This window comes from Bos indicus, chromosome 25 (genome assembly GCF_029378745.1).
Source record: "Bos indicus isolate NIAB-ARS_2022 breed Sahiwal x Tharparkar chromosome 25, NIAB-ARS_B.indTharparkar_mat_pri_1.0, whole genome shotgun sequence".
Classification (NCBI taxonomy): Eukaryota; Metazoa; Chordata; class Mammalia; order Artiodactyla; family Bovidae; genus Bos; species Bos indicus.
Genome location: NC_091784.1, coordinates 19,729,447 through 20,168,590, shown reverse-complemented (window position 1 = coordinate 20,168,590; position 439,144 = coordinate 19,729,447). Strand labels below are relative to the sequence as shown.

Here is a 439,144-nt window from a genome sequence, read left to right as displayed (position 1 = left end):
TCATGTGACATTTAAAATTTTTTTCAAAATAAAAACCTAAAAGTACTGTGAGGTACTATGCTGCTGCTGCTGCTAAGTCGCTTCAGTCGTGTCCGAATCTGTGCGACCCCATAGGCGGCAGCCCACTAGGCTCCTCTGTCCCTGGGATTCTCCAGGCAAGAACACTGGAGTGGGTTGCCGTTTCCTTCTCCAATGCATGAAAGTGAAAAGTGAAAGGGAAGTCACTCAGTCGTGCCCGACTCTTAGCGACCCCATGGACTGCAGCCTACCAGGCTCCTCCATCCATGGGATTTTCCAGGCAAGAGTACTGGAGTGGGGTGCCATTGCCTTCTCCAATGAGGTACTATAGGAGAGATAAAACAAAAGGAAGAGTTAGACTATCTTTATTTTAAAATCTGTTATTTTTATTACGGAATTTTTTGGTTTTTTTTCAATATTGCATTAAATTGTTATTGTTGTTGTTCTTAATCTTCAGTACTGAGTATTTTGAGTTCTGAGTATATCCCTAAATTTTGCACTGGGAAGTGAGTACTTCAGTCACTGTGCATAACTTAGGCTACTGACAGCCCTCCCCTACTGTCAGCTTCAGTGTGGTAGTGGCAGAAAGGCTAGGAAAGCGCAAGTAGCCACCTTCTCCTCAGAGTCTGTCGGAGGCTAGCAAGAAACTTCCAGAACTGCAAACCCTCTAGATGTGTCCCAGCACAAGGTCTCAGTGGAGGGCAGGGACAGGAGAGTTAACCAGCATTCTGGCTACTGGCCACTACCAAACTAATAAGTTTATTAATATTCTTTCTAGTAAGTCATTCCTACTAACAGTGTTTTCATTATTTTAATGATATAAACTAAAAAGCATGAAGAATACTTACATAATAAACACCTGACAGCTAAGTGAAGATGAAAGTCACTCTATCATATCCGACTCTTTGGGACCCCATGGACTGCTTCCCAGGCTTCTCTGTCCATGGAATTCTCCAGGCCAGAATACTGGAGTGGGTAGCCTATCCCCTCTGGAGGGGATCTTCCCGACCCAGGAATTGAACCGGGGTCTCCTGCTGCAGTCCATTGGGTCACTAAGAGTCAGACATGACTGAGCAACTTCACTTTCACTTTTCCTTTCATGCACTGGAGAAGGAAATGGCAACCTACTCCAGTGTTCTGGCCTGGAGAATCCCAGGAACAGGGGAGCCTGGTGGGCTGCCGCCTATGGGGTCGCACAGAGTCGGACACGACTGAAGCGACTTAGCAGCACCAGCAGCTCCTGCATTGCAGGCAGATTCTTTACCAGCTAAGCTGCCAGGGAAGCCTGCCTGCCAGCTAAACGTTTTATAAAATGAGTTCTTTTATGCCTCACCACAACTCTGGGAGATTGGTGCTCATATTACTATCTGATTTTACAGTGCAAGTAACAGGATCAGAGTGATTAAGTCTTGTTTAAGGTTATCCAGCATGTACAGTGGCAGAACTAGAATTCAAATCCAAACTGGCTAACCCCACCCAGAACCCTTACATAGGAATCACAAAATGCATAATCCTTTACCAGCAAGTGATTTGGTTGGGATTTCAGCTAAAAATCCTTAAAACTCCAATTAAAAAACACTTAGAAACAAATTGAGATGTTAGAATATCCATTCATACAATGTATCAGATCTATGAGGAAAGAAACAATATGATTTCCATGGAAACTCCTTGTAAACTAATCCTAGAAACCTATTTTAATATTATACAAAAGTATTGGAGAAGGAAATGGCAACCCACTCCAGTGTTCTTGCCTTGGAGAATCCCAGGGATGGGGGAGCCTGGTAGGCTGCCGTCTATGGGGTTGCACAGAGTCGGACACGACTGAAGCGACTTAGCAGCAGTAGCAGCACCATGCTAACTCCATAGCTCAGCCAAGTGGTGTGACACCAGCAATCCCCTCTCCCTCTGCAGCATTTGGGCCAGTGTTCATTGTGCACTGATTGATCTGCTGCCAGTCCATGCTGCAAAACCAGCATCTAACCTATATTCCAAATCATTGCTCTACAGTTGGCCACCAGACCTGTGCTGGTCCCCTGGAATTCCAATCAGCTTCCTCAGAAACACTGCTGCTACCACCAGGATGGGGAGGAGAAAGAAGGGTGCCCTCCCCTTTTATGATGACTTCTTTCCAGACTCTTGAGTTAAAACCAGACCATAATGTTTGGCAGCTGAAACTAAGACCTGGGTGATATTACCCAAAGCCACATAAGGAAGATGATTTGAGGTAATTCAGAGACCTTTTGAATAATCTTTTGATTATTGTCTCCAATACTTTGGCCATCTCATGCGAAGAGTTGACTCATTGGAAAAGACCCTGATGCTGGGAGGGATTGGGGGCAGGAGGAGAAGGGGACGACAGAGGATGAGATGGCTGGATGGCATCACTGACTCGATGCACATGAGTTTGGGTGAACTCCGGGAGTTGGTGATGGACAGAGAGGCCTGGCGTGCGATTCATGCGGTTGCAAAGAGCTGGATATGACCAAGTGACTGAACTGAACTGAACTGATTGTCTTTTGAATAATCATGCATTTGTGCTTAGTCGCTCAGTCATGTCCAACTCTTTGCCGGGCTCCTCTGTCCTTGGGGATTCTCCAGGCAAGAATGCTCATTGCCATGCCCTCCTCCAGAGGATCTCCCCAACCCAGAAATCAAACCCAGGTCTCCTTCATTACAGGCAGATTCTTTACCAGCTGAGCCACCAGGGAAGCCCAACCATGCTTTTATTTTTAGCATCAGTAGAAACAAAATTAGCCTGCTATTGTAGTTTAATATACTTTTCAATAATTTTGAATTTGCATCAAAAATTTTTTAAATTATGCATTCATTTTGATGCAAATTCAAAATTATTGAAATAGTATATTAAACTACAATAGTAGGCTAATTTTGTTTTTAGTGATGCTAAAAAGAGTAGTAAAAGTCTTAACACAATATATTTAAAGTAAATAATAAAAGAGCTCTCAGAAGCTATTAGAGCATCCACAGAACCTGGCAGTTGGACTCCTAGCATATGTGATCACCTAAGAACTCTATTCTATCTGCCCAGGTTGTACAAACACTGATCCTAACAAGATACTGCATATGGCACCCCACTCCAGCACTCTTGCCTGGAAAATCCCATGGATGGAGGAGCCTGATAGGCTACAGTCCATAGGGCCGCTAAGAGTCGGACATGACTGAGCGACTTCACTTTCACTTTTCACTTTCATGCATTGGAGAAGGAAATGGCAACCTACTCCAGTGTTCTTGCCTGGAGAATCCCAGGGACAGCAGAGCCTGGTGGGCTGCCTGGGGTCGCACAGAGTTGGACACAACTGACTCAACTTAGCAGCAGCAGCAGCAGCAGTTTTGAAAAGGCTCTGGATTCTTGGGACCAGTTAGTTGCCTGAGACTCCAGTCCCAACAGAACTAATTCAGTCACAACCAATTTTCCCAGTGCTACTTTACTGAGGACCTGGGTGATGTTACACAAAGCTGTATAAGGAACATGATTTGAGGTAATTTACAGACTAGTCCCATTCCTACAAGATTTGCTAAGAACAAATACAAAAGCTTTCAACTTGACCAGGGCTCAACTTTTATTCTTTTTTTAAGATTTATTTTTTTAAATGTGGACTGTTTTTAAAGTCTTTATTGAATTTGTTACAATATCGCTCCTGTTTTCTGTTTTGGTTTTTTGGCCATGAGGCATGTGGGATCTTAGTTCCCTGACCAGGGATTGAACTGGCACCCCCTGCATTGAAGGGTGAAGTCTTACCCTTTGAACCACAAGGGAAGTGCCATTGCTCAACTTTAAAATTCACAATGGCGAAGGGAAAAAAAAAAGGCATCTGGCTTTCCTACTTCATTTCTCTTTTAGTTGGTATTCAGTTTTGCTTTTTCTCCCTCAGAATAATGAGCCAAACTGCTGTTTTCTTTATACCTCTGTCGTTTTCTAAAGCCAGTAAATGTTATACCATCATAATTATAACAACACAAATAATGAGTCATAAACACTTCTGTAATCCTAGAAGCCCTGAGCATGCACTTCTAGAGATGGTGAACTGAAGAAACTGAACTGTGTAATTAAAATAAACTTTTCCCGACCACAACCTCATCTTTTTTTTTTTAATGATAATAGAGGTTTTCATGTATTATGTGGCTACTCTGTACCAAGCACTGTGCTAAGTACATTACATGTGTGTGTGCGTGCACTCAGTGGCGCTTGACTCTTTGTGACCCTATGAACTGCAGCCTGCCAGGCTCCTCTGTCCATGGGATTTTCCAGGTGAGACTACTGGAATAGTTTACCATTTCCTTCTCCAAGGGATCTTACCCACTCAGGGATAGAACCCATGTCTCTTGTGTCTCCTGTGTTAGCAGGCAGACTCTTTATCACTGTGCAACCTGAGAAGCCCTAAATATATTACATATGATTTATTATTTCATTGATACAATTTTATGGAATGGGGACTTCTCCAGTGGCTCAGCAGTAAAGAATCTGTCCGCAATGCAGGAGACGAGGGTTCAATCCCTGGGTCGGGAAGATCCCCTGAAGAAGGAAATGACAATTCACTCTTGCCTGGAAAATCTCATGGACAGAGGTCTACAGTCCTTGCTGTTGTGGTTTAGTCATTCAGTCACATCCAGCTCTTTTGCAACCCCATGGACTATGTAACCCACCAGGCTCTTCCATCTATGGGGTTTTTCAGGCAATAATACTGGAGTGGGTCGCCATTTCCTTCTCCAGGGGATCTTCCCAACCAATGGAGTCGCTAAAGAATTGGACATGACTGAGCAACTAAACAATGACAAGTCTGTGCCAAGCATTGTGCCCGGCACATTTTATATGATTTATTACTTCACTGATACATATTTTGACACTTACTACACTGTCTTGCATTATGATGCGGCCATTTCCTAAGAAATGCCCTAGGTAGCTCCCAATGAAAATATCAAGGGAGCACAACTTATGCACTGGAGTCTCCTTACCTGTATCCCAAGCTACACTCCTGCTCATTTGTTTCATCCTCTGTATTGGCATAAGACCCATCTTTCTAAATATTTAATCTCTTTAACCATGTAATTCCCTTCCAAAGAATCACCCTCCTTAGCCTCTTGACTTCAAGAAGCATCCCAGTCTTATGCCTGGTGCTCCTAGATGGAACTAGTTCCTGGTTCCAGTCTTACAAGATACTGTTCTCAAGGAGACAACATTCCTTCCACTCCTGGGTTTCACCTGGCTCCAAATGCCCTCTTCCACCCTCTCTGCCAATGTAGCCTAATGGTTAGGAGTAGAGTTTTGGAGTCTCACTTCAAGGGCAGATCCCAACTCCTCTGCTGATATGACATCTGATGCATTAAGCAATTTGTAAATAAGGTCATTATGTCTTGTCCTGGGAACTTTCCCCTTTTCTAAAGGTGACTTAATTAGTTGAATTAGTTAACCCCAAGAGAAAACTGTGCAACAGGCAGGCAACTGGGGGTGGGAATGGGAATGGGAGTGGGAAGGAATTTGGGATAAGGGACTCCAGATGGAGACAGAATTGAAAGGAAAATGGTTTTTAATAACTTTCTATCGCCTTACATCCAAGACCTCCTAAGATGTAGGCAATAATTTAAGAAATAAGTGGGGAGCCAAACTAACACGTTTTGCAAGGAATGTGACCACAGCTAACTACAGGAATTGAGAAAGTGGACCCAAGGATACCAACTCCCAGCCCGCCCGCTGCCTCAACTCCAACCTAGGGGAAACCGCGACTGGAGCGGACCCAACTCTCGAAATCCTGCAGATGGGGGTGGGAGGAAAACGGCTTTGCTCCGCCCTCCGAGCTGGGCGGTGACCTGTAGGCGGCAGCGCTCCCAGCTTTCCCCGGCTCTCATTTAGAGCACAGCACTAGAAACGCGGATCGCCGTGAGCGCTCTGAGGTTAGAAGTCCGGCGGCGACATGAGCTCGAGGCCGGTGTTCCTGAGTGCGGCTGATGTACAGGACCACCTCCGCAGCTCCAGCCTGCTCATCGCGCCTCTGGAGACCGCTCTGGCCAACTTCTCCAGCGGCCCCGACGGAGGAGTCGTGCAGCCTGTGCGCACCGTGGTGCCAGTCGCCAAGCACAGGGGGTAAGTGAGGAAGGCCGGGTCCGGGGCTGGAGAAACTGGAAAGGAGGAAGGGGAGGGGTGAGAAGGGAAGCAGCAGGAGAAAAGAAAGGAGGGCTTCCCTAATCCCTACTAATAACACCTTTCACCTAATTTGAGCAACCCACTGTGGGCGCTTTAAAGCTGTTATCTGGTTTCATTCAACACACTCCATATGAACGTGGCTATTGATGCAGCTATTTGCTGATGGGAAAACCGAAGACTCAAGAGGTGAAGCGAATGACCCAAGGTTATGGCAGCTAGTAAGTGGCAGAACTGGGGTGGTTTTTCTCATCCAGAGGCAGACTCGAACGTACTCTGCACACTGCTAAAGGCAACGGCAGAGGGATGGGGACAAAGGAGGGAGAAGGCCAGTAGGGCAGTGAGTGGGGAAAGAGAAAGAAAGGGACATAGGGACTTGACAGGATGTCTCAGCATCGACAGGAAGGGGTTGAAGTTGCTCCCTCTCTTCTTCTAGGTTCCTGGGGGTCATGCCTGCCTACAGTGCAGCAGAGGACGCCCTGACCACCAAGCTGGTCACCTTCTACGAGGACCACAGCGCCACCTCCACTGTCCCCTCCCATCAGGCTACCGTGCTACTCTTCCAGCCGAGCAATGGCTCCCTTCTGGCGGTGAGCATGTCCCTGCCCAGGGGTTTAGCGGGGGCCCTTGTGCACAAAGCTAGCTCAGAATTTAGGCAAGGGGGCGTATTGAATGTGACCACATATGCCCCTCTCTGAATGACTGGATGCCAGTGACTGTGCAGGTTACCTGTGACTGTGTATCTGTTTCTAGGACTGCCTGAGGATGTAACCCAGCATCAGAGACCACTGCTGCTTCCAGTGTGTGAACTTGCGGAAGTAATGATCTCGTCATTCTTGCAGTGATCTTGTCCTATTACCAGTTACTACAAATATACAGCTTGCACAAATCCAGTAGCTAAGGAAACTTTTAACAGGAATCTGTAACATGAAGTTACATGAGTTACAGATTAGGGGCGCTCTCTAATACCTGGGAGTTTTTTCTAAGGGGTATACACAGTGACCTGTTTTAACATTTAATGATAATATCAAAAAAATAGTAGTGGTCTGTATTTGTGAATTACTTTGTGTATGTCAGACACTGTTCTAAATACTTCATATGTATTAATGCTTTTAATTCTTAAAACCACTCTGTGAGGTAATTTTATTACCCCATTTTGTAGATGAGAAAATTGAGTCAAAGAGCAACTATGCCAAGCATTGCCAAGTTTACATAGCTAACAGGGACACTGATGGACTTCATACCTACTCTGTGTGAGCCCAGGGCCTATACTGTCTTAGCATAGTAGACTATGCTCCTCTGCCTTTTGAATTGCCACTTACTGGGCACTTATTATGTGCCAGTCAGGAGAAATTGATCTCATTCAATTCTGACAACTTTCCTCTAAATTTTCTCAGAATTTCAGGCTCCCCAAGGAAGCTGGCTATGTATTACTCCTCTGAAAAGAGTATTTAGTTCTTGACAACTTCTGCTCACCCAATGGAAATGACATCCATACTACTTACCAACAGTGCTTACCCAGGAAATTGGTACCACCTCAGGCTTTGGAACTAAATGACAGGGCCTGAAATTCTTCCTGAATCTGACTGATAGCCAAGCAGTTCACTTCCTTGTCCATAAAATGAGAATACTGCTACTACTTGATGAGGATCAATTGAGATGAATAATATAAACAGAGGCCAGCAGAGCAAAGGATGGTGGTTATTACTAGCCAGGTATAATTCAGAACCACCTGGGGAGATTTTAAAAACAATGTCGTCTGGGTCCTCTCCCTAGTGATCCAGATTCAGTTAGCCTAAGGATATATCTGAGCATCAGTATCTTCACAAACCTACCCATGTGTGCAAGAGGAGTTGAGAGCCACTGAGGTAGTTTCAGGGCCCTTGCACAGGTGTCAGGTGACTTACTTTGAGAATCCTGAGGCAAATAAAGCAAAATGGGCATTTCTTGAGGGCTGGCCACATGTTAAATGTTTTCATTTTTGCCAATGCTTTTAAACCTCACAAAAACCCTCTGAATGGTTGCCATTATCTTTGTTTGTACAGGTAGGAAAAACAAAGTGCTTAGAGATTAAGATATTTGTTCAAAGTTACATTTCTTATAAGTGGAGGAATTGGTTCCAGGCAAAACACTCTCCTTGCAGACTATTATGATGCTTTCTGGTGCTTCCCCTGTACTAGTGGTTAAAGATCCACCTGCCAATGCAAGAGACATAGAGATGCAAGAGACACAGGTTTGATCCCTGGATCAGGAAGATTCCCCAGAGTAGGAAATGGCAGCCTACTCCAGCCAATATTCCTGCCTGGAAAATCCCATAGACAGAGGAGTCTAGTGGGCTATAGTCCATGGGGTCGCAAGGAGTCAGACACAACTGAACCCCCCCACACACATACACACACACAATGCTTCTAGGGCCAACTCTTTTAGAGCATCTTCTCTCTGCTTAAGTGGTGAATCCAGGTGCCCCTTGCTCACTGTCTCTCCTTTCCTCCAAGGTCATGGATGGAAATGTCATAACTGCAAAGAGAACAGCTGCAGTGTCTGCCATTGCCACCAAGGTAAGATTAGTGCAAGCTGGTGGGTGGAATTGAGTATCTCAAATTTGAAGGTCTAAGTAGAAGTGAGGAACATTTTTATTTTCTATGGGCATAGATGAAATATCATATGCCAAATGTAGGATATCAGATGAGCACAGTGATTCACTAAATGATTGGCTACCGTAATGAGCCCAAGATTCTGGGTACCTTACATGTGCTCTTTCCGATTATCACACCAGCCTTGATGATTATCTCCTTTTGCCAAGTATAGGAAATATGACTCACAGAGGTTTTGCAAGTTGATCAGGATCACACAGCTAATAAGTGGCAGAGCAGGAATTTAAACCTTAACCTCTTGACTCCCAGACTGCTTTCCTGCCCCTGATCCACACTGTTCCTGGCAAATCAGTGTGGTTGCCCCATAGGCCAGAGTCAGGACTGCACAAAAAGCACAGGGGAAAACATATCCGAGCCAGAAAAATGTATTCGTTCAGATCCTATCATGTGTCAGGCACTGTTCTAAATGTCAGAGATGTGGTAGTGAACAAAACAGAGGGTGACATGCACAGGGCTGGTGAGACAATAAAATAAAAAGTGAAATTCGTAGTATGATTTGCTAAAAAAAAAAAAAAAAAAAGTAACCAACAACAAACCCTTTTTGAGTTTAATAATAGGCTAGGGTTTGCTCCTAAACCACCACCCACACCACCAGTTAGAAGGATGAAAATAAAGCAGAATCGAGGGTATTGGGAAGCAGTGACATTTAAAATTATCAAGGAAAGACCTCACTGAGGTGACATTTGAGTAAAGACTGAAAAAAAAGTGAGTGACTGAAACAGGAGGAGGGTAGGAACAGAAGGAATAGCAAGTGATGCAGGTGATAATGTTTCTAAGCAGTGCAAGGGCATCCTACAAGAAGAACAGTATTTTTAGAGGTTAGGGTGAAAAAGAAGAGGTATGGAATCTTTCACATTAAAGATCTGGGAGTGCTGACTTATGAGGCCTAGGCAGAAAGGAAACGAGGGGCCAGTGGAGGGTTGGAGCACCAAAGACCAGATGTTCAGATTGTGAGTGTTTTAAGGTCTTCTAAACACATGATGATGGAGAAGGCAATAGCACCCCACTCCAGTACTCTTGCCTGGAAAACCCCATGGATGGAGGAGCCTGGAAGGCTGCAGTCCATGGGGTCTCAAAGAGTTGGACACGACTGAGCAACTTCACTTTCACTTTTCACTTTCATGCATTGGAGAAGGAAATGGCAACCCACTCCAGTGTTCTTGCCTGGAGAATCCCAGGGACGGGGGAGCCTGGTGGCTGCCGTCTACGGGGTCACACAGAGTCGGACATGACTGAAATGACTTAGCAGTAGCAGCAGCAAACACATGATGATAAGGGAAGAATGTGGGGCTAAATCTGGTAATTAAGTAGCAAGGGATTAGACTACAGTACGCACCTTGAGGAACTGTTTTTTGTTTGTTTGTTTAATTATATCCAGACCCAACTCAGATTAAAGTAATCAAGGGTCTCTGAGGTATGTTCCCTGGTAACTTAGAGGGACTCTAACAATATTGCCCTATATTTGAAAAGGACTTTGATTTTTTCCAAAATAATTTTCAACCCATTGTCTCAACTTATTTTTGGGTTTGTGTGAGAAAGGCAGAGCAAGAATTACTGGCCTCATTTTGTGCAGAAAGAAATGGAGACTAAGATTTCCTGAAGTCAGACAGCACAGGTAGCTATAGGTCTTCTTGTCCCAGGCAAATAGTTTCCAGCCCAGGCTATGCAGCAGCAGCCTCTGGAAATTTTTTTTTTTTAATTCAAAAAATTGAATTGAAATCTCTGAATGGAAGGCCAAAGTGTTTTCGTTTTTTATGCTTTCTAGTTAATTCTGATGATCAACCAGGTTAATTCTTCTAGACCCAGCTCTCAGTTACACTGTGCTTTTTGAATGGATAAAAATATGCACTCCAAGAAATGTTAAGAATCATTGAGTTGATGCTTCAGAGCTTAGGCTTAAACTACCCCACTTTTTTCCTAGGGACTCGGTTGAGCTATTTCAATAAGGAGCAAGGACTTATTTTACTTTTTGTGCTATAGGAGTAGAATGTTTTCTTTCCCATCACTTCTATTTTATTTAGGGCTTTCGGGAGAAGGACAAGTATTAGGAAGTTCTTGGGTTTGATGGACACTGTAACTTTGTGTCTGGGTTGCACATACCCTGAATTGGGGACTCTGGCATGCTTTCTCAGGGTGACAATGCGTATCAGGGTTTATTCTTGACATGCAATTATTCAGCAAATACTTAAGTGCCCACCAGGCACCAGGTCCTGTGCTCAGCATGGGACATAGAATGGTGACTAAAACCAAATACAGAACCTGCAGTCATGGAGCACAGAGTACATTTGGGGAGATAGATATTAATCTAAAGATTGCACCAGTTAACGTGAAAACTACAGTCCTGACAGATACATTGGATGAAAGGGGAGCAAAACAAAAAGTGGGGTGGGGGGAGTGTCTTGCTCCAGGCTGTGGGATTTGCCAAGGCTTATGGGCTTCCCTTGTGGCTCAGCTGGTGAAGAATCTGCCTGCAATGCGGGAGACTTGGGTTCTATCCCTGGATTGGGAAGATTCCCTCAAGAAAGGGACAGTTACCCACTCCAGTATTCTTGCCTGGAGAATTCCATGGACTGTATGGTCCATGAGGTCACAGAGTCAGACACAACTGAGAGACTTACATTTCTTTTGTGAGGGTTAGCTGAGCTTCACTTCAGTTTAGTTCAGTTGCTCAGTCGTGTCTGACTCTTTGCAACCCCATGGACTGCAGCACACCAGGCTTCCCTGTCCATCACCAACTCCTGGAGCCTACTCAAACTCATGTCCATTGAGTCGGTGAGGCCATCCAACCATCTCATCCTCTGTTGTCCCTTTCTCCTCCTGCCTTAAATCTTTCCCAGCATCAGGGTCTTTTCAAATGAGTCAGTTCTTCACATCAGGTGGCCAAAGTATTGGAGCTTCAGCTTCAACATCAGTCCTTCCAATGAACATTCAGGACCGATTTCCTTTACGATGGACTAGTTGGATCTCCTTGCAGTCCAAGGGACTCTCAAGAGTCTTCTCCAACACCACAGTTCAAAAGCATCAATTCTTCGGCTCTCAGTTTTCTTTATAGTCCAATTCTCACATCCATACATGACCACTGGAAAAACCATAGCCTTGACCAGACGGACCTTTGTTGGCAAGGTAATGTCTCTGCTTTTTAATATACTGTCTAGGTTGGTCATAGCTTTTCTTCCAAAGAGCAAGCGTCATTTTAATTTCATGGCTGCAGTCACCATCTGCAGTGATTTTGGCACCCAAGAAAATAAAGTCTGTCCCTGTTTCCATTGTTTCCCCATCTATTCGCCATCAAGTGATGGGCCCAGATGCCGTGATCTTAGTTTTCTGAATGTTGAGTTTTAAGCCAGCTTTTTCACTCCTTCATCAAGAGGCTTTTTAGTTCTTCTTCACTTTCTGCCATAAGGGTGGGGTCATCTGCATATCTGAGGTTGTTGATATTTCTCCTGGCAATCTTGATTCCAGCTTGTGCTTCATCCAGCCCAGCATTTCACTCTGCATATAAGTTAAATAAGCAGGGTGACAATACACAGCCTTGACGTACTCCTTTTTCGATTTGGAACCGAGATCCAAAATAGCTGAACTTGCATTAGAATAATAATAGGATTTACTTGTGAGGAGCAGAAGGGAAAGTACTCCAGGCAAAGGAAAGAACCTGTGGAGAGCAAAGCCCTGTGGTTGATAAAGGCGTGTGTGCTTGGGGAGCAGCAAGGAGGCTTCTTGCCTGAAAGACCAGAGGTGCAGAGAGTATGTCCAGAGGGGGGAAGCTGGGCTGACCAGAGGGCCAGACCACGCGAGGCCTTAGTGAATGCAAATGAAACATAGTCTTTCACACTCTTTAAGAAATGTAGCAGATTCATATATATGTTTTTAATTATCTGTATGCTCTAGGAAAAGAATGAAGTGGCACCAATCCTATTATGATTTAATAAATATCATAAATGTTATACCATTTAGGAAAAGAGATGTCAGTTATAACATTATTATCAGGGCAGCAATGTGTCAAGCAGGACAAGCAAGCAGAATTACAGATTTACTCTCAGAGGTTAAAGGTTACTTTTACAGGAAACTGCAACAATTTCTGAAGCCCAAATGTACTTCCAAGAATAGATTTATATTAACTGAGAACAGAAAAAAAAATTATTTAGTTAAAGAAAAATTACCTAATTCTCCTTACTGAGTGGGAACATAAGTTATTGTCATTTGGAAACCTTTTCAAATCAAGTTTCTTTGAACTATAGTTGATGGCAGAAAATGGTATCTCTCCTGTGCAGCTACAGGAGAGAGAATCTCTAATCATCTGCTAATATTTGAGACTCCTTTTAGCTAGTGATTAATGATTAAAAACATTTTTGTTTTTAAGGTTGCACTCCAGAATCTCAATAATGGCAATTATTGATACAGAGCAAATCAAGATCAACTTTTATTAAATGAAATAGAGAAAAGACAGAAGATAGTCTTATTTAACACGATGGTTTGAGAGCAAGTGATGTCCTTTCTCAATGCCAGTAGTTCTTAACTGGACACAGTTAAGACCAACTGTTTCCAGAGACCAACTGCCCCAGAGACAGTTAGCAATGTTTGAAGACATTTTTGGTTGTCACAGTTGAGGGCATTCATTTCATTCATTCATTTCAGTTGCTCAGTCGTGTCCCACTCTTTACGACCCCATGAATCGCAGCACGCCTCCCTGTCCATCACCAACTCCTGGAGTTCACTCAGACTCATGTCCATCGAGTCAGTGATGCCATCCAGCCATCTCATCCTCTGTCATCCCCTTCTCCTCCTGCCCCCAATCCCTCCCAGCATCAGAGTCTTTTCCAATGAGTCAACTCTTCGCATGAGGTGGCCAAAGTACTGGAGTTTCAGCTTTAGCATCATTCCTTCCAAAGAAATCCGAGGGCTGGTCTCTTTCAGAATGGACTGGTTGGATCTCCTTGCAGTCCAAGGGACTCTCAAGAGTCTTCTCCAACACCACAGTTCAAAAGCATCAATTCTTCGGCGCTCAGCCTTCTTCACAGTCCAACTCTCACATCCATACATGACCACAGGAAAAACCATAGCCTTGACTAGATGGACCTTTGTTGGCAAAGTAATGTCCCTGCTTTTGAATATGCTATCTAGGTTGGTCATAATTTTCCTTCCAAGGAGTAAGCGTCTTTTAATTTCATGGCTGTAAATCACCATCTGCAGTGATTTTGGAGCCCCCAAAAATAAAGTCTGACACTGTTCCACTGTTTCCCCATCTATTTCCCATGAAGTGATGGGACCAGATGCCATGATCTTTGTTTTCTGAATGTTGAGCTTTAAGCCAACTTTTTCACTCTCCACTGAGGGCATAGGGGGTGCTAATGGACGGAGGCCAGGGATGCTGCCAAGCATCCTTCAGTGCACAGTACGGCCCTCTCACCTGCCAACTACCCAAAGCCTGCCAACAAAGAATTATCCAGCCCAAATATCAGTAGTGCTGAGGTCAAGAAACCCTGCTGTATTTCTCATAGGTAAGAGTAAATACGTGCCAATTCTGTGCAAATAAGACTGTCTCTGTTTTAATGGAACTCACATACAAGTACAGGAAAATAAATTTGTAAACAAACAAGTGCTATGAAGTGGTAAATTCTATCAGAGAGGTCAGAAAGACTTTACTGGAGAGCTGATCATACAACTTCATCCCCAAATAAAGACGCACATATACCCTGAGGAGGTCCCACAAATGCCATCTCTACATTCCTCTTTAAAGGAAGACAGAGGCTGAGACAGGATCAACAGAGAGTAGGCACAGAAAATACAGCTTGAGAACCTAGGTTCACAAGGATTCATGGATTCCAAAAGCAACTCACAGCTCTGAGAAGTAGGTTGGTATATCATGTCCCTGAGATGGGGTAGCACAGGAGAAAGCATGTGGGCATTGGAGAATGAAAGATGAGGTTTTGGAGCCCTATTGTGCCATTTAATAATTACAGGGCTCTAAGCAAGTTACATAACTTCTTTGGACCTCAATTTCTTTATCTGTAAGAAGAGGGTAACTGGGAGCATCTAGCGCATGGGGTCAATTGTTTGGACTAAAAGAGATCGTGAAGGTTAAGCATTGGTATATATTATGTACCCAGTTAAGGCTTTTCTCTCCCTCCCACAACATACAGAGTGGAAATAGAAATACAAAATGACATCTCCTTGATTTCCTGAGAGGTTTTGAATAAAGGTCCCCTGATTCTCAAACTGTACTTGATCCTCTCCTGACTTCAAGAGTCTCTCTTGATCTTTTCTATCTCCTTTCTCTCAAATAGTTTTTGAAACCTCCCAACAGTGAAGTGTTGTGTATCCTTGGAGCTGGGGTCCAGGCTTACAGCCATTATGAGGTCTTCACAGAACAGTTCTTCTTTAAGGAGGTAAGTCCAGGGAGGGAGGTGGGGGATGTGGGGAGGAAGCAGCAGTGACATCTCTCTGTACTCCTTTGTTAAAATGTAAGTTATGCTGAAATTGTCAGGTTGGGAGTACAACCATCTAGACCATTCTTTTAATGACTTGTGTGAAAGTCCCATTGGAGATGAAGAGTTGGGAGGAAGGCCTGAGTCACTTCTTCCAGTTTCTCAGTTTGTGGAGTACACCTAGGCACACAGAGCCTATGCAGTTACTTAAAGGATTGTATTATATCCAGGGCATACATGCAGTTTTCTTTCGGCCCCTTTCTGTTGCTTCTCTTAGCAGAATCTGGGGTCCTAAAGTATTCAAGGGTTAGGAATCCAGGAACTGACAATGAGGTCTGGAGAGCAGGAGGCCACAGCATGCCCCTTCAAAGCCTAGACATCAGTGCACTTTTTCCCATTCTGCCTGGCTCACGCTTCCTGTTATTTTTGATACACTTGATACTGCTTATATTTGATTTTTTTTCTATGTGTGTGAGAGGCGTGGGGCAGATTTAAGGTGTGATTTTTTATGATAGAACCAGTACCTCTGCTTTGAGAAATGAAAATATAAGGAAGAAAAAAAAATAAAAATCCCCTTTTATCTGTTTTCAAAGTCAAGTAGTTAACGTTTCTAGTCTTCTCTCATCTGCTTTTCATAACACAGTTTTATGATTTTTTATGCTTTTCACCAGGGTATAATTGACATACAATATCATATGAGTTTCAGGTGTACATCATGGTGATTGGATATTTATAGGCATTTCAAAATGGTCACCATGATAAATCTGGTTACCCTTTGTCACCATACAAAGTTATTATAGCATTATTGACTGTATTCTCTATGCTGTACATTGTATCCCCATGACTTATTATTTTATAACTAGAAATGTGTACTTCTTAATCCCCTGCATCTATTTCACTCATCCCCAGCTCCTCCCTCACCCTTCCGGCGATCACCATAAGGAGTTTCTTTCATTTGTTCTCTGTGTATATATATCAGTTTCTCAGTTATTTTCTTTGTTCATTCATTTGAGGTTTTTTTGATTACACATGTAAGTGAGATCATATACTATTTGCCTTTCTCTGTCTGACTTATTTTGTGTAGCATAAAAACCCTCAAGATCCACACATTTTTGTCTCAGCTAACAAAATTTCATTATTTTTATGGATGAACAGTATTTCGTGTGTGTGTGTACATGACAGTTGCTTTATCCGTTTATTCACTGATGGACACAGGTTGTTTCCATATCCTGGTTATTGTAAATAATGCTGCAGTGAATATGGGAGTACCTACTGCTTTTTGCCTTACTGTTTTGTTTCCTTCAGAGAAATACCCAGAACTGGAATTACTGGATCATATGGTAGTTTTTTGTTCTCTTTTATTCAAATTAAAAAAAAATGTTTACAATCTCATGTTGGCTTCTGCCATACAACAGTGTAAATTATACATACATCCCCTCTCTCCCTAGCCTCCCTCCCCTGCCCCCATCCCATCCCTCCAGGTCATCACAGAGAGCCAGACTGGGCTCCCTCTGCTACCCAACAACCTCTCACCAGCTACTCTTCTTACACCTGATATTGTATGTATGTTGGTGCTACTTTCTCAACTCATGCCACTCTCTCCCTCCCACACAGTGTCCACAAGTCCATGCTCTATATCTACATCTCTGTTCCTTCCCTGAAAATAGTTTCATTAGCATCATTTTTCTAGATTCCATATATATGTGTTAACATACTATATTTGTTTTTCTCTTTCTGACATGCTTCACTCTTTATAACAGGATTTAGGTTCATCCACCTCACTAGAACTGACCTGATTCAAATTTATTCATTTTTATGGCTGAGTAATATTCCATTGTATATATGTACCACATCTTCTTTATCCATTCATCAATTGATGAACATCTAGGTTGCTTCCAGGTCCTGGGTATTGTAAACAGTGCTGCTATGAACACTGGGCTACAGGTGTCTTTTTGATTATTTTTTTCTCAAGGTGTATGCCCAGTAGTGGGATTGCTGGATCATATGCTAGTTTTTTTCCTAGATTTTAAAGGACTCTCCATAATGGCTGTTTCAGTTTGCATTCCCACCAGCAGTGTAGGAGGGTTCCCTTTCCTGCACATCCTCTCTAGCATTTATTATTTTAGATTTTTTGTTGATGGCCATTTTGACTGGTATGAGGTGATACCTAATTGTAGTTTTGATTTGCATTTCTCTAAAAGTTAGTGATGTTGAGCATCTTTTGTCTTTGCCATCTGTATGTCTTCTTTGGAGAAGTGTCTTTAGGTCTTCTGTCCGTTTTTTGATTGGGCTGTTTGTTTTCCTAATATTGAGCTATATGAGCTGCTTATTGGAGTATAGTTGAGTCACAATGTTGTGTTAGTTTTAAGTATACAGAAACATGATTTTTATTTATATATATATATATATTGTTTTTCAGATTCTTTTCACATACAAATTATTACAGAATATTGAGTAAAGTTTCCCATGTAATATAGTTGGTCATCATTGATTATCTGCTTTATATATAGTAGTGTGTATATGCTAATTCCAACCTCCAAATTTATCCCTCACCCTCAGCCTTTGCCCTATGGTAACTATAAATTTGTTTTTGAAGTCTTTGAGTCTGTTTCTGAAATAAGCTCATTTGTATCATTTTTTTAGATTCCACATATAAGTGGTATCATATGATATTTGTCTTTCTCTGATTTACTTCACTTAGTATGGTAATCTATAGGTCATCCATGTTGCTGCAGATGGCATTATTTCATTCCTTTTATGGCTGAGTAATATTCCATTTTATGTATGTACCACATCTTCTATATTCATTCATCTGTCTATAGACATTTAGGTTGCTTCCATGTCTTGGCTATTATAAATAGTGCTATAGTGAACATTGGGGTGTGTCTATCTTTTCAATTTATGGTGTTCTCTGGATATATGCCCAGGAGTGGGATTCCTGGATCATATGGTAGCTCTATTTTTACTTTTTTAAGGAACTTCCATACTGTTTTCTATAGTGACTTCACCAGTTTACATTCCCACTGTGTGGGAGGGTTCCATTTTCTGCACACACTCCTCCAGCATTTGTTGTTTGTGGACTTTTTGATTATGGCCATTTTGACTAGTGTGAAGTGATACCTTGTTGTAGTTTTGATTTGCATTTCTCTAACAATGAGTGATGTCGAGCATCTTTTCATATGCTTTTTGGCCATTTGTATGTCTTCTTTGAAGAAATGTCTATTTAGACCTTCCACCCATTTTTTAATAGGGTTCTCTTTCAATTGAGCTGCATGAGCTGTTTGAATATTTTGGAGATTAATCCCTTGTTGGTCACTTCATTTGGAAATATTTTCACCCATTCTTTGGGTTATCTTTTCATTTTGTTATGGTTTGTTTTGCCGTACTAAAGCTTTTAAGTTTAATTAGGTCATATTTGTTTATTTTTGTTTTCAATTCCATTACTCTAGGAAGTAGACCCAAAAAGTTATTGTTGTGATTTATGTCAAAGAGTGTCCTGCCAATGTTTTCCTCTAAGAGTTTTATAGTGTCTAAGCTTACATTTAGGTTTTAATTCATTTTTAGTTTATTTTTGTGTGTGATGTTAGAAAGTGTTCTAATTTAATTTTTAAAATGTAGCTGTCCAGTTTTCCCAGCACCACTTATTGAAGACACTGTCTTTTCTCCATTGCATCATCTTACCTCCTGCACTAGAGAGCAATTATAGATGGATGCGTTTATCTCTGGGCTGTCTATCTTGTTCCATTGATCTATATGTCTGTTTTTAAGCCAGTACCATTACTGTTTTGATTACTGTAGTTCTGTAGTATAGTCAAAAGTCAGTGACACTAACTCCTTGAGCACCATTTTTCTTTCTCAAGATTGCTTTGGATATTCAGGGTCTTTGGTGTTTCTATACAAATTTTTAAATTTTTTGTTCTAGTTCTATGAAAAATGCCATGAGTAATTTGTAAATTACCTTGGGTAGTATAGTTATTTTAACAATATTGATTCTTCTAATCCTAGAACATGGTATATCTTTCCATCTCTTTGTGTCATCTTTGATTTATTTCATCAGCACCTTGTAGTTTTTAGAGTACAGGTATTTGCCTCTTATGGTAGGTTTATTCCTACATATTCTATTCCCTTTGATGTGATGGTAAATGGGATTTTTGCCATAATTTCTCTTTCTGATGTTTTGTTGTTAGCCCATAGAAATGCAATAGATTCCTGTGTGTTAATTTTGTATCCTGCAATTTACTGAATTCATTGATGAGCTCTAATAGTTTTCTTGTAGCATCTTTAGGATTTTCTGTATCATCTGCAAACAGTGACAGTTTTATCTCTTCTTTTCCTATTTGGATTCCTTTTACTTCTCTTTCTTCTCTGATTGCCATGGCTAGGACTTCCAAAACTACGTTGAATAAAAGTAGTGAGAGTAAACATCCTTGTCTTCTTGATCTTAGAAGATATTGCTTTCAGCTTTTCAACACTGGGTTATCTGTGGGTTTGTCATATATGTCCTGTATTAGGTTGAGGTATGCTCTCTCTATGCTCACTTTTGGAGAGTTTTTATCATAAATGGGTATTGAATTTTGTTAAAAGCTTTTCCTGCATCTACTAAGATGATCATATGGTTTTCACTCTTCAGTTTGTTAATGTGGTGTATCACACTGACTGATTTGCAAATGTTGAAAACTTCTTGCATCCCAGGGATCAGTCCTGCTCGATCACGGTGTATGATCTTTTAATATATCATTGGGCTCAGTTTGCTAGTAGTTTGTTGAGTACTTTTGCATGTATGGTCATCAGTGATATTGGCCTATAATTTCTTGTTTTGTGGCATCTTTGTCTGGTTTTGGAATTAGGTGATGACAGCCTCATAGAACGAGTTTGGGAGTGTTCTTTCCTCTGCAATTTTTGGAATAGTTTCAGAGGGATCATGTTAGCTTTTCTCTAAATGTTTGATGAAATTCACCCATAAAGTTGTCTGGTTATGGACTTTTGTTTGTTGGGAGTTTTTTACTCATGGTTTCAGTTTCATTGCTTGCGATTGATCTGTTCATATTTTCTACTTCTTTGATTCAGTTTGGGAGATTTGTCCTCTTCTCATAGGTTGTCCATTTTATTAACATATAGTTGCTTGTAGTACTCTCATGATCTTTTGTATTTATGTGGTGTCAGTTGTGACTTCTTTTTCATTTCTAATTTTATTACTTTGAGTCTTCTTTTTCTTAATGAGTCTGGCTAAAGCTTTCTCAATTTTGTTTATCTTTCCAAAAAACCAGCTTTTAGTTTCATTGATATTTCCCATTGTTTTCTTTGTCTCTATTTAAGTTCTGATCTTTGCAACTTATTTCCTTCTACTAACGTTGGGTTTTGTTTGTTCCTCTTTCTCTAGTTGCTTTAGGTATAAGGTTAGGTTATTTATTTGATATTTTTCTTGTTTTCTGAAGTAAACTTGTATTGCTATAAATTTCCCTCTTGGAATTGCCTTTGCTGAATCCCAGAGGGTTTGGATCATCATGTTTTCATTTTTTATTTATCTCTAGGTGCTTTTTTCCTTCCCCTTTGATTTCTTCAGTGATACATTGGTTGTTTAGTAACATATTGTTTAGCTACCACTTGTTTGTGTTTTTTTCAATTTTTTCCTTGTAGTTGATTTCTAATTTAATAGTGATGTGAATGGTGGACTTAATAGTTTCTTTGGAAAAATATTTATTGAGAACCTTTGCCCATTTTTAAATAAGGTTGTTTATTTTTATATTAAGTTTTATAAGTTCTTTGTATTTTTTGAATATTAACTTCTTATAATATAGTTTTAATCATTAATCTTTTAATCATAGTTTTAATAGTTTTCACCAAATGTTGTAACATCAGTTTTCCAGCTTACCTCATATTACTATAGTATTTCATACTTTTCTATCAAGAATGGTAGTGTGGTTAACCATTTTCTTATAACTGGGCTTATTATACTGTTTTCACCTTAATTAATTAACTTATTCACATATAACATTTATTTCTATACTCATTATATTTCCTTATGAGGGCTTCTTTGGGCCTTATTTTCAACTGAAGGCTGACAACTGCCACCACAGACATTAAAATATATTAAACAAGCTAGCAAGTCCCCACTTCCTGGTGATGCCAGTGACCACCCTCTCCCTGCAAGCACTTCCCAGGAATCTAATTGTAGCTACTATTCTTGACTTCTCCTCTGTTGCACCATTTACTCCTGTAAGTAAGTGTTAGTTGCTCAGTCATGCCCAACTCTTTGTAACCCCATGGACTCTAGCCCACAAGGCTCCTCTGTCCATGAATTTCTCCAGACAAGAATACTAGAGAGAGTAGTCATTCCCTTCTCCGGGGGGTCTTCCAAACCCAGGGATCAAACCTGGGTCTCCTGCATTGCAGGCAGATTCTTTACCATTTGAGCCACCAGGTAAGTCCCAATTTTCTCCTGAAATCCTTCCAATTTTTAATTCCTTAAATATCCTTCAGAGATCAAGCTGTCCCATGCACAGCACTGCACATCCTGTTTGTTAATCTCACACCTGTTATGACTCCCTTACAGAGTCCCAAACATGAACTGTGAGTTTGATGCTGACCTTGTCAGTTATGATTTGCATTTACATACATGTAAACTTAGGCTGAATGAGGTTAGATAGCTTCAGAAACAGTAAGTGACAGAGCAAAGTTTGATTCTAAACCTGTCTAGCTCCAGAATTTGCTCTGCTAATCACTAAGCTATATAATAGCTATTACACTACTGAGGCCGCGTGTCTCAAGCTAGAATTGAAAAACCTCCCCACTTCCTGACATGGAAATGGAGTAGAGAAAGGTCATTTTCAAATCTGGCCTAGACAAATGTTCATTCACCGTAAGGAATGATTTAAATAACTGCAGCCTTAACCCTAGAGTAGTTCAACTTTTCTTTGTAACTCCTAGGTTTGATGAAATGTAAACAGCTAAATAATCACAGCACCAATGTCCCTTTTATTCCCCTGAATGAAGGTGAGAATATGGAACCGCACCAAAGAAAATGCAGAGAAGTTTGTGAACACGGTGCCAGGAGAAGTGCGGATCTGTTCATCGGTCCAGGAGGCTGTGACGGGGGCAGATGTGATCATCACAGTCACCATGGCAACAGAGCCCATTTTGTTTGGTGAATGGGTGAAGCCTGGGGCTCACATCAATGGTAAGCAGAGTGGCTCCATGAACACTGGGTGGCCAGACTCTCCCTTGACTGGACCAAGGGGCTGCATCTGCAGAGTTGTTTTACTCATGTAGAATGCCTGAGCTTTTTACTGGCCTCAGAAACATTTGAACCTTAAAGAAACAGTATGCACTCCAAAGTATGAAACAAAAATCACAAACTCAAAACTAATAAATTTAATTAAAATTTTATAAAGTATAATATGGCAAATGATCAATTATAACTCAGTTCTTAAATGTCATGAAATTTAATTACAAAAGCCAAATGACTCACTTGTTCTTACCAACACTTTGGAATTAATTTTTTTTAATTACAGCACAAAATACGTTTTATGTGACTAAATGCATTTATGTGAATGCTTTTTCATATGTGGGGTAGGATAATTGGGACTTTAAACATAAGAGTTCCTTGGGCTCCTGAAGATCCTTAGATGACCCTGGGGGTTATAGCAAGATCTGGTCTATATTAAATACTTTCTCCAGCAGGTGCTGTTCTAAATTCTTTGTTATGTACTATATCACTGAATCTTGAAAACAACCTTATGAAGTAGGAACGATTGTTGTCATGACCCCTGTATAGTAGGTAAACCAAGGCATGGAAAGATTAAGTAACTTGCCCAAAGTCAAAGGTTTTTAGAGGCAAAGCTGGGATTTGAACTGAGGCAATATACCCTCAAAGCCTAATATCTTGAATGATGCTCTATGTTATCTTTTAGTAAGAAAACTGAAGTCTGATTAGCAAGCAATTGAAGGCTAGAGAATTTAAACACGGTGCCAGTACCCCATGTTTTAGTGACAGGCACATAGGGTGAACTCTAAGATCTCTGCACACATGTGCAAGGGCCAAGGATCATGATTATTTGTTCTTTCACAAATGTGTATTGAATCCCTACCATGGTGCAGGCACTGTTTTACATGCTGGGGAAGCCAAAGTAAACCAGCCATCAAGGTCACTGCTTTCCTGCTTTTACATTCTAGAGAAGGGAGGTAGACAATAAACAAATAGATGAGCTAGATAGTTCCAGCTAAAGGTTAAGCTCTATGAAGGAAACAAAACATGTATGATTGAAGAATGGGCCATAGAAAATTGAAGGTTTCAGCTTGTATGGGACCAATATTATGAATGTGAATCCAGGGGAAAGGTCTTATTGTTCATAAAGCCAGACTCGAACAGTAAGAGCATTTCTAGAAGGACTTGGAACTTCAAGAGAAGTCAGTTCTGGGTAAAATGGACAAGAGCTGAATCTTCAATAAGACTGAGTTGATTTTTTTTTTCCAGCTTAAAGTAGAACATATTTGCTATCTTCGTTTCTGTGGTTAGGAGTCTAGACATGGGTTAGCTAAGTCCTCTGCTCATGCAGGATGAAAGCAAGGTGTTTTCCAGGCTGCAATCTCATCTAGAGCTTGGAGTCTTCTTCCCAGCTCACATGGTTGTGGCAGTTCTTTGTGTTGTAGGACAAGGATGCAAGTTTCCTTGGGGCTGCTCTCAGCTCCAGTTGGCTGTCCACATTTCTTTTCATGTGGACACTCTACCTTCAAAGATAGCAACAGAGAATCTCCCTCATGTTGTATACCTCTCACACTTCGAATGTCTCACTAGGAAGAGCTAACTTGATTTTGAGTTGAGGAGTCTGGTATCTTTCCCTGATCTAAAGACAAAATTGGTTTGTGTGTTTAGAGGCAGTAAATATACTTAAGAAAAGTATGTTACAAGTAGAATTGACAGGGAAACACCAACAACAGATTTTACTTACTTTACAACTTGGCTGAGAGTTAGGCCCAATTCCACCCGTCCCTGCATACCCCTCATTCTTTCTCAGCATCCCACCAGCCAGTCTCTGACCCTCACCCAGTGTAACCCCACTGAAGGAAGGCCAAAGCCCAGCCTGAGTCAGGCCCCTCCCTTTGCTTCCTGGACCACCTCCATTGGCTTGAGTGGCCTTATGCAACCCTTTGAGAATTCACCATGCTCCAAATTAGGGGGAACAAGTGCAATCAGAAGAGGTGGCTTGAGAGGCTAGGGTTTTTCCCACCAGCTTATGATTTATTTACAAGCTTCATTAGTTGGTGCTTCTGTTCTATAGAACTCCTCACACAAACAACCTTCAAGATGGACATTTTGCATCACTGTCTTTGACAATTAGAGTGTGGGGGAACAACAGGAGAGGGAACAAGTAGAGAAAACTGGATGGCAGTGAGAGAAGGCTTACAAATGCTGCCTTATATTTGTATAAAGCTTTATAGCCGTTTCCAAAGACTGGCTGCCATGGCTGGATCCAGCCAGCAGATGTGTTTTGTTTAGGCCATAGAGTGTTAAGTGTTCTGAAAACCAAGAAATAACACATGCAAATAGATTTCCTGCTTCTCTTTTTACAAAAGGAGCAGGGGGGCAGGGGAAGGGCTATCTAAGAGTGGCCCTGCGTTCTTACATGGCAATGGTTCTGCTTGAGCAGAATAGTTAGTGCTCCTTTAGAAGGGCCTGCTTTCTTCTCTGTGCTGAGTTCTCCACCATTTCTAATCCAGTTCTTCTAACCAGTGCTGCTCATTTTCATTACCTTCCTGGTCCTGCAAGCATTTGATTCAGTCTCAGCATTATCCTATGTCCCAGTGCCAGGAGGCATGATTCCTTGGATTCATCATTATGGTTCTGGGCTCTGCAGAGGATGTGAAACCTTGGTGCTGGGGTGCAACCAGTTTCCTGTTTACTGGGGCTTCTCTGTGACCCTGACACTGGGCTTTTTTTCTCATGAGGTGATAAAAGTGGTTGGGAACGAGGAATGGGAATGATTGAAGAGCAAGCAGACAGACAGAAGATAGAGGAGTGTGGGGTATTAATAAGCTCCAAGTGATGTCTCTGCTTTAGGGTTTGTGTAAGGAAGTCGCTGCTCCTGATAAGCAGAAGAAGCATGAAAGGCATGTGCTCTTTTAGAGTCATAGATGCACTTATTGTATATATAACCTTGGCACATACCTCTTCTTTGAGCCTCAGTTTGAGTACCTTTTAAATGGGAATCAAAAATGAATGTACTTGTGAGGACTTTAAATAGTATGTGTGAAACATCCCAGCAATAGTAGGCACACAGTACATGAATGCTAAGTTGCCTCAAAATACTTTTTTATTAATGAGAATGGACATGAAATGGAAAGGAGAAAATGCCAAGTGTCATTCTTATTAGTGAACTCAGTCTTGTTGTTTGGGAGGGAGTTGGCCTGGGGAAATGAGGCATTCCACAGTCATTCCCACGTGTCCTCTGTCACTTCCTTTTCCCCTCCCCTTTCATTCTTTGGAGGCTGCAGTATCCCCTGTGACTATTTCAAGGCTCAGGGTCTCTTTTGCTGTCATTTAGCCATCGGCGCCAGCAGACCGGACTGGAGAGAGCTGGATGACGAGCTCATGAAACAGGCTGTGCTGTATGTGGATTCCCAGGAGGCCGCCCTGAAAGAGTCTGGAGATGTCCTCTTGTCAGGGGTGAGCCTCCTTCTGTTGCTTATGTCTGACTGTCCTCACCTGGATCCCGGGGTTTCATTAATACCCCCTTCTCTCTGGCCTGCTCCAGATCTCCGTAACTCCCACCTCTTTGTAGGGTGACAACTCTAAAATATCTTTCCATCCTTTCTAATTCCCTTCTAAAATAACGTGGCAATTATGTGGTGACATGTGTTTTCCTGTTCGCTTTGCCTTAAGAGATCAGCTTGATGGCCTTTTCCATTGGATTGGGCTGTCCTGTAAAGCAGTAGGATTGGAAGATAGGAGCCTCTGAAAACTTTCCCAGTATGGCCAACAAATCAGGACTAGTGTTGACTGCTTTCGGACCTTTTTTTCATAACCAGGGCATAGCAGTAAGAAGGGGGCTGCCAAAATGAGTGTTCAGATAAGAACAGGCCTGTTTCTTCACTGATACAGTGTCCTGGCAGGACATTCCCCTGGCTGCAGATTTGTATTTCTGCAGTCATGGTATCACAAAAGCAGATGAACCCACTTCTCATCCCCAGAAAAGATTTAAGGGAGAGTCTTCCTCCCTGACATCATTAAGTTTATAGAAGGTCATTTTATCAAGTTTTCCCTTATCCAGGTCAGGGACACCCTGTCCTGGCTTCAGAAGCTGGTCCTGAGCCATATTAGCTCCATGACCTGGGTCAACGTGTGTTCATTTGACAGGCCGAGATCTTCGCTGAGCTGGGAGAAGTGGTGAAGGGAGTGAAACCAGCCCACTGTGAGAAAACTACCGTGTTCAAGTCTCTGGGTAAGAGTCATTGCTCCCAGGGCACAAACTTAACCAGAACACAGGTAGGTTTACCCATTGGTGGGAAGAGGAATGAGTCAGCAGGCTCCGTAACTAAATCATTGTGCAGTCTATCACTTAGGTCAATTATTTACGTCTTGGCATAGTGGTGAAGCCCGTGAACTCTGGAACTGGGCAGTCCTGGGTTGGATTCCCCTCTGTGCTATTCCTTAGACATGCATCCTTGGGCAAGTGATCTCACCTCTTTGAGTCAGTTTTCTCACCACCTGTTACCTAGAGTTTTTGTGAGAATTAAGTGGTATGTGTGTATAAAATGATTTGCCCATAACAAGCATCAGCATTAAAACATTTAGACTTTGATAGAAATGAAACTCAGAGGAAGGTGGAGGGGCAGGAGAAAAACTTCAAAGGTGGAGGGGCAGGAGAAAAAGGTGTTTAAAAACAGGGAGCTTAAGATAAATAACAGGGAGACCCATCATGAGGGCAACCCAGACAGGAAGTACAGCCTGACCTTTTTTCCCCCTCCTTGCCTAACTTTCTGCTTGCTGATTTAAGAAGGTCTTCAATGGGGAGCACCATAACCATCTTGAGTTAGCACAGGCAGAAGCCCATCAGAGAAGGGGCTCCCTTCTTCAGCTGGTTTGCCTCTCAGCCCAGCTCTCCCATTTTAAGGAAATGAACACATATGGTAACAGAGCTAATATTCAGCTCCTACATCTAAAATATTGAAGTACTCTCAAAATGGTTGGTAAATAGTTGCTGCCCGAGCCCCTCAACCTTGCCAGACCTTCAGTTCAGTTCAGTTCAATCACTCAGTTGTGTCCGACTCTTTGCGACCCCATGAATCGCAGCATGCCAGGCCTCCCTGTCCATCACCAACTCCCAGAGTTCACCCAGACTCACGTCCATTGAGTCAGTGATGCCATCCAGCCATCTCATCCTCTGTCGTTCCCTTCTCCTCCTGCCCCCAATCCCTCCCAGCATCAGAGTCTCTTCCAATGAGTCAACTCTTTGCATGAAGTAGCCAAAGTACTGGAGTTTCAGCTTTAGCGTCATTCCTTCCAAAGAAATCCCAGGGCTAATCTCCTTCAGAATGGACTGGTTGTATCTCCTTGCAGTCCAAGAGACTCTCAAGAGTCTTCTCTAACACCACAGTTCAAAAGCATCAATTCTTCGGCGCTCAGCCTTCTTCACAGTCCAACTCTCACATCCATACATGACCACAGGAAAAACCACAGCCTTGACTAGATGGACCTTTGTTGGCAAAGTAATGTCTCTGCTTTTGAATATGCTATCTAGGTTGGTCATAACTTTCCTTCCAAGCCAGACGTTACATATATTTTAATGATCAAGCACCCAAAGTGTTAACGCTTGACAGTGTATTAAGAGTACTCTGCCCACCCAGCACCCATGCCAGTCAAAATATATCTATGCCTTACCATCTGTTAAATATATTTTTAATTTTTCATGCATAGAAAGACAGGCAAACACAGTATAAGCTTTATCTAGAGCCTGGTTCAGAGACATCACACTGATCTAGTTGAGTATGAAAGAGTTTCATTGTTCCTTAGCAGATCAGAGGTCAGCTGGCCCCCTTCAGGAGACACAGCACTGGAAACCTGATCTACAGTCCTGAGCAATTTTTACTTTCTCACTTTTGGGGGTTGGTTTACTGGCACATCCCTTCATCTAGCAGATGCGTATTAAATACCTACTATGTATCAAGCTCCATACTGTGTACAGTGGTAGTTACAAAAATAAAAGCCAGCCCCTGCCTTTAAGAACATATTCCCATTCAAGGTTAAGGATATTTGCCCAAAACTCTAAGATAAAGGGGGAATTGCTGAAGGACTTAGGGTTTGGACTGGACCAAAGGTCCAACAAACGACAGAGCATGCGCCAAACCCAACCTACCATCTGTTTTCCTACAGCCCACAATGAAATGGTGTCTACATTTTCAAATGACTGGGGGGGAAAGGAATATTTCATGACACATAAAAATTATAAGAAATTCAAACTAAAGTGTCCATAAAGAAAGTTTTCTTGGAGCACAGTCAGGCTCATCTGTTTACCTGATGTCTAAAGTCACATGTGTACTACAGCCGAGGTGAGTAACTGCAAGTAACGGGCATGCAAAGCCTTACATATTTATTATCTGGCTGTTTACAGAAAGTTTTCTGACCCCCTGAACTTTGGTGAGCATTGCTTGCCTTATTTTACCCTTCACAGACTCTTCAAGCCTGAACTCACCTCTGGGTGCTTAGTCCTTGTTACCCTGATGGGCACTGTATTAGGGAACTGCTGGTTCTGGGACCTGGGCTGTTTGGGGAAAAGTTGTTCTGACAAAAGTTAAACCAAATTTCTGTCCATTCCAGGAATGGCGGTGGAAGACATGGTTGCAGCCAAACTAGTATATGATTCCTGGTCATCTGGTAAATGAAACAGAGGAACTTTGTGTCAAGTGGATGCTACAGCTCAAAGGGTGTTAACACTAGTTGTCTCACAATCGTTTCATAATCTCTAGATTAAAAGAAGGGTTCTAGCCCAGTGATCTGTAGTTTTATGCATACTGTGTCTTACCTTAAATAATGAGATCCTCTTTTGTGTTTGTAGTTAGAAAACAAAACCAAGTGGCCATCCTGTGTCATGCCAGATTATACTAGTGCTCCCTTTGCCCTGTATTTCACTACCTTTTGTAATTCCCTGAAATAAAGCTTTTTCCAATTCTGCAGTTCTTGTTTTGGTAACTTCTATCCTTCACAGCAAGGAAAGTGAGGAGATCAAGTGCTCATGTTCACTCCCCGAAGGCTCTCCAATGGCCGTAGTTAATTTTTTTCTATTTTATTAATTGAGATACAGTTTACATACCATAAGTCTACATTTTGAAGTGGTGGATGTAATTCAGTGTTATTAGTATATTCACAGGGTCATACAACCATCACCACCGTCTAATTTCAGAACATTTTCATCATTCCAAAAAGAAACTCAGTACCCATTAGCAGTCACTTCCCATTCGTCTCAGCTTCTAGCAATCTACTAATCTACTTTCTGTTTCTATGGATTTGCCTTTTCTGAACTTTCGTATACATGGAATCATATATCATGTAGTCTTTTGCTTCTGGCTTCTTATTGAGATTTCAAGCAACACAGAGCTTTCTCTATTGCTCAGAACTCCTTTGGTCACAATCGATAGAGAACACAACTCAAACTACCTTAAATTGAATGAATGAGTGAGGGATAGAATTTATTGGCTCTTGTAATTAAGTATTCAGGTAACTGATTTCAGCTATAGCTGTATCCAGGGGTTCCAGTTGTTATCGGGATCAGGACCCAGTCTTGCTCCTCTGTTCCTTGGCTCTGTTTTCTTCAGTGTTGGCTCCATTATCAAGTAAGCTCTCCCCTGATAGTGGCAGGATAGGTACCAACAGCCTGTCATCTTCAGCAATCCTAGCAAAAATAGACATTCTTTTCCTTACCAGTTGGAAGTCTCAGAATGGAGACACACTGGAGCATCTAGGGCCTATGCCCATATGCATAACACAGTGGCTAAAGGAAATGAAGTGCTCTGGCCAGGTCAGACCCAGGTGACTGTCATCACCTGGGGGATCCGCTTCCCCTATTATCCAGGCCTGGGTCACATGCCCCCACCTTGAATTCAGCAGTACAATCAGCCCATCTGACCACATAAGCTAACAAAAGGAAAGGAGTCTCTTACCAAAAAGAGGGAAGGCTGTATACTGGGGAGGCAAAATTTATAGATATCCACTGCAGTGTCAGTGCCGAGAAGGCTGTTAAGAATCATCAAGTCCAGCCTCTTCAGCTTACAGATGGGGAAGCTGAGGTGCAGGGGTGCTTTTCTCAGGTCCCCTGAAACACTAACAGAGCCTTGTTGTCCATGTCCTGCCAAAGACCCATTCAAATTCTCCCTCTCCAAGGCTTGCCTAGGCTGGTGCTAAGTCAGCAGAAAGAAAAGCATATTATTTTGCTTTGTTTTCTTACCCAAATTCCTCCTGGCAGGTCCTCTTCATGCTCTATGCAACTTAGCCAAAAGTTTGGCGTGTCAGCCAGGTTGTCTAGCCTTTGCAGTAAAACAAAATACCCACATGATCTACTCTGCACACCTCAAGTGACTATGGAATCTTTGGGGGGATCTTAATGGTCACAACTCTAAGGAATATGTAAAGAGGGTGTGTGATAACGAGATTACCAAAAGCACCTTAATTTATTCATAGATTTCTTCTTTCATTTGTAAGAGTCCCTACAATAATTCATGCTAGGCTGCTGACAGAAAAGAAATAGTCCTCACCCCAAAGAGCACAGATAACTCTCTCCAGCTATTTAGAGTTAGGGCAGGAAATGGATCTAGAATAGCTTGTGCAATAAGAAGTTTTTTGCCTTTCAAGGTTATTCTTTTCCATTTCACATTGCCCATCCTCCTCAAATGCTTGCTTTGTGAACCACTGAGGTCGACAAAAATCCTAGGAGTCAACAGACCAGAGTAATCTGCATCCTGCCTCCAGCCTAGGCATCACATCCAGTTGTTTAATGTTTATTGATTATCTGCTGTGTGACGCATTGGCACTTGGTGAATATCAGTGAATATAAGACAGAGAAAATTCCCTGTCCTAAAACACCTTACATTGTGGTAGAGCAGAACCTAGCTTCTCTGCTATGGAAGTGGGCAGAGGAGAATTCCCAGGAGCTAGAACTCTTTAATTTGCCTCCTTTGCACCTTCATATGTTAAGTTGTTGGTTTTGTTTAGTCACTAAGTCATGTCCAACTCTTTGCAACCCCATGGACAGTGGCCCACCAGGCTCCTCTCTCCATGGGGTTTCCTAGGCAAGAATACTGGAGTAGGTTGCCATTCCCTTCTCCAGGGAATCTTCCCAGCCCAGGGATTGAGCTCAGGTCTCCTGCATTGCAGGCAGATTCTTTACTGTCTGAGCCACCAGGGAAGCCCTCATATATAAGAGCCAAAGTTAATTCTGTTTGGTTCATACACTTTAAACCAAATTTGCAATAATCACTGATATAGAATTTACCCTTTAAGTGGAACAGGAATTACTCATAGAAAGGTAGATGAACCTATGGAGTCTATAAGCTGGAATACTTTAATAAAAATATAAGGCAACCATTTGGGGGAAAAATACCTAACAACGCATGCTAGCCTCACTATTTTATGTTATTCACTGTTATTACATAAAAGGATTATGTTTGCACCTTCCTTTTTTTAATTCAGCAATTTGAAGTTTTATGTGAGGTTTTAAAATCTACATGTTCTTCAAATTCACAGAATTCACATAAACTCCAATGGAATTGTCCTGGTGAGAGCTTCCAGTCCTGCTGGGCAAACATCCCCTTCCCATATTTCTGAGCAAATTGTGACCTCTCCAGTAGGGCAACATGGAAAAATTCCAATTAGAAACAATCAAATCCCATGAAGCAAGACTAAATCCTATAATGCTGAATTCCAGTAACATTTTTGCTGGCCTATCTTTTCTCATTTTTCCCCTTTCTATTTCCTATTCTGTCTTCCAAGTACCAAAGCTGGTTTCCAGCTCAAAATTCTTTGTACCACCCCCATGCCACTTCTCATTTGCTATAATACATCATCAAGCTTTCTATATTATTTTTAACCTCTGACAGTGATATACAAAGCTCTGCTGTAAAGCATCCTTTGTGATAACAGTAGAACTCTCCTAGTGGCTTATATTTCTCTTATATCCTAGCAGTGTATCATCAGGTAGATTCTGGCGTCTATTTGGAGAGAGGATCCTGGTCTCTACTTGGAGAGAGGATCCTGGCCTCTACAATAATGAAATACTAATACAGAAGGACTCAGACACTACTACTTTTTTTGAATGCCTTCTAAAATTGCTTTCATGTACATTATTTCATGTACAATTGCAGTTTATTCCAGAACAATGCAATGTGATATTTATAAACATAATCCCATAGTGTAACATATTTATTCAGTGATGGACAACTTTCAGTCCATTGATTGAAGAAGAATGTGCCAATTGTTCATCAGATTCAAGCATTTGTATCCTCCATGGTTCCTCTTGAAGTAACACAAACAGCTGTGAATAAGGAAGCATGCTGAAGCTATTTCTATGTTATACACGTAATCAGTGGTAAATTCCATTTAATGCATGTCTGCCTATAAAAATCCATTGAAGCTTTACTATTCAAGTAGGGTTTCATCTTGAATTTGAGATTACCATTCAAATAGCAGCAGCAGTGTTAGTGTTGACAGTTTATATTGTAGAACCTGCATGTATTCAGATGTGCAGAAATGGTGATAGACAACAGTAAATAAGATATGTATATAATAACCATACAAAAATTCAACTTTTACAATTGAATTTTCTCAACAAAGAACCTAGATTTCTTTTTCCTTTTTTAGGTTTCAGGAGGCACTTACACTTAGGAAAAAAATCATCTGACCACCTAAAAATCATCTAATCTTCTTTTCTGTATTTTTATTTTCTCCTCCCTGTCTCTCTTGTCTTAAGGACAATCTTATTCTGCTAGGACTGCTGTAACAAAATACCACAGACTGGTGGCTTAAACAACAGAACTTTATTTTCTTATAGCTCTGGAGGCTGGAAGTCCAAGATAAAAGCAATAAAAAGTTTGGTTTCTCCCGAGGCTTCCTTTTGTGGCTTTCAGATAGCTGTCTTCTTGCTCTATCTTCACATGGCGATGCAAGCACATCACCAGTGTGTCTACCTCTTCACAGCATGACTGGCGTTAGAATCCCTAGACTCAAGATCAGAAATTAAGCATAGAAATTTTGGAAGGACAAAATTTAGTCCATACAGGTACCGTACATTCTATTTCATCTCTCTCTCTACCTGACATTCTCTGTGTTCCCAAGTAGGAATGTTACAGACCCATTTCTATTACTTGTAAACATGTAAACATCTACTGATTAGGGTTAGACACATTCAAGTTGGGCTCAAGCCACAGGCCAATGGAGGAATCTTAGTTTCCATCAACAGGTAAAGTCATGGAGCTAAGGATCAGAAATTAGGCTAGTGTGATAGGAGACTATAGTTTTAAGTTCAAAGTTAGGAAATAAAGTCTTTTCTATTCTCTGTCATCCATTTAATCCTTTCTATATTCAAAAATATCAGAAAGATAATTGAAGAGAAATGTCATTTCCTTATTCCCATTTCTTACCTCCTTGAGTGGTTTATGTGAATTTAGGTACAGAGCATTTCTCAGAGTAGATTTTGGGCTTCTCTCTTAGGTGGACACCTCCAAAACCCTAGAAATCCAGTAGTCTGGTATTGGGTACAGAGTAGGTATTGCCTGGAATATCTCCAGTGGGCTACAGCATCACCCCCACCTCTATAGACTCACCCCATTGACCCAACACTCCATCAGAGGTTAGTGTCAACCAACTGCCCAGGCTGTTGTAGCACCTGCTTCCTTCTATTTATGGCATTAAGAACTTTCTTCCTGGGACCCAGCTGCATTTGTATGCTCTGAAGGTCCTCATCAGAGCAAAGCAGCAGAGCTTCCAGATCAATCTGCTCTCTCATGAAAATAGGAAGGAATTCTTCCAAGTAGTGGGACTGCAAGAACACTTCCAAGGGAGTAGCATCAACCACATCTTCCTCCCATTCCACTTCATCCTCATCCCAAGGCAGATCATCTTCATGGTGGTTTTCCTCTCCCTCTTCATCAGCCTCAGCTTCTCCTTGTCTCTGAAGCAATTCACTGGGCATTGTAAACCCCAGCTCCCTCCTGCTGTCTGAGATGTCTTCAGGGCTGAATATTCTATTCCTTCCAAAAACAACATTTCCTAGACCTGGACGGTTGAGAATGGATTCGTGTTGCATACAGCTGTCCCCCTTTTCAGAGAACTGGAGCTTCTCTATGAAGTCCCCTGAGAGTTCATCTTCCTCATCCTCTCTGAACACTTCCATCACATTCTTCTGTCCACTTCTGCTCTCATTCCCTAACTGCTCTGCTGTATCTTTGTTCTTCTTGAACTTAAGCTTGAGGGTATCTTTAATACCCTTAGACAGTGACCCAAATGTGTTAGAAGCAGAAGCATTTGAAAGGACTGACCTAGAGAAAGTTCCCTTGGAAGAAGAAAGAGTCCCAGATTCCTCCTTGCTGTATGTGCGGGCCATCTTATTTTGGTGCTTCTCCTGGAGCCTCTCACACTCTTTGATCTGCTTCTTGACATTCTTCTGAGCCTGCTCCTTCTGCCTGGTGACTTTCTTGGGGTTCATGATGTTCTGGGCAGTGGCAGCCTTATCCAGAAGAGCGACACATTCATTCTGCTCTCTGCTGGCAGCAGCATCCAGTGGAGACTGTAAGTCATTGTCCAGAGCAAAGATGTTGGCACCAAAGTTGATCAGGAATGAGACGCAGTGGGCATGACCATTGGAGGCTGCATAATGTAAAGGAGTATTTCCCCAGATGTCACATCTATTAGGATCCCCTCTAGAAAAGAAAATATAAACAACACATACTAATTTTTTCTCTGAAGATGAGGTCTAAGAAATAAAAAAATTAAAGAACAAAATGCAAGTTAATCTTGCCTTGACATTGTTATAAGATAACTTCAAAAGCCCAAATATGTCACATTTAGGCATCACATGGCCAGAAACAATCCATATCTACCTTATATCTCATTTTTAGAAGCAAAAAAGCTTTCTAAGAAATTCCCCAAATGAGTAACTTTCATGTCTCATTGGCCAGAATCAGATCACATACCTAGGAGAAAGGAAACAGAGCTACCTTCTTTATCTAAGATCAATTAGATGTTTCCCCTAGATAGGATTACCCCATGATATGCTGGTAAATGTTAACAACCATCTCATTAAGGGAAAGAATCAAACACTGATTTATATAGCATGTGCCAATTTCTGTGGTGTAAATGCACCACCACAACATATTTTAAGCACTAATATGACATTACTGGACACAGAATTTGGAAGAGAGACATAGTAGCAATTGATTAGAAATTATTCCCACCACATAGATATTCAATAGATGTGCACAATCTTAAGAGCAAAGATAATAGTAAAATGTGGTAAAATAATTAGAAAGCAATAAGTTTTGAGTATTACCTTTTTAATATAATTTATTAAATTTACGTTTATATAATTTTATTTTTAATAATGAATTGTTTATCTGATTCAGACTTCCTAAAACCTTAGCAATCATCTCTCCTGAGCTTGTTACATAGAGCTGGCTCTGAAACCACATCCTGTACCTTAAAGGATCAAGGTTGATAAGGTAGAAACATCAAGAACACCAAACCTCTTTCACAGAGTACCAGGGAAATCACAGATGTGGAAACAACTTGCAGAAAGTCCCTCCAACTGAGCATGAGCATCACACAGATGCCCTGAGGGACTCGAATGACTGATCGTGCACTCTGGATATCACAGGCTTAAAATCCATTACATATTACGGACTGGGCCCTTTCACCTTTAAAACTGCACATGTAACCCATGAGAGGCATGAAGGACTGTCCAGCCTTCACTCCTGAAACTTACATTGAAACTTACACTTACTTTCCATCATTTGTTTCTAAGCAGCCTCCCCCTCTTTTTCCTTATTTCCCATTCAAAAGCCAATCAAGGAGATGAATCTAAAGCAGTGCCTCTTGTCTCCTTGTTTTCCACCCTTCAATAAAGCATTTTCTCTCTGCAAAGACCATTGCCTTGGTCTTTCCATTGCACAGTGGGCAGCAAACCCACTTGCTCAGTTACAGTTCCAGCACATAACTGTTACCTCCTCTGAGTCACAGGTAAGGAAATAAATAACAACAAAACTGGTTTTCCAACAGCAAGAAAGAAAAGACGAATGGATGTTGGGCAGGAAGCAGTGTCTAATACGACTAATATTTGTACAAAGGGTCTATTGATTCCTCACTTTACTTTCACGTAATAACAAATGGTTTGGGCTTCCCTAATGGCTCAGATATAAAAGAATCTGCCTATAATGCAGGAGACCCTGGTTTGATCCTTGGGTTGGGAAGATCCCCTGGAGAAGGGAATGGCTACCCACTCTAGTATTCTTGCCTGGAGAATTCCATGGATAGAGGAGCCTGGTGGGCTATAATCCATGGGGTTGCAGAGTCAGACATGACTGAGCAACTAACACTACAATGGTTTAAGGTAGAATTGGGGGCAATATTAGATAGCATTAAGGGTACATGGTAGGTAAAGAAGATTTGTGGAATGAATGTCTACTAGAATCCTGCCCCAGGCTAAATCACCACCCCTTGCCCTTCTCCTGTGAGGCCTTAAGTTACGAACAAGCATAAATGAAAAGTAATAACTTACTGTTAACTATGGCTCTGACCCCCAAGGCACTGTTGAGAACTCTGATAATACAGGTACAAAAGGGCACCTTCCCTTGCCCTAGTCCAGACTCCAAAATCAGGATCTCTGCAACCTTTGGCCAGGCTAGACCCATGGGATGGCAGGAGAGAGAGTCTAAGAAGGTGTTTTAACATTCCTGGTAAGCAGCAGGTGAAACAGGAGAAAAGGTTCATGCCCTTGCAACTGGCATGTTAATGCACTGTGATCCTTCTGTTTCTTGCTATTTAAAGTTTAGTCCGTAGACCAATAGCAGTAACATCACCTTCAAGTTTGTTGGAAATGAAGAATCTTGGACCTCATCCCAGACTTCCTGAATCAGAATCTGAAGTTTAACAAGATCCCCAGGTTAAGTTCACTGCAGGTTAAGACCTGCGCCAGTTAAGGTGACCCAACCAGTGTCCTGTAATTTAGTGAATCAGATTCGTATTATAATTCCTCCATGGGAAACTTTGGTTTCTTCATGCTTGTTTATTACAAAGCACTTACACATTCACTGCCCCTACCACCACTACCACCAATCACAATCTTTCTCTTAAAAAAGAAAAAGAAGAACAACTCTCAGAGGGGTAAATAAGACCAAGCACTCAGTTGATTTGCCCACCAGTTCACTGCAGTACACTTTGGATCACGCCTGGCTGCATGTCTAATGGTCTCCAACACAATATGGTCTTACATTAACTCACCTCAGCTTTACCTTTTATCTGCAATGAGGTCTCAAGTTCAACTTTTCTAGGACTCATTGTCCTCATCTATAAATTGAGGATAATATTATCTACTCATAGAACTATAATGTGAATAGAGTCAACATACATAAAGCATTACAAAAGTGCTTGGTACATAGTGAATACTCAATAAATTTTACCTGTTATCATTTCTTTTGACTCTTAACTCAAAATACTTAATTTCATATATTTTTTTCTCATACCCATCTGGTAAACTCTTTTTTTTTTTTTTTCCCATGTGGTAAACTCTTGCAACACTACAATAACTCTTCTGGCCTTTCAACACTTATAATCTTAATTTGTCAAATACACCCTGCCCTGTTTAGATAGTATGTCTCAGAGGGCAAAACCTGTGTCTTTTGTCCTTTGTATGGTATCTTCTATATCTCCTAGCAGACGTCTCAAACACAACCTAAAGAAGCCAAGATGTGATGTAAGTAACTTAATGGGGCCACGTGTTTTTTTTTTTTCCAACAAAGGAATAGTTAAGTTCAAGCTCCATCTAAAAGAACAGGCATTGTTCAGCTGTGGCTAATTGCTATCCTGAATAAAAGCAGACACAATATTGCCAGAGCTTCCATTTTCCAAACAAAACCAGAAATCCAGAATTTCAGGTGAAGCTTTTTGATTTTTAAATGTTGGCTTAACTTTAAGAGAAAATTACAGTGAGGTCCAAATTAAACATGCTCGTGGGCTGGATCCACATAAGGTGACAGTTGGCAACGTCCTTCTGAGGAGAGAGAACAGTGAGTGTAAGCAGATGCACATAGAGGTGACATTACATATCTGGGACACCAGAAATATACTCAGTGTGGCCAGAGATAGATGAAGGGAAATAAGTTCAAAGAGGAAGGAGAGAAAATGAAACTGAATCTAAGGAAAGCAAGTATTAAATAACATGGTTCTGTTGCACAACCCTTTTCAAAAGGGGTCTAGTCAGTCTGCCTGATTTAGTTGTCTTGGATCAAAGCAGACCTCTTTCAACCTTAAAAGAGTTGTGTATCTTAGGGAAGCACAGTACCCTCAAAGATGGAATTTCACTTTTCATTCATTTTAACCAAACACCACATTCAAAAGACTTCAAAGAGAGGTTGTAAAACATCTAAGACATTACTGCAAATATAAACATATGGGTTAAATTTGCCTGATATTAGATTGGATAAGTTAAAAAAGAAATTATTGAGAAGAGTGAGTTTGGGTGAGGATGTTACAAGTATTAAGAGGTTGGATTAAATCCACATGCTTCAGGTCATAAAACAGTGGAATTTTCCCCACCCAAGGGAACTTAAATGATCCTTCAAAAATAGGAAGAACATGAAGAAAACCTGAGGTGACCCTTAAAGATTGGTCCTTTCTTAAGAAACACAAAATTCCAAATTTAAAGATGAACCTGTCAGTAAGTTGATTCATGAGTTGCCCTGGAACATTTAACCTATTTCCACTTGCAGAAATTCTATTTACAGACAACTTTCCAAATTGATGTACTACTTAAATTAAAATTTTTTCTATTGACAATTGGGAGTTCTTCTTCACTCTGTCTTTCAATCTCTGGTGTCCTTCACATTTTTTGATAGAACCATTACACACACCTGTCCAGTTATTCAAAAACTCATCCCCCTCATTTGTTGATCTGAATCCAATATTGATGTCATATTGTTTCTGTGGTCTAAATTCATAAAATTTTTATTTGATTTTTTTCTATCCTTTTTTTATTCCCAAAAGAGAAACTCAATGAAAAGACTTTAAGTAATCATATTTTGCCCTTGCTTTTTAGTAGATTAGTACATTTTGGAAATAATTCGTAAACCTGGATTTTTATTATTATTGCAAAATAGGCAATTTTCTTATATTAAATTACTCTGAGCATCTGTTCCATTTCCATTTCTCCTTTTGAAGTTGATTTGATTTTTTCTGGTGTTGTTCTCAGAAAAAAAAAAATCACTTTTTCAAAAAATGTTTTTCTACATAAGAAGGAATATTTAGACTCATTAGTAATCAAATAAATGCAATTGAAAGTAATACACCACCATCTGTTTGCCTATCAGATAGGCAACAAATAAAAAGAATAATAATATTCAGTTTTGGCAGGAGTGTGAGGAAGTGAAGGAGGAAGCATAGTGGTTCAAATTTCCTGGCACAGTATGTGCGAAAGACTGTAAAACATAGTGCTCCTTTGAATCAACAATTCTGCTAAGGAATTTATCCTGAGGAAGTATCAGACACTTGTGCAAAGATGGGTCATCAAGGATGCTCATTCCATCTTATACAAACACTGGGTTCAAATTAAATGTCATGAACAAATAACTGATTAAATAAATTGTAATGAAACTATAAAGCAGGATACCATATAGCCACTGAAAATCATGTCATGGATCTCTCCTTTTAACTGCAGATGGTCAATAATGTATTATTAAATAATTAGAAGAATAATCCAGAAGAGTTTGTATACTGTGATTGCCTTTTTAAAAGGGCTGAACATAGGTACATTTAAGTTTATGTTCTTAAAGGGAAACATCTGAAGGAATATATACCCAAATGTTAATGACTGTGAGAATTCATGTGATTTTTGATTAAGTATATTTTCCAATATGACATGAAATGTTACAAGAATTTTGTATTCCTTTGAGAATCAGAAAGGAAAAAAATTATTTTCATTTTAGAAAATGAAACAAAAATACTTTAAAAAACCTATGCATGTTTTTTTTTTATTAAATTCATTTTTATTTTTCAGAAGAATGTCACACTCTTAAACAATGTTGAATGAATTCTAACATCTTTCCATTAAAATCAGGGGAGCTTACCGCTGAAAAGCTCATGTTTCACTTGTTTACTTTTATTTACTTTTTTAAATTTAAATTTATTTATTTTAATTGGAGGCTAATTACTTTACAATATTGTATTGGTTCTGCCACACATCAACATGAATCTGCCACGGGTGTACACATGTTCCCCATCCTGAACCCCACTCCCACCTCCCTCCCCGTACCATCCCTCCGGGTCAAAGCAAAATTAAATTCTGTATAACTGAGGCCATCTTCCCAATGTAAGACATGTAATTATTGCTTTCCATCTTTAAAAGTAAAAAAGGAAGAAAAACAGTTTTTAACAAAGCAAGAGTTTGGATATTATTGCTTGCCACATGATCCATAGTTCAATCAGGTAGTAACAGAAAGACACTAAAATCATCAGACTGCAGTAGACCTCATTAACAGGTTAACATCTAAATTCAATTTTTGTTTGGTTTTACTTTTTAGCCCCCTTAAATGTAATGGGCATTTTGTTCTCACACAAGTGCTTAAAGATTGGCTATGATCAAAATCTGCGTGCCATGCAGGAGACCCAGTTTTGATCCCTGAGTTGGGAAGATCCCCTGGAGAAGGAAATGGCAACTCACTCCAGTATTCTTGCCTGGAGAATTCTATGGACACAGGAGCCTGGTGGGGTACAGCCTATGGGGTCGCAAGAAGTCAGCCACAACTGAGTGAATAGCACACACATGCAATGATCAAAATGGGTGGTGACCTGTGAAAACCCTTATAAGACATTTTTATAAGTTTATACCAGGCCAACTTAACAGATCTTAAGTGCTTCTGGAGAGAAGGAAAAAAATCTGGGATATATTAGTACTGATCCAGAAGACAAGAGTCGAGAAGGAAGGACTAACCAGGGTTAGAATGTTCATGCTCATAATCAGTTTTTAATAAATACCAAACAATGGACTGGATTTTGACATTATATTGAGAGAAATTACCATGCCAAATAAATACATAAAGAGTGGATTATATAACAAAATGCTTAGGGACAAATGACTAGCCATTTGGAGAAGACATAGTTAGATCACACTCTCAAATCTCAAATCAAAGAAATAAAATATGAGTTATTTAAAATAAAAAAAGAAACTAAAGTACTAAAGAAAATATCTGTCAATATTTAGGCATGACCTCAAAGTTGGAATTACATAGTAAAATTGATAGACTTAAGTACATTAATATATATATTTAAATTTATATTTTCACTGATATTAAATATCTGATGTCAAAAATATGAATTATGATTTGTGAAAATATTTGGAAACACGGTGACAAAAGGCTGATATTCTAACTTTAAAAAAATCAATGAGAAATGTTGAAGACTCCTATATATAAGTAGGGCAAGGTTATAAATACTTAGCTCACAAAAGTGGAAATACAATGACTTTAAAATATAAAAAAATTTTCAATCCTGCCAGTAACCAAAGAACATTAATATATTGTGCATTGATATATCATTTTGAACCTACAATGTTGACAGAAATGGGTGCTCACTTTCTGAAAAGCAATTTGTCAATAGACACCAAAAAAGTCTTTAAATGGTATATGTGCCAACCGATCCAGAAATTTCACTTTGAAGAATTTGTTCTCAAGAAAATATGAGCAAAGATTTATGTACAAGGATAATTATCACAGCACTATTTAAACCATGGGAAACAAGTTAGTTGTCCAAAAGAGAGATTGACTAAGAAATATATTTATATACTATATTCATTAACTAGAATACTAAGAAGTTCCTGAAAGTTAAACTGCATATATGCTGACATGGAAAAAATGTTTATGATATATTGAGTCATAAAAAATAAAACAAAACAAAACTGCATACCACACAAAAAGTGTTTACTTAGTATATTATTTCATGTATATGTACAAATAGGCATGTACAATTATTTATATATAATATGTATATTTTAATATATGTGTGCATATATTTGTGGGTTCTATATATATTTTATACACACTATATATATGACATAACAGGATATTTTATTCTTTATAATCTGTGTGCATATATATAGTTTAATTTGGGGGGCTTAGTTTATGTTAATTTTGTCATAAGTAAAGACCATAGAACAATTTGTATAGGAAAATGTTTCAGGCTTAGAAAGAGAGAGAGAGAGAGCAAGGAGAACATCTAGGCCCTCTCATTTAAATTGGACCTTAAAATGGGAAAGGGTTTTCAGCACTGGTTGTGAAATTGTAACTGACATCTTGTACTTCCTGCAGAGGTGATATAAGAAAGTTTGGGAGAAGAGGAAAGATGATACAGGGTTACAATCTGGAAGAGTTTAGCTGAAAGGGTCGAGGCAGAGGGTGATGTCTGTAAAACGTGGAAAATGGAAGTTAAAAGGAATGAAGTACAGCAACTCCACTCACTTCCTCATTTATAGTCTTCAACTCAGGAACTCTCTCTACCTTCGGTTCTTCTAACTCCTTAAAGTGCCTCTCACTTCAATAAAGGATGCCAACATCCAACATCCTGTCAAAGCTCAAACTTGATTCTCCTCTTCCTTCTGCCCACTCAACGTTCGGTCAATTATAACCAATTCTACATCCAAATTGCCATCTATCCCCATCTCTCTGTTCCCACTGCCACTTTTCTAATCCAGTTCGCCCCTCATCTCAACCATCAAAACAGTCCCTGAACATTTTTTTTAACTGCTATACGACTGCCTGAGGAAAATTTTGTAAACAGAAAGCTACCAGGTGGCTCCCCTGTGCAAACCCACCACAGTGCCTTTCCGTGTCCTTGGGAAAAAATTCAATTCCTTAAGAGAGTCTACAAGACTCTTGTGTCTGGTCTCCTCGCTTACAACTTGGCCTCTCCCCACTCAAGCCATCTCCAGCCATACTTGACCCCTTCAGGGCCTAGAATACAGTGCTCTTCCTCAGGAGAAACACTTTTCCTTCCACCTTCATCTGGCCAACTGCTTATAGTTCAAACTCCAGTTTACATGCTCAAGAAAACCTTCCCTCACTACCTAGATTGGGATACCTGTCTTATTTATTTAGTGTTCTCTCTTTACCCCTTTATAACACATTCATGACATTTCTTCCCTCGGATCTGATCACCATATGAAGATGGGAAGAATCATATTTCTCTTGTTGATCTAGCAAAATGGCTGACACAGAGCAGATATAGGTATTAATAAATACATACGTTATATATTAATATGTATAAATTCACTTGCCTCCTTTACTCACATTGTCTTTTTTTCTTTCTTTAGTCTTCTTGGAGTTATAGTTGTCAATGGTGACTAGCCCCTTCAGCAACAAGTAGAAGACAGGAGCTAGCTAATATCTGCTTTAGAACTTGAAGGGAGAGTATATGTACATGTATGTATTTGACAGCCAGAGTGGTAATTAAGATAGGCTGAAGGTCCCTTTTATAGCTTATAAAGCCAGAAATTTCATCTAAGAACCATTAGCTTGCACTTAGATTGAGTATTTTTTTTTAAGGCTACGAAATTTTAATGGCACAGATGAAAAAAAAAAAACAAAACACATCATTTGTTCCAATTATACTTGACGTCTTAAAACCAGGTAGATCACTGATCTTTTTTAAAGAGTCAAGCATTTACATGTCATGGAAAGGAGTTTTAAAGCCACAGAATTCAAATATCTTACCCTCAAGGGAAATAATAGTGACTTAGAGTTCAGGATTTCTGTGTATGTGGCTCATAAGGGATCAGCCACCCCATGGTGCCAGTTCTCAGTGTAGAAAGAGAATTTATCGCTGGGAAATTTTCTCATTTCCTCTAGAAAGACAATTTTTACACAGACTAGAATGAGAGCAAAGTATTTTCACTAATTCCCTGCCTCTTGCTCCTGTCTACAAAATCCTCCCATAAACAGTTTCCAGTCAAAACCATTGGGTTAAACTTACCCTCTGCTGCAGATTATTTCTAGGGCTTCCAAGTTCCCATGGTAGGCTGCTAGGAGTGTGGGAGTCATGCCATCTTCGTCAGAAAGATTCAGATCTCTCTTGGTAGCCTCCTTCAGAAGTTCCAGGTAGCTATCACTAGCAGCTTGATGATAGCGAGTGGACATTTTTCTGCTCTCCGAAGCTTTGCCAAATCACTCTCCAGGCGGAACAGGATGTCAGTGAAGCAGCCTTCTTATAAAGCTGGTTAATCAGTGACAAGGAACAGTGTCAGCCCAGGGCAAAGCTCACTCCAGCCTCCCTCCGTGGAAAGCAGCCAGAAAGATTCATGGCACTGAACTTAGACCTTCTCTCTCTGGAATGGCCATGACATTGAAAATTGAGGACTGCTGTGTTCATCTTGAATGTCTTAAAAGAGACACATTTTTCTTGTCTCTTAACAAGTGTTGAATATAATATTGGTCATCTAGGCACAGAATGAAGAAAATAATTTCAAAACAACTCAGAACTAGGTTAGCTCATTGGAGCAGTCCATTTTTCTAAAGTGTTGTATTGAGGTATAATTTACACATTATGAAATTCATCCATTTTAAGTGCAAAATTCAATGATTGTTACTAAATTTCGAGTTGTGTAATTGTCACCATGAAACCAAGCAGGCCCCTGTAGGAACTTGCCAGAGACAGACCCTCTCCTTACCAGTCCACTACCTCTTGTTTGTAGAAAAGCTGTAGCCTTTTAGGCCCTTTCCAAGTTCTAAAGAGCAGATTTAATCAGAGAAGTGAGAAAAGGTAGAAACAAAGAAAAAGTCAAGCAAAACAAAATAATAATTGTTTAGCCATAAAACAAAGTCAAGGGCATTAATTCCTCCTTAATGCTGATAGATAATATCCTAAACAACATGCTTGAGCTATTTTGCAGACACTGAACCCCTCACCCGGAGAAGGCAATGGCACCCCACTCCAGTCTCTTGCCTGGAAAATCCCATGGATGGAGGAGCCTGGTGGGCTGCAGTCCATGGGGTCACTAAGGGTCAGACATGACTAAGCGACTTCACTTTCACTTTTCACTTTCATACATTGGAGAAGGAAATGGCAACCCACTCCAGTGTTCTTGCCTGGAGAATCCCAGGGACAGAGGAGCCTGGTGGGCTGCCGTCTATGGGGTCGCACAGAGTCGGACACGACTGAAGTGACTTAGCAGCAGCAGCAGCAGAACCCCTCACCAGGTGGAAAAAGTTAACTGCATGCTGACCATCAACACATAGACTCCAAACCAGTTGGAACCAGAAGGTTGATGACTGAGATTTTCAAAATATCACCCTGTTACTTCACCAATAACCAATCAAGAACTGTGGATGAGCTGGTCACACAGCCTGTGACCCTTTTCCTCACATTGTCCTTAAAAACCCTTCCCTGAAAGCCACTGGTGAGTTTGGGTCTTTCAAGTAAAAGTTTTTGCTTGGCACCCTGCAATAAATGCTGCATTTTCCTTCACCACAGCCTAGTGTCAGTAGATTGGCTTTGCCACACAGACAGTGAGCAGACCCAACTTCTGTTTGGTAACAACCATAATCCAGTTTTATAACAAATCTGTGACCCCTCAAATATCCCTCATGCTAATTTGTAATCACTCCTCTTTCTCATTCCCAGCCTCAGGAAACCACAAATCTGTTTTCTGTCTCTACAGATTTGCTATTTGTAGGTATTTCATGTAAATGGAATCATACAATATATAGCCTTTTGTAGCTTCACATAAATTTTTGAGGTGCATGCATTTTACAGCATGTAACATTATTTCCTTCCCTTTTATTTCTGAATAGCATTCTACTATACTAATACACCAAATTTTCTTTATTCTTTCAACAGTTCATAGACATTTGAATTGTCTCCACATTTTGTTTTTATGAATACTGCTACCATGATTGTACAAGTTTTTGTGTGGACATATACTTTCACATATCTAAGGTATAAATCAACAAATGGAATTTCTCAATTATATGGCAATTTATATTTAACTTTTTAAGAAATTAACAAACTGTTTTCCAAAGTGACTGTATAGATTTTCATTTCCATCAGCAATGTTTGAAACTGTTCAGTTCAGTCACTCAGTCATGTCTGACTCTTTGTGACCCCATGGACTGCAGCACATCAGGCTTCCCTGTCCATCACCAACTCCTGGAGCTTGCGCAAACTCATGTGCATGAAGTCAGTGATGCCATTCAACCATCTCATCCTCCATCGTCCCCTTCTCCTCCTGCCTTAAATCTTTCCCAGCCTCAGGGTCTTTTCAAATGAGTCAGTTCTTTACATCAAGGGGCCAAAGTATTAGAGCTACAGCTTCAGCATCAGTCCTTCCAATGAATAATCAGGATTGATTTCCTTTAGGATTGACTGGTTTGATCACCTTGCAGTCCAAGAGACTCCCAAGAGTCTTCTCCAACACCACAGTTCAAAAGCATCAATTCTTCGGCACTCAGCTTTCTTTATGGTCCAACTCTCACATCTATACATGACTACTGGAAAAACCATAGCTTTGACTATACAGACATTTGTCAGCAAAGTATGTCTGCTTTTTAATATGCTGTTGAGGTTGGTCATAGCTTTTCTTCCAAGGAGCAGGTATCTTTTAATTTCATGGCAGCAGTCACCATCTGCAGTGATTTTGGAGCCCAAGAAAATAAAATGTGTCACTGTTTTCATTGTTTCCCCATCTATTTGCCATGAAGTGATAAAACTGGATGCCATGATCTTCGATTTTTGAATGTTGAGTTTTAAGACAGCTTTTTTGCTCTCCTCTTTCACTTTCATCAGGAGGCTTTTGAGTTCCTCTTCACTTTCTGCCATAAGGGTAGTGTCATCTGCATATCTGAGGTTATTGATATTTCTCCCAGCAATCTTGATCCCAGCTTGTGCTTCATCCAACCTGGCATTTTGCATGATGTACTCTGCATATAAGTTAAGTAAGCAGGGTGACAATATACAGCCTTGACATGCTCCTTTCCCAATTTGAAACCATGTTGTTCCATGTTCGGTTCTAACTATTGCTTCTTGACCTGCATGCAGATTTCTCAGGAGGCAGGTAAGGTGGTCTGGTAATCCCATCTCTTGAAGAATTTCCCACAGTATGTTGTGATCTACGCAGTCAAAGGCTTTGGTGTATGAGACTGTTGCTGCTGCTGCTGCTAAGTCGCTTCAGTCGTGTCCAACCCTGTGCGACCCCATAGACGGCAGCCCAGACTGTTAGGGAAATTGAAATGGAGAAAGTCTTGTTCAGTCTTCAGAAGCAGGAGAGCAGGCTTCTGACCTTGCTGCTGACCTGCCTGTACACTACCCAGACTCCGTGCCTGTCTGCAAGCATAGAAAGCCAGGTAGCCCTTTAGATAAGAAAGTAAGTGGCTCTTGGAATTCTTTTTTTTTTTTTTAATTTTTTTATTTTTAAACTTTACAATATTGTATTAGTTTTGCCAAATATCGAAATGAATCCGCCACAGGTATACCTGTGTTCCCCATCCTGAACCCTCCTCCCTCCTCCCTCCCCATACCCTCTCTCTGGGTCGTCCCAGTGCACCAGCCCCAAGCATCCAGTATCGTGCATCGAACCTGGACTGGCGACTCGTTTCATACATGATATTATACATGTTTCAATGCCATTCTCCCAAATCTCCCCACCCTCTCCCTCTCCCACAGAGTCCATAAGACTGATCTATACATCAGTGTCTCTTTTGCTATCTCGTACACAGGGTTATTGTTACCATCTTTCTAAATTCCATATATATGCGTTAGTATACTGTATTGGTGTTTTTCTTTCTGGCTTACTTCACTCTGTATAATAGGTTCCAGTTTCATCCACCTCATTAGAACTGATTCAAATGTATTTTTTTTAATGGCTGAGTAATACTCCATTGTGTATATGTACCACAGCTTGCTTATCCATTCATCTGCTGATGGGCATCTAGGTTGCTTCCATGTCCTGGCTATTATAAACAGTGCTGCGATGAACATTGGGGTACACGTGTCTCTTTCCCTTCTGGTTTCCTCGGTGTGTATGCCCAGCAGTGGGATTGCTGGATCATAAGGCAGTTCTATTTCCAGTTTTTTAAGGAATCTCCACACTGTTCTCCATAGTGGCTGTACTAGTTTGCATTCCCACCAACAGTGTAAGAGGGTTCCCTTTTCTCCACACCCTCTCAAGCATTTATTGCTTGTAGACTTTTGGATCGCAGCCATTCTGACTGGCGTGAAATGGTACCTCATAGTGGTTTTGATTTGCATTTCTCTGATAATGAGTGATGTTGAGCATCTTTGCATGTGTTTGTTAGCCATCTGAAGACCACAAACTATAAAACTCCTAGAGGAGAACATAGGTAAAACACTCTCCGACATACATCACAGCAGGATCCTCTATGACCCACCTCCCAGAATATTGGAAATAAAAGCAAAAATAAACAAATGGGACCTAATTAAACTTAAAAGCTTCTGCACAACAAAGGAAACTATTAGCAAGGTGAAAAGGCAGCCTTCAGAATGGGAGAAAATAATAGCAAATGAAGCAACTGACAAACAACTAATCTCAAAAATATACAAGCAACTGCTACAGCTCAACTCTAGAAAAATAAATGACCCAATCAAAAAATGGACCAAAGAACTAAATAAACATTTCTCCAAAGAAGACATAACAGATGGCTCTTGGAATTCTTGAGCCCCTGGAGGTCTGGTCAACCACATGGAGTCTAAAGAAACCCTTTGACTCACAAGATAAATAGCACTGTAAAAAGGTTAAAGTAAAACAGGAACTGCATTTTAGTATGCAAACTGATGATGATATCAGTTTGCAACCTGGGATTATAAGCAGGAGCCCCCGAAAATGCAATCTGAAATGTCACCAGTGAGTGGATACACTGCCCAAGGTCATTTCCAAACTGGGACTCCACGTTGCTGTTTACGAGGGACTTCCCAGTGCTGTTTAATTCTGGATGTTGGTCTGTGCGATTTGGTGATGTATGTGCTATTAATTCTCTCTATTGTTTCTATTGCTTTTATTTTAATGACTGTATATTGAAGTTAAGTCAAATAATCTACAAAAATTCAAATTGTTCATTTGTGTGTAATGAATGGTTTCTTTTGTTAACAAATCCTTTGAATCTAAAATGAAAGTAAAACTTTTGGCAAAACAGAGGCTGTAAGCCTTTTCATATCCTTGCAGCCTTTATTATTTGCCTTTTCATTTAAAGTTATCTTAGTGGATGTGAAGTGGTACCACTGTTGTTTAAATTTTTTTTTCCTAATGAGTAACAATGTCGATAATGTTTTAAGTGCTTATTAGCTATTTTACATTAAAAATTTTTTTATTAGGTTGTCTTATTATTATTGAATTATAAGAGTTCTTTATACGTCCTAGATAAAAATCCTTTATCAGATATTTTGAACTTAATGAAAATGAAAACAAACATTTCAACATTTACAGGACACAATTAAAACAGAACTGGGAGAACTTTACAGTTTTTAATGCTTATGTTACTAATAGAAAAGAAGAAAAATCTGAAATCATTAACTTAAACTTTAGCCTTATGGAAAGAAGGAAAAGAACAGAAAAATTAGTGTAAATAAAGAACACAATATAAAATGAAAACATGGTTCAAATTGATCTGTAATCAAAGTAAATGTAAACAGAGCAAATTCACCAGTTAGAAGACTCAGCCATGTCTTATTTGTAATAGACACACTTAAAATATACAATAGCAACAACAACAAAAAGTGAAAGCAAAAAAGGAAAAGCTATATCAAGAAAATACTAACAACAAATTGGTATAGCTATATTTGTATCAGACAAAAATGTAGTTTAAGCCAAACAATTACCAAGGATAAAGAGATAGTGATGAAAAATTTATCAAGAAAATATGATAGTTCTAAACTTGTATGTACCAAGTAATATAGCCTCAAAATAGAAAAAACAAATATTAATAGAATTTAAAGAGAAAGAACAAATCTGCTATCATAGCAAGAGATTTTAACACACTCCCTTAATATTATATATCAATCAGACTTAAGATTAGGAAAGGTATGAAAAATTTGAATACAGTTAAAAAGCTTTATCTAACAAGCCTATATAGAACACTGTATTCAATAGAAAATGCATGTTCTTTAAAAGCACACTGAGAATATTTGTAACATTCTGTTATATAAAATAGAACCTAATAGAACCCATGCAGGCCTCAATAAACATCAAATAGTAGGTTTCATGTAGCTCATATTCTCTGAAGACATTGCAATAAAATTAGAACCCATCATCCTTACACAACTGATTAACTGTTTATATGTTTTTGTGATATAACTTTTGCATCATTGTCATCATCTTGCATTGTGTTTTTTCCTCTCTTTAATGCACTATAAATATTTCCCACATTGTTACAAAATAATATGCTTGGAATAGTTCATGGTATTGATGTGAGGGAGGTATATACTTGAAGTCTGTAGCTGTTTATTCCTCATCTATTTTTGTTTAAGTCTTTATTCTGCTGCTGCTAAATCACTTCAGTCGTGTTTGACTCTGTGCGACCCCAGAGATGGCAGCCCACCAGGCTCCCCTGTCCCTGGGATTCTCCAAGCAAGAACACTGGAGTGGGTTGCCATTTCCTCCTCCAATGCAAGAAAGTGAAAAGTGAAAGTGAAGTCGCTCAGTCGTGTCCGATTCTTAGCGACCCCATGGACTGCAGCCTACCAGGCTCCTCCATCCACAGATTTTCCAGGCAAGAGTACTGGAGTGGGGTCTTTATTCTAAGATAAATTAAAACCCACACTGAAAAAGCAAAAGCTTTCATCTGCAAATCCTTACAATAGTTAGCTTTAAAGGTCAATATTTTTTCTTTTTTTGGTTTCTATGAGAACAGTGGAAGCTGTAGAAGCAAATCCTTATTTATTTGCTTTTTAAAAAAAGGAATCTTTTTTATCCTATAAAAAGTGAAATATCCAAACATGACTGTGGACCCTTTCAGAACAAGGTAACATTGTTTCTCTATCATTTTTGCCTGAGCCACTGAAATTTAGACACAAGTGCATTCATTAATGTACTCTAAAATAGAAAATCATATGTAACCTGAGAAAGGGCTTCTCAAAGATAAACGGATTAATAGAATGCTCTGTTCTACTATACAGTATCGCGTTCTATTCTATTCTACAGTAATAGAATGCTAAGTGCCAATCACAGAAGGAGTCTGCTGACAGATAAAGATCATGATGGTGATAACGATAAGGATGATGAGAAGAGGAGAAGAATAAGAATTAGGGTAGAAGCAAAGGAAAAGGAAGCTGGAGCAATTATAAAGGAGAGGAATAAGGACTGCAAATGGAAGACAAAGAGGAGAAAGAAGAGTTTCTCAACTCCAGTAGTACTTATGACTTGGACTTAAACTCTTCCTGTGAAATGGTAAAAAACTGAGATACACACACACACACACACTCACACACACTCATCTATATATTTGTTGTTGTTGTTTAGTCGCTCAGTCATGTCCAACTCTTTGCAAGTCCATGGATTATAGCCTGCCAGGCCCTTTTTCCGTGGGATTTCTCAGGCAAGAATACTGGTGTGGGTTGCCATTTCCTTCTCCAGGGGATCTTCCTGACCCAGGGATATAACTTGGTTTTCCTGCATTAGCAAGTGTATTCTTTACCACTGAGCCCACCACCTATATATATATAGGCTTCCCTTGGCACCCTTTGGCATTTCCCTAAGAAAACTTCCTAGAGAAAATTGGATGGGGAGGGAGAGGGAAAGCAGAAATAAATCTTTCTGAACTTGAAACTCCTCTTTACCTCATTCCTTAAAGAGGAGGTTGAGAAAGAGAGTTGAACTTGGAGCTAGATAGAGTCCATATGGTCTAATGTAAGTTATTCCATCTATTTGAGTCTCTATTTCTTTGTGGATAAAGTTGGAGGAAATTGTTCATGATCCTATCATCAATTCCTTATGAGGGGTTGGATAATCGTGTGGCAATTGAGACTTTTGACTATATTGTCCTTATGGAAATAAGTGTTTGTGTCTGTTCCAACAGTAGGCTGCTATTCTCTAGGAAGGTCAGAGAAGACCTGCCATACATACAGAGATTTTGAGGATTAGGCTTAAGTGGTGATGACCATTCCTTGTATTGTTCTTCTAACTGGCTAGTTAAGGCTCTCATCAACCTTCCTGTTGCAACAAACCCTGCTACCCACATCTCCCTATACTCCTGCAGTATTAGTATAACTTTAGTGAAACATCCTGCAAGTGACTTCTGTGTCACTGGTTGCTGCTTAGATTCAGAGGCGTAGGCTCTATTTCCTTCTTTGTTTTTCTAAAACTCCAGAAACTCAACCTATTACCAGGATCCCCAAGAATGTAATTCTGAGAGCCCTTCTGCCTAGATACCACTTCTTTTTGCCAAAGACTCATAAGAAAACAGGGTTAACGAGCTTCCAGAGACAGCATTTGCAGAGATTCTCTCACCAATGGGTCTCCTTTTCCCCACAGAGCAATGCCATTTTCAACTCTTCATTGTTGTGTTTATAATTTTGTGACCTCTCTTGTTTAATAGCAGCTACCTGATAGCTGAGTGGTCTGAACAGGAGTCCCATGTACTATGAAAGCAATCCTGGCCAAGTAGCCTTTGGATGGAGGATTTATTCAGGACTCTGATCTATCTATATAAGAGAGTTGTATATGATCCTTTGCTCAGGGAGAGGAAAAGAAGAGATAAAGACTAGTGCTAGATAATACTTCCAGTCCACCCCAAAAAAAACCATGCCAGCAAAGTGGAAAACAATCTTCTCCTTTGTTCTGAAAAACCATTCACTGCTCTTTGGGAAAGAAATTCAACAGCTTGTGCAACCCATGTTTTTATTAATGAGATTGCCCCCTGAACCACAAGGGATCTGGCTTTCAAAAGCACACATTGTTTGCTCTTCAAAGCTATTCACATCTAATTACAGAGGAAATTCCCTTGTCTGGTAGGGAAGCACAATTTTTATGTAGTAAGGAAAATGAAAAGATCCAAGCAGAAAATTTACTTTTAACAAGATTACTTCGTCTAATGAGTATCTGATTATAAATTCTATTGAAAATAAAAGCAATAACAGAAAGTAAATGAAAATAAAGGGGATTACAAAAGCCCTGTTGTTATCCAGAAAGCTTAGATGAATCAGGCCCGGGCAGAACCAGGCATCGTTAACACACAACTATATGTGCTGAATTGGTTTATGATAAATGTATCTGTTGCAGTAGAGACATTTTCATATGGATTATTAAGAAATGTCACTTACATATGTATTTTTTCTCTTCATCACAGTGCTAAAACTGTTCAACCAATTTGATGTGGACTTTTTCTATCAAAGAGATTTCAACAACCCTGCTTTTCATTTAAACTCATAGGTAACTCAAAGTACAGAGCAACTTTCTTTCCCACACTGCAGATCATTGGTGGTGTTTTCCTTTGAAACATTGTTAAACACAAACATGAAGCAATCAAAAGAACCATTGTCTTCCCCTTTGCTTTTTCTTCAAATGAAAGCATTTATGAAAATATTTAGGTGGATAAATGGAGTATTGAAATTATAATGTCCCTGAAGTATTGATGGGGTTTAATTTATTCACATAAGTTTCAAGACATTCAAAGTCCTATGTTGTTTTTTTTTTTTTTGCCAGAAAAACAGACAGAGCTGTTATTGTACCATCTGGTCTGCATGAGGCATATCTTGGCATCCCTTAACTGCACATTTTATAAATGCTGAACTCCAGATGGCAATACATTGTAACAGTGGAGAGCTTTATAAAGGTTTCCAAAAAACAAATTCTTTAAAATGTGAATATTAGATACTCTAAGCAGGGGCTATGAATTTAAATTTCATACTTGGATTAACTGACTGTTAGCTGGACAAATTTCCTTTTATCTTATGCCTTTTCCCTTTCCTAATTAATTGCGGTTTTAAGAATTGAAAAGCTCAATCAACATAAATCATATGGCCTGATTCCTCACCCAAAGTTTAAGTTCTATAAAAACTTCAGAAACAGGGACCATTGGGAAACCTACATTAGCTGCCATTTTGTTTCAAGATAGCAGGATTATGACATAGGGGAGGTGTGTTATAGCACTCTTAAAGCAGATTATCAAATACCATTAAAACCATTTCTCAAAGCTGATATTTGGACTGGGAAGACAGGAAAATGTGAATGTTGAGCATTGTACTGAAATAAAGCCAGAGTACAGTAATGGTTAAGAATGTAGATTCTTAAGTCATAAAGGAAACTCTTCATTTTCTTAAGTTTTTTTCTCTTTCATCTGCATGTTTCTTTTCAAAAATAAGAACAACTGGGATCTGGAGTTTTCATCATCCTGTACCCAAGTGGCTCGGTGATAAAGAACGCCTGCCAAGCAGGAGACACAGGTTTGATCCCTGGGTCGGAAAGATTCCCTGGAGAAGAAAATGGCAACCCACTCCAATATTATTGCCTTGGAAATTTCATGAACAGAGGAGCATTGTGGGCTACAGTCCATGGGATCGCAAAAGAGTCATACACAACTTACCAACTAAATAACAACAACATACCTTACAACACAGTAAAAAGAACATATATCTCATAGTCACACAGAGTTTTATTTCAGTCTGAGAGTTTATAGTGGTTCTCTAAGGCTGTCACCTGATGTGAACAGTCAAGTCATTGGAAAAGACCTGATGCTGGGAAAGATTGAAGGCAAAAGGAGAAGAGGGTGACAGAGGATAAAATGGTTGGTTAGTATCACCAACTCAAAGGACATAAGTTTGAGCAAACTCCAGGAGATAGGGAGGGACAGGGAGGTCTGGCGTGCTGCAGTCCTTGGGGTCACAAAGAGTTGGACACAACTTAGCAACAACAACAACAACAAAGGCTGCTAAAAATAGTATCTCAAACTCGGTGGCTTAAACATCAGAATTTTTTTCTTAGAGTTCTGGAAGATAGAAATCTGAGATCAAAGTGCTGGCAGAACTGGTTTCTTCTGAGGGCAATGAGGGAAAGATTTGTCCCAGGCCTCTGTCCTTGACTTATAAAAGGTCATCTTCCCCATATCTTCACGTTGTCTTCCCTCTGTATATGTCTATGCCCAAATTCCTTCTTCTCATAAGGACACAAATTATATTGTATTAGGGCCTACCCTAAAGACCTCATTTTAACTTAATCATCTCTGTAAAGACCCTAGTTCCAAATATAATCACATTCTGAGGTACCTAGGCTTTTTTGGAGGGGGGCAGGGGAGCTTCAGCTTTAATTCTTGTCATTTTCATTTGTATGAAATATCTTTTTCCATCCCTTACTTTCAATCTATTTGTGTCCTTGGCCTAAAGTGGGTCTCTTATGGGCAGCATATTGGAGCCTTGTTTTTTTAAATCCAATCTGCTACTCTGGGTATTTTTTTTTTAACTTTACAATATTGTATTGGTTTTGCCATATATCAAAATGAATCCACCACAGGTACACATGTGTTCCCCATCCTGAACCCTCCTCCCTCCTCCCTCCCCATACCATCCCTCTGGGTCGTTCCAGTGCACCAGCCCCAAGCATCCAGTATTGTGCATTGAACCTGACCTGGCAACTCATTTCATATATGATATTATACATGTTTCAATGCCATTCTCCCAAATCATCCCACCCTCTCCCTCTCCCACAGAGTCCAAAAGACTGTTCTATACATCAGTGTCTCTTTTGCTGTCTCATATACAGGGTTATTGTTACCATCTTTCTAAATTCCACATATATGCTTTAGTATACTGTATTGGTGTTTTTCTTTCTGGCTTACTTCACTCTGTATAATCGGCTCCAGTTTCATCCACCTCATTAGAACTAATTCAAATGTATTCTTTTTAATGGCTGAGTAATACTCCATTGTGTATATGTACCACAGCTTGCTTATCCATTCATCTGCTGATGGACATCTAGGTTGCTTCCATGTCTTGGCTATTATAAACAGTGCTGCGATGAACACTGGGGTACACGTGTCTCTTTCAATTCTGGTTTCCTCAGTGTGTATGCCCAGCAGTGGGATTGATGGATCATAAGGCAATTCTGTTTCTGCTACTCTGGGTCTTTTGATTGGAGCATTTAGTCCATTGGCTTTTAAGGTATTGACAGATATGTATTAATTTCCATTTTAAATGTTGTTTTCCTGTTGACTTTGTATTTCTTCTTTATCCCTTTGCTTTTCTGTTTTCCCTTTTATGGTTTGATAATTTTCTTTTGTATTATATTATGCTTATGTTCTTTTTCTTTTGGTTTTCATGAATCTATTGTATGTTTTTGATTTCCAATTACCCTGTTATTCAAGTATATTAACCTTCTGTGCTTCCTGTTCCTTGATATCTGTTGAATTTGAGAAGTTATCAGCCATCATTTCTTCAAATACATTTTCAATTTCCTTTTTACTTTCTTTTCCTCCTGGGATCCCTATTGTGTGTAGATTGGCACACTTTATATTCTCCCATAGGTCTCTTATTTTGCTTTCATTTTTTTCATTTGATTTTTTAGTCTGTTGTTCTGATTGGGTGATTTCCATTATTCTATCTTTCATATCATTTATTCATTCTTCTGCATTATTCATTCTGCTATCATTGCTTTAGCTTAGCTTTAACCTTGGTGAATGAGTTCCCTAATTTTTCCTTTTACACTTTCTAGTTTCTTTTATAGCGATCAGCATTTCTAATTCCTTCAGTATTTTCATTATCTCTTATTTTCAACTCATGTCTATTAGACTGAAGAGATCTATTACATCATTTGTTTTTTTAGGAAAATCCTCTTGATCTTTTCATTGAGAGTGGCTCCTCTGCTTCTTTTAGTTATGTCTCTCGTTCCATGAGTTTAGGAGAAACAATTATATACTGTGGTCTTAGAGGGGCTTTTTCTAGGGAGTGTCCCTGTGTCATTTGTATGGATTTATTTTTTGGTGTGAAAGTTATTTTTAGTGTGTCTGCCTCCTGCCTCTTTCCTCAGCATTTGCTGGCCATTACCCCTTGAGAGGAGGTGTAACTGGTGTTTTGGTGACCAGAGCCTGCACTAGACATTGAGCAGGGGCTCCTGTTTGCTATGTGGCTGTCACTACCCTGTCATGGGCCAGGCATGTTCCCCAGCTGTTGGAGTGGAAGTTTGCAGATCCATTTCTGAGCTGCCTTCTGAGCTGCAGTGTGAGGTAGGTGCAATTGCTGTGCTCTCACTGGAAGAGGAGCTGCCGAGTATTCCTCTGCCAGAGCTGTTAACCAGTGACACTGCTCTGTTGTGTTATCTGTCATACATTTTGCAGGCTTACAAAGTGCACCACGGTTGGCACTGCCCTTGACCCCATCTCATCTTTAGAAATTCTGGCAATGAGCCCTGGTATCTATCAGATATTGTTTTTACAAGGCCACCAGCACAGATGCACTGAAGTCAGGTTCAAGAACTGCAGAAGTTGTGCACCTGGATCTGCTAGGAGCACAATGGAGGCAAGCTTAGACCCTGGCCCAGTCCAGCCCCCAGGTGTGTGTGCCCACAAGTCCACAGCTGCTAAGGCCAGAGCTGTCTCAGCCATGTGAGCACTGTTGTCCACTCAGATGTCCTGTAGGGACTGAATTTACAAAGCCAGCAGTGGAGGTGTAAATCTGCAGCTTGTTCAGCCGAGGAGAGAGATTTCAGCCTTGCTTCCTAGGCCATGAAGGCCCTGGGACTCAGCTGAGGTTTTTAGCCCTGACTGGCTGTGGGCAACCCACTGGTGTCTGATCCCAGAGCCTCCTGAGGCAGCTGTGGGCTGTGGGATGCCCTGAGGTGGCAGCTGTGGTACAGAAGCCTGCTGGGATGGTGGCTGGGTTGTGAGAGCCCACCAAGGTGGTGGCTGGGGCGGGCTCTTCCAGAGCCCCTTGAGGCAGGGAGTAGCAAGTGGAGAAAAAGGCTGCCAAGGCAGCCCCACCTCTCCCTTTTTGTGTCACTCAACAATGGCACTTCAATCCTATAGAGGCCTGGGTTTCTTTCTCCACACAATATCAGTTGCAGCCATGGCACACTCCAGTGCCTTCAGGCATCTCCACGCAGCCAGCAGCACTTCTCTCTCCAGGACTGTGCTCTAAACCCCGAGTTATAGCACCCAGCCCTCACGCAGCCCAGCAACATGTGTCTAAGGCTACATGAGCAGGGTGTTAACACAAAGTTTGTGTAGGTCTCTCGCTATTCTGTCTGCCACAAACCAGTTGCCGTGCCCTTCTCTGAGCCTCTAAAGCTCACTTTCTGTACAGATTTCCCTGCAAGTGAGGGGGCTTCCCAGGGTACAGGCACCTTTCCTTTTTTCAGCTCCCTTCTAAGGCCACAGTTCCCATCCCACTTCCTCTTTTTTCCCTTTCAATTCTACCCAGTTACATGGAGATCTTTCTTGTCCTTTTCAGGTATTTGAAGTCTTCAGCCAGTGTTCTAGAGGGGTTCTGTGGGAATTGTTCCATTTGTAGATGTATTTTTGATGTATTTGTGGAGGAGATGAGATCCAAATACTTCTAGTCCACCAACTTGATGTAAATGGATTAAATCCTTCAACTAAGAGATATAAACTGGCTGAGTGGATACCAAAATAAGATCCATATACATACTGTCTGTAGGAGAACTACCTCAGACCTAGGGACACATACAGGCTGAAAGTGAGTATATGGAAAAAGATATTCCATGCAAATGAAAATCAAAAGAAAGCTGGAGTAGCAATACTCTTATCAGGCAAAACAGACTTTAAAATAAAGACTGTTACAAGAGATAAGAGTTTCCCACATAGTGCTAGTGGTAAAGAACCTGCCTGCCAATGCAGGAGACATAAGAGACGCAGATTCAATCCCTGCGTCGGGAAGATTCCTTGGAGGAGAGCATGGCAATCCACTCCAGTGTTCTTGCCTAGAGAATCCCTGGACAGAGGAACAAAGAGTCAGGCACGACTGAAGTGACTCATGCACACACAAGAGATAAGGGACTCTCCATGAAGATCAAGGGATTGATCCAAGAAGAAGATATAACAACTGTAAATGTATGTGCACCCAGCATAGGAGCACCTTGATATATAAGGCAAATGTTAACAGACTCGAAAGGGAAAATTGGCAGTAACACAATAATAGTGAGGAACTTTAGCACCCCTCTGACGTAGGTGGACAGATCATCCAGACAGAAAAGCAATAAGGAAGCACAGGCCTGAAAGGACACATTAAACTAGATGGACGTAATTGCTATTTATAGAACATTTAATCTGAAATCAGCAGATTACGCATTCTTCTCAAGTGTATGGAACACTCTCCAGGATAGATCACAAGCTGGGTCACAAGGCAAACCTTGGTAAATTTATGAAAATTGAAATCACTTCAAGCATCTTTTCCAGCCACAACACTATGAGATTAGAAATTAACTACAAGAAAAAATATAAAAAGCACAAACACATGGAGGCTAAACAATGTGCTACTAAGCAGACAATGGGTCAGTGAAGAAAACAAAATGGAAATCAGAAAGTATCCAGAGGAAAATGAAAACAAAACAAACAAACAAAAAATGGCAAACCAAAAACTATGGGACTGGAAAAGCAGTTATAAGAGGTAAGTTTACAGCACTATAACTATGTTTCAGGAAACAAGAAAAATCTCAAATAAACAACCTAACCCTACCCTAAAGCACCTACAGAAACAAGAACAAACAAAACTCAAAGTTAGCAGAAGGAAAGAAATCATGAAGATCAGAGTGGAAATAAATGAAACAGAGATGAAGAAAATGGTGTAAAAGAATAATGAAACTAAAAGCAGTTCTTTGAAAAGATGAACAAAATTGATATGTGCTTATCCAGATTCATGGGAAAAAAAGGAAGAGGACTCACATTCATAAAAGGAAAAGTAGAAAAGGAGAAGTTACAATGGATACCACAGAAATACAAAGAATCATAAGAGACTAGTACAAGCAACTATATGCCCATATAATGGAGAGTCCAGAAGAAATGGAGAAATTCTTAGAAAGGTACAATCTTCCAAGACTGAACCAGGAAGAAATAGAAAATATGACCAGACTGATAACAAGTACTAAAATTGAAATGGTGATTAAAAACTTCCAACAGGCAAAAGTCTATGACTGGATAGCTTCACATGCAATTTATATCAAACATTAAGAGTTAATACCTATTCTTCTGAAACTCTCAAAAAATTTCAGAGAAAGAAACACTTCCAAACTCATTCTATGAGGCCACTATTACCCTGATGTCAAAACCAGACAAAGATATCACAAAAAAAGAAAGCTACAGGCCAATATCCCTGACGAAAATATGATCCAGCAATAACTCTTGGCATATATCCAGAGAAAACCATAATTCAGTAAGATACATGCACCTCAGTGTTCATTGCAGCACTATTTACAATAGCCAGACATGGAAGCAACCTAAATATCATCAACAGAGGAATAAAGAAGATGTGATACATATATACAATGGAATATTACTCAGCCATTGAAAAGAATGAAATAATGCCACTTGCAGCAACATGGGTGAACCTAGAGATTATTATGCTAAGTAAAAGTAAATCAGAAAAAGACACGGTATCACTTATATGTGGAATCTAAAAAAATGATATTAATGAACTTATTTACAAAAGAGAAATGGACTCACAGACTTTGAAAACAAACTTGTGGTTACAAAAGGGGAAAAGGGCAGGGGAGGGATAAATTAGGAGTTTGGGATTGACATACACATACTACTATATATAAACTAGATAATCAACAAAGACCTACTTATAGCACAGAGAACTCTACTCAGTATTATATAATAACCTATATAGGAAAAGAAACTGAAAAAGAAACAATATATGTATAGGTATAACTGAATCACTTTGCTGTACACCTGAAACTAACACAATAGTACAAATCAACTATATTCCAATATAAAATAAAAATTAAATTATCAATTAAAAATGAAAAGATACATGCATTCTATGCCCGTGAACAGAGGAGCCTGGTGGGCCACAGTCCATGGAGTTGCAAAACAGTCGTACATGATTTAATGACCAAAAACAAAACAACAGCAAAAAAAAAAAAACCCAATACTCGTAGCAGCACTGTTTACAATAGCCAAGACATGAAAACAACCTAAATGTCCAAGGAATGGATAAAGAAGATGTGAGATATACAATACTCAGTCATAAAAAATGAAATAATGTATTTTGCAGGAAGGTGCATGGACCTAGAGATTATCATACTAAGCAAAGTAAGTCAAAAAGCGAAAGACAAATACCATACAATATTACCTATATGTGAAATATAAAATATGATACAAATAAATGTATCTACAAAACAGAAGCAAACTCACATACACAGAGAACAGACTTGTGGTTGTCAAGGGGGAAAGGGGTGGGAAAGGAAGGATTGGGAGTTTGGGATTAGCAGATGCAAACTAGAGTATATAGGATGGATAAACAATAAGATCCTACTGTATAGCACAGGGAACTATACTCAATATCCTGTGATAAATGACAATGGAAAAGAATATGAAAAAAAATATGTGTATGTGTGTATGTGTGTATGTGTGTATAACTGAATCACTTTGCTGTACAGCAGAAATTAACACAACATTGTAAATGAACTATGTTGTTGTTCAGTTACCCAATTGTGTTCGACTCTTTGCAGCCCCATGGACTGCAGCACACCAGACCTCCCTGTCCCTCACCATCTCCCGAAGATTGTCCAAGTTCATGTGCATTGCATTGGTGATGCCATCCAACCATCTCATCCTCTGATGCCTTCTTCTCATTCTGCCCTCAATCTCTCCCAGCACCAGTGACTTTTCCAATGCATTGGCTGTTCACATCAGGTGATCAAAATACTGGAGCTTCAGCTTCAGCATCAGTCCTTCCAATGAGTATTCAGGGTTGGTTTCCCTTAAGATTGACTGGTTTGATCTCCTTGCTGTCCATGGGACTCTCAGGAGTCTTCTCCAGAACCCCAGTCCAAAGGCATCAATTCTTTGGTGCTCTGCCTTCTTCACTGTCCAGCTCTCACAAACATACTAGACCACTGGGAAGACCATAGCCTTGACTACAGGCCTTTGTCAGCAGAGTAATGTCTCTGTTTTTCAAGACCCTGTCTGGGTTTGTCATAGCTTTCCTGCCAAGTAGCAATCATCTTCTGATTTCATGGCTAGAGGCACCATCCACAGTGATTTCAGAGCCCAAAAAGAGGAAATCTGTCACTACTTCCACATTTTCCCCTTCTATTTGTCATAAAGTAATGGGGTCAGATCTTAGTTTTTTAATATTTAGTTTTAAGCTGACTCTTTCACTCTCCCCCTTCACCCTCATCAAGATGCTCTTTAGTCCTTCTTTACTTTCTGCCATTAAAGGAGTATCATCCACATATCTCAGGTTGTTGATATTTCTCCTGCCTATCTTGATTCCAGCTCAGCATTTCTCATTCAGCCTGGCATTTCTCATGACGTGTTCAATATATAGGTTAAATAAGCAGGGTGACAACAGACAGCCCTGTCATATCATACTTCAATAAAATATTAAAAAAATTGTGGGGGACAAATCCATTCCATAACAGCTTTCTACTTAGTAGCTAATCAGCTTGGGGGAAATTCACTTAAGGAGCCTTTATTTCCTTTTCTTATTCCTATCTTGAAGGTTATCCATCAGTGTCCAGCATAGGACCTATACACAGAGGGCAAAAATGCCCTTCCCTCCTTCCTACAGATACTTATGAGGGTTTCTGAGGACCATCTATTCTTTCCCAGTATTCTGTGTGAGATGTGAATGATAAAGGCATGGGTTTATAAAACCCCCCTGAGAACCAAAATAGGAAGGGGTAGATTAGAAATTTAGTGAAAGGAGATTTAACAGAATTAAGGGTTACTTGAATAGACAACCCTTCAGGAAATAGGTGGAGCTTCAACCTGTGTTACCCTAATCAAGACCCAAATTCTATAGAGAGCTTGTTTGATAGCTTCAGTCTTGTGCCTACCCCTTGTCCAAGCAGCTTGGAAGCAGCTTGACTAGAAGTCTCAGTAAGATTGTATCTAATGGGAGAGTTCCCTGAAGCCCATCATGGTATTGCTACCAAAAGAAAAAGATCATTTGTGCTCATGCTTGGTCATGTCCAACTCTTTGCATCCCCATGGACTGTAGCCCACCAGGCTCCTCTGCCCATGGAATTTTTCAGGCAAGAATACTGGAGTGGATTGCCATTTCCTACTCCAGGGGATCTTCCTAACCAAGGAATTGAACCCATGTCTCTTGTGTCTCCTGCACTGGCAGATAGATTCTTTACCACTATGCCACCTGGGAAGTCAGAGAAAAGGATACTGGACAGAAAAGAACAAACGTCTGTGTATTTAAATTTACTTAGTTATGCTTAGGTTTTATTTGTCACATACATAGCCATTTGGTGTCTCCCATCAGAAAGCATAGCCCTTAAAGCGTGTCTTTGTCTGCACTTGTACAAATGTGCAGACAAATCTGTGTGTACAAATGTAAAAATGTGTGTTGCTTCTTTTGAGACTCTACAGTTTTATGGTTGCTCAGCACATGCTCCCCTAGAAAATACATGTACTTCCATAATGTAAAACTGGGCTAATTTTGAAATAGGAATTCTAAATAGTAGTCACATACAACCAGTGCCACAATCATGCTACTTAACAAACCATCCAAAATTGAATGGCTTTAAAGAATAAGCATTGATTTAACTCACAAATCTCCAGTTAACTGGTCAATTCTTCTGTGCTCAGCTGACCTTGGTGTGGCTCACTCATTCATCAGCAGTCAACTGGCAGGTCAGCTGGGAACTGGTTGCTTTAGCATGGCCTCAGCTTAAATGTCAAGGCTATGGTTTTTCCAGTAGTCATATAAGGATATGAGAGTTGGACTATAAAGAAAGCTGAGCAGAGAAGAATTGATGCTTTTGAACTGTGGTGTTGGAGAAGACTCTTGAGAGTCCCTTGGACTGCAAGGAGATCCAACCAGTCCATCCTAAAGGAAATCAGTCCTGAATGTTCATTGGGAGGACTGATGTTGAAGCTGAAGCTCCAATACTTTGGCCACCTGATGCAAAGAGCTGACTCATTTGAAAAGACCTTGATGCTGGGAAAGATTGAAGGCGAGAAGAGAAGGAGATGACAGAGGATGAGATGGTTGGATGGCATCACTGACTCAATGGACAGGAGTTTGAGTAAACTCTGGGAGTTGGTGATGGACAGGGAGTCCTGGTGTGCTGCAGTCCATGGGGTCGCAAAGAATAGGACATGACTGAGCCACTGAACTGAACTGAACAGCTTAGATGACCTGTCTCTGCTCCTTGTGATTCTTTATCATCTGGAGGATACTCTGGGTTTGTTCTCACAGTGAATGAAGAATGCTAAGACAGAGTGCATATGTATATGCGCTTCAAAAGACCTAGCCTCAGAACTGGCGTACCATCATTTCCATCACATTCTATTGGCCAAAACAAGTCACAAAGTCAGTCAGATTCAGGAAGAAGGAGGAGCAAGGAGGACCAGGCTAACTGCAAAGCACACTGCAAAGAGTGGGAGTCCACGGATGGGTGGAAGATTGGGACCTTTACAACTGATCTACCACGTCATCTTAAGAGCTTAAACATTTTATATTCTATCAACTGGAGGGACTACGCGATATTGCCAAGGAAATCTTTCTCTCTGTGGTAACAATTATCCTAGCTACTAGGTATGGAGTAACCTGTAATATTTGTAAGTATACAAGTTTTTATTTAGAACTTCTGAGCCTTCTCTGTCTTTCATTTAAGATGCCCTATCTTTCTATTAACAGATTAATGAAGCCTTTTATATGCCTTTGTCCAATTTCTTTATGAATCCATTTCTGTTACAAACCTCATTCAATTTCAATCTAGCTAAAGATCCAAAGGGTTAAAATGACATTCAGTTCAGTTCAGTCGCTCAGTCGTGTCCGACTCTTTGTGACCCCATGAATTGCAGCACGCCAGGCCTCCCTGTCCATCACCAACTCCCGGAGTTCACTCAGACTCACGTCCTTCGAGTCAGTGATGCCATCCAGCCATCTCATCCTCTGTCGTCCCCTTCTCCTCCTGCCCCCAATCCCTCCCAGCATCAGAGTCTTTTCCAATGAGTCAACTCTTCACATGAGGTGGCCAAAGTACTGGAGTTTCAGCTTCAGTATCATTCCCTCCAAAGGAATCCCAGGGCTGCTCTCCTTCAGAATGGACTGGTTGGATCTCCTTGCAGTCCAAGAGACTCTCAAGAGTCTTCTCCAACACCACAGTTCAAAAGCATCAATTCTTCGGCGCTCAGCCTTCTTCACAGTCCAACTCTCACATCCATACATGACCACAGGAAAAACCGTAGCCTTGACTAGACAGACCTTTGTTGGCAAAGTAATGTCTCTGCTTTTGAATATTCTATCCAGGTTGGTCATAACTTTCTTTCCAAGGAGTAAGCGTCTTTTAATTTCATGGCTGCAGTCACCATCTGCAGTGATTTTGGAGCCCCCCAAAATAAAGTCTGACACTGTTTCCCCATCTATTTCCCATGAAGTGATGGGACCAGATGCCATGATCTTAGTTTTCTGAATGTTGAGCTTTAAGCCAACTTCTTCACTCTCCACTTTCACTTTCATCAAGAGGCTTTTGAGTTCCTCTTCACTTTCTGCCATAAGGGTAGTGTCATCTGAATACCTGAGGTTATTGATATTTTTCCCTGCAATCTTGATTCCAGCTTGTGTTTCTTCAAGTCCAGCGTTTCTCATGATGTACTCTGCATATAAGTTAAATAAGCAGGTGATAATATACAGCCTTGACGTACTCCTTTTCCTATTTGGAACCAGTCTGTTGTTACATGTCCAGTTCTAACTGTTGCTTCTTGACCTGCATACAGATTTCTCAAAAGGCAGGTCAGGTGGTCTCATATTCCCATCTCTTGAAGAATTTTCCACAGTTGATTGTGATCCACACAGTCAAAGGCTTTGGCATAGTCAATAAAGCAGAAATAGATGTTTTTCTGGAACTCTCTTGCTTTTTCCATGATCCAGCGGATATTGGCAATTTGATCTCTGGTTCCTCTGCCTTTTCTAAAACCAGCTTGAACATCAGGAAGTTCATGGCTCACGTGTTGCTGAAGCCTGGCTTGGAGAATTTTGAGCATTACTTTACTAGCCTGTGAGATGAGTGCAATTGTGTGGTAGTTTGAGCATTCTTTGGCATTGCCTTTCTTTGGGATTGGAATGAAAACTGACCTTTTCCAGTCCTGTGGCCACTGCTGAGTTTTCCAAATTTGCTGGCATATTGAGTGCAGCACTTTCACAGCATCATCTTTCAGGATTTGAAATAGCTCAACTGGAATTCCATCACCTCCACTAGCTTTGTTCATAGTGATGCTTTCTAAGGCCCACTTGACTTCACATTCCAGGATGTCTGGCTTTAGGTCAGTGATCACACCATCGTGATTATCTGGGTCGTGAAGATCTTTTTTTGTACAGTTCTTCTGTGTATTCTTGCCACCTCTTCTTAATATCTTCTGCTTCTGTTAGGTCCATACCATTTCTGTCCTTTATCAAGCCCATCTTTGCATGACATGTCCCCTTGGTATCTCTAATTTTCTTGAAGAGATCTCTAGTCTTTCCCATTCTGTTGTTTTCCTCTATCTTTGCATTGAACACTGAGGAAGGCTTTCTTATCTCTTCTTCCTATTCTTTGGAACGCCACATTCAGATGCATATATCTTTCCTTTTCTCCTTTGCTTTTCACTTCTCTTCTTTTCACAGCTATTTGTAAGGCCTCCCCAGACAGCCATTTTGCTTTTTTGCATTTCTTTTCCATGGGGATGATCTTGATCCCTGTCTCCTGTAAAATGTCACGAATCTCATTCCATCGTTCATCAGGCATTCCATCTATCAGATCTAGGCCCTTAAATCTATTTCTCACTTCCACTATATAATCATAAGGGATTTGATTTAGGTCATACCTGAATGGTCTAGTGGTTTTCCCTACTTTCTTCAATTTAAGTCTGAATTTGGCAATAAGGAGTTCATGATCTGAGCCACAGTCAGCTCCTGGTCATGTTTTTGTTGACTGTATAGAGCTTCTCCATCTTTGGCTGCAAAGAATATAAGCAATCTGATTTTGGTGTTGACCATCTGGTGATGTCCATGTATAGAGTCTTCTCTTGTGTTGTTGGAAGAGGGTGTTTATTATGACCAGTGCATTTTCTTGGCAAAACTCTACTAGTCTTTGCCCTGCTTCATTCCGTATTCCAAGGCCAAATTTGCCTGTTACTCCAGGTGTTTCTTGACTTCCTACTTTTGCATTCTAGTTCCCTATAATGAAAAGGACATCTTTTTTGGGTGTTAGTTCTAAAAGGTCTTATAGGTCTTCATAGAATCGTTCAACTTCAGCTTCTTCAGCATTACTGGTTGGGGCATAGACTTGGATTACTGTGATATTGAACGGTTTGCCTTGGAATCGAACAGAGATCATTCTGTCGTTTTTGAGATTGCATCCAAGTACTGCATTTTGGACTCTTTTGTTGACCATGATGGCTACTCCATTTCTTCTGAGGGATTCCTGCCCGCAGTAGTAGATATAATGGTCATCTGAGTTAAATTCCCCCATTCCTGTCCATTTTAGTTCGCTGATTCCTAGAATGTTGACATTCACTCTTGCCATCTCTTGTTTGACCACTTCCAATTTGCCTTGATTACCTGACATTCCAGGTTCCTATGCAATATTGCTCTTTATAGCATCGGACCTTGCTTCTGTCACCAGTCACATCCATAGCCGGGTATTGTTTTTGCTTTGGCTCCATCCCTTCATTCTTTATATAGTTATTTCTCCACTGATCTCCAGTAGCATATTGGGCCCCTACTGACCTGGAGAGTTCCTCTTTCAGTATCCTATCATTTTGCCTTTTCATACTGTTCATGGGGTTCTCAAGGCAAGAATACTGAAGTGGTTTGCCATTCCCTTCTCCAGCGGACCACATTCTGTCAGATCTCAAGTGACATTAACATTGTATAATTAAAGTAGCTACCATATGTTTTTCAAAAGCATTCTTATTAACATAGTCTATCTTACGTTTACAAGTTAAATTCATATTCTATATTTGAAAGTGATGTTAAGCTATGTTAGCCTACCTGATAGAAGATTCTATATTTCTTGTTTATCTAATACCACTAAATTATATGGGGCTTCCCTGGTAGTTCAGTTGGTAAGAATCCACCTGCAATGCAGGTGATCCTGGTTCGATTCCTAGGTTGGGAGGATCCCCTGGAGAAGGGAAAGGCTACCCGCTCCAGTATTTGCTTCCCTTGTGCCTCAGCTGGTAAAGAATCCACCTGCAATGTGGGAGACCTGGGTTCAATCTCTGGGTTGGGAAGATCCCCTGGAGAAGGGAACAGCTACCCACTCCAGTATTCTGGCCTGGAGAATTCCATGGATTGTATAGTCCATGAGGTCACAAAGAGTTGGACACAACTGAGTGACTTTCACAACCTTCTGAAACTAAATTATAATTAGTGCTATCTTGTACTTTTAAAGCTACGTGAACTGCAAGAGAAGCATGGAGTTTTAGAACACTCATACACAGACACAGACACGCACACACACAGAACCATAATGAATTAGAATAAGCCTGGAAGTAGGTATCAGAAGACTTGGTTTCTCCCTGGAGCTCTGCTAACTTTCTATATGACCTTGGGCAAGTCACAAAAACCTCTTAGGCTTATTTTATTCATTTCATATTGAGAAGTTGGATTTTGGAAGTTGTATGAATCAAATCCACTCACTTGGGCAATATATCTATACCATGAAGTTTGAATTCATGGGCTTTTCATTTTATAACATTTACAGATAACATATACAAATCAGATTAACTTTTATCAATTTTAAATTACTTTACCTTGTTATTTATCAGCAAGACAATTCAATCAACTGAATGAAATTTAAGAGAAAGTACCACTCCTATCTCCCTATTCCTGTTACAAGAATGATATATTATGTATATTTATAGCCAGTACAGCAAGAGCTCAAACAAATCAGAACTGATAATGGTTGTGAACATCCAGCATAGCTGGATTGGTGTGGACTGCCTAGATATCTGCACTGACTCCTCCCTCAATTGACTCATTGGCTCTCTGGTAAATAAATGCAGACACACACTTACATACCCACACATAAACAGATAAATGGATAGGAAACACATGTGTTTCTCATTTTTGTTTTTTTAAGTAAAATATGAAAACATACTAATATAGTTCCAATAGTCCAATTTATGGTGGATGTCTTTAGTATCAATAGTCACAGACCCCATTGAATTCATATATTTTAGTATTTTTAGAGCTTTTCAGAGTTTATCTAACCATCTCCTGATGATAACAATTAGGGCATCTTCAATATTTTCACAGTTGTGAAAAGTAAGGCAACAGAATTGGAAATTAAGAATTATAAACTATTGTTTAAAAGAACAGCATTTCAGAAAATAAAGAGAGCACCTGCCCAAAGGAGGCAACAATACTGCATTGTTGTTCTGCATGACAACTTAAAACTCTCCTCAAGAAATGCCTAGTGATTAGCAGGTGAGACGAGGCCTCACGTCACGTAGAGACCATGGCATTCGCAGAAGAGGAGAAGGAACACCTTATAGTTATAAACACACTTAAAACGTCTCATTGAAAAGAATGTGGAAAACATACTTTTGAAAGAGATCCTACTGTTTATTTAGTAAAAGATTAAGTGTCTATCTTTTTTGGAAAGATTTGTTTTCCTAACTAGTAAAATGAGACACTCCTTGATTGCAGAGAGCCATGCCTTCCTCATTCTCAAAGTTAACCGTACCAACACATTCGTATCCTTGTGCACTTCTGCAGAATTGATTCTTAGGGAGTCTGGAGCTAGTTGCTCAGTGACTGTCCCAAGTGCAGCATTGGCTGGGTTGGGCAAGGCAAATGAAATTAATATCTGGCATGCTCACCACCCTCATCACCCTCACCAGTTCTCAGAGTGGTCCTCCTTATCTCCATGCCTCCTGCTCAGGGCTTTTGTGCTGCCCCTTCATCATGCAGAACCCCCAGTTTAGGGATCTGAGCAGAGCTACCCTTTCCAAGGCAACACCTCACACTCTGGAGAAAAAGGTATAACTTTGGGAGAAGCAAGTCTAGGGTGGGGCCTGGGAAGGTGGAACATATTAATCTATTACCTCTCTGACTACCTTAATAGGTCTCTCTGAATCTTGCCCCTACATTCTATCATCTACTGGATGGAATGGTCTTCAAATCTCTCCAATGGTCTTCTTATCATAGTCTTAACCATCGTGGTAACAAATTACCTTCACAGTCATAGAAAAAGTGCTACTTTTGGGAATATATGCTTAGAAGTAATTATTGCTATCATGCTTCTGCTCAGAACCTAAATCCTTTCACCACCTCTATCTTCAAAAGCCTGCTTATCCTGGATTTTGCTCCCTCTCCTCCATTCCACTGGAATATAATCAACTGATTCCCATAAAGAAGTTAATCACTGGCAATCATTCATTTTCTTGTCTACTTCCTTCAGATATTTCCCAAGTTTTCCTGATCATAAGACTCACCTGATTGCTTAAACATACGGTACCCCAGTTTCCTCCCCTGGAGAGTCTGAGTCAGCAGCTTCTGGGTGGGACATAGGAATCTGTGACATTAACAAAGAGCCCCATATGATCATTTTTGAATTTTTAATTGGAGGATGATTACTTTACAATGTTTTGTGGGTTTCTGCCCTACAACAAACCAAATTGGTCATAACTATATATACATATATATATCCTCTCCCCCTTGAATCTCCCTCCTGCTCACCCATCCCATCCCTTTAGGTCATCACAGAGTGCCAGGCTGGGCTCCCTGTGTCATATGGCAGTTCCCCACTAACTATTTTACACATGGTAGGTATATATGTCAATGCTACTTTCACAAATAGTCCTACCCTCTCCTTCCCTTGCTGTGTCTTCAAGTCCATTCTCTACATTTGTGTCTCCATTCCCTCCCTGAAGATAGGTTCTTCAGTACCAGCTGTGAATGTTTCGATCAAGGGAGTTAAGGAAACCACTACTCTGACGAACAATATTTCAGACACCTGTAACAGGGAATGACGATTAGTCCTCAAGAAACATCGTTAACATATAAAGACATAAAGAGCAACACATAAATAAATAATTGTAAGTGCTACCCCACAAACTTGTACAGAATTTGAGCATTATCACCTGTTATGGAATGTGGTCTTCAGACATCAAGGTGTCTCAGTCTGGTCCTGGCTCTGACACCCAGTTGTTAAAGCTTGAGCAAGTTGGTTTCCTCAGATTCCCCACCTATAAACTCCAGTTCCTACACAGTATGACATTCTTATTCAGGTCACTATTCCTTTTGACCCAGAATTTCTACTTCTAGTAATCTATCCTGAGAGTTAACCAGGGAAATGTACAAGTCCAGCAGATTGTTTATAATAATGAAAACATTGGAAGCTGTATTAATGTCCATCATTAGAGAACAGCTAAACACTGATTTATCTAGACATTGAATACTACGCAACATTAAAAATGGTAATGGAGATCTTTATGTTTGATATGGAAAATGTCCATGACATATAAAGTAGTAAAAGCAGGTTACAAACATAACTTATACTTCAATCCCAGGTTGTTATTTTTTTTTTAAGTGTGATGTTTGTAGAGAAAGACCATAGAGTTACACACTTAAGTACTTGCAGTGGATGATTTTTTCCTTTCTCTATATCCTTCTTTAATTGTCTGTATTTTTTGAAGTAAAATTAAAATCTATACTTGGGGGAAAATAATGTTTCATCATTTTTAAAAAGGTACTTCTTCATGCACATTGTCAGGTTGATATCCACAATAGCCAGGAGACCAGGAGTAACTTAAAAGAAAGGTTTATTACTCAAAGACAGTGTAAACAAGAGATGATCTTTCCTCCAAAAAAATCCCACCCCACTCTCTCACTCTACATTTGAGTTGTAAAGAGTTTGTCCAAAAGATTCTATTTTTCCTAGTGTTATGGAAAAATGTACCAATTCATTCACCTGAGCCAATTTCAAGGAACTAAATTGGCTGCAGAGCAGCCGGTGGAAAACCAAGGCAAGTGTCAGGAAGGGGAAAACTCTGCTTGTTTTAGGCCTTCTGGAAAGGCTCTTCCCAAATCCCTTCCTCTCAGCTGGGAGGGCTAGAGAAGATTCAGGTGACTCCAATGGGGAGAGGGCGGGGACCAAGCCCCGTTTCCTGCTATAAAAGCCAGAGCAGCACGCCCCTCTGCCTGGTTGATTTGGTGGTATCTTCGGTCATGGCATGCAGGCAGAGAGGAGACAGCGGGAGACCCTCAAGCTGGTTCCGTGCAGACTGGAGGTATTTCTGGGGGCAGAAAGAAGGGGACAAAATGCCTTGTCTGCTGAAGTTCACTCCTCTTTAACTTTCTCCCCCATGTCCTCCTGCACCTACAGGTCATTTTTTCTATCTTTCACCCTTTTGACTTCGGTGAACTCAATAGATGTTAATCAGTTGGATCCTGCCTTCCCAGGTAGGCCTCTTGGGTGAGGGAAATGTCCTTAAGCATCTGTGAAATGGATTGCAACTAGGGTGCCTAGATGGCCAGAAAACACAAAAGTGAGTTAAACGATCTCCAGTCATTCTTTTGCCTATCTTGATCAAGTCACTTCAGTTTTCCCGTAGCTTACCTATAGCTTGCTCTGCAGCTAAATGCAGGAGCTTGGAAAAACACCCGCACTGCCTTCTATTTCCTCACTGCCTCCAGCTTTACAGCACCCAAAGAACAGCAAACCACCTACCAAGCCCTCATCTTTGGGAGCAGGCATCTTCAAACACATACTCATGCTTGAGGAAAGCATCAATAACAGGCAAAATCACTTGTAATGAGGAGTTTCTTAAGATTTGCACTTGAGCCAAAGGATGCACATTGTCAAGCTATTTGGCAGATTATTCTTCAAAAATGTGTTCTTGGAGTTACCTAGGGAATTTTTTAAACTTCAAATTGAAAGATCTTTAGACAAAACTTTTCCCCAATTCTTCAAAGACCTACCATTTCTATTTCCATCAGGGTTCCAGGCTGGTTCCCACATGCATACTTGTTAACCCGAATCCAGGTTTCTCCTGGATAGAAAGCCCTAGGCATTTAATTGATATCTTCATTACAGTTCTCGGTATCTTACATCATAGTTATGTATTCCCATCAACTTGTAAGCTCCCCAGGATGGGGAATAAGCTTTGCCTCTCCCAACTGGCATCCTTCCTTATGCGTTAAAGAGGAAAGTTTCCTCAATACACTTCTGTAGGAATCATGCCTCCTGTGTTCAAAGATGCCCCACGTGCTTTCTTTGCTCTTCAGGTACTGTCACTTGCTATGAAAATAGAATGGTAGTGGAGTTTAAAAGAACTCTTGGCAACAAGATTCAGCATGCATCTGTGGTGGGTAAGTAATGTGTATTGTCTCATTTAAGTCTTACTTAGTAGGAAGCCCTTGGCTCAAAGTCATCACCATTTTCCAGTGAGCAAAGTACACAAATTCTGGAGCAGTCGTGCTCAAATCCCATGATGTCACAGGGTCCTTGAACTGCATCGTGACTCCTAAGAGTGGAAGACCTTGTCTGTCTTTGGAAATCTGTCTTATCTTAGGATTCACTAAGAAAAGTCTAGCTTCAAATCACAGCATCTCTCAGAGCTTGGGTTATATCCCAGTTGGGAAAATAAAAAGTAAGAAGTGATTGAAGTACCTTAGAAATGGATTTGCAGTCTTGCTTATGTAGCTTTGGTTGACTCTGTCACTGAAATATAAGATATAAATACATCTTGGCCATCTCCTTTCTAAAGCTGCTCTTGTTTCTGCAGATTCCCTTGGTCTTAAAATGCTGAACTGCACTTATGTTCTGGACCCAGAAAAGCTCACACTGAAGGCCCCATATGAAAGCTGTACCAAAAGAGTGGTAAGTAATTGAGGAGTAATTTGGGAAGTAGTAACCTAGGAGTTCGGAGAAGGCGATGGCACCCCACTCCAGTACTCTTGCCTGGAAAATTCCATGGATGGAGGATCCTGGTAGGCTGCAGTCCATGGGATCACTGAGAGTTGGACATGACTGAGTGACTTCACTTTCACTTTTCACTTTAATGCATTGGAGAAGGAAATGACAACCCACTCCAGTGTTCTTGCCTGGAGAATCCTAGGGGCGGCGGAGCCTGGTGGGCTGCCGCCTATGGGGTTGCACAGAGTTGGACACGACTGAAGCGACTTAGCAGCAGCAGCAGCAGCAGCAACCTAGGAGTTAAAGCTTTGGAGTAGAGCAGTGGTTCTCAATCAGGGTGATCTTTCTCTTTGGTCATCCCAGAGAACATCCTGCAACATTTGGAGACACTTACCACAGCTGTTGGGGGAGGAAGGAGAGGGCAGCTACTGGTCATCTGATGGGTACAAGCCAAGAATATTGCCAAATAACCTCCATGGCATACAGGAACTCTCAATAAAGATATATTAGACTCAAAACTCCAATGCTGAGCTTACCCTTGAATTGAGGCTTTGGGCTTTATTTCTGTCTTTGCCACTATCTATCTATGATTTGGAGTAAGTTAGCTAACCTTTCTAAGCCTCTACTTGTCCACTGGAAAATGGATTATGATATCTTTCCATAAGGTATCTAAAGACGAATGACACAGTGAAGGACTAGGCATAGTATGTAGACACAGCAAATGATCAAACGAGCTATTTTGATCTACACCCCTCATGGAAAAGGGGATGCTATTTTGGTGCTGGCAAATGGAGTGCTGGTACCTCTATGCTGGAAGGTGAACAGCAGCTGAAAAATAGGATTTTCTACTGTCAAGCAATAGTGCTACCCAATCAGGGTTATTAGGAGCAGTAAAAGAAGGCTAAGTCCTTTTCAGGCTTTATGTGCAAACAATCACTTAGGGAACTTTGTAAAGTACAGAAGTCACTTAGTTGACTTAATAGGTCTAGGGTACATCCTACAAGTCTTAACAGTCTACTTCATCTGAATCTACTGAAGATCTCCAGTAATTAAGAGAACTTTCCCTTCTAAAATGGACGTTCCCAACTTTAGGGAGCTTAGTGTTGTATTCCTTTAGAACAAAGGTCTGCAGAATGACCCGTGTATGGCCACAGCCAGTCCATGATCTATGTGTGATGGTCATCAAGCTAAGAATGGCTTTAGTTTAAGCATTTTAAAAATGTTAAAAGCATACGTGGCCTAAAAAGTCTAAATATTTACTAACACTTTATAGAAATTTGTTACTTGACCACTGCTTTAGACAGAATTCCCTGAGCCAGGGGAAATGGCAAAGATGGCCCTGTCCAGCACCCAGCACAATGGCTGCTAAAGTAGGTGCTCAGTAAGTATTTCTATCTCTTGATAGAGGCAGCAAGCCCAATAGGACCTTGATACTCAGACATAGGGTGAATGTAAAGGGAAAACAAAAACTGGACTCTGAGCCCTAAAACTCAAGGAGCTGTTCTCTGCCAATGAATGAGTCCTGGGATATCTAAAGAGGCTAAAGAATCTCCTGGTATAGGAATGAGGGACTTTTTAGAACTGTGGTACTGATTGACTTTTAAGGGTTTTGCTAATCAGCTGAGTCAGATGGTATTTTGGAATCCCCTTTCTCATTGAAGTTCTAACACTCTGTCCTTACTATGCCATTTTCATACAGCTTGGCCAGCACCAGATGACCATCACATTCATGAATGACAATACTGCCCATAGACAAAAGACTGTCTTGTATCACGTCAGCTGTCCGGTTATGCAAGCAGGAAGACATGATCAGCATTCGGGATCCACAATCTGCTCGAAGGATTTCATGTCTGTGAGTGAAGCAGCCTGAGTGCTTCTCATCCAGCTACTACAGGGGGAATGTGGTCTAGAGAGAGCTGGACTTCAGAACAAGATCAGGATTGCAATCCTGTATTTCACTACTGACTTGCTATGTGGCTTTGGACTGATTTCTTAACTGCAATGAGACCTTTTTAAAATCTGAAGTGGGGGACGATAACACCACATAGGGTGACTTTAAAAACTAAGAAGATAGATATAAGCACTCAGCACATCATGTTTTAGCAATAAAAAGGATTCAGTTGGTAGCTTGACAAACTGGATATTTATGTACCAGGCCCTATACCAGTTGCTAGGAAATCATAAATGAGAAAAACAGCATGTACTCATGGACTTTTTAGTCTCAAATGGCTAATAGCAACAGTGGGCAAAAATATTCATACTTTATTATAAGTGATGGAACTGCATGGCTTGACAGGACTTAGTGTCTCAACATACAACTGGAAGGGAGCTTTAGATCTTCCAATTACATTGAGGTCTCAAAAGCTCAATAGGGAAATGTCTAAGGGCACTTCTAGGATTCTTGACTGGTCCTGTGTTTCTACCATATCCCACGCCAGCCCTCACACTGTAAGAACCACACAGCAGTTGCTCTGGGTGTTTTCCATGTACCATCAGATAACATGACTTCAGAGATCTTCTCCAAATCAAAGCTTCACATCATCCTTCTTTTTCCTTCCAGTTTACCTTTCACTTTTTTCCTGGCCTGGCTGACGACACTGCGGTATGAAAACTATTTTTTAAATTACAAGCCTAAATAACCTTTAGTTCTGTATTAAAGGTGGAATAACTTCAATCCTGGTTAAAACATTAAATAGTCTTGGAGTTAAGGTGAGCACCAGCCCTCTAAATGAAACTTTTGCCTTTAGGGTCCCAAACCTCAGATGGGATGGACCGTTACAGTTGGTGATGGTGAAAGAGCCCAAAATCTGACCCTTCAAGAGGCTCTGACACAAGGATATAATCTCCTGATTGAGAACCAGAAGATGAGCATCCAAGTGTTATTCCATGCCACTGGAGTGACTCACTACTCGGTAGGTGTGAAATCTGTTTGTACCACCATCCAGGCTCAGACCAGTATTTCTAAATGCAAGCCTAATCTCAATCATTTCCTCACATTGAGGTTATAACTCATTCAACAGCCAAGTCCTATACTAAGTACTAAAGATGGTGAGATACAATGGTGAACAAAATGTTTCTTTCTTCAATCAGTTTTTCTTCTCCATAGATCTACATTCACTAAACAATGTGGAGCTACAGTAGTGCTAAATTAATGAAGGTGTTTTTATCATTGCCACGTTTAGTGTTTACAGTAGGTACTGGCCTTTTGGGGACCAACGATCAAGATACTACATTAAATCAGTTACTGTGCCAAAATACTTAGAACAGGTCTTGGCACCTACATGTTCCAACATTAGCCATCTTAACAGTACTGTTTTACATTGAGTATAAAAAACTGCTGAATCTTAAACATTCTCTCTGAATGCTGATACCATAAAGGAGTCATAAAACAAGAGCTCTTACTGCTTAGTAATGATCAGCTACAGGTCATGAGTAGAAATCACCTTGCCAGATGTTATAAAGTTTAAGATCTTAAGACTAGAATTAGTTGTTCACCTGTAGAACAACTATATGGTGAAATACCTGAACTCTACTTGGGCCAGGATGGTGCCCAATAGTTGAATATGTTTGCCCTGACTGTTTCTAGCATTGGTCAAAAATTCAAGTAACTCAGGTAAACCAATGTCTTTGAAAATGCCTCTCTTCAGCAAGGTAACAGCCATCTCTACATGGTGCCTCTGAAGCTTACGCATGTATCTCCTGGGCAGACGATCATCTTATCATCACGACTCATCTGTGCATCAGGTAAGGCCGAGGAAAGGGCAAGTCCAGTTGTGGAAGACCTTGTTCTAAGGGCTTAATCAAAGCTGACCATTCTGTCATTTCCTTCTAGATCCTGTGACCTGTAATGCCACACACATGACTCTCACCATACCAGAATTTCCTGGGAAGTTAAAATCTGTGAGCTTTGAAAATAAGAATATTGCTGTGAACCAGTTGCACAACAGCGGGATTGTTATGGAAATAGCAAATGGCCTCAGGTTGCATTTCAGCAAAACTCTCCTCAAAACAAAAGTACGTTCCATTGAACCCTAGCTTTTAGGCCATTGTGATTTGGCTGCTGATTTATCCATAAATTCTAATTGCTAGTGTTAAAAAAAATTTTTTTTTTCAAAAGTTTTGGAGTCCTCATTTGAACAGCTTGCATAAGTAATTCTCAAGTAACTGAAATTCACTCTCAAACCCAAGTATTTTTCAACTTCAATGGAAGTTTTCCTTAAGTGTCTTTTTTCACTGAATAGAACAAACTGCTATTAAGCATTTAATGATGAACTTCTCATGGCCTATTAAAACAGGGCAATTTGAGCCAAACTAGTGTCCCCTGCTATCCTCAGTGAAGCCAGTCTTGACTGATGCAATTGCCAGGGACACAGAATGTTATGTTGGTGTATATGTTGCAATAACATTTTATAACTCCTGGATTTGCAAGGTACTCAGCTCTTTGGAGGCTGAATTACAGATCAAATTCCAATGTCTAGTACAAACAGCATGCAGTCCTGGGTACTTGAGGGCATGAACTTAGAGAAATTTCCTGCCTCAGGAAGAATCCGGTCTGGAGAAGTGATGTGATCCCTTGCTCTGGTTTAAAGGAAAACCATATTCAGTCCGGAGTGTGCCTTGCAGATTTCAGCGTACTTCCTATCTGCCTGCTCAACAGGCTATGGCTGCTAACTGACATTCTTCCATTTCAGTTCTCTGAAAAATGCCTACCCTATCAGTTCTACTTATCTTCACTCAAGCTGACGTTTTATACTCAACTGGAGACAGTATCCATGGTGATTTATCCTGAATGTGTCTGCGAGTCAACAGTTTCTATAGGTAAAGATCATTTTTTTGAATAGTTCTACATTCTACATTCTCTCTTAGCTCTTACATGGGGGAAAGTGTACAGAAGTTCAAACTCTGTGCTGCTTATACTTTACGGAAATGGAAGACTGGTTAGACCACAAATAGCAGTCTAAGCTGCTATGATAGAAATCTAAGGAAGACAACACTTCCAAAATACACATACAGGAAGGTTTCACAACTGTTTAATGTTTTTAAGTAACCTGGGTATGCTTCATGTTAGAAGTCTGAGCCCACCATCTAAGTAAGATTGCTTCAAATCTGAAACTAGAGGGACTATGAGTATTTCCCCAAACTCTTAAATTCCTCAAAGAACATGGAAATTGGTATTTGCCCTTGTTTACTATTGCCTCTGTGCTCCTTTTTATTTGTATCAAGTCAAGTCAAATAGAAAATATTAGTTGTTGCTTCAACTTCCCCTCAAACCAAGATCTGTGAGTCTTGAAAGAAGGGACTTTAGGACTCAAGGCACTACACTTTAAGCTACATCAGGGTTTCATCATGGCTTTCTTACTCCACTTGGTGCCTCTTCCCATGTCTCCTGCTCCTCCTTCCTTTGGATGAAAAACCCTTAGACAGAGAAAGCCTCACTGCTCTCTAAGTACCTTGGGGTCTCCCCTTGTAATGCAAGCTGCTTGTCAAATTATTTTCCCAAGCAGACTTAAGACAAATTCTGTTGCCTCCTGATGAAAATCCAAACTTCATTTCATTTCAAACTAGTAATGACAATAGTCACATGGCAGACACTTTTTAAACTCCCTCCACTATAGTTTCAGGGGAGCTATGTACTCAAGATGGGTTTATGGATGTCGAGGTCTACCGCCATCAAACAAAACCAGCTCTCAACTTGGACACTCTTAGGGTGGGAGACTCCTCCTGCCAGCCAACCATTAAAGCTCCATTTCAAGGACTGGTGAAGTTTCACATACCCCTGAATGGATGTGGAACAAGACATAAGGTTAGTATAAGATTAGTATTGGCACATAGCAAGAGATTAAGACTTACCTTTGAGATAACTAACCACTTTCTCTAACCTTTAAGTTTGAGAATGGCAAAGTCATCTATGAAAATGAAATACATGCTCTCTGGGCGGATCTTCCTCCAAGCACAATTTCCAGAGATAGTGAGTTCAGGTGTGACGCAGTTGCTACTTAACTTTTTTGAGTGCCAGAATAAACTCGAGCAGTCTTTTAACCTAAAATTCTCAACACCCCCACCTACCCACTCTTACAGAATGACGGTGAGGTGCTATTATAGCAGCAGTAACATGCTAATAAATACCAATGTCGAAAGCCTTCCTCCTCCAGTAGCCTCAGTGAAGCCAGGTCCACTTGCCTTGACCCTGCAAACCTACCCAGGTGAGACATTATAAACTAAAAAATCTGCTTAAAAACTCAGGGGACTCATTCCTAAAATGAACTTTGCACCAGACTATAGAGTAGTCACAATGCTTAAGCTTCTATTGCAACCATCAACTACTTGAGTACCAGAATGGCTTCTACTCCATTGCAGATAATTCCTACCTGCAACCGTACGGGGACAAGGACTATCCTGTGGTGAGATACCTCCGCCAACCAATTTACTTAGAAGTGAGAGTCCTAAACAGGACTGACCCCAACATCAAGTTGGTCTTAGATGATTGCTGGGCAACATCCACCATGGACCCAGCCTCTCTCCCTCAGTGGAATATTATCGTGGATGGGTATGTATTCTCCACATATGGTAGTCCAGCTAATCAAACTGCCAGTAAAAAAAAAAAAAAAAAAAGTAGTAAAATGCTCTTGGGCTTGAGAGGAGCACTATATCAAAGGCCCTGACTTTTGTTCTTATTTCTTACCAACCAGTCCTCAGTCTAATAAGTTGACTCCTGTCTTTCCTATTACCCTTGAATCTAAAAGGATCCTTCCCAAGGAAATAATGACTTTAATACTCTAACATCTGGAAAGAGAATAGATTTCTAGTTCCTATTTATTGAATAACTTTTTTGCTCATTGATAAGTCGTGTCTAATTCTCTGTGACCCCTTGTGACCTATCGGGCTCTTCTGCCCATGGGATTTTCCAGGCAAGAATACTGGAGTGGGTTGCCATATCTTCCTCCAGGGGATATTCCCAGCTCCATTGCCAGGCAGATTCTTTACCAGTGAACCACCTGGGGAAGGTGCATTGAGTGTGTGTGTGTGTGTGTGTGTGTGTGTCACTTAATCATGTCCAGCTGTTTGTGATCCCATGGGGTATATAGCCCACCAGGTTTCTCTGTCCATGGAGTTCTCCAGGTAAGAATACTGGAGGGGGCTGCCATTCCCTTCTCCAGGGGATCTTCCCGACCCAGGCATCGAACCCAGGTCTCCCTCATTGCAGACAGATTCTTTACCATCTGAGCCACCAGAGAAGCCCACTGAATAACTACCATGTGCCAAAAAACAGTGCTCTGTACTCCAGATGCATTATCTAAACCACAACACTCCATGAGAGATACTAGCCCCCTCACTTTATAAAGAAACCCAAGCTTACTATTTAAATAACTAGCCCAAAGTAATATTTAGTAAGTGATAGGACGTGAATGAACTTCCCCAGTTACTCAGTTGTAAGGAATCCACCTGCAATGTATGATCCGCAGGAGACCTGGGTTGGATCCCTGGGGGAGGGAATGGCAACCCAATCCATTCTCTTGCCTGAAGAATTACATACACAGAGGAGCCTGGCGGGCTACAGTCCTTAGGGTCGCAAAGAGCTGGACACATGAAGCTACAACCCTCTGCTAGCATTTAAAATAAAAAATGGCAGGAGTTCTCTACCCTTTTTTTAATCAGCAACATATACTAACTGCCTGGGACATAATACTCATATTCATAAGAATTAAGCCATTGTCATCTGAAGAGCTACATAATTCTTGATGAGTTTAGCTGGAATACAAATAGGTATTGACACTTAACACAAAGTAGAGAACCTAGCACAAGTAACTTATGACTTCATGGATACTGTTGGATAGTCAAGTCAGAGGTATATAAAATAAACTAAAAGTACAGGCAGAAGGTCTACAGGAGGGCATGGCAACCCAGTTAGTATTTTTGCTTGGAGAATCCCCATGGACAGAGGAGCCTGGTGGGATACAGTCTGACACGACTGAGCGACTAAGCACAGCACAGCACAGGTAGAAGGTATAGCAATAGTCTTGAAGGTGTTACACGTGACTGAATTTGAGCAAACGCTTGAGTCTGAGGTGAATTCAGCTGATGTCCTACCCTGAAATATACCTTCCAGCTGTGAATACAACTTGGACAACCACAGAACCACCTTCCATCCGGTTGGCTCCTCGGTGGCCTATCCTAATCACTACCAGAGGTTTGCTGTGAAGACCTTTGCCTTTGTGTCAGAGGACCCAGCGTTCTCTCACTTGGTAAGTGATTAACTAGTTACCTGGGACAGATTGAATGAGACATCAGTTCCACTCAACTCTTGTCTCCTCTCCAGGTCTACTTCCACTGCAGCGCCTTAATCTGCGATCAACTTTCTTCTAACTTCCCCCTGTGTTCTGCGTCTTGCCTTGTGTCATCCAGAAGCAGGCGAGGTAAAATTTTCAAGTCTTCATTTAATGAGTTTACTTAAAACAAGCCTGATCCTTTCGGAATTTAGGAATGAGGGCTTTGTTTTTCATCTAGTCCAAGAGCCCAAGCAACCTGGGAGTCTGTGACGGACAGGTTCACAATCAGTCCCATGGACAAGTTTGTGTTTGCACATAAACTGTAGCCTGATCTTTTGAGACCCCCCAAAAGTTGTTCTTCCTGAGTCTAGGTAGACTCTGAACTTTGTCTTCTGATATTCTGATAATTCATCCTGCTCTTACAGTAAGGTGTATGTGCTCTCCTGTGAAGGGAGGCAAGATTGCATAGAGCAGGGAGTCCCTACAGAGCAGGTGTACCCTCGAAACCCTTCTCACCACTACTCGTTAACCCAGAGGTCAAACTGTCTGCAGCCACAGGGGCCACTGAGGAAGAGAAGATGATAGTGAGTCTCCCGGGCCCCATCCTCCTGTTGTCAGATGGCTCTTCATTCAGAGGTATGGATTTAAAGCCTTGGGTATTTCTTTAACTGAAGCTCTTGGTTTTATGTTAGACTTAACTGTGCACAGATAACATATGTGTGTGCTGAGTCGTGTTCAACTCTTTGTGGCCACATGGACTGTAGCCCACCAGGCTCCCCTGCCCATGGAATATTTCAGGCAAGAATACTGGAGTGGGGTTCCATTTCCAACTCCAGGGGATCTTCCTGACCTAGGGATCGAACCTGCATCTCTTGTGTCTCCTGCATTGGCAGGTGGATACTTAATGTCACTAGGGGAGCCCACAGATATCAAGTGCTTATGATTAATCAAGAGAATGCATCTCCTCCCAGCAACAGGTTCTGTTAGGTCTGTGTACCCTTCCCAGAATCCCTTTCCCACAAGGATCATTTAGTCTACCTACTGTACAGAGACCTCTCATTGTTAATAACTAAAAAAATTCCAGTTTTGTCACTAATGCCACATTAGAATCCTTAAATCTTAGTGCTCAAATATTGGGCCTACTATAGAAGAATTTCAAGCTCTTTGTTTAAAAAGACTAATAGGTCAGAAGACATGTGCTTGCTATTACAAAACTTTAGTCTTTACAAGATAATGTTAATATATCTTCATCTCAGATAGTCTTAATTTTAGGCCTAGAACTTGAAATTAAACTCACTTAAATCACTAGCTACTAACTGCAAGAAATCATGCACTTGGGACTACTAACCGTATATATCAGTGCCAGAATGTTAAACAAGCTGGGAATGAGATCCTTCCAGGTGTCAGCCCATCTGATCTGCAGTGAAAGCAAGTAGGAAGTGGGAACAACCGTGGGAGTGGAGTACGTCGAGGAGGAGGCTGGCTTGAGGGGAAAGACTACACTCTTTTGCAAGCTCCCAAGTGAGCCCTTTGAAGCTTATTTTCACTTCCTTCTCTGGGTAACTTTAATTGTAAAGCTTCAGCTTCAACCAAGTGTAAGTGATCTTAAGACTTGAATGTCTGTTTCCTTCCCAGATGCTGTGGATTCTAAAGGGCATGGGACTTCTGGATATGCTGCTTTTAAAACTATGGTTGCTGTAGTTGCCTTAGCAGGTGTTGTGGCAACTCTAAGCCTAATCAGCTACCTGCGCAAGAAAAGAATCACAGTGCTAAACCACTAATTGGATTTTCAATAAAATGTGGAAGTAAGCCTCTTGTTTCTTAAATTTAGATGGACTTCAAGGACTCTTTCTTGCAATCATTTTTCTTTAGAGACTATAGTACCTTTCCACAGTCCTCTTGAAAGGCTTTGTTCTGTGTGGATGTGAATAAGGGTATTCCTGACTTAATTGCTTCCTGTCACCAGCTTTTTCTGCCCTCTACCCCCAAAACTGGCAGTGCCAGAGAATTCAATAATGGGACTTAGTGACAGTCCGACTCTAGGGGTACATTTAGGTGACTTGAATGTCTTTTACCTCTCCGTTCATATATACAAGATGAGGGCAAGTCACTCCTAATCGCTGGAATAACTTCCGTTCTCTAAAAAGGAAAGGAAGCTGGGTATTCCCAAGGATGTAATCTAGTATCATACTTAAAGTAGTATTTCCTAACTCAAATTGCTCTTTCCAATGAGTAGACAACTTCCCTGAGAACTTAAGGGATTCAGTTATTTTCCTATGCATTCCCAGTCTAATTAAAGACCTGCACTCTCTTCGGGGGATGGAAAGGAAGATTCTAGCCTCATTAAGAGCAATTATAACATTCCTGGTCTCATTAAAACTACACAGCTGAACATGAGCCTCATAGCTGAGCCTGGAGAGCTGCTTTTTACCCGGTCCTCAATTATTACTTCCTTCTGAGGCTACCCCCTCTTAACTAGGCTGTAATTATGTCAAAATGACTAGTCTGCCTCACACTGTAGCTCTAACAAACCATATTCAAGATATCTAATATAGACATTAACTTGTATCCTTGAACTAGAAAAAAGTCTGGATCTAAGCCAGAATCTGTGCTATGAAAAGTTGTACAGCCTCCGAATCTCTGTACATAGTGGGCATAAATAGAAATATAAACATCTTTAGTGTTTGGACTTTACCCTTCAATTGTGACTTGTCATCCTCCTGTGTTTTTCAAAACCTTGAAAGAATATTATATATACTTGGTCATCTTGTGATACTGTAGGTCTTTAATGATGAATCTTCTGCCTTTTGTACAACAGAGCCTTTGATTCTAACTCCTTTTAAGAGTTAGATGATAAAATTCAACCCTGGTATAGGGAAGGAAACCATTACACTGATATATTGTACAAAAAGTCTTGTCTTCCTAGAGTAATAAGGTCAAAACTCAAGTTCTTATGAAGACTGTTTTTTGGACAGTGCTTTATAAGAGAATAAGGCATTAGTCTGTCACTGATAAAAACAAATGGTCTTGGATTCAAACTTTCCTGTGGCTACATCGTGTTAGTGTTACATATTAGAATCAGAAATGTTGCATGTGCTGCATGAACTTCTTAAAATGGCATTTAAAAACTGCTGGCTACTTAAATGGCTTCCAGATCTCATATGATAGGCTGAATAATGACCACCCCCCGACATGTCCACATCCTAATCACCAGGAACTGAATGTTGTTACCCAGTCATGGTCCCAAAAGGACTTTGCTGGTGTGGTTGAGTCTTGACATAGGAAGGTTATCCAAATGCGCTCAATCACAAGGTTCCCTGTAAAACAGACATTAGAGTCAGAAAAGATGTACCAGGGGAAGCAGAAGTTAGAAGGATATTGTCCACAAACCAAGGAATGTGAGATGCCTAAAATAGCTGGGAATGACAAAGAAATGGATTCTTGCCTAGGATCTCCAGAAGATCACAGTCCTATTGCCCCATTTTGGACTGTGAATCCCAAGGATAAAAAATGACTCATTTCAAACCATTACTTTGTACTAATTTGTTACAGCAACAACAGGAAACAAATGCACTTTCTAAGGAGCTGCTACTCACAACTTGTAAAACACTTTGCTAGAAATGCACATTTTACAGATGAACAACTTGAGCCCTAACAAATCTGTCTAAGATATCAGTATATTCATAATGGAACAGGAGCCTTGCATCCCCAAGATGGTCTATTTGTGTCACAGGCCAGAAAGGCTGCCCCAGGGCAGGTTGGTTCTGATATTTTTGCAAAGTCAGAAATCTGAGAGAAGAAAGCCAAGCACGAATGAACACATGTTGCCATGGTAGCCTGAAACAAGTATAATTAACAGTTGCTTAAAGTCATGTTCTCATTAAAAAAAAAACCAGAGTTAGTAGAAGCAAAGCATAAAGATCAGAGAGAAGCAAATGAAAAAGAGAGGAAGGCGACAATAACAAAGATCAATAAAACCAAAATCTAGTTCTTTGAGAAGTTAAACAAAATGACAAACCATCAGCCAGAGTCATCAAGATAAAAAGAAGACTGAAAACAATAAAATTAGAAATGAAACAACAGAAGTACAAAGGCTCATCAGAGACTACTATGAACAACTATCCACTAAAATGGACAACCTGGAAGGAATGGATAACTTCTTGGATAAGTATAACCTTCCAAATGGAAACAGGAAGAAAGAAAATAAGAACAGACCAATCACAAGCACAGAAATCAAAACTGTAATAAAAACATTTTCCAAACAAAAACCCAGAGTCAGATGGTTTCACAGGCAAATTCTACTAAAAGTTTAGAGAAAAGCTAACACCTAACCTGATCAAACTCTTCCAGAAAGTTGAAGAAGAAGGAAAACTTCCAAACTTATTCTACAAGGCCAACATCACCCTGATATAAAAACCAGAAAAAGATGCCACAGGAAAAGAAAATTATAGGCCAATATCACTGATGAACACAGATGCAAAAATCCTGAACAAAATTCTATCAAATAGAATCCAAGAACAGATTAAAAGGATTGTACATCATGATCAAAAAAGCTAGTTAACATGATGGAACTCCATCTGAGCTAATTCAGATCCTAAAAGATGATGCTGTTAAAGTGCAGCACTCATAAGCCAACAAATTTGGAAAACTTTGCAGTAGTCACAGGACTTGAAAAGATCCGTTTTCATCCCAATCCCAAAGAAAGGCAATGCCAAAGAACGTTTAAACTACTGTACATTGCACTCATTTCACATGTTAGCAAGGAAATGCTCAAAATCCTTCAAGCTAGGCTTCATCAGTATGTGTATACCAAAAACTTCCAGACGTACAAGCTGGATTTAGACAAAGAAGAGGAACCAGAGATCAAATTGCCAAAATGCATTGAATCATAAAAAAAACCAAGGGAACTCTAAAAAAAAATCATCTACTTGGGCTTCATTGACTACGCGAAAGTCTTTGACTGGGTTCAGTTCAGTTCAGTCACTCAGTCGTGTCCAACTCTTTGCACCCTCATAGAACACAGCACGCCAGGCCTCCCTGTCCATCACCAACTCCTGGAGTTTACTCAAACTCATCTCAATTAAGTCAGTGATGCCATCCAACCGTCTCATCATCTATCATCCCCTTCTCCTTCTGCCTTCAATCTTTCCCAGCATCAGTGTCTTTTCTAATGAGTCAGCTCTTCGCATCACGTGGCCAAAGTATTGGAGTTTCAGCTTGAACATCAGTCCTTCCAATGAACATTCAGGACTGATCTCCTTTAGGATGGACTGATTGAATCTCCTTGCAATCCAAGGGACTCTCAAGAGTCTTCTCCAACACCACAATTCAAAAGCATCAGTTCTTCAGCACTCAGCTTTCTTTATAGTCCAACTCTCACATCCATACATGACTACTGGAAAAACCATAGCCTTGACTAGACAGACCTTTGTTGGCAAAGTAATGTCTCTGCTTTTTAATATGCTGTCTAGGTTGGTCATAACTTTCCTTCCAAGGAGTAAGCATCTTTTAATTTCATGGCTGCAATCACCATCTGCAGTGAATTTGGAGCCCCCCAAAATAAAGTCAACCACTGTTTCTACCATTTCCCATCTATTTGCCATGAAGTGATGGGACTGGATGCCATGATCTTAGTTTTCTGAATGTTAAGCTTTAAGCCAAATTTTTCACTCTCCTCTTTCAGTTTCATCAAGAGGCTCTTTAGTTCTTCTTCACTTTCTGCCATAAGGGTGGTGTCATCTGCATATCTGAGGTTATTGATATTTTTCCTGGCAATCTTGATTCCAGCTTGTCCTTCATTCAATCCAGCATTTCTCATGATGTACTCTGCAATATAAGTTAAATAAGCACGGTGACAATATACAGCCTTGATGTATTCCTTTTCCTATTAGAAACCAGTCTGCTGTTCCATGTCCAGTTCTAACTTTTGCTTCCTGACCTGCATACAGATTTCTCAAGAGGCAGGTCAGGTGGTCTGGTAGTTGCATCTTTTTCAGAATTTTCCACAGTTTATTGTGATCCACACAGTCAAATGTTTTGACATAGTCAATTAAAGCAGAAGTAGATGTTTTCCTGGAACTCTCTTGCTTTTTTAATGATTCAGTGGATGTTGGCAATTTGATCTCTTGTTCCTCTGCCTTTTCTAAAACCAGCTTGAACATCTGGAAGTTCACAGTTGTTCACTTATTGCTGAAGCCTGGCTTGGAGAATTTTGAGCATTACTTTACTAGCATGTGCTGCTGCTGCTAAGTCGCTTCAGTCATGTCTGACTCTGTGTGACCCCATAGACGGCAGCCCACCAGGCTCCCCTGTCCCTGGGATTCTCCACGCAAGAACACTGGAGTGGGTTGCCATTTCCTTCTCCAATGCATGAAAGTGAAAAGTGAAAGTGAAGTTGCTCAGTCGTGTCCAACCCTTAACAACCCCATGGTCTGTAGCCTACCAGGCTCCTCCATCCATTGGATTTATCAGGCAAGAGTACTGGAATGGGGTGCCATTGCCTTCTCCTACTAGTATGTGAGATGAGTGCAATTGTGTGGTAGTTTGAGCATTCTTTGGCATTGCCTTTCTTTGGGATTGGAATGAAAACTGACCTTTTCCAGTCCTGTGGCCACTGCTGAGTTTTCCAAATGTGCTGGCATGTTGAGTGCAGCACTTTCACAGCATCATCTTTTAGGATTTGAAATAGCTCAACTGGAATTCCATCACCTCCACTCTGTTCACATAATGCTTCCTAAGGCCCACTAGACTTCATATTCCAGAATGTCTGGCTCTAGGTGACTGTGTCAATCACAACAAACTGTGGAAAATTCTTAAAGAGATGGGAATACCAGACCCCCTGTCCTGTCTCCTGAGAAATCTGTTTGCAGGTCACAAAGCAGGAGTTGGAATCAGACATAGAACAATGGAATGGTTTAAAATTGGGAAAGGAGCACATCAAGATTGTATATTGTCACCCTGCTTATTTAACTTCTATGCAAAGTACATCATGTGAAACACTGGGCTGGATGAATTACAGGCCGGAATCACGATTGCCAGAAGAAATATCAACAACCTCAGATATGCAGATAACACCACACTTAGGGCAGAAAGTGAAGAAGAACTAAAGAGCCTTTTAATTAAGGTGAAAGAGGAGAGTGAAAAAGCTGGCTTAAAACTTAATGCTCAAAAAACTAAGGTCATGGCATCCAGTCCCATCATGTCATGGCAAATAGATGGCGAAAAATTGGAAACAGTAGCAGATTTTATCTTCTTGGGCTCCAAAATCACTGTGGACAGTGACAGCAACCACAAAATTAAAAGAAACTTGCTCCTTGGAAGAAAAGCTATGAAAAACCTAGACAGTGTATTAAAAAGCAGAGACATCATTTTTTCAACACAGATTCATCTAGTCAAAGCTATGGTTTTTCCAGCAATCATGTACAGATGTGACAGTTGGACCATAAATAAGGCTGATTTTTGAAGAACTGATGCTTTCCAATTGTGGTATTCGAGAAGACTCTTGAGAGTCCCTTGGACAGCAAGGAGATAAAACCAGTCAATTCTAAAGGAAAGCTGAATATTCACTGGAAGAACTGATTCTGAAGCTTATGCTTCAGTACTTTGACCAACTGATGTGAAGAACAAACTCATTGGAAAAAGACCCTGATGTTGGGTAAGATTTAGGGCAGGAGGAGAAAGGGGCAGCAGAGGATGAGATGGTTGTATGGCACAACCAACTCAATGGACGTAAGTTTGGGCAAACTTGGAGATATAGAGTACAGGGAAGGGTGGTGTGCTACAAATCATGACATCACAAACAGTCAGACACAACAGTGACTGAACAACAATGACAACATCGTGATCAAGTGGGCTTTATTCCAAGAATGCAAGGATACTTTAATATAATTGAAAGATAACAACCATATGATCATCTCAATAGATGCAGAGAAAGCTTTTGACAAAATTCAACACCCATTTATGATAAAAAATTCTCCAGAAAGTAGGCACAGAAGGAACATACCTCAACATAAAAAAGGCCATATACAACAAACCCACAGCAAACATTATTCTCAATGGGAAAAAACTGAAAGCATTTCCTCTAAGATCAGTAACAAGACAAGGGTCCCCACTCGCCACTATTCTTCAACATAGTTTTGGAAGTACTAGTCACAGCAATCAGAGAAGAAAAAGAAATAAAAGGAATCCATATTGGGAAAGAAGTAAGACTCTTACTGTTTGCAGATGACATGATACTATACATAGAAAACCCTAGAGATGCCACCAGAAAAATTACTAGAGCTCATCAATGAAAATAGCAAAGTCACAGAATGTAAAATTAATACACAGAAATCCTTTGCATTCCTACACATTAACAATAAAAAATCAGAAAGAATAATTAAGAAAATAATGCCCCTCACCATTGTGACCAATAGAATAAAATACCTCGGAATAAACCTACTTTAAGAGACAAAAGACCTGTATGCAGAAAACTAAGACACTGATGAAAGAAAGATGACAAAAACAGATGGAGAGACATACCATGTTTCCTGGATTGGAAGAATCAATATTGTGAAAATGACTTTAGTACCCAAAGAAATCTACAGATTCAATGCAATCTCTACCAAACTATGAATGGTATTGTTCACAGTACTAGAACTAAAAATTTCATAATGTATGGAAACACAAAAGACCCTGAATAACCAAAGCAATCTTGAGAAAGAAGAATTGACCTAAGGGAATCAACCTTCCTGACTTCAGTGTATACTACAAAGCTGCAATCATCAAAACAGTATGGTCCTGGCACAAAAACAGAAATATAAACCAATAGAACAAGATAAAAAAGCCTAGAGATAAACCCACACACCTATGAGCAAAACCTTTGACAAAGGAGGCAACAATATTCAATGGAGAAAATATTGAAGTCTCTTCAATACGTGGTGCTAGGAAAACTGTACAGCTATGTGTAAAAGAATGAAATTAGAACACTTCCTAACACCATACTCAAAGATAAACTCAAAATGGACTAAAGACCTAAATATAAGAAACTATAAAACTCTTAGAGGAAAACATAGGCAGAACATTCTTTGACATAAATAACCACAGGATTCTCTATGACCCACTTCTCAGACTAATTGAAATATAAACAAAAGAAACAAATGGGATCTAACTAAACTCAATAACTTTTCACAGTGAAGGAAACTATAAACACGGTGAAAAGACAGCCCTCCAAATGGAGGAAAATAATAGCAAATTTAACAACTGACAAAGGATTAATGTCCAAAGTATACAAGCAACTCATACAGCTCAATACCAGAAAAACAAACAATCCAATCAAAAAGTGGGCAGAAGACCTAAAGCAGACATTTCTCCAAAGAAGACATGCAGATAGTTAATAAACACATAAAAAGATGCTCAACATCTCCCTTTATTAAAGAAAAGCAAATCAAAACTATAAGGAAGTATAACCTCACACCAGTCAGAATGGCCATCATCCAGAAATCTACAAACAATAAATGTTGGAGAGGATGTGGAGAAAAGGGAACCTTCTTGGACTGTTGGTGGGAACATAAGTTGATACAGCCACTATGGTGAGCAGTGAAGATTCCTTGAAAATCTAGGAATAAATCTATGATATGACCCAGGAATCCCACCAATGGGCCTATACCCAGAAGAAACCATAATTGAAAAAGACACGTGTACCCCAGTGTTCATTGCAGCACTATTTAGAATAGGCAGGACATGGAACCAACCTAGATGCCCATCAACCGAAGAATGGATAAAGAAGTTGTGAAACATATGTACAATGGAATATTACTCAGTCATAGAAAGGAACACATTTAAGCCTATTACACAAAGTGAAGTAAGTCAGGGAAAAACAAATACCGTGCTTGCATATATATCCATATATATGGAATTTTGAAAGATGGTACTGACGAACCTATTTGTAGGGCAGCAATGGAGACACAGACATAAAGAACAGACCTGTGTACACAGTGGTGGAAGGAGAGGGTGGGACGAATGGAGAGAGTAGCATTGAAACATATACATTACCATATGTAGAATATATAGCCAGTGGGAATTTGCTGTATAATGCAGAGAACTCAAATCCAGTGCTCTGTGACAACCAAGAGGGGTGGGATGGGATGGGAGGTGGGAGGGAGGTTCACGAAAGAGGGGCATATGCATACCTATGGCTGATTCGTGCTGATGTACGGCAGAGGCCAACACAATGCTACAAAGCAGTTATAATCCAATTAAAATAAATTAATTTTTAAAAATATCTGATGTGTGGGTCTCTATGGTAACGTTTACTTAAGTTGTATATAAGAAACATGGAGCTACTTCTGCCCAGTTAAAACTGGTTGAGACCACCAACCATTCAGCCAGGCCTGTGCAAGTATCTGATGGATAAACTTCTGATGTCAGAAGGCTAGAAACTCCATTCTCAGATTATGTTAGTGCCACCATTTTCTGAGTATGTGTCCCATGAAGAAGCTTGTGACTCAGACATGCCTGTGCAGAGCATTGATTATCTCACCTTTTTCCTGCCTCCCATCACCTTCTCCTGCACCTTTGACCACCCTATACTCTCCACACAGCAATACCCCAAGCCTCTTGCCTTTGAGGAGACAACACCTGAGACTTGTTCTTCTGTCTCCTTACTTGGTTGCCTTGTGAATAAACCCTTTCTCTGCTGTAAACTTCAGTGTCTCAGCACTTATTGGGCAAACAAAACCAGTTCAGTAACAGCTTTGCCAGAAACTGGTGAGCAACACAGAAATTCAGGTCCTGCTCCGTGCCTACAGACTCAGCGTCTACCTTTTAACCCCTTGAACACATGCACATTAACATTTAAGAAGCACAGTTTAAGGCTGCCCTGGAAATCTCTGCCCTCTTCCTTAAGCCCTCTCCTTCCTTCCGAGAGAAGGTGCCTTTAGAGCTTGAGCTCCCCTTCTCCATTCACTGGCCTATGAATAACAGCCTGTCTTCATTCCCTGATGGCTCAGACAGTAAAGCATCTGCCTGCAATGTAGGAGAGCTGGGTTCGATCCCTGGGTCAGGAAGATCCCCTGGAGAAGGCAGAACTCTTGCCTAGAAAATCCCATGGATGGAGGAGCCTGGCAGGCTACAGTCCATGGGGTTGTAAAGAGTCAGACATGACTGAGCGATTTCACTTTTGCTTGCAAAAAAATGAAAAAACATAAAAACACAGCCTAAACTGCTTCCAATCCTCAAGGTATGGTTGCTTCTCAGTTGAGCCACCTTCAGATCGCCTGATGTGAGTGCCCTCTACTGGCTTAGAAATTAAGCACTTCCTTTAGGTAATACTTCTGTTGCATTTCCCTCTGCTGGTTTTTTAGGGTTTTCAAATGGGGCTTGGAGCTCCTAAACAGGGCCATAAGGACTACTAGAGTATATGTATGAGGCTTGAGTGTTCTCCTGAGTTTTGGAAAGCTGAGCAACGTCTATAGCCACAGCAGTGGAGCCCACACCTTCTCTAGCTCAGACGGCTCTGATTCCCAATTACCGAGTAGTCTGCCTTCCTGATATTTCATCCTTGCCACTTCTGCTTTAACTGAAAGCAGGGAACAAAGGAAGAGTGCCTAAGGGAGCCAGCTGACGGTGGATTCCTGGATTAATCACTAGATATCTCTGAGACCTTCAGAAAATGATTTGCTTGCTCACCCAGTTTCTTCTGCTACCCGTTGACTAGTAAGGCATGGAAATAAGAAGAGAAGGATCTCTCAGAACTCTTATGAAAAATCAGAGATCACAACAGATGTGAAAACTCTTAGAAAACCTGAAATATTTCACAAATGTGAAGGTATATATGTCCCTGAAACTACTACTGTAACCAGCTGCTCTGGTGCAGAACTAGCCAACTCCAGCCCCACCCCAATCCAGAGCTGCTGTTACGTGGCCTAATGCTCTTTATATAATTCTCATTATTTGTCTAGATCAGGGATTCTCAACCTTGGCACTGACATGTGGACCCAATAGTTCTTTGTTGTAAAGGGCTGTTCTGCACATTGTAGAATGTTGAGCAGCATCCTTGGCCCTGACCCACTAGATGCCAGCAGAATTTCTCCCAAATACACACACAGTCATGACAATCAAAAACGTCTCCAGACATTGCCAAATGTCTGGAGTAGGGGTGGGACCAGTCATCCCAAATAAATAACTGCTCCAGATTCAATCTACTCAGTCTTTCTAGTCAATGCAAAATATTGTACAAGAGTTTCTATATAGGTTCTGGGATACCCAAGGGGAAAGATAGATACCGTTTCCATTCCCAAAGCACTAGCAGAAAAGAGGCAGGTTAGGGTCAGGTGTGAGGAAGGAAAAATATAAGGGAATGGCAACAGACAAGAGACAATCTAGTCAAGCAGAGGATTGATTTTTCTAGTGTTTTGTAGCATTTTTATAATTTAGAGATCACTTGCATCAGTTTCCCAATTTAGAGACTCACATTGGGCAGAATTCTTCTTACAGACTGAGAAAATCAATGACCAGAGAAGCTATCATTCGCTTACCATGCCTGGTCCATGAGAGCGGTAAGTGTAGTAACATGTACATAAGTGAGACATGACTTCACTGGGGGATGAGCCTTGAGCTGGATCCTGGAAGGTGGAGATATCTGGAAACAGGAGGTGTGGAGTGGGATACTCCAACATCATTGATCTCCGACTTCTGCCACACACACAATAGATAATAGATAATTCACCATAAAGACATATCCAAGAGGCATGCCAGATTTGGGTGTAATCCTCACCTCCTACCTCTTCCCCAAGAAAATAAAGAAAGGGCTTCAATAATTCATAATTGTCAGAACTCTTACCAGTCATGGTGTGTGTGCATGTGTGCGTTTGCACACATGCTTCAGGTATACATGTGTGTGCGCACACATAATAAATCACTCATGATATGTATGTGCTCACACACACTCATGTGTTTTGAGGGGTGCTGTGGCATAGGTAAGAGAAAGCAAGTTATTCTCAAGTTCCATCCCATTTCTAATGAAGTACCGTTAGTCATCCTCAACTTTGTGAGGATCATACCTGATCATACCTGGCCAGGCATCACAACATCTGGGCTGCATCTCCTGTTCTATCCAGAGCAGATGGTAGAAGCCATACAGAGCTGGTGGTTGAAATAGTACTTCTATGTGCAGAACTCGAGAGGGAACCACTGTTTATATTCCATTTTATGAGAACAGGGATCCCCGAAGTTACTTGACACAGCAGGAAAGGTTATAGGAACTGACAAACAGTGTCTATGACAGCATGGATACAGATCCCAGGACTTAAGGCAGGTGGAGGCCTTAACACCTAACAGCACATTGGTTACAAAGGTGGGCTCTTGAGTCAGGCAAGCTGAGCATGAATCCCATTTCTGCTTCTATGTACCTTAAACAATTTAACAACTCAATTTTTCAGCTTCCTCATTTCTAAAGTTGGCAGTAGGGAGGATTGACTAAAAACATGTTTTGAAGTGTAGAGAGCTGAAGATAGCACTGACATATGGTAAAAGCAAATACCTATAATTATACTGATAAATTAACATTCTGTCTGTATAACATCAGTTTTCACCCTCTGGGGATTAATTACCTTTTTAATTTTAATTGATTTACCTTTCCAAACAAGAACACATTGAACTGCACCTAAAAGGTCAACAGTACCTAAGCATAATTGATACACAATATTATATTAGTTTCAGTAGTAAATCACTAACTAAGTCAATGTCTTTGTGCATTATAAAATGATTACAACCATAAGTCTGGTTACCATCTATAACATATGAAGCTAATTCAGTATTACTGACTATCTTCCCAATGGTTAACCTTATATCTCCATGAATGATACATCTGGAGTAACCAGGGAGTCCTACCATTCTTCCAAGCTTGGCTACCAATAGGGTTTTTAAATTTTCATTTGTTATTAACTAGAGGATAATTGCCCTTCCACTAGAGGATTGGAATAAAAACTGACCTTTTCCAGAACTGTGGTCACTGCTGAGTTTTCCAAATTTGCTGCCATATTGAGTGCAGCACTTTAACAGCATCATCTTTTAGGATTTGAAATAGCTCAGCTGAAATTCCATCACCTCCATTAGTTTTATCAGTAGTAAGGCCTCCTAAGGCCCACCTGACTTCACAACCCAGGATGTCTGGCCTAGATGACTGATCACACCATCGTGGTTATCCAGTTCATTAAGACCTTTTTTGTACAATTCTTCTGTGTATCCTTACCACCTCTTCTTAATCTCTTCTGCGTCTGTTACATCCATACCTAACAGAAGGTTTCTGTCTTTCATTGTACTCATCTTTGCATGAAATATTCCCTTTGTGTCTCTAATTTTCTTAATGAACCAAGAGCTTCCAGATGTACATGGTGGATTTAGAAAAGGCAGAGGAATCAGAGATCAAATTGCCACCATATGTTGGATCATAGAAAAAGCAAGGGGATACCATAAAAATATCTACTTCTGCTTTATTGACTATGCTAAATCCTTTGACTGTGTGGATCACAGGAAAATGTGGAAAATTCTTAAAGAGATGGGAATACCACCCCATGTTACCTGCCTCCTAAGAAACTTGTATGCAGGTCAAGAAGCAAGAGTTAGAACCGGACATGGAACAACAAACTGGTTCCAAATTGGGAAAGGAGTATGTCATGGCTGTATATTATCACCCTGCTTATTTAACTTATATGCAGAGTACCTCATGTGAAATGCCAGGCTGGATGGAACACAAGCTGGAATAAAGATTTCAGGGAGAAATTAAATAACTCCAGATATACAGATGGCACTACTCTAAAGGCAGAAAGCAAAAAGGAACTAAAAGCCTCTTAATTAAGGTGAAAGAGGAGAGTGAAAAAGCTAGCTTCAAACTCAACATTCAAAAAACTAAAATCATAGTATCCAGTCCCCATCACTTCATGACAAATAGATGGGGGAAAATGGAAACACTGACAGACTTTATTTTCATGGGCTCCAAAATCACTGTGGACAGTGACTGCAGCCATGAAATTAAAAGACACTAGCTCCTTGGAGAAAAACTATGACAAACCTAGAGTGTATTAAAAAACAGACATCACTTTGCCAACAAAGATTCATCTAGTTCTTTGGGATTGGAATGAAAAAGTTTCATTGCAATCCCAAAGAACGGCAATGCAAACTACTGCACAATTGCACTCAATTCACATGCTAGCAAAGTAATGCTCAAAATCTTTCAAGCTAGGCTTCAACAGTATGTGAAATGTGAACTTCCAGATGTACAAGCTGGATTAGAAAAGGCAGAGGAATCAGAGATCAAATTGCCAACACCTGTTGGATTTTAGGAAACCCTAGAGAATTCCTGAAAAGCATATACTTCTGCTTCATTGACTACATTAAAGTCTTTGTGCAAATCAAAACAAACTGTAGAAAATTCTTCAAGAGATGGGAATAACTTACCTGCCTTCTGTAAAACCTGTTTTGTGGTCAATTTGCAACAGTTAGAACCAGACATTTTCTTGGTAAAACTCTATTAGTCTTTGCCCTGCTTCATTCCGTATTCCAAGGCCAAATTTGCCTGTTACTCCAGGTGTTTCTTGATTTCCTACTTTTGCATTCCAGTCCCCTATAATGAAAAGGACATCTTTTTTGGGTGTTAGTTCTAAAAGGTCTTGTAGGTCTTCATAGAACCGTTCAACTTCAGCTTCTTCAGCGTTACTGGTTGGGGCATAGACTTGGATTACTGTGATATTGAATGGTTTTCCTTGGAAACGAACAGAGATCATTCTATCGTTTTTGAGATTGCATCCCCAGTACTGCATTTCGGAATCTTTTGTTGACCATGATGGCTACTCCATTTCTTCTGAGGGATTCTTGCCCGCAGTAGTAAATATAATGGTCATCTGAGTTAAATTCACCCATTCCAGACCACTTCAGTTCGCTGATTCCTAGAATGCCTACATTCACTCTTGCCATCTCTTGTTTGACCACTTCCAATTTGCCTTGATTCATGGACCTGACATTCCAGGTTCCTATGCAATATTGCTCTTTACAGCATCGGACCTTGCTTCTATCACTAGTCACATCCACAGCTGGGTATTGTTTTTGCTTTGGCTCCATCCCTTCATTCTTTCTGTAGTTATTTCTCCACTGATCTCCAGTAGCATATTGGGCACCTACTGACCTGGGGAGTTTCTCTTTCAGTATCCTATCATTTTGCCTTTTCATACTGTTCGTGGGGTTCTCAAGGCAAGAATACTGAAGTGGTTTGAAGAAGGCCATTCCCTTCTCCAGTGGACCACATTCTGTCAGATCTCTCCACCACGACCCACCCATCTTGGGTTGCCCCACGGGCATGGCTTAGTTTCATTGAGTTAGACAAGGCTGTGGTCCTAGTGTGATTAGATTGACTAGTTTTCTGTGAGTATGATTTCAGTGTGTTTGCCCTCTGATGCCCTCTTGCAACACCTACCGTCTTACTTGGGTTTCTCTTACCTTGAGTGTGGGGTATCTCTTCACGGCTGCTCCAGCAAAGCCCAGCCATTGCTCCTTACCTTGGACGAGGGGTATCTCCTCACCGCTGCCCTTCCTGACCTTCAACGTGGGATAGCTCCTCTAGGCCCTCCTGCGCCCGTGCAGCCATGGCTCCAATTGAAGAAGTAGGGAAAACCACTAGACCATTCAGGTATGACTTAAATCAAATCCCTTATGATTATACAGTGGAAGTGAGAAATAGATTTAAGGGCCTAGATCTGATAGATAGAGTGCCTGATAAACTATGGAATGAGATTCGTGACATTGTACAGGAGACAGGGATCAAGACCAACCCATGGAAAAGAAATGCAAAAAAGCAAAATGGCTGTCTGGGGAGGCCTTACAAATAGCTGTGAAAAGAAGAAAAGCAAAAAGCAAAGGAGAAAAGGAAAGATACAAACATCTGAATGCAGAGTTCCAAAGAATAGCAAGAAGAGATAAGAAAGGCTTCTTCAGCGATCAATGCAAAGAAATAGAGGGAAACAACAGAATGGGAAAGACTAGGGATCTCTTCAAGAAAATCAGAGATACCAAAGGAACATTTCATGCAAAGATGGGCTCAATAAAGGACAGAAATGGTATGGACCTAACAGAAGCAGAAGATATTAAGAAGAGATGGCAAGAATACACAGAAGAACTGTACAAAAAAGGTCTTCACGACCCAAATAATCACGATGGTGTGATCACTGACCTAGAGCCAGACATCCTGGAATGTGAAGTCAAGTGGGCCTTAGAAAGCATCACTACAAATAAAGCTAGTGGAGGTGATGGAATTCCAGTTGAGCTATTCCAAATCCTGAAAGATGATGCTGTGAAAGTGCTACACTCAATATTCCAGCACATTTGTAAAACTCAGCAGTGGCCACAAGACTGGAAAAGGTCAGTTTTCATTCCAATCCCAAAGAAAGGCAATGCCAAAGAATGCTCAAACTACTGCACAATTGCACTCATCTCACACGCTAGTAAAGTAATGCTCAAAATTCTCCAAGCCAGGCTTCAGCAATATGTGAACCGTGAACTTCCTTATGTTCAAGCTGGTTTTAGAAAAGGCAGAGGAACCAGAGATTAAATTGCCAACATCCGCTGGATCAGGGAAAAAAGCAAGAGTTCCAGAAAAACATCTATTTCTGCATTATTGACTATGCCAAAGCCTTTGACTGTGTGGATCACAATAAACTGGAAAATTCTGAAAGAGATGGGAATACCAGACCACCTGATCTGCCTCTTGAGAAATTTTTATGCAGGTAAGGAAGCAACAGTTAGAACTGGACATGGAACAACAGACTGGTTCCAAATAGGAAAAGGAGTACGTCAAGGCTGTATATTGTCACCCTGCTTATTTAACTTATATGCAGAGTACATCATGAGAAACGCTGGACTGGAAGAAACACAAGCTGGAATCAAGATTGCCGGGAGAAATATCAATAACCTCAGCTATGCAGATGACACCACCCTTATGGCACAAAGTGAAGAGGAACTCAAAAGCCTCTTAATGAAAGTGAAAGTGGAGAGTGAAAAAGTTGGCTGAAAGCTCAACATTCAGAAAACTAAGATCATGGCATCCGGTCCCATCACTTCACGGGAAATACATGGGGAAACAGTAGAAACAGTGTCAGACTTTATTTTTCTGGGCTCCAAAATCACTGCAGATGGTGACTGCAGCCATGAAATTAAAAGACGCTTACTCCTTGGAAGGAAAGTTATGACCAACCTAGATAGCATATTCAAAAGCAGAGACATTACTTTGCCAACAAAGGTTCATCTAGTCAAGGATATGGTTTTTACTGTGGTCATGTATGGATGTGAGAGTTGGACTGTGAAGAAGGCTGAGCGCCGAAGAATTGATGCTTTTGAACTGTGGTGTTGGAGAAGACTCTTGAGAGTCCCTTGGACTGCAAGGAGATCCAACCAGTCCATTCTGAAGGAGATCAGCCCTGGGATTTCTTTGGAAGGAATGATGCTAAAGCTGAAACTCCAGTACTTTGGCCACCTCACGCGAAGAGTTGACTCACTGGAAAAGACTCTGATGCTGGGAGGGATTGGGGGCAGGAGGAGAAGGGGACGACAGAGGATGAGATGGCTGGATGGCATCACTGACTCTATGGACGTGACTCTGAGTAAACTCCGGGAGTTGGTGATGGACAGGGAGGCCTGGCATGCTGCGATTCATGGGGTCACAAAGACTTGGACACGACTGAGCGACTGATCTGATCTGAGAACCAGACATGGAAAATGGACTCGTTCAAAATTGGGAAAGGAGGATGTTAAGGCTGTATATTGTCACCCTGCTTATTTAACTTATATGCAGAGAACATCATGGAAATGCAGGGCCAAATGAAGCACAAATTGGGATCAAGATTGTGGGGAGAAATATAAATAACCTCAGATATGCGGATGACACCACCTTTATGGCAGAAAGTGAAGAGTAACTAAAGAGCCCCTTGATGAAGGTGAAAGAGGAGAGTGAAAAATCTGGCTTAAAACTCAACATTCAAAAAATGAAGATCATGGCATCCAGTCCCAGCCCTTCATGGCAAATAGATGGGAAAACAATGGAAACAGTGACAGACTTTATTGGGCTCCAAAATCACTGCAGATGGTGACTGCAGCCATGAGATTAAAAGGTGTTCGCTTCTTGGAAGAAAAGTAATGACAAATCTAGACGGCATATTAAAAAGTAGTGACATTATTTTGCTGGAAAATGTCCATATAGTCAAAGCTGTGGTTTTTCCAGTAGTCATGTGTCAATGTGAGAGCTGGACAATAAAAAAGGCTGAGTGCTGAAGAACTGATGCCTTCAAACTGTGGTGCTGAGAAGACTCTTGAGAGTCCCTTGGACTGCAAGGGGATCAAACCAGTTGATTCTAAGGGAAATTAACCCTGAGTATTCATTGGAAGGACTGATGCTGAAGCTGAAGTCCAGTACTTTGACCACCTGATGCAAAGGGCTGACTCAATGGATGCTAATTCCCAGACCCTGATGCTGGGAAAGATTGAAGGCAGGAGGAGAAGGGGACAACACAGCATGAGATGGTTGGATAGCATGATTGACTCAATGGACATGTGTTTGAGCAACTCCAGGAGATAGTGAAGGATAGTGAAGTCTGGTGTGCTGCAGTTCATGGGGTCACAAAGAGTTGGTCATGACTGAGCAACTTAACAACCACATGAGGATAATTGCTTTACAATATTGTGTTGGTTTCTTCCATGTAGAAACATGAATCAGCCATAGGTATACCTATGTCTCCTCCGTCTTGAATGTTTCTCCCACCTCCCATCCTGTCACACCCCTCTAGGCTGTCACAGAGCACCAGACTTGAGCTCTCTGCATCACACAGCACATTTCCACTGGCTGTCTAATTTTACATATGGTAATGTATACGTTTAAATGCTACTGTCTCAATTTGTCCCACCCTCTCCTTCCTCTCCATGTCCATAAGTTTGTTCTCTATGTCTGTGTCTCCACTACTGCCCTGCAGATAGGTTCATCGATACCATCTTTCTAAATTCCATATATATGTGTTTATATATGATATTTGTTTTTCTCTTTCTGACTTCCTACACTCTGTATAATAGACTCTAGGTTCATCCACCTCATTAGAACTCACTCAAGTACATTCCTTTTTTATAGCTGAGTAATATTCCATTGTGTATATGTACCATAATTTTTTATCCATCCATTGATGGACATCTAGACTGCTTCCACATCCTAGATATAGTAAACAATGCTGCAGTGAACACTGGGGTACATGTGTCTTTTTCAATTATAGTTTTCTCAGGGTATATGCCCAGGAGAGGGATTGCTGAGTCATACAATAGTTTTCCCCTTCATGAATCACAGCCTTGTTGTAGCAAAGGTGCTTGCATAACTCAATGAAGCTATGAGCCATATTGCGCAGGACCACCCTAGATGGATGGGTCATAGTAAGAGTTATGACGAAACATGGTCCATTGGATGAGAGAATGGCAAACCACTCCAGTATTCTTGCCGTGAGAACCCCATGAACAATTCAAAAAGGCAATATATATATATATAACACCAAAAGATGAGCTCCCCCAGGTCGGAAGGTGTCCAATATGCTACTGGGGAAAAGGGTATGGCAATTACTGATAACTCCAGAAGGAATGAAGCACCTGGGCCAAAGTGGAAGAGATGCTTAGTTGTGGGTATGTCTGATGGTCAAAGTCAAGTCTGATGTTGTAAAGAACAATATTGCATAGGAACCTGGAATGTTAGGTCCATGAATCAAGGTAAATTAGATATGGTCAAGCAGGAGATGCCAAGAGTGAATATTGACATATTAGAAATCAGTAAACTAAAATGGATAGGAATGGGCAAATTTAATTCAGATGACCATTATATCTACTACTGTGGGCAAGAATCCCTTAGAAGAAATGGAGTAGCCCTTATAGTCAATAAAAGAGTCCAAAATGCAGTACTTGGGTGCAATCTCAAAAGCAAAAGAATGATCTTGGTTCATTTTCCAAGGCAAACCACTCAACATCAAAGTAATTCAAGTCTATGCCCCAACCACTAACATTGAAGAAGCTGAAGTTGACCAGTTCTATGAAGACCTATAAGACCTTCTAGATCTAACACCAATAAAATATATCCTTTTCATCATAGGGCATTTGGATGCAAAAGTAGGAAGTCAAGAAATAACTGGAGTAATAGGCAAGTTTGGTCTTGAAGTACAAAATGAAGCAGGGCACAGGCTAACATAGTTTTGTCAAAGGAGCACGCTGGTCATGGCAAACGTCTTTTTCCCACAATACAAGGGAAGACTCTACACATGGACATCACCAGATGGTCAGTACCAAAATCAGATTGATTATATTCTTTGAACCCCAAAATGGAGAGGTTCTATACAGTCAGCAAAAACAAGACCTGGAGCTGACTGTGGCTCAGATCAAGAGCTCCTTTTTGCAAAATTTAGGCTTAAAGAAAGTAGGGAAAACCATCATGGCATTCAGATATGACCTAAATTAAATCCCTTATGATTATACAGTGGAAGTGATGAATAGATTTAAAGGATTAGATCTGGTAGACAGAGTGCCTGAAGAATTATTGACAGAGGTTCATACACTGTACAGGAGACAGTGATCAAAACTATCCCAGATAAAAAGAAAGGCAAGAAGGCAAAGTGATTGTCTGAGGAGGCTTTAAAAATAGCTGAGGAAAGAAGAAAAGTGAACGGCAAGGGAGAAAGGGAAAGATATATGCAACTGAATGCAGAGTTCCAGAGAATAGCAAGGAGAGATAAAAAGGCCTTCTTATATGAAAATGCAAAGAAATAGAGGAAAGCAATAGAATGGTAAATACTAGAGATGTATTCAAGAAAATTAGAGCTCTAAAGGGAATATTTCATGCAAGGATGGGCACAATAAAGGACAGAAACTGTAAGGATCTAACAGAAAGAGAAGAAATTAAGGAGAGGAGGCAAGAATACACAGAGAACTGTACCAAAAAGGTTTCAATGACCCAAATAACCATGATGGTGTGGTGACTCTCCTAGAGCCATATATTCTGGAGTGTGAAGTCAAGTGGGCCTTAGGAAGCATTACTACGAACAAAGCTAGTGGAGGTGATGGCATTTCAGCTGAGCTATTTAAAATCCTGAGGGATGATGCTGTTAAAGTGCTATGTTCAATATGCCAGGAAATTTGCAAAACTCAGCAGTGGCCACAGGACTGGAAAAGGTCAGTTTACACTCCAGTTCCAAAGAAGGGCAGTGCCAAAGACTGTTTGTACTACCACACAATTGCATTCATTTCACAAGCTAGTAAGGTTATGTTCAAAATCCTTTAAGCTAGGTTTCTGAAGTACATGAACCGAAAACTTCCAGATCTACAAGCTGGGTTTCAAAGAGGCAGAGTAACCAGAGATCAAATTGTGAACATTCACTGGACCCTGGAGAAAGCAAGGGAGTTCCAGAAAAACATCTACTTCTGCTTCATTAACTATGCTAAAGCCCTTGGCTCTGTGCTGTGTGGATCACAGAAAACTGGAAAATTCTTAAAGAGAAGGGAATACCAGAACACCTTATCTGCTTTCTGAGAAACTATATGTAGATTAAGAAGAAACAGTTAGAAACAGATTTGGAACAACGGACTGGTTCAAAATTGGGAATGGAGTATGACAGGGGTGTTTATTGTCACTCTGCTTATTAAACCTATATGCAGAGTACATCATCCGAAATGCCAGGCTGGATGAAGCACAAGCTGGACTCAAGATTGCTAGGAGGAATAGCAACAACCTTAGATATGCAGATGATAGCACTCTAATAGTAAAAAGCCTTGATGAGGGTGAAAGAGAAGACTGCAAAAACAGGCTTAAAACTCACCATCATCCATTGGATCATAGAAAAAGCAAGAGAATTCCAGAAAAACATCTATTTCTGCTTCACTGACTACACAAAAGCCTTTGACTGTGTAGAACACAGCAAACTGTGGAAAATTCTTAAAGAGATGGGACTACCAGACCACCTTACTTGCTTCCTGAGATACCTGTATGCAGGTCAAGAAGCAACAATTAAATCAGACATGGAAAATGGACTGGTTACAAAATGGGAAAGGAGTATGTCAAGGCTGTATATCACCCTGCTTATTTAACTTATATGCAGAGTACTTCATGCGAAATGGAGGGCTGGATGAAGCACAAAGATTTTGGGGAGAAGTATCAATAAATTCAGATATGCAGATGATACCACCCTTATGGCAGAAAGCAAAGAGGAATTAAAGAGCCTCTTGCTGAAGGTGAAAGATGAGAATGAAAAAGCTGGCTTAAAATTCAACGTTCAAAAAACAAAGATCATGGCATCCAGTCCCATCACTTCATGGCAAATAGATGGGGAAACAATGGAAACAGTGACAGACTTTATTTTCTTGGTTTATTTTTTATTTTCTTGATTTTGATTTCTTCAAAATCACTGCAGATGGTGACTGCAGCCATGAAATTAAAAGATACTTGCTCTTTGGAAGAAAAGCTATGACCAACCTAGACAGCATATTAAAAAGCAGAGACATTACTTTGCCAACAAAAGTCTGTCTAATCAAAGCTATGGTTTTTCCATTAGTCATTTATGGATGTGAGAGTTGGGCCGTAAAGAATGCTGAGTGCTGAAGAATTGATACTTTTAAACTGTGGTTCTGGAGAAGACTCTTGAGAGTCCCTTAGACTGCAAGGAGATCAAACCAGTCAATCCTAAAGAAAATCAGTCCTGAATATTCATTGGAAGGACTGATACTGAAACTTAAGCTCCAATACTTTGACCACCTAATGAGAAGAGCTGACTCACTAGAAAAGACCCTGATACTGGGAAAGATTGAAGGCAGGACAAGGGGATGACAGAGGATGAGATGGTTAGATGGTATCACTGACTCAGTGGACATGAATTTGAGCAAACTGCAGGAGCTGGTGATTGATAGGGAAGCCTGGCATGCTGCAGTCCATGGGATCACAAAGAGTCAGATACAACTGAGCGACTGAACTGAACTGACTGGAGATCATGACATTTGTCCCATCACTTCATGGCAAATTAGAAGGGGGAAAAGTAGAAACAGTGACAGATTTTATTTTCTTTGGCTCCAAAATCACTGTAGATGGTGACTGAAGACATGAAATTAAAAGACGCTTGCTCCTTGGAAGTAAAGTGATGACAAACCTACATAGCATATTCAAAAGCAGAGATATCACTTTGCCAACAAAGGTCTGTATAGTCAACCTATGGTTTTTCCAGTAGTCATGTTCGGATGTGAGAACTGGATCATAAAGAAGGCTGATGTTGAAGAACTGATGCTTTTGAATAGTGGTGCTGGAGAAGACTTGCAAGTCCTTTGGACTGCATGGAGATCAAACCAGTCAATCCTGAAGGAAATCAACTTTGATGATACCTGAAGGACTGATGCTGAAGCTGAAGCTCCAATACTTTGGCCACCAGATGTGAAGAGCTGACTCACTGGTAAATAACCTTGATGCTGGGAAAGACTGAAGGCGGGAGGAGAAGGGGACGACAGAGGATGAGGTGGTTGGATGGCATCACTGATTCAGTGGACATGATTCTGAGCAAACTCTGGGCAACTGTGGAGGACAGGGAAGCTTGGCATGATGTCACAATCAGATATGACTTAGTGACTGAAAAAAACACGGAAAAAATTTTTAAATGGTAGTTTTATTCTTAGTTTGTTAAGGAATCTCCATACTGTTCTCCATAGTGGCTGTATCAATTTACATTCCCACCAACAGTGCAAAAGGGTTCCCTTTTCTCCACACCCTCTCCAGCACTGTTTGTAGACTTTTTGATGATAGCCATTCTGACTGGTGTGAGGTAATACCTCATTGTAGTTTTGATTTTCTCTAATAATGAGCAATGTTGAGCATCTTTTCATATGTTTATTAGTCATCTGTATGTCTTCTTTGGAGAAATGCCAGTTTAGGCCTCCTGCCCACTTTTTGATTGGGTTGTTTTTCTGGTATTGGGCTGAATGAACTGCTTGTACATTTTGGAGATTAATCCTTTGTCAGTTGTCTTATTTGTTATTATTTTCTCCCATTCCTAGGGTTGCCTGTTCACTTTGCTCATAGTTTCCTTTCCTGTACAAAAAATTTTAAGTTTAATTGGGTCCCATTTATTTTTGCTTTTATTTCATTTCTCTGGGAGGTGGGTCATAGAGGATCTTGCTGTGATTTATGTCAAAGAGTATTCTGCCTATGTTTTCGTCTTAAGAGTTTTACAGGCTTTGCTCTTATATTAGGTCTTTAAATCCATTTATTTTTGTGTAAGGTGTTAGGAAGTATTCTAACTTCATTCTTTTACACATAGCTGTCCAGTTTTCCCAGCACCACTTATTGAAGGGGCTATCTTTTCTCCATGTATATTCTTGCCTTCTTTTGTCAAAGATAAGGTACCCAAAGGTGTGTGGGTATATTCTTGGGCTATTACCTATAGGTTACCTGTGTGTTTCCATTCCACTCAGTTTCAAATAACAGTGCACCATGCACTTTGACAACTATTCTTTATGGGCCTATTCTGTGACAGGCACTCTGCTGGGTTCTGTATATTATTTTACTTCATCTGTTTGCCAAGGCCTCAGGCTCCAGGTAGTGTGACAGCCTGAATTGCAAACCTTGATTTGTATGTCACATCTTAGCAGAATTTGTGAATCATTTCAGCCCTGAACCCTAATTTCATTCACTCTAAAATCCAGAGGCTAAGGAAATATGAAGAATGAGAAGTCAGCAGTTATAGCCTATGATGTAAAGGACTTAGCACTATTAAGTGCAATGGGAAAGCACCTTGTACCTTGCAGAGTTTGAAGCAAGGCTATTTATGTGATCAGAAAAATGTCGTAAAATGATCTCTTGCCTACTCTCCGGATATTCCATAAGAAGGCTGTGTAAAGCTCTCAGCACTGAAAATACTTCCAATTCTTGTATCCCCAGCCCAGATCTACTCTATAAGCCACTGTTCATTTGACATTCTCTTGGTGTCAAAAAGGCGTATTTGACTTAATATGAGAAAAGCTCAGATGCCATCTCAGAAAATAGTGTCACTGACTACCCACTGGCTCAAATTAAAAATTCAGGTGCCATCCTGTGTGCCCCTTTCCTCCACTACCCACACGCAGTCCGTCACCAAATGCTGCTAGCTCTCCACACTAGTGTAAACCATCCTCTGCTGTGGACCTCTGCAGACCTCCTGACTGGCCTTTTGATCCCCAATCCATCGGCCACAAGTGATCTTTAAAAATCTAAGTCTAATCTACGTTTCTGCTAATGCAAAGTGTGAAATTCTTTACCATCTTCCTTTTGCTCTTTGCTGTAAATTTCTTACCCTGTGAAGTCTTGCATGATGGGCTCCTGTCTGTCCTCCATTTACCCTTTGCTCACCAAGTCCAGTCACATTGATATCTTTTCCTTAAGCTCCTTTCAGTCTTGGGGCTTTGTGTTCCTGTGCCCTCTGCTAGGAATACCTGCCCCCCAGCTCTTGGCATGGTGACAAATTCTCTTTCTGTGGTTCAAAGAGAAGATTGCTGTGGCTGACATGGCCTGCCCTTTGACTTTCTTTAATTCACTTATCATAATCTGATATTTTGTTTACTTGTTGTAGCAGGTAGACTATAAGGTGGAGTCCATGATTCTCATCCGTGATATGTGTTCCCTTGCGTGATCTCTCTTCTTAGAGTGAGTGGGACCCGATTGCTTCTAACCCACAGAATGTAATGAAAGTGACAGGCTGTGTGTGATTATGTGTACACGATTGTGTGTTGTAGCATGTAATGTCCATCTTGCTTAGAGACCCTCTTCCTTGGTAGTTTTGAAGAAGCAGGCTGCCAGGTTATGAGCTTCTTTATGACAGGGATTGAGGAACTCAGCCCCAAAGCCTACAAGGAAATGGATGCAGCCAATGACAATGTGAGCTTGGATGTGGATCCTTTCCCTGTTGAGCCTCAAAGGAGAACCCAGCCCTGACATCACTGTTATTGCAGTCGTGCAAAGAACTCAGCTTAGAGAAGGCAATGGCAACCCACTCCAGTATTCTTGTCTGGAAAATTCCATGAACAGAAGAGCCTGGCAGGCTACAGTCCACGGAGTCACAAACAGTCAGACACAACTCACTGACTAAACAACAAAGGACCCAGCTAAGCCAGACCTCTATTTCTAACATACCAAAAATATAGGATAACAAACATGCTTTTTGTAAACCGTTATACAACAAGAGATAACTAATACACTTGTTAAGTGACTCCTACATTAGAAAGTAAACTTCAGGAGGCCAAGGGCCTTTTTGCTCTTCATTTCTGAAGCTCAGAACCCAGCAGGGTATTTAGTTTAGACAGCTAGTAGCGGACAGTTGCATGTAAGTAAGAAACATTCAATAAACGGTAACTGTTAATATCATACTCCCATATATTGGCAGGGATATGCAGTTCTTGTTCTCTAATAGAGTTGAAGTCACCTTTAGGGACAGGTGTGGCTGACTGTCATGGGATACAGAAAAGTACCAAATTAATTAAGGGCTTCATGTTCTCCTGAATCAAATAGCAAGTATTTGCTTCTGTCTGCCCTTTTTCCTTTGGGGTCAGATCGTCTTCCCATCTCTAATACCCTATCACTCCCACCTATGCAGAGTCAGAGGGGGCTTATCCATTCCCTCTCCTAGTTCTTGAATGCACATATGTCCTTGCCCTGATCCATCAGCATATTCCATCCCCTACCTTCCCCCGCACTTGGTTTGGGGTTGCCCACGTGACCCAAGTCTGTCCAATCAGAGCCAAACTCAGAAAATCTGAATGTACTATTGGAAAAGAGCAGCCTCTTTGCCCAATACGGAGTGCTAACTATGAGGCTGATATAAAATTAGAGCTGCCGGGACCTCCACATGGGTACAGACTATGTAAAAGTCATTTAGACTGAGAAAAGTGGTGCTGAGAGATGAAGAGAGATAGATGTTTAATGACATCACTTAAGCCCTGGATCCAGCAGTGTCTAAAGACCCACCTCTTGGCATTTTATTTCAGTGAAATGAATCTCTTCCCCCTCTACTTCCATTTTTTAAAGCCATTTTGAGTTGAGTGTCTACCACTAGCAACTAGAAAAGCCTTATTACCCAGGATCTGCCATTAAATTGACACAGAAGGAATGAATGGGTATGATGTCTAGAGAGAATTCTGAAATAAAGAGTAAAGAAAAAAAGCTCATCTAAATAAATATTTATTTAATAAAGTACCATAGCAAATAAACTACTTAAGTAGAAACCCCAAAGGATTTAAAAAATTTTTGTAGTTGTTTAGCATTTGCATAGGACTTTTTGAAGAAATGGCTTAACAAGACAACTTCCTTAATACAATACAAAAGTGTCAAGTGCAAATATTTTAAAGAGTAACATCACTGAACAGTATTCAATGGTGGAAACGATACCTTTAGCCTTAGAAAAAAAGCTCTTGGCCAAAAGGATAAGATTGGACTCTATTTTCTAACTTTGTCTGAGAGGCCATTATTCCCAAATGCTATTTATATTTCTGATAAGAGGCTCATAAGACAGAAGAGCTCGTTCTGTTTTGGATTCCCCACCCCCCTTCCTTTTTTTTCAAATGGGTGAAGAAATAAGCAGCTCTCATTAAAAAGAAATAAAAAGTAAAAACAATCTATGGTTACCCAAACTGGACTTCAGATACAAGATCTGAGCCTTTGGGAATCAGGTCACTGGCCTGTAGAGGCTCAGAACCTTGCCAAGGTCAGGTCTGCATCTCTGGGGAGGCGATGAGAGGATCGAAGAGCCACCAAGTCAATGGGATTCTTTGCTGATTCTCCTTGTGAAGGTGGGTCAGCTAATGGAACTGACCCAGAGCAGCAAGATCTCCAAAACCGTCTACTGTAGGACCCAACAAATAAGTAAAAAAGCTAAAGGATACCTCCAGGAAGTGTTTAACTACCTAGTCCCTTCTAAGTCATAATCCTAAGGGGCAAAGATCCAACAATATTCCAGAGGTGTTTGAATAAAACCTTTGGTTCCATTCAGCTGGTCATTCCTGGTAGAGCCCCTCTATGTGTGCAGACTTCACGGCCAGCGGACAGTCACCACTGGAGTTGTGTTGCGGCAACAGCCTGTTTGGTAACAAGAGGAAATGATTAGTTCTAAGGCCTCTTTAAAGAGCAATGTTGAGTGTACACGACTGAATAAATGACATTCTTTGTTGGTTTATTTTTGGCCACTTCTTGTAACCACACCAGATTTGGGGCTACACTAACTTTACAGATGAGGAAATTGGGGACACAAGAGGTTAAAATGCCTGAGTTAGGGGTAGAGGTTATGATCCTTTTCCCTGTTCTAGTTTGGATATTACATTTTCTCCAACTACTGTTTGTGTCCTTACAACAATCCAGTGAGAGAGGCAGAGCAAGGAGTAGCCTTGTTTAACCCATGAAAGAAAACTGAGAGCAGAGATGTTGGATAGCTAGTTCAAGACCACACAGCTAAAAAATGGCATAGCTGGGATTCAGACCCCTATCACCAAATCCTAATTAACTATTTCTTTACATTATTAACAGAAGGGAGATGTAGTAGGGGAAGAGAACTAAGTCTGTCTTTTTTCATCCCAGTGATGATAGGTTTCAGAGGAAAGTGAGAGCGGAGGTAACACTATTGATATTGACATAACTGGCAACATGGATTCTCTTTGAATTTCAAGTAGCCTTCCTAACACTGATACCACATGGTGGGGAACTACAGCACACACCAGAGCTTGGCTGACCAACACACATTCTTAAAGCTTTTTTCCTTGTGGGTGTGTACTCCATTTCCCAGCCTCCCTTCCAGTTTAGAATGGCCATCTGCCAAAATTCCAGCCAATGAGGTCATTTGGGGTAAGAAAGGGGGAGGTTCTGGGAAAGATGTCATTTACTTGATAAAAAAGATCATACTCAATTGGTGAGAGAGGACTCATTTATTTCTCCCTTCATCCTGCCTTGAATGTGGTTGGTGGAGCCAGGGCCACAGCAGCTTTCTTGTGGTCATGAGGTGACAGGTCAATGGAGCAACACAGAAAAGCGGAAGGTGCCTGGTACCTTGAGGACACTGGGTTGGCTCTGTGCCAGTACTGAGCTATCGCCAGCTTTTTGCTATGCAATAAAAATAAATTCCTATTTGTTTAAGCTAGTATCTATTTAGGTTTTTCATTATTTGCCACCAAAGCATTACTACCTTACTACCTGATAATTTAAAAAAAAAAAAAATTGAGAAGGAAACCTCACTTCTCCATAAGAAGAGAGGTGAGGATACTAGGCACCTCCTAGCTTTGGAGACTGAGTGTGATGTGACCAGGGTTAGGGTGTTATTTGTGGAAATCTACCCAAATGGTAAAGATTGATTACTGCACTGACATGCACTTACCTGAGAGAAAACCAGTAGTTGATGAGGCTGGAGATTACCATGTAGGACACCATGATTGTCCCTGACATGACGAGTGACACAAAGCCCAAGCCACAGAGGACACAGAGCAGTGCGAGGCCGCCCACAGAGATGACCAGTCCTAGAGGAGGGTGTGTCAAAAGAATCATCCATCTAAAACAGACTGAAGATGCCAAACCCCATACCAATGGGTTTAAAACAAGTTAATCCAGAAAGGTCCATCTAGACAAGGCTATGGTTTTCCCCGTGGTCATGTATGGATGTGAGAGTTGGGCTATAAAGAAAGCTGAGCGCAGAAGAATTGATGCCTTTGGACTGTGGTGTTGGAAAAGACTCTTGAGAGTCCTTTGGACTGCAAGGAGATCCAACCAGTCCATTCTAAAGGAGATCAGTCCTGGGTGTTCATTGGAAGGACTGATGTTGAAGCTGAAACTCCAATACTTTGGCCACCTAATGCAAAGAGCTCACTCATTGGAAAAGACCCTGATGCTGGGAAAGATTGAGGGCAGGAGGAGAAGGGGACAACAGAGGATGAGATGGTTGGATGGCATCACCGACTCAATGGACATGAGTTTGGGTAGACTCCGGGAGTTGGTAATGGACAGGGAGACCTGGCATGCTGCAGTTCATGGGGTCGCAAAGAGCTGGACACAACTGAGTGACTGAACTGAAGTGAGGAGATTTCCCATAAAAATCCAGACTTCTGGCATTGCTTAAAAAAGGAGGCAATCTCAATACCCACATAAGCATTGTTGCATGGCACCAATTGACTGGCCTTCCAGTTTCCTCCAGGCCCCACTGTACCCAACTGTATCATTCTTGGACTGCTTTGCTCACTTCTGCTATCTGCCTTGCCCATGGGTATTTGAATTTGAAACCCCCTCACCCTCAAGTGGCTCAGACAGTAAAGTGTCTGTCTGCAATGCAGGAGACCCGGGTTCAGTCCCTGGGTTGGGAAGATCCCCTGGAGAAGGAAATGGCAGCCCACTCCAGTATTCTTGCCTGGAAAATCCCATGGACCGCACAGCCTGGTAGGTTACCGTCCATGGGGTCACAAAGAGTCGGACATGACTGAGCGACTTCACTTTCACTTCACCCTCAAAGTCAGGGATGGACTCCCAGTAGAATCCTCGAGAAGGAGTTAGCCAAGGCAGTAATAAGGGTGGTAAATTATGTCCAATGTTTCAAAGTGCCTAACAAATACTATAATTCGCACTTACCTGCAACCTATGGAAATAAAGGCTATGCAGGCTAAATAAAGTAAAATCTAAACATAACTTTTGATTACATCTTTTACAACCCCACCTGGCAACCATTATGCAGTAACTGTAAGGTCTGAATGATCATTTTACCTATCATTATTTTAATGGGAATATTAATGAGTTAGCATCTAAGTGCAGAGCAAATACATTTTTATAATACAGGATATATGGGGGAAAATAGTAAAAGGTACTACAGAGAGAGCACGGCTTTTTATAGTTGACATGATTGAGTTTGAGCCTAGTTAAGGATTTATAGTGTGAGTTCCTGGGCTTCCTTAGAGTTCTAGTTTCACTCATCTGTAAAAGGAATATAACAACTTCCTCTAAGTGATGGCATGACAATAACCATCACACACGTGACAGTCTGTGGTATTTTCTGTCTGCTCAGCACACTTCCTCTTGCCTCCCTCATAGCCAAATTTCCCCTTCCAATGTAGAATTAATAACATGGCAAATGCTGCATGGCAGACCTCCTTCCCCTTGCCTCATAAGTGCTCAAATTGCCCACCTGGTACTCCACAGTGACAGTTTCAGGGACGCACCATGGAAAGGAAGGAAAGTAGAGAAAGTAAACAGGTGTGCTGCCTTTTCAATAAAGATTCACAAAATCCTAGATCAGTATTTTTCAAAGGATGGCTAACCACCACAAAGAAATGGCAAACATCTCTTTGTGGATTGTGATCTGGTTTGAAAAGGCAAACTGAGCCAATCAGATTTACTTTCTCAGTAATTTTAACTTAGCAACCCAGGGAGAAGCTGACAACAGGCAGTGGGACTTCGGGAGGAAAGGTGAAGGAGACCCTCAATACACAGCAAGGCACCTGGCATGCAATAGATGCTCAATAACTGTTGAGTGAACGGCTTCTCTGTTTAATGACAACAGTTAGCATTCATGGAGAAGCTACTCTGTGTCAAGGACCGTGCTAAGTACTTTATAGAACTGTAGGTTTCAATCCTCACAATTCTCTGAGACAGTATTATTACATCCCTATCTTGCATATGAGGAATTTGAGGCTCAGAGAGAGTTAACAACATGTCTAAAATCACGCTGGGGGAGGTGGGATTCTAACAGACTCCAGAGTCCATGTTTTAACTACTCTGACAAGCTGCCTTGGTTGATGTGACTTTGACAAGAACAGCAACATTTGACAGCAATGGCAGGTGCCCTGAGTCATTTTCTAAGAGGGTGAGTAACTGAGTAGGATACCTTCCAGTAATATGACTCCCACAAAAGCAGCCAGGGAGGTAAGCACCACGAGGAGCAGGAAGAAACCGACAGGAACGGCTGACAAAGCAACAAATACCAGCAAGGTGAGGGTCAGGAAAGGATGCCGGTCCAGGTACTGACCCACTGGAGACTTCATAAAGGAAACCACCTGTGGACAAAGCAGAAGAGCGGGTGTGAAAGCCATGTCTGACCAGGTTGATGAATTTGCCTGAGCTGCAGGAAGTATAAGCCAAGGTCATAAGGGTGGAAGGCCCGTTGGTAAGAAGTCAACAATAATAATCCTCCCAAGACATGAGTTGCCCCAGCAACAACTTAAGGCAGCTGGGACAGGACAGGACAGGGGTAAGTTTGAGGGCCCACCCAACCTCAAGTCTTGTGAAAGAAGGAAAGACCCAGGCACTACTGCTCTACTGCTTCACACACACCCTCTCGGAAGACATGCTCAGCATATGCTCTGATGTGGTGGCTCAGATGGTAAAGAATCTGCCCATGATGCAGGGAGACGGGGGTTTGATCCCTGGGTTGGGGAGATCCCCTGGAGAAGGGAATGGCAACCCACTCCAGTATTCCTGCCTGGTGAATGCCATGGACAGAGGAACCTGGAGGGCTACAGTCCATGGGGTTGCAAAGAGTCGGACGACTGAGTGACTAACACTTCACTTCAACATATGTACAAATGGCTGCTTACCTCACAGCTGAGGCTACTGAGGGATGTTAAGTCCTGGCTACTTGGCATCACCTGGGAGCTTGTTTCCTGGGTTCTTTTTTTTGGGGGGGGGGGCGGGGGAGGGTCTTTAATGAATTTGTTACAATATCGCTTCTGTTTTATTTATTTAGTTTGGCCAGGAGGCATGTGGGATCTTAGCCCCCCACCCAGGGATCAAACCCACACCTGCATTGGAAGGTGAAGTCTTAACCACTGGACTGACAGGGAAGTTCCTGGAAGCTTGTTAGAAATGCAGCATCTTGGGCCCCGATCCAGATGTGACAAATCAGGTTCTGTTTTTTAACAAGAGCACCAGGTGATCTGTACACACATTAAAGTTTGAGAAACAGTGGGGATGAAATGAATCATGTAGAGTCACATGGCTTCCAAGTGGCAAAATCTAGGCATTCAAAGCTAAATCTTTCATTCTGGATGTCACATTTGCAATGGCTGCCATTTCATTAGGAGAAAATGTTATGTCATCAACTTGATAGCAGTCAGGCCACAGCCTGATGACTGCTGAGAGCTTATGCTGTGTTAATAGGTAGGTTATCTTCCTCCACTAGGCAAAACGGTTTCTGGAGCTGGCTCAGTGCGGGAAGGCTGCTTTAATACAAAGCAGGCCCTCAGTATCTGTCTTACTGTATCTCACTGTTCGCTGAATCCATGGTAGGCAAGGAGACAGCGGGGAAGCTGGGAGAAAACTCGAAGAGCCGTAGGAACTGCAGACACGTTTCTCTCTCCAGGCTGGCACAGGAGCCATTGTAGCAGATATAGCATAACATAACCACAACACATCATAACACACACCCCAATACAACACAACACAGCACAGCCTCAAGGGCTTGCCAGGTGGAGCTTAAATATGATTAGAGAACAAAAGTAGCCCATGGCCAAGCAAGTACCTTGTGAGGCACATGCGCAGTGCTATAAGTGATCTCAGCTGTTAGATAATCATTTACAAAATATGGGGCAAGAGCGAGAGCACACGGGCGAGACAGCCTGACCACGCCATCTCAGCTAATCTGCTCTCTCCTTACAGCACTCGCACAAGGAAAGGCTTCCCTCATCTTCTTAGGCTCCATGCCCTCTCTCTCCTCAGTGCTGGCATGCTAGTTCCCATTCCCTTGAAGCCTCCATCATTCCGGAACTCTTCCCCATCAAACATGGTCCTTCCTTTGGGCCGTGTAGGCCGGCAGGTAAATTGAAGATATAATTTAAGCTACAGTGATCATGGGTGCCACTAATCAAAACACATGCTCCTAAATGACTTGTTCACCCAAGTGATTCAAATGCAGAAGTTGGAGGCAAGCTGGAAGGCATGAGGGTTCTATAGTTCAAGTTGATGACGAAAAAGCACAGGACTCACTCCGTTTAACTAGAAAAGGCTGTTTTAAGAAGCCACAGCTGTCGGTCTTGGGGCTTCAGTATTGACAAACTTTACTTCCTGCCCGGCCACAAAATGGCATAATATACACTGGCTACACCGCCTCCAGCTACTCCTTTCTGACAAAAGCTATCTGAGACTTTGCGATTCAGCTTCTCTTGTCAGAGAATCTGCCTCTGAGCTAGAAATACCCAGTGTGGATACTCCAGCATCAGAACTCAGTGAGATCTTCTGGTTAGGGCTGTTAGAGGTGAGACAGAGGCAGAGGGGTCGTGGGAGTGGGGCTAGTCCTTCGAGCTGCCCCAGATCTTGGTTGCCTTCCAGCTCTAATCCACAGACACCGAGTAAACCCCTAGAAGTCATCTGGCAGAATAAACTGTTCTCTCTGATCCTCATAAACAAAAGACCCAGCAATCACAGTGGGGAGGAGCAGATGAGGCTGGAACACCAGAATTCCAGGCTTAGGACTTCATACCCAGACTTTCCAGTACAGTAGCCACATGTGGCCCTGAGCACCTGATACATGGCTAGTGTGACCAATAAACTAGATTTTGAATCTGAATTTAAAAATTGCTACTTGATTCAGTCATTGAAAAAAGTTAATTATATTTCAAACGAGTTGGGTATGTTTCAAATAGTTTTTCAATTATAAATTTTATGAAATTTGAATAGAGACCAAGTATTTCCAATGGAAAATTAGCATGTGAATTGAGAGGTGCACTGAGTGTATTTAAAAAAGAATGCTTCATGACCTAGAAGGGTGAGATGAGGGGAGGTGAGGGAGGCTCAGGAGGGAAGGCATACACACATATATATATGTGTATATATATATATACATAATTATGACCAATTTGCATTGCTGTATGGCAGAAACACAAACTTGTAAGGCAGTTTTCCACCAATTAAAAAATAAAAATTTTTTTAAAAATAAGATATCTCACCAATGCTTTTTTAATATTGATTATATGTTGAAATTATATTGTTGTGTATATATTGGGTTATATAAAATATATTATTAAAAATTAATTTTACACAGTTCTTTTTATGTTTCTTAATATGACTACTTGAAAATGTTAAACTATATATGTGGCTCACATCCTATTTATATTGGAAAGTGCTCACTCAAACTTTATCTAGAAAAAATAAGAAGCAAACTGCTGGCTTTTGGGCCAGACTGTCATACAACCAAAGGGATAATTTTTTTGACTAATGTAAACATTTTAATATTTTTATTGGCATATAACTGCTTTACAATGTTGTGCTAGTTTCCACTGTACAACATGAATCAGCCATAAGTATACAAATATCCAGTCCCTCTTGAGCCTCCTTCCCACTCTTCCATCCCACTCCTCCAGGTCATCACAGAGCACTGAGCTGAGCTTCCTGTGCTACACAGCAGCTTCCCACTAGCTATTTTACACATGGTAGCATATATATCCAACATGATTTTACACGTCATAGCATATAGATCCAACCAGTCCATCCTAAAGGAAATGAGTCCTGAATATTGATTGGAAGGACTGATGTTGAAGATGAAACTCCAATACTTTGGCCACCTGATGCAAAGAACTGACTCACTGAAAAAGACCCTGATGCTGGGAAAGATTGAGGGCGGGAGGAGAAGGGGACGACAGAGGATGAGATGGTTGGATGGCATCACGGATGCAATGGACGTGAGTTTGAGTAGGCTCCGGGAGTTGGTGATGGACAGGGAAGACTTGCGTGCTGCAGTCCATGGGGTCGCTAAGAGTCGGACACGACTGAGTGACTGAACTGACTGAGCATATACATGTCAATGCTACTCTCTCAGTTTGTCTCTCTCTCCCATTCCCCCATGTCCACGTCCATTCTCTATGTCTGCATCTCTATCCCTGCCCTGCAAACAAGTTCATATGCACCATTTTTTTAGATTCAAAGGAATAATTTTTTAAAAAAGATGAACCTGGCAGTCCTGTGGAAGAGGCAACAAGGAAGATTTGCAGGGAAACTAGCAAGGGATAATGATGGCCAAAACTAGGTTGATGGCAGAGGAGGAGGAGATGCTGTATGAAAGAGGAATGAAGAATGAAAAATCAACAGGACCGTCTGGCATGGGGATCCAAGAGGAGAAATGCAGGAAGGGACTACTTACAGTCCTTAAAGAAATCTAATTTTTTCTTAACCTCTTCTAAATCTGGGGCCTACAACCAAAAAATATAAAGTCATTCAGATATGCAGAGAGACCAATTTGAGATGCACACAATTAAGTCCAGCAATCGTCTTCCCTTAAGGAGGATGGCCCTGCTCTGACAGTCTGTCCCAGAAGGGGAAGATATGATTCAGTTATGCCTAATAATAATAGAGAATATTCATTAAATACTCAAGTGCCAAGTACTATTTTAAGGACTTTCAATAAACTCCCTATTTCTGTCTACAATGCTACGAGATAGGTAACAAGGGAAAATTTAACATTACTTAAATTTGGGAATTAGAATATAGCCATTAACTTTTCATTCTCCCAGGCAACAGAGGGTGATACAATGGAAGGACAGAAAGTAGGAGAGCTTATCACTCAGGAACACTTTCCATCCCTACCCTGAAACAGATCCAGGTATTCTAATCAAGATTTTACAGGCATGGTGCAGTGCTGAATAACCCAGGAATGCAAAGTTGGAACAGACTGGCACCATTAAGTGCCAGACTCTGTGCTAAGGCCTTCTCAAATAGCATCTGAGATCATCCTCACAACAAATCTATGAGCCTGGCATTGCTTATTTTAGAGAAGATGAGATAGAGAGTCAGTGAGTCTGAGCAACTAGCCCAAGGTCGGACAAAGATGACTTATTTTAAAATGCACACATGAGTATGGGAGGTTCCAAAGTAGGGACAACGTGGCCAGTGTTTAAGGACATAAAGCCTCCACCTGGAACTATTTAGAAGACAGGCTAATTCCCTGGTCCGAGAATGAAAAAAATAATCAGTATCCACTGTCCTTTGCTACCAGAAGGGCTCTGGAGGGCAGAGGGATCAGGATCATTTAAAATCACTGGTAATGACAAATCCAAGGTTCTATGTGATAGTTTCTTCTAGATTATGGTCCTATAATTCAGGATTGGGACCCAGATGCAAAGGAGGTCATTCAAAAACATCCTTTGTGGAAGGAAAGGGCCAGCATGAGAGCAAAACTATTTTGTCACAGGTAATCCACATGGAGATATCACTGACAGGGCGGGGTTGGGGAGCAGTATCTGCCCAGCCCATTCTCTCTCTCTCTTCCCTCCTCTCTGGAAATTGCCCCCTCCCACACCAGGGGTATACCCCTGAAGCCATGTTTATACCCATGAAATGAAAAGTCCCAGCCCAGCTGCCATCTCCCTGGTTATAGGTGACTTGGTCAAGCAGATTCTTGCTCCTAGGAATCAAGCACTCTCAAGATGAAGTCCCACAGAGGGCTTCAGCTGGGAACTGGAGGAAACATGGGGAGTTAAAGGTACTGTCTTGGGCAAGTGTGTCTGCCCAAGTGAAGAGAACAGCAAAGGAAGCCAGGCTGCAGAGAGAGAAGAATGAAGCTGATATACAAGGAAAAGTTATAATGAGGTACGGTTCAAGAGAGGGTATTGAGAGTTACCTCTGACCCCAGTGACCTGCCTGACCATTTTAACCCCTCCTGAGGCTCCGCCCTGCTATTTCTTGCCTTTGGCTTCTGCGACAGCCTTACATTTCCCCAAAGTTCTGGCAGGTTCCACTGTTTGTTTGTTTAAGCTATTTTGGGCAGGTTTCTGACTCTGTCAGCCTAAAAGTAAGACATTAAGACTTTATGTTCGAGAGGTTTCCTAAAAGAAATGATGGAGTTGTTTCACAAACACTCAATCTGGAAACCATCTATTCTTATCTGGAACTCAAAGGGCTTATGAACTCTAAGGATATAAATTACTTAGGACAAAGAAATCACCTAAATATCATTGAAGCAAGGGGATGACTATGTAAATTATGGTATATCAATCTGAGGGAAGTTTCTACTACCACAAAAAGCAATTGGTAGGAAGACCTATGCTTCAATCTAGAAAAAACACCAATATACAATATCAAACAAAAATATAGAACTACATCTGCCATAATTAAAAATACTGTATCTAAAAATTACATACTGAAGAGGCCTAATAATAACAAAAACAACAATGATAATACCACGACTGGATTTATCAGTGATGGGTTTACAGGTGATTCCCCTTCCTTCGTCTGCCAATATTACTTTAGTAAACACAATACTAATTAATTCAATTAGTATAATTTAAACATTTAACAGAAAGTACTCTACCTCAGGACTATCTGAAGAACATCAAGGCTGAGCTAACTGATGACCCATCCCTCATCCTGGGAGTCGACTGCCCTGGAAGTTATCTAGTCCAAACCGACTCCACTGACTATGGCTGAGGATCTAATGTGAAAAAACGAAGAAATGTCAAGAAGTCAGAGTTCATATGCTTTGAAATGCCTACCTTAGAAGGTAGATGTGAATATTAAATAAGTTAAGACATGCCAAGTGCCTAGCACAGTGCCTGGCATATAGTAAGTGCTCAACCACGGTTAATTAATGTACAGTCAATTCCTACTGTTTGCAGAATCCTTATCTGTGAACTTGCCTACTCACTAAAATTGATTTGTAACCCCCAAATCAACACTTTAAGGTGCTTTCATGGGCATGCATACAGCAGTGGAAACCATGAACCACCTGAGGCATATGCTCCCATCTGAGGTCAAACTAGGTTAACACTGGCTTCTTGTTTCAGCTCTTTATACAACTGTCCTTTCCATGGTATATTTACTGCCACCTCTTTCTGCATTTTTATGGGTTTCTTTTGTTGGTGGTGGTGATTTTCCCATTTAAAACGTGTAGCAGTACTAGCTTGTATTCCTAGGAATAAGAAGGCTGTGATGTGCCTTATAGAGAAAATGCAAATACCAGACAAACTTCATTCAGGCAAGAGATACAGCTGCCTATATAGTATAGGCTGTTGGCCTGGAGTTCAATCTTAATAAATCAACAGTATGTATAGGATAAAGGTGCCTTTAAACAAAGACACACAAAACAGGCTATGGTTTTATTGGCTGATGAAAATGTTGGCACCAGAAGTTTGCCAGAACCTATTTCCCATTTGAGCAATGGTTCAACCAGTCTGTGAGATGCAACTGGAATGGTGCAATGCCTGAGGTGAGTCAACAAAACCAACACAGATAATGAGAATCAACTGAAAATGTAGATGAATATGAGCACATTTCTCACTAACATTAGTAATAAGAATCTCAGCCTGCTGACTAGAAAGTTACTTGTCTCATCTAAAAATAGCTTGCTAAATGCACAGAGTGCCAGAGGCATTTTGGGATGAGTTCAGAAAAGATCCCTATAGAGTATACTGCTCTAGACTACAAAGGCGTGGGTCCTCAAAGAGATCCTAGTGGAACTGTGGCATCGAATACAAAAATCAGATCATCAACCAGCTCACTTTGTTACATACATATATGTATTTTATGGGTATATTGCATAGAAAAAAGTCTAGAAGGACATTCAACAAAATGTTAATAATATTATCTCTGAGAGCTGTTTTTTTCCCCTGAAAAAATACTGAAAGACATATGGAAGAAAACAATAGATATAAAAGTTCAAGAAACCAAAATATACTGTCTCAAGTCTCACTGCCATTGAATGGCTACTGAGCACTTGTTAAGTAGCTAGTTCAAATGGAACTAGCTACTAGTAAAATACACACTGATTTCAAAGACTTAGTATAAAAAGAATATAAAACATCTCAATAACTTTTACCATTAATATTTTTATAATGATTACATGTTAAAATGATATATTTTAGATGTATCAGGTTTAGTAAAATAACTATTAAGATTAATTTCACCTAATTTTTTTTACTTTTAAAATGTGGCTACTAGATAATTTTAAGTTACATATGTGTTCTATGTCACATTTACATTGGACACTGGGTTTCTAGTGAAACACTGGACTCTAGTAGTCTCTCATTTTTAGGGTAACAGGTCAAAATTATAACAAAACAAAAGGATGGTATCTGTGGCACAGACTGCGAGTTGCCTCTGCTGCTGCTGCTAAGTCGCTTCAGTCATGTCCGACTCTGTGTGACCCCATAGACGCTCTCCAACTAAAGAATCACACTTGCTACAAGGGATGATCAGAAAACTAAATTCTGGTCTGTGAGATGCAACTGGAAGTTTGTGTATGTGTGACTTTTAGGAAGTCTCCTTAAATTGGAGGTGGCTTGCAAGTCTTTTTCTCCCCACAACATCTTACTGCCTCGAATGTGGATTCAATGGCTGATACTCTAGCAGTCATCTTGGTCAGTGAGTTTGAAGGTCACAACTTAAACATGACATGGTGGTGAGTTAGAAAGATTCTGACCTATCTCCAAATTTCTCCTACTTAAGGGAGAAATAATTTTCTATGGTGTTAAGCTAGTGTTATTTTGGAATTTTCCATTATGTGCTCTGATTAGAAACTGACCTTTGAGTTACTCTGGACAGATGCTATCAGCAAAGACAGCTTCCTCTGCAGCTCCTGCAAGTCCTTTGAAGTACTCGGGGGCTCCTCTTTCGCCATCCTGAAACCCACTTCAGTCTCTTTAAGGATTAATTCTACCAGGAAGCTCTTCAATGCAGGGCACAGTCCAATCTCTCATGTCACCTTGTCTCTTGTTGTCACTGGAGGAAATGAAAAGTATCTCAAACCATTAGTGGTCTTCACTCAATTGACCCAACGAGGGCTTCTACTGTCCTCACACACTGATGGGCAAAAAGATGAAGGGTAACTGGGCAATATCCATCAAAATATCAAATTGTACAAACCTTGACCCAAAAATTTATTTTCCAGGAACCTGAAGGAAGCAATCAGTCATATCAAAACATGCCAAAAGGATGTGCGATTTTATCTGTTTACAATACATACTTAATAGTAAAACAACAGGAAGAAGTTGTCTACTGATAGGAACTAGGTTGCTGCTGTTGCTGCTGCTAAGTCGCTTCAGTCGTGTCCGACTCTGTGCAACCCCATACATAGTAGTCCACCAGGCTCCCCCGTCCCTGGGATTCTCCAGGCAAGAACACTGGAGTGGGTTGCCATTTCTTTCTCCAATGCATGAAAGTGAAAAGTGAAAGTGAAGTCGCTCAGTCATGTCCGACCCTTAGCGACCCCATGGACTGCAGCCTACCAGGCTCATCCATCCATGGGAGTTTCCAGGCTAAATAATGATAAATTCATACAATGGAGTACTGTATAGCCATTAAGATGATGTTGATATTTATTTAATGAAAATATATCTATGATGTGAAAAAATTATAAAATACCGATTGTTACATATTTTATGTATATATCCATAATATAAAATACATATATCCACAGTAAAATAAAAGATCTAGATGCACATATAACAAAATGTTAATGGTATTATCTCTGAGAGCTTAGGTTTTTTAGCCTGATAAAATGCTGAAAAGAATACGGAAGAAAGTAAGGCTGAAGACACTATTTCCAGTCCCACTGCCTTTTTTTTTTTTGCCAGAAAGCCTTCTCAAACGTATGACAGTGGCCAATTTCTTTATTTACTACCCACACTAAATAGGTTGGCTCCCAATTACATTGTGCCATAAATTACTCTCTATTTACTTGTAAGTCTCATTTCCATAACAAGAGAGGGACAAACTTTGCCACAATTATACTCTGTGACTCAATGGCCTGGAATTTCCAGGACTGTCCCAATAATAAAAGCTGTTTGTTAAATTATATATCTATCTTTTAAACCCTTTTTAATTTTTATATAAACAAATACATTGTTATTTTATATTTTCCAGAACAACACTGTAAGGCTGGGCTGGACACAGAGATATCTTTTCCATTATTCCTTACAACTTATCTCCTGACCTATAGCACAAATGCTAAAAGATTCTATTACAGTGGACAAAATTAACTGAGAGATGTTCATATTTATTTACCATACTCAACATCCCACGTGGTAATTATGTGAGATGGGAAGTGATGATGGTGGTTTAATCGCTAAGTCATGTGGCATGTGGAATCTTGGGACCCCATGGACTTGGGGTCCCTGCCAGGCTTCTCTGTCCATGGGATTTCCCAGGCAAGAATAGTGGAGTTCTTCTCCAGGGGATCTTCCTAACCTAGGGAGGGAACCCGCATCTCCCACATTGTAGGCAGATTCTTCGCCACTGAGCCACCAGGGATGACGCATCTTCTAATATCTATCGGGTCTATTGTTGTTATTTAGTCGCTAAGTCATGTCCGATTCTTTGCGACCCCATGGACTGCAGCCCACCAGGCTCCTCTGTCCATGGGATTCTCCAGGCAAGAAGACTGGAGTGGGTTGCCATTTCCTTCTCCATTAGGGTCTAGTAGCAAATTAAAGCACATTTTTAATCACCCAGCTAGAGACTGTCTGCTACAATCCCTTTTGTGAAACAGGAATCCTCCGGACTGGACAGGACTAGATCCTTCATCCCTATATTCTGTCTCTGAAGCTGCAGCTGGCACAGATTAGAATTGGCCATATTCCCAGCACTCAACTCCCCTAATCTCAAATCTGCAACGGGCAGGAACAAGCCCAGCTCCCGTCACTGGTTCCCAGGGCCTTGGAAACCCAGGGCCATCCGGACCGGTTTGGGAAGTTCAATGTGGATAGCGTGGGTAGAAAGCCATCGGCCACAGCTGGCCACCAATCCCCAGCCCCCCTAGTCACTCACTCCTCGGAGGGGCCTCCTTAAGCAAAGACAGGTCTCAGGAGGAGGGAAGGGGGCAACCCATTAATCCGACGCAGCGCACAGTTCCCGCCTCTGCCTTCTCCGGGCCTTCCGGGCTGAGCCAGGAAAACACAAGCCAACCCGCCCTTTCCCTTCCACGGCCCACCCGCTAAAAGCCCCCCTCTCTTCCTCGCCCGCCCCTCCCGGGACAAACGGAAACCCTGAACGTTCCAGCCGGTATGGAGAGAAGTGGCACCGAGTACCCCGTCATTAATCAGGGGAGGAAAATCCACCTTTGATACACCCTGCAGTGACGGGGCAGGGGGACCCCGTAGGGATGAGGGCATCCGTTTTGATGATTCCTGAAGAGGAGGTGTGGAGACTTCCCAACCGGGTTTCCCAAGAAAGGGAAGGGCCTTCAGGGTGGGACAGGGGTGGCAATCCTTTACCGAAAGCAGTAGCAGGTGTAGGAGCGTGTGTGTTGTGTGTGTCTTAGGGGCTGGGAGGGATGAGACCTCCCTTAGTAGTAGGGGTGTGTGTGTGTGTCTAGCAGCGGCCGGGAAGGATAGGACTCCGTGTGTGTGTGTATGTCACCGACTCCCCTTTCAACCCACCGCCCCCGCGCTCCTCCATTTGTCCAGCGCGGCCCAGGGGTCTAGCCATCCAGGGCCCTCGGTCCCCCACGCCCAAGTTCTCACCTGGTCCCCGGGGCCGCGGTGCAGGAGGAGCAAAGCAGATCTGACGGAGCCGCGGGGTCGGCGCTTGAGCCTCAGCCCCGGCCTGCGCCCCAGCCAGCCACGCCCCCCCGCCGCGTGGCCCCGCCCCGCTCTTCCCCTTCCTTTCGCCGCCCCTCCCCTTCTCTCGGCTGCAGCTCCCTGCCGCTCTCCCAGGGCTGCCTCCTTCAGTATTTTGGAGCTTCCGGGAGAAACCGGAGCGAGGAGCACGTGAGGAAACTAAGGCTCAGAGAGAGTTGACGTTCCTACACTCTTGGCTTGTAGTGAGGGTCATCTCTGAGACAGGTGAACTGGCAGGTATGAATGGGTTTTCACAGGGTCTTAGGGCTTCTGCCTAAATACCCTGAGCTACCTCTTCTGGAAGCATCTCTGGAGCTCAGGACAGACAAGTGATGAGACGGTTCCTTGACTGGAAGGTTTTCACCATTACTTCTCAAATGCAAACATCATGAGCCAATGAGATCCTTAAAAACTGTTAGATTAGTGTCTCCATTTTATACATGAAAACGTCTAAGCCAGAGCCAGAACGCATGTTCCCTGACCTGAAATCCAGCCCTATAGCAGTGTTTTTCAAGGGACAGCGCTATTGACATTTTGGGCAGAAAAGTTCTGTGTTGAGGGGACCGTCCTATGCATTGTAGGATGTTTAGCAGCATACCTGACTTCCAGCCCCTAGTGCTTTCCTTCCCTGCAAACAACCAAAAATGTCACCAAACATCAGCAAATGTTCCCTGCACGGTTGTCTAGGTTGAGAACTGCCATAGAACATACTGGTGAAGACAGTGAACCGGGGCGCAACAATGGTAGACTCTGGTCCCAAGTCAGACTCTTACTATGTGACCATGGAAGAGTTACCTCTCTGAGACCACTTCATCTATAAAATGGAGAGAAGGATAGACTTGAGAAATTGGTCCGCTACTGCACAGTTCTCGGGTTCCGTCCATCCGGGGACATGTATTGATCTACTTTCATCTGTGACTTGGGTCAATAGCCACCTGGAAAATAGCTCTTTAAGAAAGAGAAAAGCAATCACAGGGTTGTAGTGAGGACTGGTGAAATAATGGCTGTAAAGAACTTAGCACTTATCAGGAACATGGGAGGAGCCCAGAAATATTTAATGTATCGTGCTTTTTTTTTAATCTATATTTTTTCAAGGTTATTTGGTTTCTTTTTTTTTCTTTTTTTTAATTGCAGTATAGTTAGCCTATAACATATGACATATAAGTATTAGTTTCAGGTGTATGACAATGATCTGATATTTGTTTATATTGCAAAATAATCATCACAATAAGCATAGTTAACATCTGTCACCATATACAGTGACAGAATTTTTTTCTTGTGATGAGAACTTTAAAGATTTACTCTATTCGCAACTTCAAATAGGTGATACAGTTTTTACTTCTTTCACTGATTCTGCCCATCCATCAAGGATGTATTGGTTCTACCAACTAATACTTCTAGAAATAATCAGGCTAGTGGATTGAGAAATAAGCTTAGGGTATATAATAATAATAAGCTAAAGGATCCTACTCTAACTCCTAACTCTGCAAGAGCCAAGAAAGGGAGATGCTAATGGTGAAGATAGGAGGACAAACAGATGTGTCCCTAAATTTTTACGTTTCAGGCAGTTCTGTCTGGTTTCATGCCTTTTGTTCAGCTGAGGTGTGATGGTTGTCCCACCCAGGAAAGGGTTGGTTATTTATTTATTATTATCATTTTTTTTTGGAGGGTTTTTTCCTTTAGAACATAACTGAACCCCTCCTTCCCTGGTGGGTGTTGCTTTGGAAAGCTGTCAGGCCTCTGTTGGAAATTTTGTTCAAGGATACCATCTAGGGGTGACTCTGTGAATCTTCTAATTCCTTCCACTCCCATTTTCGCCCAGACAGACAGATTTTGCTCTTCCTTGTGTGTTGGCTGACTCCTGTACAACACTATATATTCCCTGATGGTGGGAATCTTAGCATCTATTTGCAACACAAGGACTTGGCTCTTGCTGTGTTATGGGTCAATAAAATAAAGCCATGTGCAGCTTCTTCTACACCTTTCCACAGTTACTTATCCTGGCTAAGCAACTATTTTCAGCCTCAGTAAAGATCTGCCAGAAGCACTGGACCCTGAATTAGAAATATGTGAAAAATTCCGGCAATAGATTGAGACTCTAAACTGTTAACAAAGATGAAGATAACCTAGAACTGAGCTGACCTCTTCTCCCATATTGCCGATTTAGCGAATAAAAATACAGGACACCCAGTTCAGTTTGAATTTCAAGTGAGCAACAGATAACTTTTTCATATGAGTATGTGTAGGCATCCTGTATTTTATCTGGCAACCCTATATGCTTGAAGTTAAGGGATTTGAGGCCTGCATCCTCACTTGGAAATTACTGAACAGCAGATTAAGTCGGCAAACAATTCTGGTGCTAGTGAGGTGGTCTGGGTTAGAGGAGAGGTGATGGAATTTTCATTGTCTTTGGCAGATATTTTATTTATTTTCTATCTTTCTGAAGACTACATGTAGGCTTTTGGTTAAAACCATGGAGCAGATACCATAATCAAGTTCCAACTTTGCCATTGACCTAGCTGAGTGGCTATGGGCAAATTACTTAACCTCCCTGTTTCTCAGTTTCCTCAGTTATAAAACTTGGGATAATTGTATTTATCTTCTCAAATTGTTGGGGTCTGCCCTGGTGGCTCAGAGGTTAAAGCATCTGCCTGCAATGCGGGAGACCTAGGTTTGATCCCTGGGTATGGAAGATCCCCTGGAGAAGGAAATGGCAAGCCACTCCAGTATTCTTGCCTGGAGAATCCCATGGATGGAGGGGCCTGGAGGGCTATAGTTCATGGGGTCGCAAGGAGTTGGACACGACTGAGCGACTTCACTTCCGCTTTCACTTTTCTCAAATTGTTGAGAAGATTTGGAAACATGATACTCATTAAGTGCTTACCACAGTGCCCCCAGCTGATATATATCAAGAAATGAAAGCTATGATTATTACTTTGATGTTTTTGTATACACATAGACTTAAAGCTTTAAAGCACACAAAATTTCAGAAGGAGGCATGTTCTCTACGCACCCAGAAGGTCATGGGGTTCATGGGTGCCCTACCAGGTCCTTTCTAAAGTACTTTATTTTGTTAGATTACAGCTGCTGGGTTTTTTTTTGTGAGACATGGGGTTTCATATCCTATTATAGGAGACCTAGTAGTAACCCCATTTCTGTCTAAAGTCTCAAACCCTGTCACTGGCTCATTTATTCTAAACACTATTTGAAACTTTTATGTATACTTTATGGTAGAGAACGCAAGTGTAAGGAATAAGGAGCGTAAAGGTTATTTTCTAAGTATGGAAAGCCAAACTTTGAGGAAGAAGTAAGAAGAAGAAGTAGAAGTACTTGGTACTATATAATGCTCATCGTAAGATCCAGAAATGTTTGTGTTCTGGGCAGGCGCTTTCTGGAAAGAACACTGAACTCTGGAGTCATAAGGACAGGGTTCAAATTGTGTCAGCACTACTTGTGAGTCCTGGCAACTTGGATAAGTTATATATCTTTCTCAGTGTTTGTTTCATCAATCATAAAATGGTAACATCATGGAGTTTGGGGGGGAATTGAATGAAAAAACATATATAGAAGCATGTCTCCCAAAAGAGCTCAGTAAATCAAATTTGATTTTAAAAGAATTTTGAAAGTGACCACTTAACGTGGTTTGAATGTCTGTGGGCTGTGCTTAGTTGTTCAGTTGTATCTGACTCTTTTCAACCAGGGACTGTAGCCCACCAGGCTCCTCTGTCCGTGGGGATTCTCCAGGCAAGAATACTGAAGTGGGTTTCCATGCCCTCCTCCAGGGGATCTTCCCAATCCAGGGATTAAATGGCGTAGCAGTTAATCATATCTTTCATGTGTGAGCATATATGTGTTTCTGTGTTTATCATGAGAATGATGTTTAGCCACATTTACAGACTGCCTACTGTGTTGAGTGACCAAACTGTCCCAGTCTTCCCAGGACTAAGGGAGTTCCCAGGAAACTGGGACAAGTTGGCCATCCTTCTACTATGTGCAAATTGCTTTACAGGCTAATGCTAATTAAACTCTCAAACCCACCTATGAGGTAGGTTGTCACATTTTTGGCATTTTACATTATAAAGGACATTTGGAAAATCAAGCAGTTTATTCAAGCCACATAGCTAATTAATGGGAAGGGCAGAATCTGAACCCAGACCTGTATGACTCTAGGACCCAAGAATTTAACCTCCACTCTGTGTGCATTGGGCTTCGCATGTGGCTCAGCTGGTAAAGAATGCCCCTGCAATGTGGGAGACCTGGGTTTGATCCCTGGGTTGGGAAGATCCCCTGGAGAAGGGAACAGCTACCCACTCCAGTATTCTGGCCTGGAGAATTCCAGGGACTGTGTAGTCCGTGGGGTTGCAAAGAGCCAGGCACAACTGAGCAACTTTCAGTTTTCTGTGTGCTTTTAGACTCCTCCAAAGGCACAGCCTCTTAATTGCCTCTCACCACCTGGATCATTGCTTAACACCTCCCATCTTCCTTTCTGTCACCAAAACTTCCTGCTGCCCAGATGGCCTCCAGCAAAGGGAGAGACCTGGACACAGAGCTGAGTCAAGCCCAGTCTTGTAGCTGGGCACAGCAGAGGCCCCTCCTTCCCTAGCAACAGACGCTGAAGCCTTGTGACTGGCTCCAGGACCTGGATACAAGCTCCTCCAGTGTTAAAATAACCTGACAGGAGGAGAAAAGAAGAATTCAGGCCCCAGAGAGATAGTCTGGTGAGTTGCTTCCTCCCTCTTCTCTGTTTAGTGTGTAACTCTGCTTCAGATTTTCCTCTACTGTGAACTCAGTGTGTTCCTGAAAAAGTTCCAAGAGAAGGGCCACTCCGCGGAAGGGAAGTGTGGCCTTTGCAGGAAGCCACAGTACAGAGCCATCAGAAACCCACGGCTGCTGTTTCATTCTCCAGCTTTCCTTTCTCTCCTCTTCTACCAAGAAACTGCTCAGTGGGCTGAAGTCTATGACCTCAGAGAGGCAGCCCTGTGAACAGAGCTTTCAGAACATCTGTAAAGTTCCATCATCTGTGACATCCCCATTATGCTATGAGGAAGTGTGAATCTCAGAGCCACTGATAGAAGAGGAAGAAACTGAGAGAGCTCGTTGTTCCTTTCTTAAATAGGTCCAATTACAATGGACAACATGAATGACACGGATTGCTCATCTCAGAAGGTAGGCGTGAATTTTAAAACGTGTTTCTTTTTTCGTTCAGTTCAGTTCAGTCGCTCAGTTGTATCCGACTCTGCAACTCCATGGACTGCAGCACCGCAGGCTTCCCTGTCCATCACCAACTCCTGGAGCTGACTCATACTCGTGTCTATCACGTCGGTGATGCCATCTAACCACTTCATCCTCTGTTGTCCCCTTCTTCTCCCACCTTCAATCTTTCCTAGCATCAGGGTCTTTTCAAATGAGTCAGTTTTTTGCATCAAGTGGCCAAAGTATTGGAGTTTCAGCCTCAACATCAGTCCTTCCAATGAATATTCAGGACTGATTTCCTTGAGGATGGACTGGTTGGATCTCCTTGCAATCCAGGGGACTCTCAAGAGTCTTCTGCCACACCACAGTTCAAAAGCATCAATTCTTCAGCACTCAGCTTTCTTTATGCCTGTAGTATTTTCAGCACGTAGGGAATTTGAAAGTTGGTAGAAAGGAGGCATTTCAATCACAAACCAATAGCCGTGTTAGATCTCCTTGACCAAGCATGTGCATGCCTGCATGCTCCATCCCTTCAGTCATGTCTGACTCTTTTCAGCCCTATGGACTATCCCCACCAGGCTCCTCTGTCCGTGGGATTCTCTAAGTGAATATACTGGAATGGGTTGCCTTGCCCTCCTCTGGGGATATTCCCAACCCAGGGATGGACTCATGTCTCCTGCATCTCCTGCATTGCAGGCAGATTCTTTACCCACTGAGCTGCCTGGGAAGCCCCTGACCAAGCATGTATTTTAATTTTTTGTTGTTATGTCCTTGAATTATGCTTTGTGATGCATTAGGCTTTTGGACATCTTCAGGTTTTGTTGAGAAAATTTCAGGAAGAGACACCTTTCTTTCCCTTCCTTTCCAAGGCCGTTAGACCATATATTCCATCCAACAGCTCCCAACACTGGATGTACATAAGAATATACTGGGGAGTCTCTTGAAAATATGGAGATTTGCCCTCACTCCCAAAGATTCTGATTCAGAAGGTCCGAAGTAGAGCCCTGCAATCTGTATTTTCAACTAAGATTCTAGTGATTCTGCTGTCCCAGGTCCTCAAGTCAGCATTTGGGAACTGTTTCCATGAAAGACTTGCAAACATCATGTACAGTTAGAAACAAGGCACCTGAAAGGAACAGTTCTACCCAATCTAAGTGCCAGAATCCTGGTGGAAAAGCTAAGCTCCATTAAGTTGCCATATATTGAGGTGTCCAGAGGAGCATTTTAAATCAAAATTTTGTAAAATTAAAGTTGATTTGTTGAGGGGGGAAAAAAGTGAATTTGTTGACAATTACTGAGCCTACCCCTGAAGTGAAAACACTCTGCTATTTACCAGAGAGAACACTTAAGCATTAATATTTTTAACAAACTGTTCTGGGTAGCCAGGTAGGTCTTGCAGATCTCCAGCTCTTCCACCTTGAAGGGGCCACAGAGAGTTCTTAACCAAGTATGTTTAAGAAAATTCTATGAATTGACTTCCAGATCTGCTGATCTTGTGTGTGCCCCATATACATCAGCCTGTTCCATGAACTGAGCTGTTTTCTGCTATCATGGTTTTTACACTTCTATATGTATCAGTCTTAATCTGTGCCTGTGAACCAGCTCAAAGTTTAATTTGTTTTTCAGAGGTTCTGCTTCTCTCCATTATGTTCTGCAAAATGCTCAGTGTTAGTTTGCTTTCTTGCAAAATGCTGTTTTGCTTCTGCTCCAGTATTCTTGTCTGGAGAATCCCATGGACAGTGGAGCCTGGTGGGCTACAGTTCATGGGGTCGAAAAGAGTTGGGCATGACTGAAAGCGACTTGGTACTAGCACTTGCTTTATTATCCCAAGAATGGCTTTTCTCCTTCTATGATGACTCAGCTGCCTCTGTGTGTATCTCTTGGCTGACCAACTCTCAATACAGAGAGACATAAATATGTCTGACTCAAATCCAAAAAGGAATCTATGGGCTTAAGTAACTGAGAAGTCCAAGTTGGTTCCTGGGGTCCAGATGATGTCACTGAGAGTCTTTCTCATTCTGTTGCTCTGCTTTATGATGGTTTTAGCCTAAGGAAGGCTTTTATTTTTTTCACATAAAGCAAAGATGGCTGTTTAGACTACCTCTTTCCCAGTGGCTCTAGCAAAAGTGTCAGGAACAACTATGATCAGCCCACCTTGGGTGACCTGTCTATCCCTGAACCAATCATATGTCTGGAGGAGAGAGTATTCTGATTGGCCAGACCTGTATCACATGCTCTGGCCTGGACACAGGTGCTGGACACTGTACAACATGGACTGAAATTGGAGTAGAGCCAGTTATGTCCACTAGAGCTATATTCTGCCTGCTTTGCTAGTAACTTTCCAAAATGTCTGAGGGCTGAAATCAGGTTTATCCTAACCATAAACAGAAACATAAATGCCAAAACACCTCCTGAATAATGTTAATATTCTCCTCAACTGCAAAAGGTCAGGGTTTTTTGGTTCAACTACTTGTTCCCTCTCTTGTAACTTAAGATGTCCAAAATCTGTTTTTGTTTATTGTTTTTTTTGTGAAGACTTTTATTTGAAACAGATTTAAAAGCTAGGCCAAGGGAAATATTACCACAGACCATAAAATGCAGGCAGCCCTAACTTATCAATCAGTATATGTTGTACATCTGAACTCCTGAAGGAAATCATGAATGATTTCATTTCCCAGAAAACACTATTGCCGAAATCTACCTTGGATGACCAGATTCCTCTCAGGTTGATGCTGAATTTTTTCATTTTGTTCACCTCTTAAGTGCAGATCTTGATACTAACTTCAGTAGTGAAAGAGCAGGCTCTTGGATGTGGTTGGTTGATTCTTATATCCTTGAAACTGAGGTCAAGAGCAGAGAGACAGACACAGTGATTTAAATCAACAAAGCAAGTTCTCTAAGCAGAACAATAAGGTCATCTTGTGAGCCTGAGCGGCCTGATTCTGTTAGTGGGTCTGATGTACCACAATTTTTGAAACCACTGAATTAGGCCATTAGATCAGTGAACCTATTATATTTTCTTAAATTCCCAGGCTCAGTATGCATTTTTTTAAGAGTTTGCAAGTTTTTATTTAATTTTAAAATCAACACATTCTCAAAACAATTGCTATTTCCCATGTGTTGGGATGCAGAATAGTGTGTATTTAAAAGCACCTCTTCATGGCTAGTATGTCTTACCTTACCTTATGGTCCCATCACTCCATGGCAAACAGAAGAGGAAAAAGTGAAAGCGGTGACAGATTTTTTTCCTTCTTGGGCTCCAGAATCACTGTCGATGATCTCTGCAGCCATGAAATTAGAAGATGCTTGCTTCTTGGAAGGAAAGCTTTGACAAACCTAGACAGCATATTAAAAAGCAAAGACATCACTTTGCTGACATAGGTCCATATAGTCAAAGCTCTGGTCTTTCTAGTAGTCACGGACTGATGTGAGAATTGGACCGTAAAGAAGGCTGAGCACAGAAGAATTGATGCTTTCGAATTGTGGTGCTGGAGAAGACTCTTGAGAGTCCCTTGGACAGCAAGGACATCAAGCCAGTCAATCCTAAAGGAAATCAACCCTGAATAGTCATTGGAAGGACTGATGCTGCAGCTGAAGCACCAATACTTTGGCCACCTGATGCGAAGAGCAGACTCACTGGAAAAGTCCTTGATGCTGGGAAAGATTGAGGTAAAAGGAGAAGAGAATGGCAGAGGATGAGATGGTTGGATAACATCACTGATTCACATGAACTTGGGTGAACTCCAGGGGATGTTGAGGGACAGGGAGACTTGGCGTGCTATGGTCCATGGAGTTGCAGAGTCAGATGTGACTTAGTGACTGAACAACAGCAACAATAACAAAATGTCCTACCTATCCCCTATGAACCTTAGAATATTTGGAATAATGGCAGATGTTATTATTGTTAATGTTATTATTTTATGAGGTTGAGTCATCAGTGAGGAATTGGATGGGGCATGGGGATGACTAACATCTGACTCATTTACCCCCTACATGTCTACCTTCTGCCAGTTACCCTGCATGACTTAATTTGCTGACCCAAATAAATCAAATCTATCTAATAATGTCTCATCTTACACAAGAGTTCAGTCCACATTCATTGCCTAAGGTGAAAAACCACAGAGCCAAAATTGCACTGGCAGATCTCTTTTTTTTTGCTACTGCTAAGTCACTTCAGTCATGTCCGACTCTGTGTGACCCCATAGACGGCAGCCCACCAGGCTTCCCCATCCCTGGGATTCTCCAGGCAAGAACACTGGAGTGGGCTGCCATTTCCTTCTCCAGTGCATGAAAGTGAAAAGTGAAAGTGAAGTCACTCAGTCGTGTCTGACCCTCAGCGACCCCATGGACTGCAGCCTTCTAGGCTCCTCCATCCATGGGATTTTCTAGGCAAGAGTACTGGAGTGGGGTGCCATTGCCTTCTCCAGGCAGATCTCTTTAAACTACCTTTAAAGTACTGTATAGCAGCATCTCTCAGTAAATCCAGCCCAGAGGTTTCCCTCCATCACAGCCCCAGATGAAGTTGTTGTCTTACTTCTAGGGCTTGGGTGTAGGAAAGAAACACAGGGCACCTCTCAACCCTGAAATCAGCTCTGAGGTGAAGAAGCACTGATGCCGGGAGCCAGCGTGAGGAACTCCACCCGTGGCACTCGGAACTGCACGTGGCCATGGGAGCCACAGGTTCACCTCTGTCTGAGGCTCACTCCCAAGAACACACTCCCTGAATTGAATGGTGGACTCAATCACCCACACTCTAAATATATTCTTTCTTTTTCACAGGAAGCACAGAGTTATTTATATCACTGCATAAGCAAATTTCTGTTTGGAATTTTACCAATATGAAATGCAAGAGTCAATTTTTTTTTTTTAAGTCAACCCCTTTAATTACAACCCAGGGTAGGGAAGTTGGGATTGCCCTCAGATTTGGGTTCTTCCCAGGGGAAAAATACATTAATTTGCTCATAGAAGGGTAGCCATGAGGAGATGCTAGAGAAGAGACATTAACTCTTAAGAATTGAAACCAATGGATAGTGGTAAGAAGGGTGCTTTATGGGAGAACTTTGTGCCTAAATCCTTTTCTGAGGAACTTTTTACTCATTATGTACCTCAGAGGCTTGGAAATTTTTCCTTATTTCCTGAAGAGTGGCTTTGTATTTGTTTCCCACAGATCCCCAAAAGTGACTCCATATATCACATGAGCCACTCGCAGATGCGGCCAGAGTTGCCCCCTCTGCCTGCTTCTGCTAATGAAGAACCATCTGAACTCTATAAGGTACGTTCACCTGGCTGCTACTCTTCTGCTGGTAACAGTTGGGGGTCAAACAGACTTGACAGGTAGGATTAGAGGCCTCAGTCATTTCTGCCACTGGAAGAGGCTATAGCACAATGGGAAAAAGAGCTATGTAGTGGCACAAATCTGGCCTTCTCAGTTACCTGCGGCATTATTTAAATTCTCTGAACTTCTGCATATTCAACTATAAAATGAGAACAATTATTTCTACCTAATAGCCATGTACATAACAATAAAGACAATAAATGTAAATAACCTGATCACAAATTTACTGCACGTTGAAAATAAGCTGTTATCCTTGCCATCAGAAAGCATGCTCACGGTGGTCAGAGAGGTAAAATTGGTGTCCGTTCGAAAGTATTTGCACTCAGTGTGCAGAATGTTAGGCATGTGGGATGGCATGAGTCTCAATGTGAGTGGAGTCTGGCTTAGAGGAGCCCAGGCTCCCTGCATGATGTCCCTCACATGACTCATTCTGCATTTCTCCCCTTGTAGACAGTCATGTCGCACAGTTTTTATCCCCCCTTGATGCAACGCACATCATGGACCCTGGCTGCACCCTTCAAAGAGCAGCACCACCACAGTGGACCCAGTGATTCCATTGCCAACAACTACTCCTTGACAGCTCGGGACCTGAAGCTGAAGGACCTGATTAAAGTCTACCAGCCCGTCACCATCAGTGTCCCCAGGGAAAAGATCGTTCAGGGGCTGCCATCAGGTATTTCCTGCAGGGTGTCATACCCACTTAGAATGGGGCTTTGGGAGATTTCTAATCCTGGGTTCTAGTCCTGGCTCCACCTTTACTATAGATAACTTTGGGTAACCTCATGACACCTCAGTTTCCTCATCTATGAAATGGGAATGATTGTAAAGGCTAGCATTATGTTTAACATACACCAAGCTGCTTGTTGACTGCTCAGTTCAGTTCAGTTCAGTTGCTCAGTCATGTCTGACTCTTTGCAACCCCATGGACAGCAGAATACCAGGCCTCCCTGTCCATCACCAACTCCTGGAGCTTGCTCAAACTCATGTGCATTGAGTCGATGATGCCATCTAACCTCCAACCGTCTCATCCTCTGTTGTCCCCTTCTTCTCCTGCCTTCAATCTTTCCCAGTATCAGGGGCTTTTCAATTGAGTCAGTTCTTTGCATCAGGTGGCCAAAGTATTGGAGTTTCCTCTTCAGCATCAGTCCTTCCAATGAATATTCAGGACTGATCTCCTTTAGGATTGACTGGTTTGATCTCCTTGCAGTCCAAGGGACTCTCAAGAGTCTTCTCCAGAACCACAGTTCAAAAGCATCAACTCTTCAGCGCTCAGCTTTCTTTATAGTCCAACTCTCACATCCATAAATGACTACTGGGAAAGCCATAGCTTTGACTAGACAGACCTTTGTTGGCAAATTAATGTCTCTGCTTTTTAATAATGCTGTCCAGGTTGCTCATAGCTTTTCTTCCAAGGAGCCAAGTGTCTTTTAATTTCATGGCTGCAGTCACCATCTGCAGTGATTTTGGAGCCCAACAAAATAAAATCTGTCACTGTTTCCATTGTTTCCCCATCTATTTACCATGAAGTGTTGAGACTGGATGCCATGATGTTAGTCTTCTGAATGTTGGGTTTTAAGCCAACTTTTTTATTCTCCTCTTTTACTTTCATCAAGAGGCTCTTTAGTTCTTCTTCACTTTCTGCCATAAGAGTGGTGTCATCTGCATAACTGAGGTTATTGATATCTTTCCTGGCAATCTTGATTCCAGCTTGTGCTTCATCCAGTCCAACATTTTGCATGATGTACTCTGCATATAAGTTAAATAAGCAGGGTGACAATATATAACCTTGATGTACTCCTTTCCCGATTTGGAACCAGTGTGTTTTTCCATGTCCAGTTCTAACTGTTGCTTCTTGACCTACATACAGGTTTCTCAGGAGGCAGGTCAGGTGGTCTGGTATTCCCATCTCTTTAAGAATTTTCCACAGTTTGTTGTGATGCATACAGTCAAAGGCTTTGGCATAGTCAGTAAAGCAGAAGTAGATGTTTTTCTGGAACTCTCTTGCTTTTTCGATGATTAAATGGATGTTGGCAATTTGATCTCTGGTTCCTCTGACTTTTCTAAATCCAGCTTGTTGATTGCTGCCTAACAAATTATTACCAAACTCAATAGTTTAAAATAAGTTCCATTTGTTATCTTACAGTTTCTGTCAAGAATCTGGGCATGGCTTAACTGGCTCAGAGTCTCTCACAAGTGTGCAATCAAGGTATCCAAGGGCACAGTCATCTAAAGGCAACCAAGGAAGGATCCTCTTCCAAGCTTACTCACCTCCCCTACTTCCTGTTGGCCATAGACATCGGTTTCTTAGTGAATGGGCCTATCCACAGGCCCATTCAACTCACAACATGACTCCTAGTTTCCCTTGGAGGAAGTAGATAGAGAACCAGTAAGATAGAAACCACCATCTTTGGGGAGCCTAATTTTGAATGTGACATCCTATGGTTTTTGCCATTTTCTCTGTGTTAGAATCGAGTTGCTAAGTCCTGCCCACACTCAAGAGGACTATACAAGGGCATGATTCCAGAAAGTGGGGATCCTTGGTGGCCATCTTGGTGGCCAAAAGTACCATAGTACTTTTTGTGTATTAATTTGTCTAGTCCCACTGGGTACACATATGTCTGCTTAAGGATATCCATTGGTAGTTTTTGTTAGAGATATGTTGGAGATAATGCAATCTGCCTGCTGTCTCAAACTCATTTTCATGTTTTTCTTTATTCTTTCTGTGCTGTGTCTGGGTGAATTCGTCAACTGTATCTTCCAACTCACTAATTTGCTCTTCAACTCTGTTCAGTCTTGAGTTTATCCAGTATAACAAATGTTTTTTTTATTTTAATAACACTGTCTTTCATTTTCAGATTCCTTAATTGGTTTTACTTATGAGTGCCACCATCCTGACCAGTTTCTTATTCTATTCTCATGGACATAACATTTTCAGTATCACTTGGAGGATCTTAAACATTTTTTTTGGAGGAATATTAGTGTTGCTATATTATTTCCATTTTGTAAATATTTGCCTCAGTTGTTGAGTTTATTTGCTATCTTTCTTAAATTGGTTTTTCTCATGTGTTATGGGATTTTAGTTTGCAGGCTTATGTTGAGAGCTTTTCCCCTTCTTGCTACATGAATTTCCCATTTGTTGTTTAATTCACACACAATAAAATGCACAGATCTTAGTGTTCAGTTCAGTGAGTTTTGTCAATTGTTTATACCATATTTGTATATAGGCACCACCCAAATAAGATGTAGGGCATTTCCATTACTAGAGGAAGTTCTCTTGTGCTCCTTTCCCATCAGTTCCTTCCGTTCGCTAGTACCATCCTGCCCCCTTTCTGATTTCTGTCACCGTAAGTTAGTTTTGGTTGTTCACACATATAAATGTACTCAAACAGTATACCCTTTTGACATACCTTTTAAAATCTTGCCTTTTTTTCTTATGCCTTCATCTGACATCTTAGGACCCCAAATTAGTACCAGATCTTATTACTGATGGCTTAGAACTTCCATCCTAAGGTGCTGTTTTAGGGATGTTGTAGATCTGGTCCGTGAGGTTATGTTAGGCTTGGCCTAGTTTCTACCAGCCTTTCTTTGCTATCTGTGGCCACTGTGTGAACTGAGAATGCAGGTGCTTTATCTGCATCACAGTGTTGCTGGTTTTTCAGCCTGTCATCATGGGTAGGGCAGCCGTGGTTTTATACTGTGAACCTAGCTTCAGTCCCCACAATCATGGTGTGTTTTGGATTTCATTATTCCCCCAGGTATCAATCACCTAATTATTTCTGCCTGCTTTTGGTGCCAGAAGCCAAGTTTAAGATTTTTACTTCACACTGTGTTTAAGTTCACACCAAAGAGCTTCTTTTTGAACAATGCATTGTCTTTTTAATTTTAAAGAATTTTTTCTGTTATTGTTATATTTGCAGTTGTTGCTGTTCAGTTGCTAAGTCATGTTCTTCTCTTTGCGACCCTGAACTGTAGCATACCAGGCTTCCCTTCACTGTCTCCTAGAGTTTACTCAAAATCATGTCTGTCGAGTCAATGATGCCTTTCAACTATTGCATCCTCTGCTGCCCCTTCTCCTTTTGCCTTCAATCTTTCCCAGCATCAGGGTATTTTCCAGTGAGTTCTTCACATCAGGTGGCCAGAGTATTGGAGCTTAGCTTCAGCATCAGTCCTTCCAGTTTATATTCAGGGTTGATTTCCTTTAGGATTGATATTTGGAGTAGATTGAGGAAATCAAAGTATGAACTCAGACTATATCTTGATTAAGAGTCTTCAATCCTCTGATTCTTTCAAAATATCAATTTCTTATTAGTATGTATTCAACATGTCTAAAATGACATGTTAATTTCTTAGACTAGACTCTTAAGCAAGTATCCAGTTAAGGTTTAGTAGTGGAGTGATATATATATATATATATATATATATATATATATATATGTATGCTTTATATATATATATATATATACACATATACATTTTATATGTATATACATTTTATTTTCTAAATATTTATTTATTCATTTTTGGCTGTGTCAGGTCTTAGCTGTGGCATCAGGGATCTTTTATCGTTGTGCACAGGCTCTTTGTTGCTGGGTGTGGGCTTCTCTCTAGTTGTGGCATGTAGGCCCTAGAGTGTGCAGGATCAGTAGTTACAGCACATGGGCTTAGTTGTCCCACAGCATGTGGGATCTTAGTTCCCCAAGCAAGGATCGAACCCGAATTCCTTACATTGGAAGTCAGATTCTCAACCACTAGGCCACCAGGGAAGTCCTGGTAGTAGAGTTTTATATTGTATTTATTAAATTTATTTATCACAAATGACATTTATTGCAATGCCTTTATTTGTTGCAAATTACATCATTTTTTCTTTTTGCAATAAATATATTTATTGAAAATGATACTGGTTTTTCTATTTGTATACTCATATAATATTTCCTTTAAAATAAATAGCTTAAGTTTAAAAGTCTGAATCTATTTAAAGAAAAATATTTAGCAATAATACACCTAATGTTTAGAAAATAGAGCACATAGGATTAGGGGGTGAATTGAGGATTTATTGATATTTGTCCAGTGTATGAGAGAACAGAAGGTATGCTCATGCCCATTTCACAGTTGAGGAAGCTGAGGCTTGGAGTGATGGTCGCTTTTTCAGGGTCACACAGGTAATTAGTGGTCCAAGGTCTGCATCACCTGCTTCATCCCACTACACCAAGTCCACCCCTCTTAGTGTTCTCCTGGACTGCCCTAAGACTTGCATCCCCGTGGGCAGAACGTGGCCCAAGGTCACTGCGCATCACTGATACCTTTCTTCTCCACTGTTCTAGCAAATAAAAGCTCATCAGAGCCTAACAAGAAGAAAATGAAGTCCTCCCCCAAAGACAAAGAGGATCTCACTGGGTAAGGTGTTTCTATGGGCACAAGGGATTGTAGGACACTAGAATGAACTGAAGAAGGTTATGGTCTCATGAAAGCCACACTCTGCTTCTTGACTTTAAAGCATTCCTGTATACCTAGATACTTATGTTTTTTCCCACCAATACTCTTAATCCAATTTATTAAGGCTCTAAATAAAAATAAATTAGCTAACTAAGCAAAACCAGTGCTTACAAACTTATGAAGTATGAAGTGTTCATGGAACCAGGCACTAAGCTGTGTCTACTTTTCAGGATGAAGTCAGCTTCAACCTCCTTACCTATGAAGAAGGAGGTTGTGACATCTTTGACTTTCCCAGGAAGCAGACCAATGAGTCCAGAAGAACAGATTGATGTGATGTTACAGCAGGAGAGGGAAATAGAAAGTAAAGAAACCAAACCATCTGAATCAGACTTGGAGGTACATTCTTATTTCCTCCTTTCTCTCAATTTGCTAGGTATTACTCTTGACATCTCAGTGATTCTAAACTGGAGAAAAGCAGTAGTCACCTGAGGAATGTTTTAAAAATACTGAAGTCCAAAGATAGGCAGGTTGATTTCCCTTCTTCTTTCTCAACATTGCTATGGCTATTCAAGGTGAAGTAAGTTAGAAAGGGAAACACCAATACAGTATATTAACACATATATATGGAATTTAGATAGATGATAATCATGACCCTATAGGCAAAAACAGCAAAAAAAACCCAAACAGATGTATAGAAGAGACTTTTGGACTATGTGGGAGAAGGCAAAGGTGGGACGATATGAGAGAATAGCACTGAAGCATGTATATTACCATATGTAAAATAGATGACCAGTGCAAATTCAATGCATGAAGCAGGGCACTCCTGAAGCTGGTGCTCTAGGACAACCCAGAGGGATGGGGTGAGGAGGGCTTAGGGGAGGGTTTCAGGATGAGGGGACACAGGTATACCTGTGGCTGGTTCATGTCAGTGCATGGCAAAAACCACCACAATATTGGAAAGTAATTAGCCTCCAATTAAATTATTTTTTTAAATAAATAAATAAAGATACTGAAGTCCAGACCCCATGCAGACTACTGAATGAAGGCGTGCATGCGCAAGTCTTCTGCTTTAGTAAGTCTTAGAAACCGATGCCTTCAGGTCCTCTTAGAACATAGGTTGCAAAATGGCTGCATAGAACATAGGCTGGGGTTGCCAGATTTTGAAAAACAAAACAAAAAACATGGCCCCCAGTTTGAATTTCAGATAAACGATGAATAATTTTTAGTATATTCCAGTGCGTCCTGTATTTTATCCAGCAGCCCGACCATAAGTTAAATATGGCCTACAGATGTGTTTGGGAAATGAAAGAAATCTCACATAAGCTTAGATTTCTAACCTCTCTTGAAAAAATTAATATATTTGAAACTGAACAATAGCTACCTCCTTTAGATGAGAAATACCTTCTCTGGTTTGTCAGTCTCCACAATTCCTTATTATTTTATTATGTCCAGCCAACTTTCAGTTATTAACATTACCAGCTTGGTCCCAGTTAGACTTTTGAGCCTCTAACCCCTAACTTGAAAGAACTGCAAAGCTTTAGAGCAAAGAGCTTTTGCATTTATAGTGTAAAATGATTAACAATAAAAACTAATAGAGACTGAGAATGTGCTATTAGCAAAATTCCATACTAAACTCTAGTATGGTAAAAACCATACTCTAGATGCTTGACCCCATTCAGGACCTGGGGACTATGATTATTCCTGTTGTCCAGTTGTAGAAATTGGGGTGGGGACTGTTTAATCAACTTGCTCCAAGTTATACAGTCAGTAAGAGGCAAAACTAGAATTCAGACCAGTCTGGCTGATACTAACATTCTGTGCTCTTAAGAGCACAGAACAACAACAACATTTCTCAAACTTGCCTGAAAATAAGAAATTGCCTGGGGTTCTTGTTAACATATCCTAAATGCCCTAGGAGGGAGGGCCTGTGAATCTGCATTTTAAGAGGAGCCTCTCTCCTCGCCCCAGGCAGTTCTTATAATGAGAGAACTTTGGAAGTTTGTCCTTTATTAAGGTTGGAGAGATGCAAGTTCAGCCTTTTCTGACCACAGACAATTGGCACAAAAGGTCAAAGCCCATTTCAAACCCTTTCCTATACTTTGTGCTTCTCTTTTATCTGAAATTATTCATTTCTAGAGCCATTCAGCCATCTAGCAGCTTAGAGGCAAGCCCTAAATAAACCAAACTTCCTAATGTCACCAGGTCACATTGGGCCTGTTTGTTCAATTCGTGTGTTTGTGTTGCTTTTTTAAACTCAAAAGTCCCATGGTTGAATTAGAATAATTATAAGTCTCACTCAGACTTGGGGGTTTTCCCGAAAGCCATAGGATCAAGTACTTTCTTTGTATAGTGTCATTGTTATGAAGGAGGGTAAATTGAGTCCATTTGAGGAGCTTGTCATTCCTTTTCTTAAAGCTCACCAGATATGTCATCTCCATCCCCGGGGCTTAGTCGTCTTTCCACTGCTCCTGTTTGCATGGCATTTGAGAAATCCTTCCTTATACAGCACTGAGATCTCCCTGGCTTTGGCTGACTCCTCCAGAGCCATGGGGAATACTCACCTAACAGTTTATTACAGTGAGTGTGATGTCATGGACCAAGAAGTGAGTGAAGGATGGAGATCAGTGCTGTGTGAACAGGGTACTTTGGCAGCTGATGGGTGTGGGCAAGTGGGCACAGGTAGCCAATTGATTATGATCATTTTGTTGCTGGTGGTTTGTTTATGGAAGAGATACTACTACTATTTGACCAGTGGAATCCGAAAAGACATGATTGCTCCTGAGGAGGACAAAGTGATGGTTCGGATTTCAAAGCTGATTTCAAACACACTGCTGACAAGTCCCTTCCTGGAACCCCTGATGGCTGCCCTTGTGGAGGAGAAGGAAACTGACTATTACAGCAGCCTCATGAAAAGCATTGGTAAGGCTGTGCATAAATGGGGCAGGGTTCCTATGTGGAGGGCACCTTCTTTCCTTTCACTGTCCGTTCTTCTCCCTGTTTTCTCAGAAAAATGCCAAAAACATTGTGTAACTTTTCATTCAGTTGCTCCCCCACACTGCCACCATCACTCATGTCCATACTAGTACTTATCACACTTCAGTGTGCATCTGTGCAACCTAAGGATCTTATTAAAGTGCAGATTCTGATTCAGTAGAGTTTGGGAGGGGCCCATGATTCTTCACCTCCAACTGACTCCCAGGTGATGTAGGTGCTACTCCCCCTGGGCAAGAGCATAAGTAGCAGGGGCCCATAGACATTTAAAATGTAGCTCAAGACCTCTTCCCTCAAGTATTTTGATCTCTGCAACCCTCAGTGATCACTCCATCTTCTGCATTCATAGCACTTCTCGCTTGTACTTTCAACTCATACCATTTTGGAACTTCTCCTGTGCCAGTGTTTCTCTATGGCCTTTTCACTGGCCTTGTCTTTCTCATGGGTCTCGGCTCCCTTATTAGACATTCACTGATATATCATCAGTCCTCACTCCCTTTCATGTTTAGCTGCATGTCTTGTGCACACAGTGGGTCATTGGGCAATGTTTGATGATGGTGAGTAACGTGAAAAGTGAAAGTGAAAGTCTCTCAGTCACGTCTGACTCCTTGTAAATGAGGGAACATTTCCAGGTGTAAATGGACAGAAGCTTGTTGACCTTCTAAGTGTTAAAACTGAGAGCACAAAGTGCTCAAGGCCCCTGATTAATGACAAGTGTTTGCCCTCTTGGTTATAGTTGATTACATCCTCATGGACCCCATGGAGAGGAAAAGACTCTTCATTCAGAGCACCCCCCGAGCGTTTCCTCAGAGAGTGATCCGGGCCCCTGTGCCCTGGCATAGTGTCTACAGGAATGCCAAGAAGTGGAACGAGGAGCACCTGCACACAGTGAACCCCATGATGCTCAGCCTGAAGCAGCTGTGGTTTTCGGAGTGAGAACTGCCTCCTGTCCCCTTTTTCCCTTTCCTTATTATAAGCTTCCACACGTAAGAGATCATCTTATGTGGGAGTAGCCTTGCCCTTGAAGTAAAATGATGAAAATCCTAGACCCAAGTTGCATATGGTAAGGATAACTGTGCAGAGCTAGGTGGCCCTCCTCTGTGCCTCCACAGTACCCAGTGCCTGTGTGTAGGCCCTGGAACATGCTGGTTAAGAGCACTCACATGGGGCCAGCTTGCTCGGGTCCACCTCTAACTCTGCTGCTTCATAAGTAACATCCTTACCTCGAAATTTGGGATAAGACTTCCTACTTCATAGCACTGTTAGGAGGGATAAATAATTTAGAGTACTTAGAACAATGCCTGATACAAGTATCCAGTAGGTGTTAATTAGACCTCCATTATGAGGTCTATAATACTGAATTATAATTGTATCTTTACTAGTTTGACTCTCTAGCCTATGAAATGTATGGGATGGGGGCTTGAGTTTTCTTGTTTCTTTTCCTTTCCCAATTCTTTTTTTTAAATTTGTTTAGTTGAAGTATAGTTAATTTACAATGTTATGGTAATTTTTGCTATACAGCAAAGTGATTATATACATACATTCTTTTTCATGTTCTTTTCCATTATGGTTTATTACAGGATATTGAATATAGTTCCCTGTGCTATATAGAAGGACCTTGTTGTTTATCTATTCTATATATACTAGTTTGTTGTTTATCTTTTGTATATACTATTCTGTATATACTGGTTAGTTTCCACTAACCCAGACTCCCATTCCGTTCCTCTCCTATGCTCCCTCCGCCTTGGCAATCACAAATCTGTCGTCTAGGTCTGTGAGTCTGTTGCTGTTTTATAGATAAGTTCACTTGTGTCGTATTTTAGAATCCACATACAAGTGGTATTAGGTGGTATTTGTCTTTCTCTTTCTGACTTACATCATTTAGTATGATAATCTCTAGGTCCATCCATGGTGTTAAGGCATTATTTCATTCTTTTTTCTGGCTGAGTTGTATTTCACTGTGTATATGCCTGACATCTTCTTTACCATTTATCTCTCAATGGACATTTAGGTTGTCTCCATGTCTCAGCGGTTGTAAATAGTGCTGCTATGAACAAAGGGGCTCTTGCTGCTGCTTCTTAGTTCTTCAGTCGTGTCCGACTCTGTGTGACCCCATGGACTATAGCCCACTAGATTCCTCTGTCCGTGGGGATTCTCCAGGCAAGAATACTGGAGTGGGCTGCCATGCCCTTCTCCAGGGGATCTTCCAGACCCAGGAATCTAACCCAGGTCTTCCACACTACAGGCAGATTCTTTACTATTTGAGCCACCAGGGAAGACCTGGTGCATATATCTTTTCAAATTATAATTTTTGTATGAATATATGCCCAGGAGTAGGATTGGTGGATCATATAACAATCTATTTTTAGTTTTTTAAGCTACTTCTTTTATTTAACTCAGGGCCAGTGCAGAGTTGGCATACAATAGTCTCACTTATATTTATCAGTGACTAAATTGGCCAGATATTGTAGAAGTTCAGAGGAGGCAGGAGTCACTTTTTCTCTCTCATTTTTCTAAATTAAGATGTTAAAATTAAAATTCACCCTCTTGAAGTGTACAATACAGCAATTTTGAGTATACTCACACATTTGTACAACTTTCCTGAATTTATTGGGAATGTTTTCATTATCCCCTAAAGAAACTCTTGTAGTCATTAGTAGTTACCCCACTTCTCCCTTCCACTCAGCCCCTGGCAGAATATTAATCTGCTTCCTGTCTCCATGGATTTACCTATTCTCAATATTTTACATAAATGGAATCATACAATATGTGGCCTTTCACGTCTGGCTGCATTAAGTTAGAAAGATTCATGTTTTCAAGATTCATCCATATTGAAGCATTGTCAGTACTTCATTTCTTTTTATGGCTGAATAATATTCCATTTTATTGTTATACCACATTTTTTAAATCTATTAATCAATTGCACTGGGATTGATTTTTTTTTATGAGCCCCTCAAGAATGAGTGTGAATCCTGGTGGGAGAATGAGGCCACCAGAGTTCACCAAAAGGTCAGGTTAATGAAATGATGTGCTACTACCATGTGGGTTTTTTATTAGAAAAATTGGAGGCAGACATGTTTGTGTAATTGTGATTGGTTAAACTTAATCAGTAGCTCAAATATTTTGTTTGAGGAGGATCTATAGCTTTGATTGTGTTTCGTCTTTGGGGAGCCTTATTACTTGGATAACTTAATTGTTTTTCACTTTCTTAGTTTTACCTGTATTTTAAAAAGTAATTGTAGGTAGAGTCAACCTCGGATAGAGCCCATCAATCATAAGAAATAAGCACATTCCTTTCTCTGAATTCAGTTTTGTAAGGCATTAAAGGTGCTAGTCAGGACATGAGAAAAAAGTAGTTTTCTAATGAGGCAGAAGTATGTAATAATAATTTATAGAAAAGTAATAATGTATAGATAGAGTAGGCTCTGAAACTAACTAGCCTAGGTTCTCATTCTTTCTCTGTCCCTGATGAACTGTGTGATTTGGGAAGTTAATCTCTCTGGACCCTTATTTCTTCATATGCAAAATGGAATTGTTGGGTGAAGTACTTAGAACAGTGCTTGGCATACAGTAGTTGTTTAATAAGTTCTGCTTTAAGTAGAAGCATGTTTATGGCCTCAAAAAATAAATTAACCTAGAAATTAACACAGAGAAGGCAATGGCACCCCACTCCAGTCCTCTGGCCTGGAAAATCCCATGGATGGAGGAGCCTGGTAGGCTGCAGTCCATGGGGTCGCTAAGAGTCGGACACGACTGAGCGACTTCACTTTCACTTTTCACTTTCATGCATTGGAGAAGGAAATGGCAACCCACTCCAGTGTTCTTGCCTGGAGAATCCCAGGGACAGAGGAGCCTGGTGGGCTGCCATCTCTGGGGTCGCCCAGAGTCGGACACGACTGAAGCGACTTAGCAGCAGCAGCAGCAGCAGCAGAAATTAACAAGAAAGTCAGCCACAAGGCTGATGAAATTGCCAGAGGTTCAGTGCCAAGAGAATGTACCCATGAATTTAATTTGATCACATAAAGAAAATGACAAATTATTATTAGCTTTTACTATAAGAAGAATTCTTATCACTTGCTTTTTCCCTAATCTATTCCTTCTTCTTTATATTTATTTATTTTTAATTGATGGCTTTACAATATTGGTTTGATCTCTGTCATACATCAACATGAATTAACCATAGCTGTACATATGTTCCCTCCCTCTTCAATCTCTCTTCTACCTCTTTCCATTTTCCACCCCTCTAGGTTATTACAGAGCCCTAGTTTGAGTTCCCTGAGTCATACAGCAAATTGCCATTGGCTGTCTATTTACGTATGTTAGCGTATATGTTTGGGCTTCTCTGGTGACTCAGACAGTAAAGAATCCACCTGCAGAGGAGGAAACCTGGATTCAATCCCTGAGTCTGGAAGATCCCCTGGAGGAGGGCTTGGCAACCTGCTCCAATACAACTGCCTGGAGAATCCCCGTGGATGGACAGAGGAACCTGGCAGGCTGCAGTCCATAGGGTCACACAGAGTTGGACATGACTGAAGTGACTCCGCAGCAGCAGCAGCAGTGTATATGCTTCCATGCTACTCTCTCCATTCATCTCACCCTCTCCTTCCTCTTCCCCAACCCTTGTCCATAAGTCTCTTTTCTATGTCTGCACCTCCATTCAGTTCAGTTCAGTTCAGTCTCTCAGTCATGTCCAACTCTTTTTCTGTTCTGCAAATAGGTTCATCAGCACCATCTTTCTAGATTCCATATATATATATATGTTAATAGGCAATATTTGTTTTTCTATTTCTGACTTGCTTCACTCTGTATAATAGGCTCTAGGTTCATCCACCTCATTAGAATGGACTCAAATGCATTCCTTTTTATGGCTGAGTAGTATTCCATTGTATCTATGTACCACAGCTTCTTTATCCATTCGTCTGTCAATGGACATCTAGGTTGCCTCCGTGTCCTAGCTATTGTAAATAGAGCTGCAGTGAATAGAGCTTACAGTGGGCTCTGTAATAACCCATAGGGGTAGGAAAGTACAGGAGGTGGGAGGGAGATTCAAGAGGGAGGGGACATAGGTACACCTATGGTTAATTCATGTTGACATATGACAGAAATCAAACCAATATTGTAAAGCAATCAATTAAAAATAAATAAATATAAAGAAGAAGGACTAGATTAGAAAAAAAGCAAGTCAAATTTCCTTCTTATAGTAAAAGCTATACATTTAATAATTTGTCATTTTCTTTATATGATCAAGTTAAATTCATGTGTACATCCTCTTGGAATACACGATCTTTTTCAGTTTTGGTTTCTTCAGAGTACATATCTAGAAGTGGTATTTCTGGGGTGTATGTTGGTTTTATTCCTTGTTTTTTTAAGGACTCTCCACACTGTCTTCCATTTTGCCTGTATCAATTGACTGTACGAGAGTGAACCAAAATCATTTAGGTTTTTGTCAGCTGAACCAAAAAATTAGCAATGAGAAAGATTTGTTAAGGAAATGCTATGGAGAAATGTTCTTATGTGATCTGTAATATTTAGCTTTAAACATGTTAAGAGGTCACCTAATGATCAGTGAAGGGAAGGGTTTAGGGGCCAGAATGAGGGTCTTTGTCTGAACAAAGAATAGATTTTTCTGGCCAATGTGGGAAGTTTATTACAATCGAACTAAAGATGAGTGACATAATTATCAGATGGTGACCAGGGCCATGCTAAGGTTGTATATCAAATGTATATGGAGAGTGAGGTCCTCGAATTCTGTCCTCCCCAGCAGTGCTTTGTGACTGGCCAGACAAGATGAAGACTAAGTTCATCACCTCCATCAAAAAAGAATAGAAATGTACGCTGTAGGATTTTAGGAGTAGGAGGGAAAGTGCCTAGTGGGTCATTACAGTGGATGATGAAAATGAGAAGTGAGAACTGGAGCAAGCTAAGAAAGTGAGCAGAGATCTGGTTGGGGAAGTTGTAGGCACTGATGGTTTCAAAGAATGATTAATAAATGAATGAATAGGTGTGTCAGGAAGAGAAATGCTGGCCCTGTGAGCTAAAAAAAAAAAAAAAAAAAAAAAGCCTTGGGGAGTGTGGTAAAGGGCAGCACCTCCATTAACCTGAGAGAAATAGGAGAGAAAAGATCATCAGAGAGGACAGGAAGAGATCCAAGTGTTCATTTAACAAATATTTACTGAGTTCCTGCACTGTGTAAGGCAATCTCCCAGGAATGCTGTGGGTATCTTGGTGAGCCTACGAGCTGTCAGAGGCTTGCAGTCTATAGGGTTTTGGGATCCAGATCAAAGTGGTCCTCCAGTTTGTCTTGAGTAGCTCACCAAGGGGCCACATTGAGGACTGCGTAGAACCCACTTGATCATGAAGGTGATGCTTTGCTTGCCTTGTCCTCTTGTGTCTTCACCTGTCTTACCCTGTATTGGAAAGACCTTTGACTTGTCATATCCTAGTTCCCAGTCAGCCAAATGCCAAGTCAGTGTCAAAATCCCACTCCCCACGGGTTACCCAGAGAAGGATACATAGGAAGGCTCAGTAATAGCTCCTGAGTTTCCCCACTCCTGGCAAGAGTTCTTGTGGACTATCTACTCCCTCCTCTGACTCTCAGATTTTTCAGATATAATTAGTTTTAAACTGTTTAAATCTCCTCTCATTGAAAAATGAAAGTATATTTCCTCCGAATCCATCATACAAAGTTTTTTTTTAAGCGTCTTCTTGGCTTAGGATGTTTTTCCCTCTCTTTTGGCAGATTTAGAGACCTCAGGTTTGTTCGAACAGCAGAATTACTGGCGGGAAAATTACCTCTGCAGCCTCATGAATATCAGGATGTCATTCAGAAACACTGCATGGAAGCACGCCAAATTCTTCTCAACAAGTCAGTATCTGGCCTCAGAATGGCGCTGTGTCACAGTGTCATAAAAATCAAAAGTTCTCTGAAGTGAAAGCTGGTCTCCAGCCTGGGGGGTGCACAGATTTTGCTGACTTCTCTCTGACACCGTCCTCTATCCTCATCCTTCCACGTTTCCATCCCGGAGAGCCTCTGTGCCTCCTCACATACACTGCTCTTTGACCCTCACTCCTAGTCTTCCTTTGCCCTTTTGAAGCTTCATCCTTACTATTGCTTGTTGAGCACTTCCATTCCCTCCCTCTGAAATCCTTTAGGCCTTGCTGGGTTACACACAGTGGTAGTCGTTCAGTCGTGTCCAACTTTTTGCGACCCTGTGTACTGTAGCCCGCCAGGCTTCTCTGTCCATGTGATTTTCCAGGCAAGAATACTGGAGTGGGTTGCCATTTCCTTCTCCAGGAGATCTTCCCAATCCAGGGATCGAACCTGGGTCTCCTGCATTGCAGGCAGATTCTTTACCATCTGAGCCACCAGGGAAGGATAATGCATTTGAATGACTTGTATTCAGGTGGCCCAGATAGACACCTGTAAATTTCCAGGGATGGGAGTTTTTAGTCACTTAATTCTTTTTTCCTTTGCAAATGCGTACAGGACTGTGTCCAGAGCTAGAGAAATTCCCTTATGTGAAATGATGGTGATATGTACTAAGCCATTTTTGTTAGCAGAGAAAATATTTATGTAATAGCTGGCATATAGTAGCTCTTAAATGTAATTATGACCTCTGCAACTATGACTATTACCAGTACTTCCCTGATTCTTAGAGAAATACTTTTCTAGCCATCAGAAAAAGGACTTGATAAGATGCAAATGCCAGTAGTTTCTGTTGGGAATTAGAAATTGGGGGAATAGGATGAAAGGAAAAATGAGGCATCCATTTCTTCTTTCGGTTTTCTTATTTCTGCTCTCAGCTTCTGAGCAGCCACCACCACACTGGAGTTTCTCCTCCCAAGTTTTCTTCCTTTTCTCCTCTTTCCTTTCCCCTGTAAAGTTTCAGTCAGAAAACAGACACCTGCCAGGGAGAGAAATTGGACAGAACATTTCAGTTCCTTATGCCCTTTTACCCCAATCTCTGAATATAATAAACTATAGACACCTTCATCTTTCAGCAGGATTGTCCATTTGGGTATTGCTAAATGGGAAAACAGTCTCTCAATCCAAATCTTGTTACTTTCTTCCCCAGAAAGGGGTGATGGCAGGTGAAGTGGCCAGAGATATGAGAGTACCAACTTGCGGAGCTGCTTCGTGGGAAAGGAGCCATCTACCTTGTGGTGGAGAGTTGGGAGTGGCTGAGAGGACATCTTGGAACTTGGGATTCTCAGTCAGATGCCCTGCTTTCTTTACAGATGGATCCCCACCTGTGCCCAGCTATTTGTCTCCCGGAAGGAGCAGTGGATCCATTTTGCTCCCAAGAGTGACTATGACTCCTCTCGTAACATTGAAGAATATTTTGCTTCCGTTGCATCTTTCATGTCCCTCCAGCTCAGGGAGTTGGTCATTAACTCTCTTAAGGACCTCGTTTCCTTCTTCATGATACACAAGGTATGTAGGGGATCAGCAGTAGACTCTTTGGAGTAGAATCAAGACTCAGTATTTAATCATGTAAGGTCCTCAGCTGTAAGCCAGGCCAAAAAGTAAAATTCTTGACTTGAACACATATGTGGTGATTATTAGTTTATAAAAATGATTTATTTAAATACATGGCAAGTTTTCCCAAGATAATTACCTACTTCTGTATAGTAAAAATCTACAGAACTAGAGAAATTACTTTAAAGAAAGAGTGAATAAAATGGAATGTCTACCTCCTACTGTAGAGGAGTGGTCACTTTTTCATCCTCTCTGTTTAAAAAAAAAAAGGGATTAAAAAGGGTTTGTTATCAGTCTTTTGGCTTGCTATTTAGGAAGTGTTGTGCATGTTCATTGCAGATATGGGCTTTTATTCTTTGGTTTTGGAATGGGTGCCTCTAAAAACAAGAGACTTCATTGACCTAATTAATAACTACTTTCATGACACTACTTAAGTGAAGTCTAGATAAAAACTAAAGCACTAAGATAAAAACTAAAACACTGTGATGGTTTTCAAAGCATCATAGACTCCCTTAAATTTAGATAACATGGGAAATCAAGGAAGATTTTTTTTGTATTTTATACTGTGTGCCATTTTAATTTAAAAAGAGTGATAAAATTTAAAATTGTCTGGTTAGAAAAGGTTAAGTTCTAAGGATTTTGCCAAATAAAGTAAAAATGAACAGTTGACCTGTTATTCAAAAAATACAGAACCAGTGCTGTCAAATTTAGACTGCACCGTTAGCATTCTACAGTGGACTAATCTATACATATCATTGTGATCATCTATTTGGCTAAGCAGAAGAGACTCAAACTCAACCAAGTTTCATTCTAAAATTTCAAACAAAGGGAAAATTAAAAATTGAATATATCTTAAAGAAAAAAATGTGTGGGTATTTGATACATAGTAGACATTCACCTAATGCTTATCAATAATCCTTAGACAAATCTAGAATTTCTAGATTCTAAATTGAATCTTTAGAATCAATTATTTGAGCAAATACTTTACAACTGCCTCATGCCAATTTTATTAGGCACTTGCTTCCCTGGTAGCTCAGACAGTAAAGCATCTGCCTGCAATGCAGGAGACCCAGGTTTGATCCCTGGGTTGGGAAGATCCCCTGGAGACGGAAATGGCAACCCACTCCAGTACTCTTGCCTGGAAGATCCCATGGATGGAGGAGCCTGGTGGGCTACAATTCATGGAGTCACAAAGAGTCGGACACGACAGCAACTTCACTTTCACTTTCATGCCTTTTATGAAAGGTATCTTGTGTTACTAGCCAGTGTTAGGAATTAGAAATGTCTCCACATCAGTTCTTTACCAACTGAGCTACAGCTTCCCTGGTAGCTCAGCTGGTAAAGAATCTGCCTACAATGCAGGAGACCCCGGTTCGATTCCTAGGTCAGGAAGATCCCCTGAAGAAAGGATAGACTACCCACTCCAGTATTCTGACCTGGAGAATTCCATGAACTGTATCGTCCATGGAATCACAAAGAGTTGGACACTACTGAGTGACTTTCACTTCACTAAAGTTCCATATCAGTATTTCTACTGCAAAAAGGTTGACATTTTGAATGTCTAAAATATATTATATGCTAAACAGCAACTCCATGTGGGATGTACAGATAAACTCTTATACTTTTGGATTCAGTCAACAAATTTTTATTGAGCCCTTGTACATGTGTGCTAAGTCACTTCAGTTGTGTTCAACTCTTTGTGACCCTGTGGACTGTAGCCTGCCAGGCTCCCCTGTCCATGGGATTCTCCAGGCAAGAATACTGGAATGGGTTGCCATTTCCTCCTCCAGGGGATCTTTCCGACCCAGGGGTCAAACCTGTGTCTGTTATGTCTCCTGCATTGATAGGCGGGTTCTTTACCCCTTGTGCCACCTGCTTTTATGATGTACTAAATGCTACCTTGTATATTTTGGAGGACATAGATGGTTCAGACACAGATCCTGTGCATGTAAATCTCATGAGAGAAAGATAAAATACCACACGCAGTGGAAATAAGGAAGTTCAGAGGTAGAAGATTATTTCTTCATGGGGAACAGGGAGGCTTCCCAAAGGAGGAGATTTTGGTCAGAATTTTAACAGATGGGGAGGATTTGGAAATATTGATAAAATAATTTCCAAGCAATGTAAACATACTTTGAAGAAGGGGGAGAGGGTGAACTCAGGTGGGCTAAGCCAGACTTAACCCTTATTTTAAATAGAAACAGTGCATGGTACCTTACATTTCCTTTTCTGGTACCCATGTAGCACTATGAACAGGTACAAGTCACTCCTTTGATTCTAAAAGGTTCCATTTTGTAATAATCACCATATCTTATGTATCCTGAAGGATGGAAATGATTTTGAGGAGCCCTACCAAGAAATGGAGTTCTTTATACCTCAGCTGATTATGATTAAGCTTGAAGTCAATGAGCCAATTATTGTCTTTAATCCATCTTTTGATGACTGCTGGGAATTAATACGTAACTCTTTCTTGGAAATTATTAAGAACTCTAAAGGGATTCCCAAGGTATAGTACTGAATTATTTGTTTTTATTTGTATTCACATATTGAATAAAAGTTATGTTTAAATGGCTGCTTGTGCAAAGTAGGGCTTTACTATGGGAGATATAGCCTGAGTACACCCTCTTGACTCCCCGAAAGAGAATTGGGGCCTTAAAAAAATTTCCATGCATCCCATTAACAAATACACTGAGATCTACTTTGTGAGCAAGCAGAGTTACGTGCATTATGCCAACCTCAAAAGGGCAGATGTGTCCCAAGCCATATCCATCTTGGATTAATAATTCATGATGGATCAGTTGCTCTGCACTTTGCCAAGAATTTTCATAAGACTATGTATCTCATTTAGTTCTTAAAGCTCCATATGTTTATTTGTTTATTAGTTTGTTTAACTTCTAGGGGAGAGATTAAACCTTCCCTTCCTGGCCTAGGGAACTTAGAAAAGGAAACCTTTTTCCAAGTTTCCTTTCCAGGGTGACTTTATTAATCAGATCTCAGTTATTATCAGACTTTTAGAACTGGGCAGGATCACCCACATGAGTGTGACTCTTTTGCATTCCATCTTATGTCTCCTTCTAGGTGGTTGATGTAGCGAGAGGCCAGTCTCCAGCCCCACGTAGGGAAGGGGCTTGTGAGATGTTTCTACCCACCTCACCTCCGCCTCCCACTCCCCCTCCCTCCCCATGTATGATGCTCAGGTACCCTTAAGCACGCTTCTCTTTGCAGCCCTGTACTTAGAGGGTTCTAAGATCTCATGATTAGAGTTGGAGTTTTTAGGAAAGCATGTGAAGCTGCATGTTCCAGTTGGTTTCACCAGAGAACTCTAAATTGAGGCTTTTAACCCAGCCGAGTCAGACTAACAGGAAAACTGGATGTGCAGAGAGGGAAGAAGCGTGGGCAGCTCTCCTACAATCAATATCCCTAGGAAGGAAATGAAAGAGAAGATCCTGTAATTTGGAAGGATAAGTGTGGGGCTTGGAGACAGATAAAGTACACACCACTCAAGTTCCCCTTCACTGCTGTTGATGAGCAATGTTTACAAGCAGCTGTGTTGGGAGAGCCCAGGGCTTATGTGGCTGCTGCTGCAAGACAGCCCAGCAGGAGCTGGTAGTAGATTTAGTGAATTGTAATGCCAAGAAGACACAGTCATAGGTCACAGTTTGTACCAGGTTTGAAAGCCAGACCCAAGTAAATGCTGATGACTCTTCTAGACTAAGAAAAAGCAGTGCAGGATCTGAGTTCTCTGTCTAAAGATGCCCAGGGCACAGTCTTCCTCCCTGAACCCCTCATACTGTATTGTCTCTGATCTGGCTACTGACATTTTAAAAGAATAACCCTTCAGATTGAATATCTAAGAAGAATACCTGAGAACAGCAACAGGTGGACAGTACCCTATCTCCTCTCAGTCCTGCCTTATATATAAACATGAATTTTAAAAGTTAGAAAAAAGTATCAGCATGAGATGTTTGAAAACTGTACTCAAGGTGCGAAAGAAAAGTGTATTTGTGAGAAAGTTACTAAAGAAACAAAAGTAAATATCAGAAAATATTTGTTGTAGCCAAAAGTTGAGAAAAATATGAATCTGTAACACTGACTGAAATGAAAAGAGATAAATAAAAGGAAGCTGGATGAGATAAAGGGAGGATTTTATAAAATTGCAATAATTAGAATTTAAAACAGCATTAGCAGTTGATGCCTTACTTTCACAATTGTGAAATAAGATTGCTTGGGTCAGTCTCTCCTCATGGAAGAATTTTCTAACTCAAAGTGCCAGAGAAATGCCAAAGTTGGAGAAATATACAAGAGAAAATACTGAAGGTGATGACAAAACCAAGAAGTCTGGGATCAGAGAGCCAGGGATATAAGCAGATAGTAACAATGATTATCTGGAAAGAGTACTGTTGTTCTTGGCTCAGTTTTACAGACTGCTCTGCAGGGTGTAAGAGAGTCAGCCACTTTTTTAAAGGTGTGTTTTTTTAATTAAAGTATAGTTGATTTACAACATTTCACGTTTACAGTAAAATGATTCAGTTATACATATACATATATTATTGTTGTTCAGTTGCTAAGTTGTGTCCAACTTATATGCATATGCTTTTTCAGATTCTTTTTCATTATAAGATATTACAAGATATTGAATATAGTTTCCTGTGCTAAACTGTGGCTCTTTGTTGTTTATCTATTTTATATACAGTAGTGTATATCATTGGAAAAGACCCTGATGCTGGGAGGGATTGGGGGCAGGAGGACAAGGGGATGGCGGAGGATGAGATGGCTGGATCACATCACCAACTCGATGCACATGGGTTTGGGTGAACTCTGGGAGTTGGTGATGGACAGGGTGGCCTGGCGTGCTGCGATTCATGGGGTCGCAAAGAGTTGGACCAACTGAGCTACTGAACTGAACTGAGTGTATATCTGTTAATCCCAAATTTCAAATTTATCCCTCCCTCTCCTTTCCCCTTTGGTAACCATAAATTTATTTTCTATGTCAGTCAGTCTGTTTTGTAAATAAGTTCATTTATGTCATATTTTAGACTCTACACATAAGTGATATTATATGGCATTTGTCTTTCTCTTTCTGACTTATTAATACTTAGTATGATAATGTCTAGATCCATTCATGTTGCTGCAAATGGCATTATTTCCTTCTTTATTGTGACTGAGTGTGTATATATATGTATGTGTGCCATATCTGTCAGTGGACATTTATGTTGCTCCCATATCTTGGCTATTATAAGTAGTGTTGCTGTGGTCATCACGGTGCATGGATCCTTTTGAATTAGACTTTTCCCTGGATATATCTCTTATGAGTAAGATTTCTAGATCATAAGGCAACTCAATTTTTAGTGTTTAAGGAACCTCCATATTGTTCTCCCTAGTGAAAATCAGCCACATTTAAAGTCATTTTTCAATTGAAGACTTCCCCCAAGAGGCAGTCTTTTTATCCTGCTCACCTCTGATCTATTTATTGCGTTGCCTGAATACTCCAGTCATGCTGCCCTAAACCATTTCATTCATATCTTTGCTTTCAAACACTGTCTATAGTATGGCTACAGCAGAGAAGTTGCTCCTTCACTGGTTTTAAAACCTTTGGGTTGTCCAAAGAGGGAAGAGAAAGTTCAGTTGCACTTGCTTTTGCCACTTTCTAAATTGATGCATTCTCATCAACTGCATATACCCCATGTAACTCAGTAAAGCATTCAGAAGAATCTTTTCTGAGACAGATCACTAAAATCCTTCTTAGCAGAGAGGGCAGTGGAAAGCAGTGGACCCCCAACAAGGACTTGTAGCCTACATGAGCCATGCAACTGAGAACATTCTTAGAAGTACACATGTGCCATTAAGAAGTTAGAAAGTTGAATTCTCAGGAAAAATTTATTTTGTGCCTCAGATCATAAAGACATAGCTTTTCCCCCTTAACTGAGAGAAGAATCTAGTATCTTTCTCCCTTTCTTCAGGTGAGAAAATGAAAGTCCACAGAAAGTAGCTTACCTAAGGTCACATAGTCAGCTAGTAGAAGAGTTTGAATTGGAAAGCATGCTTCTAGTAGCTTATCATTAGAGAGGAAAAGTGTTTGGTAGGGGAAGGAGTACCACTGTAATATTTATTTAGTCACACAATGTTTATTGAGCACTTACTATGTGCCATGCTCATTAGGCCTCTCACCATAGTGAAGAAGTCAGATAGGATCCAGGCCTTTATGTCATCAGTATGCCAGAACAAACCTAGAACAGCTCATTACACATTCATCTAATTACAATTATGATGAGTTCAAGAGGGATAAATTTAGAGTGTGAGCTTTAAGCAGGGAAACCTAACATCCACTGGGGGCCCAGGGGGACACTTAAAGGAAATGAAAGTTTAAAGAGTAGGGATTTGAAACATGAGTAATCCAGTAAGAGGAAGAAGAGGGAGAATAAAATTAAAGGGAATAATGGAGTGATTCCAGCATCATCTGAGGGAAAATAGAATTGAAATGCAGCTGATATCCCTGGAAATGAGTACATTGCTAGAGATTTTAGTTTGATGCCATCTTCCTCCTTGTGTCTTGTGGATGTCTTATGACATTTAAAAGTGGTTTCTACTCTTTAGGTGGAATCTATCCTGTTCCCAGAGTTGAAAGGATATAATCTGATACTTGGAACTGTTAATGCTGATGAAAAACTGGTTTCTGACTTTGTGGATCAAACTTTCGAGGTATTTCAGAAAAATCAAGTTGGTCCCTGCAAGTAAGTTGGTTTAGTTGTAACTTAGCCATTTTGGCATTGGTTTAGAGTTCCTACCTATCATCAAATAAATAATCCCTATTCCCACAGACCTGAAACAATACATAATAAGTAGCCAATACTTACTTACATAGGGATTACTATTTATCCCCATTTGCAGATGAAGAAACCATAACTTTCCCAATGTTATACAGCAAATAGATAGGAGAGCCAGAATTCAAATTAGAGGTTTACCCCTATTATCTGAAAGCCTTGGCACCAGATAGATTCTGGAATTTAGAAATTCCTGAATTTTAACCAGTGGTCAGGCACCAGTCCTACCAGGAAGCCTTGAAAAACCCCTGGACCAACCTCATTCACCAGGTGACAGACACCAGAAGCAAGAAGAACTATAGTCCTGCAGCCTCCAGAACAGAGACCACAAACACAGAAAGTCTGACAAAATGAGATGGCATATGTTCTATATGGCGTATGTTCTAGATAAAGAAAGAAGGTAAACCCCAGAAGAACAACTCAGTGAGGTAGAGATAGACAATCTTCCAGAAAAAGAATTCAGAATAATGATAGTGAAGATGATCCAAGATCTCAGAAACAGAATGGATATACAGACTGAGAAGATAAAAGAAATGTTTAGCAAAGAGCTAGAAGATTTAAAGAACAAGTAAACAGAGATGAAAAATACAGTAACTGAAATGAAAAATCCCTAGAAGGAATCAATAGCAGAGTAAATGAGGCAGAAGAATGAGTAAGTGAGCTGGAAAACAGATTGATTGGTGGAAATCACTGCCACAGAACAGAATAAAGGAAAAAGAATGAAAAGAAGTAAGGACTGCCTTAAAGACCTCTGGCATAAAATTAAACACACCAACATTCACATTACAGTGGTCCAGGAAGGAGAAGAGAGAGAAAAATGGACATAGGAAGGTACTTGAAGAGATAATAGCCAATAACTTCCCTAACATGAAAAGGAAACACTCAAGTCCAGGAAGTGCAGAGAGTCCCATACAGGATAAGCCCAAGAAGGAACATGCTGAGACACATATTAATCACACTGACAAAAATTAAGGACATAGAATATATTAAAAGCAGCAAGGGAAAAGCAACAAATAATATACAAGGGAACCCCATATGGTTATCAGTTGATTTTTCAGCAGAAACTCCGCAGACAAGAAAGGAGTGACACAGTATATTTAAAGTGATAAAAAGGAAAAACCTACAACCAAGAATACTCAATGCAGCAAGGCTCTCATTCAAACTTGACAGAGAAATCAAAAGCTTTCAGTTCAGTTCTGTCACTCAGTCGTGTCTAACTCTTTGCAACCCCATGAATCACAGCACACCAGGCCTCCCTGTCCATCACCAACTCCGGGAGTTTACTCAAACTCATGTCCATCGAGTCAGTGATGCCATCCAACCATCTCATCCTCTGTTGTCCCCTTCTCCTCCTGCCCCCAATCCCTCAAAAGCGTTATAGACAATCAAAAGCTAAGAGAATTCAACACTGCCTAATCAGCTTTACAACAAATTCTAAAGGAACTTCTCTAGGCAAAAACAAAAAGCCCACAAATAGAAAAAAGAAAATTACAAAAGGGAAATCTCACCAGTAAAGGCAAACATACAGTAAAGAAAGAAAATCATCCACACACAAATATATCAAAATCAGCAATCATGAAAAGAGGAGAGTTCAACTGCAAGATATTGGAAATGCATTTGAAATTAAGATATCAGCAACTTAAAACAGCCTTGTGTGAGTTTGTGTGTGTGTATATATGTGTTGGCTGCTATGTCAAAACCTCATGGAAACTGTAAATCAAAAATCTACAATAGATAGGCACACAGAAAAGAAAATGCAATCCAAACACAACCCTAAAGATAGTCATCAAATCACAAGAGAAGAGAACAAAAGGAAGGGAAGCAAAAAAGACTAGACCAAAAAATTCTGTATTACGAGAGGCTGTCCTTTATATGATAGGGTGTTTAGCAACATCCCTGGCTTCTTCCTGTTAGTAGGACCCTCCCTACTTTTGACAACCAAAGATGTATTCAGACATGGCCAAATGCCCCCTGGGGACAAAATCACCTCCATTTGAGAACAGCTGCTTGTCTATTCTGAAAATCATGGCCTCAGATTTGGAAGCTCTGCCCTCATGAATTCAACCTAGGATCTTCTATTAGAAACCTCTGTTTACCCTGTTTATTCTTATACATATAGTTTGTTTTTCTGGACTGACAGTTCCAGAAGCTTCTCTGTATCTTAGTTTCAGTCTCTAAAGTGTTGGCCAACTCTTGGAAGTATACCACTGGGCTCTGCAAAGTTAATTCTGCCTACTGCGTGTCACAAAACATCCTCCAATTTCGGGAAAATCTGTCCAGCCATTTTTACATCTGACAACAGACAGAGAGAAACTGAATTCTATTCAATAGACTTCAGGTTCATTAGTTCCCAAATATTCATCTTAAAATATAGACACAGAATTTTAGAACTAGAAGGAGGAATAGGAAGTATTGTTATTGCACATTTACTGTATGTTAGGCATAGCATTAATTGCTTTATATTATAGCTTTACAACAGTCCAATGAGGTGTTGTTTCCACTTAAAATTAAGGACACTGACCTTTGAAAAATAGAAATATTTTGTCTAAGTTCATGTAGCTCAGAAGTGGCAAAATTTGGAATTTGAAGGCAAAGTTCTGAATTCCCAGTTCACTGTGCCTTTTGCCATGTTGTATAGTTTGGACTAGTTTTTATATTATCTCTTTGTTTGCCACTCTGACTAATCTGATTTGGTGACCTGTATTTGTATCTTTGATTTTCTGCTCTTCAATATGGAAGATACTTAAATGTATACAAAAAGTATGATGACTTATTGGATAACACGGCAGAACAAAACATCAGTGAATTCCTGAAAGAAAATCATGAAATCGAGGATTTTGTGATGGTAGGAGATGCCACTTGACATTTTTTTTATATCTTGGTTACATGTTACAGACAGTCCAATAGCACTGTATTGGCTGGGGATGAGGCTAGGGGCAAATGCATAGAGGCTAAGGACAAATTAAACTACTGAATCTGCTCTTTTCTACAGAGGATCAATAGCATTAAAAAGCGGAGAAATGAAATTGCATCCATGCACATAACTGTGCCTTTGGCCATGTTCTGCCTTGACACCATGACCCTAAATTATGATCTCTGTGAACGAGCCCAAAATCTTAAAGACCGTTTGATTCAATTCCAAGTGGATGTAAACCGGGACACCAACACCAGGTATTACTGTTGCATGCAGGGAAATAGCAGTGATAATTGGCACAAACGGGAGAATGAAAAAGGGGATTGCACCTTCCAGCAATGACCAGGCTGAACTTCCAATTCAACTTGTTTCTGCCCCCAAAGTGAGGGTTGCAGGGACTCTAGGTTCAGGCGAGATGATAAACAATAAGGAGAAAACTACTAGAGTATGAAGATGGAAAGAATCCTGAGGCAGTTAATCTCTGATCCTTCAGCCTTTGCTTTCTTGCAGACAACTTCAGAGAGATATCACCTGGCAGTCTGAGCTCACAGGCCCTCTCACTGGCCACCTGTCACACATTCGAAGATACAGCATGCTTACAGTCAGCCCTCAGAATCTCTTCTATGCAGACTTCTACTGTCTGGGTGTGGGGATACTGTTATTCAATCTTAAACTCTATATCATGCCTTAATTTTACTGATGACCATATGTTAGTCAATACATTTTTGGTTGTAAGGGGTAGGAGGTGGGACTGGCTAATGTAAAAAAGAAATTTGGAGTCTGCATGTTGAAAAGTTTAGGAGCTGGCTAGCCTCAGGCCCTCAATACTACAAATTAGAATGTAGTCTCCCTCCCTCTGCTTGCTGTCTGCTGTGTCAGCTTCATTCTCGGACAGGTTCTCTCCAGTTTGTGGGCCCCAGCAGCTCCAGACTTAATCCTCCCAGGTTCTCATTCACAGGGGAAAAAAGATTTCCCTTTTTTTCCAATGCTGTGCCACTGGGCAGGTGTAGCACTGGCCTGACTTGGATTGTTTGGACAACACCAAGGCAAACACCATAGTCAAGAGGATGGTTTAGATCTGGGTACTATTCTCATCTCTGGAGTGAATGTCAGCCTTACCTAAACCATGAGAATCAAGAAAAGGAAAGAGAAGGTACCCCGAAAAGATGTAGGCTGTGGTTACTAGAAAAGGAAATGATGCTAAGATGCTGGGACAGTAAATTTCTGCTACTCTGCTTTCCACTTCAGCACCCTTGCCTGGAAAACCCCATGGACGGAGGAGCCTGGTGGGCTGCAGTCCATGGGGTCGCTAAGAGTCAGACACGACTGAGCGACTTCACTTTCACTTTTCACTTTCCTGCATTGGAGAAGGAAATGGCAGCCCACTCCAGTGTTCTTGCCTGGAGAATCCCAGGGACAGGGGAGCCTGGTGGGCTGCCATCTCTGGGGTCGCACAGAGTCGTACACGACTGAAGTGACTTAGCAGCCGCAGCTTCTATTTGAATGTTACAAAATGTGTCTTATTTTTAGCTCTTTTTCTCAGACAGCTTTAAATGATAGACTAAAATGATTTAACACTAATAATCATTATTAATATTATTTTATATATCATTCATTTGTTTGTAGATAAGTATAAATTTAGCATTTTATGGCACTTTTAAGATTTATAAACTACATATCAGAAACTCATCAGCAAATTAATGATGATAATAGTTACCATTTTTCCAGCACACATTGTAGTCCAGGCACTGTGTAGGTGTTCAGAACATTCAATATCTAATCAGTCTTTACACCAACCCTAAGAAGTTGTTCATTATTCTCTCCTTTATGTTGATAAAGAAACCGAGCCTCCAAGAGATCCTCAAATGGCACATCCAGGGCTTAACCTAGTTCATTTTGACTCCAAATCCACACTCTCCACCACTGCATTCAACTTTCTGACTGAGTAATGAAATGGTAGGATTCCTGTTTGGGGAGCCAGAAGTCTTGACTTTGAATCCAGGGCCTTCCATTTACTTGTTTGTGTTCTCTGGCTTCACCTCTTGGATCTTCAATTCCTTTTCCTATAGAACAAATATTTGGGACTAGGACAGTAAAACGTTTTCAGCCTTCGAACTACTAGGACACTTGCTTTTGGAAAGTTTGAGCATAAGGTAGTTGTTGTTGTGTTTTTTTTTTTTTCCCTTAAGTATTTGTTCCTGTCAAATCAGGGCTTCCCCAGTGGCTCAACTGGTAAAGAATCCTGCCTGCAATGCGGAAGACCTGGGTTTGATCCCTGGGTTGGGAAGATCCCCTGGAGGAGGGAAAGGCTACCCACTCCAGTATTCTGGCCTGGAGAATTCCTTAGACTATATAGTCCATGGAGTTGCAAAGAGTTGGACATGACTGACTGACTTTCACTTTCACTTCCTGTCAAATCAAGCAACATGGTGCCTTGGTTGGTCCATGCTTTCTTCCCCATCAAAATAAATGTATAATTTCCTTTGGTCTTTTTCATATAAATGAAAGTAAAGGTCCCATTACAAACCTGGGGATTTCTAAGAGCCCAGCAACAGAAACTCCTGGTCAGTGATTGAGTTCTGAAGTTTCTTTCTACCTTGAAAATAGTGACTCTGACTCATTTGTTCTTCTCAGCCATCCAATGAGGTAGGTAAAACAGATATAAAACACCCTACTGAATGGAGAAGAGGCCTGGGGGTGGGGAGTCGGGGGGGTGGAACTCACTTGCCCAATTAGGTGAGTTTGAATCTTCTGAACCCACATCCCAGCCTTGCTACTTTTTTGTCCTGTGATTGCTGAGTGAAGTAACTTCCTGTTTCCAGTGATAGGTGTGCCCTGGAAAGGGATGCTCTGGCCATAAAGGCAGGAGGCACCTTGCAGTGCATTGGTAATAAAGTGGGCACGCCATCCATTTCCACTATAGGTGCATTGGTCTAAAGTTGCTAAAACAATGACTTGAAATATTGATCAGAAATTCCATGGCCCTGAGTAGAAGTCTGAATGTATGTTCCCCTCAGGGTGGAAAATCTGTCCAAAAAGTGACAACAAAGTAGAGAGGCCATAGATTGATGCAAAATATATTGGTCTCCCTTATGCCATCACTACACCAGACAGAGAATAGCCCTGTGCTTACAGGACCCCTGGATCTTTATTTTAAATGATATTGTCAGTACATGTAGAAAACAGTGTTTGTTGTGCTTAACTTATCCCTGGATATTGCTAAGGAGTTATTTTGGCCAGATTTATGATATTATCAACCCATATTCAGGACTTTTAGAGGGTCTAGTAGTTAATGGGTATAAACGAAAGACTCAACTCAGTCTAACTCATGAGTAGCAAAAATCCATATCTTCCCTACTGTGTGTTTTCTGTGTGTTTCCTTTACTTTTATATAGAACTCTTCATTCTTGTCACTGCTGGTCACCAAATGTGTAGAGGACTTTCCCCACACAAATCAGTTCAGCTGGGTGCCCTACAATTCAGCTTAATTCCAACACTGTCTTCCCAGAGGTAGCATCAGCTTCCACAGGTTCCGGGCTCAGTCCTATAAGACTGTCTCTCATAATTTCAGACACCAGTCACAAATTCGAGTTGTGCGTCTGTGCTTCTGACCAACCAGGTATAAATTGAAAGTTCTAGTGACCCTTTTCTTGAGTTTAATTAATTTGTTCCAGGCTTCTAATCATGGCTCAGTCTTTCCAGTGACCAGCTCCTCATCCAGGAGTCACCCTGAGTCACCTCACTAAAATAAATGATACTCCTATCACCCATAAAATTACATGGGTTTCATGGGCTTGGTGCTAGGAACTGGGGGCAGAGACCAATATATATTTTTTGAGACAGGAGGGGATAAAAATGAATTTGGAACAGAAAGGGGTAGAGATTCTTTTCCTACTGAATTCTGCTCAAGGTATTCCCCCCCTCCCCCAAATAAGTTGTGAACTATTGTATAAAGGAGAAAAGAGACCTCAAAAACAGGGCGACTGAGCACAAGAGGAGGAAAAATAAAAAGACTGCAAGTTGCTCCCAGGGACTGGAGAAAATTTAAAAAGGTTGGAATCCATCAGTGTTACATTAGTCATCTTTTCCTTCATCTTTCTCTCCTTCCTCCCCCTCATCATCATCTTCATCTTCACCTTCATCCTCATCCCCTTCTTCATCAATATCTTCCAACCCTTCTTCCTCTTCATCATTACTGTCTTCCTCTTCTCCTTTCCCTTCATCATCCATGTCAGGAACCAAGTAGTACTGTAATGGATTTGGCCAAATATCATCTTTGATGACCTCTCCTAACTCATCTGAGTCCCTTGGACTGCAAGGAGATCCAACCAGTCCATCCTAAAGAAAATCAGTCCTGAATGTTCATTGGAAGGACTGATGCTGAAGCTGAAACTCCAATACTTTGGCCACCTGATGTGAAGAGCTAACTCATTTGAAAAGACCCTGATGCAGGGAAAGATTAAAGGCAAGAGGAGAAGGGGACAACAGAGGATGAGATGGCTGGATGGCATCACTGACTCAATGGACATGAGTTTTGACTAAACTCCCGGAGTTGGTGATGGACAGGGAGACCTGGCATGCTGCAGTCCATGGGGTCGCAAAGAATCGGACACGACTGAGCAGCTGAACTGAACTGAACTCATCTGCACCTGCTACAGAATGATCAGTATACCAGGTGAAGAAGCTTTCTGGTTCCTCATGCTGTCTCTTCCTACTGGCTTTATTCCATGTTTGACTTGATCGTTCCGTCAAATCCTTTCCAGATTTCCATTTGATTTCAGTGGACTTTGAAGATGGATCACCACTCTCATTCAGATGAAATTTGGAGAGAATTTTATTCTCGAAGTAAGGGTTTTCATCAAAAATAAAAATCTATTCTGTAACCTGATTTAATGTCTTCAAATTCTGTCACTTCAACTCCTGTCAAATAATGCAGCGCCTCTTCATCCTCCTCCCCAATGTTGTTACCCCCAAATTTGGGATTTTGGCGATCAATTCGGACCTCTTTTGAAAAAATGGTTGGCGAAGTTTGTTATACTTCTGTTCTATTTTCAAAAATTTCCTCACTGACTTGTTCATTAAGTCCCTCTATTTCATTTTGTACTTCATCAACATGTTCAATTGCTTCTTGCTGTTCTTTTTCTGAGGTTTCGTCGGCCCCGTCGAGGTTGGAGTTGAGCTGCTTTTTACTGACATCGGCCGCCGCGCCGAAATGGTGCTGCTTTCAGGGTTGGGCGCGGGGCGGGGAGCGGGTAGGGGAGAGAAGGGAAGGCGAAGGGGCCGAGCAGAGGCTTCCTTTCACGCCACACGCGCGGGCGCTCGCTCCGTCCGGCCGCCCCCTTCCGGAGCACTTTCGCTCAACACTCTGTCCCTCCCCCGGGCTCGCGAGCGCTGCCTTCGCGGCCTGACGACGAGGGAGAGGCTGGGGCGGCGTGCCGGCCTGGCGCGTCGGGCGGGCCGGCGGCTAGGCTCCCTCACTCAGGCTCCGTGCTCCAGCTCGATGCTCCATCTCCCCGAGGCGACTCCTCCTCCACCTCCTCCTCACTGCGAGGGCAAAACTATGATAGCTATTGTTTTTTAAATTTTTATTTATTTTTTAATTGAAGGATAATGCTTTACAGAATTTTGTTTTTTGTCAAACCTCAACATGAATCAGCCATAGGTATACATATGTCCCCTCCCTCCTGTCTCCCTTCCCTTCCCACCCCTCTAGGTTGATAGAGAGCCCCTGTTTGAGTTCCCTGAGGCAAACAGCAAATTCCCATTGTCTATTTTACATACGGTAATTAAGTTTCCATGTTACTCTCTCCATACATTGCACCCTCTCCTCCCTTTTCCCCGTGTCCATAAGTCTGTTCTCTATGTCTGTTTCTCCATTGCTGCCCTGCAAATAAATTCTTCAGTACCATCTTTCTAGATTCTATATATATGCATTGAAAGTGAAAGTTGCTCAGTCGTGTCTGACTCTTTGCGACCCCAAGGACTGTATCAGATCAGATCAGTCGCTCAGTCGTGTCCGACTCTTGGCAACCCCATGAATCGCAGCACGCCAGGCCTCCCTGTCCATCACAAACTCCCGGAGTTCACTCAGACTCACATCCATCGAGTCAGTGATGCCATCCAGCCATCTCATCCTCTGTCCTCCCCTTCTCCTCCTGCCCCCAATCCCTCCCAGCATCAGAGTCTTTTCCAATGAGTCAACTCTTCGCATGAGGTGGCCAAAGTACTGCAGTTTCAGCTCTAGCATCATTCCTTCCAAAGAAATCCCAGGGCTGATCTCCTTCAGAATGGGCTGGTTGGATCTCCTTGCAGTCCAAGGGACTCTCAAGAGTCTTCTCCAACACCACAGTTCAAAAGCATCAATTTTTCAGCACTCAGCCTTCTTCACAGTCCAACTCTCACATCCATACATGACCACAGGAAAAACCATAGCCTTGACTAGACGAACCTTTGTTGGCAAAGTAATGTCTCTGCTTTTGAATATGCTATCTAGGTTGGTCATAAATTTCCTTCCAAGGAGTAAGTGTCTTTTAATTTCATGGCTGCAGTCACCATCTGTAGTGATTTTGGAGCCCAGAAAAATAAAGTCTGACGCTGTTTCCACTGTTTCCCCATCTATTTCCCGTGAAGTGATGGGACCGGATGCCATGATCTTCGTTTTCTGAATGTTGAGCTTTAAGCCAACTTTTTCACTCTCCACTTTCACTTTCACCAAGAGGCTTTTGAGTTCCTCTTCACTTTCTGCCATAAGGGTGGTGTCATCTGCATATCTGAGGTTATTGATATTTCTCCCGGCAGTCTTGATTCCAGCTTGTGTTTCTTCCAGTCCAGCATTTCTCATGATGTACTCTGCATATAAGTTAAATAAACAGGGTGACAATATACAGCCTTGACGTACTCCTTTTCCTATTTGGAACCAGTCTATTGTTCCATGTCCAGTTCTAACTGTTGCTTCCTGACCTGCAATCAAATTTCTCAAGAGGCAGATCAGGTGTCCATGGTATTCTCCAGGCCAGAATACTGGAGTGGGTAGCCTGTCCCTTCTCCAGGGGATCTTCCCAACCCAGGGATCAAACCCAGGTCTCCCGCATTGCGGGCAGATTCTTTACCAGTTGAGCCACCAGGGAAGCCCATATACGATAATTGTTTTTCTCTTTCTGACTTACTTCACTCTGTATAATTGGCTCTAGGTTCATCCACCTCATTAGAACTGACTCAGATGCATTCCTTTTTAGGGCTGTGTGATATTCTATTATATATATGTACCACTGCTTCTTTATCCATTTATCTGTTGATGGATGTCTAGGTTGCTTCCATGTTCTAGCTATTGTAAATAGTGCTGCAATGAACATTGGGGTACATGTGTCTTTTTCAATTTTGCTTTCCTCAGAGTATATGGCTAGGAGTGGGACTGCTGGGTCATACACTGGTTTTGCTCCTAGTTTTTTAAGGAATTTCCATACCATCTTCCATAGTGGCTGCATCGATTTACATTCCCACGAACAGTGCAAGAGCATTCTCTTTTCTCCACACCCTCTTAAGCATTTATTGTTTGTAGACTTTTTGATGATGGCCATTCTGACTGGTGTGAGGTGATATCTCATTGTAGTTTTGATTTGCATTTCTCTGCTAATGAACTATATTGAGCATCTTTTCATGTGTTTGTTAGCCATTTGTATGTCTTCTTTGGAGAAATGTCAGTTTAGGTCTCCTGCCCACTTTTTGATTGGGTTGTTTGTTTTTCTGGTATTGAATTGTATGAGCTGCTTATATATATTTTGGAAATTAGTCCTTGGTCAGTTGTTTCATTTGCTATTATTTTCTCCCATTCTAAGGGTTCTCTTTTTACCTTGCTTATAGTTTCCTTTGCTGTGCAAAAGCTTTTAAATTTAATCAAATCCTACTTGTTTACTTTTGTTTTTATTTCCATTACTCTAGGAGGTGGGTTATTGAGGATCTGGCTTTGATTTATGTCAGAGAGTGTTCTGCCTATGTTTTCCTCTAAGAGTTTTATAGTTTCTGGTCTTACATTTAGGTTTTTCATCCATTTAGGTTTATCTTTGTGTATGGTGTTAGGAAGTGTTGTAATTTCATTCTTTTACAAGTAGCTGTCCAATTTTCCCAGCACCACTTATTGAAGAGGCTGTCTTTGCCCCCATTATATATTCTTGCCTCCTTTGTCAAAAATAAGGTACCCATGAGTGTGTGGGTTTGTTTTTGAGTTTTCTATCTTGTTCCATTGGTCTATATTTCTGTTTTTGTGCCAGTATCATAGGTTTTGATGACTGTAGCTTTGTAGTATAAGCTGAAGTTAAGAAGGTTGATTCCTTCAGCTCCATTTTCCTTTTTCAAGACTGCTTTCATTATTCAAGGTCTTTTGTGTTTCCATATGAATTGTGAAAAATTTTTGTTCTAGTTCCATGAAAAATACCATCAGTAATTTGATAGGGACCACATTGAATCTGTAGATTGCCTTTGGTAGTATAGTCATTTTCACAATACTGATTCTTCTTACCTAGGAACATGGAATATCTCTCCATCTGTTTATGTAATCTTTGATTTCTTTCATCAATGTCTTATAATTTTCTGTATACAGTTATTTTGTCTCCTTAGGTAGTTTTATTCCTAGATATTTTATTCTTTTTGTTGCAAGGGTGAATGGGATTGATTCTTTAATTTCTCTTTCTGATTTTTCATTGTTAGTATATAGGAATGCAAGTGATTTCTGTGTATTGATTTTGTATCTTATGACTTTGCTAAATTCACTGAATAGTAATTTTCTGATAGTATCTTTAGGGTTTTCTATGTATAGTATCATGTCATCTGCACACAGTGAGAGTTTTACTTCTTCTTTTCCAATCTGAATTCCTTTTATTTCTTTTTCTTCTCTGATTGCTGTAACTAGGACTTCTAAAACTATGTTGAATAAAATGGGTAACCTGGAAGAAATGGACAGATTCTTAGAAAAGTTCAGTCTTCCAAGACTGAACCAAGTAAGATTTAACTCTTATTTGTTAAGAGTATAACGTTTGGAATCGGTTAAACCAGGTTCAGATCCTGGCTCTGATACCTAAACATCATGTTGCTTTGGATAAAGTTCAGTTCAGTTCAGTTCAGTCGCTCAGTTGTGTCCGACTCTTTGCGACCCCATGAATCGCAGCACGCCAGGACAGGGAGCTGTCCATCACCAACTCCCAGAGTTCACTGAGACTCACATCCATCGAGCCAGTGATGCCATCCAGCCATCTCATCCTATGTCGTCCCCTTCTCCTCCTGCCCCCAATCCCTCCCAGCATCAGAGTCTTTTCCAATAAGTCAACTCTTTGCACGAGGTGGCCAAAGTACTGGAGCTTCAGCTTTAGCATCATTCCTTCCAAAGAAATCCCAGGGCTGATCTCCTTCAGAATGGACTGGTTGGATCTCCTTGCAGTCCAAGGGACTCTCAAGAGTCTTCTCTAAACACCACAGTTCAAAAGCATCAATTCTTCGGCTCTCAGCCTTCTTCATAGTCCCAACTCTCACATCCATACATGACCACAGGAAAAACCATAGCCTTGACTAGATGGACCTTTGTTGGCAAAGTAATGGATAAAGTTACTCAGCCTCATTTCTTCCATTATAAAATGTTAATAATATTAATAGTTCCTAACTCTTAAAAATTTTGTGAAAATTAAAGGAGTTAATACTCATTCAGTGATTAGAATGGGCATGGTAAAGTGCATAGTACATGTCATATATTATTACCATTTCTACTTTTATTATTTCTAAATATGGTATGCATGTGAATATTATCCATCAAGAATTTACAGGTAGAGAAAATCTGGAAAACCATGTTCTAATCTCCAAATAGTAATCATGTCTGCTTAGTATAGTGGGTTTTATAAGAAAGTTATTTTAGATGTTGATGATGGCTGTTACTTTCCCTGTAGCATCTGTAATCAGTACAGCCTCATTGCCGACAAAGTCAGCGAGATTCCTATCAACACTGGGGAGCTAGTATTCCTCATTGAATTCTTAAAGAAATCCAGCGATGTCACCGTGTTCAAACTCAGGAGGCAACTTAGAGATGCGGTTGAACGGCTGGAGTTCTTGATGGACTATGCAGACTTGCCCCGTAAGTCCAATGTCCTGTGTGTACATGCAAATGTATGTATATATTTATATGTTTAGATATAAGGAGCCGGGAAAGAAGAGTTCACAATCCTCCCACTAAATATCTGTATCAGAAGAGCTGCTTTTTAAGTGTGTCTCTATATTAGAGACACTAATTCCACACTCTTATCCAGAGAAATTTGAATCAAATGAAGAGAATCTTATTGGTAGACAAAAAGAAATATCTAGGGACTTGACTGGTTCTTAGATGCCTTTCTTTGCATCTTATGTGTGGTGTTCCTAAAAAAGTCTCTTTCAAATGCAGAGTCCTTTTATAAATGGGTAGATTTCATTTATCTATAATCTTAATACAATCCTACCTTTGAGGAAGCCAGGGCACTTTCCTTCATGCTCCTGCATATTTTAAGAGGAAAGAAATGGTCGGGGCCCCTTCATGGCTTATTGAGCCAAGTTAGGACTCAATAAGGACCTAACTTTGTAAGGACCAGGTTCTGAAGGAAAAGCTAATATCACCTCTACAAGTCACATTTCAGAAACTTTTTCCATCTGGAAATACCTGTGAATTATGGGAGGGAGAGATAGGGACTGGGAGTGAAAAATTGGTCCCATAACCATCCACCTGCACATTCATGAGCTGTGCTCTTGACCATGTGAACACACACTGGAATCCCTCATTGTGGTCTCTACCCCCTAAATTCCCAAGAGCACATAGGAAACCCAGGGCATTTTAACTGACCAGAGCCATAAAATGGGTAGGGTATCTGGCATTGATATTACCACTGACCTTTAACCCAGACTGAAATTCAGATGAGGGGAAATAGTGTAAAGAATAGTACCAAACTTTAGCTAGGATTCTACTCAGACCTAACCTAGGAAGATAATGAAGTGCATAGTGGTTAGAACATAAGCTTTGGAGTTGGTTAGTCCTGGGTTTGAAATCTGCTCTGCTGTCTCCTAGCGGTGTGACCTTGACCACTTGGCTTAACTTTGTTTCCCATCTATAAAAACAAAGATGATTATACCATCTACCTTCTAGCCTGGCCCTTGGTAAGTGCTCAGGAAATGTTGGGTAACATTCATCAATAAAGGGCCTATTCATTAATTGCCACCCCTATACTCACTGCTGTTGACCTCTTATTCTCCTGAATTAATTCATTGCGAACTGAGCAGTGTCCTAAAGCAGACTGTGTGTGTTTTGCAGAAGAGGATATCAAACTGAACAGCACTCTATTCCTCTGGCCAGACCAGATTGAAGATATCTTTGAAAACAGCCGGAACCTTCTCCTTAGCAAGAGGGATCAGGCAGAGATGGACCTCATTAAAAGGTACAGGAAAAGTCTGATGTTTAAGAAATGATATCCAGCTTTATAAAATGCTATATGTTCCTGGTTCTGTCTAGGGCCACCCCTGATCCCGCAATGAGTGGGTGAAGGCTCATGACAATTGGAGAAGGAATTTCCTTTTGTTTCCCACTAAGGGATATTCTCTGTAAGTCTGCTTCACTGTAGTAACTCCAACCAATGCCTTCCCTCCCTGCCTTGAACAATTGAAATTTAGTGCTGCAGAGAGAAAAAGGCAAAAATAGTAGCATATAAGAGCAGCCTTACAATAATAATAGCAAAATTGTCAGCCTTACATTTAAGACCATGGGTCTGTGAGATATCAAGACAGGAATAATAAAACATGGTTGGTAGCTGAGAAATTGCCTGTTTTGCAGCTGATCTCATTCAGTGCTAATCTGCCTGTAATCATCTTTTCATTGAGTATTATGGCTTTTTACTATGTTTGCTGTGCTCTATTCTAGACACAAAAGTGTGTTTGACTGCTAAATAAAGATTTTAATACAATGACAAAATATCACATACTGAAGAAGTCAGACAATGTCAAGTGAAGTGGGCCAGGTATCATGTATCTGGTAAAGACATGCTTGTGTACATATGCATGTGCACATGCGTGCACACACACTCACACATGCACATACCAACTTATAGCACTTTGTTTAGGGACTGCAAATTCATACCAGTTACCATCCCCATCACACATGAAACCCCTAGTACCCAACTTTAAATTCCGTAATCCTTGCTAATACTCAGGAGAAAGGAAAAGGGCAGATAAAAGCAGGGATGGGAGATTGCACTCAAGGATAATCCCAAGAGAGGAAGTTGCTATCTTCACAACAACCTTTGCCCAGCAAAACAACAAAATAGATGTGTATGTTTGTTTCTATCTACAGCCTTGTTCTCCCTCTACCTAAATGGCTGCTGTCCCCAGAACCCAGAATTTAGCCCAATGAATAGATACTTTTTAGGTAAAGCTTTTTTTGTTGTTCAGTTGCTAAGCTTTGTCTCTTTGCAACCCCGTGGACTGCAGCATGCCAGGCTTCCCTGTCTTTCACTATCTCCCAGAATTTGCTCAAACTCATGTCCACTGAGTCCGTGATGCTATTCAACCATCTCATCCTCTGTCGTCCCCTTCCCTTCCTGCCCTTGATCTTTCTCAACATCATGGTCTTTTCCAATTAGTCGGTTCTTCACAGAAGATGGCAAAAGTATTGGAGCTTCAGCTTCAGCTTCAGCATCAGCATCCTTTAGGACTGACTAAAGGAAATCAGTCCAAGGGACTCTCAAGAGTGTTCTCCGATATCACAATTTGAAAGCATCAGTTCTTCAGTGCTCAGCCTTCTTTATGGTCTAATTCTCACATCTGTACATGGCTACTAGAGAAATCATAGCTTTGATTATACGGACCTGTGTCAGCAAAGTGATGTCTCTGCTTTTTAATATGCTGCCTAGGTTTGTCATAGCTTTCCTTCCAAGGATCAAGCATCTTTTTTCCTTTTTAGAACAGTTTTAGGTTCACAGAAAAATTGAGCAGAAAGTATAGGGTCCTCCTATGCCCTCTCACCCCTTACACATATTCTCCCCCCTCAGTGGAACTGAGTTTTGATGCCTCACCAAGAAGCAGAACCATTTTAAAAGCTAGATGAACAGGAGTAAATTTCTTCATCTTTTTTGAGCCTAAGTGTCCTCATCTGGAAACTGGGGATAGTAGAACCAATCTTAGATCATCTGATTTTGTGAGAGGTGTCATTGTGTTAAGGATGAAATCAGATGGTCTGAGGTGGTGCCTAAGTGATATCCAGCACATGGCAGGCATTCGGGAACAGTCAGCTTCTTTTGCACATTAACAATGACTTCTTTAGGGAGAAAAATGCTTCTTCACTTTCAAAGCACTACCTGTGAGCAGACTTCTAGAACATTAATCTTAGACCATTCATAGTAACTGTTGAACTTAATAGGTACTGAGGGGTGGCTCTGGAAAAAATTGGAACACATGTCATTCATGGTGAGAGGAGAGTGCCAGACTTTTTCTTGGAAGGGAAACTCAAGCTTGACCCATCACTTGGTATCTGAGCTCTCAATCACAGAGCTCAGCAGAGAAGCAGCTCTACGGACACCTGCAACCCTGGGCTCAGCCCTCTCTTTAATGAACTCTTAAACTTCCTGTCCATCATTTTTGCATAAATCCTGAGAAAACCTACAAGGAGGGCTTAGAAATACTCATTTGTTCATTCATCTTCTATGAGAACAATCCCCTTCTCTCTCTAAAAGACATGATCTTATTTTCCCAGGCCACAGTAATTTTTTTTACTTCAATGCCAATTTCCATTTGTTGTCCCCACACCCTCTCCCAATTTCTATCCACCTTCCTCTGTCCACTCCATGCATGGTTGGCTGATTCCTACAGTCTCTAGCCTTCAGCTCCTGTGTCTGTTAGATCCAGACAGGCATGGCCAGTGGAAAGCCCTCTCGAGGTTGGGGAGTGGCTGCTGTGCTGCTTCTCCTCTCCCTCCCTACTTGTTCCTGGGGTTCTGGCCAGTAGCTGCATCCCTCCGGTATAACAATTCTTTCTCCTCCGTGTTTCCAGTTCTCATTGTCCCCTCAGGCCTGGGGATCATAGTGACTTCCCTCTGAGGTTACTAGTCTCTGGATGCTTCATTCTCCTCTCTTTGTTCCTTTAACCCTACCCACATCTCACCTCTGTAAGTAGTCCCTTCATTGAAGTCTCTTTCTTTGAACATCAGAGTAAATTATGTTTCTTCCCAGAATTCTTAACAATATAACAGTTTAAAATTATTGCAATATTCTCCCACAGACTTCAGGTGGTCCTAGGAATAGAACTCAATTTACTTAATCAAATTTCCCGAGTGCCTACTATTTACTAATGACATACTTATATATATGTATATATTATGGATTTGAAAGCACTTTAGAAATTGTAATGGGCTAAATAATTATAAAAAATTTAAAGCAATATAAACTGTTCTAAAAAATATTTTTACAGTGATATAATGCACAGCATAGGGAATATAGTCAATATTTTATAATGACTTTGTCTAATGTGTGATCTATAAAGATAGCAAATCACCGTGTTATACAACTGAGACCAATATAATATTGCAAGTCAACTGTACTTCAATAAATTTGTAAAAGAGAAATTTTAAGCAATAGGTAACAGTAATATTTTCCAATAATCACTGAGTTTGTATACTACTTCCCTCTGGGAAGAATTCAAAAGTGCGTTTATCAGAGATTTATTTTTGTGTGTAAGTCTGTATTTGGCATCTAAAAAGAATCTTAATGATGTGAAAAGGCAGTCAGCAGCACATAATTGTGTGGACAACAGGAGAATCAGCTTTCCTCCCATTTTGTTCCACTCAGTGGTAGGTTCCAAGGGCCTAAAAGTAACCTGGAATATACATGACAAACATCTCAGGACTGTGAGCTGCTCTTTGCCATGAGAGTACATCTTGTAAATAGAAAGAAAGGTATCTTAGGGAGAGTACCCAGATTGTGTTCCGGGGTCCAGAGAGAACATAATGCTTTGCAAATAGCAAGTTCTCACTCTTTTGATGAATGAATGAATGAGTGAGTAAATGAATGAGACTTTCCTAATAAGGACATTCTCTGAAATTAATACCTATCAGAGTATAAAATCACAAAACAAAAGCAAAACCTTAGTGCTATGTGTCTTGTTGCACTTAGTTTTCTATCTCTGAATCCTTAAAACTTTGGTGAAAAACAAGCATGAGAGGCAGTAACCAGCTTGTCTGCTTTCCTCTTGGGCTCCTGTATCCATTTCTCTTCTCTGAGAATACAGAGAAGAAAAGGGACGTGTGGGGTGGAAGATAAAGCTGATAAGACAGAAGCCCTATTAAGAAAAAGAATGGGAAAATGGAGCACAGTGGTTGCATTCAAAGGGCAAATCTGGGAAGGGCTCATGTAAATGAAACTTGAAGGATGAGAAGGAGCCCATAAGGCAAGACTAGGGAGGGAGAGAAAAGGATGTCCTATTCTATTGCAGGTATCAAGCATGACCAGTGGCTCCAACTTAAGACTACCTTTGCATATAAAATGAGGAAGTAACATCCCATCAATTTTGCCATATTCTTTGTTAGAAGTGAGTTACTAGCTCTAGCCCAAACTCAAGAGGACGGTTATACAAGGCTATAAGTACCAGGAGGTGTGTCTCTTTGAGGACCTTACCAGAGGCTACTTACCACACAGTGTAGTTAGAAATAAATTCAAATCAAACCATTGAAAATGAACTCTTTTAAATTGTTTTTAAGAAAAAAAAAAAAAAAAGAACATCAAAACTGCCATAACAAAATTAAGTATTTTTAAGATAATAGCTAAATTTATGTTACTATAATTGTTCTCCATGGCAAATTCCCCTTATTCATTCAATGAATACTGATGGTATTATGCCAGATGCTTCTTCTAAGTGCTGGAGATTCAATAAGGAATTAAAGAGATTAAAACTGCATTGGTAGAGTTTAAATTCTAGGGAATGAGACTGAACACTTTTATAGTGATTATTATGTACCAGGCTCAATTTGGGCATTTTGTGTATGTTAGCTTATTGACTACTAGAGTAGGTACTTTATCCACCCCTGTTTTATCTGAGGCCTAAAGAGTTTAAAGGACTTGAACAAGGTCACATAGCTACTGTGTAGCAATGTAGGGACTTGAACTAGTCAGTCCAGCTCTAGAACCTATCCACTTAACACTGTGCTAATCTACCTCTTAGGAAAAGGGAGAAGTACATTTGTTTGTTGATAATATGAATGAAGTAGATAAATCTCTGGAATAGTCTTCCCTGATCACTCTAACTAAAGTAGCTCCTCACATGTTCTGTTTTCTTCAGAGCATTTATCACTATCAGAAATATCTTATTTCATATTTATCTATGTATGGTTTTATCTATCCATCCATTCATTCATCCATTCATATATGTTTACTGTTTGGGTTTCCCCAAACTGAAATACAAGCTCCATAAGGGTAGGGAGCTTACGGATGTACTTCACAAATATATTCCTGATGCCTAGAGCAGTTCTTGGAATTAGGCATTTAATAATAAATATCTAATAGATAAATAAATAATATGTATATGCATGAATTTTATACATGTATATATTTTATTAGGGCTTCTCTGGTGGCTCAGTGGTAAAGAATCCAGCTGCCAATGCAGGAGACACAGGTTCAATCCCTGGATCAGAATGCTCCACTGGAGTAGGAAATGGCAACCTACACCAGTATTCTTGCCTGGGAAATCCCATGGACAACAGTAGCCTGGCATGCTACAGTGCTTGGGGTGACAAAAGAGTCAGATATGACTTAGCAACTAAACAACAACATATATTACATAGCATATATATTATAATATATATTTTATATACATTTACCTGTATGAGAAACAGCTGGAAATATTTAACCACCAATAGGTTCACAGCAGCTGTCTCTGGGAGGTAGGATTACAAATTATGTATAATAGCATATATTTGTAAGTTTTACATCTATGGTATCAGAAGATCATATTCTCCCCAGGCTTGAATATGGCTGAGCAGTGCTGATAAATGGAAAATCCAAATATGATTGGATTGTCTTTACTTTCAGGTGCTCAGAATTTGAAGTGAAACTTGAGGGCTACAGCAAGGAACTGGAAGGTTTTAGGAAACGTGAAGTAATGACCACAGAAGAAATGAAGAACAATGTTGAAAAGCTTAATGAGCTTTCAAAGAACCTAGATCAAGCACTGGTGGAATTTGAGGTTTGGGGTCTTGGGATGGGCACTTATGACTGTACTGCTCTGTTGGTCTTTGGATATGTGTTTTCCTAACATCACCTGTCAGGTGGATAGTATTTGTTGATTGACCAGTTCTTTCTCTGGTTTCAACTACCTTTTCCCATACCCCTACATTATATCGGCTTTGTTAGTCAGTACATAAAGAAGAGTTATTAGTATAATGGAATAATTGCTGACATGTATCAAGCATGTATTATGTACATAATGTACAAAGGACTTCATATGTGATATATCACTTAATATCCATAATAAATCTTTGGGGTAGGTACTATATATTCATTTATCTCTATTTAAAATGGGAGAACTAAGTCTTGGAGAAGCTAAGTAACTTGCCCTGAAGTTGTCTACAGTAGTAAGTTCTTTAATCATTAAAGTTCTTACCTCTGAGGCAGTTCAGCACAAGAAGGTAACATTGTGTTAACAGTTAAAGTACATATAAAAATTTGTGAAAATGGGAATATGTATGTGTTACGGTGGAAGCAAAGATGATGGAGCAAGTGGCCAATTATTGTAAAGTTTCACTCACTGATCTCAAGTGCCATGACTCTCAGAGGTAACAGAGAGACCTTCTTGCTTAAGTTCATACCTTATTTTCCGGTCTTACTCTCCAGACAAACATGCATCTTCCTCAACTTGGTTTTCAAAGCACTGAGGAATTTGCCATGGTGGCTTCTAGGGTTCAGAAGAACTGCCCACCCAATAAACAGCATCCCCTTTTGCCCTGCAGTTGATCAATAAGGAAGAGGAGCTGTTGGAAAAGGAGAAGAGTACCTTCCCTCTTCTGCAAATTGTGATGACCAACAAAGTGCCTTATGAGCAGCTGTGGGTGACAGCCTACGAATTTAGCACCAAGTCAGAGGAATGGATGAATGGTATGCCACGGTTTCACTCTACTCAGACAGGATGGGAATAGGGTAGCAGAATCAACCCAGCCAGTTCTGAAATAAGACTGGGACTTCAGATTCTGGCTGGACTTTTTATCATATTCTCACACTCTGGATTAAGGCTATGCTATGCTATGCTATGCTATGCTATGCTATGCTAAGTCGCTTCAGTAGTGTCCGACTCTGTGCGACCCCATAGATGGCAGCCCACCAGGCTCCGCCATCCCTGGGATTCTCCAGGCAAGAATACTGGAGTGGGTTGCCTTTCTGGATTAAGGCAACCATAGTTAAATTTTTCTGATGTGATAACGATGGAAGGTAGGGATCAAAAAGCCAGACCTGTAGCTAGGATAAAATAGAATGGGCAACCACTCAAAGCCATGGATTGGGTAGTAACTGGGAGGATAAGATCACAGTTCCCCTATTATGCTAATGCTTTATGCCAGTACTTCAATATAATAAACACAACTATGAAGAACAACTTTGTTGCCAATTTTCTGGATACAATAATGATAATTTTCTTAGGATAAATTACTGGAAGTGAAATGGCTAGATCAAAGAAAGGGTTGTAATAAAAATATAAGGATTTTAGAATTTACTTTTATTATTGGTATTGCTTTCCAGAAAAGTTATGTTTTAATTTAATATTCTTCTAGCAGTATTTGAGTACCCATTCCTCATACCCTCAACAAACATGAGAAGTAAGAGCTTTACTTTTTTGCTCAAAAAAGTGTTTTTTTCCTTTAATAGAAGTTGAATGTTTATTGGTCAATTGAATTCCTTGTTTAATAAGTCTATTTAATGTGCTCTCTCACTTTTTTCTATTAGTAAACCAACTTATTTAAATAGTTTTTAGTTTTGAATAATATTTTTGGATGCATTTAGTTTTTCAAGTACTCAATCATATCTACACATTTAGAATATTTTACCTTATTTATCACTTTCACACCTCTTTTAAAATTCACTTTTCTGTGTTAATTAGCACTTCCAAATTAAACAGTAGTTATAGTGAACACTTTTGTCTTATTCCTGATTCTAATGGAATTCTTCTAGAATGTCACCTTTAAACATGATGCTTTTTGTTGATTTGAGGCACAAAATATTTATGGTGTTAAGGAAGTATTTATAATTTAGCATGTCTTTTTGTTAGAGATAATATATTTAAAATTTTTATATTTTGTTTATCAGTTCCAATGACTTCAATAAACTTCCTTGTACTACTCCTTCATAATCACACTCTCTACAGCCTTAACACCTAGCAACTATTGATCTCTTCATTGTTATTACAGCTTTGTCTTTTTGAGACTGTCATATAAATTCCATTTTCTTTTTTAAATTTTATTACAGCTTTTACAGTACCTTTGTCTTTATATCTTTTGTATAAAATTTGAGAATCAACTTATTCATTTATATATGAAATCTGCTGGAATTTTTTCTCTTTTCTGCTGGAATTTTGATTGGAAATATATTACTTCTAGAGATCAATTTGGAAAAGAATTGATATCTTTACCACAAAATCTTCCAATCCATGGACATTGCATATCTAATTATTTTGATCTTCTTTGACTTCGTTTTGCCAATGTTTTGTAGGTTTCAGCATATAAATTCTATACATGTTTTGTTAAATTTACATGTATTTCTTTTTATTTGTTGTTGTTCAATCGCTAAGTCATGTCTGACTCTTTGTGACCCCTTGAACTGCTCCACACCAGACTTCCTGTTCTTCACTATCTCCCAGAGTTTGTTCAAACTCATGTCCATTGAGTCAGTGATGCCATTCAACCATCTCATCCTCTATCACCTGCTTCTCTTCCTGCCCTCACTCTTTCCCAGCATCAGGGTCTTTTCCAGTGAGTCAGCTCTTCATATTAGGTGACGAAATATTGGAGCTTCAGCTTCAGCATCAGTCCTTCCAGTGAGTATTTAGGATTTATTTCCTTTAGGATTGACTGGTTTGATCTCCTTGTAGTCCAAGGGACTCTCAAGAGTGTTCTCTAGCACCACAATTCAAAGGCATTAATTCTTTAGTGCTCAGCCTTCTTTATGGTCCAACTCTCACATCTGTACATGACTACTGGAAAAACCATAGTTTTGACCATATGGACCTTTGTCAGCAAAATGATGTCTCTGCTTTTTCATGCACTGTCTAGGTTTGTCATAGCTTTTCTTTGAAGGAGCAAGCATTTTTTAAGTTCACAGCTATAGTCACCATCTGCAGTGATTTCTGGAGTCCAAGAAAGTAAAATCTGTCACTATTTCCACTTTTTCCCCATCTATTTGCCATGAAGTGATGAGACTGGATGCCATGATTTTAGGTTTTTGAATGTTGAGTTTTAAGCCACCTTTTTCATGCTCCTCTTTCACTCTCATCATGAAGTTCTTTAGTTCCTCTTCACTTTCTGCTGTTAGAGTGGTATCATCTACATATCTGAGGTTATTGATACTTCTCCTGGCGATCCTGATTCCAGCTTCATCCAGCCTGGGATTTCACATGATGTACTAAACAGGGTGACAATATACAGCCTTGACATACTCCTTCCCTAATTTTGAACCAGTCCATTGTTCCATGTCTGGCTTTAACTGTTGCTTCTTTTCCTGCATACAAGTTTCTCAAGAGACAAGTAAGGTAGTCTGGTATTCCCATTTCTTTAAGAGTTATGATGTATATTTTATATATCTTTATATAAAGCTATGATACATGTTTTTAAATTTTGTTACATATATTAAAACAATTGGGGTTGGGGAGCATTTTTTTTTACTTATTTTTAAATTAATTTTGTTTTCTCACTGTTGAGTTTTAGAGTTCTTTGTATATTTCAGATAGCAATCATTTATCAGATGTATGTTTTGCAGTTTTTTTCTACTAATCTTTGTCTTATCTTTTCAATCTTTTGACAGTGTCTTTCACAAAGCAGAAGATTTTAATAAAGTTTAGTTTGTCATTTCTTTCATAGATCATGCCTTTAGTTTTGTATCTAAGAAGTTAGCACCAAACTGAAGGTCATCTAGATTTTTCTGCTATGTATCTCTGCTGTGTATCTCCTAGAATTTTTATAGTTTTGCATTTTACATTTAAGTCCATGATCCATTTTGATTAATTTGTGTCAAGCCTATACAGTTTGTATCTACATTCATTTGTTTTTGCATATGGATATCTAGCTATTCTAAAACTATTTGCTGAAAAGTTTCATTCTCTTTTTTAATTCCCTTTGCTTCTTTGTGAAAGATCAGTTGACTATGGTGGGTCTTATTTCTGGGCTCTCTATTTTGTTCCACTGACCTGTTTGTCACTTCTTTTACCAAAAATACACTTGATTATCATAGCTGTATGGTAAGTTTTGAAGCTGGATAATGACAGTCCCCCAACTTTACATTTCTCATTTAATATTATATTGGCTATTCTGGGTCTTTGCTGTCTCCACATAAACTTTAGAATCAGTTTTGTCAGTGTCTACAAAAAAAAATTGTTGGGATTTTGATTGGGATTGTGCTGAATCTATAGATCAAGCTGGAAAGAACTGACATCTTAACAACATTGAGTTTTCCTATCCATGAGTATTAATTTTTTCTGCACTTATTTCCTTTTTCTCAATTTCTTTCATTAGAGTTCTGTATTTTTCCTTATATAGACTTTGTACATATTTTGTACAGATTTATGCCTAAGTGTTTAAATTTTGGAGGGTGCTAATGTAAATGGATATGTTTTTAATTTCAAGTCCACACTGTTCATTAATAATATATAGGAAAGCAATTAACTTTTGTGTATTAACCATGTGCCCTGCAACTTTGCTGTAGCTGTGAATTACTTTCAGGAGGTTTCTGTTTGCTATTGGCTCGTTCCTATTTTCTATGTACATGATAGTGTCATATGCAAATAAAGTTTTGTGTCTTCTTTCCCAGTCTATATACTTTTATTTCCTGTCTTGTCTTACTCCATTATCTAGAACTACCACATAATGATGTTCAAAAAGGAGTGGTGAGAGGGGACATTCTTTCTGTGTTAATTGACCATAGGTGTATGGGTTTATTTCTGAGATCTCGGTTATGTTCCATTGATCCATGTCATTTCTGTGGCAATAATCATGCTCTTTTCATTACAGTAACTTTGTAGTATTGTCTGTATCTGGAAGGGTTATGTATCCCACCTTATTCCTTTTCCTCTGGATTCTTTGCCAATTCTGTCTTTTCCTCTGGATTTCTTTGCCAATTCTGAGTCTTTTGCCAATTTCTGAGTCTTTTCTTTGCCAATTCTGAGTCTTTTATCCCCACAGAACTGGGGATAAAAAGTCATGGGTACTTTGATAGAAATCATGTTTAATCTATAGATTGCCTTGGATAGTATGGACATTTTAGCTTCTTTCGGTCCAAGAGCATGGGATAAATTTTCATTTCTTTGAATCATCTTCAGTTTCCTTTATGAATGTTTTGTAGTTCTTAGTCTTTCACCTTCTTGATCCGGTTTATTCCTACATATTTTATTTTTTTTGGATGAGATTTTAAAAGATTTTAATATTCCTTTCCTGATATTTCATTGTTAGTATAAAGAAATGCAACCAATTTCTGTATGTTAATCTTGTATCCTGCTACCTTGCTGAATTCCTTTTTCAGTTCTAGTAGCTTTTGTGTGGAATCTTTAGGCTTTTCTATATAGAGTATCATGTCATCTGTATATAATGGCAGTTTTACTTCTTCCTTTCCAATCTGGATACCTTTTATTTTTAATTTTCTTGTCTGATTGCTATGCCTAGTACTTCTAATATTATGCTGCATAAAAGTGGTAAAAATGGACATATTTGTCTTGCTCCAGATTTTAGTGGGAAGGCTTTTCACTGAATATTATAATGGTTGTGACATCTCACAACTTTTGATGTTAATTTTTATTTTCGTTTACCTCAAAATATTTTAAAACTTCTGTTGATATTTCTTTTATGACCATGTGTTATTTAGAAGTATGTAGTTTAATTTCCCAAGTATTGGGGGATTTTTCCAACTGTCTTTTCTGTTATTAAGTTATGAGAATAAAAATTCTTGCCTCATTTCCAATGGTAGGGAGAAAGTATTCCATCTTTCACCATTAAATGTAATGGGTTTTTTGCTTTTATGTTTTTAAACCACTTTTTTGTAGTAAGAATGACATATAAAAAGCTGTATATACTTAATATGTATAAAAATGTAATGATAGTGTAGGTATTCATAGATGCTCTGTATCAGGCTATGGACATTCTCTTCTATTCCTAGTTTGTTTAGGGATTTTTATCATCAATGAATATTGGACTTTGTCAAATGCTTTTTCTGCTTCAATTTACATTATCGTGTGATTTTTCTTCTTTCAACTGTTAATATCATGTATTACATTGCTTGATTTTCAAATATTAAATCAACCTTGCATTCTGCTGATAAACTTCACTTAAACATGGTATATGATTCTTTTTATATATTGTATCTTTTTATATATATAAAAAGAAATGTGCATATTTTTCCTTCTTTTAAAAAATTATTAATATTCTATTAACAAAGTTGTGTGGGCTGATAAAGTATGTTATTTATTAATGAAGTTATATAAATGAATCTATTTTTAGTCTCAGCAGCCCTGAAAGAAAAGTATTTTTGAGTTAATTAGCAACATGATAATATAAGAGTTAATATTAATTTGAAATATAAAAGAAGAAAGCAGCAACATGGAAAGACTGAATGTGAAACCCAAATGTTAAAAGATACCTGTGAAAGAAAGGGAGAAGAAAATGAATGTTTTGGCAAAGTTTTTTTTAATGAGATGTCATTTTCTGCTTTAAAGAATATCTATTTTTAAATAATTCAGCCTTGCATAAAATCTGTCAGAACCGTACAGTTAACTCCCATGTCCCTATTCACCCACATTCGCCAATTGTTAATATTTCACAGCATTTGTGGAACACTTTTCGATACTTCTGTAATAGGATCTACAACTTCCACTAACAATTGCTTCCATGTACTAACATTCTATGCCAGGCATTATATTAGCCACTTTACTTGTCTCATATAATTTTTACAGCTACCCTCCAAGGTACCCATTACTACTGAGGCTTAGAAAAGTTCAATCAGTATGCCCAAGGCTTCACTGGTTAGGTAGAGCTTTTAGACCAACTCCAAAGCTTGTGCTTGTTAACAGTGTCATACCATAGACATAATTCTAAATTCAGAGAATTAAGGTACATGTGATTAACACTATTTGGTGATCTGACCTTTCTCCCACCCCATCTTTTCTATTTCAGGACCCCTCTTTTTACTGAATGCTGAGGAAATCGCAGAAGAAATAGGGAATATGTGGAGGACAATATACAAATTGACCAAGACCTTAGCGGACATGCCTGCACCTAGGCGCTTAGCAGAGAATGTGAAAATCAAGATTGATAAATTCAAGCAGCACATCCCTATCCTCACCATTTCCTGCAACCCAGGAATGAAAGACCGGCACTGGCAGCAGGTCCTTGTCACTGCCCACCCCACCAGCCCAGCCCGTTTCTGGTCCTGATAGCCCTTTGGAAGGCAGGAACCATTAATGGGCCAAGGTTCTTCTTTCTGAAAGGAGAATCTACTTGAGGCCAAGAGAGTAGTAAAGGCGGTGATACCCTTCCTGCCTCTCCACATGAATAGGCTGATCCTTTTCTTTGGGGACCCCAGTGCTGGTGGTTGAGTATTAGTCCAGCCAGTGGCCACAAAAGCTCTCCTTATCTGCTTTCCTAAGCACGTGGCTGCTCAGGGTCCTAAAGACAATAGTGCTCAGTTGCTCAGTTGTGTCTGACTCTTTGGGGCCCAATGGACTGTAATTCATGAGGCTCCCTTGTCCATGGAATTTTCCACGCAAGAATACTGAAGTGGGTTGCCGTTTTCTGCTCCAGGGGATCTTTCTGACCCAGGAGTCGAACCCATGTCTCTTTTGTCTCCTGCATTGGCAGGCAAATTCTTTACCACTAGCACCACCCGGGAAGCCCCAAAAGATGATAAGGGTCTCGAATTACAAGGAGAGGGGCCTGGATTTGTTCCTTGACCTAGGCTACACAAAAGAGAAAGTCTATTTCTGGGGGCTCCTAATGATGCCAAATGATTCCTACTTCAGCTTCATCGTCCAGCAGGCTATGTTCAGAAATAATTTTGCACTGTTTTCTTCAGCCCTTTTGAGTCCATAAATGAGAATAATAAATATTCTCCCTGAAAACGATGGGATTTTTACAAGCAATCAAGTGTGACAAATGTGGTGTGAATACTAATAAGAAAAAAGGAAACTCTGTGTTTGAAAATAACCATCATATTCAAGAGCTTGCAATGGCCTTGAAACGTCTTCTACCAGGGAGTTGCTCTGTGTGGAGGTGGAGATGAGACTGGCTCTCCATACACAGATCCCTCCCTGACTGGGCCTGAAATTTCCTCTCTGAAAACCATGCACAAGACCAGGGACATTCTCTCTAAGAAGCAGTCTGAGAGCACCCTTATTAGGAGTATTGAAATTCAAAACATAATCATAGGACGTAAAGAACAGAGCGAAGACGTCTAGTAGACTTTGGGTCTTGAACTGCCTCAGCAGACAGATCTGTACAAGGACAGCTGCCTTACTTGGTACTCATGGGGTGCCTCTCCCTGTGGATCTAACCTGACTAGCACTTTGACCCATTTAGAGAGTGAGGTAGCCAGATGCCCTCCAGCAGTGCTAGGTCTCTCCATGAGATGGCATTATAGAAAGTATCCTCATCAGTGGCATTTAAACAGTGTTACAGGGGACCCTCAGAAAGCCTTCCTCTCTCCATCTGCTGCTTCCCCTGTGAAGATAGTATTCTCATAGTTGGGCACTTTAAAAATCCCAACCATTCCTAGACATTAATAATTCTCACTTATAAGCCACTTAGATGGACAGATTGGGGGAGAAATTCCCTGGAATTAAAATAGTAACAATAATAGCTAAAGTGTACTGAGTACCAACTATGTACTGAGTACTGTTATATACTTTACGTGGATTCTCTCATTTCATCTTCCCAGCAATCCTTTGAAGATCAATAAATTGTCTCCATCGTCAGTGGAGGATGCATTCTCAGTTCTAAGTGCCAACTCAGGAGATCCTTGTTCACAGATTTGGCTCTGGCGGGGGTTCTGTAGGCTTAACCATCTGTAGCTCTCAAGGCTACAAAATGGATTTTCTAGGGTTGTGAGGTGGTGGTTTTGAGATTTCTGACCATTTCCCAGAACTTAAGCAAGAAAGGCTAGTCTCCACGTTTGAAACATAGACTTTATTGCTGCTGCAGTTTAAAACAGGATAGAACAGGTAATGCTGCACTGATTATGTACCAAAGCTGACTCTCTAGGATGCTGCTGCCCAATGGAAATAATAAGCAAGTATGTAATTTTAAAGTTTCTAGTAGCCACATTTTTAAAAGTATAAACAGGTGAAATAAATTGTGAATATGTTTAACCAAACATGTCTAAAACATTATCAGTTCAATAGATAATCAATATAAAAACATTAATGTGATCTCTCTTTGAAATATGGCATGCTTTCACAAAACTCCAGCATATTTCAATATGAATTAGTTGCATTTCAAGTTCTCAATAACTACAGGGTGTTGCTGCTGCTGCTGCTAAGTCACTTCAGCTGTGTCCGACCCTGTGCGACCCCATAGACAGCAGCCCACCAGGCTTCCCCGTCCCTGGGATTCTCCAGGCAAGAACACTGGAGTGGGTTGCCATTTCCTTCTCCAATGTGTGAAAGTGAAAAGTGAAAGTGAAGTCGCTCAGTCGTGTCCGACTCTTTGCGACCCCATGGACTGAAGCCTACCAGGCTCCTCCATCCATGGGATTTTCCAGGCAAGAGTACTGAAGTGGCTTGCCATTGCCTTCTCCGACTACAGGGGGTTAGTGACTACATATTGGACAGTATAACTTCAGGCTCTTAGAATTAGAAAACCAGATGCCTTTTTCATCTATATAATTAACAAAAGCAATTTAAAAATAAAACTACAAATCTCTGAGTCTTTCATAGGTCAAGTGCTATGCCAAGTGCTTTAGACAGTTATGTCATTTAACCCTAGAGATAATGTGTTGTTCTAAAGTCATACTTGAAGAATTAGAGAATAAATGAGAGCCCAGAGCCACCAGAAACAATTGTGCCGTTTGTTCTTGAGGAAATGCTATTTTTGTGCCCTACAGTTTGAACTGTACTTTCTAGAGTTATCCAGTATATAATCTGTACAACTATACCTAGAAGACCTATAGGAAACACTAAGGTATGGTGGATGAGAGATCTGGCCTCAGAATTAGATCCAAGTCCCAATTCTGATGGCTATTATGATCTATTAGCTGAATGGTCATAAACAAGATACTTAATTTCTTTATCTCAGTTTCCTTTTATGTAAAATGGGAATAATAATGTATTAGTACCTTCTTCACCTTGTTGGGAGAATGACGGAAGTACGTAAAGCTCTTAAAACAGTGCCTATCACATAGTAAGCCTGCAGTAATATTGTTTTTGTTATTTCATTACCTCAGTGGTCCTCCAGGTGACCTCAGAACCCAGATTGGAAGCTGTTTGAATTGGGTGATTCACTCACGCTTTCACTCCACAAGTGCTTATTGATGTTACATTCCAGGCCCCAGGGACACAGGGCTGAATGAGACAGAACCTGATGCAACTTGCATATCCCTTCCTGCTCTGATATTCTTTAGTCCTACTGGAACTGAGCAGATGCAAAACTGGGCAATAAGGTTTTTTACAGAGCTTCATTCCCCCAACCCACATGCTCTTCTTGAGCACACATAACCGTCATGCTGCCCAGGTCTCTCAATCCCTATAAAAGTGTTCAAAAGCCATCATAGACTTCATCAAAGACTGTTCACAGGGATATTTTCACTTAAAAGATAAAGTGGGGTAATATTTACATGAAAGGAATGGGCATAACAAGTGCTGACATTTCCAACCAGTTAGTACACTGAGTTGGAAGGAAGATTTTTCTCTTTCCCAGCACCCTCAGATCACAGAATTTGGGAATCTGTCTGTCCCATGTTTTATTCAGCACATCCAGCAGCTTCTGAGCATGAACCACATTTTTCCCTGGTTCACTGCCTGGGAGCACAAAACCGGACTTAGATGTGAGGGCTGTTATGTAGTGTGAGACCCATAAGGTACCCACATGTTTGCATTATGCCAAGTTCTGGTGGGAGAACAACCCCCAGTAAACCAGACACAATGCAGTTGGGGCCCTAGGCTGCCTCCAAGATACTAGACCTGCACTGTCCAATTCGATAGCCACTTGCTACACTCAGCTATTTAAACATAAATAAGTAAAATAAAATTTGAAAATCAGTTCCTCGGTCACATTAGCCACCATCTCAGGGCTCACCAGCTGAATGTGACTGGTGGCTCCTGCCCAAGACAGCACAGCTCTAGAACATTTCAGTCATCACAAGAAGTCTACTGAACAACACTAATTTGGACAATACACACTTGTTTTTTTCTCTTCGCAGATCAGTGAGATTGTCGGCTATGAAATAAAGCCCACTGAAACGACTTGTCTCTCAAATATGCTGGAATTTGGATTTGGCAAATTCATTGAAAAGTAAGACGTCTCCTTTCAGAAAGTTTTTTGATCAAGGTATCTGTAATTTCCTATAGTTGTGTGACTGGCTGTATAGCAAGCTACATTTCTCATTCTGGTTTAGGAGAACCTCTATTTCAGCTGACTAGCAGCTGGTGAAGCTTTCATCTCCAGCTGTGGAGTTTCTGTTTTTTGTTTAATATTTATTTATTTGGCTGCATCAGCTCTTAGTTGCAGGATCTTTGATCTTCGTTGTGGCATGTGGGATCTTTAGTTGCAGCATGCACACTCTTAGTTGAAGCGTGTGGGATCTAGTTCCCTGACCAGACATTGAACCCAGCCCCTTGCATTGGGAGTGCAGAGTCTTAGCCACTGGGCCACCTAGGGAAGTCCCTCCAGTTGCAGAGTTGATGTCAGATTACGACTAGAAAATTGAGTTAGAGATTCTATTTCAAAAATAAAATTTTTTAAAGAGTTCTTTGAACCTGAGCTCCAAGTCCAGCTAGACTTTGGGCAAGACCATAGAACTTCTCTGGGCCTCAGTTTCCTCCTTGTTAAACAACAGCAACAAACAGAAGGGGCTCTCTGAGCTAAATAAAATATGGTCAAATGAGAGATCTCTTCACCTGCTTTCTCTCCTTCTCCAAATGCCCCTAGAGTTTGCATGTGAGAATTTGTACTATTGAAACTGCTGTTTTTATGACCAGAGATTCTCAGAACCCTGTTTGTTTTTCCATACTTCCTTCAGGGTGATGGGTGGGGAGATGTGTTCCTGAGACTAAAGATCCCGTTAGGCAACTGGGTTTGGGCTCACTCAACACACATGATTCTCAGATTGTGATCCCAGTCCAGCTACATCAGCATCACCAGCGAACTTGTTAGAAATGCACATTCTCAGGCGCCACCCCAATTTGTTCAATCAGAAATTCAAGGGGTGAGCACTGCAATCTGTGTTTTAACAAATACTCCAGGTCAGTGCTGTGCAGTACAGGAGCAGCTTGCTACATGTGGCCTCTCAGCCTTTGAAATGTAGCTATTCTGAATTCGCTGTGCTGAGTGTGTAAATAAAGGCTGGCCTTCAAAGATTTATTAAGGAAAAAAAAGCAAAATACTTATTTTAAATAGTGATTATGTGTTGAAATTATAATATTTTATTGTTGTTGTTCAGTCGCTCAATCATGTCTGACTCTTTGCGACCCCATGGACTGCAGCATGCCAGGCTTCCCTGTCCTCCACTGTCTCCTAGAGTTTGCTCAAACCCATGTCTATTGAGTCAGTGATGCCATCCAACTATCTCATCCTCTGTCACCTACTTCTTTTCTTGCCTTCAGTCTTTCCCAGCATCAGGGTCTTTTCCAAGGAATCAGCTCTTTGCATCAGGTAGCCAAAGTATTGGAGCTTCAGCTTTAGTATCAATCCTTCTAATGAATCTTCAGGACTGATATCCTTCAGGATTGACTGGTTGGATCTCCTTGCTGTCCAAGGGACTCTCCAGAGTCTTCTCCAGCACCACAACTCAAAAGCATCAATTCTTTAATGCTCAGCCTTTTGTATGGTCCAACTCTCATATCCATACAGGACTACTGGAAAAATCATAGCTTTGACTAGATGGACCTTTGTCAGCAAAGTAATGTCTCTGCTTTTTAAATCGCTGTCTAGGTTCATCATAGCTTTTCTTCCAAGGAGCAAATGTCTCTTAATTTCATGGGTATAGTCACCATCTGCAGTGATTTTGGAGCCCATGAAAATAAAGTTCTGTCACTGTTTCTATTGTTTCCCCATCTATTTGCAATCAAGTGATGGGATCAGATGCCATGATCTTCATTTCCTGAATGTTGAGCTTTAAGGCAACTTTTTCATTCTCCTCTTTCACTTTCATCAAGAGGCTTTTTAGTTCTTCTTCACTTTCTTCCATAAGGGTGGTATCATCTGTGTGTCTGAGGTTATTGATATTTCTCCCGGCAATCTTGATTCCAACTTGTGCTTCTTCCAGTGCAGTGTTTCTCATGATGTACTCTGCATAGAAGTTAAATAAGCAGGGTGACAATATACAGCCTTGACATACTCCTTTTCCTATTTGGAACCAGTCTGTTGTTCATGTCCAGTTCTAACTGTTGCTTCCTGACTTGCATACAGGTTTCTCAAGAGGCGGGTCAGGTGGTCTGATATTCCCATCTCCTTCAGAATTTTCCACAGTATATTGTGATCCACACAGTCAAAGGCTTTGACATAGTCAATAAAGCAGAAATAGATGTTTTTCTGGAACTCTCTTGCTTTTTTGATGATCCAGTGGATGTTGGCAATTTGATCTCTGGTTCCTCTGCCTTTTCTAAAACCAGCTTGAACATCTGGAAGTTCATGGTTCACATATTACTGAAGCCTGGCATGGAGAATTTTGAGCATTACTTTACTAGCGTGTGAGATGAGTGCAATTGCGCAGTAGTTTGAGCATTCTTTGGCATTGCCTTTCTTTGGGATTGGACACATGCATTTTTACCAAGTTTATGTAATTTTATTAAAGGGCCTCATTTTACCCAGTAAGATGTTCCCAAGAAATAGCAGCTCTAGAATAATTATTCTGCACTGAGTATTTTATATGTATTAGCCAACTTATCCATCACAACAACCTAATATTCTAGGTAATTTTAGTCACGTTTTACAGATGAGAAAATAAATTGATTAGAGAAATTAAGTAACTATCCAGAGGTCGCAAGAACCAAGACCTGAGCCCAGGCTAGCTGACTTCAGAGCCTTAATTGTTACTCTTTACTGCCTTGAAAGATAAACCCACCTTTGGAGACAGAGCGTGAGCAAGTACACAGCATCCTGCCACGCTTCTCGCCACCGGGCTCAGTTGTGACAGATCCAGAAGTGGTAATGCCTTGGCCAAGTTGTTAACCTCTGTGTGCCCAGTCTCCTTATCTGTAAAATAGAAATAATAATAGTAACCAGGTGATCAAGAGTTATTGTGAGGATTATGAGATAAGGCATGTAACCTGAACTGACTTAATTTTTAAGTTCTCAGCTACCACCTATTAGTGAGGTATGGTGCCCTCTATAGCTCACTCTCTGCAGTTAAGATAGTTTTATCACAGCCCACAGTTAGTTAGGGGGCTTCCCTGGTGGCTCAGACAGTAAAAGAATCTGCAATGCTGGAGACCCATATTTGATCTCTGAGTCGGGAAGATCTCCTGGAGAAGGGAATGCTACCCACTCGAGTATTCTTACCTGGAGAAATCCATGAACAGAGACACCTGGCAGGCTACAGTCCATGGGGTCACAAAGAGTCAGACATGACTGAGTGACTAACAGTGCATTTCGATAAGGTCAATTTGATATACTTCATGGACTCCCAACCTTAGTAATCCCCTCCTGCAATTATCTGCATAATCATAAGTCATAAGGCACATTTCCAAGCATTTTGTCTTATTTAATTATACCAAAACCTTTGATATGGGCAAATGGGGACTGAAGGCCTGTCAAGTGACTTAGTCACAGCCACACATCCAGCCTATTTGTTTCATACTCATCTGGGTTGACACCTGCTTTTATTATTCTCTTTATGCTCACTCAATTTAGTTGTCTCCTGAGAAGGTCACATTTAGGATGGTGACCATGCTGCTGATGTGTTCATCTGGCATTATCCATGCCTCTTCTACTTCCCTCCGTGAGGCTAAATTTGGGTTTTCAGCTCAACTCAGTTGCCCTGTTTGGCTGACCACATGTGAGTGATTCTATTGCTCCTCTGATAGGGCAGAAAGCACATAGTTGGGGAGAAAGAAACGCTGGATTAGGAGTCAGAGGAACTGGTATCTAGACCTGGTTCTGGCCCTCTGCAGCTGTATATGTGGCTTTGGACATGTCACTTGCTTCCTCTGGGCTTCAGTTTGCTAAAATGTATGTAAAGATCAGATGGATACAATGAAAGAGAGTGCTGAGGCAGACAGAATAATCCTTCCTTTTCCCTCCAAGAACTCTGCTTCCCAGTTCTTCAGCCACACCTGGATTTAGCTCTCCTGCAGAAAGAAGAAGAAAGGAATTTATCTTCTCCTTCTCTCACTATGTCTCTCTTTCTATGGAACCTCTAGAGGGGCTGTTCCATGGATGGGCCAATGCATCAGGAAAATATCAGATATGTTTTTTAAAAGTATGGACAGAAAGTGGAGAAAAAGCCATCATATAAATTAACAGAAGTCCTAAGATCTGAATAAGAAGTCAATAATAAATCAAACCTGCGTCTCTTAAGCCTCCTGCACTGGCAGGCAGGTTCTTTACCACTCATATCACCTGGGAAGCCCACTAATTCTGAAGTAAATAGGAATAAGGAGTAAATGAAAATGGAAAAAAGATCTTGTTTTAATGCTTAAAATAGTGGTTCTCAACTGGGGATGTCCACCCCCAGGGGATACTTTGCAACACCTGGAGACATTTTTGGTTGGTGCAACTGGCAAGGGGTGAGGACTAGGGGAGTCAGCTACTGGCATCTAGTGGGTTGAGGCCAAGGATGCTACTAAACATCCGGCAGTGCACAGGACAGCCACTCGCAACAAAGAATTATCTCCCTGTATTAGTTTTCTAGTGCTGCTGTAACAAATACCATAGTCCGATTGGCTTAAACAACACAAATTTACTTTCTCACAATTGTAGGTTTGAAGTCTAAGGTCAAAGGGGTTTTTCTTGGGGGTGGGGGCAGGGGATAGGGACTGAGGGCTGGGATTTGGTTTCTTCTAAGGCCTCTCTCCTTGACTTGCAAATGACTGCCTGCTCCTGTGTCCTCCTATGGTCTTTTCTCTATGTATGTATCTTAATCTCCTCTTCCAATAAAGATTCCAGTCATTGGTCCAGTGGCTAACACTTCGCACTCCCAATGCAAGAGGCCCAGGTTCAATCCATGGTTGGAGAACTATGATCCCACATGCCACAACTAAAGACCCGGCACAGCTAAATAAATAAATACTTTTTTTTTTTTTTTTTTTAATGATACCAGTCATATGACCTCATTTTAAGTAAAGAACCTACCTGCCAATGCAGGAGACATAAGAGACATGGGTTCAATCCCTGGGTAAGGAAGATTTCCTGGAGGAGGGCATGGCAACCCACTCCAGTATTCTTGCCTGGAGAATCCCATGGACAGAGGAGCCTGGCAGGCTGCAGTCCATAGGGTCACACAGAGTCAGACACAACTGAAGTGACTTAGCACGCAAAGAACTATTCATGTCCAAACAGGATAACTCACATTATGAGGCACTGGAGGTTAAGACTTCAATATGATTTTTGGAGAGATACAATTCAGCCTTTAATATAGCCCTGAAAGTCCATAGTGCCAAGGGTAAAGAAACCCTGCAAAACATTGGAGATACTGGTAAATATTAGAGTAGGATGGTAAACTTTTTGTAAAATTAAAGGCTTTTAAAATTTCTCTAATGGCTGAGCTGAAATTCCTCCTTTGATGTATTTTTGATGCCTCCTCTGTTGATGTTACTATCACTCTGTCTCCTCTTTAGACTGGAGCCCATCGGTGCAGCTGCCAGTAAGGAATACTCTCTGGAGAAAAACTTGGAGAAAATGAAGTTAGACTGGGTTAACATGACGTTCAACTTTGTGAAGTACAGGGACACTGTGAGTCTCAGTCCAACAGTTCAGCCCCCTGAGAGCAGCCCATTTATTATGTAGTAAATTACAGAAGGGATTCAAAATTGCAAGAGAATCAAGGAAGAAGGATCTCTAATCTGTCTTAAAACTTTTTATTGATACATAATTGACATATAACATTTGTAAGTTTAAAGTATACAACATGTTGATTTAATAGTTTTACATATTGCACTATGACTACCATCCAATATGATTACCATTAACACCCCTATCATGTCACATACCTATCCTTTCCTTTCTGTGGTAGGATAATTAAGGTCTAGTCTTAGCAGCTTTCAAGTTTTTAATACAGCATTGTTGTCTATAACCACTATGCTGTTGCATTAGCTTGCTTCCTCCTGTCTGACTTCCTGTGCCAGTCAGCCTTCATTCCACACACCATGGAGGGATGCATTTTCAAATGAGAAAGGCCTTTTAATTCAGAGCAACAAGCTTTCTATTGAAAAGGAGCTGAACAGCCTCCCGAATTAGCACCTCCCAGGGAAGGCACCCCAGGTCCCTCAGAAATATAACTGAGGTGGACAGTACTCAGCACTTCTCAAGTGTTATTAAGTGCAGGAATCACCTGAGAGTCTTTCTAAAGTGGAGGTTCTGATCCAGCAAGCTTAACCTGGGTCCCGAGGTTCTGCAATTCCAGCAAGCTCTCAAGTAATACTGAAGCTGTGGTCTCTGGACCCACATTTTGAAGAGCAAGTCTGTACACTTTCTTTTCACTGGTGCTTCTAGAAAATATATAAGTTCATAGAGTGCATAAACCTGAAAGATTTGCTCAGCCATCTTCAGAGGCTGTCTTGTTCTTGGGGTGGGCCATGAGAAGGAGAGCTTGCTGCTTAGGTGAGGTAACAGGCAGAAACTCATATAATGCAGGGCACTGGCTCTTTAAGCAGTGCATCTCAACCCTGGTACTCTTTCTGGTCACTCAGTTCCAATGTGCCTGTGTTGAGGGTGGCTGGGGAGCACTCCCACACTACCATGCAGTATATGACACCAGCTGGGTGCCTTACGATTCAATTCAATTGTAAGTAGACACTATCTACCCAGAGATTCCATAGGTTAAGACTACAAGACTGCCAATTCCCCTCACCCCCGACTTCAGATGCCAGTCTCAAGCCCAGGTTATCGTGCTTCTGACCACCCAGCTATAGATTGGAGGTCCCTCCTTGGGTTCGTTTAATTTGTTAGAACTCAGAAACAGTTTACTTAATAGATCACTGGATTATTATAAGATATAGGACCCAGGAACATCCAGATGGAATGCCTAGGGCAAGGTATGGGGAAGTGGTGTGGCACTTCCATGCTCTTTCTGAGCATGCCACTCACCCGGATCTCATGTTCACCAACTCAGAAGCTCTCTGACCACTCTCCTTTTGAGTTTTTATAAAGGCTTCATTACTTTGGCATAATTGACTAAATCATTGGCCATTGGTAATTGAATTCAGTCTCCATCCCCATTCCCCTGCCAGGAGACAAGTTGGTGGACTAACAGTTCCAACCCTCTAATCACAGGGTTGACTCTCCTGACAACCAACTCCCCACCTTAGATGTGGTACAAAAGCCACCTCATTAAGAAAACAAAAGCTCTGTCATTCCTTTGGAAATTCCAAGGGTTTTAGGACCTGTGCCAACAACAGGGACAGAGGCCAAATATCTGTCTTACTATAAATCACAACATTACTCTGGCCTGGGATTCTGTATTTCTAAGGCACCCCTGAATTTTTTCTTATGTCTCCTTGCTGTTCTTTGGAACTCTGCATTCAGATGTTTAAATCTTTCCTTTTCTCCTTTGCTTCCACTTCTCTTCTTTTCACAGCTATTTGTAAGGCCTCCTCAGACAGCCATTTTGCTTTTCAGCATTTCTTTTTCCTGGGGATAGTCTTGATCCCTGTCTCCTATACAAGAAAATTATAGATACCAAGGAAACATTTCATGCAAAGATGGGCTCGATAAAGGACAGAAATGGTATGGACCTAACAGAAGCAGAAGAGAGTAAGAAGAGATGGCAAGAATACACAGAAGAACTGTACAAAAAAGATCTTCACAACCCAGATAATCATGATGGTGCGATCACTCACCTAGAGCCAGACATCCTGGAATGTGAAGTCAAGTGGGCCTTAGAAAGCATCACTATGAACAAAGCTAGTGGAGGTGATGGAATTCCAGTTGAGCTATTTCAAATCCTGAAAGATGATGCTGTGAAAGTGCTGCACTCAATATGCCAGCAAATTTGGAAAACTCAGCAGTGGCCACAGGACTGGAAAAGGTCAGTTTTCATTCCAATCCCAAAGAAAGGTAATGCCAAAGAAAGCTCAAACTACGGCACAATTGCACTCATCTCACATACTAGTAAAGTAATGCTCAAAATTCTCCATGCCAGGCTTCAGCAATACATGAACCGTGAACTTGCAGATGTTCAAGCTGGTTTTAGAAAAGGCAGAGGAACCAGAGATCAAATTGCCAACATCCACTGGATCATGGAAAAAGCAAGAGAGTTCCAGAGAAACATCTATTTCTGCTTTATTGACTATGTCAAAGCCTTTGACTGTGTGGATCACAATAAACTGTGGAAAATTCTCAAAGAGATGGGAATACCAGAGCACCTGACCTGCCTCTTGAGAAACCTATATGCAGGTCAGGAAGCAACAGTTAGAACTGGACATGGAACAACAGACTGGTTCCAAATAGGAAAAGGAGTACGTCAAGGCTGTATATTGTCACCCTGCTTATTTAACTTCTATGCAGAGTACATCATGAGAAACACTGGGCTGGAAGAAGCACAAGCCAGAGTCAAGATTGCCGGGAGAAATATCAATAACCTTGCTATGCAGATGACACCACCCTTATGGCAGAAAGTGACGAAGGACTAAAAAGCCTCTTGTTGAAAGTGAAAGAGGAGAGTGAAAAAGTTGGCTTAAAGCTCAACATTCAGAAAATGAAGATCATGGCATCTGGTCCCATCACTTCATGGGAAACAGATGGGGGAACAGTGGAAACAGTGTCAGACTTTATTTATTTGGGCTCCAAAATCACTGCAGATGTTGACTATAGCCATGAAATTAAAAGACGCTTACTCCTTGGAAGGAAAGTTATGACCAACCTAGATAGCATATTCAAAAGCAGAGACATTACTTTGCCAACAAAGGTCCATTTTGCCAACAAAATGGCAAAACAAAAAACAAAGGTTTTTTGCCAACAAAAAACCATCAAGGCTATGGTTTTTCCTGTGGTCGTGTATGGATGTGAGAGTTGGACTGTGAAGAAAGCTGAGCACCAAAGAATTGATGCTTTTGAACTGTGGTGCTGGAGAAGACCCTTGAGAGTCCCTTGGACTGCAAGAAGATCCAACCAGTCCATTCTAAAGGAGATCAGTCCTGGGTGTTCATTGGAAGGACTGATGCTAAAGCTGAAACTCCAGTACTTTGGCCACCTCATGCAAAGAGTTGACTCATTTGAAAAGACCCTGATGCTAGGAGGGATTGGGGGCAGGAGGAGAAGTGGATGACAGCGGATGAGATGGCTGGATGGCATCACCGACTCGATGGACATGAGTTTGAGTGAACTCCGGGAGTTGGTGATGGACAGGGAGGCCTGGCATGCTGCGATTCATGGACACGGACACGACTGAGCAACTGAACTGACTGACTGAACTGACTGACTTTTTTAAAGTGCAGTGTGAATTGAGAACTAAAACCCTAAATGCTCTCATACTTCCCTGTCTCCCAGGCTGCATGTCATCCATTGTGACTTCTTTTCCTCTTTCTCTCAATGCCTTGATTTCATTTGATTAACAACTGTAGACAAGTCAATGGAAGGGAGGAAAACTGGGGCCCCTCCCAGAAAGACCAGGCCAAAAGGTGTTACATGATCTGATTGGATTAGATAGATAGAGGCTTTGGAGCTGAGTTGAGGAGTTAAGTTGAAGAACCTGATAACAGCTCAGTTACTTCTGGCCAGTCTTCAGAGTTTTTGATTGAAGTAGCTATAGGCAATGGTCAACAGCAAAATAAGAATCAAGGTACCACTTTATTAAATAGCTGGACTTATCTCCCACTACAGAGCTACTGGTAAAAGGTGGATGAGAAAATATATTCTAGCTCCAAATTAACCACCCAGATATAAGCCTGAAGGAAGTGAAAACAGAGTAAGAAAGACCAGACCTACCACAGGGGGACAGCCCCTTATCAGCTTGCTTGCCACATGGCCCAAGAAGAGAAGTCCATCTACAAGGACTAACTTTTAAGACATAGTAACCCTAACTACTAGTAAAACATGCCAAAAAAGGTGCTGTTGGTATCTGAGTACTTTTTAAATGGTTCCCTCCCTAGTCCAAAAGAAATACTTAACAGCTTTGCTTATGAAGTAACTGAGTTCAGACAACTTAAATATTTGTGCCCCATCAACTTAATAACTGAAAAAAGTACATATAAATTAGAAAATATTTGTCTTTTATTTTAAAATAACTGAAGTTATTTGCTGTGAGTTTGCTATAGTGCCCTGGGGCACATGGTTTGGGAATGAAACCTAATCTAAGCAGATTAGCAGTTAATTCTACCTGAGGAAGCCAGGAAAGCAAGTGAACAGAAAATCAGAAACACAGAGAAGAGGACAGAACTCTTTCTCCTCCAGACAGCAGATTCTAGTTGCAGATCTAGGTTTGAACCACATTTGTTTTCTGCAAAGGAGGTAGAAAAGTCTTTAAGAATATTTTCAAAGTAGAAAATAGAAAACTCTCTCTGCTATAAGACATAGTGTCCCATAGAGGTGGAGATCTGAGCTGTGAGTCCTTTGGGGATCAGTATGAAAAGTTGTGGGAAAGAGGTCTGATTTTAACAGGGTGGGTCATTTTTATTTGCAGGATACAAGCATCTTGTGTGCAGTTGATGACATTCAACTGTTACTTGATGATCATGTGATAAAAACCCAGACCATGTGTGGCTCTCCATTTGTCAAACCAATAGAAACTGAATGCCGGGTAAGAGGAAATGAGATTAAATGTTTTGTGATGGCCCATTAGGCTCTGGGTTTCTTGGAGGAGCAGAAAGTTTTTGTTTTGTTTTTACTTTTTGACCATACCATGAGGCATGTAGAACCTTAGTTCCCCAACCGCTGTAGTGGAAGCGTGGAGTCTTAACCACTGGACTGCAAGGAAGTCCTAAAAGAAGATTTTTAAGTTCAGTTAAAAAGAAAATCCACTTTCTCTTCATGAAAAGCGGCAACAACAAAAGACTGAGTGTTAGTCATTCAACTGTGTCCAACTTGTGTAATCCCATGGACTGTAGCCCAACCAGGCTTCTCTGTCCATGGAATTCCAGGCAAGAATGCTGGAGTGAGTTGCCATTTCCTTCTCCAGGGGATCTTCCCCACCCAGGGATTGAACCTGGGTCTCCCATGTTGTAGGCAGACTCTTTACCAAGTGAGCCACCAGGGAAACTTATAAAGACTGAAAGCAATAACCAAGTAAGCCTTTTTAACAGTCTGGCAGACTGAGCTTTTGCGACAGTCTGCTAAAAGAGAAGATAAGTGTTTTGAGTACAGCGAACAAAAATACATTTGGAAAGTATCTTATCGGTTTTAGAAATCTAGAATGTAAACTACTGGAGGGTAGCCTCCAGTTGATGTAGTAGAAGTAGAATAGGCTAAGGACATAGACTCGAGTCTGAGTGTGTTCAAATTCTGACTCTGTCCCTTATTGGTTGTGTGACTTTGGACCAGTTACTTGAATATGTCAGTTTCTGCATCTGTAAAGCAAGTTTTATAATAATATCTCCCTTGTGAATCTGTTGGATTAAATTGGTTTTCACATACATAAAGCACTTGGACCATCACTTGGCACAGAGGAAGCCTTAAAACTATTATTGTTATTGTTGTTTTTTAAGATGACCCTGAAAATCAGGATATTTTTAAAATTCCTTTTTAGGCTTGTTTTTTCTTAATTATTATTATTCCTTTTTAGACTTTTTTTTTATTATTCCTGGTTTTTTTTATTATCCCTTAAAAAGTTAAGATGAACCTTAACTTTTTAACTATCTCTTTCAGGATGCTTTCCAGTGTAAATTTTTTAAACAAGCTTGTAGCAGAGCTAACGCTTTCAGTTAATTGGCAGCATTGTTGTTGTTGTGATTATTCCACTAGGAACTCTATAAGGATAAGGAATCTTGTTTTCTCTTTCATTGCTGTATCCACTTTGCCTACAAGAGTGACCAGGACATAGGGGTCACTCAGTAAGTATTTGTGGAACAAGTGAATGACTGAATAAGTTAATGAATGCACCATTTGTTTAGTCAGTGGGTCTGTGATGCATAGTGGCATGTTAATGATTCAGATGTGAAATGCTAAATTTGCAGAAATGGGAAGAAAAGCTAGTTCGTGTGCAGGAAATTTTGGATGCCTGGTTAAAGTGCCAAGCCACTTGGCTGTACCTGGAACCAATCTTCAGTTCAGAGGACATCATAGCCCAGATGCCAGAAGAGGGCAGGAAATTTGCCATCGTTGATAATTACTGGAAATCACTTATGTCCCAAGCTGTGAGTTTTCACTCCCTAGCACATCATACCATCAGGAATGTGTGATGCCATATAGATGTTCCTCATTATGCAATCCTACCATGTCTCTTGAAATCTATAAGTAAACTGGATTTTACCTAAGCTGATTTTTGCAAATTCAATATCTTTATACTTTTTTAAATTTCTGGTTATTTATTATTAAAAATTCAAACATGGGAATAGCAAATATTAAAATTAATGGCCTTTTGAAGTCCCAACTTCATAGAGGTAACTATTTAAATTTAGATAATTTAGCTCCCATTCCTCATGAGATATAAGACTTTATTTGTTACAGGATAATATAATAAAGCTTATAAATCAAGAATAATTTTAGAATTCAAATAATTCACTATATTTAGTTACTCAGTTATTTAACAAATGTTCAAGGGGCCAGAGCAGATTAGTATAGAATATCATGGTCTGATTCCACAATCCCAGTAGTTAAAATATAATTGGCTTTGTTGCTTTTAGGTGCCCAACCCCAGCCCATTCAATCATGGACAGAGCAAAAGGGTATTATTATGAGCAGTCACCCTTGTGGGATTAGGAGGTGATTAGGCTAGGAGGGTCATTAATTGATGCACTAGTCACACACTCATTACAGTAATCAGTCTCAGAATCTGGGAACTCTTGATGATTATCACCTTTTTATGGAACCCAGGTGAAAGATACCAGGGTTTTGATGGCAGCGGACCAGCCACGGATGGCTGAGAGACTTCAAGAAGCCAACCTTCTGTTGGAGGACATCCAGAAAGGGCTGAATGATTACTTGGAGAAGAAGAGACTATTTTTTCCCAGGTATCTAGTATTGTTCTCTTGTTTGAATTTGCCCTCTTGACCCACATATTGGTTGAATTACATTTTTTTTTTTTTATACTGAGAGTTGGCTTCTACTCGTCTATTCCATGAGCTTCTTTGATGGCTCAGTCGGTAAAGAATCCACCTGCAGTGTGGAGACCTGGGTTCAATCTCTGGGTTGGGAAGATCTCCTGGAGGAGGGCATGGCAACTCACTTCAGTATTCTTGCCTGGAGAATCCCCATGGACAGAGGAGCCTGCCAGGCTACCATCCATAGGGTTGCAAAGAATTGGACACAACTGAGCGACTAAGCACACAAGCACACACACACATCTATTCCATATTCTTTAGAGGTTTTCCATTCCCCAAGAGACAGCTCTCAGGGGTAATGCATGTCTTCATAGTCACTATTTAGAGTGAGGTTGAATGGACACCAATGGAGCCAGCATAGTCAGACACCCAGTTAGAGGGGTATAGTACTCAAAAGCCTGGACTTTGGAGTTAAGCAGACCTCATAACCACGTATGGCTATCCAGCACTTGAAATGTGGCTAGTGTAACTTAGTAAAATTTTAATTTATTTAGTATTAATTTTTTAAAGGTAAATAGCCACATTTGGCTAAGGGCTTCAGTGTTGGATAACACAAATACGGCACAGATAGTGAAAAAAACCTTGACTTGGAAGCACAAAACTTTGTTAAGAGGAAACCTCTGAGATATGAGCTTCCAATCATATGCCCACTAATGTTTTTCCTAATAAAAATATGAATAATAGCCAACGTTAATACAGTATTTACCATATGCCAGGTCACCACTTTAAGTGCCTACACATATTATCTGATTTAGCCCTTACAATAATCCTATGAAGTTGCTAACATTGTTTTTACCCCAGTTTTACAAATGAGGAAACAAAACTTGCTGAAAAGCATAAGACTGGTAAATGGACAAATTCAGGTAGTCTGGATAAGACACTCAGTTACTTAAATTTTCTGAGCTTCATCTTCTCCCTAAGTTAATTAACTACATACACAAAGTATCAGTATTTCTTTGTGTATTTTTATGGAATAAAAGTAAGCACTCTCAGAAAAGACTTGGAAAATGTTCTTGATAGTCACATGTTTTAAATGAATTTTATCTTGAAAATACAGAGTGCTAAATAATATTTTTAGTTTTAAATTATACAAAATACTAATTATTACTCTTATGGCCATTGAGCCTTATTCATTGTCACACATGATGAATTCGTAGAGATCACCTATTTGAATTTCACTTGGGAGTGGGAGAAATTGACATCCTAATTAGATAATGGTTAGTCAACCACCCAACAAATAATTATTGAGTTATTCCTATCCATTCAACCCTCAGTTACAGTGTGTTAATTTGCTTTGCTACATAACAAGCCACCTCCAAACTTAGAAGTGTAAAACAGCAACTGTTTACTGAGCCCACAATTCTGTGGGTTGGAAAACTAGGCAGAGCTCAGCTGGGTAGTTCTGGCTTCATCAGGGCTCACTCATGTTGATTGCAGTCAACTGGCAGTCCGTCGCCTCAATCACTTGTCTGGTGGTTAGTTTCCTGTTGGCCAGGGCAGCGAGGATAATTGAGCCAAATGTCTTTCAACCTCCAGAAGGCTAGCCTGGGTTTATTCATATGGTGATGGTTGCAGTGTTCCCAAAAGCAGCAAGAGTTGAAACTTCAAGGCCTCTTGATGTCTAAGCTTGAAACTAGTGCAAATTCATGTCTTCCAAAATCTATTGGCCAAAGCAGGACTCAGAGCCAGCCAAGTTTCAAGAGATGTGAAAACAGACTTCATCTCTTGAACAAAGAAGTTACAAATATCATGGCCTTTTGTAGATAGTGAAGGACAGAGAAGCCTGGTGTGCTGCAGTCCGTGGGGTTACAAAGGGTTGGACATGACACAGCAACTGAACAGCAATACATACAGTGAAAACTGTCATTATATGATCCTTCCATTACTGAATGTAAAACCTAGTGGTTACTGTAGAGATTTATCCCTAGAACATTTTCTGAAAGTTTGCTCTCCCTGCCCTTAAGGTCTAAGTAAGAGAGTGAAGCTATCTTATTATCTCTAATATAAAACATGATAAAGCCCTCTGCACATAAATAGGCTCATTATTAATGTGCACTTATTTCCCACCTGTAACATTTTCTGAGAATAAGGAAAGATAAGGAAGTTTTCTTTCCTCCTGCCCAGTAGTTCTCAACACTGCTTGCACATTAGAATCACAGGGATTTTTAAAAATATAAGATCCCAGATCAGTATTGGAATCTCTGGGCAGTGGAACCTTGGCATTAAAACTTTTTTCCCTAAACTCTGCAGGTGATTCTAAGCTGTAGACAAAGTTAAGAACCACTGCTCTATTTAGATGTCTTTCAACTGATATCAGCTCCTCACACACAGCCATATAAAACCCACATATAGCAGCTTTAATCATTTTTTCTTTTTTTGGCTCTGAGTCAAAACTGTCTCCAGTCTCTATGCCCTAGATGAAAAATGGTGAAGGGGACTTGGGCTTAGATAAGGCCCTAGAAGTAGCTGGTGTTCACTAGACTGTCATCTGCCTGACAGGGAGTATCACTTCTGTTGGGAACAGAAGCTCTTAGAAGAGATTCCAGTAGCCATCTTGCTTTGCTTTGAAATAGGTTCTTCTTCCTATCAAATGATGAGCTGCTGGAGATATTGTCAGAGACAAAGGACCCTCTCCGGGTGCAGCCACACTTGAAGAAGTGCTTTGAAGGAATTGCCAAGCTGGAGTTTACAGACAGTCTGGAGATTGTGGGCATGATCAGCTCAGAAAAAGAAATCGTTCCATTCAAACAGAAAATCTACCCAGCTCAAGCCAAAGTAATTCCATTTACCCATTTTTGAGTTCTTTTCTTTATAACAGCAAAACAGAGAGAAGCAGATTATATGTTGGTTAAGCATTTAGACTCTGGTTTCAGACTGAGTATGGAACATTTAGATTCCATAACTTAATGATGGGATAACTTTGGGGCTTCCCTGATGGTTCAGCAGGTAAAGAATCTGCCAGCAATACAGGAGACACAGGAGATGTGGGTTCGATCCCTGGGTCAGGAAGATACTCTGGAGAAGGAAACGGCAACCAATCCAGTATTCTTGCCTGAAAAATCCCATGGGCAGAGGAGCCTGGCAGGCTACAGGCCAATGGGTCACAGAGTCGGACATGACTGAGAGACTAAGCACACAGCACAGCCGACTTTGGGAACTAATCTTTCTGGGTCTGCTTGTTCATCTCTAAGATGGAGATTATACTGCAATTCACTTGGCACCCTAAATTTGTGGAAAGATTTCAGTAAGATTTGATGTGGAGACAGTAGCAGGAACCAGATCCAAAACAACTAATACTGTTTAAATCCCCATGAGCAGATCTAAATTCAAAGAGATCCAGTCAGATCAATAAACTGTCCAGTAGGGGCAGGTGTTTTTAAAGGTCAATAATATATCATGGATTTAATGCCATTTAGCTCACATTTTTAATACATGTGCCCTTATATAACGAGTAAAATGTGAGTTACTTCCACTCTTGCTGAACATGACAGCACTTCACAGTAGAAGTAGACTAGCATTCTTGGCCTTGCTCGGTAGACCATTTTTGCCACCCACACATTTAAGTTTCAGCAACTAGGAATTACACCTTGGAACCAGACACGAGCTAGCTTACAAGCACTTGAGGTCAGCAGGTACAGTTACCTGAAACTCGAACACTGAATAGTATGCTGCACATTCTAATTACCTGTAGACATTCTAAAAACTCCATTTTCCCTGGTTGCATCCCATACCAATCAAATCAGAATGTCCGGGAGTGGGGTTCAGGAATCCATAACTTTTAAAGAACTCCAGATGATGCCAATGCTCAGCAAAGTTTGAGGACCCCTGGAATAATGCAAGAATTAAAACTGTTCAATTAGAAATGGACAGTTTATTTTATGAACTTGTAGACTAAAAAAATGTACCACCTAAAAGTTGAGTTCTGTTTTATTCAGCATACGTTCTTAGGATGTCAAGTTAGGGAGGCAGCATCTCAAGTAAGCCTGAGAAAACTGCTGGAGGTTGGAGGGGAGCCAGGATATTTAGGAGTTTTGTGACTTCTGAATGTCAAAAGATTACTGTTAATGAAAGAAAACCAGATAGCACAGGTTAAGGAATTTATTGTTTTTCTATGTATGAGAAGATGCAAGAGTCTGGGCTCACTGAAATCAGTCCTTTGATATCCACCTCAGCTATCTGGGGCCAGTATCCTGTGTTTTCACATCCTGAGTTTCCTCAAGCTGCACCTTTGGGGGTAACTGCAGCTTGTAGGCAGGTATTCTTTGTCTCCTTCCTGAGTTCCTTTAGGGTTCACCTTCAGGGGATACAGGGTGGCTGCAATTGCTGGTGGCTGCAACTTCTTTAATTAATGACATGACAGGCAATATCTTATTTCTCAATCTAAAGTATAAATGTGTCAGTTGTCTCCTGTGAAGTTGTCTTTCAGAAAATGTGAAAGAAATGTATGTTAAAAAGTCTCTATTGTCCCTTTTTTGAAACATACACTTCTGAGAATACAGTAAATAAGTTTGACCAATAGTTAAAGAATATTGGCTTGAAGGTGTGCAAACCTTTGGCCTCCCTCCAGCCCTTTGCTGAGAGAAAGCTGGCCTCTGCCCATGGTCCCTCCCTCCAGGCTTGGTTAACTGTCCTCTCTGTCTGTCTCAACCTGCAGGGCATGGTGGAAAAATGGCTCCTGCAGGTGGAACAGATGATGCTTGCCAGTATGCAGGAAGTTATTAAACTTGGGATTGAAGCATATGTCCAGGTAAATGAAAACTGGGGCACACATGCCAGGGTGTTGGCACACCAAGAAAAATGTGGGTGCCAAGGTTAAATGGAAGCCCATCTTCCACTAAAACCCATCCCTCTCCTGATAAATAACACCTGACCCCTCTGTGCCTCTCTTCTTTTTCCATTTAAATCCTGGGGCAGTATATATAGTTCTGAATATGAAAGGTTTACAATTACAAGCAGCCCATACCAGTATATCCTATGAGCCAGAACCCTTTGATTGCTGTGGGCCAGTCCTTTCTGTGAAAATAATTGATGGCAAGAGGTTTATTTAGAGCCTCTTCCTGATTAAGCATCCCCTCCCCTAGGTTTTTCATTTAGCATTGCACATGCCCTGTTTACTTTAAAAAATTGCACAATGTGAAAATTGCAAGGTAAGTTTTATTTGGGGCAACAAGAAGACTGTAGTCTGGGAAATGGCACTTCAGACACCTCTGAGAAATTGCTCCATAGAGGTAGGGGGCAGGTCAGTATACATGTAATTTTGGTGAAAGGGGAATACATGCAATCAAGCACATATTTTTTCAGGTTTCTGCTAGTCACAAGGAGCACTCATCACCATGAAGGGTATTGGTGCTTTTCTAGATGGAAGGATATATAAGAATTGAGCTGATAAAAATGGCTCCTGAAAAATGTCTATCTGAAGACCCGTGCTGCAAGTTTTTCTCAGAGCACAGAGTGCCTCATTTCTGCTCTCCACCCTGAATTCCTTTTAGGGGATGCTGAAAATCAGCAGCTGCAGCAGCACATGATTTAATCCGTATAGAGGTAGATGGCAAGTGGCAATTTGTAGATGACACTCCAAAGGGCACAACTCATTTAGCTCCCAAAGCTTTAGGTGACTTGTATAACAGAAGGCGTAAGGGAAAAGAACCTGTCACAATTACTCTTAAGTTTACTGTTGGCAGACTAGATCTTTCAGTTCAGTTCAGTTGCTCAGTCGTGTCCAACTCTTTACGATCCCATGGACTGCAGCATGCCAGTCATCACCAACTCCTGGAGCTTGCTCAAACTCATGTCTATTGAGTCAGTGATGCCATCCAACCATCTCACCCTCTGTTGTCCCCTTCTCTTCCTTCAATCTTTCCCAGTATCAGGGTCTTTTCCAGTGAGTCAGTTCTTCATGTCAGATGGCCGAAGTGTTGGAGCTTCAGCTTCAGCATCAGTCCTTCCAATGAATATTTAGGAGTGATTTTCTTTAGGATTTAGTGGTTTGATCTCCTTGCAGTCCAAGGGACTCTCAAGAGTCTTCTCTAACAGCACAGTTCAAAAGCATCAGTTCTTCAGCACTCAGCTTTCTTTATGGTTCAACTTTCATATCCATACATGACTACTGGAAAGCCATAGCTTTGACTAGACAGACCTTAGTTGGCAAAGTAATGTCTCTGCTTTTTAAATTGCTGTCTAGGTTGGTCATAACTCTTCTTCCAAGGAGCCTTCCATCAGGAAGCTTCCATAAGCCTCTTATCCTTATCCATCAAAGGGCAGACAGGATGAAAACTACAACCACATAAAACTAATCAAACAAATCACATGGACCACAGCCTTGTCTAACTCAGTGAAACTATGAGCCATGCCATGTAGGGCCACCCAAGATGGATGGGTCACAGTGGAGAGTTCTGACAAAGCATGGTCCACTGGAGAAGGAAATGGTAAACCACTTCAGTATTCTTGCCTTGAGAACCCCGTGAACCCTTATGGCAGAAAGCGAAGAAGAACTAAAAGAGCCTCTTGATGAAAGTGACAGAGGAGAGTGAGAAATTTGACTAGATCTTTAGTCTCCTCTATTTTAAGTGTTTCTAACTTTGAGGCCCCACCCCTACCCCCAGGACTTTTTCCATTAAAGAAGGAATATTCAATTAACACCTTCCCACTGATGTACCCAGGACTGACGCTGTTGCCTCTCTCCGTAGTATTTGTACTGTAAATGAAAAACCAAGTCCTTTGTCCCCCGATACATTATAAATAAAAAGTTAAAGAAAAATGGCTACCTGCATGAAGTTATTTCATGCAGTTGCATCTATAGCCAGACAAGCTTTTTCTGTAAAGGGCCAGATGGCAAATGATTTTCACTCTGCAGGCAATATACACCAATCACAACTATTTATCCTTGCCTTTGTAGTGCAAAAGCATGCTTAGACGATAGGTTCAACAATGGCCTGACTGTGTTACAACCTAACTTCAGACATGGCTCTCAAGCCATAATTTGCCTTCTATGGATAATTTCTATCTATGTACAGAGAAGTTTAAAAAAGTTAGGGGCTGTCATGGCTATGAAAATTGTGGAGCAGTATTGCAATATTATGTAGCTATCAAAAAGAGTAGTTATATAAATACTTTCTGAACAACACCTTGATTATAACTGTGTAAAATCCCTAGATGGGAGCATTAAAAAAAAAAAGTTATTGATTGAAAAAAATGCACAACATTGAAAACAGCTCCATTACCATAGTCCTTTGTGTCTCAGCATAGGAAAAAACTCAGCAAGAAGCAAAATGATAGGTAAAAAGGGATTTATTAGAAGAAGATGCTTGTGAGGCTTACAAGTGGGCAGGCAAGAGGATACCATGCCCCAAGAACCTACAGGGCTACAGTTTCATAATCAAAGAAAAAGTGGGTAAAGGAAGAACTTCTTTGTCTTTCTCAAGTAGACATTGTGCTTCCATCATGAGCTCCTCCTTCAAGTTGGGCAGGGGAGTTTTCTTGTCCCTACATGACCAAGCTAGCTCCACAGATTATTGTTTTTCATGCATGCAGAGAGCGTGTCCTAGGGGTTGTTAACGTACTGAGTTCACTGGGAAAGATGTGGCTTTCATGCCCCCATTGTTTTATTGTTTTGGGGCACGTCTTATGCTTCTGTTGCATGGTTTTGTTGCTAAACAAGCTGCTTGGTCTTATAGTTAAGCAAACCTGCTTTTCTTGCATAGTCATTAACTTACAGGGGTCTCCTATATTTATTCTACTTACACTCCCCTAGTGAGATTAACTATTTAATCACCTACTTTGTCCCTGTACCCTATCCCTGTTACTGTGAAAGTTGTGAGCTGAGTTTTATTTGGGGCAAAATGAAGACTATAGCCAGGAGACAGCATTTCAGATACATCTGAGAAACTGCTCCAAAGAGGTAAAGGAAGGAAGGTCAGTGTATATATGATTTTGGTGAAGGGGGAGTATGCACAATCAAGCACATATTATTTACAGAAGGTTTTTTTCTAGTCTCATGAAGGTTACTGCTAATCACAAGGAGCAGATACCACCATGAAGGATTTTAGTGTTTTTCTAGATAAGAGGATTTTCAAGAATTGGGCTCATAAAATCATCTCCTGAAAATATCTATCTGAAGACCTGTTCTGCAAGTTTTTCCCAGAGCATAGAGTAACTTATTCCTGATCTCCACCCTGAACTCCTTTCAGAGGGGTGTTGAAGGTCAGCAGCTGCCACAGCTCATAATTAATCCTTGTAGATGTAGATGGCAAGTGCCAATTTGTAGGTGATGGAATTAATGAAATTGTTGGTGAGGATCTTTTTCTTTTCTATAAAATTTAGGGAGGAAGACATAAATCAATAATCCCAGAAATGTTAAGACTTGTATGTAACCTTTGAGGCTGGAGATGACTTTTGTTTTTGTTGAGGGGATAAGATTGTGGTGGATATTTTAGGAAGTCAGTTTAAATCACACAAGATGAACTGACCCTGCAAACTGCCCTCCTGCGCTTTCCCAGGTCCCCCGTAATCAGTGGGTCTTGCAATGGCCTGGCCAGGTGGTTATCTGTGTCTCCTCCATCTTTTGGACCCAGGAGGTTTCCCAAGCCCTGATTGAAAAGACCCTACCGGTAAGTGAGCCTGTCATGAAGCTTATAGAGGAGATTTAAGCTAGATTATGATTTGAATGACGTATAATTAGAGTGCCATTTTTCTAAAGGAAACATAAATAGCCCCATGGTGTCACAGAAGTCAGGGTTTGCTTCAGGATGCATGTTTGGAATTAGGACTGTCCTCAAGTTCTGTAGTGCAGGAACTCTCACATTTCTTCCTAGATAGAAATTCTAGGCTAAAGGATCTTAACTTTTATCATCCTTTCCTTCCAAGTGCCAACCTGGCAGAATTTCTACTAACAGAGACCTCTTCATCTTTTTCCTATGCCAAGAAGCCACCTGGTCCTGTTTTCCTCTCTTCTTTCTCCACCATATCCCTTTTCACCACGCCCAGTCCAACACTCACCTACCTCTAGCTTTTTCTTCAGCTTTCTCTTGAAACCATGAATACTCAGGTCCTGCTTATCCTCAGATACAGGCACACATATTTCCCCTTAACTCTGCCACTAATGCCTATACTTGAGAGTTCAGGACCTAGATGGACTTGAGTTCAACCTCTGACACCTTCACCTGTTAGCTATGTGACGATGGGCAAATTACCTAACCTGAGTCTCAGTCTCCTTGTCTATAAAATGAAAGGAATTATACCACCACACCTTACAGGGTTAAATGGGATGCTGATAAGTTATTCAGTATTAAGATCATAGGCTATAAACTCCACAGGGAAAAGGCCATGTCTGGTTTGCTCATTATTATATCTCAGGGGGTTATTGCAGTGCCAAGTAGTTGCTTGATAAATATTTTTTGACTGAGTAAATGGTAACTCCATTCCCAACATTTTTACCATGGTGTAATTTTCTATGATTATCGCATCAGATCTGCTGATGCAATATTCCCCCTATATATGATTATCTGGGAGCCAGAATATATTTTAATGTGCTATTTGCTTTATACATTAAAATTAGAGCATTAGTATTTGATCAAGTTGCAATTTTTGGCAAGGGAAGCAGCTTCACAGAGATCATGGGGAGGTCGAGGCAGGAGCAGGGTAGTAACCAGCACCCCAAGTTCCCAGCAGGATGGGGCAGGAGGCCAAGAAGCACTGCGCACACCCTTCCAGGCAGCCAGGCTTGCCGAGCCTGGATCATAATGCCAAGGAACTGGAGAGGAGGAAAGGAGGGGCCAGAGGTCAGCCAGCAGAGGGCCATGTGGGCAGCAGATTGTCCCCAGGTTGGCCAGCAGCAGAAGCAAGGCCAGGGAGCCCTCCACTCCTGGGCATCCACCAGCCTTGGCTCCAGCCTTCTGTAGACCCCCTTCCTAGCAACTCCAGCAGGGCCTTGGCTCCATCCCGCCGGACAGCACATTGACAGACACCCTGCAGCCTGTGAAGGTCTACACACTGAACATGGACCAGCAATGGGACAGCCAGGGCACCAGGCGTGTCATCCAGCTACAGGGAGTGGCTGAAGGCATGTCCTTGCTAGTCAAGGCCTGATAAAATGTGGTACCTTGCAGAATGGAATGGCAAACCATTTCAGTATTCTTGGCTTGAGAACCCCATGAACAAAATGAGAAAGCAAAAAGATGACACTGGAAGATAAGCACCACCCCCCCAAGTCAGTAGGTGTCCAATATGCTACTAGGGAAGAGTGGAAAAACAACTCCATAAAGAAGGAAGAGGCTAGGCCAAAGTAGAAATTTTATTCAATTGTGGATGTGTCTGGGGATGAAAGTAATGTCCCATGCTATAAAGAAAAATATTGCATAGGAACCTGGAATGTTAGGTCCATGAATCAAGGTAAAGTGGATTTTGTCAAGCGGGAGACGGCAAGAGTGAACATCAACATTTTAGGAATCAGTGAACTAAAATGGATGGGAATGGGTGAATTTAACTCCGATGACCATTATATCTACTACTATGGGAAAGAATTCCTTAGAAGAAATGGAGTACCCCTCATAGTCAACAAAAGAGTCCAAAATGCAGTATTTGGATGCAGTCTCAAAAATGACAGAATGACCTCAGTTCATTTCCAACAAACTATTTAACATTATAGTAATGCAAGTTTATGCACCAACCACTGATGCCAAAGAAGCTAAGTTAAAAAGTTCTATGAAGACCTACAAGACTAACACACACACACACATACACACACACACACATACACACACACACACACACACACACACACACACACAAAAAACAATGTTCTTTCATCATAGGGGCCTGAAATGCAAAAGTAGGAAGTCAAGAGATACCTGGACTAACAGGCAAGTTTGGCCTTTGAGTACAAAATGAAGCAGGGCAAAGCTAGCAGAGTTTTGCCAAGAGAACACACTGGTCATAGCAAACACTCTCTTCCAACAACCCAAGAGATGACTCTACACATGGATATCACCAGATGGTCAATACTGAAATCAGATTGATTATATTCTTTGCAGCTGAAGATGGAGAAGCTCTATATAGTTAGCAAAAACACGACCAGGAGCTAACTGTGGCTTGGATCATGAACTCCTTATTGCCAAATTCAGACTTAAATTGAAGAAAGTAGGGAAAACCACTAGCCATTCAAGTATAACCTAAATCAAATCCCTTACAGTTATACAGTGGAGGTGACAAATAGATCAAGGGATTAGTTCTGGCAGACATAGTGCCTGAAGAACTATGGATGGAGGTTCATAACATTGTATAGGAGGTGGTGACCAAAACCATCCCCAAGAAAAAGAAATGCAAAAAGGCAAAATAGTTGTCTGAGAAGGCCTTACAAATAGCTGAGAAAAGAAGAGAAGTGAAAGGCAAAGGAGAAAAGGAAAGATACAGAGTTCTAGAGAATAGCAAGGAGAGATAAGAAAGCTTTCTTAAGTAAACAATGAAAAGAAATAGAGGAAAGCAATAGAATGGGAAAGACTAAAGATCTCCTTAAGAATATTGGAGATACCAAGGGAAAATTTCATGCAAAGATGGGCACAATAAAGAACAGAAAGAGCAAGGACCTAACAGAAGGAGAAGAGATTAAGAAGAAGTGGCAAGAATACACAGAACTGTACAAAAAAAGATTTTAATGACTCAGATAATCACAGTGGTATGGCCACTCAAGTAGAGCCAGACATTTTGGAGTGTAAATTCAAGTGGGCCTTGGGAAGCATTAGTATGAACAAAGCTAGTGGAGGTGATGGAATTCCAGCTGAGCTATTTCAAATCCTAAAAGATGATGCTATTGAAGTGCTGAACTCAATATGCCAGCAAATTTGGAAAACTCAGCAGTGACCAAAGGACTGAAGAAGGTCAGTTTTTGTTAAAATCCAAAAGAAAGTGATGCCAAAGAATGTTCAAATTACTGTACAGTTGCACTCATTTCACATACTAGTAGGATTATGTGCCAAATCCTTCAAGCTAGACTTCAGCAGTACATGAAGTGAGAACTTCCAGATGTACAAGCAGGGTTTTAAAAAGGCAGAGGAACCAGAGATGAAATTGCCAACATCTGCTGGATCATATAAATAAGCAATGCAATTCCAAAAGCAATATCTACTTCTGCTTCATCAATTATGCTAAAGCTTTTGACTGTGTGGATCACAACAAACTGTGGGAAATTCTTAAAGAGATGGGAATACCAGGCCACTTTACCTATCTCCTGAGAAACCTGTGTGCAGGTCAGGAAGCAACACTTAAAACAGGACATGGGACAATGAACTGGTTCAAAATTGAGAAAGGAGTATGTCAAGGCTGTATATTGTCACCCTGTGTAGTTAACTTATATGCAGAGTACATCATATGAAATCCCTGGCTAGATGACTGGAGTCTAGCTGGAATGAAGATTTCTGGGAGAAATATCATCAGCCCTCAGATATGCAGCTACTACTTTAACAGCGGAAAGTGAATAGGAACTAAAGAGCCTCTTGACGAAGGTGAAAGACTAGAGTGAAAAAGCTGGCTTAAAACGCAACATTCAAAAAACTAAGATCATGACATCTAGCCCTTCTCTTCATGGCAAATAGATGGAGAAAAAATGGAAACAGTGACAAACGTTATTTTGGGGGGCTCCAAAATCACTGCAGACAGTGACTATAGTCATGAAATTAAAAGATGCTTGCTCCTTGGAAGTAAAGCTATGGCAAATTAGACATAGACAGCATATTAAAAAGCAGAGACATCACTTTGCCAGCAAAGGTCTGCATATCAAAGCTATGGTTTTTCCAGTAGTCATGTACGGATGTGAGAGTTGGACCATAAAGAAGACTGAGCACCAAAGAATTGATGCTTTCAAATTGTGGTGTTGGAGAAGACTCTTGAAAGTCTGTTGAACTGCAAGGAGATCAAACCAGTCAACCCTGAAGGAAATTAACCCTGAATATTCATTTGAAGAACTGATGCTGAGGCTGAAACTCCAGTACTTTGGCCACCTAATGCAAAGAGCTAACTCATTGGAAAAGACCCTGATGCTGGGAAAGATTGAGGGCAGGAGGAGAAGGGGGTGACAGAGGATAAGATGGTTGGATGGCATCACTGACTCAATGGACGTGAGTTTGAGCAAACTCTGGGAGATAGTGAAGGACAGGGAAGCCTGCTGTGCTGCAGTCCACAGGGTCGCAAAGAGTTGGACATGACTGAGTGACTGAACAACAAGCAGCTGCACTTTTTACAGATTTATTGTTCATAATTCCTAATAGATGTGTTGTAGTTTACACTTGAAAACTGCTTTCATGTACATTATTTGAAACCTTAGAAACACTAAAAATTCTGACTTTTGCAACTGCGTTTGTGTGCTACAATTTCCTACCTGTAAAGAATAGAATGCTTCGCATCACACATTCAAGCTCTGGAGTACCATGCATGCTGAATGATGTGCCTTGGCATCCTAAAGTTGTTGGTACAGAATTTCTATCCATCCATCTATCACCGACCTATTGTTCATTTAACAAATATTTGTTGGATATCTGCAACTGGAACTTTGCTAGGGAAAGGGAATTAGTAGTGAATCAAACAGTCATTGTCCTTGACATGAATTTACAGTCAAGTGAGAAAGAATTTTTTTAAAGGTTCCTTTATCAAGCTGTGATAAGGAAAGTACAGGGATCCAGAAATCATGGAAAGGAAGGAGAAAACTAAAAGTAAGAGAGGGTAAGATGTCCCAGAAAAAGAGGGTCTAAGAGGAGACATAAAATATAAATAGGGAGTAGTCAAGCACAGATCAGGAGGAAGAGCGTGAGAGAGAGAGAGACCAAAATGTGCAAAAATCAGACAACGAGAAGCACGGTGCATTCCAGCAACTAAAGGCAATCTGACCAGAATTGCTGTGTAATGTGTGTGGTTAAGAGAGATGTGGAGAACAGTTCTGTCCCCAGTGGCTTGCAGACATACCAAGGGCACCAGGGATGCATCAAAAAGCCAATTAGGGGACTTCCCTAGTGGTCCAGTGGCTAAGACTCTATGCCTCCAATGCAGGAGGCCCAGGTTTGAGCCCTAGTTAGGGACCTAGATCTCTCATGCTGCAACTAAAGATCCCACGTACTGCAATTAAAGTACCCACATGCTTCAACTAAGACTTTGTGAAGCCAAACAAATAAATAAATATTTTTTAAAGACTTTTTTTATGCTATGTGTTAAGGATATTCTTGGAGAAGGCGATGGCACCCCACTCCAGTACTCTTGCCTGGAAAATCCCAAGGACGGAGGAGCCTGGTAGGCTGCAGTCCATGGGGCCGCTGAGAGTCGGACACGACTGAGCGACTTCACTTTCACTTTTCACTTTCATGCATTGGAGAAGGAAATGGCAACCCACTCCAGTGTTCTTGCCTGGAGAATCCCAGGGACGGGGGAGCCTGGTGGGCTGCCGTCTGTGGGGTCACACAGAGTCGGACACGACTGAAGTGACTTAGCATAGCATAGCAAGGATATTATAATTAATAATAATAACCACCACTATTTACTGGACACTTTATTCATACCAGACATTGTGCCAAGTTCTTTACATTTGTTGTTGTTCAGTTGCTAAGTCCTGTCCAACTCTTGGTGACCCCATGGAATGCAGCACGCCAGGCTCCCCTGTCCTTCACAATCTTCTGGAGTTTGCTCAAACTCCTGACCATTGAGTCAGTGATGCTATTCAACCATCTCATCATCTGTCACCCTCTTCTCCTTCTGCCTTCAATCCTTCCCAGCGTCAGGGTCTTACTCCTCAAAATCTCTTGAAGAATAGCTTTAATTATCTAGATTTGACAGATGAGGAGACTGAGACACAGAGGGTTAAAATCACTTGCCCAGAAGCACATAACAAAAAAATAAGGAAGGTGAGATGAGCATAGGGTGGTCTCATATGTTCTTCATTCATTTTTTTTTTAGTTAGGCAATCTGTTTTAATTTTTTTTAATTTTATTTTATTTTTAAACTTTACATAATTGTATTAGTTTTGCCAAATATCAGGTATATACAGGAACACAGGTATACATGTGTTCCCCATCCTGAACCCTCCTCCCTCCTCCCTCCCCATACCATCCCTCTGGGTCGTCCCAGTGTTTTTTATTGTTTGACTCATTTTGAAATAATGTCAGACAGGCAAATAATGTTGCAAAAATAATACGAAGAATTCCCATACACCCTTCATCCAGGTATATTAACATATTAACATCTTACATAACCACAGTACAATATCCAACAACATTGATACAATATTATTATTTAACCTTTTAAACTCATCTTTTGTCTGGTTTAGGATCCAATACAGAATTATATTTAGTTTTCATGTTTCCTTGGAGAAGGCAATGGCACCCCACTCTAGTACTCTTGCCTGGAGAATCCCATGGATGGAGGAGCCTGGTGGGCTGCCGTCTATGGGGTCGCACAGAGTCGGACACGACTGACGCGACTTAGCAGCAACAGCAGCTTCATGTTTCCTTTGTCTACTTTAATCTAAAAGAGTTTCAATCATTTTTGTTAATTCTGGCTTAGTGCCTAATTTATATATATTGTAAAATTCATCCTTTTTAGTGTGCATTTCTGAGTTTTGACAAGCATGTACATTTGTGTAACCATCATCACAGCCAAGATACAGAACAGTTCCACACACCCTAACATTTTCCTCATGCCCTTTGTAGTCACTATTCTCAGCCTTTGGCAACTACCATTCTGTTTTATGCCCTTATAATTTTATCTTTTCCACAACATTATAAAAGTAAAATCATACAGTATCTAGACTTTCAAATCTGACTTCTTTCAGTTGGCATTATGCTTTTGAAATCTGTCTCGAGGTTAATGACTGGGCCTGAGGGAAAGGGAGGTTGAGGGATGACATCTAGGAGTCTGGTTTGGACCATGGAGTGTGGATGGTATCATTCCAGAGAAGGAATTACCAGGAGAATACAACTTAACACGTTGTTCCCTCCTATGCCCCTGCCAGGATTTTCTGAAGAAGAGCAATGATCAGATTGCACAGATTGTTCAGCTGGTTCGAGGGAAGCTGAGCAGTGGAGCTCGACTCACCCTCGGGGCCCTCACAGTCATTGATGTCCACGGTAAGCAAGGAGGTTTCCCTAGCATTAGTGACTGATTAGTAATAGCTGCCAAGCTTGCCTCCCTCCCATCTGGATGGAATGATTCAGGTTCCCTTTTTCATTAGGGAGAGGCTTCTCCAACTGAGAATAAATGAGGGGGTAAGGAAAAGAAATCAATGCTTCTGTGTATCTCGTCTTATGTTTTCCCTCCCATCCCCAACCTTATTTCCAAGAACCCCACCACCAGCACCAAGCAGTGCTCTGAGAACGTGATGGCCACAGCCATTTCTGAGATTTACCAACTCGAAGCAATTTCCTTCTACTGATCTTAACTAATAATTTTTTGTCAAGCGTTGTGCTAAGTGCGTGACATACATTGTCTCATTTTTATATACATTTCACAGATTAAGAGCCTGTGGTTTATAGAGGCAAATAACTTGCTGAGAGGCACACAGCTAGTGAGGCTCTTTTGTAATTTGAACCTGTGTCTGATTCCAAACCCCAAAACTGGAAATGGGCAGTGATGCAGGGAGAGAATGGATAAGAGAAGATACATTCCAACTCTTCCTAAGAAAGAGAAAGAGGGAAGGAGGAAAGGAGGAGGAAGAACTGGAGTCTTTATATAAAACAAACCACCCCCACACCCTCACACCATCATCACCAAGGAAACTAGGGCTGAACCAAACTGGTTGCCTGGTAACAGTGTCTCTTTTGCTCACACACCCAGCTTCCTACTGGCATTTCATGCATCTTACTCTCCATAAAGCTGATGCTCATTTCTTTCCTTTTTTTCTTTTCTTTTGGCCACATGGCTTGTGGGATCTCAGTTCCCTGACCAGGGATTGAACCCAGGCCATGGCAGTGAAAGTCTGGAATCTTAACCACTAGGGCACCTGGGAGCTCCTTGATGCTCATTTCATCTGATTTCATTTGGATAGACTAGCATAAAATATGGAGGAGAGAGGGAGAAGGTGCTCTTCCTCTGGCTACGTATTTAACTTGTAGGAGTAATAAGTGAAGGCATGGTTACTGCCCAGGATGCTTCAGAGTGGTCGAGTTTATACACATGCACACACATACACATTCATGCGTGAACACATGAACATATACTGCTTTGGAAAGGCATCCCCAACCCAAAGCCTTGAGATTCAACTTGCTCTTGGATCTGGGTCCTCCCAGGAACCTGGATTGGAATTAAATTCCTCAGGAAGAATGAAAGAGTGTAATTTTGGTGTAATCTTCTGCAGGGACTCTTCAGAATTTTGGATTTTACTGTAATAAAGATTTCTCTCACAGAGAGGGAGGAGACTTACAGAAGTGTCCCTTTGCAAAGTTCTATTTCTGAGATCCTGATTGCAAGCACTATATTAGTTCTGAAGTTGAAATAACAGTTGCCTTGTGAGGTACATAAAAAATGATTCGCATAAACTATGTCCACTCATCAACTTCAGGGCTCCCATCACTGTGAAAATATTAAATTAAGCTCACAATCCTATTACAGAAAGGATAAAACCTAGAAATATATCTCTTACTTAGTTTCTCAACACCTTTCTTCCATGGAAAGACTAAACCTAACATGGGTTCATGAGATCCCTTCCTTTGCTAAGTATATCAGGCCAGGCTAATTGTATTCTCCTAGGATATCCTAGGGAGAAGGCAATGGCACCCCACTCCAGTACTCTTGCCTGGAAAATCCCATGGACGGAGGAGCCTGGTAGGCTGCAGTCCATGGGGTTGCAAAGAGTCAGACACGACTGAGCGACTTCACTTTCACTTTTCACTTTCCTGCATTGGAGAAGGAAATGGCAACCCACTCCAGTGTTCTTGCCTGGAGAATCCCAGGGACAGGGGAGCCTGGTGGGCTGCCGTCTATGGGGTCGCACAGAGTCGGACAAGACTGAAGTGACTTAGCAGCAGCAGCAGGATATTCTAGAGGCCTGGAACAGGGCTAGAAGGATAGCACTGACGATGAGATAGCATTTGTGGTAACTACATACTGAAAAGCACTCTGGGTCACTTTCCCAAGAGTTTAAGGATGATAACAGTAGTTAATATTGGGTTGACCAAAGACTTGTTCATTATTTTCCATAAGATGGCTCTGGTAGCATTTAGTTGTCTTGAACTTCATTTGAAACATTTTTCTTAGATTGTATTGTCACAGCTGTCATATAAGTTCAGTACAGTTCAGTCACTCAGTCGTATCTGACTCTTTGTGACCCCAAGTATTACAGCATGCCAGGCTTCCCTGTCCATCAACTTCAGGAGCTAACTCGAACTCATGTCCATCAAGTCCGTGATGCCATCCAACCATCTCATCCTCTGTTGTCCCCTTCTCCGCCTGCCTTCAATTTTTCCCAGCACCAGGGTCTTTTCAAGTGAGTCAGTTCTTTGCATCAGGTGGCCAAAATATTGTAGTTTCAGCTTCAGCATCAGTCCTTCTGATGAATATTCAGGACTGATTTCCTTTAGGATGGACTGGTTGGATCTCTGTGAAGTCCAAGGGACTCTCATGAGTTTTCTCCAACACTACAGTTCAAAAACATCAATTCTTTGGCACTCAGCTTTCTTTGTAGTCCAACTCTCACATCCATATACAACTACTGGAAAAACCATGGCTTTGACTAGACGAACCTTTGTTGGCAAAGTAATGTCTCTGCTTTTTAATATCCTGTCATATATGTTTGTCATAACTTTTCTTTCAAGAAGCAAGCACCTTTTAATTTTGTGGTCACAGTCACCATTTGCAGTGATTTTGGAGCCCAAGAAAATAAAGTCTCTCACTGTTTCCATTGTTTCTCCATCTCTTTGCCATGAAGTGATGGGACTGGATGCTGTGATCTTAGTTTTCTGAATGCTGAGTTTTAAGTCAACTTTTTCACTCTCCTCTTTCACTTTCATCAAGAGGCTCTTTAGTTTTTCTTCTCTTTCTGCCATAAGGGTGGTGTCATCTGCATATCTGAGGTTATTGATATCTTTCCCAGCAATCTGGATTCCAGCTTATGCTGCATCCAGCCCAGCATGTCACATGATGTACTCTATATATAAGTTAAATAAGCAGGGTAACAATATACAGCCTTGATGTACTCCTTTCCTGATTTGGGAACCAGTCTATTGTTCCATGTCCAGTTCTAACTGTTGCTTCTTGACCTGCATGCAGATTTCTCAGGAGGCAGGTAAGGTGTTCTGGTATTCCTCTTTCAGAATTTTCCACAGTTTATTGTGATCCACAAAGTCAAAAGCTTTGGCATAGTCAATAAAGCAGAAATAGATGTTTTTCTGGAACTCTCTTGCTTTATTGATGATCCAACAGATGTTGGCAATTTGATCTCTGGTTCCTCTTCCTTTTCTAAATCTACCTTGAACATCTGGAAGTCCACAGTTCAGGTACTGTTGAAGCCTGGCTTGGAGAATTTTGAGCATTACTTTGCTACCATGTGAGATGAGTGAAATTGTGTAGTAGTTTGAAAATTCTTTGACATTGCCTTTCTTTGGGATTGGAATGGAAACTGACCTTTTCTAGTCCTGTGGCCACTGCTGAGTTTTCCAAATTGGCTGGCATATTGGGTGCAGCACTTTCACAGCATCATCTTTTAGGATTTGAAATAGCTGAACTGGAATTCCATCAGTTCCCCTAGCTTTGTTCATCATGATGCTTCCTAAGGCTCACTTGACTTTGCATTCCAGGATGTCAGACTCTAGGTGAGTGATCACACCATAGTGGTTATTGGGTCATGAAGATCTTTATTGTATAGTTCTTCTGGGTATTCTTGCCACCTCTTCATATCAGCATGCATTAAAAAAAAAAAAAAACTTACCAATTTGGTGAATGCTGGAGTCCAGCCCCAGCAGGGATTCAAACTGAAGGGATGAGCAGTGTCGGTGAGAAACTGAGGCAGCCTCTCATTTTTCTTGGACTGCCTGTTTATTTCAAGCTTATGATTCTCTTTTATACTTCTACAAAAGCATTAGGTCAGAGGTTTGATATTTTTAGTTCCCATTGACCCAGATTTATTTTTCTCCAGAAATCATTGTTGCCCTTCAAAAGGAGCTCCTTCCTCAGCGATTCTCTTATCTACTTTTTCTCATGTGTCCTTGTGAATACACTGTAACTCATGCTAATGTCTGGGCCACATACCACATTCCTCAGTTTATTTCTTATTTTTCTAAGTCCTGTTTGCCCCTAGTATCCTAAGCTCACTATTTCTTAGAAAGGGCTTCTACCTAATAATATCTCTAAGTCCCTAATTTCTATAAGCTATAGTAGAATATGATAACATTACAGCAATCCTTATATCTTTAGCTTCTAACTATTTTAATTATTCCTAAGCCCTAAATTCAGCAAACTCCTTTGCCATAAACACTTTTCTCACAAATGGGCTTCAGATAGCAATCCCTCCCATGGCCTCAAGCTGCGGCCTGTGTGCTCACCCTGGAACACTTTTTTGTAAAAGTCCTTGAACAAATGTCAGTGATTAACTTTATGAATTACTCTTTGAGCACAGCTGCAGAAGGCTTTATGCCTTCTTATGCTCCTCTCAAAAACAATAAGCACCTTAACATTCTCTTCAGTCAACTCAGCCGAGGAAAGGGAAAAACAAGTCAGAATCACAAAGCCTAACTCCTTCATTCCGGGTCCATGCCTACAGAACAAAGGGAGGGGGTTTAGGGCCATGCCTCCATTTTGTCAGTAATGCCTAATGCGGCTCCTGACAGGTGAATTTCTCTGTTGTTGTTTTTCAGTCACTCAGTTGTGTCTGACTCTTTTTGACTCCATGGATTGCAGCACACCAGATCTCCCTCTCCTTCACCATCTCCTGGAGCTTGCTCAAACTCCTGTGCATCGAGTCAGGGATGCCATCCAACCATCTCATCCTCTGTCATCCCCTTCTCCTCCTGCCTTCAATCTTTCCCAGCATCAGGGTCATTTCTAATGAGTTGGCTCTTCTCATCAGGTGGCCAAAGTATTGGAGCTTTTGCTTCAATACATCAGTCCTTCCAATGAATATTCAGGATTGGTTTCCTTTAGGATTAACAGGTTGGATCTCCTTGCAGTCCAAGGGACTCTCAAGAGTCTTCTCCAGAACCACAGTTCAAAAACATCATTTTTAGGCACTCAGCCTTCTTTATGGTCACACTGTTATCCATACATGATTACTTGGAAAAACCATTGCTTTGACTGTTATAGACCTTTGTCAGCAAAATAATGTTTCTGCTTTTTAATATGCTGTCTAGGTTTGTCATAGCTTTTCTTCCAAGAAGCAAGCATCTTTTAATTTCATGGCTGCAGTCACCATCTGCAGTGATTTTGGAGCCCAAGAAAATAAAGTCTGTCACTGTTTCCATTGTTTCCCCATCTATTTGCCATGAAGTGAAGAAGAATTTCTGTGTAGCCATTTTAATATTGAAGATGGAAGAAAAAGCAACATTTTCAGCATATGCTGCTTTACTAACTCAAGAAAGGTAAAAACACAACTGAAATGCAAAACAAAAAAAGAAAAAAGGTTTGTGCAGTGTATGGAGAAGGTGCTGTGACTGATCGAATGTGTCATAGTCATTTTTGAAATTTAATGTTAGAGATTTCTTGCTTGATGATGCTCCATGGCTGGGTAGACCTGTTGAAGTTGTGAGTGATCAAATCAAGACATTGATTGAGTACAATCAACATTATACCACGCTGGAGATAGCTGACATATGCAAATATCCAAATAAAGCATTGAAAATCATTTGTCCTAGCTTGCTTGTGATAATCACTTTGATATTTGGGTTCCACATAAATTAAGCAAAAAATTGACTTCCTTGACCATATTCCCCAGCAATTCTCTTCAATGTAATGAAAAAATTGTGACAGGCAATGAAAAGTGGTACTGTATAATAATGTGGTATGGAAGAGATCATAGGGCAAGTGAACTATCACCAATCACACCAAAGGCCAGCTTTCATCCAAAGAGTGTGATGTTGTATACATTATGGGATTGGAAGGGAGTCCTCTATTATGAGTTTCTTCCAAAAAACTAAGCAATTTATTCCAACAAATACTCCTCCCTATTAGACCAACTGAAAGCAGCACTTGACAAAGAGCATCCAGAATCAGTCAACAGGAAAAAACACATAACCTTTCATCAGGATAATGCAAGACCACGTGTTTCTTCAATGACCAGGCAAAGGTGGTCAAAAACTGGTCATCAAACTGGAAGATCTGATTTGTCTGCCATATTCACCAGACATTGCACTATCAAATGTCTATTTATTTCAGTCTTTACAAAATTCTCTTAATGGAAAAAATTTCATTTCCCTGGAAGACGTGGGAAAAAGCCACCTGGAACAACTTTTTGCTTAAAAAGATAAAAATTTGAGGGAAGATGGAATTATGAAGTTGCCTGAAGATTTACAGAAGGTAGTGGAACAAAATGATGAATATGTTGTTCAATAAAGTTCTTGGAGAAAATGAAAAAAAAAGTGTCTTTTTTTTTTTTTTTTACTTTAAAACTGAAGGAACTTTTTAGTCAACCCAATACTATAAATTTATATAGTGTATAAATAAAGATGTTGCTTGAAGTTTAGAGATGGGCAGAGAGGATAGTTGAACCTAAAATTGTTGAGATGGAGTGGCCTTGATGACATCCTCAGACCCTTCTGAAGAATCCGTGAAAATGGGAGGATGCCAGTGACTCTGCAACTGTGTTTCCATGTCTGTGTCCCCACAGCTCGTGATGTGGTAGCCAAGTTATCTGAGGACAACGTCTGCGATCTGAACGATTTCCAGTGGATCTCCCAATTGCGCTACTACTGGGATTCCAAGGATGTACAGGTGCAGATGATTACTACAGAGGCCTTATACGGCTATGAGTACCTGGGAAACTCCCCCCGGCTGGTGATTACACCCCTCACTGACCGCTGCTACAGGTAAACTCTGGGCCTCCCCAGACCTGAAGGGTGAATAGAGAATTCCAAAAGGAAAATCTGAGAAAGAAGTTTGGAGCAGCTTGAGTTTGTTGTTACCTTTACCTTCTGTATTCTAGATCCTCAGATTTTAGAATTTTTACCTTAGTCAGTGTGGTCTCACAGATGGGCAATTTAGGCCTTAGAAATAAATGAGAACCCAGTAGAAGTCCTAATGCAAAGTATCGTGTTCAAATCAACAACTAGACTGTTAATGCCTATCCTTGAAAATGGCACAGTGCTTAAGAAAGAAAGCTCTCCAGTGGCAGGAATCAAGAAGGTGCCAGGAGATCCCATGGCCAAGAGATAGAACAGGGGCCAGGTAAAGGACCCAGGCAAGGAGTCTCTGAGCTCTGCCACCCAGTCTGATGAAGAGATTGGGCCATTCTATGCTCAGCAAATTGCTTTGCCACTTTCCTTGGAATTCATAACTTTAGAAACTTGGACTTTGTGAACTTGTCAATTTTGTGATGTTTAGATTTTTCTTTGATTTTATATATTGTTTGAGTGCAACTTTTAAATTATAAAGGTAGTACTTGGGTATTTTTTTTCTTTCAAAGTCCTCAGTCACTTGTTTTCTATGTTCTGTGACTTCTTCAGTCATTTATCTATTCTACTCACTATTCAACAACCATTTCTTGAACTTTACTGTGCATTATGTGTGACCTCCAGGAATCCTCAACCTAATGGGGTAGGGGAGAGAGACACACTCAGGTGATTATAAGAAAGTGTGTTAACTGAAACTATAGAAGCTCATACACGGGGCTGTGGAACCACAGTTGACATATCATTCATTCTAATATTTATCTTATGCCTCCCATATGGAACTGAACAATGGGTTCTGAACTCAAGAGTTCATAATCTAGTGGGAGAAATATATTTATTTTTCATCATTCCATTAGCATTGGTGATCTTTGGAATGCAGAGGGTTTTTCACTTTCATTTGATTCATTTAGTATCAGTTCAGTTCAGTCACTCAATCATGTCCAACTCTCTGCGACCCCATGGACTGCAGCACTCCAGGCTTCCCTGTCCATCACCAACTCCTGGAGCTTACTCAAACTCGAGTCCATCGAGTCGGTGATGCCATCCAACCATGTCATCCTTTGTCGTTCCCTTCTCCTTCTGCCTTCCATCTTTCCCAGCATCAGGGTCTTTTCTAGTGAGTCAGTTCTTCGCATCAGGTGGCCAAAATATTGTAGTTTCAGCTTCAGCATCAGTCCTTCCAATGAATATTCAGAACTGATTTCCTTTAGGATGGTGTGGTTGGATCTCCTTGCTGTTCAAGGGACTCTCAAGAGTCTTCTCCAGAACCACAGTTCAAAATGATCAATTCTTCTGCGCTCAGCTTTCTTTATAGTCCAACTCTTATATCCATACATGACTACTGGAAAAACCATAGCTTTGACTAGATGGACCTTTGTTGACAAAGTAATGTCTCTACTTTTTAATATGCTGTCTAGGTTGTCATTTAATATGTATATATTCATTTATCCATTCAATCATTCATTCAAACAAATGCTTTTAGGTGCCACCCATACATACTCAGTTGTAACACTGAGTAAAATAGAATTTTTTGTGATGATGATGATGTATTGCCCATATAATCAGGGAAAATCATGTTTAATTATTTGAGTCAAAACAAAATAAACCGAAAGCCAGTTTGTTTCTTGTGTCTTAGGACATGGCATTGAATTCTTATTTTCTTCCCCTTAGGACACTGATGGGGGCTTTGAAGCTGAACCTTGGAGGAGCCCCAGAGGGTCCAGCTGGGACAGGCAAGACAGAAACCACCAAAGATCTGGCCAAAGCTTTGGCCAAGCAGGTAGGGAAACGCTGTCCATCCTCACACTCTTTTCCCATCCCTCTCTGGAGCCATATCCAGGGAAGTTGGCATGAAGTTCAAGATGGCTTAGAGTACCAGGCAGAGGGGGGCCCCAGCTCCTCCAGTAGAATGAGAAGAGGGGAGCCCCACCTCTGTTTGAAGGTATAGGGTGATTTAGACGGGAAGAAACCCATCCTAAATGGAGCCCACATCCTCTCTCTCTCTAGTGTGTGGTCTTCAACTGCTCTGATGGTCTGGATTACAAAGCCATGGGGAAGTTCTTCAAAGGACTAGCCCAGGCTGGAGCATGGGCCTGCTTTGATGAGTTCAACAGGATTGAGGTAACCCTGGTACTAGGCTACTGAATAAAGGGTTTGGACACATACAAGGGCTTTTTTTCCTGGGCTCTTAGTTCCTCAGTGACAGGGCTTATGTGTCTTCTATGGCCCCTTGCACAACGTAAGTACTCCATGAACCAAACAAAAACAGCCCCAAGGAGACAAAATACCTAGGGTATACATAAACATTCTCACCAAATTCATTTACTCACTTGCTCATTCAAAAATTTATTGAGCAACTACCTTATGTCAGATACTGTGTGTATGTTCATTATACAGAGATGAGCAAGAAACAATTTTGCCCTCTAGACTGTTATAGTTCATCTAAGGGAGATAAAAATTAAATGATACAAGTAGAATATGAGAGAAGTCTATATCAGTGGCACAAAGGAGTCATCACAAATGAATGAGTGGTTAATTCTATTTGGGTAGGCAGTTGAGATTAGGGAATGTAAGCATGCAGTTTGAACCAATAAACACCATACATGCATACTATGGATGAAGTATTATGCTAGGTACAGGAACAAAGATAAAATACTGTGGAAACTACTTACAGACACACACACACACATGCATGCATGCATATACACACCAGTTTTCTGTTCTTTTCCCAAAACTCTAAATCATGCTCCTAACTTTGAATGTGAAGGTCTTATTCTCAGGTGATGGGGTTCTTTCTTCGCTAGGTGAAGGATACTATGGCAGAGTGGGGTGGGTGGCTGTCAGAAGCAGGAGCTCAAATCAACCAGCCATTCTCACTCCAGGTAGAAGTACTGTCTGTGGTAGCTCAACAGATTCTCAGCATTCAACAAGCCATTATCCGGAAGCTAAAGACATTCATCTTTGAAGGCACCGAGCTCTCTCTAAACCCAACCTGTGCAGTCTTCATCACCATGAACCCTGGGTATGCTGGCAGGGCTGAGCTGCCAGATAATCTCAAGGTAACATCAGAGTGGGAAATACTGGGTGTACTTTATGGTATAGAAACCTTTGGAAGTATCCAGGCATCTCACAGAGAAGCCAAATAATAGACCATGTGACATTTTTCAACTATGAGTGAAGATGTTATTTGGCTTCAGAACTCAATCATCTCCCCAACTCTAGCCTTCATGAGGTGGGAGGAAATATATACCATAATAACCAATGGCAAAGAGGAAACAATGAACACTGGAATAAGTGTCACTATTTCTGATGTCTACAAGGGTCGGACAGTTCATATAAATGAAAAAAGCCACATAGGCCTGATAGGGACTCTGACAGATATCCCACCTAGAGGCAGCAGCCCCTACTTATCCCCAGCCTACTCTGGCCAAGCAGGAATTGTGGGACCTTCTCATTTTTTAGGAAAAACCAGCAATTTTGATTGTTACATAAAATCTTATTTTTAGATCCTGGCTTAATGCAAAAACTAAAATCATTGTAGGCAAAATAAAATCATTGTAGACCAAATAAAACAGATTGGCATATAAGAGAGCATCAAAGTTCAACACAGAGAACGCTGGTAAACCAAGACTGGAGCACACGGAGCTAAGCTAGTTAGGCCCAAGTGGTGTCCACACCAAAGCAGAATGTTCTAACTAGCTAGAGAGATAACAAGAGAGCTAATATATCCTCGAGACCTACTGTTCAACTGGCCCGAGCTACAACCATGGCAATAAGCATTGGTCCTGCTGCTACGGGAAAAGGAAAGTGCCTCTGAAGTAGGGGCGAGAGAATGCCAGCCAGGCCATCTTCAAGGGGACAGGCACTAAATGACCTTAGCATGCTGCTCTCATAGATGAAAAAAACCCAAAGTGCAAAGTGACTGGGTCTCTACCTGTGGAGCATCTAGCCCCCCAACTGCATGAAGAAAGGGAGACTTTTTTATGGGTTTTCTTTCAAATTATTGTTCCATTCCCTCGAGTGAAAGACACAAGTGAGAACTGGACAAAAATGTATATTCACAATGGCATATGATGCTCCATCTGCTAGAAATGCATTCTGATTAGTTCCTGGGATCTAATTCAAATATACCACTCCTCCTCCTCCCTGGGAATAGAAAAGAAGTCAAGGAAATCCCTACGAGTGACCCCTCCTCTCTAGATCAACATAGACCAGTAGACACCAAAGTAGAATTTGAACCCACATTTCTCATTTTATAGTGCACAATTGTTGTTAAGTCCCTCCTGCATCCCTCCCAGCTAACAACCATGCTGCTGTTGCTGCTAAGTTGCTTCAGTCGTGTCCGACTCTGTGCGACCCCATAGATTGCAGCCCACCAGGCTCCCCCATCCCTGGGATTCTCCAGGCAAGAACACTGGAGTGGGTTGCCATTTCCTTCTCCAATGCATGAAAGTGAAAAGTCAAAGGGAAGTTGCTCAGTCGTGTCCAACTCTTCGCGACCCCATGGACTGCAGCCTACCAGGCTCCTCCATCCATGGGATTTTCCAGGCAAGAGTCCTGGAGTGGGGTGCCATTGCCTTCTCCGAACAACCATGCTAGATCTGCAAAACAATGGTCATGAGACAGTGTAGCCCAGTAGAAAACACTCAGGGTTGGTGTCAGGAAGTCTGGATTCTAGTCTTGGCTCTACCTCTAACTGCATGACTTAGGCAAGTCTCTTCTCCTCTAAGATCAAAAATACAAAGTCACTTCAGTCATGTCCAGCTCTTTGCGACTCTATGGGCTGTAGCCCACCAGGCTCCTCTGTCCATAGGATTCTCCAGGCAAGAATACTAGAATGGGTTGCCATGCCCTCCTCCAGGGAATCTTCTCCACCCGGGGATCAAACCCACGTCTCTTATGTCTCCTGCATTGGCAGGCGGGTTCTTTACTGCTAGCATCACCTGGAAAGCCCCAATAATAACAATACCTGATGTTTATTGAGCCCTTACTATGTGCTATACACCTTTTTAATCACTTCACTTATATACTATTATTTGCCCTCATGATAACTATGAAGAGGGCATAGTTGTTAGACCATTTTGAGGTTAAAGACCTGAGGTCTAGAGGGGTTACCTAACTTATTCACAGTTGGTATGTAGCAGAACAAGGACTTGATTTTTTAAATCAAGATCTGTCTAACTTCAGGATTCTTCTGCTATATAATTATCCTGCATCCCTGAATGACTTCTGCTGTCTACATTGAACACCATAAAGATCCAATAGTTGAATAAAGCTATTGAAACTCCATTTGGCATAGGAGGATGAAGTGTTGCTAGGATACTGGCACCTGAGGCCTTTCACACAACCATTGAGGGACCCAATGTATTTGGATAAGGCTAGTGGGGAGGTGCATGGAGCAGTGGATCCATCTGGTAAAGACAGTCTCTGTGCACTGATTTGTCCTCCAGCCCTCCTTTCCTTGACTGTCACTGGGTGGTCTGAATGATCATGTTATTTCTCTTTGCCTCTTTAGATGTGCCTTCCCCAGTTTTCACCTTACACATTTAGGTTCTGAATGGCATTTCTTTTCCAGGCCTTGTTTCGGACAGTGGCCATGATGGTGCCAGATTATGCCCTCATTGGAGAAATCTCCCTCTACTCTATGGGATTTCTAGACTCCAGAAGGTACGTTATATTGGCTTTCCAGCGCGTTTTAAAGAAAGAGTGATTGGAATGACTTTTTGTAGGGTGAATTCAAGGTAAATTGTCCATTGGAAAAAAAAAAAAAGAGAGAAACTTGAGATATATGCTTTTACTCACAAGTTTATCTGAATGTACATAGCCCTGGTCTCTGTCTTGACCCCTTCTCTGACTAGGAAATGGCCAAGATTCCCAAGAAAGAGCCCTCCACTCCCTTTGTATATACCTGGACTACTTCTAAGGAAGACTCACTCATTTCTTCTCTATCCCTCACTGTTAACACACACACACACACATTCCTAAATGACTGAAAGACATGAAATTATTTCAAGACTGAGTTGTTTTTGGCCAAGATTGAAGAAGAAAAATTAATATAATTTAGAATTAACTTTGTTAGCAATAAAATATTTATTTATTCCAATCAACTTGATTATCTCTCACTCAAGTATTATCCAGTTTTCTGAGACACACACACACAAGCACCAGTCTCTTTTACACATATAACCAGAATTGTGAATATTCACTGTAAAATGGCTTTTATTGATCTATTTCAAATTTTACATTTGTCTTTTCACATTGCTTGGCCATAATCAATTGATTTTTTTGTTACCACAGATATCTCCACAAGGCCCAAAGTGTCTTTGTGGTCTGGAGGTCATTGCTCTTAATGCACAGGGCTATAGATATTCTCAACAGAATGTGTCATCCTTCCTAGGCTAAGAGGCTGCCTCAGTCATAAGAGGTTTAATTTATTGTTTTCTATAGGAGACTTAGGAGAAGGCAATGACACCCCACTCCAGTACTCTTGTCTGGAAAATCCCATGGACAGAGGATCCTGGAAGGCTGCAGTCCATGGGATCGCTGAGGGTCGGACACGACTGAGAGACTTCACTTTCACTTTTCACTTTCATGCATTGGAGAAGGCAATGGCAACCCACTCCAGTGTTCTTGCCTGGAGAATCCCAGGGACGGAGGAGCCTGGTGGGCTTCCGTCTATGGGGTCGCACAGAGTCAGACACGACTGAAGTGACTTAGCAGTATAGGAGACTTCGCTTACATTTATTTGCCTGTTCAATTCATTTATTCAATTGGCAAGCCTTCATTGAGTCATCTACCTTATGTCCTGCCCAGTCCTAGGTGCTGGTGAGCAACACAGTCTTTGCTTTTAGTGTAAATCAGTCTTGTTAGACAGGAGTCCTGCAAGGAAAACATGCATCAGCACATTAGTTAGGGTAAATCTGACCTCCAAATTCCAATGGCTTAGCATAGTAAAAGTTTTATTTTTCACTCCCTGGAAATCCAAAATGGGTGTCTGCAATCAGGGGAGTTGTTCCCCAAGGAACCCAGGTAACTTATATCTCACAACTATAACACATGAGCATGGAAGAGCTTATGGAGGAGGTTTTTATGGACCAGCCCTTAAAGTGGCATACTTCCACTTCATTCATATGCCACTGGCTAGGAGTCAGCAATGTGGCCACCCCTGTGGGGAAGGCTGGGAAATGTGGTCCCCTGTGTGCTCAGGAAGAATCAGATATGGTAGTGCACATGAGCATACATGTATTGTGTGCTGAGTATATTAATTTTTGAGTTGGTTTTCTTAAATTAAAAGATGGATATTGAAAAAAATTGTAATGTTACAGAAGTGCAAAATTGAGTGTCCCCTGGTGGCTTAGATGGTAAAGCGTCTGCCTACAGTATGGGAGACCTGGGTTCGATCCCTGGGTCAGGAATATCCTCTGGAAAAGGAAATGTCAACCCACTCCAGTACTCTTGCCTGGAAAATCCCATGGACAGAGGAACGTAGTAGGCTACCATCCATGGGGTCGCAAAGTCAGACATGACTGAGCAACTTCACTTCACTTCACTTCATTGTGTCCCTTAGTAGCCCCACTCTATAGGCATTAACATTGTTAATCATTCGATGTAATCTTCCCAAATGTGTCTATGTGTGGCATACACATACACTCATATATACACATAAAAGTATAAACACGTGCAATTTCTTGTACAGTACATATTACACTTATGTATGTGCTTGCTATTTTTCATCCTACCTTTGAAAGACAGTTATAGTGCTTCCTTAGCTCATTATGGTAACTCTATGAAGAAACCTTCAAATGATAAGATTTTTCCATCACATTCATGGGCAAGCCTGGCTTCTGAAGGGACAGGGCACAACATGTTGGGAATGTCTGCTGAGCAGGACATGGGCCTTACTGGAGGGTCTGCAGACATGTCTTTTCCCTCCCAGTCTTGCTCAGAAGATTGTTGCAACCTACCGCCTGTGTTCAGAGCAACTCTCCTCCCAGCATCACTATGACTATGGCATGCGTGCTGTCAAGTCTGTGCTCACTGCTGCTGGCAACCTGAAACTCAAGTATCCAGAGGAGAATGAGAGTGTCCTGCTGCTCCGGGCCTTGCTTGATGTCAACCTGGCCAAGTTCTTGGCTCAAGATGTCCCTCTGTTTCAGGTAGGCAATGGTTTGGGACCTTGGCCAAACACTGAGATTCTACTTCCCAAGATGAAAAAAAATTTTGGCACCTCTTCCACTCCTTACACCCTTTCCATTCTCTAGCCAGCATCCCTATTGCCAGATACCCTCCCCCAAATATTAAGTAATAATGATAATAGCAATATCCCTAATTCTTGATGTTTAATAAAAATAGTTTCACTAATAGGATAATATTTGCTGTTGAGTGTGAGTAGTTAGTTTTTCATATCAAATATAATTAGTTTTGTAACTATTTTAACATCTGTCTTCCTTACTAAGCTGTAAGCTCTTAGAGACAGAAAGCATGGCCATTTTGTTCATTCCTAGTGTAATGACTGAAATAGCACAGACATTAGCTATTTGCTGACTTTTTAAATTATTGGGAAGAAACATCATGTTTAACAAATATTGTAGGAATTTGTATTTGTGGATAAGGTACATGATTTTGGTATAGGAAAACAGGTTTGGAATTTTCCAAGGATTCCTGCTATTTGTAGATTCCATTAAAAAAAATGTTGAGGTTATATATCTGATAATTTATCCTTTTTACATCTTGAATTTTTGTTAACAGGGAATTATATCAGATTTGTTTCCTGGAGTTATTCTTCCACAGCCAGACTATGTAGTTTTTATGGAAGTACTAAATGCGAACATCAAAAAGATGAAACTTCAGCCAGTACCTTGGTTTATTGGAAAAATTATCCAGGTTGGTTCCATGTACCTATGTGGAAATGTACCTGTTTATTGTTTGCTGAGGTCAGAAATCAGAAAGAACTATGGTAGATTGGAACTGAACTGATGGCAATTGGAAATTAGAGCTGGAGGTAGAGATGAAGACATTTAATAATCCATTGTGCCTTCAATTTTTATTTCTAGGAATTGGCGTTTAAAATCCAATATTTTTCGTATCACCATCTTCCCTGGGGTTTCTTTTTTTATTTTTAATTTAGGGATGAAATAGAACCTTTCGGAGCATTGTGCTTTGAATTAGTCAAGACTTCTTTGGTTCCCAATGATAGAATGTGAATGTGGAAGTCACTCAGTTGTGTCTGACTCTTTGCAACCCTGTGGACTATATAGTCCATGGAATTCTCCATGCCAGATACTGGAGTGGGTAGCCTTTCCTTTCTCCAGGGGATCTTCCAAACCCAGGTATCAAACCCAGGTCTCCCACATTGCAGGCAGATTCTTTACCAGCTGAGCCATAAGGGAAGCCCAAGAATACTGGAGTGGGTAGCCTATCCCTTCTCCAGGGGAGCTTCCTGACCCAGGAATCAAACCAGTGTCTCCTGCATTGCAGGTAGATTCTTTACAAACTGAGCTATGAGGGAAGCACCCTCCCAATAATAGAAATTCAATTCAAACTGTCTTATTCAATAAAAGGGAATTTACTCACCTAACTTGAAAAGTCCAGAGATATGTTGGCCTCAGGGGCATAGTAGGATACAGATTTTATTTAGATAATGAAATCAGGAATCCATCTCTCTTCATTTCTGGATTCTGCTTCTCTCTGCATGAAAAACTCATTCTCAGGTAGGCCCCCAGTAACCTCAGACTTAAATTATCTCATGTTCAAGTCCAGAAGGAAAAAGAACATCACTCTCAGAGTGTCCTCAGCGAAAAGTCTCAGGATTAGCTTTGGATGGTGTTGATAAAGTCACATGACCATCCCTGAAGCAATTACAAAGATAAGAAGGAGACAGTAATAACCCCACCTCTGCCAGAAGTGGAGATGGAGTCAGAGCCACCCAAGTCAAGTCATGTGGACTGAAGCATAAAGTGGTGGTTCCTCAGGGAAAATCAAGGTGCTGTTACCAATACATGAAAGAAGTGTCTCTACAGTCTCAATCTTGGAGAACCTTAGTGAAACTTCACCTAATTTCAGGTTTCCCTCCCTATGATCACTTTCTATGTAAAACTACCTTAAAGACATACACTGAATAATGTAAGTCTCAAATACACTTTTTCTGCAGAATCATGGAACAGAACTACAAGGGACCTTAAGTGCCATCTGGTGTTTGGCCCCATAAGAACACTGGCATCCAGAGAGGGAACAGATTTGGATTCATATAGACCTAGTTTCAAATCTCACCCCCTTCCATTTTTTGCTGTGATTTTAAGCAAGTTAGTTCAACATTCTGAGCCCCAGTTTCCTCATCTATAAAATAAAGACAGTAAAACCTTTCCCATAGAGTAATATTGAGACAAGAAATATGTAAACTGCCAGATATGGTGACTGATTACTGTATCATTGTCAACCCCACCATCTCCACAGACACGCAAAGCATCATCATTTCACAAAATCATATTGTTATTTAGAATCAAAGATCAAGGTTAGGACCCTGGTCTCTAGATTCTGAATCAGAATAAAATTTCTAGGAATAAAAATTTTTCCCAGGGCTTCCTTGGTGGCTCAGTGGTAAGGAATCCACCTGCCAGTGCAGGAGACACAGATTCAATCCTTGATCCAGGAAGATCCTACATGCTGCAGAGCAGTTAAGCCCATGAACAACAACTATTGAGCCTGAGTTCTAGGAGCCAAAACTATTGAGCCCATGTGCCCCAACTACTGAAGCCCACAAGCTCTAGAACCTATGCTTCACAATAGCAAAAGTCATCGCAACGAGCAGCCCACACACCACAGATAGAGAGTAGCCCTTGCTTGCTACAACTAGAGAAAAGCCCATGAAGCAACAAAGACCCAGCACAGCCAAAAACAAATTAATTAATTTTTAAAAATTACTAAAAAAAATTTCCCCTACTCTCTCATTAAGAATAATATTTTTCCCCACTATGTCATCAAGTGTGGTAGTTTTGACACAATTCATTTAACCCAATATTGAATCCCAATTATTCATTGGGATTTTATAGATGCACTATATATTATCAGTTCAGTTCAGTGAGTTGAGTCGCTCAGTTGTGTCTGACTCTTTGCGACCCTATGGACTGCAGCACTCCAGGCTTCCCTGTCCATCACCAACTTCTGGAGCTCACTCAAGCTCATGTCCATCAAGTCAGTAATGCCATCCAACCATCTTATCCCTTGTGGTCCCCTTCTCCTCCTGCCTTCAATTTTCCCCACCATCAGGGTCTTTTCAAATGAGTCAGTTCTTTGCATCAGGTGGCCAAAGTATTGGAGTTTCAGCTTCAGCATCAGTCCTTCCAATGAATATTCAGGACTGATTTCTTTAAGATGGACTGGTTGGATCTCCTTGCAGTCCAAGGGACTCTCAAGAGTCTTCTCCAACACCACAGTTCAAAAGCATCAATTCTTCAGTGCTCAACTTTCTTTATAGTACAACTCTCACATCCATACATGACTACTGGAAAAATCATAGCTTTGACTAGACAGACCTTTGTTGACAGAGTAATATTAAAAACAGCTTTTTAATATGCTGTCTAGGTTGGTCATAACTTTCCTTCCAAGGAGTAAGCATCTTTTAATTTCATGGCTGCAATCACCATCTACAGTGATTTTGGAGCCCAAGATAATAAAGTTTCTCACTGTCTCCATTGTTTCCCCATCTATTTGCCATGAAGTGATGGGACCAGATGTTAGTTTTCTGAATATTGAGTTTTAAGCCAACTTTCTCACTCTCCTCTTTCACTTTCATCAAGAAGCTCTTCAGTTCCTCTTCGATTTCTGCCATAAGGGTGGTGTCATCTGCATATCTGAGATTATTGATATTTCTCCCAGCAAATTGATTCCAACTTGTGCTTCATTGACCCTGGCATTTCCCCTGATATACTCTGCATATAAGTTAAATAAGAAGGTTGACAATATACAGCCTTGATGTACTCCTTTCCCGAGTTGGAACAAGTTTGTTGTTCCATGTCCAGTTCTAACTGTTGCTTCTTGACCTGCATGAAGATTTCTCAGGAGGCAGGTCAGGTGGTCTGGTATTACTATCTCTTTAAGAATTTTCCACAGTTTACTGTGATCCACATAGTCAAAGACTTTGGCGTAGTCAATAAGCAGAAGTAGATGTTTTACTGGAACTCTCTTGCTTTTTCAATGACCCAACAGATCTTGGCAATTTGGTCTCTGGTTCCTCTGCCTTTTCTAAAACCAGCTTGAACATCTGGATGTCATGGTTCACGTACTGTTGAAGCCTGGCTTGGTGAATATTGAGCATTACTTTGCTAGCGTGTGAGATGAGTGCAATTGTGCAGGAGTTTGAGCATTCTTTAGCATTGCCTTTCTTTGGGATTGGAATGAAAACTGACCTTTTCTAGTCCTGTGGCCACTGCTGAGTTTTCCAAATTTGCTGGCATATTGAATGCAGCATTTTCACATCATCTTTTAAGATTTGAAATAGCTCAACTGGAATTCCATCACCTTCACTAGCTTTGTTCCTAGTGATGCTTCCTAAGGCCCACTAGACTTTGCATTCCAGGATGTCTGGCTCTAGTGAGTGATCACACCATCATGGCTATCTAGGTCATGAAGATCTTTTTTGTACAGTTCTTCCATGTATTCTTTCCACTTCTTCTTAATATCTTCTGCTTCTGTTAGGTCCATACCATTTCTGTCCTTTATCGAGCCCATCTTTGCATGAAATGTTCCCTTGGTATCTCTAATTTTCTTGAAGAGATCTCTAGTCTTTTCCATTCTGTTGTTTTCCTCTATTTCTTTGCATTGATCACTGAGGAAGGCTTTGTTATCTCTCCTTGCTATTCTTTGGAACTCTTCATTCAAAGGGGAATATCTTTCCTTTTCTCCTTTGCTTTTCACTTCTCTTCTTTTCACAGCTATTCGTATGACCTCTTCAGACAGCCATTTTGCTTTTTTGCATTTCTTTTCCATGGGGATGGTCTTGATCCCTGTCTCCTGTACAATGTCATGAACCTCTATCCATAGTTTTTCAGCTACTCTGTCTATCAGATCTAGTCCCTTAAATCCATTTCTCACTTCCACTGTATAATCATAAGAGATTTGACTTAGGTCATACCTGAATGGTCTAGTGGTTTTCCCTACTTCCTTAAATTTAAGTCTGAATTTGGCAATAAGGAGTTCATGATCTGAGCCCCAGTCAGCTCCCGGTCTTGTTTTTGCTGACTGTATAGAGCTTCTCCATCTTTGGCTGCAAAGAATATAATCAGTCTGATTTTGGTGTTGACCATCTGGTGATGTCCATGTGTAGAGTCTTCTCTTGTGTTGTTGGAAGAGGGTGTTTGCTATGACCAGTGCATTCTCTTGGCAGAACTCTATTAGCCTTTGCCCTGCTTCATTCTGTACTCCAAAGCCAAATATGTGTGTTACTCCAGGTGTTTATTGACTTCCTACTTTTGCATTCCAGTCCCCTCTAATGAAAAGGACAAATATTTGTTGACTCACTTTTATCAGTTCCTGTACCACCCTTATTGTCTTCATTTAGACCCTCTGTATAACTCACTTTCAAGGTGAAAAATGTGTGTTAGTTGCTCAGTCATATCTGATTCTTTGCAACTCCATGGGTTGTAGCCCTGCAGGCTCCTATGTCCATGGGATTTTCCAGGCAAGAATACTGGAGTGGATTGCCATTTCCTCCTCCAGGGAAGGTGAAAAATAATGAGAACATAATCTTTAAAATAAAAAGCTTCATGTACTCCCTTTTTCTGAGAGATTCACAGTTTAGAAGGGAAGAGAAAACATGTCACATTAATGTAAATGACCAAAGCATTTCCATTTCAGCTATCATAGACTACTCATCACAGACAGACAAAACAATTAGAAAATTCAAAAAATGAGCTTCCACTTCACTATTGATTCTCAAGGGTAAGGGCTAAATTACATGGAAGGTCATTTGCATTTTACAGCATCTCTCCTGTCTCATAAAATACATTTTAATCTATTGAGAATTCAAATTAAGTCAGAGTAGCATTTAGGCCTTGAGAAAGGAAATTTCCAATAGAAATACAATTTGCTAAAATGACCCCTGTTTCCTTTTCTTCTTTAAAAGCAAGTAGAAATGGTGTAATGGAAAGATTGGCAGCATTGAAATCAGAGGCCCTGTGGTCAAATCCTGGTTCCACCACCGATGAGCTTGGGCAAGTCAGTTAACCTCTCTTGGGCTCAGTGTTCCCACCATTTAAAAGTAGTTAATGATGCCTGGTGGCTCAGTTGGTAAAGAATCCGCCTGCAAGGGAGGAGCTAAGGTGGCAGAGGAATAGGATGGGGAGACCACTTTCTCCCCCACAAATTCATCAAAAGAACATTTAAACGCCGAGTAAATTTCACAAAACAACTTCTGAATGCCGGCAGAGGACATCAGGCACCCAGAAAAGCAATCCATTGTCTTCGAAAGGAGGTAGGAAAAAATATAAAAGACAAAAAACAGGCAAAAGAGGGAGGGACGGAGCTCCATCCCGGGAAGGGAGTCTTAAAAACAAAGAAGTTTCCAAACACCAGGAAACACTCTCACTGCCAAGTCTGTGCCAAGCCTTGGAAGCACAGAGGGCAACATAACAGGGAGGAAAAATAAATACACAATTAAAACCCACAGATTACGAGCCCAATGGTAACTCCCCTAGAGGAGAAGCTGCGCAGATGCCTGCACCCGCCACTAGCAAGCGGGGGCTGGGCAGGGAGGCGCGGGCTGCATCGCTTAGAGTAAGGATCTGGCCTGAATGCCCTGAGCGCTATCTGAGCGAAATAATTTGGGCTACCAAACCAGACTGTGGGATAACTACCACGCGAAAAGCCAGCCCTAACCTAGGACACCGCCAGGCCCACGCACGGAACAAAGGACTGAACAGAGATAGCCGGCTGCAGACCATCCCCCTCTGATGACAGGCAGCCAAAGCCGGAAGGAGGCAATCACAGCCCCAGAGAGACATTATCTACAAAACTGTAAGCAGGCTTCTTTGCTAACTAAGACTTCTTGGGGTTCTGGACGGTCAACATCTGCCTGAGAAGGTGCACTGGTTGTACACCCAGAAAACCGAGCGGCAGGGAGGCGATAAGTCGCAGCAACCGCGCTCGCCAAACACCTCATCACCTGAGCTGCTCGGACCTGGGAAGGGCACAAAACGCAGGCCCAACCCAGTCTGCGCCTCTGAGGACTACCCGAGTGCTTGAACCTGAGCGGCTTGGACCTGGGAGGTGCAAGCAGCCCAGGGCCGACCACGGATGGTTCCCAGTGGAGCAACCTAGAGCCTAAGCAGTGTGGGCAGGGAGGTTACACGCGCCGTGAGCGGGGGCAGACCCAGTGTGGCTGAGGCACTGCGAGCGCATACCAGTGTTATTTGTTTGCAGCATCCCTCCCTCCCCACAGCGCAACTGAACAAGTGAGCCTAAAGGGAAAAAAAGTGTCCACCACCGCCCCCTTTGTATCAGGGCGGAAAAAAGACACTGAAGAGACCAGCAAACAGAAGAAGCTATAATAGAGGGAACCGCCTTGGAAGTGACAGGCAATAGATTAAAACCCTGTCGTTAGTACCAACTACATAGGAAGGGACCTAAAAATCTTGAGAAATATAAGCCAGACCAAAGAACTAGCCGAAAATGGACTGACCCCACAATACCCACAACACCAGAGAAAGTCCTAGATATATTTTTACTATTTTTACCATCATTCTTTCTTTCATTTTTTTTTATTTTTTAAAAAATTTTAAGTCTTCTATTACTCCTTTAATTTTCACTTTTATAACCTACTATTATTTTGCAAAAAAAAAAAAAGACCCTATTTTTTTAAAAGCAAACTTCATATATATTTTTTATAATTTTTGTGACCTTGTTTTTTTTTTCTTTTTCTCTTTCTTTTTTATTTTTTTTTCCTTCTTTAACACTGTATTTTTGAAATTCCAAACTCTAATCTAGATTTTTAATTTTAGCTTTTTGGTATTTGTTATCAATTTTGTACCTATATATTTTTTTATAATTTTTGTGACTTTTTTCTCTCTCTCTTCTTCTTTTCTTTAACATTATATTTCTGAAATTCCAAACTCTACTCTAGATTTTTTATTTATGCTTTTTGGTATTTGTTATCAATTTTGTACCTATATTTTCTTTATAATTTTTGTGACTTTGTTTTTGTTCATTTTTTTCCTCTTTCTTTTTCTTCTTCTTTTCTTTAACATTGTATTTTTGAAATTCCAAACTCTACTCTAGATTTTTAACTTTTGCTTTTTGGTATTTGTTATCAATTTTGTACCTATATTTTCTTTATAATTTTTTGACTTTGTTTTTCTTTCCCTCTCTTTCCTTTCCTTCTTCTTTTCTTTAACACTGTATTTTTGAAATTCCAAACTCTACTCTAGATTTTTAATTTTTGATTTTAGGTATTTGTTACCAATTTTGTACTTTAAGAACCCAATCTTCAGTACCCATTTTTTACTTGGGAGCGAGATTACTGGCTTGACTGCTCTCTCCCCCTTTGGGCTCTCCTTTTTCTCCACCAGGTCTCCTGTGTCTCCTCCCTAACCCCTCTCTACCCAACTCTGTGAATTTCTGTGTGTTCCAGATGGTGGAGAACACTTAGGAAATGGATTACTGGCTGGATCTGTCTCTCTCCTTTTCATTCCCCCCTTTTATCCTCCCAGCCACCTCTGTCTCTTTCCTCCCTCTTCTCTTTTCTGTATAACTCCATGAACATCTCTGAACGGTCCAGTTGTGGAGTGCACATAAGGAAGTGATTATTGGCTAGCCCACTCTCTCCTCTATGGATTCCACCTCATCTCATTCAGGTCACCTCTAACTCCCTCCTCCCTCTTCTCTTCTCCATGTAACGCTGTGAACATCTCTGGGTGACCCTCACTGTGGAGAAACTTTTCATCTTTAACCTAGATATTTTATCAATGGTGCTGTATAGAAGGAGAAGTTTTGAGACTACTGTAAAAATAAGATTGATAACTGGAAGCAGGAGGCTTAAGTCCAAACCCTGATTCCAGGGAACTCCTGACTCCAGGGAACATTAATTGACAGGAGATCATCAAACACCTCCATACCTACACTGAAACCAAGCACCACACAAGGGCCAACAAGTTCCAGGGTAAGACATACCAAGCAAATTCTCCAGCAACACAGGAACACAGCCCTGAGCTCCAATATACAGGCTGCCCAAAGTCACCCCAAAACCATAGACATCTCATTACTCATTATTGGACACTTCATTGCACTCCAGAGAGAAGAAATCCAGCTCCACCCACCAGAACACTGACACAAGCTTCCCTAACCAAGAAACCATGACAAGCCACCTGTACAAACCCACACACAGTGAGGAAACTCTACAATAAAGACAACTCCACAAACTGCCAGAATACAGAAAGGACACCCCAAACTCAGCAATATAAACAAGATGAAGAGACAGAGGAATACCCAGCAGGTAAAGGAACAGGATAAATGCCCACCAAACCAAACAAAAGAGAAAGAGATAGGGAATCTACCTGATAAAGAATTCCAAATAATGATAGTGAAAATGATCCAAAATCTTGAAATCAAAATGGAATCACAGATAAATAGCCTGGAGACAAGGATTGAGAAGATGCAAGAAAGGTTTAACAAGGACCTAGAAGAAATAAAAAAGAGTCAATATATTATGAATAATGCAATAAATGAAATTAAAAACACTCTGGAGGCAACAAATAGTAGAATAACAGAGGCAGAAGATAGGATTAGTGAATTAGAAGATAGAATGGTAGAAATAAATGAATCAGAGAGGAAAAAAGAAAAACAAATTAAAAGAAATGAGGACAATCTCAGAGACCTCCAGGACAATATTAAATGCTACAACATTCGAATCGTAGGAGTCCAGAAGAAGAAGACAAAAAGAAAGACCATGAGAAAATACTTGAGGAGATAATAGTTGAAAACTTCCCTAAAATGGGAAAGGAAATAATCACCCAAGTCCAAGAAACACAGAGAGTCCCAAACAGGATAAACCCAAGGCGAAACACCCCAAGACACATATTAATCAAATTCACAAAGATCAAACACAAAGAACAAATATTAAAAGCAGCAAGGGAAAAACAACAAATAACACACAAGGGAATTCCCATAAGGATACCAGCTGATCTTTCAATAGAAACTCTTCAAGCCAGGAGGGAATGGCAAGACATACTTAAAGTGATGAAAGAAAATAACCTACAGCCCAGATTATTGTACCCAGCAAGGATTTTATTCAAATATGAAGGAGAAATCAAAAGCTTTACAGACAAGCAAAAGCTGAGAGAATTCAGCACCACCAAACCAGCTCTCCAACAAATACTAAAGGATATTCTCTAGACAGGAAACACAAAAAGGGTGTATAAATTCGAACCCAAAACAATGAAGTAAATGGCAACAGGATCATACCTATCAATAATTACCTTAAATGTAAATGGGTTGAATGCCCCAACCAAAAGACAAAGATTGGCTGAATGGATACAAAAACAAGACCCCTACATATGTTGTCTACAAGAGACCCACCTCAAAACAGGGGACACATACAGATTGAAAGTGAAGGGCTGGAAAAAGATTTTCCATGCAAGTAGAGACCAAAAGAAAGCAGGAGTAGCAATACTCATATCAGATAAAATAGACTTTAAAACAAAGGCTGTGAAAAGAGACAAAGAAGGTCACTACATAATGATCAAAGGATCAATCCAAGAAGAAGATATAACAATTATAAATATGTATGCACCCAACATAGGAGCACCACAATATGTAAGACAAATGCTAACAAGTATGAAAGGAGAAATTAACAATAACACAATAATAGTGGGCGACTTTAATACCCCACCCACACCTATGGATAGATCAACTAAACAGAAAATTAACAAGGAAACACAAACTTTAAATGATGCAATAGACCAGTTAGACCTAATTGATATCTATAGGACATTTCATCCCAAAACAATGAATTTCACCTTTTTATCAAGCGCACATGGAACCTTCTCCAGGATAGATCACATCCTGGGCCATAAATCTAGCCTTGGTAAATTCAAAAAAATTGAAATCATTCCAAGCATCTTTTCTGACCACAATGTAGTAAGATTAGATCTCAATTACAGGAGAAAAACTATTAAAAATTCCAACATATGGAGGCTGAAAAACACGCTGCTGAATAACCAACAAATCACAGAAGAAATCAAAAAAGAAATCAAAATTTGCATAGAAATGAATGAAAATGAAAACACAACAACCCAAAACCTGTGGGACACTGTAAAAGCAGTCCTAAGGGGAAAGTTCATAGCAATACAGGCATACCTCAAGAAACAAGAAAAAAGTCAAGTAAATAACCTAACTCTACACCTAAAGCAACTAGAAAAGGAAAAAATGAAGAACCCCGGGGTTAGTAGAAGGAAAGAAATCTTAAAAATTAGGGCAGAAATAAATGCAAAAGAAACAAAAGAGACCATAGCAAAAATCAACAAAGCCAAAAGCTGGTTCTTTGAAAGGATAAATAAAATTGACAAACCATTAGCCAGATTCATCAAGAAACAAAGGGAGAAAAATCAAATCAATAAAATTAGAAATGAAAATGGAGAGATCACAACAGACAACACAGAAATACAAGGGATCATAAGAGACTACTATCAGCAATTATATGCCAATAAAATGGACAACATGGAAGAAATGGACAAATTCTTAGAAAAGTACAACTTTCCAAAACTGGACCAGGAAGAAATAGAAAATCTTAACAGACCCATCACAAGCATGGAAATTAAAACTGTAATCAGAAATCTTCCAGCAAACAAAAGCCCAGGTCCAGATGGCTTCACAGCTGAATTCCACCAAAAATTTAGAGAAGAGCTAACACCTATCCTACTCAAACTCTTCCAGGAAATCGCAGAGGAAGGTAAACTTCCAAACTCATTCTATGAGGCCACCATCACCCTAATACCAAAACCTGACAAAGATCCCACAAAAAAAGAAAACTATAGGCCATTATCACTGATGAACATAGATGCAAAAATCCTTAACAAAATTCTAGCAATCAGAATCCAACAACACATTAAAAAGATCATACACCATGACCAAGTGGGCTTTATCCCAGGGATGCAAGGATTCTTCAATATCCACAAATCAATGTAATATACCACATTAACAAATTGAAAAATAAAAACCGTATGATTATCTCAATAGATACAGAGAAAGCCTATGACAAAATCCAACATTCATTTATGATAAAAACTCTCCAGAAAGCAGAAATAGAAGGAACATACCTCAGCATAATAAAGGCTATATATGACAAGCCCACAGCAAACATTATCCTCAATGGTGAAAAATTGAAAGCATTTCCTCTAAAGTCAGGAACAACAAGGGTGCCCACTTTCACCATTACTATTCAACATATTTTTGGAAGTTTTGGCCACAGCAATCAGAGCAGAAAAAGAAATAAAAGGAATCCAAATTGGAAAAGAAGAAGTAAAACTCTCACTGTTTGCAGATGACATGATCCTCTACATAGAAAACCCTAAAGACTCCACCAGAAAATTACTAGAACTAATCAATGAATATGGCAACCCACTCCAGTACTCTTGCCTGTAAAATCCCATGGACGGAGGGGCCTGGTAGGCTGCAGTCCATGGGGTCGCTAGGAGTCGGACATGACTGAGCGACTTCACTTTCACTTTTCACTTTCATGCATTGGAGAAGGAAATGGCAACCCACTCCAGTGTTCTTGCCTGGAGAATCCCAGGGACGGGGAGCCTGGTGGGCTGCCATCTATGGGGTCTCACAGAGTCAGATACGACTGAAGCGACTTAGCAGCAGCAATCAATGAATATAGTAAAGTTGCAGGATATAAAATCAACACACAGAAATCCCTTGCATTCCTTTACACTAATAATGAGAAAATAGAAAGAGAAATTAAGGAAACAATTCCATTCACCATTGCAACGAAAAGAATAAAATACTTAGGAATATATCTACTTAAAGAAACTAAAGACCTATATATAGAAAACTATAAAACACTGGTGAAAGAAATCAAAGAGGACACTAATAGTTGGAGAAATATACCATGTTCATGGATTGGAGGAATCAATATAGTGAAAATGAGTATACTACCCAAAGCAATTTATAGATTCAATGCAATCCCTATCAAGCTACCAACGGTATTCTTCACAGAGCTAGAACAAATAATTTCACAATTTGTATGGAAATACAAAAAACCTCGAATAGCCAAAGCAATCTTGAGAAAGAAGAATGGAACTGGAGGAATCAACCTGCCTGACTTCAGGCTCTACTACAAAGCCACAGTCATCAAAACAGTATGGTACTGGCACAAAGACAGAAATATAGATCAATGGAACAAAATAGAAAGCCCAGAGATAAATCCACGCACATATGGACACCTTATCTTTGACAAAGGAGGCAAGAATATACAATGGATTAAAGACAATCTCTTTAACAAGTGGTGCTGGGAAAACTGGTCAACCACTTGTAAAAGAATGAAACTAGAACACTTTCTAACACCATACACAAAAATAAACTCAAAATGGATTAAAGATCTAAACATAAGACCAGAAACTATAAAACTCTGAGAGGAAACATAGGCAAAACACTCTCTGACATACATCACAGCATGATCCTCTATGACCCACCTCCCAGAATATTGAAAATAAAAGCAAAAATAAACAAATGGGACCTAATTAAACTTAAAAGCTTCTGCACAACAAAGGAAACTATAAGCAAGGTGAAAAGACAGCCTTCAGAATGGGAGAAAATAATAGCAAATGAAGCAACTGACAAACAACTAATCTCAAAAATATACAAGCAACTCCTACAGCTCAACTCCAGAAAAATAAATGACCCAATCAAAAAATGGGCCAAAGAACTAAATAGACATTTCTCCAAAGAAGACATACAGATGGCTAACAAACACATGAAAAGATGCTCAACATCACTTATTATCAGAGAAATGCAAATCAAAACCACTATGAGGTACCATTTCACGCCAGTCAGAATGGCTGCAATCCAAAAGTCTACAAGCAATAAATGCTGGAGAGGGTGTGGAGAAAAGGGAACCCTCTTACACTGTTGGTGGGAATGCAAACTAGTACAGCCACTATGGAGAACAGTGTGGAGATTCCTTAAAAAACTGGAAATAGAACTGCCTTATGATCCAGCAATCCCACTGCTGGGCATACACACTGAGGAAACCAGAATTGAAAGAGACATGTGTACCCCAATGTTCATCGCAGCACTGTTTATAATAGCCAGGACATGGAAGCAACCTAGATGTCCATCAGCAGATGAATGGATAAGCAAGCTGTGGTACATATACACAATGGGGTATTACTCAGCCATTAAAAGGAATACATTTGAATCAGTTCTAATGAGGTGGATGAAACTGGAGCCGATTATACAGAGTGAAGTAAGCCAGAAAGAAAAACACCAATACAGTATACTGATGCATATATATGGAATTTAGAAAGATGGTAACAATAACCCTGTATACGAGACAGCAAAAGAGACACTGATGTATAGAACAGTCTTTTGGACTCTGTGCGAGAGGGAGAGGGTGGGATGATTTGGGAGAATGGCATTAAAACATGTATAATATCATATATGAAACGAGTCGCCAGTCCAGGTTTGATGCACGATACTGGATGCTTGGGGCTGGTGCACTGGGACGACCCAGAGGGATGGTATGGGGAGGGAGGAGGGAGGAGGATTCAGGATGGGGAACACATGTATACCTGTGGCAGATTCATTTTGATATATGGCAAAACCAATACAATATTGTAAAGTGAAAAAATAATTAAAAAAAAAAAAAAAAAGAATCTGCCTGCAATGCAGGAGACCTGGGTTCAATCGCTGGGTTGGAAAGATACCCTGGAGGAGGGCATGGCAACCAATTCCAGTATTCTTGCCTGGAGAACCCTCATGGACAGAGGAGCCTGCTGGGCTGCAGTCCATGGGGTCACAAAGAGTCAGACATGACTGAGCAACTAAGCACAGCACACACAGCACAAGACATGCCTGAATGGATTAAATGAAATGACTTAGGTGAATGACTTCATGTTTACCACATGGAGAGGTACAGAGTAAATAGTATTTCTCATCCCTTAAATAATCAGAAATGCACACATATATTATTATTCATCCAAAAGATATTTAAGCAATAGATGAAAAAAATGACTGTAGCCCTCATTCCTTGTTGACTTCTGACTAATTGAAATTCTGGGAGGTTTGGAATGATTAACTTCTTACATGGTGTTCCCTCCCAGATCTACGAGATGATGCTGGTAAGACATGGCTATATGATTGTTGGAGATCCCATGGGTGGCAAGACCTGTGCTTATAAAGTGTTGGCTGCAGCTCTGGGTGATTTATACGAAGGTAAAACTCACATCCCTGACTTCCAGGAAGAACAGGTGTCCCCACTTAGTTGACTGGTTCCAGAGAGATGATGCTAGGCTGTTAGCTTTGCCATCCCTGGATTGTGACATTAGAGCCAGAAATAGAACATGGCACACAGGGGTCTGCAGGCAGAAAATAGAGGGAGAGCTTCTAACAGGGGGTTTTATGTGCACCATTAGGCTGGAGGAATTTTCTCAAATGCTGAACTGTGATTTCTCCAAAAGCTTCTCCGTGAGAGGGAAACTCCTGCCACTTGCCTGAACAAAATTGTTCTAAAAACAGATCACTGCATGGTTTCTGTTTTCTTTCCATTCCTTCTTTGCCTCTCTTTCTTTGTCTTCCCTCTCCCTTTTTTTCTGCCTCCCATTCTCCCTCCCTCCCCTCCACTCTGCTTCCCTCCCTCCCTCCTCCTTTCCTTCTTTCCTTCCTTTCATTTAATGTAGAAGATAAGGCCTCAGACTTTTGACTCAGACACAGACCTTGGGCAAGTTACTAAATCTATCTTTGCCTCTGTTTTCCCAGAGGCATCATTGTGATAATGGGATCATTGTGATAATTAAATTAGTTCATACAGATAAATAACTTAGCACAGTGTCTACTCAATAAACAAAAGCTATGTCTTTTGCCAGAGAAACAGTTTTGGGGGTTTTCCTTTTATAAAAACACAAAGCTGTGGTTTTGAAAAGCAGTGCCTCGCTCTGCCTGTGTTTACACAATCCCTTCCAGTGTGCTTTGTTTTAATATTTTTTGTAATAACGAGTTACTGTTGGATTTTTGAGATTTTTGTTTTCAGCACTGACTTGACATTAAAAACTAATTTGGGCATTTCCAACTTAAATAGTAATTTAGGTATTGAATATAGTTTAGGAAACTAAATGAAGAGAAAGGAGGCTACCCCGTTGTCTTTGCCTCAGGATTCTGCAGGAACAATTCTTTACTTAGTTCATGGTTCATGCACTCCAGTTTTTCCTTACTTTGAAGGATCATGTAAAAGTGTGGTTACTTTCTGTTATTACATATGATGTACCATCCATTAGCCTGTGTATTCCAGTTCGGTCCTGGTGCTCTATTCTCAGGGAACATTTATTGAGCAATGAAATAAGAGGTTCCAGGGCTTAGCTAGCCCTTCAGATAGAGGAAAAGGAAAGTAACCCTCTTTTACCTGTCAGTTGTTTCCTCATCTCAAGTCAAAACCAAGGTTCTAGGGTAGCCATGAAAGCCAGATACATAAAGAGACCTGATTATATGGCATCTGTCTCCTTTACTGCCCGAGTTATTTTAGGCCCAGACAGACTTTATTTAGATCTGAATGGCTCATTTGACTTGTTTGAAATGAGCATCAGAAGACAATATGGTGAGAAACTAATAGCTGTAATAACCTAACAATTTAAGGCATTGCCTATCCAGTTATTCCAATGTTTACACAGACTGAGTATAAATTTTATAAGGACTGTCCTTGGAAGGCATGCTGATAAATTTGACCTTTTAGATAGCATTGACTCTTATCTAAAGTTTCACCAGAAACTTTGTAACTTGTGTTGCACCTTCTTGTCCAGCCAAACAGATGGAAGAGTTCGCTGTGGAGTATAAGATCATTAATCCCAAGGCTATCACCATGGGGCAGCTGTATGGGTGCTTTGATCAAGTGAGCCACGAATGGACAGATGGTGTCCTTGCCAATGCTTTCCGAGAGCAAGCATCTTCTTTGTCTGATGACCGCAAGTGGATTATATTTGATGGGCCAGTGGATGCTGTTTGGATTGAAAATATGAACACTGTTCTGGATGACAATAAAAAGGTACCTTTCTGATACCACTTTTACATGGATGGGGAATAAACTCTTTTACTGAAGTGAGTGATTGATCAGGATATATAATGTATACACTTATTTACACTGAGAATAAATGCCACATAAGAAAGTAACAGTTATCAATTCATGAATTATACTTTTGTTTTTACCTATAGTGGGTAAGTTGAGTGTGTTTTGAAATACTGTTGTATAATTGTTAAAAGCCTTGGTTCTGGCTTTAAATTGGACTACTAGCTCTACAATTGAGCAAGTTGGGCAAGTCACATAACTTCTCTGAACCAATTTCTTCATTTGTTAAAAAGGTAGTAATAAAATAGGGGTGTTGCTAATTAAGATAGTCCATACAAAGCACCTGATATATGGGATGTATTTTGGTTATCCATTGCTGTATAAATAAAGATGCAAACTATCTTAATACTTAGTGGCTTAACTTTGCTCGTGATACTGTAGATTATAAATTTTGAAAAGGCTCAAAAGGGCTAAGCTAATCCTCATGATGTCATCTGGGGTGGCTAGGGCTAGAGGAGCCACATCCATGGTAGCTTCTTCACTCAGTTTTTGGGGGCTCTTTCCTCCTTGACTTGTCTGTCTCTCTGTAACTCTCTGTCTCTGTCTCTCTTTGTCTCTCTCTCTCTGCCTCTCTTTCTCTCAAATAGCATCTTATCCTCCAGGCCTGTCCATGTGACTTGGGCTTATCATTTGGTGGTCTTGAGTAGTGGCACTCCTTACCTGGTGGTTGATTTGCAAGAGGCAGGAAATTAAAATCTCTACTTGGAACTCAAACAGCATTACTTTCTCTGAATTTTGTTAAGTCAAAGAAGTCACAGAACCTTTCCAGATTCAAGGAAGTAGAGAAATAGATGCCACCTCTTAATGGAGGTGGGTGAGATCACACTGCAAAAGTACACGTGGGTTAGCAGACATTGCAGCAGTCTTTGGAAGATATGTTCTGCCTACTGCAGTAAGCGTAGTGGCAAAGAGCTTAGTCTCTGGAGCTGGACAGCCTGGGTTCAGATCCTATCTTACTACTCAGCAGTCACGTAACCTTAGAAAAGCTATACCTATACCTCAATTGCATCATCTGTAAAATGAGGATAATAGTGTCTGTGTTATAATATTGTTAGTAAGATTAGATAAATTAATATTTACAAACTGCTTATAATAGTGCCTGTCATGTAGCAAGTGCTATATAAGGGTTAAAATAAAATAATATTTATCACCATTTCAAAGGAAGAGGTTTTTTTATTTTATTATATTCATTTTTTTCTTCTGTTTATTTATTTATTTATTTTACTTTACAATATTGTATTGGTTTTGCCATACATTAACTTGAATCAAGGGAGATTTCTTACACTGACTATACTGCCTTATCAAATCCAAATATATTTTCCAACTGCATTTACATTTTGCAAGACTGAGTCATGCTCAACAATGGAAAGCTTAATTATCCAAATTACACACATATACTAGTAATAGCATGTTCATAATTTTGATTATATAACATAAATATAGAAGTGAGTTTTATTCCATGATATGGGCTATGTTATGTAAACTAATTGTATACATGTATTGGTTGATCTTGAGATCAGAAGTATAAAGAGTCAGTGAAATTCCTGATGGCTCTTCTCAGCTCTGAATGAAATCAAACTACTGTCACAGCTATGGGTCTATTTTACTTTTCTCGATATTCAGAGATGACACTGTTAGTGGTGTTAGTCCGTAACAGCTGTGACCTTTCTGGGGTTGCAAGTAATGACCTGATTACAGATATGTTTGATGTGGGTCAGGTAATTTGCAAGAAGCTCTTTAGACAGAAACTTAGGAGGAGAAACATGGAGCAATGGAATTTCTTCTTTTCCCCTGAGAGACCAAGGCCTCAAGCCATCTTAGGACTTAAACATCTCACTTTAACCCATGTTGGGAAATGAGAAGCAGTGCCACAGACTTAGTGTATATACTCAGAGGCTGTCCTGTATATTTGCACTACTTTCTGTAGGGATATACATGCTAAACACTGGGGCTTCTAATGATCTTTCCATTTCAAAAATGATTTGGAGATATTCTTATCACTCTAACCCTAGACCAGTCCCTGAGGCATTCCAGGAGTCTTTGTGGGAAACTTGAGAAAATAAAATAGGATGCCAGTGTGCAATTAAGTTCTGTTTTAAACACTGAGGAAGGAACCATTAAACTAGCTGTAATCTGATAATTTCTAGATTCTTCATCTAAGGCTGCCATTCAGTGGTTCTCTGACTTCCCTATTTAACATTACATCTCACCAGACACAGGATTCTCCAACTCTCCAAAGCATTTTCATCCTTGTATAGCCTATATATTTTGCCTATCATCTGTTCTTCCCAGCAGAATGCAGACCTCAAGAGGACAGGAATTTTTTTGTCTGTTTTATTCTGCACAGCTAGCATCGTGCCTGGCACAGAGTAGGTGCTCAAGAAACATTTGTTGAATGAATTCAAACCATCTCTGTCTCCACTGAGGCCTTTTATTTGCAGATAGATTTCAACACATTTGCTGCCCTCTACCCCTCTGCTTTGTACTTTCAGCTGTGTTTAATGAGTGGAGAGATTATTCAGATGAGCCCTAAGATGAGTCTGATCTTCGAGCCAGCTGACCTGGAACAGGCCTCCCCAGCCACTGTGAGCCGGTGAGTCAGCTTGCATGGGCCCCCTGAGGTAAGGCAAAGCCTCACTAACCTTAAACAGGAGGAAAAGCCACAAATATGATTAAATTCTAGCAGATCACCTATATTACCTTTTGTCAGACTTTGTCATAAAATCAGTCCTCAATACAAAATCAGGCAAACACTTTGGATAAGATGCTTTTGAACTGTGGTATTGGAGAAGACTCTTGAGAGTCCCATGGACTGCAAAGAGATCCAGCCAGTCCATCCTAAAGGAAATCAGACCTGAATATTCATTGGAAGGACTGATGATGAGGCTGAAACTCTAATACTTTGGCCACCTGATGCAAAGAACTGACTCATTTGAAAAGACCCTGATGCTGAGAAAGATTGAAGGTGGGAAAAGAAGGGGATGACAGAAGATGAGATGGTTGGATGGCATCACCAGTGCGATGGACAAGAGTTTGAGTAGGCTTGAGGAGTTGGTGATGGACAGGGAAGCCTGGCGTGCTGCAGTTCATGGGGTCGCAGAGTCAGACATGACTGAGTGACTGAGCTGAACTACCTCCTAAAGTTGAACCTTCATATACCCTATGGCTGAGCAATTCTGCTTGTGAGTATATACTGAAAATAAACTTGTGCCCATGTACAACAGGAGACATGTACCAGAATTTTCAGAGTAGCACGATTCACAATAACACTTAGAAATGACCCAAATGCCTATTAATAGGAGAGAATTAGAAAGTATAATAAAATCACAGAAGGTAGTATTTGTATGTCATTCAAAATAAGTGAACTGTACTGATAAGTGTCTTTATAGATAAGTCTTAATAAAATTAAAGATAAAATCTAAGCAGTATTATATATAAAAGTAAGCCTGTAGGGCTTTTCTGGTGGCTTAGTAGTAAAGAATCCACCTACCAATGCAGGAGACATGGCATTGAACCCTGATCTGGGAAGATCCCACATGCCCCAGGGCAACTAAGCCCTAGTGCCTCAACTACTGAGCCTGTGCTCCAGAGCCCAGGAGCCACAACTACTGAAGCCTGCATGCCTAGAGCCCACGCTGGACAGCAAGAGGGGCCACTGCAATGAGAAGCTTGTGCACCGCAACTAGAGAGTAACCCCTCACTCGCCACAACTAAAGAAAAGCCTTCACAGCAACGAAGACCTAACCCAACCAAAAATAAATAATAAATACTTTTTAAAATGCAAGAAAAGTAAGCCTGTAATATTACATGCAGCATAGTATCCCCTTTTAAATTATTAAAACCAACTAAACAATTAAATATGTGTATGTATATAAAACCATAAGAAAATAAGAAATCAAAGGACCAGTGAATGTGAGATTCAAGATTCTGTGTAATCTAGGTGGGGAAAGCCAGGGGGATAGGATAAGGGAGACTTTATAATTAGATAAAGGTTATTGTCAAAACCGTAGCTTCTGTCTGGGTGTTGGGTTCATGGACACTGATTACATTATTGAAAACAATTAACTAAGAAAGGTCATGCATGGGCTAATGATGAGTGTGCCAAGGATAATAATCCAATCATGTGCCTCCCAGTCCACAACAAATAAAATAATAAAATAAAAATAAGCTCACATTCCCAAAGGCAATGTAAGGGAGTAGAAAGAGCACATGGCAAGTTAGACCAACCTGGGTTCCCACCTTGAACACACCATTTGCTAGCTGTGTGACCTCTTCCAAGTCAATAAGCCTCTCTGATCTAGTGTCTCCTCATGTCTAAAGTGTAAACCATAAAGAGGAATATTTAGAAATGAAGGCCTTAAGACTTGGCATAGTGGCTGACACATAGTAGGTGCTGAATAAATGGTAGCCAGTGTTAGTAACAAAGAGGAGTGTGCCTAGATATAACAGAATGGGGAAAAACTTGCTAAATACAATGTTACATGTCAGTACATGGTAATGTACTAACATTATGAAAATTATAATAGTAGTTTTCATTAAGAGTGTTCCATATGCTAGACATAGTGCCAAATTCTTTACTGGCCTTTCATTTAACCATTATAATAATCTTATAAGCTGCTTATTTTTTATATTCTTCAATTTACAGACAGGGACTCAAATTCAGAGACAGAAAAGAAATTTTTCCGATGTCACTCAATTAGTAGGATCTGGGGCTGAGATTTGAATACAGGTCTCTGATTCTCAAGACCCCACTCTTAGCACTGGTCTCAACACTTTCCTGGCAAAATCTGTGCATCTTTCCTTTGGCTTGGAGCTGGTGAAGGTCTGTGCTCCAGCCCAAGCTCCAGCCTATTTACCTCACCCCTACATGCTTGGGAGCCCAATGTGAACCAGGATGGCCCTCTGTTTGTGCTTGCCAGGTGTGGGATGATCTACATGGAACCCCATCAGCTAGGCTGGAAGCCCCTGAAGGATTCCTACATGGATACCCTGCCTTCCAGTCTCACTGAGGAGCACAAGGAATTGGTGAGACCCTCTGGTCCCTTTCCTTTCTGTCCTTCCCTGTCTCCCGACTCCTCATCTCAAAGGCCTTCTAGGATCGTTTTCACATTCATAATTATGGAAGGCAAGGAGGGGCAGGAAATTCCCTGATTGTCCCCAATTACCTTGCTTTCTGGCTTCTTGCCATTATTATTTTATTTTATTTTGCATGTGGAGCTGGAATTGTGTAGTCAATTTCTGCTTTCTCTTCCATCTTCTCCATTACTTTTTGACTCCTCAGTGGAGAATTCTGGCGCTTGAGAAATGTTCTATATGATTACTGGGATGTCACCCCTTGACCCTTTGCCCACCAGCAGAAATGCCTCTGGAAGTTGCTCTAGAGGTGTACCAGGTTAGGAAGATCTGTGTTCTTCTTTTTCCTGCCACTTCCCATCCCCTGTAACCTAGACTCCATACCTCCTAAATCTAGGGAGCTAAAACCAGTGAGAAATTCTCTTAGTGCAGCTAGCAAGAGTGTCCATTTTCTTCTTCCTTCCCTAAAAGAGGTGTGAATGTTCAGGTTAGATTAGAACACACGCAGATGATGGAAGTAGAAAGGAAAAATGAGTGCTTATGGTACTTTTTGCCTTTTGCTGCATTAACAGGGTTGCCTAGTAAAGTTTCCCATGGAAGAAGCCAAGAAGGATTTGAGTTAGATTCTCTTCTCACTGTAGAAATGCTCTGGGGATCTGCGTAGGGTGGCCCCTTTCCTATCACATTTGTATACATGTACTATGTACATGTCTGTATATACATGTATGTACTGTATACATGTACTATATACATATATATAATATACATATTATATTTATATATAATGTTTATTTACAGACACATGTCCAGATGCATAGTCAGAAGCCAGTCTACACATGCACAGGAAGCCTTCACAGATTTCCCAGTGTCCTCAGTAGTCTAACTTCTTACCAGGACTTCTGAGATTGTGATTCCACCCAGCCTGCCCCTCCAGCCTCATCACCTACACTCCTCTCAGGCTCAGCTTATTACCTTCCAGCCCTGGGGTCTTGTTTCCATTCCTAGAAAACCCCAGATTTTACCTTCTCGAGGTTTTTGCACTTTTTATTCCTCTTTCTGGAAATCTTGCCCCATTTAGTCTCATAAGGGTTGATTCACCTTTGCCACCCAGGTCTTAGCATAAAGCCCCGCTTCTCCAAGAAGTCTTCCCTGACTACCCTATTAAACCCTTCTTGTTTTATCCAATTGTAATACATTTATTTGTTTCCTGCTAGTACATTGCAGGATTTGTAAATACTTAAGTCATTTCCTTGCTTGTTTAATTATTTATTGTCTCCCCTGCCCCTGAGACTGTAAACCATGAGAACAGAGACCTTGTCTCTCTTGTTCATCATTTATCCTTAGTGCCTATCACACTGCGTGTAGTAGATGCACAATAAATACTTGTTGACTGAGTACCACATATCCAAGTACTCATACACAGTCATTGTTGTTGTTTAGTCACTTAATCGTATCCAACTCTTTGCAACCCCATGGACTGTAGCACACCAGGCTTCCCTGTCCTTCACTATATCCCAGAGTTTGCTCAAACTCATGTCCATTAACTTGGTAATGCCATCCAACCATCTGATCCTATGTCACCCCCTTCTCCTCTTGCCCTCAATCCTTCCCAGCATTAGGGTCTTTTCTAATGAGTTGGCTCTTCACATCAGGTGGCCAAAGTATTGCAACCTCAGCTTTAGCATCAGTCCATCCAATGAATATTCAGGGGATTTCCTTTAAGATTAACTGTTTTTATCTCCTTGCTGTCCTAGGGACTCTCAAGAGTCTTCTCCAACACCACAGTTCTAAAGCATCAATTCTTTCGCACTCAGTCTTCTCTACAGTCCAACTCTCATATCTGCACATGACTGCTGGAAAAACCATAGCTTTGACTTTATGGACCTTTGTCAGCAAAGTACTGTTTCTGCTTTTTAATACACTGTCTAGGTTTGTCATAGCTTTTCTCCCAAGGAGCAGGCATCTTTTAATTTCATGGCTGCAGTCACCATCTGCAGTGATTTTGGAGCCCAAGAAAATAAAGTCTGTCATTGTTTCCCCATCTATTTGCCATGAAGTGATGAGACCGGATGCCATGATCTTAGTTTTTTGAATGTTGAGGGTTTTTTAATTTATTTTTTTATTGAAGGATAATTATTTTACAGAATTTTGTTGTTCTCTGTCAAACCTCAACCTGAATCAGCCATAGGTATACATATATCCCCTCCCTTTTAAACTACTCTTCCATCGAATGTTGAGTTTTAAGGCAGCTTTTTCACTCTTATCTTTCACCTTCATCATGAGGCTCTTTAGTTCCTCCTCACTTTCTACCATTAGGATGGTGTCATCTCCATATCTAAGATTGATAATATTTCTCCCGACAATCTTGATTCCAGCTTATGATTCATCTACACCAGCATTTCTCATGATCTACTCTGCAGATGTTAAATAAGCAGAGTGACAGTATACAGCCTTGATGTTCTCCTTTGCCAATTTTAAACCAGTCCATTGTTTCATGTCCGATTCTAACTGTTGTTTCTTGACCTGCACACAGGTTTCTCAGGAGACAGGTAAGGTGGTCTGGTATTCCTATCTGTTTAAGAATTTTCCAGTTTGTTGTGATCCACACAGTCAAAGGCTTTAGCCTAGTCAATGAAGCAGAAGTAGATGTTTATCAGGAATTCTCTTGCTTTTTCTATGATCCAGTGAATACCGGCAATCTGATCTCTGGTTCCTCTGGCTTTTCTAAATCCAGCTTGTATATCTGGAAGTTCTTGGTTCATGTACTGCTGAAGCCTAGCTTGAAGGATTTTGAGCATTACTTCCTAGCCTGTGAGATGAGTGCAACTGTGCCATAGTTTGGACATTTTCTTTAGCATTGCCCTTCTTTGGGAGTATACATAGAAAAGCATCTATACATTTATATATGCACACATATCCACATATAATCACCTATGAGTGTATTTATTTAATGATGACCTGCCTACTTACAAAAAAAAAATAACAAGGTAATTTTCAGTAGGAGTCACAAAGTTTAAGAGAAAACACTAAAGAGGAGAAAATCAAGTAATTTCTTCTGAAGAGTAAGTGGGTAGGGAGCAGAGCCAAGAGATAAGAATCATCATACCCACGAGTAAGTATGTACATACATACATACATGTGGGGAATTACTGAAAATAAGCCCAGACCTCTCAGTGTCCACTTTCTACAGGAGTCCTGCCTTATAAATGCCAGTCAGTCATTTCCAAATCAGTTGTTTAGAATTCCTAACATTTTTATATAGAAAAGTCATATATAGTGGCTCCTGGAACCTAAAACTGTTTCATGCATGCTGTAGCTGACCCATAGTGGCTTCCAAGCTTTTCTTCCATATTCAGCTCAGTAGAACGGGAGGAGTGGGCATAGTCAGTGGACTGCACGTTAAATAGAAACTGGGGGCACAGGTCTTGTTGCCTATGGATTTTCTTCACTATACCTAGACTCAAAAATTATCAGTAGTCTTATCTTCAGCCTCCTTGAGGTGTACCAAGTTCTTAAACACACTTGTTAACGTCAAATTTTACTTGTACTCTTAGGTCAATGACATGTTCATGTGGCTTGTCCAGCCCTGCCTTGAATTTACTCGCCTTCATTGTAAATTTGTGGTCCAAACATCTCCCATCCACCTTGCCTTCTCAATGATGAGACTGTACTCCTCTCTCCTTGGTAAGTACTTCCCTACAATTCTTAAGCCAAACAAGGGTATGCCTTGGCTATTTTTATGCTCCCACCCCTGCTAGTCCCCCTAGAAGTTACAATGAGACCAGCATTTTGGTCAAGAACAAACAAGTCTTTTGAGTGTACGTAGTAGAGTTTGCTGGAAAGAGTCCATATATTTTGGCTTAATCTTTCGTTGACTTCCTGGGTATTCTTGTGCAAATTAGCCCATTTTTCCTCAGGCTTAGATTCTTCCAGACAATGGGAATAATCATTCCTGTTCCTCTTTACCTATCAGGGACAGCCTGGAGGAAAATGAATTTAGATGGCATGTGTAAATGTGTGTCAGAAAAAAGATTCTGAAAAGAGTAAAATAAGAAGTTGTCCCCAAGTTAAAAAATTTACATTACAAAAAATCTGAATTCACAAAACAAATACATACACTATAAGAAAACTGATCATTTTAGTCTCCAAAACTATGGAACTACTCCAGGACATGGAGAACCACTGGTTTAAATGAATCATTGTTTTAAATGTCCTGGAGAAGTTCTCTATAGCTGTCTCACACAAATCATATTTCACAGAATTCTACTGGAAATGACAGAATATATGTTAATTTGGAGAACTTTTCAGTTCAGTTCATGTGTCCGACTCCTTGCGACCCCATGGACTGCAGCACTCCAGGCCTCCCTGTCTATCACCAACTCCTGGAGTTTACTCAAATCATGTCCATTGAGTCGGTGATGCGATCCAACCAACTCAGCCTCTGTCATCCCCTTCTCCTCCCACCTTAGCATCCACATATAAGTGATATCATACAGTATTATCTTTCTCTGTCAACTTATTTCACTTTAGCATAATGCCTTCCCAGTCCATCCATAAAGCTACAAATTGCAGAATTTCATACTTGTGTATGGTTGTATATTATTCCATTATGTATGTATACCACATCTTCATCCATTCATCTTTTGATGAACACTTAGGTTGCTTTTATATCTTGGCTATTATGAATAATGTGGCTATGAATATTGGGTGCATGTATCTTTTTGAATTAGTGTTTTTGTTTTTTTTCAGTATATATCTAGGAGTGGAACTACTGAGTCATCAGACAGTTTAGCTGCTCAGTCGTGTCTGATTCTTTGTGACCACATAGACTGCAGCACGTCAGGCTTCCCTGTCCATCCCCAACTCCCAGCTTGCTCAAACTCATGTCCATCAAGTTAGTGATGCCATCCAACCATCTCATCCTCTGTCATCCCCTTCTCCTCCCACCTTCAATCTTTCCCAGCATCTGGGTCTTTTCAAATGAGTCAGATCTTTGCATCTAGTGGCTGAAGTATTGGAGTTTCAGCTTCAGTATCAGTCCTTCCAATGAACAGTCAGGTCTTATTTTCTTTAGGATGGACTGGTTGGATCTCTTTGCAGTCCAAGGGACTCTCAAGAGTCTTCTCCAACACCACAGTTCAAAAGCATCAATTCTTCAATGCTCAGCTTTCTTTATAGTCCAACTTTCACATCCATACATGACTACTGGAAAAGCATTAGCTTTGACTGGATGGATCTCTGTTGACAAAGTAATATTTCTGCTTTTTAATATGCTGTCTAGCTTGGTCATAACTTATCTTCCAAGGAGTAAGTGTCTTATAATTTTATGGCTGCAGTCACCATCTGCAGTGATTTTGGAGCCCAGAAAAATAAAGCCTGACACTGTTTCCACTGTTTCCCCATCTATTTGCCATGAAGTGATGGTACCAGATGCCATGATGTTAGTTTTCTGAATGTTGAGTTTTAAGCCAACTTTTTCACTCTCCTCTTTCACTTTCAACAAGAGGCTCTTTAGTTCTTCTTCACTTTCTGCCATAAGGGTGATATCATCTGCATATCTGAGGTTATTGATATTTCTCCTGGCAATCTTGATTCCAGCTTGTGCTTCACCCAGCCTAGTGTTTCTCATAATGTACTCTACATACAAGTTAAATAAGCAGGGAGACAATATACAGCCTTGACGTACTCCTTTTCCTATTTTGAAATAGTCTGTTGTTCCATGTCCAGTTCTAACTGTTGCTTCCTGACCTGCATACAGATTTCTCAAGAGGCAGGTCAGGTGGTCTGGTATTCCCATCTCTTTCAGAATTTCCACAAGTAGTTGTGATCCACACAGTCAAAGGCTTTGGCATAGTTAATAAAGCAGAAATAGGTGTTTTTCTGGAACTCTTTTGCTTTTTCAATGATCCAACGGATGTTGGCAATTTGATCTCTGGTTCCTCTGCCTTTTCTAAAACCAGCTTGAGCATCTGGAAGTTCACAGTTCATGTATTGCTGAATCCTGGCTTGGAGAATTTTGAGCATTACTTTACAAAGCGTGTGAGATGAGTGCAATTGTGCAGTAGTTTGAGCATTCTTTGGCATTGCCTTTCTTTGGGATTGAAATGAAAACTGACCTTTTCCAGTCCTGTGGCCACTGCTGAGTTTTCCAAATTTGCTGGCATATTGAGTGCAGCACTTTCACAGCATTATCTTTTAAGATTTGAAATAGCTCAGCTGGAATTCCATCACCTCCACTAGCTTTGTTCGTAGTCATGCTTCCTAAGGCTCACTTGACTTCACATTCCAGGATGTCTGGCTCTAGGTGAGTGATCACACCATTGTGATTATCTTGGTCGTGAAGATCTTTTTTATACAGTTCTTCTGTGAATTCTTGCCATGTCTTCTTAATATCTTCTGTTTCTGTTAGGTCCCTACTGTTTTTGTCCTTTATTTTGCCCATCTTTGCATGAAATGTTCCCTTGGTATCTCTAATTTTCTTGAAGAGATCTCTAGTCTTTCCCATTATATTATTTTCCTCTATTTCTTTGCACTGATCACTGAGGAAGGCTTTCTTATTTGTCCTTGCTATTCTTTGGAACTCTGCATTCAATTGGATGCCATTTCTTTCTCAAGATAACACATAATTCAAAATGATGGTGAATCTTCCTACAGCTTCTACTCCGTGTACATATTTTCTCAGCCCATTTCTTCCAGAGGCATATAGGTGTAGATTTTCTAAAAAGAGTAAATTGGAAATAGTTGAGCCAGAGACTCTCTTTAACCAAATATTAAAATTAAAATTACAGACAGTATTTGTACAAGCACATGAGTTACATACATTATATATTTGTATTTTTATTTGTAAATTTTTCATACTTTGCCAAGCTCCTTTCACTGTCCTTATATAGTATTTCCTCCAGGAAAGAAGGCACCAGCATGAGAAATGGATTTATTGTCTACAGTCCTATGTAGCCTCAACTCTTGTCTTCCTGAATCTATAACTGTGAATCCTCTCAGGAGTGCTGAAATACACACAACTGCTAAAAACTGGGGACTAGGGATTTCCCTGGTGGTCCAGTGGTTAAGAATTCATGCTCCTGGTGCAGAGGGCCCAGATTCCATCCCTGGTCAGAGAACTAGATTCCGAATGCCAAACAAAGTTCTTGATGCTGCCAAAAAAAAAAAAAAAAACAAAACTGGGGCATAGGGTTAAATTTGATTTTGGAACTATAACATTTAACACTGTCAATGTTAAAATGCAAGAACATGGTAGCTATGATTAGCAAAAACTTGAGATAAGGAACACTGAATACAACTTTAGCTTTTATTTTGAAATAATTTTAGATTTAAAGAAAACTTACCAAAAGAATGTAGAATTACATATGCTCTTTACTTAGATTTCTTTAATGTTAACATCTTATATAACCAAGGAACAATTATCATAATAAGGAAATTAACATTGATACTATACTATTTTATGCATTTTATCTGAATTTCACATTTTTCCACAAATTTTTATGTTCCAAGATCCAATTCAAAATGCCACATTGTACTTAAAATTGTTGTATCTTCTTGGTCTCCTACAAGCTATGATAGTTCTTCTGCCTTTCCTGATATTCATAACCTTGTCATTTGGTGAATACTGCCCAGTTATGTTTCTTGCTGCTGCTACTGCTGCTAAGTCGCTTCAGTCGTGTCCGACTCTGTGCGACCCCAGAGACGGCAGCCCACCAGGCTCCGCCATCCCTGGGATTCTCCAGGCAAGAACACTGGAGTGAGTTGCCATTTCCTTCTCCAATGCATGAAAGTGAAAAGTGAAAGTAAAGTCACTAAATGGTGTCCCACTCTTCACGACCCCATGGACTGCAGCCTACCAGCCTCCTCCATCCATGGGATTTTCCAGGCAAGAGTACTGAAGTGGGGTGCCATCGCCTTCTCCATTATGTTTCTTAATATTTCTCAATTTACGTTTGCCTGTTGTTGTTGTTCAGTTGCTCACTCATGTCCAACTCTTTGCAGCCCCACAGACTGCAGCATACCAGGCTTCCCTGTCCTTCACCATCTCCCTGAGCTTGCTCAAACTCATGTCCATTAAGTCAGTGATGCCATCCAACCATCTTGTCCTCTGTCATCCCCTTCTCCTGTCTTCAATCTTTCCCAGCATCAAGGTCTTTTCCTTGATGAGAAGAGTCAGCTCTTCTCATAAGGTGGCCAAAGTTTTGGAGCTTCAGCTTCAGCATCAGTCCTTCCAGTACATATTCAGGGTTGATTTCCTCTAGGATTAACTGGTTGGATCTCCTTGCATTCCAAGGGACTATCAAGAGTCTTATCCAGAACCATAGTTCAAAAACATCATTTCTTCAGTACTCAGCCTTCTTTATGATCCAACTCTCAAATCCATAATGACTACTGCAAAAACCACAGGCTTGACTAGATGGACCTTTGTTGGCAAAGTAATGTCTCTGCTTTTTAATATGCTGTCTAGGTTGGTCATAGCTTTTCTTTCAAGGAGCAAGTGTCTTTTAATTTCATGGCTGCAGTCATCATCTGCAGTGATTTTGGAGCCCAAGAAAATAAAGTCTGTCATTGTTTCCATTGTTTCCCCATCTATTTGCCATGAAATGATGGGACCAGATGCCATGATCTTAGGTTTTTGAATGTTGAGTTTTAAGCCAGCTTTTTCACTCTCCTCTTTCACCTTTATCAAGAGGCTCTTTAGTTCCTCCTCGCTTTCTGCCATAAGGGTGGTGTCATCCGCATATCTGAGGTTATTGATATTTCTTCCAGCAATCTTGCCAGTTTTCCTAATTTTGTCATAATTAGACTAAGATTGTGATTTTTTTTTAAAATTGAAGTATAGTTGATTTGTATTATTATATGTTTCAGGTGTACAGCTTAGTGATTCACAATTTTTAAAGATTATATTTCATTTAATGTTGTTTTAAAACATTGGCTATATTTCCTGTGTTGTACAATATATCATTGTAATTTATCTGTTTTATACATAGCAGTCCAAAGCTCTTAAACACCAGCCACTGTCGTGCTCCTCCCATGTCCCTCTTCCCACTGGCAACCACTAGTTTGTTTTCTGTATCTGTAAGTCCATATCTTTTCACTAGTTTGTTATAGCTTTAGATAAGAAATAACATACAGTATTTGTCTTTTTGTCTGACTTATTCTACTAAAAATAATAACCTCCAAGTCCATCTATGTTGTTGTAAATGGCAAAACTTCACTCATTTTTATGACCAAGTAGTATTCCATTGTGTGTGTGTGTATGTGTATATGCATACATATATGTATATATAGTCTTATTTAGCAATTCATCGGTGGATAAAGACTTAGGTTGCTTCCATATCTTGGCTATTGTAAGTAATGCTGCTATGAACATTGAGAGCATGTATCATTTTGAATTTGTGTTTCATTTTTCTCAGATATATATCCAGGAGTAAACCCTGGATCATATGGTAGTTCTATTTTTAGTTTTTTGAGGAACCTCCATACTATTTCCCACAGTGGCTGCACCAATAAACATACCCACTAACAGTGTACAAAGTTTCCCTTTTCTCCACTAATCCCACTAATCTCCACTACAGGGTTCTACACAGAAATTGCCTCACATTTGTCTTTTAATTTTTATTCCAAATACAGCAACCTATATTGGAAAGTGGTTTTAGTGCATGGTGAGTAAGGCTCACCTGGAGTACCAGTTAGCTGATCACCAGTGAAATTACTCAGTTGTGTCCGACTTTTTGCGACCCCATGGACTGTAGCCTACCAGGCTCCTCCATCCATGGAATTTTCCAGGCAAGAGTGCTGGAATGGATTTCCATTTCCTTCTCCAGGGGATCTTCCCCACCCAGGAATCGAACCCAGGTCTCCCACATTGCAAGCAGACGCTTTAACCTCTGAACCACCAGGGAAGCCTGCTTGAGCTACCACTAAATCCCACTAATCTCCACTAATTCCCACTAATCTCCACTAATCCACTAATCTCCATCTAATCCTTGCCACATTAGATACTTGGTCTTTTTGATGAAAACCATTCTGACAGGTGTGAGGTGTTAACTGATTGTAGTTTTAATTTACATTTCTCTGATGATTAACTATATTGAGCATCTTCTCATGTGCTGATTGGTCATCTGTATGTATTATTTGCAAAAATGTCTATTCAGATCTTCTGCCCGTTTTTAATCAGGTTGTTTATTGATGTTGAGTTGTATGACTTGTTTTTATATATTTTAGATATTAACTCCCTTATTAGTCATATCGTTTGCAAATATTTTCTCCAGTTCAGTAGATTGTCTTATCATTTTCTCCATTGCATCCTTTGATATGGAAAAGATTTTAAGGTTAATTAGGTCCCAACTGTTTAGCCAACTTGTTTCCTTTGCCTTAGGGGAAAAATCAAAATATTGCTATGATTTATGTCAAAGAGTGTTCTGTTGTTTTCTTCTAGGAGTTTTATGGTTTATAGTCTCACATTTAGGTTTTAATTCATTTTGAGTTTATTGTTTATATATAGTGTGAGGAAATGTTCTGATTTTATTCTTTTACATATAGTTGTCCTGTTTTCCCAGGACCACTTACTGAAGAGACTGTGTTTTCTCCACTGTATATTTTTACCTCTTTTGTCATAGATTAATTGACCGTAAGTGCATAGATTACTTCTGGGCTTCCTATCCTGTTCCATTGATCTATGTGTCTGTTTTTGTGTGATATTTTTGTCTGGTTTTGGTATCAGGGTGATGCTGGCCTCATAGAATGAGCTCAAAAGTATTCCTTCCTCTGCAATTGTTTGGAATAATTTGAGAAGGTAGATATTATCTCTTCTGTAAATGTTTGGTAGAACTCACCTGTGAAGCCCTGTGGTCTTGGACTTTTCTTTTCTGAGAGTTTTTAAATTACTGATTTAGTTTCATTATTGGTCTGTTCATATTTTCTATTTACTCAAGGTTCAGTCTTGAGAGATTATACCTCTCTAAGAATTTGTTAATTTCTTCTAGATTGTTCATCTTCTTGTTATATACTTGTCCATAGTAATCTCTGCAATTACTTTGTATTTCATGATGTTGGTTATAATTTCTCCTTTTTTATTTTTGACTTTATTGATTTGAGCTTTCTCTCTTTTTTTATTAATGAGTCTGTCTCAAGATTTAAATGACTGGCTTTAAATGACATTAAGCTAGATGGACCTAATAGATATATATATATATATATATATAACATTCCACCCCAAAGCAGCAGAATACACATTATTTTCAGCTGCACACAAAGCATTCTCTGGGATAGATCACATTCTAGGCCACAAAACAAGCCTTGGTAAATTGAAGAAAATTAAAATCATATCAAATATCTTTTCCAACCACAATGCTATGAGACTAGAAATCAGCTACAAGAAAATAAAAACTGCAAAAAGTACAGAGGCTAAAAAATATGCTATTAAACAACCAATGAATAACTGAATAAACTAAAGAGAAAATCACAAAATACCTGGAAGAAATTTAAAACAAGCACAACAATCCATAATCTGTGGGATGCAGCAGAAGCAGTTCTAAGAGGGAAGTTTACAGTGATACAAACCTCAAGAACAACAGCAAGAAGAATCTCAAACAACTTAACCTTATACCTAAAGGAAACAGGAAAAGAATAACAAAACCCAAAGTTAACAGAAGCAAAGAAATCTTAAAGATCAGAAGAGAAAGAAATGAAATAGAGACTTAAAAAATAGAAAAGATCAATGAAACTTAGAGCTGGTTTTTTGAAAAGATAAGCAAAATCAAGATTTGCATTTTTAGTAATAATATCACAGAAGTGATGGTGTATCCTCAGTAAATCTTCAGCGGGTACATAATGTGAACATATCTTATTCCTGTTGAAGGTTCTGGTCAAAATTATCTTTGTTCATAGTTATATTTCTCCACTGTAATGTTACTGTTTTTTTTTTTTTTTCCCCTTTGGGATTAATAATTACATCATGGGAGATAATTTCAAGCTATGCAAATATCCTATTTCTCCTCAGACTTTCATGTACTGATTTTAACATCCATTGGTAGATTTTATCTACAGCAATTATTAGGGTGGCATTTCCTAATGTAAATTTCCTATTTAAATTTATATTTCTTTTAAAGATTAGAGTTCTTCTGTAAAGAAGAACTATTCTTCCCTACTTATTTATTCAATTATTTAGTGATCAAATATGAATTCATGGATATTCATTTTGTTCTATGAATTATAATCCAACGCTATAATTATTTATTTTATTGTTCAAATGGCTTTGACAATTGGGGACACCTTCAAGTTGGTTCCTGTGGTCATTTAACATGTTTTTATCTTCAAATTGCTAAGATCAGAAATGAAAATGCAGACATTACTACTCATTGTACAGAAAGAAAAAGGATTATAAGAGAGCACTATGAAAAATTTTATGGTAACAAATTTGATTACTTAAATGAAATGGGGAAAAAAATGCCTACCAAGACACAAAATCTACCAAGACTGCAGCACAAAGAAATCTGAATAGATCACTGACTGGTATTGGTCAGTTATCAAAAATCTCACAACAGGTGATCGTGCCCGCGCCCATGCCCGGCGTGTGGGTGGCGGCGCGCGCAGGGGAGAGGCCAGCCCCGCCGGAATAAAAGATAAAAAAAAAAAAAAAAAAAAAATCTCACAACAAAGAAAAATCCTGGATCTGACTACTTCATTGGTGAATTCTACCAGACATTTAGGGAAGAGTTAGTATCAGTCATGCTCAAACTTTTCCAAAATGTTTAAAAGAGAACATTTCCTAACTCATTCTATGAAACAAGCATTACTCTGAAACCAAAGCCAGACAGAGACACTACAAGAAAGTTATAGACCAATATCCTTTATAAACATTAGTGTAAGAAATTCCCCTAAAGGCCAGAAAGGCAATTTTATCAGCATATCTAAAGGATTCTACACTGTAACCAACTATGATTAATTTCTGTGGTGCAAGGATGTCTCAATGTATGAAAAGTAATCAATGTGTGATACATGCAATACAAATATAATTAACAGAATAAAGGAAAAAACACATTGTCTCAATGCAGAAAATCATTTGACAAAACTCATGAAATCATGATAAACAACATTGAACAAGGTAGGAATAAAAGAATACTACCTCAACATAATAAAAGTAAAATACAAACACCTCACAGTGAATATAACACTCAGTGGTGAAACACTTTACCATTTTAACTGCAATAAGGAAAGGATGCTTGCTTTCACTACTTCTATTCAACATAGTACTGGAAGTCCTAGCCAGAGTAATTAGGCAAGAAAAAGAAATAAAATTATGTATTCACATTAGAAAAGAAAAAGTAAATTTATCTGTTTGCAAGTGATATGATCTAATATGTACTAAATCCTGAAGACTGCACACACACACGAAACTGTTATAAACAAATTCAGTAAAGAGGCAGGATACAAAATCAAACACAAAAATAATGCAGTTCTATTGCATTTCTGTACAGTCAGCAAAAACAAGACCGGGAGCTGACTGTGGCTCAGATCCTTATTGCCAAATTCAGACTTAAATTGAAGAAAGTGGGGAAAACCACTAGACCATTCAGGTATGACCCAATCAAATCCCTTACAACTATACAGTGGAAGTGAGAAATAGATTTAAGGGAGTAGATCTGATAGACAGAGTGCCTGATGAACTATGGATGGAGGTTCATGACATTGTACAAGAGACAGGAATCAAGACCATCCCCAAGAAAAAGAAATGCAAAAAAGCAAAGGAGAATGGCTGTCTGGGGAGATCTTACAAATAGCTGTGAAAAGAAGAGAAGCAAAAGGCAAAGGAGAAAAGGAAAGATATACCCATTTGAATGCAGAGTTCCAAAGAATAGCAAGAAGATTTAAGAAAGCCTTCCTCAGCGATCACTGCAAAGAACTAGAGGAAAACAATAGAATGGAAAAGACTAGAGATCTCTTCAAGAAAATTAGAGATACCAAGGGAACATTTCATGCAAAGATGGGCACAATAAAGGACAGAAATGGTAGGGACCTAACAGAAGCAGAAGATAGTAAGAAGAGGTGGCAAGATTATACAGAAGAACTGTACAAAAAAGATCTTCATGACCCAGATAATCACAATGGTGTGATCACTGACCTAGAGCCAGACATCCTGGAATGTGAAGTCAAGTGGGCCTTAGGAAGCATGACTACGAACAAAGATAGTGGAGGTAATGGAATTCCAGTGGAGCTATTTCAAATCCTGAAAGATGATGCTGTGAAAGTGCTGCACTCAATATGCCAGCAAATTTGGAAAACTCAGCAGTGGCCACAAGACTGGAAAAGGTCAATTTTCATCCCAATCCCAAAGAAAGGCAATGCCAAAGAAAGCTCAAACAACCACACAATTGCACTCATCTCACACACTAGTATAGTAATGCTCAAAATTCTCCAAGTCAGGCTTCAGCAATACGTGAACCATGAATTTCCAGATGTTTAAGCTGGTTTTAGAAAAGGCAGAGAAACCAGAGATCAAGTTGCCAACATCTGCTGGATCATTGAAAAAGCAAGAGAGTTCCAGAAAAACATCTATTTCTGCTTTACTGACTATGCCAAAGCCTTTGACTGTGTGGTTCACAATAAACTGGAAAATTCTGAAAGAGATGGGAATACCACACTACCTGACCTGCCTGTTGATAAACCTGTATGCAGGTCAGGAAGCAACAGTTAGAACTGGACATGGAACAACAGACTGGTTCCAAATAGGAAAAGGAGTATGTCAAGGCTGTATATTGTCACCCTGCTTATTTAATTTATATGCAGAGTACATCATGAGAAATGCTGGGCTAGATGAAGCACAAGCTGGAATCAAGATTACTGGTAGGAATATCAATAACCTCAGATATACAGATGATACCACCCTTATGGCAGAAAGTGAAGAACAACTAAAAAAGCCTCTTGATGAAAGTGAAAGAGGAGAGTGAAAAAGTTGGCTTAAAACTCAACATTCAGAAAACTAACATCATGGCATCCGGTCCCATCGCTTCATAGAAAATAGATGGGGAAACAGTGGAAAAAGTGGCTGACTTTATTTTTTCTGGGCTCCAAAATCACTGCAGATGGTGATTGCAGCCATGAAATTAAAAGACGCTTACTCCTTGGAAGGAAAGTTATGACCAACCTAGAAATCATACTAAAAAGCAGAGACATCACTTTGTCAACAAAGGTCTGTCTAGTCAAGGCTATTGTTTCCCCAGTGGTCATGTATGGATGTGAGAGTTGGACTATAAAGCTGAACATCAAAGAATTGATGCTTTTGAACTGTGGTGTTGGAGAAGACTCTTGAGAGTCCCTTGGACTGCAAGGAGATCCAACCAGTCCATCCTAAAGGAGATCAGTCCTGGGTGTTCATTGGAAAGACTGATGATGAAGCTGAAACTGCAATACTTTGGCCACCTGATGCAAAGAGCTGACTCATTTGAAAAGACCCTGATACAGAGTGAAGTAAGCCAGAAAGAAAAACACCAATACAGTATACTAATGCATATATATGGAATTTAGAAAGATGGTAACGATAACACTGTATGTAAGACAGCAAAAGAGACACAGATGTATAGAACAGTCTTTTGGACTATGTGGGAGAGGGAGAGGGTGGGATGATTTGGGAGAATGGCATTGAAACATATATAATATCATATAAGAAATGAATCGCCAGTGCAGGTTCGATGCAGGATACAGGATGCTTGGGGCTGGTGCACTGGGATGACCCAAAGGGATGGTACAGGGAGGGGGGTGGGAGGGGGGCTCAGGATGGGGAGCACGTGTACACCCGTGGCAGATTCTTGTTGATGTATGGCAAAACCAAAGCAATATTATAAAGTAATTAACCTCCAATTAAAATAAATAAATTTAATTCAAAAAAAGAGAAAAGACTCTGATGCTGGGAAAGTTTGAGGCGGGGAGGAGAAGGGGATGACAGAGGATGAAATGATTGGATGGCATCACTGACTGTTTGGGTAAACTCTGGGAATTGGTGATGGACAGGGAGGCCTGGTATGCTACGGTCATGGGGTCTCAAAGAGTCGGATACAACTGAGCAACTGAACTGAACTGAAGTGATACACCAATGTAATGGAGTAGAAGGTCTAGATATAATTACATGCATGTATTGTCAAATGATTTTCCACGAGGATGCTAAGACCATTCAGTGGGGAAAGGACATTCTTTTCTTTTTTTCCTCTTTTTGTTTTTGCCTGCACCACGTGGCATGCAGGACCTTTAGCTCCTCCACCAGGGATCTAACCCATGCCCTCTGCAGTGAAAGTACTGATTCTTAACCACTGGACTTCCAGGAAGGTCCCTAGGACAGTCTTTTCAACAAGTGATGCCAGGAAACCTGGATATCCACTTAGAAATAAAGGAAGTTGGACCTTTACTTAATGTTATGTACAAAAATTAACTCAAAACAAATGGAAGACCTAAACGTAAGAACTGTGTGTGTTCAGTCACTTCAGTCGTATCTCTTTCCAACCCTATGGACTGTAGCCTGCCAGGCTTCCCTGTCCGTGGGATTCTCCAGGCAAAAATACTGGAGTGGGTTGCCATGCCCTCCTTGATCAGGTCTTCCCAAACTAGGGAATGAACCCAGGGTCTCCTGTGGCTTCTGTATCACAGATGGATTTTTTACTGCTGAGCCACTGGAGAAGCCCTAAACCTTTAAAATTTCTAGAAGAAAATCTAAGGTAGAGAGCTATTTGGAAATTATTTCTTGGATATGACACCAAAGGCACAGCAACAAAAGAAAAAAAAGACAAATAGAGTCCATGAAAATTGAAAACTACTGTTTTCAAAAGACTCTAACAACAGAGTAAAAAGACAACTCACAAGTGGCAGAAAATCTTTATAAATCATATAAATGATAAAGGATGAATATCAAAGACTCTGTTAACAGACTAAAAGGATGACTCACAAATGGGAGAAAATCTTTACCAATCATATATATGATAAAGGATGAATATCCAGAATATATAGAGAATTCCTAAAATTTAACAACACAAAAACAAACTGACTAAATAATAGTCAAAGGTCTTAAATAGACATTTTTCCAAAGAAGATGCACAAATGGTTTATAAGCACATGGAAAGATGCTCAGCATCACTAATTATTAGGAAAATGCAAATCAAAACCACAGTGAGATACCATCTCATACCTATTAGGTTGGATACTATCCAAACAACAACAGGACTAACAATATTAACAATCAAAAAGAACAAGTATTGACGAGGATGTCAAGAAACTGGAACCCTTGTGAACCATTGATGAAATGTAAAATGGTACAGTTGCTATGGAAAATAGTTTCTCAGTTCCTCAAAATTAAAAGTAGAATTACCATATGACTTAGCACTTCTACTCTGGGTATATATATATAAGGAAGTTGAAAGTAGGGACATAGATATTTTATTCATAGCAATATTATTTTTGAACATAGAACCTGTGTTCATAGCAGCATTATTCATAGTAACCAAAGATGAAAACAACCCAAGTGTCCACCAATCAATGAATGGATAAATAAAATGTAATACATGCATACAGTGAAATATTATTCACCTTAAAAATGAAGGAAATTATGGGGAGTTCCCTGGTGGTCTAGTGGTTAGGATTCAGTGCTTTCACTGCCCTGCCAGGGTTTAATTCCTGGTCAGGAAACAGATCCTTCAAGCCACATGGCACAGTCAAAATAAAAATTCTGATACACATTCTGATACATGCTGCAAAACAAATGGAGCTTGAGAACACTGTGCTCAGAGAAATAAGCTAGTCAGAAAAAGACTATAGTTTTAAAAATAAAATAAAATTAAAAAAAAAGAAAAAGACTATATTATTTCACCTCTAAGACATATCCAGATTAGTCAAATTTATAAAGATAGAAAGTAGAATGCTATTTGTCATGTTGTGGGGAAGAAGGTAATGAATTAATGTTTAACGGGTATAGAGTTTCAGTTTTGCAGGATGAAAATAGTCCCAGATGTGAATAGTGGTGATGGTTGCACAAAAAAAAGGATGAATTTAATACCACTGAACTTTAAAATGGTTAAGATTGTAATCTGTGTGTTATGCATATCTTGCTACAATAAAAAAATTTATTTTAATATATGTAGAAGGATCAGGCCACTCATTCAATATCAGTCCCTTCCCCAGGCCCTTCAAGTATAGAACTACCTAATTCATATCTATTGCACTGTGCAGTTTTTTCTGAGGTTCTTATTCTTGCTTTTAGATGAAATCAGGGAAGTAGAAGAGGAGGAAAGTGAATTATTTGAAGGCCTGACAAGCCAACAGATCTTCCTCTGGCTACAAGGTCTGTTCCTTTTTGCCTTGGTGTGGACGGTGGCCGGCACCATCAACGCAGACAGCAGAAAGAAATTTGATCTGTTTTTCCGCAACCTGATCATGGGTATGGATAATAACAACCCAAGACCCAAAAGCGTCAAACTCACCAAAAACAACATCTTTCCAGAAAGAGGTAACTTGGTACCTGTTTGTTTTGTCTCCCTGTAGTGGTTTGGAGCATTATGTTCCAAACCCAGTCAAAATGTGAGATCCATGTAAGGCCTTTACAAAAGCCAGGAAAGATTTTGTAGGTTGCCTGAGGAGGTATACTTCTTCAGAGCTGGCCCATGTATGTAGAGATGGGTGACCCTGAATTCAGGTCTTATGAGTTAATTTAACTACTAATTGTTAACTTAGAAAAAGTCAATATGACTTTTTAAAATTATCTATAATCTCAGTGGTAAAATAGGCCCCAGAGAACAACATGAGAAATACAACCACTTCTGTTTTTCTTACTCCCTTCTAGTCCTGTTCTCTGTATTTACACATGTCATATCATGGTGATTATGGTTTTAACATTTCCTTTAACATTTTTCATTATAGTCTAATATTGAAATGTTTATGGTTTTGCTACATACATTATCTTCAAAATGATCACTTTAACCATGTATTAATGTTCTGTATATTCCGTTCAGTTCAGTTCAGTCGCTCAGTCGTGTCTGACTGTTTGCAACCCCACGAACCACCGCAGGCCAGGCCTCCCTGTCCATCACCAACTCCCGGAGTTTACCTAAACTCATGTCCATTGAGTCGGTGATGCCATCCAACCATCTCATCCTCTGTCGGCCCCTTTTCCTCCTGCCCTCAATCTTCCCCAGCATTAGGGTCTTTTTGAATGAGTCAGCTCTTCTCATCAGGTGGCCAAAGTATTGGAGCTTCAGCTTCAATAGCAGTCCTTACAATGAACACCCAGGACTGATCTCCTTTAGGATGGACTGGTTGTATCTCCTTGCAGTCCAAGGGACTCTCAAGAGTCTTCTCCAACACCACAGTTCAAAAGCATCAATTCTTCAGTGCTCAGCTTTCTTTATAGTCCAACTCTCACATCCATACATGACCTCTGGAAAAACCATAGCCTTGACTAGACAGACCTTTGTTGACAAAGTGATGTTTCTGCTTTTTAATATGCTTTCTAGGTTGGTCATAACTTTCCTTCCAAGGAGTTAAGGATATTTTAATTTCATGGCTGCAGTCACCATCTGCAGTGATTTTGGAGCCCCCCAAAATAAAGTCTGACACTGTTTCCACTGTTTCCCCATCTATTTACTGTACATCAAGGCTCTATATTTTCATCCTGCTTATTTAACTTATATGCAGAGTACATCATGAGAAACACTGGGCTGGATGAAGCAAAAGCTGGAATCAAGATGGCCAGGAGAAATATCAATAACCTCAGATATGCAGATGACACCACCCTTATGGCAGAAAGTAAAGAAGAACTAAAGAGCCTCTTGATGAAATTGAAAGAGGAGAGTGAAAAAGTTGGCTTAAAGCTCAGTATTCATAAAACTAAAATCATGGCATCCAGTCCCATCACTTCATGACAAATAGATGGGGAAACAGTGGCTGACTTTATTTTTTTGATGAATCATGCTACAGTTTTATAAATTTTATTTATCTTTTCCTAGAACCAGCTTTTAGTTTCACTGATCTTTTCTATTGTTTTTTAGTCTCGATTTTATTTCTCCTGATCTTTATTATTTTTTTCTTTCTACTAAGTTGGGTTTTATTTGTTGTCTTTTTTCTGTTTCATATAGGTGTAAAGTTAGGTTGCTTATTTGAAATTTTTCTTGTTTGCTGAGGTAGTAAGCTTATAATGCTATAAATTTTCCTCTTAGAACTGTTTTTCTGTTTCCCATAGGCTTTGGATTGTCGTGTTTTCACTTTCATTTGTTTCTCGGTATTTTTGTTTGTTCTCTTTGATTTATTCAGTGACCGATTGCTTGTTTAGCCTCCACTTACTTGTGTCTTTTGCAGTATTTTTTCCTTATAGTTGACTTCTAGTCTCATAGCTCATTGTTGAAAAAGATACTTGATATGATTTCAATTTTCTTAAATTTACTGAGGCTTTTTTGTGGCCTAGCATGTGATCTGTCCTGAAGAATATTCCATGTGCACTTGAAATAACGTATGTGAAAGTGAAAGTGAAGTCGCTCAGTCATGCCTGACTCTTTGTGACCTCATGGACCATTGCCTACCTGGCTCCACGGTCCGTGGGATTTTCCAGGCAAGAATACTGGAGTGGGCTGACATTTCCTTCTCCAGATGAAATAATGTATATCATGCTACTTTTGGCCAGAATGCTCTGTGAATGTCAATTAAGCCTGTGTGATCAAAAATGTCGTTAAAGACCAGCATTTCCTAATGTATTTTCTGTCTGGATAATCTGTCCTATGATATAAGTGGGGTGTTAAAATTCCCTGTTATTATTGTGTTACCAGTTACTCCTTTTATGTCTTATGTATTTTGCCGTATATACATAGGTGCTACCATGTTTGGTGCATAGATATTTACAGCCATCTTCTTGGATTGATCCCTTGATCATTATGTAGGGTCCTTCCTTGTCCCTTGTAACCGTCTTTATTTTAAAGTCTGTTTTGTCTGATATAAGTGTTACTACTTTGGCTATCTTTTTATTTCCATTTACATGGGATACCCTTTTGAATCTGCTCACTTTCAGTCTATGTATGTCTCTAGGTCTGCAGTCAATCTCTTGTACTACTCTGTCTTTTGGTTGGAGCATTTAATCCATTTACATTTAAGGTAATTATTGAGATGTATATTCTTGTCATTTTGTTCATTGTTTGGAGTTGTTTCTGTGATCTTTTTTTTTTCTTTCTTTTTTTGTTCTCTTAAGATTTGATGACTATCTTTAGTGTTACGGTTGAATTCCTTTTACTTTGTGTGTGTGTATATATATATTATAGATGTTTGGTATATGGAAACCATGAAGTTATATGGCAGTCTGTGTGTTTGTGTGTGTGCGTGTATAAGTTGCTGAGCTCTTCATTTCAAGTACATTTTAAAAATACTGCATTTGTACTCTCCTCCCCTCACTATTACTAGTTTTGTTACTATATTTTACATATAATAGTATTCTGTGTCTCTTAAATGCTTATTGTGAGTATAAATTTTACTACTTTTTTTCTTTAAATTTATTTTTAATTGAAGGTCAGTTGCTTTAGTATTGCATTGATTTCTACCAAGCATCAACATGAATCAGCCATAAGTTTACCCATGTGCCCTCCCACTTGAACATCCCTCCCACCTCTGTCCCCACCCCACCACTCTAGGTTATTAATAAGCCCTTGTTTGAGTTCCCTGAGTCATATATAGCAAATTCCCATTGGCTATCTATTTTACACATGGTAATGTATATTTCCATGTTACTTTCTCCGTACTTCCCACACAACTTCCCAGCCATGTCCATATTTCTGTTCTCAAAGTCTGTGTCTCCATTGCTGCTTTTCAAATAGGTTCATCAGTACTATCTTTTTAGATTCCATATATATGCATTAGTATACGATAACTGTATTTCTCTTTCTGATTTACTTCACTCTGTAATAGGCTCTAGGTTCATCCACTTCATTAGGACTGACTCAAACACATTCCTTTTTATGACTGAGTAATATTCCATTGTATATATGTACCATAGCTTCTTTATTCATTCATCTGTTGATGGATGTCTAGGTTGCTTCCATGTCCTAGCTATCGTAAATAGAGCTGTAATGAACATTGGTTAGCATGTGTCTTTTTCAGTTTTGGTTTCCTCAGGGTATGTGCCTAGTAGTGGGATTGCTGGGTTACATGGTGGTTTTATTCCTAGTTTTTAAAGGAATCTCCATTCTGTTCTCTGCCTGCAATGCAGGATGCAATACAAAGAATCCACCTACAATGCAGGAGACCCAAGTTTGATTCCTGGGTTGGGAAGATTCCCCGGAGAAGGGATAGACTACCCACTCCAGTATTCTTGGATTTCCCTTCTGGCTCAGTTGGTAAAGAATCCACCTGCAATGCAGGAGACCAGGGTTTGATCCCTGGGTTGGGAAGATCCCCTAGAGAAGGGAAAGGCTACCCACTCCCATATTCTGGCCTGCAGAATTCCATGGACTGTATAGTCCATGAGGTTGCAAAGAGTTGGACACAACTGGGCCTCTTTCACTTCACTTCACTTCACATATTGTTCTCCATAGCAGCTGTATCAATTTGCATTCCCACCAACAGTGTAAGAGGGTTCCCTTTTCTCCACACCCTCTCCAGCATTTATTGTTTATAGATTTTTTGATGATGGCCATTCTGACTGATGTGAGGTGATATCTCATTGTAGTTTTGATTTGAATTTCTTTAATAATGAGTGATGTTGAGCATCTTCTCATGTGCTTATTAGCCATCTGTATGTCTTCTTTGGAGAAATGTCTGTTTAGGTCTTTGCCCCTTTTTTTGATTGATTGTTTCTCTGCTATTGATTTGTATGAGCTACTTGTATATTTTTTAAATGAATCCTTTGTCAGTTGTTTCATTTGCTATTATTTTTTCCCATTCTGAAGGTTGTCTTTTCACCTTGTTTATAGTTTCCTTTGCTGTGCAAAAGTTTTTAAGTTTAAGTAGGTCCCCCTTTTTTATTTTTGCTTTTATTTCTGTTACTCTAGGAGGTGGGTCATAGAGAATCTTACTATGATTTATGTCATAGAGTATTCTGTCTATGTTTTCCTCTAGGAGTTTTATAGTTTCTGGCCTTACAATTAAGCCTTTAATCCATTTTGAGTTTATATTTCCATATGCCATTAGGAAGTGTTCTAATTTCATTCTTTTATACATGACTGTCCAGTTTTCCCAGCACCACTTATTAAAGAAACTATTTTTGCCCCACTGTATATTCTTGCCTCCTTTATCAAAGTATCCATAGGTGTATGGGTTTATCTCTGGGCTTTCTATCTTGTTCCATCGGACTATATTTCTGTTTTAGAGTTTATTACTTTTGACTTTCAACCTCCTTGCTAGTTTTGTGTGTGGATGATTTCCTACCTTTACTGTTGGTTTGCCTTTGCTGGTGAGTTTTTTTTGGTTTGTAATTTTCTTATTTCTAGGTGTGGCCTTTTCATTTTTGCTTTGAAAAGTTCCCTTTAACATTTGTCATAAAGCTCGTTTGGTGGTGTTGAACTCTTTTAGCTTTTGTTTGTCTGTGTAACTTTTTATCTCTCCATCGAATATGAACGAAAGCCTTGCTAGGTAGAATATTATTGGTTGTAGGTTTTTTCCTCTCACCACTTAAAAAATATTGCACCACTCCCTTCTGGCCTGCAGAGTTTCTGCTGATAAATCAGCTGATAGCCTTATGAGAGTTCCCTTGTATGTTATTTGTTGCTTTTCTCTTGTTCCTTTTATAGTCTCTCTTGAATTTTTGTCATTTTTACTACAACATGTCTTGGTATGTTCCTCTCTGCTTCCTCCTGTATCAGGCTCTCTGCACCTCCTGGACTTGGGTAACTGTGTCCTTTCCCATGTGAGGGAAGTTTTCAGCTACTGTGCTTTCAAATATGTTCTCAGGCCCTTTCTCTGCTCCTTCTTGTTGTTGTTCAGTCTCTCAGTCGTGTCTGACTCTTTGCAACCCCATGGATCATAGTACCCCAGGCTTCCCTGTCCTTCACCATCTTCCAGAGCTTGCTCAAACTCATATCCATTGAGTCAATGATGCCATCCAACCATCTCATCCTCTGTGATCCCCTTCTCCTCCTGCCCTCAATCTTTCCCAGCATCAGGGTCTTTTCCAGTGAGTTGGCTCTTCACATCAGGTGGCCAAAATATTGGAGCTTCAGCTTCAGTATCAGTCCTTCCAAAGAATATTCAGGGTTGATTTCCTTTAGGATTGACTGGTTTGATCTCAAAAGGACTATCAAGAGTCTTCTCCAGCACCACAGTTCAAAAGCATCAATTTTTTGGTGCTCAGCCTTCTTTATGATACACCTCTCACATCTGTACATGACTGCTGGAAAAATCATAGCTTTGACTATACAGACCTTTGTTGGCAAAGTTATGTCTCTGCTTTTTAATATGCTATCTAATATGTCTGTCATAGGATGAGGCTAGTCTTGAGGCTAATCTAGGCTTCCTAGAAGGCCAGGCTAGTGCTTGTTCACTGGTGGAAAGGCCTGTGGGCCTGTGGGCCTAGAGGGGCTGTGGGCTCAGGAAGTCCTTAGGCAGCCTGTCTGCTGATGAATGGAGATGTGTCTCCACCCAGTTAGTTGTTAGGCCCAAGACCTTCCAGCACTGGTGCCTTCAGGTTATTGGATGGGGCCAGATCTTGTATCTTGGGCTTCCCTGGTGGCTCAGACAGTAAAGCGTCTGCCTGCAATGTGGGAGACCTGGGTTCGATTCCTGGGTCAGGAAGATCGCCTGGAGAAGGAAATGGCAATCCACTCCAGCACTTTTGCCTGGAAAATCCCATAGACAGAGGAGCCTGACAGGCTACAGTCTACGGGGTCGCAAAGAGTCAGACATGACTGAGCGACTTCACTTTTACTTTCAGATCTTGTATTAATGAGCTACAGGTAGGATTCCATTGTGACTGCTCACAGCAGCAGTATCTACATAGTACAAATATGGCTTCTGCCAGTGTCTATGTCCCCAGGGTAAGCCACTGCTACACTGCAATCCCAGCCTCTCCTCAAGATTCTCCAAGACCAGCAGGTAGGTCTAGCCCAGGCTCCTATCAGATTGCTGCTTTTGCCCTGGGTCCTAGTGCATGTGAGATTTTGTGTGTGGCCTTGCAGAGTGAAGTCCCTATTTCTTCCCGTTCTTTGGAACTCCCAAAATTAAGTCCACTGGCCTTCAAAGTCAAATGCTCTAGGGGATATGGTCCTCCCAGTGCAGGACCACCAGGCTGAGGAGCTATATATGGGGCTCAGTACTCTCACTCCTGTGAGAGAGCCTCTACACTGTAATTATTGTCCAGTTTGTGGATTGCCTCCACCCTATGGGTATGAGACTTGATTATATTGCCAGTCCATCCCTCTTACCTGTCCCATTGTGGTTCCTTCTTTATGTCTTTAGTTGTAGAAGATATTTTCTGGTAGGTTTCAGTCTTTTTCATTGATGACTGTTCTGCAAATAATTGCGATTTGGGTGTATTCTTGAGAATTGAGCTCAGGGTCTTTCTAGTCTGCCATCGTGGATGAAGCCCAAATTTCTTCTCTTTTTAAAAAAAATATTAATAGACTGTAGCTTTAGAGCAGTTTTTGGTTTACAGAAAAATTGAACAGAAAGTACAAAGTTCTTTCTAGTTTAACTGTGTTCTTGTCTGAGAGTATACACTGTGTGATTTCTATTAATTAAAAACTTTTAAGTTGTGGTTTTTGGCCCAGAATATGATCTATCTTGGTGAATGTTCCATGTGAGCTTGAGAAGAATATATTCTGCTCTTGTTAGATGAAGTAATCTATAGATGTCCTTTAGTTCCAGTTGATTGGTAATTAACTATTGATATATCTTTACTCATTTTCTGCCTGCTACCTGTCAATTACTGATAAAGGGGTATAGAAGTCTCCAACTATAATAGTGTATTTTTCTATTTCTCCTGTGGTTCCATTAGTTTTGCCTCATGTATATTGATGTTCTGTTCATGTTTGAAGTTTGAAAATAGTACTAATGTAAATTTCTTCTCTTTTTAATTAGGGTGAGATTGAATTTTGTATCTATATAGCAGTTATTTTTCACAGGTTCTTATTGATATCCTTTCTTGTAATGTTTTATCATAGTTCTCTTTTTTAACAGACTATGTCAAGATGTAGGTCTTCTTTTGTTTATTTTTCCTAGAACATGATCCTTTCAGTCATCAAAGGAAAATTTTATTCTCTGGCTTTCGTATTTATCATTTCCTCCTTCCTTATTTTTATATTTTTGCCTTTTTTATTTAGATTTTTCATTTTAATATGATTCACCCACAACTTCAATTATGCTTTTCCTGTCTTGACTGATTTTAATTCTGCTGTTGTATCTTTTGTTTCCTTGATGTCCTTCCTTAGTGTATGATTAAAAGCACAGGCCATGAAGTCATATTTTCAGAGGTTGAATCCTGGCTCTAGTATTTACTGGTTGGGTGCCCTTGAAAAAGTTCCTTAACATCTCTCAGTTTCCTCAGTTATGAAATGAGGACAACAATAGCACTAATTTCTGGTGCTCTTATAAGAATGAAATGTGTTGATGTATATAAAACATTTATAATTAAGTATGATGCACATAAAGTGTTAAATCAATGTTAGTGACTTTTATTGCTTCCTCCGTATCATCTCTATTAGCTCACTCATCTACCCCCCTTTTTTAATCTCATTTTGCCTTTTCATCTAAGCCTATTTTCTCTTTATGACTTTCTGTTCTTATTTCATGAAAAATTTGTCTTTTTGTACCCTATGTAGGATACCAAACAGTTTCCTCAAATTTGATTGTGAGTCCTGCCTTAAACAAGGTTCAGAAGTATACTTTCAATTATGATCTCCATATTATATCCCTTTATGTAGCAGTATTTTTTTCACAGGTTCCATATGTTGCTTTCTGCTTCCTCATCATTAAGATCAGTCTGTTCATGCTCTGTGCCAGGAAATGGGTACATAAAGTACCCTTGACCCCATTCTTGGTCCACTTTGTGACATCTTTCCTTCCCTTCTGCTGCTGGACAGCTAATTATGTGCATAGCTTCCAAGTTTCCTAGGTAACTTTTCCCTACAATATCTCCTGTCTACCGTGATTCATCTCCTTCCTCTGTGTCCTGTTCAACTGATGCAATGTAAGAAAAACTATAATTTCCATAATGTAATGCAAACTGCTTTCTTCATATATCTTCTCTTACAACTACTCTACTTGAAAGTAGGTTTGATTCTGAAAAAACTGTTTGTAAGAGCAAAATGACACCTTACAAGTGATCAGTGTGAAAATATCCATGGAAATTTAAGCTTTACTCTTGTCTCCATGGTAATCATACACTTCTCTTTCTGCTGGTTTTCAAAACTCTTGCTACTTTTGGACATGATCAGGGTAAATGGTATTCATAACCCCCCTTAAAAACAAACCCAAATGCTGTAAACTCTCCTTTAGAGTCAGAAACAACGGGATGGCCAAGATCCAAAGACCATGTATGATCAACTAATGCCATCTGTTGGAGGCAGCCTTTTAATTTGTTTCATGTGAACATTCTAAAAGAGGACATTTCTCAACAGAAAAATGATCGTGGTTTTTCACTTTGGAAGACCTATTTAAGGCGCCACAACTATTTTCCTTTTTCCTCATTGCGGTCTGGGACCCTACTACCCCTATCAGCTGTAGAAAGATGGCCTGGCAAGGCAAGGGTGACCAAAAAAAAAGACAATTCTCCTAGAGTAGTACGTGGCAGGACAGAGGAACAGCTGTCTGATTTTCTATGTGGGATGTCACTTACATCTCTGTATATCATGAGTTGCAAGGAGGAGGAAAATTAAAAGTATATTAGTGGGCCTGTTGCAGTTTCTCATGCAGTCTCTTGAGGTAAAATTTCTCAGTCCAGCTTGTTTGATATCTAGTTAGAGGAGATTCTACCTAACTTCTTTTAGTCTTTGTGTTTTGTTTTGTTAATATTTGGCTGTGCTGGGTCTTAGTTGCGGTACACTGGGTCTTGTTGCATGTGAACTCCTATTTGCAGCATGTGGGATCTAGTTCCCTGACCAGGGATCGAACTTGGGCCCCCTGCATTAGGAGTGCAAAGTCTTAACCACTGGACCACCAAGGAAGTCGCCTACCTTCTTTTAGTCTTGTTTTCATTGACATTATTCCACTCCTTTCTCTTTTGCCTTCCTAAGTATTTTAGTAGGAAATTACCAACCTCCTAGCCAGAACCCACTGGAATCCAAAAATGTGTTTTAAGTGCCAAGTGTAAATTCTTTTTTATATAACAGCTATTGAGGTATAATTTACATAAGATTCACTCATTTAAGTAAGCAATCAGTGGTTATTAGTAAATTTGCCTAGTTGTGCAACTGTTTAATCCAATTTAGAACACTGGAACATTAGAACAAATTTAAAACATTCATCACCACAATAAGATCCTTCATTCCCATTTTCAAGGAATCTTTGTTCCCAGTCTCAGTCCCAGGCAGGTATTCATCTGTTCTCTATAGATTTGCCATTTCAAATTTATGGGATGGTGTAATATATGACGTCTTGATCTGGTTTTGGTTATACTTATTACCATCTTGAAGTGAAGTCGCTCAGTCGTGTCCGATTCTTTGTGACCCCATGGGCTGTAGCCTACCAGGCTCCTCCGTCCATGGGATTTTCCAGGCAAGGGTACTGGAGTGGGTTGCCATTTCCTTCTCCAGGAGATCTCCCCAACCCTGGGATTGAACCTGGGTCTCCTGCATTGTAGGCAGATGCTTTATTGTCTGAGCCATAAAATACCTTTGTAACTTTTCCACAGGGTTTTAAATTCTCATGGTGAGAGCTCCAGGGAGGCCTTCTCTGACCTCATGGGATATTGTTTTCTGGACTTTTCATGATCTAGGAGCCTTTGGGGTACATGGAACTCTCAAATGAGTGCTAAAGGAACTGTGTTGGGGAGTAGACACTAAGGAAAGCCGGCAGTCCTTTGGGGAATTCTCTCAAGGTTGCGTTATCATCAACTGACATTTATCTTTATTTGTCCAGAAAGTGCTAAATTTCTCTTTATTTACCCATTTATTGTGTGTCCTTTGAAAACCCACTCACTTCTCTGTTAAAGTTTATCTTATTCTCTCAAGTGAAAGACAAGAAAACAGAGGTGGGGCATGGGGTGGTAAAAGGTGATAGAATTAATTCACCTTCCTGTATTTCTAGTACTATTCCCTCCATTCTGCCCCTGCACTTGCATCAGAATTTGAGTTTAAATCACAGTACAGAGAAAACAAAAGCCCTACTCTGATGAGTACCAAACAGACCTCAAGTGCCTCTCTGTATGCCCACAGCTATGCTAAATGTCTGACACATATTCATTTGCCTTCCACAGCGATTTTTCTGAGCTTGATATAAAACCAGGGCCATTTTACAGATATACAGTGATAACCTTGGCCAAAGTCACACGGCCATAAATCCACTTATATTCAGTTGGACATTTTCTCTTTGGCCAAAATGTTCCAAATGTTTGTTTCAAGCCACAAATTAGCTCCAGCTAATAATATCAGCAAGAAGGGGACAAATGCTTTCTGAATGCTTTTTGTGTCTCCTTTCTTATCGTAAAAATAATTCAATTCTATTAAATAAAAATGATCAAAAAACATTTTCGTTCATACCATACTATTGTTAAGTATTTCCGTTTCCAAAAACCTTTCTCTCTCTTGTCCATCTGCTTTCATCTCTTTACATGGTTGCCATAAGGCTATACATTCTGTTTTTTATTCTTCTATTTTATCTGTCATTGTTTTTTGAAAGCATTTTTCTATGTTAATACTTAGATTTTTGTAACTATCATTTTTAAGTATTTAATAGTTTATTTCAAAACTTAATTTTAAAATTTTCTATTTTACTTAAGTGTTAATTGGATATATCACATGATTTTCCCTTTTGTGTAAGATGATGTGAATTCTCTTCTTAGAGTCAATTCATCTCTCTTGAAGTGTATCTACTTCATTTCCCCTAGTCCTTTTTTTTTAATTGAAGTATAGTTGATATACAATGTTTCAGATGTACAAGAAAGTGATTCAGCTTTTATATATATAAAGAGATATTCTTTTTCACATTCTTTTCTGTTTTAGATTATTGTTGTTATTGTTAAGTCACTAAATCATGTCCAGCTCTTTGAGAACCCATGGACTGTAGCCCTCCAGGCGCCACTGTCCATGGCATTTTCCAAGCAGGAATACTATATAGGCTGCCATTTCCTTCTCCAGGGAATCTTCCCAACCCAGGGATTGAACCTGATTCTCCTGCATTGCAGGCAGATTCTTTACTGCTGAGCCACCAGGAAAGACCATTAGAGGTTATTATAAGATATTGAATATAGTTTGACATGCTATACAATATGTTCTTATTGTTTTCTGTTTTAGATATAGTGATATCTGTTCATCCCAAATTCCTGATTTATCCCCCCTGCTGCCCTTTGGTAACCGTATTTGTTTTCTTTGTCTGTGTGTCTTTGTTTTGTAAATAGTGTAATCATTTTAATGACTGTAAAAGAGTCCATTTATCTTATAAGACATAATTTTGACTGGTATTCTAATGTGGGGCATGTAAATTATTTTCAGTTTTTGTTATCACAAACAGTGCTATATATTTGTGTATGGAGATTATTTTCATTGTGAATTATTTCCTTATGATAAATTCCCAGAATTGAATTTCTGACTTGAGCTAGAGAACATTTTTGTAAGCATAGTGCCAGATTGCTTTCTAAAAATGTACCAGATTGACTTCTAGGTAGAGCTGTGCAGTAACATAGGATAAGCTCTCCTTTAATACATAATGTGATATATTAAGCCTAAAAATGTTTTTGTTTTTAATTTTAAGTTTAAGCCTAAACATTTCCCAGCAATAACTTCAAAAATAAAAGTTACAGCCTGATCCTTTGAACATTGAAAGGTAGTAAGTAGACAGGGATAGAAACAAAAGATCCTTCATGTTGTGTCTCTCAACCCACAACCCAACTGTCCTGAAAGCGATGCTGGGTGGAAAGGAAGTTAGTTGACAAAATTCTGAGAGTTCTCACTGGTAATCACCAGTGTAGAAAAAAGCAGACTGCAGTGGTAACTGGGCAGCTGCAAAAAATGCCAAGGCGAAACCTTTGAGCATGAAACTTCCATAATTTGGTAAGATCTTATCAGGAGTGGGAGGAACCTACCAGGGTTTGCAACTCCATGCTGGGTGGGGGATGAGAGCTGAATTTTTCCAGAGTGAAGCATGTTTCTAGCTGGGGTGGAAGTGGGATGGACCCATGGATCAGGAAAATTGGCCAAATTTTAGAAAGAGACTACAAAGCCCAGGTTTCCTGGCAAAGGCAACTGAGTATTTCCTTTACCCCGCCCCTGTACCCTCAGGCTACAGAAAAGAAATCCAGACACCATTCCCTGAATTGTGACCAAAATTGGGGGAAATAAACTCACTCCAGATAGTGTTGGGGAAAATGTCAAGAAGAATTTACCTGATTATAGCAGAGCAATATCAGAAAGAGGAAGACAGAGACAGAGAGACAGAGAATGAGAGTCTAAAAGAAAAACGTGACTGGGGCTTCCCTGGTGGTCCAATGGCTAAGACTCCACTCTCCCAGTGCAGGGGCCAAGGTTTGATCCCTGGTCAGGGAATTAGATCCCACATGCCACAACTAAGACCCAGCACAGCCAAATAAACAAATAAAAATAAATATTTTTATAAAAAAAAGAAAAACATGACATAAGAAATATAAAATATTTGTATTACAAGCACATAAATTTATAGTATAATATATTACATAATATATAAATTTAATTTCAAAATTTATAGATGAACAGCATGCTACTGGAAAAGGGATGTATTAATATATAGAGAGAATTGAGAGTCCAGAAATAAGCTCCTCATATTTATAGTGATTTGATTTTTGACAAAGGTATAAAGATAATTTTGTGGGAAAAGAATAATCCCTTCAGCACATGGTGATGGATTAAATGAATATATTCATATAAAATAATGAATTTGGCCTCTATACCATAGTCAAAAATTAACTCCGATGAAAGATCTAAATTCAAGAGTTAAAATGATAAAAGCTTAGAAGAAAACAAAGGTACGGATAAATGGTCATGATCTTGGACTAGGCAACAATATCTTAGGATGACAAAAATACAAGCAACTAAAGAAAAAATAATTTAGCTGAACTTCATCAAAATGAAAAACTTTTGTGCTTCAAAGGACAACATGAAAGTGAAAACACAACCTATAGAATGGTTGGAACATTTTGCAAATCAAATATCTGATAAGAAACTTGTAAAGTATAAAGAAATATTATTATTCAATAATACAAAGATATAATACAGTTTTAAAATAGGCAAAGTAACTGAATAAACATTTCTCCAAAGAAGATATATAAAAGGCCAATAAGTACATGACAATAGCTCAACATTATTATCATTATTAGCCATCAGGAAAACGCAAATCAAAAGCACAAGATACCACTTCACAACTACAATGAGGATAATAAAAAAAGATGAAGAGCAAGTATGAGAATGTGGGAAAATTGAAACCCTCACATATTATAGTGGAAAAGTATAATTGTACAGCAGCTTTGGAAAACAACATTTGGCATTCCTCAAAAGTTAAACAAACAAACAAAATTAAAAATAGACTTACCATATGAGCAAGCCATTTCACTCCCAGATAGATGCCCAAGAGAAACAAAAATATATGTTCACACAAATACTTATGCACAAATGTTTATAACATCGTAATTCATGATGGCCAAAAAGTGAAGACAATCCAAATGTCCATCAGCTGATGAGTGAATAAATAAAATATAATGTGTTCTTGTTGTTCAGTCATCTGGTCGTGTCCGACTCTCTGCAACCCCATGGACTTCAGCACACTAGGCCTCCTTATCCCTCACAATCACCCAAAGTTTTCCCAAGTTCATGTCCATTGCATTGGTGATGCCATCCAGGCATCTCATCCTCTAACACCCTCTTCTCCTGCCCTCAATCTTTCCCAGCATCAGGGACTTTCCCAATGAGTTGGCTGTTTGCATCAGGTGACCAAAGTACTGGAGCTTTGGCTTCAGTATCAGTCCTTCCAACAAGTATTCAGGGTTGATTTCCCTTAAGATTGATTAGTTTGATCTTCTTGCTGCCCAAAGAACTTTCAGGAGTCTTCTCCAGCACCACAGTTCAAAGGCATTAATTCTCAGCATACTGTCTTCTTTATGGTCCAGCTCTCACAACCATATGTGACCACTGGGAAAACCATAGCTTGACTATATGGACCTTTGTCGGCAGAGTAATGTCTCTGCTTTTCAACACAATGTCTAGGTTTGTCATAGCTTTCCTGCCAAGAAGCAATCATCTTCTGATTTCATGGCTGCAATCACCATCCACAGTGATTTCAGAGTCCAAGAACAGGAAATCTATCACTACTTACACCTTTTCCCCTTCTATTTGCCACGAAGTAATGAGGCTGGATGCCACGATCTTAGTTTTTTTAATACTTAGTTTTAAGCTGGCTCTTTCACTATCCTCCTTCACCCTCATGAAGAGGCTCTTTAGTTCCTCTTCACTTTCAGCCATTCAAGTGGTATCATCCGCATGTCTGAGGTTGTTGATGTTTCTCCCAGCTATCTTGACTCCAGCTTGTAACTCATCCGGGCCAGCATTTCTCATGATGTGCTTGCTCAGTGTTTAGGTTAAACAAGCAGGGTGACAGCAGACAGCCCTGTCATACTCCTTTCTCAACCTTGAACCAATCAGTTGTTACATACAGGGTTCTAACTGTTGCTTAGGTTTCTCAGGAGACAGTTGAGATGGTCTGGTATTCCTATCTCTTTGAGTGCTTTTCACAGCTCTTAAAGAGATGGGACACATCCACAATAGAGCATCGTTTACACTTAGGCCCAGCCACTTCATTCTTGCTGGGGCTATTAGTAGTTCTCCTCCACTCTTCCCCAGTAGTATGTTGGACACCTTCAGACCCAGGGGACTCATCTTTCAGTGTCATATCTTTTTGTCCTTTTATGCAGTTCATGAGGTTCTCACAGCAAGTATACTGGGGTGGTTTGCCATTCCCTCCTCCAGTGGATCGCATTTTGTCAGAACTCTCCACAATGATGTAACTGTCTTGGGTGGCCCTACATGGCATGGCTCATAGCTTCATTGAGTTATGCAAGCCCCTTCACCATGACAAGGCAGTGATCCGTGGAGGGGAAAATACAGTATATCCATACAATTAAATATTATTCAACAATAAAAAGAAATGAAGCAATAACGCATACTACAACATGCATGAATCTTAAAAACATTCTGATGAGTAAAAGAAGCCAATCACATAAGAGTATCTGTTGGATGATTTCATTAATATGAAAAGTCCAAAAGAGCAAGTCCATAGAAACAAAAAGTATATTAGTGGTTACCTTGGGGGCAAGCAGGCTGGTGAGAGATGGGAAGAGGATTTGGGAAGTGACAGCTAAGAGGTATGAGGTTTCTTTTTGGTGTAATGAAATGTTCTAAAATTGATTATGGTAATAACCGTACAACTCTGTGAATATTAATATATTCATACATACATGTATATTTAGTAAACCATTGAATTATACAATTTAAATGGGTGAATTATAGCATATGTGAATTATATCTTAATAAATCTATCATTTTAAAGTTTGTAAATGAAGTGTTAAAACCACAGAATCAGAGAAAAAGAGGAATTGAAAAGCCAAAGAAACAAACAGAGAACTAAACAGTATTAGTAATGATCTGATAAATAAGGACCAGCAAGGGATAAAACATATAAATCTAGACATCTAACAAATGGCTTAGAGGAAAGGTTTGAGACAACTACACTTGCTATTGAAGACAGTCGAAGAATATGATTGATATGGAGACCTTACAGTGTTAATTCCTTGAGTAGCTATCCCAATAAATAATGTAGACAATATATACCAAGAAACAAATGTAGAAATTTTTCCTAAAATGAAGAAGTATTTCTGTAAGTTTTAAGAGTATTTTGTGTTCTAAGAAAAACTGATACAGAATAATTGATTTAAAAAAAATCTGATTAAATTATTGGACTTCCAGGATAAAAGAGATTCCATCAGGCATCCAGATAGGAAAGAAAAATTAGTAAAAGTGGAAATATCTGATGGGCTTCAAACTTCTACACAGCAAGCTAGACTGAAAGAAACTCTGAAACAATGGTCTGCAAAACTCTAAGGGAAAGAAAATGTGACATTAGGATACTACTCTCAGCCAGGTCACTTTTCAAGTACAAAGTGGCAGATATTATCAAACGTGCAAGATCTGAGAGAACTGAGCCCTCCTAAGTCCCTTCTTAGAAATAAAAAATAAACCAGCCAACTAATCAATCGAGATAAAGAACTGAAATAGTCTTGTGTTAAAAGACCCCAATAAGGTATGGAAGAATTATAGTTGCAAAACAAAATGTCAGTGTTATAATCCCTGAAAAAGTAAAAGACACTTGCTCCTTGGAAGGAAAGCTATGACAACCTACCCTGTGTATTAAAAAGCAGAGACATCACTTTTCCAACAAAGGTCCATATTGTCAAAGTTATGGTTTTTCCAATAGTCATGTACAGATGTGAGTTGGACCATAAAGAAGGTTGAATGCCAAAGAATTGATGCTTTTGAATTGTGGTGCTTGAGAAGACTCTTGAGAGTCCCTTGGACTGCAAGATCAAACCAGTCAATCCTAAAGGAAATCAACCTTGAATAATTCATTGGAAGGACTTATGCTAAAAGAATTGAAGCTGAATCTCCAGTACTTTGGCCACCTGATGTGAACAGCTGGTTCATTGGAAAAAGACCTTGATGCTGGGAAAGATTGAAGGCAAAAGGAGGAGGGAGTTGCAGAGGATGAGATGGTTAGATGGAATCACTGACCCAATAAACATGAGTCTGAGCAAACTCTGGGAGACAGTAATGGACAGAGGAGCCTGGCGTGTTGCATTCCATGGGGTCATAAAGAGTTGGACATGACTTAGTGACTGCGCAACAACAGTATCATCAAGAACAACAAAGAGAACCAAAGGAGAGGAAATGGAAGAATGAGAGTTAATCACATCATAGTTCATAAAGGAATCAATAAAATTGATCTAACATTAAGTCACATGTATTTTCAAATGAAATGTGATATCAGGATTTGCTTCAAAATGTTCCAGTCTAAGAAAGAAGGAAGAAAGAAAAGGGAGGAAGTGAGAAGGGAAGGAAAATGAATATGATGGTTGTTGATGTTGTAGAAATGCATGAAACAGTTGCAAAATGTTGAAGATTATGGAAGCTAGATAATGGGTACATGGCAGTTTATTATACTATCCTTCTTTTTTTGTTGTCAGCTACATTCTGGCACTTGCCAGCTACCTCTACAAGGATTAAATCACATGCTGCTGTTTCTGCTGATTTTAAACACCCCTGAAAGGAATTCAGGGTGGAAAACTAGCAGAATGGGTCTTCAGATAGATATTTTCATGAGCCAACTTTATGAGCCCAATTCTTGTATTTCCTCATATCTAGAAAAACACTAAAATCCTTCATAGTGATGACTGCTCCTCGTGACTAGCAGATACATTCTGCAAAAATTAAAGTGCTTGATTGCATGTACTCCCACTTCACCAGAATCACATATATACTGACCTTACCCCCAACCTCTGGAGCAATTTCTCAGGGCTATATGAAATGCTGTTTCCCGGGTCTATAGTCCTCATTTTGCCCCAAATAAAATTTAACTTGCAATTCTCATATTGTGCATTTTTTCAAGTCAGCATTGTGTATTTTAAATTTTTTTCACAATGAAAAGTTAAAATATAATAGCAAAGTTGGATTAAATTATTTTTAAAATTATAATGACTTTAAGCCCTAATGGCTGAAAATTTTTTTTTAGTTAAGAAGCATCTCCTGCTAAGGGGGTAGATATTAAAACTTTTCATCACAAGAAAAAAAAATTTTTTTAGATTGGAGTGTTTCAGCCCTTTAACTCAAGACTCTCTCTCTCTCTCTCTCTCTCACTCTCTCTTTCTCTCTCTGTCTCTCTCTCTCACACACACACACACACACAGCCTACAACCACCAATGCTGTCTTCTTTGGGTCAATTATAGATGAGTCCTGTGGAGAGAGAAGCAAGTCACTTGTGCCTGCTGCTGAATTGGCTAGGCAATGGAACTTGCAAGCCTCTCATGCCCAGTGCTCCTGTGAATCACACAGCCCAACACTTGTCTCACTGAAGCCTGAGTATTTCCTCCATGTCCTCTTTAGGTTTTTCTCACATTAAAAAAAAAAAAAAAAATATATATATATATATATATAAAATTCAGAAAGCTTTGCAACCAGTATGTCATATACTCCTCATAGCATTCTCTAGATGAGGAAATTGCAGCTCAGAAAGGGTGTCACTCATCCAGGGCCCCACAGTGAGTCAGTGAGGAATGGTTGGATGAGAAGCCAGGTCCTTCCCTGACACTCTTCTTTTTCCCACTTCTCATCTTGAAGTGCAACAAAGAAAAAGACTTCCAACAATTACAGAGGCAGGGCTTCACTGGGGAAAAGGACCATAGGAACTTTGTGTTACTTTTGTGAGGGAAGTAGGGAGTGATTTGGGATGAGTATTGTGATTGTATTTGGAAGAATGGGTGGAGTGAGAAGGTGATTCAGAATCACTGCTGTGTATTGATCAAAGGCTAGAGACCAGGGGCCTTGATGCTGCCCACCTACTTCCTCCCACACCAAGAGGATCTGGAGGGCAGCACTTCAGTTGTTCTTACCTTACACAGTAGATACTGAGGGCCTACAATGTGCTTGCTTCGTGTCTGGTCAGTCATTTGTTCAAAAAGCACCTACTTTGTACTTTTTACTAAGCACCTACTATGTACTTCCCTGGTAGCTCAGATGGTAAAAAATTTGCCTGCAATGCAGGAGACCTGGATTCAATACCTGGGTTGGGAAGATCCCCTGGAGAAGGAATTGACTGCCCACTCCAGTATTCTTGCCTGGAGAATTCCATGGACAGAAGAGCCTGACAGGCTACAGTTCATGGAGTTGAAAGAGTCAGACCTGACTGAGCGATTAACACATAGTTCTAGATACTGTGCTAGTTTTTGGGGATACAACAGTGAACAAAAAAGATATAATCCCCTTGCTCTCACAGAGCTCACTTTCTAGTTGAGGAAGACAAACAATAAATAAGTAGGCTCATAGAATAAGATAATTGGAGATATACTAAGTGCAAGGATGGAAAAACACTGGCATGTTGATGGAGACCCGCAGGGGCTCTACCTGAAGTGTTCAGGGACGGTCTCCCAGAGGAGGTGACATCTGAGCTCAGATCTGAAAGGTAAGGAGCAAGCCAGGTAGAGAGCAGGGGGAAGAGCTGCCAGGCATAAAGAAGAGCTGATCCAAAGCCCTGAGGTAAGAGTGCATGTGGTATGTTTGAAGATTAGAAAGAAGATGCTGCAGTAAAGTGGGTGAGTAGCCTGCTTCATACAATGTATATTAAGGAGACTTTGGAAAGTCAGGAGGAGCAACATACAGAGCAGGTTATCTCCAGTCCACACTGAGGAAGCCCCTGAAAATGCCCAGAGATTCCATGACTTACCCAAGGTCACAAGATCAGCAAGGGGCACATATTGCCCCATAATTTACACTTTAGCACTGCTACCTGGTGCTGGACCATAGGCCTCCAAACCTGGGAAGCCTGGGGTTTGAGTCTTAGGAAGCCCCAGAGACTCAACAGCTCCTTCAGTGTTGCCCAGTGGAAGGCACTGCTCTTCCTCCATGGCTTCTGGGATCAGGTTCACACAAATGTCCCCAGATGGGAGAGGCCCTGCTGGACTCCTCAGACACTCAGGTCTGTGCAGCACAAAGGCATCTCCAGGTCTGTGACCCCAGCTTGACCTTGAGCTGCTCCACCTCTGCAAATCCAAGTTCAATCATCCTGACTTCTCATAAACTACCTTGTAGCCCTGTAACTCTCCAGCTCTGCTACAACTAGCTTCTGCTCCCTCCTTTCTGCTATCTCCTTAATTACCAGTCCCTCCAGTCCACCCCTCCAGCTCCGTCCCCAAGGCCCACCTGTTCCATGTTTTTCTCTCATCAGCACCTTCTCTCCCTCCTTCCCTTTTCCTCCTGCCATACAAACTCATGAAAACCCCAACCTTGGATCAATACACCACCTCTCTTTTTTTTTCCCACTTATACTCCAGAGCTGTTTAACAGTATAGGAGAAAGTCATATAAGCTGAAGGCTTAACATGACTTTCATGGTCTCCAACCTCAGCTTGGGGAATCAGAGACTACAGACTTTGGACTCAAATAGTTTTGTTTTGGAACATAGATGCAAAACTCATCAACAAAATACTAGCAAATTGAATCCAACAGTACCTTAAAGTGCTTATATGCCACAATCAAGTAGAATTTAACAATTTCCACAAACCAATGTGAAACACCACATTAAACTGAAGAATAAAAAGTATATGATCATCTCAGCAGATGCAGAAAAAAATGCTTCTGATAAAAATCAACATCGATATATGATTAAAAACTCTTCAGAAAGTGGACATACAAGGAACATGCCTCACATAATAAAAGAATATGAGACAGACCCATAGCTAACATCACATTCAATGATGAAATGCTGAAAACATTTCCTCTAAGATCAGAAACAAGACAAAGATGCCTTTTCTTGCCACTTTTATTCAACATCGTTTTTGAAGCCTTAGTCACAGTAATCAGAAAAGAAAAATAAATGAAAGGAATCCATATTGGAAAAGAAGAAGTAAAAAAAAATCCTAAAGATGTTACCGGAAAACTACTAGAGCTCATCAAAAAATTTGGTAAAGTTGCAGGAGACAAAGTTAATATACAGAACTCTGTTGCATTTCTATACACTAACAATGAAATATCAGAAAGAGAATTTAAAGAAACAATCTCATTTACCATTGCATGAAAAAGAATAAAATACCTAGGAATAAACTTATCTAAGAAGCCAGAATACCCATACTGTGAAAGCTAAAAGACACCAATGAAAAAAACTGAAGACAACACAAACAGATGGAAAGGTATACCATGTTCTTGGATTGGGAAAACTATTGGGTAGTATTTTAACAATACTACCCAAGACAATCTACAGATTTATGCAATCGCTATCAAATTACCAATGACATTTTTCACAGAACTAGAACAAGTAGTCCTAAATTTTATATGGAACCATAAAAGACCCAGAATTGCCAAAGCAATCCTGAGAATGAAGAACAAAGCTGGAGGCTTCATGCTCCCTGAGTTCAGACTATACCACAAAGCTGCAGTAACCAAAACACTATTGTACTGGCACAAAAAAAGACATATAGATCAATGGAACAGGATGGAGACCCCCAAAATAAACCCATGCACTTATGGTCAATTAATCTACAACAAAAGGAGGGAAGGCTATACTATGGACAAAAGACAGTCTTTTCAATAAATGGTGCTGGAAAAACTGGAGAACATGTAAAAGGATGAAATTGTAACATTCTCTAACACTATATACACAAATAAACTCAAAATTGATTAAAGACCTAAATGTAAGAGTGGATACTATAAAACTCCTAGAGGAAAACACAGGCAGAACACTCTTTAACAGGAATCGCAGCAATACTTTTTTAGATTGATCTCCTAGAATAATGGAAACAAAAGCAAAACTAAACAAAATGGGACCTAACTAAACTTAAAAGCTTTTGCACAGCTAAGGAAACCATAAACAAAACAAAAAGACAACCTACAGTTTGGGAGAAAGTATTTGCAAAAAAAAATGCAACTGATAAGGGATTAATTTCCAAAATATACAAACAGCTCATACAGCTTAATATCAGAAAAAAAAAAACAACCCCCCCAAAAAATGGGCAGAAGACCTAACAGCACATGATTCCAAAGAAGACATACAGATGGTCAACAGGCACATAAATAGATACTCAATATCACTAATTAGAGGAATTGAAATGAAAACTACAATGAGGTATCACTTCACACCAGTCAGAATGACATTCTCAGAAAGTCTACAAATAACATGCTAGAGAGGGTGTGAAAGAAAAATTAACCTTCCTACACTGTTGATGGGAATGTAAATCGGGGCAGCCATTACAGAGAACAGCATGGAGGTTTCTCAAAACCCTAAAAATAGAGTTACCATATGACCCAGCAGCCCCACTCCTGGACATATTTCTGGAGAAATATAACTCAAAAACATACATGTACCCCAGTAATTACAGCTGCACTATTTACGAAACAGCCAAGACATGGAAGCACCCTATTAATAAATGTTCATCGACAGATGAATAAAGGAAATGTGATTATATATATATATATATACACATACACATACATGCATACAACGGAAATCTACTCAGTCAGACAAAAGAATGAAATGCCATTTACTGCAACGTGGGTGGACCTAGAGACTATCATATTAAGTGAATTTAGACAGAGAAAGACAAATATCATATGATATCACTTATATGTGGATTTTTTAAAATGATACGAATGAATTTATTTGTAAAAAGGAAATAGACTCACAGATGTAGAAAACTAATTTATGGTTACCAAAGGGGAAATGGGTAAAGAGGGATAAATTGGGAGCTTGGGATTAATGTATATACACCACTATAAATAAAAATAGATGAGAACAAGGACCTACTATATAGGAAAGGGAACTATGTTCAATATCTCATAAAAATATACAATGGAAAAGAATCTGAAAATTATATATTTCTATGCTATATATATATAGCTATATATATAGCTCTATTTATATGCATATATGTATATGGTTTTATATATATATATATATATATATATATATATATATATATGTGTGTGTGTGTATAACTGAATCACTTCGCTATACAGTGAAAACTAACACAGCTTTAGTCTACGGCCATACCGCCCTAAATGCACCCAGTCTCCTCTGAAACTAACACAACTTTATGAATCAACTGTGCTTCGGTCTTAAAAAAAGTTTTCCTCACAAGGAAAAAAATTCTAACTGTGTATGATGATGGGTTTTATAAGAATAGGATCGGTTATTTTTTATTTATTTATTTTGGGCCATGCTGCGTCCTTGTTGTCTTGCCTGAGTATTTCTTTGCCGTGTGCAGCTTTCTCTAGTTGTGGCAAACGGGGCTGGTCTTCGTTGCAGTGCATAAGCTTCTCACTGTAGTGGCTTCTCTCGGTGCAGAGCACAGGTCCTACAGCGCACGGGCTGCAGTAGCTGCGGCTTGCGGGCTCTAGAGCCCAGGCTCAATAGTTATGGTGCACAGGATTGGTTGCTCTGTCGTAGGTAGAATATTCCTGGACCAGGAATCGAACACTCAGTGTCCCTGCACTGGCAGGTGAATTCCTAACCTCTGGATCACCAGGGAAGTCCCTGGATCATTTAATATTATATGCATTATATATTAATATATACAATCTCTTATAATCATTTTATAATGTGATCATTTCACTATATGTAAAAATTGAATCATTGCATTTTATACCTGAAACAAATATAGTCTTTGTCAATTGTACCTCAATTGAAAAAAAAATAAACCACTTTTAGAAACCAATATCTCCTGTAGTGAATGATGATTATCTGAAGTTCAGAAGGTCCTTCAGTTTCACTTTAGTCTCCTAGTTTAAATAAAATTAGATATAATGTTTTTATTTTTCAATAGTATAATATATAAAAATATATATTCTATCTTATTATGTTACATTATATTAATATAATTCATACATATTTGTGTGTATATATATATGATATATAATATTAAATGATCCTATCCTAATAAAATTCTTTCTTTCATTTACCTATACTTCCACCTTCAATATGTTTATATGCCTCAAGAGAGGACTGGAAGGATTGCTGCCGAAAGTAATCTCTGATTGTGAGATTTGGAGCCATTTGTTTTCTCCGTTTTTTGTTCTTTTCAATACTTCCTATTTATATTATGTATATTATTTATATTATCATTATTTGTATAATCAATACCTATTATTTTTATACATATAATAAAGTCATTATTCTTTAAAAGATGTTTTTCTAGTTTATACAGTTACCAATACTGATAGTCATACATTTCAGATGCCTATGGCTGAGGTAGTTAAATATCTCAAATATGAAATGTAAACCCCTGATGTGCTAATAACTTGTTCTATTTATTTGGGTCCAGGAAGCATCTATGATTTTTATTTCCTCAAGCAAGCTAGTGGACATTGGTACACATGGACAGAGTATATCACCAAAGAGGAGGAACATATCTCCGCAAATGCAAAGGTAAAAGAGAGTTATCGGTCATAGAACCTCAGTAATGACCTGACATTCAGCAAAGTGGAGACGTTAACATCAGATCTGGGTTAGTTAAAGAACTTACTTTAGAAAAAGTGAAAGAATTTACTTTAGAAAAATGTTCAAACATGAATTGAGCCTTCAAAAGCACAGACTTTAGAATCAGAGAGTCCCAGATTTATTATTCAGTCTTCACCCTTTCTGCCTCAGTTTATGCAACTACACAATAGAAGAAAAAATACCTAAAGAATGGCTGCAAAGATTGAAGACATTGTACATGAATCTGTGGCATTCACATTGTGCTAGATCATACAGTTGCTATTCTAATTATTGTCAGTATGAACAATGCCAGGTGGTCATCAGTCCCCCTCTCAGATATCTCCACCAAAAAGATCCTTGCCTTTTCTTTAAAATCCCCAGAGAAAAATTTCTTTAATCAGAGTTCTCAGAAAAACAGTTAATAAATTTTCTGGTTAGCAGAAGATTCACTTACAACTCCTACTCATTTTCTTGTGGAAATTTTTTCCAGATGTGCACTTTCATGCCTCTACTTGCAGTATCTGGTGGACGAAATTGAGCTTTATTGGGATAATTGTAGTTTGTTCAGGCCTAGCATAGAGTAGTAGGTGGTGGATGGAAATGTGGAAATACTGAAAACAAAATCAGACACCAGACAGGACCACAGCTGCTTGTGAAAAGGGTGCCACAGGCAGGAGTGAATGTGTGATGAGCTCAGGACACACACTGGAGACTGAAAAGACCCCTCAGCACTGAGGTTCTAAACTTTCATTCTCCTTAAAAGAGCTTCATCACCTGAACTCCAGGGGTTTGAAATCTTGCTAGATGCCTACAAATGAGTCAAATGCAGAAAATATTTTAGTTATGCTGGGAATTTTTCACTTGTGAAAAAACTGTTCTAGCCCCTGAAAATAAAAATCTGTGAAATCCAACTTGCTTAAAATTCCCAGTCTTGATACTTGGTTTAGCATTCAGTATCACTTACTGGCTATGTGACTTGGCCAAGTTGGCCATCCTCCAGTCTCAATTTTTTTATCTGAAAAAGTGAGCTAATAATACAGCTGCCTCAGAGGGCTGTTGGGAAAACTGCAGGGAATAACACAGGCAAAACATCCATAGCTCGATACCTGTTAATTCTCTTCCTTGCCACTTCAATTTCTCTGTTCTCTCTGCTCCTTTTTCATTGATCAAATTATTAATCAAAATAAGTCAAGCTTAGTCTAACAGTATACACATAGCCACGGCACTGCGCAGTCTCTGTTGGTGCCATTTGCATTATGGTCTGGTTTTGTTTTAGGGGCACCATTTACACAAACCATAGTGTGGGTGGTGCTCTCTAGAGTTACACAGCACAGTGGCTCCATGTTCACTAGCCTCTTCCAGTCTAGACATATAAGTAGACTTCAGCATATGATTTAAATCTAACTACCCCTTCCTCTGTGGCTACACACTTGGCTCAGTGGCGAAGAATTTGCATGCCAATGCAGGAGACACAGGTTCAGTCCCTGAGTTGGGAAGATACCCTGAAGAAAGAAATGGTAACCCACTCCAGTACTCCTGTCTAGGAAATCCCATGGGCAGAGGAGCCTAGCAGGCTAAAGTCCATGGGGTCACAAAAGAATTGGACACAACTTAGTGACTGAACAACAGCAGATCCCTTCGTCTACCCATCATTGGAGGGACCAAAAGCAGCCAGATGGCTGATGATAGGGTTCAAACTCAGAAAAGCCAATCTAAAGCAAGGTTTTCTACTCAAAGTAATAGAGATTCTAGGAATCCAAGACCAAGCCCTTAGAGCCCAATTGGAGTCTGAATACCAGGAAGAGTGTTGCAATTTCCATATTGCTAAAGGGATTAATAGGAGGAACCAAGAATATGAGCCTTAAGAAAAGCAGATGAGGAATAAGCACAAGGAATGGGGGTCAAGGGTCATACCTAACCCTTCTTGGATGGCATATGGGAGGTGGATCTTTCCTAGGGCAAGGCAGACAGCTTGGCTCAAAGAAAAGGTCTCAGAGGGCAGCAGCTGTAGACCCAGCCTTACTATAATTGGTGTTTACAATGTGACATTTCAGTAGTTAAGAATACAGTCCTTGGGATCAGACAAGCTCGGATTAAAATCTTTGCATTTCTGTTTACTTGCTGTGTTGGTGAGCTCTGGATCTGTTTCTTCATCTCTAAAACAGGGACAATAGACAGTTATTGTCTATATTTACATACAAGATTTCATTTAACCTTCAAAACAGCTCAGTGAACTCGATGCCATTTTTATCCCCATTTCATAGATGAAGAAACTAGGCTGCTAGAGAGGTAAAATACTCAAAATTATAAAGATAAATAAGAGACAGAGCTGAATGGATAGTAAGGATAAAACTCAAGTCTCTTGAATACCAAGACACAATCTCCTGGTCCCAGTATCAAGACTTACCATGTCTTTGTGGCACAGGTCTCAGAACTCATCATCCCCACCATGGAGACAGCCCGACAGTCCTTCTTCTTGAAAACCTACCTGGACCATGAGATTCCAATGCTGTTCGTAGGACCCACGGGCACAGGCAAATCGGTCATCACCAACAACTTCCTACTTCGCCTTCCCAAAAATACTTATCTGCCCAACTGCATCAATTTCTCTGCCAGAACTTCAGCCAATCAGACGCAGGATATCATCATGTCCAAGCTGGATCGCCGGCGGAAAGGCCTTTTTGGGCCTCCCATAGGGAAGAAAGCAGTGGTATTTGTGGGTAAGGCACTGGCCTGGATCTGGACACACCAAATTCTTCTATTTTAAGTTGCAGCAAAACCGAATTTCCCTTTGTAGGACTGCTGTATATTCATTTTACTGTCTATGGAAGATAAAATATTTCTGGTTAATGTAATTCCACATTCCTTCCCTCCCCTCCTATTTTCCTTCCTTCTTTTCTTCCATCTTTCCATCCTTTCTTCTCTCCTTCCCTCCCTTTCTTGCCTCTTTCATTTTTTGTTCCTTGTCCTTTCCTTCATTCATTTCCAAGTATTTTTAACTATGTACTATGTGCCAAATTTTCCATGTTGAGACATGGTCCACGCCTTTTTGCCTGAGGGAGGATCCCAGTTTCTCCCGGGATGAAGTTGAGCCCATGGATCAGGCCAAGTTACTTTGTAGTGACAGTAGTTAGGTTCAGAAGGGGATTGTAGTATTTACTCTCTTGTGTCTCCAGAAGCAACTCACACACTGTGATAAGCTTCTATTCCATTAAGTGCAAGATAAATATGTTATCAGTATATGAAGAAATCTAATAGTTGCCAAATAAGCACATTGAATTTTTCCAGAATTTTATCTGTTTAGAAAGCACTTCCTCATTTATTTCTTTTGAGCCTCACAACCCCTTGAGTTTACTGGCCATCATAATCTCTTTGTTGTTGCTGTTATTCAGTCACTAAGTCATGTTCAAGTCTTTGCGACCCCATGGACTGCAGCAAGCCAGGCTTCCCTGTCCTCCATTATTTCCCAGAGTTTGCTCAAGTTCTTGTTCATTCAGTCAATGATGCTTTCTAACCATCTCATCTTCTGCCACCCACTTCTCCTTTTGCCTTCAGTCTTTCCCAGCATCAGGGTCTTTTCTAATGAGTTGGCTCTTTGCATCAAATGGCCAAAGTACTAGAGCTTTACTTTCAGCATCAGTCTTTCCAATGAATATTCAGGGTTGATTTCCTTTAGGACTGACTGGTTTGATTTCCTTTCAGTCCAAGGGACTCTCAAGAGTCTTCTCCAGAACCACAATTTGAAAGCATCAATTTTCCAGTGCTCAACCTTTTTTATGGTCCAATTCTCACATCCATACACAACTACTGGAAAAACCATAGCTTTGACTATATGGACTTTTGTGAGCAAAGTGAAGTCTTTGCTTTTGAATACACTGTCTAGGTTTATCACAGCTTTCCTTCCAAGGAGCAAGCATCTTTTAATTTCACGGCTGCAGTCACCGTCTGCAGTGATTTTGGAGCCCAAGAAAGGAAAATCCATCACTGCTTCTACTTTTTCCCCTTCTATTTGCCATGAAGTGATGGGACCAGGTGCTGTGATCTTGGTATTCTGAATGTTAGGTTTTAAGCTAGCTTTTTCACTTTCCTCTTTTGACCTCATCAAGAGGCTCTTGGCTGCTCTTCATTTTCTTCCATTAGAGTGGTATCATTTGCATATCTGAGGTTGCTGGTATTTCTCATGACAATCTTGATTCCAGCTTGTGACTCATCCAGCTTGGCATTTCACATGATGTACTCTACATATAAGTTAAATAAACAGGGTAACAATATACAGCCTTGTCATACTGCTTTCCCAATTTTGAGCCATAAAATTTGAACCAATTTTGAACCAGTAATTTGTTCCATATAAGGTCCTAACTGTTGCTTCCTGATCTGCATACAAGTTTCTCAGGACACATGTAAGGTGGTCTGGTATTCCCATCTCTTTAAGAATTTTCCACAGTTTGTTGTTATCCACACAGTTAAAGGTTTCCTCATAGTCATGGAAGCGGCAGTTTTTCTGGAATTCCCTTGCTTTCTCTATGATCCGACAAATGTTGGCAATTTGATCTCTGCCTCCTCCGCCTTTTCTAAACTCAGCCTGTAAATCTGGAAGTCCTCAGTACATGTACTGCTGAAGCCTAGCTTGAAGGATTTTGAGTAACTTTACTATCATAGGAAATGAACACAATTATCTGTTAGTTTGAACATTCTTTGGCACAACCCTTCTTTGGGATTGGAATGAAAACTGACTTTTTAAAAAAAATCTAATTTACTAATCAATTAAATGAGACTCTGAAGGTTAAATTCCCTGTTCAGGGTCAAATGTCTAGAAAATTCTGGAGCCACAAGCCAAAACCAGGTTTCTTGGTGCCAAATATATTATGTTATCTACTCTCTTACTGCTAATTCATAGAATTCTCATTTAGTAATAGTAATTCCCTGCTCTTCTGAATTATCTCATGTTCTGTCTTTAAAATTAAGGTATTGACAGTAAATGTTGCATGTATTTATATCCTTGCCAATTAACAACAGCTTCTTAAAGGGAGGGATCATATTTTCTTTTCCCTTTCTTGTCCTCCCTCCCTCCTTTGTCCTTACTCTCATCTGTTCTCCCTTCCTATTTTTATGGTATATCCAAAAGCAATTTAAGCTTTGCAGTCAAACAGACCTACGTCCAAATCTCACTTTTTAACCCTAAGTATATTATTCCATTACCTTCAGTTCCTCACCTCTAACATAAAGGCAATACTATATTCCTCTTATAAAGTCATCATCTTGAGTAGATGAGATAATATGTATAAAATTCCTAAAATGTTACATGACACAAAATTGGGCATTTAGTCAATGTTCATTGGAAATTATTGAGTGCCTTCTATGCACCAGTACTGAACAATGTACTATTGGAGAAAGTCAATCCCTACCCTGGAGGAAATCACAATTTATCCTTGCCTTTTTGATTTTGCTCTTCAAAAACCCTAGCTTGAAGCTTTTCTGCTGTTGGAGTTCCCACTATTACCTGGTGGTAAATTAAATACTCTGTCAACTAGAAGCATGACTTTCTTTCTCACCATCATATCCCTAGAAATTAACAAAATGTCTAGCACATAGTAGACAATCTATATATTTTGGGTGAAGGAATGGGAAAAATTTTAATATCTGTTTGTTAATGCAAATGTATGCATCCTTCCACAGAGGATCTCATGCACAGAGATCTCAATAAATGCACAGAGATCTCAATAAACCAGGAAAGCCAGAACCCTGAAAAATATCTTCCATTATGGTGAAAATGTCCACTGGCTGAGCCCTACCTGGAGTGAGGGTATAACAATTGAGTGTGGACTCTCTCATGGAAGGATAGTCATCTGCTACCTCCTAAAAGACCAAAGGATGCCATAGACTTACAATCTGTGGCTATTACTTCTTTCCCCAGATGACCTCAACATGCCAGCCAAAGAGGTATATGGAGCACAGCCCCCCATTGAGCTCCTACGGCAGTGGATTGACCATGGTTACTGGTTTGACAAGAAGGATACCAACAAGCTGGACATCGTTGATGTGCTGCTTGTGACAGCCATGGGCCCTCCTGGGGGAGGAAGGAATGACATTACTGGTACGTGAAGGAGAGAGTTCATTACTTTTTCTTCCACCCCCTGCAGAACCAGACCATCTTTGTGGATGGAGGGCTAGTGTAAGGCAGTCTGTCCTGATGGAAGATAGAGAAAGGGTATTTAGGCCAGAGACACTTGAGCTAGACTCAAGGAGTGGCATTTGAATATGCCGTGTTGAAAGTTGTATGAAATAGGATGAGAAGATGAAAAGAGGACTTGAGGAGTTTTTGGCTAGGCATAGAGGAACAGAGAGTCTCATGAAGAGGTAAGTTCTGTGTGGTCAGCTTGTGTTCTAGGAGCGAGGCTAGACGAGAGGTTCTCAACCAAAGGTGAATGACAGATTCACATGTTATGTTTCTTACAATTCTTTGGAGCCAGATAGGCCTAAATAAAGTAATAATAAACAACAAACAAATAAATAAGATTTTCCCCCATCATCTGACACTTTAGGAGTGTATTTTGCTTCATGTGCAACTTCATCCATCCAGGTCTACAGGTTTCCACACTTTTATTCTGTGATACATCCTTGGTTAAGAATCTTAATGCCATTTTCAGACTTAACATTCTGTGACCTTGCTCTCCCCGGTGGCATATATCTTTCTGATTTGTAAAATAAGGAAGATAAACAGGGTGATTTTACTTGAGTACACAAACCATCACCTTCCACTTGCTACAGAGTCCAAGGGTACCTTTACCTTGGGTTTGAATATAGCAGGAGCTCAGGCACTTAGCATCTATAAATTCAACACTTCTCTAACTACTTAGAGGGAAAGGAACTTGGTATATTATTTTTCTCTAAGACCTACTCATTCAATGGGGAAAATATTTGCAAACTATCTATCTGATAAAGAGTTGAAATACAAAATGTGTAGGAATTCATACAACTCTATAGCAAAACAACAACATTGCTGATTATTAGAGAAATGAAAATCAGAATCACAATGAGATATCACCTCACACCTGATAGAATGGCTATTAACAAAAGTCAAGAGATAATAACTTCTCTTGTGCATTGTTGGTGGGAATATAAATTCATGCAGCCACTATGAAAAACAGTAGGATGTCCCTCAAAAAATTAAAAATAACACTACTACATGATCCATTAATGCCACTTCTGGGTGTATATCTGGAGGAAATGAAATAATTTTCTTGAAGAGATATCTGTAATCCTATGTTCGTGCTGCATGCTCAATCACTTCAGTCATGTCCAACTCTTTGCAGCCCTGTGGACTGTAATCCACCAGGCTCCTCAGTCCATGGAATTTTCCAGGCAAGAATACTGGAGTGGGTTGCCACGTCCCCCTCCAGTGGATCTTCCTAATCCAGAGATCGAACCCTCGTCTCCTATGTCTCCTGCATTGTAGGCGGATTCTTTACTGCTGAGCCACCAGGGAATCCCAGTCCCAAACTGCAACATTACTCACAATAGCCAAGTCATGGAAATATCCAAAGTGTCTATTTATGGATGAATGGATAAAGAAAATGTATATACACACACACACACACACACACCCTGGGATATTATTTGGCTATAAAAATAATGAAATTCTACTCTATGTGACAACGTGAATGGACCTTGAGAATATTAAACTAAATGAAATAAGTCAGAGAAAAATAAATACTATATGATATCATTTACATGCGGAATCTAAAAATGCCAAACTCACAGGAACAGTAGTATGATGGTTGCCAGGAGCTAAGGGATGGGGGAAATGGGGAGACGTTGGTCAGAGGGTACAAATTTCCAGTTATAAAAAGAATAAGTTTTGGGGATCTGATGTACAATATGGTGACTCTCTAGCAGCATCAATAGAATTGTTACTTAACCTTAGTATGCAAGCATTTTGCAATATCTTATATGCATTAAATCATCATGTTGTAAACCTTCAGTTTATATATTTTATGTCAATTAATTCTCACTAAAACCAGTGAGGCAGTAGAGATCTATTCAGAAGGGAATGTCTGTTTCCCGTACATATCAAGGAAGTAGTAATTGCTAACATTTGCACAGCAGTTGACAGTTTTCAAGCTATGTCACAAATATGACATATTGAAAAGATCTTAAAGACCAATGCCCAAAACTGCCAGGAGCACATCTGTGGTCAGGTGAAATTGAGTCTATTAATTTGCTGCAGCAAGGGTCTACATAGCATGGAGAACCATGAGAGTGCCTGGTGAAAGGGCGTTAAATGGGCTTGTGCTGGTTGATGTGAAAAAGGCTTAAGAAACCAGGGACTCTGTTCTAGATTGGGTAGTCTCAGGGAGTGGGGACAATTTGAAGAGTAGGTATCTTAATTTTTTTTCTGTACTTAGTAAACAACTATAGTCACTCATATTAGTTTGGGGGGAACTTTTCGTGATTTCAGAGCAAACTTGTTTCTGTCTTGTTCCATCATAGCTACGGTACAACCTCATTTGATGTTGATATTTAAAGAGATTGTGTTCACTGGAGAACCAACAGACTAGCTGATAATTGTCAGATCACCTGCCATCTGTTAGGGCTCATATGGGAAAACTGAGGCTCAAGGCATTATTATATGGTGGTGGAGAGCATGGTTTGGCAGAAGACTGATCTGGGTTTTGGTAACATGTAATAAGCATTAGCACACATTAAGGACTATGAGTATGCTTATTATCAAAAGAATACATGACTTCCTCAAGTTCATGCAACTCTCCATATTTCCCAATCAGAGTGTAAAATATTATTCCAGCATTTTTTTAAAAGGTAAACCTACATGTATCAGTACACATGGGTGATTAAAAAAAAAAAACATAAAAAAATGCAAGATAGTAATTACTTTAAAATCAGGATAGTGGTAAGCTTTGGAGGGAGACAGGGAGAGGGCTGTGATTGGGATGGGATATATGGAGGGGCTTCTATGAAGGGCTGGCAAAGTTGTATTTCTTGACATGGATGGTAGATGTAAAGATGTTAACTTTATAATGATTCACTTTATAATTTTGGTGATTTTCTGTATCTGTGCTTTACTTTATACAGTAAAATATTTTTTAAAAATACATGCAGGCAAATTATAGAAACAGAAAATCGATTATTAGTTGCCAAGGGCTACAAGGAAATAGAAAGTGGTAAATGGAAAGGATTTCTTTTTGGAGTGATTATTCTGCTATTGATTGTGATAATGATTGCACAACTAAAATACGAAATATTTATTTAACTGTGTACTTTAAATGGATGAATTTTAGAGATATAAATATATGGATATCTAATACTAGATACATAGATACAGATGTAGAGCTGTAAGAACACCAAACTAACAGTGATTAATTTGGGAGGGGAGAGAGAATGGATTTAGTGTGTAGGAGGCAAGGGTTACTTTCTGTAAAAGTATTTCTGAATTATTTGATTATTTTATAAAAATAACACATTGCCATTATCTAGTAACAGTCTTGAGCACTGGGCTAGCACTATTACCAGAACTTATGCAGTCGTGATGTTCTGTATCTATACTGTGCAGTACAACATCCACTAGTCACACGTTTATCCTTGAGAAGTTGATATGTGGTTGATGAGACTGAGGAAATACATTTAATATTACTTAATTTTAATCCATATAAATTTAAATAGCCACATATGGCTAGAGGCTGCCATGTTGAATAGCACAGCTCTAGAACTTAAAGGCGGAGAAAAAACCGTTCTATATCTAAGGGTTGCTACGCCCAGGAGGTAAGTGTGAGTGTGTGTGCATGTTTTCCAGGACGGTTCACTCGCCATCTGAATATCATTTCCATCAATGCCTTCGAGGATGACATATTAACCAAGATTTTCAGTTCAATCGCTGACTGGCACTTCGGGAAAGGGTTTGATGTTGTGTTTTTAAGGTAGGAGGTTCCTCTATTATTGGCCTGGGGTCCTCATTTCTGGCCCTTCCTTAACTGGTCTGTCTTCTCCTTCCTCCCAAGGTATGGAAAGATGATGGTACAAGCAACGATGACAATTTACAAAGCTGCAGTGGAGAATTTCCTGCCAACTCCCTCCAAGTCACACTATGTCTTTAACCTGCGGGATTTCTCACGGGTGATCCAAGGGGTGTTGCTCTGCCCTCACACCCACCTGCAGGTCAGCCGCTGTCATTTCTGTTATCAAGTTCATTCAGTGATATCTTTGGCTATGTGGAATATATAATGAGAATAGTAATAGCTAACTGTTATTAAGCATTTAATCTGTGCTAAGCATTTAATCTGTGCTAAGGATTTTGTAAGCATTATCTCATTTAATCCTCACAACAACCCAGGACTTAGAAACTGTTTGAAAACTACTGCCTCAGCCACCATGTGCCATTCATTCAAATAATTGAATTTTCAGGATGTAGAGAAGTTTATCCGGCTTTGGATTCATGAGGTTTACCGGGTCTTCTATGACCGTCTGATTGATCATGAAGATAGACAGGTCTTTTTTAACATGGTAAGGGAAACCACCTCCAATTGCTTCAAGCAGTCTGTGGAAAAGGTAAGCAAGACCCTGTGATCTTTTGACCTCAGAAATTGCCCCAAATATGTGATCATGCTAGTCTCAGATTTCAGGCTCCCTTCCTAGTAGAGACTTTGTTGTTGTTTTTCAGTCACTCAGTCGTGTCCAACTCTTTTGCAACCGCATGGACTGTAGCCCACCAGCTTCTCTATGGGATTTTCCAGGCAAGAATACTGGAATAGGTTGCCATTTCCTTCTCCAGGGGGTCTTGCTGACCCAAGAATTGAACCCAGATTTGTAGAATTGGCAGGTGGATTCTTGACCACTGAGCCACCAGGAAAGCCCAAATAGAGACTTATAGCTCTGCTTTCTGAATCTCAAGAAACAGTGTATTGAGCCAGTTAGTCACTTGATTTGGTGATATACTGCCGTTTTTGTTGTTCAGTCACCAAGTCATGTCCGACTCTTTGCAACCCCATGGACTGCAGCCCACCAGGCTTCCCTGTCCCAAGTAATATAATACTTGGTCCAATTTCACTTGACTTTACAGGTAACATATAAGTTTGGATACATTCAAACTTATCATTTATGAAAAGATGTTTTGTTTCTAATTAATGTAAAATACATTTTCAAGGTCAGATAACTTTTGAGTTAAGAAATAAAAACACCATGAATTTTTATTGTTTGATTGATGCCCTGTGTAAAGCCCAAGTGAAAGATTGTCTTTGTTTCCTATTTGTAAATATTTTCTCTTTTCCATTTTGATATAAGAAAAGTTTAAACCCTATATATTTGCATCATCTAATTCTACCTCTACTTTTAAGAAGCTATGATTTCTCCATAGAAAAAGTGCAAGTGTTTCATATTTCATCCAGAGGCCATGTACAGAAGCACTGCTAGTTTCTAATATCAGAAAGAAGCATCTAAAACATTTCTACTCTAGGTACAGAGTGGGAACAGGGGCAAGGCCTGCACCTCTATTTGGTGAAGAAGCAAGTATATTACAAATGATCTCACCTTTTGACCACCTCCTCCTGGGATCTTATAATCTGTCCACCAATGTTTTAATCACTTAGCAAACCGATTGACCCTTGCTTTCACACTCTTTTCTCAATTGTCCTTTCATCATAGTCTTTACAACCATCAAATACACGTATTTTGTTTAAAAAAACAAAACTGTTGTGAACCATGATTTTGAAGAATGTGCTCAGAGGAAACAAACACATCTCCTGTTCCCTCCTTCTAGCTCCCACTACCGTGGTAGTTGGAGTGAATGCCTGCCTGAGACTTATCTTTTCCACAGGTCCTCATCCACCTATCACCCACTGGAAAGATAGTTGATGATAATATCCGTAGCCTCTTCTTTGGAGATTTCTTCAAGCCAGAAAGTGACCAAAAGATATATGATGAGATCACTGACTTAAAACAGCTCACAGTGGTCATGGAATATTACCTGGAAGAGTTCAACAATATCAGCAAGGCCCCCATGTCCTTGGTGATGTTCAGGTTTGCCATTGAGCATATCTCTAGGATCTGCAGGGTCCTGAAGCAGGACAAAGGCCACTTGCTCCTGGTGGGCATTGGGGGCAGTGGGCGGCAAAGTGCCAGCAAACTGTCCACATTCATGAACTCATATGAGCTATACCAGATCGAGATCACAAAAAGCTACTCAGGCAACGATTGGCGAGAGGACCTGAAGAAGATCATGCTCCAGGTTGGGGTGGCCACCAAAAGTACTGTGTTCCTCTTCGCTGATAATCAGATCAAGGACGAGTCATTCGTTGAGGACATCAACATGCTTCTGAACACTGGTGATGTGCCCAACATCTTCCCTGCTGATGAGAAGGCCGACATTGTGGAGAAGATGCAAATGGCAGCCAGGACAGAAGGAGAAAAGATCGAAGTCACTCCTCTTTCTATGTATAACTTCTTCATCGAGAAAGTAAAAAAGAACCTTCACATTGTCCTTGGTAAGAATGAGAAAATTCATTTTGCCCTTTTCCTTGGATGTTTCAGGATCTCCTTGCCCTAAGCCCAGTCCTTTTACAATGGTGCCAGAATTGATCCAACCAAGGTACCTAGCTTGCCCAATGGTCAGTGCCTGGAATTCCTGTGCAAAATTCCATTCTCCTGAAAAATGACTTTAAACCTGTTCCACTCTCTTCAATTCTCTGAATTCTGCTCTGAACCCTCTCCTTCGTTTTAGTACATTACCCTGCCAGCCCTACAAAATAACATCTGGAGTTTTTCTCTCTGTGAATATCATCTCCAATCTGTCCAGAAGCTTAGGGGTCATGTTTAATACTTCTCTTCATTACCATGTCCTGTCAATTTTTGCCCTCTTGTCTCTATCTCTGCCACCTTCAAATTAGCTAAGCTGCTATGAATATCATCTCACCCAGACCTCACCTCTATAGCCTTCTAACTGTTCTCTCTGTGTCCACTCTGTTCATTCCAGACATTTAAGTTCCACTGAATCAGGATGCTTTCCACTGTCAGGATTTGTTTTTCTTATATTGCAAATCTGTTCATTGTATATTTACATACACATACACACACAAATTAAAACACCTGAATTACTTTCTATTCAGATAAAGACCAAAATCCCTAGCCTATAGTTTTATAAGACCACCTGCCAGACTGTCCCCTGCATCCTCTCCGCTCTCCTCTCAAACCATGCTTCCCTTTTTTTTTTTTTTTTAGCCACACTGACTTTTTCACACTTCCACCTATGCATTGTGCTTCCTACTAGCAAGTGCCTGGTACACGTTGAATATAAATAATTAACAGAATTTGGGGCATAGAATCCAAAATTTGTGGTTAGATGGAGATGAGGTCAGAAACCAGCTGATAGGGCCCCCACAGCAGCCTCCGTAAGTAGCTGTGTATAGGGCACCAATGGTTCCCTGAGGTCTGTGAGTCAGGACAAATGCAGCAAGTAGATCAAAGGGCTTAAAACACTCTGGCTATATGATCCTAAAGATCTAGAATGGATAATATAGGATAATGTGAATATTGAAAACCAGACAGAAGACTCTTGTAATAAACTGACTTCCCATCACAAAGTTGCATGAAAATATCCCATGATTCCCCTATGCTTTCCAGGCACTCGTCCTGACTATTCCCAATTATAGTCTTGAGTACCAACAGGAAACATGACTGCTCCCTTATCCCCATTAGAATCCTTGGAATGACCTGTCTGTCCCTTTTGGCCTCCTTGACTGGGAGAAAGAACTAATGAAATCTGCTTTTCATTAGCCATGAGTCCAATTGGGGACGCCTTCCGGAACCGCCTGCGAATGTTCCCTTCTCTGATCAATTGCTGCACAATTGATTGGTTCCAGTCTTGGCCCACAGATGCCCTGGAGTTGGTGGCCAACAAATTTCTAGAAGATGTAGAGCTCGATGACAATATTCGGATACAGTAAGTGCTAGCTGCATTTTAGTACCCCAAACAAATATTTCAAATGAAAATCAAGATATTGGCTCTATTCTTTTTGCTGTTTTAAGATTTATCAATTTATGTATGTTCTGTTCTGTTCAGTCACTAAGTCGTGTGTCTGACTCTTTGTGACTGCATGGACTGCTGCATGCTTGACTTCCCTGTCCTTCACTATCTCCCAGAGTGTCCACTGAGTTGGGGATGCTATCTAACCATCTCATCCTCTGCCTCCCCCTTCTCCTTTTGCCTTCAGTCTTTCCCAGAATCAAGGTCTTTTTCAATGAGAAATAAATTATAAAAAATAAATACCATTTAGATATTTAATAAAACACCTTTGCTGAAAAAGAAGAATATTTCACTGTTCAGAATTGTTCTAGAGATGTACTGTTGTCTATGTACTGTTGTCCAGCTATGAGAACCTGGATTTCAATAATCTTAGAGCATTCATTCTCAACAGGGGGGATATTGCTGCCTAGGGGATGGTACTTGTGAGGGATTTTGTTGTGAAAAAAAAATATTTTGTGTGTAAAGCACAGACACACAAAATAAAGCACTGAATTTTGGCTAGAGTAAGAGAAAGGATAAGACTGTTGACCATTCTAAGTGTCCTATGAAGGTAAGGGTCATGTCACCTGCCTTGTATGGTTCTGTATCCTTAATACCTAGTACATAGTAGGTTCAAATCCTGCTCATTAAAGGAGTAAATAGAAAATGAAGAAGTAGGTAGTGGTCAGAATGTTCATTGCTTTAAATTCCATTTTAAGATCTTTGGACTTTGTTCTCTAGGCCCAGGAATGCTTAACCTGGGTCTATAGGCTCATGACCAGAACTCAGAGGGTCAGTGAATGTGAGTGGGGGAAAGTACATCTTCATTTTCATTGACATCTAACTGGCACTTTGCATTTCTTTCAATGATGAACATAGGCAATAAACCCCATAGGATTGTGTAGGACCTGTGACTTTGTTACCAGTAGGCACTGCAATTATTTTCATAACTCATTCAGTCATTACAGATGCACCAATTTATCATCCCCTTCAAAATGATGGTAGTTTTCAGACCTGTTGTCCAGTCTTACTATTTAATGCTGTAGTTGGCAAACTATGATCCACGGCTGAATCCAGTTCACAGCCTTATTTTTGCAAATATGCTTTATTGGAAAACAGCCATGCACACTACAGAGGCAGAGTTGAATAGTTGCTACTTGAGACCATGTGGCTCACAAAGCCTAAAATAGTTACTATCTGATCCTAACCAGAAAAAGTCTGTTGACCCCTGATTTAACATGTAAATGAAATCACACATATTGAGGCTTACCTGCAGTAGTTAAGAATCCATGCTTCCAGTGGATTCTTAACCACTGCAGGCTGTGTGGGTTCGATCCAGGTCAGGAAACTAAAATCCTACATGCCACAAGGCGCAGCCAAACACATGCACACACACATACACATTACTATATCATAAATTTGGTGTTTAAAATATTTAGAAAAATCTTTAACATAATTGGTTTCTTTTGTAATTCTATAATATATTATTTTATGCATTAAAATATTATTCTGAAAAGTCCAGAGGCTTCATCAGACTGCCAAAGATTAAAAATTCCTGCTTAAGCCCTGGTGATTCACAAAAGTGATTAAAGCTGGAAATTGCCTGATCAAAGTTCATTCTAGTAAGACTATATACCTCCCCAATCCTTCTTGAGGCTCTGTGGACATGCTTCAAAGAACTGGGGGTTCTAGCTGGCCAGTGTGAGTGGCTTTCTCACATCCTTACTTCTGTGAACCAAAGCTGTGCTAGATCTCTCTGGAGCAAGTTGGGCCTGTCTGACCACCTTTGTGTCCTCAACAGGGTCATCTCCATGTGCAAATATTTCCAGGAGAGTGTGAAAAAGCTGTCACTTGATTATTACAACACCCTTCGAAGGCACAACTATGTTACCCCCACCTCCTACCTCGAATTGATCCTAACATTCAAGACACTCCTGAATAAGAAGAGGCAAGAGGTTGATATGATGAGGAACCGATATCTGACAGGCCTGCAAAAACTTGAATTTGCAGCTTCACAGGTAAGCACAGACCAAATAGTACTGGGACAAAGAGGTCCAGAGCTAACTGGATGCGGTGAAGCACTTGCTCAGATGCAGAAGTCAAGAGAGCACAAAAATAAAGACAGCGTCTGACCCTGCGCTCACCTCACTCGCTTGACCTAATCCATTACAATGAAATCCAATAGTATATATAAAAATACAATAGTATATATAAAATATGAGACTTCCCTGGTGGCTCAGAGGGTATATGGTGACTCAGTTTAGTTCAGTTCAGTTCAGTCGCTCAGTCGTGTCCAACTCTTTGCGACCCCATGGACTATAGCATGCGAAGCCTCCCTGTCCATCACCAACTCCCAGAGTTTACTCAAATTCATGTCCATTGAGTCCGTGATGCCATACAACCATCTCATCCTTGCTGTCCCCTTTTCCTCCTGCCTTCAATCTTTCCCAGCATCAGGGTCTTTTCTAATGAGTCAGTTCTTCGCAGCAGGTGGCCAAAGTATTAGAGTTTCAGCTTCAGTATCAGTCCTTCCAATGAATATTCAGGACTGATTTCCTCTAGGATGGACTGGTTGGATCTCCTTGAGTCCAAGGGACTCTTAAGAGCCTTCTTCAACAACCACAGTTCAAATGTATAAATTTTTCGGTACTCAGCTTTCTTTATAGTCCAACTCTCACATCCATACATGACTACTGGAAAAACCATAGCTTTGACTAGACAGAACTTTGTTGGCAAACTAATGTCTCCGCTTTTTAATATGCTGTGTAGGTTGGTCATAACTTTCCTTCCAAGGAGTAAGCGTAGTTTAATTTCATGGCTGCAATCACCATCTGCAGTGATTTTGGAGCCCCAAAATATAAAGTCTCTCACTGTTTCCACTGTTTCCCCATCTATTTGCCAGGAAGTGATGGGAACAGATGTCATGATCTTAGTTTTCTGAATGTTGAGCTTTAAGCCAACTTTTTCACTCTCCTCTTTCACTTTCATCAACAGGCTCTTTAGTTTTTCTTCAGTTCAGTTCAGTCGCTCAGTCGTGTCCGACTCTTTGTGACCCCATGAATCACAGTACTCCAGGCCTCCCTGTCCATCACCATCTCCCGGAGTTCACTGAGACTCACGTCCATCGAGTCAGTGATGCCATCCAGCCATCTCATCCTCTGTCGTCCCCTTCTCCTCCTGCCCCCAATCCCTCCCAGCATCAGAGTCTTTTCCAATGAGTCAACTCTTCACATGAAGTGGCCAAAGTACTGGAGTTTCAGCTTTAGCATCATTCCTTCCAAAGAAATCCCAGGGCTGATCTCCTTCAGAATGGACTGGTTGGATCTCCTTGCAGTCCAAGGGACTCTCAAGAGTCTTCTCCAACACCACAGTTCAAAAGCATCAATTCTTCAGTGCTCAGCCTTCTTCACAGTCCAACTCTCACATCCATACATGACCACAGGAAAAACCATAGCCTTGACTAGACGGACCTTTGTTGGCAAAGTAATGTCTCTGCTTTTGAATATGCTATCTAGGTTGGTCATAACTTTCCTTCCAAGGAGTAAGCATCTTTTAATTTCATGGCTGCAATCACCGTCTTCAGTGATTTTGGAGCCCCCCCAAAAAAGTCTGACACTGTTTCCACTGTGTCTCCATCTATTTCCCATGAAGTGATGCGACCGGATGCCATGATCTTCATTTTCTGAATGTTGAGCTTTAAGCCAACTTAGTTCTTCTTCACTTTCTGCCATAAGGGTGGTGTCATCTGCATATCTGACGTTATTGATATTTCTCCCAGCAATCTTGATTCCATCTTGTGCCTCATCCAGCTTGTGCTTCATCCAACCCAGCGTTTCTTATGATGTACTCTGCATTTAAGTTAAATAAGCAGGGTGACAATATACAGCCTTGACGTACTCCTTTTCCTATTTGGAACCAGTCTGTTGTTCCATGTCCAGTTCTAACTGTTGCTTCCTGACCTTCCTAATGGTTGCTTCCTGACCTGCATACAGATTTCTCAAGAGGCAGGTCAGGTGGTCTGATATTCCCATCTCTTTAAGAATTTTCCAGAGTTTGTTGTGGTCCACACAGTCAAAGGCTTTGGCATAGTCAATAAAGCAGAAGTAGATGTTTTCTCAAACTCTCTTGCTTTTTTGCTGATCCAATGTATGTTGGCAATTTGATCTCTGGTTCCTCTGCCTTTTCTAAATCCAGCTGAACATCTGGAAGTTCACAGTTTACGTACTGTTGAAGCCTGGCTTGGAGAATTTTGAGCATTACTTTACTAGAGTGTGAAATGTGTGCAACTGTGAGATCATTTGAGTATTCTTTGGCATTGCTTTTTTTGGGGATTGGAATGAAAACTGACTTTTTCCAGTCCTGTGGCCACTGCTGAGGTTTCCAATTTTTCTGGCATGTTGAGTGCAACACTTTCACAGCATCATCTTTCAGGATTTGAAATAGCTCAGCTGGAATTCCATCACCTCCACTAGCTTTGTTCATGGTGATGCTTCCTAAGGCCCAGTTGATTTCGCATTCCAGGATATCTTGCTCTAGGTGAGTGATCATACCATTGTGTTTATCTGGGTCGTGAAGATCTTTTTTGTATAGTTCTTATGTGTATTTTTGCCAGCACTTCTTAATATCTTCTGCTTCTGTTAGGTCCATACCATTTCTGTCCTTTATTGTGCCCATCTTTGTATGAACTCTTCCCTTAATATATCTAATTTTCTTGAAGTGATTCCTAGACTTTCGCATTCTATTGTTTTCCTCTATTTCTTTTCATTGATCCTTGAGGAAGTCGTTCTTATCTCTCCTTGTTATTCTTTGGAACTCTGCATTCAAATGGGTATATCTTTCCTTTTCTCCTTTGCCTTTCACTTCTCTTCTATGGTGGCTCAGTCAGTAAAAAATCCACCTGCAGTGCAGGAGATAAAAGAGACACAGGTTCCATCCCTTGGTCTGGAAGATCACCTGGAGAAGGAAATGGCAACCCACTCCAGTATTCTTGCCTGGGAAATCCCGTGTACAGAGGAGTCATGGGGTCACAAGGGTTGGACGCAACTCACTGACTAAACCACCACCACCACCATATATGAATATATATATATAAAGTACAATATTAATAGTATATGAAAATACAATAGTATATATGAATAGACTGAGTTTTTTGGATCCCTCTTAAATTTTGTGCCCAGTGTAAGTGCCTCACTCACCTCACCGTTGCCCCAGCCCTGGCTATTCTCAGTGGAGGACTGGGCAGAATAAGGCAGTGGTGAAGAACAAGGCCTAGGCTCAAATTCCAGCTTTATAGCTTATCAGCTATAGAACCTTGAAGATTCTCTTCTATAAAAAAAAAGTGATAAGTCTTCACTTCATAGGACTATATGAAGATTAAATGAGCTAACACAAGTGTAACCCTTAGCAAAATGCCTGGCATATGAATTAATAATTCATTTGTGCTTGAGCCACTTGACAAAACCATATTAAGACATGAATTTTCAGCACCAATAAAGAACTAAGGCAACCGAATGGTTTTCAGTGGGTTGGCCTGGCACTGAATACACAGCAGATCCACCAACACGCAGCACAGGGATGGGAAAGAACATCAGAAGTGGCTTCTGTTGCTCTCTTCCTTTAGTTGTGGGGTCCAACTCAAGGTCCTTAAGCTTTTAGAGAGCTGCTGGAAATTGGAGTCTATCCACATAAGGGTGAGTAAACTGTGTTATTTGAAGAGCAGCAAAATGACCTGAGACAGTCTAGACCAGTAAAGGGAATGATGGTGCCAGTTAACTTTCCTTGAGCCCTCCCACCTGTCTGGTGCTCTGTATGAGGAAAGTGCAATTATCATCACATCACCCACAAAGAGATCAAGGTCCCAGAGAGGACAGACAACTTGCCCATGATCACACAGCCTCATGAGTAGCTGGTACAAGTGATGAGGTGAAAACTGAAACGTAAGTCTGAGTGACTCCATAGTCTGTGTTCCTAATCAACCAGCTCGCTATGCTTCCTCTCTCACATGGGCTTTCTGTGGACAGTGGGTTCAAGGTTATGAGACTTTCTTCAAATAAACATTTGAATTGCCTTAGAAGGCAGAATCAGGACCAGTGGGTGAAAGCTGCATGGGGGTGGATTCTGTTTGCTAGAATTTTGTTGAGGATTTTTGCATCTATCTTCATCAGTGATAGTAGCCTGTAGTATATTAACACTTAACAAATTCCATATATATGTGTTAATATACTCTATTGGTGTTTCTCTTTCTAACTTACAAAGATGCTAATGATGATCCTATATGCAAGGCAGCAAAAGAGACACATATATAAAGAATAGACTTTTGGACTAAGAGGGAGAAGGCGAGGGTGGGATGACTTTGAAATATGTATATCACCATATATAAAATAGATGACTTGTGCAAGTTCGATGCATGAAGCAGGGCACTCAAAGTCGGTGCTCTAGGATAACCCTGAGGGATGGGGTGGGGAGGGATGTGGGAGGGGGTTCAGGATGGAAGGACACATGGACACCCGTGGCTGATTCTTGTTGATGTATGGCAAAAGCCACCACAATATTGTAAAGTAATTATCCGCCAATAAAATAAATTAATTTAAAAAATTTGTTTAATTGCATGAGGGTAAATTCCAGCCCCTTATCAGGAAAATCTAATGTATTAAGTTGTCTCAAAAATGGTCCAACTCCCCTCCAGAGGTGGTGACCTCCCCATCAGTAGAAGTATTCAAACAGTGGCCAGAAAACTACTAGACAGGAATGTTGTAGAGGGCATCAGACTATTGGGGGAAAAATATGACCTTTAAAGTTCTGTTCTTTCCAGCTATCTCAGCCATGTATATTCCTTCACAGACTTAAAAAAATGTAGGGGTTTTTCCCCTAACTTACTTCTGTCTTTCCCTGCCCCCAATACTAAAGTATAGTGTAGGCTCAATACAAGAATACCTTTTTTAATGTTGTATCTTTTAAAAAAAATTTAAGATTGCTATTATATGTCTAGTGCCTATCATGGAGCTTGATAATACAACACATAGCATGAACTAAATAATGACATATTACAAGATCAAAGAGAGAAACTCCAGCCAACAAATATGTACCCAGTACCATTCACATCATTTGTATTTTCTGCATGTATTATCAGTTAGAGAATCATTTCAACTTTTGCCAGCTGTTCCATTTTTGACATTTATATAGCTGACCTGGCACCCCACCCATCCTCTCTTCTTGCCAGGTAGCCGTCATGCAAGTGGAACTGACTGCCCTCCAACCCCAACTCATTCAGACCTCTGAGGAGACCGCTAAGATGATGGTGAAAATCGAGGCAGAGACTCAAGAAGCTGATGCCAAGAAACTTCTAGTGCAAGCAGATGAAAAAGAAGCCAATGCTGCTGCTGCCATTGCTCAAGGAATCAAGGTATAACTTGCTGAGAGGAAAGAAAGGGAACCAGCATTTTCAGGGTTCATCTGGTATCTCACTAGAGCCTAACAGTCTCACAGAATATACACGGTCATGCCTATCTTGCAGAGGGAAACAATGAGACTTGAAAGGTTAGTTTCCCAGCAGCACATAGCTAGTAAAGGACAGCTGGCTCTCTCCAGGAAGAATTATTGTTTTACAAATACTCTCCATCTCAATCAAAGTCGTATAAGCCCCAGCAGTATCTAACCCTGTTTCATATTTCTTTCTTCTCATTGACTCTTTTCTGGCCACAATGGCCTCCTAGCTATTCACTAAACACAAGGCATGTCCCACCTCAGGGCCCTTGCACGGGCTGTTTCCCCTGACTATCTCCTTCACCTCAATCATGTTTTTGCTCAAAGGTAGCTGGTGTAAGGTGTGGAGTAAATATTTGTCAAATGACAGAATGTTGAATCTAGAGGACCCCATTTGAAGATAATTTTTGTACCAAAGAAGAAAAGTCCTGGAAAGGGCTTCACCTGTATTCAGATATTAGAAGCAAATCTGATTGATGTTCATGTTATATATTTCTCCAAGCATTTTCAAGTATACAATTCCATTTGAGTATCACAATGACTTTGGACTTATAGTAATGACAGCCATCAAGGTCTGGAAGCCAACAACACTGGAGTTCAGTGGTAAACTGCCTTTGTCCGACCTGTTGGTAGGATCCAACTCCAAGGCTCATGGCACTTAACTGAAGATACTTGTCCTTGTGCCTCACATAGCAGCTAGGAAAACTCTTTTGACCATTCTTCAAACAAGAGCTTGAACAAGAATTAGTTTGTGTCTCACTTCTAGATCATGGGGTACTTTTTTCAAAAGAATAGGCCTTTTCTCCAGTGAGTCCTGAGATTCACTTGGGTCCAGTCCCTGGTCTCAGAATTCCACAGTGCATGCTCTGGATAAGAGGGCATACTCACTCATAGTCCTACTGGTAGGACTGCCAGTGGAACCATGAAAGACATTGACCACTGGGCACATAGTGTAGCAGGTAATTTACCATTCTATAACAGGATGATAATAAAAGCTACTACTTACCAGCACCATTATGGTGTATTTGAAAGTGAAGTGAAAGTCACTCAGTCATGTCTGACTCTTTGTGACCCCATGGACTGCACAGTCCATGGAATTCTCCAGGCCAGGATACTGGAGTGGGTAGCCTTTCCCTTCTCCAGGGGATCTTCCCACCCCAGGGATCAAACCCAGATCTCCCACATTACAGGCAGATTCTTTACCAGCTGAGCCACAAGGGAAGCCCAAGAATACTGGAGTGGGTAGCCTATCCCTTCTCCAGCAGATCTTCCCGACCCAGGAATCAAACTGGGGTCTCCTGCATTGCAAAGGATTTTTTACCAGCTGAGCTACCAGGGAAGCCCATAGTATATTTGGTATTTCTTTATTTAAAAAATATTTATTTAACACTTACTTTTTGCTGGCACTTTTCTAGGCAGTGGGGAAATGGGAGTGAATAGTGAGTTTCTTCTCTCTTCTCTCCTGTACTTGATTTATATTAACTTTCATCATCCTAACAACCCTGCAAGGCAAATGGTATCATTCCTAGTTTACAAATGAGAAAATCATGATACAAAAACTAAAATGATTTGCCTAAGATCACACAGTAACAATGTGATTGAACCGGGATTAAAATCCACATCGCTCTGATTCCAAAGCCCTTGCATATGACCACTATTTCAGGAGTTACAAAAATTAGCAGCTGGGCAATATAATATGCTATGACACATACAGTATTTCTTTTAATTTGAAATAGTTATCTACTTGTAAAAGTCAAAAGATTTCAAGTAAAAATTCTAAAATTTCAGCTTTCCTTAGAAAAAAGTCGGGCTCTTGGGTAACACTGGACCTGCATTCCTGGGTTGCATCCATTGGCAGCATTAAATAGCTGCTGTCCTTTGTGTGTTCCAGCTCATCAAAGTCCCAGTCAGCTTACCTGCCACACTCATATCACTGGCCTGGCCCCTGTGCTGAGTGCTTAGTCGCCCAGTCATGTCCAACTCTTTTCAACCCCGTGGACTGTAGCCCGCCAGGCTCCTCTGTCCATGGGGATTCTCCAGGCAAGAATACTGGAGTGGGTTGCATGTCCTCCTCCAGGGGATCTTCCCAACCCAGGGATCGAACCCAGGTCTCCTGCATTGCAGATGGATTCTTTACTGTCGAGCCACCAGGGAAGCCCAGTGGCTGGCCCCTAGAGCATGTGAATTTGCAACTCTTCCATGGTTCTATACTAGCATCAGGCATGTCAGGGCTCAACTTTGCTCTGCCCATTCCTAACCAGTTTCCTAACCTATAAAATGGAGATACTGAGAGAAAAACATGTAAAGCTTATGGCATGTGTCCAGCATACAATCAGAGCTTAACAGCCCATGTTAACTATCCTCCAAAATTGTCATTCTTGACCCTGTACCAAGTGGACTTGCCTGTTTTATGAAGACCAGCCTCTCACCATGTGCAGGTATTCTCACATATAGGGTTGTGTTGTACAATGTCAGGGGAAAACAGTGACTTGCTGGAACAGGAGGGAGGCAAGAGATGACATTAGCTTTATAAGGAGATGGCCCACCACACCCATTCCTGGGCAATAAACTGCCACCTATGGTTTTGGTGTGAAGGGTGAGGTCTAGTGCTCTGCCATCCCATCCCCAAGTACTGGGAGCGACATCCCGGAGGTGAGTCAGGAAGTGGAAGAAACTCTCCAAGGAGGAGAAGAAAACCTATGCTTGCTCTAAGGCTCTTTTTGTAAGGACCAGAAACCCCTCCTGAACCTCTCATGGCTACAGCCCTTTTCCACACAAGGATGGCTGATTTTCTTTAAACTCTTCACATGCCTAGAAATGGGAGAACCTGGGAGAGCACCCAGTGTGGTACTTAATGAAGTTCAGAGGTTCTGCAATGGAATGGGATTCACACTAGGAGGATCAGGAGATGGGCAAGAGTCAGTCCTCAAACGCTTTGCTCCCAAGTAAAATGGTTTGCTTAAGTTGGTCCATTATTTTTAAGCTAATGTGTCATTTCTTCCCCCCATAATGAGAATCATAACTAATGCCAGGAGTACTGCAGAGTTGATTACATTTTGTCAGTAAGCACTGTGATTCACAAGCCTCGAACAGCTTGCTGCTCTGTGCACTGCTAAGCTACAGGGGTCATTTTTCATTATAATTTCTTATCATGGAAGCAAATGATGTAGCAGTAATAACACATACAAAATGACTTTTAAGAGCTCAGCTTTAACACTTTTCCACTTTTCCAGGCTTTCCTCTAGTTCCTGTCTATACACGTGGATAGGTTTATTATTGCAACCGTAGCATAATTGTGACTTGTTTTGTGGTTTTGTTTCCTTAGCAGCTTATCACAAATGTTTTTCCAAAATGTCATATAATCATTTTAATGACCATTTTAAGTAGGTGCTTCACCCATCAAGTAGCCATTCCCCTATTGGGCATTGAAGTCTATTATTTCCTGCCTTGTTCTCAGTGTTTCCAGAGTATCAGCTTGAGTCTCTCAACAGAACTGTGTGCCAGAATCACCTTTGGAGTTTTAAAAATGCAGATTCCCAGACCCCTCTACCCCCACACCAGACTGAATGAATCAGAACCTCTGGGTGTGGAACGAAGATGTGGATGCTCTAAATGCTCCTCAGTGACACTGATGCACAGTCAAGATTGAGAATCACTGTTAAAGATAACGTTACAACCAGAGGCCTTTTGCATCTTCATGGATCACAGCCTTGTTGTGGCAAACGAGCTTGCTGTGTAAAGCAATGAAGCTCTGAGCCATGCTATGCAAGACAGAGAGGTCATACATAGTTAAGAGTTCTGAACAAAACATAGGAGGATGAAATGGCAAATCACTCCAGTATTCTGCCAAGAAAACCCCAAGAGCAGTATGAAAAGGCAATAAGATATGACACCAGAAGATAAGGCCCCAGGTCTGAAGGTATCCAGTATGCTACAGGGAAAGAGCAGGGAAACAGCTTCAGGAGGAAAGAAGATACTGGGCCAAAGTGGAAATGACACTCAGTTGTGGATGTGTCTGGTGGTGAAAGTTAAGTCCAATGCTGTAAAGAACAATATTGCATAGAAACCTGCAATGTTAGAACCAAGATAAATTGGACATGTTTAAGCAGGAGATGGCAAAAGTGAACATCTACATTTTAGGAATCAGTCAACTAAAATGGATAGAAATGGGTGGATTTAATTCAGGTAACCATTATATCAACTAATGTGGGCAAGAAGCCCTTAGAAGAAATGAAGTAACCCTCACAGTCAACAAGAGTCCAAAATGCAGTACTTGACTGGAATCTCAAAAAAAGACAGAATGATCTCAGTTTATTTCCAAGGCAAACCATTCAGCATCACAATAATCCAAGTCTATGCCCCAATCATTAGTGCTAAAGAAACTGAAGTCAAATGGTTCTATGAAGACCTACGAGATCTTCTAGTTCAATTCAGTTGTTCAGTCATGTCTGACTCTTTGCAACCCCATGAACCACAGCACACCAGGCCTCCTTGTCCATCACCAACTCCTGGAGCCCACCCAAACCCATGTCCAGCAAATTGATGATGCCATCCAACCATCTCATCCTCTGTGGTCCCCTTCTCCTCCCTCCCTCAATCCTTCCCAGCATCAGGGTCTTTTCAAATGAGTCAGATCTTCGCATCAGGTGGCCAAAGTATTGGAGTTTCAGCTTCAACATCAGTCTTCCAATGAACACCCAGGACTGATCTCCTTTAGGATGGACTGGTTGAATCTCCTTGCAGTCCAAGGAACTCTCAAGAGTCTACTCCAACACCACAGTTCAAAAGCATCAATTCTTTGGCGCTCAGCTTTCCTTATAGTCCAACTCTCACATCCATACATGACTACTGGAAAAACCATAGCTTTGACTAGATGGACCTTTGTTGACAAAGTAATGTCTCTGCTTTTTAATATGCTATCTAGGTTGGTCATAACTTTCCTTCCAGGGAGTAAGTGTCTTTTAATTTCATGGCTGTAATCACCATCTGCAGTGATTTTGGAGTCCCCCAAAATAAAGTCAGCCACTGTTTCCCCATCTATTTGCCATGAAGTGATGGGACCAGATGCCATGATCTTAGTTTTCTGAATGTTGAGCTTTAAGCCAACTCTTTCACTCTCCTCTTTCACTTTCATCAACAGGCTCTTTAGTTCTTCTTCACTTTCTGCCATAAAGGTGGTTTCATCTGCATATCTGAGGTTATTGATATTTCTCCCAGCAGTTTTGATTCAAGCTTGTGCTTCTTCCAGCCCAGCATTTCTAATGATGTACTCTGCATATAAGTTAAATAAGCAGGATGACAATATACAGCCTTGATGTACTCCTTTTCCTAGTTGGAACCAGTCTGTTGTTCCATGTCCAGTTCTAACTGTTGCTTCCTGACCTGCATATAGGTTTCTCAAGAGACAGGTCAGATGGTCTGGTATTCCTATCTCTTTCAGAATTTTCCACAGTTTATTGTGATGCACACAGTCTATAAGACCTTCTATAACTAACACCAAAAGCATGTCCTTTTCATCACAGAGGATTGAAATGCAAAATTAGGAAGTCAAGAGATATTGGGGCAACACACAACTTTGGCTTTGGAGTACAAAATGAAGCAGGGCAAATGCTAACAGTTTTGCCAAGAGAACACATTGGTCATAGCAAACGTCTTCTTCCAACAACAGAAGAGACAACTCTATACATGGACATCACCTGATGGTCAATACCGAAATCAGCTTGATTATATTTTTTGCAGCTGAAGATGGAAAAGCTCTATACAGTCAGCAAAAAGAAGACCTGGAGCTTACTGTGGCTTAGATAACAAGCTCCTTATTGCAAATTCAGCCTTAAATTGAGGAAAGTAGGGAAAACCATTAGGGCATTCAGGTATGACCTAAATCAAATCCCTTATGATTATACAGTGAAGGTGACAAATAGATTCAAGGAATTAGATCTGGTAGACAGAATTCCTGAAGAACTATGGACAGAGGTTCATAACATTGTACTGATCAGATTAGATCAGATCAGTTGCTCAGTCGTGTCCGACTCCCTGCGACCCCATGAATCGCAGCACGCCAGGCCTCCCTGTCTATCACTAACTCTCGGAGTTCACTGAGACTCACGTCCATCGAGTCAGTGATGCCATCCAGCCATCTCATCCTCTGAAGGCAGTGACAAAAACCATCCCAAAGAAAAAGAAATGCTAGAAAGCAAAGTGGTTGTCTGAGATCTGAGATGCTGTAAAAATAACTGAGGAAAGAAGAGAAGTGAAAGGCAAGGGAGAAGGGGAAAGATATACACAACTCAATGCAGAGTTCCAGAGAATAGCAAGGAGAGATAAGAAGACCTTCTGAAATGAACAATGCAAAGAAATAGAGGAAAACAATTGAATGGAAAAGACTAGAGATCTCTTCAAGAAAATTGGAGATAGCAGGGGAATATATCTTGCAAGGATGGGCATGATAAAGGACAGAAACAGTAAGGAGCTAACAGAAAGAAAAGAGATTAAGGAGAAGTGACAAGAATACACAGAACTACTAAAAAAAAAAGTCTTAATGACCTGGAAAACCATGATAGTGTGGAAACTCACTGAGAGTTGGGCATCCTGGAGTGTGAAGTCAAGTGGGCCTTAGGAAGCATTACTACAAGCAAAGCTAATGGAGGTGATGGAATTCCAGCTGAGCTATTTCAAACCTTAAAAGATAATGCTGTAAAATGTGGCCGTCAATATGTCAGCAAATTTGGAAAATTCAACAGTGGCCACAGAACAGGAAAAGGTCAGTTTTCATTCTATTCCCAAAGAAGGGGAATGCCAAAAAATGTTCAAACTACCATACAATTGTGCTCATTTCACATACTAGTGAGCTTATACTCAAAATCCTTCAAGCTATGTTTCAGTAGTATATGAACTGAGAACTTCCAGAGGTACAAGCTGGGTTTAGAAAAGGCAGAAGAAGCAAAGATCAAATTGCTAACATCCATTGGACCACAAAGAAAGCAAGGGAATTCCAGAAAAACATCTGCTTCTGCTTCATTGACTACACTAAAGCCTTTGTGTGGATCACAACAAACTGTGGAAAATTCTTAAAGAGATGGGAATACCAGGCCACCTTATCTGTCTCCTGAGAAACCAGTATGCAGGTCAAGAACCAACAGTTATAACTTTACATAGAACAACAGACAGGTTCAAAATTGGGAAAGGAGTATGTCAAGGCTATATATTGTTACCTTGCTTATTTAACTTTAATGCAGAGTTGTTGTTCAGTCACTAAGTTGTGTCCAACTCTTTCCAACCCCATGGACTACAGCATGCCAGGCTTCACTGTTCTTCACTATCTTCTGGAGTTTGCTCAAACTCATGTCATTGAATCGATGGTGCCATCCAACCGTCTCATCCTCTGTCACCTACTCCTCCTCCTGCCCTCAATCTTTCCCAGCATCAGGATCTTTTCCACTGAGTTGGCTCTTCTCATCAGGTGGCCAAAATATTGAAGCTTCAGCTTCAGCATCAGTCCTTCCAACCATATTGAGGGTTGATTTCCTTTAGGATTAACTGGTTTGATACTGGAGTGGGTTGCCATTCCCTTCTGCAGGGGATCTTCTCGACCCAAGGATAGAACCTGGGTCTCCTACATTGCAAGCAGATTCTTTACCATCTGAGCTACCAGGGAAGCCTAATTGGCTATACATCAATACAAAATAAAAAGTTTAAAGCTTAAAAAAAATGCTGGCTTTAAACTCAACATTAAAACAAAAAACTAAAATCATGGCATCTGGTCCAATCACTTCATGGCAAATAGAAGGGGGAAAAGGGGAAGCAGTGACAGATTTTATTTTGGGGGGCCCTAAAATCACTGCAGATGGTAACTGCAGCCATGAAATTAAAAGATGCCTGCTCCTTGGAAGGAAAGCTATGGCAAACCTAGATAGCATATTATAAAGCAGAGACATCACTTTGCCAACAAAGGTCCATGTAGTCAAAGCTATGACTTTTCCAGTAGTCATGTATGGATATGAGAGTTGGACCATAAAGAAGACTGAGTACCAAAGAACTGATGCTTTTGAATTGAGGTGCTGGAGAAGACTCTTGAGATCCCCTTGGACAGGAGGGAGATCAATCCAGTCAGTCCTAAAGGAAATCAACCCTGAATATTCATTGGAAGGACTGATGCTGAAGCTGAAGCTCCAATATTTTGACCACCTGATGTGAAGAGCCGACTCATTGGAAAAGATCCTCATATTGGGAAAGATTGAATGCAAAAGGACAAGGGGACAGCAGAGGATGAGATGGTTAGATAGCATCCTCAACTCAATGGGCATGAATTTGAGCAAACTCCAGAACATAGTGAAGGATGGGAGAATCTGGCATGCTGCAGTTCATGGGGTTGCAAAGAGTTGAACACAACTTAGTGACTGAACAACAGAAGAGGCCTTTTGAGTCATTTGATGAACAACCTTGCTGGAACCCAGGCCTTACCCCTTAGGAAAAAAGCAGAGCCATCTCAACATTGGGAGGCGTAATGTGACAGTGGGCCAAAAGAAGGCTGAGTGCCAAAGAATTGATGCTTCAAATTTTAGCACTGGAGATGATTCCTGAAAGTCCCTTGGACAGCAAGAAGAGCAAACCAACCAGTCCTAAAGGAAATCAACCCTGAATCTTCATTGTAAGAACTAATGCTGAAGCTGAAGCTCCAACACACACATACATGTAAGAAGGTGGAACCTCATTTTGTTTGCTTATCAAAGTAAATCTGCAGGACATAGATTTTGACACACGCTGCTTTTGACATTCTCTTGTGAAATTTCACTTCAATCCTGTCTGTGTTATCACTCCCTGGGCTGGGAGACTATCAGAAAATTCACTGAGTGGGGAGCCAGGGGCCCAAAGTTGGAACTTGGCTCAGTGACTAACAAGTTTTGTGGCCTTGGTTAACTCATTTTTTTCTCCCAAGACCTCATTTTGTTGTTGTTGAAGGAAAAGAATTGGACTGCTAAATACAGTTGTATTTACAGGAGATTGGGTCCAGCCTTCCCCACCCCATCCCCGCCTCTGGCCCCACAGATACCAAAATGCTCAGATGCTCAAGCCCCCGCCTTCTGGATCTGTGGTCCCAAATCCACAGTTACAGAGGGCCAACTGTAATCTATACAGAATTTTATGATGTTGATATTTCCTTTTTTAAAAAAAATTGAGATATAATTCACATACCACTAATAGTCACCTTTTAAAATCATGCAATTCAGAGGGTATTTTTTAGTATATTCACAAAGTTATACAGTCATAACCACTATGTAATTCTAGAACATCTTCATCACCCCAAAAAGAAACCTATATTCATTAGTAGTCACTAGCTGTTTCTTCCACCCAGCCCTGTCAGCCACTAACCTACTTTCTGCCTATATGGATTTTCCTTTTATGCACATTTTATGTAAATGGAATCATAGAGCGTGTGCCATTTTGTGTCTATCTGGCTGGTTTCACTTAGCATAATGTTCTCCAGGTTTATCCATGTTGTTGCATGAATCATTACTTCATTTCTTTTTATGGCTGAATAATATTCCATTGTATTAGTTTTGTTTTTAAACAAATAAATAATGGATAAAACATATTCTGTTCTCTTTTTCCCAGGACTCACTACCCAGCTCTAGTCTTTATCCCCATTCCTCATCCTTAAACTCTGGCCTTAAACATCACCCTGTCCCCAGATTCACCTCTATCCCATCTCTGAGCTACAGTGCGTCCTAGACTCTTACCCTATCTCTGACATTCTCCCACCCCTCATGCCTTATTCCTCCCCAAACTTGCTGTAATCCCCTTCCCATCTGTCACTCACAGATAGGCTTCATTTGTCACTTCATCTCTCAACCCATTGTTGATCAGTTGGTATGAAGTCACTCGTGACATATACCCCTTGAGAATTAGTTAAAAACCAAAAGCTTGATTCTGTACAAGATTATAGACCAGGTAAATTCTCAAATGTCCCAGGCATCCAGACCACAGCTCCCAAATGCATGCATGCTTCCCTGCTGCCTTTCAGAGCCATCCTTGCATGCAAACTTCCAGGAGAAGACACTGTCCTGGGAGGACTCTGGGGCAGGAAGCACCTCTTCCCACTTCTGCTGCTTCTCCCAGGGGCAGAACTTGCTTCATCCTCAGTATGCCAGGCGCCGGGCACTCACCCTTTCTGTCCCTGTGCTGCCTACAGAACGAATGCGAAGGGGACTTGGCAGAGGCAATGCCAGCGCTCGAGGCTGCACTTGCTGCACTGGACACACTGAACCCGGCAGATATCTCGCTGGTGAAGGCCATGCAGAACCCACCTGGGCCTGTCAAGCTGGTCATGGAGAGCATCTGTGTGATGAAAGGGCTGAGACCAGAGAGGAAGCCAGACCCCAGTGGCAGCGGTAACCCCTTCCAGCACCCTTCCCGACCCAGAGGTGTACACAGGCTGCCCTCTCCTGACAGGAAGGGAGCCAGCATCCCCACTCATCCTGCCCCAGGCCTGCAGGCCGTATCATGGTCTCTTAGGGGAAATAAGATAGGCCCCAGGATACAGATGTACTCACTTGTGTTTCTTCACCATGCTCTCCCCTCTCAGTCAGTAAGGAAAATGCAGGCATCTTTAGGTGAAGCCAAACTCAGTCAAGGCCCCCGCCGACAAACCGTTACACAAATGAAGGTCTTGCGGACAAGAGGACTGATAGGGAGCAAGCACAAAGAGCAGTATGTGGGTGAGAGGGAGGGAAAGAAACAAAAAGAGCGAGGGACAGAAAGATAAAGGAGAAACAGAAAAAGAGACAGAGACACTGCAAGAGATAACCAGAGGAAAAAGGAGACTGAGACAGACACAGAGAAATGGAGAGAAAGACAGTGAGGCTGAGCAGGAAATAGAGACCTGGACACCTAGATACATGTGGCATGTGTAGGCATGAAGAGGTCATAAACAGAGAAAGAGGTCAGGATGAAAAGAAATCTGGAGGAAGAAAGACAAACACAGGGAGGGGTGAATGGGCGAGTGAGAGACTCTTACAGTGTCAGATACAGATGACAGAGAAAGATGTTGGCAAGAGAGAAAAGCAGAAATAAGCTAAGACACAGAAAAGCTGAAAGTGAACAATGGAGACAGAGCAGAGACCCTACCCCCCCCACCCCCAACCAGAGATACAGAGACATACAAAAATACAGAGTGAGTGGGAAGAAAATAGGCCAGAAAGAAGAGAAATAGAGACAGGAAAACAAAGACACACACACAGAGAACAGCTGTAGGAGGTGAAGTGGAACATGAGCTGCTGGTGAAGGATTAGAGGAAGAAAGGGATAAAGGAGGCAGAGAGTGAAACTGACAGGCCTGAGGAAGACCAGGGTACAGAAACTCAGAAGACGGGAGAAAAGGAATAGTGGGGAGAGAGAGGAAAGTTTATATAATAGAGCCTAGAAGCATGAATAAGTGAAAATTCATTCTTAAAATTTAAATTAGATGTAGAATGTTGCAATAAAATCAGTGTCTTAAAACTGAAAGAAAAAGTGAAAGTGAAGTCACTCAGTCATGCCCGACTCTTTGCGACCCCATGGATAGTAGCCTGCACTAAGCTCCTCTGTCCATGGGATTTTCAAGGCAAGAGTACTTAAAGAGTCTTAAAACTGCACAAGGACTTAAAAACCATCTCCTGTGATATTTCTTGCCTTTTGAATCCTTGTATCCTTCAAACAGTCCTGCTATTCCTCCATTACTTCTGAAATGTTAGAAATTCCTGATGCCTCCTTTTAGAGACTCTGGCTTCTGCTTCCTAGTGAATAGCACTCCCTCTTCCTTGGCTGGTTTCAGGACAAAAACCACATGAAGAAATGCAGAGGTGATCAGAAATGGACAAATAGGGAGAGGATGTTACAGGAGACTCTAGGGAAGCATCTGAGGTGTAATAAGTGAGTCTGAGTAAAGATGAGCTAGCCAGTGCTTTTCCACTCTGGCTGTACCCTGGTATACCTGGGAACTTAAAGAATGCTAATGCCCTTGCCCCCGCTCCTAGAGACTCTTATTCCTTTAGCCTAGGGTGTGGCCTGAGCATTAGTATTTTTCTTAAAGCTCCCAGGTGATTCTAAGGCACAGCCAAGATTGAGAACTACTGAAATATGCAAAGCAGGGGCAGGTCTCAAAAATCAGTTCTCTTCTTCGATCACTGATGTTGGCCACAGGATGCATCATCCACCTTTCTTATTTTAAAATTGAAGTGAATTTTGTATGTTATTCACAAAATAACTCACAGAATTTAGCCAGTATATTGGGATGGAGCAAAAGCACAAATAAATTGATTTTGTACTTAGTCGCTCAGTTGTGTCCATCTCTTTGAGACTCCTGACTGTAGCCCGCTAGGCTCCTTTGTCCATGGGGATTTTCCAGACAAGAATACTGGAGTGGGTTGCCATGTCCTCCTCCAGGGGATCTTCCCAACCCAGGTAGATTCTTCCCACATTGCAGGCAGATTTTTTACCATTTGAGCCACCAGGGAAGCCCAAATTAGTTTTGGATACCGTAAATTTAAACAAAGCAGATCACTTCCTAGGATGCAAAGAAAAACTTTCATTGGAAATATTTGTTTAGTGTCTAAGCTTGGTTTAGAAACAGGACATATTTGACCTGTTGTATAATACAATATCTCAAGTACAACTCTTTTTTTTTTTTTTAACTTTTTATTTTGTAGTGGGGTTTAGCCGATCAATATTGTGATAGTTTCAGGTGAACAGTGAAGTGACTAAGCCATACATATACGTGTATCCTTTGTACCCCAAGCTCCCCTCTCATCCAGACTGCCACATAACATTGAGCAGATATTTTTTGATGAGTGGAGCTTGGCAAGGGTTTATCATCAAAAAGAGTGATATTTTTCTAACACATTGACAAAAGGAGCACTTCCTAGGATGGGATCAGGGCTCACTCATTTATTAGCCATCATGAGGGGTGCTAAGGTGAACAAAGGCCCTGTTTCATTTCAGCGCAGGCTGAGGACAGTCCTCTGTCTGGTTGCAAGTCTGCAAGTTGCTTCCCCTACCCTCACTCTTTCTCTGGAGACACTCAGTCACTCACTCACTCACTCACTAGAAGGACTGATTCCTCCCAGGGATGACAAAACATGCTCTATCAGACCCACCTCCCATATTTGGAAAAGAATATTCAAAATATTAATACATGCTTATGGATCCAGTTGCCCTCTTCATGTATGACTGGGGAAAAGGGCAACATTCATTAAATTCATGTTAAAAACTGATAATCAAGCACTATGCCAGATTGTAATAAACACAGAAGGAGCAAACAATTTTTTAAATGTATAATTGATTTACTATATTAGTTTTAAATGTATAACTAGTGACTCAAGATTATTATAGATTATAGATCTATTAATAATCTATTAATAATCTATTAGGTTATAGATTATTATAGGTTATATAGATTATAGATATTGGAGAAGGAAATGGCAAACCCATCCAGTGTTCTTGCCTGGAGAATCCCATGGACGGAGAAGCCTGGTAGGCTGCAGTCCATGGGGTCGCACAGAGTCGGACACTGAAGCAACTTGGCAGCAGCAGCAGATTATAGATACAATCTATTTATATAGATTATATAAACTTACTATAGAATACTGACTATATTCCCTATGTTGTACAATATATTCTTTAGCTTACTTACTTTAATCATAGCAGTTTGTACTGCATAATCCCCTGCCTTTATATTGCTACTCTCCCTTCCATCTCCCCACTGGTAACCACTACTTTGTTCTCCATATCTGTGAGTCTGTTTCTGTTTCGTTGTATTCATTCATTTGTTTTATTTTTTAGATTCCACATATAAGTGATAACATACAGTACTTGTCTTCCTCTGTTAGACTTATTTCACTAAGCAATGTCCCCCAAGCCCATCCATGTTGCTACATGGCAGTATTTCATTCTTTCTTATAGCTCAGTAATATTCCATTGTATTCAATATCTTCTTAATCCCATCATCTCTTGATGGGCGCTTGGGTTGTTCCCATATCTTGACTATTGTAAGTAATGGTCCATGAACATTGGGGTGCACATATCTTTTTGAATTACTGTCTTTGTTTTTTTCCAGATACGTATCCAGGAGTGGAATTGCTGGATCAATTTTTAGGTTTTTGTGGAGCCTCCATACTGTTTTCCATAGTAGCTGCACCAATTTACATTCCCAATAACAGTATTTGAGAGTTCCCTTTTCTCCATATCCTCTCCAACATTTGTTATTTGTGGTCTTTTTAATGATGACCATTCTGACAGGTGTGACATGGTACCTCATTGTGGTTTCAATTTGCATTTCTCTAATAATTAGTGATGTTAGGCATCTTTTCAGTGTGTGTTAGCTATCTGCATGTCTACTCAGGAAAAATGTCTATTCAAGTCTTCAGCCCATTTTTTGATTGGATTGTTGTTTTAAATATGGAGTTGTATGAGCTGTTTATAGATGGATATTAGCCTCTTACTGGTCATACAATTTGCAAATAATTTCTCCCATTTCAGTAGGTTGTCTTTTTGTTTTGTTCATCATTTCCTTTTCTGTGCAAAAGCTTTTAAACTTAATTAGATCCCATTTGTTTAGTTTTGTTTTGCTTTTGTTTCCTTTGCCTTGGGATAAGAATCCAAAAAAATATTGCTATGATTTATATCAAAGAGTGTTCTGCCTATGTTTTATTCTAGGAATTTTATGGTTTCTAGTCTTATATTTAGTTTTAAATCCATTTTGAGTTTATCTTTGTGTATGGTGTTAGGAAGTGTTCCCATTTCATTCTTTTACATGTAGCTGTCCAGTTTTCCCAGCACCACTTATTGAAGAGACTGTCTTTTCCCTGTTATTTATTCTTATCTCCTGTGCTGTGCTTAGTTGCTCAATCATGTCTGACTCTTTGTGACCCCATAGACTGTGGTCCCCCAGGCTCCTCTGTCCATGGGGATTCTCCAGGCAAGAATACTGGAGTGGGTTGCCATGTCCTCCTCCGGAGATCTTCCCAACCTAGGTCCCCCACATTGCAGGTGGACTCTTTACCATCTGAGTCACCAGGGAAGCCCTTTTTATCTCCTATATCATGGATTAATTGACCACAAGTGAACATGTTTATTTCTGGGCTGTCTATTCTGTTCCATTGATCTTTGCATCTGTTTTGCTTTATCAGTCCTATACTGTTTTGATTACTGTAGCTTTGTAATATTGTCTGAAGTCAGGGACTGAGATAATTTCCGCTTTGTTCTTTTTTTCTCAATATTGTTTTGGCTACTCAGGGTCTTTTGTTGTTCTATATACATTTTAAGATTATTTTTTCTAGTTCTGTTTTTAATATTTTGAAAGGTTTTTACATTAGATTGCTTTGGGTAATATGGACATTTTAATATTAATTCTTTCAATTCATGAGCATGAGATATCTTTCCATTTATTTGTACCATCTTCAATTTCCCTCCACAGTGTTTTATAGTTTTCACAGTATAGGTCTTTCACCTCCTCGGTTAAGTTTATTCCTAGGTATTTTATTCTTTTTGATGATTTTAAGGAGATTGGTTTCTTGCTTTCTCTTTCACTATTAATGTATAGAAAAACAACAGATTTCTGTATATTAATCCTGTACTCTGCAACATTACTGAATTTATTTTTCAGTTCTAATAATTTTTCATGGAGACTTCAGGGTTTTCTATATATAATATGTGTTATCTGGAAATAATGACAGTTTTCCTTTGTCCCTGCCAATTTGGATGCTTTTGTTTCTTTTCCTTGCCTGACTGCTGTGGCTAGGACTTTGTTTCATTGATCTTTTCTATTTTTATCTCTATTTTATTTATCTTTCTTTGATCTTTATTGTTTCCTTCCCTCTGCTAACTTTGGGCTTTGTTCTTTTTCTCTTTTTCTAATTCCTTTAGTTGGCAGGTTAGGTTGTTTGAGATTTTTCTTGTTTCTTGAGGTATGCCAATATCACTATAAACTTCTCTCTTAGAGCTGCTTTTGTTTTGTCCCATAGATTTTGGAAAATTGTGTTTTTCTTTTCAATTGTCTCAAAGTATTTTCTGATTTCTTCTTTGATTTCCTCACCAACCCATTGGTTTTTAGTAGTTTATTTTTGTGTTTTTATCATTTTTCTCCCTGTAATCATTTTTCTAGTTTCATATTGTTGTGATCAGAAAAAATAAAAAAGTTTGATATAATTTCTAGCTTCTTAAATTTGTCAAGACTTGTTTTATTGCCTAGCATGTGATCTATCCTGGAGAACATTCCATGAGCACTTGAAAAGAATGTGTATTCTGCTGGTTTGGGTTGGAATTTCCTCTAGACATTGTTAAGTCCGATTGGTCTAATGTGTCATTTAAGACCACTGTTTCTTTATTCATTTTCTCTCTGGATGATCTAATTACGTAAGTAAGGTGTTACTAAAGTCCCTCCTATTAGTGTATTAATGTCAGTTTCTCCCCTATGTCTGTTAATATTTGCTTTATATATTTGTATGCTCCTGTATTAGGTGCATATATGTTAACAAATGTTATATTTTCTTCTTGTATGGATCCCTTTATCATTATACAATGGTCTTGTTTTTCTTTTGCTATAGACTTTATTTTATTTTTTTTTTATTGACTTACTACCATCTTTATAAAAATCGAATATACACACAAACACATCAACATTATGGAACTGTATCCATTAAACTTTGATAAGACAACACAAAAGAACTAACAAATAGCTACGATGTTGCTGAACTGAAAGCATTTCCCATAACGATTTAATTTTAAAAGGTCCATATTTACATAGTGTGTTAACTGCTTCTGCATCTCACTAGACTTTGTTTTAAAGTCTATTTTATCTGATATGAGTGTTGCTACACCCACTTTTCATTTTCATTTTGTGAAATACCTTTATCATCCCCTCATTTTCAGCCTGTGTGTCTTTAGCTCTAAGAAGAATCTCTTATTAGCAGCAGTCTTGGTTTTTTTGTTGTTTTTTTTTTAATCCAATCAGTCATTCTATGTCTTTTTATTGGAGAATTTAGTCCATTGACATTTAAAATGATTATTGATAACTATAAACTTATTGAGATTTTTTTTTACTTCTTTTCTGGTTGTGCTTGTAGTTTTTTCAGTTATTTCCTTCTTTTGGCCTCTTCCCTTATGGTTTGATCATTTTCTTTTATCCTTATGCCCTGTTCCTTTCTATTTATTGTTGTATCTATCATAGATTTTTGATTTTGATTTGTGGTTACCATAGGGGTAATATGTGTTGACCTATAAAGTGTATCTACTTGTTTAAATGTGATAGTCATTTAAATACAAACACATTCTAAAATATTTATATTTTCACTCCCTTCCTTCATGTTTTGTGTTTTTGATGTCATTGTACATCTTCATGTTTATCCCTTAACTGATTATTGTAGATATAGTTGATTAAACAATTTTTTGTCTTTTAATCCTCATACTAGCTTATTTAACTGATTGATCCACAGCCTATACTATATATTTGCCTTTATTAGTGGGATTTTCATTTCCTATAAATTCTTACTTCTTGTTATAGTCTTTTTTTTTTTCCACTTAAAGAAGACACTTTAACACTTCTTTTAGATTTGGCTAGTATTGATGAAATCTTAGGTTTTGCTTGTCTGAGAAGTTTTTATCTCTCCTTCAATTATGAATGATAGTATTGCTAGGAGAGTATCCTAGGTTGTAGGGTTTTTCCTTTCAGGACTTTAAATATATAATTTCACTGCCTTCTGGCTTGCAAAATTTCAGCAGAAAAATCAACTGATACCCTTATGGGAGTTCCCTTGTATGTGACTCTGCCTTTCTTTTGCTGCTTTTAGAATTCTCTATCTTTAATTTTTGCCATTACAATTATGATACCTCTAATGTCACCTCCCAGGGGCACATGTCCCAACCTGATTGCATTTCCTCCCTTCCTGAACAGCTCCATGTGGATCTTTGTTTACAGCCTCGGTTGTCAAAGAGTCTTCCTGCCAGTCTCCAGTTGGTTTTCAAAGAAATTTGCTCCACATGTAGATGTATTTTTTAATATGTTCATGAGAGGAAGTAAGCTCAGTATCATACTACTCTGCAATCTTGTTGCCCTCCCCCAGAAGGTTACAGCTTTGAGGGAGAAGCACACAGTTAAAACTAAACCAAAAAAAAAAAAAAAAAAAAATCACAGATTCCCATTTCTGCAATCTATAAAGCATTTATGGATATTCTAGCCTCTGAGATGAAAGAAAATACTCCATAGTTCAGTTCATTTCAGTTCAGTCACTCAGTCATGTCCGACTCTGCGACCCCATGAACCACAGCATGCCAGGCCTCCCTGTCCATCACCAACTGCTGGAGTTTATCCAAATTCATGGCCATTGAGTCAGTGATGCCATCCAACCATCTCATACTCTGTCAACCCCTTCTTCTCCTGCCCTCAATCTTTCCCAGCATCAGGGTCTTTTCAAATGAGTCATCTCTTTGCATCAGGTGGCCAAAGTATTGGAGTTTCAGCTTCAACATCAGTCCTTCCAATTAACACCCAGGACTGATCTCCTTTAGGATGGACTGGTTGGATCTCCTTGCAGTCCAAGGGACTCACAAGAGTCTTCTCCAACACCACAGTTCAAAAGCATCAATTCTTCGGCGCTCAGCTTTCTTCACAGTCCAACTCTCAAATCCATACATGACCACTGGAAAAACCATAGCCTTGACTAGACAGACCTTTGTTGGCAAAGTAATGTCTCTGCTTTTTAATATGTTGTCTAGGTTGGTCATAACTTTCCTTCCAAGGAGTAACCGTCTTTTAGTTTCATGGCTGCAATCACCATCTGCAGTGATTTTGGAGCCCAAGAAAATAAAGCCAGCCACTGCTTTCAGTGTTTCCCCATCTATTTGCCATGAAGTGATGGGACTGGATTCTGTGATCTTAGTTTTCTGAATGTTGAGCTTTAAGCCAACTTTTTCACTCTCCTCTTTCACTTTCATCAAGAGGCTCTTTAGTTCTTCTTCACTCTCTGCCATAAGGGTGGTGTCATCTGCATATCTAAGGTTATTGATATTTCTCCCAAAAATCTTGATTCCAGCTTGTGCTTCTTCCAGCCCTGCATTTCTCATGATGTACTCTGCATATAAGTTAAATAAGCAGGGTGACAATATACAGCCTTGACGTACTCCTTTTCCTATTTGGAACCAGTCTGTGGTTCCATGTCCAGTTCTAACTGTTGCTTCCTGACCTGCATATAGGTTTCTCAAGAGGCAGATCAGGTGGTCTGGTATTCCCATCTCTTTCAGCATCTTCCACAGTTTATTGTGATCCACACAGTCAAAGGCTTTGGCATAGTCAATAAAGCAGAAATAGATGTTTTTCTGGAACTCTCTTCCTTTTTCCATGATCCAGCAGATGTTGGCAATTTGATCTCTGGTTCCTCTGCCTTTTCTAAAACCAGCTTGAACATCTGGAAGTTCATGGTTCATGTATTGCTGAAGCCTGGCTTGGAGAATTTTGAGCATTACTTTACTAGTGTGTGAGATGAGTGCAAAATTGTGTGGTTGTTTGAGCATTCTTTGACACTGCCTTTCTTTGGGATTGGAATGAAAACTGACCTTTTCCAGTCCTGTGGCCACTGCTGAGTTTTCCAAATGTGCTGGCATATTGAGTGCAGCACTTTCACAGCATCATCTTTCAGGATTTGAAAGAGCTCAACTGGAATTCCATCACCTCCAATAGCTTTGTTCTTAGTCATACTTCCTAAGGCCCACTTGACTTCTCATTCCAGGATGTCTGGCTCTGGGTGAGTGATCAAACGATCGTGATTATCTGGGTCATGAAGATCTTTTTTGTACAGTTCTTCTGTGTATTCTTGCCAGCACTTCTTAATATCTTCTGCTTCTGTTAGGTCCATACCATTTCTATCCTTTATTGAGCCCATCTTTGCATGAAATTTCCCTTGGTATCTCTGATTTTCTTGAAGAGATCTCTAGTCTTTCCCATTCAATTGTTTTCCTCTATTTCTTTGCACTGATCACTGAGGAATGCTTTCTTATCTCTCCTTGCTATTCTTTGGAACTCTGCATTCACATGGGTATATCTTTCCTTTTCTCCTTTGCTTTTCACTTCTCTTCTTTTCACAGCTATTTGTATGGCCCCCTCAGACAGCCATTTTGCTTTTTTTATTTTTTTATCTTAGGGATGGTCTTGATTCCTGTCTCCTGTACAATGTCATGAATCTCCGTCCATAGTTCATCAGGCACTCTATCTATCAGATCTAGTCCCTTAAATCTATTTCTCACTTCCACTGTATAATCATAAAGGATTTGATTTAGGTCATACCTGAATGGTCTAGTGGGTTTCCCCACTTTCTTCCATTTCAGTATGAATTTGGCAGTAAGGAGTTCATGATCTGAGCCACAGTCAGCTCCTGGTCTTGTTTTTGCTGACTGTATAGAGCTTCTCCATCTTTGGCTGCAAAGAATATAATCAATCTGATTTCAGTGTTGACCATCTGGTGATGTCCATTAGAGTCTTCTTTTGTGTTATTGGAAGAGGATATTTGCTATGACCAGTGTATTCTTTTGGCAAAACTCTATTAGCCTTTGCCCTGCTTCATTCCATACTCCAAGGCCAAATTTGCCTGTTACTCTAGGTGTTTCTTTACTTCCTACTTTTGCATTCCAGTCCCCTATGATGAAAAGGACATCTTTTTTGGGTGTTAGTTCTGAAAGGTCCTATAGGTCTTCATAGAGCCATTCAACTTCACTTTATTCAGCATTATTGGTTGGGGCATAGACTTGGATTACCGTAATATTGAATGGTTTGCCTTGGAAATAAACAGAGGTCATTCTGTCGTTTTTGAGATTGCATCCAAGTACTGCATTTTGTACTCTTTTGTTGACTATGATGGCTAATCCATTTCTTCTAAGGGATTCCTGCCCACAGTAGTAGATATAATGGTCATCTGAGTTAAATTCACCCTTTCCATATAGAGGTGGCTTTTAAAGTGAGCCTGAAGTTTGTTCAGGAGCCAGCTAGATGCCATTTACAACCTAGGTGAAAAGCTCATGTTAGGCAAGCACTTGGGATCATCAGGAAGTTGAAGGAAGCTTCTTGTAATTAAAGACCAGGGAGCAAGGCAAAGATGAGATGGAGAGGAGCTTGGGATTTAAGATCTTTTTTTTTTTTTTTAAGAGCGGTTTTAAGGTCACAGAAAAATTGAGTTGAAGATACAAAAATTTCTCATATACCCCCTGCCCCTACTCTTGCATGTTGTTCAGTCATTCAACAGTGTCCAGCTGTTTAAGACCCCATGGACTTCACTTACCAGGCTTCCCTGTCCATCACCATTTCCCAGAGCTTGCTCAAACTCAGCTGCATTGAGCTGATGATGCCAACCAACCATTCTGCCCTCTGTTGTCCCCTTCTCCTCCTCCTTTCAGTCTTTACCAGCATTGGGGTCTTTTCTAATGAGTAGGCTCTTCACATCAGGTGGTCAAAGTATTGGAGCTTCAACTTCAGCATCAGTCTTTCCAATGCACATTCAGGGTTGATTTCCTTTAGGATTGACTAGTTTAAGCTCCTTGCCATCCAAAGGACTGTCAAGAGTCTTCTCCAACACCATGGTTTGAAAGCATCAATTCTTTGGTACTCAGCCTTCTTTATGGTCCAGCTGTCACATCCATACATGGCAACTGGAAAAATCATTACTTTGACTATACAGACCTTGTATAGGTCTGTATAGTCACACACACATGCATAGCCTCCCTTATTATTAACATCTCCCATCAGAATGGTATATTTGTTATAGGTGATGAACCTACATGGACACATCTTATCATCCAAAGTCCATAGTTTACATTAGGTTTCACTCTTGGTATTATACATTCTATGAGCTTGAATAAATATGTAATGACATGTATATTCTCTGCCCTAAAATTCCTCTGTAGGATCTTGGGGGTTTTTTGTTTGTTTGTTTTGTTTTGTTTGCTAAATATGAGGAGTAGCCCCTGCAGGGCTGCAAATTTCAGGCAGGATGTCTTAATAATAGTCTTATCTCTTAGCTAATAGGAAGTTGCTATATAACACAGGGAGCTCATCCCAGGGCTCTGTGACAACCCAGAGGGGTGGGATGGCAGGAGGGGCAGGCTTGGAGGGAGGCTCAAGGAGGGGATATGTGTGCACTTCTGATTGATTCATGTTGTTATATGGCAGTAAGCCAACACAACACTGTAAGTAATTATCCTCCAATAAAATTTTTTAAAAATAGCTTTATCTCTACTTCTTGTCCCAAACAGGTAAAATGATAGAAGATTACTGGGGGGTATCGAGAAAGATTCTCGGAGATCTGAAATTCTTGGAAAGTCTCAAGACATATGACAAAGACAACATTCCCCCAGTCATCATGAAGCGGATCCGGGAAAGGTTTATCGATCACCCAGATTTCCAGCCTGCTGTAATTAAAAATGTATCATCTGCATGTGAGGGTCTGTGCAAGTGGGTGAGGGCCATGGAGGTGTATGATCGTGTGGCCAAAGTGGTGGCTCCCAAACGGGAGCGGCTGAAGGAGGCTGAGGGGAAGCTGGACACACAGATGCAGAAACTGAACCAGAAGCGAGCAGAGCTGAAGCTAGTGGAAGACCGCCTCCAGGCCCTGAACGACGACTTTGAAGAGATGAATACCAAGAAAAAGACACTGGAGGGAAACATTGAAATCTGTTCCCAAAAGCTGATCAGAGCAGAAAAACTGATTAGTGGTCTTGGAGGAGAGAAAGACAGATGGACAGAAGCCGCTCGGCAGCTGGGTATCCGTTATACTAATCTGACGGGGGATGTGTTGTTGTCCTCTGGGACTGTGGCTTACCTGGGGGCCTTTACTGTGGATTATCGGGCTGAGTGCCAGAAGCAGTGGTTGGCGCAATGTAAGGACAAGGTCATCCCTGGCTCCAGTGACTTCAGTCTTAGCAACACATTAGGAGATCCTGTAAAAATTCGTGCCTGGCAGATTGCTGGGCTTCCCATTGACTCCTTCTCCATTGACAATGGCATCATTGTATCCAATTCCAGACGCTGGGCCTTAATGATTGACCCTCAGGGGCAGGCCAATAAGTGGATCAAGAATATGGAGAAAGCAAATAAGCTGTCAGTCATCAAGTTCTCGGATACCAACTATGTGAGGACGCTAGAACACGCCCTGCAGTTTGGTACCCCAGTCTTACTAGAAAATGTTGGGGAAGAGTTGGATGCCTTTATTGAACCCATCTTGCTCAAGTCCACATTCAAACAGCAAGGGGTTGAGTACATGAGGCTTGGTGAAAACATCATCGAATACTCCAGAGATTTTAAGTTATATATCACAACCCGTTTGAGGAACCCACATTACCTCCCTGAGGTGGCCGTGAAAGTCTGTCTCCTCAACTTTATGATCACTCCCTTGGGCCTCCAAGATCAACTCCTTGGCATTGTGGCTGCCAAGGAGAAGCCAGAACTTGAAGAGAAAAAGAACAAGTTGATTGTGGAAAGTGCCAAGAACAAGAAACAACTAAAGGAAATTGAAGATAAGATATTGGAGGTCCTTTCCCTTTCTGAGGGCAACATACTTGAGGATGAGACTGCCATCAAAATTTTGTCTTCTTCCAAAGTGCTGTCTGAAGAAATCTCTGAGAAACAGGAAATTGCTTCAGTGACAGAAACGCAGATCGATGAGACCCGTATGGGCTACAAGCCAGTGGCTGTTCATTCTGCCACCATCTTCTTTTGTATCTCTGACCTGGCCCACATTGAACCCATGTACCAGTACTCCCTGACATGGTTCATAAACCTCTACATGCAGTCTCTGGCCCATAGCAAGAAGAGCGAGGAACTAGAGCTACGAATTGAGTACATCATTGATCATTTCACCCTCAGCATCTACAACAACGTCTGCCGCTCTCTGTTTGAGAAGGACAAGCTGCTTTTCTCCCTCCTCTTGACAATAGGAATCATGAAAGAGAAAAAGCAAATTAATGAGGAAATTTGGTACTTTCTTCTAACTGGAGGCATTGCCTTGGACAACCCTTTTCCCAACCCAGTTTCTGAGTGGCTGTCTGAGAAGGCATGGGCAGAAGTGGTCCGTGCATCGGCATTGCCAAAACTGAAAGGCCTTATGGAACATTTGGAACAAAATGGTAATGAATGGAAGTTCATTTATGACTCAGCCTGGCCCCATGAGGAAACATTCCCTGGATCTTGGAAGTTTCTTCATGGTTTGGAGAGGATGGTGATCCTCCGATGTTTGCGGCCTGACAAAATGATTCCAGCCATTCGGGGGTTCATTGCTGAACACATGGGAAGTGTGTACATTGAAGCCCCTACGTTTGATCTCCAGGGGTCCTACAGTGATTCCAACTGCTGTGCACCGTTGATATTCGTGTTATCTCCAGGTGCAGACCCAATGGCAGGTAAGGGTAGAATGTTGTGTGAGGAATATTAATGGATAACAATAGCTTGTCTCTATTGAGCAGGAATCTCAAACTCAAATGGCTTTGAAGGGCATTCCAATTAACAGACTAAGGCAGGGCTGGGACAACATAAGACTTCTTTTCTGGCCTAAAGAGGGCAGCTCTTTTGTATTGTGCCATTTGATAATGTGATCTTAGGATGACCAGATTATCTGCTTCTTCAAGAGAAACCAGAAAGGTAGAAATCATCCATTTAAAAAAATATTTATTTGGCTTCATCACGTCTTAGTTGCAGCATATGGCATCTTCTTTGCATCATGTGGGATCTTTCATTATGGTCTACTGGCTTAGTTACTCTGAGGCATGTGGGATCTCTGTTCCCTGATCAGGCATTGAACTTGTGTCCCCTGCACTGCAAGGCAGACTCTTAACCACTAGACCACCAGGGAAGTCCCAGAAATCACCCATTTTTAAATTTTGATAACTCATTCAATTTTTTAAAAAAAACTTTAAGAGGGTTCAGTTCAGTTCTGTCACTCAGTCATGTCCGACTCTTCGCGACCCCATGAATCGCAGCACGCCAGGCCTCCCTGTCCATCACCAACTCCCGGAGTTCACTCAGACTCACGTCCATCGAGTCAGTGATGCCATCCAGCCATCTCATCCTCTGTTGTCCCCTTCTCCTCCTGCCCCCAATCCCTCCCAGCATCAGAGTCTTTTCCAATGAGTCAACTCTTTGCATGAGGTGGCCAAAGTACTGGAGCTTCAGCTTCAGCATCATTCCCTCCAAAGAAATCCCAGGGCTGATCTCCTTCAGAATGGACTGGTTGGATCTCCTTGCAGTCCAAGGGACCCTCAAGAGTCTTCTCCAACACCACAGTTCAAAAGCATCTTAGCCAGGGCTAGATATAGCCTGGTGACTGCTAGTTTATCACCTTTGTCTTAGACCATTTTCTCAGACCATTGTTCCTCTCAGCTATGCTTTTTCTCTTCTTTGAATCTTTAAATTTTTTGAGTAATTGATGCCTCATGTAGTAAAAAAAAAAAAAAAAAAATGCAAAAAGCATAGGATTATGGCTCCATTAGGACCATTTTGTTACCTCAACAGACATTTGGCGAAGTGGGAGAACATTTTTGTTCTCACAAATAGGGGGTACTACTGGCATCTAGTAGGTAGAAGTAAAGGATGCTGCTAAACAGCCTACGATGCCCAGGGCAGCCCCCACAACAAAGGATTATCCAGACCATGATATAAACAGTACTGGGGTTTAGAAGAGCGAAAGGTACATCTTCCTCCTAACTCTCCCAGAAATAACTGCTACTAGTAGTTTGTGTAATTTTCCAGAAAGTGTGTGTGCACGTAAAAGGGTATGAGTTACTGATAGAAACAGATTCGTTTTTCTTAAAGCTTTAGTTTTCTCTGTTGTTGAAAAAAGAATACCAGAAATGTAAGTGGCCAGATTGGCAGTTCTCCTGTGAAAACAGAAATTGGACATGTATTCTGACCTTGTTAGAAAGCCTACTTCAGAGAAAATCAGAAGAAGGAGCTGAAATGAACTGGTACTTTTCCAGGTTCCAACACTTAAATTATTGTTATTGTCAAAGCTCAATTCATGACCCCTTACTAGCGTCTTGCTTCTTCCCCTATGTTGTTTCTGTGGTAGGCTTATATAGGAAAAATGAGGGGAACTAGGAAAAGTAGAGAAAAGAAATGGAGGAAACAGTAGAATATGCTCTGTAAAATGATAACGTGTTGGGAGAGAACAGGGCTGTAAAATCTAATGCTGTATGTTCCTTATTCCTGTCCCTCTCTACTAGAGGCTTCATCAGATTCAGCTTGGATGATGTCCCAGGCAGCTGCAGACGCTGTGTCCCTCATAGTGTGTCGTATTAGGAGACAGATACAGTCTGGTTGTCGTCTATCATTAAGATCGATCAGTGTGTTCACGAGTTGTCAGTGGGATTCACGTCAATACTCCTCTACTGCCTCCTTTATAAAATTTCCCATCAGCCTTTCGCCTAATATGGTGGCTCTCACTCTTGGCTGCACATTGAAATCACCTAAAGAACTTTAAGAAAATCTCCATGAAAAAATAAATACTGTATAATATCACTTATATGTATAATCTAAAATACAGCACAAATGAACCTGTCTATGAAACAAAACCAGACTCACAGACATAGAGAAAAGGCTTGTGATTGCCAAGGAGGGGTTGGGAAAGGAAGGCTTGGAAGTTTGGGGTTAGTAGATGAAAATTATTGTATATAGAATGGATAAATAATAAGGCCCTACTGTATAGCACAGAGGAATGTATTCAGTAGCCAAGGATAAACCATAATGGAAAAGAATATAAAAAAGAATGTATATATAACAGAATCACTTTGCTGTACAGCAGAAACTAACACTACACTGTAAATCAACTATATGCTTTGATAAAAATAAATTAAAAGCAGCCAGTGAGAAAAACAAGATAACCTATAAAGAACAGCAGTTAGACTAGCAACCAGTGTTTCAATAGCAACAATGCAGTTTGTGGAATAATGCCATCATTGTGCTAAAGGAAAATATGCAAACATAAAGTCTATCTTTCAAGAATGAGAATGAAATAAAGAGAACATCTTAATTAAAAACTGAAAAAAAGAAAATCTTCATGTGCAGGCCTTGCCTTCTACCAATTAAATTAAAATCTTTGTAGGTTAGACCCAGGCATTGTGTTTTATAAAGCTTTTCAAATAATTTCAACATGCAGCCAATGTTGGGAACCAATGACCTAATGGTTTTACTGGCCTTAGAAAATCATTACCCAGATGCATTATTGCATTAGGGACTGCAAAATGATGAGAATTTAATTCTATCATTCCTCCCTCATAAATTAGCTGGAACTCTTCCATAAAGAAGAATTTTTCTTTATCAACTCTTTGGTTTACCCAGGAAGCAAAGGTTCTTGGCTCATACTCTATTTACCAGCTTTCAGAGTATTGAAAGCACGAAGAAGGTGGTTTTCTGGTACATTTATTAGTGCATGGGTTTTAACATAGTGGATGTTTCACATATAGCAGTGTTTTACTCCACTCCTGCCATCATTCTTTTTGATGCTCAGATTATTCATCCTTTAGCCTATTAGGATAGGAGTACCTCCATGGCTATATGCTTTTCACATAACCCCAGTAGTTTTTGATAACGTCCTTGCTGTGTAGAACTACCATATATCATTCAGGCTTATCTTGAACAAGTGTTTCTCCAAGGAACTCCCAATTCCTTTATTGGGTCATGGTATTTGGAAACCTAGGGTTCCTGTCACTACTGAGTACATCATTGATTGCAGACCTTACTTTCCACTCATTCTCTTTTTGGCTGCATTCAACCTGCTTTTTTTATGCTAATTTTGAAAATGTATTTCTTTTTGGTTGCAGTGGGTCTTCATTGCTGCACATGGGCTTTCTATATTTGTAGCGAGCAGGGGCTACTCTTCATGGAAGTGCATTGAGGAGGCTTCTGTTGTTGCGGGGCACAGGCTCTTATGCATGGGCTTCAGTAGTTGCAGCACATGGGGCTCAGTAGTTGTGGCACAAAGGCTTAATGTTGCTCCGTGACAGTCTTCCCAGACCAAGCATAGGACCTGTGGCTCGAAGGACTTCATGTGATCTTTGGGTTTCCCTGGTGGTTCAGATGGTAAAGAATTCACCTGTAATGCGGAACACCCAGGTTTGATCCCTGGGTCAGGAAGATCCCCTGGAGAAGGGAATGGCTACCCTCTCCAGTATTCTTGCCTGGAGAATCCCATGGACAGAGGAGCCTGATGGGCTACAATCCATATGGTCACAAGGAATTAGACACAATGGGAGAGAGTAACACTTCCACATTGAATTTTTATCTTCAATAACAATGCTTTCCATTTCTAGAAGTTTTATTTGTTTTGTTTCAAATTCATGTATTTTTTTCCCATAGAAGTCTGAAATTTAGGCTACTGACTCAGGAAGCAATGCAGAAGCTTGTCACTGGCCTAGAGCCTGGGTAAAAACAAAAAAGCAACAATTGTTCTGTGAGAAATTAAAATACCAAGCCTAGGCTATATGCAGATGAGGGTTTTAGAGTTATAGTACCCTGTGGTATGCGATTCTCAAGCTGAGAAATTTCCCATAAAACTGATCCAGAATGGGAAAACCCTGGGGACACTAGTGATTGTGTATACGAAATTGTTCTGTTAGGGCACTCCTTAAACCCACAGTATGTCAGACTCCCACAGAATAACACAAACTTGCTGATTGTGAACTGACAATAAAAAAAAAAATTATAAACTATGTGAGGAAGCACATTACTATAAGGGATAATCAGCACATCAAACAATTAAGAGAATTAATACCTCCCCCCAGGATTATGAGGATATTATGGGCTGAATTTGTCCCTCCCAAGTCTGTATGTTAAAGACATAATTCCTAATACCTCAGAATGTGACTGTATTTGGAGATAAGGTTTTTAAATAGTTAATTGTGAGGTCATTAGGGTAGGTCCTAATCCAATATGACTGATGTCCTTAGCAGATTAGAACACAGATACAATGACAGGGAGAAGTCCATGCAAGGACACAATGAGAAGATGATGTGAGGAGAAAGTGAAAGTGAAGTCGCTCAGTCGTGTCCGACTCTTTGCGACCCCATGGACTGTAGCCTACCAGGCTCTTCTATCCATGGGATTTTCCAAGCAATAGTACTGGAGTGGATTGCCATTTTCTTCTACAGGGAATCTTCCCAACCCAGGGATCGAACCCAGGTCTCTGGCATTCTATACAGACGCTTTACCGATGTGAGGAGAAAATGGCCACAAACAAGCCAGGAAAAGAAGCCTTAGAGGAAACCATGCCTGTCAGCACTTTGATTTTTTATTTCTAGCCTCCAGTGCAGAGAGAAAATAAATTTCTGTTGTTTAAGTCATCCAATCTTTGGTTATTTGTTATGGCAATCCTCGCAGATTAATATTGTCTCTGAGACAGACCATAAAAGAAACACACCTAGTTGAGCTATTTCAAATCCTAAAAGATGATGCTGTGAAAGTGCTGCACTCAATATGCCAGCAAATTTGGAAAACTCAGCAGTGGCCACAGGACTGGAAAAAGTCAGTTTTCATTTTAATCCCAAAGAAAGGCAATCCCAAAGAATGCTCAAACTACCTCACAATTGCACTCATCTCACATGCTAGCAAAGTAATGCTCAAAATTCTCCAAGCCAGGCTACAGCAATACGTGAACCGTGAACTTCCAGATGTTCAAGCTGGTTTTAGAAAAGGCAGAGGAACCAGAGATCAAATTGCCAACATCCACTGGATCATAGAAAAAGCAAGAGAGTTCCAGAAAAACATCTATTTCTGCTTTATTGACTATGCCAAAGCCTTTGACTGTGTGGATCACAATATACTGTGGAAGATTCTGAAAGAGATGGGAATACCAGACCACCTGACCTGCCTCTTGAGAAATCTGTATGCAGGTCAGGAAGCAACAGTTAGAACTGGATGTGGAACAACAGACTAGTTCCAAATAGGAAAAGGAGTACGTCAAGGCTGTATATTATCACCCTGCTTATTTAACTTACATGCAGAGTACATCATGAGAAATGCAGGGCTGGAAGAAGCACAAGCTGGAATCAAGATTGCTGGGAGAAATATCAATAACCTCAGATATGCAGATGACATGACCATTATGGCAGAAAGTGAAGAGGAACTAAAGAGCCTCTTGATGAAAGTGAAAGAGGAGAGTGAAAAAGTTGGCCTAAAGCTCAACATTCAGAAAACTAAGATCATGGCATCTGGTCCCATCACTTCATGGGAAATAGATGGGGAAACAATGGAAACAGTGTCAAACTTTATTTTTGGGGACTCCAAAATCACTGCAGATGGTGATTGCAGCCATGAAATTAAAAGACGCTTACTCCTTGGAAGGAAAGTTATGACCAACCTAGAAAGCATATTCAAAAGCAGAGACATTACTTTGCCAACAAAGGTCTGTCTAGTCAAGGCTATGGTTTTTCCTGTGGTCATGTATGGATGTGAGAGTTGGACTGTGAAGAAAGCTGAGCGCTGAAGAATTGATGCTTTGGAACTGTGGTGTTGGAGAAGACTCTTGCTAGTCCCTTGGACTGCAAGGAGATCCAACCAGTCCATTCTACAGGAGATCAGCCCTGGGTGTTCATTGGAAGAACTGATGCTAAAGCTGAAACTCCAATACTTTGGCCACCTCATGTGAAGAATTGACTCATTTGAAAAGACCCTGATGCTGGGAGGGATTAGGGGCAGGAGGAGAAGGGGATGACAGAGGATGAGATGGCTGGATGGCATCACTGACTCAATGAACATGAATTTGTGTGAACTCTGGGAGTTGGTGATGGACAGGGAGGCCTGGTGTGCTCTGATTCATGGGGTCACAAAGAGTCAGACATGACTGAACGACTGAACTGAACTGAACTGAACTGAAAAATCATTAAAGAAGAAAAACTCACAAACAAAATATAACACTGGCTGCCTCTGAGGAAGAGAGATGTGAAAGAGACCTACTTGAAATTTCACTGTCCAAATACCAGTTTTCCTAGTAAGTTTGTAAAAGCCCAGTTCCTAAATTAACTTATTTACAAAGCAGAAACAGAGTCACAGATGTAGAAAACAAATATAGTTACCAGTGGGCAAAGAGGGTAGGGATAAACTGGGAGATTGGGATTGACACATACACATATAACTAATAAGGACCTACTGTATAGCACAGGGAACTCTTTTTAATATTCTGTAATGACCTATATGGGAAAAGAATCTAAAAAAGAGTGGATACATGTATTTGTGTAATTGACTTACTTTGTTGTGGACTTGAAGCTAACACAGACCCCATGGACTGTAGCCTGCTAGGCTCCTCCACCCATGGGATTTTCCAGGCAAGAACACTGGAGTGGATTGCCATTTCCTTCTCCAGGGGATCTTCCCAATCCAGGGATCGAAACCTGGTCCCCCGGACCACAGGCAAACTCTTTACCGTCTGAGCCACCAGGGAAGCCCAAAATACTGGAATGGATAGCCATTTCCTTCTCCAAGAGATCTTCCCGACCCAGGGATCGAACTTGGGTCTCTGGCACTGCAGGCAGATTCTTTACTATCTGAGCCACAGGGGAAGCCAGATCAACTATACTCCACTAAAAATGAAATGTAAACCCCCTTTTCTGTGTTGTTATTGTTAATATGGTCTTAAGTAGCCTGTTCTCTTTCAAAAGTCCTTTTTCTTCCTGCTCTCAGGCCTGCTGAAATTTGCTGATGATCTTGGCATGGGAGGTACCAAAACACAGACCATCTCCCTTGGCCAAGGCCAAGGCCCTATTGCTGCCAAAATGATCAACAGTGCCATCAGAGATGGGACCTGGGTGGTCTTACAGAATTGTCATCTGGCCACAAGCTGGATGCCTTCTCTGGAGAAGATCTGTGAGGAGGTGATTGTTCCTGAGAGCACCAACGTGGGATTCAGGTGAGATGTTGTCCCACCACTGTGTCTCTGGGCCCCAGTCTTGAGCTCCAGATGTCATGGTAATGACTGGGAATCCAAACAAGACACAGTTCAACTCTTAAGAAGCTCTCAGTCTAGCAGAAGGCAGACCATATATGAATAATGTTGATACCATGCAGTCCTTGCTGTACTTGTTTGAACAAGAATGGACAAGGAAGGAAAAGTTGAGGAAGGCCTTGAGTATTGAAAGATAAACAGGAATTTTCCAGGAAGGACATTCCAGACAAAAGGGACAACATTTGTAAAAGCAAAGGAAACACCAAGAAGTTATCTTGTGATTCTGGGGTATATGCTGTGAGAAACTGTTGTAGGGAGGTGATATGATATATGTCTGAAAAGATAGATTTAATACCAGCAAGTTAGTTTTAAAACTTATTGGTCAAAAAAAAAAAAAAAATCCCACCTGTAATCTCGCTACTTGCTCTATCTTCTATTTCTGGAGATCCATGGAATTTTAATCAGTCTTGGAAGCAGCCGTTCATTTTCTATGAACTTTAAAGTCCAGCAAGACTAGGCCTAAATTTTTGCATTTAGAGAATGATGAAATGAACCAGATAGGCTTTCAAGTCTTTTAACTTAGATTTTCAGTGATCTAATTATTCTGGACCGGGGTGAGCAAACTATGTCCAAATCCAGTCTGCAGCCTGTGTTTATATAGCTTACAATCTAAGAATAGCTTTACATTTTTTTATGGTTGAAAAAATAGAAAGAAGAATAATATTTCATGACATGTGAAAATTATATAAAATTAAATTTCAGTGTCTATAAATAGAGTTATAGTTTTATTGAAATATAATCATATTCACTCACATATTGTCTACAACTGCTTCTATGCTTCAAGTAATTGTGACAGAGACCATATGGCACGCCAAGTCTAAACCACTTACTGTTTGATCCTTCATAGGAAAAGTTTGCCAAATCCTGTACTAGGCAACAAAGTTTGCTAGTTATTTTTATTTTAGTTATGTCTGCCTGAAAATAGAAAAGTGTTTGGTGTTTATTTACAAAGCCAGATTAGGCCATAGTTGATTGTATTCATGTAAGGCTCATACAAGATTAATGTAGAAGTTTAAGAGGGAATCCATTAATTTCAAGAATTCTATTTTGTATGGGATGCTGAGTTGTTTCATTTATTATCAGTTACATACTCAATGAAGAAAAATTATTCATGTTGACATCTAAGACTTCTTGACCCCAAAGTTGGAGAAGGAAATGGCAACCCACTCCAGTACTCTTGTCTGGAAAATTCCGTGAATGGAGGAGCCTAGTAGGCTACAGTCCATGGGATCGCAAAGAGTCGGACACAACTGAACGACTTCACTTTCACTTTCACTTTTAACTTAACCCCAAAGTCACAAGCTTAAGTGCTTACACAAGCCAGCAATGTAACATAAATGACTGAAGAGGATTTGGGCACGAGAAATATTCCACTTTCCACACTGCCGTAGCTATCATCATGGACATTCAGCCTCAGTTGAATATCAGTAGGGAGTGGTGGGGACTGTGGTTAAACTAGAAGCACATGCCCCATAGAGATGAGCTACTCCTGCCCAGTGACAGCTAACTGTTGCCAAGCAGGCATGAAGGCCTCTTGTGTCCAGATTTTCTGATTATTTTAAAGGAAAGATGGGAAACCAGAATTTTAAAGAAAGAAAGTGAAGTCACTCAGTCGTGTCTAACTCTTTGCAACCCCATATAGACTGTAGTCTACCAGGCTCCTCCATCCATGGGATTTTCCAGGCAAGAGTACTGGAGTGGGTTGCCATTGCCTTCTCCAGAGGATCTTCCCAACCCAGGGATTCAACCCGGGTCTCCCACATTGTAGGCAGACGCTTTACCGTCTGAGCCACCAGGGAGGCCAGAATTTTAAAAGAAAGCCCTAGATTTGTAAAAGTTGGCAACTACTTCAAAAATATGTTGCAGCATTATGTTGGTTTGCATGGTGAGAGTTAAACATCAGCCAGCTGCAAACTGAGGTCAGGTCATAGGCCACCAGTTTATGGCCTCTCCTTCCCCTCTGAGCCCTGTACTTGGACCATAGCAGGCTGCTCACCAGCCCTTACCACATCCCCAACTTTTCTTCCTCCATGTGGTTGCTCAGCCTGTGTCTTTAATGACTTTTCACCCCCAAATCTGCCTGTTGGAAACCTTTCTAATGTCTAACAAAACAACCCCACAAAAATGAAACAAAACAGATGCCACAGTATATATGTAGCTTGAGCCTGAGTAAGAAAAGCAAATGAAAAACAATATGCTTACATGTTAAGCTGTAGATGGTAAAATTATATATATATATATATGTTTCTTACTAAATACTTTTGCCTATGTTCTCATTTTTTTACAGACATAGGTAAAACTTTATTATTTAAGGAAAAAAATCTTCCGTATTCTCAAGACCCATTTCAAATGCCACTGGCCTCTATGACAGAAGTCAGCAGACTTTTCTTGTAAGGGGCCAGATAGTGAATATTTTAGGCTTTGCAGGCCATATTGTCAAATGCAGCTATTCAACTCAGCTGTTGTAGCATGAAAGCATCCCTAAATAATTTGTAAATAAAGGGGTGTGGCCATGTTCCAATAAAACTTTATTTATAAAAATAGGTTAAGGCTAGATTTGACTCAGTAGTTTGCAGACATCTGCTCTCCCCACCCCATGTATCCCCACAGCCTATTACTGCCCTCCCTCCCTGCAGTCTAGATTTTAAAACTTCTTGGCACTGTTTGCTTGTCCTTTCTCCCCTCCTCAGCTCCCATTTCCCTTCGCCTCTTCCGCATCCCCCCACCCTGCCCCTGACACCCCCAGCAGCAAGACTGTGAGTAATCTGGAAGCAAGAAACAAGGTGTGTCCTTGAAAGCCCCACTTGACCTTGCTATACCTCTGTTTCCTCACTGGTAAAGGGGATGGTAAATCAGAGGGTGGCTGTGAGGATTAAAGAAAATGAAGGGACATAAATTCTCAGCATTGGGTTCAACATCTATCAGAGTATTAAAAAAATGGTAGCTATTTTTTTGTTACTGTTTTTTAATATATGTATTACATTGCTCTAAATAATTGGATCTGTTTCTTTTCTAGACTCTGGTTAACCAGCTATCCATCAGAGAAGTTTCCAGTCAGCATCCTCCAGAATGGGATTAAAATGACCAATGAGCCCCCTAAAGGGCTCCGGGCCAATCTTTTGCGCTCTTACCTCAATGACCCCATCTCAGACCCTGTGTTCTTCCAAAGCTGTACCAAAGCAGTGATGTGGCAAAAGCTATTGTTTGGCCTTTGCTTCTTCCATGCCATCGTTCAAGAGAGGAGAAACTTTGGACCCCTAGGTGAGAGGTGACAGCATACCTGGATTGCTGGGGGAAAGATCACACAGATGCAGAAATGCATTCAAGTTTGTAGTCAGGGTTGCCAGTAAAATAAGGTGTAAGAAAAAAGATAAGGTATAAGTACATTCCATGTAATATTTGGGGCATATTTATACTAAATATGATTTGTTGTTTATCTGAAATTAATTTCACTGAGTGTCTGTGCCAGATTAGGATCAGGGTCAGGGAAAGAGGTGATGCCCCAGAATCAGAGGTCTCCTAATTACTGAAGTTATGTGATAATGAGAAGATTGAAAGCTCTTCCCTTTGGTGTGTATTTGCCTGGCTTGGGTACAATGGCCATTCTGCAGGGAATTTTTACCAGGTGATTTATAACAGTTTAGGTTGCTCTCTATACATGTGCATAACAGTGAAAGAAATACAACTGTGAAATCTGTCTGTGCTTCTCCTTGAAAAAAATAAACATAAATTTCTTTATTAATGTAACCTATCCATGGCCTAACTTAAGTGACTTAGTATTCTTGTTGGAACAGATCATCAAACTAAATACAGATCCCAAGTCACCATGATTTTAAGGATGGATTATTTTTCTCATGGAGAATGGATGGATATTCATATCATTTCTCATGGATCATTTTTCTCATTATTAATCCCATGGGCTGCCTCCAATTCTTTTCTTGAAATGACCCACCCCAAGGTATTCTTAGCAATTCTGGGGGGTTACCAAAGGAGGCAAATTGTTTTGGTGATTCTCTCCAAGCATTCTCTTTCCTTCTACCTGTCCCAGTTAGCGCCATACCACCTGACTCTTCCACTTAGGGTTTCAAGGATGAGACAGCCAAAGTGGACACTCCCTCTACACTTGCATCTCACACACCACATTCTTCCATCCATTCCTAACCTCCCAAAATCCATACAACAATTTGGCTTATAGTCAACTGCCCAGTTGTGTTTGTTTGCCAGAACACAAGTTTTTGGGTTTTTTAAAATTTATTCATTTATTTATTAATAATAAATAATTGTTGGCTGCACTGGCTCTTCATTGCTGCCTGAGGGTTTTCTCCAGTTCCAGCGAGTGAGGGCTACTCTTCATGGCAGTGGCTTCTCCCATTGCAGAGCACCGGCTCTAAGGTACGGGCTCAGTAGCTGTGGCACACAGGCTTAGCTGCCCCACTGCGCGCGGAATCTTCCACACCAGGGAGCAAACCTGTGTCCCCTGCGTTGGCAGGCAGGCTCTTAGTCACTAGGCCACCAGGGAAATCCAGGTTTTTGTTGTGTTTAATTTGAATGTGAATTATTTGGGAGGAAATGAAACATCTCCATTGAATGCAGGTCCCGCCACACCCTACTGTCTTACATCAGGCCTGCTTCATACATTTATGTGACTTGTATAGCCCCACTCTATTAGCCTTTGCCCTGCTTCATTCTGTACTCCATGGCCAAATTTGCCTGTTACTGCAGATATTTCTTGACTGCCTACTTTTGCATTCCAGTCCCCTATAATGAAAAGGACATCTTTTTTGGGTGTTAGTTCTAAAAAGTCTTGTAGATCTTCATAGAACTGTTCAACTTCAGCTTCTTCAGCATTACTGGTTGGGGCATAGGCTTGGATTACCGTGATATTGAATGGTTTGCCTTGGAAACAACCTGTCACTTCATGGGAAATAGATGGGGAAACAGTGTCAGACTTTATTTTGGGGGGGCTCCAAAATCACTGTAGATGGTGATTGCAGCCATGAAATTAAAAGACGCTTACTCCTTGGAAGGAAAGTTATGACCAACCTAGATAGCATATTGAAAAGCAGAGATATTACTTTGCCAACAGAGGTCCATCTAGTCAAGGCTATGGTTTTTCCAGTGGTCATGTATGGATGTGAGAGTTGGACTGTGAAGAAAGCTGAGCGCTGAAGAATTGATGCTTTTGAACTGTGGTGTTGGAGAAGACTCTTGCGAGTCCCTTGGACTGCAAAGAGATCCAACCAGTCCATCGAAAAGGAGATCAGTCCTGGGTGTTCATTGGAAGGACTGATGCTGAAGCTGAAACTCCAATACTTTGGCCACCTCTTGCGAAGAGTTGACTCATTGGAAAAGATTGATGCTGGGAGGGTTTGGGGGCAGGAGGAGAAGGGGACGACAGAGGATGAGGTGGCTGGATGGCATCACCAACTCGATGGACATGAGTTTGAGTGAACTCTGGGAGTTGGTGATGGACAGGGAGGCCTGGCGTGCTGCGATTCATGGGGTCTCAAAGAGTCGGACTGAATTGAACTGAACTGATAGCCCCACTGGGCATTTATCATTATAAACTTTGGAAATACAGTGGAAGGAGGGGAATTCTCAAAGCTAACTTAGTATTGCCCAATCACAGATACTGCTCTCTACCTAGTCACTAAGTCGTATCTGACTCTTGCAATCCCATGGACTGTAGCCTTCCAGGTTCCTCTGTCCATGGGATTCTCCAGGCAAGAATACTGGAGTGGGTTGCATTTCCTTTCCCACTAAACCTATGCTTTAGTGTTGTTTTTTGCGTTCTATACATTACCATGGTATTCCAGCCAGAGTGAGTAATCCTATTTCACAAATCCCAGGATGGTAACATCTTCCTTAACAAATGGGGAGATCCATAAAGTAATTGACTTTAGAATGGATTTTTTTTTCAGCAGAATGTCTCCCACGCTGACAGTAAATACCAAAGCTAATAGTTGGCAAGGTGCTTAATATTCATGGGACTGAAAAGAGGCTCTTGATCCATGATGATGTTTAACTTCACCAGCCCAATCTCTGAGTGGGAATTTAGAACTCTCATCCTGAAGCATCTAATTCATCTTTGCCTCATGCAGGTTGGAATATTCCTTATGAATTCAATGAATCTGACCTGAGGATTAGTATGCGACAGATCCAGATGTTTCTGAATGATTACAAGGAGGTGCCATTTGATGCTCTGACCTACCTGACAGGTATTTATGGGAGGAGGTTTTGAGGTGCCATTTGATGCTCTGACCTACCTGACAGGTATTTATGGGAGGAGGTTTTGACAACCACAAACCTCCACAATTATGCTCCACCTTCCTGCTCCTCTGCTCCCAGCTCCATTCGTTTACTCACTTATGCCTTCAACAAACATTGAACTCTTACTGATGCTGGTCACCATGCTGGATATTATAAAACAAAAAAACAACATACCAAAAAATCAAGATTAATCCCTCCTCTTAAGTGGTGCACAGTCTACAAAGGGAGAGAAATATAACAAAATAAATGACAATACAGTGGTAAGTTCAATAAGAGGAACATTTATAATGTAGAAAGGCAGCACAATGATTAAATTTCAGATATGGGGTGGGATGATTAGGGATAACTTCCTTAAGGCATTAAAGATGGTTTTGAGGGATAAGTAGGAGTTTTACTACTGGAAGAAGAAAGTGGGAGTGGGTGGTGAAAAAAGAAGGCGAGTGCTCCCAGCAGAGATACCCTGAGGTGAAAATGACCCTTGCTGGTTTGTATTAAAGCAATTCATCAGCTGTATCATCAATATATACCAGTACATAATATGGAAGAATGTAAATATATAAAACTGGGTCACTGCCTTCAAGAAAAATACCATGTAATCCTAGAGAGAGGAGATAAAATGGGCTAATTTAGATGGGCTAAATGAGTGGGTTACTATGGCCAAAAGTCAAAGTGCAGCTCAAAAGAAAAACCTGGGCATCTTCAAGGTCACATACAAGTTCCTCCCTCAACTCTGGATCCTTTCCCCAGTCAAATGTCAGGTGCATTATCTACATTATTCAGTTTTCACAGTAATCTTATAAGCTTCATGTTAGTGACCCTGTTTTACAGCTGAAAAAACCAAGATCTTAGCACAGGGGTTCTCAGCTAAGGGTGATTTTACCTCCTAAGGGACATTTGACAAATTGAAGAGACATTTTTTGTTGTCACAACTAAATGGATGTTCTACTGGGTAGAGGCCAGGATGCTGCTAAACATCCTCAATGCACAGGACAGCCCCCTACAACACAGAACTACTCAGTGTACAACACGTCAATCATGCCAAGATTCAGAAATTCTGCTTTAGAGTGATTAAATTCAGTTTAAAGTACAAGGTGACACAGACCTTACTTCAGCACAGTGTCCCCTAAAACAAAACCCCAAGTGACATACACAACATAAGTTCAGTGGATTTTAGTTTGGTGAAAGAACTTTTCCAAATAAGTGAGCCATATTCCCATTATTCCAGGCCACACAGAAGCACATCCCAGAGCTCTTCTTCAGATCACAGAATGAGTGCATAAGTGTCCTGGGATGTGGTCTTAGTGTTGGACTGCCTGGCAGCTCATAAACCAACCCACCCCAGTTGTGCCAGCTGGCCTGAGGATAGTCACTTTCCAACTGTACCAATCAGGATAGCCTAGTTAGGCTGAGATGACAAGCAGTCTCCAAATCTCAAGGATGTAAGACACCAAAGGTCTATTTCTTGCCCATCCTGTTAAACACGTCCAGTGTGAACTGGCGAGGGTCTCTGTTCATTGTAATTGTCTATCAGAGGCACAGTTGGCAAAGGCTGTACCAACTTTTGATGCCACCATCTCAACGTATACTTGTGTGGTCACTGCCACAGGGGTAGCACTGAAGAGCTCATGTTGGGAATTAAATATGCAAGAAGTTGTCACCTGGCCACACCTCACTGCAAGAAGTGTAGTGAGGGAAGTGTAGGAGAAGGGAAGGGTAACCTTCCTATGTGCCTGGAAGGAAAGACGAACCAGATAGAGATGACTATCAGAGCTCCGAGACCAAGAGACAAACTAACCAAAGAGATAGGTCTTGTTTGAAGAGTGGTGATCTAAATAGATGGACTGAAGTCGAATACATTCTTAGTCTGGTACCCCCAGCCCTGTGGCAGAGCCAATGGGAAATCTTGAAGAGATATAAGACGTATCCTGTTTCTGTAGAAACTTGTGTTCTTGCTGTAAAGAAGAGATATATAAGTAAAGAAATGCACCTTCCTTCATAAACATAAAACCCAGGGCCTTAAGGGTACCCCCTGAAGTAGACTTTGCTGACGAGGGGGTGGTGGTGGCACCCTGACCATGACCCTGCACTTCAGGTTTTCCTTCACCTGTAGTCCCTCTTTGGTCCCTTCTAGCACTGCCAGGCTGACTTCAGGGGGAACCACTCTCCCTTTAATGTTGTAGTTTAGTGTCGTCATAAACCTACTTACAGCTGGGACAAACTATAGTGTTCACACTAAATTTTGCTGAAGGCCTGAGGGTGGTGGTTTAAGGTAAAGCAGTTTCTGTAGGGCTCAAATTATTACTCAGTAGGTATAAACGTCCCCTTAGTCTCTTACTTCTCCCATTATGAGCCACCAAGATGTTCCTCTTAGTCATTTAGACCCCTCCAATGCCAAGAGAAGCTGAGGCCTCTCCAACTTGTCGTACTTCCTGCTTCATGTCCATAGACCTGCCCTCTCCTAGCATGGTTGGAATTGGAAGTGAACCCCCCCTTCAGGAGAGGCTTTGCATGTGCGCGCACACACACACACACACAGATGTGTCTTTTCCTTTCAAATTAATGTGTTGTTCCCAACTTCCAAATATCAGGTAACACACACACTATTGAATCTGATCCAGCTAGAAAATGCATCCGGGGTTGCTGTCTCCTCAAAAGAATTACCTAATTCTTTTTGTAGAAATCTGAGTGTAGAAACCTGAGTTACAGAGAATGATGTTGATCATGGGGATGGGGGTAGGAGAGTCATATCCCAAAGCAGTGTCTATGGATAATCTCAATTTTCTAAATTTGTGAAAGTGATAATTGAATGTCTTCTATATGCCAAGCATTGTGCTAAATGTTTTATAAGTATTGTTAACCACAACCATGTAAGATGGGTATGCAGTTATCTCTTACTGACAGATGAGAAACTGCTAATAAGTGGCAAAAGTTGGAGCCTAGAAATTGGCTGAAATTGGAACTCAGTACTGTCTCATGCCACAGTTCTTACCCTGAACCACATTTCTATGCTGCTTTTCACATATATGTAGACAGATACACAAATGTCCAGACGAATATCTGGAAGATGCCTAAATGTTAACAGTTACATTAGTTGAAATAATTGGTGACAGTATTGCTTTTATTTCAGTTTATTGCTATTTTCTAAATTCTAATATAGGAACATGTATTATTTTTGTAGCAACCATAATACCCAAAAGGTCTGGTCTTAAACTAAGCTGAGCATGGTTTTTAGCAACCCTGTGTCTCATTGTTGGCTGGAGGAATCCTCTGTTTTAGATTAATGACCAAGTTCATTATGGATTCAACTTCTTCTGTTGGCTATCCCCAGGGGAATGTAATTATGGAGGCAGAGTAACAGATGACAAAGATAGGAGGCTCCTGCTATCCCTTCTGTCCACGTTCTACTGTAAGGAAATCGAGCAGGACCATTACTTTCTTGCTCCTGGAGACACTTACTACATCCCTCCTCATGGCTCCTACCAGGTAAGGGGCAGGAGGAGCTTGCCAGCCTCCATGTGGCTACGGTTGCAGTTGTATCCAAGGAGGGCCCAGGGATAGCTTGGGTTTCCTGACTTGGGTCCATAAGCTATTTCGAATCTTCCAAAAAGCCTACAAGACAGACCTTATTACTATCTAGTGAATCCTAGGCATTTGGTAGATAAGATCTTTCAAAATATGGGGTCCATCTGGGGGAAAAAGGAAGGGATGGTTAAGATGAAGCTTTGCTGGTGAACAGGTTGGAAGCTGCTACTTGAAACCAAAGGTTCAGAAGGTAGCACAGGGAGGGACAGAAAAACTGAATGGGAGAATGATAAATGGAAGAAGAAAACGATATCTGAAGGATGAAAAGGGCTTGCTTTTATTGAGTACCTGTTATATACCAAGGCCTTATTTCTTCATAACCTCATTTATCTTCCCATTTGCAGATACGGAAACGGGGCTTTTGGGTGACTAGATCAACGTTACACAATTAGTTTAAGATGGAGCTAGGACCCAAATCCAGTTCTGTCTGAATCCAAATCTAATTTTGTCTCCAAAGCCAAGACTGCTGGTAGAGCAGGAGGGAAGCCAGCAGAGGTGGGAGGGGAGATAACCCATCTACCTTCATATTTATACTCACTGTTCAGAAACCTGTAGGAGGGAAAGCTTGTGAATGTCTTGGCCCTGATGATGTGTGCATGTGTGTGTGTATGGCCTGTGCTACCAAAACAGTGTGATTTCTATGTGGGTCTGGTCTGGCCAAACCCTGGGTGATCTGTGGGAGCCCAAGAGCCTGAACTTACATTAACTGAAGATTTTCTTTCCAGTCGTATATCGACTATCTCAGGAACCTCCCTATCACAGCCCACCCAGAAGTGTTTGGCCTCCATGAGAATGCTGACATCACCAAAGACAACCAGGAAACCAACCAGCTATTTCAAGGGGTGCTCCTGACCCTCCCTAGGCAGTCAGGAGGGAGTGGCAAGTCCCCTCAGGTAACCAGGCTTGAATTCAATTTCCTAGGCAATCTTCCTTCTAGTGGGCATGCAGGATTATGGGTGATGACCAAGAAGGAAGAAAAGCAGAGGCGTGGCAGACCCCTGAGGAAGGGCATGGATGCTCTGGTCTTAACTGTTGAGAGCCCTTAAATACTGAACTAGTTTCTTAAAATGTCAGTCATTCCTGTATAACCTTCATGATTCATTGTTACAGCCACATATCATCTATACTCCATTTACATAATATTTTAAAACAAATCTCTTTTGCTTGAAAACATTTTAAAAACTGCACATCAGGATTGTAACTGAAAACAAATCCAGTACCATTTCGATAAAGTCATGACAGCCACAAAAAGAAAATGAAGGCTAAACATTATTAGGTTCTTCCGGCTGCTGCTGCTGGGGTCTTGCTGGCTCCTTGGGAAAAGAGGAGGATCAACAAGTGTTACAGAACATTTAATTAGTCCTGACCTTAACATTCAGAAAGTGAAGATCATGGCATCTGGTCCCATCACTTCATGGGAAATATATGGGGAAACAGTGGAAACAGTGTCAGACTTTATTTTTCTGGGCTCCAAAATCACTGCAGATGGTGACTGCAGCCATGAAATTAAAAGACACTTACTCTTTGGAAGAAAAGTTATGACCAACCTAGATAGCATATTCAAAAGCAGAGACATTACTTTGCCAACAAATGTCCATCTAGTCAAGGCTATGGTTTTTCGAGTGGTCATGTATGAATGTGAGAGTTGGACTGTGAAGAAAGCTGAGTGCTGAAGAATTGATGCTTTTGAACTGTGGTGTTGGAGAAGACTCTTGAGAGTCCCTTGGACTGCAAGGAGATCCAACCAGTTCATTTTAAAAGAAATCAGTCCTGGGTGTTCTTTGGAAGGAATGATGCTAAAGCTGAAACTTTGGTCACGTCATGCGAAGAGTTGACTCATTGGAAAAGACTGATGCTGGGAGGGATTGGGGGCAGGAGGAGAAGGGGACGACAGAGGATGAGATGGCTGGATGGCATCACTGACTCGATGGACATGAGTTTGAGTGAACTCCGGGAGTTGGTGATGGACAGGGAGGCCTGGCGTGCTGTGATTCATGGGGTCCCAAAGAGTCAGACACGACTGAGTGACTGAACTGAACTGAACTGACCTGACCTGACCTGAGACTTTCTCCTTGAAGGGAATGAAAAGAAAAAGGTGGCTAAAACTTGACAAGAGTGACTTTCTCACCATGTGATTCAATATTATTTCTCCAATATTGGAGACACCTGGAATCATTTTGGGTGCCTCCTATGATCATTTCACTTGGTCTACAGATGAGGGCAAAATGAGCCGTATAAGAAGTGACCCACGTCAAGGCACTCGTAAACCCAGAGGCGGTGCCAGATCCAAAACCACATCTCCTGACTCTGTCCTGTTCTCTCTTTTCCTTTTCTTCTCTTCTCCAAGTTCTAAGCCACCCCATGTTCAACTTTTCTTAGCTGTGGATTTTGCATACAGTTGGCTTTGCATAGCTGCAGGTTTTGCATCCTTGAGTTTGACCAAGATTGGAAATATTCAGAAAAAAATTTCCAAAAAGTTCCAAAAAGCAAAACTTGGATTTGCCTCACTTCAGCAGCTATTACATGACATTTACATTGTATTTACCACTATTTATATAGCATTTACATTATTTTAGGTAATATAAGTAATCTGTAAATGATTTAAAGTATGAAGGGAAGGAGAGATGTGTGTAGGCTATATGCAAATACTACACCATTATACATAAGGGACTTGAGCATCTGTGGATTTTGGTTCTGCAACCAATTCCTAGTGGATTCCAAGGGATGATTCAATTTGGTTTCTTGATTTGGTTCATAGTACCATAAATGGTAATACATGTGAAGATAAAGCAGCCTGGTTTGTGTGTCTCAACTTAGGAAAGGAAATAGCTCTCACAGTGGGAAGGGGGGAAGAAGTATACATTCCAGCTTCCCAGAGTCACAGCGTGGCAGAGCTGTGTGTGTCTCCCATTCAGGTCCTCCTACTCCTCTTCCTACTCTTCCTCTAGGCCTTGTCCATTCCTTACTTGGCTAAATTCACTGGGCTATTCTTGCTCAATGCTGAGGAATGGTCTACTGCCTTCCCAGATGTCCACGTCACTGGCTCTGAGCAAAGTCCCATCTGTACCAGGAGCTGGTTCTTAAGGAGCTGGCTATGAGAGCCTTGGGAGATTGTCTCCCAGGAGTGACCTTGAAGACTGGAGAAGCTCTGCAGGGTTCAGCACTTCCCTGAGGCTACCTGGCTGGCTGAGCAGGAATTCCCTGTCCAACCCTCAGGCCTTCACTCTGGCCATGAGAACAGGACTCTCATTGTTTGGCTTAGAGGCAATGTCCTCCCTAAGTCTGGGGCCAGCAAGGGTAGCCTCCATACCTTCAAGGCAGAATTGGCTTCTGTAGGAAAGTTCCAAAAAAGCTCCTATAGACTAAGTTTAAAAAGACAAATGCTCACTGCCTTAGGTTTACCTGGACAAAGTCACAGCCCAGGGGCCTTGTTTCTCATTCACCTCTCTAATGCTTACACTTTAAGGAAGTGGTTGAGGATCTGGCCCAGGACATACTCTCCAAGCTTCCCAATGAATTTGACTTGGAGTTGGTCATGAAGTTGTACCCTGTGGTCTATGAAGAATCCATGAACACTGTCTTAAGGCAAGAGCTCATCAGATTCAACAGGTGGGCTATATGGTCTTACTTGGATCCTGGGAGTTAGAGTGTGAGGGGAAGGATCTAACAGGCAGTGACTAGAAAGGACACTTGATAAAGGTTGCTGTGCAGAGTTGGTTTGCCCTACCTGCAGGAAGGCCTATAAATAGGGGCATCCCAGCATGTGTTGGTCCAGGGTTAAATCATTCCTTCTATTCATTTGCTCCTATTCATTCACGTGACATCTGTTAAGTGGGGTTAAAACCAAAAGGCTAATAGTGAACATAATCATTAAAGCCACTTTTATTGAGCCTTTATTACCAGATACGGCTCCAAGTACCACTCAAGCCTTTGCATTCAAATCACACAATAGTCTTATGTCCATTGGCTCCTCAACCAAGCACATACACCACATGTCTGAACCTGCGACCACAGACTCCAAATGCTGCTGTCTCCGTTTTTGCTCAATGGTCATTGCATAAAGGGACAGCCCTGACTCTGAAAGACAAGGGAACTGGAAGAATTTCATCTAAGAATTGATTAGCCCCTTAGTTTTAGTGTTACTCTCTAGAGTCAGTAGTCAGTTGGCCATATGGGTAACCAAGCAAAATACAGAGTGTGAGTTAAGGTTGCTGACTGAGTCAATACCTTGGTATGATAGGATGCAGTCCTCATTCATCCAGACACGAGGCCAATGACTTTCCTTCTTTGCCATTCATTTGCCCCTAAGCTCATTGGAGCTCTTGGTGATTACAGTCACCTTCACTAGCCTTTGGGATTTCTTAGTAGCTCAGTTGGTAAAAAATCCACCTGCAGTGCAGGAGACCCCGCTTCAATTCCTGGGTCAGGAAGATCCACTGGAGAAGGGAAAGGCTACCCACTCCAGTATTCTTGGGCTTCCCTGGTGGCTCAGCTGGTAAAGAATCCACCTGCAATGCAGGAGACCTGGGTTTGATCCCTGGGTTGGGAAGATCCCTTGGAGAAGGGAACAGGCTACCCACTCCAATATTCCGGCCTGGAGAATTCCATGGACTGTGCTGTCCATAGGGTTGCAAAGACTCAGACACAACTGAGTGACTTTCACTAGTCTTTACCACTGGCCATTATAATGTAAGAGAAGAGGGTAACAGCACTTATATTTCAGTGCTGCTCAGGATTAATTACATTGGGCAATACTGCAACATACCTTCTCATTACCCTCTTTTTTTTTTTTGTCTATTCACCTAGTGGTATGAGAAGCCCAGAATGACAGTTCAGCTTCCAGTTCAGGGGAACCGTTATTGCGCCTTCTAGGGCAAACTTTCCTCCTTGAGTACTAAAAATCTTGAAACTAGCAGAGCTCATAGTTGCAAGAATAGAAATAGAACTTTTGCAAGTAGCTCTTTAGGTTTAATTAGAGGTCTGTGGTATAATCCCTCAGAGCGTAGTTTTGCTCTTAACTCCTCAGCCAAGTATATACACCAATAACGTGTTTGAACCTTAAATTCCTCTTAATATAAATTAATGGTTACACATTCAGGAATCTGTTTCTTTGGTTTAAGCATTCTCATATCCATTTGGCTAGGATTCCATAAATCTTTGGACATGACAAGCTCTCTCTGGTAGCAGATTCATTGGCACTCTCAGGTCCCCCTGGACTTGGTGAGTCCCCACAATAGAGGCCAGAGACAAAGGCAGATGATCTTAGAATCTTTTAGGCTGCCCCTTCAGCTACCTTTTCTCAGGTAGGCATGAACCTCATAGTCTATAAAAAGAATTTTGTTTTTAAAACAAGCCTTAAAACTGCATTACCCTTTGACCCAGAAGTTCTACTTTTACTAAGAATATCATTATAAGTCTCTGCAAAGTTTGCTATAGATGGATGTCCCTGCTGCTGCTAAGTTGCTTCAGTCGTGTCCGACTCTGTGCGACCCCATAGATGGAAGCCCACCAGGCTCCCCCGTCCCTGGGATTCTCCAGGCAAGAACATTGGAGTGGGTTGCCATTTCCTTCTTCAATGCATGAAAGTGAAAAGTGAAAGTGAAGTCGCTCAGTTGTGTCCAACTCTTTGCGACCCCATGGACTGCAGCCTACCAGGCTCCTCCGTCCATGGGAGTTTCCAGGCAAGAGTACTGGAGTAGGTGGCCATTGCCTTCTAGTAATGTTATTTACAGTAACAACAATCTAGAAATAATATGCTTCAGCAAGAGGAATAATTAGATAAAATGGAACACCTTGCAGTCATTAGAAAGTATGATTTTAGGTAGGCCTCTATTGAATAGGAAAGATGTTCCCTTTATGTTAAGAGAGAAAAACAGATTACATATATATATATATATATAATCCCATTAAAAATAATTTGTGTTTACATATAGGAAAATCTAGAAAGATATACATCAGAGTTATCTTTAGGTGGTAAGGTAATGGGGTGATTTAATTTTTTCTCATCTTTACAATTCTGCTCTCATGAATGTATATTATATGACTTTTTAAAGGAAGGAAAAGTAAAAGGAGACTTGGAGTCAGTGCACTTGGGGTAGAATGAGGTCAATGGAGAGGCAGGCTGAGTCTTCTCCTTTGTTCTTGCAGATTGACAGAAGTGGTTCACAGAAGCCTCATCTATCTTGGCCGAGCAATTAAAGGGCAGGTTCTGATGTCCTCAGAGCTGGAGGATGTCTTCAGTAGCATGCTTGTGGGTAAAGTGCCAGCCATGTGGATGGCAAAGTCCTACCCATCACTGAAGCCCCTGGGAGGCTATGTGGCTGACCTGCTAGCCCGCCTGGCCTTCTTCCAGGTACCTCGGAGTCAGGGTAACTGGGCACCTGGGATTCTCATTCAGGTGGAGAGGACATTCTGAAATGACAAGTTAAAGCTGGAAGGGGATAGGGTAGCCACAGAGCATCCTGGATTGAGCACCTACTGGAAACCCTTACTAGGGTTGAGGACAGGAGGGAGATTTTCAAAGTCCTTGAAAAGTTTATAGCCTATAAAGGCAGGAATAGGAATGAGAATAAATGCCACAAACCAGTGTGTCATGGGCTACATACAGCTCATGGGCTACTAGATAGATTTCATTTGGCTATCTGGTAATTTAAAAATCTGAGGGCTTCCTTGGTGGCTCAGTGGTAAAGAATCTGCCTGTCAATGAAGGAGACAGTGGATCGATCCCTGATCCAGGAAGATCCCACATGCAGTTGGAGCAACTAAACCCATTCACCACAACTGCTGAGCCTGGGCTCTAGAGCCTGGGAGCCACAACTGTTGACCCCATGTGCCACAACTACTGAAGCCCAAGCACCCTAGAGCCTGTGCTCCTCAACTAGAGAGTAGCACCTGCTTGCTGCAACTAGAGGAAAGTTTGTGCAGCAATGAAAATAAATACAATTTTTAAAATATTAAAAAAATTAAACTTTGAGCTAGCATATAAGGATTATTACATATAAAAATACAGATGTTTTTCTTGCAAAAAAAGGAAGACCTGAATCAATGGACCTGCATACCTGCATGGCAACTACTGCTGGAATTGAGTAGCTGTTGCTTAGACAAGACATATATTCTCTACTGCTATAGTCCCTCCCACTCTCTGCTGTATCCCTGACACCAGCTTGCACCAGTGCTTTTTACTTCAAATTGGGAAAATATAAGATAAAGGAAAATATAAGATAAGACTACAAAGTCTGCCTGTTTCCAGAAAAATGAGAAAAAGCTTATTTCTTTATGAGACTCATTTTTATTCTTGCCTTTGAACTATCTTTGATGTATTACTGATTTTGCATTTTTATCTCTGTGGTTCTCTAGGAATGGATTGACAATGGACCTCCTGTGGTCTTTTGGATCTCTGGATTCTACTTTACACAGTCTTTTTTGACAGGTGTCTCTCAGAATTATGCTCGGAAATACACCATCCCCATTGACCACATTGGATTTGAGTTTGAGGTAGGGGCATTTTAGGGTACAACGACTCAAAGGGACAACCAGAGAAAGCAGTGTTGTCCATTTCTTTGAGTCCAAACATTTAGATGTGTTAAGGTTCAACTACTTCTGAGATGATACAAATGAAGTATTTAGCATGACTTAAAGTAGCTCCAAGGAGAAGGAAATGGCAACTCACACCAGTATTTTTGCCTGGAGAATCCCAGAGACAGAGGAGCCTGGTGGTCTGCCGTCTAAGGGGTCACACAGAGTCTGACACGACTGAAGCGACTTAGCAGCAGTAGCAGCAGCAGCTACTTTGGAGCAAAGTAGCTCCAAAAATTATCCCCAACAGAACCAGAGGATTCCCAATGCTTTGTCTCTTGTGTATATAAAAAAGGAATCTTTCCAGAGGAAAACTCTTCCACAGTTGTACCCAAGACAATGAAAGCATATTCCATACTGTCTATTCAACATGGTGGACTTTTCATCTGGAAGGATGTTAAAGGTCTTGTGTAGGGCTTTGCTAAAAGTCAAAGGATGCCAATAGTCAAGAATCACCCAATCCATGTTTGGAGAGAAAGGAGTAAGACAGACTTTAATAGAGCATTGTAGAATTTTAAATTTTATGGAAAGATCCTATGTGATCATCTCATCCAGAAATCACAAACTAATTGCCTTAGATATTAATTTAGTTTATAAATGAACTTGACTGGCCTTTGTTGTTGTTGTTGTTCAGTCACTCAGTTGTGTCTGACTCTTAGGGACCCCATGGATGCACACCAGGCTTCCCTGTCCTTCACCACCTCCCAGAGCTTGCTCAAACTCATGTCCATTAAGTCAGTGATACCACCCAACCATCTCGTTCTCTGTCGTCCCATTCTCCTCCTGCCTTCAATCTTTCCCACCATCAGGGTATTTTGTAACAAGTCTGCTCTTTGTATCAGGTAGCCTAAGTATTGGAGCTTCAGCATCAGTTCTTCCATTGAATAGGGTTAATTTCCTTTAGGATTCACTGATTTGATCTCCTTGCAGTCCAAGGGAGTCTCAAGAGTCTTCTCCAACACCACAGTTCAAAAGACCAATTCTTTGGCACTCAGCCTTCTTTATAGTCCAACTCTCACATCCATATATGAATAGTGGAAAAACCATAGCTTTGACTATATGGACCTTTGTTGGAAAGGTAGTGTCTCTGCTTTTTAATATGCTGTTTAGGTTTGTCAAATCTTTCTTCCAAGGAGCAAGCGTCTTTTAATTTCATGGCTGCTGTCATCATCTGCAATGAGTTTGGAGCCCAAGAAAATAAAGTCTGTCACTGTTTCCATTGTTTCCCCAACTATTTGCCATGAAGTGCTAGGACCAAATGCCATGATCTCACTTTTTTGAATACTGAATTTTAAGCCAGCTTTTTCACTCTCCTCTTTCACCTTCATCAAGAGGCTCTTCAGTTCCTCTTTGCTTTATACCATAAGGGTGGTATCATCTGCATATCTGAGGTTATTGATATTCTCCTGGCAATCTTGATTCCAGCTTGTGCTTCATCCAGCCTGGCATTTCACATGATGAACTCTGCATATATGTTAAATAAGCAGGGTGACAGTACACAATCTTGACATACTCCTTTCCCAATTTTGAGCCAGTTTGTTGTTCCATGTCCGGGTCTAACTGTTCCTTCTTGACCTGCATAGGTTTCTCAGGAAGCAGGCAAGGGGGTCTAGCATTATCATCTCTTTAAGAATTTTCCACTGTTTGTTGTGATCCACACAAAGGCTTTAGCATAGTCAATGAAAAAGATGTTTTCCTGAATCTTTCTTGCTTTTTTGATGATCCAATAAATGCTGGCTATTTGATCTCTGGCTCCTCTGCCATTTATAAATCTGGCTTGAACATCTGTAAGTTCTTAGTTCACGTACTGTTGACGCCTACCCTGGAGAATTTTGAGCCACTGGACTTCACACTCCATGATGTCTGGCTCCAGGTGAATGATCACACCATCATGGTTATCTGGGTCATGAAGATCTTTTTTGTATAGTTCTTCTGTGTATTCTTGCCACCACTTCTTAATATCCTCTGCTTTAGTTAGGTCCATACCATTTCTGTCCTTTATTGTGCCCATCTTTGCATGAACTGTTCCCTTGGTATCTCTAATTTTCTTGAAGAGATCTCTAGTCTTTTTCATTCTGTTGTTTTCCTCTATTTCTTTGCACTGATCACTGAGGAAGGCTTTTTTATCTCTCCTTGCTATTCTTTGGAACTCTCCATTCAGATGAGTATATCTTTACTTTTCTCCTCTGTGTTTCACTTCTCTTCTTTTCTCAGCTATCTGTAAGGCCTCCTCAGACAACCATTTTGCCTTTTTGCATTTCTTCTTCTTGGGGATGGCTTTGATCACCACGTCCTGTACAGTGTTACATACCTCTGTCCATAGTTGTTCAAGGGCTCTATCAGGTCTATTCCCTTGAATCTCTTTGTCACTTCCACTGTATAATCGTAAGGGATTTGATTTAGGTCATACTTGAATTGCCTTGTGGTTTTCCCTACTTTCTTCAATTTAAGCCTGAATTTTGCAATAAGCTCATAATCTGAGTCACAGTCAGCTCCTGGTCTTGTTTTTGCTGACTGTATAGAGCCTCTCCATCTTTGGCTGCAAAGAATATAACCAACCTGATTTCGGTATTGACTATCTGGTGATGTCCATGTTTAGAGTCATCTCTTGTGTTGCTGAAAGAGGGTGTTTCCTATGACCAGTGCATTCTCTTGGCCGAACTGTTAGCCTTGCCCTGCTTTATTCTGTACTCCGAGGGCAAACTTGCCTGTTCCTCCAGGTATCTCTTGACTTCCTACTCTTGCATTCCAGTCCTGTATGATGAAAAGGACATCTTTTTTTCTTTTTTGGTGTTAGTTCTAGAAGGTCTTGTAGGTCTTCACAGAACCATTCAACTTCAGCTTCTTTGGCATTGGTGGTTGATGCACAGACTTGGATTACTGTGATACTGAATGGTTTGCCTTGGAAACAAACAGAAATCATTCTGATTTCTGATTTCAATACTTGAGACTGCACTCAAGTACTGCATTTCAGACTCTTCTGTTGGCTATGAGGGCTACTTTATTTCTTCTGAGGAATTCTTGCCCACAGTAGTAGATATAATGGTCATCTGAATTAAATTTTGCCCATTCCAGTCCATTTTAGGTCACTGATTCCTAAAATGTCAATGTTCACTCTTGCCATCTCCTGTTGACCACTTCCAATTTACCTTGATTCATGAACCTAACATTCCACGTTCCTATGCAATATTGTTCTTTACAGCATGAAACTTTACTTTGAATGCCAGACACATGCACAACTGGGCATTTTTTCCACTTTGGCTCAAACTCTTCACTCCTTATGGAGCTGTTTCTCTGATCTTCTTCAGTACCATATCGGGCACCTACCGACCTGGGGATTTCATCTTTCAGTGTTATATCTTTTTGCCTTTTCATACACTCATGGTGTTTGAAAGGTTGTGGCTGTGAGCCATGTGTTACCCTGGGATTCATGACATCGGAGAGGATTTCAATCCGGGGCCAGAGACAAGTCTTGACTACTCAGAGCTTCTTGTGTGGCTAAGTTTTATTAAAGTATAATAGAGATAGGGAAAGCTTCTGACATAGACATCAGAAAGGGACAGAGAGAGTGCCCAGTTGCTAGTTTTTAGCAAAGCATTTTCTGTCTGTTAGCAATTTTCTAATCAGAAGAGACACACCTCAAATCTGAGGGAGTTTCACCAGGCCCCTCTCCCACAATATACATTTTGAGATAGAACAGGACAAAGTGTGGCATCCTCCAGCCATAAAGTAATTGACATGAATACTGGTTTGTTGAGTCATTATCAGCCCAAGCTTTGAAAAAAAAAAAAAAGTCTTGGGTGGAACCCATTTGAAGAAAGGCAAATTCTAAAGCAAATACGTAGTTTCATTAACATAGCTTAAGAAAAACATTTCCATAATAAAGTAGCACTGGTTAGCTCAAGGTCTGAGAAAAGTTAAGTTCAGGCAGAACCAGGTGTTGTCAGCAGAGAATGGAAAAAAGTCTGCCACTTGCAATTGATTTTCTCCTACAGCTTGGGGACCTCTTACCGAGGCTGTTAACACCCTCAGGTTCTCAAGGCAAGAATCAGATCAGATCAGATCAGTCGCTCAGTCGTGTCCAACTCTTTGCGACCCCATGAATTGCAGCACACCAGGCCTCCCTGTCCATCACCAACTCCTGGAGTTCACTGGGACTCACGTCCATCGAGTCAGTGATGCCATCTAGCCATCTCATCCTCTCTCATCCCCTTCTCCTCTTGCCCCCAAATCCCTCCCAGCATCAGAGTCTTTTCTGAAGTGGTTTACCATTCCCTTCTCCAGTGGACCACGTTTTGTCAGAACTCTCCACCATGACCCATCCGTCTTGGGTGGCCCTACATGGCATGGCTCATAGTTTCATTGAGTTAGACAAGGCTGTGGTCCATGTGATCAGTTTGGCTAGTTTTCTATGATTGTGGTTTTCATTCTGTCTGCCCTCTGGTGAATGAGGATAACAGGCTTGTAGAAGCTTCCTAATGGGAGGGTCTGGCTGTGGGGAAAACTGGGTCTTGCTTTGGTAGGTGGGGCCATGCTCAGTAAATCTTTAATTTTCTGCTGATGGTGTGTGTGTGGGGGGAGAGCGGTGCGGGGACAACACGGTGTGTTCCCTCCCTGTGGTTTGGCCTGAGGCCACACTATGGTAGAGGTAATGGTGACCTCCTTCAAAAGGACTCCCAGGACTGTTGTAGTCCGTGCCCCTGACCTCATGGCAGGCCACTGTCAACCCATGCCTCCGCTGGAGACTCCTGGACACTCACAGGCATGTTCGGCTCAGTCTCTTGTGGGGTAACTGCTCCTTTCTCCTGCGTCCTGGTGCACACAAGGTTTTGTTTGTGCCCTCCAAGTGTTTGTTTCCCCAGTCCTGTGGAATTTCTGTAGTCAAATCCCACTGGCCTTCAAAGTCAAATTCCTGGGGTTCTCAGCCCTTTTGCTGGATCCCCAGGTTGGGAAATCTGTTGTGGGCCCTAGAACTTTTGCAACAGTGTGAGCACTTCTTTGGTATAACTGTTCTCCAGTTTGTGGGTCGTTTGTTCGATGGCTCTATAGTGGAGCTAATGGCGACCTCCTCCAAAAGGACTTATGCCACATACCATGCCTCCCAGGTCTGCTGCCGCCAGAGCCCCTGTCCCCACAGGAGGCCACTGCTGACCTGTGTCTCCGCAGGAGAACACTCAAATGCTCAAAGGCAGGTCTGGCTCAGTCTCTTGTGGGGGTCACTGCTCCTTTCCCTTGGTCCTGGAGTGCACAAGGTTGTCTGTGCCCTTCAAGCATCTCTGGCAGGTCTGAGGTTTGATTCTAAATGTGATTTTGCCCCTTCTATCATCTTGTCAGGGCCTCTCCTTTGCCCTTGGATGTGGCTTTTTTTTTTTTTTTTGGTGGGATACTACATTCTCCTGTCAATGGTTGTTCAGCAGCTAGTTATGATTTTCCTGTTCTCACAAGAGAAGATGAGCACACGTCCTTCTAATCCGCAATCTTAAAGTTTATCAGCTCTGAATCTAATGGTATGCTGGGGGCTGGCTCATACTAACTCACCAGAGCCAGTTACAGGTGGTTGTTAAATAATGGATATGCTGAAATTGATCATGGTGGGGTCTTTACACCACAGAAATTGACAGAAACTACAAATCAAAATTTTACTTCTTCTACTAGAGAACTATTTTACCAGCATGCAGCTTAATCTAACCCCTCACTTTACAGATCCATATTCATAAAGGGGAAAGATTATACAAGGCCACTAAGCTAGGTAATAGTTAATGTGGCCTGTGGTTCTTGCTGACTGGAAATCAGACATGGCCCATGTAGCATGTAGGAATATTATCAGAGAAGTCTCAGTGTCCTGGGAGACGGACAGTAAAGCCAGATTTTACCTTTTCAGTCTCTTAATGCTGCCTCATTTAGGAAAATGGCAGGTAACAATGGAACTCACAGCTTCCTGTCTTTCAGGTAACCACACAAGAAACAGTCATGGAGAGTAACCCAGAAGATGGGGCCTACATAAAAGGACTCTTCTTAGAAGGTGCCCGTTGGGACAGGAAAAAAATGCAGATCGGGGAGTCTTTCCCCAAAATCCTCTATGATCCATTGCCCATCATTTGGCTGAAACCTGGGGAAAGTGCAATGTTTCTGCATCAGAACATTTATGTGTGTCCAGTCTACAAAACAAGTGCCCGGAGAGGTACCCTCTCCACAACAGGGCACTCCACCAACTATGTCCTATCCATTGAACTCCCAACTGACAGGCCTCAGAAGCACTGGATAAACCGAGGAGTAGCCTCTCTGTGCCAGCTAGATAATTGATGGCATGTGTCTCAACACAGAAAATAAAAAAATAAAGAGTATCGTTCTTGACTGAAATATAGCTTTCCTTTCTTGAGAGTCACATGATATGATGATGATCACCAGGGAAGCCCCAATGATGATGACAATTATATTAATGGAGCACTTGCTATGATCTAGGTATTTTAGAACACTCCTATAAAGTAGGTTATTGTCCTTACTTTATGGGTGCAGAAACCAAGATATAGAGAAAGTAATATTCTCCAAATCAGGTAGTTAATAAAATAGTGGAGCCTAGTTTTGAATATAGGCAATAGGATTCTTCAGCCTAGACCTTGAGTCATGTGGCTAAGCTCCCTGATTTTTTCTTTTTCCTATTATTTTGCCATAACTGTCACTGAATTTTAATTGCTTCTCTCCTAGTCTGTTAGATAGTATCACCAACTCAATGTACATGAATTTGATCAAACTCTGGAGATAGTGAAGGACAGGGAAGCCTGGTGTACTGTAGTCCATGGTGTTGCAGAGAGTCAGACATGACTTAGTGACTGAATTATACTCACTGTTGTCTCCATTTCAGTGAGGCAAAAATGGAGGCTTAGAAAAGTAACTAGTTCAATTTTACAGCTAGCCAGTGGTACCCAAATTCTTCTTCACTAGCTTACACAGATAGGCAGAAATTTCAGGAAGAAAGGAGATATGGGAGAACCGTTATTTGTTGCTTGCCATGGTTTATCCTTGGGCTTTTAGATATCTAGCCTGTTCCTATGATTGTCTTCCCCTGTAGAAGCTCAGGAAGACTAAGTATCTTGTCTATGATCACCCAGTTCTTTCACACTGAGGAGCCAGGTTTTGAGCCAAGGTCTGTCTGGCTCTAGAATCCATTCATTTTTCACTGCTTCATGCTGCCTCCTTATTGAGGACGGAGATGTGTAGTTCCAACAACCATGTCCAAGAAATTTCTAGTTTATCACTAGTTCTCCCCAGGGCCAGCTGGAAGAGAATCCCAAAGGAGATAAAAACAAAATTCTTGATGTATTCTCAGTGAACTCTCACATAGCTCTTTGGCTCTAATGGCTACCAAAGGCATTCCATTGGTCAGTTCACAGATGAGCAAAGACATAAGACTTCTTGAATCTTAATGTGTCTGGCCTGGCTTCCCAGCTTCTTCACTAGAAGAAACCTTCTGACTTGGACTGTTTTTCTTGAACGAAGCTTCTGAGAACCACATAAACATATTTCAGGAGACTTGTTTCTTCATGGCAACATGGAGTCAATCAAATTCTGATTGAGGATTCTGAATTCTGAGGTCAGCAAATGATCTAATTGATCCTACGTGCAAAAGCAGGGTGGGGCTGGGGGGGGGGGGGTTGTTCTCCATATCTTGCCAGTGGGCAATAAAGAGTGAGGAGGAGACACTTTTTCTAAGCTATTTTTTTAAAGAAATGTAACTTTTTCCAATTGAGGGAAAAAATATCAGAATTAACATATAGATATAACTGCCATATTGTCTATTATTCTAAATAGATTGTTAAGTCATATGAGATGGAAAGGTGGTCAGGAACCCAAATCCCTGAAATCTTGGACTGGTTGAGGTAAGTCAGACTGCAAATGATAAGGCAGTAAAGAGGATGCTAAAAGGACAACTGAAATTCAATTACCGTTATCTAACTCCAGCTTCGGCAGCAAAAAGCTGATGGAGGCAGGGACTGTTTCATTCCTCAGCGGTCAAGGGACAGAATGTTTGTATGCGATGGATTAAATTTTTGTAATTAAAAAAAATTTCCCTCTGGGAACGTGCAGTAGGTTCTTCAGAAGTCCTGGTGAATTAAGAGGCTGGAACTCTGGAACAGAAACGGCCAGAGATCAGCTCTGTGAGAAGCTGTAGGCCCTGTCTATAAATAGCTCAGCAGATGACATCAGACAAACCTTGTCACCAAGCTAGTTCTCTCTCTCTAAAAATCTGGCTCTTGAGTAAATAGTTTTCAGTCCTTGTCAGCCTTGGAAGAAAATGTCATTAAAAGAGGGGGTGTAGGGGATGCTTCCAAAAGACCAAAGAAGATTTAATAGGGGGTTGAAGAGAAAAAGTTATTATGAACAAGTAGGTTTCATGGAAAGTTTGGGAGAAAATTATGATTTTGTGTAATAGAGTATGCATCTTTGCAAAGGCAGGTAGGCATATATAATTCACTTTTAGCTTAAGATTCCTGGCACACAGAAGGTACTTAGAAGTTAACTAGCAATTAGATGGACTTTCATTTTGGAGGAGTCCTTCCATTTTGGAGGAAAGATGATTTCTACTTCTCATAGAGTAAGATAAAAATTGCATATTCAGAATCACCTTGAATTACTTAAGAGAGGGATCATGATGGGGACAGCAAGTCATGTTTCACTCAGTTCAGCACAGCTAGTTTTTCCTCCATTCCAAGAACAGGTCATTGTTTCATTGACTGACCACCAGATAAAGTAGCTGGCTTGAGTTCACAGGCCTTATATTGTTTTAGAAACACTTAACTTTAAACATTAGAACCACCTCTTGGTAGGGAAATACTTCCACAATGAGATCAGACAGAGACTGACTGATGGAACAGCATATTGATGTCTCTGAATTCAAGTTAGGCTGGGGTATGTGCTCACTGAATGGCTGTGGAGTGGCCAACATGCCAACCAACACATTTAAATGTCTCTTTCTTCATCAAAGGCCTATAGCTATATTTTTATTAAATATGTACATGCTATATCTATTTTGACACAGTATTATATTTGCCGTCAATGTTATTGACAAACCCTGCAATATTTACTTAACCTGCATGACAAAGCACGCTCCTGCTCACAGGAATATTTTTGAAACTGAAATATATATATGCTTTAAATTAGAGAATCTATGTGACAAGGGTATGGGCAGGAAGTTATCAACTACTGCTTCTGAGGGTCACAAGGCCATTTTGGTAAATGGTACAGAGAGACCAAAATAAATAGGGATTTTTCTTTATTGGTGGTTACCCATCCCCTCTGGAGGTAAGAGGGAAAGACATTGATATACAAATGACCTGCCATGGGAATCTCACCTGTATCCACACATGCAAGGGTATAAGTACATTGTGTTTTGATCTCTACTTTGTTCCATTTCTGTTTGGACATAATTTGAAAGCCAGCTTAGCTCTTGTACTTCCTAATTATGTTAAGATAAAATTCTCATAATGAACGCAGTATGAGTTTCTAGTGAGCCTTTCAGGTCTTGGGTGTATCCAAAGTAATCACAGGCTTTAAGATAAACTAAATATATGCATTTACCTAAGATATGCACTTTTGTGTATGTGTACATCTGGGGCAGAGATGTGTCTCATAAAATTTCAATGAAAAACCATGATTGATCCAAAGATGCACTTTTTAAGGGAATTTTATCTGGAAATGGGAAGTTCCAAAAGACAACAAAGCAACACAAAAAGTCCACTTTTAAGTAAATCTATAACTTGGGAAAAAAAAGGCCTAAAAATATTCTGAAGGGTAGTGTATAATTTTAAAGTAGCCATGAGAACTTCCATCAACTGGCTAATTTCTTCATATCAGCTGGCATGTCTGGTGATTGGCATTCCCTTGAAGGCTTTTGTCACCCTTCAGTCTTCTGCCCACAGGCCTTAGTTTTGTTTCCAAGTGGTGCTTCAGTGAGGATATAAGGTCCATGACCTCTAAGGTTAGTGTTTGCCTCATCAGGCAGCAAGATCCTCATTCCGACAGTACCAATATTTCAGAGGTTTTAAGAAAATAATTGGATTTTTGCTCCTAATCAAGAAGAATTGTTAACTGGTTTATATGCAAGGCCTAGTTGGCTCATCATTCTCAGAAAAAAAAAAATTTATTGAGTTAGGAAACTTCATCATGAGATTTGAGATATATTGGTTTGGAAAATTTCCTCAGTTTCTCCTGGCTTCGAAGTCCCCGGCCTCGTAGTGGGGTAAGGCCCATGGGAGGCAGATGAATCTGAATAATAAGAATAATGATAATATTAAAAATTATAGGACTTCCCTGGTGGCACAGTGGATAAGAATCTACCTGCCAATGCAGGGGACATGGGTTTGATCCCTGGTCTGGGAGCAACTAAGCCTGTGTGCCACAACAACTGAAGCTGTGTGCCCTACAGCCCGCACACCACAAATGCTGAGCCTGTATGCTGCAACTCCTGTAGCCCGCGCTCCCTAGAGTCTGTGTTTCACAAGAGAAGTCACTGCAATGAGAAGCCTGTGCACTGCAACGAAGAGTAGCCACCACTTGCTGCAACTAGAAAAAGCCCATGCAAAAGCAATGAAGACCCAGCACAACCAAAAGTAAATAAATAAAGATAATAAAAGAATTGCAATCATAGCAGCAGCTTATATTCACCAAAGATTTACTAGGTACTATGTTCTCTGCTAAGTGCTAACTCCGTGTTGCTGTTTTTTAGTTGCTAAGTCATCTCCAACTCTTTGCAATCCCATGACCTGCAGCATATCAGGCTTCCATGTCCTTCACTATCTCCCAGACTTTCCTCAAACTCATGTTCATTGACTCATGATGCCATCCAACCATCTCATCCTCTGTCACCTTCTTCTGCCCTCAATCCTTCCCAGCATCAGGGTCTTTCCCAATGAGTCAGCTCTTTGCATCAGGCAGGGTCAAAGTATTGGAGCTTCAGCTTCAGCATCAGTCCTTCCAATGAATATTCAGGGTTGATTTCCTTTAGGATTGACTGGTTGGATCTCCTTGCAGTCCATGGGACTCTCAAGAATCTTCTCCAACACCACAGCTCAAAAGCCAACAATTCCGCGCTCAGCCTTCCTTATGGTCCAACTCACACATCCATACATGACTACTGGAAAAAACATAGCTTTCACTATATGGACGTCTGTCGGTAAAGTGATGTCTCTGCTTTTTAATATGCTATCTAGGTTTGTCATAGCTTTTCTTCCCAAGGAGCAAGCATCTTTTAAATTCATGGCTGCAGTCACCATCCATAGTGATTTTAGAGCCTAAGAAAATAAAATCTGCCACTGTTTCCATTTTTTTCCCTTTCTATTTGCCATGAAATGATGGAATCAGATGCCATGATCTTAGTTTTCTGAATGCTGAGTTTTAAACCAGCTTTTTCACTCTCCTCTTTCACCTTCATTAAGAGGCTCTTTAGTTCCTCTTTGCTTTCTGCCATTATGGTAGTATGATCTGCATATCTGAAGTTGTTGATATTTCTCGAAGCAATCTTGGTTCCAGCTTGTGACTCATCCTGCCTGGCATTTCACGTGATGTACTCTGCATATAAGTTAAATAAGCAGGGTGACTGTTCCATGTCTGGTTCTGACTGTTGCTTCTTGACCTGCATACATGTTTCTCAGGCGGCAGATAAGGTGGTCTGTTATTCCCATCTCTTGAAGAATTTACCACAGTTTGTTGTGATCCATGCAGTTAAAGGCTTTAACATAGTCAATGAAGCATCAGATCAGATCAGTCACTCAGTCATGTCCGACTCTTTGCGACCCCATGAATCGCAGCATGCCAGGCCTCCCTGTCCATCACCAACTCCCAGAGTTCACTGAGACTCACGTCCATCAAGTCAGTGATGCCATCCAGCCATCTCATCCTCTGTCGTCCCCTTCTCCTCCCGCCCCCAATCCCTCCCAGCATCAGGGTCTTTTCCAATGAGTCAACTCTTCACATGAGGTGGCCAAAGTACTGGAGTTTCAGCTTTAGCATCATTCCTTCCAAAGAAATCCCAGGGCTGATCTCCTTCAGAATGGACTGGTTGGATCTCCTTGAAGACCAAGAGACTAGCAAGAGTCTTCTCCAACACCACAGTTCCAAAGCATCAATTCTTCTGCGCTCAGCTTTCTTCACAGTCCAACTCTCACATCCATACATGACCACAGGAAAAACCATAGCCTTGACTAGACGAACCTTTGTTGGCAAAGTAATGTCTCTGCTTTTGAATATGCTATCTAGGTTGGTCATAACTTTTCTTCCAAGGAGTAAGTGTCTTTTAATTTCATGGCTGCAGTCACCATCTGTAGTGATTTTGGAGCCCAGAAAAATAAAGTCTGTCACTGTTTCCACTGTTTCCCCATCTACTTCCCATGAAGTGGTGGGACCGGATGCCATGATCTTAATTTTCTGAATGTTGAGCTTTAAGCCAACTTTTTCACTCTCCTCTTTCACTTTCATCAGGAGGCTTTTTAGTTCCTCTTCACTTTCTGCCATAAGGATGGTGTCATCTGCATATCTGAGGTGATTGATATTTCTCTCGGCAATCTTGATTCCAGCTTGAGTTTCTTCCAGTCCAGCGTTTCTTAGGATGTACTCTGCATATAAGTTAAATAAACAGGGTGACAATATACAGCCTTGACGAACTCCTTTTCCTATTTGGAACCAGTCTGTTGTTCCATGTCCAGTTCTAACTGTTGCTTCCTGACCTGCATACAAATTTCTCAAGAGGCAGATCAGGTGGTCTGGTATTCCCATCTCTTTCAGAATTTTCCACAGTTTATTGTGATCCACACAGTCAAAGGCTTTGGCATAGTCAATAAAGCAGAAATAGATGTTTTTCTGGAACTCTCTTGCTTTTTCCATGATCCAGCGGATGTTGGCAATTTGATCTCTGGTTCCTCTGCCTTTTCTAAAACCAGCTTGAACATCAGGAAGTTCATGGCTCACGTGTTGCTGAAGCCTGGCTTGGAGAATTTTGAGCATTACTTTACTAGCGTGTGAGATGAGTGCAATTGTGCGGTAGTTTGAGCATTCTTTGGCATTGCCTTTCTTTGGGATTGGAATGAAAACTGACCTTTTCCAGTCCTGTGGCCACTGCTGAGTTTTCCAAATATGCTGGCATATTGAGTGCAGCACTTTCACAGCATCATCTTTCAGGATTTGGAATAGCTCAACTGGAATTCCATCACCTCCACTAGCTTTGTACGTAGTGATGCTTTCTAAGGCCCACTTGACTTCACATTCCAGGATGTCTGGCTCTAGATCAGTGATCACAACATCGTGATTATCTGGGTATAGGCAATTTGATCTCTGGTTCCTCTGCCATTTCTAAATCCAGTTGGTACATCCAGCTTGTAACTCTATACTGATTCATTATTCCTTATAGTCCTTATACACATTAATTCTCAATATAATCTCACAAAGAATATTATTCTAATATTCATAGATGAGAAAATGGAGGCTCAGAAGGATGAATAACTTGCTCATGATTATATATTAAGTGGTAGAACCAGGATTTGAATCCTGATCTGTCTGACTTCAAAGCTTGTGCTCTTCTTTGCCCTATTTCCTGCATGGAGGGGAAAAACCACAGATCATATAGTGAAATGAGAGTCCAAAGAAGGTGAGGAAAAAGTGTGTATATAAACTTGTTCTGTGCAGAGTGAAAAACTGGACCAACATAAATGTTCAGTGAAAGGGTACTGGTTAAATTATGGCATATTCTTACAAAAGGATACAATGCATCCATTTTAAAAGATGGAAGCAGAGAGATGCAAAAAAGGGAAGTAAAATAAATAGGCAATAGCAGTATGCCTAGTTTCCCATGTACTTTAAGTAAAGAACATGTATGTATGCAAGTATAGAGAAAAAGACTAAAAGGATATATTACCAAACTATTAGGCTGAGCCAATAAAATATAAAATTGCTGTTTTTGTAGGTCAAGAGTAAAATATTGGCAATTTCATATGGTCCAACTTAAAAGTTATAGTGGTCACTCCCACAGGGTGAGAATTTTTGACAATTTTCACTGTCTTATGTGTTCCTTTAAAGTTTGAATTTTATTTATTCTTTTTTTTTAAATTATGTATTTACATTTGTCTGTGCTGGGTCTTCAGTGCTGCATGTGGGCTACTCTAGTTGTGGTGCACGGGCTTCTCACTGTGGCGGCATCTCCACTTGCAGAGCACGGGCTTTAGGGCACCCTGGTGTAGTAGTTGCAGCTCGAAGGCTCTACAGTGAGGGCTCAGTAGTTGTGATGTATGAGCTTAGCTGTCTTGTGGCATGTAGAATATTCCTGGATCAGGGATTGAACCCATGTCCCCCACATTGGCAGGCGGATTCTTAACCACTGGGCAACCAGGGAAACCCTGAATTTTATTTATTAACAATAAACCGGTTTTTTAAAATACTAGAAATAAAAATCTTTCCATGAAAAAGATAAAAGTTAGAAAACTATATAAATGCGAGCTGGATTTCCTTTCCATTTAGGGGAAAGTTGTACAAGTAGGAGAAGTCAGGCATTCACTGACATTTTAGCTTGTTGTAACGGGTTGGTGGCCATGCAAGCATAACTTATTTCCAACATGCCTCCTACAGGGGCTCTAGGCTTTTGGGCAAGCATGAGTCCTCTTGGTATATATTCTTGGAAATACCTGGGTTGACAAGGATAGGTACACACCACATGTTAACTGAAGTCACACTTACTGGCCTTGGATAAGGAATCTGGTAATGAAGTCCAATTTCAATCCTGGCTGTGCATTCATCTATACACTGTTTAATCAGGTCTGTGTCTGTGAGCTATTAAAAGGGAAAAAGAGATGAGATTGTTAGCATCTTTCCAATGCTACATAAAGTAGAGGTACACATTTTCTTAAATTTTTTCAGTTCATCAGCCACTAAATTAAATATTGGTCATTTGAAAAATAAAAAACAATTGAAGATTTCCTGTGGATTAAAACTTTTAAAAATCATTTAGCTAATATAAGCACATAGTAAAAATAATTCAAATAATATAAAAGGATATAATATAAAACAAAATTTTCTTCTTCTTCCTGTCTCTCAATTCCCCTTCTCAGAGACAATTATCAGAAGTTTGTTTGTTTTTCCAGGGATAGTCTATGCATATATAAGTATACTTCTATAAGACCTAGTAGTTTTTCTTACAAAAATGAAACCTCTAAACCCTGCTTTTTCACAAACAACTTGAAGTTCCTTCTATATTTACACGTAACCTGCTCCAGTGTTCTTGCCTGGAGAATACCAGGGATGGTGGAGCCTGATGGGCTGCCGTCTATGGGGTTGCACAGAGTTGGACACGACTGACGCGACTTAGCAGCAGCAGCAGCAGAGCTGCTTCATTCTTTTTAACAGCTGCACAAAATACCAACATATGACTGCATTATAATTTAACCAATCTTCCACCAGTGGACATTTAGGTTATTTCCAATCTTTTGCCATTTTAAACAATGGATCTCGTATTTTTAACTCTTACATATAGTCCCTGCAGATTCAAATTACCCTCTAAGAGGTTGTACCAATTTATATTCCTATGAACAATCCATAAATTATATTCCTACCAACAAAGAATGAGAGTGCTTCTTCATACCCTCCCCACGTAGATGAAGTGTTTCAGCAATTGCTGTCTAGAAACCCCCTGAGTAAGATATTGGAGAATGATCCACCTATTTTGAACTGTAAACTGTTTGCTTATTACTGAGGAGAAGAAATGATGTTAGAAATTTCCAAACAGTTAAACTGTGGTAGTCCAATTTCAAGTAAAGGAATAAAAAGTTCATTCTGAAAACAGAAAGCCAGGAAGTAGATGAGGAGACAATGTTTCGAGGATGGAAAATGAGTCAACATATGACTCTACTAAGAGTCTGAAAGTGGGCTTCAAAGAAGAGCTGGGTTGCATCAGCCCCAGATGACACCCACAGTGAAGCCCAGGCTACCATGGCTTGCAAATTCCAAGGGTGTTCCTGTCCTGTGGTCCTCTTGGAGCACAGAAAAGTTCTAGGACCTGCAATGAATAAAAAGAACCACAGCTGAGTCCCTTTGGACAGAGGCTTAGCTTTCTGACCTCTGTATTTCTCAGAAGCTATTCTGATTGTCTACCTTGGGGGTAGATTTCCATGTTCTCATTTGCCTATTTGGAGTCAGAGCAATTAATGAAATATATTTGGGGTTATTATTAAGCTCTTATAGCAAGTGAGGTTACAGGAGACTACTTAGGTCTACATGAGGGATTAGGGAGAAAGAAGCCCCTAATAAAGATATGGGGACTGAGGGCTTCTAGGGCTCCAGCTGTCCATCTAAACAAGCTGGGTTAGAGTTCTCCAAATTCAGTCATTCAGAGGCTGCCTGCGTGATTTTGTCATCTCCACAACTACCTATACTAATACTAAACTTTCTCTTTAAATGGACTCTGTTAAGTACAGTACTTACAAAATTATCTGATATTATGTTTCCTTTCTAAAACATGGTAAAACAGTACATATTTTAAAATAAAAAACCCATGTACCTCCCCCAACACAACAACATTATCTCATTCATGGACTGGCACATACACCTCTCTGGCTCGTACCACACTGGGCCAATTCAAGCAGAGGCAAATGAAGGATTATTATTGCCTTAACTGTAAGCTCAAAGGGTATTGAGTACTCCTTAGGTGATTGAACCTGCAAAGCTTTACTGGTCATGTACTACTATGATATCCCCATCCCCAGGTTAGACACCATGAGGCCATGGTACCTGCCTTTAACTATCAAGGATGTTACCTGTGCAGAACAAATCTGACAAATGAAGCTACAGACAAGGCACAACTGTACATAATCAACAGGGCAATGACTGCAGACTGCTATATAGGAATTCAGAGTAGATGGTCATCATGGGGTTGGTTGAGGGCAAAGGACTTGAGGAAGACTTCCTGGAGAAGATCAATTGAATCAAAGTATTTGTAAGTGCTCATTAATTTAGTGACAACCACAGACAGGGCCATGAGATATACTATAAAGGTATAAGAAACTGTTTATGTGCTCAAGGAACTGACAATCTGGTTAAGGAGACCATACCAACATAAATGAAACAAATAAGGAAAAAAAATTATGACTGTCTAACTAGGGAAAGGTATATAGGTCAGTGGTCTACAAAGTTTTGATCATCTACTTCTTTCAATAAAAAAACTTCTGAGCCCTGAGAATTCCACGGTGGTTCAGTGGTTAGGACTTTGACTGCCGTGTCCCAGGGAACTAAGGTCCTACAAGCCACACAGTGTGGCAAAAAAAAAATTCTGAGCCCATAGCTTCCATGTGTGTATTTATAAATTTATTAAATTAATAATCAATAATATATATATATATAATAGACATTTTTAAAGGAGCAATAAAAATAAATAGAAACAACACTTACAATATTTTATTTCTAATCCTCAAAGGACTATTCAGGACCTCAAGGGGTACACACATACTGATGTGGTATGCATGGTCTATGCTAAAATCAGAAAAAGTTTGGGGAAGTTGGAGGGTGGTTAGAAGAGAGGAAAGGACTTTCACAAGCAGGTTGGTATTAAAAGCATGTAGGCTTCAGGGATTATAAAAAGGGAAGGATATTATAGATTGGGAGGGTTTCTCAGGTAGCACTTAACCCCACTGGTAATTTTACACTTCTTTCCATCTAACTCTGAAACATCTTTCAGGGACCCTGTCTTGGTTTTGCTCAGTTATATCCCTGATGTCTAGTCTGATGTTTGGAACATGGTAGACACTTAGCTACTTGTTGAATAAACGAATGAGAGCAAAGGGTCACAAAGTAGTGGCAGAAGCTATGGCAGAAATGGGCAAAATGGGAAAGGGAGGTGTTCTTGTGGAAAGATGAATTCTGCTTTGGGCTATTATGCTTATGGTGAGTTCCTACAGGTGGCTGATGAGAGACCAAGATATGGGATCTGGAGCCATGGTCTTTGGGCCTCAGTATGGAGGGGTGACCTTTAGAGGACCCTTATAGCTGGTGGGAGAGTGTGTGAAAAAGACAGGGCAGAAAGGAGACTGAGACAGGGGTCAGAGAGGGAAAAGTAAAGAGAGTAGATTGTCAGAAGTTTCACAAAGTGAACAGTGACAACACTGAATCCATGAGATCAATGAGAAAGAGGCAAGAAAAGTTAGGAGCTGAAAACATCTTTCCATGCTTAGAGCCAGAAAGTCTTCCCAAGAAGCTGACAGATAACACTTTATGGTTTGTCAAATCAAGCCTCTTAGAATGGTTTTTGGCTCCCTGGTATTTGGGTTCAGCTAGCTAATGGAGGCACTATTTTACCCAATTCTGAGGTCCCAAAGGGCAAATCCTCTCTGCTAGCCAAAGAGGCTTGAGTTCAAAGCTAAGTTATGAAGGGAACCTTTGCCTTAATCCTATTCTCTTTCCTCTGAATGGGTTTATACTTGGAGGCTCTGAATAGCTTATGAACTGAAAAAACCAAACACAACTCTGAGCACTTCCTGTGGTAGTGACTGACAACAGGCACAGTGTGTGAGGAACTGATCCTACCCTGAAAATTCTCACTGGACTGATTTAGGTCACCTGGCTCACGCAGTCTTCTGAGGATGCTGAGCCACTTACCAGCTGGACTGAAACTTGAAGAAAGTAAAGAGAGAAACCCAGGTTGGGCTCTGTTTTCCAGTGGTTGGGTAAGCCAGCTAGGTTGTGCCTCTGGCCCTTTCTTGCTCCACATTCTGTCCCTCTAATTTGTGCTGCTCAGTCCTCTCAACTATAGGATAGAAAAGAAATGAACAAACACCACAAGAATTGCTCTCCTCCTTGCAATCTCCAACGGGGCCTACTTACATTTTTGTTTTTTTGGAACAGCGTTCTGGCTTCATTTAATATGTACTGTTTTTCTTTAATGGTGTCTTCCATCTGCCCTGATGCAGCCTGCCATTTCTTCGCAAGCCTGAAAATTCTGCGGTAGAGGCCAAGAACTTCTTGTCGTGTTGCCATTGTCATCTTCCGACCCACCAAAATAGAAGGGAGGATAATTTGCATAAAAATTCAGTTTGTAGGCAGTACAGCAGCTGTACATTTTAAAAAATCAAGCTCTTTAATTAGTCTAGAAAATAACTGCTCTTTCTCAACAGATATGTTTGGTAACATTGCCAGAATGGTGCTGTATGAATATCAGCAATCTCTTAGACAGCCTTGTACATCATCCCTTAGCTGAAGGTTGTTCAACCTTGTTGTTTGCCATGATGACTATTTTTATGAATATGACAAAACAAAAATGCACATTTAATGTTCTTTAAACCAGTGTATTCTTTCCCAGAGTATCTTAGAAATGATGCTTTTAGTGTATATACTGATAAAATTACATTACTAACTTGAGTGCACAGGAGAAGGCACATTTTGAATAACTAAATTTTCTAGTTATGTGAGAACTTGAGTTTAATGCAGGGGGTGTAAACTGAAGTGCCTCTGGGGCCTAGCAGGCAACAAAATGAGGAAATCTGGCTAGTGGGGACAGTGGCCAACTAGAGATGTGCCCCCTTGAAACAGGACAGTTGGCTACTCAGTCCCAGCCAGCTATTCTTATGTAGAATTGAGGTCCTAAGGGTGCCAGATTTCCTGACAGCTTAACAATAGGTGGCAGTCAAGATGTTTAAAATAAGAAATTTCAAAAAACACAGTATTTATTTTTGAAAATGCAAGTACCCAGAGGGCCAAATAAAATGAGTCTGCAGGCTCAATTCCACTTGTCAGGTTGCAATCTTTTTTTAGTTCATCATAATCTTGTTGAAAATATTTCTCAAAATTGTTGGTCTACTTCCTTCCTTGTCCACATAAGAACTGTATAATAAATACAACTGAAAATCTTTCTGATGACTGAAGATCTTGTGGCCCTTCTGAGTTTTCACTCTGAAATACATCAGTTTTAATTTCAGAGGATTTGGCCAAGGGAACCAACCCAACTATATTCCTGAAAGCTAGCAGTATTTTTAAAAATTAAGTTCCTGTTAAAGTTATTTTTATTATAAAATATTTCAGATATACAAATATATAGTTAATAACATAATTAAGTCATATATTCTTAAAGAACCTTAAAGAATAAATTATACATAGAGTCAAAACCCCATTGTACCCCTTCCAAATTAAATTTCCTCTCCTCTCCCCTAGAAGGAATCACTATCCTGAATTTGTTTACCTTTCTCACATATTGGCTTCCCTCATAGCTCAGTTGGTAAAAGAATCCACCTGCAATGCAGGAGACCCTGGTTTGATTCCTGGCTCAGGAAGATCTGCTGGAGAAGGGACAGGCTACCCACTCCAGTATCCTGGCCTAGAGAGTCAGACACGACTGAGTGACTTTCACTTCACTTCTCACATATAACTTTATGCTTAACATACTATTGCTTAGCCAGTTAAAATTTATATATATATGAGGTATTATATCCTTCCACTTGCCTTTTTTGCTCATACTTGTACAATTCATCCATATCCTGTAGCTGTGGTTCATATATTCTAACTACTGCAATTCAGACCACTGCAGGAAGCTATCCCAACATACTTGTCTATTCTCCTACTGATGGACACTGAATTTTTCCCCCTTCCCTCTCTTTTTCACTTATGCAAAAATGTCAGCCTATTTTTTTTAATAACTTTATTTCTTTATTTATGGTGTGCTGGGTCTTTGTTGCTTTGTGGGCTTTTCTCTAGACTGGCAAATGGGGGCTACGCTCTGGTTGTGGTTCCTGAGCTTCTCATCTCATGGCTTCTCTTGTTCTGGAGCACTGGCTCTAGGGCACGCAGTCTTCAGTAGTTGCAGCATGTGGGCTCAGTAGTTTTAGCTCCCAGGCTCTTGAGCATGGCTCAATAGTTCTGGTGCACAGGCTTAGTTGCTCTACAGCATGTAGAATCTTCCTGGACCAGGGATCAAACCCGTATCTCCTGCGTCGGCAGGTGGACTATCACTGAGCCACCAGGGAAGCCCCAGCCTATTTCCTTACTGTTAACTTCTACATCTAAAAGAAATTCACGGATCTTAGGCAAGATGGAACAGTGGAAAGACCCTGAGCTCACCTCTATAGGCATACCAAAATTGCAACTATTGATGAGAAAGCCTGGAATATAGCAAAAAAGATCTCCTACAGCTAAATAAATAAAGAAGGAATCACAATGAAATGGGCAGGAGGGGTGGAGCTGTGGTACAGTCAAGATCCATACCCCTAAGTGGATGACACACAAACAGAAGAATAATTACAACTGCAGAAGTTCTCAAGAAGCAGTAGCTCCAAGCTCCACATCAGGTTTCTTAGGTTGGGCGGCTGGCACAAGAAGACAAGCCCCTAGAATGATTGGCTTTGAAAGTCAGAGAGGCTTACTTTTTAGAGATCCAGAGAGTGGTGGGATATAGAGACTGTTCTTAATACAGACTATCACATGGGCAGAAGCAGTAATGTGAAGGAGCCTAGGTCAGACCCACATGCTGATCTTTAAGAGTCTTCTGGAGAGACAAGAGGCAACTGGAGCTCATCCTGGAGTCATTGAAACTGATGGCAAGTGTTTTGGGAGCTCGTTTCACCACATGGACCTATTGCTGGCAAGCGTCACTTTGGAATTCTTCCTCTAGCTTATTAGATATCAACCAGACATCACAAACCTGTCTGGGATGCCTCAAGCCAAGTAGCTAGCTGAGCAGAGAAACACCCCACCAACCACCAAACAAGCTGCCTTAAGACTCCCTGAACCCACAGCCATCTCAGGACATGGTTCTATCCACAGAAGGGCCAGGAACTTGCCCCACACACCACACACACTAGCCCCAGGACTTCCAAGACCCTGCGCCTACCCTGAAGGGACATTTGAACTTAGCTCTGTCTACCAGTGCAGCAACACTAGCCTCAGGACCACTACAGCCCTGAAGCCTGCCATGGCAGGACCCAACCCACCTACCATCAGGCTGGCACCAGGTGCAGAATCCCTAGGCCACCACCACCAAGCCAGTATCAGCTCTGAGACATGTTGGGACCTTTAGAGCCAGCTGCCCCAGGATCAGGCCTCATCTACCAGCACCTAACACAAGCTTTGGGACAGCCTGTGCCCTGTAGCCAGCTGTGTCAGGAATCAGCTGCACCCATCAGCAGGTAGATGCTAGACTGGGGAACCATGACTCTGCAAACACCCACCCCAGAACCTGGCTCTACCCACCAGTAAGCCAGCATTAGCCCTGCGGCCCCTCATGATTTTATAGCCAGCTGTGTCGTGACCCAGTCCCACCAATCAGCAGTTGGCAGTATCAGAACAAGTCAGGGCCTAACAAGCAGTTAGACAAGGGGCCAGCCATGCTTACCAGACTGCCCACAGTAGTCAGCCCACCATAACTGAAGGACCCATGCAGTTCACCTAGTGGGTACCCCTTGACATTACAGTTCTGATGACCAGAGTATGGTGGCAGGATACACAGAATGTTTCCTACAAAAGACCATTTTTCCAAGGTCGGGAAATGAAATCAATCTACCAGATGTATAGACATAAAAATGGCAAATTAGGCAAAATTAGGTGATAGAGGAACACATTCCAAATGAAGGAATAAGATAAAACCCTAGAAGAAAAACTAAGTAAAGTAGAAATAGGCATTTACCCAATACAGATTTCAAGGTAATAAACATAAACATGATAAAAGAACATGGGAGAAAAATGGATAAAGAGAGTGAGAACTTAGACGTTTTTAACAAAGAGAAAATATAAAGAGTTAGAAAATATAAAGAAAACCAAATAGAGATAAAGAGTATAATAACTGGAATAAAAGACACAGTAATGTAAATCACTGAAGGTGAACAGAAAAAAGAATTAAGAATAAAAAGAAATCTAGGTGACATTTAGGAAAACAATAAGCACACTAACATGCACAATAAAAGGGTCCTAGAAGAAGAGAGAGAGAGAGAAAGGGGCAGAGAACACATCTGAAGACAAAATAGCTGAAAATTCCTCTAGTATGGGCAAGGAACCAGACATACAGGTCCAGGAAGCACAAAGTCCCAAATAGGATCAACCCAAGGAAAGCCACACAAAGACACACTGCAATTAAAATGGCAAAAATTAAAGATAAAGAGAGAATATTAAAAGCAGCAAGGGAAAACTAACAAGTTACCTACAAGGGAACTCCCATAAGACTATCGACTGACTTTTCAGCAGAAACTCTGCAGGCCAGAAAGCAGTGGTATCATATGTTAGTATTTAGAGGGACGAACGGGAAAAACCTACAGCCAAGAATATTCTACCTGGAAAGATTTTCATTCAGATTTGATGGCAAGATCAAAAATTTTATAAAGCAGCAAAAGATAAAAGGGTTCAGCACCACCCAAAATAGTTTAGAAGATGTTAAGAGAACTTCTCTAAGTGAAAAATAAGGCCGCAACTAGAAACATAAAAATTACAAAACGTAAAAAGCTCACTGGTAAAGGCAAATATATAGTAAAGGTAGTAAATCAACTATATACAAAGCTAGTAGGAAGGTTAAAAGACAATAAACTCATTAAAGGTTTACTGGTTAAAAGACAATAAACTCATTCCTCATAGATGAGGAATAAACTCATCTATGTTTGCAATAAGTATACAAGGGATATACAAAACAAAAAGTTGTAAAATATAATGTCCAAAACAGTAATCATCAGGGAGGGAAGTAAAAATGCAGGGTTATTAAATGCACCTGAAATTAAAAGATCAGCAATTTTTAAAAATTAATTTATTTTAATTGGAGGCTAATTACTTTACTATATTGTAGTGGTTTTTGCCATACATTGACATGAATCAGCCATGGATGTACATGTGTTCTTCATCCTGAAACTCCCTCCCACCTCCCTCCCCATCCCATTCCTCAGGGTCATCCCAGTGCACCAGCCCTGAGCACCCTGTCTCATATATCAAACCTGGACTGGCGATCTATCCCACAAATGATAATATCCATGTTTCAATGCTATCCTATCAAATCATCCCACCCTTGCCTTCTCCCACAGAGTCCAAAAGTCTTTTCTCTACATCTGTGTCTCTTTTGCTGTCTCGTATATAGGGTCATCATTACCATCTTTCTAAATTCCATATATATGCATTAATATACTATAATCAGATGGTGACTGCAGCTATGAAATTAAAAGACGCTTACTCCTTGGAAGGAAAGTTATGACCAACCTAGATAGCATATTCAGAAGCAGAGACATTACTTTGCCAACAAAGGTTCGTCTAGTCAAGGCTATGGTTTTTCCTGTGGTTATGTATGGATGTGAGAGTTGGACTGTGAAGAAGGCTGAGCGCCGAAGACTTGATGCTTTTGAACTATGGTGTTGGAGAAGACTCTTGAGAGTCCCTTGGACTGCAAGGAGATCCAACCAGTCCGTTCTGAAGGAGATCAGCCCTGGGATTTCTTTGGAAGGAATGATGCTAAAGCTGAAGCCTCCAGTACTTTGGCCACTTCATGCAAAGAGTTGACTCATTGGAAAAGACTATGATGCTGGGAGGGATTGAGGGCAAGAGGAGAAGGGGACAACAGAGGATGAGATGGCTGGATGGCATCACTGACTCGATGGACGTGAGTCTCAGTGAACTCCGGGATTTGGTGTGGACAGGGAGGCCTGGCGTGCTGCGATTCATGGGGTCGCAAAGAGTCGGACACGACTGAGCGACTGATCTGATCTGATCTGATCTGATTGGTGTTTTTCTTTCTGACTTACTTCACTCTGTATAATAGGCTCCAGTTTCATCCACCTCATTAGAACTGATTCAAATGCATTCTTTTTAATAGCTGAGTAATATTCCATTGTGTATATGTACCATAGCTTGCTTATCAATTCGTCTGCCAATGGACATCTAGGTTGCTTCCGTGTCCTGGCTATTGTAAACAGTGCTGCGATGAACATTGGGGTACACATGTCTCTTTCAATTCTGGTTTCCTCAGTGTATGCCCAGCAGTGGGATTGCTGGGTCGTATGGCAGTTCTATTTCCAGTTTTTAAAGGAATCTCCACACTGTTCTCCATAGCGGCTGTACTAGTTTGCACTCCCACCAACAGTGTAAGAGGGTTCCCTTTTCTCTGCACCCTCTCCAACATTTATTGTTTGTAGACTTTTGGATAGCAGCCATTCTGATCGGCATGAGATTGTACCTCACTGTGGTTTTGATTTGCACTTCTCTGATAATGAGTGATGTTGAGCATCTTTTCATGTGTTTGTTAGCCATCTGTATGTCTTCTTTGGAGAAATGTATGTTTATTTCTTTAGCCCATTTTTTGATTGGGTCGTTTATTTTTCTGGAATTGAGCTGCCAGAGCTGCTTGTATATTTTTGAGATTAATTCTTGGTCAGTTGCTTTGTTTGCTATTATTTTCTCCCATTCTGAAGGTTGTCTTTTCACCTTGCTTATAGTTTCCTTCATTGTACAAAAGCTTTTAAGTTTAATTAGGTCCCATTTGTTTATTTTTGCTTTTATTTCCATTACTCTGGGGGGTGGGTCATAGAGGATCCTGCTGTGGTTTATGTCAGAGAGTGTTTTGCCTATGTTTTCCTCTAGGAGTTTTATAGTTTCTGGTCTTAAATTTAGATCTTTAATCCAAAGATCAGCAATTTAAAATAATTGTGTGTATACACACACACACACACACACACACACACACATATATATATATATATATATATACACATATACACACACACATATTTATGGCTATTCATAAACCTATATTGCACATATACATATATTTATATATACACACACAATAGTTTTTTAATACCCAGAGATAAATGAAAACAAATAAACAAAGATCCAAAATCTATGGGAGGCAGCAAAAGCAGCTGTAAGAGCGAAGTTTATAGTGATGCAAGCTTACCTCAGGAAACAAGAATAATATCAAACAACCTAATCTTATACCTAAAGGAAGGAATTAGAAAAAGAACAAACAAACCCCAAAGTTAGTGGAAGGAAAGAGATAATAAAGATCAGAGCAGGTGTTTCCCTGATGGGTCAATGGTTAAGAATCTGCCTGCCAATGTAGGGGACACAGGTCTGATCCCTGCTCTGAGGAGATCCCACATGCAGTGTAGCAACTAAGCCCACGTGCCACAACTGCTGAGTCAGCACTGTAGAGCCTGTGAGCCACAACTGCTGAGTCAGCACTCTAGAGCCTGTGAGTCACAACTACTGAGCCCATGAGCTGCAACTACAGAAGCCCATGGCCTAGAGCCCACACTCTGCAACAAGAGAAGCCACCACCAAGAAGCCTGCACACAGCAACTAGAGAGCCCATGCACAGTGATTAGAGAGTAGTCCCTGCTTCCCACACCTAGAGAATGCCCATGGGCAGCAACAAAGACCCAGCATGGCCAAAAATAAATAAACAAATCTGAAAAAAAAAGAGAGCAGAAATTTAAAAAAAATAGAAAAGTCAATGAAACCAACAGATTTTTTTTAAAAGAAAAACAAAATTGATAAATCTTTAGCCAGACTCATGAAGAGAAAAAGAGAAGGCCCAAATCAATAAAATCAGAAATTAAAAAGGAAAAGTTACAGTCAACAGCACAGAAATACAAAAGATCGTAAGTGATTACTAGGAATGACTATATGCCAATAAAATGGACAACAGAAAAAAAATGGAGAAAATCTTAGAAATGTATAATATGCCAAGACTGAACCAGAAAAAAAAAAATAGAAAATATGAACAGTCCAATTACCAGTAATAAAATTGAATCATAATTTAAAAATTCTCAATAAACAAAAGTCTAGGACCAGAGGGCTTCACAGGCGAATTCTACCAAACATTTAGAGAAGAGTTAACACCTATCTTTCTCAAGCTATTCCAAAAAATTCTGGAGGAAGGAACAGTTCCTAACTCACTCTATGAGGCCCCTAGCATCACCTTGATCCAAAACCAAACAAAGACATAACAACAACAACAAAAATTACAGGCCTATATCACTGATGGACATAGATGCAAAAATCCTCAACAAATTATTAGCAAACAAAATCCAATGATACACTAGAAGGGTAATACACCATGATCAAGTGGGATTTATCAATATCTGCAAATCAATGTGATCAGATCAGATCAGATCAGATCAGTCGCTCAGTTGTGTCCGACTCTTTGCGACCCCATGAATCACAGCATGCCAGGCCTCCCTGTCCATCACCAACTCCCGGAGTTCACTCAGACTCACTTCCATGGAGTCAGTGATGCCATCCAGCCATCTCATCCTCTGTCGTCCCCTTCTCCTCATGCTCCCAATCCCTCCCAGCATCAGAGTCTTTTCCAATGAGTCAACTCTTCGCATGAGGTGGCCAAAGTACTGGAGTTTCAGCTTTAGCATCATTCCTTCCAAAGAAATCCCAGGGCTGATCTCCTTCAGAATGGACTGGTTGGATCTCCTTGCAGTCCAAGGGACTCTCAAGAGTCTTCTCCAACACCACAATTCTAAAGCATCAATTCTTCGGCGCTCAGCTTTCTTCACAGTCCAACTCTCACATCCATACATGACCACAGGAAAAACCATAGCCTTGACTAGATGAACCTTTGTTGGCAAAGTAATGTCTCTGCTTTTCAATATGCTATCTAGGTTGGTCATAACTTTTCTTCCAAGGAGTAAGCGTCTTTTAATTTCATGGCTGCAGTCACCATCTGTAGTGATTTTGGAGCCCCCCAAAATAAAGTCTGACACTGTTTGCACTGTTTCTCCATCTATTTCCCATGAAGTGATGGGACTGGATGCCATGATCTTCGTTTTCTGAATGTTGAGCTTTAAGCCAACTTTTTCACTCTCCATTTTCACTTTCATCAAGAGGCTTTTGAGTTCCTCTTCACTTTCTGCCATAAGGGTGGTGTCATCTGCATATCTGAGGTGATTGATATTTCTCCCGGCAATCTTGATTCCAGCTTGTGTTTCTTCCAGTCCAGTGTTTCTCAGGATGTACTCTGCATATAAGTTAAATAAGCAGGGTGACAATATACAGCCTTGACGAACTCCTTTTCCTATTTGGAACCAGTCTGTTGTTCCATGTCCAGTTCTAACTGTTGCTTCCTGACCTGCATACAAATTTCTCAAGAGGCAGATCAGGTGGTCTGGTATTCCCATCTCTCAGAATTTTCCACAGTTGATTGTGATCCACACAGTCAAAGGCTTTGGCATAGTCAATAAAGCAGAAATAGATGTTTTCCTGGAATTCTCTTGCTTTTTCCATGATCCAGTGGATGTTGGCAATTTGATCTCTGGTTCCTCTGCCTTTTCTAAAACCAGCTTGAACATCAGGAAGTTCATGGTTCACATATTGCTGAAGCCTACTCTACATTAAAAAATTGAAAAATTAAAAACCAAAGGATCATCTCAATAGATGCAGAAAAAGCTTTTGACAAAATTCAACATCCACTTATGATAAAAGCTTCCCAGAAAGTGGGCACAGAGGAGATGTCCCTCAAAATAACAAACACCGTATATGACAAAATAACATATTCAATGGTGAAAAGCTGAAAGCATTGCCTCTAAGATGAGGAACAAGTCAAGGATGCCCATTCTCTCAACATAGTTTTGGCAGTCCTAGCCATAGCAATCAGAGAAGAAAAATAAAAGGAACCCAAATTTTAAAGGAAGAAGTAAAATTGTCACTATCTGCAGATGGCATGATACCATACATAAAAAATTCTAAAGATCCCACCAGAAAACTACTAGAGCTTATCAATAAATTCAGTAGAGTTGCAGGATACAAAATTAATATATAGAAACCTGCTGCATTTGTCTCTACTAACAACAAACTATCAGACAGAGAAATCAACTAAATAATCCTATTCATCATTATGTCAAAAAAATAAAATATCTCAAAATAAACCTACTAAGGAGGTAGACTTCCCTGGTGGCTCAGACGGTTAAGTGTCTGTCTACAATGTGCGATCCCTGGGTCGGGAAGATCCCCTGGAGAAGGAAATGGCAATCCACTCCAGTACTATTGCCTGGAAAATCCCATGGGCAGAGGACTGGTAGGCTACAGTCCATGGGGTAGCAACTGAGCAACTTTACTTTCAAGGAGGTAGAAGATATCTTGGACTGGAAGAATACTGTTAAAATTATCATACTACTTAAGGCAATCTACAAATACAATGCAATCCCTGTCAAAATACTGATGGCATTGTTCACAGAACTAGGACAAATATTTAAAAATGTGTATAGAAACACAAAAGACTCTGAATAGCCAAAACATCTTCAGAAAGAACAGAGCTGGAGGTAACACATTCCCTGACTTCAGACTATACTACAAAGTTATGCTTATCATAACAGTATCATACATCACTTATGAAGATAAACTTAAACTAGATTAAAGAACTAAAGGAAAGACTGAAAGCCATAATACCTGTAGAAAACACAGATAGAACACTCTGACATAAATTGTGACAATTTTTCTTGACTTGTCTTCTAAGACAAAGGAGACAAAAGCAAAACTAAAATGGGGCCTAATTAAACTTAAAAGCTTTCTTACAGCAAATGAAACCACTGACAAAATGAAAAAACAACCTACTGAGTAGGAGAAAATATTTGTAAATAATATGACTGATAGGTTAATATCCAAAAATATATAGAGAGTTCATACAATTAAATATCAATAAAAACAACCTGATTAAAAAATGGGCAGAAGACCCAAAGAGACATTTTTCTGAAGAAGACATACACGTGGCCACTGTCGCATGAAAAGACATTCAGCATCAGTAATCATCAGTAATCCCTGGTAGCTCACATGGTACAGAATTTGCCTGCAATGCAGGAGATGCAGGATCGATCCTTGGGTCAGGAAGATCCCTTGGAGAAGGAATGGGTACCCACTCTAGTATTTTTGCCTAGAGAACTCCATGGACAGATGAGCTTGGCAGTCTACAGTCCACAGGGTTGCAAAGAGTCAGACGTGACTGAGTGACTAACACTTAGCCTAATCATCAGAAATATGCAAATCAAAACCATAATGAGATATTACTTCACACCTGTCAGACAGCTATCATCAAAAAGAACATAAATAATAAATATTGGGGAGGACATAGAAGAAAGGGAACAGTTGGTGGGAATCTAACCTGGTGTAGCCACTATGGAAAACCTATGGAGGTTCCTTGAAAGCTAAAAATGGAACTACCATCAGTTCAGTTCAGTTACACAGTAGTGTCCGACTCTTTGCAACCCCATGGACTGCAGCATGCCAGGCTTCCCTGTCCTTCACCATCTCCTGGAGCTTGCTCAAACTCATGTCCATCGAGTCAGTGATGCCATCCAGTCATCTCATCCTCTGTTGTCCCGTTCTCCACCTCCCTTCAATCTTTCCCAGCCTCGGGGTCTTTTCCAATGAGTCAGTTCTTCATATCAGGTGGCCAAAGTATTGGAGTTTCAGCTTCAGTATCAGTCCTTCCAATGAATATTCAGGACTGATTTCCTGAATCAGTCCAAGGGACTCTCAAGAGTCTTCTCCAATACCACAGTTCAAAAGCATCAATTTTTCAATACTCAGCTCTCTTTATAGTCCAACTCTCACATCCATACATGACTACTAGAAAAATCATAGCTTTGACTAGACGAACTTTTTTCAGCATAGTAACGTTTCTGCTTTTTAATATGCTGTCTAGGTTGGTCATAGCTTTTCTTCCAAGGATCAAGTGTCTTTTAATTTCATGGTTGCAGTCACCATCTGCAGTGATTTTGGAGCCCAACAAAATAAAATCTGTCACGGTTTCCATTGTTTCCCCACCTATTTGCAAGAAGTGATGAGACTGGATGCCATATTAGTTTTCTGAATGTTGATTTTTTTTTTTTTTTGAATGTTGACTTTTAAGGCAAATTTTTCACTCTTCTCTTTAACTTCATCAAGAGGCTCTTTAGTTCCTCTTTGCTTTCTGCCATAAGGGTGGTGTCATCTGCATATCTGAGGTTATTGACATTTCTCCCAGCAATCTTGATTCCAGCTTGTGCTTCATCCAGCCTGGCATTTCTCATGATGTACTCTGCGTATAAGTTAAATAAACAGGGTGACAATATACAGCCTCAATGTACTCTTTTCCCAATTAGGAACCAGTCTGTTCTATGTCTGGTTCTAACTGTTGCTTCTTGACCTGCATACCAGTTTCTCAGGAGGCAGGTAAGGTGGTCTGGTATTCCCATCTCTTGAAGAACTTTCCACAGTTTGTTGTGATCCACACAGTTGAAGGCTTTGGCATAGTCAGTAAAGCAGAGAAGTAGATGTTTTTCTGGAACTCCCTTGTCTTTTGCTTTTTCAGTGATCCAGTGTTGGCAATCTGATCTCTGGTTCTTCTGCCTTTTCTAAATCCAGCTTGAACATCTGGAAGTTCACAGTTTGCATACTGTTTAAGCCTGGCTTGGAGAATTTTGAGCATTACTTTGCTAGTGTGTGAGATGAGTGCAACTGTGCAGTAGTTTGAACATTCTTTGGCATTGCCTTTCTTTGGGATTGGAATGAAAACTGACCTTTTCCAGTCCTGTGGCCACTGCTGAGTTTTTCAAATTTGCTGGCATATTGAGTGCAGCACTTTCTCAGCATCATCTTTTAGGATTTGAAATAGCTCAACTGGAATTCCATCATCTCCACTACCTTTGTTCGTAGTGATGTTTCCTAAGGCCCACTTGACTTCACACTCCAGGATGTCTGGCTCTAGGTGAGTGATCACACCATCGTGGTTATCTGGGTCATGAAGATCTTTTCTGTACAGTTCTTCTGTGTATTCTTGCCTTATGACCCGGCAATTCTACTTCTGGGTATGTATCTGGGAAAAACAGTAGTTCAAAAAGATAAGTGCACCCAATGTTCATTACATCATTATTTAAAAGATAAGATAGGGAAGTAACCTAAGTGTCTATCAACAGATGAATGGATAAAGAAGATGAAATATATATACACAATGTAATACTACTCAGCCATAAAAAGAATGAAATTCTGCCATTTGCAACAACATAAATGGACCTGGAGGGTATTGTACTTAGTGAGATAAATCAGACAGAAAAAGAGAAATACTCTGTGTTATCACTTATATATGGAATCTAAAAAATAAAAGAAATGAATAAATTAAACAAAACAGACTCATAGATACAGAGAATGAACTACTGGTTACCAGTGGGGAGGTAGTGGGGCAACAGAGAGGTAGGGGATTAAAAGCACAAACTACGAAGTATAAAATCAGTAAGCTACCAGGATGTATTATATAGCACAGGGGTTAGAGTCAATATTTTATAACTATTTTAAACAGAGTACAATCTATAATAACTTTGAATCACTATGTTGAACATCTGAAATTAATATTATAAATCAACAATACCTCAGTTTAAACAATGATTTAAAAAAGAAATTCAAAGAAGATAGGAAAAGAAAGCTCACTACTGGAGGACTGTGATTAGTCAGATTTAGGAGAATGAATACTGTATTCGCCTTTAAAACGAATTAGCAGGCTGGGAAGATGAGGATTTGGCAAGTGAGTAGCAAGACCAGGCAGTGGTACACCTCATTATGAGTCCAGGACTTTATTCAAACAGGTCATCTGTTGAGAAATATGCTGCTCATTGCCCTTTGAGAACAAGACCCATTTCCAACCCAAGGTGGAAGGGTAATAATACATGGAGATTCCACACTTTAGGTTGGTCCTAAGCTTATGAGGATTTGGGCAGCTAAAGAAAGCAGATGGGAGCTGGAAGGAGCTGTGTTATCTAGAAATTCTGAGGGAATTCAAGGAATTCACCTGAGAATGTCTGAATGGCTCTACCTCCTACTTATCCTGACACTGATGACCTTTCTTAAGCAATGAGGAATAAACCACGGCTTAACCATTTTTTTTTAAATTTTATTTTCAAACTTTACAATATTGAATTGGTTTTGCCAAATATCGAAATGAATCCGCCATAGGTATACATGTGTTCCCCATCCTGAACCCTCCTCCCTCCCCATGCCATCCCTCTGGGTCATCCCAGTGCACCAGCCCCAAGCATCCAGTATCGTGCATCGAACCTGGACTGGTGACTCGTTTCATATATGGTATTATACGTATTTCAATGCCATTCTCCCAAATCATCCCACCCTCTCCCTCTCCCAGAGTCCAAAAGACTGTTCTATACATCAGTGTCTCTTTTGCTGTCTCGTATACAGGGTTATTGTTACCATCTTTCTAAATTCCATATATATGCGTTAGTATACTGTATTGGTGTTTTTCTTTCTGGCTTACTTCACTCTGTATAATAGGCTCCAGTTTCATCCACCTCATTAGAACTGATTCAAATGTATTCTTTTTTAATGGCTGAGTGATACCCCATTGTGTATATGTACCATAGCTTTCTTATCCATTCATCCTGATGGACATCTAGGTTGCTTCTGTGTCCTGGCTATTATAAACAGTGCTGCGATGAACACTGGGGTACACATGTCTCTTTCAATTCTGGTTTCCTCAGTGTGTATGCCCAGCAGTGGGATTGCTGGATCATAAGGCAGTTCTATTTCCAGTTTTTTAAGGAATCTCCACACTGTTCTCCATAGTGGCTGTACTAGTTTGCATTCCCACCAACAGTGTAAGAGCGTTCCCTTTTCTCCACATCCTCTCCAGCATGTATTGCTTGTAGACTTTTGGATCGCAGCCATTCTGACTGGCGTGAAATGGTACCTCATAGTGGTTTTGATTTGCATTTCTCTGATAATGAGTGATGTTGAGCATCTTTTCATGTGTTTGTTAGCCATCTGTATGTCTTCTTTGGAGAAATGTCTATTTAGTTCTTTGGCCCATTTTTTGATTGGGTCATTTATTTTTCTGGAATTGAGCTCTAGGAGTTGCTTGTATATTTTTGAGATTAGTTGTTTGTCAGTTGCTTCATTTGCTATTATTTTCTGAAATCACTACTTCACCCAAATTCAAACGTTAAAAGGGCTAAAGTTATATCCATTATACCTGATATTCATTTTGACATGGACTATGTTGTGCTATGCTTAGTCGCTCAGTTGTGTCCGCCTCTTTATGACCCCATGCACTGTACCCGCCAGGTTCCTCTGTCCATGGGGATTCTCCAGGCAAGAATAATACTGGAGTGGGTTGCCATGCCCTCCTCCTGGGGATCTTCCCAACCCAGGGATAGAACCCAGGTCTCCCGCATCACAGGAGGATTCTTTACCAGCTGAGCTACCAGGGAAGCCCAACATCCGTTACGCCTCACAGGAAAAAACACTTAAAAGGAATTCATACAAATTAAGAGAGATCATCATTCATTATGGCTAATCATAATGAAAACTCATAGAATTGATGATGTTTTTCCTGGTAAAGAAACAGGTTTCTGAGTTTCTGGCTATCCCTAAAACTCCATGGTTTCATACAAAAATACATGAGTCAGTTCCTGTGAGGAGCAGAGTCTGCAACAAACTTCTATTCACAACTGCTTCACTTTCCTGTCATTAACAGATTAAACTTCCTTGACCGCACAATACCAAAAGAGGAAGGTGAAGGCGATCTGGCATATTAAAACAGCAGCAACCTTCTCCAAAGTCTGGCTTTCATTTCTTTTTTTCTACTACTCTAAGAACCACAGCTTCATACTTTAACTGATCATTCTATTTATATCTGATACACAAGCCTTGCCATTACAATACTTGAGATAACAAGCAGAACTAACAACTCGTATTTAATAGGACCATTTTCAAAACACTTTAACCTTTAAGTGTTTTGAAAACTAATCCTGGTACTTCCCTGGTGATACAGTGATTGAGAATCTGCCTCCCAATGCAGGGGAAGCTGGTTTGATCCCTGGTCAAGGAACTAAAATCCCACATGCCTAGAGGCAACTGCTGAGCCCTTGTGCTCTAGAGCCTGTACTCTACAAGAGAGGCTCACATGCTGCAAAAAACCCTAATCCTAAAAGGGAAATAAGTGATGTTTCCCTTTCCAACACTAGATGACCCAGAAAACTCAAGTCCAAAAGATTTCCACAGACAGTCTAAGCTGTATTACGTACTATTAACAAGTGGGTGTTACAAAGCTTGTGATTCTAGAAACAAAATCAGCCACGTAAGTTAAAAAAAAAAAAAATTTAAGCTATTTTCCTTTTGGTTTATATTTCTATTCCTAGGAAGCAACGTATTTAGGAAAAGTACCTTTTCCCTAAGAATTTTCCTCCTTTTGGATTTAATGGCTTGAAACCAACACTTACTCCTCTAATTATCAATTATCTCTCACTATTGATGCAGGGTTAGTGAAGTGAAGTCGCTCAGTCGTGTCCGACTCTTTGTGACCCCATAGACTGTAGCCTACCAGGCTCCTCTGTCCATGGGATTTTCCAGGCAATAGTACTGGAGTGGATTGCCATTTCCTTCTCCAGAGGATCTTCCCAACCCAGGGCTCGAACCCGGGTCTCCTGCATGGTAGACAGACGTTTTACTGTCTGAGCCACCAGGGAAGTTCAATGAAAATAATAAAAAACACCTGGAGCACCCGGTATTCCCAGACGGTCTCCCATCCAAGTGACTAACCAGGCCCGACCCTGCTTAGCTTCCAAGATCAGACGAGATCAGGCTCGTTCAAGGTGGTATGGCCATTAAATCAGCCCTTATCCTTCTTCACTAGTATCAGGGGTTGATCTGATGCAGCGGGGTTTGCTGGGATTCTCCCATGGGTGATATAAGGAATATTAAGTTGTTTAGAGGACCACAACTGAACTGCAATCACAACTGCCTGTGAAATCAGTTCTTATATTTAGAACTTCTTAAAAGTTTTGTAACTTTTATCCTGAGACTGATAGTTCTTCAAATTCTGCTTTTCACTTCCTTAACCCTCAAATCCCAGAATGAGGAAAGATAAGAGATAGGAAGTATGCCTTGGAGGAACTGTGACTGGAAATTGGGCTCTTTTCTTCAAGTCATACTTCATGTATAAACACAGTGCCTGGATAAAACTTGTTATCAAGCACCTACCATGTGCAGCCTGTACTATTAAGAAAAGGCTGATAAATGTCATTGCTAGTACATTTTGGCCTCAGGACATAGTCAGAACTTTCCCCTAAAGCAAGTGTCCCAAAGATTCGTTGGTGAGGTAATTTTTCATGTATAATAGAATATTTATTTTCTTACTGTGATTCTCTTAATGTGTTTTAATAGCCCACCAAACGCACAACCCAGATAATCATGGTGCTGTGCTCACTCACCTAGAGCCAAACATTCTGGAATGTGAAGTCAAGTGGGCCTTAGAAAGCATCACTACAAACAAAGGTAGTGGAGGTGATGGAATTCCAGTTGAGCTATTATTTCAAATCCTAAAAGATGATCCTGTGAAAGTGCTGCACTCAATATGCCAGCAAATTTGGAAAACTCAGCAGTGGCCACAGGACTAGAAAAAGTCAGTTTTCATTTCAATCCCAAAGAAAGGCAATGCCAAAGAATGCTCAACCTACCACACAATTGCATTCATCTCACACGCTAGTAAAGTAATGCTCAAAATTCTCCAAGCCAGGCTTCAGCAATACGTGAGCTGTGAACTTCCAGATGTTCAAGCTGGTTTTAGAAAAGGCAGAAGAACCAGAGATCAGATTGCCAACATCCACTTGATCATCAAAAAAGCAAGAGAGCTCCAGAAAAACATCTACTTCTGCTTTATTGACTACGCCAAAGCCTTTGACTGTGTGGATCACAACAAACCATGGAAAATTCTTCAAGAGATGGGGATACCAGACCACCTGACCTGCCTCTTCAGAAATCTGTATGCAGGTCAGGAAGCAACAATTAGAACTGGACATGGAACAATAGACTGATTCCAAATAGGAAAAGGAGTACATCAAGGCTGTATATTGTCACCTTGCTTATTTAACTTATATGCAGAGTACATCATGAGAAACGCTGGGCTAGATGAAGTACAAGCTGGAATCAAGATTTCTGGGAGAAATATCAATAACCTCAGATATGTAGATGACAGCACCCTTATGGCAGAAAGTGAAGAACTAACGAGCTTCTTGATGAAAGTGAAAGTGGAGAGTGAAAAAGTTGGCTTAAAGCTCAACATTCAGAAAACAAAGATCACGGCATCCAGTCCCATCACTTCATGGCAAATAGATGGGGGAAACATTGGAAACAGTGGCTGATTTTATTGTTTTGGGCTCCAAAATCACTACAAATGGTGACTGCAGCCATGAAATTAAAAGACGCTTACTCCTTGGAAGGAAAGTTATGACCAACCTAGAGAGCATATTAAAAAGCAGAGACATTACTTTGCCAACAAAGGTTCAAGGCTATGGTTTTTCTAGTAGTCAGGTATAGATGTGAGAGTTGGACTATAAAGAAAGCTAAGCACCGAAGAATTGATGCTTTTGGACTGTGGTGTTGGAGAAGACTCTTGAGAGTCCCTTGGACTGCAAGAAGATCCAACCTGTCTATCCTAAAGGAAATCAGTCCTGATATTCATTCCCGACTGAGGCTGAAGCTGAAACTCCAATACTTTGGCCATCTGATGCGAAGAACTGACTCATTAGAAAAGACCCTGATGCTGGGAAAGATTGAAGGCAGGAGGAGAAGAGGACAAAAGAGGGTGAGATGGTTGGATGGCATCACTGACTCAATGGACATGATTTTGAGTAAACTCCAGGAGTTGGTGATTGACAGGGAGGCCTGGCATGCTGCAGTCCATGGGGTCAACAAAGAGCTGGACATGACTGAGCGTCTGAACTGAACTGAACTGAAACCCATGACTTAAAGTGATTTCTATTTTGTAGTTCTACCTTTACACATATTACAGAAATTTTTAACCTGGTGTAAAATATAGGAATATAATACTAAAAATTATGATGTGGAGGAGTCCCCAAAAAAACTAAGTTTGGGAAATGGAGCTCTATGGCACTCTACTGTGGTGTTTGTTCTGGCTAATCTTTTCACTTAGGATGCCTGTTTTGGCTGGCCATGCCAACTTGCAGACACTAGTTTACTCTGAAGCCTTTTTGGAGCACCTCTTTCTCTGCTTTTATTACATCCAGTTTCACTGTGTCTTTTTCTTCCTGTCCTCCCTTCTTCTGCAGGGCAGGGACTGCATTTTGCTCACTAAAGGAATAAAAATAATGGTAATAATGGTATCACCGACTCAATGGACATTAATTTGAGCAAACTTTGGGAGATAGTGAAGGACAGAGAAGCCTGGCATGCTTCACAAAGAATCAGACACAACTTAGTGCCTAAACAATAAAAACACTTACTTTGTAATTACTCTGTGCCCGGCTTTCTAGGTACTTTACATACATATATATTAATTCCCATAGTCATCACTGTTTTATAAGGTAAACACGTTATCCTATTTTATAAAAGAGGATCCTGATGCAAAAAGAGGTTAAGTAACTTGAGTACAGCCATAACGAAAGGAAGAGGTGGAGCCAGATTTAAAATCAAAGTCTGGAGTCAGAGCACCAACTTTTAATCACTAAATAGGCTGCTCAATTTAAGTAAACATGGTTGAATGTTTGCTGATTGCTTTAAAGAACTTAGCCAGTTTTGACAATGGGAACTAAATTCTAGTCCCTTCTTACAAAGAGCAAAAAAACCCTTCTTTTTGCGCCTAGATATGAATTGCAAGTACCCTTTTACAAGGTCTCCACCTTATAAATACGTTATCCACCCCTCCCCTGCTACTGTCCTTCCTCAGTAATGATGTTACGCATCAGCACCTTTAGAGGAGGCCGTGCACTGGGCTGGACTGCTTGAATCTTCTGTTCCCTGTAGCAGCACTGTTCCTGACACTTCAAAGGGAGCTGACGTCACAGAAGAGATATCAGCACTCATTACAATACTACTACCCTGCAGGTCTTACTCTTCCCTCCCAAGAATCCATCCACCCATCCATCTAACATTTATTCAGTGCCATGTGCCAGGTACATGCAGTTCTAGGCATACAGTGATAAACAAGCAGCCACGGTCCCTGACCTACAGTTTATATCCAAGTGGCAGAGGCAGATGATATACAAGAAAAACAATTTTTCTTGGTGATATGTATTCTCAAAGAATGAAACAATAATATGATATAGATGAGAAGAGGTGGTGATTATTTTGGATAGTCAGTGATATTTGAGTTGGGTCTTGAATGGTGTCAAGGAACCTATAAATGGTAAGAGTTCAGGGGAAGAAGATGCAGGAAGAAAGAACAGTAGGGACAAAGGCTATGAAGTGGGAACCAATCTGTGTTAACACAATTGAGAGTCTATGGGGGAAGTGAGGCGATAGGTGTATAGAATCCCACACAGGTTGGGAAAGCAGGCCTTGGAAAGCAGTTTGATTTGTAGTCTAAGAGCAAAAGAAGACACTGGTAGGTTTTAGGCAAGTAACAGTATACTGGCCTGACCTGATTTACATTTTTTAAAACATGCTGTATTTCAAACAATACCATAAGTATTTGGTGATTCTACCAACCTTGCAGATGGTGAAGAGTCTTGCTTGCTGCTGCTGCTGCTGCGTCACTTCAGTCATGTCCGACTCTGTGCGACCCCATAGACGGCAGCCCACCACGCTCCCCTGTCCCTGGGATTCTCCAGGCAAGAACACTGGAGTGGGTTGCCATTTTCTTCTCCAATGCATGAAAGTGAAAACTGAAAGTGGAGTCACTCAGTCGTGTCCAACTCTTAGCAACACCATGGACTGTAGCCCACCAGGCTCCTCCATCCATGGGATTTTCCAGACAAGAGTACTGGAGTGGGGTGGCATTGCCTTCTCCGAGAGTCTTGCCTAATGCTACCTAATTGACAGGAAAGCTGGGATTAAGAGCCAAAAAAGCTAGATGGTTATTTTTCTAGCTGCAACTTTTCCCCTGTTTTCATTTTGGAATCAGTAATGGGGACTTGAGAGAAGCAGTGATCAATTTCCTTTAAAAAAAAAAAAAAAGCACCACCCACTCACTCTTCCACTTGCTACTGAGAATGAAAATACATGTTAAGTACTTGGTATGTCTAAATCTAGTTTTGCAGGAGGCCTATGGGAAGATTGGGCTTCTCAGGTGGAGCTACTGCTAAAGAACCTGCCTGACAATGCAGGAGACAAAAGAGATGCAGGTTCAGTCCCTGGGTTGGGAAGATCCCCTGGAGGAAGGCATGACAACTCACTCCAGTATTCTTGCCTGGAGAATCTGATGGACAGAGGAGCCTGGCAGGCTACAGTTCAAGGGGTGGCCAAGAGTTTAACATGACTGAAGCCACTTAGCAAGCATGCACGCATGGGAAAATTTGCTAGGACTAGGGGCTTTATCCACTTCACCATTTTCCCCACCCCTGGAACACTTTCTTTCACCTTTGGAAAGACATCACCACATGAACACTAAGGAGTTAAGAGCAGAGACGAAAATTCCCTTTCCTCAGATGAAATTTATAGAAGAATGACTCTGGTCTCAGGAATGTCAGAATTTCAAATGTTGCACTCCCAGGAGGCTTTGCCATCGACTGAAGAAAAAGTGTTGCAGTACAAACAAGGGACAGAAAGGCAAGGGAAGTTAACTGACTTCCAAACCCCAGGTGGAAGGAGACTCTTTCCATCCATTCAAGATCTGTCCCTATGTATAAAATTTTAAAAGCCATCACCAATGAATATAACGTAGCCAAATTTCTCTCCCAACTACTTTATGATTTGTGGGGGGGAGGAGGGTGATCGTGAAACTCACCCAGAGAAATCCACTTTTATGTTCACCAAGCACCAACTGTTACCTATCCTGTGTCCTGCTGCCCTGTCTCCTTAGACCTGGGACTCCTCCTTTTTGCCAAATGAAGATTCCAACTCATACAACTGAAATATTCTTTTATTTTTTTTTTTGCTTAACTGCTGATTCTTATCCTTTGGCTTTCATCGGTTTTAACAGACTGTCTTCTTCACACTAGGCCAATGTCTTCACACTAGGTTCTTCCTACTCTATTGTAATTTTCTGTTTGACCTGCATTTCTTTCTTCACTGGGTTTTGGGAGGGGGAGAGGGAATAAGGTTGGGACCTTGTCTTATCCATTATACTCCATGCCTGGCAGAGTTGGAGCTTAAAATACTTTTGTTAGAAGAAAAAAAAATTACCCACACAGAATAATTACCAGTAATTTTCATTCTCATCCTGAGATATATGCATTGGTATTTGGGCCAGGTTTCATAACAGAAGACCCTAAGGCATTTAAAAATACTAATTAACCCTCACAATGATGTTTTCAAGAGTGGCACTGTGGGTATCAGGATGAAGAACTGAAGATTTAAGTGTTATTTGGGAAAGCAGTCTTATTACTTTGAGGCAACCCACTCCAGTGTTCTTGCCTGGAGAATCCCAGGGACAGCGGAGCCTGGAGGGCTGCCATCTATGGGGTCGCACAGAGTTGGACACGACTGAAGCAACTTAGCAGCGGCAGCAGCAGAGCAGTCTACACAGCTATTACCTAACCCTCACTCTTAAGTTCTTTTAAGGCCACTTAGCAGCAATGGCACCCCACTCCAGTACTCTTGTCTGGAAAATCCCATGGACCGAGGAGCCTGGAAGGCTGCAGTCCAGGGGGTCGCTGAGGGTCGGACACGACTGAGTGACTTCACTTTCACTTTTCACTTTCATGCATTGGAGAAGGAAATGGCAACCCACTCCAGTGTTCTTGCCTGGAGAATCCCAGGGATGGGAGAGCCTGGTGGGCTGCTGTCTGTGGGGTCGCACAGAATCAGACACGACTGAAGTGACTTAGCAGCAGCAGCAGCGCAGCAGGGTTTGCTTATAGGACTGAAATGATATACTATGTTTCCATGAAGCTTATAACTGTGAAATTGAATATTTCCTGCCATACCAATAAACAAGGATGTAAAAGCCATCAGCGATTTCAGGCCTCCAAATGTGAATGAGGGCTTCCAAAAAGGGACACAATGCCATAACCCCCTACTCTCCATGGTGATTGTTGAGGAGCTTTGGGGTGGGGGGTGGTGGGTAGGGGGAGGAGGGAATAGTGAAGGAAAAAAAAAGCAGGATGCTGGCCTCAGACAGCTGAGATGCATAGGAAGAAATGACTTCAATAATCTCAGATTCTTACATCTTCCCATATGTAGAAGAGTGCTAAATTCCTTTAACTTGGTATCTGGTTTTCCATACTTAACAATAATTGATGTTCAGTCTGCCTGCCTACTTTGTTGCAAACTTGTACATAGCCTGACTCTCTCTTCTGCTTCCTCAGAGAAGTCTCTTGGGGCTATCTGAGATTCTGTCTCCCGGGCTTGGAGTCCTAACATTCCCACCAAGTAAAACACTCTACTTTCAGGTTGTGAATGTATTTGTAGTCGACAGAAACAAACACATAGAAAAATGAGGTTCTGGTACTTTTTTTTCATAAAAACAATCCTTTGGGGGAATAAGGTCCATTGCACGCAAATGATCAGGGTTCAAAACCAGCTCCCAAAATTATAATTTAAAGCTTTAGTCATCTGGAAAACCTGCAGGGAATTGAAGTGTTCTTATAATATCAAAGCAAACAGATTTTCTTGCCCAGGATAGCAGAATAGAGAATGACTACCTTGATTTCAGGCATTCAAAAAATTTCCACACATGTAAAGAAGAGAGATATAATACAAACAATGAACTAATTGGAGTTTGAATACTGACCTCACCACATCAGGCAAGATATTAATCTTCCAGAGCCTCAATTTCTTAAAATGGGGTAACAATAGAACCTTCTTCAAAGAGCTGCTGTAAGGATTGTTCATAATTATCCACGTAAATCACTTAGCATTGGGAGTTAACAAAGGCAAAATGTTACCTGAAATAGGAAATAAAGGAGGAACAGTGAGGCCTCTTTTATCTATGCTAAACTTTGTCTGCAGAGGAGGGAAAAGAAATGTGTTGTCTGTTGGTGAATTTATTGCTTTGTGGTAGTAATGGATTTTCCTAAAGCTGTTTCCCTCTGATTATTAATAATCCATGTACAGTAAAGAGCTATTGTTCTTCAGTATGACTAACCAACCCTGCTGGAGGCATTGCTTATCTTCAGACCACAGCACATACTTCTTACTGGAAATACAATGCAGGTGCCAAAATCAAGAGCATGTTCAAGCTTCCCTTCCTATTTCTCTTCCTTTATCTCTTACTCCTTGCTTGCTTACCCTTCAGTGCACTTTTCTCCTAGATCTGTTATCCTTCCCTACTTTCTAATGCATTTCCATATCCTATACAGTATCATCTTATCTAAACTGAATAACTTTCAAGATAAACTATGGGCCTCATCTCATTGCCCCACACATACCCCATGGACTTATTTCCTGACTGGATTCAGTTTTTGGTTACTAGAATCCAAAAAGGGAAGTGTAATGCCACACACTGCTTTGCATATCTCAGGATATGCTTGTGTGGTGTACTTAATCATACTACAGCTATTCTCTGAAACAGCATCCTTTTACAAGAAATTGACAATATGGTGTGTCAGAGTTAAGGGTCATGGAGGAGAGGATAGATTATATACACAAAGGAAGAGAAATTAAGGTAGGCTTTGTAACACAGGAAATCTTTAGAACACAGGGAAAAACCAAAAATATTTATGTCTGGAAGGTTTCTAAACTATCCCAAACAAGATCATATAAGGCACATATACTCATTCTAAATATATCAGCACAGGAGCACACACAAGATTATACTTGTAAGGGGAACTCCAATCAGGCTATAGTAACCATTGAGATGTTCAGCTATTTGCCCCCTGAGGGATAGAAACTCTAAATGGACACCAAGTTTCAGTCTCTCAATTAAAAAGAAATGGAAGTAACCGCTTTCTTGTTACCGTATTTTAAGAGACAAAGATGAGGTCAATCAGAGAAATGAGAACAAATTACCAGAAGTAGGAGGTGTGTGTGGAAGTGTGTCGTATGTGTGGGCACTAGGCATTGAGTTATTTGCTGTTGTGTCTGACTCTTTGCAACCGCCAGGCTCCTCTGTCTTAGGAATTCTCCAGGCAAGAATACTAGAGTGGGTAGCCATTCCCTCCTCCAGGAGATCTTCCTGACCCAGGGACTGAACCCAAGTTTCTTGCATTTCAGACAGATTCCTTACCATCTGAGCCATCAGGGAACTTGGTCAATGCTAAAGATCAACCTCAGTCATTCATTCATAACTTGACTATACAAGATTTGAACCCTTCAAAGGAACTAGGTAAGTCAGAGAACACGAAACATTTAAGACATTCAAACCCCTTCTTTGTGATAAGTCCTAAGGAATTGGATTAAGAAGCAGACAAAAGGGCTCTGCTTATAGCCTTAGATACACCTGACCCCTGACCCAACCATCTGATATATAGGCCTTACTCCGCACAGGGGGTCTCCGCCTTCATGACAGTTTCCAAGTACCCGCCAACTATTGAATGAACCACTTTCCCCATCTGCAGAGGCACAGGAGCTCTTTACTAGACAAATTTCCTTCAGAGTAGGAGCAATGACTTTACTATCCATGGATAGCCACATTATCCATCTTTAGTGTGCAGAATGATTAGACCTGAGAGCATCTTTAAGTTTCTCCAGTCCAACACTGACCAATAGAATTTTCTTCAATGTTGGGAATATTTTCTATCTTTGCTGTCCAACAGGGTAGCCGCTGGCACTGGGCACCTGACATATGGTGAGTACATCTGAGGAACTGCATTTTTTATTTTACTTCATTTAAATTGAAATAGTTACATGTAGTTTGTGTGTACAGACAGACAGCAGAGCTCTAAACCAAGAACTGCAAATCAAATGTCCATAGGGGTAAGGCAGGTAGAGGAAGGGAAAAGAATCTCATGGGCTCCAGCTGACTGTTGCTGTGCAGGAAACTCAGGCTGGTGTTGCCAGATTGTCACTTTTTCAAATGAAGCTGAAAATTGAATTTTTTAATTTGGCAAGTAAATTAAAAAAAAATAATTTAGATCAATTTATGGGCCAAACCATGTTTTCAGGCATTTTGTTATCTGTAATCTAGGCCAATCTGTAACCCCTTAAGCTCAAAGAACAGGACCATTCTGCTGGTCAGTAGTGACCCAGGACTGAAATCCAAGCCTTCTGATTCTTCTTTTTTTGGTATATGGGATTTTAGTTCTCAAATCAGAGATCGAACCAGCAATCCCTGCAGTGGAAGCATGAAGTCTTAAATGCTGGACGGCCAGAGAAGTCCCTTCTGATTATTCTTCTGATACTCTTTCTAAATTTTATGAAATCAACCATATCTAGTGATGGAGGCAGCAGCAACATCAGGGACAAATGCTCCTTCGTCAGAAGGTGTTGAAATTCATGGTTTATACATTAAGGACACACAGTTCCTATACACTGGGCTCTATGGGCAAAGCTCTGAACGAGGAGCCAACAGGGCACAAAGAAGAAACAATTCACAGGATAGTCAGACCCATAAACAATAAGCAAAGTAAGGTTTGTTACAGTGAACACAAACCACCTAAGCAGGAGTCCAAAAGCACTGACAGCTGGCAGAGGAAAGGAAGAAAGAGATTTGAGCCAGAACTTCCAGGCTGAGTCTCAGTGATTATGAGGGTGGGTCCCATTATTCAAGAATATTACAGGGCCTCCTTTTATCTTTGAGGCTTTATATGTACAGTCTCCTCTGCTGGCTTTTCCTTCTATGGATCTCTAAATGTAAAGAGCCCCAAGGAGTTTAATGGCCTTCCTCTCCCCCACCCTGCCAAGAGTATGTTTCAATACATAAACATTTAACAGCACAACAGTTAAGCCAAAATTGCCCAATTTCAAAACTTCACCAGCATTCTTAAATTTACTTTTTCTTCCTTGATTAACAAAGCAAAATAGGGCTTCCCACAGAGGCCTTCCTCTCTATCTGCACTCTCTTCTTAGGTGATTTAGGAATAAACTGCTACATTTATTATCTCTCTTGAGTTTTCCCTTGATTTTCATATTTAACTTCTCAACATCTTTACCTGGACAGTTAACAAACTTATCAAAACTAGTATGTTTAAAAGAATAGAGTGCCTTCCAAACTATTTTCTCTGAGGAGTCATCTTTGGTTCCATCCTTTCACATACACTTCATATCCAATTTGGCAACAAGTCCTGCAAGTTCTAGTTTCAGAATACATTCTGAATTTAATTCTTCCATTTCACTGTCACCTCTCCCTTGGCCTACTGCAACAGCTGCCAAACAGGTCTGACCACTTGTACCCTTCTCTATCCAGGAGCCAAGAATGATTTTCTAAAACTGTAAATGAGATCTGTCACTCCTTCTTAAACTCTCCAGTAACCCAACAGTTAAGCTCTCGCCTTGGGCTAAGCTATGCTTGATCAGGCCATGCCACTTCTCCATCACAGACCACTCTGACTCTTGTTCTTCCCTTCTGATCCAAGCATCTGACTTTCTCGCCGTTTCCTTCTTTAGATACCTTCTTTTCTCCACCTAGAAAGCTCATTCCCTAGCTTCCCTCTTTCCTGGGATTTTTGCAAACCCGGCCTCCTCTAAACAGTCTTATCTGATTTAGAGTGGCCCTCCCCTCATCTTCTGGGCTTCCCTTGTGGCTCAGCTGGTAAAGAATCTGCCTGCAATGAGGGAGACCTGGGTTCGATCCCTGGGTTGGGAAGAGCCCCTGGAAAAGGGAACGGCTACCCACTCCATGGGGTCGGAAAGAGTCGGACACGACTGAGCGACTTTCATTTTCCCCTTATCTTCTACCACTTCACCTGATATTACTTCCTTTGGGGCATTTCTTACCTGCTGATATCTACCTTATTTACTTTTTAAGTTACTCCCGGACTCGAAAAATTTCACGTAGCAACGTCTTTCGTGGACCAAAGGATTTAAGAAGCTAGTTCTCTATATCTTAGAAAATCTCAGTATCGTGCAGGGTACTCGTTTGTGTCAACCTTCCTCGGCTAGACGCCTCACCTCCGGATTTGCCCCTATTAATCTCCCATTCATCAACACATTGGGGGAATCCAAAGGATTCAGAGATGGGCCCCAAATCGGCATTTCAGCGTTCCCAAATCAGGCCTCCCCTTCCTGGCACTCAAGCCGCTTCCCTTAGCAGGTTCCTGAGGCGAGCGGCGGTGACACCAAGCAGCCCTCGCGAGGCTGGGGTCACACAGGCTCGTCTCCTAGCAACGTCGTACCCCCCCACCCCCACCCCATCCCTGCCCCTGAGGAGTCCACCCCTTCCCCGTTTCCCGCGCCAGGAGTCGGCGTCTCCATCCTCAACACTCACTCTGCGTCAGTCCAGCCTTCCCCCACCCACAGAAGCACCTCAGCCTCCGGCAGGCTGGGAGGAGGCGGCGCCGGGAGCGCAGCTGAGCGGCGGCGGACTGAGCTCTCTAGCAGGTCTGGTAGGCCAGACCGGACCAAACCACCGGACGGACTTCTGTGGGAGCATTAGTCCCAAGTCGAGGGTAGGCTCGACCCTTCGTTAAACTTCAAACTCTAGATCACGCTCCGCCGTATACCCAACAAGATAGCCAAACTCATCCTTTCCTTAATTCCCTTTTCCCCTTTTCGTTCTCCTCTCGCCACCCTATTCCAGCGAAAAAAATGGTCCACTCCATCTCTTCCTTGCCCTCCCTCCGCGTTGCTAAGTCTTTGCCCTTACTTGGGGACAGCTTCGTACGTCTTTGCGTACGTCATGACGCAAACTGCCACTCGTTCCCTCCTCTCTCCTTTCCTATTCCGCCTGCCGAAGCGGGCGGCCTGCGGGGTTACCGGAAGTGATGATGCAGGAGACGATGGAGGGGGCGGGGCTTCGGGGCGGCCGCCGCTGGTGGGCGGCAGATGAAGGGGAGGAGGCGGCAGTGGTGGGAGAAGAGGCGGCGGCGGCGGCGGCGGAGGGGGTAGGGAACCTGGAAACGCGAGCGGGGATGGTAGGTGTTTTGGACCCGCCGGGCCGCCGTCGTTTCCAGAAAGGGTTTGACTGGAGGAACCTCTGGAGCAGCTGTGAGTTTGAGGGGGGGTTTGAGGAAAAGGGGAGGCTTTGGGAGATGAAGGGGCGGGGGCTGGGTACCTTCGAGAAAGGGAGGGGGGGTGGAAGGGGAGGCGTGGAAATCAGCTCCTTGTCTGGACTGGTCCCGCTGGAAGGAGAGGCTGTGAGGGGAGCCTGTGGCGTGTCAGCCGCAGGGCTCAGAAAACTTACCTACTGTCCCTGCCTCCTCACCGCCAGCACCCCTCAACCCAGGGCCTGGGGCTCTGGGGGCCGGAGCTGCCCTGGAGGGGGTACGGACTCTGGTCCTCTGCGCCTTGTAAGCGCCGTGAGGTAGGAGCCCAAACGAGAGGTGGTGGGTGAATCTCCAGCTCCCTCCGCCCTCATCTACCTCCCCACCCCCATCTTCCTCTTTAATCATTAACAGCCCTGGAATTAAGGGGCTCAGACCTGAAGTCCTTCCTATGCACCATTGCTATATACGATAACTATCTGTGCCTGAGGTGATGGGGCTGGAAGCTTTGCCCGTATCCTGTATAGGAAGTGGGACAGAGTGACAAATGTATTGTTTTTTTTTTCCCCATTCCCCCCCCCCCAAATCTTCTCCCGTGCATAGCCCTCCTTTCCACTTTAATTCTCCGTGACTAGGTGGTAATTGTGGTTTTTTTTTTTTTCTTTATTGCACTTGGTATCTTGGTTACCTCTTTTGAATTTGGTGTTCCGCCTCCATCCCAGGTCTTAACTGCAAGCTTTGTAATACTTCAGTTACAAGCTGTCTGTCTTTGGAAGTATCTCTCAATCCCTGGTCGCTCCCTATTAAAATGAGCGTTTTATCCTCTGAATACTGGAATTCCAAAGCCCTTGCAAGGATTCCTAAATGGCATCATAGCCCAGGAATCAAGGTCTCTTGCTCTAAATACTTTATGTGTGAGGAATTTAAATGTTGTCAACTCTTTCCAAAATGATTTGATGTTAGGCTAATTCTAGATTTCTTGTTTCTCTCCACCCACACTTCATGATGCACTTTGGAGAACAGAAAACCCCGTATTACTCTTTTGTTTCTACAATTGGACAATAGCTCTTATTTTTTCTTTTGTGTGTCTGGCACACAAGTCTTCAGTGACAAATTTGGCTTGTGCAGATTTCCATCTTATTTATTTAGTTTATTCTTTGTGTATAGGTGGTCTTACATGAGACAGCATGATTTGCTTAATTTTCTTTCAGGGAAGAATACAAACCAGTAACGGATGTGAAAAAATTATTTATCAAAGAATGATTTGAAAAGAAGATCTCTTTGTTGATGTTTTGTTGGTTTTTGTGGGGGTGGGGTGGGGAGAGTAGTGCTTCTTTAGCCTGTAGTATGGATTTCAGAGCGAAGTGTAATGATTCCTACTTTGGTGTTGATATTTTCTTTGAAAGTCCTTTTGAGTCTGGAACTGTTTTCTAAAGAACTTGAAGAGATGGTTCCCAAATTTTAGCGATCCTTTGATGATTAGAAAGTGTCTGTAAATCCTGTCCCTCTGTAACTGAGTTTATGTGCATATTGCTAGAATTATCATAATGGGTTCCATCCTACTCATCAGGGCTTTCAGGCCTGATAAAACAATATTTAATGCTTTCATTGTACAAGTAACAGCATGTTTGGATGTTTCACAGAAATGCAACAAAAGGAAAAAATGACTACTGTTCTCACCTTAACTGATTTGGAATCATTGAATACAAAGTCCAAAATTCATTCACTCAACAAACATTTATTGACAGGCTACTAGTTGCTAGCCAGTATTTTAGGCAGTGGGCGTACAAAGAAGAACATAGCAGTAAGGTCCATGCTCTCATGGAGCATACATTGGAGTGGAGTGGGGACAGATAAATAAGCAAATTGGATTTTGATAAGAGCTGAAGAAAAAAATCAGCTCTTATCTGTGATTGTGAGTGCTGTGATAGAAAGTGTCTGACTGGGGTACAGTCTAGACCTTTCTGAGAAGGCAACACTGAAGTTGAGCTTTAAATAAAAAGGAGCCAGCTTTGCAAAAATACAGGAGGAAACTTCCAGGTTTAGGGACTAGCTAGTGCAGAAACTGGGCTGGAGTATGGCAAGTTCCAAAGAGTGGGAAGAAAGGAATGGTGAAGAGGAGGTCGGGGAGGATAGGGGTAGGAGTAATAGCTAGAGCCTAGTGATCAAAGCGGAGAAGGCAATGGCACCCCACTCCAGTACTTTTGCCTGGAAAATCCCGTGGACGGAGGAGCCTGGTGGGCTGCAGTCCATGGGGTCGCTAGAGTCGGACACGACTGAACGACTTCACTTTCACTTTTCACCTTCATGCATTGGAGAAGGAAATGGCAACCCACTCCAGTGTTCTTGCCTGGAGAATCCCAGGGACAGGGAAGCCTGGTGGGCTGCTGTCTCTGGGGTCGCACAGAGTTGGACATGACTGAAGAGACTTAGCAGCAGTGATCAAAGAGAAGAGTGAAAAGAGTTTAGGTCAGAGAGATGGAGGCTGGGCTCAGAATAGGTAGGCAAAATAAGAGCAAGAAGGAGAAGGATATAGAAAATGATGTTCCTTGTAATTCTGTTGTTTTTCCCAGAGTCTTGCCATATACTATTTTAAGGATACTCTTAGAGTATTGTCTGGAGAAGGGAATAGCTACCCACTCCAGTATTCTAGCCTGGAGAATTCCATGGATTGTATAGTTGGACATGACTGAGCGACTTTCACTTTACTTAGAGTATTGTAGGGGAAAAAAGGTCACCCTGCTGAGAGTGGGAGAGGAGGAGGCAGTGGTTATCTGGGTCTTTTCTGGCAGATGAATCTCAAGCCACAAGTTAAGAATTCAGTGGGATGTTCAATTGAGAGGTTGCCTTTTTCCTTATAGGATTTCATCTTACATGCTTTTTAAAATTCCATAATGGGTATCCCAAATGTGTTCTAGTATATGAATCCTCTTTTGCTTCTAGCTGTGAATTTAGGGCTGAAGATTGGGCACATGATAATAATATGCCCCTGTTGGTCTACCAGATGACCGTTACAATCTAAGTTTGAAGTTGTTTTTCGTAGGAAGGCAGATTTTATGTTGCGCTATTTCCATTTTTGTCTGGTCTGCCTGATGACTAATAACATTCAGCTGAGGTGTGTGTGTAGGTTGGTGCTAAAAGTTCACTCTGGATTACGTTAGATAAATGACCATTGGGGCATAATCCCACTCTGTCGGCATCTTTGGGCTGGCATGTAACCAAGTGATGTAACCTACTTTTGCCTTCTGTTGGGGCCATTCATCTCTAGTAGCCAGTTGCTTCTCAGCTTCACCTTGACCAGATTGTCCACTTGAGAGGCCCAATCAGGACTCCTCCTTGATTTGGCCCTGTTGAGCCAAATGTTTCAGTGGGCTGAAACAGTCAGAATATGCTGTTTCTTTTGAACACCACAACAGTGACTAGTGTGTTCTTTGAGTGAATTGGCTCTTTGAGCTAGGCATTTGAGAGACTTAAATGTTGCTTGGGCTGTTTGTAGTAAAGTTAGTATCAGAAATGCTATGTAAAACTTTTTTTCGTGTTTGCGAAAAATGAATCAGAAATTTTGGACTTGTCACCTGTTTTAAGTTCTAGCATGGGTAAATGGATTATCAAAAGTAACTTGAATAGTCCTGGGCAGTCCTTGGGGTAATGAAGGGGTTGGAGTTGAGCCTGAACTGACTTACTGAACCCCAACTTGAATGTAAATAGGAAGTCTTTGGTTGGCAAGCAAGTGAACAGCTAGAATTAGGCAAACAATAGACTCTACCCTTTATACTGCAGAGTAACTCAAAGAACTGAGAATTGATTATATGTGACGGCTTCCCTGGTAGCTCAGATGGTAAAGAATCTGCCTGCAATGTAGAAGACCCGGATTCAATCCCTGCATCAAGAAGATCCCCTGGAGGAGGGAATGGCTACCCACTCCAGTATTCTTGCCTGGAGAATTCCATGAACAAAGGAGCCTGATGGGCTACAGTCCATGGGATTGTAAAGAATCAGACATGACTGAGTGAGTAACACTTTCACTTACACACACACACACACACACACACACAGGCTTCCCAGATGGCTCTAGTGGTAAACAACCTGCCTGCCAGTGCAGAAGATGCAAGAGACTCAGATTTGATCCCTGGGTCGGATCCTTCCCCTCGATCCCCCTGGAGGAGGGCATAGCAACCCACTCCAGTATTCTTGCCTGGAGAATCCCATGGCCAGAGGACCCTGGTGGGCTACAGTCCATCAGGTCGCAAAGAGTTGGACAGGACTGAAGCAACAGTGCACATGTGCACGCACACACATACACACACACATGCACACATGTGGCTTTGGTCTAGGTTGTATCTTAATGTTGGATTTTAATCTAGCTAATGGATTATTAAGCTGTCCACTATTCATCTTCAGTTATAACTCAAGTATGAAAATACCCTGTAGGCTGAAATTTCATCAGTCAGTTTGGAGACTGGTGGCTCTTATTTGTGAAATGGGTCGGATGGGTAGGAGGGGAACTTGAATACAGGGAGAAGCCATTGACCCCTGCATTGGCCACTAATTGTTTTTGGGGAAAGAATCTACAAACCTAAATGAATTTAGATTCTCAGACCTGAACTGGCCTTTTAATCTAGAGTACCAGTGAGTTTGTTAAACTCCTGGGGCTTTTAGACAAACTCTTCTGAAAGAAGAGTTGATGCCACTTACTTTTGGAGTTGTGGGTGTGCATTGCATTAGATGACTTAAAATTAACCTGATTTTGCTACTGTTTTGTGCTGCAGTAAGAGGAGTTAATTGTACACTCGCTGCCAGTTGTTTTAAGGTGAAGATGTGGTAACTCTGAATGAAACAATGGTAATTACGTGGTGACTCCTGTTCCCCCAGCTCTTGATTACTTACAGTTACCTCTTTGTGTCTATTTACAGATGTTGATACCAGTGAACCAGGATCAATTCTCCCTAAATGTTGGAACAGTGTTCTGAAGCTCTCTGCACAATGGACCAGAGTGTTTCATTGAGTTAGTGTCTTTCAAATCAAATCTAGTTTTACCAGTTCTTGTATCTGTTTTTCTTGGTCATGGAGGAACCTACTTATTTTGGGGGGGAAAGGCGATTACTATAGCACCTGTCTTATTCAATTAGTGAATGATTACAAGTAAGAACTTAACATATTAATTATCTGAAGTGGCTCAAACTAATCTTTTGAAGTTGTGATACGTAGAAAGGGGAAAATGGGAGGGGAGAAATGCCAAATCCTCTTCTTTAAGATGAAACTATTTAAATACCATACATCAGAATAGGGAAGCTCAGTAAAGGGATCTTGAGGTGGTGAATAGTCCTTGTATCAAAATAAATCATTATGGTCAGTGAGTGCCCTGATACCATCCTGATTATATGAAAAAAGTAGGCATCATATTGATGACTATTGACTTCCTGAGGGCCTGTCCTTGTTCAGCAGTGTCCTTTGACCAAGGTGTGTTGTTGGGTTTTGGGCTGGACTGTATCATGCAAGCTTAGATTGCATACTGCTGCAATGCATAATCCTTGTTCCTGTTCTCCCTGCTCTGCTGGAGGATTCAGCCTCAGGACCTGGGGACTGAAAATGATTCTGTCACCAAGGCCTGAAGATCCAGACCAGATATGATGACTGACCAAGGATCTTGGGTAGCATCACTGCATAGTGTAGGACTTGTCATTTTTGCCTTAATCTCTGCTGGTCAGTCTAGGATACAGTGCTTTGGAAAAACTTGCTCTCATTATTTTAAAAGTAGATCATTTCTACCATATCAAGGTCACAGAGTTTGGTTATAGCTTTTAGCTCTTTTTGATTGATGAAGTATTTGGTTTCTGCAATGTTTGCCTAAAAGTGAGTTGGTGTGTGACTATAACTTTGATTCTGAACAAGACTCAAGTCATAGCATTTACTGTATTGAATGCATTTAATTCTTTGTCCAGCTAAGAATAAGCAGGAAGAAGACCCTCAAAGAATCTTAGAATATCTGGCATCATAATTTTTCAAACTGGGATATGTAGAGCCCTCTCAGGGGTCATTTGTGGAGTATATCCGTGGTAGACATGGAAAACCCCCTCATCTTGCTGTCTAGCTTCCATTTCACTGCTCCTGCTCCCCACCACCACACCCAAGTTTGACTCTGCTAAAGTTGCTGTTACATTGGGTTTCCCCATAAGATTTCAGTCGATCAGAATGTTTTGAGGCTGAAAACAGATCAAAAAGCAGAAGGTAAATGGGAATCTATAAAGGTTAGTAAACTTGCTTACAGTTACAGAGAAGGTACTGGCAGGTATAGGACTTCTCTGCACTGATTTTGTTTTCTCATTTACACTGCCTTAAATATATCCTTGTAGGCACTCAGTAGAGTTTGTTTGAGTTTAATTGAATCCTTGGTGTTTGGTCTCTTCTATATGCTGTCCAGAATGCCTATGCAAAATGCTGACCTGCATATTCCCATTTCCAGTGACCTGCCTTGGAATATGAACAGGAAAATCCAGGTATATCCATGGACAAAACATTTTTAGAATGGCTCTGTGAAAATATCTACAATTGCTTTGTTCTTTAAAAAAAAAAAAATCCGTGAAACAAATTTGTTTCCAATTAAACATTTACTTTATATCTACTTGATGACCACCTAGTGGCTGCCTTTAAACAGGAAGGGAAGGCAAGGAATACCACTCCAGTGAGGGTGCTGGGACTCTAGCAGCATGTGTTCTGGGTGGCAAGATTATAGACGTGCTAGAAGTTCCAGATTCTCAGAGTGATGACGTTTTCTTTATTCTAAGTGAGTACAGTTCAAAAGTAAGGAGTGATGTGTTCATTTTAAAGGGTGTTTTTGTGATTCTTTTTCTCCTAGTAAATTAGTTTTTCTTTGAAATAACTAGTCACTTGTCCAGTCATTTACTCAAAACAGTTGGTTATAGCTGATGTCAATGGTAGGAGAATTTTGCTTGGGGGTTTACTAATATTATATGCAACAGAAAAGTCTAAACACCTTTCCAGAGGCATTTAGATAATGTGGGTTCAGTTGCTCGGGAGGAGAACATTTCAGGAAGCAGGCCTTTGGGAGTGCAGAGTGGTGGCAGTGATGATATTGTGGGCCATGTGCACAGGGTGAGGAGAAATTCCATTGGTTGTCCAGCTGGGAAAAGGTAGAAATTGCTAACAGTGGCACTTGATAGGAGAAGAGTGGATCAGGAAGGAACAGGCCCACAAGGTTGCCCAATGCTGGACAACACCATTTACAAGGAGGAGAACGGGGACCTTTGGAGTTGGGTAATCCAGTGCCCCTGACCAGGTCTCTGACGACGGTACTCTCTCCCCTGATTGAAAAGTGTGTTCCTGATGGGAAGGGATGAGTGCAGTGTCTGGTTTGACCAGATTGGTCTTCAAGATTGACTAGTTGGTCATGATTGACTGCTTAAGCCTAACTTCTTTGAGATCTCTCTTTTGACTTTTTGTTTTTGACAAATAAGAAGTTGGCAAACAAGAGCGAACGTATTGTTCCTGGGTCCATTAGGGTTTGAGTTAAGTACATAATACTGTGTGGTGGTGATTGTCATTTAACAATGTCTGTTATCCAAAGGGAACAGTTACATGTAAACTATTGAGGTAATTCATGATTCTCTCATGGGGACTAAATGTGAGTTAAACTACAACTAAAATAATTAAAGAAAATATATTTTGACTTCATAGTTCTGTAACATTACATGGTCTCTTTAGCAGGTCACATTACATCGTTAGTCTTTTAATAGAAATTTTATTCTACCAGGTACTTGTGAATCTGACATAAGGCCAGATTTTCTTCTAGTGCTGAAAATGGCAAGTACTGCTCTGAATTGGTGACAGCTACAGATTTAATGATTAGATCAAGGGAGGCGGCTTCAATTAAATAACTATCAGTTAAGTTGGTTGTAATATGGATCTCTTCTCCTGAGGTTAATTATGCTGTCCCTTCAACAATTTTCTGACATCACTGAGAATCCAACAGTTCACTTCTGACACAAACTGCTTGGAGTTTGTGCAGTTCCCACAGGTTAATGACTCAGTCTCAGGAGACTGCCCCACTTCAAGTGCCAGCCGCAAGTATCAGGTTGTCTCAAATTCCTCCTTGCACTTTTGCCTGGCAGACCTCAAATTTAGGGGTTCCCATGACCACCCTCCCCCACGATGGATAATTTGCTAGAACATATGACTCATTTAGCTGGTAAAATGTGATATTTATGAATTCAGTTTCATTATAAAGGCTACAACTCAGAAACAGCCAAATGGAAGACCTGAATAGGTCAAGATTTGAATTAGGGACACAGAGCTTCCATGTCCCCTCTGGGCATGCCAGCCTCCCAGCACATCAGTGTATTCACCAATCCTGAAGCTCCCCTCTGTGCTAAGTTGCTTCAGTCATGTCTGACTCTTTGCAACCCTATGGACTAGCCTGTCAGGGTCCTCTGTCCATGGGATTCTCTAGGCAAGAATACTGGAGTGGGTTGCCATGCCCTTCTCCAGGGAATCTTCCCAACCCATGGATCAAACCTGCATCCCTTATGTCTGTCTGTATTGGCAAGCAGGTCGTGCCACCTGGGAAGCCATAAACTCCCCTCAGTTCAGTTCATTCACTCAGTCATGTCCTACTCTTTGCAGCACCATGGACTGTAGCACACCAGGCTTCCCTGTCCATCAGCAACTCCTGGAGCTTGCTCAACCTCATGTCCATCGTGCTGGTGATACCATCTAACCGTCTCATTCTCTGTCATCCCCTTCTCCTCCTGCCTTCAATCTTTCCCAGCATCACGGTCTTTTCCAGTGAGTCAGACCTTCGCATCAGGTGGCCAAAATATTGGAGCTTCAGTTTCAGCATCCATCCTTTCAATGAATATTTAGGACTGATTTCTTTTAGGATTGACTGGTTTGATCTCCTTGCAGTCCAATGGACTGTCAAGAGTCTTCTCCAACACCACAGTTCAAAAGCACCAATTCTTTGGCACTCAGCTTTCTTTGTGGTCCAACTCTCACATCCATATATGACTACTAGAAAAACCATAGCTTTGACTATACGGAAGCTCCCCTAGCCTTGTTTCAGTTTCAGTTGCGGTTCCTTTATGTAGGCATAATTTATTAAAGCACTGACCTTTGTTGATGAAACTTCAGCCACCCTTCCCTTCCTTAAGGGCTAAAGGTGGGACTGAAAGTTCTAGTCATATGCCTGGGCTTTCTGACAAAGGTAGCCTCAATTCAAACTATCAAAAAGAAACTCAGGTGTGGTCCAAACCCTGCTCCTTAATGAATAACAAGAAGTCTATCTGTAAAGGAATTCCAGGGGTTTTAGGACCTCTGGTAGTAACTGGGGACAAAGGCCAAATATATTTTTTATTATACCACATTAGTACTCCAGTTGTATCCCCAAAGTAGGAATAAGGTTGTGAGTGTGCTCAATCGCTCAGTCCTGTCCAACTCTTTGCAACTCTTTGTGATCTTGTGGACTATGACCCAGTCTCCTCTCTCCATGGAGTTCTCCAGCCAATAATATTGGAGTGGGTTGCTACTTCCTCCTTGAGGGGATCTTTGCCACCCAGGGATTGAATCCCATCTCCTTGCATTGGCAGGCAAATTCTTTACCACTAAGCCACCAGGAATAAGGTTACTGAAAGTTGATTTTGGTGATAAGTAACAATATGCATTTAGTTTTAATTTGATGGCTTTTTTTTTTTTGGTCAAGAGAGTGCAAATTGCATAGTTTCAGATTACAAGGAGCAAACTCTTCCCTCAGTCAGTATGAAATGGCACTCAGAATGTGTTATATATATATTTTAATTTAATACATGCATGCCCTAATGCAATAAAGAAGCTCACTTTTAGGAAATCAGATACATAGAAATCATGCTTCCTTTGACTGTGAATTTAAAGTTTCATGTGTACATAGTGCACAGGTAAGAGCATCTGTGTAGTCGCATCTGAACTTCACCATGTACTTGTCACTTGACCTTGGATGAGCCACTTAGCATCTCTAAGCCTTGTTTCCTTCATGTATTAAGTGAAAATAATCACAGTAAATAGTTGTGAGGAGTCGATAAGACATTTGCAGGACACGGCACAATGCCTGGCATATAAATAAACATTTAATAATGTTAGTTATTATTAACTGCCTGCATGTACAGTGAAACATGGATTGGCCGCTCCCAACAGGCCAGGAACGATACCATTTCGCCTTCTCTTATATGGGAAGTATGGGACAGTGTATAAAACATTGCTAGGCACATAGTAGACACAAGTTATCTATCACTTGAAAATAAAACCAGGTCTGGGTATCTGGGAAATACTGGAGTAACTCTGTAATGGAAACTTCCAGCCTGTTTCCAAAGCTAGCCTAAAACCCAGAGATGGAAAATCTTCCTCCTGAAACCATATAGAGCATGCATGAGTCTAGCAATGGGGACAGGAGATCAGTGGCTAGGATATTGTTGGATCCAAAAGTGGGAAACTGATCCAGGAGACATTTTTATCATTGGCAGCACGCCTTGAGATTCAATGAGGTTGGGAAAACCACATGAGAGTTTGGGAAGGAAGCAACAGATTTATTTCAGCCCATCCAGACACTCTTTGAAAGTCCACTGGCAAATACCATGTTTTGTGTATTGCTTCTCAGAGAAAATGAAAAACCTGGATCTGCTGTCAAAGGGCTTAGCAACTCCTTGAAGTTCACTTCTTGGGGAAGTCCCCAAGGACTAATTCTCCCTGTATCTTACCCATCTGTAGATTCTACTTTAGTAGACCACCACTGGACTCAGTTCTAGTCTAGAGTCTGCCACCAGTTCTGTGTCTCCTTGGGCAAGTTACACCCACTCTAGGAGCCTATTTCCTTACCTGCAACGAAGAATTTGGTACTAAATCACTGTTCCCCAAAGTGTGGCTTTGGTTACATTGTTAGTGTATGTGCTGCTGAAATGAGTGTACAAAGGGGTGTTTTTTTAATACTATTGATGGTACATGAGATGATTTTTGCCTGATGAATACTTTTTATCCTATATTTTTTTAACGTGTATTAATGAAAGCGTAACTAGCATATCAGACCTATGACTTCATGGATAATGTTACTTTCAGTTCAGTTCAGTCGCTCAGTCATGTCCAACTGTTTGCAACCCCATGAATCGCAGCACGCCAGGCCTCCCTGTCCATTACCAACTCCCGGAGTTCACTCAAACTCATGTCCATCAAGTCGGTAGGGTGATATTAAAGTAGATTTTTTTTTTTTATCCTTTCAAGAAAAACCTTAGAGGAACGATAGTTGGGGTGGTAAATGGATGTAGAAGATCATAAAGGTTGTGTAGGAATAGCTGATGTGTTTATAAGTTCTAAGACTAAGTAATTCTAGTGCAGTGCCATACTTTCTTTATGAAAGCCTTTGTGGTGATGGACTCAATAGACAGGTCTAAATTTGAGTGGCTTTAAAAAACTTGCTTAACTTAAGCAAATTGACAAATTTATTTTTATGCATTCATGGTGAAAATGCCCATAAGTTGGTTGTGTAGAATTTAAATTAGCATAGACTTTAGAAGTGGTGGCTTTTTTTAAATAACAAAGAATGAATAATGTTGCTTCCTCTCACTTTTAGCAGATTCCTCAAAACCTGGATTGATCTTTAGTTCTTTTCACCCCTTGTTGTTGGAACTCCCTAAGACAGGAGTTAGGGGTTCCCATTTGTTCTGTTGGGGAGGAAGAAAAAGCCACCCCCATCTCTTGAATACATGCATGCCTATGCCTGCTTTCTCTGTTCTGGAGATGCTGAGGCTGCCCCATCCTAATGATCTCTGCCTTACTTCTTCTTGGTAGCCTCTTTAAAGGTGCAGTGTGATGTATACCCTAAAATGAACATAAATTCTGAGGCAAGGTTTTTTAAAATTTCATATCACTTTTTGTTGTATTGGTTTTCACACAGTGGGAATCTTGAGAAGTAAAACGAGCAGTGGTAGAAATGAAATAAACTTGTGGGAGGTACTTTCTTTTTAAGCAAAACCCAGAAAAAATAGTGCAATCTTGATTGTGTAGTAGGAGCCAAGAAATCTGCTTTCAGATGTAGTCTATGATTTAGAGGTTTTTTTTTTTAAGTATTAATTATTTGTGTTACTTTGACATTTTCTGTGTATCTTAACACTGTCATCATTCATTATCTACATTTAGTTGTTAACCTCTCTTCTGTAAATGATATTGTTCTATTTCGTTCTCAACGTAAAGGGCCATTCATCTGATACAGCATCTTGTAATAAATTGTTTCATGTTTCAAACTGTAGTTTTTAAAAGTTGCTATAAAGATGGTTTCAAGTCTTTTATTTTTCTGAACCATGTGTTATCTAGTCAGTTCAGTTCAGTCGCTCAGTTATATCTGACTCTGCAACCCCATGGACTGCAGCATGCTAGGCTTCCCTGTTGATCACCAGCTCCTGAAGCTTGCTCAGACTCTGTCCATCGAGTCAGTGATGCCATCCAACCATCTCATCCTCTGTCATCCCCTTCTCCTCCGGCCTTCAATCTTTCCCAGCGTCAGGGTCTTTTCCAGTGAGTCAGATCTTCACATCAGGTGGCCAAAGCTTTAGCATCACTCCTTCCAATGAATATTCAGGGCTGATCTCCTTTAGGATTGACTGGTTTGATCTCCTTGCAGTCCAAGGGACTCTCAAGAGTCTTCTCCAGCACCACAGTTAAAAAGCATCAGTTGTTTGGCACACAGCATTCTTTATGGGCCACCTCTCACATCCATACATGACTACTGGAAAAACCACAGCTGTGGCTAGATGGACCTTTGTCAGCAAAGTAATGTCTCTGCTTTTTAATGTGCTCTCTAGGTTGGTCGTAGCTTTTCTTCCAAGGAGCAAGCGTCTTTTCATATCATGGCTGCAGTCACACCTACAGTGATTTTGGAACCCAAGAAACTAAAGTCTGTCACTGTTTCCATTGTTTGCCCATCTGTTTGCCATGAAGTGATGGGACCCGATGCCATGATCATAATTTTTGGAATGTTGAGTTTAAACCAACTTTTTCACTCTCCTCTTTCACTTTCATCAAGAGGATCTTCAGTTCCTCTTCACTTTATGCCATAACGGTGCTTGTCTGAGGTTATTGATATTTTTCCCAGCAATCTTGATTCCAGCTTGTGCTGCATCCAGCCCCAAGTTACTCATGATGTACTCTGCAGATTAAATAAGCAGGGTGACAATATACAGCCTTGAGGTACTCCTTTCCCAATTTGGAACCAGTCTGTTGCTCCATGTCCGGTTCTAACTGTTGCTTCCTGACCTGCATACAGATTTCTCAGGAGGCAGGTAAGGTGGTCTGGTAGTCCCATCTCTTGAAGAATTTTCCACAGTTTGTTGTGATCCACACAGTCAAAGGCTTTGGTATAGTCAGTGAAGCAGAGGTAGATGTTTTTCTGGAACTCACATGCTTTTTCTGTGATCCAATGGATGTTGGCAATTTGATCTCTGGTTCCTCTGCCTTTTCTAAATCTAGCTTGTACCTCTGGAGGTTCTCAGTTCATGTACCATTGAAGCCTGGCTTGGAGAATTTTGAGCATTACTTTACTAGCATGTGAGATGAGTGCAATTGTGTGGTAGTTTGAACATTCTTTGGCATTGCCTTTCTTTGGGGTTGGAATGAAAACTGACCTTTTCCAGTCCTGTGGCCACTGCTCAGTTTTCCAAATTTGCTGGCATATTGAATGCAGCACTTTCACAGCATCATCCTTTAGGATCTTTTAGTTATCTAGTCAAGATTAGGTTAAAATAGAACAAAATGGTGACAGTGCTGTAACTTAAGATTCTTTTCTTCCTTCATTTTTTCTCTGTCATTGGTTTAATACAAAGTTTTCACATGATTTCATAATGAGAAACTCTCAGATGTTCCCCAATCGAGGTGGCATCTAATGTTCCAAGCCACAAGCTCTCAAACTTTGTAAATTTTGGTTTTGTTATCCATACTATCTTGTCTCCCAAGAAGAAGTAGTAAATTGTATTACTTAGCATATTGGAAAAATCTGTATTCAAGACTATTTTGCAGGATTAAAAAAATCTCTTTTCTTGCTAAAGTCTGTTTCATGACTTGCACAATACTCATCCTTTGCACACATTTACAAGACCCACCTTACTCAGGGTAGGTGTCAGGTTTTTGACAGTCTGTTTCCCTTAGGGCTTCCCTGATGGCTCAGTGGCAAAGAATCCACCTGCAATGCAGGAGGTGTAGAATCTATCCCTGGGTTGGGAAGATCCTCTGGAGAAGGAAATGGCAGCTCACTACAGCATCTTGCTCCTTTCCTGTCTCCTGAGAAACCTGTATGAAGCAACAGTTAGAACTGAACATGAAACAACTGACTGTTTCCAGATTTGGAAAGGAGTGCGACAAGGCTGTGTATTGTCATTTTGCTTATTTAACTTATATGTGAAGTACATCATGTGAAATGCCATGCTGCATGAAGCACAAACTGGAATTAAGATTGCTGGGAGAAATATCAATCACTTGAGATATGCAGATGATACCATTCTAATGGCAGAAATTAAAGAGCCTCTTGGGCTTCCCTTGTGGCTCAGCTGGTAAAGAATTCGCCTGCAATGCAGGAGACCTGGGTTTGATCCCTGGGTTGGGAAGATCCCCTGGAGAAGGGAAAGGCTACCCACTCCAGTATTCTTACCTGGAGAATACCATGAACTGTATAGTCTGTGGGGTCACAAAGAGTCGGATATGACTGAGCGACTTTCACAAAGAACCTATTGATGAAGGTGAAAAAGGAGAGTCAAAAAGCTGACTTAAAACTCACCATTCAGAAAACTAAGATCATGATATCCAGTTCCATCGCTTCGTAGCAAATAGAAGGGGAAAAAGTAGAAGCATTGGCAAATTTTCTTTCCTTGGGCTCCAAAATCACTGTGGACGGTGACTGCAGCCATGACATTAAAAGACGCTTGCGCCTTGGAAGAAAAGCTGTGACAAACCTAGATAGTATATTAAAAATCAGACATTACTTTGCTGACAAAGGTCCGTATAGTCAGATTTATGATTTTTCCAACAGTCATGTATGTATGTGACAGTTGAATCATAAAGAAGACTTGAGCACTGAAGAATTGATTCTTTAGAATTGTGCTGGAGAGAAGGTTCCTAAGAGTCCCTTGGACTGGAAGGAGATGAAACCAGTCAATTGTAAAGGAAATTAACCCTGAATATTCTTTGTAAGGAATGATGCTGAAGCTGAAGCTCCAGTACTTTTTGGCCATCTGATGCAGAGAGCTGACTTGTTGGAAAAGAGCCTGATGCTGGAAAAGATTGAAGACAGAGGAGAAAGGGGTGGTAGAGGGATGAGATGGTTGGATGGCATCACCAACTCAATGAACGTGAATTTGAGCAAACCCTGGGAGATAGTGAACTGGCATGCCACCGTCCATGGGGTCACGACTTAGCAACTGAATAACAACTATTTCCCTAGGTGCAAAGGCTAGTCATTATTTACAGATAATTGCTGATGAGTCTGGAGAAATTCTGAAAGGGGATATGTAAGGATTGTGACTTTTATCCTTGGTCTATAGACTAGAATTTGCAAACCTAGAGTGAGGTTGTTTAACACCTTCTCTTCTTAGGAAATTGCCATTGGATCAGTCGGTCTTGGTTCAGATCTCTTGTGGGCAGCTGAATAGTTGGGCTTTTAAAAATGAAAAGTGAAAGTGAAGTCACTCAGTCTTGTCCGACTCTTTGTGACCCCATGGACTGTAGCCTATCAGGCTCCTCTGTCCATGGGATTTTCCAGGCAAGAGTGCTGGAGTGGATTGCCATTTCCTTCTCCAGGGGATCTTCTGACCCAGGAATCAAACCCGGGTCTCCTGCGTTGCCCACAGACGCTTTACCGTCTGAGCCACCAGGGAAGCTTAGGCACATAAAAAAATGCTTCTTTCCCAATCATAGAAATAGTTATCTCCATGATAGTATAACCTCCATCTATGGAGTATAAGTACTCAGGACCACAATTTATTTATTTATTTTTTTTAGGACCACACATTTAAAAAGATAAATTTAATACTGAGTCAGAATGAAAGATGTGCAAACGTAGTAGTAGAGTTCAAAACCTTTTCAGGCCATTCTTACACGTTTCTGGCGCCACTTTGGTTTTCTCTTGGTAGGCTAACCTTTTATTCATTGGGAGCCTTTTCACTTCTAAAATAAAGCCTTTTAGGATGCTGAAACTTGAACTTTAATGGTAAGTTAAAGTGAAAAAAAAAAAAGGTGTACTCAGAGACTTTCTAACTCTTGACTTTAAACCTTCCTTTTAGAGAACCAGACTTGCTTAATTTATTAGAGCATTTGCTTTTCTAAGTTTCCAGCTCACAACCATTCCGTGGCCCAGCAGAAAGAGATAATAAAAAGTTAAGTAACAGGTAAAAATCTTTTACAGTTGCCTTTTCCCCAGTTGGAAGCAGAATTTTTCTTTCCCTCTGGGCAGTTTGGCCTCTAAGCTCCTCCTTTTTCTGATTTGAAACTCTACTATTTGCGTACAGTGTTTAAATTGATTCACTCACAACCAAGTTCTGAATGTCTCCAGCATTAGTACCTTTGACTCAGGAAGCTTAAGCAAAAGATTATAATAGTGGTTTAACAGGACAAAACCTTTAAAAACATACTTGAAGGTTGTTTTTACTCAAGATTTCCAAACAGATACAAACTGTTTTCAAAGAAAAGCCAGTCTATGTGGTTTTCAACTTAGACATACATGAGCAGGGAAGCAGCTTTCCCAGATGGAATGTGGGTCTTTCATAGAGAACTTGTGAAGCTGAAAACTAGTCTTGTTAAGTCTTGGCCTCCAGACTTGATTCTTTCACTGTTATATTTAAAGTGAAGTATGTGTAGTCTGAATTTTTCTTAAGGATCAACTCTAGAATGGGGTGCATAGTGCTTCAGGGAAAATAAATGTGTTTATATGCTACCAGATTTTCATCTAGTAAATTTGAGTGTCTTTTGTGGACCTTGTTTTTAAAAGCTTTATGGTAAGAAAACGGATATAAAAACAAGTGAAGGTGTGAAGAGACAGAGAGGCTCTAGGTCACCTTGAAGGAGTCAGGAGAGGATTCCTATAAGAAGTAAAATCTGAGCTGGGATTGAAATACCAAGACTAGAGAAGGAGGAGGCATTCCAAACACAAGTAACAGTATGTGTAAAACTACAGTGAGTTAAGAGGCCATGGCATCTTGGGAAGCGGCAGACGTTTCAGTATGCCCGAGGGATGTGGAGTGAACAGGAGAAAGGCAGTAATTGAGGCTAAAGTAAAAAAAAAAACCTT

The 439,144-nt window shown here is 40.7% G+C and overlaps 6 protein-coding genes, 2 long non-coding RNA genes, 1 other non-coding gene and 2 pseudogenes across 17 annotated transcripts; 3 read left to right on the top strand and 8 right to left on the bottom strand.

Moving 5' to 3' along the window:
* The first annotated feature begins 5,860 nt into the window (after positions 1–5,860).
* On the top strand, positions 5,861–29,420 carry CRYM (crystallin mu). Of its 2 annotated transcripts, none has more exons than XM_070779770.1 (8): positions 5,861–6,115; positions 6,609–6,762; positions 8,668–8,730; positions 15,111–15,212; positions 22,245–22,428; positions 25,793–25,914; positions 26,605–26,733; positions 29,065–29,420. In XM_070779770.1, exons 1-8 carry the CDS (start codon positions 5,946–5,948, stop codon positions 29,098–29,100), a joined length of 960 nt encoding a protein of 319 aa, XP_070635871.1. In that variant the 5' UTR covers positions 5,861–5,945; the 3' UTR covers positions 29,101–29,420. The 2 variants fall into 2 exon arrangements, with proteins under 2 accessions (XP_070635871.1, XP_019843905.2); XM_019988346.2 differs by having other exon boundaries at positions 5,862–6,115; positions 26,605–26,689.
* Positions 29,421–33,253: 3,833 nt separating this feature from the next.
* ANKS4B (ankyrin repeat and sterile alpha motif domain containing 4B) lies at positions 33,254–44,688 on the bottom strand. Its single transcript, XM_019988318.2, has 2 exons — positions 44,464–44,688; positions 33,254–35,153 (listed from the first exon to the last, which is right to left on the bottom strand). The coding sequence occupies exons 1-2, from the start codon at positions 44,625–44,627 to the stop codon at positions 34,079–34,081; spliced, it is 1,239 nt and encodes a 412-aa protein (XP_019843877.2). The 5' UTR covers positions 44,628–44,688; the 3' UTR covers positions 33,254–34,078.
* Positions 44,689–49,258: 4,570 nt separating this feature from the next.
* On the top strand, positions 49,259–84,546 carry ZP2 (zona pellucida glycoprotein 2). Of its 6 annotated transcripts, XR_011564046.1 has the most exons (19): positions 49,259–49,458; positions 72,938–73,014; positions 73,840–73,923; positions 74,340–74,434; positions 76,170–76,322; positions 77,031–77,072; positions 77,218–77,382; positions 78,118–78,214; positions 78,303–78,484; positions 79,162–79,288; positions 80,086–80,273; positions 80,357–80,448; positions 80,549–80,673; positions 80,828–81,017; positions 82,578–82,713; positions 82,788–82,884; positions 83,290–83,373; positions 84,138–84,258; positions 84,373–84,546. XR_011564046.1 is itself a non-coding variant. In XM_070779766.1 (18 exons), the coding sequence occupies exons 1-18, from the start codon at positions 49,325–49,327 to the stop codon at positions 84,516–84,518; spliced, it is 2,214 nt and encodes a 737-aa protein (XP_070635867.1). In that variant the 5' UTR covers positions 49,262–49,324; the 3' UTR covers positions 84,519–84,546. The 6 variants fall into 6 exon arrangements, 5 of the variants coding, with proteins under 5 accessions (XP_070635868.1, XP_070635867.1, XP_070635870.1 ...); XM_070779766.1 differs by lacking the exon at positions 84,138–84,258 and having other exon boundaries at positions 49,262–49,458; XM_070779768.1 differs by lacking the exons at positions 49,259–49,458; positions 84,138–84,258 and adding an exon at positions 71,370–71,648.
* Positions 84,547–110,943: 26,397 nt separating this feature from the next.
* LDAF1 (lipid droplet assembly factor 1) lies at positions 110,944–127,296 on the bottom strand. 2 transcript variants are annotated; one of them, XM_019988219.2, is made up of 5 exons: positions 127,183–127,296; positions 124,245–124,441; positions 115,626–115,794; positions 113,139–113,277; positions 110,944–111,853 (listed from the first exon to the last, which is right to left on the bottom strand). In XM_019988219.2, the coding sequence occupies exons 2-5, from the start codon at positions 124,338–124,340 to the stop codon at positions 111,772–111,774; spliced, it is 486 nt and encodes a 161-aa protein (XP_019843778.1). In that variant the 5' UTR covers positions 124,341–124,441; positions 127,183–127,296; the 3' UTR covers positions 110,944–111,771. The 2 variants fall into 2 exon arrangements, with proteins under 2 accessions (XP_019843778.1, XP_070635292.1); XM_070779191.1 differs by lacking the exon at positions 127,183–127,296 and adding an exon at positions 126,488–126,587.
* DNAH3 (dynein axonemal heavy chain 3) lies at positions 126,727–380,812 on the top strand. 2 transcript variants are annotated; one of them, XM_070779176.1, is made up of 63 exons: positions 126,727–126,857; positions 131,792–131,996; positions 132,395–132,444; positions 137,639–137,743; positions 138,257–138,479; positions 143,128–143,200; positions 143,470–143,635; positions 145,969–146,158; positions 146,967–147,162; positions 152,970–153,095; positions 154,469–154,664; positions 157,036–157,215; positions 161,304–161,440; positions 164,270–164,375; positions 164,523–164,701; positions 174,374–174,558; positions 175,759–175,882; positions 181,514–181,667; positions 182,431–182,575; positions 188,839–189,050; positions 193,076–193,167; positions 198,651–198,765; positions 203,651–203,767; positions 205,140–205,319; positions 205,999–206,135; positions 208,799–209,000; positions 210,880–210,972; positions 214,721–214,831; positions 222,208–222,322; positions 229,006–229,204; positions 230,957–231,065; positions 231,293–231,406; positions 232,168–232,344; positions 234,861–234,952; positions 237,222–237,441; positions 238,034–238,168; positions 252,598–252,709; positions 254,287–254,528; positions 257,102–257,202; positions 259,529–259,634; positions 263,237–263,366; positions 277,927–278,172; positions 302,887–302,990; positions 305,467–305,761; positions 308,956–309,135; positions 312,850–312,973; positions 313,055–313,211; positions 313,458–313,601; positions 314,866–315,532; positions 316,821–316,986; positions 318,851–319,067; positions 324,269–324,451; positions 334,721–334,919; positions 346,797–348,938; positions 356,206–356,431; positions 359,544–359,788; positions 362,629–362,745; positions 366,126–366,280; positions 367,105–367,272; positions 369,846–369,988; positions 372,527–372,731; positions 373,736–373,873; positions 379,904–380,812. In XM_070779176.1, the coding sequence occupies exons 3-63, from the start codon at positions 132,406–132,408 to the stop codon at positions 380,255–380,257; spliced, it is 12,210 nt and encodes a 4,069-aa protein (XP_070635277.1). In that variant the 5' UTR covers positions 126,727–126,857; positions 131,792–131,996; positions 132,395–132,405; the 3' UTR covers positions 380,258–380,812. The 2 variants fall into 2 exon arrangements, with proteins under 2 accessions (XP_070635277.1, XP_070635278.1); XM_070779177.1 differs by lacking the exon at positions 132,395–132,444.
* LOC109578036 (protein SET-like) lies at positions 168,374–171,928 on the bottom strand (annotated as a pseudogene).
* TRNAR-CCU (transfer RNA arginine (anticodon CCU)) lies at positions 287,721–287,793 on the bottom strand. Its single transcript has one exon. It is a non-coding gene; the product is annotated as a tRNA-Arg (tRNA).
* LOC139179592 (uncharacterized) lies at positions 351,936–356,991 on the bottom strand. The gene is made up of 2 exons (XR_011563924.1): positions 356,874–356,991; positions 351,936–352,949 (listed from the first exon to the last, which is right to left on the bottom strand). It is a non-coding gene; the product is annotated as an uncharacterized lncRNA (long non-coding RNA).
* On the bottom strand, positions 370,247–382,051 carry LOC139179591 (uncharacterized). The gene is made up of 2 exons (XR_011563923.1): positions 381,898–382,051; positions 370,247–372,790 (listed from the first exon to the last, which is right to left on the bottom strand). It is a non-coding gene; the product is annotated as an uncharacterized lncRNA (long non-coding RNA).
* A 1,157-nt stretch (positions 382,052–383,208) lies between these two features.
* Positions 383,209–421,249, bottom strand: LYRM1 (LYR motif containing 1). Its single transcript, XM_070779190.1, has 6 exons — positions 421,125–421,249; positions 416,553–416,706; positions 413,369–413,544; positions 392,804–392,962; positions 388,673–388,765; positions 383,209–384,217 (listed from the first exon to the last, which is right to left on the bottom strand). The coding sequence occupies exons 3-6, from the start codon at positions 413,531–413,533 to the stop codon at positions 384,101–384,103; spliced, it is 534 nt and encodes a 177-aa protein (XP_070635291.1). The 5' UTR covers positions 413,534–413,544; positions 416,553–416,706; positions 421,125–421,249; the 3' UTR covers positions 383,209–384,100.
* On the bottom strand, positions 409,413–409,532 carry LOC139179819 (5S ribosomal RNA; annotated as a pseudogene).
* Positions 421,250–439,144: the final 17,895 nt, after the last annotated feature.

Excerpts from the sequence above, each read along its gene's own strand:
- CRYM (XM_070779770.1), top strand. The coding sequence starts at position 5,946 with ATGAGCTCGAGGCCGGTGTTCCTGAGTGCGGCTGATGTACAGGACCAC. Across the intron at positions 15,213-22,244 it reads AACAGTTCTTCTTTAAGGAG|GTGAGAATATGGAACCGCAC; the intron begins GTAAGTCCAGGG and ends CCCTGAATGAAG. Across the intron at positions 22,429-25,792 it reads GCCTGGGGCTCACATCAATG|CCATCGGCGCCAGCAGACCG; the intron begins GTAAGCAGAGTG and ends GCTGTCATTTAG.
- ANKS4B (XM_019988318.2), bottom strand. The coding sequence starts at position 44,627 with ATGTCCACTCGCTATCATCAAGCTGCTAGTGATAGCTACCTGGAACTT. Across the intron at positions 35,154-44,463 it reads GAAATAATCTGCAGCAGAGG|AGGGGATCCTAATAGATGTG; the intron begins GTAAGTTTAACC and ends TTTCTTTTCTAG.
- DNAH3 (XM_070779176.1), top strand. The coding sequence starts at position 132,406 with ATGGACAACATGAATGACACGGATTGCTCATCTCAGAAG. Across the intron at positions 229,205-230,956 it reads CTCACTGACCGCTGCTACAG|GACACTGATGGGGGCTTTGA; the intron begins GTAAACTCTGGG and ends TCTTCCCCTTAG. Across the intron at positions 366,281-367,104 it reads CTCCTCATGGCTCCTACCAG|TCGTATATCGACTATCTCAG; the intron begins GTAAGGGGCAGG and ends TTTTCTTTCCAG.
- ZP2 (XM_019988401.2), top strand. The coding sequence starts at position 72,688 with ATGGGGAGAGGGCGGGGACCAAGCCCCGTTTCCTGCTATAAAAGCCAG. Across the intron at positions 72,843-72,937 it reads TGGTTCCGTGCAGACTGGAG|GTCATTTTTTCTATCTTTCA; the intron begins GTATTTCTGGGG and ends CTGCACCTACAG. Across the intron at positions 80,274-80,356 it reads GATGTGGAACAAGACATAAG|TTTGAGAATGGCAAAGTCAT; the intron begins GTTAGTATAAGA and ends CTAACCTTTAAG.
- LDAF1 (XM_019988219.2), bottom strand. The coding sequence starts at position 124,340 with ATGGCGAAAGAGGAGCCCCCGAGTACTTCAAAGGACTTGCAGGAGCTG. Across the intron at positions 113,278-115,625 it reads GGGAGTCATATTACTGGAAG|GACTGGTCATCTCTGTGGGC; the intron begins GTATCCTACTCA and ends ACCCTCCTCTAG. Across the intron at positions 111,854-113,138 it reads AACTACTGGTTTTCTCTCAG|GCTGTTGCCGCAACACAACT; the intron begins GTAAGTGCATGT and ends GTTACCAAACAG.
- LYRM1 (XM_070779190.1), bottom strand. The coding sequence starts at position 413,533 with ATGCATTGGAGAAGAAAATGGCAACCCACTCCAGTGTTCTTGCCTGGA. Across the intron at positions 388,766-392,803 it reads TGTTCCAAAAAAACAAAAAT|CTCACAGACACAGACCTGAT; the intron begins GTAAGTAGGCCC and ends CCCTTTTAATAG. Across the intron at positions 384,218-388,672 it reads AGATTCCTTATCCAAGGCCA|ATTCATCTGCCTCCCATGGG; the intron begins GTAAGTGTGACT and ends CTTATTATTCAG.